At 39.6% G+C, this 576,716-nt stretch overlaps 5 protein-coding genes, 1 long non-coding RNA gene and 1 pseudogene across 7 annotated transcripts; 4 read left to right on the forward strand and 3 right to left on the reverse strand.

Annotated features, from left to right (window-relative positions):
- Window positions 1–16,658: 16,658 nt before the first annotated feature.
- Window positions 16,659–19,481, reverse strand: LOC309809625 (intraflagellar transport protein 70A). Its single transcript, XM_082630881.1, has one exon. The coding sequence runs from the start codon at window positions 19,283–19,285 to the stop codon at window positions 17,285–17,287; it is 2,001 nt and encodes a 666-aa protein (XP_082487007.1). The 5' UTR covers window positions 19,286–19,481; the 3' UTR covers window positions 16,659–17,284.
- Window positions 19,482–28,380: 8,899 nt separating this feature from the next.
- On the reverse strand, window positions 28,381–477,763 carry PDE11A (phosphodiesterase 11A). Its single transcript, XM_082630579.1, has 20 exons — window positions 476,849–477,763; window positions 418,439–418,597; window positions 304,291–304,380; window positions 298,240–298,380; window positions 262,951–263,015; window positions 228,773–228,905; window positions 212,919–212,994; window positions 210,472–210,539; window positions 209,445–209,537; window positions 173,586–173,636; window positions 116,430–116,576; window positions 116,060–116,167; window positions 102,945–103,054; window positions 92,835–92,925; window positions 89,161–89,261; window positions 75,719–75,796; window positions 69,862–69,925; window positions 63,688–63,762; window positions 58,479–58,562; window positions 28,381–28,760 (listed from the first exon to the last, which is right to left on the reverse strand). The coding sequence occupies exons 1-20, from the start codon at window positions 477,758–477,760 to the stop codon at window positions 28,602–28,604; spliced, it is 2,805 nt and encodes a 934-aa protein (XP_082486705.1). The 5' UTR covers window positions 477,761–477,763; the 3' UTR covers window positions 28,381–28,601.
- On the forward strand, window positions 346,154–381,059 carry LOC309809845 (G patch domain-containing protein 4-like; the record flags this gene model as incomplete). The annotated part of the gene is made up of 4 exons (XM_082631304.1): window positions 346,154–346,264; window positions 350,556–350,666; window positions 353,119–353,261; window positions 379,398–381,059. The coding sequence occupies 4 exons, from the start codon at window positions 346,154–346,156 to the stop codon at window positions 380,578–380,580; spliced, it is 1,548 nt and encodes a 515-aa protein (XP_082487430.1). The 3' UTR covers window positions 380,581–381,059.
- Window positions 449,272–450,243, forward strand: LOC309809846 (cytosolic 5'-nucleotidase 3A-like; annotated as a pseudogene). The gene is made up of 2 exons: window positions 449,272–449,393; window positions 449,437–450,243. The product of its transcript is annotated as a cytosolic 5'-nucleotidase 3A-like (transcript).
- A 21,032-nt stretch (window positions 477,764–498,795) lies between the features above and the next one.
- Window positions 498,796–521,497, reverse strand: LOC309809473 (cytochrome c 2-like; the record flags this gene model as incomplete). The annotated part of the gene is given in 3 exon segments (XM_082630580.1): window positions 498,796–498,941; window positions 521,337–521,368; window positions 521,370–521,497. Coding segments are annotated over 3 exon segments (306 nt in total).
- Window positions 521,498–529,693: 8,196 nt separating this feature from the next.
- On the forward strand, window positions 529,694–545,766 carry RBM45 (RNA binding motif protein 45). Its single transcript, XM_082631550.1, has 9 exons — window positions 529,694–530,112; window positions 534,291–534,413; window positions 536,492–536,618; window positions 538,769–538,891; window positions 539,696–539,875; window positions 543,265–543,394; window positions 543,570–543,654; window positions 543,852–544,015; window positions 545,566–545,766. Exons 1-9 carry the CDS (start codon window positions 529,813–529,815, stop codon window positions 545,756–545,758), a joined length of 1,425 nt encoding a protein of 474 aa, XP_082487676.1. The 5' UTR covers window positions 529,694–529,812; the 3' UTR covers window positions 545,759–545,766.
- A 22,318-nt stretch (window positions 545,767–568,084) lies between these two features.
- Window positions 568,085–572,415, forward strand: LOC309809460. Its single transcript, XR_014294858.1, has 3 exons — window positions 568,085–568,100; window positions 572,166–572,241; window positions 572,314–572,415. It is a non-coding gene; the product is annotated as an uncharacterized lncRNA (long non-coding RNA).
- The last annotated feature ends 4,301 nt before the right edge of the window (window positions 572,416–576,716 follow it).

A 576,716-nucleotide genomic window follows, 5' to 3' on the forward strand; every position in this document is an offset into this window, starting at 1 on the left:
CCTCTCCGTGCGCTGCCGAGATGCAGAAAAAGGAACCTGTTGGTAGCTTAATCCTTTCCAGCTGGTGCAGACTTATTCCCAGGACAAATATTACTATCATGTTCATTTTCACCACGGCAAAGCTTTATAAAAGCTGCCTCCGAGTTTTTTTTAAAAAAAATATGCTCCAGGGAAGGCTGTTTTTATGGTGAGTGGCTGTAAATTTCTGGTTGCTAAGGAGGAAAAAAAAAATCTCATCTGAGAAAACCAAATGCTGCCGTGGTGAAGTGCGACTTGAAAGTCTCTATTGCCTAGGTGTTAGACTTGGCAAGTTAGAAATAGCTGGGGAGGCGCAAGACGCTTTTACTTACGTGCTCCAACAAAGTAGTACATATTGTCGGCTCCGCGGGAGGCGTGCGGCGGCCATATGTGCGTCGCCCAGCGAAACGGAATAAACAGCTGCTGCCAGGAATCCAGTTCCTGGCAAAGAGGCAAACTCAAGTCCGCCTGTTTCCAAAATAAAAATCACCAGAGGGATTCCCCTTCCTGCAGTTCCAGCGAGTAGTTTTATAAAAGCACAAGGCTTCGCTGTATTGTGGTTTATAATAATCCCTTACATTTGTAAAGCATTTTACAGTTTACAAAGCTCTTCACATACATTACCTCATTTGAGCCTCATAACAGCCCTGGAGAGGACAAAGCACAGATACTGTGATTCGCTTTTCACAGTTGAAAAAAGGAAGGTTCAGAGAACGATGGTGAGCCTGTGCCTTGCCCAGCGCTGGCTATGCAGGGACCTCCTAGGGCTATGGCAGGGGGTCCCAGTGAAGGGACCGGTTTTTGGGTAGTCCAAGTCCGAGCTGCACTTTTTCCCTTTGTGCAAACATCAGCTCCCTCTGCCAAAGGTCTTCGCCTGCACTTTTTGAAGCAGGAAGGGAGGCGAGTATGTTGGAAGGGAGCAAGGGGCAAGGAGAAAAGGTCCTCTGCAGTTCTGCTGGACGTGGGATCTGGTTTGCCCTTGATGGCAGTCAGAGCCGCCATTTCATTTTCAGTATATACTGCAGAGATAGCTAAGGTCACTGTGAGCTTCCAAACTGCAGGGAAGAAAGAGCTTGGATATTGTTCAATTCATCTCAGACACCGCTGCCTCTGCACAACCCTTTGCAGAAAAACAGGCCTTTCTCCGGAAACTGCCCTGCTCGTGCTCGTCGCAGAAGCAGATTTACAGAAGGGATCTACCGGAGACTTTCATCCAGAAATCCCCTCTGACCTTAGGAGGTGTTGAAACACTGGTACAGCAGAGCCCCGCCCCGTGGGATAGAGGACATCATGGGCAGATGCAGTGGTGGCCCATCATAGGCTGCTTTAGTTTTGAAATCGGGACTCACTTTCTGGCAGACACTTGGACACTTCACTAACACGTGCCTGGTTTCCTGGGCATGTCTCGCTGGGCCTGCTACAGTGCCTTGGGATTTCGTGGTCTTTGGTTCTAGCTGCAGAATCTGGCGATAGAATTTAGTGGTTAAAACACAGGTGCTAGGACCAAATGCCAGGGCTCTGTGCTTCCCAGCGGTGTGAGCTTGAGCAAGTTTACTTCAGCTTTTTGTGGTGCCGGAGGTGTGCCTTACCCGAACAGATGAGGCTATTAATAAAATCTGCTTCATGGATTATTGTAAGAATTAAATGATTATTATTTGTAAAGTGCTTAGGGCAGTGCCTGGTGCAAAGTGAGTGCTCCATCAGGCTTTGTCAAATCCAGAAAGGCTGTACATCAGGCAGCAGCAGCCCAGCTCCAGCCAGCCCTTTCCTGTTACCTGATGGTGTCCCAGTTTTGGAGAGTGGTGACATCAACTCCTTCCTGTGTCAGCTTTGACCCAGATGTGCCTTCTCAGGATCCCCCAGGGAGATGCACAAACCAAGAGGCAACTTTGCTTCTCACAATTTGGTCCCTGATCTTTTCACCCTGCAAAGCGATCAGGGTTTACAGGAACACAATACATTTTATTTGACTGTATTTACATTGTTGGAGTCAAAGCAAAAATTGCACCAGACAAAGGTAAACATACGAGGAAGACTATTCAAGGATGTTGCAATAGGGGAGCGAGGCCAGAACTCAGTCTGAAATCAACTCTGTTGAAACAAAGCATTGGGGGTGAGAGGAAGATCATGGGCCAAGGGAAAGTCACTTCTCATATCTTTACAATGAGAGGTAGTCTTGTATCTTGGAGTGAGGTGCCCGCAGACATTAGGCTCTTACTCTCCCACTGACCTGAAAGATGGTGGTGCTATCTGCTTTAATGATTACTTTTTAAAGAGATGGCTCCCAGGTCCTTGAGAAATATATTCCTGGGTTGTCAAACTGTCAAGAGACTTTTAAAAAGATCTGCATACATATATCTCAAAGGGGCAGAAAAAGAACTTATAATCACAAGTTTTCTAAAGAAAATGCACCTGAAAAAGGGAAGTCAGGGCCTAGAGTCAGGAAGAAACCTATCCAAAGTTTAGTCAAGCTGAGGGAAATGTTAAGGCCATCTTGGTCATCTGTGTTTTAGAAATTGGATGGCAGTTTGATGCAAAATGCTGCTTCCACACACGTCCTTTGGAAGGGGAACAGAAACAGTGCAGTTTCCCTCTGAGGCCATGATAAAGGCCCAGTTTCTTTTGGTTACCAGTGTCCAGTCTTAGCCCTTTCCTCTTTCAGAGGATAGCTAACTCTCACTGACTAATAAGGAGAAAGCCTCATTTTACTTTCTGTCTTGAGCCTTCTGAGACCTGGTCCACTCAGTAAGGAAATATCTCTCCCCTGGACCAGAGATGGACATTCTGTCCTTGAGTTCATCAAGGCTCCATGGTTTTGGAAAGAACTACATAGCAGAGGAAAAGTCAAGACTCTAGCCAATTTGGAATTTGCCCTGAATCTCAAAGGGGATGCACTTTAAAGATATAGGCCTCCTCAGAGGAAGAAGAGCCCTTGTGGATTCCCACTCCCAACCTGAGTCCCAACTAGCTCATCAGCCCTCAAGTGCACACCCATTTCCTTTGGGAAAACTCCACTCCCGTCCATTCCTAGTCATCTGGTCTACAGAAACCATCTGGGACTTCAGCAAAATGGTTAGTGATGCCTCTTGCTGTTTAAACCTCACGAAGCAGCCAGGGATGAGGGCTCCTTGTTGCATGGAGATGGGTAGTAGACCTGGAGTCTGCTGGTCAGATTCATTTTTCATTATTTCTACCAGGGTAAGCTACAAGCATGCCCATTCCTTCACCCCTTATGTTGTGTCTGTCAGTCTTTCCCAATGGACTGTATCAGGGATGATACAGTCTAAGTTGATATTGAGAAGTATTTCTCAAATTTGCAAGTCCCCTTTCTCTTCTCTCCCACTTTTCCCTCTCCTTCGTCTTCCCCTGAGACAGTGAGCCCTATTTTTGTGCAGAACAGTGTTTAGTTTCTTTTCTTCTCTGCCCTGGGGTGAGCTCGGGGTGGGAAGGAGAAGACGACTGGAATATTGAAGGAGCTGCATTACCCAAGGGCCATTCCCATCCTCCTCAGGGCCTTTTGTGAGCGACAGTGGGGTGGGAAGGTTGCCAGTTCTTGCTGTATCCCATGGGCTTTTGGCTGTAGGAATAATCCAGAGTTATAGTTAAATTGCTATATTTTAGCCTCTCAAAGGAACCACTTTCAGCCTTAAAGCAGACCCTGACCAGCAGAAGACAAGGGTTAAGGGTCAAGAGAGTTTTGAGCGAGACACAGTAGAACACTGGGTCCCCTTTGTTGTTTGCCACATGCAGGTCTGATTCGGGTCAGATGGAGCCCCCAACAGCAGGAGTGCACACTAACTTTTACCCCAGGCAATGCTTTAAGAAGGACTCACTTGCTTTTCATGTCGGTTCTAAGAGGTTAGAACATTCTTAGAGCAGCCACAGTATAAAGAGCATGGGACTCTGGACATTTGGGGCAGAGACAAAAAGCATGCTGGACGGTATATGACCAGACACGGGCTCTGACCTGGAGTTTAGAAGGCAAGAAAGGACTCAGCTTCACGGAAGAGGCCCACAGGCTGCCATCTGAGCTCTAGGAAGACACAGGCTCTTGACTCGCAGTAGGCCACAGCTGAGTATGTTCAAAAGGCCAACTAACCAGTGAGTGGCCAGGTAAGAAATGCATGCAGTAATATGAATGGCCTCAAAAATGCCCAGCCCAGGGACTCCCTTGATGGCTCAGTGGTTAAGAATCTGCCTGCCAGTGCAGGGGACACGGGTTTGAGCCCTGGTCCGGGAAGATCCCACATGCTTTGGAACAACTAAACCCATGCGCCACAACTACTGAGCCTGCACTCTAGAGCCCGTGAGCCACAACTACTGAGCCTGTGAGCCACAACTACTGAAGCCCACGTGCCTAGAGCCCATGCTCTGCAACAAGAGAAGCCACCGCAATGAGAAGACCGCGCGCCGCAACGATGAGTAGCCCCTGCTTGCTGCAACTAGAGAAAGCCTGTGTGCAGCAACAAAGACCCAGTGCAGCCAAAAAACAAAAACAAAAACAAAAGTGCCCAGCCCAAAGCAGCTACATCATTTTCGATGCCCAGTGCAACATGGAAATGTGAAGTCCCTTGTTCATAAATTATTAAGAATTTCAAAACAGTGCAGCAGAGGATTAAGCCAAGCACAGGGGCCCTTCTGTGTGGAGCCCTCTGTGATTGTACAGCCGTCCATGAACTTGGCCCTGTGTCTCCAGCAGAATTAGTCCAGATGTGTAGGATGCACCATCAAAACTCTTTTCTGCATTAATCTTACACAGCAGTCAGAGAAAGCACTTTGTCCTCTCCACAGAGCAGTGATATCGGAGTAGTGGTGGGGTGGGCCTCCCCAGGGTCCAGTCTGAACAAAGGTGTCTTTTCTCTGCAGTGGAGACTGACTCCCTGCCCCTCTTCCTTTCTTTTGCCGGGGGGGGGGTCCCTATTTTAATTTATCTGCTGGTATCCATGCCTGATCTGGAGTTGCCTTTGTTCTGTGAAAAGGCTTCCCTTACACATGACTTCTTTCCCACCTCCCTCCTTCTTAGCAAACACACAGCTCTTTAAAAGACTTTTTTTGGGGGGGCAAGTTTTGTGATCTTTTATTAGATATACACTGTAATTCAAAACGGTGATTACATGATGTCTGGCTTTCCCTGAACTCAAATTTAATATTCTGAAAAATGGGAAGCTTTATTGCAAGGCTGAAGTACACCAGAAGTGGGGGACTTGGGGGTGAACACTTGTGGGCCTGCTGATTGCTTTCATTCCGCCTTCTAAAATCTCTACCTGGCCATGGTTTGATACTTATTAACCTCCACTTTGCCTTTTAGATTGACTTTTTCATCCTCTTGAATTATGTTCATTACACAACGGTTAAAAACATTTTTTAGAAGACGAATCATTCATAATTCTACAACCTTAATACTCCAACTTTTCACCTTTCCACATTCTCTTACTGTCCTGGATTATATATTTTTTTTGATTGTTGCATTCGTAACGGAGTTATAGCTTTTTGTTCTGGTGTAGTTGAATTTTAATCCCTTCTATACTCATAAAGTTAAAACACATGTATAAACTTAAAGGAGATGAATGAACAATAAAGCAAACAAGAAGCCTTAGAATTGCCTGCAAATAGAAGCAAAAGCAGTAATCATTTAGAGGCAGAGAGCCTAATAAAATAGAACTGAAGTGATCTTAGCAGTTACTGGTCCTGTGCCTTTATTTTACAGAAAAGGAAACTGAGGCCCAGACATTAAATAACCTGCCACACAGCTCCTAGGGGGCAGTCAGGACTAAACAGCTGCAAATGACTTTTTAAAAATAAAAGCTGAACAGTACTATTTCCACACTAGTGTCTTTCAGTGGAGCATAAGTTCTTTGAATGTCAATCCCTCATTTGTGATTCGAGGGGGTTGGAACAGATGCTCTTAAAAATCCTTCTAGCTCTAAAACTTTGAATCCTGCTTGAAGTGAACACAACTGGACCCCTGCCTAGTCAGTGCAGAACACACATAATGAAAAGTGTGGTAACAATTAGAACATTCACTATTTTAGCTTTTAGGCAAGATGTGTTGAACCCTGGCTCACCAGATCCTTAGGAAATCTGAAGACTGGATCTCAAACTGGATTGTGACAGTATGTCCACTAGACCAGTGGTCTCATTTTAAAATTAGTGACTCAGAGAAAAGTGACAGGGTGTTAAGCAGACAAACGGATGAGCTATCCTCTTTTGGAGTAAACCATCCCTTCAGCCTTTCAGAATACTTTTCAAGCCGAGTGAGGCCCCCTCTACTGGTAGGATCCATCATCCACCAAAAAATCAGAACTTGTTAGGTTCGTGAGAAATGGAAAAAAAGAAAAAAAAGTCATAGGATCAGAACAGATCAGAATGGCAAGAAAACGTGAAGAAATAGCTAGTCTAAAAATATCAGCTTTTCAGACAAGGAAATGTGGATCTAGAAAATTTAAAACTGTTTTCTCATAAATTTGTTAGTAAGATTTTTCTGAGGAAATGTTCACAGTAGGTGGCAAAAATCTCTGTATTAAAATGTGAAGTTAGCTTTCTGAAAATAGAAGACACTTGACAAATACTGAGTCAAAAATGGGTAAAAATCCCACTTCTGCTCAGAGAAGAGTGGGGTTCTCTCACCCTCACACGAAATTCTGTTCTCCATTTGCTAAACCAAAGTTTCCTAAATTGTAGTCATTCAAGTCACATGCTTCTTGCCACAGCCAAGTACTAAGTGTCTTAGTATTTAATACTTTTCAATCAAGTAATTTTTTATTTTAGCCTCATCCTATGCAATAGAATGCATGAAATTTCAGGTTTAATGTGTCTTGTGTGTGTGTGTGAACATGCATGCAGTAAAATGAGTGCATGGCTGTTAAACAATGTTCTTTTGTGTGCAAACTAAATTCGTCTCATTTAATTACCTTGTGCATTTATCGTGCTTCAGAAAATACTGAGGTAAATATATCTCATGTTTAAGTCATGTAAATATAGTAGCCGTAATTTCATCTTTCCATTAAAGGCAAGTTGTTTATTGCCTTTCTTCACCTGGTCTCTCCCTCGTGCCTTACCCTCTGTCTTGAAGTCTTCCTTCATCCCTTTTCCATTCTTTCACAGTCTTTTAGTTCAATATTCACATTTCCTTTTCCCGAGGGAGGTGAGGAAAACTTTCCCTCTCTACGGCCCACTGGGGACTGTGCCTCATTTGATATTGAACTCCAGGAAACCATATTGAAACAAACTGGTATTTGACAGAATGAATAAAAAGACCTTTGTATTCTTGTCTTTTTCTAGGAATTGGGGCTTGAGGGATACTGAAAAGTGATGTTATTTCTATTTCATCCTTATAGTTAGCCTTCTGTGAGGAAATGGCACATAAACACAGAAAGTCCAATTTATAAAAACACATTTAGGGCCTCCCTGGTGGCGCAGTGGTTGGGAGTCCGCCTGCCGATGCAGGGGATACGGGTTCGTGCCCTGGTCTGGGAGGATCCCATATGCCGCGGAGCGGCTGGGCCCGTGAGCCATGGCCACTGAGCCTGCGCGTCCGGAGCCTGTGCTCCGCAACGGGAGAGGCCACAACAGTGAGAGGCCCGCATACCGCAAAAGGAAAAAAAAAAAAAAAAAAAAAAAAACACATTTAATAAATGATTCCTTGAGGAATATACTGGAGAGTCTGTTTTTGTTCAGGCACTGTGAAAACTCTAATACCTGTAGGGGAGAATGGAGATGAGATAAAGGTTGATCTTCATGAAATCTTTTCCTTTATTAAACATTCCTGTGGAATTAATTGAAGCTTTGTTTTTTTCAGGAATAAAAGGGACCATTATGCATTTATTGCTGGATGAATACACTCAATTCGCAGTTAGTTATACCTTGGTACCAGTATGAACTCTCATTATTTACAGTGGATTATCTGTATTGAAGCTGATCTGAAAAAGATCAGTTTTGAAATCTCTTGTCATTATAATCTGTTTTCTCTGCTTTAACCTATTGTATCATCTCTGTTGACCCTTAATGAGAAGTGAATAAATAGCCTTTTGACACAAAATATTTATATTTTTAAGCTCAGAAGGAGTTGCTCCAAATTCAAGCTGTTTTATAATAAGAAGTGCAGAAAGTTATGTAGAAAACTCTTCTCCCAAAGGAAAGAATGTCAGTGATCGGATTTTCATTTTGGTAATATTTGCATAGTAGTTTCAGGATCATATGGAAAATTTTTACTGAACAGTCCATGATAAGCCAAACATAAATTAAAACTAAAGTTACAGCAATGCTTTCTTATTCTGGGAAAGTTTAAGCATCTTCAACCCTAACAACAGTTGATTTTAAAAACACTAATGCAAGACTCTGGGACCCCTGGGGAGGAGTGGGTGCTCTCCATTTACTGTGGCTCCCCAAAGAGGTTCTTTCTGATGGCAAACAGATGGAAACCCTATAGAGAGGCAGATTTCCGCTGCAGCTATCACAGGGATATACCATGCCTTTGAAATGACATCAGCCAGGAAATCAGTGACTGGAGTTTCAGATTTCATAGAAGGATTTTGCTTTGCTTTTTGTAGGCCCAAGGATGGCAGGCGGAGGCAATAAATTCTGTCTTAGAACCTCTCCTGGTAGATGTTTAAAGAGATTGTATGAATAAATCAACTGTCCCAATCCCCTGATGTGATAGGGACTATCCGGTTTGAATTTGAATTTTTTTCGTCTTTCTTGTACAGAACTGGTATCAGCCAACAGCTCAGAATAAGTTGGGCCTGATAGGTGGAATGCAGAGCTGGTGGGGATTATCAAGAACTAAAGTATTTATTTTTCATGAAGTTATTCCTATATAACCAGGTTTATGACTGGAAAGGGCCAAAGCTGAAATAGTGCAGTACATAGATTAGCATTTCTCACCGGAGAAAAGATGAGGTTGCCTCACTTTAACACTTAGGTTTACTGTTCATGAATAAATACTGCTGTAGTTTCCATTTTCATCTTTATTCTTCTATTATTATTGTGATTTTACTGAAACAGTCTTACATGAATGTGGAGGAAATTCTGAAATTGAGGAATATGTTTTCTGGATGAGTCACTATACACATTATGATTTTGCTAGAAAGCAGTGAGCAAGCCTTAGACTTAAGGCAGTTCATTTGGGTGGGCCAAAACAATTCTTATTTACTTGTACATAAGTGAACGTTCACCCAAGAATACGAAGACACACCCACTTTCACGAGTAGCCACTGCAATTTCAAAAGGCTGGAATGAGCAGTTAATACTAATGAAGTCAAGGTTTCAGGCAATGTCTTTACAAAGGTCAACTAACTTTGTCCTGTCCACTGGTACCTAAGAAGTGGCACTGGATCTCCAGGAAGACTGGGTGACTAACAGGGATTTGCATAAAAATTCATCGCTTCCTGGACAACACTCAAAATGTATGACCTAAATATGATGAGTGTGGTCTGGGTGCTTTTAGACACAAGTAACAGAGAAATCTGGCTCAAATAAGTTTAAACAATGAGATATTTTATTTTTCCATTTTGAAGGAGACCCAGAAGTAGGTCAGGCTCTAGGATAGCTATTACAATGGCTCAAAGATGTCATCAAAGACTCAAGTTCTTTCTTTTTCTTTGACATCTTCAAAGTCACTTTCACCCTTAGACTGGTTTCTGTCATGGTCCTAAGATGGTAGCAGCAGATTCAGATCAACAATACACAGAGAAGGAGTCCTTCGTACATCCTTCTTTTTTTTTTTTAGGAGATGAAGACAACTTTCTCAGCAACCCTTCAAGAAACTTCCCATTCCCATAATACCCAACTTGTAACTTAAAGAATCTATTTAAGTCATATTTACAAATACTGCAGAAGAATGCATTTATGGTTTTCCATTTTATATTCCACACTATTATTTCCAGAATAATTTTACAGTTTTGCCAGTCATTTCATTATAAATCTCATATACATTGTCAGAAAGTCTCCCTAATTTCTGAAAGGGGCTAATAACTACTCTCCACATCTTGGTCAGATCATGTATAGCTCATGACCATTCTTTGGCATTCTGTTGAAACAGTTTATATGTAATGAATCGGTACAAAAACAAAAGACCTGGAAACGAAAATGCTCTACTAACTACTTCTTCTTGTAAACGCACAAAATAATGGCATTCCTTTGCATATGTGGGTATCGGGTATTTCCTTGTAACAGAATTCTTTTTAGCAATGTGTTTCTTTTTTTTAAAATTGGAGTATAGTTGATTTACAATGTTGTGTTAGTGTCAGGTGTACAGCAAAGTGATTCAGTTATACATAAACATATATTCATTCTTTTTTAGATTACTTTCCCGTATAGATTGTCACAGAATATTGAATAGAGTTCCCTGTGCTATACAGCAGGTCCTTGTTGCTTATCTATCTTATATATAGTAGTGTGTGTATGTTCATCCCAAGCTCCTGATTTATAAACCGCCCCCCACACACACCGCCACGTTTCCCCTTTGGTAACCATAAGTTTGTTTTCGATATCTGTAGGTCTGTTTCTGTTTTGTGAATAGGTTCATTGGTATCATTTTAAAATTAGATTCCACATATGAGTGATATCATATGATATTTGTCTTTCTCTGTCTGACTTACTTCACTTAGTATGATAATTTCTAGGTCCATCCATGTTGCTGCAAATGGCATTATTTCATTCTTTTTTATGGCTGAGTAATATTCCATTGTATATATGTACCACATCGTCTTTATCCATTCCTCTGTTGATGGACATTTAGGTTGCTTCCATGTCTTGGCTATTGTAAATAATGCTGCAGTGAACACTGGGGTGTATGTATCTTTTTAGATTATGGTTTTCTCCGGATAAATGCCCAGGAGTGGGAGTGCTGGATCATACGGTAGTTCTATTTTTAGTTTTTTAAGGAACCTCCATACTGTTCTCCATAGTGGTTGTACAAATTTACATTCTCACCAACAGTGTAGGAGGGTTCCCTTTTCTCCACACCCTCTCCAGCATTTATTGTTTGTAGACTTTTTGATGATGGCCATTCTGATCGGTGTGAGGTGATACCTCATGGTAGTTTTGATTTGCATTGCTCTGATAATTAGTGAGGTTGAGCATCTTTTCGTGTGCTTCTTGGCCATCTGTATGTCTCTTTTGGAGAAATGTCTATTTAGATTTTCTGCCCATTTTTGGATTGGGTTGTTTCTTTTTTGACATAGAACTGCGTGAGCTGTTCAGAGATTAATCCGTTGCTGGTCACTTTGTTTGCAAATATTTTCTCCCATTCTGTAGGTAGTCTTTTCATTTTGTTGATGGTTTCCTTTGCTGTGCAGAAGCTTTTAAGTTTAATTAGGTCCCATTTGTTTATTTTTGTTTTTATTTTCATTACTGTAAGAGGTGGATCAAAAAAGATATTGCTGCGATTTATGCAAAAGAGTGTTCTGTGTATGTTTCACTCTAAGAGTTTTATAGTGTCCAGCCTTACATTTAGGTGTATGATCCATTTTGAGTTTATTTTTATGTATGGTGTTAGAGAATGTTCTAGTTTCATTCTTTTATATGTAGTTGTCCATTTTTCCCAGCACCACTTATTGAAGAGACCGTCTTTTCTCCATTGTATAGTCTTGCCTCCTTTGTCATAGATTAATTGGCCATAGGTGTATGGGTTTATTTCTGGGCTTTTTATCCTGTTCCATTGATCTATATTTCTGTTTTTGTGCCAGTACCATACTGTCTTGATTACTGTAGCTTTGTAGTATAGCCTGAAGTCAGGGAGTCTGATTCCTCCAGTTCTGTTTTTCTTTCTCAGGATTGCTTTGGCTATTTGGGGTCTTTTGTGTTTCCATATAAATTAAAAATTTTTTGTTTTAGTTCTGTGAAAAACAATGTGTTTCTGTTATGATTTGATTCCTGAAGCTTTTGCTTTACAGTGTTAGGGTATGACCATCTCTTGAGATATATATACACTGTATTTCCTGACTTAAAGATGAACTAAATGTCTTCTAGTCTCCAAAGTATATATTCTCCTTTCTGTATATGAAGTGCATAAATTATAGGAGATGGCTTTGGCAAATTTGGAATAACTGGGACCAAGAGGTTGAGTCTTCTCAGAATAGCCTCTCACCTATATGCAGCAGAGACAGAAGTACTAACCAGCCAGTAATCTCCTGGTGAGTCTTGACAAGCTTTTCAAGAGTCTGTGGACGCTCTGTGGACATACTTTTTAGAGCAGTTGCCATGAGTGCTGGTGAAACCTTTAGTCATGTGTCTTTTATCTTATGCATTTGCCTCTTGTAATAAAATAACTGTAAACAAAATAATAATAGCAATAAATGCTTGCTCACATAGCTTACTTGGGTCCTGTTAGCACAGTGCAATTTTAGCCATTTGCTCTTTTTAACTGAGGTATCCAGTCATTGACAATGATGTGCTTAATTTCACAAATATGTGCAAATTTCACTTTTGGACAAGGACTTGGACTCAGTGTACATGTTCACCTAATAATATTCACAATCAAGTCATTGGCTGGTCCTACTTTAACAAATGCTTATTTTTCATGATAGAAATATGTATAGAACTCTATTTTCTAATATTTTTTCCCTATGAAGGCAATTCCTTTTCTATTATGTACATATTTTGTTGTAGACAAGATTTCAGTATGTGATTATGTGATGGATCAATCTTGGCCCAAATCCAAGGGAGGTGATTTAATTAAACAGCCAAAAGAACCTCAATTAATAGGGGGATTCAGATATAAAATAATCTCCTCAAACTGCCCACACACAGCCTCCTACCAAGATAATATTAAAACAAGACCACATTATACATGATATAAAAAATGTTCAATATAAATATGATTATGGATGCAGAAAAGCAAGTATACACTAGAATTCAGAGTATAATTAATTCCCCATGTCATGGAACATTTTAAATAATAAAAATATTGTACATCTTTTTCAGTCACTGTTTTTCTGTTGAGGTCAAAGAGAGTTTAAAAGAAAGTATAGGAATTACTACAAGGATACAAATAAAGCTCACTGTGTTCTACAAAATATACAGATCCTCAGTGCTTTTAGTGATTCCTTTCAAAATTTTCTTCTGGCTTTACTAATTTGAGAGTCACTTTTTATTGATAAATGTGATTTCAGTTTGCAAAGATGCATGGTTAAATGGTTTATAAAGTCACCTTGATAATCATAGTGCTAGCTTACCTGACACTTATCGTTAAAACGTTGGTATGCATATTTTATACCTGCTTGTGGTTTCACCTGCCAGCTATCAGAAAAGTGGCCCTGTAATTGACAAAAGGGAGAAAATAAAAGATAGAAAGAAAAAGGAAAGGCAGGGTGTGGTAAGGGAGAGAGATTTTTCATTTCTTATCTTGTGATACATTCTGTAGCAGTAAACACTACTACTTCCTAAATAGACCTTTTGAAGGCAAAAAACAAAAAACAAAAAGCTCCAAAAAGAGCTTTATAAACTGGAAATTGTCTTCCTGCTCATTGTGGCTTTGTCCTTTTGGAAAGTCTGCATGACCTCCTTGTATTAAATACAGCAAGGGTGTGAGGACTGATGACTTGATTGAATAAGTTGTTACAGAAGTAGCTCTGGCATCTGTTATCCATTACTGCTGTTCTGTTAATGGCAGTAGACCTTCGATTAACGACTGAGATTTGGACATGAAGGGGATCCAAGGTGGGCTGTGAAGTAAATCACACAGCTAAAGCTCCGTTTCCTCTTCACCTCAGTGTTCCTCTCTGCAGCTGGAGGCCTTCAGGGGTAGGAGAGACTCTGATTATTTCAAGAATAATTGATTTTAAAAATGCATATTATAATAGCCTGTTAATAAAACTCCTGGAGTATATATCATTTATGTATCATTTTTTGTATATCATCTTGGGGAAGAATTAAAATCACATCTCCCCATCCCCAACAAATAGACATTAGTTGATAAACTAAAAGAGGGAAGTTAAGAGAATTAATTTCTAAATATTTACAAAATTCTTGATTTATGCACAACCATAGCAGAGAACGAGGACTGCCTTATAGTACATTCATAGCTAGAGCTGTAAGCAAATCTCCAAGTGAAAAAAAGACAGAAATGCAAATTTCTTAGTAGTAGTCAAAATGTTATAGCATCCAACAATAACAACAAACATCTACCTGAGGTGTTAACGTTTACTGTCGTAAGTCAAAATACCAGAAAACATTCATTTATAATACAAATATATATTGTGTTCCTGAGTGACTTGTTCATATATTCAGGTCGTAAAAGAAGGCAACTTTCTTCTATATGACTTATACAGGATCAGATGTTATAGCCAGAAGTAACTGTGAAGAGCATCTAGTAGTTCGAATGATTGGGATCTCAAGGGTAAATGAATTTCTTAAGTCCTAAAACTTAATTTTGGAAAGTCTGGAACTCATACCTTAGTCTTTTCATTATCAGTTCGGTGCTCATTTTCACCTATACTGAACACATCACAAAGTGTCCACACTTGATATTTGTTAGTATTCACAAGGAGGCACAACAATTCTGCAAAATAAAAAGTGGAATATGAAGGGAAATTTTGATTATAAAACTTAAGACTAACCAAACAACCCAATTATGGAAGAAAAATGAAGTCATGGACCAAACTTCATACCTGAAAAAAAACCCAATTCTCATTCATTTAATACTTCTACTTCTAAAAGAGCTTAGGCCAGGGTCCAAACTCAACTTTGCTGAGACCCAGAAACTTGAAGGACTAAAAAATGGAGTGGAGGCAAAAATTAAAGTGAGAATTGGTCTTATTGGACAGCACAGTCTATCCTGAGATGGCACAATGAACCTATATTTATTTGCTGATTGAGAAATGGTCCAGCCATGGACCATTACATATTGGTCACCAGATGAATGCAAACATACCCACTTTAGCAGTTCTTTGGCTCATGCCACACCCTTTTCTACAGCCTAAAGTAGAATAGAAACTGCTATTTACGGTTACTTGCTTATACAAAGATGTCACTCTAGCAATTGTTGCTTGGGGGCAAGACCTGGTGACTGTTACTGGCAGAGAGAATGCAAAAGTGATTTAGCTCATACTGCATGCTCCCTACTCTTCTTAAAAAAATGGAAAAGTTCATCAAATAATATTTGTTATTATAATTTTAAGTGTACAAAGTTCAAATGTAACAACTCTAAAGTTGTCAAGGATATAGATTTTTTAAATGTGTGAAATGGGAGTAACGAAGCTATTTAGATAAAAGCCATTATCAGACATTACTACATTACTACATATTCCAACCTATAATCTCATGAATCAAAGCTTTTAACTGTCTGGATTCAACTGTGACTGTATTCTTTCCAATATGCATTCTTTCTTCTTCCAGGGGTTGTTCAGTAACATCAGGTGTGTTGAGTGTGCATCCCAGTTAACATGCCAACAGGAAAACCAAAACTGTAAAATATATTTTTCTTTACATGCTCCAGAAGTTAATTTGTAATAGAAGGAACCACTAGGTTTGGAAAGGAGTCCTTTACTTGAGTGAGGACACTGTATGTTTTCTATACTTCTTAAGCAAATGGAAAATTTCCTCCAATGTACAGCATATTAATTCATTTAATAATCCCTTCAGAGTTTCCTTCCAAATATGAGACCATCACCATCAACTAGATAAATGGTACCAGCTCGGATAACAGACTAAAAGATGACATAAATTCCAGCCAATGAAGTAGAAGTCACTATGAGCCAAATTCTCACAGATTACGATAGAATTTCAGTACCCAAAGATGTCATGCTACAGAAGAATTATTCTCAGCATGCTTTATCTGGGTACCTATCTAGCTGTTTCCTCTGTGAAAGAAAAAGAAAATTATTATAGCAGGAATTCCTACTGTTCATCGAGAGCTATTAGGTTGATCCATGGGAATTGCTATTTTTATAGGCTGAAAACTTTCAAAATCAGCAATTTAGTATGATTCAACCTAATGCTTTTGACTTTTCCTAAACCAGATCAAGTGAGCATGGCAGTTACTTTTTTTTTTTTTTTTTTTGCGATATGTGAGCCTATCACTGTTGTGGCCTCTCCCATTGTGGAGCACAGGCTCCGGACGTGCAGGCCCAACGGCCATGGCTCACGGGCCCAGCCGCTCCGCGGCATGTGGGATCTTCCTGGACCGGGGCACGAACCCGTGTCCCCTGCATTGGCAGGTGGACTCTCAACCACTGTACCACCAGGGAAGCCCAGCAGTTACTTTTATGATGAGCAAAGATGTAAGGGGCTGGGGAAACAAACAGTAAAGCTCCTGTAGCTTATAGAAAATTAAATGTCTATGCAGAATGAGTGGGGTTCACAGTGAGAACCCCCAAACACTATTGAGTTTTGACTATGAAACTGGCATTATGAATCTAACAGATAAGTTTTCAGAATCCATTGATACCATTCTATGGTATGAGTAGGAGAGTTTGATAGGGCCATTGGAATAGCGTAGAATATTTTTCCTTTTCCAAAAGGCTACAACATAAAAGCAAAGTCCAGTATTAATGTGTCTTAAGTAGAAACAAGAATTAAGAACCGAGTTCTAAGGGTACTTGTTATTAATCACTGTTAAAGATCAATTATGAAAAGAGTAAGATTATATATTCAAATTATTCACAAATGGACAAAAGAAAACCATGGAAATTTGTCAATTGTTTATTGTCTCCACACCATAGCACCATAGTTTTACTATGGCACAAGATTTCCTACTGAATCTTACAGATTAAAAATAAAATTTAGAACATAAGGGATTTTTGTTAGATAAAGCATTTCAATTGTATTGGAAAATTCTGCCAAGACATACTAAAATCTATGCAAAATGTATGCATTACCAGTTAGTGTTACTTAAGGGTAAATTGTTGAAGTATAATGTGAAACCCTATTACTAATGTCCAGATGTTCTGTACATTAACTAAGTTCTGGACTTGATAGTGCCTGGTCTCTGGATGATATAATCTTCTCATGCAGGATTTTTTCAGGATATATCAAAACACAAAAGATACAAAGGAGAGAGAACATAGGCATTACAAATACTATTAGACACACTTCCCCATTCATTTTTGAATTTTTCATAAATCCTTCTAGGGTTCAAGTTCTTTTTATTATAATTCTTTTGTGAGGTTTCTCAAAAGATACATCAAAATAATTTTAATTATAATTTTAAAGTACAAATTTCAACGTATAACAAATGTGAAGATGCCAAAGGACAAACACAGATAAAAGAGTTGCAAATATGTATAGTTAACAGAGCCATTTTGATAAAAGCCATTATTAGACATTACTATATATTCCAACCTATAATCTCATAAATCAAAGCTTTCAATTGTCTGGATTCATAAGTGACTGTATTCTTTCCAATATGCATTCTTTCTTCTTCCAGGGGTTGTTCAATAACAGCAGGTATGTTCCTGCCATAAAGTTCACAATGTTCTAGAAACTGGACACATTCTTGAATAACACTGTCACGAAGCACAATCATGTGTTTTGACATGTTTTCTAGTAATGACAGGAAGCATCTTTTGGCATAATACCAGGTATCAGTTCCCAGTTTTTTATTATAAGGTTCCAAGCTTTTGATAACCCGAGAAATACCAAAGTCATAATTTCCTTTGGCACAATAGAGCGTCCCTATCACCAGATTCACAATGCAGAGATGGTAGATTTTCTTATCTGGGTCCTCATAGGAGAGCTGCTCTTCCTCCTTTTCAATCTTCCTCATCAACTCCTCGGCTTCTTCGTTTTGACTTGTCATAATATATGAAACACACAGGTTAGCCAGCACAATAGCACTGACATTCAGGATGTTGTCATAATGCTTCTTGACTATGGGCTCATAAAAACCTATGGCTTCTTTGTATTTGTTTTCCTGCATGAACAGAACATGAGCCACATTCAGCTTCCACACATCATGGTCATTACAGAATTCCACAGATTTGCGGAAGATCTTTTCCACCATTGGATAATTTTCAAGGTTCCAGTAGATTTTGGCCTGGGCCATCAGCACGGGAATATACTTCTCAAGGGTGTCATCATATTCATTCACTGCTTTTTTGACAGCTTCATCATCTCTATTGTGTCTTGCTTCCTGCACTTGTTTGGTGAGTCTCCGGAGCTGTTCAGTCAGCATCCCTGCTAGCCCATCAAGCTTAATGAAAGCCTCTTCAGGAGCTGTCTGGCAAGTGATCATGGCATCCAAGAAGTCATAGAGATAGGGTGTGAGGAACTTGTAAGTCAAATGGGCATTCTCTGCCAGGACATCTGCTGCCAGGTCAAAATACTCATATTTACAGTAGAGCAGCAACAGGTTGCCAAAGGTCTCTGGGGGAAAGGGATTCTGTTGGAGCAAAAACTGTAGCTTCTCAAACCCTTCTGTAGGCCTGGCATCCATGTTCATTAGCGCCTGGTTGTGCAGGGTCACAGGGTCTAACTCTTCCTCTGCCCTCGGAGGCATATCTGTGAGGGTTTCCTGGGCCACCTCATAGTTTCTCAGTTGGTATTCTATGGCGGCCTTGAGGTTGAAGGCTTCCACCAGAGCAGTCTGGTGAAGGACTAAGGTGTTGCCAACACTTCGAACATCAATGCCCTCAGTGGTCATGCCCACACCCAGCTCTGGGTGCTGGCGGATGCCATGCTCAATAATGTCGGCGATATGCTTCAGCGCGGATGCATACTGCCGGCTGCTGTAATAGGCCAAAGCCAGGTTGTAGGAAAGGTCAGGCCGGTAACCCGAAGCCTGTAAGGCAGCAGAGAACTTGGAACACGCGGCTTCATAATGTCCCTCCTTGTAGAGCAAACAGCCCAGGTTGACCTGGCCATCGAGCTCGTTCTCTCCCCCGCTGTCTTCTCCTCCTCCTTCCCCACTCAGTAGCTGCTCCACCAGGCTCCTGGCCCCGGGCAGATCGCCCTCGCTGTACTTGATCGCGGCTTGGAGACGGAGGACCCGATTGTGGTAGGCGGGGTTGTCCAGGAGGAGGAAGGCGACGCGGGTGGCCTCTGGGTACAGGCAGGCCTTGTACAGGGCCTGGGCCTGGTACAGGCGGTACTGCTCCAGCTCCGGGTGCAGCTGGCCCAGCTGCTCATAGCACTCGGCGGCCAGCGCGAACTCCTGCAGGCGGTAGTAGCAGTAGCCCAGCAGCGACAGGCCGGCGCGGCTCCTCGGGCTCCGCTGGAGCTCTCCGCCCAGCAGCTGCACGGCCTCGGCGTAGCGGGCATCCCGAATGAGCCGGTACACGACCGCGGTGAACTCCCCGTCGGGGATGGGCGCACCGCCCAGCCCCGCCATAACCTTCTCCGCCGCTGTGCGTCCCAGTTACCACGGCAACATGCCAACCGGAAACGGAAGGCTGCTTGTCCGGATATTGCTTTGCAACGGAAAAACTCCGTAAGGAATATAAAGGAGTCACTGAGGTGAATCATTAAACTACTGTATTGGCCCTCGAAGACTCTGGGCTGCGAAGGTCGTGAGTCCAGCAAGAGAGATGAAAAGCCTCGTGGCAGTTCAGAAACGGAAACTCTACTTCCCGGCATGCACAGGTCCGATGGCGCCGACGTCAGGACGTGGCCGCGCTGCATTCTGGGAGGCGTAGTCTCTGCGGGACAGACCCTCGGTTGCGGGGAGATAAGGTTTCACTTGCCTTTCTTTAGTGTTGAGGTTGATTGAGAGTTGCTGGCTGCCTGCTGTGTCACCTGTCTCTGGCGCGGGGAAGAAAGATTTGCGGTCTGAAATCCCTTTCTTTTTTAGCCTTATACACTTTGCAATACATACTAATGGCGTCGTTTCGCGGTTTTTGTATTTTTATGGGAAGGAAAAGGTGGAATATCTATTTGGCATTCCCCTGGAATTAGAGTAGCTTCTCTTTTTAAGCTGCCTTGAGGGCACACTTTCTAAGACATAAATGCAGAGGGTAATAATAGTTCTTATCTTTGTCGTTTCCACAAATTAACGATGGGAAATGGTTTTGTAAATATTATCTGGTATTGGGAGACGTTTAATTTTAGATCCAGGTGTTCCCCCCTCACCCCAAACAGTTATTACTGAACAGATGTTGGCGTTTAACCTTGGCCATATCTATTGGCCTGGCCCTCCAACTTTCACTACAAATAAGAAATCAGTCTTCCTTGATCTCCCTGTATCTCCATTGGTCGTCCATGATCTGCCTTGGACTATCTAGTATCTAAGATAAACGGCGTACGAATAAAATCATGTCTTTGCTATATACTTAAAGGCTTCAATGCAAGTCCTTTTGCTGCCCATAACATCTTTTCTATGTATAAATTCCAGAGCCAATAGCAACCATATTGTATGGCCCTAAGACAATTTACACATTAAGATTATTTCTAATCTTAATGACCACCGTGTGATCTGTATATTACAGATATGGAATCTGTGCACTAGGAAGTTTTAAATAATTTGCTCAAGACCACACAGCTAGGTAGCAGCAGAGCCATGATATCCAGCAGATAGTTTCAGTAGGAAATAGTGACTGCTTGTAACCTATTCCATTTTTTCCCTATAGATGAGTTTGTAAAAGCCCAGTGTTTGCTGCCACATTGTATTCTGGAACATTAGTGTCTTTTTTTCCTCCATTAAAACAACGAACCAACTTGGTGTGGGCAGTAGAAATTTGAACTTCCAGATCTGATTTGCAGCTGTGAGCAGGTGTTAGGAAATAACTAGTGGGGGTGGTATAGTTCCTAGTTACCCAGTATAGCTGGCAGGGGACTTCTGCAGGCATGTGATTGCTTGTATCATAAAGCAACTGACTTTATATACTCATTCAGTCTTCCCTGCTGAGAAATTGACAGAGGTCTGTCCTTCTGGGTGGGACCAGACAAGGAACCTTCCACTTCATGAATACTGAGAAAGGGACAAACTGTACCCATTTCAGATGGGTTGAGTGGCATTCTGGCCCACCTAAGATCTCCAGAGAAAGCAGCTGATGGGGTACACCAGAACTCTATTCTGAGGCTTCTTTCAACCTGATCTCTGGGTGCACTCTTTTAGGGCCTTCAACTCAGGGAGGTATGTGGGTTGAGGGATGCTTGCTAGTGCTGCTCAGTAATTGGGGAGTGGGTAGGTGGCTGGGGGAGGATCTTCACCTTTATGGCTGCCTGACTGCACTTGTCTCTTGGAAACTCAGGCTCAGTATTTTAAAATCCTTATGTATGACCTGATACTTTGGGTGAGGTGCTATTGTAGATCAAGGTAACATGACAGAACATGGAAATGGGAAATTGCCTTTTATATCTTTAGTCTATCAGTCTGATTTTCAGAGTTGTATTCGCACCATGAAAGCATTCACCTTCAAATGGCTTCTTGGGAATGTAAGCAGAATAGAAGGAATCTCTGCTGTCCCCCATATTTCTCCAGTCCCTACAGGCATCAGTTGAGGTTCCCCTCTTTGTGTCTGTGAGTGTGGCTGCTGAAGCGGGCAGGAGGGAGACGTTCTGTGCCTTCCTCCTTATTTCATGTGCTGCTGCTCCTGAGGCCTGGCTTGGAAAAAGCAGGACATTCGGCTTAGACAGATGGAGGGCAGGGTCATTTTCAAAATGAAATGAGTGCACAAATCACGCTGTGAAATTGGCATGACCATCCCTGCTGCTGTGATAGACTGACTTTTATTTAGTCTATGGCAGGCAGTTGGGGAATAGATTAGGTTTTTTTTGGGAGGGGGATGGTGAAAGAAGGCCCTTTAATTAATGATAGAAATTCTGGAAAGCAGTAAATGGGGTGGAATATTATAAAATGTCATAAAGGATCATTTTGTTTCCAACAGAATCTTGGAAAGCTGGAGCATGTATCAAAAAAGTTAGTGTACCATTTCTAGCAATAAGAAAGAATTTTGTGGTTGCAATAAAAAGATTTAGTGCCTTATTGAAAGGAATTAGACTTTAGGAAAGCAGTGTTGGGCTCAGGGTGGATTTTGCTGCATAAAGGGAGGCATTTTTACCATGTAGAAGAATTCCATTCGGGCAAAATGTATAGGAGCTAAAAGTTCTTAACATGCTTATGTTTCTGCCTGTCAAAATGTGAGATGACCAAATTCCATAATCTATTTGTATGTATAATCTATTTGACATTCTTTTAAAACTAGTTGGAAGTTATGTTTTCTTATTTATCCTCTAAATGTAATCACTTCCTGTTGGTAAACATTGGTAATTTATGAACATCTCAACAACCACAGCTGCGGTCAGACAATTTCCTTGCTAAAGAAAGACCTTCTGCAAAACCATTTTCCAGCTGTTATTTCTCTTCCCTTTCATTCTAGGCTATTTTCTTCAGGATGGCCAGTTTGGTAATTCAGTCCCCTTGCTTCTTCCTTCCCACCCCCCCAATCTTCCACCATAAAGAAGGCAGAAAGAATAAATTAGTGTCAAATTGGTAATGTAACTGATTGACTTTTAGGAGCATCTGTTTAACCTTTTAAGAGTTTTGGAAAAATTGTATACCAAATCAACATTTGGGAACATTTATGCTCAGGTGGTAAGACATTTAACCTCATTATGAATTCTCCTTTCACTGGCAGTTCCAGCTTTATTAATATTTTAATTAAATTTCCTTCTTGGATATCTTTAAAAAAAAATCAAGTAGCTTGTATTTGGGGGCTTGTGGTGTTATTACCTAAATTAACTTGTTAGGAAGAGCACAATAACATGGTTTATAAATGGAATTACCAGAGAAGGCACGACTGTGGATATTGACATTTAAAGAAATCAATCAACCATCCAAACAAAGAGCTACTCTAAGCCCCTGTGTTTATGCAGGACTTTCTGTACCAGGACCAGGTCCTGCTTTGCCTAACTTCCCTCATTAATCCTCACAGCCCTTCTGTGAATTAGGTAATTTTAACTGTTGGCCTCACTTGAAAAGCATGGACTGAAAAGCACAAAGAAGCCTGTGGTCTCCTCAGCACGGGGGGTTGGTGATTGCTTAAGCTGGCCAGTAGGGGCCACACTGCACCTCTTCCCTCTCGCCCTGAGCACCTCCTCTCCAGTCATTTGAATTGGCTTTGGATCATTTGCTGCAGTTCTAATAGAACAGGCACAATGGTGTAAGAATTTTAAAGTTTAAGCACCGAAGCCGTTGTGTAATTGTATGGCGTCAGTGGCTGGAGGCCCTGCATCGATGGGATCCCCCTGTGTAATTGCCCACACAAATTTGAGCAATCTGTAACAGACACAGGAACCCGTCTGCATTGGGCTGCAGACTCTTATCCCTCCAGAAAAACCTCAATAATTCAAAGAACCTTTTGTCATCTTTAAAATGCTCCGTGGACAGGGCTGTCCCACTATCCCTCTCACACAGGCAAACATCACAGATCAGGACAAGGTTAATGGGCTAAATTGACAGTCAAAATTTAAATCGTAGGTATTTGGATGCATGCTTGCCTCGTTCAGTCCTTAAATCGTCCTTCCTAAGAGAAATAAAGATTATTCCAGAGCTTTAGTTAAACTTTAAGCATTTTATTAAAAACAAAGATATTTAGGTCTCTTAAAGCAGTTTCAAAATCATGGATTAGATGCTTGTGAAATGGGCAGTCTATAATGTAGTATTCTTATAATGACACCTCAGCTTGGGAAATCTACACAAATGGAGTGACGTCAGACAACTCAGTTGAAGACCTATTTCCCTTCTTTTGTGTAAGACAATAATAATTAGGAAGCAAATCAGTAGGGGATCCTTTTTAGGTGATTGTACATCAAAATAAAATGGCAAAAGCATTTTTCACCAAGGGAATGAGATTAGCCAAAACTCCTGTTTCCATACAATGCTGTTTGTGTTTTTTAAAATTCATCTAAATATGATTTAATCTAAATCTAAAGAAAAAAATAATCGAGATTCTAAACACAGACATACACACACAGCAAATGAACACAAAGGTAAATGGTGGCCTGAAATAACACATTTTTTTATAGCAAATACTTCATTTACTTAATAAAACAAACATATTTCTGTGCCAGTGTATACATTCAATGACATTGGTAGAGATATGCTACACAGACAAATAACTTATCTTTAGCACTGTTGAGAGATGGACTAAATATGCAAGAACATTCAAAATTAAATTAGAAAAGATGTACAACACCAAGTTACCAGCTGAGGAAAAGGTACACAAGCGATGTAAGCAGGACCTCAGGCATTGTTAATCCAAGTACTCAACATGAAATTCCCCAGACACACCACTTTATTTCTGCCATCTATGTGTTTTATTCTATTATTGCTCACTTACGAAATTTTGGCCTTCTTGTAGTCAGACCCAACCTTTAAATTTCCTATGACATTTGAGTTTTGGGAGTTCTTTAAAGCCTGCAGCAGAACAACAGTTTCAGAGACTGTTATTCTGAAGCAGACAATGAAACTTCACTGGCATTGCCAGAGTTTTTAGGGTCTCAAATTAGGTTTTGCTCTTTTGCTTTAATGAATCCTTTATGAGTGTTTATTTCCAGCCAAAACATTTTTCTTTAGATGTAAATCTTCCCTTAATATATTTAGATTTCTGTCCTGCTTGAGAGGAGTTTTTCACACTATTAATGGGGATGAAACTGTATTTTATCTTTGTGCAATTCATTAAGAGTCAGCAGGAGAAATGGATTTTAAAATAATTCTACCACAAAGTAAATTGAGCAGACTCTGTTTAATGACTTCAGGTAACTGGATCAAATATGATAAATTTTGATACATGAAAAAGCAACTGAATTCTTGTAGCATTAATATTAGATAATGTTATTTCACTAACAAAATTTTAAAGATTAATTCCATCACAACCCAATGTGTATGCAAATATAAAATACCTGGAAATGTGTAGACAGCTTAGATTTTAGAAACAGAAAGCACACATGCAATTTTAACTTCTTTTGACTCACTTTATAAATTGTAAATTAAACTGACTACCATTTATGGGATATCTATGATATGAGGTAATCTAAAGTTGTCCTTTATGAAATAAAAGGGTATATCTTTGTACCTATAACCATGTCTTTCGTGATCACTAGAGGCAGGCTCAGACATATCTGTGATAAGGTTGTTTTTATATCTACTCCATATATGTAACTTTTTGTCTTTAGTGAGGAGATGACCTCTTTGCTCCTATCTTTTTTGAGAAGAGTGAATAAGACAGTTATGTGGAACAATTTTTTAAAGTTAAATACGGCTTGGTCCTTTGGTGCTGAAATGAACTGAATAAAAGTCAGTGCTTTTATTTTATAAGTGGAAAACCTGAGACCTGAGAGTCCCAAGATAACAGGTCTGGCCAATGGCCAGGCTTCGGGGAGCCCCATCCACTGTGCACTGGGGTAGTGCCCTTTACAGTTTGCCAAGCCATCCCTCCTGGCTGGGATTGCCAGCTACATTGGAGGTTGTGCATGTATTATCCACATACTGACTAATAAAATTATAAATAGCCTGCCTGAAAAAAATACACTTCGTGGAGAAAGTAGGATGAAGTCATTTCAACCATTAATGCCAAGAGACCTGAGGAAGCGCGCATAACCTGGTCAGTTGTAGGTTTTATAAGAAGCCTCACATTTCAAATGCCTTCCTCAAATAGGAAGTAAACAATAATAAGGATTGGGAAAATTTCTCTTTTTTGGAAAAGCAGATTATATGGGTAACCACACATACCCCAAATTCGTGGAAAGTTATACATTAGAAAAGGGATTAAAAATACCTCAAATGCCCAAGAATTCAACCTCTAACACTCTGGGTTGTTGGCACCAGGGAGGCTGCTACCCTCTTTTCTACTGTTTCATGGTTGTGGAGGAACAGACCGGGGCATTAGTCAGCAGTTTCTGAATTTTGACCCCCAATAGGAAAGATACCTCGAGACAGGAGAAATAGATGGAGGCAATTACAAAGAGCTGCTTGATTGATGGTTGACATTGCCAGGGCTCCACTGTATGGCAGATTGCAATGGTGTTGAGCTGCTCTTGCTACCAGTGGGTGTTGCTATTGGCAACCATGCAGTGAAGCCAATAAAAAGGCAAGAAAATGAGAGGAAAACTCAACCTTAGTGGAAGCCGTAGGGTTTGTGCTATAAATTACATTCCCCTTAGCAATATGCAGCATCAACGTTCAGGGTAGCCACAGTGCGTGTAGCTACCTGCAGTCTCCACTGGACCCTGGGTCTAGTTTTATCATAAAGCACATGCTTTCAAATTTTACTCTAGATACACTGGTATCCGTCTGTCTGGGCTATTTATTTATTTATCGTTGGGGAGGATGACAGATGTGGGTTCATCTCTGCCTCACATGGACTGATTTTCAATTCCCACTTGTGATATAAACATGATGTGACACAATAGCTGCAGTGCTTCTGAGCTGCAGACACACGACCAGGGTCTGTCCCCACCTCCACCCCCACTTTGTTCCTCACCTGAAGGAGGGAGACAGCCCGGCAGAAGCTGTTTTCCTTTATAGCAGAGTGATTCAGAAAACTGGCTTAATTAAAATCCATAAACCTGAACAACCTCCTCTTACCTGCTCTGTGGAGGCAATTTTTCCTGCATTCGTTTTCTCCTCTAGTTTCTCCAGTCTTCCCTGCGGAGACAGCTGTAAAAGGTAGCTGGGAACATTATCTTTTAGGGTTCCTACTCCTTCCTTCTCTCTTTTGTCAACCCCCTCCCTGCTCAAGTATCTCTCTTTTCTACGCAATTGATGATAGGATTCTGTACCCTCATTTTTTTGGTAAGACATGCCATTTTTCTTTGTTTGGATTGATGTTCACCTTCCCTTTATCAGTTCTCTTACCACCTGCCTCGGTCCCCATCTCTTCCTTGTTAGTTGTTTTCTTTTGCTTCCCCTCCTCCTCCTCTTTTTCCCTCTCCTCCTTCTCTTCCCCCCATTTGCCTGATTTATAATTTTCTTTTATTCTATTTCTGGCCATATAGAATCTTCCTTCTTCCCCATGGGTACCTGCTCTTCCCTTACTTCTGTTTTGGTACTTTAATTTACCCATTCTTTAAACATTTCCCAGATGTCTACTATGCACCAGGAAAAAAATGTCCTTGGTGGAACTTGGCCCCTGTTTCTTTGAGTAGTAAAGTTAATAACTGTCACTGACGAGCAACAACAAGAACAAAAATGGTTTGTAAATTTTAGATTTTTTAGAGCTGGAATGGACTTCAAGGTTCATCTGGTCCAGAGATTTTCAAACTCCTCAGAGCCCAATTGTGGGCTAGTAGGTATGTAATCAAAGAAATGAGGATTTGTAGGGGCTCTGGCTCTCCCAACCCAGCTTCAAACTGAGGACTTGGGCTTTTAGATATTTTATGTCTTGGGGATTCTTTGTAAGATTTATTTGAACAAAGAGTTCTAAGGTTAAATCATGTTTGAAAGTAATTTCCTAGTGTAATCTCATTTGACAAATGAGGAGAAAGGCTGGGAGAAGTGACTTGTCTAAAGCCATCCAGTGAATAGTGACAAACCTAGGGCACAAGTGTAGCTTCTGGCCCAGCGTTCTTTGGGTAAGGCATACCGTGTCCTCAGTCTCTCAGCTTTCTAGTCATGGCATCTATTTAATATAGCTTATTCTTATCTACTATAAACCTAGCTTTCTATAGAGTATCTGTTCTCTGCCTAGACTGTTGTTTCTTAACCTTTCAAGCATTATATCTTACACTTAAGGAAAAAATCCAAAATTGGGGACCTTTCCATTTGGCTTTAGGTTGGCACTGGTGGTAACCTTACATTTTATACTGAAAGTCATCACTAGGAGAGCTACAGGTAGTCCGTGATCATTCTCCGTGGCTCTGCTGTGTCCTGTGAAATGTCTCACTGTTGGAAATAGTTCTGAATGTTCATGTGTCATTTGCGTCAAATCCACCTATAGATTTCCTTTCACCCTTTAATTTAAGTCTATTAATCCATTCCTTCTGGGAGAAGACTTGGTCTACAATGAAGGCTGAATTAAAAAACTGAAAAAGGGGACCACAATCCCAATACAATGTTATGAATCTTGTCTAAATGTCAATCAGACAAACACATTTGCTGTCTTCCTACTATAGACCTTTTTAGGGGAAAACTGGGAATGGCTGGTTTTTGTAAGGAAAATATAGTTTCTCTTTTAGGTAGGCAATTCTAAAGGCTCTCATCCATCATTAAGAAGCTTTAGGATTAAAAATAAGGTATCTCCACAGAATACCAATGGGGATTCTTGGGACAGTCTGGCACAGAATGGGGAGCTCAGGAGAGGAAGCAAAAGCAGACGTTGTTTGGCTTGTAACAAACAGAACAGCCATACACAACATGAAGCAGCGCTAATGACGCCTTCACTGTTCAACGTCCCCTCGGCTCAGAGTGAGCAGGGCCAACCGTCCTCAGGTCCTGGACCCAAGTGGCCCGCTGCCCAGAATCTTCGTCTCAGCCCATGTGTGTGCCTCAGGGAGAGGTGAGCGTCCTGGGGCATGTGCTCCCTGCCCCACCTCCTCCTCTGTCCTTTCTGCTGGCACCACACTGCAAGGTGAAAGCCCAGGCATGCTTCCCAGCACAACCCTGAGACTTTATGTCTGTTTGAGCTTAAAGGAACAAAAGAATGCTGTGGTGGGACCGAAGCTGGCTCTTGAGGACGCAGTCATTTCACAGCCGTGGCTGACCTGGGGCGTTAGTCTCTGTCATCTCCTGTCACCATGAGATTGACAGAGCGGGCAGAGGCAGCCGAAGAGATGAGCAGCCTTTTCTGGTGCAGCTCTTCCCACTTACTTCTGTTGGCAGCTACCGAATCCAGCATCGGCTTCAGTTTCACATTGACCTTCACCAATGCCTAAAATACAACAAAAGCAGGTGGGGGAGAGAGGAACCGGAGTCACTGCCATGATTTTCTAGCTTTCAGCTGTGAGGAGAATGGCAACTGGCTGTAAGAAATGAAAGTGATGATTATTTTGGTAAACATGAGCTATTTATAAGAAGTAAATATGCACTTAGCACCACTGTGTTGTATTAACAGAGCTTATATAGAAAATGAAAAAATAAGACAGATGTCTGTGCACTCCTCCAGGGGGTCCCAGCCAAGTTGATTATGATCCTGTTTTAAATTCACATCAAACAGGAAACAAAATATGCAGCTCACACGGTCTACTAGTATGTGTATCTTTGCCTGCTAGGGAGGGCTCCAGCTCTCAACAGATCAGGAACTGAAATTGTTACAAAAATAAACCTACCATTTGCTCCACCAAAGATGACTCTGGGTGGACTCACGTGAATGAGAAAGGCCAGGTAAAATCCTGAGATGAGAGGAGCTCATTTTTAAAGCACAGGATCTGGGGACTGTGCTAAATGTACAGATCACCATGAGAATATGCATGGAAATAGACACGAGAGAAAGAAAAAGGGTGTGGAAGAGAGGGACAGATGGAGGGGTGCAGGAGAGAGGAGGGAGAGAAAATGTAGGGTGGGGCTGGAGGCCGACTGACCACAAGGCTAAGGAAGCTCAGGATTCAGGGTCCTCACTTTTAGGAGACCCTTCTAAATATTCCTTTTTTGCACTTAATTTTGTGTTATTTTTTAAAAAGGGTCCCCAACTCCCAAATGGTACAAACTTTCAGCCTCACAAAATGTGGATCACTCCTCTGAGGGAACAAAGCAATGAATGAAACAGGGATCACAGGGCTGCGGGGCTTTAGCCCCTGGAAAGGTAATGGTCCCGCTTAATGCCTTGGGTCAGCATTCTGTGGCCACAGATTATACTCCCAGTCCCATGGAGACACCCTGCAGGTGTGTCTCGTTCATCACAAGGGGAACAAAAGGTGACCGATGACTAAACCACCGTGGTTGCAGGACACCTCCTGAAAAGCCTTCTCCAAGCCGGACCCGTAGTTAGCGGGTACTCCAGAGCGAAGTCCTCCAACAGGAAGAATAATAGCTCTTTCTGTTGAGGATGGAATCCCCTAAGCATGACTGCAAACCACCTGTTAGGAGGACCTGAAGTATCCCCTCAAATAACCCTCTGCTCTGGGGAGTTTCAGGGATACAAGTGAAGTGTAACTAGATATAAGGTAAGTGGGGGGTTGAAAGCCCAGAAATACGCAGGGATCCTGTTGAGCGGCGAGCGCTCCACCGTGGTGGTGTCCCCTCACACTCGTGTCCCTTAAACACAGCATGTTCCCGCTTTTATAAGCGATGTTTATCACACCAAGCAACAACGTCTAATTTGAAATCAGATGTATTTGTTATTCCATATGGTAATAAATCACAGCAACATAATAATTGAGGCAGTGATCAAAATCCCCTTTACATCCATGAGAAAAATGCAGGTGCCTGTGTTCTGCTCAATGCAGTGTTTTTATTTAGACAATAGTGTAAGAGGTGGCGACGAATGCCATGGTTTTTAGTATCGTTTGGCACTGGCTCCTCTTCGCTCTGATCAAGCCTTTTAATTAAACTGACTACTATAATTCCTATGGAAATTAGTGTTTACGTTATTTTCCTGCCACAAAAGCATTTCTCTAGAACTTATTTTTTTTTTAATCCCAGGAGCACAAATTGGAACTTTTTTCTGCATGAAATGTAATTAAAAACTCATTTGATTACTATAGTTCTGGCTCTGTTTTACTTATTAAATTCCTGTGATCAGTTTTCTTTTATGAAGCTGCTGGGAAATAATCTCAAAAGCAACACATTTTTCTCTTCCTTGGCAGGTTCCCGAGCGTTTACTAAATTACGTTCATAGCACCTGCCCATGATTCGAATTACTCCACCGATTTATTCCTTAAACTATTTAAGTTTATTTGGCTTAGCCCCAAACAGATTGCTTTCCTTTATCTAGCTCTTTGTTCGCTGTCTTGCTTTCTTTGTGTTGAATAAAAAAATTCTTTTGGGAGGGGTACATTATTTCTCAGAATTCCTTCTTCTCTTTATTTCATATTCTCCTTAAACACAGAATTGCCACACTGGAATATCGTTTTCCTCTAGTCAGGTGCTGGTTCTAGGCAAAGGTAGCAAGAATCTCGAAGAATTATTCTTACACTATAAATTTGTTATATAAATGCAGTTAGCTGGAAGAATATGGAGCTATTAGAATATTAGGAAGGCAAGGGATTATCCACAAACCTAAATTCCAAGGTTTACGGTGATTACGTGCAATGTACCATCAGCAAGAGAATTGCTCCCAGTATTTAGAAAGATATGCGTATTCCTACAAACTTCTCATCAGCGAGTGACACCCGATGAGTTCTGTGCAAATGCTACTAGTCTCTGTCTCGTTGGACTAACTCTTCTCTTAGCAAAAGAGAAAGGGGACACATCACCCATCTGCCCACTCTCCCTGTACACACAGAGCGACTCTAAAGGTTATGAGTGTGGCACCATCCACCACAGGATGAGTCCCTTCTGTGACATCCCCGTGGTGTGACCATTCAGTGTTTAAACACGTCCGGAGGCAGGGAACTCACTACCTCCCTGGCTGGGGGTGTCGATTTACTCTTTGTTCTGATTTTAGAATGTTGTTCTTTCTACTGAGCTGAAAACTATATCCCTGTAATCGCCCTGATGGTTCTAATCCTTGGGGTGCTCTCCCTTTAAACTCTAATCTACTGAGCAGTAGGCTAATGACTCATGTGCTGCTCCAAGTGTAGGTTAGGATTGATTTATTGACCTCAAAACCCAACTTGGGCTGTGTATGGATGTCACTGAGACTCCCAAGCTCACTGCAGCTCCCCAACCCTGGCCCATCACAGACAGGACCCTGGATACTTGCCTAACTTGGGGACACAGCCCTGGGCACCTAGTCATCCATGTAGCAGAGGGGCCACTTGCTTCCTCATTCCTTTCACACTCCACTGTTGAGTCCACTTGTGACCAGCATGTACAGTTTATTCCATATTTTATTTATGTTTTTAATAAGTAACACATTCACTAGTCCAATGAATACAAAGGGTACAAAACATAGTGTTAAAATCTCCTTTCATCCCTGCCCCAGAGATTTAGTTTCCTTCCCTAAGAGGCAACTGATGTTATCAGTTTTTTGGGTGGATTCAATAAACATTTTATGCCTATGTAAGCATAAATACATAGAATATATATATATATATATAATGTATATATGTATAATTAGGTTGATTCCCTCATCATTTGCAGTGTTTCTTTCAGAGAGGGAGTGAAAGCAGAAACTTGTGGAACAACATTATTATGATAATGCTTGAGTGAGACTAATCACACTGTGTAGAAATTAGCCTCTGGAGTATACAGAGAGGAGAGGGATCAAATTCCAATTTTCTATTGCTATGCCACTGAATTTTTCTTCTGCAGAGCTTCATCTGCTGTGAATCCTATCTAGTGTAGTTTTCCTCTTAAAAATTGTAGTTTTCATTTCTAGAAGTTTGATTTGGGTCTTTTTTTATATCTTCCATGACTCTGTTTTTCATGCCCAATCTTTCCTCTACTCTCTTGAACATATAAAATGTAATAAATGTCTTAATGTCCTTCCTTATCAATTCTATGATCTGTGTCATTTCTTAGTGTGTACTGATTGATTTTTCTCATTATTATGGGTCAGATTTCTTGCTTCTTTGCATGCCTGGCAATTCTTGATTGGATATCAGACATTGTGAATTTTATGTTGTTGGGTTCCTGATTTTCTTTTCTTTATTTAAATTTCTTTAAACATTTCTCAGTTTTATTGGAGAATGCAGTTTTGACGGTTACTTGGAAATAATAATTCGATCCTTTTGAGGCATGCCTTTGAGCTTTGCTAGGTGGGTCCAGAGCAGCTTTAGTCTAGGGCTAGTCTGGCTCCACTACCGAGACAGTGATCTTCTGAGAACTGTCCCCAGAACTTCATGTATTTCGGGTTTTTCTCCACACTTCGGGGTAGTGGGACCACGGACTCCTCCCCCGCCTGGGTGAGCTCTGAGCATTGCTCCGCCTTCTCCTGTTTGCCGGTGGTCTGCAGCAGCAGTGGTTTCCTCACGTGCCTGGGTGGACAGCACCGCAGGCTCAAGGCCCTCGGCATATCTCTGGAGCCCTCTCTTCCCTGGGGACTCTCCCTTCCTTGGCCTCCCCAGACTCCTGCCTCTGCCTCATCTCAGTGGGGCCATCAAGCTCTGCCTGGCTTCCCCTCCCTGTGCTGTGGCCTGGACACCCTCCCCAGGGAGTAAGGTGGGGCACCTGGAGGGCCCATTTCATTTGTTCCCCTTTCTCAGGAATCACTGTATTGTGTTGCCTGTTGCCCAGTGTCTGAAAACTGTTGTTTTATGTATTTTTCTGTTTGTTTTTTGGCGGTTTTCTTTTCCCCCTGTTACTCTGGTCCAGCAGTGGAAGTCCCTATAATTGGTTTTAAACAGCTCTGTCTTGGGTACTATCGCATGAGCTCCGAGGGAGACTGGAAACAAGGCCTGTATCTTTGGGTCTCAGTCATCTCTGGGAACAGCACTCGTCCCCTACTCCACCCACAGAGCAGTGGCAGGAGGATGGGGTGAGGCCAGGACGGGTGGGGTCAGTACGTTCTGACCTGCTACAAGATCCTGCGGTAAAAGCAACCTGGAAATGAATATAGTATTCTGTCTTGTTACCATTATTGCTGAGAGCTTGTTTTTATCAGTTCGCTAGGCTGCTAGGAGTGTGACTCTCGCTTTCCCGCTGCCATCAGGATCCACATCTGCTATCATCTGGCCCCATGTGTGCTTATTAGTTGACCACAATCACTTCTTGGAGCTCAACTGCTGGACAGATGGGGGCAGGTGTGGGACAGGGGAATAAGCAGAGAAAGCCAGGCTCTTAGAAAAAGTCCCTGCACCTACAGTCTTGCAGAGGGGAGAGAGGAACACCACCAAATTAAAACCAGATTTTCTTGGACCCTGAAAATCTCCAACTACGTCATTAATACCTTTAAAAAACTTTGAGGAAATTATCTGAGCTGGCTGTTTATTTATTTTTTTAAAAGACAAAGAGGGAAGATGGTTTTTACTTCCTATTGTTGACTCATGTATTTCCAGAGTGTTGGCAATAAGAATTATATTTTCTGCTGTCCTCTATCCCCACCTTACCCAAAAGAAATAATCACAAACTAAGAGATACAATGCATGGCAGAGAAGAAATTAAAATATTTTTTAAATATCAATTTTTTGATAAAATATGAAAATAAACTTGGAGCCCCTCTCAAATATCTTGTTTGAGGCAATATCCCTGTAATGAAGATGTGATCACTTTTCTACCATGATTATTTAACTTCCTGGGTGAAAATGTCCAAAAACTGACTTGGGTGTTGGTGTTTTGAAAAGGAAAGTAATTGAAGACATGAATTCTGCAGTAGACAGCTGGTGTCATGTCTGCTCAGACCATCAACAGAAGGGGCAAGAACGCATGCAAGTGGTGGCAGCTCCTGAAATTCTCTTGAATTCTCGAGACTGGCCAGCCACATGTGTAAAGAGTACCTATCTCCAAGAAACAAAGGAGGCTTCTACTTAAGCTATGTGACTTCAGAGAGAAGTGGCTAATTGTGCAGCGAACCCAAACTTTTAGTGAATTGTTGAACTGCTCATCCTTCTTGGTTCCCAAAGGTAAAGACTATTCATCGTTGAGTCTGACATATTCCTGAATTTTACATGTCATGTTGCAATGCTGTGGTTGCTAAGAATCCCAATTGGCTTGTCAACCTTCTGTTCTTCCATTGTGTTGTAAAGGCCAGAGCCAGTGAACTGATTGTCCTGAACTGAACTCATGGCCTTCCTCCGAACCCTCCTCTGCTCTCAGGTTTACTCCCTCAGGGAGCTAAGCATTACCTCTCCACCCAGCTGCCCAACCCAGCAATCTACGGATCATCCATGACCTCTGCCTCTTCCGCCGCATCCAAACTATCACCAAGTCCTCTCAATCCTACTTCCAAGTTCTCTCCGTGTGTCAGTCCATTGCCATTCCTACCACCCTACTTCAGGCTGCCCTCACTTCTCCACTGCCTTAACCTCCTGCAGCTCCTACCTGGGCTCCCTGCTTCCTCCCCTGGGTCCTGTCCAATCAACTCTCATTGTAGCCATCCTGGTCAATCAAAATCACACAGCCGAGTTGGCTGCTCTCTACCCTGAACCTTTGGGTGGCTCCCATATGATATGAATGTGTTGTAAGACCCTACCAGAAAAGGAGAATTGTGGGATTAAAAGGGAATGAAATCCAGAAATAACACAGAAAAGAAAAGAACCATAAAGCCCAGTGGAAAATCTGAGTTATGGTACAAAAGCAGAATTTTGAAATGCTAAAATAATCCCTTTGAGTCTTCTAGAAAACCTGAAATACACATCTTTCTATGCATCTTAACATTTTTCTGAGGAAGGAAATAAGCTAAACTCCACATGGTGTGTTTGGCAGGGAAGTAGATGAAGTGTTAGGTACTACATGTGAGAGCAGACGGAGCTGTGGGTCCAGATGGGGGGCAGCAAGCAGATTCCCCCAGACCTCACGCCTCCCCTCCCCAGTTCAGTGGCCTTCGAAACCCAAGGTTGTGTAAAAATTAATTTGCATTAAATTACTTAAGATAATGTATTAACTACCACAGGAGGCTTCCAGCAGTTTTTAAAACTTGCTTTGGAAAACAAATAATCAAACAATAATGGTGAACACAGAAGTGAGCCAAGACTTCTTTGGATAAATGTTTTTAGACATTTACATTAAAAATACCACCTTTAAAATAAAGCTTTAGTATGTAACTTGATCAAGTTGGAAAATTAGTAATAATTGTTTATATATGTCACACATGTACCTGTGCCAGGCACTGTGTTCTATTGGGTTCTTCCCTGGCTAGAACACAATGGAGTTTAAAAGGCTCTAGCCTTATGACTTCTGCCCCACTGGGGATGGAGTCATTTACTCCACAAGGACTGTGGTATCTCTAATAGAGACTGGTAGTTGCCTTCCCACCTCCCTTAAGCTTAGGAATGGCCAGGGAGGTGCAAGCAGAATTCAGAAAGAGGAGCTTCTGAGAAGACTCTTAAATGGGAGTTTATTCAGTGGGGAAGTGCATCCTTTTGCCCCTGCCCCTATCTCCTTCTTGCTGCTGGAATATTAACACGATGGCTGGAGCTACAGTGACCATCTTGTGACTATGAGGCAACCTTGAGTATGGCAGCCATGTCCTAAGGAAAGATAAACAGGGACTGGGTCTCTGATGGCTATGGAACTGCCACATCATAGCAACCTAGAACTGACTTCTCTGGATTATTTTTATCAGAGAGATAAGTAAATTTCTATTTTGTTTAAGCTATTGTGATTTCAGATCTCTGTTACTAGTAGCCGTATGCAATTCCTAATTGAGAGAATTGATGTCAGGTTGTAGGTCTCTATTTTATGGCTACCTGTGTAGGTGTCAAAGGATTTAGGCATCTTGATACTTGAACAGATTGATCCCCTGCATCGGGTAGTTGTGAGTTAACTTTTTTTGGCAGTGGATTATAAGTGAACTGCAGTAGACAGCAGAGGCTATATACGGTCCCTTTACCCTTCCTCAGGTAAAAATCCACTCCATGTGCTCTGAGTAGGAGCATAATTCAGTCCTGACCAACACCAGTGACTGGTGTAGCAATGTGGATGTGGGTGTGGCTCAAGCTAAGGCAATCAGAGGTCTCGCAAGGTTTTCCCCAGAACTATTGGAAGTGAGGCTTTCTTTTTCTTCTTTCTTTTGGTGTGATAATACCTAGAATGAACATGTGACCTTAGAGCTGCCAGGATGTGTGAGGAAAGCTTGGTTGAGAATGAAACCAAAACATAACTAGGAGGCAGAAGAAAGGGGGTGTCTGTCTTATGATATCCTTTGAATCCCCTGGATGTGGCCACTTGCTGCCCAGTCACCTGCACCTCTAAGCTCCCCAGTTGCTTGAGCCAACAAACTCCCATTTCTGCTCAAGCTCAGTTGAGGGAGTTTCTGAGCTCCAAATCATGGGCCTTTTGCTATGGTCCCGTATTGTTCTGTCACCCCAGGAATTACTTGAGACTGAAACCCGCCACCAGACTTTGAACTGGTGGCTGGCATAAGGGAGTCTCAACTTGCCCAGCATAAAAGGTTGCTGCCAATACTCACCGGGCAGCCCTCTCTACCCAAGTTCATGAGAGTCAGGGACCAGCTAGCACTTTTCTCTCTTCTCCTTGAACCCCCAGAGTCTGCCAAACAGACTCTTTAAAAGGTTTTAAAGGTTGCTGAGTCTGAACCGCCCATGCTGTGGGGACTCAGAAGACCCTAACAGAGGATGCCAACTCCCCCTGGTGGCAAAGTCAGCTGACCTACGGGATTTCGGCTTCCAAGAAGGAGGACTCAAAGGACCCGGGTGACGGCATCAATTTAGCCTGCGTTTTTCCTAAGGACCAGGCGAACTCAGACAGAGCTCCTTGGTGGGAGCTCAGTGTCACTCCACATTTATCACATCGGGTGCGAGTCTCTTTCCAGTTGGGAAAACCGTTTTTCTATACGTGATAGTAACTCTGCAGGTCCGTTACAGCAGTAACAGCTGTAGTATCTATTCAGCAGCAACAGGTTGGCTGTGTCTGGTGTTTGCAAACGCCAAAACGTATCGTCAGACCTTTCTGTTTTGTTGTGACATTTGAGAGCGTAACATCTAAATAATGTCAGAGAGTTACCCAAATTAGCAGTAAAGATGATAAAGCCACAGAGGTAACACTTAGTATGAGGAGGGCAAGCAAGCCCGTCAGAATCCAACGGAAGAATGATTCAGATCTGTAATCGGAATCCGAAGGGCATGGTCTAGCCAAGCGATAACACTGAGGTTTGTAGCGTCACTTCTGGCCTCCTGAAAGCTAAGTACAGCGCTAGTAATAACGTAGAAAGAAAGACAGCAGTTTCTTCCCTGGGTTGGAAGCAGATCAACAGTGACCGTACAAGTGCAAATGCTTTATTGACATTTTCTCTCCCTCCTTTCTTACCCTTTCCATTTCCTTCCTAATCTCTCAAGTTTCTTGTTTCGCTTATTTTATTTACATGCTCAAGGGATTCCTTTGTGGAAAGTGATATTTACAAATGAGATTAACATTAGGAATTAATGAGGCAGGAATTTTAGTCTCCTTGGATTAACAGCATTGTTATTTCCATAATACAAGGCAAGAGTTTTAAATACAATGTCCACTGGGTCAGGCCGGTAAAGTTGATGAATGAAACAGGCTGCATGATACAGTTGGGAGTGGTGGGGCCTTTGGCAAACTGGATATGTTACACGTTATAAACAGTGTTCAACTGAATGAGACATGTCGGTGGGCCGAGTCTACTCTGAAGGCCACCCACTCGCTCTCGGTGAGAGAGAGTAAAACACACCTTGCCAAAATGAACTAATAGCTACTGAGTACTGAATGTGTCCAGTGTTCATTAAACCTCACAACAGTGTGGAGAGATCAGTATTGTTGACCCTTTTGTGACAGATAAGGAACCCGAGATTGCGGAAATCAACTTAAAAGGGCCAAAGTTTACATGGGTAAGTGCACAGCAGAGCTGGAACGTCAGTTCAGGCCTGCCTGAGGACAAAGCCCCTGGTGTCTTCCCATGAGGGATCTCAGTGGGATGTTGGTGATGACACGTGCCTCACACTTGACTACAGCGTCCGGACACTGGAGCAACTTTTCGGTTCTAGTGTCCTCGGCACTGCTTCAGGACAAATTCACAGGAGGGAGGTAGCTTCACGCCACCTCCCAAACATTAGGTGTAGACAGTGAATCTTTTATCTGTGACTCCTCTTTTCAAGCCCACCCTGGGAAAATAAAGGTTTTAAGCGGTAAATCACGGCAGGCCTAAAGATGGCTCCTGTACACGGGAGCAAGGAGACCACTTCTTCTGTTATAATGAGCCCCTCTAGGATTCTGTCCTAGGTTATCCTGTTGGTTGGGTTTTCAGAGCACACTGGTAGCTAATCAATCATGTTCACTGTGTAGGCAACATCTGACTTGGAAGGAATAGCTGCTGACCCAGAAGCCACAGCCTTTGATGAATGGGGCTTCATGTAAGAGGTGGTTGGAACATGTAAGTAAAACACAGCCACATGGTAATAACAATCCACCTCTCCATACACTGGAATGTTTTCTGGTGAAACTATGCCACTTGAGCTTTTATAGGCACATATATATACACATATATATGTATATATATATATATAATCTATTGTTTCTGCAAAGTTCAATGTGTAAAAAGAACCATTTAAAAATTTTATTTTTTGAGGTGCAAGCATTTGTTTACTATATATATTTTTGTATACTTCTCACATGCCTTGAGCCCTAGGGTTCTCCAAGCATAATGGCTAGGGTGCCTGTGTGGGAGAGGGTTTCACAAACGTGGAATCCCTTGCCCTTAGTGTGAATGGTGTTCTCAGTAAGCTACCATGGTACCTCCTAGAATGGATTCTAGAATACCCTATTATCATTTGCCCTTCTATTTTTTAGCTGATATTTGTACTAATGAACTGCTTAGGGAGTGCCATGCAAATCTGATAATGCCTGAGCATTTCTTGTGAGAGTTTAAAGGTGGTCCTCTTGCCAGCACCAAACAGGGCTCAGATTTGAGATAGAGAGGGAGCCATCAAAGTCTGTGCATCCCAGTGCCCCAGACTGACAGCGAACCAGACCCAAAGAAGCCATGAGAGATGTTTTGTCTTTAGGTAAACATCCTTGGGGACAAAAATCCTCTATTATTTTACTGATCTCTCTCCATATGGTAAGAGAACCTACTTTTTCTTAATTTTACAACATAATAAAGAAAGATTTTGGGGAGAAAGAATAGGAAGACAAAGAAAGGGGTATTTTACATATACCACTGGGTGTATCATTAGCTGGCCTTTTGTCCGTAGAAAGGGTGACCTTTAAGATCTGATGGAAGGGGCTTCCCTGGTGGCGCAGTGGTTGAGAGTCCGCCTGCCAATGCAGGGGACACGGGTTCGTGCCCCGATCCCGGAAGATCCCACATGCCGCGGAGCGGCTGGGCCCGCGAGCCATGGCCGCGGAGCCTGTGTGTCCGGAGCCTGTGCTCCGCAACGGGAGAGGCCACAGCAGTGAGAGGCCCGCGTACAGGAAAAAAAAAAAAAAAAAAAAAAAGATCTGATGGAAGGTATGTTATTGTGGCTTTATTGCATTGCCAGCTCTCCCAAAGACTAAGATGTGGGAAAAGTTTGTATGTGTGGGGACAGCAGGGCCAATACTCTGAATGTTTTTTTATTAAATTTTTGAAGTATAGTTTAAGGAAGGGAACATTAGAATTTTATGAACAAAAACTTCCTAATAGGCAACGTTTTTCTTCTTTTCAATGTTGGGAAGTTTTACGTTAATTTAACTTTCAGATATTGATCATTTAAGATTAAATAAGCATCCCAATAAGAAGACACACTAGATTTATATTTGAATTAAATTCTAAAGCTTATATGGAAAAATAAACAAGAATACCTAGAAAATACTGAAAGAGTAATGGGGAAGGTGAAACTAGGCTTATCATTAAAATATATTATAAAGCAATATTAATTAAAAGAGCGTGATTAGGCAGACAGAGTAATACAACAGGATAGAAAGAGTAAAAATAGAATTAAATTTAAGGGAATTTGGTATATGATGAAGGTGACCTCTTAAATCATAAGGAAAATGATTAGTCAAAAACTTATGGGGGCTTCCCTGCTGGCGCAGTGGTTGAGAATCTGCCTGCTAGTGCAGGGAACATGGGTTCGAGCCCTGGTCTGGGAAGATCCCACATACCACAGAGCAACTAGGCCCGTGAGCCACAACTACTGAGCCTGCGCATCTGGAGCCTGTGCTCCGCAACAAGAGAGGCCGCGATAGTGAGAGGCCCGTGCACTGCAATGAGGAGTGGCCCCTGCTTGCCACAACTAGAGAAAGCCCTCGCACAGAAACGAAGACCCAACACAGCCAAAAATAAATAAATAAATAAATAAAACAAAAAAAACACTTATGGGACTTCATGACATTTGTTTTTTTCTTAAATTCCATATATATGTGTTAGCATACGGTATTTGTCTTTCTCTTTCTGACTTACTTCACTGTGTATGACAGACTCTAGGTCTATCCACCTCATTACAAATAGCTCAATTTCGTTTCTTTTTATGTCTGTGTAATATTCCATTGTATATATGTGCCACATCTTCTTTATCCATTCATCGGATGATGGACACTTTGGTTGTTTCCATCTCTGGGCTATTGTAAATAGAGCTGCAATGAACATTTTGGTACATGACTCTTTTTGAATTATGGTTTTCTCAGGGTATATGCCCAGTGGTGGGATTGCTGGGTCATATGGTAGTTCTATTTGTAGTTTTTTAAGGAACCTCCATACCGTTCTCCATAGCGGCTGTACCAATTCACATTCCCACCAGCAGTGCAAGAGTGTTCCCTTTTCTCCACACCCTCTCCAGCATTTATTGTTTCTAGATTTTTTGATGATGGCCATTCTGACTGGTGTGAGATGATATCTCATGGTAGTTTTGATTTGCATTTCTCTAATGATTAATGATGTTGAGCATTCTTTCATGTGTTTGTTGGCAGTCTGTATATCTTCTTTGGAGAAATGTCTATTTAGGTCTTCTGCCCATTTTTGGATTGGGTTATTTTTTTTGCTATTGAGCTGCATGAGCTGCTTATAAATTCTGGAGATTAATCCTTTGTCAGTTGCTTCATTTGCAAATATTTTCTCCCATTCTGAGGGTTGTCTTTTGGTCTTGTTTATGGTTTCCTTTGCTGTGCAAAAGCTTTGAAGTTTCATTAGGAATAAAGACACAGACCTACTTGAGAATGGATTTGAGGATATGGGGAGGGGGAAGAGTAAGCTGTGACAAAGCGAGAGAGAGGCATGGACATATATACACTACCAAACGTAAGGTAGATAGCTAGTGGGAAGCAGCCGCATAGCACAGGGAGATCAGCTTGGTGCTTTGTGACCGCCTGGAGGGGTGGGATAGGGAGGGTGGGAGGGAGGGAGATGCAAGAGGGCAGGGATATGGGAACAGATGTATATGTATAACTGATTCACTTTGTTATAAAGCAGAAACTAATACACCACTGTGAAGCAATTATACTCCAATAAAGTTGTAAAAAAAAAAAACACTTATGGGACAACTGGGTAGCCAACAAAACACTAAAGTTGGATTCTGACCTCACACTTCACATTCAATCAAATAAAGCAAAACCAGATGAGTCACAGATATAAATATAAAAAAAATGAAACCATAAAATACTAAAAGAAGTTCTGAGAATTTAAATTTTTTTATAATTTTGTAATGGGAAAGTCATGATCTGTATGACATAAAATCCAGAAGCCATAAAAAAAAGATGAATTTGACTACATAGAATCAGTGTATTTCTGTATAACATAAACAAAGTGAAAAGATATATGACAACCTGGGAAAAACATTTGCCACTTTTGCTACAGATACAGGTCTATTTCTTTAATATATAGTGAGCTCCTACAAATCAATAAGAAAAGACCACCAGCCCAATAGAAAAATGGGCAAAAATATGGAGAGTTTACAGAAAAAAATACAAATGGCTTCTAATAAATAAATCTGTACTAAAAATATGATCAGACTCATTTATGATATGGAAAATACAAACTAAAACTACCATGAGATAGATTTTGCACCATCATATTGGCAAAATTCAAGAAGTTTGGTAACACATTGTCTTGGTAAGAGTGTAGAAGGAGAGGCACCTCAGCCATTGCTGGTAGAAATATAAATTGGTTCAGACTCCACAGAGAGAAAGTTGGCAATACCTATCAAAATGTCAAATGCCCATATGCCAAATGCCCACTAATTCCACTTCCAGGTGTTTGTCCTACAAATAAAGTATGAAGATGATGCATTTACAAAGATATTTATTGCACTTTGTTTACAATAGCAAATTATTAGAAACAACATCAGTGTTCATAAATAATTAATAATTAATTATTGATTAAATAATTTATTCTACATCTTTAAGATCTAATACTCTGCAGCCATCAAAACGAATGTGATAGCTGCTATATGGACACTGCAAAGGAGTGACCTCAAAAATATATTAAGTGTAAGAAAACAAGGTATGGAGCAGGAGAGACACTCTGTTCATATATGTGTATACGTGCATATATACGCACACATACATGTATATGTATACATCCATATATGTATTATACACTAACTATATCTCAATAAAAGAAAAAACCAAAAACATTATTTCTGCTTTTGTATAGACTGTTTTTGGATGAAATTGGTTAATAGTGGTTGCCCTGAGGGAGAGGACCTGGGTGACCTGGGGACAGGAGTGTGAGGGAGGACCACTTTTCTCTAATACTTTTGTGCCTTTTGGACCTTTTGAGTTCTGTTCACTGGGCATGTATAAACTATTTAACAATAAAATATTCTACTTAGAAGTGTAACATGAACTGATAAAGGAACTAGCAACTTTTGATCATGTGTTAGAATACTCAATAGCAAGTCATTTCATTGTTAATAAAGAAAGCTTACAAGTACAAGGATAAAAAAGAAAAAATTATTTCATAAAGATCAAAATAATATAGTGCTTTGCCACCATGATTCAAAAATTATCTCAGTACCTTAATGCACGCTGTGCTAATGTTGTGTGTAAATCCCCTCCCTCCATCCACGTTCCAATAAGGGCCGACTACCTCATTGATCCTAAACATTTCCTCTGAAAATCGATCAATGTCCCCTGCCTGGACATTAAACAGATTTTGAAAAACTCTTCAATCCGTATCAGTCTCATATCCTTATTTAGTTCCTCAAATTTGCCCTCAGCTGGGAATCGTGCAGGCGACTGTGATTCTGTTGTGTTCACCACTCATTTGAAGGGCCCCATTCATCATCATTTCTAGGCCTTTTCTGATGCAATGTAGCTTGTTCTTTGTCTTTCTTAAAAACTGAATGGCTGTTAAATTATCCATTTATCTTCTTCAGATTTTCTGTTCAGTTTCTCAGGCCCTCTCAGTACTGTCTTTTCTACCTTGTTTGCTGACTTTTCATTTCATTTCCCCTGTTCTTAGAGGCATCTTGGTTCACCATGCTGTCCTTCAAAACAAACACCCTGCTTCCATCTGCTTTCTGTGTGTTTGAAATCTGCATCACTACTCAGATAGATTTCCTTTTTAAACTATATCCCTTCGGGATAGCTTTGAACACTTGGAGACAATATGCTTCAATATGTAGGTGGCAGAGTATCTTGGGACAGACCCTACACTGGAGGTCAAAAGTCTTGGTTTCTAAACCTAGCTTTGCCACCGTCAAGCCGGGTCACGGGTGACCTTTCAAGGTTTCACTTCCCTCATTTACAGATGATCTGCAAGCTCACTGTTAGATGAACATTCTAGTATTACAATAGCGTGTTGCTTCTGTTTCAGGGGACCTGATAAGGACCTGAGGTTTGTATAACATTAATGCCTGCTCGCACATCATCTCAGGTGGCAGTAAGGTCCTATCAGTCAGAAGCCCAGATTTGAAGGCAGAAAAAAAAAAATCTAAGCTCTGTCACTTAATACCTTTGTATTCTTGGGCAAATTACAGAAACTCTGTAGCTTCAGTTTTCACATCTGAAAAGGGGGATGATAGTAGTATCTAACTTGATATTGCTAAATGAATTAAATCAGATAATGCTTGGAAAGTCAGTCTGGTGCCTGGCACATAAGAAGTGCTCAGGAAATGTTGTTACAGACGCACTACACCTTAGTGAGACCGGCAGTTCAGCTATTTACTGTCCAAACTTCCAACAGAGGCTACTGAAGCTTAGAGATGATATTAATGGTAATAACAAGAATAATGACCCACATGTGTGGAGGGCTTTAGCATGTAATGTTTACTTTTCCCGAAGCATTTCCACATACTCTATCTCTCTTGTTTCAGACTCTTGGAAAGGCTGGTATTAACTATCATCAGTTCTACTTGCTCCAAGAAGAAAGTCACTTTATAAGGCCAAAGGTGTTTTAAAAAGCAGCAGAGTGGAGTTATTTTCATTCAAGCCTTCAAGCCGGTGGAGATCCCCGTGAAAAGAAAGCTGAGGATAAGGAGCTGTAGGTTTTACTGGTGAGGAGGGGGGCCTGGAAGGGGACCCGTATGAAAACGCTCGGCCCTTACTGCCTCACTTGAGGTCTCTGTTCCCTTTCCCTCTGCCTTCTTCTTCTCTGTATGTCTCTATTGCTCCCTTTCTCCTGTCACATTTAGATTTTCAGCTGTTCACACCACCTGTAGCACTAAGATCATAGGTGACATGTTAAGTCAGGGGCTTGGAGAATCATTCTTGTCCTGTTATTTTATGGTTCTCTAGCTTAACCCTCCCTTTGCTGGTGGGAGACATTCACACGCTGAAACTCCCCCTAATTCACTGAGGCGATTCTGAGCGGCAAGTATAACCTCCCTAGTTTCTCAGCCGTGAAATAAAGACAGAAATGCTAAAGCCCACCACGGGGCAGCTCAGGAATGGTAGGTTATTTCAGGGCATGCTGAAGGCACGCGATGCCGAGGGAACGCAAGACCTTCCTAGCAGCTTTGTGATAGCGCATTCCTTCCCTATCCTCTTGCTACACTGGCTATGCTGCTGATAGAGGCAGCTCCGGGGGTCTCACGGCAGCTGGGTAACAAGCTAGAGAACCCTGCTCTAGCCTGGTGAGGGCAGAGGTTCGGGGCACCCAGTGTGTGCGGGGCATTGCGGCTGACAGAGACAGGGAGTGCAAACAAGAATAATGCGCAATAAAGGAAAATGCAGTGGGTCCCGGAGGCTGGGATATCTACCTCCTGGGCGCAAACACAGGTTTTACAAGGAGCTTGTCCTCCGAGCGGATCCCTCCAGTCAGAACAGGATTCGCTGGAGGGAAGAGGGAAGGATAGGCCGGGCAGAGGCAGCTGTGTGAGCAAAGGCTCGGGGTGTGGAATATGAGAGGGGAAGCCACCTGGGAAAAGGCAAGTGGCTGGGAACGTCAAGAGCAGAGGGTACAAGGGGAGGAGGGAGAGGGGTGAGCATGGGCAGGTCCAATGCGCCAGCTTAGGATTTTTCTTCTCTGATGGGGAGGGAGAGTCTGAAGGACCCGCAGCCAGATGTGCTTTAGGAAGGTAACGCTGGTGTTTCGGTGGAGAATGGAATTGAGGGGGTGAAGTGGGGGTGCTGCCGAGCACGACGAGGGTCCGAGGGGAGGCCGCTGGCGGCGGGAGCAGAGTCAGGAGAGCCCAGTACAGGAGGACCCGCAGGAGGGGGACAATCACGACAGGGCAACCAGAAAATCCTAGAGACTTTGGTCCTATGTTATAGCATATTTGTCTTTTTGATGACATTAGAGGCTTTTTGAAGTTGTCTTTTGTTTTTTGCATTTCCTGTATGCTCTGAATTCTTTTTTCCTTCAGTGTTTTGATTTGCTTCCTTTCCTTCACATTGGAGGCTTTCCTCAAACCTACTGTGGCCCTTATCTGGTAGCATATATTTACGTGCAAAGCACTGAAAGACTTATTCTGGGCAGTGTATAAAGTGGGGCAGGGGAGCGGGAGAGGCTCTGATTGTCGCTGGGGGTGGGCGTCCTGCAGGGAGCTGCCACTTTCACTGAGGGAGTCCCTAGTGCAAGTACATGCAGATCTTTCTTCTGAAGCTGTTCTCTTTCCCTCAAGAGGAATACCACTTTTCTGCTCCTGGGACTACCTGGCTGCTGGCACCCTGAGTGCAAAGCAGAGGGGTGTCCTGGGGTCCAGCCCGTCATTCCACAGACTTTTAATTTACACCATGAGTTCTCCCAATTAGTGCTCCGAGAGAAGAGCTCTCTGGTCTCCTGACTTGGCAGCCGTTGCAAAGGCCATTTACCTGGCTGTGTGGATAGCGGGAGATTCCTGAGACCCTTTTTACCAACTTTCAACCTTTCCTCTTGTTTCCAGGCTCAAGCCTCAACCTCATTATTATGGATCGAATTATGACACACACCCTCCACTCAAAAAAAAAAAAAAAAAAAGAGAGATATGCTGAATTCCTAACCCTTGTACCTGGGTACGTGACCTTATTTGGCAATAGGGTCTTTGCAAATGTTATCAAGTTAAGATGAAGTCATATTGCATTAGGGCGGGCCCTAAATCCAAAGGCTGGTCTCCTTATAAAAGAAGGCCATGTGAAGACACAGGAACACAGAGACACAGAGCAGAATGTCATGTAAAGACAGAGGTGGAGATTGGAAGGATTCAGCTACATGCCAAGGAACACCAAGGGCTCCTGGCAACCACCAGAAACCAGGAGACAGGCGTGGAATGGATTCTCTTGCAGAGCCTCCAGAAAGAACCAGCTCTTCTGACACCTTGATTTCTGACTTCTAGTCTCCAGAGCTGTGAGAGAATAGATTTCTGTTGTTTTAAGCCACCCAGTTTCTTGTATTTGGCTAGGCAGCTGTAGGAAATTAATAGACCCCCTCTTGGCTGAACTTGGACCCTTAAAGTCCTGAACCTGTTCCTTCTGAAAGACAGATCAGCTCTCTTCCTGTTGATGTCCCCTTCTGCAGACATCCTGGGACATAACTTCCTTTCCAGCCTCCAATATTTGAGGATATCTTATGCCCTCTCACATTCTGTTGTCCTTGAGAGTTTATATCTTTTTTTAAAGAAATGCAACGTTATTATTTGTAATCACACTTAATAGCATTAAATAATCAATAAAATATTGAACAAAGGCACTCATTTTAGAATTATGTCACTTAGCAAAAACAACAACAACAAAACAACCAAAAAAAGTAGGCAAGGGCTTCCCTGGTGGCGCAGTGGTTAAGAATCCGCCTGCCAACGCAGGGGACACGGGTTCGAGCCCTGGTCTGGGAAGATCCCACATGCCACGGAGCAACTAAGCCCGTGCGCCACAGCTACTGAGCCTGCGCTCTAGAGCCCACGTGCCACAACTACTGAGCCTGAGTGCCACAACTACTGAAGCCTGCGTGCCTACAGCCCGTGCTCTGCAACAAGAGAAGCCACGACAATGAAAAGCCCGCGCACTGCAACGAAGAGTAGCCCCCGCTCGCTGCAACTAGAGAAAGCCCGCGTGCAGCAACAAAGACCCAATGCAACCTAGAAAAATAAATTTATTAAAAAAAAAAAAAGGCAATGACTGAATAAATTATGACAAGTCACTGTTTGGAATACTAGGCTGCCGTTTCAAAGGACAATATGAAAATTATGTTAAGGATGTGGAAGCATGTTTTGAACTTTATCTTAAGTGGCCAAAGCAGAATACACTGGTGTACCTGGTGAAAATGTGTTTGCATGTGGACAACAGTATGAAGGGGCATCACAGGAGAAAGAGAATGTGAGTCCTTCCTCCTACCCACAGTCTGCTCGTGACGATTTAGGTGTGCTCTGAGGCCAGGTATGTTTTCTCTCCTGTACTCCTCATTTCCTTCCCGGTCCTCAATCGCACATTGTTAATACCCTTACTTACAAGCTGTTCAAGGCATTGTAGGCTTTTTCTTTCATGCTCCTTAAGATTCTTCCAGCCTCTTCCCATTTCCTAAGAAAGTTTATATCTTTAAAAAATTCCTATCTTACTTTATGAATGGAATTCTCAGAAGGATGTGGAATAAATTATGGAGGTCAATCCACCATCTTTTACTGGCAACATCAACTCAGTTACAGGTGAAAGTGTTTGGTCAAGGACAGTTTGACATAAAGTCTTTCTGAGAAAGTATTTCTCTGGTAACCAGTTGAACAGAACCTACATTAGCCCATTCGGTGCTCTAGGAATGACTCTCCCTGGAGTCTCTACTCAGATCCCTGTATCCTCCCCTCTGAAGAGTTCAGAGTTTTCCTTTGTAAATGGGGGGTTTATAGAGGTAGAGCAGTGCCGGACTAGTGGAACGGCCTTGCACTTCCTCAGGGCAGTGCAGTGGGAAGAAGCAGCAAAGTAAGGCCGAGAAGACTTGGCTTCGAAATTCTGGCTCTGCTGTGTATTAACTGCTTCACTCTGGTTAAGTCCATTCGCTTCTGTAGGTTTCAGTTTCCTCATTTATAAAACTTAGACTATTAGACGTTACAGGATTCAGAATGAAGTATCTTCTTCCTTCACAGAGTTAGGGTAAAATTACATTGTGTATGTAAAAGCGCTTTGTAAACTTCAAAATTTAAGCCCTATCCAGTGGCCATTATAGTCAGTATTCAATAAATGTCTGCTTATTGGAAAAGTATGCATAAGGATACCTTTGTATTCTTATGGGCTTTAATACTGAACTTCTTTTCCAAAAACTCAGTCGGATAGAAGTCTTTAACTTCGTTTTAGACTCTGGCTACCAGACTCAACAGCTGGGCTGCCATGTTCATTGTACATGAGGTTGAGAGCCTGGCTCCCTCTGAGCACATCTGCTTGCTAAGATGGGGCAATGTGCCTTGAGTGATTTATTTAATATTTTTACGGCTGAGGCTCTGATAACGAAATATAAGAATAGTGAGAGCTGAGGATCCAGATATTGCCTCCTTGAATTCTCTTAGGAGACATTTTGAATAATACAGAGGATTCTGTTTGGCAATAGCATAATAAGAATGCTTTATGTTTATCTCATGCCTCACTTCCCAGCAGCAAAAACAATGGTGACCCTTCAAATGAACTTTAAATTGCAGAGATTTTGGAGAGGCACTTAGAATGCAAAAAACAGTCTTTAAAAGAGGACTTGATTCATTTCCTAGTGAAAAATGCAAGTTTTCTTCTCTTTCTCCCTCTTTCCCTCCCTCCCTCCCTCCCTCCCTCTCTCTCTCCCGCCTTCCCTCCCTTCCTTTCTTCCTTCTTTCCTTTTTCTTCTTTAGAGAGTCACAGAAGAGAGGGCCATGAAGAAGACGTAAATCCACGTTTAAAATACACTTTCTTGAGGAACTGGAAAGTAACTTAAGACGACATTCCAAGCCTTGTATGGACTTGCGGTTAAGTGATTTTTAGCTTCGTGATTTCAAAGCATAAACACTTTTAAAAAGAGTTATTTATGTTGGTCAGCTGGATAGGGAGAAGTAGATCTTATCTTAAATTCGACCCTCAAAAGCCTTATTATGGGACTTCCCTGGTGGCGCAGTGGTTAAGAATCTGCCTGCCAATGCAGGGGACATGGGTTTGAGCCCTGGTCCGGGAAGATCCCACATGCCGCGGAGCAACTAAGCCCGTGCGCCACAACTACTGAGTCTGTGCACTAAAGCCCGTGAGCCACAACTACTGAAGCCCATGTGCTGCAACTACTGAGCCCGCGTGATGCATCTACTGAAGCCTGCGTGCCTAGAGCCTGTGCTCCGCAACAAGAGAAGCCACCGCAAAGAGAAGCCAGCACAGCACAACGAAAGAGTAGACCCCGCTTGCCACAACTAGAGAAAGCCCGCGCGCAGCAACGAAGACCCAATGCGCCCCCCCACACCAAAAAAAGCCTTATTAGGGAGTATACTGTAACTTTTTTTTTACCTAATTCCAGCGTTTTAATATAGATTCATGATGGCAGTTTTGAGCTCATAAAATGCATATGAATAGAAATTAAGTCCTGCTGTATAAAGAACAGGTTTTTTAAAGCTGCATGAAATAAATCAAAGTCCATTTTATTTACAAGAAAATGTATACAGAGCTGGTTGCTTTATCAAGTCAGTCATTTTTTGGAGGTGGAAAACTTTCTCCAAATCAAACAGCCTGGCATGTCAGGTATTCAGGAAGAACTCTGAGATGTAGCCAAGGGTGTGAAATGCCTTCACCAGCCACATACCATGCTTGATGCAGGAAGCGACATGAACTTTAATGTTCTTCTCTTAATGAGCCCTCTGGGCTATTCAGCACTTCACCCTACAGAGCACATTGTTATTTCGTGTTTGTATTGATAACTGTTAGGCACTGAAGGATCTGAAAAGTCTTCTAAGTCAAAGGACAATTATATTTTAATCATGATAATTTAGTGTTTTATATAATATATAATGTTTCTTGAAATCTGTGTATATGTGCTAGCTCTATCAACTTGAATATTAAAATAATTAGAAGACTATATTTTCTGCCAATGCTGGAAAAAAGAAAATTTCATGTATTTCCTAGTTGAAAAAGTCAAAGCCCTGAAAAATTCATGGCTATAAACCGGTCTTTTTATGCTAGAATTAAGGACCAACTCAACCATGATAAGAACTAAACCACTTTCTAAGAAGATATCATAGGCCATATACTTCAGATTATGGGCAGGAATATAACAGTGCACACTCTGATGAAAGGTTTTATATATTTACAGATGATAATTTAAAATGACATTATAACCCTACTTCATACATTCCACTGCTTATTAATTCTGCGTCCTGTGTCTCATCATTCACTCTTCTGTTTCTTCACTCGTTTATTCAACAAACAGCAGTTTGAATATACTTAGGCACCATTCTGGGTACCAAGAGTATGATGGTCCCAAGAAACTAGTCTAACAGGGAGGAAAGACAGAAAAGACAGAAAGAAAGATGACCACAATACAGAGTGTTGCGTGTGGTTTTGAAGAGATAGGTACAGTAGAAATGCTGAGGAGGAGTAATGGTTTTACAGAGGAGGTGACAGTTTGAGCTGCCCTCTTCCAGGCAGAAAGAAGAGGGAGGGAGGTATAAGCAAAGGCAAAATGGACAAAAGGGTTCATGAGTCCTGTGCTTTGGGGCAAATGGTGCATGGGTAACAGGAGATGAGGCCAAGAGGCAGGGGCCTCAGAATGAGAGGGCTAACCCCAGGAATCTGGAAGGCATCTTATAGATTCTGGTAGTAACCTGAGGTTTTTAAGCAGGAGGATACCATGATCTGATATTTTTTTAAAAAGGAAGATCATTTTGGCAAAAGTTTGGAAGACAGGGTATAAACTACATAAAACTGACACTTTTGAATGTTTATATTTCTCTTCCATTTGTATTTGACTAATAGTACATAGAAAATTTTGAACAGGTTTTACTATCAGCACTCAGATTTGGGTATAGCATATGTAACAAGGACAATAATTTGAAAATATTAAACCAATGTATTTCCGTTCTGCTTGAATCGTGATGCCCGTGGTTTCCCACCCATTAGCTCAGTAGGCTTTCCTCCCCCAGGCAAGCGGTGGTTCCCAGCTAGAAACAGCGAACTATCATCACCTAGCTTTCAGAGAGAATAACTCTCAATGCCAGCTTTGCGTGGTGAGAAAAGGGATTTCTAAATTCCAGAACTCTATCTCTAAGGAACCGAGCCTGGCTAGGTCAAATCATCAAGTCTGAGTACAAAGTTCTGGAGTGGGGAGCACAGAGGAGACTATATAAGGAGAGTTCCCATTAAACTAGGAAAAGGAAATTCAAAAACTTTCCACTCTGGGTGTTAGAGAAAGGGGAGGAGGAGGGAGAGAGAAGAGGAGAGAAAGAGGGAGGAGAGAGACAGAAAGGGAAGGAGGGGGGAGAATGGGATCAGAAGTGAGTGTCCTGGCTCTGTGTTCCCTGGGGGTCGAACCCTCGGGGTGAGGGGAAGCCTTGTCTCTTGAATCTCAGAGCCTAATTCAGGAAAATGACAGAACTTTCCTAGAACGAGTTGGCACTACCCAGGCGGCATATTAGAAAGAACCAAGGAAGCTCTTGTGTGGACGGCAGGGTGAAGAGAAAGTAGCTGGGGGTTCATGCATGCCCTGCAGGCTGAGTGATGGCAGAGAACCAGCTGAGCAGGAAGCTGGTGGCAGCTTGCCATGGTCTGCAGCCAGAGCCAGTGGTCAGGCCCTCCACGAAGTGCTCACTGCGCCCACCCCACAGTCCCAGAGGCCAGCTCGGCATCACGCCCAGAGCCTTGACCCCAGAGGCTGCAGGTGCACTCGGTCCCTCTCCCCCCAGTCACGGAACCCTTACAAAGACAGGTGAGCTCTCCTGGCACCTGGATGTCAGCTGGGGAGAAGAAATGGTTCTGACTGGGAACAATTCACATTTTAGTCTTCCCAAGGACTTGTTTTAACCGGAAGGAATTGAGATACTTTAATTGTCAAGTTTAAGTACCAGTCCCTGAACACCCCCCCACCCCCGCCCATCACCAGGAAAAGGTGGAGCCAGATAAATATAAATTATAGAGAATATAGGAAGTTATTTTCTTCCCTCTCTCCCCCTTCCTTCCCTCCCTCCCTTCCTTTCTTTCTTTCTTCTTGAGTTTTTCGAGTTATATATGATGTCAGTCCATATATGTCCCCCCTTTGTAGGGCAAATAAGAAATCAGCCTCAACTATTTCTTTCTCTCATTCATAGGAATACTAAAAGTCGTACAGAAAACATTTACAGGAAACTGATTTGGGTGGTGTCCTACTTCTTTTTTTAAGTATGGGATGAAACTGTTTCCCTCTCTAACCACATTCCATTCCTTGTAGGTTTTTAAGAGGAGATGATGTTATATTCTAACTAGTCACTCTGTAGCTCACTACTTTTTCTTTTTTGAAAAAAAACTGAACACAAGGCATGAGCCATCTGGGGAACATTGAGTTGTTTTTGAAGTACTTTTATTGGTATCCAGAAAAATTGTCTTGGAGTAGCACCTTACTTCCTCTTTTCCAGTTTATCAATTCTAACTCCCAGTTTCTACAACTTCAACTATATTTTCAAGATTTTTTTCCTCCCTTCTTTTCAGAGAGCATATTAAAAAAAAATTTTTTTAAGTCTTAATTGAATTTGTTCTTCTGTTTTATGTTTTGGTTTTTTGGCCGCAAGGCATGTGGGATCTTAACTCCCCGACCAGGGATCAAACCCACACCCCCTGCATTGGAAGGTGAAGTCTTAACCACTGGACCGCTGGGGAAGTCCCCAGAGAGCATGCTAGTAACTGCATCTGGTGGAATGCATTTTCCAAAACAACCATTACAGCTGAAGGCAGAAAAAAAGTCAAAAATCACTGTTATCATAACTTCAGAAGCCCTGCCTGTTGCAGAGACCCCATGACATTTTTATAAAGAGACAACACTCTTGCCAAACTTTTTTTTTTTTTTTTGCAGTACGCGGGCCTCTCACTGTTGTGGCCTCTCCCGTTGCAGAGCACAGGCTCCGGACGCACAGGCTCAGCGGCCATGGCTCATGGGCCCAGCCGCTCCGCGGCACGTGGGATCTTCCCGGACCGGGGCACGAACCGTTGTCCCCTGCATTGGCAGGCGGACTCTCAACCACTGCGCCACCAGGGAAGCCCCTGAACTCTTCTCTTAATGGAAAGAGAGAATTATTCCAGCTAGATCCTGTCCAAGTCAAGCCGTTTTCATTATCTGTCAAACACTCCAAAATCAAGAGCCAGTTTGGGATGAGCTGAAAATCTGATTAAGTTCATAATAAAAATTAAATCCCTCAATCCTTAACAAACAGAAGATTTATAATGATTTATAGCGTATCACTGAAATTCTAGGTGCACTGAGGTTTGAGTTGGGAATGAAAGTAAAGGGCAAAAACTTCGCCTGCTATTGCAAAGAGAGGCTCAGTGTGACACTGTCACATCAGGTTTTCTGTTTGTCCCTAAGGCTGGTGCAGCAGTGACTTCAAAGTTTGATGGTGCCTGGGTTTTTTTTGTTTTTTGTTTTCTTCATTCTTTCTTTTTGTTTTTTTTTCCTCCAAAGATGTTGAGCAGCAGGCTAATGGATCCCCAGCGGGGTGCAAAGACAGCAGAAAGCACAGGAATCAGATGTCAATGTATTCCTCGGAGATACCCTGCTAGGACAGAGCTAACTAACTAGGGTTTTAGTCTTCTCTTGGGGGAACACGCTTTGATGGTTCCCTGCCCACTTTGGCTTCCTATATGTTTCCTGATTAAAATGCTGTCACAGATAAATCATGACTTCTGCCTGTTAGGACAATTTTCTATATTTTTAAAGGAAAAGCTTGGAATCATAAGCTTAAAAAGATGAGCAAGTTCTGAAGAATTTTATACTCACATTTAAACATATGTATATAAGCATGCCACATCTCCCTACTATAGAATCATGCATGGGTCTGGGACTGTTCTCTGCATGTTCTTTCCCTACCTATTACTTTATTAGATATATCTATATATTTTCTGCCAGTCACTTTCAGTCAATTCCTAGATTGCTTAGGAAACTTCTTATTGAAGAGATTTCGGGGGTTTGGGGGGTTCTCCTTGTTTTTCCTCCACACAGGCACAGCTTGGAAATTGAAGTTGTCCCAGAGGTAAGAGTTTTGATTTTAAGTGTAATGGGCATCCAAAATGTACCGGTGTACTTTCTGTGGGTTCCCACCTATAAATAGCCCTTCAGGCACCAGAGAGACAATCTACCCTTTGCTTGGAGGAGAGACAAAACTCAGCAAACTGGAGCGAAAGTGGAGAGAGCTTGATCTACTTTGACCAAGCACAACCCTCTCAAAACCATGAAGTGAAACCGATTTACCCAGTGAAAGTCAAAGAAGTCAAAAACAGAAAGTCAAAGAAGTCAAAAACCGATTTACCCAGTGAAAGTCAAAGAAGTCAAAAAGCTGCACTGAAACCATATCTGCATCTACTGCCCCACTGGCCCTCCACCCTCGCCTCCACAAGCCCCGTCCTGTCCCAAGCTGCGCCCAGAAGCCTCAGGCACACAGTGCCTTTGTTTGGCCTCTGCCTTTGCTGGACCACATCTCTCCACACTGCTCCTCCTGCAAGGGGGGTCCTCATCGTGATGTACGTATCGTTTTGCTTCAGGCTCTACATGAGGCTTCTTGCCACCCAAACCTGCCCCACCTTGGGGTCAGCAGGGCCCTGGCCATTACAAGGACATCTCTTGGTCTCATAGCTACTGTTCTGTATCCTTTTGCCCTCTGCCCAGACTGACTCAGCAAAGCCACGTTGGATTCTTCTGTTCCGTAACGCAGACTATGTCATCTCTCACAGTCTGGGATTCATGCCATCTGCATACTTTCCCGTTTGCCTCTATCCTCTCAGACTCCTTATCACTGCACTTTCACATTAAAAACCCCAAACTGACCTCTCAGCAACAACCTGAGTTCCTGCAGACATTTTGACATTTGACCAGTGTCATAGCAGGGACCTTCCTTCCTTCGTGAGTCATTTCTTCAAGATTTTGTGTCTTTGCACTCATGGTGATTCCTGCCCACTAAGGGATTCCATTACCTTTCTGAAGCATCAAACAGTTAATGTGAGATTAAATAATCTCACATTAACTCTCACGGTTAAATAATAAAAAAGACCCAACTGCTTGAGATGGGACAAAAGGAGGACTTTCAAGGGGCATACTTAGAGTCACTGCAAGGTTTCAGTCTGAGGGCTTTTTGAAATGTTGGTTGCAAAATTATATATATTATATATATATATATATATATATATAAATTATAAAGCATTATAAAGAATTTATAAATGAAATCCATGAGATTAAAAGAATAAGTGATGATAAGGAATTGTAAAGAAGAGCATGATTTTCATGCTTTGTTCACTGAGAAGATCCAGCAGCAGGTATGAATATGAACTTTTATAAACAGCTCCTTCTGCATTCCTCTTTAAATGTCATGACTTTCCCCAGTTAAATAAGACAAGATTGTGGGACAATATCCAGCAGAGGTGAAGTGAGGCGGTAGAAAGGCCACTACATCCACACCAAGGCCACAGATGAGTAGGACAAAGCGCATTTGGTGGGAGTGTCACGTGAGCTTTCTATATGTCAACTTCCTGTGGATAAAAATAGCAGGTGTATCTAACATCACAGATAGGGAGTAAAGTAAAACAGATGTGAAAAATCAGGAATGACAATATGGTGGGTTAATATTACTCCTTAAATTCTGAAAGCTGCTATTTTCATTTGAAATTCAAGTAACTTCCTTTTTAACCTGAAGATTTCAAAGTATTTAATGGGAAGTATAAAAGTAAGCCCAAATGATTGTGAACCAGTAATGAAACACTTAAATTAACATGGAAAAGCACACGAGAGTCCTTTCCAGCATTTACTGTAACTAATCCCATAGGAAGGGTGTGTGGAGTTGGGTTCATGCCAAAGTAGCTTTTCAGACTAATACCAAAAATTTATCAGCCCCACCAAATACATGTCTTCATCCTCCTAAGCTTTACCCACAGTAAAAGGAATTTATTAATTTCAAGAATTCATCTCATTTATGGCCTAAGTATGCACAGGAAAATGAATAATGTTAAAAAAATAATTCAACATGGGTGGTCAAGGTCAATTTAGCAAAGCAAGGTATACCTGACACAACAGTGATGGGCCTTACACATGGGGACCCAGCTTATTCAGAGACACCAGAAGAGCGAGGGTGGGAGACGCAGATGGGAGAAAAGAGAGTTGAGGATCCTCTTATAATATCGTAGACATCATTCTTGATTTTTCATCCTAACTTTCATTATTAAATAAAAGAGCATTATGTCCCATATATAACTAAAATAATCTATTCTAGATTCTTTTAAAGCTTTACTTGTCTGATTTTATGCTGTCATATATTTAATGGATAATATAATACAAATAAGAACTTACCTTTGTTGCTTATAGTCATTAAAAATTACATTTCCATCTTCAAGACAGTATTCTAGGTTTTTGTATTTTTTACTTTTATTTTTTTTAGAGTAATGTGACAGGGCTCAGCAGTCCCTAAAAGTGCTGAAAGCGAAGTGGTAGATAAGCCTGAAACTTAATGGTTGTGAGGTCCTTAAAAAACAATACTGTGTTTTTAATGGAGTTAGAGTGAGAAATGAAGCCGTTTTGCTTTCCCTGCATGTGTTTCTCACTTTGAAGTTAAAAAAGCAGCTCAGTCTGATTGAGGTAGGTAGGGGATAAAGAACTGGCCAAGTTTTACACATGAAAGCAAATACTTAGAAGCAGAATTAAAAGCCAATGCACACTAAACTGTGAGTGTTAACCCATGTCAGCCCTAATTCTACTCAAAAAGTGGAGTGTGAACATTCAAAGCTGATGACACTAGTCTCCTTGCCAGGAGCACCGTCCCAAACTCACGCCGCAGAGCTGGAAACAGGGAGTGCACCTTGCTCAGGGTTCAGTGGTTGCCGTTTGTCATGCATCTCAGACAGAGGTGGATGTTTAAGATGGAAGGGGCTTTTCAAAACCCTGTGGCCCAGACCATGGGGTCAGAGCAGAAAACCATGTTTCATGGAACTCTCATGTCTAACATGATATTAATAAAAGTAAAAGAAAAACGTAAAAAAACTGAGATTTCTATGGTCAAATGTTTGAGAAATTCAGAATTAATCAAGGTTAAACATGTTTCTTTTCCAAAGGACTTCTCCGAGCCTTCAGTATTTTAATGTGCAGGAGAGGTTCCCTAATTATTGGGCCTGATAGCTTTTTCTGAAAAGTTATGGGTGGATACTTATGTCCCATGGGGCACAGTTTGGGAAATACTGAGATAAAATATTACTATCCTTGGTTTATAGATGAGGGAGTTGAGGCCCAAGGAGAACTAGGGTCTCCGGCCTCTGAGTACCAAATTTCCCAGGGGACCGATCAGAAATCTGAGAAAAGATAAGCTGCAACCTTTTTTGGCAACACACATACCCTGGAAGGGTGTCCTAAAACTAATAATTCTGAAAGTGCGGTATACACACTCTTCTTTCCTGGCTCGGTCAGGACACACAGACCCTCCCAAGTCATGATTACCTGATACAAAGGCATACAGATGCTATCGATCCACTCCAATTGCAACCGAGGCAGCTCATCCTTCCGGTTCCGATCAAAAATAGCCTAGAATGGGGGAGGAGAACCTTGCTTTATTACACTGGAGTCTTTTACAGGCGCTTTGTCAAACACTTTGTCACAATGATCCGAATTTTACCAACTGAACACTTCACAAACCACAATCAATCTTTACACGTACTTTCTTTTCCTTTATCTATGATGAGAAATAAAGTATTTTCACCTCTTTTTATGAGATTTGTAAATGAATTTATTTGAACTTTATAGCACACAACTCCTTGGGGCCAAAATCTGTCTTCAGTTATAGGTAACTGCCACTAAATCAAGTCATCAGGTCACTGGGAATTGGGTACAAGTCAAAGCAAGGGGAAATGTGTTTTTTGCTACAAAAATAGTGCAGGCTTTTATTTTTATAGCAAGAGAGGGTGGGATAGATTGGAAAAGATCCTTAAAAGCAATTTCATTTTAAATAGAAATTATTTGTATTAATCTTTCAGGGTGGGGACAATTTTGTGTTTCTCAATAAGATCCTGTCATGAATAAATTCCTAAATTTTTATCTATCACTGGATGGATGATGGGGGCAGGTACCCATTCTCTCCTCATTCTCAGCCTTTAAACGTTATGATATTATAATGTTCAGAAAACTTAAAGAAGTGACATATTCCGTTGGGCAGACATAAAAAGAAAGACAATCAGTTGGAATTGGATGGCTGAGATAGAGTCCTCGGACAAACACTGCCTGTTCTACGCCAGTGAGACTGTCCCTCCCTTTATTCCTAAGGAGTAAGGCCAGGGTCTAAGAAGCAACCCTGCCCTGCCTATGGTCTTACAGTAGGTTTCATCTTTCCTCTAAATAAAATGTGGCATCCACATCATTTTGGCGTTCACATAGGTTGTGAGGGCAGATTCACAACATCTCCTTGGTTCAGATACGTTGAGAAATTCTGCATCCTTCAGACTTAGGAACAAAGGTGGGAGTGGGTGGGGCCCAAATCACTAGCGGCTGAGGTCACAGAAGACAGAAGGACTATCTTTCCGCTGAGGAAAATACCTCCAAATTAGGGAGGAGGTCACTGTCTCCTACGGCTCTGCTCATCCTTGATTGTAATGTGAAATGTAAATATCAGGAAGGAGGACTAGGCATTTGGAGAAGACTCTGAAATATGCTGGAGGAAGGGCTGGTTCTTGTGAACTGCATAAATCTTGGTCCAAAATGTTCCTTTAAAAAATATTACTCTGGGGCTTCCGTGGTGGCGCAGTGGTTGAGAGTCTGCCTGCCGATGCAGGGGACACGGGTTCGTGCCCCAGTCCGGGAAGATCCCACATGCTGTGGAGCGGCTGGGCCCGTGAGCCATGGCCGCTGAGCCTGTGCGTCCGGAGCCTGTGCTCCGCAACGGGAGGCCACAACAGTGAGAGGCCCGCGTACCGCAAATATATAAATAAATAAATAAATAAATAAATAAATAAATAAAATTACTCTGTTTTATCCTCTCTAGCTCTCATTGTTATCTGAGATTTATTTAATGACTGTTTCTGGTGCATAGTATATAGTTATGTATTTTTTTTTTAATTTACTGGTTTTTAGTATATTCACAATTAGCTGTGCAACCATTACCACAGTCAATTTTTTAAATTAATTAATTAATTAATTTTTATTTTTGGCTGTGTTGAGTCTTCATTGCTGCCAGCTGGCTTTCTCTAGTTGCGGTGAGTGGAGGCTGCTCTTCGTTGCAGTGCATGGGCTTCTCATTGCGATGGCTTCTCTTGTTGTGGAGCACGGGCTCTAGGCGCGTGGGCTTCAGTAGTTTGGCACACGGCCTCCGTAGTTGTGGCTCGTGGGCTCTAGAGCAAAGGCTCGGTAGTTGTGGTGCATGGGCTTAGCTGCTCTGCAGCATGTGAGATCTTCCAGGACCAGGACTCGAACCTGTGTCCCCTGCATTGGCAGGCAGATTCTTAACCACTGTGCCACCAGGTAAGTCCAACCATAGTCAATTTTAGAACATTTTTATCACCCAAAGGAAAAAAAAATCACATATCAATTAGCAGTCGCTCTTCATTCTTCCTCAACCCCCCCAAGACATAGGCAGCCACTAATTCACTCTCTATCTCTATGGATTTGCCTGTTCTGCACATTTCATGTAAATGGAATCATATGATATGTGGTATTTTGTGACCAGCTTCTTTCACCTAGCATAATGTTTTCAAGGTTCACCCCTGTAAGCATGCATCAGCACTTCAATCATTTTTATTGCCAAATGATATTCCCTTGTATCATTATTGTATACCATATTTTATTTATCCACTCATCAGTAGATGGACACTTGGGTTGTTTTGACTTTTTGGATATTATATATAATGTTACAACAAACATTCAAGTTTTTGTGTGGATGTATGTTTTCATTTCTCTTGGGGCTATACCTAGAGGTAGAATTGCTGGCCACATGGTAACTCTAATGTTTAATGTTTTGAGGAACTGCCAAACTGTTTTCCAAAGCAGTTGCATCATTTAAATTCCCACCAGCAATGTACAAAAAGTTCCAATTTCTCCACATCCTTGCCAACTCTTGTTATTGTCTTTTTTATTATAGTCATCTTAGTGGGTGTGAAGTGGTATCTCAGTGTGGTTTTGATTTGTATTTCCCTGATGACTAATGATTTTGAACATTTTTTTTCATGTGCTTATTGGCCATTTATATATGTTCTTTAGGGGAATGTTCATTCAGATCCTTTACCCATTTAAAAAATTGGGTTGTCTTTCTATTGTTGAGTTGCAATAGTTGTTACATATTCTAGATACTAGGCCCATATCAGATATATGCTTTGTGAATAATTTTTCCAATTCTGTGAGCTGTCTTTTCACTTTCTTGATAGTGTCCTTCAACACACAAAGTTTTAAGTTTTGATGACATCCAATTTCTCTATTTTTTGTTTGTTGTGCTTTTGGTATCACATCTAAGACACCATTGCCAAATCCAATCCAGAAGATTTATATCTTGCTTTTTTCTAAGAGTTTTATAGTTTTAGCTCTAACATTTAGGTCTATGATACATTTTGAGTTTATTTTAGGCTATGGTGAGAGATAGGGTCCATCTTCATTTGCATGTGATATCCTGTTGTCCCTGTGCCATTCGGTGAAAAGATTATTTTTCCCCCATTGCATTACCTTGGCACCCTTGCCAAAAATCAGTTGACCATAACTGTAAGGGGTCATTTCTGGACTAGACACTTATTAACAAATGTTTGATGAGTGTGTAAGATACCACTTTGTCTTGTGTTTTCCCTTTACAGAATTTTGCATCTTGTAATTGATTATTGGTGATTACTTATTTAATGTCTATATTTCCCACCAGTTGACAAGTTCTTGAGGGCAGGGAAGATGGTGCCTTGCTCATGGCTGGATGCACTGTGTCCAGTTTTATGCTTGATACTTGAAGGTGTTCAAACATGTGCTATTAACTGACTCACTGCTTCCAGTATTAATCTGGATGCTGCCCAGATTAGCCTTTGTCTTCATGAAGTTACTCTGGTGACCTTTAGGACTATGACACCTGAAAGGGCTCTTGGACAATTTTATTCCTAAATATCATGCAGTAGTGGGCACAGCAGGTGTCCAATCTGGGTGTGTGCATTTCCAGACATTTCTGGAAAAGCACTAATGTGGGATAGCCCTGCCACAGCAGTTAGGCCTGAGGAGATAGTCATCAGCCGTGTTAGGTAGGCTTTTGTGGGGAGTGAGCAGCACTTACAGCTATGTATCCACCACAGAATTAATTTCATTTATGTCTCCAGAAAAACCCTTAATCTGAGCCTACAAAAATTCCTTAGTGCTGCACCACTGCACCTGCCAGCTTGCCAATGCTGTCAATTGACTTATATTTTTTTCATTTAATTAAATAACCTGTGGTTTTGCTGCATTGTAAACCCTTCAGAGGTGGCCTCTGAAACAGTTTTTTAAAGAGGAGAAAAGCTTTTATTTGAAAATAGATATACATATAGCTGACAGAAATTTGAGTTGTGCTACGTTTTACACATTAACTATGTATCCCAATCTAGTATCTGTATTTTGTAACCAAATTTGGTGACATCACCAAAGAAGAACAAAGAGATGTGTTGAAAACAGTATAAATAGATATTGCTTTGGAAACTAAAATAATTGATGGGTGTTTTAACTTATGTAGTCTTTCTGACCTTTGTAGGTAAACAACAAATAAAGAATAGTCAAAATTAGTAAGTCTGTGAGTTCTTTAAGCTAGGAGCTAGTTCTGCTGCTTTTCCTTGTCTTTAAATGTCAGCAAAGAAAGGTGTTTTAAAACTTGAAGATCTTATAAATAACTCCAAATATTCAAAACTGAGTTGATTTGAATCCTCATAAACAGATATTCTTGACAATTAACACATTCCTTGAGCTGCAATGAATCTTCTGTGCTGTGGCAGGCTTTAGAATACTCTGGACCATTCTTTGAGTCGTTGGGTGATATGTTTGAAGCTACCCATTCATTAAGAATAAAGAGGCCGCCCTCTCCTTGAGGGTGGTGACTGAGGCATTTATGTCTTTGTCTCCTGATTAGTAAAAACAGAATCATGCTTAGCCTACAGTAAGCATTCTCAAATAATAACTGAATGGATGAATCCAATCTAAGTAGCATTTCAATAAGCAGAACTTAGTTCCCCAGATGCAACTTTTCATTTCGCAAAAAAGGAAAAGAAACAGAGACTTGATTTGCTTTTGGGATTTTGGAAAGTTCAAAATTGGAAAGTAAAATCCAGAATATCCATTATTTACTGCACCTGCCTGTTCTAGCCCATCAAGGCTGGACAGCTTGCTTGCGTTTAATTTTTTTCTGTATTTCTGTTTCAAAGTAGCCACTTACTACATATGAAATGCCAGCCCTAGGCTTTGAGTTATTCAAATACTGCTCTGCGATCCTCCCTTGTGCCTACTTCTCCCACTGTGGGAGTACAGGAAATGCTTGTTAAGTAGATCAGCCCTGTTAATCAGAAACCTGGGAATAAGAGTGTTTGGCATCTAAGTTCAATTAAAGCTTTAAACTTTCAAGAGTGCTTCCTTAAATCCATTCTCTGTCTTTCCCATTTTCAAGGTGTGATTTGAAGTTATTTTTGAAAATGTCATTCGAAAGGGTAAATACGTCATAAGAAAAGGAAGAACTTACTGAAGGGATGAGTTTGAGTTCTGCTCTCTCCCGATCTCCTTGTTCAAAGAACTCGCTGGTTACAAGTTCAGCCACCTGAAACACAGAAATATTTAAATTGACAGATATGTGTAATTCATCACGAGACACAGAAGTTATTTCTGGCTTATGTGTATGGTAGTTATCTTCAAGACAGACAATCATTTAAAAAGCTTATGAGTGAGTACATTAACCTTTTGTGTTTGAAGGTATTATAGAATTTAATCAATGAAACTGATTTCCTTTTAATCAGAAGAACTTGTGCAATGTTTTTTTATTTATTTTTGTTGAAATAGAGTTGAAGTACATTTGCAATGTATCCTTAAACACATGCCGATAGACCATCTCTGACAGTAGAGCTTATATATACACATGAGGCACAAGGTTGCCACCTTCAAAGCAGGAAATGTTCTTATCCAGAAAAATGAAGCAAATAATAACCTAACAATAACTGATGTTATTATAATATATTATTATACTATATTTATAATAATAATTCAGCCAACTTCCGGTTGTTTCTGTGCAGATTCTTTACTTTGTCGCATACTTGTATTTTAGTTTGGTTTCATCTTGCCATCACAAAAACTCCTTAACCACGTCACCCTGCCAGTATTTATGTGCACTCTGGAACGGATACACCCAGGGCCCACCCCTTACTTCCTACAGTAGCCGTCAGTCAAGGGGCAGAACGAACGCTAGATTCACTGTTCATACCAGACTTTTACAGTATGTTATGATATAGCCTGAAGAATGTGATTTGGTCTTCAGGCTGTCTCAACCCATGTACTAAATAACAGTGTTTATTTATGGTGGGTTCTAGTTGGTACTGCACAATGGAATGGCTGTTCTACCCCAAACCACAGAGGTTTTTTCCAAAGTAAGGACACATATTTTTCTACTTTTCATCCATTAGTGTGGATAGTCAGAAACTACTGATCATGGTCAAGCTTACAGAGATTTTCTTCTTCCCCAAGCCCTGTGCTTCTACTGATAGTTTTATGGGAAGCAAACTGAGGTAACAGATAAGTGCTGAACAGGTGTTTTCAACAACACTATGATGTACAACTAGGATATCTCTGAGGTGAACTAGCTGGATTACAAAATATTGGAAGAGCAGAAAAGAAATACCAGACAACTTGATGGCAAGAAGGTCTGGATCCCCAGACTAATTTTTCTCTATTCCAGGCTCTTGTAAAGATGAGGTTTTTAGGTCTGGCAAAGGTTAGAGTGGCTTAATTTTGGTCAAGTGCAGAGAATCAAGATAATTTACCTAAAGTAAATCTCTCAGGAGATTTGTCAACCATAAATGGTAACCATTGCCAAAACTTAACAACAACATCTAACACCCCCACACACATCTGAGAGTAGCAAGTATGCAGTCATTTATTAAAAAATAGAATGGCCAGTTCAGATTTTAAACATTTTAAAAATTCAACAGCATAAAACCAGTTGGAACTGACTCAATCTTTCTAGGACCTGGTTCACTTGTCCCTCTCCAGTCTCTGCCACTGCCTTTCATTTTAGCACTCCAGGCCTCTCTCATTGGTCTCTGGCCTTCCTTTTGAGAAGAAATGGTCCCCTAAGGACCTGGCCTCATTATTCAGTTCCCATAACTCTCCCTCAGAATCCTCTGAGGTGGATCTTTTGCACTAAAGAATGCACGTATGCATATGAGGTCACCCCGAAGTGGGAGTCCTGCAGAGGTCAGTAGCCCCTGGAAAGCAAAGAAATTAAAACAAAATCCTTTTCCTTGAGCTTTCTAAAGTGGTCTTGGGTATTTCCCCTGTGCTTCTTTCACAGCTCAACTTGTACCACTGTTTCATTTGTACTTAAAATCCCAATCAGGACTATTAAGTGTCTCCTGATTGAATTTTTTATTAAAAAAGGAAATTGACATGCTACTCAGGCCTTGGGGGCTGACTGGGGAAACCCACATGCTTAGAGTCATGTGTGTGAGGAAGGCAAAGTGAAATAGACACCAATGAAAACACATTTTGAAAGGGAATTTAAAAAAAATCAACATCCAGGAAATTGGAAATATATTTCTATTCTTAAAATAAGTTTCTATTGTTTTTGTCTAACTGTTTCCTAAAATCCTATTGGAAGTGAGTAACGTTTTGAAAATACCTAACCTATTCAATTCAGATACAAACACAAATGAGATCTACAGTTTAGAGTTGTGACAAGATTTCTGATGGAAACATTTGGAAAAAGATGGTTTTGTGTTTTATTTCCCTGACCTCATGAGTTTCTGCACTGGTCAGCAGAAGTTCAAATCCTAAAAATAAAATAATATTTATATCAGTGACCAAGAAGACCACCTACAGTGGCCATTGGGTCTCTTCGTTCTATAATCTCAGTGCGGAAACTTTTTTCCTTTCAAGTACTTTGGTCACTTTCTGGCTCCCACGTGGGCTGCTGCTCCTTTAGTTGTGACATGCATTTCACTGGGGTCCTGAAGGCCCTGGCAGATCATCCCTCATCTACCCCCTTTCTAATCTTCTTTATTTTCCCCCGGTTCCCCTAAATTTCTCCTGCTCTCTACTACCTTCTACCCCTATCACAGGGGCCACTGTCAATACTACACTTTTTCCCACTACCTGGAAGAGCCACTTACATATTCCCTGCAGTTTATTCCCAAACTGTACTGTAAGGGAGGCCTTTCCACACTGGGGATGGGAAGGGTGGGCAGAGATGTAGAAATAAGCAATGCAACCACACAAGTCCTTCACCATAACCTGCTTTATGTAACTTCAAGCATGTCGCACTAAAACGAACACCAAGGCATTGGAAGAGAGCTATTCATTGGAGGAGAGGCTATAGGAAAACTGCATCACCTGCACTGAACTGTGATGTGAACAAGACATAAACTTTCATTTGTGCTAAGCAACTAAAAGTTGAGATTATGTTTGTTACTGCAGCAAAGCCTAGCTTAGCCTTGACCAACAAAGATTGGTATGGAAGTGAGGTAGTGCTATTAAACAGAAAGGAAGGGAAGGAAGGGAGAGAGAAAGGGAAAGGAAGAAGAAAAGAAAGAAAGGAAAGACCCTACAATATGTGCCATTGGCTTGGGGGCCAGGTATTTATAAAACAGTGAGGTGGTTAGAAGCTATGAGGATGATGATCCATGTTACACAGTGGCAAAATATTTTGTACAGTTCTCATGGAAATAAAGCAAACAATGCACCCAATGAATTTATAGCCTTAGGGGAAGAGACTGGAAAACAAAGTTAATAGCGTGTGATGGTTGCTGTTGACTGTTTTGCTAGGTATTGTAAGAAGTGAGCTCAGAAAAGTGTTGGCAGGTCTATAACTAGGAATGAAAGGGAATAGAGAAAGTCACAAATTCAGGATCTTGTAGGGATAGAATATGAAGCTGCTTCTTAATCCCAAACTGTGAAAATAAAAATTGAGATACACTTTGAATGACAAAGGCTGATCAAGACTCAGCCTTGCAACAAGAATCAAATTGAAGGTGTGGCCAGTAACACATAGTTCACAACTATGAATGAATTAGGTGGCACACACAACATCCTTTTAGTTAGACAAAATGGCCCAGAAAAATGATTTAACTACATGGTTTCCTCACTGGTGCCAATACTAGGCCCCAAATACTAGGAATTAACTGTTGAGAGAGGAAGAAAGATGTATGTATGCTGTATTTCCTTGTTCCTGAATATAAGGAAGCAAAGAAATACAGTAGATCTAAGAAGGTTGTATAGAATCTAACTGTGGATGTGGTTATTAGCAAATGGAAATGACTGGAATCAAAGACCTAAGAAGGTGACTAAATGTGCCAGAAAACTCCACAAGCCTTTGACTATTTAAAACTTAAGACAAGCCTTGGGTCTTTAAACTTCTTTAGGGAGGAAGGAGGCTGAGAAAGCTGCTTGGCCTTTAAATCTAGCCAAGGAGGATAATGGAAAAGGAATAATTTCCTAGGGTGGATCTAAAGGCCATGGAAAATATTGAATTGGGCAGCATCTCCCTGAGAATCAAGGCCCACCACAGAGTAGAAGGCCCTCCCAGAGAATGCCCAGTGGGACTTTGGAATTGCTGTGGACCCCTAACTGCCAAATATTGCCATCTCTTCCCTTTCTAAATGGGATTGTCATAATGAGTATTTTGTGGAGTGGGTGTTATATGCTGCATTTTGGGTGTGTGTGGGTCTTTAGTTCATCTTTAGTTTAATCTTTACAGACCTGCTGTAGAGATTAGCACACTATCACCCAGAGATCCTGGACTTCCAGCTTAATATCATGACTGATGGGATATTTGGGTCAACTCCCTTGGAGGGAGGGGGGGGGTGAGTATATTTTGCCTGGAGGAAGGAGAGTGAATCACACTTGTGGTGATTAGAAGGGCAAACAGTGGTAGTCATGTTTTCACCAACTATTTCTGGCTTTCTACTTTCTGGGCACATGGAAAGATGGGCACTTCCTGGCTGGGTGGGGTCATGTGACCAAGTTCTGGCCAATGAATTGCAGGGGCAGGACAGCATTTAACTTCCAGTGTAAGACCCACCCGGACCTCTGCTGGAATGATCCAGACAGTAGCTGCTCCCTCAGCCCCAGTCCAGGATGATGACAGAGGCGCCAGCCAAGCCCAGAGGCACATGCCTCCAGGTGATGTGTTAGCTTAAAACACTGAGATTTTGAGCTTAGTGATAACATAGCCCATTCTGCCAACACACTTGCATCATTTAAAAATGCTGATTAGTGCCTCCTGTGTAAGAAAGCATAAAACACTAAGAATGAAGGCTTTGGAACCTCATCTGCTAGGATTTGAATTCCTCCTCCACCACTTACCAGCTATATGCCTCAGGCTACGTATCCTTTCTAAGCCTCATTTTTCCCATTGGTGAAATAGGAATAATCACTGTAGTAGTTTCCTAGTGCTGTCATAAATTACCACAAATTTGGTGGCTTAAAGCAACAGAAATGTATTCTCTCAAAGTTCTGGAAGCCAGGAGTTCAATATCCGTTCACTGGACAGAAATCAAGGTGTTGGTAGGGCCATGCTCCCTCTGGAGGCTCTAGGGGAGAATCTGTACTTTGCCTCTTCCAGTTTCTGGCGGCTGCCAGCATCCTTCTGCCTGTGGCCACATCACTCCAATCTCTGCCTTGTCTTCACACACCTTCTCCTCTTCTGAATGTGCCACCCCCCTGTGCCTCTCTCTTATGATTGAACTTGTGATTGAATTTAAGGCCTACCTGGGTAATCCAGATAATGATGATGATAATGATAAAGATGGTCCATAACATAATCACATCTGCAAAGACCCTTTTTCCTTCTAAGGAAAAACCATTTACAGGTTCCAGGGATTAGGACCTGATATCTTTGGGTTGCCATTATTCAGCCCACTACAGTCACAATACCCACCTCAGAGGATTTTTGAGGATTAAATGATATAATACTTATAAAGCAGTCACTTAACATTGGTTATTTAGTCAATAAATATTTGTTTTTTATTGTTATATGAATGTATCTTATGTTCCCTTAAATGTCAAGTCTCAGGATACCAAGTTATCATTTTAGACCCCGAAGCCCATCCAGTAGGTGCCTCATAAAACCAAAAGAGCTATTAACCAAATACCATCAAGGTAATAAAGGATCTTTAGTTGGGTAGTTATGGGATTAAAAACTATTCTAGCTCTAGAACTAACACTTTTGGGCAGTAAAACCAGATAGGTGGTAAAGGCATTAAATTTGGGATACAAATTAAATTAGATACTGCACATTTTGGCCAAAGAGCCCTCTGATCTCTAAATAGACTTTAAAGAAAAAGAAAAATAGAAATTCCTTTTTATCCTTTTTTTTTTCTTCAGATGTGAAAAACTGGACCTTGTACTAAAACATGGTTACCTATTCAAGAACACTGTGTATGAAACTCCTGCCTTAAGAAATGGTCAAGGTGTTATTTGGATTTAGTGCATTAAAAAATATCTTACAGTGTCAGAAATATTATTTCTCAGTGGAAGCACGATAAAGAAAGGCTGGGCAATAAACTGTCGCTCTAAACCTCCTGCTATTTTTTACACCACGTTAATACTGATGCAAATTGACTCAGGTTTCAGTGCCTGGTAGACAGGGCTCTGGGAATACTGTCCCCCCCAGTCCCTCCTCGGCTGAGCCCTGCCATTAATCACCACTCGCCTGTCTGGAGATCTCCCACGGTTTGGTCACGGCTCCAAGGTCACAGGCTGTCATTAACATTGATCTGAAAAACAGAACCAAACAAAACAGCCTGAATAATCTTTTGTTGCATTCCTAAACAAACCCGTCCTAGATACATACATAAATAAAATGGGACCACGGCCAGCTTACATCTTCTTTTCCTCAACAAGGGCAGCACTGTTTATAGACCCATGTTTAGCACCTCCATCATGCGGCCGCACTACTTCGGAAGACAAAGCTCGCACACACTCTCGGTGGCCCTTTTGTTTTGCCTGCGGCAGATCAAGGAAAGCCAAGCACTGCTTTCTCTATACCTGAACCAAGCAAGCTCTACTTAAAATAATTTGTAATGGATGATGCTTTTTATTTTTAACTCTCAGCAAGGGAATCAGTATATTATACTCTATACATAGCTCATAAACCTGTTTACCAATGTATCACTGATTGATAGGGACGCAAGAAAACCCACACCAAAAAGGCAAACCACATGCCCCGTTAGGGGCTCCTGAATTTTCTTTCTTTCTTTTTTTTTTTTTTTAATTTTTATTGGAGTACAGTTGCTTTACAATGCTGTGTTAGCTTCTACTGCACAGCAAAATGAATCAGCCATACATATACGTATATCCCCTCCCACTTAGGACACCACAGTGCATTAAGTAGAGTTCCCTGGGCTATACAGTATGGTCCCATCAGTTGTCTATTTTATACACAGTATCAATAGTGTATGTGTGTCTCCTGCATTTAAGATGTATGGGGGAGAACCACGCAGTTTGACTCCAGTTTACTACCTGGCTACAACCATGTTTTATAAGCATTACGAAGAAGAAACATATTCAGCTACAGCTTTCATTAATTTGAGCCCATAAGAAAGCACAGGAAATATCTGAATCAGATTTTTGAGGGGCAGATTTCTATTGGTTTAGAAATCTAGAATCCACATTGAAACCTGGATATAAAAAAAAGGGGGAACAATTCAAATTGTAGATAGCTCTTGTGCTTCTAATTGGATGTGGTGAGAAGGGAAAAATCAGGCACACTCTTTGTCCAAAATCTGCTTTCTTTTACTAAAACCAGCAGCGCGTGATGAAAACTAACGAAGGATCTGAGCTGGTAAACCACATCTTGGCTAACTCCTTTTGGAAGAAAGCGGTGTGTTGTCGAAGGTCAGAGGGCTGCCCTGATGTCAGGTGTTAACATTTCATACCCTGCCAGATTCTACTGCCTTGGAAACATGTCTGCTTCCCAGATGGTAGAGCATGCCTGGAGGGTGGTAGGGTTTGTGTAACTTCTCCAGGAAACCCTCCAGGGAACAAGGCAGACTGGCAGATAACAATAGGTCATTCAAAGCACAACCAGGCAGCGCCAGCATGAGCAGCCCTCTAGGAATCAGGCACCGTCTAATTCCAAACACTCCTGTGCTAAGCCCTGTGCAAAGAGACACACCAGTCTATTCTTCGTGCTTCATCTTTTGTGACAAGCACTTCTACAGTGCTTACAGGTACCTGCCTCTGTACTAAGTGCGTTACCAACTACCTAACTAACTACTAACTAAATGACTCCTCATCACAAGATGCTGTTATTTCTATTTTATAGAGAGGTCAATGGCAGCATGGAGAGATTAAGTAACTTTCCCAAAGTGCGTAAAGGATTCAGGATTCCGTGCTTATCGCAAAGCTGCCAGAGCCCCTCTTGCTAAACTCCAGTGATTCTCATTTTAGGTTCTGCTGGTACCAGAGAGGGACATGACTGTAGGTAGTGCATTAGACTTTGTAGTCTCTCTCCCGGACAGGAAATAATCTCTGTGAGGTTGCCTACTTGTACCATAGTTGGATAATTACTTAAGTTCCATCTGCTTGATAATTTGAAACTTACTTCTCAAATTCATATCAACATTAATCAGTCAATCAACAAGTTTATTGAGTATCTGCTAGGTGCTCTGATGATGAGAATTCTAATAGCTACCATTTGTTGCGGAGGCCTTAGAGGGTGATTTACATAGTCTCTATATGAGGCAGGGATACTATTATTATCTCCATTTTACAAAGCAAATAGTGCTTTGCATTCCTGGATCAGAGAGGTCGGGTACCTTGCCTGAGGTTACACTGCTAGGAGCTATCAAAGCTAGGATTGGGATCCATACAGTCTGACAGAAGAGCCTCTACTTTCAATGAATACTCTGCAGTGGAGCAGAAAGTCTGTACAGAGAAGGAAGACTGAAAAAGGCTGGGAGGGAGGATGGTGGAGTGTCTGAAACCTTTATCCAATTGGCGTGGGGAGTCGATGAAGGTTGGGGAACCAGGGGGAACCTGGCCAGAGCTTCAAGGAGAGAACTTTAGGTAGTAGATGTGGAAATAGTTTAAAGAAGTAGAGAATGGAAGCAGAGAGACAGTAGGAAAGCATACATTGATAAGGGCAGAAAACCAAGGGGGGGAGAAGGGAAAGAAAGCCAAGGATAGGGCTGGGGGCTTGCCCAGGAAGAATGAGCAGAAGGCGAATGGGCAGTTTTACCTTATTGTTTAGATCAAGCCTCTGTACTTGAAAGGCCTTCTCTAAAATATGAGAGCAGGGAGGGAGTTTGTAGCAACTGTTTGAGTCCTGAGATCGGCACAACTCTAGTGCATTTTAGAGTCAGGTGGTGCAATCTGCTTAGTGCGACGGCAGGAATGAACGGTCAGGAATGTCCTCTGTGGGGCGGGAAGGGGACGGTGTGTTCCTAGGGTATCTGAGACTTGCAGCAGCTTTGTTATCATGCCTCTCCAGGAGCCAAAATTATTTGAATAACTATCTTGCGATAATCATTATTTTCTTGTTTTTCTCTAGTTTTAAAAGCATTAACAGCTCAAAAGGAATACACTGTAATTTAAAAGATATATCCAAATTCAGTAAAATATTACACGTATGAACTGAATTTCATGCTTACCATACAAAAAGATTACACCTCGCAGTCTGCACTCTGTTTCACTGTTTTAAATTTTGAACACAAATACAGACCCCAAATGGTCAACATAAAATGACAGAACGGAAGTAACTCAAGTTCTGTTTCTTTATCTTTAACATCACCGAGCTATCATTGTTTATTCTGAATATACGGTTTAAAAGCAGAAAGGTGACGGTCTCAGAGGTTGGAGACACAAACTGCATCTGGAGTGAGTGCAGAAAGTTCCAAACCGTTAGCAACTTACTCTTGAAAATGTGTCCGGAGTCCACCTGTGCCAGGGGCTGACGGAATAACTGGGCGTTCTTGGAATTAACTTACATGTACGATAGATGCACAATGAAAGGATAAGTAATAATGTGCTAATTTGAAGCTTTCATAGCAATTATTTTGATACTCAACAGTAATCTCAGCCGTTGTTTAGAATTTATTTCAACAAAAGATTTTTCTCTGGGAGGAGTGTCTCATTGTTGACATTGTTTAGATTGCAGACACATGGTGATGATAAAAAGCAGACCAACTTTTAGTTGGTTTTATTACTATTTCAAAATTCTCTAAGCCAGTGCTCCCCCCAAGCCCTGCCAGCTGCCCTCAACATGCACATGGTCAGAGTCCAGCTGTGAAACTGCGGGGGTGGGGGGGAGGGCAGAGCTGGGGGAAGAGGAGAGTTCCTGAAGCATCTCACCTCTGCTTTATGTACCGTGCTTCTAAATACGATTTTCTTACATATGGGGTTCCCTGCCGAAGAATTTGAAAACATCTGTGGGAAAACACTCAGGTGGAGACATGGAACGAGTGCTGGTATTTTACAAGTTGTGCTCAGGAGGGAGGCCAGACCCAAGAAACCCGGTGGGACCATTTGTGAGGATGCTGAGGAACAAAAGAAGAATTCCTTGAGGGACGATTACATTTAGGGGGCAGTGGGGAGGAGGAAGGACTAGAGAAACACAAATAGGAGAAGAAAAAGTCAGAAGAAAGTAGAAAATACAGAAGAGCATGGGCTTTGTGGAAGCCAAGGCAGGGAAGAGTTTTAAGAAAGGAAAGGCCAACACAGTTAGGGCTGCAAAGAGATGAAGGAAGCTGAAGAGAACAAAGCCTGTAGGATCTGATCCTTAGGAGGTGACTGGTGACTTTCAAAACGCACAGAAATTACATTTCAGCAACTAAATTCCTCAGTGGAGGAATTCACTCTAAATACTAAATACTCTGTGGTAACTTCATACTTTGGAATACTATGCAACAATCAAAGATGATACTGGTATGGACATGGAAAGAATTCCAAGGCATACAGCTGAGTGAACAAGTGAGTTCAGATTGACATGTAAATATATAATTTATGTTAAAAAGAACAAACAAACAAATCTACACTAAATAGTATGTTTCCCATGGGTACACATGTATGGAAATGCTCTGACAATAGTCTGAAAAGAAACAAGGAATTGCTAACAGAGCAAAGCTATGCACAGTATGGGAATTGGGAATGATGCTCAAAGAACTGGGGGGTTATCTGTAATGTTTTACTTTGTTTCAGAAAAATATGTTCCTATCGTTACTTGTGGAATTAAAAATGATTTAAAAAGAAAGAAATTGCCTTGTAAGACGTTAGAAGGAGTGTGAGTGAAGTGTGGAATTGAAGGAGAGAAGAAAACTACAATTGGACTTTAAGAAGGAGGCAGATTTTAGGGATTTTTTTTTTTTTTTTTTTTTTACCAAGGAGATGGAAGCATATTTTTTAGGCTTAGAAAGGTCATGCTGGGGGTGGGGGTGGGGGGAAGTCACCTTTTGAAAATGCAAGCCAAAGGAGTATAATTGACACAGCAAGGTCAGGGGTCGGGGTGGGGTGGGGAGGTGGAGGGACTGGAATAGGATACGAGCGGAGATGCTAGCGTTGAAGACAGGAAGGGTCCTTCCCACCCTCACCCATCACCAGCCCCCCGCCCCTGCCACCCCACCGGAAAGGATGCAGAAAAGGTCTGTAAAGATAACAGATCTTGATTTGTAAGACAAGCACAGTTGTCTTTAATTCCTCAAAAAAAAAAAAAAAGCTAACACAGAGAAATAGTAATGCAGAGAGGGGAGAAGTAGAGCGCCCTCTGGTGAGAGAGTGAGAAGAGGGAAGCGGCAGGCAGGGCTCTGTGTTCTCAGATGGAGACGGAGGTCTTGCACACGCATGCGGGCCAGGGCTGGGGTAGGGATCCCACTGGGGGCGATGCCAGTGGTCGCCTGGCTGTGGAGCAGACACACTGCGCCCAGAAGCCCAGAAAGCTCACAAGCTTTCCCAGAAATGCTTAATAAATCTGGAACAGGACTAAGACACCAGAAAGTCTGGGGATGGGTGAAATGGGGACAGTGGAAGGACAGGGTATGAGAGAAAGAGGAATAGTGCCTAACCAGCTGGAGTGGCTGCGATCACGTGGCTAAAATGTGCCACATAAAAATGATGGTTTGCTGCTGTCTTTTCTAAACAACTGGAAAGAAGTCCTGTGAAAAGTCTAGAACAGATTTATTATTTCCAGCACCAAAATCTTTTGACTGGTTTTCTATCTACCATGTCTATTGTCTCTAAAAAAACCCCAAACTTAACTCTCACTTTCCTTTGTTCTGTGTAACTGTTTCTGGAGGTTCAAAGATCCCCCGTCTCCTGCAATTTGCATGCCTGCTGAAACGGGACCAATTCAAACATCATTTTCTAATTTTGAAGGCAAATTTATGGAGAGGAGGCAAAATAAAATAAATTAGAAAACGAAAAGACACATTCTCTAATTATTCAACTAATTTCTGAACGTTTTGAATGTAAGCTTTGTTACTTTAAAAACTACTTGTGTGCTTTTAGCACTGTCGGAAATTCATGGCTAAATCATCAAATAATGAAGAAACACATAAACAAGAGCTGTTTCTTACCGAAATATATCACGATGGTTTTTGATGTTCCAATCATATTCTCCTTTACTGACAAGTTCGAAGAATTCAGTTCTCCTCCTGCATGAAATCAAATGAAAAAAGAAAAAAAAACAAACCCTGGAATGAAATTTCTCAGTCTGTGCGGTGACATAAACACATTTATGGGAAAATATAAGACCACCTCAACCAAGTAACTTAATATTTGAAATCATGAGGCTAAAGTGCTATCAAAATAAATCACTTTAAAAAAATGTTGAGGCTTCAAGAAAAAGCCACAATCATTTCTGAATGTATTTACAACGGAGGAGATTATCGAGCCATAAAACAGAAAACAGTGTGGTCCCGCATTTGGGATTACTTGATGTGAAGCCCTGTGACTCTTACTGAAAGTCAGAGCAGGGAGGCAAGGACACATAAAAAGCGGGAACAGTTTCAGAATGTTCTTTTATCATTCAACTTAGAACTGACCTGTATGATCCAAGATATGATAAACTCCCTGGTAGTAAATTCAGGACACATACTTTTGTAGAGGTTAGAAGATAACTATTTCTCCATTTCAGTGCTTAAACACATAGGCTATGGAGTCAGAAATAACTCTGTTTAAATAATGGTTCAGTCACTTCCTTGCTCTGCAACTTTGGAAAGTCACTTAAACCCTCTGAGCCTCAATTTCCTAAGCTCTAACTTGGGGATCCTATTTGCTGACTCAGAGCTATTGTGAGGATTAAATGAGACGACATGCAATGCATTTAGCATGTGTCTACACATTTTAAGTGCTGGATACACATGCATGTGGAAACACATTTGGAGATGTATAGATATGGAAAAGAAGGGAATCTTCTCAAGTTGTGAATATAGGGTGACATTTCTATTTTCAAAATCTTTCTTTAGTCTAGTTATATGATTTTCATATTTATAGTGAGAAAGGAAAAAAAAAGACATCACCATTTTGATTCTTTAAGAATCATTTCCCAAGGTTTCACTCTCTTGGCACTTCCTAATGAGAGACCATTTAAAGGATTCTGACATGCTGTTTCCCGAAGTGCATCCCACATAATGCTAGCCTTAGGAGGTGAGGTGCTGCATGAAAAGGAGTGCTCTGGCCGAGTGGGTATGAGAAATGCTGCCTGTGATATACCTCTCTAGAGACTCACCACCACAATAGCCTTTTGAAGGCTCTGCGAAATACTGAGAAAAGCCTACTCACCCTGACTTAACCACAGAATCCCATAGCACTGATGTTTTAAGGAATACACTTCAGAAAATAGTACCATGTCATTTATGGTGGAAATCAGAGTAGGATCTTAAACACTTATGCTGACCCATTGTAATCTGGGGGGACAAAGGACAAGATGCTGAGTGCTATTGGCTTCCCTGTTTCTTGTCTGGAGTCCCCATCACCAGCTGGCCAACAGTATGGACTTCTTGCCACCTGGTCAGATGGACAACTCAATTCACCTGAAAGGGGGCAGGTCAGGAAGACAAACAGGTGACTCATTTCCTTATTTGGGACACAAAGGCAGGGCCTGGATTTGCTTCTTCAAGTGGGTACAGGTCAAGGCTACACCACAGATGGGATAATCCCCCCAACAACATCGCTGCACTCAGCAGGGATGGCCCTGCACAGTCACATGGAAGGGCCCGGCAGCACCCCTCCCCTTCGGGTGTGCATATCTTTTCTTTGTATTCCTTTACCACCTTTTTCACTTGCCCACTCCCTTCTTTTTGACCATGGTCATGCCTTTTTCACATCACCACCACTGACAGTGAACTGCAGTAGAAAGAGATGGCGGAATGGAAAGAGGCCAGGTCTGGACTCACACAGACCTGGGCTTGATGCTGACTGTCACTCACTAGCTGTATGGTTCTGGGCAAGTGGTTCTACATTGCTGAGCCTCAGTTTCCAGCTCTGCAGGGAGAATTTGCAATGAGGTGCATCAAGTGTTTGGTACTGGTAGATACTCAATACCTGATAGCCATGGTTGATGTGTAAATAATATTAACGGTATTACTGCCAACAGTGATACACACTGGACTAATTAGACTTTATGGAGATTGAAGAGGTCATCTACTTCTTTCTTCTCCCTGAATGGAAATTCTTCTTCTTTTGAATAATTGCGGAGCAGAAAGTTTGGTGCAACAGATATTTATTGAACCTACTCTGTGCCAACTCTTTACTAGGCTTTATGGACACAAGACAATTTGTAAACATCTCTGAGTTTACCAGGGGCGATCAACAAATACAGGTAATCCCCCTTCAAAGGTGATGCTAATGGTAATACTAATGATACTGGGACTAGAGTGAGGTTAGAGAGAGACTCGCCTTGGGTACAAAATTCAAGTGGGTGCCCCAAACTCAGTAATCAAGACAAATAATATCTTAATGCAATGTTTTTAAAAATCAGCATAAATACAAAAAACCCTATGATGAATAAAACATCAACATTTTAAATAAAGACAGGATCTGACGCTGCACTCTTCGTGACCCACCTCACTGGCCTGCCCCTACTCCTCGCCCTGAGGAGGCTAATATTTATTGGGCCCTTACTATGTTCCAGGCAGACTTCCTGGGCTCTGTCACTTATTAACCACATGACTGACCTTGACTATTGAACTTTGCTGGGCTTCAGTTTTCTTGTCAGAGAAAAGTAATAGCAATAGGATCTATCTTGTTAGGGTTGGTGGGAGGACTCAATGAGATGATTTATGTAACACACTTAGCAGAGTGCCTGGCACATAGTAGGTGCTCAGTAAGGATTAGCTACTGTTATTAAGCTCAGAAGGGTTGAGTGAACTTGCCCCAGGTGGTGAGTGGCAGAGCTGGGATACGAACACAAGCTGTTGGAACAATGGCTGCCCCAAGCAGCTAAGATGTGCTCAGGGCGTCCTGGGAGCACAGAGGAAGGCACTTGGCTTAGATAGGAGAGTCATGGAAGATCATGGAAGGCCTTCTGAAAGAGCTTGTCAGTCATCATCTCTGTCATCATAAGCACCTGGGTGTCTTTTCAATCCTATGAGTTATTCTAAGAAATCACTAGAAGGCAAGCTCTATGAGGACCATGGCCTGGCCCATTTTTGTTCACCCCTGAATCCCCAGTGCCTACAACAGTGCCTGACATGTACCAGGAGCTCAATAAATATTTGTTGAGTCGATGAATGAATGGAGAAGATGATCTCAGAAAACTCATTAAAAAAAAAAAACTCTTTAGACACTGGTTCCACCTAGATTCCAGTTGTTCTACACTCTTCACAGCTGTCATTTGGAGAGATTGAGATAAGAAAACAACCTAAAACCTATCCAAGAAAAGCCCTGTCTTGAAGACTAGATTCTAACTTGATCCGGGTGGACAACATAACAAGTTGTGGGAAATGTAAGAACACTGTTCCTTCCTAACCAATGTCTGACCCTTCCTCCATAACTATTGGAATACCTGCTGAGAGTATGTTCAATATATAAGACATAACATTTTTGATGTAAAGTGGAAGCATATTACCTAGGCATCTAACTCAATATAGAAGTTTGTCTGTTTGTTTTAATTGCAAATCTATGACATGCCAACCAAATAGCACCAGAAGAATAAATCTCCATGATTATGAAAATTTTAATACCTAGAGCTGCTGGTGTGAAAGTCTTAAATCAACTGGACCCAAAATCAGTCACAGGCGTCACATCACATTATAACAAAGCCAGGGTCTACTGCATCAGGACAAAAGGGAATATCCACTATCCCTAGGGGGTGGTAGCTAGAGGAGGGGCAGAAGGAATCTTTTCATAGGGCACAGAAAAATGTGGCATACTCATTTTACTTTTCTCCACTGACAAAAGTGTGGCTGTTTCTTGATAGGTTCTATTTATTCTGGCGTCCCAAGGTTTGGATCCCTCTTTGCCTCTCTGTCTCTGTCTGTCTGTCTCTATGTGTGTTTGTGTACATAAATCACACACACACACACTTATATATATGTAAAATTACTGGGTCATAGAATGATTTCTATGTTTAATTTGAGTTTTCATTATAAATACAGATTGTTAGGGGTATACGGAACCTTTGAAAAAAATCTGCTGTAATTCTCTCATTTATAGGTGAGGAAGCTCAAGGTGAAGGATGGTGAAGTGATTTGCCCAGGGTCCCAGGGTAGTTATGGGCAGATCTAGGTAGATTCCAGGTCCCGAGCTTCCCAGTTCTGGCCCTCTGAGATAATCTTTATAAATCGTGTGTTGCATGAACGGGGGCAAAATAGCCTTGCATGCTGTGAAAATCTGGACATAGCTATAACGGCATCACAGGCTACTGTACTAAGGAAGTACCCAGTACTGAGTACCACAGTGGGCACCAGACAGAGGTCTTTCCATCAACAGTGGGATGCTCCAAAGAGCTGCAGATGGCCCAGACCAGATTGGTGGTCTGCAGCTCTAGGTGGTGTATTTCTGACCTCCTCCTTAGAGATAATCATGAAATTCACTGTGCTTTTGAGAAATTGGCCCACACAGATGCTCCTTTTAACATCTGTATGTGTACGTGTATATAGATCATAGAGTCAAAGTCAGCATATGTGAAACTGTTAGAAATAGGAGTGCTTTTAAAAACATGGGGCTGCTAAAATGAACATTTGAAAATCCACAAAATTATATAACACTCCCTGTATCCAGACTCCTCTGTCATGAGGAAATATATCATTAACTTTTCAAGCAGATCATTGGGAACCTTGGTTTTCAAGGACAATGGCAAACACCTCAGCTAGTGGAAAGCAACTTACTGGAAAATCTCATTTATAATCATATATGTTTTTATTAGGCTTTTATCCTGATCTCCTGACATACGTTTCACTCCGAAAAATAGCCATCTTTAAAAAAGCATCATTTGAACAGCACTGCTAAAATTACCTTCAAAAATAATTTTAGAGATTGGTTACCAGTCACCCATCGCTATATTGAAAATTTTTCTGGTTTGTAATTCATCTGCAAGGCACCTTTTATTTGTAAATTGAGAAATCACCAATCCTGTGTATATTTTAATCAGGAATATTTTTTTGTAAATTTATATAACTATACATGTATATATGGACACGTAATCTTTATCTATTTATCTAACTGTTCTGAATCTACTAAAATTCTATGAATGTTAGGAAGGTTTTACTGCTGAGGTGGAAAATCATCACTGTGACTCTCCTGCAGTTTCAACTCCAGAATTGTCAGGCGTGTGGAAGGAGAGTATAGGGCACAGGGTGGAATGGGTATAGGGGAGGAGAATTTTGTTCTTTCAGTGTTCTTGCAGCTCATTCAACAGGCAGACCATACATCTGCAACTGATTGCTAAATGCAGATTATGGAGACACTTCTGGACTTTGGGCATAAAAGCATCAGAGAGGAATAAACTAGTAGGCAGATGTTAAAGGAAAAACACAAAAAAAAAACGAAAGGAAAAAAAGTCATATTTAATTTTGAAAGTGAATTGGCTCCCTGTGTTAGACTAGCACTGATAACACATGACCAGCTAAGAACCTGAATGAAATTACCTGTTCGGTGCTGTGCTGTTGGTGACGGCACGAAGAAGATTGGCAAATGCAGGAAATGGAAAGACCAGGACGACTCTCAATATTGAAAATGACAGAAAATTAGACAATACAAGGCCCGAACTGTTAGTTCAGTTGATCCATAATCTCCAGGACAAGAAGTGGTCCAAGGGGTGGCTGGATGGAGCATGCCCTAGTTGCCCCTGCATTTACTTGGACCGTAGCACTCCTCACAATGTGGTATTACTATTTTTCTCACTTTTACACTGGTTTCTCAGTCCCTGAAGGTAAGAAGTATGTCTTCTCTGCCTGTGATCCCCAGCAACTAGCACAGTGCCTGGCATAAAGAGGGCATCAATAAGTGCTAGTGGATAAATTTCTTATGTTTTATTCAGTTGCAATATCACGTGGATGGGGATATGAGGATGAATAGATATAAAATGCTTTGATGTGCATCAAAAAGTACCAAAATATTTCTTCCATTAACTTGTCACTGTGTCTGTTGTTCTACCATTAGAGTAATTTCTGTGGGTTAATTCATCAGCTCTGTTAAAATATAAGAATGTTTGGGAAGGAACAATGGGTTAAGCCCTGTAAGTCATTATACCTTACTATGCATTAATTTATCCTCTTCCTTTCCAACATGAGGCTAGCTGAGTGTAGGCTACTGTAGAGGTTGAAAACTCTGAACATAGTGGACTCTTAATAAACATTTGTTTAATGATGAATGAATGAATATTCCTGTCTGCATAGCAGTAGAAACATTTGTTGAGTTCCTATTGTATTTTATAAAATAAATTATTTTAGATATTAGTCTAATTTTTAGAAGGATGGTCAAACCATAACTCCTAACAATCTAAGACAATTTAGTACATTTTGTTGTCATCATCAGAGGCTTTTGAGAAATGCTACTTATTGCATCCCTTTGGAAAGACAAAGACAAAGAAACCGTTAGACTGGGCATTTTCCGTAATGGCTGATGAATGTTTGCAGAGCACAAAGGGAAGTGAAAATTTTTCAATTTGAAGATTAGTCTGATTAATTTAGAAAGCCAACCAGAAAAGCATTAAGCACCCAAATGGGTTTATAAAATCTGAATTCTTGGATAATTCTCGGTTTAAATAGTGATCTGAGGCAATGTGGCATGGAGACGTGGCACAGACAACTTGATGACTTTGGGTAAAGTATGTGCCCTCTCTAAGCCCAGGTATCCTTATCTAGAAGATGGGGATAACAATGTCTACCTTGCAGGCTGATATGAGAATTCAATATCAAAGAGTTAATATTTTGAGAATTTATTATGTCAGGCAGTGTGTCGGGTTTGGGCGCTCCAAGAGTGAGCTAAAGAGGAAGATGTCTGCGTTCATGGAGCTCCCATTCTAGTGGTGATACAGGGAGATACTGTAATGCCTAGAACAGTGCTGGGCACGGAGCAGGCACCTGGTAAATGAGGGATATAGTATTCTGTGGTCACAACCTGTTGGGGATGAATGCTAAACAGTTACTGCTACCTGACAGCAACAGCTTCCACGACTGTATTAAAGCTAAAGAACTGCCAACTTCTGATGTCCCAGTATAGCTCAACAACAAACAAGGAACCTCTACTTGCGGTCCCAGCCCCACAGGTGAGGCTCCTGAGCAACTCTCACCTGGAGCCTCCACCCCACCCACAGCCTGCTGGTGGCATCAGCAGTTTGTTCAGCTGCCACCGGCTTGATATCTAGTGGGTCTGGAACTGGCATTACTGCTGCCCTTGGTGCCCAAGTGTTTCCAGGAGTGGCCTCAGTTTCCCCTTTGGTCCTCTTAAACTAACTGCAGAGAGAATGGCAGAGTAGTTACAAGCATTTTGGAGTCTAAATACTTGGTTCCAATCTCAGCTTTACCATTTAACATGGGGAGCAATTTACTGAATCTCTCCAAACCTTAGTTTCCTCATGTGTATGATGGGGTCAATAATAGTACCTGCTCTGACAGAACTGCTTTAAGTATTAAATGGAATAATGTATATATAAAGCTCCCAAGTGAGCACTCAGGAAATTTTAGGTGTTGTTTTTCTTACTAATTGTGGAAGATGCAAGGTCATCTTTGTTGACTTCATGCAGACAGTCTAAGGCAACTGCGACATCTCTTTGCAGTTTTAACACTTGTAATTTTGGATCTCTCTCCCTGTCTGCCCCAACAAGTGCCATATTTCATGATCCAAATTTTATTTATTTTTCTGGCTGAATGATTCTTTTCTTTATAAGGTACTTTAAATTATCAGTGTTATCAAATTTAAATTATTTAGATTATCTAAATTTTAATTATCTTTCATATAGGTAATCTCCTTTGGTCACCACAAGGACTCTAGGAGATTGGTATGGGTGATGTACCTGTCCCCACTGTCCCCATGTTGCTGACAAGAAAACCAGGGCAAAGAGAGATTAAGTGAGTGACTCTCTCAAAGTTACATGGCTGGTTACCAGTAGGGTATATCTAATTCCTGCTTGAGATGCCGAAATTACTATTTAACTATCAAAGCCGTATTCACTGCGGGGACTCAGAAATAGGCACAGAAATCAATTTCAGAAAATCACTCAGCAGTAACTGGAAAATGCTTTCAATGAGTTGGAAAATCAGACTGAAGAATTAACCCCCAGACTTAGGTGGTGAAGCCTAGAAATTCACACTGAGGTTTTGTTTGATTTTCTGTTTTTTAAACTTGTGAATTCTGCTTTCACCCATCATTTGTAGTATAGAATCCTGAGCATACCCAAAGCCATTAGAAATTAAATTTACAAGGTTTTGTGGTTGTTTTTAAAGGAATTCCATATTTCCAGGAATTTTACATTTTCCCCTTTTGGCTCATGGCAGGAAATCCTGCCCCCAGGAATGAGTCATAACCTCCCTGCAAAAGGACTGGATCTTCTCCCTGCCTGCTTTGACCCCTTCTAGAGTGACTTTCCCCTTCTTAGGGGAGGAAAGCAGTGAGCTTCCTTTTTGGTTGACCTCAACTGTGTCAAGGCTTTTGATTTAAGTAGTCAGGGCAGAAGAACCAAGGATGATCCAAACTTCTAGAAAGGGTACAAGGCTGCCTCATAGTCCACCTTTCTTCAGCCATTGCTGTCCAACCAACCAGCACCATGGCTCCTGCCTCGGCTGCCCTGTGCCTTGCTTACTTTCTGCCCTGGCGCTGCTCTGAGCCCACGCATGGGATGGGGAATGGCTGTAGGAATCCCCAGCCCTTGGGCAGGCACGTCCTGGAAGTGCATGGAAGTTTTAAGTCCCATGGAACAGCCTCGGCTGATGGAGGCTGGAGGCTGGTGGGTAATTCTGAGGTGCAGCTTATACAAGATTTTTCAGACAGTCCCTGTGGGATCAAGCCCGACTGACCACAGTGGTGACCAACAAGAGAATGTGTCTTTACAAGAGCTTCCCTCCTTCCCCATTTCACTGTCCCAGTCCCCCACTCCTAGTCCTGATGTTACCTCCAAAACTAGACTATGTGCATGCAAGCCCTTGTCTCTGGCTCTGCTTTGGGAGAGAGGATGGGAACTCATCCTGGTTTTCATAATAAACTAATTCATGTACACCTGGGAAGGTCAATATTTCCATGTAATGCATCCCCAACTTAAATGACAACTACTTCTTAATTCTTCCATTAGAGAAGGAATACAGAGTTTGTGGAAAAGCCTCGAAACAGGAGGTGTGGGTTCCAGCTTAGCCACTAATTAGTTATGTGACCCAAACTACACTATTTAACCTTTTCAAGCTTAGTACCTGATCTACAAAATAAAGGAGATGAATTGGATTACATCATTTCTAACATCCCTTCCAATTCCACAACTGTATCTCTGTGAAATAAAAGCAACTGGGAGACAGTTTGTAGTAGCTGCTTTCCCCCTCATTAACCCTAGGAATTGTTTTCCCTAAAAATATGGCAATACTTTAATGCAACTTTAGACAGGCAAGTGAATCAGCCTCCTGAAGGTCTAGATTAGAGAATGAGCAGCTACTCAGAAACTCAGAAAAACAGTAAGGCTGACAAAAAGACAACAAGCCAGCTTCTCTGGAGTCAGCAAACATTAGCCGGGGCTGCAGCATTAAGATAAGAGCAGAGTAATGAGAAAACGAGTTGCAACCAACTTCCTTAACTGCATCCCAGCGGTCACTCAGTGATTCGTCACATCCCTAACAGGGCTTAATGAATGGACTCCTACTGTTGACATTTTTTTCTCCCTTAGAACTTACTTGGAAACTTGGCTTGGGAAAATGCTTCTACTTTGAGAAAAATAACACAAAACCCTGCAAGTGTCAGACGCAGGAAATAAGAATATTAAAGGGATACAGTCTTTCATAAATAACCAATTCAGGAGCATCAGTTCAGAAAAAGATGGAACAGCATGATAGTTAAGTCAAAATGAGGGCCACAAAACATGCAAAATAAATAGCCTATAAAGCAAATGAGGTTGTAGATGCCACCATTTATAAGACATACAAGACATTTATAAGATATAAGACATTCATAAGACAGATAACATAGGTACTATTATCTCCATTTTACACATGAAGAAGAGAGGCTCAGAGAGGTAAATAATTTGTCTGATGACACACAGCTATGTAATGGCAGAGCTAGGATTTTTTACTTTTAAAATATATTTTAAAAATTAATTAAGTTTATATTTATAAAAGTAATACATACAACAGTTAACAAATCAAACTACTAAAAAGCATATAATGAAATAAAGCAGTGTTTTTCATATTGCTGCCTTGTTGTCCTTTGACTGTATTTCTCAATGCTTTCATTTGATTTTTATTTTGGCCATCATGTTTTTAATTTGCAAGAGCCCTTTCTTCTTCTACAGTTTACTCCTATTATTTTTTAAAGCATTCTGTTCTTATTTCATGGGGGCAATATTTTAGCTAAAGATATTAACAACAGTTTTTGGTTTTTGTTTTCTTCCTCTCCCTGTTTTCTCTGAATTCCATTTATTTTCTGTTTGTTTTGGTCTTTGCGTTTCACATGCGAGACTTTCATAAAATGTTCTGTGATCCTTGCTATCTGCATGTTAAGAGTACGGCATTAAAAGGCTAAGCAGGAGTTGTATGTGTGTGTCCCACACACACACTGCATAGGACACATTTATACTAAAAATTATTCATTGTTTATCTGAAATTCAAATTTAACTGCACTTCCTGTACTTCCATTTGCTGAATCTGAGAAACCTGGATGTGTGGCTTACAGATTCTGGCCTCTGGGTGACTGGGCTATGGGCTCGGGGTTTCAATCCAGAGACCTGTTCCATTTGACTTCATCCCTTCTTCTGAGCTCTGCATCTCATTCCCACCTTGAACTTTTCTCAGTCCAGAGCACTTTCTTTCATTTCTCCAGAGAATAAACCTCTGCCCTTCTCCAAGGATAGAGGAAAGGGAGTTATCTGGCTAGGTTGGTGGAGGACTTGGTGGGCTCTGAGTGTTCTGAAAACTGACTTTTTAGTAATTTCCTTGTCTTAAGCTGTGAGTGTCACATTCACTTTTCATGGTACTTTTTGTCTCTAAGCCCCAAGCAAGGCTCTGCAAGACAAACTGGCTTGCTTCTCAGAGTTGTCCTCCTACCTTCCACTCCACTCTGCCAGATCAGTTACATTCATCAGCTGGCCTTCCATTTTCCACAAATGGATTATCTCTTATCAGTTGTTTTGGGCCCTCTCTGGTTCTCTGATTTACACCTTTTTGTTTTTGCTTTTAAATTTATTTGGTGCCATTTTAGTGGAGTTTCAGAAGGGAGAGGACATAGACACTTGGGCTCAATACACCAGGTTTAACTAGAATGCCAGAACGAGACTTAAATCCAGAACAATATAATTCCAAAGCCTTTTACTCCTTGCACTGTACTGTGTCATAACCCATTCACTAGAGACCAGCAATAAACACCTGTGGCATAGATTATCAGTTGTCTACTCAAATATCTCTCTTCCCTTTCTTTCTTAGTAATAGAACTCCTAGACTTTAGCAGGGCATATAATTACCCAAAATGAAGCCTTCCTTTCCTAACCTCCCTTCAACCTAGGGATGGCCAAGTGACTAAATTCTGACCAATGAAATGGAAGTGGAATTGTTATGTGAAGCTTCCAGAAAACTCTCTTAAAAGATAACTTGCATCACCTTTGGCCCCTTTCTTTTTTGTCCCTTCCTTCCTTCTGATAACTGGGATGTGGACATTTTGCCTGGAAAATGAGCAGCTATCTTGGACTCAGGTGGAAACCATGTGTTTGAAGGTGGCAGCACAGAAAGATAAAGTAGCCTGGGTCCCTGATGACTTAATGTAGCTACCCTGCCAACTGCAGATTGCTTATCTCCAGATTTCTTTTATGTGACAAAGAAGTAAGCTACTGTTATTTTGGGTTTCCTGTCCCTTACAGTTGAATCTAATTCTAGCTGATGCGATGCCAAGTACAATAAAATTCAAAGGGAGTGACATAAGCTTCCTGGTGAAGGTGGTAGAAGATAGTTCAGCCAGATGGGGAAGTGGAGGAAGAGGATTCCATGTAGGAACGGTGAGATGATTGGGGAACTAGGGGCACTGAATAAGGTGTTTTCACAGGGTAGCATGCAGTTAACTAACAAAAAGGGTTATTTTTTCTGAAAAATGAAAAACAAAGGGTAACATTAGACCTGTCTGGCTGGAGTAAAAATCATGTTGGAGAGAAGTGGAAGATAAGGATGAAAAATAGTTGGGGGCAGATTATGGAGGGAGAACCCTGAAATGCAAACCAAGTTTAGAGGTTGCTTTGAAAGCAGTGAAGCCACTGAAGGCTTTTAAGATGGGCGTTGGAGATGCAGGTCTAGAATGTGAGGTAGTGTTAGAGTGAAGAATTTCAGAGTCTTCTCCATGCCTCTATAGAGGTAATACAGCACTGAGGCCAGGGGAGTGAATGTGAGTAGAGCAGAGAAAGAAGAACATGGGTTCAGGAACTCATACGTAGAAGCAAGGAGAAAAGAAACCTATAAGGGATCCAGAAAAGGAGAGAGGAAGGCAGATGGATGTTGTGGAAGAAAAGAGAGTAGAAATTGACAATGAGAAATCAGTAAACCTGTAGATGTCTCAAAGAAGCTAGAAAATATCAGAAATGAGTAAAGGACATCGAATTTGGGGACAAGGAAGTCTCTGGTGACCTCTGAAAGTACAACGCTGATAGAATGTGAAGGTGGACGCTGGTCTCCAAAGTGTAAGTGGGTGTTAGGAAAATAAAGGTACTCATGTGCTCCATTTATTTTAAAAGGTGGGCAGTAAAAGAAAGGTAAATTGAAAAGCAATTAAAGACCAAGGGGTGAGGTCAAAGAATTTTTTAAGGAAGGGAAGTTGTTTGGTCTTTAAGATCAGAGAAAACTGTGCATATCAGTGAAGGAAGAGATAACCAGGCTGCCAAAAGAGGTAGTACCTGAGGGAGCGGGTCTCACAGGAAACGAGCGGGATGGAATCGCCAGCTCAGATGGAGGCCTGAGCTTTGGGAAAAGGAGGACGGCTCTTCTGAGAAAGAGAGCTAGAGGAGAGGCAAGGAATGAAGCCTTGGCTTTCTGGTCATCCTTTCAGCAACAAATCTTTTTCATTAGCATCATCATTGCCATTAGAGATCTAACCAGAAATCATAGTCTAAAATAGCAATCTTAGCCAGTCACTTAGTTTCAGCCAAGAGTCCCAAACAAGGCTCATAAAACAGAAGAAAGATATAAATCTCATGATTGTAGCCCTGATTGTCTTGTTTTATAGACACCACACTAATGAAGTTCTCTTAGATGAGGAGAAAACAACAACAACAAAAAGTTTAGGTCATTTACACATTGATATCAGTGCTAGAATAACAGGCAATCCCCAACATGGACCTGAAAATTAATTACAGCATGAAACTTTAGATATCCATTTGTCAAATAGATCAAATGCCAATACCTACTCAAAGTACAGCGTGAGATCTGTTGCCAGTATTGACTGCTTCAAAAGCTGCATAAGGTCACTGTATTCCTTGGAGGACAAATTAGCAAAGATGTTGTGACCCTGGAATGAGAAAGTACAAAGTCACAAAAGACAACATTAAATCTGAGCTTGGTGACTACATGTTTTTCCTACTTTTTTTTTAAAAAAAGGCCTAGAAACATGATAAAATCATTTTCTAAAAAGCTTAATGACATTTTGTGCAACTACAGACAGATTCCCTGGCAAACACAGCAAAGCTAGGAGTACAATCATTGTTGAGGAGGACCACCAAGGGGCACGTTATTATGCTTAGTCTTGAAGACAAAAGTGAAGAGTGTTTGAACTCATCTTCCTCGGGCTACGTTTGTGCCAACAACTCCATTTAACTGCCCACGTCCTGTGGAATTACAGAGCGGAAAAACTGACAAAACGTTCGGGAATCTTTCTGACCCCGATATATCAATACCTACTTGTCTCGCTAGTAAAGACTTAAGTTGGCCTTTTGGAAGTATTTGCTCTGGCAAAAAATGACTTCAAGGAAGAGAAGAAACATTAGACCTGTGGTACAAATGGGGGTGATCTTGGCAATGGGCACTTCTAGCAATGTCTAGAGACATTTTTCTTGTCACACTGAGGGACGGTGCTACTGGGATCTAGTGGAGAGGCCAGGGATGCTGCTAAACATCCTATAGTGCACCCTACAGACCCTACAACAAAGACTTACTTGGACCAACATGACAATCCTGTTGAAGTTGAGAAACCCTGTGTTAAGCTGGGAAGATAAGTTTGGATGGAGGGTGTGAAATTCAGGACAGTGAGTAATTACTGAGTAGCTAGAATGTATAAGATACTGCTCTTGGCATAGGAGGGCTCTAAAGATGCCTTTGGCCTTGAACAACCTGCAAGTACACCTGTGTCTCCATACCTTTGAAAAGCACACCTTTTTTCCATCCAAATTTGTTTTAGCCACACTAGACAGTTCCACAGTGTTTTTAGTAAAGTGTGAAAAAATCCTTCTTTTTTTTTTTTACATCTTTATTGGAGTATAATTGCTTTACAATGGTGTGTTAGTTTCTGCTTTATAACAAAGTGAATCAGTTATACATATACATATATCCCCATATCTCCTCCCTCTTGCGTCTTCCTCCCTCCCACCCTCCCTATCCCACCCCTCTAGGTGGTCACAAAGCACCGAGCTGATCTCCCTGTGCTATGCGGCTGCTTCCCCAAAAAATCCTTCTTTAAATGACTGACAATTCACTTAATTTGCTTTGAAAGTTAAGACTTTTCATTTGTCAGGTTTTCTTAGCATGAGATATGAACTCATAAACAGGTGGTCTGGGAACTGGACCAGTTTTAAACCTAGTGCTGAGAGCCAAAAGATGGTGCAGAAGGAAGGCAGTGAAATGACTGCCTGAGAATATTTTCCAATGAGAGGTAAATTAATTCTTTCAGGGAACCAGAATATCAATTGGTAAATTACTACCTACCAGGCACCAGATGATAGATAATCTGCTTCCTTGAGTTAATTTATCTCATTGGGGGAACCCACCACTCCTTAGAGACTAAAGTATATTGGTTCCACCTGGGGCCAGGTCCGGTATTAATAATAATTTTCAAATGAACTCTTCCAGACCCTTAATTCAGCCATTAGGAAGAAGACTAATAACTAAAGGAATGCCACACCATAATTCTGCCCAGCTTTCTTTGCCTCAGCCTTGCCCCATGGATCAATCACAGGCTGGTGTACTGGGGCCTGGGGAAAAGTGGTTGGGAGCTCTGGAAAAGTGGTCATCTGGATCCAGCCACACATCTAGCATCTCTCAGGGAAAGAAATATAGCTATTAGGAGCCAGTTACAGTAAAACCTAATGTGAAGTCCAGGAGAAAGTTGGTCTGAATTTGAGGATCTTGATTATTTTGAGAGTGCATTTTACTACTTTTAAAGGACATAAAGTAACTTAACACAATTTATAGCTAAGAGAGTGACAAAGCCAGCCAGGTCAGCTTTAATAATAATAATAATAAAAGTTAATTTGCAATCAGTGTATTGCTTATATGTAAATTGGCCTTCTACGGTGCCTCAAGGGTTTGGTCTCTAAAATAGTCTCCCTAAAATACTACTTGTACTCCTTGTTTAGGGAGGAATGGTATTGATGGGAAAAAAAAAATGTAGAGGAAGAAAGGACTGGAGCAACTTTCTTCAGGCTATCTAACCTCTCTGTGCCTCTGCATTATTTGGAAAGTGGGGTGGTGATGACATCTGCATCTTTGCCTTTCTGATGGGCAGGATGGGGTGGGGCGGGGGGAGCGTCAGGGCAGAGCCTGAACACACCACTGCTTGGTTCCATTACTGTTATTCTGCGTTCTTCAAAGAGAACCCCCAGAGTGAAGTGCAGCCGATGTATTTTGTTTGTATGAAGACAAAATCTGAATTAGTGGGGTTTGTTTTCCCAGAGAAACAAGCAAATGACCTTCTGAGAAAACCCTGACCTCCTGTATATAATCTGTTATTACAAAGGTGAGAATGTCTGGCCTCAGGAGTGTAAACCCATCATATTACCAGTACAGAAAAGATAGTCTGACCCCAGTTTCCTCCTGTTCCTACTTCCCTCTGCCACAGCACGCAGCTAAAACATGGCCTTCATAGGAAAATTCCAGAGCCACAGATGCTGGGATACTGGTTTCTGAGAGCCTAACCCTTGATGTTTCATTCCCAACTGCAAATACATCTCCCCCAGCGGGTTTGCCTTCTGCAGCTGCACTCAGGTTCCAGAGTGCTGACTCTCCTTTATGGGGTTGAAGAAGGCTTTTGTGATATTGCAAAAGACACTCTTTCTCAAGATAGGCTGGAGGAAAAAACCTCCATATTTAATGATGCTATTCCAGCAAAGCAGGGCCTTAATGATGATAATAATAATAATTAATGGCACAGCTAGAGAACTGACAAATAATGGGGAACAGATGATCCCTTCCTGGCCTCAAAAAAAAGTCTGTACGCTTGCAGAAAATTAAGCAGATCCTTTCTTGGCAATTTCAAACTCAGACGCCTCAGCCAGAGTCAGTTAGCGGTTTTACTTTTTTTCCATGGAGAGCTAAAAGTATAAAAGACCAACTACTTCTAACTCCTGCAATGCCACATGAAGCAAAATAAGGCATATGGCTGCAGCCCTGGGTCTCAAGTTTAGTTGCAGTTCTCACTTTCAAATCGGTCCCACCAGCAATTTTAAGTTCTTATCTTTTATAGGTTTCTCAATTATGCAAATAAAGTGTAACTTTCTCACCCTGTTTCTACCATCTTTTTAAATGGGTTCCACAAAATGGAGATGTTGGGCCACTCACTACTTGGATCTGTTAGTGGGCTTCTGTATTGTTAAGAAAGGTAAGGCCATGCTCTGGTGACAAGCTGTGGCAGTCTGCTAAGTGAATCTGAAAAGCCTCCTAACCAATAATAAAACCCAAATGAATCAGCTCAGGACGAATCTGAACAAGGTCCTTGGTTAGGCATCTGAAAGAATTTTTAAAAAGCCACAAAGAAAAGGTCCAATAGTGCCGATTCTCTGTATCTTCCTGTGGCATTGCAAAGAAAGAGAAGTAGCAAACATCATTTCATTGGTTTTCTTTCAAGGGGAGAAGCAGAATGTTAGGTCTGTACCTCGCTTTGAAGGATCATCACTGCGTGGTTGAAATGGTGATGCTCTAAGGTAGCAGAAGTTCCATAGAGTTGGGCCAGGGCAGAGCCGCTCCTGAAAGGGGACAGATGTGTGAGTGACCAAGGCCCTTCACCCGTCAACGATCCCCCGACACTGGCTCTTTGGATCAACGTGTTTCTCCTGCTTCCGCAAAGGACCATGAGCAGATACATTCTCAGGTAACCACCTGTGTAGTTCACGAATGTATCAAGTAAACGTTTTGGGAATCTTCTCTGTGTTAGGCTAGATGCTGTGGATGATACGACCATGAAAAAGACACAGCCTATGCTGCTAAGAAATTTACAGACTACTAAGGGAGATGAGATGTGGTCCTAAGGGAAAATAATACACAGAGCACATAATATAAATACCACAGAAAATGTTCCAGGTCCAGTCAAAGTGCTTTGGATGATCTGAGGACAAGAGACATAATTCCTGGCTTTGGGGATCAGGATAGGCTTCATGAGCTAAACCTTATAAAGCTTCTGAGTGTCCAGAACGAATGTCATATACCAAATGTATTTGTGGCTCCGTGGGAAAAGACCTTGTGAATATTATGTAGAACCCATGTGATCTGCTTTACATGTAAGGTTGACAAGCTTCTACTATGGTTTTCCAACCTACAGTCACACTATGATATCTCAATGTCAAACTCCAGAAAGTTCCCTGGATTTGGAGTCAGAACTCAGCTCTCGGTAATAGTTTCGGGTCATTACTTGGTTGCTTTAAGCATCAGTTTCTTTGTCTCTAAAATTATGATAATACTCTCTACCTCACTTGTTATTTAGGAGCATACAATAAAATACTTGTAAGTGCCTATCATAGTGCCTGCCATGTAGTAGACTGTAGTCTATAGTAATTATTAATCAACAATTAAAACACATAGATATTTCCATTTTAAATAAAATGTTAATTGATACTTGAAAGGATAATTTTGAATTATCTGTATATTTTGCTTATGTAGAACAACCCATTCCTCGACAATGTCAGTTTGGCAAGTGCTCATTTAAAATGTTCCAGTGTGTTCATTTCCAATTCTCCTGAAGTAGCATTTAGAGCATCTTAAGAGTTGAGAGACATTCCGAGAATCCTATGGTTTAAAGGACAGTCATGGGATGGCAGCCGAGGACCCATGAAGGTCCTTATGTTCCTTCTTGCTAATTGCAGAGAGTGTGGACATTGAAAGGGCAATTTGGCCTTAACCTGGAAATGCCAGAGATTGCCCGATCACAGTCTGCCCTTTTAGTGAGAGGAGCAAAGACTGCATGTAATGCCATGTGAGGGATTTCAGTCATATGGTGCCCTCTAGCTCCAGCATGAGGCGGCCGAAGATCATGGCCGGTTTGGGGGTGCAGGAGACCTGTGATCTCTGGAAAGACTCAGAGCTGACCACATGTTGGAATAAAACAGCAGGGTTATGGGTTATTAGGAATAGGGTTAGTAAGCAGGGTACTAGACTTTAATCAGGTGGTGTTATTTCTTTAAATCTTGCCTTAATCGATATCATTTAATACGTGAAAATTTGTTAGGCTAATCTTAGCATTAAGTGATTAATATTTAGTGTTAGTCACTATTTTTCTAACATAGAGTTCATTTTTATGAAAATACATTTTTCAAAATGCACACTGTATTGTGTCTTAGCTGTATTTGTCTTGGCTTTTGAAATTCTAGGATGTTTTATATGCATGTCAAATCCAAATGCCTGGCATGGAGTAGGTACTTAAAAAATATTAGTTGCTTGGCTATAAGGTTGTGGTGGTATGTCTAGAGATTATAGTTCAAACTGAAGGTTGACCATAATAAGTGTGTTAACATTTTAAAATAATGTTATTAATAATAATAGCTCTCATGAGAAGTACCTGTCATGAACTAGGCAACATATTAACACCTTAATATATTACTTCATCTAGTCCTGACAACAACCATGAAATAGGTATTATTTTCTCATTCTACAGATAAGGAAACCAAGGCTCAGAGAAGTTATGCTACTATTCCAAGGTCACAAAACTAGTAAGTACCAGTTCTAGACTGGAAGCCAAATTGTGAAGCTTTTTCTCATTACATAATGAGAAAGATAATTATAACTTATACATTTCTGATATTCAGTTCTCCATTTTTGCCAAGCTGGTTGTCATCAATGAAAGAAGGTTTCAAAATTTAATTCAGAATTCTTCTAGTATAACTGCTAACCACAGGCTCAGATTCCTGTGATTTGTTTCTATTAACTAGCCATGCCAGATGTGCCCCAGTTACTGGCGTGAATCCTGATAAGAGAGTCATTGATGTAAAGTAGGGTCAAGATGCAAAATATCATCTCTTCCTTTATCAGGTTGGTTTAGCAGACCTCACAAAGTTAAATCAGCTACATGATAACAAGTCACTAAATATTTTCTTTTTTCAGGATGAGTAGGATGTTTCCTCCTTTAACCAGGGGACATCTTGTAACAAAAACACTGGTGCCTCCTATGCTGCCCTCTCCTCTCCCCAAGATCCACATGGATTCTGAACTGCTGCATTTCATCAGAGGGCTCTCAGGGTGTTTGTGCAGATGCATCTGATGGCCCACAGTTTGAGCATCTTCATTCTCACATTCTCTTTGTTCCTTTTAGTAATTCCATCTTACATTGTCCCCACCCTCACACAATACTGATTTAATCACAAATATGTAGATTTTGCAACAGAACCAGACTAATGCTATGAAGAGACTGTGATTGATTGATTGATTGATTCATTCATTCACCTAATTAGGATTGATGACTACTGCAATGGGGGGCTGTGGGCATGTGGGATACAAAGATAAAGAAGACATGGCTCTTACCCTCAGGAAGCTCACAGTCCCCTGTAACTGCACAGGAGACTTTCTCTGTCCAGACTTGCACTTACAATGTCACCTTCCTGCAAGCAAGGTGCCATCTTAGCATTCACAGGATGGAGCATGATACTAACTCTACTTTTTTTGTCTAGAATGAAATCATCTAAGCAAGAATGCTTCCAATTCCATATGGTTCCTTTATTTACATTACTAGGTTTGGTCTCTGTCAGATTTTCTAAGACTGCAAGACATCCTGGTGCTTTCTCTCGCAGTCCAAGGCTCACTGAGAATGCGCCTACACCTGCCATTACTCATGCACATGCTATGAACCTCCTAGGACCGCAAGAGTGAAGTCCGTGGTCAGAAAACTTGATAAAAGTGGCAAAAATTAAAATCTGTCTGTTAGGATAAACTTTATCAAAATGTATTCTACAGAATACTAGTTCTTTGGAATGTTAAATGGCATTACAGGCAGAAATAAAAAGGGTCCCATGGTTAAATATGTTCGGGAAATGCTGGGTTTAAAAAGTTAAACTGTTTCTTTATTATAGGATTTCTCCGTGGCATCAATATGTGAAAATATGCACTGTGGTTCTGCAGGAAGGGGACGTAATATGCAGTATTGACCAATCTTACTTGATCATAAAACCATTTTTAAAAAAGAGGACATGTCTTTCATGTAATGTACTTTATGTAAAGTCATACTGTCATTTTTCATGTAAAATGTGGGGAAAAAACCCTCAAATCAATTACATGTGGAAAAAAATTGACTTTAGCACCACACCTCATTTTAATTGTCTGTGGTAAGTAAATCCATCATATCAGTAGCTCCGGGGCACACGCACTGTAATTGTGAAAATATTACAGATACATTTAGGGTATGTGGAGACGGGGAGAGAAGGAGAGCAGAAGAGAATCCAGATCCTTTAAGCACAGGAAGATTTATACCTGTGATCTTTCATGATGCTCATTATTGATTAGGTCATCCCAACATACTGAAGTTTTAAATTTTTGGACAGGCAGCACACTGAGGAGAAACTTATTAAAAAGAAAAGTCAGGGCTTCCCTGGTGGTGCAGTGGTTGAGAGTCTGCCTGCCGATGCAGGGGACGCGGGTTCGTGCCCCGGTCCGGGAAGATCCCACATGCCGCAGAGCGGCTGAGCCCGTGAGCCGTGGCCGCTGGGCCTGCGCGTCCGGAGCCTGTGCTCCGCAACGGGAGAGACCACAACAGTGAGAGGCCCAAGTACCGCAAAAAAAAAAAAAAAAATAGAAAAGTCAACGTGAAAATTCTGTCCCCATAGGCATCCAGCACTTTGCACAGGCACCAAAAATAAGCGTGTAAAAGGAACCTGCATAGCTATGAACTATGTACCTTCATAACTTCCCTAGATATGCATATTCATTGAAAAAGAGACAATGAAAGTGTGCTGCCATGGCTTTCAGAAAAGACAGGAAACTTTCAGAAAGAAAACTATGAAAGGTAATTAGGAAATTGAGAATTGTTGGGAGGTGGCGAGGAATGGGATTAGGCTGTCATGGCAGATTAATGTGCCCCCGTATTTCACTTCTGGGACCTGGCTGAAAGCGACAAGATGGGTTCTCATTCCCAAGAAATGAGTATAAGAGATTATGCTAGAAATGAATAGAAGAAGTCTCCTAGGAGAATATACTACAAAGCTGCTCGGTACTGATATTTAATCATCAGGGGCAGCTGTAATGGGAGGGCGCTGAGTGGGAAACGCTGTCCCCGGAGAAAACAGGAGAGTGGTGTTAACAGAGTAATTTCAAAGCACTGTGGGATCGCTGCCCTGTCTACCTATCGATCATTCACTGCACGCACTCCAATACTTAAAAATTAAGAATAAAGCATGAAAATGCAAAGGTTCACTTATCAGAAAGGCTAAGAGAATAAATCATACTGTGCTATAACTAAAATCACAACTTTTTATTGTAGAGGCATTTTGCATTTTATATAGTAATTTGTCCCTTGCTAAATGTCTCTTGTTTCTTTATAGCCTTATATAGGAAAAAAGGTAGCATATGCTTTGCCACATAATAATTGGTGCATTTAAATCCCGTTTCCAAATCACTTGAAAGGTTGGAGTTAGACTGAATACTTTAAGGAAAGGGACTATTATACTTCCCCCACAATGCCTAGCACAGTGCTTCGCACTTAGAGAGCACTCAATTAATGGGGAGTAAATGAGGATATAGATTTCTTTCTAGGGATTTTCCTAAACAACGGCACACTGGCTGAATAAATCTTATTCTAATCAATAAAAAGGTAGTTCCTTCATCATGATGTAAAAAGGTCTCTTTCAGCATTTATTGAAAAAAATTTTAACTGAGGTTGCATGGTGGTGGCCTTTGGTGTTCTAAGTTCAAAAGTGACTCTGTCAGTTAAGAGGCAGGGCTGATGGACATCCCATGAGCTGGTAACTTGTGTACAAGGTCGATCTTTGTGAGGAAACACATCAGACCATCTTGGAACAGGTAGATTTATTTGGTCATGTGGTATGAGGATGCAAAAAAATTTTTGAATTCTGGTATCAGAGACTTAATATCTATCTCATATGTGTGAAAGCTGTTCATTACAATACAAGTCACTTGAAATTTGGTGACCTCAGTTTCCAATTTCTAAAAATTAAGGCACTGAAAAATATGACTACCAAGGTCTAGTTGTGTTCTATGATTTTTTTGGCTCCACATCTTGATTTTTTGGATGTCAAAATATATCTTAGTTTTCCAGAGTTCACATATATGGCAAGTCAGCCAATAAACTGGAAGCTCAAAGGGCTAAAATAAATATCACAAAGTCATGAAAGAGAGTAGAATAAAGTGGTTAAAGAATGGTTTTTGGAGTCAGATAGCTCAGGTCCAAACACCACTCTGCCACATGCTGGATGTATGAATTTGGGCAAGTTACTTACTTTCCTGAGGCCCAGTTCCCTCTGTAAAATGGAGACAAAAATATCTACATACAAGGATGCTGATGAGCACCTGAGATAGTAAACGACAAATAAACTGTAGTTCTTCTTATTGTCTCAGGGACCATTCATTGCAAAGAACAGAAATGAATTAGAAACAGCTTCACTAAAAAACAAAAATAAAACAAAAACCCATTAACTAAATGATGCCAGGAGCTCTGAGTAAGGCCCATCGTCACAAGTATGGCTGGGTCTCTTGGAAATAGGAGTAGAGATATGGAAAACCAGGGATCAAGTCTGCTTTTTCTCTGTCTTTCTCTAAGATAGTATAATCTCTGCTTCTCTCTGAATGTTGGCTTTCTTCTTCTCTCCTCCCTGCAGATTTGCTTTCTTGTTTATCCACTTGGGATGTGGTCATCACAGCTTTCCCCAAATGGCAGCCTCAGCTTCCAAGTCTATGTGCAGCTTAGACCTCAACAGCTAACTGAGTCAATATCATGGTAATCCAAGTCCAAATTCCTGGGAGATAAAATATGATTAGCTGGGTTTGGATTAGATGTGTACTCTTGGTCCAAAGAGCTAAGAGGTCAACTAGCAAGGAGGGCTGGCTCTCTCAGTGTGACACAGAGGCTGTCTCCAGGCCGGGGGCTGTTGTTATCTGGGTACATATATTGTGCACTTGACTCTTAAAAGAACCCACAAGGTGCTCACTCTTGTTTTATAGATACAATTCTTTGTGCATAAGTGGCAGAATGGTAGGCAGCTGGAGGGGGTCTGCTCGAGGAAGACACAGTGACAGTGATGCCATTGGCCTCAGAGAGAGGTATCCTAAAATAATAATAGCAATGAAATGCAGGCACAGGGACTCAAACCTAAAAAATCATCAGACCCTATAATGAAAGTGTGCACAGTTTACCATTCAGTAGGCCCCAGGGACACTATTGTTTTTAGTACAACATCAAACTGATGTGTGTAAAAACTGTGTTTTATAATAATCTTATGAAAGGTTGCACTTGTTGAAAAAATTAGGAAACTTTGTTGAAAAGCAATATTAAAATAGTTAAAACGTCATCCATTCATGCATTTGTCATTCATTCATTCACTCAGCAAACATTCCTTGTGGGTTTATCATGCTGCTGGTACTTGTACACATCACGGGGACTCAAGAAGAGGGGAGACACACTGGTAAATCAGCAACTAACATGGTGTGAGATGCACACTTTTGAAAAAGCATAGCCAGGGCATGATGTGGGCACAGAAAATTGACAAGGGGAAGGTACATCAGAGATAGAACCCTGGGGGTGGTGCTTTTAGAGGAGTTTGGGGGAAAGAAGAAGAGGAAGGGCATTCTGGGCAGGGGAATTGCCGACTGGGAGCAGAGAGAAGCGAACTAGCCGGACCCCACAAAGCACTTTAAGTAGCCCCTTGTGTCTGGAACCTGGATGCCTGGGTGGGGGTTGGATGACAAGGAGTGACTGCTGGGCCAGAGGAATGGGCAGGAGCCTGATGGAAAAGGGCCTTAAGGGCTAAACTAAGGAATCTGAACATTATCCTGAAAGTTACAAGAGGCCAGTGAATGTCTTTTAAGCAGGGGAGTGATCTGATCAGCTCTGTGAATTATAAAGAGCATTCTAGAGCACCAAGGGGGAAAGACTGGAGGAGAAGAGTTAGGCTGTTGGTTGTAGCAATCCAGGAGGGATGCAAAAGAAGCAGTGGTTACTTTAAGAATGCAGAGATGTCGACTTTGGGGGGCGCTAAGGAGGGAATCTGGGTGACTTGCGGATTTCTGGTGGTGCCATTCACTGGGATAGAGAATAAGAGAAAAAGGGAGAGACTGGGATTGGGGTGACTGTGGGACTTCAAATAGGAGGTGCTCCTCAAGCAGCTGGAATAAGTGTGTGGAGATAAGCAGAGAATTATGGTCCAAAGGTACGGGCTTGGGGCTGAGCAGCAGGTGGGTGGAGGTCCGGCGAGAAGGATAAAACGTGGAGCAGAAGAACAGGAGAGAACACGTCCAGAGAAGCCTGGGGCAGGAGGAGAGAGGCCTTGAAGCAAACTGAGAAGAAAGACTAGAAGGTGGATGGAAGGTGTTTCTCTCCCAGACAAAGGAAGAGACAGAGCTCTAGGAAGGAGGAGGAGCTCTAGTGGCAAAATGCGTCTCATGGCAAGAAGTGTCAAGAAAGATGGACCGTAGGAGTGTCCAACAGCTTTGGGACAAGGGGTTGTTCATTGGTGGCACTACTGAGGGCCGCTCCCCTGGTGGGCAGAACTGGAAGACATGTGGGAGGGAAGTGAAGACAAGGAGCAGACAACTTTCCAAGAAGACTGGCTGGAAAGGAAAGAAGAGAAATAGAGCAGAAGCTCGAGGGAGAAGCGAGATGGAGGTGGGGTTTTTCAAGATGGGGGACCACTGTTCATATTGTTAGGATGCTGAGAGCCAGTAGACAGGGGAAGGAAGATACAGGGTAGAGAAAGGAAGATTGATGGAGCAAGGTCCCGGAGGAGGGAGGGAGAAGGGATCCAAGGCCGAGGTGGAAGGATTAGCCTCACATATGAGGAAGGACAGCCCTTTCACTGAGATAGGAGGGAAGGAGGAAAGGATGGGGCCAGACAGATAAGTTTGTTCGTGGCAGGGGAGGAAATTGAGGGAGTTCTCGATTGATGGCCTCAATTTTCTCAGTGAAGGAGGAAGCAAGGTGATCTGCTGAGTGGCGTGGGGGAGGGGGGTAGAACGGGAGGTGGTTTAGGGAGAGAGAACATTTGGTACCTATAACTGCTGACAACAGTGGGGGACGGAACTGGCTAGGGACCCAGAAAGATTGGTGGGGAGTACTGAGCACCTAGCCGAGTTGGGAGAAGATATATTGGGTATGCCCTAAACTCACAACTGTGACACCTTCTCCCAAAGCCTTTAAAAGTCTAGACAGAAGAGCAAGAAATTAAATTGCCAGGTTGAGCCAGGGCTGAGTTTTTGCAGAGTGACTGTCACAGAAAGGTAAGAGGGTCAAGAAATCATAGGACATGGAGAAGACAAGTTTGAAGTGATGGGCTACTGCATTCAAGGCAGATAGAGGGACAAAATCAATATTCATCTGCGAGATCAGGAGCAAACAGAAGGGCCCAGGACCCCAAGGCCTCAGTAGGTAGGTGTTCTGGGGAACAAAACAAGTGATGAGCTGAAAAGTACCTGTTGACACACAGTGGGCTGCTGGGGTTTCAGATTATAGAGGCAGACCTGCTCCGCAGGCTTGGGAATTGGTCATCTGACAGCTGATCTACCTCTTTGTTGAAGCCTTCCTTAGTCCCTCCATCCCCAAATGTTTTTCTCTAGCCTCTGAAGTCTCATATCACTTTGTTTGCAGACAGGTAGTAAAAAAGCACATTAAACTGTAACCTCAATATGAGAGCCAGGAGACCTGGGTTTTGGTCTTATCTCCAGCACCCATAAGTTCTGTGGCCACATTGTGAGCCACCAAGCAATGGCTATCTGGACCAGTCCTACTTGCTTAAGGACAGATTATTTTGTCCATGAGCATTACGTGCCTCACATCACCTGTATTGGTGGAATTCCTTTGTTTGTTTCCCACCGTTCTGTAGGATAAGGCCTGGCAGGACCAGGGACCCTCTGCCTTCTGTGTCACTCTATTTCACTGCAGTTTCTACATACCTAACATCAAAAGAACCTGGAAGAAATTCTATTGAGGAAGGAAGAGATCTTTTGCTTCATAAAATTTCCACTTTTGGGGCCTCCCTGGTGGCGCAGTGGTTGAGAGTCCGCCTGCCGATGCAGGGGATACGGGTTCGTGCCCCGGTCTGGGAGGATCCCATATGCCGCGGAGCGGCTGGGCCCGTGAGCCATGGCCGCTGGGCCTGCGCATCCGGAGCCTGTGCTCCGCAACGGGAGAGGCCACAACAGTGAGAGGCCCGCATACCGCAAAAAAAAAAAAAAAAAAAAAAAAAAAAAATTTCCACTTTTATTTTAATAGTCTTAAAACCAGCTTGCAAGAGTAGCAAATCCAAGAAACTTATAATGCCATGAAGGCAGACATTCTGGGAGAAAAAGAAACCAGACCCTTTAAAATCTGAGCTTTGTTATCTGACTGAGGTCAGCAGAGACAGACCAAATCAACAAGCATGACATGAAGGGCAAATTTGCAATTAAAAGAAGAATAAGGAATTATAAAGATGGATGAGCCCTGTTGACACACGCACCCAAGCCTGCGTGGCCTTGGCCTCGGATGCCAGAAATTAATGCTTTACTCTTTAGCATTCGTCACCTTTGGCTCAGAACAGAAAGGCAAATGCATTAAAATAACAACAATTAGAACACTTACTTAGCTTGGAAGGCATTGTTGGTTCCCCTGTGGTCGAGGTCATGACACAGGCATCCCACAATCACTGCTAAAATTTCCACCTCGGTCAGAATCTCTTGAAACCCGGCGGTCTGGGAAGATGGGAAAACGGCAACAGTCACTGCTCGGGGCAGGCAGGATGGATAAGGCTCATCTGCTGAGCAGCCATCAGCTCTGTTTTCATACCCACGTCATTCAAGGGAATGATTAACTGCCACCCCTTGTGGGTGAGTTGGGTGGTCAGTTGCACAGCCCAGGGTCCCCAAGGTGATGAATTAACTTCACTGGCTGGCACACCAGGACAGAGTTCAGACTATTTTGTTCCCTCTTTGGAGAAGAGGCTGTGCTGTCCAGATACAGTGACAGTTTGGCAAAGGCCCAGAGCAAAATGTGTTTTGTGATTCGACATTTCAAAATGATGAGCGTCTAGGGGTAGGGGGAAGAAGGGGCTGTGAATTTAGAACTGAATGTATATCCACCAGATGCCATTCAAATGAAAGCAGGCAAAAGAAAACCCCCCTTTAAAACATATATGTATATTAAAAGAAGCAACTTAGAAGTACTCAAACTATTATATGATGATATTTTAGCAGTTATCTTGTAAAAATCTCAATTCATATTAGCTTGGAGGACAGCTTAAATTTATACGGATAGCAAGGCAGTGAGTGTCTTGAAAACTAGAATTTGGCAGGGGATTAGGCAACCCAGAATGAGGATCAGGTGCAGTATCCATTACATGGAATTCTTTTTCTATTACCCTCTGGTAGCTTGCTCGTGAAATGCATAGGTGTGGTGTAATATCTTTGGGGAGCAGTGTGATGTAATTATATAATCAGGAGCCAAAATGGTTCTCTGGTTCCTGCTGTCCTTTCATTAGTTTAGAAGAGAAAGTGAACTTATGGAAAAGCAGGTCTATGTATTTTCTTGATCTAAGGCCTCTATGTCTCCCCTTTTTACTTTGTAAGTCTCCCATTTCATTACTTATTAAAATCTTTATCAGAGGGCAGGAGGAGGGGAAAGGTAGAGTTCAAATTGCTTCCCTTTGCACGCGTGTTTTTTCTCCACATCTAACATCACTAGCTAGTATCCTAAGACCTCTTAGAGCGATGAACACTTTGTTTTTTAGTTAATTATTTTTTATTGCAGAAATAACTGAATAATAAAGTTTCTGTGTTGACAATTTTATTTTAAAAGATTGAGTTGGGTCCACTGATACACTTAGAAATATGTATAATTTCATTTGCATAGCAAATGGGAATGTTAATAAATTATCTGGGGAGGATAAAGTAGCCCATGTTAAAGCTGTGTGTGCCCTTCATTTTAAAATTTGGAGCTGGCTGTTGGCTTTAAGTTAATTTTATTCTATTTAAGACATTACCTGTAATAGTTTTTAAAAATTCAAGTTGTAGTAAGAGACTTAGAACCAAAAACAATGGTCCCTCATCCTTCCCCTATCCTGATTCCCAAAGGCAACCACCTTCAGTTTTCTTTTTTATCTAATTTGGTAGGTATTTTCCTCCTTATTTCTGTATAGTAGACACATATTATTAGCACTTAGTTATTCATCCTTCCTGTGTGCCCAACACTGTCCTAAGAGAATTACAACCGTTTAACTTACTTAGTTCTCATAACAGACCTGTGATGTAGGAATTTTATTATCCACCAGTTCAGATGAGGTAACTGAGGCACAAAGAAACTTATATGCCCTGGGTCTCAGACAGTGCCTACCTGATTGTCACTCTAAATATTACTTGCTGCGGAGCCAGTTAGGTATCCAATTATTGTTTCCTTTGTTATGTAAATGTTTTCATTTCCTGGAGTTAAGATTCCTTTGAACATCTAAGTCGACTCACATCCTGTACAACTCTCCAGTCACATCTTTTATTAGATCTCTTCCCGTCTCAGGGACTCCCTGCTTTGGCCTGCTGCTGTTTTTTGGTCTGGATTCTCTGTCTGCTGTCAGTTTCCCCCTCCTGGGGTTGGTCTCGTATCTCCTGCATCCCACATCTCTCTCTTTCCTTGTTTTTCTCTCTCAGTTTGCAGGAACACATCTGCCAGTGGCTTCATGAGAAAGGGTGTTAATATTTCTTTTACACTGAGGAAGTTGATTTTTTTTGAGGCTCTGCATGACTGAAATGTCTTTATTCTTCTACTCAACTGTTGGCTTGCCTAACAATTCTGGGTTGCAACATTTTCAGTCAGAATTTTGAAGGACTGCTCTATTGTTTCCTAACTTCCAAAGTTGCTTTTGAGAAGTATAAATCATAAATTCTTATTCCTAATCCTTTGAATGGTACTTGATTTTCTCTCTTTTAGAATCCTCTCTCTATGTCTGGGGTTTGCCAGTTTCACAAAAATCTGCTTTGGTTTGGGACTTTTCCCCCATCATTATTGATAAACCCTTTCAATCTGAAGGCTCATTGTCTTCAGTATAATGTTCTTGTAATCTTTTTTTTTCCTTAATAATTTCTACTTCACTATTTTTTCTGTCCTATTTGAATGGTGCTCCAATTGGTTGGACATTGGACTTCTCGTATTGATTTCCTTATTTTCTTTTTCTTTTTTTTTTTAAACATCTTTATTGCAGTATAATTGCTTTACAATGGTGTGTTAGTTTCTGCTTTATAACAAAGTGAATCAGTTATACATATACATATATCCCCATATCTCCTCCCTCTTGGGTCTCCCACCCCTCTAGGTGGTCACAAAGCACCGAGCTGATCTCCACATAACTGTGCTATGTGGCTGCTTCCCACTAGCTATCTGCTTTACATTTGGTAGTGTAAATATGTCCATGCCAGTCTCTCACTTCATCCCAGCTTACCCTTCCCCCTCCCCGTGTCCTCAAGTCCATTCTCTATGTCTCTGTCTTTATTCCTGTCCTGCCCCTAGGTTCTTCAGAACCTTTTTTTTTTTTTTTAGATTCCATATATATGTGTTAGCATACGGTATTTGTTTTTCTCTTTCTGACTTACTTCACTCTGTATGACAGACTCTAGGTCCATACACCTCACTACAAGTAACTCAATTTCGTTTCTTTTTATGGCTGAGTATTATTCCATTGTATATATGTGCCACATCTTCTTTATCCATTCATCTGTCAATGGACACTTAGGTTGCTTCCATGTCTTAGCTATTGTAAATAGAGCTGCAATGAACATTGTGGTACAATTTCCTTATTTTCTTGTCTCTTCTTTCCCATTGCCCATATTGACTTTTCTCCCCTTACTTTCCAGGAGTAATATTTTAAATTTATAAGCATTTTCCTGTCTGCTGCTCCTTTTCTAATAGCATGCTATTCTTCTCTCATGGATGCACTATGGTCTCTTCTTTTGAAGATATTAATTATAATTCCTTTGAAATTCTCTTCTGTTCCCTGAATTGTCTGTTTCCTCCGAACTCCTTGTCTCTGTATTTGGTGGTTTCCTCAAATGCCTGATATCCTTGGTAGTCTACTTACTCATGGAAGAGTAAAGCACTGATACGCTCGCCACACACGCACACTTGGGGGTGGTGTCTGTAGATGGCTAACCTCATCCCAGGGTGAGCACACAGCCAGCTGGTCCTGCTGCAGGTCCCCATGTGTCAGTATCTAAACTCACTTCCTCTGGACTTTCCAATCTCGTGCTTGGTAATGGCGTGAACACAGGTGTTGGCATTCTGAGAAAAAAGTATGTAGCTTCTCACCTTTGAGGATATAGAGTTTCACTTCATTCTCTTACTTTCAAAGTGCACCTCATGCTAACTTTTCTTTAACTGGTGTCCCCAAGTCTGGGGTCCAGTTTCTCCGGCAAATACGCTGGCTTCCTGGATAGATGGGGGAAGAGTAGTTCTCTGACTACATGGAGAGGGGATGGACACTTGGGGACTCAGTGTTTTCATTACCCCCTCCCTCCTGCTCGCCCCATGTTTGTGGTATCTGATGCCTCTGGTTCTTGTGCTTTGACAGCTCCTGGGGGGACGTTGTTTCTCAGGTGTACCCCTTCCTCCACCCTCTCACCCTGAAGGCACTTGGGTTGGACCTTCCTTTGCTTTGTTAATCTACGAACCATCCTCCCTCCATGAAAAGTGGAATTTGTGTCCATTTCTTGTTCTCCTTGTTGTTTGGGGATAATTTTTGAAAGGATGAGGGGATATAAATGTCTTTCTCTGTCATTTCTGTCACCTTGAAAAGGTAAGTCAGTTTCGTTGGGTTTGGATCTTGCTACTACTAAGTAAATCCTAAAAGTCCTTCAAGTATGAAATAATTATCCATGATACTCTGGAAATCAGTGTTGTAAACACAATGAAAATGCACTGAAACTTAGAGAGATTGTTGCCTGTGAAAATGCTACTGTTTAGAACTAGCCGATGAATTAGAACAGTAAGGATAGAGGTGGGATAATGTCAAAATAAGGTAATTCAGCTAGAAATTTAATTGGAAGATAAAATCGAATGCCATCTAATAGACTCACGTTCAGAATCCCGAATCACTGTTACGCCATCGGTTACCACGCATTGTATGATATGATGGACTATGTTTTGCTATAAGGTTCTATGCAGCCACTCCTGCTGCCCCCACTACCCCGTCCCTTCTTGGAAACCTAGCATCTAACTCTTGAACTATTTGTATCACGGATAGTTTTGAGAGTTTAATAAAAGCCACGGACCTTCTCCCCTGAAATTACTCCATGATTTTATGGTGTTCAAAGAACATGGAGCCCACCCCTGGATTCTCGGAATAAAGAATCCCTGAAGTACAGCACACACACCATCACATGAAACATATTTACCTCTCTTGACTGTGGTGCCTGAGTTACTGAAGCAGCACCTATCTCTTGACTGTGACTTAAAGCTGCCTGGTAAGTGGTTTCTGAGAATCGTCAGGCCTGAAAAGTATCCGCCTGCCACTAAGTGTCCATTTGCCCCTCCCCACCTTCATCCACCTTCTTTCCAGACCTATCCATTCTGACCTACACTTTACACACACTGAGGAGAAAAAGTCAACTGCCTGCTGAAGACAATATACTTTCAACAGAGAACAGAGTGGCAGCAGGAAGTATATTTTAATGTGTTTCTCCTATGCTTAATTCTATTTTATTTTTATTTTCAAATAAAATGATCTATTTGCTGCTCCTGATCCAATAATTATGGGTTTTATTGACCACTACTTTATTCTATCCTCTCACCTGTATTCCCCCACGGTCCATATCAGAAATACATAGGTATATGGTAAAGCAGTGAATACCATATACCTAAGTAAAGAGATAGCCACGGCATATAGAGCTAGTTCCCATGTCACCCTCTCCAGAGCCTGTTGACTATCCTCTGAGCAGGCCTCCTGTGACAGTCCTTCACTGGGTTAAATGTATACTGGGATAACCTTATTCCCAGCCATTAGAGCATATAATCACTGGAATGCCAAAGGACCCAAACAATAAGATTGATTCGAAGGGTTTCTTAAACTACCCAGTAGTTTCCTACCATTTAGTCAACATAAAATTTAAACCAGTGAGGATGTGCATCAAAATATTACCAGTAGTGGGATCACAGATGACTTAACATTTTTTCCTTTGTGCCCAAAATTTCCATAAAGAATGTTTATTCATTAAAATACATATACATTATGTGTGTGTATGTAAATATTTTTGTTTTAGAAATAAGCCCGTGTTTCATCAACATGTCCTAGCTTGGAATAAAACAGTGACATCCTGAAAAGTGCCCATTCAGCAATGGACAAATGCTGAGCAAATGCTGATTCAGCATTTACTCCATTGCAGGTTGGAATGGAGAGCTAAGGAAGACAAGTGCATCTGGCCCTTGTTGCGCGTATAGTCTGGTCATGTCTTGTGCCAACCAGAACAGTGCCATGGAGCACCCTTTTCTAGTGAGAAACTCTCCTAACATCAGTTGCAATTTGTCGCAGAAAGTGATGGTGAGAATGGCGAGCTCCTGCTTTGTTTCTGGAGATGGTGCATCATGGTCTGCACGCCCCTTGTCATGTATGCAGCTACGGTGCAGGAATCTGAGAAAGTGATGCCAGAAATTCTGCCTTCACGTTTCTTTTTGAACTTGGCTGTCAGAGGTACTGAATGACAAGGAATTTCCTGGATAATCCTGTTGATTCTGAGATCTGGCAGATGGCGGACTAAGAGGGAGGGAATCCACTGATGTACTGGAAATTCTTGGTCCCAGAAATTCCAAACCGAAGAAGGTCCTTGGCTCCAAATGCTCCTCCATGGATGCTGGCAGCGGGCACTGCAGTGGAGCCTTCCACGGATTGGCTGAGGTTAAGAGAGAGCATGATGGGCTTTTGTAGAGCCTTTCTTCTCCCCTTCATCTTTCTCTATCCTTGGATTAGAAGAGCAAAGAAGACTGCTCAGACCATTCCAAGAGGTTTGGAAGAACATAGTTTCTCAAGGAAGTGCCTTCTGTAGAAGAATCTGCACACCATATCCCTAATCGTGTCATTATGTCTCAACTGATCTAAACGTGACTTCGTACCTTAGAAGTGATGTGAGCTTGGGGCCGAAAGGGTAGCATTTAGAGAAGCAGCATTTAATTCCTGGTGTTTCTTAATTTCTGGTATGCAGTGTTGCAGGGGCCCTGTCTGGGGCCTTTGTTTGGTACATTATTAAAATCATATTTACTGTAGCCAAAGAATGCTCGTTGAGGGTTTCATTGTAAATGCCACATACAAAGTGTGTTGGTCTTCTAAATAAAGTCCCAAACTACTATGCTGATGGCTGGTCCAGCTGTGCTAGGTCATCCTTCACATACGGTGTCTATCAGTGAAACTTAGATCTCCTAACAAGGATGGAAGGTTCTGTGAGAAGGGTGCCTCAATCACCCTCCCAATTCAGCCCATATCCCAGTTGACTGGATCAGAGTGGATCAGAGTAGTAAGAGAATTAAGCCCGCAAGTTTGGGCTTCACAGGCATTTACAGCAAGTCCAGCATGCTTTATTTTGGGATCTATTTTTTTGCTTCAAGATGGAATGGCCACCTCTCAACATGTAAATCCTGGGGGCAGGATGATGGATACCAACCTATTCAATTTGCTCCAAAGCAGTGATTTTAGGCAGAGGACTTTCTCAAGCTTTAAGATAGTAGATTTCATTTGCTTACCAAGAGTGCTATGAACAAATTTATGCTTAATGCCATATTCTATCTTCCTTTTAAAAAAGATCCTGTCTTTGCCAACCAGAGATAGTGGGTGATGAAAACACAAGGGGGAGAAGAACAGATATTCACACAAGCGCAATCTTCCATTGCAGGAAAAAACCCTACTGGACAAACCATAGCATCTAGATTTAATGGTCATACTCCCTTGGTGTTTACAGATATGTTTGTCTGCCAATATTTGGGTCTGCTAGGCTGAAAATGAGGCACTTCAGTCCCATTTTCAGGTCCAGACACCAGAACCTTACCAGCTGTTAGGGGACCACCAACCACCAGCACCATGTTTACATGTCTCCTTCACAAAAGCATGCGATAACACACAAACCAGTTGTAGTCTGTCTGATTTCCACGGGAGTCAGATAGTTTTGATCAAACTTGCTTCTCTTTCTTCTCAAGATATTAGTCAATTATTGATTTGGCATTAATTAAATACTGATTTAACTCCACAATAATCCTTTCCTTATCAAGCTCAGAGTTGGGAAGACCTTACAGTCTCCACTTACGTACACCAGCACAATTATGTTCATACACTTTTACAATTTATGTGTCCTAAGAAAAATACTCAGCTCTGGCTGATGGTGCGGGAGAATTTATTTTCACTAGAAAGGGAATGACCCATAACTCACGAATGGCAGCGCTTAAAGTGAGTTATGGAGGGTACTCTCCTGTGTGAGGAAATGGATTGCATTATCCTTCTGCCCAATTGTTTGTTTGATTATTAGCACACCAGGTTCTTAAGTATGTGCGGCTTTGCCTTTTTCCTTTTGTAAAATAAGTGTGGATAAAGGGAATGTCAGCTAGAAGCATGGGGTGCCTCACTGGAGCTCTGAGAGGTGGCCAGAGAGAATAAAAATAGAATCCTTCTTAAATGATTAAAAGCCACAGTCTTAAATGTAATTTAAACACAGTATTCAAATTGATTAGCTCCATAGTGCCCAGTGCTGATATTCTGCAAAAGCATTAAAAATCACTCCTTTCCTAAATTAAAAATTTGCCTTCTTTGAAGTTACATTGAAATTCAAGATATACCTACATGATGATTAAAGAATTGGTATTTCTAACATACAGATTTTATTGTATTATTCTGATAATGCTGCTATTTATTTTAAAGTAAATATAACTAGTTACTACTTATAGTGATAATGAAATGTGATGTAAAGTGATGTTTGATGATAATGAATACGATTATTGTTTGTTACTTTGTTACTGTGAGTTACAGAACAAAACCGTAGATCTCTTTGTACCTTCCAACGTTAGGATCTACAAAGAAACTAGATTTCCGTCAAGATTAGGATTCTGGTTATTGAGCAAAAATATTTTATTTGAAAATTCAACTGGTTCTGTCCTTCTCTGGGTTGGAAGGGGAGGGAGAATTACAACTGTGCTTCTAAGATCTCCTTCCAGAAGGAATTTTCTACCTCAAAAATCAAGGACTTCCCTGCAAGCGGCAGACAGAGGACAGCACATCATCCTCAAGCTAGTGAACAGGATGGATTTTTCTTCCTAAACGTCCCTTCTGCTCTCTAGTTTGAATTATCAATAAAACGACTTGGCTTATCTCTGAAAATAACCTTGTTGACAACCCAAATATGGACTTAAACGTGCTTCCTCCACATTTAAGATTTAAGAAGCCCCCAGTAAATGTCAGGAGGTGTCAATGTGTTTGCTGCGATACTTGGTTATTATTAGTGTTTAACTGCAATTCCCAACCAGCACCGGGCCGCCAGCACCACCATAAATTTTAATGTGATCATGTGCTCGTCTCTTTTCATATCCAGTGAATTCTACAAGATCATAATATTCTATATGAACCCTAGCTGAACCTTAGTGTGATAGGAAGAAAGAACAAGATTTCTAGCAATGATAGTTGTTCATCATTTTATAGTTTTTTGAAAAACTGGACACTGAGCAGCATGGGTCCCTGAATAATATTACCCTAAACTGAATCCACTCATTCAGTGAATCTTTATTGAGCCCTACAGGATACTGGGCATGGCCCAAAGTGCTAATGAGTACATTTATGGGATAGTGAAGAATACTGACTCTTAAGGAAACCTGTTTTTCCCCCTGGAAAATCTGTCAGAGCTCATACATCATTTATAAAACTGAAAAACGCCTCTGCAACCTTGGCATCACCACATGCCTTTTTGTTTGACAGAATACAAACAAAAGCATGGTCGGTTCCTGTATCTGGTCTACATTGTGCATGTAAGAAATGTGCTTATCGTCTTTCATTATGTATGTGCTTGCTGGAATATTTATTCTACAAGCTTCTATAAATAAAGAGAATCTGTATAATTATTCTTGATCTATCTGCAGGTTTTTATTCCCCGTTTTAACCACAAATAGTAACTGGCACTGCAGACTGCATTTATCCAAGGAATTAAAAATATTTGGTTAATTTTAACTACCTAAATGTCTCTTTAGAAGCAAAGAATAAGATTGAACCTTTCATTTTAATATTTGGAATTTCAGGCCAGAGCCTTGTAATAATTTAGTAAGTCATTAACAGGATTCCCAGTGAACCAAATTTCCACCATTTATACATCAAATTGACTATTCTACAATGCAGTTTGTTCTTTTTCTTTTTAATTTCTAAAGGAACAAAGCCTCTTTGTTACCTAGACATGAGGTGGAATACTTTTGCAAAACATGATTCTGAATGAATTCATTCATTCATTCGTGAATAACTTTATATTCTGTGTCTGAAATTATTTTAGGGTTAAAGGTCGGGAAGCCGGTTCTTATACGTATAATTTGCTTGCTCTGTTGTACATCGTGTCATAGTTTGCTCATCAATGACACACAAATGTGCATCTTCCCATTCCCAGAGACAATGGGCTTGGAAAAATACACACCCACAGATGTTAGACACATGGAGAGTGCCATACTATTCACACTAATAGCTCTGCGGGCAAGGAGGCAGCCCTAATACAGGTCCGTCTTGATAGGAGGGGCTCTTTTCGGACACACTGGCTTTGTTTGTGTCTCTTTTAAGAAAAGAGTGTGGCGTGTGTGTCTCAGTATTTCTTGTCTTAGATGAAAAGAAGCATTTTCAGGGAATGTTGGTAAGGTTTCCGCCCCCCCCCCTTCTTTCCAGGCAACTGGATGAGAAACTTTGCCTTGGAGTGCCATCTAGAGGAAAATTTCGTACACATGCGCCATGCTTTCTTGGCTTTGTGACTCAGGCTGAATGAATGAATCCAGGGGTAATGTATGATGATTTTTTACTTTCATTTTTTGGTTCTAACTCAAAACATGCAAATGGAATATGAGATAACTAGAATGGAAATAAAATCACTGGTGAGAACAAAACAGTGAAAGACCCTAACAGTCTTCAGGAGTACCTGACGCATTAGTGCCCACTCATGGAGAAAAGTAGGTTATCATTTTGCCTACTTTGCCTACTGAGGTCGTATTCCAGAAGTCAGAATTGTTGAAGGAATTGAGTTCACTTTTTCTTCCCTGATCAAGAAATATTTGTTATTTCTATAATTATTTTCTTACTGAAAAAATTCTGATTAACCAGGCTGCCCATGGTCAAGTTGGAGAGGAGACTGCTTGTGTTAGGGACAAAAAAAAGTTGACATTTTCAACCTACTGTAACCCTTAGTCAAGTTCAGCAACATTTAATGAGCAGAAAATAATATCTTTTCCAGATATGGCTATTCTATTCAATGTGAGGGAGAAAAAAATAACATTCACCAATGTATTTTTCCCAAAGTCATGTTTTTATTTTGCAACCTCTGCCCACCCTACCCCGCAGCCCCACCCCCGACCAGGAGAACTTTAAGAGTGAATTCTTCTCTTTTTGAGCTAGTATTAATACGAAAACAAAACCCAGACTTGCTCAAACAGTGATACTCCTCAAGGTTGCTAAGCGGACTTGCAAAAACAATTTTACCCTTGAAATATTTTGGCAGTAAGAGTACCTCCATTGTGGTTGACATAGTTTGAGAGTTCTGCTGTCTTCAATTTCTCGAAAAGGATCAAGATTGTCCATATTGTGGAAACATTTACTGAAGAAAACTGGGTGTCGATTCCATTTTCTCCTAAGTGTCCACCTGACCCCGAAGCTCTTGCCAGCTTCCCCCATCCCAACTATTTTTAAGCCTTGTCGTAAAATCTATTTCTGCTTTTGACATCTCCAATCCTTTGTTGAACAAGGTTCCTGCTTACTTATTTTGGAAATTCACCACAAATCCGTATGTTTTCCAAAATAACAGGTTAATAATTTCTTTATTAAATGTCCTCTGTGAGCCATGTACATAAACTCTACACACAGAAAGTTATTCCTTGTCTACTGAGATCTGATATGAAAAAGCAAGACGAAAGGGTTTTTGTTTTTGGTTTTTTTGTGTAATTTTGGCACTTCCGCAATTAAGGCTCACAGCTCAAAGCATCTTCCTTCCTCACTTGTCTGCTTTCATGGTGTATGTTACAGTGAGATGGGGCCAGTCCAGTTTTTCCAGGTTATTCTCCTTGCTCCTTAAGCAGTTGACGACCCAAAAAACAAGTCCTTGAGTATAACAATGAAGATATTTTGGTCTCATCTTCTTATGCTACATGTGCATTTGAGTTCAAGTCAATCCAACACAAATTTGTTGAAAACCTACCAAGTACATGATTGAGTACAGGGTGCTGGTGATGCTCTCAACAGATAGATAAATTAAGATTATTGCAAGAACAACAAATTATCTCTTTAGCCTCAAGCTGCTTACTTTATAGGAAAATTAGAGATCTTTAACTTAAAATACACAGCAGAAAGAAAGATGTGTTGTACTAGACACAGTGCAGAGAAGTAAGTAATTACTGATGATTGCTGATGATTACTGAAATTATTGATGATTAATGGAAAGCAAAGACTTCACGGGAAAACTGGCATTAGGTCAATGCCTTTTAAAGAATGAGTAAAATTTGAGTAGGCAGAGAAGGGGGCAGAACATTTCATGAGGAAGGAACGGAAGTCTTCCTTCATGTGAACCAAAGGAAATGTCATTTGGAGTTCCTTCTTTTGGGTTTAAATTTTAATCTGGGTGCAAAGATGTAAGGTATTTGGATTTATGTTAGGAGAATCCAAAATAGGTCTTCTCTTTTTTGTGTGTGTGGTAAATGTTTACACACACACATATGGGCACATATATATGTATATATCACCAGGAGGCCAAAGAAACCAATATATTTAAGCCAGAAACCATTTTACTTGATGATAGCTTAACAGTATACGTGCAAATAAAACCAAAACAAGCCTTATTTTTTGCCAGCAAATGGAGGTGAATATAGGATTTTGTTTCAGTCTTTGCCACAAACATTTCCTTTTAGATTAAATTCCAAGGCTACGTCTGGCCAGCTGCCCTGGCTGTCTCCATTAAAACAGACTGGCCACCTTAACTGAGTTACGGCACCTCGAGCAAAGGTTTGAAGCCTAGTGTACCCCTAAACCCTGAGAGCATTCGCTCCTGCTCCTTCCTTCCCGGGGCCTCCCTGGACCTTCTCTCAGATAAGCATCTCTCAGGATTCCCGTGTCCCTGGGGGTAATGTTCACACACCCCTTCTTTGGCTTTCTACCAGCCTAGAAAGTCTTATCCAGTGGATCTCTTTGTTTAGTCATTCATCCCCATATCCTCTGCAAAAAGATTGCTTTGAAAATCCAAGCATTTCTTTTGTTAAAAAAAAACCCAGTTTCCCAAGATAAAACATTAAAAAGAGACTAAAGCAATCATTCCAAGACTACACCTGCTTCAAGGTGTCAGTGATCTTACAGCCTTAAAGCTCAGAGATCATTGTGAAATATATACTCTCATCACCAGGGTAGGTAACTTCCAAAATAAAATAAGTCACAGGGCAATTTGTCAGAGAAATGGGAACATGAAGGGGAAGCCTGTAGGTCCTCACAAATGACAGATGACCTTCCATCGTCAACCGAACACACTTACAGTTAACATTGCGAACATCAGCTGGCACACGTTGAAGGCATGTCTCCAGTTGTGGTATAGAACCATCCGATAATTTTTCCTTACTGTCAGAAGCCACCTACACAGTGTCTGAAATGGGAAGGGAAAGGTTATGTCAGGAAGTTGTATGTATCTCTGGTGGACCATTACCAAAATGATGTCTTCTGTCTGAGTAATCCTCAACCATCAAAGTCCTTCCACAAACATCTCACAGGATTCTCACGGTAATCCCACCAGGTATGCAAGGAAAGTATTAACTACCCCAATTTGTATTTGGGAAACCTGAGGCTCAAAGTGGCTACCATGTTGTTCCAGGTGCACTCCTGGGATCGCCCATGACAGAACATCATACCTCATAGTCGATTTTAAATTTCTGTACCATCCCCAGCTCCATGAACATCCGAAGAGCAGCCGTGATCATGGTGTCAACGTCGAGAGAAAAGTCATCAAAATGTATGTCGTTGATGGCAAGTTCTGACACCAAAGGGATGTTGGCTGCCTACAAAAGCAGAAGACATAAGTCAAGCCAAGTTCACCAGCTTTCCCAAACCCTTCATCTTGCTCTCCTCTCCTGCTTATCAGACGTGCCACATAAATCAGACCTGACCTGCACTTACACTCTGATACAGCTAAAGTCTGAGCTGGAAATGTCTTTTGTTTCTGAACTGCTAATGCCCCAAGCAAATGAAGGCGATAGGGGAGAGGGAAGCTAATCTGAAGAAAAAATATACACACTGGATCTAGTCTGCAGAATTTAGAATACAAAGCAGTCTAGTTTACTGACACCGCAGTCATACAGTGTATTCTGATGCATATTACAGAGCACTAAACACAAGAAACATCTGGGCAGCCAGCAGCTGTGAAGTTTAATTGCCACTGTTCAGGAGAAGGACATGGGAATACACCACTTTGCCTTGTTTCTTGCATCCTTATATCCTGTAGCTGTGTACTTGCTCTTTGTTACACACATGTTCTGTATATTCAGAAAGATGGAAAGGATCAGACAGCACATTTCTAGTGCAAAATGTGTTTCTTAATAGGATAGAGATGTTTGGAGCATATGTTTCATTGAAGGAATAAATTTGCAATATAGTTTAGTGTCATTCTATAAAAACATCACAACGTAATTATAATACTGGTCGTACATATTCAGTGTTTTCAAAACGCTCATGTTAAGCAGCTATCAGTCAGTTGCCCTATACAAACTTAAAGGGCATAAAAAGTCTTGGGGAATAATTATTTTTGCTGGTTTCATTGGGCCACTCTTGAAAAGGGAATCATTTCTATGTTTTCAGATTATCAGGGACCATTCTGTATTCATATTCCTAGTCTATTCACTGGGTGTAAACTACCCAAGGAGTAATTTATGCCCTGGGACCACTTTGGCTGAGCAATGAAATCCAACTCTGCTCACTCAAAGCATCGCAGAAACCACTGAATCAATCCTTCTTTCTCAGCCCCTTGCTCCTCCATAGGCGCACACACCTCTAGGCTAAAATCCAAACACTGGTTATTCACCACAACATGGAAGAACAATGAACAAATACATACATTATGGGACAATTTGCCTGCTATTCTGCTGATTGTTTATTTTTGTTAAAAATTAATCAGCTTATCTTTCAGTGAATCATTTTACTATATTAACATATTTGTAGAATCTAGCTCCTTGGAATGAAAAGGGTGAGGCTTGTGAAATTCAAACACGGTGGTGGTGGAAATAGTCTTTGTGTGTAGGTGTCCTTATTTGGAGTTCCTGGCCTCATGCTAAGCACTTTAACACCTTGCTTTTTGCTTTAAAAATAATTTAAAATCAGGGACCTCTCTGGTGGTCCAGTGGCTAAGACTCCACGCTCCCAATGCAGGGTGCCCGGGTTCAATCCCTGGTCAGGGAACTAGATCCTGCGTGCCGCAACTAAGACCTGGCGCAACCAAATAAAGAAATACTAAAAAAATAATTTAAGATCAAAGTTATACATGCACATAGTTTTAAGAGTAAGTTAGGGCTTCCCTGGTGGTGCAGTGGTTGAGAGTCCGCCTGCTGATGCAGGGGAAACGGGTTCGTGCCCTGGTCTGGGAAGATCCCACATGCCGCGGAGCGGCTGGGCCCGTGAGCCATGGCCGCTGGGCCTGTGCATCCGGAGCCTGTGCTCCGCAACGGGAGAGGCCACAACAGTGAGAGGCCCACATACCGCAAAAAAAAAAAAAGAGTAAGTTAGATCTGCAAGGTTAGTTATACGTGTGCACGCGCACGCATGTGCACACACGCACGCGCGCGCACACACACACACACACACACACACTAGCAGAACTCTACCAGTACCAACATTTTCCCTTACCTAGAGGCAACCACGTTCAAATCATCTAGATACACTTTTTTGCGTATTTGGCAAAGTAAGGTGCTTGTGATTTAATTTTTAAATTATTTTCTGATTTAAGCACTATCTACTAACTTCCCTCCATTGAAGATGAAGATGAAGCTGTCTTACACTGTATCTGTCAACCTCTGCTACCTCATACACTATCCCTTCTCACTCCCCAGTATAATAATATAATAACTTTGTTTAGAGAAATATTCAGGGTTTATACTGTGATGACTCTGTAAAAGATACTCATAGCTAAGTCACACAATTTAGTATGATTACTTTTCCTTTCCTCGACAGCATTTTGTATTCTCAGAGTTAATAACTGTCTTCCTTAATGTGCGCTTAGTTTTCTCCATCCTTATCACTAATTCAACCTTGAAATTCTCCACCAATTGCCTAAATCTCATCTGAAAATATTCAGATACTTTGGGTATTCTATCAGTTTTATGAAGAAATCTCTGTTGGAACTTTCTGAACTGCAATCTGGACTGGCAGTCTTCTCAGCCTGGTATATAGCTTTCATCCTAGATGTTTCTTCACCATAATTTTGGGGGTGTCTTCATCCCTCTTTTATTTCTGTATCCCACATCTTTCTCTTTTCTGGCTCTCTCCTTATTTTGGTGAGACATGTCTTCCAATAGCTTCCCAAGAAAAGGTGTGTGTGCTGGGTAAATTTATGAGAGCTTGCATGTCTGAAATGTCTTCATATTATTGTCACATTTGATTGGTAGTTTGTCTAGATATCAATTTCTAGGTTGGAAATCATGACATTAGAATTTTTAAGGCATTCTCTATTAGCTTTAGATGTTACTTTTGACAAGTCAGAAGCTATTGTGAATCCATTACCTTTGAAAATGACTCCTCCTCCCTCTCTGTTTTTGTAGGATCTTCTTTTTGCTTCCAGAGTTCTGAAATATCATGAAAATGTGCCTAGGTGTGAGTTTACTTTTAATCATAATCCTAGGTACCTGGTGTGCCCTTTAATCTGGAAAATCATGTCCTTTAATTCTAGGAAAAACTGAAAAATGCACTCTTTGATGATTTCTTCCCTTCTTTCCTTTTCTGGAATTCCCTTTAATTGACCTCTGGACTGTTTTTTTTTTTTTCCCTCTGTTTCCTCCTATATTTCATTTCTTTTCTTTTTTCTCTACTTTCTAGGAAATAGTCTCTCTCTTTATTCTTGATATTTTAATATCACAGTTTTCATTTCTAAGAGCTCTTCTTTTTTGTCTGGGTTTTTAAAAATGTTTTAATAGCACCTTAATTTTGTTTCATGGATTCAATGTCTTCTCTCACCATGGTGAGGATGTTAATAATTCTATTTAACATTTTCTTCTCCCTTCAGAGTTTACTTCACTCCCTTCATTTTTAGTCTCTCCCTTTTTCATTGTGGTTAGAAAACATATAGCATAAATGTATCCTCTTAATTTTTAAGTATTGTTAACTATATTTACATTGTTGTACAACAGATGTCTAGAACATTTTCACCTTGTGTGAGTGAAACCCTGTACCCAACGAACAACAACTTCCCATTTCCCCCTCCCTCCTGGCAACCACCATTTTCATTTCTGTCTCTATGAATTTGACTTCTTCAGATACCTCATATAAGTGGAATCATGCAGTACTTGTCCTTTTGTGATTGGCTTGTTTCACTTAGTATAATGTCTTCAGGGTTCATCCATGTTGTACCATCTGACAGTATTTCCTTCTTTTTTAAGGCTGAATATTGTTCCATTATATGTATTCACCACAATGGTAAATACATTCTTAATCCACTTGTTGATGGTTTAGCCTCTTTCTCAATCAGCTTATCCTTCCTTAATCATTTTAATATATTTGACTGCTTTAGAGGTATTAGAAGTTTTCCCTAGCTGTGTGGTGATCTTTGGTTTTCAGCCCCCGTTTAAAAATGGGGCTCTGAAAGCTTCTATTAGAGCTTCTGGGGTCTTCTCTGAAGAGGGATCTGACTGACCTGTTTCCTTGGGGAAGCTACTGAATGTCTGTATCTTCGGGCCTTTGCTCTTTAGCTACTCAGATTCCCCGGAGAAGAATCTTCTGGGTGTTACAGGGATGGGGATTGGAGGAGCTCAGCATTGGTATATCACTTCATTCAATCCCCTTGTTTCCAGCCTGTATTCCTATCCTCAAGCTCTGCACTGCTGTCCCCTTATCCCAAAGAGCTGCTATTATACCTGCTTCAGAGGATAAGCCTCCAGTCTTTATGGAGTGGACGTGTGGGACGAAGGATCTGGAGATCTAACTGCTTCTTAGATTCTCCATTTTCTTGTTTACAGCCCTACCTTCATCCCTATTTCCAAAGGTACTTAATTAGCCAATTCCTGAGCTATTTGGGGGAGAGGGGTCTGTGGCATAAATCTGTTTACCTCTCAGCTTTTCCCACTTAGCTAATTTTGGCTTTCTTGGGTTTGCTGAATTAATATTCATCCATCTGTTTTCTAGCTTTCAAAATTTTGTCATGGTTAAATCCCTTCCCAATTTCTTTATCTTTGAGAATTTATGCCTTTAAAAAAGTCCCTTTATTGTTGTTTTAGTGGGGCTTAAGGAAGGAATAAAAGAAAATGAGTGTGTTTACTCTACCATCTTTATCTAGAAATCATTGAAATTATCTTTATTAAATGGTGCCTTAAATGATCAGCTTGGAGAACTCAGAGGTAAGCCAGCCTTTGGATTTAGCCCCTTTGTTTCTGTGCATGGCCTGGCTGCAACCACGCAGACCTCTTTCTCTTGTTCTGTGTCCCCATGTGTTCACTTGGGTCATCCTGACCTCACTTATTAGGCTGTAAAAATCTCAGAGGCAGATGGCATGCTTCTCTCCCTTAGGGAAGCTCCAGAATGACTCTCTACTTCCATCACATGTTTCAGGGCTTTGCATACAGAGAATGCCAGGTACTTAGAATGTTCTGTGCTTGTTGTAATTTGTTCAAATTCAAACTCAAATACAACTGGAAAACCACTTCCCAAGAGGGTAGAAGCCTTGTCCCAGAAGACACAAGTCTTTCTGGTTTCAGGAGAGGAGTTTTGTTCTGCGCTGGCAACCCTCTTATAGCTTGTTGCCTAAGGGCAGAAATGGCGATGGAGACTGCATTGCTGCTCTGCAGGTGCCCCTGTCTCATGGATTATTAATAGCATATTCCCTGATGCCATTATAAATCCTCTACCCTTCAAAGGCACTAAATTTGCTTAATTATCTTAAAAATTAAAGAATATAGGCATTTTTTCATTATGAAATGTTAATGGAAAGGAAATAAGAACATTAGGTTGAAAAATGTAAGATGACCTCTGGTTCACCAAGACCCATCCTCATTGACCTTGTCTTTTTTCCCCTACTAGGTTGAGTGATCCACAGTTAAATAATACCAGTCTATAGATCATCCTGAGCCCTGTCGTAAACCCTTGCTGACATTTGTAGATGCAGAGAAAGTCCCAAGCCTTTCAGGAATGACCATTTTCAGCTATTTTGAGAAGTATGGATAGCTTTCATCTACATTCCTGGGTTCAAGAGCAGTTTCTAGAGAAATCTATGAAGAATAAAGAGTAGTGTGTGTCCTCTGGAGGTGCACATGGAGGTCTAGTCTGCAAAAGATTTGAGAAGAGCATCCCCAAATTTCCTTGTTATAGAGCCATATGCACCCCATCTCTTCTGATAGGTAGAGAATGGGGTCACATCTTCCAAAGCTATAACTACTCTAGCCATAGGATATTAACAAAACAAATCAAAGTCAATTTCTCCAAGTGTCAGTCTTCAACTTTTAAATATTTATAAGGTACCATATCCCTAAATCAAAGAGGAGTGCTACAATCCGAAATAACTACTGAATTAATAGCCAGGAAATAACATTTGGTTAAAAAAAACATTTACTTTATTGTAACAATAAATGAAAACACAGAATTATGAGTCCTGGAGCTAATTTGAATAATGTTCAAGAAGTGGGACTCTAGCTGTCTGGGGGTACCTGATACCCTTTGACCATTCCTCTTCTTTGTTTGGGTCTTAATAGTTAAATGGTTATCAAAGGGAGTCATAAAACTGTCTCCTCTAAAACTGAAAAGGTAGCTTTACAAAGAGGCTATAAAATGTTAAAATACTATCCTGGATCCCTTGACACAAGAGTATTACATTTTGTGATGCTCAGAAAATGGGAAGAGACAACAAAGTAGGCGGTGGTCCAGCCCTAGAAATTCAAAGGAGAACTGTGTTGCCAACCCAACCCACTCACTCACTAAGCCCTCTGGACCAAAGGATTCTGGGATTAATGAAACAATGAAGACAGGACACTGGGCTGAGGTAATGTGGAAGGGACTGCAAAGATGTCTGTTTTGCCAGCACTGTTATAGCACTTACTACATACATGCCAGGCACTCTTCTAGCAGTTTATGTATATTAACTCATTTGATTTCGTAAGAGGGGCCCTAAGAGTTAAGGAACATTCCTAATCCCATGTTATAGATGAGCCAACTGAAACAGATGATAGACAGTTTGTTCAAATTTGCATTGTTGTGATTGGCAGAGGTGGATTTGAACCTGAGGAGTCTGGTTCTAGACCCTGGCGCCTAACCACTATATTGTCTCTAAAAGCAGACCACTGCCAAGTCGAAGGGTTTCCCATGCCCGCATTATGCAGCTAACTTGGGTGCACCGTGAGCAGTGTTTGTGATCCCCAGATGACTAGCCTGTTGATCCATTTTTTATGATGGGCAGCCTGGATCCATTTGAAGGGACAATGTTTTGGTCTGTATGTATTTGAATCCATTTGGGGAAGTCTCAACTTGCAACTGATTTTGGCATAAGCTCCAGTTGTTAGCTTTGTTTTGATTACTGTGAACACAGAACCAACTACATACTCCCAAGACTACCCTGCAAAAAATAATTTGTCCTCTGAGGGAGCAGAGGCAGACTTCAGGCAAACGACCTTAGCTCAGACTCATCAGCAGAGCATTGATGGGACTCTAACATCACCCTTGGCTGGACAAGATAACTTAGTAAAATAAGGGAAGCAGCAAGCAGGTGATATACAGTGGGGTGGAGAGCAGAGAGATGAGGGAGCCTTCTGTCTGGATGGGATTCTGTGAAGGTTTCTCTTGTATATTTGGGACACAGCTGAGATATGCTTAAAACACACACACACTCAGGCTTTAGAGGGACGAGTAGTACTACAAGTAACTAGTCATTTAGATAGCACACAGGCCCCTGTCCAGTGGTGAAGGGTGAAATTTTAACTAATTTCTTTTCTTCCTCAAGAAAGGAGGACACAGGGGTTTCCCTGGTGGCACAGTGGTTGAGAGTCCGCCTGCCGATGCAGGGGACACAGGTTTGTGCCCCGGTCCGGGAAGATCCCACATGCCGCGGAGCAGCTAGGCCTGTGAGCCATGGCCGATGGGCCTGCGTGTCTGGAGCCTGTGTTCCGCAACGGGAGAGGCCACAACAGTGAGAGGCCCGCGTACCGCAAAAAAAAAAAAAAAAAAAAAAAAGAAAGGAGGACACAGGCCCTTTTGAATCTCAGTACAAGTTTGCTTACCTACACCAACTTCCGAACAGGGAAAGCTGGGATACTTAGGTGGCTCACAGATTTATCCACGACATGTGAAACATGGGAAAGATACAGAATTCCAAAAAGAGGGAGCAATAAAGTTTCAGTAGTGCACTGTCGGTTACCAAGAATATGCTGGCCTAGCACATTCCCAGGCTCCACCAGCTCACTCAATCTACACACAACACAGAAGCTGCAAAAGGCTGGGAAGCCACCTGGTGGTGTGTGTGGCAGTGATGTGAAGATCTGAGTCCTCCTCGTGTTCTTGGGGTCAGGCATACAACAATGCCATAGTCAACCTCTGCAGTTCATGGGCTAGATTTATATATAGAAGCAGTAAAACTTAGAACCTAAGAATAAATATAAATGTCTAAGAACTGTGAAGAAATATTTCTTTAAAAGAATTATTAGGCCTTATTCTATCTCATATTAAAATAAATAATAAACATAGTATATGTTTTTATGTTAAAACTTAAGACTTTATCCCTTTAATTCAGCCGATACCATTTTTACCATGTCACTCCCTCTTTAAATGCCTTTAAGGACTCATTGTGGCTTGCTGAATGAAGTCAAATTCCTTAGCTTGGTATCCAAGGCACTTCATAAACTGGTTCTACATTGCCCATCCAGTGTTACCATCTTCCAGTCTTCCATGGATGCATCAGGATGGGCAATTTATTATCCTTTTTCTCATCTCTCCCTCTATTGCAGATTATTCTACCCCTCCACCCACAGGGTTTGACTTCTTCCTTACTCTGCCAATTGAAATTCAAGCCCCATTTTCTGTACAAGCTCATTCCCCTTCATCCATTCCTTCTTATTTTTTTTAACATCTTTATTGGAGTATAACTGCTTTACAACAGTGTGTTAGTTTCTGCTGTATAACAAAGTGAACGAGCTATACGTATACATATATCCCGATATCCCCTCCCTCTTGCGTCTCCCTCCCACCCTCCCGATCCCACCCCTCTAGGTGGACACAAAGCATCGAGCTGATCTCCCTGTGCTATGCAGCTGCTTTCCACTAGCTATCTATTTTACATTTGGTAATGTATATATGTCCATGCCAATCTCTCACTTTGTCCCAGCTTACCCTTCCCCATCCCTGTGTTCTCAAGTCCATTCTCTATATCTGTGTCTTTATTCCTGTCTTGCTCCTAGGTTCTTCAGAACCATTTATTTTTTTAGATTCCATATATATATGTGTTAGTATATGGTATTTGTTTTTCTCTTTCTGACTTACTTCACTCTGTATGACAGTCTCTATGTCCATCCACCTCACTACAAATAATTCAATTTTGTTTCTTTTTATGGCTGAGTAATATTCCACTGTATACATGTGCCACATCTTCTTTATCCCTTCATCTGTCGATGGACACTTAGGTTGCTTCCATGTCCTGGCTATTGTAAATAGAGATGCAATGAACATTGTGGTACATGACTTTTTTTGAATTATGGTTTTCTCAGGGTATATGCCCAGTAGTGGGACTGTTGAGTCATATGGTAGTTCTATTTTTAGTTTTTAAAGGAAATTCAATACTGTTCTCCACAGTGACTGTATCAATTTACATTCCCACCAACACTGCAAGAGGGTTCCCTTTTGTCCACACCCTCTCCAGCATTTATTGTTTGTAGGTTTTTTGAGGATGGCCATTCTGACTGGTGTGAGGTGATATCTCATTGTAGTTTTGATTTGCATTTCTCTAATGATTGGTGATGTTGAGCATCCTTTCATGTGTTTGTTGGCAAACTGTGTATCTTCTTTGGAGAAATGTCTATTTAGATCTTCTGCCCATTTTTGGATTGGGTTGTTTGCTTCTTTGATATTCGGCTGCATGAGTTGCTTGTATATTTTGGAGATTAATCCTTTGTCAGTTGCTTCATTTGCAAATATGTTCTCCCATACTGAGGGTTGTCTTTTCGTTTTGTTTATGGTTTCCTTTGCTGTGAAAAAGCTTTGAAGTTTCATTAGGTCCCATTTGTTTATTTTTCTTTTTATTTCCATTTCTCTAGGAGGTGGGTCAAATAGGATCTTGCTGTGATTTATGGCATAGAGTGTTCTGCCTATGTTTTCCTCTAAGAGTTTTACAGTCTCTGGCCTTACATTTAGGTCTTTAATCCATTTTGAGTTTATTTGTGTGTATGGTGTTAGGGAGTGTTCAAATTTCATTCTTTTCCATGTCGCTGTCCAGTTTTCTCAGCACCGCTTATTGAAGAGGCCGTCTTTTCTCCATTGTATACTCTTGCCTCCTTTAACAAAGATAAGGTGACCATATGTGTGTGGGTTTATCTCTGGGCTTTCTCTCCTGTTCCATTGATCTCTATTTCTGTTTTTGTGCCAGCACCATACTGTCTTGGTTACTGTAGATTTGTAGTATAGTCTGAAGGCAGGGTGCCTGATTCTGTTTTTCTTTCTCAAGGTTGCTTTGGTTATTCAGGGTCTTTTGTGTTTCCATACAAATTGTGAAATTTTTTGTTCTAGTTCTTTGAAAAAGGCCACTGGTAGGTTGATAGGGATTGCAATGAATCTGTAGATTGCTTGGGGTAGTAGAGTCATTTTCACAATGTTGATTCTTCCAATCCAAGAACATGGTATATCTCTCCATCTGTTTGGATCATCTTTAATTTGGATCATCTTTAATTTATTTTATCAGTGTCTTATAGTTTTCTGCATACAGGTCTTTTGTCTCCTTAGGTAGGTTTATCCCTAGGTATTTTATTCTTTTTGTTGCAGTGGTAAATGGGAGTGTTTCCTTAATTTCTCTTTCAGATTTTTCATCATTAGTGTATAGGAATGCAAGAGATTTCTGTGCATTAAATTTGTATCCTGCTACTTTACCAAATTCATTGATTAGCTCTAGTAGTTTTCTGGTAGCATCTTTAGGATTCTCTATGTATAGTATCATGTCATCTGCAAACAGTGACAGCTTTACTTCTTCTCTTCTGATTTGGATTCCTTTAATTTCTATTTTCTTCTCTAATTGCTGTGGCTAAAATTTCCAAACCTATGTTGAATAATAGTGGTGAGAGTGGGCAACCTTGTCTTGTTCCTGATCTTAGTGGAAATGGTTTCAGTTTCTCACCATTGATAATGATGTTGGCTGTGGGTTTGTCATATATGGCCTGTATTATGTTGAGGTAAGTTCCCTCTATGCCTACTTTCTGGAGGGTTTTTATCATAAATGGGTGCTGAACTTTGTGGGAAGCTTTTTCTGCATCTATTGAGATGATCATATGGTTTTTATTCTTCAGTTTGTTAATATGGTGTATCACATTGATTGATTTGCATATATTAAAGAATCCTTGCATTCCTGAGATAATGGTATATGATCCCTTTAATGGGCTGTTGGATTCTGTTTGCTAATATTTTGTTGAGGATTTCTGCATCTATGTTCATCAGTGATATTGGCCTGTAGTTTTCTTTTTGTGTGATATCTTTGTCTGGTTTGGGGATCAGGGCAATGGTTGCCTCATAGAATGAGTTTGGTAGTGTTCCTCCCTTTGCTACATTTTGGAGGAGTTTGAGAAGGATAGGTGTTAGCTCTTCTGTAAATGTTTGATAGAATTCACCGGTGAAGCCATCTGGTCCCAGGCTTTTGTTTGTTGGAAGATTTTTAATCACAGTTTCACTTTCAGTGCGTGTGATTGGTCTGTTTATATTTCCTATTTCTTCCTGGTTCAGTATCGGAAGTTTGTGTTTTTCTAAGAATTTGTCCATTTCTTCCAGGTTGTCCATTTTATTGGCATAGAGTTGCTTGTAGTAATCTCTCATGATCTTTTGTATTTCTGCAGTGTCAGTTGCTACTTCTCCTTTTTCATTTCTAATTCTATTGATTTGTGTCTTCTCCCTTTTTTTCCTGATTGAGTCTGGCTAATGGTTTATCAATTTTTTTTATCTTCTCAAAGAACCAGCCTTTAGTTTTATTGATCTTGCTATTGTTTCCTTCATTTCTTTTTCATTTACTTCTGATCTGATCTTTATGATTTCTTTCCTTCTGCTAACTTTGGTTTCTTTTGTTCTTCTTTCTCTAATTGCTTTACGTGTAAGGTTAGGTTGTTTATTTGAGATGTTTCTTGTTTCTTGAGGTGGGATTGTATTGCTATAAACTTCCCTCTTAGAACTGCTTTTGCTGCATCCCATAGGTTTTGGGTCATCGTGTTTTCATTGTCATTTGTTTCTAGGTATTTTTTATTTACTCTTGGATTTCTTCAGAGATCTCTTGGTTATTTAGTAATGTATTGTTTAGCCTCCATGTGTTTGTATTTTTTTTTTTTTTTTTTTTGCAGTACACGTGCCTCTCACTGTTGTGGCCTCTTCTATTGTGGAGCACAGGCTCCAGATGTGCAGGCTTAGCGGCCATGGCTCATGGGCTTAGCTGCTCCACGGCATGTGAGATCTTCCCAGACTGGGGCACGAACCTGTGTCCCCTGCATCGGTAGGCGGACTCTCAACCACTGCGTCACCAGGGAAGCCCCTGTTTGTATTTTTTACAGACTTTTTCCTGTAAGTGATATCTAGTCTCATAAGGTTGTGGTTAGAAAAGATACTTGGTAAGATTGCAATATTTAAAAATTTACCAAGGCTTTATTTTTTCACCTTTTTTTTTTTTTTTTTTTTTTTGTGGTACGCGGGCCTCTCACTGTTGTGGCCTCTCCTGTTGCGGAGCACAGGCTCCGGACACACAGGCTCAGTGGCCATGGCTCACAGGCCCAGCCACTCTGAGGCATGTGGTATCTTCCTGGACTGGGGCATGAACCCGTGTCCCCTGCATCGGCAGGCAGACTCTCAACCACTGCACCACCAGGGAAGCCCCCAAGGCTTTATTTTTGACCCAAGATATGATCTATCCTGGAGACTGTTCCATGAGCACTTGAGAAGAAAGTGTATTCTGTTGTTTTTGGATGGAATGTCCTATAAATATCAATTAAGTCCATCTTGTTTAATGTATCGTTTAAAGCTTGTGTTTCCTTATTTACTTTCATTTTGGATGATCTGTCCATTGGTGAAAGTGGGGTGTTAACGTCTCCTACTATGATTGTGTTACTGTTCATTTCCCCTTTTATGGCTGTTAGCATTTGCCTTACGTATTGAGGTGTTCCTATGTTGGGTGCATAAATATTTACAGTTGTCATATCTTCTTCTTGGATTGATCCTTTAATCATTATGTAGTGTACTTCTTTGTCTCTTCTAATAGTCTTTATTTTAAAGTCTATTTTGTCTGATATGAGAATTGCTACCTCAGCTTTCTTTTTATTTCCATTTGCATGGAACATCTTTTTGCATCCCCCCACTTTCAGTCTGTATGTGTCCATAGGTCTGAAGTGGGTCTCTTGTAGACAGCATATGTATGGGTCTTTTTTTGATATCCATTCAGCCAGTCTATGTCTTTTGGTTGGAGCATTTAATCCATTTACATTTAAGGTAATTATCGATATGTATGTTTCTATTACCATTTTCTTAATTGTTTTGGGTTTGTTTTTTGTAGGCCTTTTCCCTCCCTTGCGTTTCCTGCTTAGAGAAGTTCCTTTAGCATTTGCTGTAAAACTGGTTTGGTGGTGCTGAATTCTCTTAGCTTTTGCTTGTCTGGAAAGGTTTTAATTTCTCTGTCAAATCTGAATGAGATCCTTGCTGGGGAGAGTAATCTTAGTTGTAGGTTTTTCCCTTTCATCACTTTAAATATGTCCTGCCACACCCTTCTGGCTTGCAGAGTTTCTGCTGAAAGATCAGCTGTTAACCTTATAGGGATTCCCTTGTATGTTATTTGTTGCTTTTCCCATGCTGCTTTTAATATTTTTTGTTTGTATTTAATTTTTGATAGTTTGATTAATATATGTCTTGGCATGTTTCTCCTTCAATTTATCCTATATGGGACTGTCTGTGCTTCCTGGACTTGACTATTTCCTTACCCATGTTAGGGAAGTTTTCAAATGTAATCTCTTCAAATATTTTCTCAGTCCCTTTGTTTTTCTCTTCTTCTTCTGGGATCCCCTATAATTCGAATGTTGGTGTGTTTAATGTTGTCTCAGAGGTCTCTGAGACTGTCCTCAATTCTTTTTATCCTTTTTTCTTCATTCTGCTCTGTGGTAGTTATTTCCACTATTTTATCTTCCAGGTCACTTATCCATTCTTCTGCTTCAGTTAATCTGCTATGGATTCCTTCTGGAGAATTTTTAAGTTCACTTATTATGTTGTTCATCACTGTTTGTTTGCTTCTTAGTTCTTCTAGGTCCTTGTTAAACGTTTCTTGTATTTTCTCCATTCCATTTCCAAGATTTTGGATCATCTTTACTATCATTACTCTGAATTCTTTTTCAGGTAGACTACCTATTTCCTCCTCATCTGTTTGGTCTGGTGGGTTTTTACCTTGCTCCTTCATCTGCTGTGTATTTCTGTGTCTTCTCATTTTGCTTAACTTACTGTATTTGGGGTCTCCTTTAGGCAGGCTGCAGGTTCATAGTTCCCATTGTTTTTAGTGTCTGCCCTCAGTGGGTAAGGTCGGTTCACTGGGTTGTGTAGGCTTCCTGGTGGAGGGGACTGATGCCTGTGTTCTGGTGGATGAGGCTGGATCTTGTCTTTCTGGTGGGCAGGACAGCGTCTGGTGGTGTGTTTTGTGGTGTCTGTGAACTTATTATGATTTTAGGCAGCCTCTCTGTTAATGGGTGGCATTGTGTTTCTGTCTTGCTAGTTGTTTGGCATGGGGTGTCCAGCACTGTAGCTTGCTGGTCATTGAGTGGAGCTGGTCTTAGCATTGAGACGGAGGTCTCTGCGAGAACTCTCGCCGATTGTCATTACCTGGGGCTGGGAGGTCTCTGGTGGTCCAGTGTCCTGAACTCGGCTCTCCCTCCTCTGACGTTCAGGCCTGATACCCGGCCGGAGCACCAAGACCCTGTCAGCCACACAGTGTCGGTCGCCGTGGTCTGGCCCCAAGGCTGCAGGGCCCATTCACTCTCTCTTATCCTACAGTGACCTTTTCCTTCTCTGCAGTTTTATAGATCACTGTAATATTTATAATCACTTTATAATGTAGGGTTTTCAAATATACCCCTAGAGTAGGAATTAGGTCCCTGAATCAACTAGGTGGATTGGCTCGAATGTGTTTATGTGTGATTTGGGGAGAGGGGTCCATAGCTTTCTTCTGACTCCTCTGTAGTTTAACATGGGTTCTTAGCTGGACACAATTCCCAGATTATCCTTATATACACTCATGTTTCAGAAGAACTTCACTAGAGGCTGTTTGCTCTTAGGGTCTTGGTACCTATTAATACCTAAGCTTCCCATGCAATGGCAAAGCTTCCCATTGTAGGGCTAACCAAGTCAAAGAGCATTTTATATATTTGTCTTTTTTAAGTGCATAAACACAAGGAAGATTAGTAATCAATAATCTCTATATTGAAAAAGAGAGGAAAGTGTAAAGAAATGCAAACTTCTAGGTACAACATTTCCCCTCTCTTACTAAACTTTAATTATTCTCAATTATTGCTTAATTCACTTTGGTTTTCTAGGCTTGAGTAGACCTATTACTTTGATCCCCTTAATAGGAGAAGGAAACTTCTATCATCTCTTCACATGTGAATTTCAGGAATTTCACCAGAAGTTAAAAATCGTATGGCCTTTCCTTTACTTCTGCTTGAGCTATTCTGGTGAAACAATCTTATCTGTAACTGTTTCCTATTAATCTCAGAAACTGCCTTTGTTATCTTTCATGCAGCAACATAACCTGCATGAGAAAACATGATTCTCACATATTTTTCTTGTCATGGTGAGAACCAAAAGAAAAAGAAACATTATAGTGACTACCCCCTTTTGAAACAGAGAAACTTTCTCTTACGTGAACTGTCTTTTCAACCTTGGCTCTTGGATAGTTCTAATATGCTCTCATTATTTATGTTTATCAAAGAAACAGTTCTCATTAGCAGCACTGAAAATTTAAATGCTGCATTTCAACAGAAACAGGTCATTTCAAAAGAGATTTTCCTTTTTCCCAGTATATAACGTTTAAAATAAAATTAAAAACCATTTGGTACAAGTTTTTAAAAGAAAGGTATCCAGTGTTTCTTCTTTAACACATGCAGTTGATGTAATATTTAATTATATACTTCCATGTTTTCTCTAGTTTCTTTATGAAAGAAGATTATTTAAAAGAAGGATTATAAGATTAATCCACCTTGCATTGTGTACATTACAATGATCTTAAAGGCAGTGTGTAAGGTAAGTAGAACCAGCCCTGAGAGATGATGGTGATGTGTTGCATCTTTAATTTAAAATGGCTGTTCATCAAGCCTATGGTTCCTAAGTGAGGTGGGCATTCTGAAGTAATTTTTCTTTGAAAAAATGTTTCTGTTATAAAAGTTTACTGCTTTCTTATTAAAGTTTACTCAACATGGTATATCAAAGTGTTGTTTTGTTGTTGCTAGTAGTAGTGATATATACATAACCTGTTTTGTCCCAAAAAATGTTTAATGTGGATTTCAAAGATCCACGCAATAACAGAGAATAAAAGAAAGTAAAAATAGGCCAGAAAGACAAATCAAAGGGAAACTAACGAGAGGAATGTAAAACATGATCAGAAGTGAAGTTACTAGACAAAATGCATGCTGCAGCATCAATGCATTTGTAAGGATAGCCAAGTTTGTCTGTAGGCTTCCTAGTAACTATTACAAAGAGAATCTGATGTATTAGATGATTTACAGTGTTCGTAAGATTAAAGAAAAGCAAGGGCAAAGGAAACCCACAGAGAAACAGCTATGCTATCTCTGAGTCTAGAGAGAAATGCCTTCTGTGTTTTTCAGGGAAAAATTTCCCAAACCAGTGATTCCCAAAGTTGGACACCAGACCAGCTACATCAACATCATCTGGGAACTTGTTAGGCAAATTCTGAATCAGAAATTCTATTTGTGTTTAACAAGCTGGTGCCCATTAACAACTGAGAACCACTGTTCTAAACATTATCCCCACCTCAAGCACTCAGAGCTGGGGTGGCTTTGGGTGGTGTGCAAATTTGGGGGATGGAAGGCAGAGTATAAGGGGCTCTCCAAGGAAGTGAAAAACCACAGACTGATGAGAGTTTGCTGTGCAATTCTTTTGACTTTTTCTATGTTTGAAATTTTTCATAATAAAATATTGGGAAAAAATAATTCACTGCTAACAAGGGATGAAACATCAAACTAACAGTGCTATCCTTCCAGAGAAAGGTTTGACCCTTTCAGGGATTTGTGCAGTGATGTTACTAAGATGTATGGTTTAAATTTTTCTAGTAATTGTTTTCTCTTGAAGCTGTTTATTAAACTTACCTTGTACTTGCCTAGAACACTCTTCACAACAGTTATGATCCCTAATCCTACCTCCGGCTCCTACTTGCTAGTGGCCATGGGCAAGAAACTGAAGTAAGCCTTGAATGAGCGTTCTCTGTGTAGACAATAATAATAGTACTTTGTATGGTTGTTGTGAGGCATAAATGAAATAACACACATAAAGAGTCTAGCATGGGGCTTCCCTGGTGGTGCAGTGGTTAAGAATCTGCCTGCCAATTCAGGGGACATGGGTTCAAGCCCTGGTCCGGGAAGATCCCACATGCTGCGGAGCAACTAAGCCTGTGCGCCACAACTACTGAGCCTGTGCTCTAGAGCCCGTGAGCCACAACTACTGAGCCTGCATGCCACAACTACTGAAGCCTACGCGGCTAGAGCCCGTGCTCTGCAACAAGAGAAGCTACTGCAATGAGAAGTCCGTGCATCGCAACGAAGAGCAGCTCCCGCTCACTGCAACTAGAGAAAGCCCGCACGCAGCAACAAAGATCCAACACAGCCAAAGATAAATAAATAAATACAAAAAAAAAAAAAAGAGTCTTGCATGGTGCTCAGAAACAGGAAACACTAAATCATACTGACTGTTATAATAATTATGGTTGTTGTTGGCATGCTGTTTTACACTTCTTATTATTTTTATCCTGGTATCAGCTTCAAAGAAGGAAAGAGTGGACATAAAAGATTTCAATGACTAGGCCATGAGGAATCAACTCTATCCACTCCCTTTGGAGACCTCTACATTTAATTCAACTTAAGTTAACACACATGTATTGCATGCCTAATTCTACAACAGGCCCTGCCCTGTGTTATAGATACATTTGTGAAATCACTGTGGTCCTTGTGTTCACAGTGGGTCAGGGGACCAAAGAAGTAAACAGGCAATTATAATACAGTGTGGTAAGTGCTGTTAAGCAGGGGAAATATAGGGCTCCATTGGAAAGCCTGGGAGAATTTGATGAAATACTTCTAGCTTAGTGTCTCTGCCTTAATTCTAAATCATTGTTATACTTCAGCTTTATAAAGTATATTTATAATGATTTAAAAGGGTTAAAAATAGTTATCATGATCGAAAGTTTCTCAAGGTCATAGAGCTTGTATTGCAACCTAAGAAAAGATGTGGACTCCAATCCTAAGGTGCTCATGGTCTACTCAAGGAGAGACAAGAGTAAACAGAATGGAACTAGTCCAGAAGATGGTGGAGGAGTAAGACGTGGAGATCAGCTTCCTCCCCACAAATACGTCAAAAATACATCTACATGTGGAACAACTCCTACAGAACACCTACTGAATGCTGGCAGAAGACCTCAGACTTCCCAAAAGGCAATAAACTCCCCTACATACCTAGGTAGGGCAAAAGAAAAAAGAAAAAACAGAGACAAAAGAATAGGGACAGGACTTGCACCTCTGCCAGGGAGCTGTGAAGGAGGAAAGGTTTCCACACACTAGGAAGCCCCTTCACTGGTGGAGACGGGGGGTGGGCGGGGGGGAAGCTTTGGAGCTATGGAGGAGAGCGCAGCAACAGGGGTGCAGAGGGCAAAGTGGAGAGATTCCCGCACAAAGGATCAGTGCCGACCAGCACTCACCAGCCTGAGAGGCTTGTCTGCTCACGCGCTGTGGCGGGTTGGGGCTGGGAGCTGAGGCTCGGGCTTCAGAGGTCAGATCCCAGGGAGAGGACTGGGGTTGGCTGCATGAACACAGCCTGAAGGGACTAGTGCACCACAGCTAGCCGGGAGGGAGTCCGAGAAAAGTCTGGATCTGCCTAAGAGGCAAGAGACCATTGTTTTGGGGTGTGCAAGGAGAGGGGATTCAGAGCACCGACTAAACGAGCTTGAGACAGGTGCGAGCCATGGCTATTAGCACGGACCCCAGAGATGGGAATGAAACGCTAAGGCTGCTGCTGCAGTCACCAAGAATCTTGTGTGCAAGCACAGGTCACTATCCACACCTCTCATTCCGGGAGACTGTGCAGCCCGCCACTGCCAGTGCCCCGTGATCCAGGCACAGCTTACCCGGGAGAACACATGGCGTGCCTCAGGCTCTTTCAACGTCACGTCGGTCTCTGGCGGCACAGGCTTGCCTTGCATTCCAGTTATAACTACCGTGCTCCTCCCTCCCCTCACATGAGTGAGCCAGAGCCCCCTAATCAGCTGCTGCTTTAACCCCATTTTGTCTGGGTGGGAACAGAAGTCTGAGGGCAGCCTACATGCAGAGATGGGGCCAAAACCAAAGCTGAACCCCAGGAGCTGTGCGAACAATGAAGAGAAAGGGAAATTTCTCTGTGCAGCCTCAGGAGCAGCGGATTAAATCCCCAGAATCAATTTGAGGTACTCTGCATCTGTGGAATACCTGAAGAGACAATGAATCAACCCAAAATTGAGGTGGTGGACTTTGGGAGCAACTGTAGACTTGGGGTTTGCTGTCTGCAACTGACTTGTTTCTGATTTTTATGTTTATCTTAGTATAGATTGTAGCGCTTGTTATCATTGTTGGATTTGTTTATTGGTTTGGTTGATCTTTCCTTTTTTTACATTACTTTTAAATTTTTTAATTTTAATATTTTTTTAATTTTTGAATTATAATTATTTTATTGTATTTTATCATTATTTTTTAAAATCTTTTTTTTCTTCCTTTTCCTTTGAACTGTGCAGCTGACAGGGTCCTGGTGCTCCAGCCTGGTAACAAGCCTGAGCTCCTGAGGTGGGAGAGCCAAGTTCAGGACACTGGACAACCAGACACCTCCCAGCCACACGTAATATCAATTGGCGAGAGCTCTCCCAGAGATCTCCGTCTCAATGCTAAGACCAGCTCCACCCAATAGCCAGCAAGCTCCAGCGCTGGATGCCCATGCCAAACAACTAGCAAGACAGGAACACAATGCCACCCATTAGCAGAGAGGCCGCCTAAAGTCATAATAAGTTCACAGACACCCCAAACCACACCACCGGAACCAGTCCTGCCCACCAGAAAGACAAGATCCAGCCTCATCCACCAGAACACAGGCATCAGTCCCCTCCACCAGGAAGCCTACACAACCCACTGAACCAACCATACCCACTGAGGGAAGACACCAAAAACAACTGGAACTGCGAACCTGCATCCTGTGAAAAGGAGACACCAAACACAGTAAGTTGACTAAAATGGGAAGACAGAGAAATATGCAGCAGATGAAGGAGCAAGGTAAAAACCCACCAGACCAACCAAATGAAGAGGAAATACGCAGTCTACCTGAAAAAGAATTCAGGATAATCATAGTAAAGATGATCCAAAATCTTGGAAACAGAATGAAGAAAATTAAAAAAACGATTAACAAGGACCTAGAAGAAGTAAAGGGCAAACAAACAGTGATGAACAACACAATAAATGAAATTAAAAATTCTCTAGAAGGAATCAATAGCAGAATAACTGAGGCAGAAGAATGGATAAGTGACCTGGAAGATAAAATAGTGGAAATAACTACCACAGAGCAGAATAAAGAAAAAAGAAGGAAAAGAATTGAGGACAGTTACAGAGACCACTGGGACAACATTATATGCACCAACATTCGAATTATAGGGGTCCCAGAAGAAGAACAGAAAAAGAAACGGACTGAGAAAATATTGGAAGAGATTATAGTTGAAAACTTCCCTAATATGGGAAAGGAAATGGTCAAGTCCAGGAAGCACAGAGTCCCATATAGGATAACTTGAAGGAGAAACATGCCAAGACATTTACTAATCAAACTATCAAAAATTAAATACAAGCAAAAAATATTAAAAGCAGCAAGGGAAAAGCAACAAATAACATACAAGGGAATCCCCATAAGGTTAACAGCTGATCTTTCAGCACAGACTCTGCAAGCCAGAAGGGGTGGCAGGACATATTTAAAGTGATGAAAGGGAAAAGCCTACAACTAAGATTACTCTCCCCAGCAAGGATCTCATTCAGATTCGACAGAGAAATTAAAACCTTTCCAGACAAGCAAAAGCTAAGAGAATTCAGCACCACCAAACCAGCTTTACAACAAATGCTAAAGGAACTTCTCTAGGCAGGAAACACAAGTGAAGGTAAAGACCTACAAAAAACAAACCCAAAACAATTAAGAAAATGGTAATAGGAACATACATATTGATAATTACCTTAAATGTAAATGGATTAAATGCTCCCACCAAAAGACATAGACTGGCTGAATGGATACAAAAACAAGACCCATATATATGCTGTCTACAAGAGACCCACTTCAGACCTAGGGACACATACAGACTGAAAGTGGGGGGATGGAAAAGATGTTCCATGCAAATGGAAATAAAAAGAAAGCTGGAGTAGCAATTCTCATATCAGACAAAATAGACTTTAAAATAAAGACTATTAGAAGAGACAAAGAAGGACACTACGTAATGATAAAGGGATTGATCCAAGAAGAAGATATAACAATTGTAAATATTTATGCACCCAACATAGGAGCACCTCAATACATAAGGCAAATACTAACAGCCATAAAAGGGGAAATTGACAGTAACACATGCATAGTAGGGTACTTTAACACCCCACTTTCACCAATGGACAGATCATCCAAAATGAAAGTAAATAAGGAAACACAAGCTTTAAATGATACATTAAACAAGATGGATTTAATTGATATTTATAGGACATTCCATCCAAAAACAACAGAATACACTTTCTTCTCAAGTGCTCATGGAACAGTTTCCAGGATACATCATATCTTGGGTCAAAAATAAAGCCTTGGTAAATACTAAAAAATTGCAGTCTTATGAAGTATCTTTTCTGACCACAACCCTATGAGACTAGATATCAATTACAGGAAAAAGTCTGTAAAAAATACAAATACATTGAGGCTAAACAATACACTACTAAATAACCAAGAGATCTCTTAAGAAATCCAAGAGGAAATCAAAAGATACCTAGAAACAAATGACAGTGAAAACAAGATGACCCAAAACCTATGTGATGGAGCAAAAGCAGTTCTAAGAGGGAAGTTTATAGCAATACAATCCTACCTCAAGAAACAACAAACATCTCAAATAAAAAACCTAACCTTACACCTAAAGCAATTAGAGAAAGAAGAACAAAAAAAAAACAAAGTTAGCAGAAGGAAAGAAATCATAAAGATCAGATCAGAAGTAAATGAAAAAGAAATGAAGGAAACAATAGCAAAGATCAATAAAACTAAAAGCTGCTTCTTTAATAAGATAAACAAAATTGATAAACCACTAGCCAGACTCATCAAGAAAAATAGGGGTAAGACTCAAATCAAAGAATTAGAATTGAAAAAGGAGAAGTAACAACTGACATGCCAGGAATATAAAGGATAATGAAGGATTACTACAAGCAGCTATATGCCAATAAAATGGACAACCTGGAAGAAATGGACAAATTCTTAGAAAAGCACAACCTTCTGAGACCGAACCAGGAAGAAATAGGAAATATAAGCAGACCAATCACAAGCACTGAAATTGAAACTGTGATTAAAAATCTTCCAACAAACAAAAGCCTGGGACCAGATGGCTTCACAGGTGAATTCTATCAAACATTTAGAGAAGAGCTAACACCTATCCTTCTCAACCTCCTCCAAAATATAGCAGAGGGAGGAACCCTCCCAAACTCATTCTACGAGGCCACCATCGCCCTGATACCAAAACCAGACAAACATGTCAGAAAGAAAGAAAACTACAGGCCAATATCACTGATGAACATAGATACAAAAATCCTCAACAAAATATTAGCAAACAGAATCCAACAACCCATTAAAAAGATCATATACCATTATCCCAGGAATGCAAGGATTCTTTAATATATGCAAATCAATCAATGTGATACACCATATTAACAAACTGAAGGATAAAAACCATATGATCATCTCAATAGATGCAGAAAAAGCTTCCCACAAAATTCAACCCCCATTTATGATAAAAACTCTCCAGAAAGTAGGCATAGAGGGAACTTACCTCAACATAATGCAGGCCATATATGACAAACCCACAGCCAACATCATTATCAATGGTGAAAAACTGGAACCATTTCCACTAAGATCAGGAACATGACAAGGTTGCCCACTCTCACCACTATTATTCAACACAGTTTTGGAAGTTTCAGCCACAGCAATTAGAGAAGAAAAAGAAATTAAAGGAATCCAAATCAGAAAAGAAGAAGTAAAGCTGTCACTGTTTGCAGATGACATGATACTATACATAGAGAATCCTAAAGATGCTACCAGAAAACTTCTAGAGCTGATCAATGAATTTGGTAAAGTAGCAGAAAACAAATTTAATGCACAGAAATCTCTTGCATTCCTATACATTAATGATGAAAATTCTGAAAGAGAAATTAAGGAAACACTCCCATTTGCCATTGCAACAAAAAGAATAAAATACCTAGGAATAAACCTACCTAAGGAGACAAAAGATCTGTATGCAGAAAACTATAAGACACTGATGAAATAAATTAAAGATGATCCAAACAGACGGAGAGATAGACCATGTTCTTGGATTGGAAGAATCACCATTTTCAAAATGACTCTACTACCCCAAGCAATCTACAGAATCATTCCAATCCCTATCAAACTACTAATGCATTTTTCACAGAACTAGAACAAAAAATTTCACAATTTGTATTGAAACACAAAAGACCCTGATTAACCAAAGCAACCTTGAGAAAGAAAAACGGAGGTGGAGGAATCAGGCTCCCTGACTTCAGATTTTACTACAAAGCTACAGTAATCCAGACAGTATGGTGCTGGCACAAAAACAGAAATATAGATCAATGGAACAGGAGAGAAAGCCCAGAGATAAATCCACACACATATGGTCACCTGAACTTCGGAAAAGAATGAAATTCGAACACTCCCTAACACCATACACAAAAATAAACTCAAAATGGATTAAAGACCTAAATGTAAGGCCAGAGACTATAAAACTCTTAGAGGAAAACATAGGAAGAACACTCTGACATAAATCACAGCAAGATCCTATTTGACCCACCTCCTAGAGAAATGGAAATAAAAAGAAAAATAAACAAATGGGACCTAATGAAACTTAAAAGCTTTTTCACAGCAAAGGAAAACCATAAACAAAATGAAAAGACAACACTGAGAATGGAGGAAAATATTTGCAAAGGAAGCAATTGACAAAGGATTAATCTCCTAAACATACAAGCAGCTCATGCAGCTCAATATCAAAAAAACAAACAACCCAAACCGAAAATGGGCAGAAGATCTAAATAGACATTTTTTCAAAGAAGATATACAGATTGCCAACAAATACATGAAAGGATGCTCAACATCAATGAAAACTACAATGAGGTATCATCTCACACTGGTCAGAATGGCCATCATCAAAAAACCTGCAAAGAATCATGCTGGAGAGGGTGAGGAGAAAATGGAACCCTCTTGTATTGTTGGTGGGAATATGAATTGTTACAGCCACTATGGAGAACAGTATGGAGGTTCCATAAAAAAACTAAAAATAGAACTACCATAGGACCCATCAATCCCACTACTAGGCATATACCCTGAGAAAACCATAATTCAAGAAGAGTCATGTATGACAATGTTCATTGCCTCACTATTTACAATAGCCAGGACATGGAAGCAATCTAAGTGTCCATCGACAGATGAATGGATTAAGATGTGGCACATATATACAATGGAATATTACTCAGCCATAAAAATAAATGAAATTGTTTTTTGTAGTGAGGTGGATGGACCCAGAGTCTGTCATACAGAGTGAAGTAAGTCAGAAAGAGAAAAACAAATACCGTATGCTAACCTGTTTATATGGAATATTTAAAAAAAGTTGTTGTGATGAACCTAGGGGAAGGACAGGAATAAAGACATAGACATAGAGAATGGATTTGAGGACACGGGGAGGGGGAATGGTAAACTGAGACAAAGTGAGAGAGTGGCATGGACATATATACACTACCAGATGTAAAATAGCTAGCTAGTGGGAAGCAGCTGCATAGCACAGGGAGAACAGCTCAGTGGTTTATGTCCACCTAGAGGGGTGGGATAGGGAGGGTGGGAGGGAGATGCAAGAGGGAGGGGATATGGGGATAGATGCCTACATATAGCTGATTTACTTTGTTATACAGCAGAAACTAACACACCACTGTAAAGCAATTATACTCCAATAAAGATGTTAAAATAAATAAATAAATAAATAAGATATTATGAGCAAAAAAGAGTAAACAGAATGAATAGTGAAAAAATAGAAGCATGAAGGTCAGAGGCCACAAGAGCAGGGAGCATATAGGAGGCCAAGAAACACAGTGGAGGAGTATCATCTGATGTGGGTGTTGAAGGATGAACAGAAGTTCACCAGGAGAATTAGGAAACATAGACTGTTCCAGTCAAAGAGAACAGCATGGGCAGAGTACAGTTCCAATCTCATCTGAATATAGCACAAAACCATGAGATGCAGACCTATAGGGCCCCAGAATTGATGCGGAAATGCTGCTTGATTCAGGACTTGCCCTAACTAGCCCTGAGAACCCATAAGGTGTCAGCTTTGCCAAGCTCCCATTGGTGGCCTTGGACCACAGCACTGGAGTTTGACTTTCCCTCCCAGAACCTCCCCTTCAAAGCTGTGGTCACAGTTTTTGTTGTGGCAGGTGATAGATATACAGACGCTTCCTATGGAAAGGCAATTGTCTTTGTTTCCTTTTCTCTTTCTTTGCTGCATTCAGCAGCAAACTCTTTCCCTCCTCTTCTGGGAGAAATTGAAGATCAAGAAGCCCTCTGTGTCCTCCAGGAAAAAGATCTTGTTTTTGGTTGAGCCAATGGCTCTGAGTCAATGGGCCATCAGGATCTACTTTGAAAGAATCAGAGGAGAAAGGAGTGTGCTCTTGGCGAGGTAAGAAAAGGGGAATGAACACTGTCGCCATCTCACAGAGGTCAGAGAGTGGGGTAAGAGAGGAAGGAGAGAGCCCCTGGGAGCATGGCAGCTGTACCCAGGAAGGAGATGCACCCAGCAAAGGACCACTGTGGAGGCATTGGTTGAGCTCCCATGAGCCAAATGGTAGTTGAATCAGGACCATGGATGGTCCCACCTTTGCTCAAGTAGATACCTCCCGTTGCTTGCAGTCAGGGACCCACCAGCCACTCCTCCCATGGGAGACTGGTGAAGACTTTAGCTCCTCAGGGTCCAGCACCTCACCCACTGACCAACCAATGGGAGGGGCACTTATCTGAGCAATGTACTTCTGCCCAGTGCCCAAACACACCCCTAAGAACCTCAAGAAAGCCAGGAAGGAAGGGCAGGATCCTGGGTACCTAGAGGAGTGCTGGTGGGGGAGCCCTGCACACATGGACTTGGGTGGGAAGCTGAAATAAACCAGCTCAAGACTCCCTGAGAGCTGGGAGCATGACATTCCTGCTCCATCAGTAATATGTTGTGTAATTATTTGTTAAAGGTCTGATAGAGGAGGGTAGGGATTGGGTGTGTCTACTGTTAACTCCTAAGTGCCCAGCACAGTCTTCATGGGCAAACCTGCACATGGAAGCAGCTCGTTAAATATTTACTGGATGAGTGAATGAAAGCCTGATAATCTCACTGAAAGTTATTTTTCTAGTTCTACACAAGTCATGCCACAATATCCTCTGGTGGATTTTCTGTCAACCACCCCTGTGAATACTTCATACTTAGACACACACACACACACAGAGGGGGGCGGGGAGAGGAATCCAAGATTAGGTAATATGAGCCAAGTAGCCTTCTAACTTTGAGTGAACCCAGTGCACTATTTGTTCACACATCACTGGGACTATTTGTAATAGCAGACACACAGAGAGGTCCTCACCCCTGTAGCCCTAGTCTTCAGGCTCCAATCTGAGCTCACCAGCTGTGTAACTCTGAGCAGTGAGACAGCCTGCTTCATCCCTCCAAGAAGATGGGTCCTTGCAGTGCGGATGTGTGAGTGTGATATGGTGGCCCTGTGAGGTTATCATGAACTTCTTGTGGCATTCTTCTTCCTATGTCTTAGTAACGGAAGGATGGTAGATATTTACAGGTAGCTGAAGGTGTGTTGACTGCGTTAGACTTTAAGGTTAGAGATGTGAGATAAGAATATCCTAAAGCAAGTCCTGCCTGTTCAGCGTGGTCTTTCTAGCCCAGAGGATCGCCACCTGTAGTCTTGGCCCTGACAGAACCACCATTCCCTTTGTCCACTGCTTCTCTGACTCACGTACTTGGTTGGATCTTAATGGCCTCCCGCACACCTCAACCTCAATTTGCTGTGCTGTGGGTTTTGCTTGAGTCCTTGCTGCCCCTCTCAGCTGCAGCCTCACCTGAGAGATGCCTCATCTATGCTCCATGGTTCCTGGTAGCTTACAGGGCACGTGGCAGTGACTCTATAATTGTGCGATGAGTGAGGGTAAACTCTACGTTCACTGGTAGTTTATCTAAGTCTCTAAGTCCACCTGAAGAGTATTAAAAGAGGGATAGGAAATTAAATAATATTACAAAAGAGATTTATAGAAGATAACCTAGGTCATCATTTAGGAAGTAATACAGATTCTGTAATGAATAATATAGATTTAACCAACATTGCTTCTATTTACAAAAGGACACTTCGAATGTTAGCATCCTACAGCTTGAATACTATCTACTCCAACTAATAGCCCCTCTATATTAGTTTTAGAACAATCTAGGCATCTTAGAAAACAAACAAAAACTTCACCCAGCACCCTTAACTTTTTCTGCTATTAGCCTCGGCATGCTGTAATTTTTCTAATGGTTTGAATTTAGTGAGCAGACTCATGTTAATTTCATAAACAGAAACTTATAAAGATGGTCAGAAATTCCCAACTCTTGGTGGGAATGGTGAAAAGAAAAAATGCAGTTTCATGCACAAATATGATTTCAACATGGGTTGAATGGGTAACTGTCTACATGCCAGGCTGGGGGGAAAGATCTACAATTCCAGCTGAGGGCTCTCTTCTGCCTGCCTGAAATATCACCATTAGAATTTCATCAATATAGATCAGATAATTATTCCCTATTAAAATGAAAATACCTTTGAGGCAATGGGGTGGAAGGAAAGGCTCATAAAGCAGACAGAAAATGAGAATAATTCCCAAGAAATGCGACAACACTTCGACAACTAGACAGAAAAGGATGAAAGGAGAAAGAAGAACTTCTGCACCAGCAAGAAGTGAGGCTGTCTAGGACATCAGCCCCTGGTGATGGATCTGGGTTTGGAAATAGGGACCGGGTGGGTTGACTAACAAACAGCTGAAGACTAAGGAACATCATGCTGCTTTGTTTCTGTAGTTTAAAAGTACAGGTTTATCAAAGGATTTCCACTAATAAGAAATCACAGGAACAAGCGAACTCTTAATACTGAACCATGATGCCTAAGGCACAGGGGTCAGCAAAGGGATGGAGCCTGGAGGCCTGTGAAGTGGTAGAGAAGGACAACATCGGGGATCAAAAGGAACCGGAAGCTCAACCTCTCCTCTTTATGGTTCTGATAAAAGTCCACCTGACCCTGCCCTTCATGTGCTGGGATGATGGGTCCCAATGCCCTGTCACAAAGTTCCATACCTCACCATGGGAGCAGAACCAGCGAGGGGCAAAACCTGAACGTTGAGATTAGAACCAGGGCAATGGGGGGCCACCCTGGGGGTGAGGAGGAGGGTGCGGAGCCACTGACCAGGGTAAGGCTTTGCTTGGGTTTTCCATTCATGCCACTGGCCTGATCCCACGCTCTCTCTCCCCTTGTTCCATACCCGGAGCCCCATTTTTTGGCCTGCTAGTTGGGGTTGGGAGTGCAATCTGTCGCTATGGACATATGTGGCTGGCCACCCAGGCATCACTTTCCAATGAATTGGTCAGAAGAAGTATTTCAACGTTCATGCATTCAATAGAAATGATGGAAATCCTCTGCATCAAAAGTATAACAGAGCCCCTTTGTCACCTCTGAAACTAAGCATGTCTTTGCTTTGCCTCAGCATGTAGTTGGATGTCTTCTTGGAGAAAAATAGACTCAACTTTCCACACGTTCTTCATGGTTTCTCTGTGCAGCAAGATAAATAAGACTTTATATACTTTTACTTACAGATCCAGTAAATATTTATATTGGTTTGTGCCATAAAAGCACAGGAAGCATTATAAAAAAGTTTCTGCTCTTCGGGACAAATAAAGCAATCACCTGCAGTGAGGAAACAATCTATCAAGTAAGGCAAGGAGGGTGCAGGGCTGGTTCCTCAGCCACGATTCCCTGTCCAGAATCTTACCTGGATTTATGCTCAGATGGGCGGAGGTGTGCCCCAAAACACGCTCACACGTACTTCCATGCACACAGTGTCACACACACACTATTTTTAATTTGCTCTTTGACGTCTATCAGATATTTTATTCGTCCTCTCTGTCTTGCCTCTCTGTCAGACTCTCCTTCCACACTGATGAACATTTTAATTTTGCCCTGACTCTGTTGTTGGTGGTGTATGTTGGTATTTGAGTTAAGCTGAATGTCCCAATAGGCACACATATTTTGGAAATGAAATTGTATTTAGAAACCCGCATATAAGTGTCAGTGAAAATATTCACAAATTGAACAACACTAAACATTTTCATTTAAACAGTTAGGAACTCAACATGCTTAGATGGGTTGGCTATTTTTGTTAGTACCCAGTAGGATACACATTAGAAGAACTGTTTTTTCCATCATGGTGCATTTATTAAGATGTACTATGTACCAAGCATCATGCAAAGTGCTTTAAAGTATCTTATTTAATCCTCCAACAACCCAAGGGGTAATGTTCCATCATTAGTCCCAATTTAGCCCCGCCCCCAGCACAGATGAGGAAACTGATGAGGTTAAGGATTTAAGTAAGGATAAAAGCCCAAGGTCACATAACTAGAAAACTGCTGAAATCTGCCCCCTGGCCCCTGTGTTTGTAGCAACTCCCCTATGTTGCCTTCACAATCATTTGAATGCTCTCTTAGCTTAGGTTCACCATGGCGTTGTCATGGCATTATTGATTCCAGATGGTCTGGTCCAGGCAGCACTTATTTATTTATTTACCTTTGTAAGTCTGTCTCTCATCATTTATAAGTTCCATAAGGAAAGGATTAAGGTTCTCAAATGTCAGCAATTACTATAGCCTCGTACTTCTTTCATGGTCAGTGCTTCATAAATGTGGGTTGGTGGTATGCTAAGCACAAATGTCTAAAGCCAAACAGATGTGCCTTTGAATCTGAGTTTTGCCACTTGCTAGAGCTGTGGCCTTGGGCATCTATTTCCTCTTCTGAAAAAGGAACATAACAATAACTGTCTTTCATAGTCATTAAAAACATTAAGTGAGATCAAATACTTAGCACAGTGCCAGGCTCCTAGTAGGCCTCAGTATATGACAGTGTTATTAGTTTGCTAGAGTTGCCACAACAGAATACCACAGACTGGGAGGCTTAAACAATGGAAATTTGTTTTCTCGAAGTTCTGGAGGCTGGCAGTCCAAGATCAAGCTGTTGGCAAGTTTGGTTACTCCTGTTCTTCTTCCCTTAGCTCGCAGATGGCTACCGACTTGCTGTGTCCTCACATGGCCTTTCCTCTGTGTGTGTGGACATCCCTGGTGCATCTTCCTCTTCTTACAAGGACACCAGTCATTTTGGATTAGGGCCCTACCCTTATGATCTCATTTCGCCTTACTTCTTTAAAGGCCCTGTCTTTAAATACAGTCACATTCTAAGGTACTGGGGGTTGGGTTTCAACATATGAATTTTGGGGGGGACACAATTCCATCTGTAACAGACAGTTATCATTACGGCAGATGAACTGAATACTAAATTTCCAGGAATTCAAAATAAATAGTTCATGTCAGGCCCACAGTGGTCCCCTTCAAAAGTATCCTGATTACAATTCTAGTCTTTTCTTTCTCTGGTTCTTTAGAGAAGGCAATCTAGAAAGGCTTCCTCTCCCCAGCAAACTGCACCATATTCACTCCTGGAAAGAAACATATTCTGTGCTGGGATATCTAAGATACACTGGAGGAAAACATGATTCATCAAGTTCAAGTTAAACATCTCGGAAGATAAGGATCAAGGGGGCTGTAACCTTGTCGAATCTGAAATCAGGCTGCCCGTTCTTCCAAGGAAGGTGATCCTCTTGTGGAGAGCTGGTAACCGAGTCCTTCTTCAGCCTAATGTCTTGTTGAGCGAGCCCTTTCCATCCCTGTGTTCCTGTCACTGTACTTCCATTATTTAGAAAATGACTGCATGGCTATGCTGTTGAGAATAGGCCCAGGAAAGATTTCTTATTCCCAGAGAGCGCTGGTGTGCCAGCCTCATTTGTCTCACCCCACCAGGCTCAACAGAACGCCTCTGGCTGCAAGGCTCTGCTCTTATCTGTCTCCCCTTATGAGGCCCTCCCCTGAGCCTCTAACAACCAGCAGTCTCTCAAGTCAATCCCCCCCAGTACATTTTGTCCTTTTTTCTTCTATAGCATTTGCTATAGTCTGTTAAAGTCACTGTGTAGTCATTCCTTCACTCATTCATTCAACAAATACTTAGTGAGGGCTTCCTGTGTGCCAGGTACTTTGCAGCGTGCTGTGTGCCCATTTATCCTAATAGACAGGGGCCCCCTGAAGGGCAGGACAGAACAGAAACTGTGTAGGCTTCATTTCTGTACCACCCAGACGGCTTTCCCGAAATGTTAGCTTAATTTGATGGACAGATGTAAAAGGATACTTTCTCTGAGAACAGTTTCCTGGGAAGGAAGAGGTGGTTAGGAAAAAAAGAGGAAGCAGTATCTTGACGTCTGAAGAAAAGCTCCATTTCCAATGGGCAATACAAGTAACAGAGGCTTCAATTCTCAACCTCTCTCCCCAAAGAGGGGCCCCGGGTAAGAGCGGATGTGGCACAGGCAGCGTGAGGGGAGTGCCAGGGACCAGCCTCCTCATCGATCACAGCAGCAACAACCAGGCAGCTCCATATCAGCTGCTCTTTCCTCCTCTGCTGCTTCTGGAATTTGTGGGGAATGTGTTTCTGAATTTGTGTCCTGCTACTACACAAACAGCAAAGTGACTTAATGATGTGAAGAGTCGTTTGACAAAGCCATTCATGCTGGTTTTTCTTTAGTTCTCTTTGGGACAAGGAGAGGGATAGACAAATCAAAGCTTGATACAGATGCTGATTACAGACACCAGAAGTAGAACTGAAGATTTAAACAACGGCACTTTACTGCCTTCCTTATTTTCTGTTAAACTCTCATAGTCTCTGACCATTAGCATCACGGGTTGTTAGCCCCACACATGAGTCAAATGCGCCAACGCTGCTCTCTTGGTTTCGGCTGCGAAGTAGAGGAGGTAAGACCAGGATGTGTGCAGAGGGTGTGGAACTGACAAGGTGAGGGGCAGGGCAGTGGGGGAGGAGGGAGGGAAACCGAGTCATCAAGTACTCACTGAGCACCTACTGAATGCTTTGAACTGTGCAAACACTGGATAAGAGGGCGCAATGTAGAAATGCCTCCAAAAGCAACCTCACCTGATGTAGGATGGCCAAGAAATAGTAGTTCCCTCAGATCCTTTGAAGAGAAATAAAAAGAAAGGGAGCTAGCATTTCCTGAGTGGCTACCTCCTGCAGCTAGTTTCTCGTTGAATATCACACCCCTATGAGGTTCAGAGAGGTTAACCAACTTGTTGGCAAGAAGCTTGAACAAGTTAAGAAGAAATGAGAAGTCTAAGGGGAAAGGGAGAAGGGCGGTAGAGCAAAGGCTTTGGACAGTTTTGTACTCTAACTGCCGGCACTCAGGAAGAGAGTACTAAACAGGCCCAAGCATGAAATTCGAGTTGGAAGTGAGAGACCGTGCGAGCAGGGGAGCCTAAAATCTATGTCAGCCTTGGCTGGGTGAGATAGCTCGTGCTTTTTAGGTGTCTGGATCATCCACCCGGCATCCAGACCACCTTGCGGCTTTCCTCCCCTCCCCTCCTCCCCTGCCCCTGCCCAGCAGTGATACCAAGCAAGAAGGGAAGAGCTGGGCAGGAGACTTAAACACCAAAGGAGGATGCCAGCTTAGAAAACAGAGGGAGAAGAGAATCTTGATGGGGTAGAAATTAAAAAAAAAAAAAGATATGGGGGGAGGGGAAGAAAAGAGTGTGTGGGAGAGCTCTGAGGGGGCGGCAGGAGGAGGAGAAATATGTCGTGGTGACCTAGTAGGATGTCCCTGAGGTCTGCCAGTGATGCTCTGTGCTGGGGGAGAGTGCTGATGAGTTGGGCCACTCTGAATGTTCCATGTTTTTTATGACTATGTAACAACATTAGATAGATCAGCATGAATCCCAAGTATGTTCAAACCTTCTTTGAATTCCTTTTTGAACATTCACACTGTGGAAGGCAGGAGGAGAGAGAACATCTCCCCTCTTCCTGAATCACGGAGTAACTAAGATCCACCAGCCAGGACATGCAGCTGGCCAGTGGTCCAGATCACTTTATTCAGTAACTGTCTATCAGGTGATTTTCCTTATTGGGCCTCCTTATGGGAATAACTTCTAAAGGGGATGCTTTCCTGCTCAGTAAGTATAATGAATGGCATAATTATTCCTGATTATTTGCTCCCCTCTGTGTGAGAAGATTCTATGTGCCCTTGTACCACCACATGACCCAGTTCCACCTGTGGAATGGAGATACTTCCCTGCCCATTGACTTCAGGCTTGGCCTGACTTGCTTTGGTCCAAGGAATGTGAGTGGAGATGACTGTCTACCACCCCACCCCACACATACATGGAGCAAACCTGTAACGCCCATGGTGTCATTTTGTCTTGTACTTGAATCCTGGAATGAAGAAGATGGGTTTGGGGAGCCACAGAGCCACAGCTGACCTACAACTGACACATAATGAGAGCTAGAACAAACCTTTGTTGTAGTTCTTTCCTCAGTATAACCTAATGAAAGTAGCTCTAATGACCCTTTCCTTTGTACCCCCTCCTCATTCTATATTGCCCTGGCTTTATAGGTCCAATGTCCATAGTAAAGGATAACTGTTTCCATTCAGGAATACTTTTCCTTCTTACCTCAAACAACAGCAGATTTTTTTTTTTTTTTTTTTTTTTTTTTTTGCGGTATGCGGGCCTCTCACTGCTGTGGCCTCCCCCGCTGCGGAGCACAGGCTCCGGACGCGCAGGCCCAGCGGCCACGGCCCACGGGCCCAGCCGCTCCGCGGCACATGGGATCCTCCCAGACCGGGGCACGAACCCGTATCCCCTGCATCGGCAGGCGGACCCTCAACCACTGCGCCACCAGGGAGGCCCCAACAGCAGATTTTGTATGTCACAGAAAAATCATGGTCTAAGGAGAGAGAAAAACTGGCTACTGAGAAAGAAAAAGAGATTAAGCGTATCTCAGGTCTTTGGGTAACTTAGCCCCCCTGGGTGTAAAAGCACAAGGGCCAGAACTCTCACCAGGGTATATTCAGCCCCAAGCACCTCTAGAATGGGCTCCTAGCACTCTTAGGTGGAAGCACCAGCTTCCACCTTAAATCAGTGGTTTCAATACTCAATTCTGTTCTAGATTAACCTGAGTAGATTACAAATCCAGATTCCCAGGCCCTGTCTTGAGATTCTGATTCAATTAAGTCTACGATGGGGGACCTGGAATCCTTTATTTTCTAAACATCCCCCAGGGGATGCTGGTGAGATGCGGGGTTGTGAAGTCACCACCAGCCCCCCTCCACTGGCAGGCTTGCAGGGCCTTTAGGGTGCCAGGAAAACCTAGGCTCTGCCAGGATTCTGGTTTGAAGACTAGATTGGATTCTGGCTTCTCTGGGCCAGGTGAGAGTCTGGGCCCAGTGCTGAAGAGCCCCCCATATTCAAGGAATACTTAGCCCCCTGTGGTCCTTTTGGGGGGGCAGAAATGGCATGAGTATAACTGTTCTCCCAGGCCCCTCTTCACCCTCTCCCCAAGCTTATCAGGTGGGCTCAGTCCTCTTCCACTGCTGAGAGGCAGGGATGGTATCAGCCTTTGCAGCCAGTTGATGGGCCCAGGAAGCCAAGAGGTCTTCTGCTGAAGTCCCCACAGAGGTGAGCAGCCTGCTTATTAGCTGTCGCTCACCCATGGCGTCTCTGCGCCTTCCCATGCTCTTTGGACTACTGCTACTGAAGTCTCCCAGGACTTGGACCTAAGCCCCGGTGAACAAAGCGAAAGAGCAATGCATAGGAAGGGAGCCAGGTCATAGAGAGACAAAGCTGCTGGAGGAGGACAGAAGACAATTTGCACATCACCATCATCACCGACATTTAAGGATTATCGCCATCACATTTAAGGATTACAACAGAGAAATGGGACTAAAAATGGAACTTTTAAAAACAAAATTCAGTAGACAAATTGAAAAAGATGGTTCCTGTGCCAAGTAGTCAGTTGGAAGATCAAGTAGGAGACATATATTGACACACAAGAAAAATGCAACCATTTGGAAATCCAGAGGGAAAAAACAAAATGCTTGGAGGGTAGATTCAGGGGGAAAATGAGCAAACACCAGGAATTCCATATTAGCCATAAAAAGGAACGAACTTGGGTCACTTGTAGAGACGTGGATGGACCCAGAGACTGTCATACAGAGTGAAATAAGTCAGAAAGAGAAAAGCAAATATCGTATATTAACGCATATATGTGAAATCTAGAAAAATGGTACAGATGAACCGGTTTGCAGGGCAGAAATAGAGACACAGATGTAGAGAACAAACATATGGACACCAAGGGGGGAAGAGGGGGTTGGGACGAATTGGAAGATTGGGATTGACATATATACACTAATATGTATAAAATAGATAACTGATGAGAACTTACTGTATAGCACAGGGAACTCTACTTCACTTTTCTATACAGTAGAAACTAACACAACATTGTAAAACAACTATACCCCAATTAAAAAAAAAAAAAAAACACCAGGAACTGCAGAAAGGGAATAAGGAACCTACTGAGGAAAGGAAATAATGAAACAGCCAAAACAGACCATCTTCCTAAATTGAAGAAAGACCAGAGTCTGTAGAAATGATGAAAAATGGCCTACATCCAGGAATGTTCTGATAAAATTCCTGAAAACTAAGGTGGCAGGAAAAACAAATCTACAAGCTGCCAAACAGAAACAATGAGTAACTTAAAAAGGAAGAAGAATCAGACTGGTAATTATTTCTCAATGCAATGTTGAATGCAAAAGGATAGCTAGCATCTGAGCACACGTGAGACAACAAAAAAAAAATGCAACCCTAGATTCCTACGCCCAGCAAAGATGAGCTTCACCTGCCAGTGAGAGAAATATATTTGTGGCTAGGTAAGGATTCAGAGGCCCTAACCAAAAAGTGGGCCTGAACAGAGACTCTGAGAGAGTGAAAGATGAAGAGGAGAGGAAAATTGTGCTGAGCAATGAAACTTGCAATATAGAGAGCTCAATCTACCTGGGAGATAATAAAAGATTGACTGGGATTATCTAATGTAAGTGTCTAATAAGGATTACTGAAATAAGATAGATATTGACTGCCTGGGGAAACCTAATAACCACCTTGATGAGAAAGTATTAAAAACTATGACAGCAAAACTTAGGGTTGGAGGGTGGATATGAGGTGGGTGGGCACAGGGGAGGAGAAGAGAAGGGAGGAAAACATTTCGTGATCTCAGCTGCTTGGAGTGGGGAGCAGAAATGTCCTGAAGGTTCACTGAGGTGGTGGTGGAAGATGCAGTGGGGAAAGGGTTGACTTGTGGCCTCCATGTAACACCAAGTACTCTGGAGTGCTCTCCACACAGGTGGAGGAGAAGGAGTAGCTTGAGAAGCACCAAAGATTTTCTCAGGGACCTGCTTCACTGCTCCTGAAATACTACCTAATGGTCCCCCACCTGGGCCCTGTTTTGACAGGTTGGCTCCCATCTCTGAGTTCGCCTCTGCTCTGGGAACTACCCTGATCTGCCCTGTCCTGTGCTCCACTTTGCACTCATTTGCTGTGGGCCCTGCGCTCTCAGCAGCTGGTTCCAGCCCTCCTTGCACCTAAGTCACCACACTTCCCAGCTAGATGGGCTGAGGGCAGTACAGGGAGTCTGCTAGGGAGGGTCTGGGCCAAGCCCCAAATGGCTCGGGATCTCTGAACTCAGGAAAGAATTGTCCAAGAAGAGCATTCAAAACAGCTCTCTTGGACCAGTTTAAATCCTTAGGGATGCTGGAATGATTCCTTACACACACACACACACACACACACACACACATACACACACCCACGGTCCTTCTAATTCTGAATTCCATTTTGAATCTTTGGGTTCTTGGGTGACTTGCAGCCTGCCTGTCATTGGATTGCCTGTAGCATTCTGGGATTTCAGGAGAGCATTTGAGACCTTTGTCTCATCCCCAGCTCAGCTCATTAGAAACAAAGGAGAATAGGCGTGGGCCTCTGAGTATCACTCAGAAAGTTGGAAAATGATAGAAGGCTGGTGTCTTCTAGTTTAATGCCAGAGAAGTTGAATGACTTGCCCAAGGTGAGAGCACCTGTCGGTGTCAGAGTCAGGATCAGGATCTCCTGATTCCTGGTCCAGGGCTTCCAGTTTGAGGCAGAATTTACAAACATTCAGGGTGCTCTGCTCCATCTCTGTCTTAGATCTGACCTACTTAGTAGCATTATGTAGCTTTGCCTTGACTATGAGGCATTTTAGACGATACATTTAACATCATGGTCCTATTTATACTTCTATACCAAGAAAATTCCACCACATGGAAACATTTAATTCATCAAATAAATTATAAATAATATAGTTTATCCAAGAGAGAATATTCTTAAAAATTGTAATTACCGCTAAGAAGAAATCGTTTTCCTTTATAATAATAATTTGATTACATGGAAACTTTAGACTGAGTCCATTTTATGGATCCATATAGAACTGTGCACTAACCCATCTAAGAAAGAGAGTAGAGAGACTGTAAATTTATATTCTAAAAGTGAATCAAGTCATATTTCTCATCATGCCAGTTACTCTTACAAAGACACACCAGGTGAATAAAGCCCTTTTTCTGTCTTATCTATTCACGTCTTATTAAATACTGAGCTCATTCAATGCCCTCGGCTTCCTAGCAACAGTATATGGGTAATTTTTCCAAGAGTCAAGAACCGCAGGGTGAGGGAAAAAAGCTTCTTGCTCTTATCTAGTGTGGCTGGATATCAACTACGGGCATGAGACAGCAGTTATTTTTTTATTCTTTTAAAGGTCACAAAGGATACATGATTACAATTACACTTTACCCACGGACTCTAGGTGTTTACTAGTAAATCCTGATATTGATTTTAAAAGCTGAAAATCTTTAACTCAAATATTTCTGATCGGACCATAAATCCTTAAAATTCAGATCTTTTTCTGAATGAAAGATCTATGAAAGTAGATGATGGATTTCATGGGCTGTCAAAGAAAAAATGTTACATTTCATAGTTTGTCACTGAATATGACATAAAACACCTGAAGGTAGATTATTTATACTGATAAAATTATTCTTGGGCATCGGAAGCTGTCTTCTGGGGAATAAAAATAAAATATCGAAATAACTAGAAATTTTCTGCTTTCAAATTAGGTGGTGAAAATAATGTGGAAAACTGCCAAAAGCTATTTTCTTTGAGTCAAATAGGGGATATGTTATTGCAAGTATAGGTCAGAGTAGACTAGTTTCCCGTGAGACACAATATATTTTAGCAACCATCTACCATTATTTTTGCTGGAGATATAGGAGTTCATCTTTTAACTGCTTTTTGTTGTCGTTATTGTTCTTTTTTACACTTCCTTCCCAGAGGTCACTAAACATTAGATTCATATTTCAGTCAGATTAAGGATGTCAAACATTATTCTCCTCTTTCTGGGTAGTGATTGTGGGATTAAGAAGCAAGTTAGCTTTGTTATTTTCTATGGCTACAGACATGTTCCTCACTCCAGCCAGCTTTCTCATCAATAAATGTGTCATGAAGGGGCTCATTAAAGAAATGTGGCCAGACAAAGCAAATCCAATACCACAGCTCCCCAAACAACTAGGAGTTAATGTGCCACAGAGATGGGTCTAGAAAGTCATCTTCCCCTAATAAAGACATCAAAGGATGCTTACTAGACGGAATAGAAGCTGGTACATGTATGTGTATCTTTGTCTTTATAAATATATATGTATCCACTAATCTGCTCTTTGCAGCCCCATAAACCATTTTGCAAATAAGGACCACAATTATATGATGCCAAATATTCTTTTAAAAATTAAAAAATGCTGTAAAATTATATTCAAAGATTGAAGTCTCAGTATACTGAAATAGTTCACATATGAAGTTATAAACATATATCATTAGCTCCTTTATATTAATTGTCATTTCCTTTAACTAATGGAACAAGGTATACCATACATTTAAGAGAAGGCCTTACTGCAAAGAGCATTTACAGACAGTAGTTCCAATCCCAGCTTTGACGCTGACTTGAGCAAATCCTTTTATCTCTCTAAGCTGTAGCTTAGGCCAAGAAGGGCCAAATCACTAATCTCAGAGAATTGTTTTTATGATTAAATTACGATATGACATATAAGGTGCCTGGCACATAGTAGGTGCTCAATAAATGATAGCTATAATAATAATGATAATGATAACTGTTAATACTATTATTTTCATCACACATAACTTGAGTAATTTCTGAGGTCCTTGGATGCTTGTGACAGAGTGTGGTCACTATTTTACTATGACTTAGAAATTGCTAACTGTTATATACTACTGACACTATGAACAGAAAAATGATGAGGTCACTGGAAAAGGGAATGGGTCAGATATTTAGAGAATGTCCTGGGCAGAAGGGAAGATGCAGACTCAGAGAGCTCCCCTTCTCAGACCCTGAAAATTGGAGTTGAGGTTTCATTTACAACAGTACCAGTGGCACACAAGAAAGCTTGCCACCTCTGCTCAGTAAAATACAAATCACTGACTACCCATTTTTATTTTAGGCAGTTAGATAGTTAGTATGTCGTTAATTCCTGTACATACTCAGGCTCAGTATCATTGTCAATTCCGTTTTATTTCCACCTCCTTTCCAAGATCCCCAGTTGGAGGTAAAGCCCTGCTCTCTGAGCATCTCTGGATATTCTAAGGCAAGATGAATCTTTAGGAGCTGCCCTCCTTTGAGGCAATTTACAACTCAAAACAGCAATACATTTTCTTTTCAGGGTAGAAATACTGACAATAAAAATGGAGCAGCTTTGAAACATACATTACTGTAATTAAAGTGACTTGCTCTTTGGAAATTCCTGAGACAAGTCTTTATTGCAACTATTATTTAATGATAAACACAATAATTAAAGGCTTATTCTAAGAACAGTATCAATGCTAGGATCTGGACGTTCCACGACTTTTCAGATTACAGAGCATGGCCACTGCCGGATGCCCCTACTCATTGTTCTCAGGACTCTCTGTGCCTTTCTTTCCTTTGATGATGTGTGGACCCAGGCCAGAGTGTGCTCAGGCTGGTGTTCCCTGACACCCTGATATAGACACCCTTAGCTGAGAGGCTTTGACAGAGATGTGGTCAAAAATGGCTGGGCAAAGCCGATATGTACTCTACCAGATGAGGCACAATGCCCACGAGGGTATAAAGTCTCAAAAATGGTGCAGTAACGTTACCTATTTAACTTTATTGAATTGAGTATTTACCAGAGCATTTACTGTGGATGTGTGACACATATTAATATTCCATGGAATGGTGCTCTGTGAGACACCAGCTTTAGAAACAAGCCAGACCCGTGTTTTTCATTCTTAACTCCATAACAGAATGAACGGAGAGTTTTAAAACATATAGCAATGCCAGCCCTCTGCCCTACTTCTTTTCAATCAGTCTGGGGGGTGATGCTCAGGTATTGGTATTGTTTTTAAAGGGTCCCATCCCTAGGTGAGTCTAATGTCCAGTCAGGACACTCACTCTGACCCAGGCCTGCCACTTAGGCCACCTCTGCATCCCAATTATCCCCTTTCGAGTATATAGAACCACAGCGAGTGAGAGAGAAAAAAAGCCCTCCAAAGCTCTGATGTGTCAGAGAAGGTTTTCTCTGGGGTGAGATCTGAATCATCAATTGATCTTGAAGTTTTAGCCCATGTGCTGATGTGCTGGTTTCACAGGCCCATGCTTCCTTCTCCTTGGTTGTTGACATTTTCAGTGGGAAGGGACAGGCTTGCCTGCTTCACACAGAATCTTTCCTGAAAACCCATACCTGCTAATATCATGGCTTTACGTGAGGAATTGCCCTTCCACAAAAAATGGTGAGACCCCCTGCTGTAGGTAAACCTTCCAAGATTTTCTCCATGACTTAGTAGCCTGTCTCCCACTTGAGCTAGCAGGTGACAGAGGCCTCTGAAACGCCCATCATTGGTGCAGTTTACCTGGGAAATGAAAGCCGGGGCAACAGCCTGGTAGCTGGAGCCTTGGAAAGCTTTGTTGAATGTAAATTTCTAGCTCAAATTTGCACCTTGTCTCTGAGTTTTTCTAGAGTTTTGATGGAATAGAGAATGCATTTCTTTTCCTCCTTAAATAGGAGCCAACATTTATCAATTAAATAAGATCAGAGAGAAAAATTGGATAATTCCATGGACTCCTTTCACAGTCTGCTAAGCAAATGAGATTCTTTATCCTTTTCATTTGAGGGTACAGGAGAAAGAGAGGTGTTCCCTATGTATCAAGCATGTGCAATGTGCCAGGATAAATACAGTTCTCTCCATACTGTCGACTCATTTAATCCTTATACAACCCCTCGGGGCGGTCCCTATCATCCCACTTTTCTGACTGTGGAAAGGGAGGTTCAGAGGCGTTAAGGCAGTGCCCACGGTAGAATTAGAAGTGTGAGGCAAAGCTGGGACTTGCACCAGGTCTAGTGGTGGCGGTGGCAGAACTGTATCCAGACAACCCGTCTCCCCGCCTTACAGAGCCCACCCCAAGCAACAGGTTGGGACTCCAGTCTGAGCCTGATGACCTGTTTAGAGCTCAGAAAGTTCTAGGTTTTCTATCCATCCTGCATCTTGACTCTCAGTTTATTTTGTATCATCTCCAAAATGGTATCTGAAACATAAGCATGTTCTCCTCAACGTTCTACTCTGTGCTTTGAAGCAGAAGGGTTAATGCTGTGGGGAAAGGCAGCATGTCCTGCTCCACGGGCTCACATACCAGTACTTAAAAAATACACAGGTGTGCAGGCAGACTCACACCATGCTAACAGCATGAGCTTTGGCTTAGACCTGCGTTCAGATCTTATGCTTGTGACCTGGAGTGAGTTACTGTATCTCTTAGCCCTCGGTTTCTTTACCCATAAAATGAGGTAATAATAATATTTACCTCATAGACTTGTGACTGAACAAGATTACAACTCAGGTCTCCTGTGTTTAGTTTCCGCTAGAAACATACACTCAAACAGTTAAAAGAAGATTGAAATGTTTCATAACTTTCCAAGGCTTGTCATTTGTGAAACTCACGCAGATTCATAAATTTTGTGTCACTGGCTGATACCTCAGTTCAGTCATCAATGTATTGCTTTCATCACTCAAGAAATATTTATTGAGCACCAACTATATGCCGGGCACTGGGTTAGGCACTGGAGATACAGCAATTTTCAAGTAGCTTAGAGTCCAGCTAAGGCAAATTTGTACTATATTTATACCCATTAGAGATACACAGAAATGGTATTCACATACTGATTTATTAATGTGAGTGTACAGAATTGACATGCATGTAATCGTATTGGATCTACTGTTACTATGTTGCCCGTTGTTAATTATAATTACTATTGACTGTGGTTAATTTCCAACCCGACGTACTCTCAGAAAGAGCAGACAGCATCTTCCCTCCATTTGGCTGTCCTAAGGTGGCCAAGGGCGGTTGCTCAGGGGAGTGGACAAGGAAGAGTTACACTGAGCGCTGAGTGAGCTCTCACAACCAACTGCCTGCTCTGCATTCCACTAACGTCCTTAACCAATGACAGGATATGCACACGTTCCTGGCATTGAAGTCTTTAGAGTTTAGCTGTTTTTAATTATTGAGAGCTTATGTCCTTCCATCATACAACCTGAAGTGAAGAGAGGCCAGGGCCTCAGCAAGGACTGGGTGCTGTCAGTTGAAGAACTTATTGTTTTACTTGTCTGGTTTACAGCGAGTTCTTTTCAGAGCTTTGTTTTGCTCTTTGGTTCCCTAATGGCTTTGATTTCACATATGCATGCAGTCAATATTAATTTTCTGTCCTATAGTAACAAGAAAAGAGTAAAAACAGAAAGAGAAAACCCTGTTTTCCTGTGTGGCTTGCACGGGACCGCCCGAAGGAGAAATTAGAGGAGCCTGGGGTGGCCCAATAGCCTGCTATTCAGAGCCCAGGTCACCTTGACTTGTACCTTGGCCCTCTCCTTGGTTCTTCTCTGGGCCGGGGGGTGGGGGGGGGAGGTTGGGGGGGGTTGGGGGGGTTGGGGGGTGGAGTCAGCCTGAAGAGGAGGTAGAAATTTTTAAGGGCAAGATAATTCACAAGATCAGATATTGATAAAGTAACTTAAGGGATTTACATCACATTTAGAATACCCACTATAGATGGCATCTCACCTGTAGCAGAGAGGCTAATTGTTTCCACATCAAAAAGCCCTGCCCTTATTTTTTTCTCACTGAGGCTCCATATTCAGCACTTCCTTTGATCGGGCAGATAAGACTGGGGGCCAAGTTTGATCTTTTATGCATCTTTATGACACTGCAGATGAAAACTGCCTGCCTGGCGACAGTGCTATTCTTTAACATTAGATTTTTACTGGCCAGGGGGCAGGACAAAAACATCATTCTTTATACTTATAAAATATCACATTTGCCACTGAGAGGCTCGGATGTTCAAACATCCAGCCTCCCCACCGTTCCACTGCCTCATCTTGATCTTCACAGATGAAGTCCATCCAACTGTCCTCCTTTCTAGCTGACAGGGAGAGAGCCAATGAAATGCCTTTTCCTGTTGCTGGGTGACTGCGAATATTTTGAAAACATGTCCCATAAATGCAGCAGCTTAAAAGCCTGCCATTGGCTGGTTGGGCGTTCTGTGCATGGTGACGCGTGAGGCTGGCACAAGTGACAGGTGGGAACAACTATGCAAATATATCACTGGCCTGATGTTCCACTGGAGAGGAAAACTATTTCAAGGCTGAGTGACAACTATAACATACCCTGTAGAAGAGAAATAAATCTCCCTGAGTCTACATTTAGGCATCTGAAGAACGGTTATGGGAAAAAAGAAAGAAAAAGACCCCTCAAGGTTGTCTTACCCTCAATACCCTGTTTTCATGGTCTGATTAGCAGTTCTACCTGTCCTAGAAATATATGTGTCTATCTCCATATCTTTTGTAGTTCTGTGTTGATACATTTTAAAGTCCAAACTTGTTTATTCAGGGAAATAATTTAAACACTGTCAAGGAGGCCTTTTAAATTTTTCTTTGTCTCCTTGTCTCCAGCGCCCCTTCCTTCACCTTCCTCCCCTGACCTTCAAGTCCAAATATCCGGGGGCCACAGGATGTGGTCAGTGTCAGGACCAGCACTGACTGCATTTTATCTCCCTCTGTCCACTTAAAATATTTGCATCCTGGTGGGAGGATAAGCAAAGTCTTGTCTAAACAGCTTTGGGATTCTCTTTGCAGCCAGAGAGCTGTTTGGATTCAAGTAACTGCTTTTGCTAACACTGGGTTAACTGTTCATACACAAATCTGCCAAAGAGCCTCTAGGAAAGAATGTCCTTCTACTAATTGAATTCTAATGAAGCCAGGAAGTAGATCAGGAATTGAGCTATTTTACTGTGAGTTTCAAACGTCAGATATAGGGATGTTTGGCTTTGATCTGCTTAATTCTTTAGTAGGTCCTAATTAGTTCAGGAAAAAATGACTATTCCAGAAGGTATCTGTGGTTTATTGGTGGATCCAGTTGAAGGGTGCTTTTCTGGTTATACATCAGAGCCTCCAATGTTCAAGCACAATAGAAAGACACTGTTATGACAGAACCAGATGAAGCAGCTGTTAATGAGGAGTTCCTGGGCCAATTTAATTGGCACATCCCCGGAAGTTATATTTATTTGCTTTATAAGGTTTGGGTGAGTTTGAGAGCCAAATCAGGGTGACCATCAGTGGGATTAGCTTTGGATACAGAAATGCTTTCAGGACATAATAGAACTTTTTTTTCAATAATGTGATCTAGACAAAGTCTCTCGAGAAACCACTTCAGCAGATAGATCACTGGCGGGTATCACCCAGTGTCTACAAATTATGAATTATGAAGGGGCTATTGTGAGCACCTCACCTGTGCCTCAGGGAATCTGAAAGATACATGCATATACACCTCACCTGTGAGGGACAGCTGTGATACTATCTGCCTCGTACCTCTCTCCTTTCTGGGGCTCTGGTCCTTCTTCCACTCCAACCACGTTTTGTCCTGGGAGCTGACATATTCTTCAATGACTGTCACAGTTGATTGGTTGATTGGTCCAGGGATGGGCACTTGACCCAAACTGGACCAGTTGGAAAACTTCCCTAAGATTCTCCAAACTGGAACTTGGGAATAGTTCTTTCTAGATGGGGTTGCTGAAAGATGAGAAACTTAGGCCCTGACAGAGGCCATGGTGACCCCTTTGTAAGGAAAGCCAGGCTGTAGTCAGCACAACTGGGGGCTCAAGCTGCAGTGACATAGTTCTGTCCATTTGGCTTGAGGGACCACCGGGGTGCTTGCTGCAGCCAGTTCCAGGAGTGGTCAGTTGGCTTCACAAGCACAGTCTGTGGGGCAGATCTTCCTTTTGGTATGCAGTGTACTCCCGTTTGTAACGCTTCCTGGGAGGAACTTTGGGCTTACGTATAGAAGATTTATCTGGGACCTTGCACCCTAAGCAATCCTGCCTTCTCATGAGTGAATTACTGTGCAGGGAGAAAAAGAGCTCCACTGGGGAGAGATGCTGAACACAGCCCACTGCACAGAGAGACATCCCTAACAATCTGATACTTGGACCTTTGGTTTTCAAGGGGGTTATCAAAATAACCAGCCTTTGTTCTCACACATAACTTCTCAGAGAACCAGAGGAAAGCTATATTCAAGGAGATCACTGATAGTTTGAAAGATATTTCAGGCAGAAGCATAAACTTCTCCACGGTTTTAAAGGGAGAGAGATTCCCGTGATTTTTCATATTGGAGCAACGAAGTCATAGAAAGCATCTCTCCCTGTTCTCTTTCTTTTCTGAATTCTAGGGCTTTCCTCTTGGTAGTGGGGGGAAGAGTACAAAGTGTCCTTCCTTAAAATCTAGCTTCAGTGCTTCAAGGACTTTTTTGACACATGTAAGCCCAGTGGTGAGGATGGCCACCTGTTCCTGCAGAAACCATCACAAAGCTTGGTTTTCACAGAACTCCCTTCCGCCTCCGGAAAGGCCTGAGATGAATTATAATATATGTTAGGAAAATAAACCTAGTAGAGAGAGGAATGGGGTCATTCAGCCTAAGAGTTGTTTGGGATTTACCCTGGGGGGAAAATTGCCTTTAGATCCCATAAACCTATCCCTTGAAGTTACTTTTCCAGAATGCTAAAGGCGGAGAAAGCATACTTGCTGAAACAGTTGGGCTGGATTACTTTACAAACTATGTAACCTTAAAAACAAAGAGGGGTGGGATAGGGAGGGTGGGAGGAAGGGAGACGCAAGAGGGAGGAGATATGGGGATATATGTACATGTATAGCTGATTCACTTTGTTATACAGCAGAAACTAACACACCATTGTAAAGCAATTATACTCCAGTAAAGATGTTAAAATAAACAACAACAACAACAATAAAAACCAAGCAACCCAAACACCCGCAGCTGAATCTCTTGAAATCTGAACTCATCTATTACGGAACTAAGCCATAATTACAGAAGGGCTCAAAATCAGACCATGAGGATAGCGCCAAGCCAAGAGCAGGAAAATCCAAGATAAAAAAAGGTCCCACGTCATTTTGAAAGGGAATATAACAAATTCAGCGTGCCTACCTATATCTCATTTTTTTTTCATTTGTACCCTGTAATTATTTGGGCATTTCTCTGTACCTCAGTTTCATCATCTATAAAATATGAAAAATAATAGTAGGGGTTTTGTGAGGATTAAATGAGTTAATACAGGTAAAGCACCAGAAACAGACCTGGCACATGATAAAACGTTCATGAAACGTTTGTTGTTTTCCAGGTGACCGTCATACTGAGTGGACTGAACAGGTACTGGGCAGGAGAGTCCAAGGAAAGGGCCTCAGCAGCAAAGAGTGAGTCCCCCAAACTGGCAGTGAGCTGTCTCCCTCAGCTGCCTGATTCATAAATAGGATGTAGCCACCGACGCCTCCCGAAAAGGCCTCTGTTAACATTCAATGAAATGAGAGCTACGAAAGCACTTTGAATCAGCAAGCATGCTACGGCTATAACAGCAGTACCCTGAGCGAACAGCAATATTTAGACGTATAGAATGATCGGTATCAGGTTATCCTACAGTAAGCCTAGAAAATGTACTTTAAAGTCCATCCACCTGGAGATGCTTAACAGCAGAATAGTATGTAAGCCTTTTATCCCAGGATAGGTTGAAAACAGCCTGCCCTTGCATAAGTTCTCACCAGCTCTTCTCACACTGTCCTTTCATGGGTGTATGGATTTGATTACAGTGAATCTAAGGAAGTACCTGTAGGCGCTGCTCTGGGCAACCTTCTAGGGCCAACTAGGAGGCCAGGTGCATGGCCCCCAGCCTGGGGGCATGAGGCAAAATCTATTTTGAGCTTGGATCCCTTCTACAACATGGTCTCACAGAAAGGATTCTAGAGTTTTCTCTGTTATAGTGTGACTGACAATTTTTCAATTTTTATTAAAATTCTTGCTTGTTCACACACTAATTCGTTTTAATCCCAACCAAATGTTTGAGGCCCTGGATGGAAACATCAGCCTGTATTACATGACAGTCTAAGAATAGTCTCTGTGGTTATTCTTGTTCATAATACTGAGTTTAATTTCTTGGTTTTGTGTATATGAGTGTCTAAGGCAAAGACAGCTAAATCTTGCACAGTTATTGTGTCACTGACTATGGGGCTTCTGATGCCTGGTTAAGGTGATGTCTGTAAAAACTCCATGAATTGCTCCTAGGGAAACAAAAGCACCAGAAACAGAGTTACTATACCACCAACCAGCAGCATTCCTAGCAAGGAGAGCATGGAATAGCTCCACCAGCTCTGGTAATGAAAGGGCTGTTTTTGACGGGACAGAGCAGAGCCCCTCAGATGGCTGGGTTCAGGCCCTGTTGCAGGCATGCTGCAGTGCATGCGCAACAATGAGAATAATGGAGCATCTGACCAGCTGACCTCTGGCTACTGACCACACTACCTCACCATCCACATCGCCTCGCCACCAACTCCCAGCCCCTCCAAGGGGCCTCCCCGGCCGCCCACTGGGATACAGCCAGTGGGATGGCTTTGACCAGGCTTTGTCGATAAGGCTGAACCACAGGGAGATTTTCCCAATCCTTCTGCCTGGCGCCTGGGCAAATGAATAAGCTGCCTGTGTCACTAACATATTCCAGGTCATGCACACACACAGACATTATGAGATCTTGGAATTACTTTTAAATGACTGTCTTTTGTGTTTTAACCATTTTCCTAGAAATGCAGCTCAGCAAATCCTTGCGTGGAGCAAGGATGGCACCCAGTGGCCAAAGTGTTTCATCTCAGATCTTGTTTTCTCACAGATTTTCTGTTGCTTTTCTCTTTGGAAACAATGAATGCCGCAAGATCTCTTTCTAAAGCCAGAGTTGAAACTCCAGATCACCGCTGAGCTAAAGTGCACACACACACACACACACACACACTCACACACACAAATTGGGGCAGTATACAGAGATTAATTCAGAATAACTTCTAAAAATCCTCAAAGATTTACCTTAAATGTCTTGTGTTAAAGTCATTATATTGCAGATATGCAGATTATTGCTCATGATGTCCCTAATATCATATATCACCCTAGGAAATATTATACCAACATAAACCCAGTCTCACATTCTTCACTTCCTGTCTTCCCCCAAATAGTCTCTAGTTCATGAGTTCTCATGCCTTAAGCATAAGACTTTATCTCCTGACAAGTGCTTTATCATTAAACTGATATTTGCAATCTCATATCCTTGTTATCTTTCCTACAAGGTACTTGGCAGGTCTGGAGAGCACAGGATAATAAAGTGAGACTGCTCTTTTTCCTTTGAGCTTTCCAGATGTCGAGAGATTTCTATACAGCTAGATAGCCAATCAGACTGTAAGGAAGACAAGCAAGATGTCAGGATAATGGATCATGTACCCTCTTGCTAAGAATGATGCAATATCTTCATAATGTTTGCTGTTTCCAATTTCCTTAGGTTTCTAAGCAGTCTGAAACCCCAGGGCAAGGAGTCACATGGACGGCACAACCACAACACAAAAAGAAGCTTCTAATAAAATAGCTAATAATAAAATATATTGATTGCCCAAAGAATACCATGAAAAGTCTCTTTTAAAATATCTATGTTAAGTTCAGCCCAAAATTCTGGTTTTCTCAGACATCATCACCATTCATGCTTATTTGGCCCCCGGGCTGTTGACATGCCATGAAGGTTCCAAGATAATAGTTAGATCAAAAGAAGTGGCTTCAGGATAAAAATCCATAATATTGCTTACACTTTCCTATTCAGCCACTTGGAAAGAAGCACTGTCTTCAGAGTCAAAATAAAACACTGGAGAGAAAAATCAAAGCCAAGCATGTGCATTGTTCTTGCTGGTGCTTTGGTTCTTTTTGTCTCATACGTAAAATGGAGCTGTGATAACCCTGCCCTCACCAAGAGGTTGTGAGGCTCAAGTGAGATAAAGGTATGAAAAGGTTTTTATATACTGCAAAGTCGTTATTTAAATATTATCATTCAAACATTTATAGGTAGCACTAGTGTAAGTTGTTATTCTGAAGAGATTGAGACTCTTGTCTTACCTAAAATAATCACTTATCTTCCTCACGAGTATTATTGTACTATTTTACCCTTCAAATGTAATAGAGCAATGGTGGGCTTTGGAAATCACTTATAATATATAATTAAATTAAGTTGAGCCAAATCTTCTACCAAACACCCAAGTTTGTAAACAAAGCTTAACTTAAAGCTTAGGGTATTTAGAAATTATAAGGACCCCAAGATGTTTTGTCAACTTTATGTTGCTTTCTGTTTTATTTTCCCCTTCCCTCCTATAGATAAATTTTACAGGCTTGTAAAATTACAGCATTTTATGGCTGGAGATGGCTTTGTTTTTCAGATGAGGAAAACTGAGGCCTAGAAATTTTAAATGAGTCAAGAGGTTTGGTGGCTGCTTTGTCTGCTTACATGTTTGCTCTTTCGTGCCTTACTGTGTCTGTGGCCTTACAAAGACTGCCTTAAAAGGGGCAGCTCTGGCTACTGAGACTGTAGAAAACCCTTCAATCAGACACTCACTCCTAATTTCATATTTCAGATGGTACCTTGGAACCAACAGAATCATGATTTGTACACACTTTTAAGATTTTGAATAGATCCATTTTCAACTGAGAGAAAACATACAGAATTACCAAAGCAGTACATAATTTCAAAAATAGGTAGAAGGGAAAGAATACAGGCTCATACAAATAAAAAGAATTAGATAGGAATCCCGAGATTCAAGAAAATAATAGTTTTAAAGAATTCACTCAGCAGGGTACTGGTAGCAGGACACGTGACTGAGGAATCTCACTTAACATTAAAGAAATTGCTGAATCAACTAAGAATTAATGGCAACGGGCATTTGCCCTGCTGTAGAGCAAGGAAGGACAGATATTGTCATTACTGAATACTCCAAAGAGAACATCTTAAACAAAGACAATGAATCCCTTTATTTTCATACAATTTATGCTTCATAGGGAAATCCAGAAAACTAATAATCAAGAGCTTAAAACAAGGGGTTGAGGCAGGATTTGCAGACACTCTCAATGTCATAGACACCTGCTTCAAAATTCTACTCACATGTTGTAACCTCCTCTGCCATCAAAACTGCAAATAGTTCAATGAATTTGGTCACTTGGTAGAAATTTCTCCAGCACCCAGGAGCAAGGCATAGCTTCAGGTGATTGAAGGGTTACAAAAAGGAATTAGACAAGGGCTCTCACCTAAAAATGCTCCTAGTTTCACCAGATGCTTTGACAGGTGCACGAAGATTTATATCACAGGGTAGACACTGATAAGTACAGTGAAAGAATGAACAGATCACCTTTGCCTGAAGGACAGTTAGAATGACTTCATGGGGGGGCAACTGAGCAGGATGAGATGGGCTGTTAGGACTTTAAATATGCAGAGAGAGGAACAGGATGGGAACAAAGATAGGGAAGGGCAAAGTATGGAGAGAAAACATCACATAGAACTTGTGTGAAGGGTGGGTAAATGGGAGCATGAGAAACAGGCTGGAAAAGTGAACTGGAGCTTAGAGCTCAGAGCACTTTTAATGCCCATTGAAAGAATTTGTAATGATGGACTCCAAAGGCTTATAGCAGATGCTAAGCATTGTGAGAAGGAAACTGGCACCAACGGAAGAGTACTGCTGATCTGGCAGCTGTGTACAGGATGAATTTGGGAGTGCAGCAGGGAGCCCAGACAGGAGAGCACTGCATAGCCACCGTCTGCGTGAGAGAGAAGGAGGATCTGAACTGTGATGGCTGTGAGGATGAAGAGAGACGTTCCGAGTCCGAATGGAGGGGACAGCACATGAGAGTGGGAGGCGTGAGGACTCAAAGATAACTGCACAGTTACATCTACAGTGCGCATCCGGAGAGGAGGGTGAGGGGAGCGTAACAGGAGTTTGTAGCTTCTACCTAAACTGAAGAAAGAGCAGAGAGAAAACCAACCACTGTGATGGCTAAGTCATGCCCACATCATTGAAGTGAGGGGCTATCGGTTCTTTATTTCTGGTTCCATCTCTGTAGTTGCAGATGGCTCTTACTAGAGAAAACCAGAGAGAAGGGAGAGTGATCCAGGCCCAGATGCCCTAGTGTTCTGGAAGGTTCTGAGCCCTTTGGCCTTTACAGATCCCTTCATCGTTCAGGGGTTAGGGCTCTAACTGGGCCACCCTGTCACCTTACACTGCTGTCTTCCCTGGACCTTCAGGACCGTCACTGCTCTGAAACCAAAACCCAACTGCCTTTGATTTCATTCCCTCAGGCTCAGACTCCCTGGGCCTTCAAGTGTGACAGTAAGGAACGCAGGGAACCCAGCTGTGTTAATGGGTAGAGGCAAGAAGGTGGGAGGATCTCCGCCCAGGAAACGTAGATGTTCATAGTGCCCTCTGGGAGACAGCTTTCAAATGGAAAGAAGTGACAAATAGTGGCTATTTAAGGTGATCTGAGAGGAGGTCAGGGTCACCACAGGATGTATTTGGCCAGGTGGGTCCTTGAAGAGCCCTCCACTCAGAGACGTTCAGTTCAGCAGCAGCAAAGGTCAGCCTGGACTCGCAGCCCTGGCTCCCCTCACATCACCCCCCACCCCCGCCGCCTAGTATTTTCGACACTCAGGAATGACAAAGTACAAGCATCTTTTTTCTGATGTGGCATTTGATTAAGACACAATTCATCAAGAGGACTGTGTATGAACACATGGACATCTGAACACAAGGATTCCACATATTTATGGGGTTGTCCTAAGCAGCTCAGGCCATCAGCTCAGTCTGCAGCCTTAGGAGCAGAAGATGCCCATTAGGATGCTGACTCAGCTGTTTCTCCTGCAGTCAATTTCTTGCTGCAGGTTCAATAACTTTCCCTGACGATAAAAAAATCTGATTATTAAACTCGGCATAAATACTATTTAAAGTCAAAACAACCCCCTCAATTCCAGAGGTGGGGGGGACCAGAGAGGAGACAGAATAGGTTAGGTGTAAGATGATGGCCAAATTCTGTTCATAATGCTGCGAAGTCATCTTTTAAACAACCTTAGAAATAAGCTGGAGTGAACTGGAAAGTCATTGTTGAGACTCCCAAAGGCAGCCTTTCATGAAGGCTGTGAGGGCTGAGACTAGAGGAACAAGGGAGAGTTCTTCTTCCCTCCCTGGCACCCTGAGGCCTGGGGTTACCCCTGGGCCGTGAAGCCACCTCTGTGGGAACACTCAGCCTGCGGGAGAGCAGCTGGAAGATGTTCCCTACTGACAGGGGTGGGGAACACGAGCTACCCAAACCTCTGCCACACAGTGCCCTGTGCCACTTCTCCCCTCTCTCTATAGTGCACTTGTCCTCTGCAAGAAGCTGCTGCAAGGATTGGGCTTTTCCACAGCTCCACAAATGGAGCTGGCAGGGCAGTGGTCAGTACACCTGCTGCCTTCCTGCAATTAGAAAAAGATGCACCCTCTGGAGGCTCCATTACTAAAAAGCATCCCATGCACTTGGCCGGCCAGGTGGGGATCAGTCCCAACTCCTGCCTCCCTGTGCAGGGACCCTTGTGCAGGGCCCTGTGACAGACACATCCACCGGCATAGCAGCAAGGGCGGTTCTGAGGGCAGGAACTTCTTATTAAAACATCTGAATATTTCATGGGTCAAACGTGTCTCCTGAAACTTAATTACTTAAAAAAATAGTACATCACATCCCATTGCTCAGCCTGTCCCCTGCCATCCATCTCACAGAGGAGGCCATAAGATCCTATTTTTGATGTAGCCGTTCGTATTTTGGTACGTAAAGGCCACAGGGAGCACCTATCTTCAGTACTTTATTTGCTTTACCAGGATGTTAATTTGTGGCCTAGGCAATAACACTGAAAACTTGAAATATGCAAGAGGCAGTCCAAACCCAAACACCCAACATGAGTTACTGGCGTTTAATTACTGAGGCAGTTAAATAGTGCTGTAAACGAGTTCATCTCTGATTGCAGCCATAACCCTTGCAGTTTGGAATTGAAAGAAGGGATGATAGAAGATGGCAATATAACATGAGGACGTCCATGAGTTGGTTTTAATTGGTAAACTGGCATATATAGTGATAACTGTTTGGTCTGTCCACCGCATTGGAATCCTAGGAAAGTGCATAAAATTACGGAAGCATATAATTGGTGTACTAAACTCATTTTCTTATGTTATCACAGCTGACATCTTCAGGTTATTAAAAGCCTTTAAACCAGTCATCTTCAAAGAGATCTAATTGACAATATGGTCTTTATAAATTATTCCTGTTCGCACAGAGCAGAAGAGATGTAAACAGGCACTAAAATCTGCACAAATTTTCTGGGCACATCTTTCTTATTTCAAGTTCAAGGAAGGTCAGTAAATGTTAATGAGGATAAAAACCATTCTTTAGATCCTGGTTTCCTCATTCAATGCACAGGGCATCAACCCATAAAGGATAAACTAGTATTATAACCTGAATCAGACTTTTAAAAAGTTAACTCATTAGTTCGAGGAATTTCTGTGATCTTTTCATGTATAGGGAACCCTACATAAAGGACCGTTTCCCAAGGTATAATGATATATTAGAATGACAAAGATGGGCTTAGGTTCTGACATTCTTGGATGAGCAATTATATGTTGTTTCACCTACTTATTCTGCTTAGACAATCTAGGGGCACTTCTGGGACGGTTTCCACTCTCTAACCACCATTCACCCACCCACCACCACACACCTCTCAAGGAGATTTTTCCCAACAGGAGAAATAGGATTAACTGAACAAAACAAAATGAACAGAAACACCCTCCCCCTGTCTTGTGGCATTCTAGAATAGGAAAAGAAATCCCCAAACATGGAAGAGTGTGAAAGAGGAAGAAAAGGTAAGAGGAAAGGTAATGTGGTATCATCCTAGCATGAATGATTATTGAAGATTCACTACAGGTTTATCATATAGGAAATCTGTGTTCCTTTAGGCCATACCACCTAGGAGTACAAATAGTAGTGAACTGAAAGTGATTAATGGTATGTATAACACTCTCCAGTATTTTGAGATCTCCATCTCTCCTACTTGTTTCTGGGAGTACTCAAGGTTCTTGTCCTTAAGATGTGACCACTCAGCTCACAGTGAGTCTTTCCACCTCTGCTGGTCATATTGGTAGGCAGGTGTCTTGCCTCTGGTCCATAGTGATGCTTCCTTCCATTGGGCTGCTGCTTCCTGTTGTGTACTACTGACACTCTGGAATCCCTGTGCTCTTGGGGTAATTTAATGCACTGAAACCATACTAAACTCCATGCCTTCTTAGCTGAGAACATGAATCCATGGGAAGCTGGAGTAAGAGACAGATCCAAGAGACAAACGCCACGCTGAACCTGGAATCATCCAGACACTGAGGCCCGTGGCCTCAACTCCCAAAAGGGAGAGTTTTTGACTCAGAAGGCCTCTTAGTCTCTCATGTAAACAGACCACATCTCACTGGTCTTCTAGACATGTCTGAATCCCAGATATGGTGAAGCTTAGGCTGCAACTGGAATTTGACCTGTGTATGTATGTATTTGACCTCCAGATCCTGTTAGCACTCGATGATGAAATAATTTTCTTCCCAAAATTCTGGCTTAATCTCTGAATCACTGATCACTAGCTTGGTCCCAGCTGGGCATAATCCAACACACTGAAACTCAGCCATTCTTTAACTCATGAAATCTCATGGATAACTCTGATTCTACATTTCCAATCTCTCTTTTCTCTCCCTCCCTCTCTCTCTAAATATATATATTATACATACATACATATAGATATATAGTACTAGCTCTGTTAAAAAAGTATTGCAGTAGCCAAGGTTACAATATTTTTGAATATATGCATAGTTTATTTGTATATATTGGTCAAAACAAAGCACTTATTTACTGTGATTTAGCTACAATGTTAGGAAACTGCCATTGCACACACTCTACTGTGAAACTTCAGTAAATACTTTTCTATGTGTGGGATTATTTTAAGCCCACTGCAATTATAAGACATTAGCTACCGATTATGATAATGTTTTATTTACTTTATATATCAAGAAAAAAAGCCATTAGGTTAAAATTACCTACTATATCTCAGTTATATTGTAACAAGATATTCACTAATATCTTACAGGATAAAATCTGGAATACATCACTTTAGTTAATAATCTTGATCATTTTAAGATGAAATAACCCTTTTTTTCTCAGATTTAAATACTTCATGTTTTTAGTATGTTTGTGAACTAAAAATTTAAAAAAAGCATGGCAAATTCCAAGACAATGGTGTTTGCCTTACTCTAAGGAAAGAATTAAGCCTGAACATAGGGCAATACTTTTAGAGAGTAGACAGCTATTGATTTTGGCTGCTCTAGCTCTAGACATGTCCCATCACATAGCTTCTGCAGTCATATTTAGTCCATTATGAGCTTTGCTGTATTTCTCCCTGCCTGCCTCTTTCATCTTTTAGTAATTAAGATGATTATAAAGCGGTAAAAATATAAAACACAAAACAGTAAAAACAGTAAAATGTTTATGGAAACTTATTTCCATAAGTAGAATTGCTAGGTAACTGAACTTGATTAAAGTAAAAAAGCTTTAAATATTTTTGATGGAAATATTTATCAAATGTATATAATATAAAATATAAAAAATTATATATAACCATGTTTTGAACATTTTCTTAATGACTAATTGTTCTGAGTTACAGAACACTAATGCTTTTTGGATTGATTCAATCATTCATTCATTCAACCATTCAACAAGTATTTATTGAGTGCTACTATGTTCCAAGAACTGTGAAAGGCAGTAGAGATAGAGCAGTGAACAAAACATACAAAGAGCACTGCCCTGCTCATATTCTAGGTGGTATGTAGGATGTTTATCTCTACAGCAAATGGATCCTGACTGCTGTGGTTTTAGCTGTTCTGTCTCCTTCCTCTGTTGTCAGCTGTCACCTCACTGGCACCATGCTTTGTATTGTACCTGATCCATAGTAAGCACTTGGTAAATGGTAGCTACTGTTATCCTAATCTCTTCACTTATTTTTACAGATGAAGATATAAGCTCTAAGATTTTTAGTGAACAGAAAGTTAGAGGTAAGACCAAGGCCAAAAGCAGGCATCCTGATTCCCACCATGTTACACAGATCTTTTTCTGATACCCTGCATACTTAAAAAAAGAAAGAAAGAAATACTGAATCATTTAAATGATCATGAAGGGGCCGTTCAGCTCTATATAAGTCCCTTTTACCCTCTAAAACTGAAATATGCAAACATGCCTTCCCCTAATTCTATTCCCCCAACATTCAGTGGGCAGACCTAGTTCTAGAGACAAGTAACAAAGGGTCCGAAAGCCCTGGGAAGTTTAACTTTATGAACCATTAGGGCACCATTTGCTCTCTTACCTTAAACTTGTCAACTTCAGCTTTTGAACATGTTGCATGATAAGATAGCACCTGGTTCAGAAAAAAAGGAAAAGAAACTTTAATAATAGACAAGATTCAATTTTCTGAAATTCTCCTGGCTTAAAAATAAATTTTGCTCATGGATATTACCTTGACATAACAGTGAATGCTAATGCATGACGAGATATTTCCAGTAACAGTCTGTGACAGATTGTCATCTGTGAAACTACAGTGGAATCTATTACAATGTGGAATGGAACAACAGCCCATGTTAAAGGCTAAGTATTTTACATCAGGATGTTTTTATAAGTAGTTATTTTATCAAAGGGACATAATGTGGCTCAAGACCACAGTTCCCAAAGATGTGAATACTTGTCCTGTGAAATGCTTTGGGACACAAATAAATTAAAAGGTGGGGTGTGTGTGTGCGTGCATGTACATATGTGCACAAGTGTATGTGTGTTTGTGTGTGCATGTGTGTGTGTACTGTGGCAGACACTGCAGCTTGCTGACTCAATTTCCATGTCTGGAAATTTTTGTTGTACAGGAAAGATTACATTGTTATCTTGTTTACATTGTTGTATTTATCTGGTATTACATTATCTTGTATTACATTGTTATATTACATTGTTATGCCCAATCATCTGCAATGCTTTTTTGTAAGAGGATTTTATTTCCCTGTCCTACTGACAGCTTGTTATAGGTCTAGAGTGGAAAGGGAAAGAGAAATGAGGCTGGCCAGGGACTGCCCTGCCCCGGACTTCTTGTTTTTTTTTTTTTAATTTTATATGTATTTTTTTATTAGTTTCTGCTTTATAACAAAGTGAATCAATCATACATACACATCTGCTCCCACATCCCTTCCCTCATGCATCTCCCTCCCTCCCACCCTCCCCATCCCACCCCTCCAGGCGGTCACAAAGCACCGAGCTGATCTCCCTGTGCTCTGCGGCTGCTTCCCACTATCCATCTACCCTACGCTTGGTAGTGTATACATGTCCATGCCTCTCTTTAGCTTTGTCACAGCTTACCCTTCCCCCTCCCCATATCCTCAAGTCCATTCTCAAGTAGGTCTGTGTCTTTATTCCCGTTTTACCCCTAGGTTCTTCATGACATTTTTTTTTTAAATTCCATATATATGTGTTAGCATACGGTATTTGTCTTTCTCTTTCTGACTTACTTCACTCTGTATGACAGACTCTAGGTCTATCCACCTCATTACAAATAGTTCAGTTTCGTTTCTTTTTATGGCTGAGTAATATTCCATTGTATATATGTGCCACATCTTCTTTATCCATTCATCCGATGATGGACACTTAGGTTGTTTCCATCTCCGGGCTATTGTGAATAGAGATGCAATGAACATTTTGGTACATGTCTCTTTTTGAATTATGGTTTTCTCAGGGTATATGCCTAGTAGTGAGATTGCTGGGTCATATGGTAGTTCTATTTGTAGTTTTTTAAGGAACCTCCATACTGTTCTCCATAGTGGCTGTACCAATTCACATTCCCACCAGCAGTGCAAGTGTTCCCTTTTCTCCACACCCTCTCCAGCATTTATTGTTTCTAGATTTCTTGATGATGGCCATTCTGACTGGTGTGAGATGATATCTCATTGTAGTTTTGATTTGCATTTCTCTAATGATTAATGATGTTGAGCATTCTTTCATGTGTTTGTTGGCAGTCTGTATATCTTCTTTGGAGAAATGCCTATTTAAGTCTTCTGCCCATTTTTGGATTGGCTTGTTTGTTTTTTTGCTATTGAGCTGCATGAGTTGTTTATAAATTTTGGAGATTAATCCTTTGTCAGTTGCTTCATTTGCAAATATTTTCTCCCATTCTGAGGGCTGCCTTTTGGTCTTATTTATGGTTTCCTTTGCTGTGCAAAAGCTTTTAAGTTTCATTAGGTCCCATTTGTTTATCTTTGTTTTTATTTCCATTTCTCTAGGAGGTGGGTCCAAAAGGATCTTGCTGTGATTTATGTCATAGAGTGTTCTACCTATGTTTTCCACTAAGAGTTTGATAGTTTCTGGCCTTACATTTAGGTCTTTAATCCATTTTGAGCTTATTTTTGTGTATGGTGTTAGGGAATGATCTAATCTCAAACTTTTACATGTCCCTGTCCAGTTTTCCCAGCACCACTTATTGAAGAGGCTGTCCTTTCTCCACTGTACATTCCTGCCTCCTTTATCAAATATAAGTTGGCCATATGTGCGTGGGTTTATCTCTGGGCTTTCTATCCTGATACACTGATCTATCTTTCTGTTTTTATGCCAGTACCACACTGTCTTAATTACTGTAGCTTTGTAGTATAGTCTGAAGTCAGGGAGCCTGATTCCTCCAGCTCCGTTTTTCGTTCTCAAGATTGCTTTGGCTATTCGGGGTCTTTTGTTTTTCCAAACAAATTTTGAAATTTTTTGTTCTAGTTCTGTGAAAAATGCCAGTGGTAGTTTGATAGGGATTGCATTGAATCTGTAGATTGCTTTGGGTAGTAGAGTCATTTTCACACTATTGATTCTTCCAATCCAGGAGCATGGTATATCTCTCCATCTATTTGTATCATCTTTAATTTCTTTCATCAGTGTCTTATAATTTTCTGCATACAGGTCTTTTGTCTCCTTAGGTAGGTTTATTCCTAGATATTTTATTCTTTTTGTTGCAATGGTAAATGGGAGTGTTTTCTTGATTTCATTTTCAGATTTTTCATCATTAGTGTACAGGAATGCCAGAGATTTCTGTGCATTAATTTTGTATCCTGCTACTTTACCAAATTCATAGATTAGCTCTAGTAGTTTTTCGGTAGCATCTTTAGGATTCTCTATGTATAGTATCATGTCATCTGCAAACAGTGACAGCTTTACTTCTTCTTTTCCAATTTGGATTCCTTTTATTTCCTTTTCTTCTCTGATTGCTGTGGCTAAAACTTCCAAAACTATGTTGAATAAGAGTGGTGAGAGTGGGCAGCCTTGTCTTGTTCCCTATCTTAGTGGAAATGGTTTCAGTTTTTCACCATTGAGGACAATGTTGGCTGTGGGTTTGTCATATATGTCCTTTATTATGTTGAGGAAAGTTCCCTCTATGCCTACTTTCTGCAGGGTTTTTATCATAAATGGGTGTTGAATTTTGTCGAAAGCTTTCTCTGCATCTATTGAGATGATCATATGGTTTTTCTCCTTCAACTTGTTAATATGGTGTATCACATTGATTGATTTGCGTATATTGAAGAATCCTTGCATTCCTGGAATATTGTTTTGTAGAAAAAATAAACTCACATTTGCTTGAGTCAGTATTGGATGTTATAACGTATATGTACACACGCACGCACAAACGTAACGTATATATTATATACACGCTATCAGTCCCAGCTTTAATCTATACATATCTCAAACAAATAAATCTGAGAAAAGCTAATTCCCTCTTCAACTACCAACCTTAGAGAATCTCAGTGCATATTTGGCTCTGAAAAGCGAAGTAACACATTTTATTTTGTTAAACTCGGCATTTCCCAAATCTAGCCATAGAACTTCCTTTTAGGTACATACATTAACCTAGGAACATTCCAACCTGATAACCTATTGACCAAGGACTTTGAGAAACACTGACCCAAGTTATGTACCATCCGTGCAATAGAAGCAGGGCCACAGTGGAGGCAGTGTCTCACCATGGTTAGAGCACAGCCTCTAGAGCCCGACTGCCAGGGCTCCACCACTTCCCAGCTGTGGGAGTGTGGGCCAGCATCTTCATAACTGAACAGATTTTGCTCTTTTGGTTCATAGTTTACCATGGTAAACTTTAGTTTGGCTGCCATTAAAACTTCTTACTGGGCTTCCCTGGTGGTGCAGTGGTTGAGAGTCCGCCTGACAATGCAGGGGACACAGGTTCGTGCCCCGGTCCGGGAGGATCCCACGTGCCACGGAGCGGCTGGGCCCGTGAGCCATGGCTGCTGAGCCTGCGCGTCCGGAGCCTGTGCTCCGCAACGGGAGAGGCCACAACAGTGAGAGGCCCGCATACCGCAAAAAAAAACCCAAAAATCTTCTTACTATTTAAAAGTCTCTTTCTGTAGATTCAATCTTCAAAATTTATCTTTATTTACTTTACAGAAAAATTCCCCTGAAACTCAAAATCTCTGCTCCCGGGTGTTGCACAGCCAGACTTTTAGTATTTAAGGCATATTACCCACTCCCTTTTTTTTTTGTTTTTTTGTTTTGTTTTGTTTTTTGCGGTACGCGGGCCTCTCACTGCCGTGGCTTCTCCTGTTGCGGAGCACAGGCTCTGGCCGCACAGGCTCAGCGGCCATGGCTCATGGGCCTAGCCGCTCCGCGGCATGTGGGATCTTCCCGGACCGGGGCACGAACCTGTGTCCCCTGCACCGGCAGGCGGACTCTCAACCACTGCGCCACCAGGGAAGCCCTACCCACTCCCTTTTTTAAATGAACTTTGCTTACTTCCTTTATTATTATTTTTTAAATAATAAAAGCTATTAACTTCACTACATTGAAACTATTTGAATGAGTGAAGCAATTATTACAGATTAAGAATTCTGTCCACTTAACATGTTCTTTTGTTTTGTCATTATTGAAGTGTAGTTCTTTGTATATTTTAGATACAAATCCTCTGTCAGATGTGTGTTTTGAAAATGTTACCTCCCAGTCTGTGGCTTGTCTATTATTTTCTTTCTTTCTTTTTTTTTTGTTTAATTGTGAAAGGATTCCCACCATCTAGTTAATTTACACATCTATCACCTCACATACTTTTTTTTTTGTGTGAGAGCATTTAAGTTCTACTCTCTTAGCAAATTCCAGTTATACAGTAGTGTCATCAACTATAGTCACCATGTTGTGTATCAGATCTTCAAACCTTACATGTCCTATAGCTGAAAGTTTGTACCCTTTTATCAAACAATTTTTCTTTCTTTTTGTTTAAGCAGTTTTATTTGTTTTTTATTTTTTTAAAATTTTTATTGAAGTATAGTTGATTTACAATGTTGTGTTAGTTTCAGGTGTACACAAAGTGAATCAGTTATACATATACATATATCCCAATTTTCTTTTAATGAACAAAAGTTTTCAATTTTGATCAAGTGTGAATTGTCAGTTTTTGTGTATTGTATTATGTGTCCTTTCTAAGAAATTTTGCCTATCCTAAAGTTGTGAATCCATACTTTTTGCTATCTTTTAAAATTTTATAGTTTTGTTTAGGTCTATGATACATCTGAAATTAAATGTGTATGATGTGAGATTAAGACTTTAATGAAATAAATGCCTTGGTTACTTTGTTATGATTCTTAAATCTTCCGGAGCCGAAACTTGGAGCCAACATCATTTTGGAGTTCATTCTGAGATCTTAAGCCTCTCTACCTGCCAATCTATTAAGTCTAATGACAAACTGATATCATAATGGAATAATCATAGTTCAGGCATACAAAATAGAGTTGGGCAGCCACTGAGGATCTGGTCTCAGATACTTTCCTGCACCACTGAGAACTTGAACTTTCTGTGAACTATGCCAAACCTACAGACAGCAGCCATTTTAAAAACAACATCTGCTAGCTGGTCTCAAGGTTGTTTCCCTTTGTAACTACGCAACCATTTTGGACCCCAACCAATCCTTGCTTAACAAGCACCCTTACTTCTTGCCAGTTCCAATTACAATTTTTGGTAAACAACTCATGTAACTAACTGTGGCTCCGCAGTTCTTGACTTTATAAGTTTTGTCCATTTTGTAGTCCAGTGGAACACAATTCGAGTGCTTCTTGAATCTGTGTCTCCTGGGCTGCAGTCCTAACAAACCCCCAATAAATGCCTCTTTATTTCAATCAGGTCTCCGTTTCTGGAAGTTTGGTTAACAAGTTCATAGGAATTTACATATTCCATGTAATTTGACCAAGTTAATAATAAGTTCTACCCTTTGAGTCTTTTTGTGCTGAGAGTTCTCATTTACTTTTGTAAAACTCTGAGAACCAGTAAAGGGAGTGGGAGAATGACCTCACACAAGAATCTCACAGCCACTTTCTTCTGAAAGAGTACAGCCTCTTGTGGATGAGCAGGGAGGAATCATCAGCTAATAAGCATACCTTGTTCCTGCAGGAGCAGGCCCTTTGGTAAACCGCAGTCTGGGAGGATGTAGCATTGCCCCCTCTAAGAATCCCTAGAAAGGCAACAAGCCAGCAAAGCTTGAGATTCCTTAAGACAAGGGGATTCTTGAGTCCTGCCACAGAATACTCCGATTTTTCTCCTTCCAAGCAGTTTCTGCTGTTTGGTCCTAAAGGGTTTCCTGGGATGCAGCAGAAAGATGGAGATGTTTCATTGCTCCAGTTACCCTCTGGATTTGCTCTACACACAGAGCACAGCAATGGGAACCCAGCAATGTCTGTACTCCTTTCATATAAACCATCAATGTAGCTATCACACAATCCTGACTAGATAAAAGTACACAAAAGTGATCTTGCTTAGCTCCTAGCTTCTTACGGTAGTAAAGTCTCTGATCAAATGTGATCACCTCACTGTTTTTAACAAGCATCTACAAAGGTTGTGAGGACTCACAGGACTTTTCCTCATCACCTGTGGTCAGTGATCACATCCCATTCACTCCTCAAACTGCAACAGTTTTGATTGTGCCCCCATAATTTCATTGAAACAGCTTGTATAAAGGTTTTCAGTTTCTTGCTACCAAACCCAAATCTTGCTGGACAAATCTGCAAATGTCGTTTGCAGCAATATTGAGCACAGGTGATCACTCTTGCCTTTTTGTGTGTGTGTGTGTGGTACGCGGGCCTCTCACTGTTGTGGCCTCTCCCGTCGCGGAGCACAGGTTCCAGACACGCAGGCTCAGCGGCCATGGCTCACGGGCCTAGCCGCTCCGCGTCATGTGGGATCTTCCCGGACCGGGGCACGAACCCGTGTCCCCTGCGCCGGCAGGCGGACTCTCAACCACTGCGCCACCAGGGAAGCCCTCCTCTACTTTAAATGTAGAAGTCTGTTGGGCTCAGTCTCTCCTTCAGTGATGTCATACACACTCACGGCTTTATACATCACCTATAGGTTGACAACTTCCATATCTAGCCCTAATCTCTCCTTGAGCTTCAAACTCACATATTGTGCTAACTTCCTACTTGGTTGACTCACTGGCATCTCAAATTTAACACATCTAAACATGCCTGTTGATTTTCCCATCTGTAGTAGGCAGAATGATGCTCCTTACCCCCTCATGATACCCACATCCCAATCCCTAGAACGTGTGCATATATTTATGTTACATGGCGAGGGGGAATTAAGGTTTCCAATGGAATTAAGGTTGCTAATCAGCTAACCCTTAGATGGGAACATTATCTTGGATTATCTAGAGGAGCGTAATGTAATCACAAGGGTCCTTGTAAGTCCAAGAGGAAAGCAGGAGAGTCAGACTCATAGTGATATGATGTGAGAAATACTGAAACTCCACTGCTAACTCTAAAGATGGAAGGGAGCCACGAGCCCACAAATGCAGGTAGCCTCTACAAACCGGAAGCACCATGAAGGCAAGGATCAGATATGGTTTTGGTCGCCAGTGGGTATTCTGTCCCTAGGAGAATACCTGATACTTAGTTGGCACTCAGTAAATATTTGATGAATCATGCAATAGAAAATAATCTTAAAAGAATCTTTCTATTTCTTGTATGCTTCTCTGCTTCTATTATTAGTGGCCTTAATTTATGCCTTTTCCTCAACAAAAATCATAATATGTCCTAGAGCACAGACTGAACAGTGTAGGTAGGGTTGCCAGATTTAGCAAATAAAAATACAGGACCCCCAGTTAAATCTGAATTTCAGGCAAACCGTTAATATTTGCACTATTTGGGACATACTTCTACTAAAAATATTATTTGTTGTTGATCCAAAGTTCAAATTTCACTGGGTGTCTTGTGTTTTTACCTGGCAGCCCTACTTCTCCCAATTAAGAAGGCTAGAAACAAGTATGCAACACTCTGCACCATGTTCCCAAATATTCATGTTCCTCACCCAACCCCAACCCCACAGCAGTTCCCAGTGACTTTTTCTTCACAGCATTTTATCTGGCAATCCTACCGAATATCTCCAGTCTAGAATATTTTCAGCAATGCCAAATAACCTCATTAATCTAAAATCTGTGACAAATCTATAGATGCCATTGAAGGAAGTATAACAAAAACAAATCCTGATTACTTATAGCATAACCAATATTCCAAAGAGAATCATTACCCTGTGTGTGTGTGTGTGTGTGTGTGTGTGTGAGTGACCATATGGCACAGCTAATGACTAAAGATCAAGCAAATTTCTATGGTTGAGAATAAAATGACAAATTAAATAATTTATTTTTTTAAACTACTATTGTTGTTAAGCCCTTTTGGATAAGTTAAAGCTTCCTCCATGATTCCAGACTACATTAATTTTATAAGAATTTCCTTATAGGTTGTTGGGTTATGAGAGTTTAGCCATAACACACACAGTCACAAATTTTGACAGCTAAATAAAATTTGTATAACATTTACATTCAAAAGTAAACAGCTGACCCACAGAGCACTTGACAAACATTAAACTTTCGCAAGAAAATGTCTATCCCAGATAGATTTATCTTTTGTGTCTGTATTAATTTAGAAAATATTTTAAAGTAAAATCTAGTGACTCAGTTTCACTAGATTTTACTTTAAAGATTCTATTAAGAAATCTTTATAGTTCCAAAAATAAACCACTATTTGCAAAACCCTACCAACTGCAATTACCTTTTGGATTGAACTTGCTCCTAGCAAAATAAAGAAACAGAGGCAAGAAAATGTAAAATAAAGCAATTATCAGACTCATGCACAACAGAGTGAAGAAGTCATGTTTTTGTGTCGAGACTCCACAGCAGGAAAAGACCATAAACTACATTTCAAAAGAAAAACCATGAGCAGAGCTATGAAATAGGACCACTGTAGTAAGCCTTGCCCTCCACCACATGCAGTTCAAGACCAGAGCCAAATGCTTGCCTTACAATCCCAGGAACTGCCCCTAAGTAGTTGAGGGCAAATCTCTCACATCAGTAGTATTGAATGTTAATTTATTGTGAATCTAGGAAGCCATTTGCTCCTGGAATGAGAAATGGACCATTACAAATGCTGGCTGCCAGGAGCACAAACATAAAGAACCACTTAACAAGGAGTAGGAATACAGACCTCGCTGAGGACCCAGACTGGCTGTCTCGGGTGGCATGAATATTTACTGATATGTTCATGGCTCAGGTGGCAAAGTGGCACTTGGTGGCACTTGGAAAGTAAACTGATAACAGAGTTAAGGTGGTCTGAAGTAAAATCTCAAATAATTTATATTGCTGAGCTCCAAAGAAGTAAAGAAACTTAGCGATCAGCAGCAGGCCTCCAGCCAAGGATGGTGACGAACCACAGCAATGAAAAGTCAATTTACCTGGGATGACATGATGGAAGTGCTAACTGAGTGAAGAAGCATTCTCCAGGATTTCTTAAGAGGATAGTAGGCTTCAAAGACACTGCAACTGAATGAATGCAGAGAAACTGAGAAATCATCAGTTTCTACTGTCAAATATTTAAGAAACTGCCTGCTGTTTAATGGAATGAAATGTTTCAAAAAGGTAACTTCAAATAAGTGCATCGCTGTGTGATCTGTTATTACACCCTTTGGATTATATCTGTCATAAAACATATTTTTAAAATTCTAAAAGCGACAAAACCTTTTTGAATTTAAAGTAGAATAAAAGATAACAGTGGAATCTGGGGTAATAAACAAAACAGTCAATTGTCAGGATGACTTTAAGGTCAGCTGCTTTTTAAATACTACGTGCAGGAAACAAGGGCCACACTTGTAGTTCATATCAACATATATTTATGGTGTACCTTCTATGTGTAAACCATTGTGATAGATATTTTGGTCTTCTTTTTCCCATACTGGCAAATACATTTTATCGGAGGCCTCAGTTTTATTTGATTGTTGGTAGTTGTATGAAGCACTGTGCTGAAAATGATTGTTGAGGCTTAAGGAGGAGCTCAGCAGGAAGGTACACTGTGATTGATTAGTGATGTCTTCCATAGGCATTGGGGAGGGAAGAGTGGTGGCACGTGTGCCATGTATTTGCAATCACTGAAAACATCAGAATATAAGAAATGACTCTCTGGATCAAACTAATTCAGACTCTATTGATGAAAAGTGATGCAAAATATATTTTGAGAAAATCATGGATGTCTAAATTTAAATGATTAGGGATACACCTAAAACACAGATGTACTTTTTTTTTTTTTTTTTTTTTGCGGTACACAGGCCTCTCACTGTTGTGGCCTCTCCCGTTGCGGAGCACAGGCTCCGGACCCGCAGGCTCAGCGGCCATGGCTCACGGGCCCAGGCGCTCCGCGGCATGTGGGATCTTCCCAGACCGGGGCACGAACCCGTGTCCCCTGCATCGGCAGGCGGACTCTCAACCACTGCGCCACCAGGGAAGCCCCAGATGTACTTTTGATTGTCAATTTTATTTTGTATTAGGTAAAATTTCTACTGGCAATAAACCTATTAGCTCTGTAGCCAGCCACTGGCCCTCTGTGATATAAGAAAGAGTGACCTTCTCAGGTAAGAGGCTAAAAGTTCTCCATTTGACCAGTAGGACAAGCTGGTAGAAGGTATAAGAAAGTACAATTACAAGAAAGTACCAAGTTCTTACTGGGTCCATCTTCTTAGGTATTTAAAATAATTGTCTTGGTTTTTGAACAAACAGGCTTCCTGTTATGTGGAAACAGGAAGAAAATAAAAGCATCTATTAAATTGTGTTTAGGGGGATATGAGTAAAAGGAGTTTTCCAAAGAGCTTCTTGTACTGAAATCTATCTTGACAAGAGTGTCCCCATATAAAAAGAGTTCTAGGGTAATATGAGACCTGCCCATCTTGCCTGGATTCTCTGCTAATTAATCTTCTTGACAGAATAGACATGCCATTTTTACATTTCACTCAAAGATACGGAGTCAACTTCTCCAGTGGTTTGAGAGAGGCCTCAACTTAGGATGAGAGACGGATTCATCATCTTTTCACCCAAAGCAAAGATTTAATTTAATCATTCTATGTCACTACCAGATTAAAATGTTAATATTTGTAATCATACTCCAAATTTCAATCTAATTTTGAAAAGTAAGCCCTAAAAATACTGTCATTATTATAAACGTTACCCATTAGCTAGAATATAATGGCAACACTAGAATATAATTCTTTTGGTAGCTACCCAAACTATCTTTCACTCTTTGCTCATAAGTTGTTAAACATTGGTACTTGTGCACTTTCCAGAGGATAATGTTATCTTGTATTATATAAATCCTGAAAATTAACAGGTACCCTGAAACTACATCCAAATTATTATCCATGGCAGATCAAGAAGGCCACACATTCTTTGACACTCTTCCCATGAGAAGTGGAGTCTACGTCCTTTCCCCTTGACTCTAGGTGGGGTTCATGACTGTTTCACTAGTAACATAATATGTAATAGTGATGCTGTGCCAGCTGCACTGGGCCCAGGCCTTAAGAGACTGGACGCTTCTATTTCCCAGCCCTTAAAACATTCTCTCTCGTAGCTCTGAGCCGCTGTATATAAGGCCTATTTACCCTGTGAGAAGTTCCAGCCACATGGAGAGGCCTGAAGGATGAAATGCCAAACACAAGGAGAGAGAGGCCAAGGAACACCATGAAGCCACATGTGTGAGTGATTGAAGAAGCCATCTCAAAATGCACTGTCCAGTCCCAACCACCCCAGCTGACCCATGTGGATCAGAGATGAACCACCTATCCCAGCCATTTTGGAATTCCTGACCCATAAGATCAGGAGCCTTTTGTGTATCTTAAGACACTAAATTGCAGGATAGTTGGTTAAGAAGCAATAAATAAACAACATCAACCTTCAACAGGGCTTGCCACCCTATGCCATCTACAGATTTCTGCAATTCAGGTGTCAACTGAAGCTTGTCTTTCAAAATCTAGGTAAATTGGTTTGAACCCTTAAAACTATAAAAGGCTGTGGAAATTCAAAGCCTTTTTCAAAATATCTGCAAATTTCTGGCAGGTTTATATTCTTACCTTGACCTTCAAGTTCTTATGTATTCTTGTACTGTATCTGTAATATAATCACCATATAAAAATGTGAAATTCAACTCTGCTTCCATTTCCACAAAAAGATCCACTCACATCAAGCGTTCATGAGTTCAGCAGATCTTGAAGATTTTTTCTTGTTCTTTCCTCCCTCTCTTCCTTCCTCCTTCCTCCTCTCCCTCCCTCCCTTCCTATCTTTCTCTCTTTCCTTTCTTCTCTTTTTGTCTCTCTTTCTCTTTCTTTCTTACTGGAAACAAATGATGACATTTCATGATTTCCAATAAAATGTCAGCCACGCCATTCTCCAAACATCTCTTGGTCCTTCCACCAATGCGGCATTTCACTGACCATTGACCTTATAACTTTTAGCCTCTCTTCATTTTTCTGGCTTCTCTCCAATATAACCTTCCTTTTTACTTTTTCTCCCCTATTCCTCCATTTCAAATGTAAAATAACACAATTATCTCCCTTTCTCATATAGAATGGTTTTCCACACCCTCTGGTTTCTGGAGGTGGTCAAAATCTATTCCTTCATATCTTTACTATCCCACGAGGGCTTGTCAAGGTGCTTCCCACAGAATTCCAGTGCCTAAGTTAGATAGTATGTCGCCCACCTTCTTACACTTTGGGAGTTCTCATATGTCTCTTAAGCCGTTCATTAGCTCAGTGGTTCTCAAACTTTAGCATGCATCAGAACACAGATGGCTGGGCCCTGCCTCCAGACTTCCTGGCTTCGTGTATCTGAGGTGGGACCTGAGAATTTGCATTTTTAACAAGCTCCCGGGTGAGGCTGATGCTGCTGGTCTGGGGACCACACTGTGAGAACCACTGTTCTAATTCCCATCCATGGATTCCAGGTTAAAGATGTCTGGGTTAGAGGGGAGGTTATCAGCTGGATGTTGGTATGAGCAGAGAGGAAAGAAACAAAGTTGTTTGGGTCTTCTCCCAAATCCCAGTATGATTTGAATAGCTCTTTTTAAGAAGTTTAGAAATGTTTCCTTAGTTTTATTTTGCTAGTTACAGTTTTCATAACTATCTTTCTTTTCATTTCTGAATCACATTGAAAACAGAGATGAAAAATGCTGTGAAATTAGTTTCAGTGCATGTTTAGAACACCTTGGTTTATGAAAGCAATTTGGTAAAGACCCTGCTTAAAATCATGTCATCATGTAAGTCAACTCTCTGACACTTCTGAGCACAGATATCAGAATTCACCCCCTGAACTGCACTGGTTTGCAGAATGACCTCATTCTCTCCTTGTCTGTAGGGGTCAGTCAGTAGTAGTCCTTGATTTTGCTTACGTAGATTAACTGCTTTATGGGTTATCTATAGCATTCTTAAGGCAGGCCATTTCCTTCCATTTAGTAGTTTTGTTTTGTTATTTTTTCACCACTTGGTACACCAACATTAGGAAGCTGTATAGCTTGTTGGTTTGAGTACAGGGGCTTTGGAGTTAGACCACTTGAGGTCATAATCCTGGTCTACTAGCCCTGTAACTGTGGCTTAATTATCTAACCTGAGTCTCAGATTCCCCATCAGTAAAAGGCAGGAAATATCTGCATTTTCCACTCACATTTCACTGGCTGGAGCAAGTCCCATGGCTCCATTTAACTTCAAGGGAGTGGAAGGTGTAACCCTACCATGGACTCAGCAGGGGCAGAATCAGAAATATTTTGTGATGAACTCTAAACATTACCACAATGGTTTAGGCAGTCAAACAGCAAGTTGTGTTAGAACTGTTTTTGAAATCAGAGCAAATGAGTCCAATATATGAACTCTAGTATATGGATTTTACGGTGTTTGTTCAACTTTTGCTTCTTTCCTGATTCTCTTCTGTATTTCAAAGAGTTGTATTTGGTAGGCAGGCTCTCCAAATAAGTGGGATTATAGTATATCCTTATTAAATTCTCTATATTTAACAGATACAGTACATGTAGTCTATGGCCATTAAATACTGTTGATTTGACTAAACACACTTTGATACCTACTGAAGAAAATTATAATAAGTGAAGGATTATTACTGGGTTATTTCTGTTCCATAACTTTTAGAGCTGCTTAGTTACTAATTTCAATCACTTCAATGTCCTTAGGGTGAAAGAAACAGCCTATTTCTTTTCAAAAAGTTGCACGTGGCAATAATTCTTCTAATTTTTAAAAAGTTTTTAGTTGTCTCTCATAAAAGATCTCAGCCATTAACACTTAAATTTAAAAGGTTTTTTGATTAATTCTTAGTGTTATCCATTATGACTCTATACCTATGCATATTGGACTATAATTTATAACTGTTTCAAAATAAATGTTCCTTTCTCACAGTTGCATTACTCTCCACACTATGTGTTAAAGTGAGGCTGTTTTTCTTAATTATGTAGGTTATTAAGTATATTAATGTTTCACAAATGCTTTTCTAATGAACTCCTTGCTTACTTGTTTTTTTTATTTGTTAATAGCAACAGAGGAAAATATAGCATTCTTTTGGACTAATTGAGCAACTTGGATTAGTTATTTCTGTTTCTAAAACAACTATAATATGTGTCAATGATTTTTTCAAATCTATAATTTAAGTATTTGGAACCATTAGTGATCTGATTTCACTTACTGTCATACTTCCAAGTAGCCCATTATTGAATATGTATATATATTTATTTTTTGTACCTCTCCCCTCGTGGTTTTTGTATAATCAACAAGGCTACCACGGTTGATGATTTGGGAGAGAGATACCTTGCTTATTTGCATTGATTATGCAGGAACACCATGGAGAACTTTATGTTTGAAGCAGCGTGATTTTGCTGGGAGCTCCCCCTGGACATATATACACTACCAAACGTAAGGTAGATAGTTAGTGGGAAGCAGCCGCATAGCACAGGGAGATCAGCTCGGTGCTTTGTGACCGACTGGAGGGGTGGGATAGGGAGGGTGGGAGGGAGGGAGACGCAAGAGGGAAGGGATATGGGAACAGATGTATATGTCTAACTGATTCACTTTGTTATAAAGCAGAAACGAATACACCATTGTGAAGCAATTATACTCCAATAAAGTTTTAAAAAATAAATAAATAAAAGGAATAAGAAGGGACCGGGCCTTGTTTGGGCCACTGTCAAACTGACTGGGGCCACAAGGGCAACTGGTTGCCATGGAGGAAAGGGAATTCCAAAAGTAAGACTGAAAAAGGGCAACTTTTAACCTGTCTGGGCAAGGTTGGTGGCTACAGAGATCAGATTAGATTTGAGGGAGTAAGTCAGGGCATAGCATCCATGTGGTTGAGGTGTCCAGATTATGAATCATCTATTCAATGAAGAAATATGAATTGAGGACTTGCAAAACATTCTCTGACATAAATGGTACCAATGTTTTCTTAGGTAGTCTCCCAAGGCAATATAAATGAAAACAAAAATAAACAAATAGGACCTAATCAAACTTATAAGCTTTTGTACAGCAAAGGAAACCATAAACAAAATGAAAAGACAATCTACAGACTGGGAGAAAATATTTGCAAATGGTGTGACTGACAAGGGGTTAATTTTCAAAATATACAAACAGCTCATATAACTCAATAACAGAAAAACAAATAACCCAATCAAAAAATGGGCAGAAGACCTAAATAGACATTTCTCCAAAGAAGACATACAGATGGCCAATAGGCAATGAAAAGATGCTCATCATGCTCATCATTGCTAATTATTAGAGAAATGTAAATCAAAACTACAATGAGGTATCACCTCACACCAGTCAGAATGGCCATCATTGAAAAGTCTACCAATAACAAATGCTGGAGAGGGTGTGGAGGAAAGGGAACCCTCCTACACTGTTGGTGGGGATGTAAATTGGTGCAGCCTCTGTGGAAAACAGTGTGAAGGTTCCTCAAAAAAACTAAAAATAGAGTTGCTATATGATACATCAATCTCACTCCTGGGCATATATCTAGAAAAAACTAAAATTCAAAGAGATATTGATACATGCATCCCTATGTTCATAACAGCACTATTCACAATAGTCAAGACATGGAAACAACCTAAATGTCCATCGACAGATGAGTGGATAAAGAAGATGTGGTGTATACATACACACAATGGAATATTACTCAACCATAAAAAATAATGAAATAATGCCATTTGTAGCAACATGGATGGACCCAGAGATTTTCATACTAAGTGAAGTAAGTCAGAAAGAGAAAGACAATACCATATGATATCACTTATATGTGGAATCTAAAATATGACAAAAATGAAACTATCTATGAAAACAGAAAAAGACTCACAGATATAGATATACAGACTTGTGGTTGCCAAGGGGGGATGAGGAGGTGGGAGAGGGATGGATTAGGAGTTTGGGATTAGCAGATGCAAACTACTTTATATAGAATGGATAAACAACAAGGTCCTACTGTATAGTACACGGAACTATATTCAAAATCCTGCAATAAAGCATAATAGAAAAGAATATGAAAAAGAATATATATATATATGTATAACTGAATCACTTTGCTGTACAGCAGAAATTAACACAACATTGTAAATCAACTATACCTCAATAAAATCAATTTTAAAAAATATCTATTGAGGACTTAATTGTGCCAAGCACCGTGCACATGTCTTAATGGAACTTCTGTTTTAGCAGTAGAGACATACACTAAACAGGCAAACATATGCATTGAAAAATGGATACAAAGTCAACTAGCAAAATGCTGAAAGAGACCGTGGGGGTCGGCGGAGTGTGGGGAGGTGGCAGGAAAGTGGGTTAGAGACTCCCTCTCTGAGATGGTACTTAAGCCAAACCCAGAAAATATAAAGGAGCTAGCCAGGACAAGGGGCAGAGGGGAGGTATTTTGGGTGGAAGGCGAAGTTGCTTGGAGGGCAAAGTGAGTGAGGTGGGGAGACCTGAGGAGGCAGGGCTGGGCAGAGGCCAGGCCATCCAGGGCCTTCTAGTCCAATAAAAGATTTTACTGTTGTCAACGGGATGACACTGAGGGATTTGGGGCAAGAGACTGGCTGTGACCTGGGCAGCCCCTTATGCACTCCTCCTCAGTCACACCCCACTCCAGACGTGACCACCACTCCCACTTTCGAGGTATTCTTCTCCTTGGTATATATTATGTAGTTTTGCCTGTTCCTCAACTTAGAAAAGCAGATCCCCATTACATGTAGAACGTGACCCTGTGGAGGATGGATTGGAGGTGGACAAGAGTGGACGGGGAGAGAGAACGGTGGCTGGGCCAGGACAGTGGAAGTGGAGACTGAGATCTGTGGAGACAATGCACCAGGATCTGGAAAAAAAAGCCCCATCCAGGGAGAAAGAACCAGAACCATGGAAGTGCTCAGCCTTTGTCTTTGTCTTTGTGATGCTTAGACAACTGTATTGCTCGAGACCCTGGCCACCCAAGTCCCAGCCTGGGCCCCACGCAGTGAAGGGTTCAGCTCTGGCCGTCTTGTGCTGTAGTCCACCTCCTTGGGGAGGAAAGTACCTGGGTCCCAGGGGGCCATGTCCACCAGACTATGTTCCAGGTACCTGGGATCACCCAGACAAAACTCCAGGTACCCCAGAATTTCCCCAGGCACCCCACAGGCCCCAGCTCACTGCCAGGACCTGCGTGGGCTTCTACCCCAGATTTGGCCTCCTCTGGGTACACGTTTGTGGGGCTGTGGACAGAGTCTGGAATGTGCAGACTGGGGGGTTCACACGTATGTACAAACCCAGCACAGTGCAGGGAGGGGATGGGTTGTAGAGAGAGGCAGGCAGCAGGTAGTTCCTGGGTGTGATTTACCATCTTTTGAAAGCAGCATCCCCTTTCTGCTCCCTGTGTTACAGCACTATCAAGCTACTCAGCATCCAGATACTGAGTGAGATACTAAGTGAAGGCCAATTTCTTACTTAGTCGAGTATAAACCTGGTTTCAAAGGCCAGTGTTTCACTACAGAAGCAGGCAGGCTCAGGCAGGGCTGCTCCTCTGAGGAACACTGTTCTCTCTCACTCTGTGGAGTAATCAACCTGCGCCAACTGACCCAGGCTCAGCATTTGCTTCTGTCAGGATGGAGTTAAGGACTGTGTTGCTGGAGCTCAACACAGACCCAGGCTATCACTCCTAGAATCTGTGCTGTAGAACCAAAGGCATTACAGCAGAAAGGAACAGTCTCCTTACTGATAAATAAGGTAGTAACTTTCAGTGAAGCAAAAGAGGAGGACAATACATTTCCAAGGTCCTTTATTCAACTTGATCTTTTAAATCAACTGGCTTTTCTTCATTATTTGTCCCTTAACTGCTGTCATCACTGTCTCATGAACCAGAAGAGACCCTTTACTTTGGCTCTCTTCTCACTCCCATCACAGCTGGTCAAGGGCTCCAGTGGTAAATGCAGTCCTGCAATTGATAGGACATTCCCTAAAAGACACCTGGCTGCACAATCTGCAAACGTGGCTCCTTCAAACGTACAGACCGAGCTTGAACCCTTTGGCTCTGCTTCTAGCTGTGCAGTGCAAGCCACAAAACCTTTCTCAGCAAGTTTCTAAGGCTTCCTGAGCCCTAGTTTGCTCATTTGAAAAATGGTAATGATACTGTCTACTCCATACTGTTTTGGTGAAGGTTAAATGAAATATACATATAACTTAATATAGTGCCTGACACTTGATATTTAATATTTGTAGCATTTTAAAAAGTACCAAAGAATAACATAACAAAAGGAGAAGAAATAATAAGAATGTAAATTAATGAAAGAAAAATGTTTAAACAAATAAGCCAGAACAAGTTACCATGGGGACTATTGTAACTTACTCCAAACATCCTGTGTCTGGGAACTCTTGTCCAGGATCCCAAAGCACATTCCTGAGACCACGGTAGTGGTGGCAAATCATTTGAACGTGGATTTGATTTTGGAAAACCACCAAATATCGCTTAACAGGAAATAAAATGAAAACATGGCCAACGTTTTGTTAAAAAACGAAGTATGACTATGAAGTACTGAGATGAATTTTCTCTCTATAGCTGCCAGAATGATCCCTCTAAAATGTCAAACTGATCATGTTCTTCTCCTGCTGAAACTCCTCCAATGATTCTCCACGGCCTTCACAATCAAGTCCAATTCCTTCCAGTAATGCAAGCACCTTGGTGATCGGGTCGCTGCTACCTCTCCAGCCTCAGGCCCTGCCTCTGCCCCTGGTGTGCCCTTCACCCAGGCTGCACTAAGGCAGCCTAAACAGCAACTACCTCAGCCCTCCATGCTTCTGCCACAACCCTCCTGCCTGGAGTGCGCCCACTAGTTGTCTTTCAAGATTGCAGAGCTCCCTGACACCCGTCACTCAGAAGTTACCTTCTCTACAAAGCAGCAATGACTGAACTTTCTGATTTAGATGCCCCTCCTCCATGCTTCTCAACCTGGTACCCACCTCTCTCCTGGAACTCATCACCCTGTATGGCAACCACACTGTCACTTGTCTCTATCCTCCACTACAAAATTACTTGAAGTATTGTACCATGGCTTATGACGTTTACATATTGTCTGTCATGTTGTTTTGGTGAGACATTAAAAAGTACGAGGTATGAATGTATATACCTCAGGGTTAAGTGAGTTCTTGGCACATAATAGGTAATACATTCATTACAATAACAATTATTTCTTGCAAACCTCACAGTTTCCATTAAAGGGTTTCAGAGTTAATATGATAAGAGTTAGTTAAATGATGATAGGATTATTAGAAGAAGTGCACAGACTCCTCAGATGACTATTTTTGCAGGGAAGCGCCACTTGCTCATATCCATGCGTTCTTTGTTAAAGCTTACTGGATTCTGGTATAAAATGATATAAGATAAATGGGGGTGATCTTCAAGATGGCAGAGGAGTAAGACGTGAAGATCACCTTCCTCCCCAAAAATACATCAAAAATACATCTACATGTAGAACAACTCCTACAGAACACGTACTGAATGCTGGCAGAAGACCTCAGACTTCTCAAAAGAACAGAGGCCAGAGGGCGGCCTACATTCAGAAGCAGGGCCAAATCCAAAGCTGAACCCCAGGAGTGGTGAGAACAAAGAAGAGAAAGGGAAATTTCTCCCAGCAGCCTCAGGAGCAGCGGATTAAAGCTCCACAATCAACTTGATGTACACTGCATCTCTGGAATACCTGAAGAGACAACGAATCATCCTCAAATTGAGGCGGTGGACTTTGGGAGCAACTGTAGATATGGGGTCTGCTTTCTGCATCTAATTTGTTTCTGGTTTTATGTCTATCTTAGTTTAGTATTTAAAGCTTGTTATCATTGTAGATTTGTTTATTGATTTGGTTTGCTCTCTTCCTTTTATATATATATATTTTTTCTTTCTTTCTTTTTCTCTTTTTGTGAGTGTGTACGTGTATGCTTCTTTGTGTGATTTTGTCTGTATAGCTTTGCTTTTACCATTTGTCCTAGGGTTCTGTCTGTTCATTTTTTTTTTTTCAGTATAGTTTTTAGCGCTTGTTACCATTACTGGATTTGTTTTCTGGTTTGGTTGCTCTCTTCTGTCTTTCTTTTTTTAAATTACTTTTTAAAATAATTTATTTTATTTTATTTTATTTATTTATTTGTTTGTTTTTGCGGTATGCAGGCCTCTCACTGTTGTGGCCTCTCCCATTGTGGAGCACAGGCTCCGGACGTGCAGGCTCAGCGGCCATGGATCACGGGCCCAGCCGCTCCGCGGCATGTGGGATCTTCCCAGACCGGGGCACAAACCCGTGTCCCCTGCACTGGCAAGCGGGCTCTCGACCACTGCACCACCAGGGAAGCCCTATTTTTTATTTTTAATAATTTTTTAAAAAGTTTTTATTTTAATAATTTTATTTATTTATTTATTTATTTATTTATTTTTCTTTCTTTAGCTCTTTATTTTTCTCCCTTTTCTTCTGAGCCATGTGGCTAACAGGGTCTTGGCTGGGTGTCAGGCCTGAGACTCTGAGGTGGGAGAGCCGAGTTCAGGACATTGGTCCACCAAAGACCTCCCAGCTCCATGTAATATCAAATGGCAAGAGCTCTCCCAGAGATCTCCATCTCAACGCTGAGACCCAGCTCCACTCAACGACCAGCAAGCAACAGTGCTAGACATCTTATGCCAGACAGCTGGCAACACAGGAACACAACCTCACCCATTAGCAGAGAGGCTGCCTAAAATCATACTAAGCTCACAGACATCCCAAAACACACCACTGGATGCAGTCCTACCCACTAGAAAGACAAAACCCAGCCTCATCCACCAGAACACAGGCACCAGTCCCCTCCACTAGGAAGCCTACACAACTCACTGAACCAACCTTACCCACTGGGCACAGATACCAAAAACAACAGGAAGTACGAACCTGCAGCTTGCAAAAAGGAGACCCCAAACACAGTAAGTTAAACAAAATGAGAAGACAGAGAAATATGCAGCACATGAAGGAGCAAAGTAAAAACCCACCAGACCAAACAAATGAAGGGGAAATAGGCAGTCTATCTGAAAAAGAATTTAGAGTAATGATAGTCAAGATGATCCAAAATCTTGGAAATAGAATGGAGAAAATACAAGAAACATTTCACAAGTACCTAGAAGAACTACAGAGCAAACAAACAGTGATGAACAACACAATAAATGAAATTAAAAATTACCTAGAAGGAATCAATAGCAGAATAATTGAAGAACAGATAAGTGACCTGGAAGATAAAATAGTGGAAATAACTACCACAGAGCAGAATAAAGAAAAAAGAATGAAAAGAACTGAGGACAGTCTCAGAGACCTTTGTGACAACATTAAATACACGAACATTTGAATTATAGAGGTCCCAGAAGAAGAAGAGAAAAAAAAGGGGACTGAGAAAATATTTGAAGGGATTATAAAAGAAAATTTCCTTATTATGGGAAACGAAATAGTCAGTCAACCCCAGGAAGCACAGAGAGTCCCATACAGGATAAATCCTAGGAGAAACATGCCAAGACACATATTAATCAAACTATCAAAAATTAAATACAAAGAAAAAATATTAAAGCAGCAAGGGAAAAACAACAAATAACGTATAAGGGAATCCCCATAAGGTTAACAGCTGATATTTCAGCAGAAACTCTGCAAGCCAGAAGGGTGTGGCAGGACATATTTAAGTGATGAAAGGGAAAAACCTACAACCAAGATTACTCTACTGAGCAAGGATACCATTCAGATTCAACGGAGATATTAAAACCTTTCCAGACAAGCAAAAGCTAAGAGAATTCAGCACCACCAAACCAGTTTTACACCAAATGCTAAAGGAATTTCTCTAGGCAGGAAACACAACAGAAGGAAAAGACCTACAATAACAAACCCAAAACAATTAACAAAATGATAGGGCTTCCCTGGTGGTGCAGTGGTTGAGAGTCCACCTGCCGATGCAAGGGACATGGGTTCGTGCCCCGGTCCGGGAAGAACCCACGTGCCACGGAGCGGCTGGGCCTGTGAGCCATGGCCGCTGAGCCTGCACGACCGGAACCAGTGCTCCACAATGGGAGAGGCCACAGCAGTGAGAGGCCCGCACACCGAAAAAGAAAAAAAAAAAAAGAAAATGATAATAGGAACATACATATCAATAATTACCTTAAATGTAAATAGATTAAATGCTACAACCAAAAGACACAGACTGGCTGAATGGGTACAAAAACAAGAACCATATATATGCTGTCTACAAGAGACCCACTTCAGACCTAGGGACACATACAGACTGAAAGTGAGGGGATGGAAAAAGATATTCCATGCAAATGGAAATCAAAAGAAAGCTGGAGTAGCAATTCTCATATCAGACAATACAGACTTTAAAATTAAGTACTATTACAAGAGACAAAGAAGGACACTACATAATGATCAAAGAATCAATCCAAGAAGAAGATATAACAATTATCAATATATATGCACCCAAAGTAGGAACACCTCAATACATAAGGCAAATGCTAACAGCCATAAAAGGGGAAATCGACAGTAACACAATCATAGTAGTGGACTTTAACACCCCACTTTCACCAAAGGACAGATCTTCAAAACTGAAAATAAATAAGGAAACACAAGCTTTAAATGATACATTAAACAAGATGGACTTAATTGATATTTATAGAACATTCCATCCAAAAACAACAGAATACACTTTCTTCTCAAGTGCTCATGGAACATTCTCCAGGATACATCATACCTTGGGTAACAAATTAAGCCTTCGTAAATTTAAGAAAATTGAAATCATATCAACTATCTTTTCCAACCTCAACCCTATGAGCCTAGATATCAATTACAGGGAAAAAATCTGTAAAAAATACAAACACATGGAGGCTAAACTACTACTAAATAACCAAGAGATCACTGAAGAAATCCAAGAGGAAATCAAAAAGTACCTAGAAACAAATGACAATGAAAACACAATGACCCAAAACCTATGGGATGAAGCAAAAGTAGTTCTAAGAGGGAAGTTTATAGCAATACAATCCTACTTCAAGAAACAAGAAACAGCTCAAATAAACAACCTAACCTTACACCTAAAGCAGTTAGAAAAAGAAGAACAAAAAACCCCAAAGCTAGCAGAAGGAAAGAAATCATAAAGACCAGATCAGAAATAAATGAAAAAAAATGAAGCAAATGATAGCAAAATCAATAAAACTGGGATTCCGTGGTGGCGCAGTGGTTGAGAGTCCGCCTGCTGATGCAGGGGACAGAGGTTCATGCCTTGGTCCAGGAAGATCCCACATGCCGTGGAGTGGCTGGCCCCATGAGCCATGGCTGCTGAGCCTGTGTGTCCACAGCCTGTGCTCCGCAAGGGGAGAGGCCACAACAGTGAGAGGCCCATGTACTGCAAAAAAAATAAATAAATAAAATAAAAACTAAAAAAATAAAACTAAAAAAGAAAGAAAGAAAGAAAAATAATAATAAATAAAATAAAACCTGGTTCTTTGAGAAGATAAACAAAATTGATAAACAAAATTGACCATAGCCAGACTCATCAAGAAAAAAGGGGGAGATTAAATCAATAGAATTAGAAATGAAAAAGGAGAAGTAACAACTGACACTGCAGAAATACGAAGGATCATGAGAGATTACTACAAGCAACTATATGCCAATAAAATGGACAACCTGGAAGAAATGGACAAATTCTTAGAAAAGCACAACCTTCCGAGACTGAACCAGGAAGAAATACAAAATATAAACAGACCAATCACAAGCACTGAAATTGAAACTGTGATTAAAAATCTTCCAACCAACAAAAGCCCAGGACCAGATGGCCTCACAGGCTAAATCTATCAAACATTGAGAGAAGAGCTAACACCTATCCTTCTCAAACTCTTCCAAACTATAGCAGAGGGAGGAACACTCCCAACTCATTCTACGAGGCCACCACCACCCTGATACCAAAACCAGACAAAGGTGTCACAAAGAAAGAAAACTACAGGCCAATATCACTGATGAACATAGATGCAAAAATCCTCAACAAAATACTAGCAAACAGAATCCAACAGCACATTAAAAGGATCATACACCATGATCAAGTGGGGTTTATCCCAGGAATGCAAGGATTCTTCAATATAAGCAAATCAATCAATGTGATAAATCATATTAACAAATTGAAGGATAAAAACCATTATGATAATCTCAATAGATGCAGAAGAAGCTTTCGACAAAATTCAACACCCATTTATGATTAAAAACCCTCCAGAAAGTAGGCATAGAGGGAACTTACCTTAACATAATAACAGCCATATATGACAAACCCACAGCCAACATCATTATCAATGGTAAAAAACTGAAACCATTTCCACTAAGATCAGGAACATGACAAGGTTGCCTACTCTCACCACTATTGTTCAACACAGTTTTGGAAGTTTTAGCCACAGCAGTCAGAGAATAAAAAGAAATTAAAGGAATCCAAATTGGAAAAGAAGAAGTAATAAAACTGTCACTGTTTGCAGATGACATGACACTATACAAAGAGAATCCTAAAGATGCTACCAGAAAACTACTAGAGCTAATGAAGGCATTTGGTAAAGTAGCAGGATACAAAATTAATGCACAGAAATCTCTTGCATTCCTATACACTAATGATGAAAAATCTGAAAGAAAAATTAAGGAAACACTCCCATTTACCACTGAAACAAAAAGAATAAAATACCTAGGAATAAACCTACCTAAGGAGACAAAAGACCTGTATGCAGAAAACTATAAGACACTGGTAAAGGAAATTAAAGATGATACAAACTGATGGAGAGATATACAATATTCTTGGATTTGAGGGATCAACATTGTGAAAATGACTATACTACCCAAAGCAATCTACAGATTCAATGCAATCCCTATCAAACCACAAATGGCATTTTTCACAAGACTAGAACAAAAAATTTCACAATTTGTATGGAAACACAAAAGACCCCGAATAGCCAAAGCAATCTTGAGAAAGAAAAATGGAGCTGGAGGAATCAGGCTCCCTGACTTCAGAGTTTACTACAAAGCTACAGTAACCAAGACAGTATGGTGCTGGCACAAAAACAGAAATATAGATCAATGGAACAGGAAAGAAAGCCCAGAGATAAACCCACGCACATATGGTCACCTTATCTTTGATAAAGGAGGCAAGAATATACAATGGAGAAAGACAGCCTCTTCAATAAGTGGTGCTGGGATAACTGGACAGCTACATGTAAAAGAATGAAATTAGAACACTCCCTACACAAAAATAAACTCAAAATGGACTAAAGATCTAAATGTAAAGCCAGACACTAAAAACTCTTAGAGGAAAACACAGAAGAACACTATGACATTAATCACAGCAAGATCCTTTTGACCCACCTCCTAGAGAAATGGAAATAAAAACAAAAATAAACAAATGGGACCTAATGAAACTTAAAAGCTTTTGCACAGGAAAGAAAACCATAAACAAGACAAAAAGACAACCCTCAGAATGGGAGAAAGTATTTGCAAACAAAGCAACTGACAAAGGATTTATCTCCAAAATATATAAACAGCTCATGCAGCTCAATATTAAAGAAACAAACAACCCAATCCAAACATGGGCAGAAGACCTAAATAGACATTTCTCCAAAGAAGACATACAGATGGCCAAGAAGCACATGAAAAGCTGCTCAACATCACTAATTATTAGAGAAATGCAAATCAAAACTACAATGAGGTATCACCTCACACCAGGCAGAATGGCCATCATCAAAAAATCTACAAACAATAAATGCTGGAGAGGGTGTGGACAAAAGGGAACCCTCTTACACTGTTGGTGGGAATGTAAATTGATACAGCCACTATGGAGAACAGTACGGAGGTTCCTTAAAAAACTACAAATAGAACTACCATATGATCCAGCAATCCCACTACTGGGCATATATCCTAAGAAAAGCATAATTCCACTATGTTCATTGCATCTCTATTTACAATAGCCAGGACATGGAAGCAACCTAAGTGTCTATCGACAGATGAATGGATAAAGAAGATGTGGCACATACAGACAATGGAATATTACTCAGCCATAAAAAGAAACGAAATTGAGTTATTTGTAGTGAGGTGGATGGACCTAGAGACTGTCATACAGAGTGAAGTAAGTCAGAAAGGGAAAAACAAATACCATATGCTAACACATATATATGGAATCTAAAAAAAAAAAGAAAGTTTCTGAAGAACTTAGGGGCAGGACAGGAATAAAGACAGATGTAGAGAATGGACTTGAGGACACAGGGATGGGGAAGGGTAAGCTGGGACGAAGTGAGAGAGCGGCATGGACATATATACACTACCAAATGTAAAATAGATAGCTAGTGGGAAGCAGCCGCATGGCACAGAGAGATCAGTTTGGTGCTTTGTGTCCACCTAGAGGGGTGGGATATGGAGGGTGGGAGGGAAATGCAAGAGGGAGGAAATATGGGGTTATATGTATAGCTGATTCACTTTGTTATACAGCAGAAACTAACACACCCTTTTATAGCAATTATACTCCAGTAAAGATGTTAAGGGGCTTCCCTGGTGGCGCAGTGGTTGAGAATCTGCCTGCTAATGCAGGGGACACGGGTTCGAGCCCTGGTCTGGGAGGATCCCACATGCCGCGGAGCAACTAGGCCCGTGAGCCACGACTACTGAGCCTGCGCGTCTGGAGCCTGTGCTCCGCAACAAGAGGCCGCGATAGTGAGAGGCCCGCGCACCGCGATGAAGAGTGGCCCCCGCTTGCCACAACTAGAGAAAGCCCTCGCACAGAAACGAAGATGCAACACAGCAAAAATAAATAAATAAATAAATAAAAACTCCTACCCCCAACATCTTCTTTAAAAAAAAAAAAAAAGATGTTAAAAAAAATGATATATGATAAAGTAGTAGTTTATTTATTATTATTATTATCCACAGTATGAAAAATACATCCTTGAGTCCATACTAAGATAAATAACTATTTGAATAAATATTCAACCAACCAGTAAGTTGGTAGAAGAGAAATACCCTGTATGAAGAATTCTAGATAATGTATGTGGCTATTTCTTTCCTCAAGGAGGTCAAGCATAACTCCCTACTCCTTAGGTGTGCATAGGGACTTCCTTCCAAGATTTCAGTATGGAAAGGTGGGGGAGAGGAGAGTAACTCCACAGTGGGGAGACCTGAGAAACACTACCCCAGTCAGGTGATCAAGGTCAACAGCAACAGTGATATGTCATGTTGAAAGTATATGCCCTTGACATGATGTAATGAAAATGTCACCTTACCTCTGTGGTTTTCCTCCCCCAGACCCATAACCTCAGTTTAGTCATGAGAAAAACATCAGAGAAATACCAATAGAAATTCTCACAAAATACCTGATCAGTATTCCTCAAAATTATCAAGGTCATCAAAAAAAAGAAAGCCTGAAACGCTGTTAGCCAAGAGGAGCCTGAGGAGACATGGTGACTAAATGTAACTGGGTTTTCTGGATGGGATCCTAGACCAGATAAAGGGTATTAGGTAAAGCCTAAGGAAATGTGAAGAAAATAGGGACTTTAGTTAATAATCATGTAGCAATATCAGTTCACTAATTATAAAATGTACCATACTAATGTAAGATGTTAATAATTGAGGAAACTCAGTACAACATATACGGAAACTCTCTGTATTACCTTTCCAGTTTTTTCTGTAAATCTAAAACTGTTCTAAAAACAGAGTTTATTTTTTAAAATGTTATCTGGCTGATTCTCCATGTAGGGTCTCCCACTTTGCACAAAATACCTAAATGAAAACCCAGAAATCATCACTAAAACTGATATGATAACCCACTGCTAGATTCTGGGAAGAATTTTCCCCATTTATAAGGCAGGTGCAGCTAAACTGAGGAAAATAACAGGCAGCGTAACCATGTTTCACCCCTGAAATAAAGCATTCCCCCGGCCTGAAAGAAGATGGATGGGAGAGCATTGCTCCTTTCTCTCCTGTCAGGGCTCTTACTCAGAGACCCAGGATCTGCACTAACCAGAAAATTAATCAGTTGACCAACTGAATGACAGCTGTTTTTGAAGGATTAGCCTTCATCTTGGGGGACAGAGTGACTGCAAATAAAACACTGTATGATGGGGGGATATTATAAGCAACAGTTATTATTGACATTTTATGAGCACTGTGTAAAGGTTTTACTTGCATTATTTCCTTTAATCATCTTAACAATCCCACAAGGTTGGAAAGTGAGAAAAATGAAGCACAGAGAAGTTAAGTGACTTGCCGAGAGATATACAGAAAGTGGCAGAGCTAGAATTAAAATCCTAACCGTCTAATTTTAAAGCCCACACTTTTTTTAAAAATTAATTAATTAATTAATTTTTGCTGTGTTGGGTCTTTGTTTCTGTGCGTGGGCTTTCTCTAGTTGTGGCAAGCGGGGGCCACTCTTCATCGCGGTGCACGGGCCTCTCACTATCGCGGCCTCTCTTGTTGCGGAGCACAGGCTCCAGATGCGCAGGCTCAGTAGTTGTGGCTCACGGGCCTAGTTGCTCCGTGGCATGTGGGAGCCTCCCAGACCAGGGCTCAAACCCATGTCCCCTGCATTAGGAGGCAGATTCTCAACCACAGCGCCAGCAGAGAAGCCCAAAAGCCCACACTTTTAACCCTTCTACTGTACTTCATAAAAAACCCTATCAGCAGTGTATAGTGAGGGTTGAGATTCTTATTGTACTTTAATTGTGATCTTTATTTGTACTTTACTGTACTGGATTCATTCAACAAATATTTTTTGCATGTCTACTATGTGCCAGGTCCTGTGCTGGCACTGGACACACAAAGGTGAACCAGACATACAGACACATCCTTATACACAAGAGATCCAGAGTTCACTGGATTAAAGGGAGAATACACCATTTCAGCCTGGCAGAACCACATTAGATCTGTGCCTACATACTGGGTACTGACTCAACATGAATCTAAGTACATCAGCTTGCCCCCTTTTTGTGTACCTAATAAACGGGATTCTACAGTATGGAAGTGGACAGTGAGAGAGGCTCAAGGCCAATCACAAAGCCTTACCAGTTGGTAAACACTGAAATCAAGAGAAAGCGCATCATCATGAAAACTCAGATAATCACTTCATGCAAGGGTTGTTACCTTTCAGCAATCTTATGCTTAGTGTCTTCAACAAGATACAAGAAGAAAGAGCCTCATTGAAACTAGAGCAGAAAAACATATAGGTAAAATATGTTGGGACAAAATTTAAAATACAAACAGAAGAATGAGACAACAAAGCTCAGCTGTTACTTTCTCAGGGAGGGCTCTCTGGGACATACAACAGTAGCCCCCTATTTCTAGTCACTATGAAAACATCCTGCTTTGTTTTCTTTATGACACAACATCATGGATTTATCTTGCTAATCTATTTGTTTACTTATCTACTGCCTGTCTTTTCACACTAGAATAGAAGGTCAATAAGAATATGAATATTATTTGTTTACTACTGAATCGTCAGTACCTAGAACAGCATCTACCACAAAGTAGAAGCTCAACAAATATTTATTCAGTGATTGAATACACAGGCAACAACATGCAAATGGAGATGGGTGTAACAAATGGAAAAATTTCAAGGGAACCCGAATTATGATAGCAGAATTTAAACCCACATTGGAGTTAATAAAGATTTTTTTTAAGTGTAAGAGCTCAGGATCAACAAATCAATGGAAAAGAATGGACAGGCTAGAAGTGAACTGACACTTATAGTCATTTGTTTTTCAACAAAGGTGCCAAAGTGATTCAGGGGAGGAAGAAGAACTTTCCAATAAATGGTACAGATTTTTAAAAATAAACCTCAACTGCTACTGTATACAAAAATTACTGAGATAAATCATGTATCTAAATGTAAAAGCTAAAACCATAAAGCTTTTAGAGGAAAACATCAAAGAATATAATCTTGATTTGCGGGCAGGCAAAGATTCTCAGATCACAGAAAGTAATAGCCTTAAAAGAAATTTTTAAATAAATTTTAAATAAAATTAAAAAAAAAAAAAAAAAAAAAAAAAAAAAGGTTCATCTATCTTTGCTCTGGATCCTGGTCTCTCTTATGGCTATGAAACAAACCAGTCATTTACAGGTTAATTACCATGGCGGACTGGTTATTTTCTTTTCTGTGATCGGAGAAAATAGTCAACAGCATGAACAGATAAGAGAAGTTAAGAACTGAGAGTGGGGACTGGGCATAGGTGTTCACTGATAACATTCCAGATGACTCCTCAAAGGAGAGGGGATGATGGAAGCCATTAGAAGGAGTCAAAGAGTAAACGGGTATTCAAAGCAAGGAGGAGATAGCACTCTTTAGCCTCACCTCATTTCATCTACTGTCTTCAACCTAATTCAACAAATATTTATAAAGGAAGTACTGATATCCAATACTGTGTTTGGTTTTTGTGAAAGAAAGACTTGGAGAAATTAACCCACAAATAGATCACTCTGTGCCAATGGTTCTCACCTTGCACTGTGCATCAGAACCACAGGGAGAACTTTTTGTAAATACATATGCTCAGTCTCTATTTCCAGAGATTTTGATTCAATCAGTTTAGAAAAGAGTGCAGGCATCAATATTTTTTAAAAGCACCCTGTTGATTCTAATGTGTGGGCTATGCTAGAATACCCCAAAAGCCCAATCAGCATGTCAACTGTGAGACTTTTCTTTGGGCAACAGAAAGCAGCAAGTGAAAAGTTGAAGCTCACACTATCTGTTTAGTTGGTCTTTACTGGCTATTCAAAGAAGTTCAAGAAATTTGGCATGATTATTTTCTTAGTGCCTTTTTAAAAGCCACAATTTGATCATAAATTTATAAACCAGCTCAATAAGAGCCTGGAATTTTCACAGAGAACAGCTTCCAGAGCTTTTTTTTCTTTCTTTCTTTTTTTAAGTAACTTACGAAGTAGTAGTGGCTACAATGGGGAAAGAATTACTACATAATCATTTCAAGAGAGTAATTAATTTGTATTTCCTTTTTTTCTTTTCTCCAAAAGAAGTGTTTACATAATCCAACATATTGTCAGTAAAGAAGAATTTACAAGTGGGAACAATTCCATTTCTGCTGATGTGTTACATTTGGCTTTGTAATTGAGAACCTGGATCCATTGTACCTACAAATAAAACATGGGTCTTCCCAGGCCTGACACTTACCATTTAGACAATCATTGGTTCATAGTCTTACAGTAACTTGGTCTGGAAAAAATCATTTTGATAGACAAAATAGGATGTTTAAATGAGACTCTGAGTTTATAGTTGAGACCAACAGGTATCACATTCTAAAGGGAGTGCTAAGGCCATCTAGGCCTTCTATGTAGGACTTGGAAAGAAGATGCCCCTGCCTCCAAGTTAAGGTGCTGGTTTTCCAACCCTGCACTGTGTAAAAAGGATAACAGTTCATGAGAGCCCCGTATTGATGAGTTCTTGGGGTTTCTTGAGAGTTCCTTCCAGAGAACCACTTGTAGGATGTACAATGTCTTTCCCTAGAGTACAGTGTGGGAACAGAGACTGGTACCTGATTCACGACTAAAAATTCCAAAAGTTAGTGGGCAGGAGAAGAGAGCTGCTTTGCGGAAGACTTGAATTTCAATCTAATGGTTGAAGACATGTGACTGAGAATGGGGATCAAATGGACCTATGAAAGATACCCAGGCTTAAAAGGACTCTGACATGGAAGCAACCCAAGTGTCTATCAGTAGATGAATGAATGAACGAACACAAGGTGGTATATACTTACAATAGAATATTAACCAGCCTTAAAAAGAAAATTCTGACACGTGCTACAGAATGGATGAGTCTTAAAGACACTATGCTAAGTGAAATAAGCCAGTCACAAAAGGACAAGTACTGTATGATTCTGCTCATATGAAGTATCTTGACTAGTGAAATTCATAGACAAAGTAGAATGGTGGTTGCCATGGGCTGCATGGAAGGAAGAATGAGGAGATGGGGGTCAATGGGCACAGAGTTTCAGTTTGGGAAGATGAAAAAGTTCTGGCGATGTTTGGTGGTGATGGCTGCACAACAATGTGAATGTACTTAATGCCACTGAACTGTTCGCTTAAAAATAGTAAATTTTATGTTGTGTCTGTTTTACCACAATTAAAAAAAAGGAACAAAAACAGGTCCTGACCAAGAGAATTTCCTGGAAGAGTGAGATGATCCCCATAGAGGAAGGGTCTGGATGGGCCCCTGGAAGCCAGGGGCTGAGAGGGGATTATAACCTGTTAGTCAGGAGAGGCAAACCCACATCAGGGATGGCTATCAGGAGATTGCTAGCCCCGAGAGTCCTCTAAGAATTTATAAAAGCAACTCATGATAAAAAGAGAATGCTGATGTCTGATATAGAGGGCCCTGAAACCAACTTAGGACAGCATCTGTCTTGTAAGGCTTTTCCCTCTCATCCAACCTCCCTGCACCTGTCTTAGGGGAGGAAGTGAAGTGAGGAAGAGTCACAAAGCTTACTATGACCCTCTCCTGACCATAGGCTTCTAATCCTGGGCAAGGGGAAAAGCTCAGAGACTATTTAACACCTGAGTAGGTCAGAAGAGCTGTGGAATCTACCAGACTTCACGCAAGAGTGGGGAAGACTGATTCAACAGAGTAGGTTTAAAGGAAGAGGGGTGACAAAGAATCAAACGGCATTCTGCTGGCATCCTAGAAGTCTAACTTCTTTAATCACCCAGTTAGAGAGAAATCTCTCCTTGGAGCTTAGAGGATTGCTCACGGAGAATCATCTGTTTCACTTCTCTCCTCCTTCCCCACCTTCAGGAAGCCAGACTGGACTCTTAATCATCATCTAAGGAAATACCCCAGGGAACACAGTATCTGGGAAGAGGTCCCAAACCCAAATAAGTAAATAACAATTTTCTACTCATGGCTTATAAAGGGGGAAGGGAATACAGAGGTGCTGCTATGTGGCCAGCAAGACTGCCACTAAAATGACTGCCAGTTCCTCCACCACAGCCCTAGCTTTCCCCTTCTGCAATGTTGATGTGGCAGACCAAAATAATTATTTGTGGCTGCATGCATTCATTTATTCAATACACTTTTATTGAGTACCATTATATATAAAACACCAAAAGGAATAAAAGATAGCTAAGACATGATCATATGCTTTGATTGACGTATGTTCTAGTGGAGGAAAACATAGACTCACCATTGACTGTAATATAGGGCAAAGAGAGGAACAAATAACCATGAGATTGGAAGCTTTATAGAGAGAAGATTACATTTAAATCAAGCTTTGAATGATGGGACAATTTTGAGGGGAGATGGCATAATTGGAACAGAATAACTAAAGTGGAGAGAATGTTAGAGTGAAGATCAGACGGCAGAGAAGCAGGTGGCTGATTTGTAGACTATGAAGTAGTTGAGTTTGTAATTTGCACAGAAAACTCTGAAAAGAGAAATGAGGGCCGGGGGCAGGAAGATAGTTTGGTATGAGATTTCCAAGGGCCTTAAAGGCCAGAAGTTTGTACTTTGATAGGTAATGGGGGAGTAATTTAAGGTCTATGAGTGGGTGAATGATGCAATCTAAAATATGGTTTAGGAAGAACAAATAGAAGGCTATTACAATTGCTCAGTCAAGAGGTAATGAAGCCCTTGAGTAGGATGGTTGCTGTGGCAATTGGAAAGAAGGAAAGGGATGGAAGAGGCTTTTGGGAGGTAGAATAAATGGGGCTTGGCTCCTAATTGCATATGCCCTTTCCACACCCTCTGTTTGACCTTCATTCCTTCCCTCTTTTGATCATAAAGGTGTATAATGTGTCCCTTAATACCCTGACTTATATTTCCTGGAAAATTTCTCATCAGTGTTAGGTAAGGCTTCATTTGCAGTATCTATGAAAGACTCCCCAAAGGACAATTCTTGATGTTCAAGATGAAGAAGTAATATTCTACATCTACATTCCTGCTTTATTTTCTCTGTGTTCTAGACTTACAGGTAAAGTTTTACCCCTTTTATCCTAGAATCCTTACTGTCAGAAAATGTAAGCACACATTAGTACATTTCTCATGAAGTTCCTGCTGCTCATGCAAAATGGAAATCAGGATCATAAAAGTAAAGTTATTAAAAATGATAGTAAATTACTTTCTTTGTTCCATTATTCAGCTTTAGGAGCATCTCTGTTCTCTAAGAGCCTCAGAGTATTAATTTTATATATTTAGGAACAAAAGAACTTAACAATATTCGGATTCATGTACAATATTTATAAATACATAATTCTAAAATACAGATCTATTGAGAAGTTAATGTATACTATAGTATAGGTAGATCTCATTCCAGAGTTTGAGTTCAGTAGCTCTCAACACATCATTTTTTGTCTTCATAAAATTCTGAGATAAGAAATCCTTCCAGAGGAAATTCCCTGGTGGTCCAGTGTTTAGGACTCTGCAATTTCACTGCCGAGGGCCTGGGTTTGATCCTTGGCTGATCCCTGGTTGGGGAACTAGAATCCCACAAGCCGTGCAGTGTGGCCAAAAAAAGAAATCCTTCCAGATATTCTTGCATATGGATTCCTGGGCTGGGGACTGAGGTGGATACCACCTGATTATTAGAGTCGAGAGTTTGGTATCTGGTGGGGTAGGGGTTGAGTGGAGGTGGGAGGGACAAAACCAAGATGGCAACACCAGAATTCTCACTGGGAACACTACTTTTGACACTGGCACAAATAAAGCACACAGAACATACGAGGCCACACAAATAAGTCAGCTTCTGAAAAGTGAGATTGTTACAAGGCTCACAGTTGGGCTGGAAATTTGGGAGTGTCAGTAATAATTTTTGTGTCTAAGGACAGAAGGTATCTGAGTTATACAAACAAGGGGGTGTACACTATGAACCCAAATGAACAATTCATGGGTGAGGAGACTGTGACTACATTAGCACAGGGAGGGGTGCATAATGACAGGATCAGTTTCCCCCATCTGAGTCACATATCTTCATAGAGAGGTTTTTTTCTTATGGTAATAAAAGTTGTGAATTTCCAGAATATCTATACATATTCAAAATACATTCATAATACATTTTACATCCTGACAAATTAATTTTGGATCATCTCTTTTAATAATCCTAATATTTAAAATTTGTATTTAACTGTACACCATACATGGCTGGGCTTCAAGGAATCTGTGAACTCCCTGAAATTATATATAAAACTATGTGTGTCTGTATATTTTTCTAGAGAGGGTCTCTAGCTTTCATCAAACTCAAACCTATAACTCTAAAATGATTAAGACCCAATGAATAGATAATTAAAAATTGAGAAATTAAGCCCCATAACAAGGACCTTTTTCCCCTCATAAAATCAGGGCTTTTTAGCATAAATTCTGACGTAAATATTGTACTTACATCAAGAGCCACAGATTGCTTGGCCCACGACTTCTTCACTTGATCATACATAATTGTATTGTTGATGCCAAGGCCACAAAAGATGACAAAAGCCTAGGAAAGAGAAAGCTCACTAACTAAAAATTGCAATAACTCATTGGCATAATCTAATATAAAAGCAGGCAGTCGTCAGGAATGGGCCTTAAAATATAATTTTATTGTATACAGAGGTAGGCCTTGGGGAAATATGTATATTAAAATTCTTAATTACTATTGTCATGTAACAACTTTATCGCTCACATTACACATGAGAAAAATGATGACTGTCATTGTGAAGAAATGACTTTAAATACCTTTAAAAATGTACAGTCCGTTTAAATGCATTCTTTATTTAGGTTGTGAACTGATTTTAGTAACTTCATCCCATTTAACCAACAGCCACCTCTTTCAGTAGCTAGGCTATAAAGTATTTTGGTCAGGAAACCAAGTGAGTGTAAATGAGGTAAATGTTAAGGGGACAGAGGATCCAGATTTAGAACCAATGAGTAAAGAAGCCCTGATGTAGCCTCAGCTGGAGAAAAAGAAGCATGGGGTTTTCACGTTGGCTACTGGTACAAAGTCTATTAGGAAGCCTGTTCAAGGCTAACCTCTCTAGCTAGAGGGCAGACCGGAGTAAACGGAAGCTTGTAAACATAAGAAAGGTGATGGCAGTACGCCTGGCAGAGCTGGCTAGAGGTCTCATGACTGAACACACACAAACAAGACAAAGATAAGACAATTCACACTTTGGAGAGAAGAGCGAGGCAATTCAATCTGTAAAAAACAATCAATTAGGGTAAAAACATCTAATTCATGAAAAAAGAGAATCAAATCTTACCTAAACATTGATATATTCTTTAAATCTTCCTTTAAATTTCATCACACTGTCAAAGTATAATGATTAATAAATGTCAAATAATTATTTATCCTTCCTAATGGGGGCAAGCTGTAACCAGGAGACTACTGGTGACTCATCTGTAACCCCTGGTTCACAAATTTATTTTCTTACCTCAAAAAGTCGTTGATCTGCGTCATCGAAAGGTTTCCCATCAAGTCTATTTAACACTTGAGCCACTCCTGTGAGAAGAGGTTGGAATATGTGGTCATTTTCGGTGCTGGACACCGTGTTCCTACAATACAGTAAGATGACTCTACGCTCCTTTAAGTGCACACACTCAGCTTAATCCCTGGTTACTCTCACACCTGCTGCCTTCGTGAGAGCAGATCTGAGGTGTATAGGGATGCAGTCTATTTTCCAGCTGTGATATCCAGACCAGGTCTCAGGGAAGCCTGGAGTTCTACCAGGCATCAATCAGATTCCCTAAAAATGGTTTTCAAGATGACTGTGCACAATAATTGATGTATCTGGCATACACATATATACACAATTACATACTTATACACATATACATATACATACTTGAATATCTATAACTGTATGTATATATAAACACATATATATACATGCAATATATAAAAAATTTTTAACTATATATAAATTTTAAAAATATAAAAAATAATGTACATAATTATATAAATATACAATTTTTAAAATATATATAACTAAATTTTTTTTTTCAATTCTCTGAAGCACAGCGCTTGAGTTGAGGCAGCATGGCATAGTGATTAAGAACATAGGCTCTGGAGTTAGACAGTCTTGGTTTGAATTTTCAACTCCACCATTAGTGGTGTTACCGTGAGCAAGTTACCTAACTTTTTTAACACTGAATTTCCTCATCAGTAAAATGAGGATTAAAATGTTAACTGTCTCAGTGGGTTATGAAGATTAAATGAGATAACATTTGATTAATGTTTGGAAAGCATATTGTTCCACAAGGAGAGAACATTCAAGAAATGTTAGGAATTATGATACAGTTAACTTTCAAAGCAAGGTTAGTTTTGTTGCCTGCTCCCAATGGGGTTAAACTAGTATTAACAAATTTAACTTGTGTGTGTTCTTTCCAAAGTTCATTTCCAGCATTATACCAGATGTTTGAGGCACGGCTATCAAAGCACACAAGTCTAACTGGAAAAATTCAACAATCTTGAAAACTATTCCCTTGTATCCCTATTTAGTATAAACAAAAATGACTGTAATTCTAAAGCATGCTTGTATTTTTTAAAACACCTAACTTCGCATCAGGCAGGTAAGTCATCATATGCTAGAAGACATGTATAATAAAATACAAAGCTTTTAGTGTGCAACAGGAAAATTACAGTCTTAGTTTTGAAAGAATAACAGATGTTTACTGTTAGAAATGAAATGTAGGACTGCATGTGAGATTGCCATTGGACATCTACAGATAACGTATGGTGTTTCTCATGAAATTTCTCTTCTCTTTAAACGTAAATATTATATATTTTGGGAATTCCCTGGCAGTCCAGTAGTTAGGACTCCATGCTTCCAGTGCAGGGGGTAGGGGTTCTCTGGTCGGGGAACTAAGATCCCACATGCTGCACAGCGTGGCCAAAAAAAAAAAACCACTTTAAATATATTTAAAATTCTACACATGATGTAATTTAATGCTTTGTACTAGGGGTTCAAATTCTCAAATCTTAGAATATACTTTATGTTCAATAATGTACTAGTATTTTCTGCAAATTAAGCAAACTGATGAAAAAATTCTCTTAGAATTCAAGTCTTAACAATATTCACAGAATACTGAATCCTTTGGTAAGTCCAATATCTTAGAGTTTAAGAGGCAACCTTAGGGTGAAGCAAAGAGAGGCAAATAGTTACATTAGTTACCTTATGTCTCTTAGAAAAATAACACATTTTCATTGTGTTTAAATAACTAATGTCTCCATCCTTCTTGACTTTAACAACTGACCCCTTCTCGCCTAGACTTCTTTCTTAGGTTTGAGATTTTCCTAACTGAATTTTCAAGGAAAGGAAAGGAGCAGGGAGGGAGAGAAAAATTGGAAACTGCTTTGGTCCACAATTCCCTTATTCAGGAGTTTGACCTATTTTGGAACCATCCAGGCAGAAAGACGCATGTACAGTATATGCCTAACAATGCACGTCCTTTCTTCCTTTGCATTTACTCCACGTGTAAAAGCATAGATGTAAATATGTAGATGTACTAGGAGTTAAGAAGCCTGAGTTTTACTTGGGACTCTGCTACTAACTCACTTTGTGACCTTATGCAAGTCTTTTCTCTCTCTTTGGGCCTCAGTTTCCACAGAGTAAGATAAAAGAGTTCAGTTAGCTGCTTTCTGAAATCCCCTCCAACTTCAAAACGATTGGTTCTTATTTAAAGGAATAAATATTTGTTCATTGTCCTGATTAACACTGATTCATCAGGAGTCTTCACTTACGAGACTACACAAGAGTATGAGATAAGTTGATGAGTCCTGGACATAAAAAGGGGAACATTTAAAAACGAGATGGATGTATTTTAAAGTAAATTGTATTTCTTTATAAAAGAAGTTTGAACTATTTAGGTAATGTCTTACCAATTATTTGGTGGTTGCTATTCCAAATAGGTACGCAGAGAACCGATCTTATGTGAAAACCAGATATCTGCTCAGCCTAGGATATAAGAAAGTAATTAACTAAAATTAAATATTATCTACCCATTTCTGACATATAGCTTACCACTCTTCATAACAGATATTTAAAAATAACTTTTAAAAAGACATATTATAATCTAATTGTAATGCATATACTCACCTGTCTCTTTTCATTTAAAACATCACAATGCACATCCCAAGGAAATCATGCCCTAACCAAATATGAATCAACCAATAAACCCCACACCAGCACTACCTCTCCCAATCCCTGCACGCACGTAAAGCTGAATGTTAAACTATCTTGATCACGATCATACCACCAGACAAGAATTCTGGCAACTGTTTCTGCTCTGAGTATTTAAAGCATTTTAATTAAACCAGTGGTCAATATTTCTCTTTGAGCACATCTTTTAGTAAAAAAAATTGAGTCTATAATGCTGTTATATGTGTATTTACTTTTTTAAAATTTATTGAAGTATAGTTGATTTACAGTGTTGTGTTAACTTCTGCTGTACAGCAAAGTGATTCAGTTATACATATGTATACATTCTTTTTTTTAAGATTCTTTTCCATTCTGGTTTATCACAGGATATTGAATATAGTTCCCTGTGCTATACAGTAGGACCTTGTTGTTTATCCATGTATTTACTTTTAATATTCTATATTTCTAACATTACAGATTTATTACATATGTTGCAAAATCATATAAAAATAAAAGTCACGAAAGATAAGATAAAAGTAAGGGTTCAGCAATCTTTCTGTACCCTAACAGATTGTCAGGAGATGATATATTTGAAATACAAAAGTATAATTATCAGCATCAGACAAATGTCATTTAGTAACAAGCTCCACTTAATATTAAAACCAATGATCCATATTTGAATTGTTAGATAAGGGCTACTAAAGACTGAAAGGGTGTTAGTGAATTGATACGACCTTGGTTTCTAGTGAGAAAGGTCAACCTGTCATCCCAATCCAATCAGAGAAAAACTAAAACATTGAGGTTCCAGATTATGGTTATTGAGATAAAATATTTTTTTATATTTTAAAACATTTATTGTAGAAGTTAAGAGCTACATTTTTTTAAAAGTTGAAGTTGGAAGTTAATTTATACACCTAAATTTTATATTTGGATTTTTTGGGGGTTTTCCTCTGAGGAATTAATTTTTCAGATGTCTTCTACTCTTGATACCAGTATATTAGTTTTTTAAAGTAAGTTTTTGATCTTTTCCTAGAAATCTTCCCCTATTCCTAGCTCATGAAGATATTCTCCTATTATTTCCCTAGAATCTTTATTGTTTTAACTGTTACTTTTAGATTTACAATCCAACTGAAAATAATTTTTGAGTATAGTGTGAGCTGAGAGTCAAGATTCTTTTTTTTTTTTCTTGGTGGATATCCAAATGGACCAGAACCAATTTTGTGGGGCAGGGGAAATGCCTCTCCCCACCACTATCTGGTACCACTTTTTTCATTAATCATGCGTCCATATATGTAAGGATCTGTTTCTGGACTCTGTTCTACTTCATTGACTTATGTGTCTACCCTTATACCAATACCATACTGCCGTGAATAATAAAGTCTTATAATACATCTTGGTATCTGGTGGTGTAATTTCTCCAACTTTTTTCTTCTTTAAGGTTGTCTTGACCATTGTTGGCCCTTGGCATTTCCATATTAATTTTAGAATCAACTTGAAGTACACACACACACACACACGCACACACACACACTGTTGAGATTTTTATTAGGATTCTATTGAATTTATCAATTTGGGAGAAACTTGACATATTTACATCATTGAGTCTCTCAATCTATAATATCCCTCTATTTAGAGTTCTTAAAAATTTCTCTAAGCAAACATTTATAGTTTTCTATGCAGAAGTCTTACATATAATTTGATATATTTGTACCTGGTGTTTTAAAAGTTCGTGTTATTATAAATGGTATTATTAATTTATTTTCTAATGCTTTTGACATACAGAAACATAATTGATTTTTGTATATTGAACTTGCATCCAGCAATCTTGCTAAATTCAATTATTAACTTTAATATCTGAAGTGCTTTGGATTTTCCAGGCATATTATCATGTCATCTTACTCTTCAATTCTATGCCTTTTAATATGTGATTTTAGATCATGTGATTTTTTTCTTTTTCCATTTGTTAAGAGCACAAATTACATCAATTGATTTTTGAGAATTCCAGAAAAAAACAAAAAAACAAAAAAAGCCAAAAGCCTGGGCATAAATCATTCATCAATGCACTCTTTCATCATATATTTATTTACCACCTCCTATGCACCAGACACATTGCTGGGTATTAAGGATATAAAAATGAATTCAAACAGTTATTACCCTTAACGAGCTCACAGTCTAGCCAAGACAGAAGTAGTTAAGATAAAATAAGTGTCCAAGTAAAGAACGTTCAGAATACCACAGAAAAGCCAGCAACTGACTGGTTTAGAGAAATCTGGAGCAGTTTTAGCTCCTTAAAAGTGGGTCTTCAAAGATGAGGGTGACGATGATGACAAGATAACATTTACTGGATGCTCACTTGATGTCAGGCACCTTGTTCTGCACTTTCACATGCATTATTGCATATACTTACTCAAACAACCCTATGAAGTAGGTACTGTTAGCATCTTCCCTTAACAGATAAGACCTAGAGAGGCTGACTGCTTTGAAAGTGGAAAGATTGGTTCAAAGGAAGCCAATCACAAACACATCCATCAAAGTTATCTTCCAAAAGAACAAAGTGGTTTTCTTCCTCTCCCTAAGGAGAGAGTCTGAATAACAGCAATGTCAGTGAGCACGAAGAGAAGGAAGTCAATTTTAGAGAGGCCTGGGAGGTGTAATCTATAGACTTGGGCTGGCCAGAGCAGTACTAGGATGCTTGGGCGTGTTTTGTTTTGCTGAGGGTCATACGCAATTGTCGGCGGTCCTGCCCCAGCACTGAGCAGTAGGCACAATTGGCTCTGCCAACTCTTGGGACAACTGTAGCCCCTGTCTAACCTCTCCCGGGAAATCTGAAGCAGGTGAGGGTAGAGGTCACAGTGCAAGAAGAAAGGGAACATGCACTGAGTGACAGAAACAAGGAGAGAGCCTGAGAGGCTTGGTGGTGACAAAAATAAAGCTCAGGCTCTTTGTCAGTGAAGTAAAAGATAATTTTGCTTACCAAAAAATTAGTGTAGTTCCCCAAAAGAATTTTTATTGTAGGGAGGTAGGAGTATGTGTTCTACCATCCCTACAAAAGATAATATTGAGGTTCCTGGTTTGAGGAAGGGCGGTGGAGCTCCTTGAGGTGGGGAACACAGGAAGTTTCAGGGAAATGATTCCAAATTCAAGCTGACACATATTACAATTGAGAGGGCAACGGGAAGGGAGAGAGAAGAAGGAGCCTCTCGTATTAACTGCGTGGGTAAAATCACCAAGAAAGAGCTCGTCCAATAAAAAGACAAAAAGGATGAAAAACTGAATCTGAGGGGACACAATATTTAGGACAGGAAGAAGAAGGTAAGATGGAAAAGAACTCCAAAGCTCATATTCTTCAGCTCAGGCTTTATAGCATTCCTAATGTGTGAACACATTGCTAACAGCCTTTCTGGAAACAGATTTATTGACATGTATCCAGAGTCTAAAAAGTATAAACACCCTTTGCCTTACCAATTTTATGTCTAGGAATTTATCCTATGGTAATTATCATAGCTATGCACAAAATTTTACGTATAAAGGTATGCACCATAGCATTATTTATGATAATGATATATCAGAAATAACCTGAACATTCCACTGGAGGGAGTTGGTTAAGTAAATCATAGCACAGTAGAATATTATCCATCTAATTAAAATCATGCTATAGAAGAATACTTGTAAACAGGGAAAATTATAATATATTAAGTGATAGTAGTGTGGGCATCGGTGGGTGTACAAACATATATTACATACAGTGGAAAATCCTGGAAAAATTATAACCATAATAGTTGCCTTTGAATTGTTTGTCCATGGGAGTTTTTGTTTGTTTCTTTGCTTTTAAAATAAACTTTATTTTTTAAAAACAGTTTTAGGTTCATAACAAATGAGGCAAGTACAGAGAGTTCCCATATACCCTCTGCCCCAACACATGCACATCGACACCCCTCACTATCAACATCCCTCACTAGAGTGGTACATTTGTTGCAATTGATGAACCCACACTGATTCATCATTATCATTCAAAGTCCATAGTTTATATTAGGGTTCACTCTTGATGCTGTAGGCTCTATGGGTTTTAACAACTTTATAATGACATATAGCCACCAATACAGTATCACACAGAGTAGTTTCACTGCCCTCAAAATCCTCTGTACACCACCTATTCATCCATCCATCCCTCTGGCAACCACTGATCCTTTTTTCACCCAGCTCTACTGAGGTATAATTGACAAAACTGTAACATATTTAAAGTGTACAACATTATGATTTGATACATGTATACACTGTGAAAGAACTCTGCCTATGGGAGTTTTTTAAACTACTATTTCTATTTTCTAAATTTTAGATAATGAATTACTTGTACGCAAGAGAAAGAGTTCTTTTCTAAATAGAATTATAGGGGAAGTACAGGGTCAAATCTTGCAGAATAGTCAAACAGGATAAGCGCTGAAAATGGGCTACTGGATTTAGTAACACAGAAGGATAATTGAAGGCAAAGATAGTCAAGGGAAGAAGGAATGGGATGAGGAACAGAAGTAAAGTGGTTAGTTCTGGAGAAGAGGAAGGCCACACTGAGAGAGCAGACCTAGAGTCTCGCATGGGCTGAGCCCAGGAGGAGGGGAGCGGCGACCGAGGATGTTGAGGGTATTTCTAAGTCATTCCCACTGTGGCTGAGGAAGGGAAGTGGGGCCAGCACTAACTGGCTATGAGCACAGGGAAGAGGGGGTGGTGACGATGACTAAGCTTGATGAACCCAACAAGGTGGGAGAGGGGAAGAAGGAAGGATGGCAGAGTATGATGAGAGTGAATTTTCCAATTTTAAGATCATTGAGGCAATCCCCTAGTTGTCTATTTGTGGCAATGGCTGTTGTTTCTGGAAAGATAAACTAACCCAGGTTAGTTTATATTACTATATGAAACAGCAAGGCCTGGAAGCATATATCACCCTCTGCAGGGATTGAAGGAGAAGGAGATGGGAGATGAAGCCTGTCATAGAAGCACAAGACCTCTGAAGAATGAATCCCAAACAGGGTAAGGAAGAAGAAGAAAGTATGGAAGAGAGAGTCATCGCTGTGCATCAGATAACCCAAGTCTCCAGATTGCAGCAGTTAGTGGAGCTCAAAAATATCCATCGGCCCCTCGACCCCAACCAAGTCACCAAAACTCTTCGTGCCTCAATTTTGTCATCAATATTTATCTCATGCACACCAAACTATTAACGCTGGTTATCTCCAGATTTTGGCATTAGAGCACCTTCTCATCATTTCTTCTTTCTGCTTTTTCTTATTTTTCCAAATTGTTTTACGAGAATATGTGTGTAAAAGGGTTTCAAAATTTGTAAGGTGCTTTACAAGTGTAAATATTACTAGTATTGAAAGAAATACCACCCCAGAAATATCTGCTCCATTGTTCCACAAGGTCCCTGCTCGATCATTCTTAGATTAAAATTCACATCATTAGAGTCCCAAATATTAGACCATATGAGACTAGGCAGCCTTTCCAGGAGGCTACCATTAAAATAAATACATTATCTAGGGGTGCCTAGTTCTTTCCAATTAAAGACGTATATACTAAAAATTCTCCAAGTCTCTGTCCTCATTGGGTCTTTCCAGTTAATGGATATAATTTAAGATGGTTTACCTCATGGAGCCATCAAAACATACTTGTCATATTTTCCAGACTCTCAAAGGCAGTCAAAGGGAATGTTAAAAGAATTGGTGATAACGTAATACTACTCATTAATGTGCAATGTGTTTTCTTCCCCTAGAATGATATGTGCAACTTTAATAGTAATCTAAAGTAGTACTTTATCCCCCAAACACCAATCTACCAGTGAGAAATGCTGGTACTAGGACAAGTGAGGGAGGAGATGTTCTGAGTCAGTCCCCTGATTTCCCTGAAACAACAAAGAGGCATTTCTTTATGCCAACCTCATCTGCACATAGGTTTCTAGAACATTGCCTACAAATGATCCCTTAAATTCCTGATGAAAGCACTCCTAAAAAACAACTGACCTTTGGACTTAGAGCCGACGCATTGTCTTCCACCACTGATGCAGCAAAGTCTGTGCAACTCTTAGAACCATGGCCCCCTATGTGTCTTCACTACCCACAGCTTCCCCATTGTATAACTTATTCAAGTCTTAGTAATCCTCCTAACTTTCCTCACCCTCCTGGTCATCTGGAAATTTTACATCCATTGTTCAACCTTCCCTATCAAATCCCTTTCTCGGGAAAGGCTCTCAGCCTGGTTTACACTAAGTATCAGCAACTGAGAGATTACCGGGAGCAAGTGCATTTCAGCCCTACCTCTCAATGGTTCCATTTTTGCGCGTTTCCCTTTGTACCAGAAGCATAACTGATAGACCAGAAGGCATTACAAAGAATGGAAAAGGAGTTGGCCTGCCAGGCTAGCACTCAGCATCCCAGATTGCAGAAGTGCTTTGCTGTGAAGATCTGACACGCGAAAGGGGATTTAAGGCTCTAAATCAAAGGATCTCAGAGCCTGAAGTCCCATTATCCTTAAGTGCTACAGGACAAGGGTAAGAACTTTTGAGTTGTCTGTAACAGGTTTTAATAAAAAAATTTTTTTTTAATTTTTAAATTTAAATCAGAGAAAGAACGTCACAGGGAAGAATTGCATGGGATTGAAGAGTGACAGAATTAATATCATGACATCTTAGATTTAACTGTGTAATTCTGGGCATCAGCCCCCCATGGCAGAGGAGACCTGGGTGCTGATGGGTTTTCCACCACTCCTGAATCTGTAACACACAGACCACCAAACCATCCATGCATAAGGCCTGCCCTACTTTTTACCTATTTTCTGCCATTCCCCTTGCTGAACCTTTCCTATTTAAATGTTGGGTCCAATTGTTCATTTCTGTTGCAGGCAGAAAAGAAACCCTGCATGTAATGGCTCTGAAAATTCTTTCCATAACTATATAAAGGGAAGGAAATACTAAATTAAGCAACAGAATAGTATACCTTATATTGAGTAAATAATAGCTTGTTGTGCATTAGTATACTTGTTTTAAGGTGTTCTTTGATCTAGTATGAAAAAAAGGGCAGAAAGCTTCACAGATGATGTGCTAGAGTGTAACTAATGATTGGGAGTTGAGTTCATAAGCACAATGCTGACTAAAAGCAAGGCCAGAAAAATTGTTTCATGGTGAAGGTATTTGTAAATAGAGTATGCACTCCAAGAAGCCACCTGACCCAATGTCAGGTCATTTGCAAATGCAGTTTATATACATGCTGTTGGGACAGTCTCAGACAAGGATATTAGTTAGAATAAAATCCAACCAACACTCCTTGCTGATGAAGGCAATAGAAAGTAATCCATCTGAATTCCCCAAAGATACAGCAAGACAAGTTAGTTTACTTAGATCTTGCATTATTTCAATTCTGGTTTTGAGTAATAGTTTATAGTTTTTAGAGGGCTCTTAATAGCCTGGTAAAATATAATTTCACATAAGATATAAAAGGTCTAACATTTTAAAACATCATTATAATTTTGCCTAATTACAAAAACAATATATGCACTTGTGAAATTTTCAAGTTAAACCAAAATCAAAAGCTGTAATCTTGCCATCTCTAGAGATAGCAATTATTAACAGTTTGGCATAAGTTCTTCCTGATCTTTTCCTACAAATATGTAATATGTTCATACATCAATTTATAATATTCAACAATATATAATTATTCATAAATAACACAGATAATATATTCAACAATACTGAACAATATTCAATAATAATGCTTATTAGTTTTGGGGGATACATCAGTGAGCAAAACCAATAAAATTCTCACCTTCTTTGAGCTTACATTCTAGTGAGAGAAGGTAGATGGTAAACAACACAAAAAAATACATAAATAAATTATATGTTAGAAGGTATTAAAAATTATGGGGAAAAAATAGAGCAGGATAAAAGGGATTAGAAATACCAAGGGCACCAGACCTTACTAACAGGTAACATTTGAACAATGACTATAAAGAGGTGAGGATGTGACCCACACAGACATTGGAGAAAGAGTATTTCAGTAGAGGAGTAGCCAGTGCAAAGGCCCTGAGGTAGGTGTGTGAGTGGCATGTTCTAGGAATAACAAGGAGACTGGTGTGGCTGGAGAAGTATGAATGAGGGGTGAGGATAGAAAATGAGGTGACCTCATGTAGCGCACTGTAAACCTCTGAAAGACTGGTGAGTTTGGATTTTACTCTAGTGAAATAAGGAGACTGTGAAAACTTTGTGAGCTGACTTGTGATACAATATAACTTAAAAATTTTAAACACCTGGCTATTGTATTGAGAAAAGAGTGTGGAGGGGAAGAGCGGAAGCAGAGAAGTAGATTAAGAAGCTACGGCCATGAAATAGTCCAGAGATGATGGTGGCTTGGACCTGAGTGGTAGCAGTTGAGTGGTGAGAAATGGTCAGATTTTGGATAAATTTTGCAGGCAGAGCCAATTATACTTCCTGATGAGTTAGATGTGCAACACGAGAGAATCGTGCCTATAACATTTTTGGCACAAGCATTAGGAAGAACTGAGTTGCCTTAACAGAGATAGGGAAAGAGAGGAGCAAGCTTGGCAGAAAAGAGGTTGTTGAGTTCTGTTTTGGACATGTTAAGTTTGTTGTCTATTAGAAAAATATGTGCATATATATGTATATAAACCCACATATATTATTCTATACATACTTTTAAACATTATTCTCAACATACTTCTCTATGACTTGCTTTTGTTCTTGTGGACATTTTTTCCATATCAGGACATACAGATCATCCCATGGGGTATTTTGTATGGACTCAATTTTAGTCTTTATTATAGTGTTGTAGGCAGAATTCTAAAGATATGGCCTCCAAGATTCACACCTGCCCACCCTCTACTTTGTACAAATCTGGTATAATCCCCTCCCCTCAGGTGTGGGTAGGACTCATGAATATGATAGGACTGTCACTTCTTTGATTAGGTTATGTTATAAGGCTGTGATGGGACAACCTCTCATGTGTCACTCCTGACATTATGTAAGCCTCTGTGAGAGCCAACTGGAGTTTCTCCCTTTGGCTCTGAAGAAGTAAGCTCCCAAGCTGTGAGAGGGCCATATGGCTAGTAGTACCTGAGGGCAGTCTCTAGGAGCTAAGAGAGACTTTTGGCCAGCAGTCAGTAAGAAAATGGGAATCTCAGTCTATGACTGCAAGGAACTCAGTTCTGCCGACAACCTGAATGGGCTTTGAAAAGAATGCCAGGACCAAATGAGAACGCCACCTGGCCACCTCCTTGCTTTAGGCCTTGTGAGACCCTAGGCATCATGCCAGACTTCTAACCTACAGAAGATAATAAACAGGTGTTTGCCTTAAGCTGCTGAATTTGTAGTGATTTGTTACACAGCAACAGAAAATTAATAGACGTGATATTCCTGTCCGTGTCTTTAGGAGCCAAGCATGAATACCCCTACCACGGAGCAAATAACCGATTAGACTACCAAACCCACTAGCATGCTAACTCATGAACGTGAGTGCTTCTTGAGCCGCTATGAGTACATATAATCAGTTATATGTAGTCAGTCTTGTCTGTCTTGCATCCTTTTTGAGGACTGCAGAATCTTGTAAGAGAATTAGCATACAGTGATCTTCATAAGGCTGCAGAATTTAAACCTCGGAAATTTGGTTCTGGCTTTGTGACTGTCTTATATAACCATTCTGTCATAATTTTCCACCCATAAACCAAGGAGTTTGGCCTTAAAACTACGCATGCTATCAAGGCCAGCAGGTACCTCTCTAGGAGTCAAACAGGCAGACAGAAGGCAAGTAATCACTGTGCCTCACTGCTAAGTCGTTCTGTTCACCACAAGGAGGGAACACCATTAAATATTTAAAACAATCACAAAGAGAACACACAGCAGGTAAACAACTATGATTACTTGCCCCGTAGCCCTCACAGCAAGTGCCTGGGATGAGGTTTACATCACATTAAAGACACCCCTTTGTAGCTGCTATCAAAAGGAAGACCAAGGGTTTCAAAATAAGGATCGTTCTCTTGCTGCATACCTTTGGGCAGAGTTTCTGAGGACTTACCAGAAGTTACCACAAGGTAGGAAAGACACAGAAATGAGAAATACAGTTTCCACTTTGTATAGCCAAAGCAAATGTTGATGGAATAAATTCTCTCTTATTAGGCACTGGCTTTTAGCCTTATGATTTAAGGACTGGTGGGCTGCTTGGGCCTGGGCAGTATAGCCAGCCCCTAAAATCCGATCATACCTAAATGTGCTTGGGTAACCTGGCCCCTGGATGGCTGGCCAGCCACTCTTGTGAAGAGCCAGGGCTGCATATTGCTGGTCTCCATAGGGGAGGATATGGTGAACATCTCCCCACAGCAGCCCAAGGCCATAGGACATGCATCCAGCCTTATTCACCTTTGTAGGTAACACCTGCTATTGTTTCTCCTCTGACCAGACAGGAAAAGACCTGGCTTTCTTGAAGATCTACAAGTTATCAGATTACTGCCACCATCCCTTTTTTGCTGTCAACAGTCACCCTTTATTCCTCTCTTTGGCTAGAGACTTTACTCTTCTTTCCTCACTGTGTCTCTGGAGGAAAAGGACATTGACATTGGCTTGTCCATGATCAAGGTCTGCTGGTCTGCAGTTCTGTGTAAAGACCTCCTCATTTAGAGAAAAGGACCTGCTTCTAGCAATCCCTCAAGAACCAAAAAACTAGTCCTCAACCAGACTAAAATCTTCACCTGACATTTATATATTTATAGGACTACACAATTTACAAAATATTTATATAGAATTTTACTTGTTACATTATGTATGCAAGTAGTATGCCCAAGACTACCCAGCTGGTGAGTGGGGCAGCTGGGACAAAAAGATAGGTCTGCCGGACATAAATTCCTACACTTGTGTAGACAGAGGAATGACAGAGTGGTGACTGTTTTCCAGGCAGCCCCTGAGCAGCTGGTCCCCGTGAGAGGCCACTCAGGGAGAGAGAACTGAATTAGGAATCAGAAAGCCCACAGTCTGTTCTGTGCCCTGTCTTGAGGAAGCTGTGTGGCCTCAGGCAAGTCACTTCAGCTCTCTGAGCCTCTGTTTCCTCACCTGTAAATGAAAGAAATCTCTAATATTTCTATTAACTGAAAGTTGATATATCTACAGTATGAAACCCCAGAATAAGGCCAATCCACTTTGGGGGCTCTATCCCAGGTCACTGCTGTCTAATGAATTGGGGTCCTTCTTCATGTTCAGTGAAGAGAATCCAAACTGCCAGAATTAGTCACTGAGCCATTGAGAAATTTAGGATAGATATCAGTGCTCAGGATATAGACTTATGTTGAGAAAATCTATATGAAAAAATAGGAAATGCTTTGAAAAGAATTCCCCATGAAACCTCCCTGCAAATTATCATTTTTGTTAACCAGCCTCAAATTATTCAGGGAACTTAGTGACTGTAGAGAACAAAAAAGCACACAGTTTTCCCAGTGGAGATACCTATTGGAGATAATCCATTAATTCTGGATTTAAAAAACAAATGATTTCCTTATATTCTACCACTGATAAACAACTACTTAGTCATGATTACTGGGAAAAATTATGGACCCATATATCAGACTCAAGAAGAGAGGACGCAAACCTTTGCAAGAAGACAGCACAATTCTAAAAGGTACCCTCTGTCTCTAGGATAATTCTAGAATTACCTTTAGTGAAAGGGTGAAGCAATTCCATTTTGTCATTGTATTTTTTTATCTTGAGGGAAATACTTAGTATGTTAATGAAAGATATTATCTGAATTGATTGTCTTTATCATATCATCTATACCATCTTATATCAGGCTTGTAAGGAGAAGGTTCAAGCCTCTTAGCTTCTTGAGGGAGAGCTCTGTGGCTCAGTCTGGAGTCTGTTTCATTCATTAATTAACATAAGCAGTTGACACCAGTCACTGAGGCAAAATATTCTTGAAAAGGGAGGAAGCCTAAGCAGATAATTTTGTTTTTTCCTGGTGTGATACATACACACACACACACACACACACACACACACACACACACACACACACACACACACACACACACACACACACACACACCATACACGCATTTGTAGGACAAATCTATTAACTACCTATATTTAGGTATAATTCTCTCTCTCTCACCTCCATCTGTATTGATTAATTCTTTTCCAATTTTTTCCCCCTCAGCATGAGAAGGGGAACATAAAGTAATTTTATATTTCAGTACCACACAAAGAGAACATGTAAAAATCACGGTATACTGCATCTTCAGATTTGCAATTAAAATCTGGTATTAGTTGTGTGGAAGATTGGAAGCATTTTAGGTGGAAGGTCAAGAAATAATGATGGTCTAGGTACTTGCTTTATTTTATCATAGGGAAGAAAGTGACTTCACAAAATGGTCACTGCTTAAACTACCACAGTTTACTGTCTTCAGACATCATTGCCTCTAACTATTGGATCAGGGCATGAAATTTTTATGCTCAGTCCCATAGAATTAACTGTTGCATTTTTGCTCGAGAGCCCACAACACCTTTTTATAGATGAGCGGGCAGGCTGTCTTACGGGAATGGACTGTAAGTGTGGAGGAAGATGTAAAACGGCTATATCGCTAATCAGGAAGAGATGTGGTAGGAGTCTGCCTGTAGACAGGCAGACTATTCAGGCTATTCAGGCTCACTGTGGGCTATTCAGGCTCACTATATTGTATCAGCAAGAAGTATTCTTGAGACATATACTGTTTTTCATAAGAAAAAAAGTAATGATTGATCAAGAACTTTTTATTCCCTGTTAAAGGTGAAGATACCTGTAGCCTATGACCCAGCATGTCACTCTCCTAGGTACAGACACTACAGAAACTCTTGCACATGTGCACTTGGAGACATGGACAAGAATGTCCTTGGCAGTTATGCATGTAACAGCAAAACACTGAATCCAAATGTCCATCAACTCTGCAGTGGATAAAGTGACACATTCATACAATGGAATACTTAGGAGCCCTAAAAATAAATGAATGAATTACAAATGCACATGACTCAGGAATTTATGTTGAATGAACAAGCAAGCCACAGAAGAAGATATACAGTATAATTCAATTTATATAAAGTTCAGAGACATGCAAAATGTAGAATATGTAATAATACGTAAAAAATGTAAAATATATTTGGCAGGGATTCAAACATATGTGATGAAACTATATATAAAAGCAAAGGAATGTTAAATTTAAATTAGGATAGTGTGCGGGAAATAAAGGAGATTGGATTAGGGAAGATCAGTACAAGGATTCAAAAGTAATGATTGTATTCTTTTTCTTAAACTGGGTGGTGGGTGTTTATCATGTTTTGTTACACTTTTGCATATGTCTTATGAACCGACTTTTAAAATGGTGTAAATTTGTTGACTCTTCTTGCTACCCCAGAATTTGACTTTATGGCCCAAAGCTCAGAGCAGAATAATAGCAAGCCATACCAAATTTAGCGCTATAATTTGGGGTAGGAATTGACCATCACCTCTTAACCGCTAATCTAATATGTTGACTTTGTAACAATGGATTGGCAATTAATGATTTTTTTCTGCATAGCTAGCCTTTCAGTTTGTTCAGCTGTTACTTATGTTAGTAATAGAATACTGAGAGCATTTCTTCATAAAACTGTGTGTTTAGAGGTCTTTTCTTCAGTATCCTCTCTCTAAAGTCGAGAAGGAAAGAAACATAGCAAAAGGCAAAACTTCATAACATCAGTCCTAACCCAATTATAATGTTAATGCATATAAATATTGACACCTATAAATCATTTCTGCTCTGCTAGTCACAGAACCAAGGGTGATGGTATTCTTCCTTACAGGAGGAGAACTAAAGAAGTTCTGGACTGTGTACTTTCCCAAGGAGGGTATCTCAAAGCTCAGAAATACTGCATCAGAACTGACAAGAGCTAGAAGCTGGCTAGCATTGGGGCAGCTAAGAGAGCACACTGGAGAGACACCCAACTCGGACAGGGAGTTCATGAAAGGATGTCCAAGATACAGGCATCTCCACTTGATGCTGAAGAATGAATAGAAAATACGTAGAGGATGTAGCCTGGGGAAAGAGAATTCCAGCAGCCGTAAATTTCAGGAATTTAAGCTTTCCATGCAGACATCTGCAAAGATCTGAATGAAGTTATAAATCTGACTTGGATTTCAGCCTCCCAGCCATTGCTGTGTCCCACCCCAGACACTGGAGACAGCACAGGGCAGGATTCAGAGGCAGAGCTTTGGAGTCTGAGAGACTAGGACTGAATCCTTGTCTGTCTCCAGAGTCGTAGACCAGCTCTCATTTCTGATTAAATGTTCAGTTATTATTACTGATCTAACCTTTGTTCTGAAGCCAGTGTGATCTTTCTAAAGTATAACTCCTGCTTCTCCCCCATTTGCAACTCAACTACTGGTTCCCCATTGCCCAAGATAAATACTCAAACTTCTCAACAGGGCTTTCAAAGCCTTTGGGCAATCTGGCCCCTACTTCCCTCTCCCACCTCATCAACCTGGCCCTCCAGCTACATTAACTCATCTCCATTCCCAGACTCCTCATGCTCTCTCAGCCTTGCCCGGAACACACCACCGTCCTCACTGCAGCACTCCTGTTACTCTTCAGACCTTAGCTTTGTAATGTAGTAATTTAATCTTGCAATTTATTGAATACATACCACACACACACATGGGTGCACACACACACGTAGAGACATTTTATAAATTCATGTAAATTTATCTGGATGCTACTCTATACCACCTTAAAAGTTAGACTTCTGCCAAGTCAGAATCTATATTAATATATTCTGTACATCAGCACAATGCACCTACATAATTAACATTAAACAGTAACAGAAGCCAACGCACTCTTTCTTGGGAGCAATCTTATAAAATATGGTAATTGTACTAGCATCTATCGGGAAATATCTTATATACACATTTTTATTATTAACCATTTCACAGTTTAATATAAACTATCTTTAATCTAAAATGTGCATGAGTATACTTAATGCATGGGTTTACTTATATGTTTAATACAAAATGCCCCCAATCATAAAAGAGCATCAGACTAGAGGACTAAAGAATGTCTTTAGCAGTTACGTGTGTAACAGTGAAACACTGAATCCAAATTTCCATCGATACTACAGTGGATAAAAAAAGTGACACTTATTCATACAATGGAATACTTTGCAGCAGTGAAAATAAATGAATGAATTACAAATTCATGTGACTTAGGAACATATATTGAATGGAAAAGCAAGTCACAGAAGAATATATACAGTATAATTCAGTTTTTATAAAGTTCAGAGACATGTAAAATCTAACAATATAATTGGCATGGATTCAAACATATGCAATCAAACTATATAGCCATTTCGCCACAAATCAGGGTAGAGAGAGGAAGCTTTCCTATCAGTCAGCAGTAGGCCATGCTAAAACTCAGATCACAGGGTAAAGATTTAGAAGAATTGCCAGTAAATTCAGGGGTTGCTCTCGAGTTGTATGAGGCCCCTTTTTTGCTTCAGCCAGCAAACCATCAACAGGGTAACAACCGAACCTTAAGACTGCAACCAGAGGCCTCCTCTTACCTCGGCGTCAAAGCGGGGATCCTGGTAGGCGTCACTGATGTTTACTGGAAGGCCTGTAGAAGCGACCAGCTCAGCAACGCTGTTATTTATTAGCCAGTCGGAGTATGATGATTTCTCCATGCTTTCTTTGAAACTATCAGAACACCCAGGCAGGCAGTAAGAAAAGAGAAAAACATCAGTTTACCTGCAAGCAAACACTGCAAAAGTACACTCATAGCAGGATTACCTACCCTCATTAAGAAGGGGTAAGTGACCTTAATTACAGAACAATAGTGAGGTAATTATAAGCAGCTACTTCAAAACTACTTACCTGCTATCATGTAAAATAATCAACTCCATGGGTAGAAATGATAGATCCTCTATGATCCAGAGGATAACTCTAGGTTGTATTTAGGCCCCAAAGCAGGCAGGCATAAAGCAGATAACCAGGTAGTGACCAAAATTGATGACAGGATGCCAACGCCACGGCGTAATCAATTCCACTGACCTTCCTAGCTTGCACCCCCTAACTAAGCAGACCAGATGTTTGATACCAGGGAGAATTGAACCTAAGGATGGAGAAAAATCCGGAAATTGAGAGTTTACAAAAGTTTAAGTGTAGCAAAAGAGCACATCTAGACTCAGTGTTAGTGTTTTGTAACTATTTTTGTAGTTTCAGAGTATGTTTCTTAACAAAAACACACTTCCTACTTACAAAATCTTACTGGAAAATCTGTTTTAACTCTACCCTTAACAATAATACTTCAAAATAATCCATCTTTGATTTTAACAAGGAATTTTATGTTAAATGATTTTGTGAACTTTCCCTTGTGTCACTTTCACTACTTCACTACAAATGTCAAATTTACAGAAATGCCATAAGAATTAGTAAGATTCCTCACTTCATCCCTCCCTTCCATCATTTCTTCCCCTGGTGCCTACTGAGCACTGCTACGAGCTGTGGAAATGCAAACTTGAGCACTGTTCAAATTAACAATATCAAGGAAGATTTTCAGGGAGGATGTTAGATTTGTGGCTTGACCAGTAATAACTGAAATTATGTAAATGAATGTAAGTATACAGGGCAATGTTTTCCAAACTACATTCTGTGGAACCCTGGGTTCCTGAAGATGTTAATGAGTGTACTACAGTCAGAATAATAACTCTGTTGACTTTTTAATCTAAGCTGCATTATATGTAATAAAAACACTAAATGCTGTACACAGTCATTGTTATTATGCAATAATGTGCCTGTGTGGAATTTGTGCCATCCTGAGAATGCCAGAAACTGACATGGAGAGGCCACCAGATGTGTGAATGAGAGGGAAGCACAGACATCATTTACCATCATGAATATATCTCATCTGTAATGACTGCTGGTCTGCGTCTGATAAATTCAACATATATTTGTGAGGTTATTCAGCCCTTATTGCATATTAAATGTTACTGGTACATAAACGTATTCCCTATGGATCTCTGGCTGAAGATGGAAGTGTTAATAAAAAGCAGACTCTTGAATTTCTCAGATGATGGCTAAGTCAAAGAAGGAAAAAGACTGAGGACTTCAAAGAGAAGATGAAGCCTTTATTTTCTCAAACAAACAAAGGAACAACAAAAAAGTCGTTTTATTTTCTCTTTGCTGTGTTCTACCTGTGAGAAGTGAAATTTTACACTGTGCTGCAATGAAAGCAAAATACAGGAAGAAACATAACAGTGCACCTGATATGAGGTTCCAACTTAATGAAGTCACTTGTCAGCTTATAAAAGGGTGTGATTCAACGCTGATGATTTCTTGCAGTGATTAATCAAGCTGTCGATTCATTCTGCACTGCCTGTGTACCACAGGTTTTGTCTACGTCTCTTCTGTGATGAAACAATGTGGAAAATGCTGACCTGGTGTGTGGCGGGAAGAAGAGCTGTGCAGGACCCTGGGGACGAGCCAGGGAGGGAACCTGCGAAAGACACGCTGGGGTAGGGGGAGGCTGAGGAGGGGTAACCGAGAACTAAGGAAGGAAGCAGCTTTATCAACAAGCGTCAAAAACCTTTAAGTGGGTCTCAGGATGGGCAAGAGTTCAGCAAGGAGAGATTGGAAGGGTGACGAAGAAGGCACCCATGGAGGAGGAAAGAGCAGGAACAAAGGACATGAAGCAGCAGAGTACCAGGGTGTGTTCTTGGAACACTGATTATCGCCTTGGAACACGGGATGCATACTGTGGTGAATAAGACTGAACAGGGGGTCAGGGCCCAAAGGTGGAGGCTTTGACCAAGGAGCTGAGACCTATGTTATAGGCAATGGGGAGCGACGTAAGAGTACTGAGCAGGGAAGTGACAGGACTTGAGCTGTGACGTTAGGAAACTTAATCCAGGGAGAATGAGCAAGAAGAACTGGCTAAGAGAGGCTGAAGGTGGGGAGAGGTCCTGGCAGACCAGTTAAGTTGTGCAGTGGGAGGTGACGATGCTGGCCACTCAGGAGGTACTGCAGACGATTCCACAGGGCTTGGTGGACGGGCAGCAGTGGCTTACATTTTGCTGCTGTATGCCTGTGGCACTACTGGCAGAAGGGAGCTGTTTAGAGGATTGGGGAGATGGGGGAAGATAACAGACATTCTGTGAGCCTGGAACACGTTATTCATTGTTGAAAATCCAGGACCAGAGCCCATATCAAGTCTTCAGGACTGAAAATACTGATACAGAGTTGGGGCTATCTTCAGGGAATATAAATGGACGAGATCACTCAGGGAGAGAATATATAGGTAAATCTGTAGGGGAAGGATGAAGAAGAAAGGCAGTAATAAAGAGGGAGAGGATAAAAAAGAGAAAGAAAAAAGGGAAAACAAATTAATCATCACCCATGGTGAGCCAAGGGAAGCTGGATGCTTACCTAACTAGTTTGTTTTGTTCTCACATAAATCCTATGAGTACAATTCTCTACATTTTACAGATCAGAAAACTGAGGCTCAGAGATGCTAAATGACTTGCCCAAGTGGAAATAGGATTTTCAGCTAAAGTGTGACTCCACTTCTGTTTACCCTGTTGCCTCTCTGGGAAGGAGTCGATGGGTAGGAATGGAGCAAGAAGAGTAGGTTTTCACTAAAAAGAAGGGAGGTCAGTCAACATGACAGAGGGTTTCAGGGAGAGGCTGCAGGTAACAAACACTTCAGCCTCAGGCTGCAGTCAAGGAAGAAGGAGGACAAAACACTGGATTTGACAATCCAGAGCTTTAGGTCCCTACTTACAGAATCCCCAAAGATGATGATGGAAACACTTACTGAGCAGGGGCTCCTGAAAGACTCCTTCTAGACCTAGAACTGCTCAGAATCTGGCTTAGTGCAGGCTGCACATGTACTGAAATCACTCCAAACTGTAGACAATGCAAAAGCATCAGCCTGGGCACAGGCACTGCTGAGGTGGTTTCTAGAAAGCATAAGCTATGGTCTCTGCCCTCGGGAGCTTGCCACCTAGTCAGGGAGGTGAGAAATGAACACACTGACATTAAACAATGCATGACTCAAATACCCAGTTCAAATTTCAAATGAAAAATTTGTCACATGGCTGTGTTGGCTAGTTGCCAAGCCAACTGTGCCAATCTTGAATGAGGAAGAAGTATAGGGAGGGAGAAACAACTTCAGGTGGGGCTAAGGCTTCAGGTGAGGCTAAGGCTTCAGAGAGGAGATGAGATTTGAACTGATCTAAAGCTGCAACAGTGCAAACAGATTTTCTGAAAACAACCCCTCCATTTTCTTCAGTTTAATCTTGCCTAGGTACATAAATTAAGGCCCAGGGGGACAGGGTGGTTAGAGAGACAGGAAGGTTGATTTGTCAGTCTAAGTATTTATATCACATTCTGGCCTTTGTACCATTCAACCTTCCATGATTCTGGAATGCAGAATCATGACACTGAGTTAGAGCTTCCAAAACCTTGATCCTTTTCTTTAAAAAAAAAAAGGTAATTTTGTTTTATGATTAAGACTATGGGTTTTAGAGTCAGACACACTGACTTACACGACTCTCTTGCCACTTCCAAGCAAAGTACTCTCAGACAAGTTACTTACATTTCATCTGCAAAATGGGTATAATACTACTATTTAGTTATTGGGCAGATTAAGGTAATAATTTATGAAAGTACTTATTATCTAGCCCATAGCAAACTTTTTTTTTGAAGTATCAACTTTTTAACAACTTCTAAAGTAAATTCTGCATGTGACAGTACCCCTTTGGACACTTCAGCAATGTGGTGTTGTGGGTTTAATCACAAAGGAAAAGGCCCAAATTATTTCTACTTCTTAAGGGACACATCTAGCTTAAAGGATCAGTTCTTTCATAAAGGTCCTATAGGTCAACTCCTCCTGATTTATGAGGGCCCTTTTACTCTGTGTGGTTTACTCCCTTATACTGACTGCTATTGGAATGGTAAGATCAGGACACAACCATGTATATTATGCAGGTTCAGCCCTGTACAGGGGTGCCCTGTCAAAGGAATGAATGGGGCTGAAACCTAGCCTAGTTGTGCACATTGGTTTAGAGCTGCATCCGTCTAGAGGGAGTACCTTTTTCCTAATTCTCACAGAGACACTGTAAGGGCTGAAAATGGCTCTGCTTCAATCTCTTCTTCAACACACATGACAAGTGGACATCAATATCAAACTGAATGCCTTTAGTGACAGGGAACTCATTACCTACAAAAATATTCCATGCCATTTTGTGGCAGCTCAATCTACTTTCCAATAATCACCAACTTTTGCTCCCAGTCCCATGGGTTGCAGCCACAGAGCATGGCTCTAATTAACTGACAGCTCTTGAAATATTCGACAATAATTAACATGTTCCCTATAATCCTCCACCTGAGATCATTCTTTTTAACTTATCTCCAATTCCTTCAGCTACTCCCTTTGTGGCATAGCTTCCTTATTCTCATCCTCCCAGTCCTAGATGTGTCTGAGATTGTTAATAGCCCTCTTGCGTATGAAAGCCAGTCCGGAACAGTCTTGGCCATGGGGTCTAAGCAGCATAGAGGTGGGATGACCACCTCCTTCATTCTGGATCCTGTTCCCACCAATGAGGCTCAGGATTAATAGTTCCTAACAGCTCTTTTTTAAAATAGGTTTTTGAAAGCTTAAATTAATATCCCAAATTGAATTAACCAACTTTCTAGAGCCCCCAAACTATGACCAGAGATATCAAAGGTCAATAAATTCAACACTAAGGTTTTCAATTTGAGCCATAATCAATCTAGGGAGAGTCACTGCAGTTTGGAAACACATCAATAATTTGATTACTCCACAGCCTGTGAGTGCAGGTGAGATCATGTCAGCTCAGTGGATCTTAGCTGCCATGTGCATAACTGCAAAACAACCAGTTAGGTTATTTTAACTGTTTAAAAAGTAGACCTCCTTAAGATCAAGATTAGTTTAAAATAACAAGCAAATTGTAAAGTAATCCTTCAGCTTGTATTTTACTAGAACCAGGTGCATATGAAGATGTGGGTTTTTAAGTGCGTTTCCTGTAAAGAGCTACAGTTTGATTCCTTTTCCTCAGTGGTATCTTGCTTCCAAGTGTGAGACTCATACTGACTTCAAAGAGAACTTCAGGAGCTTAAATATATTGACTGTGGAGGGATAAAAGAGAATTGCCCTATTACAGAAAGCACATAATTCCTGAAATGTGGCTGTCCCTGAAATGAGGGCCAGTGAGATAGATATAAACCTCGGGGTCAACAAGGTGCAGTGCAGCATAGGAGAGAAATCGATACAAGTAAAACAAAACCAGACAAAATAAAATACCCCGGGGACCAGGAACTTTGCCATCTTCAATTGTCTGAAAAACCTACCTTAGCTAAAGGTTCAAACACAGAAAATTGTATGAAAATAAACTTAAAACTATTTTTTAGAATTAATTCTCAAATCAAGTCGCTAAATTAGAAGACAAAATATCTGAAGAAAATAATATTAATCATTAGACTGTGTCTGTATTGATGGTTTTGGTCTGAACACTAGAGTTCACTCTAGTTTTCACCAGAGACTCTCAAGACTTCACTTTTTCAAGAATAAGCCATTGGTTGGGCCCCTACAAAATGCTGGAAAGTAGCAGGTGAATCTTGCATGAAGCAATCAAAAAGGGTCTTTTCCTTTTTGCTGAAAGGAGTTGGTCAGCTCAGCCCTGACCATCCTTATATATATGTTTATACGTACGGAAAGAGGTATAGGCAGGAGCAAAAGGGGCCCCACCTTCAGGGAGCTCACAAACAATGACAATGGATTGTGACGTCCTAAGGAAGGATGTACAAGACATTACGGGAACAGAGAGAAAGGCCAGTTCTGTTTGGGCTGGGAATGGTATTTGGGAACTACTTTGCAAAGGAAGTTGGTATAAGCTGATCTTTGTAGGATAAGTAAGAACTCATCTGGCAGAGAAAGAAGGTAAAAACAATTCAGACAAAACCACAGCAAGAGTAAAGCTTTAGAAGTGTGAGGTTTTCTGTGTTGATATGACGAATAGTAGAGCTAAAACTTAGGCTAAATTGTAGAAGTGATGAATAAGGCCACAATGGAAGAGGCCAACCTGTATATTGTGTGGCTCCATGCACAAACACAACCACATTTATACTACTGATGATTTCTGCACGGCTATCAGGAGCCCACTGAGTCCTGAGTTCCCTACATATGCATCCAAGCCCTTTCTGGACACTTCCTCCTTGTTACCCACAGGCACCTCAATTTTAACATTTTCAAGACTGAACTAACACACTCTCCTTGATGTGCTAACAATCATTAATAAAAACTGTGACCATTAACTAAAAATAGATCATTGGGTAAGGAACAGAAGTTTCAACATAGACAAAATCTATTCTCTCATTCTCAGGGAATGATTGATTGTCAATTGACCTAGAGAGTGTGAATATTATCCAGTGGGGGTAGGATTCAGAGAGGCGAAGAGTCAGGAACTCCAAGAATTCTTTAGGACAGATATTTCTTTTTCATGCTTTGCAAACAAAAACTGATTTTTTTTATCTACATGCTGTGCCTGGTACTATTTTCCATCTTGCTTCATTGACTAGAGGTCAGTCTGCACTTTGGTTCACAAAAAGATATTCCCCTCCTTACTTCTTCTTCTCAAGTAAGCCTGCCTATCCCTGGGTCCTTCCTGAAGCTTCAAGCTGTGCAACATTATTTGAAGTTGTCTTTCAATTAGGAGATTAAGGAACTAAGTCAATATCAGTGGGACTTAAAGCTAGGACCCCAGCAGGAGAATCTCAAACACCTAGGTCTAGGACATTAATAATTTCCTACTGGTTTCAGTATATCTTTGAAGGTTACCAAATAAGTCTTTCAGACATAAAAGGTAATGGGAGAGAATGTAGTTAGCAAGTAGAACCAGCCTGTCAGTTCTTATACTGCGGTGGGAGAGGAAGATGCTCTAAGTTGCAGACCTTCCTGAATTTTATCATGACCTGGACCTGTTAATGGACTTGCCTTTAAGGTCTTGCCTGAGGACACTTCATCACATGCGTATTTCTCTCATTTCAAGCATTATGTTATCAGAAATGAAGACATGGAAACCAAATAATACATTTTCTATACTTCATTTCCTCAAGCTGTACAATTAGAGTGATGAGATTTATCACCCCTAGGAGTTGGTGTCACTTTGGGAAGTGTCTTGTGCCTCTCAGATGGGTGTCAGATGGCATTACTGTGAGTGGTTGGTGTCTACAATTTAGCATCATGTGGTGACAACAGCTTGGTTTCATAGCTGAGCAAAGCTGCATTTTTGGGGTTTTGTTTTTGTTTTTGTTTTCTTTGTATCTTGGCCCAACATTTCCTTGCTGTGAAACTACAGATAAAATTTTAACTCTGACTGTTAGTTTCCATAATAGAAAATAGGGGAAATATAGCCCATTTTACAGGGCTGTTTTGAGGATACAATAATATAATGTTGAAGAATGCATGACACATAGAAAGTTCTCAATAAGTATCAGTTCCTTGTAGGCCAAAGATTTTTCTTTTATTAAAAACACTAGGTGAGACATGCTCTGTTTAACTGCTTATCTACTGGGGCAGGAGAGATGTTACTGTTTTTGGCTGTGGCATTGTTGTCAGATTTGAAGAAAAAATGTGCTATGATAATACAGGACAGAGGTAAAATTCTATCCTTCTAGATGTGTCAAGTAGCCCTACCCCATCTCTCTTTGGGGCTGCTGTGGGCACCTCCACCCATCTGCTCTGGATTGAGGGCATACCTTCCCACAGGTCCTGGGCATATGTCTACACAGTAAGAAAGTAGACTCAATGTGTTAAAATATTAACTAAAGGCATGTTAAATGAGAGACCTACAAAAATGAGAGAGCCAAGCATAAAAACCAATCGTTAAGAATTGAGTTGCCATGATTCTGTTTACTGTGTGCCATCAATCTAAGGGACAGCTGACCTACATAGCTACTTTCTTATGTGTGATCTCAGTACTTATTCATGTGTCTTGTTGTTCATGGGATATTTATATAGCTTTAATTCTCCTCTGTGACAGTTTTACTAGAGTGACAAGCCCACTGGCCTGAAATAAATAGGGGTAATGAGAGGTTTTGTCTTTCATTTGAGTCTTCATGTTCAAAGGTAGGAAAAAGAAATTAAATGTATTTAAGAGGTGAAAGTTAGACGCTTGGGAAATATGTCTACTTGAGTTTCCTCAGATTTTGGAAGATACAAAACTTTGTTACAAATATTTCCTCTCCTTCATTGATGTTTAGTTCTTATAATTAGCATCATGCAAATGGGGTGTAGACACATACATTACTAGTGCCATGGAGGGTATTTATAAAATAGGGTTATTTGGGGGATTGGGGGCCATATAAGCCTAAAGATATCAAAGTGATACTATCCCTGCTCAGGTCAGTGTGTAAACACTCCATTCTAATGACACTCTGTATATTTTTAGGGAAAGGAACTAGGAAATATCTAGGGGACTATGTAATAATGGAGCTTCCTGATAAAGAAGAGGCCTTGGTACCAGAGTTTAGTCTCTGGTACCAATCTGTCTTCCATTAAACTAATTCAGACCTGCTGAAATACCTCCTTGTGAAACAACCGAAAGGGAGTCGGGCCATCTGGATCTTTCATTCTTCAATTAGCAACATTAAATATTGTCATAATAAGCTTCAGCAGCCCTGAATTTGCCACAATAGACAGTCAAAAAGAATGTCCTAAGGTTCTTGTTTAAAGGAAGTTACACAACAAAAGAAATCTTACGTTCCAAGATGACTGGTCATGGTGGTGACAGTGCTGTTTTCATGTTTAATGTTTTAAAGGTTTTCTTCATTTCCTTGAAATCAGAATAAGTATCACGTTTTTATTTCTACAAAAACTCCTGTCATATGCTTCCTAGCAGAAGTATAGTCAAAGAAAGAAGATCCATGAAGAAGAAAGTAAAAGAAAGAAAATGTATTCATGACATACTGTGGGAGTATTCTGTCTTACATCAGTGTGTAAGTTTGTTTAACATTCCCTGTTACTCTAGGTAATAGAGAAATTTAAAAGAAGGTAAGAAGAGGACAGACCTTCCAAACTGGCAGAGTAAAGCCCACTAAAAATTTGTTCCTCCATAAAAGCATGAGAATACTAGCAAAAATGGTCAAAATCAACTTTTTGAAAACCCTGGAAATTAAAGAGAGGCTTACAAAAATCCAAGGAGTGTTTATTCAAGAAAAACCGTTCAATTTCTGTAAGGACAGTATGTTGTGTGGCATTTTAATTTACCTTATTCTCATCTCCCTCTCCCTAGCTCTGGGGTAGTGGTGAAAACCAACAGATTCAAAATCATGCTAGCTGTGAAAACCAGCAGGCAAGCAGCCACTGGCAGAAGAAGAATGGGTTTGGAGCTCTCCAAAATCCTATCCCCACAGAACTGTCATTATTTGACATGTTTGGCAGTTCCACGGAAACCTCCACTCATAGAGCTTTCCTTTATTTAACCTGACTTGGAGCTTGCTCACTAAGAACAGCCTTTATCCCCAGGTATTTGTGGAAAAAAAACCCAAAACAGCAGCAATTGTTTAACATCACAACTGCCTTAGGCAGGGAAACAGTTACAGCTAACAAGAAACTGACCAGAAAACTTAAGAGGAGAAGTGCAGGAATAAGATATTCCTGGGAAGGTTTGAAAAATTCTGACATATTCCTGGAAATCTAGAGTTGTATTTATGCCCAGGAAAGACCTGAGAAGGCGCTAATCTCCCACCTCTGGTTGACCTTGAAGTTCTATGAAAGCAGAAAGTGAAAGCTAAGTAAACTTCCTGTCAGAGAATTGAAAGTATCCCCCACATGAACACAGATCCTCTCAGCAAGGCTGGAAGACTTATTGGTTCAAGTTTTTTTGTTTGTTTGTTTGTTTGTTTTTAAGAAAATCTCTGTCCGGTCATTAGCTGGCAAACTAAGCTAACTATGCAGAGAATTCAGTTGCCACACACAACAAAGATAGTTCATGAAAGTCATGAAACAACAAACAGCAGAAACAACAACAGAAACAAATAGAAACAACAACAAACCCTGGTTGGAGTGGGTGAGGAGCAGATTTTATTTCCAGAGTTTCCACATTATATTATTCCACATTATATTATTTAAATTATTCAGGTTTCAGCCAAAACAGAGAGAGACAGAGAGACAGAGAGAGAGAGACAAAGAAATAGGAAACTATACAGGAAAAAGCAGATGGAAACTGTCTCCGAGTAAGCCCAGATGTTGGACTTCCTAGACAAAGACTTTAAATGAGCCAATATAAATATGTTCAAAATACTAAAGGGAACCATACCCCCTTCCCCCCAAAAAACTAAAGGAGAATATGAGAACAATGTCTCACCAAATATAGACTATCAATAAAGTGATGGAAATTATAAAAAGAACCAAATAGAAATTCTGGAATTGAAAAGAATAATAACTAAAATGAAAAAAATCACTAAGAGGGCTCAACAGCAGTTTTCAGAAGCCAGAAGCCAGAATCACTGACCTTGAAAATAGGTTAATTGAAGATAGAGACTATCTGGTCTGAGGAACAAAAAAATGAAGGAAAATAGAGTCTCAGAGATATGTGAGACATTATTAAGCATATAAACATATCCATAATGGGAGTCTCAGAAAGAGAGGAGACAAAGAAAAGGAGCAGAAAGAATATTTGAAGAAATATGGTAGAAAACTTCACATATTTGATTAAAATAAACATTAATCTATACATTCAAAAACTCAACAAAATCCAAGTACCATAAACTCAAAGTGATCCACACCTAGACACATCATTAGCAAACTGTTGAAAGCCAATGACAAGGAGAGAAGCTTGAAAACAGCAAGAGACATGACTCATCACAAACAAATGTTCCTCAGTAAGATCAATAGCTCCATGATCAGAAACCATGGAAGCCAGAAGGCAGTTGAATGACATATTCAAAGTGATCAAAGAAAAAGACTGTCAACCAAGAACTACAGATCCAGCAAAATTATACTTCAAAAATAAAGGAGAGGTTAAGACATTCTCAGAGAAACAAAAACTGAGAAAATTCATTGCCAGTAAACTTATCCTATGAGAAATACTAAAGATAGTCCTTCAGGCTGAAATAAAAGGACACTAGAGAGTAATCTGAATCCACATGAAGAAATACAGAGCACTGATAAAGCTTACCCTATAATAAATACAAAAGACAGTATAAATGTATTTTTTGTTTGTAATCCTTTTTTCTCTCCTATCTCATTTAATTGCATAATGAAACAACTTTAAAACTTCATTAAAGGGTTATAATGTAAAAAAATATAATTTTTAAGACAATAATAACACAAATGGAGGGAGAACTATATAGGAACAAAGTTTTGTGTACTACAGAAATTAAATTGTTATTAATCCAAATTAGACTGTTATAAGTTAAGACGTTAATTGCAATTCCCAGGGCAATCACTAAGAAAAGCATTTAAAAAAAATAGTAAAAGAAATTGCAAGATAATTTAAATGGCACATTAAAAAATATCTGATTACCAAAAAAGATGGCAGAAATGGAGAAATAGAGGGACAAAAAGACATGACATAGAGAAAACAAATAACAAAAAAGGTAGATGTAAATCTTACTTTATAAATGATTACTTTAAATATAAATGAATTAAACTCTGCAAACAAAAGGCAGAGATTAGCAGAACAGATAAAAATAACATGATCCAACTATATGCTGCCTACAAGAGACACACTTTAGGTTCAAAGACACAAACAGGTTAAAAGCAAAAAGATAGAGGGCAGACAGCAGAAGCAAGAAGAACTACAATCCTGCAGCCTGTGGAACAAAAACCACATTCACAGAAAGACAGACAAGATGAAAAGGCAGAGGGCTATGTACCAGATGAAGGAACAAGATAAAACCCCAGAAAAACAACTAAAAGAAGTGGGAATAGGCAATCTTCAGGAAAAAGAATTCAGAATAATGATAGTGAAGATGATCCAGGAACTCAGAAAAAGAATGGAGGCAAAGAAGGAGAAGATGCAAGAAATGTTTAACAAAGACCTAGAAGAATTAAAGAACAAACAGACAGAGATGAACAATACAATAACTGAAATGAACACTACACTAGAAGGAATCAATAGCAGAATAACTGAGGAAGAAGAACTGATAACTGACCAGGAAGGCAAAATGGCAGAATTCACTGCAGCAGGACAGCATAAAGAAAAAAGAATGAAAAGAAATGAAGACAGCCCAAGAGACCTCTGGGACAACATTAAACGCAACAACATTCACATTATAGGGGTCCCAGAAGGAGAAGAGAGAGAGAAAGGACCAGAGAAAATATATTAAGAGATTATAGTCGAAAACTTCCCTAACATGGGAAAGGAAATAGCCACCGAAGTCCAGGAAGCGCAGAGTCCCATACAGGATAAACCCAAGGAGAAACACGCTGAAACACATAGTAATCAAATTGACAAAAATTAAAGACAAAGAAAAATTATTAAAAGCAGCGAGGGAAAAACGATAAATAACATACAAGGGAACTCCCATAAGGTTAACAGCTGACTTCTCAGCAGAAATTCTATAAGCCAGAAGGGAGTGGCATGATATACTTAAAGGGATGAAAGGGAAGAAACTACAACCAAGATTACTCTACCCAGCAAGGGTCTCATTCAGATTCAGTGGAGAAATCAAAAGCTTTACAGACAAACAAAAGCTAAAAGAATTCAGCACCACCAAACCAGCTCTACAACAAATGCTAAAGGAACTTCTCTAAGTGGGAAACACAAGAAAAGAAAAGGACCTACAAAAACAAACCCCCCAAAATTAAGAAAATAGCCATAGGAACATACATATCGATAATTACCTTAAACATGAATGGATTAAATGCTCCAACCAAAAGACACAGGCTTGCTGAATAGATACAAACACAAGACCCATATATATAATGTCTACAAGAGACCCACTTCAGACGTAGGGACACATTCAGACTGAAGGTGAGGGGATGGAAAAAGATATTCTATGCAAATGGGAATCAAAAGAAAGCTAGAGTAGCAATACTCATACCAGATAAAATAGACTTTAAAATAAAGAATGTTACAAGAGACAAGGAAGGAAACCACATAATGATCAAGGGATCAATCCAAGAAGAAGATATAACAATTATAAATATATATGCACCCAACATAGGAGCACCTCAATACATAAGGCAACTGCTAAAAGCTTTAAAAGAGGAATTTGACAGTAACACAATAATAGTGGGGGACTTTAACACCTCACTTACAAAAACGGACAGATCATCCAAAATGAAAATAAATAAGGAAACAAAAGCTTTAAATGACACAATAGACCAGATTTAATTGATATTTATAGGACATTCCATCCAATAATAGCAGATTACACTTTCTTCTCAAGTGCACATGGAATATTCTCCAGGATAGATCACATCTTGGGTCACAAATCAAGACTCAGTAAATTTAAGAAAACTGAAATCATAGCAAGCATCTTTTCTGACCACAATGCTATGAGATTACAAATGAATTACAGGGAAAATAACATAAACACCACAACACACGCAGGCTAAACAATATGTCACTAAATAACCAAGAGATCACTGAAGAAATCCAAGAGGAACTCAGATAATACCGAGAGACAAATAACAATAAAAACACAATGATCCTAAACCTATGGGATTCAGCAAAAGCAGTTCTAAGAGGGAAGTTTATAGCTTTACAAGCCTAGCTCAAGAAACAAGAAAAATCTCAAATAAACAATCTAACCTTACACCTAAAGGAACTAGAGAAAGAAGAACAAACAAAACCCAAAGTTAGCAGAAGGAAGGAAATCATAAAGATCAGAGCAGAAATAAATGAAATAGAAACAAAGAAAACAATAGAAAAGATCAATAAAATTAAAAGCTGGTTCTTTGAGAAGATAAACAAAACTGATAAACCATTAGCCAGACTCATCAAGAAAAAGAGGGAGAGGACTCAAATCAATCAATTTAGAAATGAAAAAGGAGAAGTTACAACAGACACCACAGAATTACAAAGCATCCTAAGAGACTACTACAAGCAACTCTATGCCAACAAAATGGACTAACTGGAAGAAATGGACAAATTCTTAGAAAGGTATAACCTTCCAAGACTGAAACACGAAGAAATAGAAAATATGAACACAATCACAAGTAATGAAATTGAAACTGTGATGAAAAAAATCTTCCAACAAACAAAAGTCCAGGACCAGATGGCTTCACAGGTGAATTCTATGAAACATTTAGAGAAGAGCTAACACCCATCCTTCTCAAACTCTTCCAAAATATAGCAGAGGGAGGAACACTACCAAACTCGTTCTATGAGGCCACCATCACCCTGATACCAAAATAAGACAAAGATACGACAAAAAAAGAAAATTACAGACCAGTGGCACTGATGAATATAGATGCAAAAATCCTCAACAAAATACTAGCAAACACAATCCAACAACCCATTAAAAGGATCATACACCATGATCAAGTGGGGTTTATCCCAGGGATGCAAGGATTCTTCAATATATGCAAATCAATCAATGTGATACACCACATTAACAAATTGAAGAATAAAAACATATGAACATCTCAATAGATGCAGAGAAAGCTTTGGACAAAATTCAACACTCATTAATGATAAAAACTCACCAGAAAGTGGGCATAGAGGGAATCTACCTCAACATAATAAAGCCCATATATGACAAACCCACAGCAAACATCATTCTCAATGGTGAAAAACTGAAAGCATTTCCTCTAAGATCAGGAACAAGACAAGGATGTCCGCTCTCACCACTATTATTCAACATAGTTTTGGAAGTCCTAGTCATGGCATTCAGAGAAGAAAAAGAAATAAAAGGAATACAAATCAGAAAAGAAGAAGTAAAACTGTCACTCTTTGCAGATGATATGATACTATACACAGAGAATCCTAAAGATGCCACCAGAAAAACTACTAGAGCTAATCAATGAATTTGGTAAAGTAGCAGGATACAAAATTAATGCACAGAAATGTCTTGCATTCCTATACACTAATGATGAAAAATCTGAAAGAGAAATTAAGGAAACACTCCCAGTTACCACTGCAACAAAAAGAATAAAATACCTAGGAATAAGCCTACCTAGGGAGACAAAAGACCTGTATGCAGAAAACTATAAGACACTGATGAAAGAAATTAAAGAGGATACAAACAGATGGAGAGATATACCATGTTCTTGGATTGGAAGAATCAATGTTGTGAAAATGACTATACTACCCAAAGCAATGTATAGATTCAATACAATCCCTATCAAATTACCAATGGCATTTTTTACAGAACTAGAACAAAAAATCTTAAAATTTTTATGGAGACACAAAAGACCCCGAATAGCCAAAGCAGTCTTGAGGGAATAAAATGGAGCTGGAGGAATCAGACTCCCTGACTTTAGACTATACTATAAAGCTACAGGAATCAACACAATATGGTACTGTCACAAAAAGAGAAACATAGATCAATGGAACAAGATAGAAAGCCCAGAAATAAACCTACGCACCTATGGTCAACTAATATATGACAAAGGAGGCAAGGATATACAATGGAGGAAAGACAGACTCCTCAATAAGTGGTGCTGGGAAAACTGGACAGCTACATGTAAAAGAATGAAATTAGAACACTCCCTAACACCATACACAAAAATAAACTCAAAATGGATTAGGGACCTAAATGTAAGACTGGACACTATAAAACTCTTAGAGGAAAACATAGGAAGAACACTCTTTGACATAAACCACAGCAAGATCTTTTTTGATCCACCTCCAAGAGTAATGGAAAAAAAAACAAAAATAAACAAATGGGACCTAATGAAACTTCAAAGCTTTTGCACAGCAAAGGAAACCATAAACAAGATGAAAAGACAACCCTCAGAATGGGAGAAAATATTTACAAACAAATCAACGGACAAAGGATTAATCTCCAAAATATATAAACAGCTCATGCAGCTCAATATTAAAGAAACAAACAACCCAATCCAAAAATGGGCAGAAGACCTAAATAGACATTTCTCCAAAGAAGACATACAGATGGCCAAGAAGCACATGAAAAGCTGCTCAACATCACTAATTATTAGAGAAATGCAAATCAAAACTACAATGAGGTATCACCTCACACCAGTTAGAATGGGCATCATCAGAAAATCTACAAACAACAAATGCTGGAGAGGGTGTGGAGAAAAGAAACCCTCTTGCACCGTTGGTGGGAATGTAAATTGATTTAGCCACTATGGAGAGCAGTATGGAGGTTCCTTAAAAAACTACAAAGACAATTACCATATGATCCAGCAACCCCACTACTGGGCATATACCAGAGAAAACCATAATTCAAAAAGACACATGCACCCCAATGTTCATTGCAGCACTATTTACAATAGCCAGGTCACTGAAGCAACGTAAGTGTCCCTCAACAGACAAATGGATAAAGAAGATGTGGCACATATATACAATGGAATATTACTCAGCCATAAAAAGGAACGAAATTGGGTCATTTGTTGAGACATGGATGGATCTAGAGACTGTCATACAGAGTGAAGTAAGTCAGAAAGAGAAAAACAAATATCGTATATTAACGCATATATGTGGAACCTAGAAAAATGATACAGATGAACCGGTTTGCAGGGCAGAATTTTAGACACAGATGTAGAGAACAAATGTATGGACACCAAAGGGGGAAAGCTGTGGGGCGGTGGGGGTGGTGATGTGATGAACTGGGTGATTGGGATTGACATGTATACACCAATGTGTATAAAATTGATAGCTAATAAGAACTTGCTGTATAAAAATAAATAAATAAATAAATAAGCAAAAAGATGGAAAAATACATACCGTGCAAACAGCAACCAAAAGAGAGTTTCAGTGGCTATATTAATATTAGACAAAATAGACTTTAAGAAAAAAATAGTTGATAAAGAGAAAGAAGGATATTTTCAATGGTAAAAGGAATGAACCATCAAAAAAAAAATAACAGTTATAAACATATGGCACTTAACCACAGAGCCCCAAAATGTATGAAGCAAAAACTTAGACCTAAAGGGAGAATAGATAATTCAACAATAGTGGTTGGAATCTTCAACACTGTACTTTCAATAACAGATAGAACAACTAGGCAGAAGAATAACAAGGAAGTAAAAGACTTGAACAACACTATGAACCAATTAGACCTAAGAGACATCTATTGAGCACGCTAAGCAACAGTAGTAGAATAGACGTTCTTCTCAAGCACAGATGAAGCATTCTTAGGATAGACCTTAAAAGAAGCCTCTATAAATTTTAAAAGATTGATATCATAAAAAGTATTTTCCAATCACAACGAAGTGAAATTAGAAATGAATAACAAAAGAAATTTGGGAAATTCATAAATATTTAGAAATAGAACAACATACTACTAAAGAATCAATGATAAAATATCCTTATATATAAAAAAAAGAATCAATGAGTCAAAGAAGAAATCACAGGGAAATAAGAAAATATTTTGAGAGGAATGAAAACAAAACACAGCATACCAAAACACACTGGATGCTGCTAAAGCAGTGCATAGGAAATAACTTACAGCTATAAATGCCTACATTAAAAAAAGAAAAAAGATTTCAAATCAGTAACTTCACCTTCTATCTGAGACACTAGATAAAGAAGAACATACTAAACCTACATATGAAAGCAGATGGAAGGACATAATAAAGATTAGAGGAGGAATAAACAGACTGAGAAGAGAAAATCAACAAAAACAAAAGTTGGTCCTTTGAAAAGATGAATAAAATTGATAAACCTTTGGCTAAGCTTACCAAGAAAAAAAAGAGAGAAGACTGAAGTTACTAAGATCAGGAATGAAAGAGTGTTACTACCGACTGTACAGAAATAAGATGGTAAGGGAATACTATGAATAATTGTACAACAAATTCAATAACCTAGATGAAATGGACAAATTTCTAGAAAGACACAAACTACTGAAATGTACTCAAGAAGAATTAGAAGATCTAATAAAACTATAACAAGTAAAGAGGTTGAATTAAAAAAAATTAAAATATATAATTTCTACAAAGAAAAACTCAGGACTAGATGGCTTCACTAGTGAATTCCACCAGTGCTTCAAGAAGAATTTTTCTGTAAGCACCAATCCTTCATTTCAATAGCATAGCAGAGAACACTTCCCAACTCATTCTATGAGGACAGTATTACCCTGATACCAAAACCAGATATCACAAGAAAACAAAATTACAGACCAATCTCCCTTATGAATATATACATAGAAGTTCTCAACAAAATACTAATGAACCTAATCCAGCAACATATAAAAATGATTATACACCATGACCAAGTGGGGTTTATCCCAAGAATGCAAGATTGGTTTAACATTCAAAAAATCAACCAATGCAATACACCATATTAATACAACAAAGCACAAAAAATCATGTAGTCATCTCAATAGACACAGAAAAAGCATTTGACAAAATCCAACACTCTTTCATGACAAAAAAATCTCAACAAACTAGGAATAGAAGGAAACCTACTCCAAAATAATTAAAGCAATATTAAAAAAGAACAAAGCTGGAATAAAAGTAAGTTGTAGCTTATTTCAAAGCTACAATAATAAAGACAGTATGATACTGGCATAAGGATAGACATATGGATCAATGAAATAGAATTGAGAGTCCAGAAATAGACTCATACATCTATGGTCAGTTGATTTCCCACATGGGTGCCAAGACAATTCAATGGGGAAAGAATAGTCTTTTCAATAAATGATGCTGAGGCAACTGGATATACACATGCAAAAGAATGAAACTGAACACCTCTCTCACATCATATACAAAAAGTAAGCTGAACATGGATCAAAGACCTACATGTAAGAGCTAAAACCATCCCACTCTTAGAAGAAAGGCAAAAATCTTTATGACTTTGGATTAAGCACTGGTTTCTTAGATATGACATCAAAAGTACCAGTGACAAGAGAAAAAATATATAAATTTGACTTCATCAAAATTAAAATCTTGTATTTGAAAGGATACTATCAAGAAAGTGAGAAGACAACTTATAGAGTGAGAAAAATATATGTAAATCATAAATGTTATAAGGGACTTATATCCAGAAAGTACAAAGGACTTTTACAACTCAACAATAAAAAGACTATTAACATAACTAAAGGATGGCAAAGGATTTAAATTCATATTTCTCAAACTAGACATACAAATGGTCAATATGGACATGAAAACATGTTCAAAATTGTTAGCTATTAGGGAAATCACAACCACAATGAGATACTACTTCATACTCACTAGAATGGCTATAATTTTGTAAATAAATAAATAAAGTTGATGAGGATCTGGAGAAATTGGAACCCTCATACTTTGCTTATGGACATATAAAATTGTGTAGCCATTGTAGTAAACAGTCTGGTAGTTGCTCTAAAAGTTAAACGTACAGTTAACATATGACCCAGCAATTCCACTCCTAGGTCTATACCCAAAAGAACTGAAAATGTATGTCCACTCAAAAACTTGTACATGATTGTTCATAGTAGCAGTATTCTTGCTAGCCCAAAAGTGGAAAGTGTCATCAACTGATGGTGAATGGATAAACAAAATGTGGTCTATTCATACAAAGGACTATTATTCAGCCATAAGAAGGAATGAAGGAATAAAGTCCATGCTACAACATGGATAAATCATGAAAATATGCTAGGTGAAAGAAGCTAAATGCAAAAGGCCACATACTGTAAGATTCTATTTATATGAAATACCCAAAATAGGCAAAATGATAGAAATAGGAAGTAGATTAGTAATTGCCAAAACCTGGAAGGAGGAGGGAGTAGGGAGTGACTACTAATGGGTACAGAGTTTCTTTTTGGGGTGATAAAAATGTTCCAGAAACATACAGTGTATGGTTGTGCAATCTTGTGAATATATGAAATATACTAAAACCCACTTAATTGTACATTTTAAAAGGACGATTTTGTTGTACGTAAATTATATCTCAATCAAAAATTTAAAAAATAAGAATAATTAGGACAAAGATGATAATTAAGCTGCCAAGTGAGAATCTGAAAAAGATTTTTGGATAGTTAATTAAAGCAAGTAGTATGAGTGGGCCACTAGTGCAGTCGCTGTGGGAGATGCCCCATTTATATCCCCCTTTAAAAGAATCTGCAACAGAGAGCACAGCGGATTGAATGTCTCCATCTCCCGACCTTTGGATCCAGGCTTCCTCTGGGGCTGTTGTCTGACAATGACTGAGCATGGCAAGGGTAGGAACTGAGCCATTCCTGGCGATGAGATTCTTCCCATGGGCAACTTCTGCTTAGAACTCCCCACTGGCCTGGCAGAGATTTTCTCCAAACTATGCTGCAACCTATCACTCCTCCTGTTCACTCCTTTCCACTCTCCTTTCTCAGAGCAGGGTAGGAAAAGGCTCTCCCTGACTACTCCTTGTCCCACCCTTTAGTCTTCACAGCTGTTTCCCCTGAAAAATCTTTTGCTCATTTAATCTTGGCATATGCTTCTTGAAGGGCAGGAACTGACTCACTGAAGTATATATAAGAATGACTCTAGCACAAGACTTGAAGAATGTGGCTGAAAAGTCCTGGTAGGACTGAATGTGTCTGCTCTCTAGCAAAAAAAGAGTGTGGAGACATCATTACTTCTTGCACCCCCAGGATTCCAAAATCAGATATTGTAACACATTTCATTCACTTGTACTAAACAGTTGTATAAAGAACTTACACAAACAAATTCTCCCCAAGGTGTCTTATTTGAAGAACAATATGTATTTGAGTGAAGGAGTTCAGAAATGTTTGGGAAAAATCAGTTTCACACAACTTAACCAATATAGGCATTGATTGAGGCCACACACACTGCAAGTGTAAATCAGATGTGGCTTAAAAGTCTAAAGTTTTGTTGTGGATCACAACAAAATAGTGAATCATGAACTCAATTTTGTGGGTCAAGACAGCAAGTGGGTTTTTTTTTAAGAACAGAATAAATCAGAAGATACATACATAGTAAAGGTAAGTATAGTTTCATGAAACTTGTTTTAGATATGTGTGTGTGTGTGTGTGTGTATTTGTGTACATATTTATATACATTAACTCGGTTTGGATATAAAATGTATTTTTGTTATAGGTTGCAATCAAAAAAGGTTGAAAGTTACAATCTAAGGGATACACAGTTAAGCTGCCAAGGTTAGGATTCATGGTAAAGATATTTAGCGGGCTTCCCTGATGGCACAGTGGTTGAGAGTCCACTTGCCGATGCAGGGGACACGGGTTTGTGCCCTGGTCTGGGAAGATCCCACATGCTGCGGAGCGGCTAGGCCCGTGAGCCAAGGCCACTGAGTCTGCGCGTCCAGAGCCTGTGCTCCGCAACGGGAGAGGCCACACAGTGAGAGGCCTGCGTACAAAAAGATATTTAGCAACATTCTCCAAGGTAGGAACAGAATTTCTAAGTCCCCAGAGCCTCATCAAGGGGGTATGCTTTTGAGTGGCAATGTCCAAGCAAGGGTGAGTCACATCACACTTTCTGGAAGCATGAGCCCAAAATCATATTCATAACCTGGATAAGAGCTGGAGATTACCTTGCCTGGGCCAGGTACATCTCGGAGTTATAAAATGTACAATATGACTGCAAGGTACAATCACAGTAAATATGATAAACAAAATCTCACTCATCATACTTAGTCTCTCCAGGCTAACACAGTCTATCTCAAATCTATTCCTGAAAATATCATTGCTGCTGGCCCAAGACAAAGAACATCTCTAGAGAGAAGGCTTGTTTACAGACTCTTGACCCAACGCTAGAGCTCATCCTGTAGTTTTGTCTCATTATAGTCACATCTCATGGAAGTCAGTCCCCGCCTCCACAAACACCTAAAAAGGCCAGATGTGGGCCACGGAGGCTGGAAGCCTAAAGGAAAGAGTTACAGAGAAGTGAGGGATGTTGGAAAGAGTAATTTGTTTGCAAAACTAGATTCCACACAGAATTGAAAAGGAAAAGAAAAAAATCAGTAAGGCATTGAAACATGAGTTTCAGTATTCTGACCCCAAAAATGCAACAAAGAAACCTAATGCTGAGAAGAATCATGGGGCTGTCCAATCTTAAAGATGAAAGAAATGCTAAAGGTCTCCAAGATACTTCTCAAAGTTGAGATATATGTACCCTCAGGGATAGAGGTAGATGAGCTAAGGAATAGAAAATCCACAAGAAAAACAACGTGTGGAAGGGTCCTATTATTTCATTGAATCTACAGTACCATGGATCGTAAGATGCACTGTTATTTTTGAACCACTGAAAGAAGAGAAAAAACGCTGCAATGAGTCAATGTGTTCCTTTCACTTAAAATATTTTAATCTTATTTTAGAGATCTTTTGGATTAGATATAAATTTTATCATATACCATTCTTGAAGGAAAATTTTAACTATACAAGTTGATTATATATAAAAGGAAAAATTATGGGCAAAATAAATTGACTATGACATTCTAAAATTTCTTCAAATTCCATGTCACTCTTCTGGATCACTTTTTAATATAGAGTCTCTGATGTTCACAGATATGAGCCTTTGAGTCATCAGGATGCAGCCTTTTTTAGAAGGCTGCTCTGCTACCATCTCCAGGGCTCTCTTCCACGCTGCCAACCCCTTGTGCAAGCCTTGGTGCTGTCATTCTACTGAACTTAGTAAGAGGTGTCACTGGTGGGTTTTTAGACAACAACTAGACTCACATTCCTTCCTCAAGTATTCCTTAGTTCGTTTGTTGACAGAAATTTTAAGGGGCTACTGTTGTCTAGTCACACCACCAGCAATTCTTTTACTGTGCAGATACATGGCTGAAAACTCTATCAAGACCTAACATAACTTGGAAGGTTACGTAGGGTTCCCGGTCATCTGTTCCACATGGCTGTACATCGCTCATTCATCAGCTCAGCTGTCATCCATCTGTGGGAGTGTGTGCGTGTGTGTGTGTGTGTGTGAGCACAGAGTAAGATCACTGAGTTCAATCTCATTCTCATATGAGATTGGGTTTAAACTCATACACTAATACTGCATTCATTTCCTATTTCTGCATAACTACTACAAAATTATCATCTTAAAACGACACCCTTTTATTATCACACAGTTCCGGAGACCAGAAGTTTATTATGGCATTTGTCAGCTGGATTTACTGCTTAGGACCTCAAAAGACCAAAATCATGGTATTGATAGAACTGCATTCCCTTCTAGAGGTTCTGGGGAAGAATCATACTCATTCAGGTTGTTGGGAGAATTCAATTCATTATAGTTGTAGCACAGAAGTCCTGGTTTCCTTGACACATGGCCCTCTGAATATTTAAGCCAGCAATATGTGTTGAATCCTGTTCATGTTTCAATTCTCTCTGACTTCCCCCTTCTGTTGTATCTCTCTAACTTCCTATTTGGTCCTCAACTGGGAGAAAGCTCTGTATTCAAGGACTTGTGATTACACTGGGTCCACCAAGTTAATCCCAGAATAATCTCTCTATTTTAACATCAACTGATTAACAACCTTAATTACATCTGCAAAGTCTCTTTGGCCATGTAACATAATGCATTCACGAGTATGACAATAGAGGGTGAAGGTAATGGGGGCCCAAATTCTGTCTACCACCTTTAGTTTGACTTTGTCATTTAAAATTGAATATGGTGGCAAGTTTTAACCATCTGATGTTATGCATGGCCTCATGTTGAAATGCTATACTTTGTCATCTATGCTCTTGAGGATGATCAATTTAGCACACTTGGCATTGACAGGCATGTCAGAAGACACTGGAATTTTCTCAGCATTTCTTATTTGACTAAATTCAGTTTCCTTTTTTCCTCAATTGAATCCCTTGTCACTGGAATTTAAGCAGCTTCCAAAACATTGGAAGTTTTTGACAAATTAATATTCTATACTTTAATAACAGTTCTGCATCATGCATGAATTTGGTTACACTGGCCTCTTACTGTTTTGAAATTTCTTTCGTTTATTGTGAGTACTTTGTCAATTTTTCCTGCCTTCAGTGGCATCACTTGGCATGTAGTAAATGATCCTTTAGTATGTATTTTAGTAACAAAATATAGCACAGCTTCGTCTCTTTGTGAGTTTCTTCCTTGGCTGTAGCTTTGCAAGAACATATAGACATGTGGCCAGTTTTCTAACGATAAACATTTTCATCACTAGTAACAAATTTACATTTCGCTTCTTGTTTCCATGTTTTTCTGCAAAATGATACTTTTCATTTCAATGCTAAATCATAGTATAATCTTGTTGAAAACATTCAATAGCATTAACTCAACTAAGGCCATGGTCTTAACAGAACGAGCATTAGATGGCTAGAGAATTGCTTCCAGACATAAGCCTGCAGGAGCATAGGTAGTACTGCCAGAAGTGCTGCAGATGTGTGCAAGTTACTTACCTCTCTGAGCCTCAGGATCCTCATGGGTAAAATAAGGACAATAACATGCAACTCACTGGGCATTTGTGAGACTAAGACAACATAAGTGTGATGGATACTAGACTTTCAGTGACAGTTATTCTCTTTCCCTAATTAAAGTAGGTATCACTATAATGCACAATAGTGGATGCACAGAATCACAACTTCCTGGAGCTCTGTTGCTGGAAGAGACATTTAGTAGACATTATCTATTTTATCCTCCTCATATTTTTGTTTTGATTTGAATTTTATTTTATTTATTTATTTTTTATACTGCAGGCTCTTATTAGTTATCTATTTTATACATATTAGTGTATATATGTCAATCCCAATCTCCCAGTTCATCCCACCCTCCCCCACCCCCGGCTTGCCCCGCTTGGGGTCCAAACGCTTGTTCTCTATATCTCTGTCTCTATTTCTGCCTTGCAAACAGGTTCATCTGTACCATTTTTCTAGATTCCACATATATCTTCCTCATTTATTAACTGAGTGTATTAGTCTCCTAGGCCTGCCATAACAAAGTGCTACAAACTTGGTGGCTTACAACAGAAATGTATTCTCTCATAATTCTGGAGGCCAGAAGACCAAAATCAAAGTGTTGGCAGGGCCATGTCCCTCCGAAGGCTCTAGGGAGAATCTTTCATTGGCTTTTCCAGGTTCTGATGGCTCCTGGTGTTCTTGGGCTTGTACTTATCACTCCAAAATCTGCCTCTGTCTTCACATGGTCTTCTCCTTTGTGTCACTGTATGTCCTCTCCTCTTCTTATGAGGACACCAGTCATTGGATTTACTGCCCATGGGGAAAATCCAACATGTATATCCAGCATGATTTCATCTCAAGATCCTTAACTAACTGCATCTGCAAAGACCATATTTCCAAATAAGGTCCCAGTCTAAGGTTTCAGATAGTCACGAATTTTGAGGGGACACTATTCAACCCACTACACTGGGGAAACAAGTTTTACTGAAATAACATTTAAAATCGAACAAACTTGTAACTTTGAATATTTCTATTTGAGCGTTAAAGATCTTATATTTTCTATCTCTATATTCTCAGCAGTAGCCTGTAAAAACATGCATTTTTGGTTTTACAAGATGTGAGTGGCAAGTGAAGACAGTAAGCTGAATAGCAAGCAAAGGACAAGCAGATGTAATATTTTAAAATAGTGCATAACATACAGTTAACACAAATCCTTTAACCACCCCACCCCTGGGAATTTCTCACTGGCCATGTTTTCCCACAAGTTTCAGCCTCTACCCATATTGCTCAGTTCCATGGGTTCTTTGTTTGCCTCTCCTTATTCCTTCGTTTTTTCCTGAATTCACTTCTTCTTGGACTCCTTTTAAATTCAAAACCCTGTGTTAGTTTCCTGTCATTGTTATAACACATTACCACAAACTTAAGTAACTTTAAACAGCACAAAGGTATTATCTTACAATTCTCTAGGGGAGAACTCCTTTCCTTGCCTTTTCCAACTTTTAGAGGTTGCCAACCTTCCTTGGCTTATGTCTCCATTCCTCCACCTTCAAAGCCAGCAATGACAGGTTGAGTCTTTCTCAAACTGCATCACACTGACTTCTACTGCTTTCCTTTTTCTCTTTTATTTATTATTCTTATACAGCAGGTTCTTATTAGTTATCTATTGTATACATATCAGTGCATATATGTCAATCCCAATCTCCCAATTCATCCAACGCCCCCACCCCCGCTTTCCCCCCTTGGTGCCCATACATTTGTTCTCTACATCCGTGTCTCCACCCCTGCCCTGCAAATCGGTTCATCGGTACCATTTTTCTAGATTCCACATATATGCGTTAATATATGATATTTGCTTTTCTGTTTCTGACTTACTTCACTCTGTATGACAGTCTCTAGGTCCATCCATGTCTCAACAAATGACCCAGTTTTGTTCTTTCTTATGGCTGAGTAATATTCCATTGTATATATGTACCACATCTTCTTCATCCATTTGTCTGTCGATGGGCACTTAGGCTGCTTCCATGACCTGGAGATTGTAAATAGTGCTGCAGTAAACATTGGGGTGCATGAGTCTTTTTGAATTATGGTTTTCTCTGGGTAGATGCCCAGTAGTGGGATTGCTGGGTCATATGGTAGTTCTATTTGTAATTTTTTTAAGGAAGCTCCATACTGTTCTCCATAGTGGCTGTATCAACTTATGTTCCCACCAACAGTGAAAGAGGGTTCCCTTTTCTCCACACCCTCTCCAGCATTTTTTGTTTGTAGATTTTCTGATGATGACCATTCTAACTGGTGTGAGGTGATATCTCATTGTACTCCTGACTTGCATTTCTCTAATAATTAGTGATGTTGAGCAGTTATTCATGTGCCTCTTGGCCATCTGTATATCTTCTTTGGAGAAATGTCTATTTAGGTCTTCTGCCCATTTTTGGATTGGGTTGTTTTTTTAATATTGAGTTGCATGAGCTGTTTATATATTTTGGAGATTAATCCTTTGTCCATTGATTTGTTTGCAAATATTTTCTCCCATTCTGAGGGTTGTCTTTTCGTCTTGTTTATGGTTTCCTTTGCTGTGCAAAAGCTTTGAAGTTTCACTAGGTCCCATTTGTTTATTTTTGTTTTTATTTCCATTACTCTAGAAGGTGGGTCAAAAAAGATCTTGCTGTGGTTTATGTCAAAGGGTGTTCTTCCTATGTTTTCCTCTAAGAGTTTTATAGTGTCTGGTCTTACATTTAGGTCTTTAATCTATTTTGAGTTTATTTTTGTGTATGGTGTTAGGGAGTGTTCTAATTTCATTCTTTTACATGTAGCTGTCCAGTTTTTCCAGCACCACTTATTGAAGAGACTGTCTTTTCTCCATTGTATATCCTTGCCTCCTTTGTCGTAGATTAGTTGACCATAGGTGCATGGGTTTATCTCTGGGCTTTCTATCCTCTTCCATTGATCTATATTTCTGTTTTTGTGACAGTACCATACTGTCTTGATTACTGTAGCTTTATAGTATAGTCTGAAGTCAGGGAGTCTGATTCCTCCAGCTCTGTTTTTGTCCCTCAAGATTGCTTTGGCTATTCGGGGTCTTTTGTGTCTCCATACAAATTTTAAGATTTTTTGTTCTAGTTCTGTAAAAAATGCCATGGGTAATTTGATAGGGATTGCATTGAATCTGTAGATTGCTTTGGGTAGTATAGTCATTTTCACAATATTGATTCTTCCAATCCAAGAATATGGTATATCTGTCCATCTGTCTGTGTCACCTTTGATTTCTTTCATCAGTCTCTTAACAGGTCTTTTGTCTCCTTAGGTAGGTTTATTGCTTGGTATTTTATTCTTTTTGTTGCAGTGGTGAATGGGATTGTTTCCTTGGATTTCTCTTTCTGATCTTTCATTGTTAGTATATAGGAATGCAAGAGATTTCTGTGCACTAATTTTGTATCCTGCAACTTTACCAAATTCACTGATTAGCTCTAGTAGTTTTCTGGTGGCATCTTTAGGATTATCTATGTATAGTATCATGTCATCTGCAAACAGTGACAGTTTTACTTCTTCATTTCCAATTTGTATTCCTTTTATTTCTTTTTCTTCCCTGATTGCCATGGCTAGTGACCTCTGCTTCTGTCACCACATCTCCATTTATAAGGACCCTTCTGATTACATTGGACCCATCCAGATAATCCAGGATGATCTTCCCATCTCAAGATTCTTAATCAGATCTGCAAAGTCCCTTTTGCCATGGTTCCACAGATTAGGACCTGGATATCTTTGAGGGGGCATTACTCTGTCTACCATATACCCTCATCTTATCAAACAGAACATTTTAGCTCTCCACCCTCCAGGCTGACCTGCATGCTGAAAGACTCATTAAACAGAGATTCTTACCCTTTATTTACCTGCTCTGAGATTTATAGCTTTATTTTTCTCCTCCCCTTCTAGTCATACCAAATGAAAAATATAGTAAGAAGATGGCTTTTTAAAAAAGATTGTTTCCCTCTGAAATAAGTTTTCTCCCCTCAACTCCCTTACTCCCAAAATGCTGAAATGGTTACAGTGCTTGGGTTTTAAACAATATATATTTCCATTATATTCCATTAAATGATTATGTGAAAATTCCCTTTTAGTCAGTTGTTACCTTCTAGAAATTACAGACATTTGGCTTTTTTTTTCTTTCTTCTTTTTTTTTTTAAGCCTTAAGTAGCAGTGCTGAGACAGTGCAATTTCCAAAGCACCCATATTTATACCTAGGAGATACATCAATAGAATGTGGCCAAATATATTTTAAACTAAATAAAAATTTCTAACTCTTAAGATGTCCATAAATGTTCTTTTTCATTTCTAAGTACATATGATCATTCAGATTCCCTATTCCCATTGAGAACGGAAAGAGGTTTATTAAAGCTTGAATAAGAGATTCAAGAAAGCTTATTCTGGCCGCTTCACTAAATATTATTAAATTAGGCTTCACAGGAAAGGTCCTAGAGAAGAGGGAGAGTTGAATGGATCAGACAAGATCTTAATTTTTTTAAAGTCAGTATTGACAACGCAAGAGGACTGTAAATAATAAATGCATCAACAGTATTATATTCTGCAAAAGAGAGGCACATGTCTATTTCTAAACTGGTCTGATTCTGGAAAAAACTGGAATATCATGTTCCATTCTAAGCTGGGGCACGTCCAAGGGAGAATAAAAAGGGTGGTGAAGAGTCTGGGGACCGTGAAATATGAAAATAGTCTAAAAATAGCAGTTGCTGACTTGGAAAAGTTAAGGATAGTGGATCCGTGCAGTCTACCAGAACTGAACCACTGCCATGTGGGTAAGGCAGTAGATTTAATCCTTGGTGGCTTTAGCTTATCATCCTCTGGTCCTTCCTCCACACTACTGCCCAGAGGATTTTTCAAGACAAATCTTAATATTTCACTATCTGTTGCTACTCCCCCCATGAGCAAGCAAGCATGTAGCCAGTCTCCAGGCCAGTTAAGAGGGTCTGAGCATCTGAGGACCAGATAGGACCCAAACCCCCATGAGATGGCATTCAGAGGAGCTGGAGGCCCTCAGAAGGAGTTTAGGGCCATCACCATCAATTATGATGACCCTTGTGACAACAGATCATAGCCCTAATTAAAGATTCTGAAACATGCCATGTTTTCTCTCCCACCTCTATGCTTCTGTTTACGATGTTTCCTCACCCTGGAAGGTAGTCGTGTCACTAACTTCCCATCATTCTACAGGACCTAAATGAACTTTTACCATGTCTGAAAGCTTTCTCTGAGGATCATGTTCCAGTTTTCCCCAGATGAGTTGGGTGCCCCTTCCTCTATATTAAAATACCACCTTGCACAAACGTTTTACAGAAAGTATTGAATTGCTTTGCCATCACTGATGTACTTGACAGCAGGACATATGAGCCTAATCTGGGACACATCTGTATATGAGGGGGCCTTTATGTGTTGTATAAGCTGATGTGCATGGAGGGGAAGGGACTGGAAGGAGGAGGTCTTGAGCATCTGAGTCTGGTGGCTAAGATGGAAGAAAGGTGGGGAAATCAAAAGAACAACTTAGTGGCTAGCTCTCAATCTGGGGACTGGTTCCTAAGCCTGGCCCCATGGACTAAGTCCAAGTCCTATGGAGAAAGAAAAGCTTTAGGAACTAAAAGACTTGTAAAAAAAAATGAGGTACATGCAGGACTGATTAGGGGTCAGGCAACAAACTATAGCACACGGTAGGGAAAGTGAACCTTCTTACCTTCTGCACTGACTACTGAGCCCTGCTTGGATTTGGAAAGGCCACCAGTGCATCTGAGACAGTGCCCAGGGAACTGTGGCACAGCGGTGGTGAGGAGTGCAGGTATGCTCATGGGAATTCTGCAGTGGGCCAGGAAGCCCTTGTCCAGCAGATGCTGCTCTGCCATGTTTAGAGGAAGAGGACTTAGGAACACTTGGAAGAAATGATGAGTGAGCAATAAAAAATTTTTTTTAATCTTGGGGATTCCCAGAGCTACTTCAAGAGTGACTTTTGCAAAGGGCTTGGGTTCTTACACTACAAGGGAGAAATGACCAAGCAGCCAAGTATAGATTATCACTGTTACCGTGACTCTATTTATAGCCATGGTCTGGAGGCCTGGTGAAATCCAGGTATGGTTATATTATATTCTTTTTTTTTGTGGTATGTGGGCCTCTCACTGTTGCGCCTCTCCCGTTACGGAGCACAGGCTCTGGACGCGCAGGCTCAGCGGCCATGGCTCACGGGTCCAGCCGCTCCACGACATGTGGGATCTTCCCGGACCGGGGCACGAACCTGTGTCCCCTGCATCAGCAGGCGGACTCTCAACCACTGCGCCACCAGGGAAGCCCTATATTCTATTCTTAACCCACTCCTACCCCTGTTCATTGGCCTTGAGATCCTTGAGGGCAGAGACTGCTGATTAAAAAAAAAAAAATCTCTGTAGCCCCATTACCTATCAGAGGGTAGGTACTCATCATATGGCTGTGGAATGAAGTAATAAAATTAATGAAAGGATAACTATCTCCAAAAGACAAATTTAGGACAAAGAGGTGGAAGTTACAGAAATGTGATTCAACCTAAAATGGCTTTCTAACAATTAGAGCTCCCTATCAGTAGAAAAAGCCCACCGTGACATTGTGAGAATCTTATCACTAGAAGAGTCATCAAGGATGTCCCAGAGGAGGTAAACACCGCATGAAGAAAGACAGATCAAATCATTTCCAACTCTCAAATTGCTTGGTATTAATTACATGGAGACCAAGAGGAGACTGGCCATGACAAAAGAGTTAGCCGCATAAGACAGGAGGCAGAAATGATGAGTCAGCAACAAAACTGGTTTTTAAAAAAGTCTTCAAGGACTGTCTATAAAAATCAGAAAGCTTTAAATCAAAGTTCATCAGAATTAAACTAAACATTGTTTATGAATTAAACTGAATTTAATTAAACTGAAACATTGTTGCATGAAACTCTAGACATTATCTTCAAGAGCTATCCTATTAAAACTCTGAATGATGTCCAGAGGACTAAGGTGTCCAGTGGACATTATCTATAGAGAAGATGTTAAGTGATGAAGGTTAAAGGAAAGATTTACAACGTGTTGAGAGCAGGCTGTGATTTGTAGACTCATAGCCTGTTTCAATGTCTCTTCCATGGCCACTGGTGAAGTAAATGCTAGAACCACCTGTCTTTATTCCTTTAACTTCCAATAAATGACCAAAGGATCCCACATCTACATGAGGAAAATTACTAGACAATGCAGGAAAGGTCTTCTGAAATAAATGGACATTCTACATAAAGGCCACAAATAGAATGATGGAGAGTACTCTCTCATAATGTCAAAGTTCAAAAGCACTTTTCAAATGTCTCTTTAAAGAAAATCTGACCTTTCTTTCTTTCTTTTTCATTATCAGAAGTTTGCCAAGAGCAGTATGGGCCCTGGGTCATTTCGTTTTGACATGGAAGTTCTCTCAGCATTAAAAATAATGAAATATTTAACTCTGCAGTGACCATGAGGACACATTCAGTAGTTAAAAAAAAAAAAAAAGAACAATATTAAAACATTAGGATTTCAAAGGAAGGCTTTTCCCCCTCATATATGAGAGAGAGAACCTATATGAGGCCATAACTCGCTAAAGGACTAAGTACAGATAGATATTTTAAAATGTATTTCATGTTATTTTACATGAAATTTTTAGGAAAATAGCTGAATACACCACTAGTAACTCTATGTCTAAATCTTTTTTGGGTATAGATTAGCTGGCATTAAACATAGATGTGAACATACATTTTCACGAAAACAAAAACCTCTTACAAAAGACCTCTTGCTTCCCGTTTTAAGGTAAAATTTACAAACAGTAAAATTTATGCTTTTTAAGCGCATAGTTCTGCAAGTTTTGACAAATGCAGTTGTATAACTGCCACCACAAGCAAGAAGGAGAACGGTTCCTTCACCACTCAAAATTCCCCTGTACCCGCTCATAGTAAACCCTTCTCTCTATCTCCATACCCTGGTAACTACTGATCTACTTTTCGGTTCCTATAATTTGGCCTTTTCAAGAATGCTCTATAACTGGAATTAGAAATGGACTCTTTTAAATTTCATACACTTGATAAAAAGTGAAGCAACTAAAGTGCCCATTTTAATGTACTGATTTCTATTTTCTGAACTTAAAGGCAATAAGTACATGAAATCAAATTACCTTCAACTATTACATCTTGAAACAGGTATTACCCAAAGAGCCTTTTGAATATACAGATCTTTAGGACTTCACTTTCAACATATTGAATCAAAAGCACTCATGTGGGTCCTGAGAATTTAGTTTTTATTCAGTTCTCCAAGCTTGATTCTGATTGATCCCGCCAGATTGGGAAACAATCCAGCAGACATTCACTATATGAGATTAATTACCAGACTATAAATTATGTGTGGCAATGGGATCAAAATTCAGAGATTGGGAGGGTTTTATGCAGGTGATCTTGTCCTGAGATGTGGCTACCATTTACTGGCTGCAGGGCCTTGAACAAGTCACTTAAACTCACTGAACCTTGGCTTTCTCCTCTGTCACGCATGGGTAATGATGCCTACTTCATCAGGTTATCTGGGGGGATTCAATGCATATAAAGCATTTAGAATAGTACCTGGCACACTCAGCACAGGATAAATGGAAGCTGCTTATCTAGCTGGTATTACCATCATTGGTATTGTCATCATTATCATCATCATGCTTTACTTGTCCTTCTCCATATTTCTGCATTTTGGTCAATTTCACTATTTTTTTTTTAGCCCTTCTTCTAGAGGTGACCAAAGTAAAGAGAATCTATTTTTGTAGTAGCCAAACTATTATTCAGGGTAGTGCAAAGCTAACAGAAATTCACTGATTGTCCCCAACCCTTACTTTCACCCTGCTACAGCCTCAAAGATACCAATAGGGACAAAAAGTGAATTACTAGAAACTCTTAGTCTTTTCCTCAAGGGGTATTGGTCAAACACAAGCAAACAAAAGGGAAGAAGACAAACGAGGGACCAGAATAAAGCAAAAAAAAAGGTTATCTATGCAGTTATGGAATATCTAAAAATCGACTTTATTCATTAGCAGTTTTAGATGTATATACATGTATTTTTATGTATAGTTTTAATTTAAGCCCTGAAATACAGAAGAGTGATGATATTTGGCTGCACTTGCTGATCTAAAGAAAAAAAAACTCTTATCCTCAGAAATTATGCAATGCTGCCAACACCACGGATCGAAGATGAGGATTAGAGACAAAACTGAAACTCATAAGCCCTACCTGTTCTCAGCATCGGCACTGCACTTTGGGGACAGCAATTCAAAGGATTTGGTAAACTTCACCACCTGCCACACAGAAAGACAACAAACCCAAGTCAGTTAAAGCTTTCTCACAGTTTAAAATATTCCAGTAAACATTTTTCATCTTTATAATGACTATTACAATAATTGGAGATTAAAGAGAGATTTTAAGTGGAGAAATCCTGAGGCATACGAGAAAATTTTATCCTACATTTTGTACTTTATTTCTTACGTGGCACATATTGCCCAAGTTTTAATACATTTCTAAATATGTATATATTTTTACAATAAGGTGTAAAAATCCTGTGGTGGTCAGGCAAAGGGACATCTCATTTGAAAATAATTTTTTTACTGCCCTTTTAACAACCCAGTCACCATCCATGGAGAACCTGGTAGAGACAAAACCTCTCTCAAAAGGTCGCCCTCCATCAATCCCAGGTTCCTGAAATTACCTTCCCTGGCTTATCACTGTCCTCAGGTGAATGTTTTTCTGTCACCTGCAAAGGGTAACGAAGAGGAAGACACTTAAGATCATCCCTAGTGTGGACACTTCCTCCCTTAACTGTCCAGTGAAACTGGCACAATCAGTTCAAGATTCTGATCAAGACCTATTATGCTGAAAGGTAATCTATAGGCACAGAAAATGCAAAGACAGTTTTTCTTATCAATAGCTACTGTTGAGTTCTTACTATAAACCCGGCCCTACACCAGAAGCTTCTTTGACTATTTAATTTCCCTATTACACCTCTTTGAAGTGGGGATTTTCATCTTCAGTGTATAGATGAGGAAACCAACCCATAACTTTAAAGAAACTTACACTGTTTCACACAACTAAATAGGCCCACTGGGATTAAAGCAAGTCTGCATGACTCTAGAGTGTCAGTTTTTTCAACAACGCTAAAAATACTGAGTGGGAAAGGCACCGTTTCTGGTCCTCTTTTGACAAGATATACCACATCATAGAAAAAGGAGGCCCTATACTGAAAGGAGTCATCTGAATGTCACTGGATGCTTCCAAGGTTGACATTTAGATTTGCCTTAGCCAGATGCAGTCATGCTTCAAAGGCCGTTTAAATTAACCACTTATAAGGAACTGATGGGCACTTGAGAAAATGACTTGGGAACTGGGAATAGATTAAATATTAAAACAGCTTTATCAGTGAGGTAATGAACCCATACTAAACAAATGCAACATTAAGTAAAAGATAAAAGCCCATCACAAAGAAAACTGTGTGTGACTAGCAGGGCAGTGCCAATAGCTCAACTAAAAGGAAATACCCTTGACAACTATAGGACATATTTCATTTCATATTCTAACGTGAAATATGCCTCTACAAAATTACTCATTGTGGCAAATTTTATTTTCCAGAGATGGCCACAGCAATATCTCCTATCCCACATTCTTCTCTACAATATGACCCTGCCACCTTCCTACCAAGTTGTAGGGTCTATGTTTCCTCCCCTTGAATCTAGGTGGGCTCTAGACCACTATAACAAATAGAATATATAGAAGAGAGGCTATGCGCCTACTGAAGTTGTCATAAGAGGCAATGCAGCTTCTGCCTCATCTGACTGGAATACTTGTGCCTGGAGCCCTGAGCCACCACGTCATAAGTCCAACTACCCTGAGGACACTATGCTGAAAGGTAGCCAACCATACAGAGGAGTCACATGTAGATGCTCTGGTCAGCAGCTCCAGTCTTTAAGCCCTCCCAGCCCAGGTGCCAGACATAAAAGCAAACAGACCTTCAGATGATTCTAGTTCCCAGCCATTAAATCACCCCTGATCTCCAACAGTGGTTCCAGATAGCCTGGAAAGAGGTAAACCATCCTGGCTATTCCCTCTCCAAATTCCTGATCCACAGGATCAGGTTAAACCAACATGGTTGGTTTAAGCCTCTCAATGTTGGGCTTATTTGTTACACAGCAAAATTAACTAGAACACTTATCTTAATTGAGGGCTTAAACAGAAACCAATCACTTAGAACACAGAAATCTTGATCTAGCTGCAATATTCTTGGGGTCTCACAAGGCCAACAAGCCACAGACTATTTGCTATCACCAAATAATAAATTCCTCAAACCATACCCTAAATAATTCTTAAAGTTAAAACAATAACAGGATAATAAGTAGAAGCATTTCATTTATGCTTGCATAATGGGAAATTGTTAAAGATTTTAAAAGAGAAAGTCATATCTCTACTTTGATCTCTCATCATCTGTGATTTCTTTCCATTATTTTGTTAGATGACAGTAAATTCTTCTACTTTTTAATCATGTTTTAGGCTGTTGCTATGAACTGAATGTTTGTGTCCCCCCAAAATTCATATGTTGAAACCCTAATCCTCAATGTGATGGTATTTGGAGATGGGGCCTTTGAGAGGTTATTAGGTTGTGAGGGTGCAGCCTCATAAGGGGATTAGTACTTTTAAAAGAGACAGAGAGAGCTTGCTTCTTCTTCTCTTCTCTGCTATGTGAGAATACAACGAGAACATGGCCACCTACAAACCAGGAAGGGTGGCCACACCAAACACTGGATCTGCCAGTGTCTTGATCTTGGATTTCCCTTTCCCAGCCTCCAGAACTGGGAGAAATATATGTTTGTTATTTAAGCCACCCAGTCTATGATAATTTGCAATAGCAGCTCAAACTGACTAAGACAACCATATCCTACCATTTTACTGCAAATCTGTATGAGGCATTTTGCATACATTATGACCAATCCTTTATGTACGTATTGATGCTTACTACATCCTGGCAAGGTAGGTATTATTATCTCCATTTTCCTGAAAGAAAATGAAAGCTTAGAGGGGTTAAGTGGTTTCCTGGAAACCATATAACCAATATGTTAACAGAATTGGGATTTGAACCATGTCAGTCTGATTCCACAGCTTCTAATTTCCCCACTACTCACTGCTTTCATAAACATGAGCAAGTAGCATTGAAAGAGAAAATTATTTGGACATGACTCCTTCAGAGCCAGAATACTTAGATAAATTCTGCCTTTATTTATTAATTCTATGAATATTTATTGAGTACCTACTATATACCTGAATCTGAATAAACACAGACTAAAAGTAACTTGAAAACACTTGGCTTGATATAAAATAAATCAAATTACCAATCAACTAATAATTGTTTTTGCATTTGGAAATCAAGAAGGATATATCTTTTAATTTCCAGAATTGATAGATGAGATTAAACTCTCCAATATTACTAAGAATACTTTATTTGGCTTAATTTTCACTGCTGATTAGAAAACTTTACAACTCTGAAAGGACAGATGTTATTTTCTGAAAAACTGATATCCATTGGGTGGTAAAAGGGGGAATAAGCCCCCTTGGTGGGGTTTTTGAGGATCACTCTAACACAGACACAGAGATTACACTCAGAAACGCATGTGAAATTAAAAGGTTTATTATATTCACAGGCCCTAGAGAGGGGGGCACAGTATGCCCAAAGGACCACAGAAAGTCACCCAAAGCTCAAAGTTTGGTCACTGCAGGCAGGCAGACAGCAGAGCAAGGACCCACGGATTAAGTGCCTCTATAGAGGGTCATAGGTAGGGTAACTTGTGGCACTCAGGGAGCACTCCCCTTGGAGAATTTGTATGTGACTGGGTCTACATGGAAAGGAGACAAGGGGTAAAATGAGGAAGTCATCATGAGGCTTGTGGCTTGAGTACGTATGCTGACGATGGGTACCCAGAAGTGGGCAATAACTAAGTGGAAGTTCAAAACAAGCAGGGCAAGTGCTGTCACTCAGGAAGCACTGGGGCAACAAAGAACAGCTTGACATTACAAAAGTGATTTTTGTCCTATAGCAATGAAAATGAATTTTATCCAAGCAGAAGTGCGCATGGCAGGCGGGGCTGGGAGCTGAGGCTCGGGCTTTGGTCGGAGAGCAGGGAGAGGACTGGGGTTGGCGGCGTGAACACAGCCTGCAGGGGGTTAGTGTGCCACGGCTGGCCGGGAGGGAGTCCGGGGAAAAGTCTGGAACTGCCGAAAAGGCAAGAGACTTTCTTCCCTCTTTGTTTCCTGGTGCACGAGGAGAGGGGATTAAGAGCGCTGCTTAAAGGAGCTCCAGAGACAGGCGCGAGCCGCAGCTGAAAGCGCGGACCCCAGAGACGGGCGTGGGATGCTGGGGCTGCTGCTGCCGCCGCCAAGAGGCCTGTGTGCAAGCGCAGGTCACTGTCCACGCCCCCCTTCTGGGGAGGCTGTGCAGCCCGCCACTGCCAGGGTCCCGGAATCCAGGGACAGCTTCCCCGGGAGAACGCACAGCACGCCTCGGGCTGGTGCAACGTCACGCCGGCCTCTGCCGCCGCAGGCCCGCCCCGCCTCCTTACCCCTCCCTCCCCCTGGCCTGAGTGAGCCAGAGGCCCCTAAGCGGCTACTCCTTTAACTTCGTCCTGTCTGAGCGAAGAACAGATGCCCTATGGCGACCTACACGCAGAGGCGGGGCCAAATCCAAAGCTGAAACCCGGGAGCTGTGAGAACAAAGAAGAGAAAAGGAAATCTCTCCCAGCAGCCTCAGAAGCAGTGGATTAAAGCTCCACAATCAACTTGATGTACCCTGCATCTGTGGAATACATGAATAGACAACGAATCATACCAAATTGAGGAGGTGGACTTGGAGAGCAAGATTTATGATTTTTCCCCTTTTCCTCTTTTTGTGAGTGTGTATGTGTATGCTTCTGTGTGAGATTTTGTCTGTACAGCTTTGCTTCCACCATTTGTCCTAGAGTTCTATCCGTCCGTTTTTTTTTCCTTCATAATTATTTTTAATTTTAATTACTTTATTTTATTTTATCTTACTTTATTTTATTTTACTTTATCTTCCTTCTTTCTTTCTTTCCTTCCTTCCCTCCTTTAGACAACGAATCATCCCAAATTGAGGAGGTGCACTTTGAGAGCAAGATTTATGATTTTTTCCCCTTTTCCTCTTTTTGTGAGTGTGTATGTCTATGCTTCTGTGTGAGATTTTCTCTGTATAGCTTTGCTTCCACCATTTGTCCCAGGGTTCTATACATCCATTTTTAAAATTTGTTTGTTTCTTTGTTTTTTCTTAATAATTATTTTTTATTTTAATAACTTTATTATATTTTATCATACTTTATTTTATTTTACTTTATGTTCTTTCTTTTTGTCCTTCATTCCCTCCTTCCTTCCCTCCTCCCTCCCTCCCTCCCTCTTTTCTTTCTTTCTTTCTACTTCTACTAATTCTTTCTTTCTACTTTTTCTCCCTTTCATTCTGAGCCGTGTGGATGAAAGGCTCTTGGTGCTGCACCCAGGAGTCAGTGCTGTGCCTCTGAGGTGGGAGAGCCAACTTCAGGACACTGGTCCACAAGAGACCTCCCAGCTCCACATAATATCAAACGGCAAAAATCTCCCAGAGATCTCCATCTCAACACCAGCACCCAGCTCCACTCAACGACCAGCAAGCTACAGTGCTGGACACCCTATGCCAAACAACTAGCAAGACAGGAACAAAACCCCACCCCTTAGCAGAGAGGCTGCCTAAAATCATAATAAGTCCACAGACACCCCAAAACACACCACCAGACGTGGACCTGCCCACCAGAAAGACAAGATCCAGCCTCATCCACCAGAACACAGGCACTAGTCCCCTCCACCAGGAAGCCTACACAACCCACTGAACCAACCTTAGCCACTGGGGACAGACACCAAAAACAACGGGAACTACGAACCTGCAGCCTACGAAAAGGAGACCCCAAACACAGTAAGATAAGCAAAATGAGAAGACAGAAAAACACACAGCAGCTGAAGGAGCAAGATAAAAACCCACCAGACCTAACAAATGAAGAGGAAATAGGCAGTCTACCTGAAAAAGAATTCAGAATAATGATAGTAAAGATGATCCAAAATCTTGGAAATAGAATAGACAAAATGCAAGAAACAGTTAACAAGGACCTAGAAGAACTAAAGATGAAACAAGCAATGATGAACAACACAATAAATGAAATTAAAAATACTGTAGGTGGGATCAATAGCAGAATAACTTAGGCAGAATAATGGATAAGTGACATAGAAGATAAAATAGTGGAAATAACTACTGCAGAGCAGAATAAAGAAAAAAGAATGAAAAGAACTGAGGACAGTCTCAGAGACCTCTGGGACAACATTAAATGCACCAACATTTGAATTATAGGGGTTCCAGAAGAAGAAGAGAAAAAGAAAGGGACTGAGAAAATATTTGAAGAGATTATAGTTGAAAACTTCCCTAATATGGGAAAGGAAATAGTTAATCAAGTCCAGGAGGCACAGGGAGTCCCATATAGAATAAATACAAGAAGAAATACGCCAAGACACATATTAATCAAACTGTCAAAAATTAAATACAAAGAAAACATATTAAAAGCAGCAAGGGAAAAACAACAAATAACACATAAAGGAATCCCCATAAGGTTAACGGCTGATCTTTCAGCAGAAACTCTGCAAGCCAGAAGGGACTGGCAGGACATACTTAAAGTGATGAAGGAGAAAAACCTGCAACCAAGATTACTCTACCCAGCAAGGATCTCATTCAGATTTGATGGAGAAATTAAAATCTTTACAGACAAGCAAAATCTGAGAGAGTTCAGCACCACAAAACCAGCTTTATAACAAATGCTAAAGGAACTTCTCTAGGCAAGAAACACAACAGAAGAAAAAGACCTACAATAACGAACCCAAAACAATTAAGAAAATGGGAATAGGAACATACATATCGATAATTACCTTAAAGGTAAATGGACTAAATGCTCCCACCAAAAGACACAGATTGGCTGAATGGATACAAAAACAAGACCCATATATACACTGTCTACAAGAGACCCACTTCAGACCTAGAGACACATACAGACTGAAAGTAAGGGGATGGATAAAGATATTCCATGCAAATGGAAACCAAAAGAAAGCTGGAGTAGCAATTCTCATATCAGACAAAATAGACTTTAAAATAAAGACTATTAGAAGAGACAAAGAAGGACACTACGTAATGATAAAGGGATTGATCCAAGAAGAAGATATAACAATTGTAAATATTTATGCACCCAACATAGGAGCACCTCAATATATAAGGCAAATACTAACAGCCATAAAAGGGGAAATTGACAGTAACACATGCATAGTAGGGTACTTTAGCACCCCACTTTCACCAATGGACAGATCATCCAAAATGAAAATAAAGAAGGAAACACAAGCTTTAAATGATACATTAAACAAGATGGACTTAATTGATATTAATAGGACATTCCATCCAAAAACAACAGAATACACATTTTTCTCAAGTGCTCATGGAACATTCTCCAGGATAGATCATATCTTGGGTCACAAATCAAGCTTTGGTAAATTTAAGAAAATTGAAATTGTACCAAGTATCTTTTCTGACCACAGTACTATGAGACTAGATCTCAGTTACAGGAAAAGATCTGTAAAAATTACAAACACATGGAGGCTAAACAATACACTACTTAATAGCGAAGTGATCACTGAAGAAATCAAAGAGGAAATTAAAAAATACCAAGAAACAAATGACAATGGAGACACAACGACCCAAAACCTATCGGATGCAGCAAAAGCAGTTCTAAGAGGGAAGTTTATAGCAATACAATCCCACCTTAAGAAACAGGAAACACCTCGAATAAACAACCTGACCTTACACCTAAAGCAATTAGAGAAAGAAGAACAAAAAAACCCCCAAAGTTAGCAGAAGGAAAGAAATCATAAAAATCAGATCAGAAATAAATGAAAAAGAAATGAAGGAAACGATAGCAAAGATCAATAAAACTAAAAGCTGGTTCTTTGAGAAGATAAATAAAATTGATAAACCATTAGCCAGACTCATCAAGAAAAAAAGGGAGAAGACTCAAATCAATAGAATAAGAAATGAAAAAGGAGAAGTAACAACTGACACTGCAGAAATACAAAAGATCATGAGAGACTACTACAAGCAACTCTATGCCAATAAAATGGACAACCTGGAAGAAATGGACAAATTCTTAGAAATGCACAACCTGCCAAGACTGAATCAGGAAGAAATAGAAAATATGAACAGACCAATCACAAGCACTGAAATTGAAACTGTGATTAAAAATCTTCCAACAAACAAAAGCCCAGGACCAGATGGCTTCACAGGCGAATTCTATCAAACATTTAGAGAAGAGCTAACACCTATTCTTCTCAAATTCTTCCAAAATATAGCAGAGGGAGGAACACTACCAAACTCATTCTACAAGGCCACCATCACCTTGATACCAAAGCCAGACAAGGATGTCACAAAGAAAGAAAACTACAAGCCAATATCATTGATGAACATAGATGCAAAAATCCTCAACAAAATACTAGCAAACAGAATCCAACAGCACATTAAAAGGATCATAACCATGATCAAGTGGGGTTTATCCCAGGAATGCAAGGATTCTTCAATATATGCAAATCAATCAACGTGATACACCATATTAACAAATTGAAGGAGAAAAACCATATGATCATTTCAATAAATGCAGAGAAAGCTTTTGACAAAATTCAACACCCATTTATGATAAAAACCCTCCAGAAAGTAGGCACAGAGGGAACTTCCCTCAACATAATAAAGGCCATATACGACAAACCCACAGCCAACATCGTCCTCAATGGTGAAAAACTGAAACCATTTCCACTAAGATCAAGAACAAGACAAGGCTGCCCACTCTCACCACTGTTATTCAACATACTTTGGGAAGTTTTAGCCACAGCAATCAGAGAAGAAAAGGAAATAAAAGGGATCCAAATCAGAAAAGAAGAAGTAAAGCTGTCACTGTTTGCAGATGACATGATACTATACACAGAGAATCCTAAAGATGCTACCAAAAAACTACTAGAGGTAATCAATGAATTTGGTAAAGTAGCAGGATACAAAATCAGTGCACAGAAATCTGTGACACTCCTATACACTAATGATGAAAAATCTGAAAGTGATCAAGAAAACACTCCCATTTACCATTGCAACAAAAAGAATAAAATATCTAGGAATAAACCTACCTAAGGAGACAAAAGACCTGTATGTAGAAAATTATAAGACACTGATGAAAGAAATTAAAGATGATACAAATAGATGGAGAGATATACCATGTTCTTGGATTGGAAGAATCAACATTGTGAAAATTACTCTACTACCCAAAGCAATCTACAGATTCAAAGCAATCCCTATCAAACTATCACTGGCATTTTTCACAGAACTAGAACAAAAAATTTCACAATTTGTATGGAAACACAAAAGACCCCGAATAGCCAAAGCAATATTGAGAACGAAAAACGGAACTGGAGGAATCAGGCTCCTTGACTTCAGACTATACTACAAAGCTACAGTAATCAAGACAGTGTGGTACTGGCACAGAAACAGAAAGATAGATCAATGGAACAGGATAGAAAGCCCAGAGATAAACCCACGCACATATGGTCACCTTATCTTTGATAAAGGAGGCAGGAATGTACACTGGAGAAAGGACAGCCTCTTCAATAAGTGGTGCTGGGAAAACTGGACAGGTACATGTAAAAGTATGAGATTAGATCACTCCCTAACACCATACACAAAAATAAGCTCCAAATGGATTAAAGACCTAAATGTAAGGCCAGACACTATCAAACTCTTAGAGGAAAATATAGGCAGAACACTCTATGACATAAATCACAGCAAGATCCTTTTTGACCCACCTCCTAACGAAATGGAAATAAAAACAAAAATAAACAAATGGGACCTAATGAAACCTCAAAGCTTTTGCACAGCAAAGGAAACCATAAACAAGACCAAAAGACAACCCTCAGAATGGGAGAAAATATTTGCAAATGAAGCAACTGACAAAGGATTAATCTCCAAAATTTGTAAGCAGCACATGCAGCTCAATAGCAAAAAAACAAACAACCCAATCCAAAAATGGGCAGAAGACTTAAATAGGCATTTCTCCAAAGAAGATATACAGACTGCCAACAAACACATGAAAGAATGCTCAACATCATTAATCATTAGAGAAATGCAAATCAAAACTACAATGAGATATCATCTCACACCAGTCAGAATGGCCATCATCAAGAAATCTAGAAACAATAAATGCTGGAGAGGGTGTGGAGAAAAGGGAACACTCTTGCACTGCTGGTGGGAATGTGAATTGGTACAGCCACTATGGAGAACAGTATGGAGGTTCCTTAAAAAACTAAAAATAGAACTACCAAATGACCCAGAAATCCCACTACTAGGCATATACCCTGAGAAAACCATAATTCAAAAAGAGACATGTACCAAAATGTTCATAGCAGCTCTATTCACAATAGCCTGGAGCTGGAAACAACCTAAGTGTCCATCATCGGATGAATGGATAAAGAAGATGTGGCACATATATACAATGGAATATTACTCAGCCATAAAAAGAAACGAAACTGAGCTATTTGTAATGAGGTGGATAGACCTAGAGTCTGTCATACAGAGTGAAGTAAGTCAGAAAGAGAAAGACAAATACCGTATGCTAACACATATATATGGAATTTAAGAAAAAAAAATGTCATGAAGAACCTAGGGGTAAAACAGGAATAAAGACACAGACCTACTTGAAAATGGACTTGAGGATATGGGGAGGGGGAAGGGTAAGCTGTGACAAAGCGAAAGAGAGGCATGGACATATATACACTACCAAACGTAAGGTAGATAGGTAGTGGGAAGCAGCCGCGTAGCACAGGGAGATCAGCTTGGTGCTTTGTGACCACCTGGAGGGGTGGGATGGGGAGGGTGGGAGGGAGGGAGACGCAGGAGGGAAGGGATGTGGGAACAGATGTATATGTATAACTGATTCACTTTGTTATAAAGCAGAAACTAATACACCATTGTGAAGCAATTATACTCCAATAAAGTTTAAAAAAAAAAAGAATCCAAAATAAAAAATAATAAAATAAAAAAGTCTTCAAATTAAAAAAAAAAAAGAGAAGAAGAAAAATGAGGACAATACTAATGTTGCCTTGTCTTTGGCTACATACTGATCATCCAATGTGTATTAAGTACTGGATAGCATAGAGAGATAGAAAAGAAATAGTAAATAAGGTCTCCAACGTTTAAAGAATTAATATTTTAGAGAAGAAAAAATTTTTAACTTAATGGTCAGAAAAACTTTCTTAATCTGTTGATGTGTTCCTTTTACTAAACCAAAGGAATTATAAAGCCTATTCATTTTTTTCTTTTACCTTGGCTGTTGAGAAGCTCAGAGAAAAGCCTTAGGTTCAAAGCTGTATCATTTTTTGCAGCACAATTTGGTTTTGCGTTTGTTGATTTGATTTTGTTTTACTTACAACATCTACTTTCTCTTTCTTCCTTTTAATTTGAAAGTTTGCCTTTCATTCTGCTATGTGTCTGGAATACAATAAGCACTCAGAAAATATTCATTATGAATTTTTGTATTTTTGCTGAAGGGTGCCTTAAATGCTTTTGGCAATTAATTGAGTAAAAGTGTAAACAAAAAGGGGATGAAGTACTTACATACTTGAAAAATGTATGAAGTATATAAAAATACTTTTACACATGAAATCACATACACTTGCTTATGTACAACTAACTACAGTTGAACAAAGCTATTATGGGCCATTAATTTGTGTAAAAGAGTATTCTTCAGAGGCATGGGAAAGGTATCTGGAATGGTGGGTAAGAGAAATACAACATTTAAGGGTCTACAGCTGATAGCAAACAGTGTAAGAATAAAAGAGAAGCAAGCTTGAGTCCCATCAAGAGAGTGACAAAATATAAGCAGAGCAATGAAACTGTGAAGACAAACACACTGCCGACTGTAAGCCAGATAAGGTCAACGAAGTGGCAAAACACTAGCCTTGGCTCCATAAAGTGCATAAAGTTAGCCTGGTTCCAAGCCATCAGACTATGAAGGGCTTCAAAAACATTCTAGAATAAATCTAAGATTGTCACAGAAATCCTAGTCTAAATCATATCTTCAAGAACACAAGGTTGCTGGTGGGATCCCCCTACAGGTTCTCTGAATTTAGGGCAATCTGAGATTAGGCTCACAAGCAAACTAACCCTCAAAGTCACCAGAATATTGAGCCCTTAAGGCGACATACACATGGGCCTTGGTCCTTGAAGACAGCAAGGAACAGCAAAGAAGTATTACATTTCTGGAGACGTAAACTATCTGCTTGCCTCCCATTCCTCCAGAGTGGGGTTGGGCAAAAAAACTCTGTAGGCCAAATTTGTCCCACCATCTGTTTTTATAAATAAAGTTTTATTTTAACAGAGCCCACTCATTCATTTAAATATTACCTATGGCTGCTTTTAGCTATGACAGTAGAGTTGAGTAGTTGTAATAGAGACCCTATGGGCCACAAAACCTAAAATATTTACTAGCTGGCTCTTTGCAGAAAAAATTTGCTAGCTTTTGGTCCAGAGAGATCTCTGAACCAAGTCAACTAGCTATTTTCTGCTAAATCGTTAATGGCTAATGATAGATTAAAGTATTCGTGTACCCATGTAATTTATCTATAGTTCAGAAAGGAGATTCTTGGAGTCAAAATCTTCTCATCTAAAACAACACTGTAATGACAGAAATTTTAGGCACCAGGGCGAGTGATGGGGGGTATATCTGAGGACATGCATATGTCCCACTTGTCATGGGACCATCCCAGTCTAATAAAGCCTGTTGTCATGCAATAATTATTAAAAGTACCTCCTTGCACTCTCAAAAATATCTTTGTTTGAAAAGCAAAACTCTAGGCAGCCATGCCTCAAACAATTTATATTTTTAAAAGGAATTTATTAAAAATATAATGCATCCAGTGGAAAATTATTTATAGTCAGACACCTGAGTTAAAAAATGAAACAGCTAAATTTTTTTGATGCAATTTAATGGGATATATAGTGTCACTGCAGAGGCTATGACCAATAAAAATAGATGAAAGCATAAACAAATGAGAATAAAGTTCATGTTTTATTCTTGACTTGGACAAATTGAATGGTTCTTAGTTTCATTAATTCTTAAAAATTTATTGTCTAATTCTAATTCTGATTTTTATTATAGATGCACTAAATGAACATAGATTAAATAAATAAATACACATACACTAAGTAAAAAGAGAATCTTATACGAGAAATATCAGAGGTGGTTTATAGGTCAATGAAACTGAACAAATAATTCCAAGCTCCTCTGGCTGTTGATCAGCCCTGGGCATTACACCCTGGGGAAGGCGGTACACACACCACAGGGAAGTAAACAAAATATCCCCAAGCATCTCTGACTGTTCTTTGGAAAAGCTTCATGGGCAGAAATCTTTCTGATTTGGATATTTATCAAGCACTAGCTGGTCTGGTTGCTCTCTGTTTTTTTAATTTAAAAACAACTTAAAAAACAAAAACTATGCTCAAATAGATATTCCTGCTACCAAGAAGAAAATAGGAATGATCTAATAAGTAATCACCATTTTTTGGGTTTGAGTTTCCTTAATTCCTCTTTGTCCATAAGAGGACTAATATATAGGGCAAAAGAATGAATTAAGTGGCCATTCACTGCCATCCTTCTTGATTAATTCCTCTCTTACACTGATGAGTAATTTACTCTAGTCATTTATTCACTCAATCAACATTTTCCAAATACTTAGGGTACCAGGCACTGTGACAGGGTCTGGAAATAACAAGAGGCATAAATCACGTCCTCTCCTTGTACTCACAACACAGTATGGAGGGAGAAACTGTTCACAAAGGTATAATCTCACCACAACATATGGTCAAAATTCTACAAGCACACAGAGGAGAGTGCTGAAGAAGCTTTCATGTGAACTCTGTCCTAAAGGGGGAGCAGGCATGCTCTAGGCTGAAAAGTGGGGAAAGTTTTCCAGGTTGAGGGACTAAATCAGTCAAGGTTTTGCCAGAAAACAGAGAGAACACTCCAAAATGGCTTAACTGAAAGTAATTCAACAAAGGGACTAGGTACAGAAGCATGGGCAAGATTAAAAGAAACCAATAAGGAATGGTGAGGTACCCAGGGAGTAGACATTTGGAAAGTCATTAACACCCCTAGGTCTGAGGGGACACAGGAGAGAGTGAGGGAGAGAAGGAGAGATGGAGGAAGGGAGGGGATAATGTTACTGGTGCCCCGGAGGAGCTGGGGCCGTGGAGAGGGGCCTTGGAAGAATTCAGCCACCTCTACAACTGACAGAGAAAGAACGAGGGGAATAACTACTCCCAGTAGCTGTCTCCTTTAGCTCTTGAATCTTCTGCTTCCTCCCGTTTGTCAAACGCAACTGAAAGCCAGAGGACAAGAAAGCCCAAGTGGCGCAGTAAATAGAAATCAGCCTTCAAAGGCACTTAGCTGAAGAAAGAAAAACCAGCATGAGATGGGGGAATTGGGATTTGTAAAGAATAGTCAGTACAGAGGTGACAATGTTGAACTTCACCTGAGCATTGCTCCCCAAAAAATGGTATAATGATGAAGAAATACCCCTACTGCTTTGTCTTCCAGATTTGGCTAACCTCAGAGAAACACCCTGCCGTAGAACATTCCAAAATAAGACCTTGGTCCTCATGACTCCTCTGGGATGCACAAATGATGCAGTTAACTCCTTTGTCTACATGCTTCTGTAGGACCCCAGGCACCCTTTCTTTTCTTTGAGGCGTTCCTCATAAATGAATGTTCTTCCTATTGCAATAGCCCAGATGAAATAATCTCCTTAATTGTCTGGTGCCTTTTGTCTTTCACAGGAATTATATATGCAACGATACAGAGGCAACAGATGCATAGGCTGACCATGGGGAGGAGAGGTGGAAGAGGAAGAACGGGATAGAGTGAGCCCGAGGACCAGAGAGGAAAGCTAAAAGTTAAGCTGGGAGCAGAGGTGATGGACCTTGAATGTTGGGCAGTTTGAACTTTACTGTGTAGGCAACAGATAATACATGTTTTGAAGCACGAGACAGGCAGATGCATGTTTTAGAAAGATAACTAGAAGTAGTATTAAGAACTGATGAAAACGGAAGAGTGACCTGTCTGCAAGTAAAGAAATGAGTGAAGAGGAAAATTTCTAAGCGAGACACTAGTAAAGTCAGAGCAAAGAAAGTGGTCGAACGGGTGGGAGGGAGGGGCTAGAAACGATGTTTCAGCGTAGAGGCAACAGACCTTAGCAACAATTGAATGTAGGGAGGAAGATGGCGGAAGAGTAAGACGCGGAGATCACCTTCCTCCCCACAGATACATCAGAAATTCATCTACACGTGGAACAACTCCTACAGAACACCTATTGAACGCTGACAGAAGACCTCAGACCCCTCAAAAGGCAAGAAACTCCCCACATACCTGGGTAGGGCAAAAGAAAAAAAGAATAAACAGAGACAATAGGATAGGGACGGGACCTGCACCAGTGGGAGGGAGCCGTGAAGGAGGGAAGGTTTCTACACACTACAAGCCCCTTCGCGGGCGGAGACTGCAGGTGGCGGAGGGGGAAAGCTTCGGAGTAGCGGAGGAGAGCACAGCAACAGGGGTGTGGAGGGCAAAGCGGAGAGATTCCGGCACAGAGGATCGGTGCCCTCAGGCACTCACCAGCCCGAGAGGCTTGTCTGCTCGGCCGCCGTGGCGGGGGGGCTGGGAGCTGAGGCTCGGGTATCGGCTTTCAGTCAGAGCGCAGGGAGAGGACTGGGGCTGGAGGCAGGAAGAGAGCCTGAAGGGGTTAGTGCACCACGGCTAGCCCGGAGGGAGTCCGGGGAAAGGGTCTGGAGTTGCCGAAGAGGCAAGAGACTTTTTTCCCTTTTGTTTCCTGGTGCGCGAGGAGAGGGCATTAAGAGGGCTGCTTAGGGAAGCGCTGGAGACAGGCGCGAGCCGCGGGTAAGGCGCGGACCTCGGAGACGGGTGTGGGAGGCCGCCGCCGACGCCGCCGCCGACGCCGCCCGCGGCCCGCCGCCACCATCGCCGCGGCCCGCCGCCGACGCCGACGCCGACGCGGCCCGCCGCCGCCGCCGCCGCCGCGGCCCGCCGACGACGCCGCCGACGCCGCGGCCCGCCGCCGACGCCGCCGACGCCGCGGCCCGCCGATGCCGCGGCCCGCCGCCGACGCCGCTGCCGACGCGGCCCGCCGACGCCGCCGACGCCGCCGCCCGCCGCTGCGGGGCCTGTGTGCGGGTGCGGGTCGCTGTCCGCCCCGCCTTCCGGGGGGCCTGTGCACCCCGCCACTGCCGGGGTCCCGAGACCCGGGGGCGGCTTTCCCGGTAAAGCGCACGGAGCGCCACGGGCTGCTGCAACGTCACGCCGGCCTCTGCCGCCGCAGGCCCGCCCCACACTGCCCGCCCCTCCCTCCCCTCTGCCTGAGTGAGCCAGAGCCCCCGAATCAGCGGCTCCTTTAAACCCGTCCTGTCTGAGCGAAGAACGGACGCCCTCCGGCGACTTACGCACAGAGGCGGGGCCGGGTCCAAGGCTGAGACCCGGGAGCTGTGAGAGCAGAGACAGGGAAATCTCTCTGTGCAGTCTCGGAGGCAGCGGATTAAAGCTCCACGGTCCATTTGATGTGCCCTGCGTCTGTGGAGTGCATGAATGGACAGCGAATCATCCCAAATTGAGGAAGTGGACTTTGAGGACAAGATTTAAGACTTTCCCCCCTTTTCCTCTTTTTACAACGAATTATTCCAAATTGAGGAGGTGGACTTGGAGAGCAAGATTTTTGATTTTTCCCCCTGCTCTCTTTTTGTGAATGTGTATGTGTAATCTTCTGTGTAAGATTCTCTCTGTATAGCTTTGCTTCCACCATATGTCCCAGGGTTCTATCGGTCCGTTTTTTTTTTTTTCAATAATTACTTTCTAATTTTAATAACGCTACTATATTTCATACTTTATTCTAATTTACTTTACCTGCTCTTTCTTTTTTTCCTACCTTCCCTTCCTCCCTCCCTCCCTCCGCTCCTCCTTTCCTTCTTTCTTCTTTCCTCCCTCCCTCCCTCCCACCCTTCTTCTTTCCACTTTCTATTTCTTTCCTTCCTCCATCCCTCCCTCCTGTCTTTCTTTCTTTCTTTCCTTCCTCCCTCCCTCCCTCCCTTCTTCCATTCACTCTTCCTTTTGCTTTCATTCCTCCCTCCCTTCCTCCTTTCTTTCCTTCTTTCTTTCCATCCTTCCTCCCTCCCTCCTTTCTTTCTTCCTTCCTTCCTTCCTTTCTTCCCTTCTTCCTTTCTTTCCCTCTCTCTTTCTTTCTTCTACTAATTCTTTCTCTCTACCTTTTCTCCCTGTTATTCTGAGCCGGGTGGATGAAAGGCTCTTGGTGCTGCAGCCAGGAGCCAGTGCTGTGCCTCTGATGTGGGAGAGCCAACTTCAGGACACGGGTCCACAAGAGACCTCCCAGCTCCACATAATATCAAGCAGCGAAAATCTCCCAGAGATCTCCATCCCAACACCAGCACCCAGCTTCAGTCAACGACCAGCAAGATACAGTGCTGGTCACCCTATGCAAAGCAACTAGCAAGGCAGGAACACAACCCCACCCATTAGCAGAGAGGCTACCTAAAAACATAATAAGGCAGTAGGCACCCCAAAACACACCACCAGACGTGGACCTGTCCCCCAGAAAGACAAGATCGAGCCTCAACCACCAGAACACAGGCATTAGTCCCCCCCACCAGGAAGCCTACACAACCTACTGAAACAACCTTAGCCACTGGGGTCAGACACCAAAAACAACGGGAACTACGAATCTACAGCCTGCAAAAAGGAGACCCCAAACACAGTAACATAAGCAAAATGAGAAGACAGAAAAACACACAGCAGGTGAAGGAGCAAGATAAAAGCCTACCAGACCTAACAAATGAAGAGGTAATAGGCAGTCTACCTGAAAAAGAATTCAGAATAATGATAGTAAAGCTGATCCAAGATTCTATTTCCAAGATCCATAATCTTGGAAATAGAATAGACAAAATGCAAGAAACAGTTAACAAGGACCTAGAAGAAGTAAAGATGAATCAAGCATCGATTAAAAACACAATAAATGGGGGCTTCCCTGGTGGCGCAGTGGTTGAGAGTCCGCCTGCCGATGCAGGGGACACGGGTTCGTGCCCCGATCCCGGAGGATCCCGCATGCCGTGGAGCGGCTGGGCCCGCGAGCCATGGCCGCGGAGCCTGTGTGTCCGGAGCCTGTGCTCCGCAACGGGAGAGGCCACAGCAGTGAGAGGCCCGCGTACAGCAAAAAAAAAAAAAAAAAAAAAAAGAAAAAAAAAAAAAACACAATAAATGAAATGAAAAATACTCTAGATGGGATCAATAGCAGAATAACTGAGGCAGAAGAACGGATAAGTGAGGTGGAAGATAAAATAGTGGAAATAACTGATGCAGAGCAAAATAAAGAAAAAAGAATGAAAAGAACAGAGGACAGTCTCAGAGACCTCTGGGGCAATGTTAAACAAACCAACATTCGAATTATAGGGGTTCCAGAAGAAGAAGAGAAAAAGAAAGGGACTGAGAAAATATTTGAAGAGATTATCGTTGAAAACTTCCCCAATATGGGAAAGGAAATAGTTAATCAAGTCCAGGAGGCACAGAGAGTCCCATACAGAATAAATCCAAGGAGAAATACACCAAGACACATATTAATCAAACTGTCAAAAGTTAAACACAAAGAAATCATATTAAAAGCAGCACGACAAAAACAACAAATAACACACAAGGGAATCCCCATCAGGTTAACAGCTGATCTCTCAGCAGAAACTCTACAAGCCAGAAGGGAGTGGCAGGACATACTTAAAGTGATGAAGGAGAAAAACCTGCAACCAAGATTACTCTACCCAGCAAGGATCTCATTCAGATTTGATGGAGAAATTAAAACCTTTACAGACAAGCAAAAGCTGAGAGAGTTCAGCACCACCAAACCAGCTCTACAACAAATGCTAAAGGAACTTCTCTAGGCAAGAAGCACAACAGAAGGAATATACCTACAATAACAACCCAAAGCAATTAAGGAAATGGGAATAGGAACATACATATCAATAATTACCTTAAATGTAAATGGACTAAATGCTCCCACCAAAAGACACAGAGTGGCTGAATGGATACAAAAACAAGACCCATATATATGCTGTCTACAAGAGACCCACTTCAGACCTCGAGACACATACAGATTGAAAGTAAGGGGATGGAAAAAGATATTCCATGCAAATGGAAATCAAAAGAAAGCTGGAGTAGCAATTCTCATATCAGACAAAATAGACTTTAAAATAAAGACTATTAGAAGAGACAAAGAAGGACACTACATAACGATAAAGGGATCGATCCAAGAAGAAGATATAACAATTGTAAATATTTATGCACCCAACATAGGAGCACCTCAAAACATAAGGCAAATCCTAACAGCCATAAAAGGGGAAATCGACAGTAACACAATCATAGTAGGGGACTTTAACACCCCACTTTCACCAATGGACAGATCATCCAAAATGAAAATAAATAAGGAAACACAAGCTTTAAATGATACATTAAACAAGATGGACTTAGTTGATATTTATAGGACATTCCATCCAAAAACAACAGAATACACATTTTTCTCAAGTGCTCATGGAACATTCTCCAGGATAGATCATATCTTGGGTCACAAATCAAGCCTTGGTAAATTTAAGAAAATTGAAATTGTATCAAGTATCTTTTCCGACCACAATGCTATGAGACTAGACATCAATTACAGGAAAAGATCTGTAAAAAATACAAACACATGGAGGCTAAACAATACACTACTCAATAACGAAGTGATCACTGAAGAAATCAAAGAGGAAATTAAAAAATACCTAGAAACAAATGACAATGGAGACACGACGACCCAAAACCTATGGGACACAGCAAAAGCAGTTCTAAGGGGGAAGTTTATAGCAATACAATCCCACCTTAAGAAACAGGAAACATTTCGAGTAAACAACCTGACCCTGCACCTAAAGCAATTAGAGAAAGAAGAACAAAAAACCCCCAAAGCTAGCAGAAGGAAAGAAATCATAAAGATCAGATCAGAAATAAATGAAAAAGAAATGAAGGAAACGATAGCAAAGATCAACCAAACTAAAAGCTGGTTCTTTGAGAAGATAAACAAAATTGACAAACCATTAGCCAGACTCATCAAGAAAAGAAGGGAGAAGACTCAAATCAATAGAATTAGAAATGAAAAAGGAGAAGTAACAACTGACACTGCAGAAATACAAAAGATCATGAGAGATTACTATAAGCAACTCTATGCCAATAAAATGGACAACCTGGAAGAAATGGACAAATTCTTAGAAATGCACAACCTGCCAAGACTGACTCAGGAAGAAATAGAAAATATGAATAGACCAATCACAAGCACTGAAATTGAAACTGTGATTAAAAATCTTCCATCAAACAAAAGCCCAGGACCAGATGGCTTCACAGGCGAATTCTATCAAACATTTAGAGAAGAGCTAACACCTATCCTTCTCAAACTCTTCCAAACAATATCAGAGGAAGGAACACTCCCAAACTCATTCTACGAGGCCACCATCACCTTGATACCAAAACCAGGCAAGGATGTCACAAAGAAAGAAAACTACAGGCCAATATCACTGATGAACATAGATGCAAAAATCCTCAATAAAATACTAGCAAACAGAATCCAACAGCATATTAAAAGGATCATACACCATGATCAAGTGGGGTTTATTCCAGGAATGCAAGGATTCTTCAATATACGCAAATCAATCAATGTGATACACCATATTAACAAGTTGAAGGAGAAAAACCATATGATCATCTCAATAGATGCAGAGAAAGCTTTCGACAAAATTCAACACCCATTTATGATAAAAACCCTGCAGAAAGTAGGCATAGAGGGATCTTTCCTCAACATAATAAAGGCCATATATGACAAACCCACAGCCAACATTGTCCTCAATGGTGAAAAACTGAAACCATTTCCACTAAGATCAGGAAAAAGACAAGGTTGCCCACTCTCACCACTCTTATTCAACATAGTTTTGGAAGTTTTAGCCACAGCAATCAGAGAAGAAAAGGAAATAAAAGGAATCCAAATCGGAAAAGAAGAAGTAAAGCTGTCACTGTTTGCAGATGACATGATACTGTACATAGAGAATCCTAAGGATGCTACCGAAAAACTACTAGAGCTAATCAATGAATTTGGTAAAGTAGCAGGATACAAAATTAATGTACAGAAATCTCTGGCATTCCTGTACACTAATGATGAAAAATCTGAAAATGAAATCAAGAAAACACTCCCATTTACCATTGCAACAAAAAGAATAAAATATCTAGGAATAAACCTACCTAAGGAGACAAAAGACCTGTATGCAGAAAATTATAAGACACTGATGAAAGAAATTAAAGAAGATACAAATAGATGGAGAGATATACCATGCTCCTGGATTGGAAGAATCAATATTGTGAAAATGACTGTACTACCCAAAGCAATCTACAGATTCAATGCAATCCCTATCAAACTACCACTGGCATTTTTCACAGAACTAGAACAAAAAATTTCAAAATTTGTTTGGAAAAACAAAAGACCCCGAATAGCCAAAGCAATCTTGAGAACGAAAAACGGAGCTGGAGGAATCAGGCTCCCTGACTTCAGACTATACTACAAAGCTACAGTAATTAAGACAGTGTGGTACTGGCATAAAAACAGAAAGATAGATCAGTGGATCAGGATAGAAAGCCCAGAGATAAACCCATGCACATATGGCCAACTTATCTTTGATAAAGGAGGCAGGAATGTACAGTGGAGAAAGGACAGCCTCTTCAATAAGTGGTGCTGGGAAAACTGGACAAGGACATGTAAAAGTTTGAGATTAGATCATTCCCTAACACCATACACAAAAATAAGCTCAAAATGGATTAAAGACTTAAATGTAAGGCCAGAAACTATCAAACTCTTAGAGGAAAACATAGGTAGAACACTCTATGACATAAATCACAGCAAGATCCTTTTGGACCCACCTCCTAGAGAAATGGAAATAAAAACAAAGATAAACAAATGGGACCTAATGAAACTTAAAAGCTTTTGCACAGCAAAGGAAACCATAAACAAGACCAAAAGACAACCCTCAGAATGGGAGAAAATATTTGCAAATGAAGCAACTGACAAAGGATTAATCTCCAAAATTTATAAACAGCTCATGCAGCTCAATAGCAAAAAAACAAACAAGCCAATCCAAAAATGGGCAGAAGACTTAAATAGGCATTTCTCCAAAGAAGATATACAGACTGCCAACAAACACATGAAAGAATGCTCAACATCATTAATCATCAGAGAAATGCAAATCAAAACTACAATGAGATATCATCTCACACCAGTCAGAATGGCCATCATCAAGAAATCTAGAAACAATAAATGCTGGAGAGGGTGTGGAGAAAAGGGAACACTCTTGCACTGCTGGTGGGAATGTGAATTGGTACAGCCACTATGGAGAACAGTATGGAGGTTCCTTAAAAAACTAAAAATAGAACTACCATATGACCCAGCAATCCCACTACTAGGCATATACCCTGAGAAAACCATAATTCAAAAAGAGACATGTACCAAAATGTTCATTGCAGCTCTATTCACAATAGCCCGGAGCTGGAAACAACCTAAGTGTCCATCATCGGATGAATGGATAAAGAAGATGTGGCACATATATACAATGGAATATTACTCAGCCATAAAAAGAAACGAAACTGAGCTATTTGTAATGAGGTGGATAGACCTAGAGTCTGTCATACAGAGTGAAGTCAGTCAGAAAGAGAAAGACAAATACCGTATGCTAACACACATATACGGAATTTAAAAAAAAAAAATGGCATGAAGAACCTAGGGGTAAAACGGGAATAAAGACACAGACCTACTTGAGAATGGACTTGAGGATATGGGGAGGGGGAAGGGTAAGCTGTGACAAAGCGAAAGAGAGGCATGGACATATATACACTACCAAACGTGGGGTAGATAGATGGTGGGAAGCGGCCGCATGGCACAGGGAGATCAGCTCGGTGCTTTGTGACCGCCTGGAGGGGTGGGATGGGGAGGGTGGGAGGGAGGGAGATGCATGAGGGAAGGGATGTGGGAACAGATGTATGTGTATGACTGATTCACTTTGTTATAAAGCAGAAACTAATAAAAAAAAAATTGTGTAAAAAAAAAAAAAAAAAAAAACAATTGAATGTAAGTGGTAAGAAACACTCAGAGATTACTCTGGTTTGTAGCTTGAGTTACCCATTAACTGAAATAGGAAACCTCAGAAGTGACAGGATGCGGTGGAGATGGACAGTGGGGACTAAAGTTCAGAAGCTGGAGACATATACACATACACACACACACACACATATATTCACATACCTATATACATATATTTAACATATATAAATAATTAATGATGTGAGTTAATATACTGACATATAATTACTAATAAAGTGAGTCAATATATACAAATACATAATATGATATATTAATGATTAATGATATGAGTATATACATATGTATATACATACATATACATAACAATGTTTGGGTAATTCTTGGAGTTCTTTTAGATACCTTCTATTCTGCACTCTGGAAAAAGCACTTGGAATAAAAATCAAATAGAATTTAAGTTGGTTTCCTTACAGGGATAAGGAAAATTAAAGAAAGTAGGATGGGGAAAAGGAAGAGAAAGTGAAGTAGAAAGGAAAGCCTGAAGCAATTTTTACCATCCACTTAGGATAGTGGCTGTTTCAGAAAAACCAGATGACAATTACTATCTCCATCTCTTCCTCTCAAGTGTTGGGTTCAGGAAGATCATCTAGTTCAATGGCTAAATTGTATGTGTATTCACATAAGAACCAAGAAGTTAAGGAACACATTAGAAAACAAGTGGAGCTTGTGCTTCATGGTTTAGAAAATAAACTCCAGAAACCAGTCTCATATTGATAAGCTCGGCTATAAAGTACTTCATGGAGTTCTGAACAACAAAATAGCTGCCAGCCATCAGGATAATCCATGAAAGAAGAACACATGTAAACACCAGTGCTGAGACAGCGCCTCAGGACAGAAGATTAAAATGTCTTCATTCTCGCTTTCCTCGACTAAGTGCAAAAAGAAGTAGAGATAATAGTAAGTATATGAGCTAGAACAGAGCTAAGAGAACTGATAGGAATTGCTTAGACAGGTTTATGGAATGGAATAACATTAAGCAGGGAATATTCAGTTCAAAGGACTAAGTAGTTCCTAATGTTGACAGCAGCTAGCTATGGAACAATCTTTTTATTTTTTCAGTCTAGTGGAAAATACCATTGACAAAGTCACTTAAAATTGATTGACTGACAGAAAGAGAAAAACAAATACCATAGGCTAACACATATATATGGAATCTAAAAAAAAAGAAAAAGGTTCTGATGAACCTAGGGGCAGGACAGGAATAAAGACGCAGATATAGAGAATGGAGTTGAGGACATGGGGAGGGGGAAGCTGAGACAAAGTCAGAGAGTAGCACTGACATATATACACTACCAAATGTAAAATAGATAGCTAGTGGGAAGCGGCTGCATAGCACAGGGAGAACAGCTCGGTGCTTTGTGACCACCTAGAGGGGTGGGATAGGGAGGGTGGGAGGGGGATGCAAGAGGGAGGGGATATGGGGATATATGTATACATATAGTTGATTCACTTTGTTATACAGCAGAAACTAACACAACATTGTAAAGCAATTATACTCCAATAAAGGTGTTAAAAAAATTGATTGACTGAAACACTAAAGAAAAACAAAAGAGGGTAAAACGTTAATTTTAGCAGGAGAGAGGGTGAGGAAGGCATTCCTCATTTCTATTTTTGGCATCCACAGAGCAAACTGATCAGTTTACACCTGACTGCCCAGTTTAAAGACCATGAATGCAGTCTTAACACTGAGTTAAAATCTTGATGAATCAAAGCTTCTACAACTAGATTTAAATGTTTTTTTCTCCCTCTTTCCCTCAAATGTAGAGAGGCCATGAAATACCATACATCTGCAATAACCAGCTTTTAAAAATATACAAATAACACACACAAAAAAAACAGAAGTTTTTGTTACCAGGAATGATTCTAATAAAATAGAGAAAAGCAAAAGCTATTTTCAGAGGAAACTGAGCAGATTTTTTCCCCTGAAATGATACTTTTTTTCTGAGTGTAAAAAGTAGTGTACGGAATGCCAATAAAGATGGTGCTGTATGTTCATGCTTTGATTCTTCTGCTCTCTTCCAAAAACAGAACAAAGATCGATAAACGACAGAAAGAAAAAACCAGAAAGACATATAGAGGTTTAAAGGCAGAGAAAAGATAAGGGGAGGGGAGCATAAGGTCTCTAAAGGCATGAGCCTGGGACCTACTGTGCTCCAAGTCCAGAAACAGGCAAGGAGCAATGGTTGGGATTTCAGCTTCTACTGGGGTTTGGGGACTAAAAGCATTCCCTTGAGACAGGTGGCCTAGCTTCACCCCCAGAAACTGAACCAAGCTGCTTCTGGTATAGTGTAGTATTACCACACAGCAGGAGACCCAAGCCATCAATATAAGACCTGGTTCCTGACTAGGGACAAAGGAGTTGTGCAAACTATTAGACAGGGAGGGAAGAGTACAAGAGAGAATGAAAAAAACAATGGCATAAACAAATAAAACACCCTCCCACTAAAATGAGCTCCAATCCCAAATTCAAAAACACATAAACAATTAGGATTAATACAGACAACTAAGTCAACAACCTACAGAATTGGACAAGAAGATAGTGAGTGATAAATCAGTTACGTTGAAGATCTGAACACACGTCTATCAGAGAATGATAGATAAAGACCAAAAAAATATTGAGAATATAAATGATTTGAACATCTTGTTCTTGACCATGGGTCTGGAGGGAAAGTCAGCTAGGAAAAAACCCTTTTGAAAAAGGCTTTCCTCCCTGAGAAAGAGAAGGATATGTAAAAAGACATTTCCCTTCTTCTTTGGGGACACAGTTATAGGATGACATGCTGCCTGGAGCTGTGCCAGCCTCTTGGACCATGAGGGTGAAAGCCAGCTGGTGAACGCCAACCACTGAGACACGCACAGGAAAAGGACAGAGCCTGGATCATTGATTACATCATCTGCTGCTGCAACATCCCCAGAACCACCTTCTGCAGCCTTCCTGTCATGTTAAGATACAAATGTTCTTATTGTTTAAGCCATTTTCCCCTGTAGATTCTGTTACTTGCAGAAATCCCACAAATCAATCTATCAGTTAAAGCAATTTCAATCAAAATCTACACAGAGTTTTTCATGGAACTTGATAAGCTGCTCTTAAAATTTATATGGAAGGGCGACAGGTCAAGAATAGGCAAGCCAATTTTAAAGAAGAACAACACTGAGGACTTGTCCTATCAAATATCAAAGAGGATTATAAAATTATAGAAATTGAGAAAGTGTAATACTGGTGCATAAATAGATAAATAGAGCAATGGGACAAAATAGTGAGCTCAGAAACAGACCCAGGTATATATGGAGACTTGATATAATTCAGAAGGGGGGGGATAGTTCTGAGACAATTGATTATACATACACAGCTTTACACTATACACAAAATAAAGTCTAGATGGATATAAAAGCCCATAAAAACCAGATGGATTAAAGAAAAGATAAGAGAATGTCATTATAACATGGAGGTAGATAATTTTTAAAAACAAAAACTGTAAGTCACAAATGAAAAAGGAAGATTGATAAGTTTGACACATTAAAATTAAAATATTCCATGCAACCAAGATACCTGTTGAAAGAGGCATAGTGCTGAGTGGAAAGTCTTGGCTGTGTACGCCAAGACCGCAAGGCCCTGCTCTCTGTCTGGTTCATTTCTCAGGATTGTGTTCGCAGGGAACATTTGAGCAATGAGGTATCATCTCTCCCCAGACAAACAGCAGGCTAGACACCACTCAATGTAAAAGGGATCTAGTCTCTAGGCACAGTGTTCCTCTATAAGCATATGCCTACTGTTTTTTTGCCTTAGCTCTATATTCAATACTCAATACTACTCTTATTTATCATGTTTTCTCCATTGCTTGCTTGGCTTGATCTCAACCTCTCACATTTTCAGGAAGGGCTTCTTGGAACTATGTTTCCTGCACTCTCCTTTGCATATTTAAAATGCATAAATGTCCCATATGACATAGATATTTTTGTGTGATGAAATTCTGTGTCTATCTGTGGCTTACATAATTGAATATGAATTTTGCTGGATTTTAAATTGTAGAGTCATATTTTCTTTCCCTGAGGACTTGGTAGCTATCACTATGTTGTCTCCTTGAACTGGAGAGTGCTACCAGGAAGCCTAACACCAGAATGAATTTTCCTCCAATAGGTGACTCGATTTTGTCTAGATGCCCAAAGAATTTTTTAATTATCTTTGAAGTTCATTAGCACTGAATGTGTTTCAGTACTAAGCAGTGAGCATCAACTTTTCCTGAAATGATATGTTCTTTCAGTCTGTAAATTCAAGTTTGCCTTCATTTCAATAAAATGTCCTATTGTTATAATTTGACTTTGTTTCCTGTTTCATTTGTCATGTTCTCTTCAGAGATACCAATTATCCTTATTTTGGACTTCCTTTATTTTGACTCCATTTTAATCATTCTATCTTGTCTTTTTATTCTGTATTATTTTCCATTTCATTTCCAATTTTATCCTCCATGCCCCTGAAAGTATTTTAGAAGTTCTTCTCTTCTTTTCTTGATGTTTTTAATGTAATATTCAGTTCTGTATGGTTATATATTTTTCTTCTATTTCTTTCTAAGCTCTGCCAACTCAGTTTTCTTATCTATTAATATTTACTGCTTATCATTTATTCCTTGAGTCTAGTACCTCTTCTTTGAACACTTTTTTCCCCCCAGAGAGATCACACTATCTTTAATTTCATTTCATGGAAAACTGTTAGCAATTTTTCTGGGGTGTGTTCTTCATCTGGTTTTTGTTTTCACATTCCTTTCCTTCTTTTTTCTTGTGGTACCTTTGCATAAGCCCCATGCTGGTGACTTTTTGTTCTATGCTTATCTTTAAGTGAATAATGGAGGAGGGATGACTTCAGGGGAGTGGATTAGGGTGACTGCATTTGTATTTTGGTCTATTGTCTTTGAGTACTTTCTCACCAACACTCTCCTCTGGCAGCAATTTCAGCCCCTGCCTAGCAGAAGCCTCCTCTGCTTACTGTGAAGTTCCATATGACATAGATATTTTTGTGTGATGAAATTCTCTTCAGCTGACCAATATTAGCAGCTGCAGGGTGACTTGTCACTCACACTGTCAATTAGCCTGACACACTGACAGCCTTGTTTCCAAGATGGCTTGTCTGAAAGTTTTCTTGTTCCACCCCACCTCTCCTGCCACACTATGGCAGCAAGGAGGACTCAAGAAACATCCCTGAGCCTGGCCAGGCACTCGCCCTTACTGCTCCAAGCAGGTATGTGTGACTTGTTCTGATGAACACTGTACTCTGCCCAAGATAGCTGGATGCAGGCAACCACACTCAGCTTTCTATTTCACCCCACCCAACTTTCACTGCATTGGGCAGCTCTCCCCCCATTATGTGCAGCATGGGTGGGGTGATGATTGGAAGCATAGGGTTGTGAATGCTTCTTCTTTTGTGGATTATGGAGTTTTACTTCCTGTCCTTTTTGTTTGTTTGTTTGTTTGTTTGTTTTCAGGTTGGCCCTTAACTGGTAAAAGGCAATATAAATCCATTTAGCAGATCCTCTCTCCTGACACCTGACTTTCAAGTTCACTCTCTTACTGGAAGATCCAGTACCTGCCCTTTTTTCCTATGAGGTGATAAATTCCTGACTCTGCCTAAGAGAGAAGATACAAGGAAACATAACTCAAAGGGAGAAAATTTAAATTCCATCAATTTAATAGTTGTGAAAATATGGTCTCATTTATGTACCCATATATTGATAAAAATCACATCCTTTTATATTTGTTTTTTCTCCTTTATTATTTAATTAACAATATATCAAGGAGGGCTTCCCTGGTGGCACAGTGGTTGAGAGTCCACCTGCCGATGCAGGGGACACGGGTTCGTGCTCCGGTCCGGGGGGATCCCACATGCCGCGGAGCGGCTAGGCCCATGAGCCATAGCCGCTGAGCCTGCACATCCGGAGCCTGTGCTCCACAACGGGAGAGGCCACAACAGTGAGAGGCCCGCGTACCAGAAAGAAAAAAAAAAAAATATATATATATATATATATATATATATATATATATATATATCAAGGATGTTGTTCCTATAAATGTAGATATACATCACTATTTTAAAGGACATATAGAATTTCATTATATAAAACTTCTGTTGATATTTGAGTTATAGTTTCACTACTGTAAATACTGCAATAAATATTCTTATATACTCATTTTACTTTCTTCTCCATCTCTTTCGCTATGCTAAATTTTAAGAGGAAGAATTGCTGTGTGCAAAGGCTAGGCCCTTTTAAAATTGAAATATATTTCACGAAACTTATATCCATAAAGGTTATCCCAATTTAAATTCTCATCATCAGTAATGATAATGCCCATTTTCTCATAACCACACTCATACTCACTGTTATAATACTTTTAAATCTTTACCAGTCTGATGGCTGCAAAATCATAGAAGTATTTTAATGTGCTTATATTCTCTAAGAAATTGCATGAATGTTTTAGAAAGCCTTTACCCACAGAATGACTATAAAACAATATTCACCAGTATTTTTACATTCTTTTTTTAAACATTAAGTCTTTGATCCATCTGAAATTTATATTGACTTACAGAAATAAAGCAAAAAGGGGGGCAGCTCATCTTTCAATGTCATAAGAGAGTAAAGGCCACACAAGAATTATCTAGGGCAGAGAACTGAAAACTACTGCCTGCTGCCAAACATAGCTCACCACCTACTTTTTTTGAAAAAAATATTTATTTATTTGGCTGCGCCAGGTCTTAGTTGTCACACGTGGGATCTCTGTTGTCAAGTGCGATCTTTGTTGCAGCATGCAGGATCTTTTATTTTTTTATTTATTTATTTATTTTTTTTTTTTTTTGCGGTATGCGGGCCTCTCACTGTTGTGGCCTCTCCCATTGCGGAGCACAGGCTCCAGACTCGCAGGCTCAGCGGCCATGGCTCACGGGCCCAGCCGCTCCGCGGCACGTGGGATCCTCCCGGACCGGGGCACGAACCCGCATCCCCTGCATCGGCAGGCGGACTCTCAACCACTGCGCCACCAGGGAAGCCCTCAGGATCTTTTAGTTGCAGCATGCATGTGGGATCTAGTTCCCTGACCAGGGATCGAACCCAGGCCCCCTGCATTGGGAGCACGGAGCCTTAACCACTGGACCACCAGGGAAGTCTCCCACCACCTATTTTTATAAATAATGTTTTAATGGAACATAGCCATACTAAGACTGCTTTCATGCTACCATGACTAGCTACGACAGAGATCATGTGACTTGCAAAGCCTAAAAAATATACTATCTGAAAACTTACAAAAAATAATTTGCCAGCCCCGATCTAAGAAATGTACTAAGTCCCATCCTTGGTTACTACTTATTAAAGACTCCAGACTTAATAAAGTTACATGTTAATTTGTAGCTTTTTCTCTGATTAAAAATTTCTATCCTACGGAAAAGATAGCCTTAAAGATGACAGTTTATGGACTTGTTTTGTTTCTAAAAAGTTTTGTCTCTGATAAATTTTATCCTAACATTGCCTATAAATACCTAACTTCTCAAATGCTCTTTGGACTTGTTTTAACGTCTTATTTGTTCCCTCATAAATTAATGAATTAAAAATAATCTTTGATATGTATTTATTAAATATTTACATGAAAGTCACGATTTTGCCTTATAGAAAATTATATTTTGACAAGTATGAGGTAAGAATCCAGCTTTTTGAATTTGTTTTTTCCTAAGTTGCCAGCTATTTGTTTCCAAAACATTTGTAGGACAATCCATCAATCTTCCCACCAATCTAATTTCAAATGCTTGCTCTGTCATATTTGTGTACTGAATATAAGATGATTGACTAGAGAATACAATTTGTATACTGATTATAAATTTCAAAGGCCACAGACATAGCTGTACAAAAAGTCACTTATGTTATTTTCCTGTAGCAACTGAATCTCTTCTTGAGCCCTAGTTCTGCTTGCTGACAGAAGACAAAAGAGACAATCCAGTTAACTCAGCCACTTCAGATTTTCTCAATCGTTTCAGAATTCAATTCATTTAATACTGAAATTTTCACCAGGATGACATGCAACTTTTTGGCTTCTTTGGAGCAAAGTAGCTGATCTATAGTCACCCTCTCACCCAGGCTGGCCTCTAAGAGGCAAGGCAGCCTCACTGATCTTCAGCCTAGTCATCCCTAACAGTGGATGTGCTTAAATATCTACACCTATAGCTCTCCAGGCCCAGGTCACATCCTCTGTGCCTCCCTCATCCTGACAGTTAGGCTTCTTTCTTCAGGTCTCAGCCCTCCCTCTGTTACCTTCTATCAGGAAATGGGAAAACTGTATTTGCCCCTCATGCTTTTGTGGAGCTCTGGCTGTCCCGTGGCTCCTCCCATATTGAGGCCTCCAGCCTTCTTCCCTGTCGTGGGGTCTGGGGGGACTTTCAATCCCCACCACCCCCTTACCTCCACTATGAGTGGACTTGAGGCTGGGCAGGGCTAGGAGAGCTGGGAAACTGCATTTCCTCTTCTAACTCTCCCACTTTAGTCCGGGCAACTCATGAATGGGAGTCTAGGGCTTCATCTATTCTCTTTCCAATCCACTGTTTTGGGTACAACATTAGGCTCTGGTTCCTTCAAGTCTCTAAGAAAGCCTGGTTCTTGCTGATGAAAAAGTCTTGGTTTTTGAGATAATAACTCTGTCATAACTTTTTAAAGCCCATTTTGGCACTCACAAACCCAGAATGGAGTTCTTTGTCTCTGTATTCAGTGCAATCCCTTGCCTGAAACAACGTACCAGGATAACTGGAGGGCTGGAGAGAGGGATGGAGAGTGATAGGTTTGCTGACGATAATAAAGAAAGAAAGGCCATAAGTAACAAGGGCAAGGCATGCCTGAATTCTGGATTTGCTTAGTGACGTTGAGAACTTGTATGTATTCCTTTATAATTACAAAAGCATCTTTATTGTTGAAATGCTTGCAGTAAAAAAACAAACAAACCCAAAACACTGTCATTTCAAGTCTGAAACTCTCTAGTCCTCCAACACACTTTTGTTTCTCAAAAATAATTTTCTAAACTCTACAGGAAAGAGAACGGTCTTTACTAGCTTTTCACATGTATAGGGGTCTTTGGACTCTATTCTGTTCAGTTGTTTCTTATAAGGAACAAATCTCTAGTTAATATATTTTAACAGCTTCACAGGCAAAACCTCATCCATTTTACATCTTTGTTGCCTTTAAAAAATTTTTTCTGACTACTTTTATACGTTTATTTTTCCATATGAACTTTTAAAAATTAAAAATCATGTTGTCAACTTCCATCTTTGTTTTCTAATATTGGGATAGGAATCTAAGTGTGCTCTTAATCAGTAAAATAAAATCATGTAGCATTTACAGGTGTTGCTTGGGTCCCTCTATAATAATCATTCAAACCCCTGATTAAATCTAGATGACAAAGGTTTTTAATATCATCCCATCCATTCAGCATTCTGAGGTGAGGAGGAAGAAGTCCCAGCCAGAGAACTTTGACTCAGCATGATTTTCTGTTTGCTGTGCCAGCACCAGATTTTGGCATCTGGTGTCCTGAGCTGGCTTCTCCTCTTACACATGGAGTGACTGTATCTGATCTCCTTCCTATCATTTCTACCTGACAATCAGGGTAGTGCACAGAACAGCTATCCCTTTGAGTCTGAAGTTTCAACAAACGTTTGGTGAGAAGCATGTTAAAGGAAAGCAGGGCATTGACGGGTTTTCTGCATGGTGATGCCACATTTATACCCCATTCCCACCCCACCTCCCCAGGCAGTAACCTCGGCAAAAAATCTTCACAGCTTCTCAAATGGTACCAAACAGATTAGTCTCCTCTTTTTGCACATAGTTCACTTTTACCTGCAGACCTTGCCCCTCTGGAGTAAAGGAGTTCCTCCTTACTGTGAAGGGGAGGGGCTGGGCAAAGAAGAAATGATAGGCTAGGCCCAGGTTTTCTGCCCTGACCCCAACATTACAGTCATAGAATGTTCAGCTGTGATAGTGAAAAGGTCTTCTTAACCTTCAGTACTACACCAACACCTTTATGCATGTACCATCTAGTCATCTAGTCTAGGGAGTGATTTTTGACCCCCTCCCTACTTTATACCCTGAAGCTATTACTGTCGCTGTTATTCTCTCCAGCTCTGCCCGCACTTTCCATATCATTGTCTGTCTTCTGTATTTTTTCATCAGACTTGCCAGAGAGCAAGACCGCAGGGTAAAAACTAGTCCATGTTAGAAGATTTACAAAAGTGACCACCCTAAGCTGGTTTACATTAGTTCCATGTCTGTTTTAACTGAACTAGCAAACAGTGAGCTTGTCCTTGCTTAGATTCCACATGGTCCCCCAGCCACTTGCCCTCACAGGGACCTGGAAGTGGCTCAGGAACCTTGGAGGCTGAAAAGCCCCAACCGCTGCCCCTTCCTGCCTTTGCTCAGGGAGAGCCCACAGCCGGCCAAGAACCACTGAGCACCCCACCTCTTCCCACTCCTTTTGGGGGTTTCAGAGTCAGGTGGTGGGGAAGACTCTAGTAAGTCACTCGACTCTCGGAGCCTTAAGTCCTCACCTGTAAGTGAGGATGATGATAATACCTATCCCATAAGGATGCAGTGAGCATTGAATGAACCCAGATGCTTCACAAAGCATCTGGAAGCGCTTCACAAATATAGGCTATTGGGGTGTGTGTGTGTGTGTGTGTGTTCTCCCAAGGTTCTACTGAGTTTTACACAATTGCAGGATAACTGCAAGGCTATTGTTTGCTTAAACCACACCTGCTGAGTAGAAATAACGCCAAACTCTGCTAAGATATAGGGAAACACTCCTAAACATTTTAAAAATATATAGATTTTTTAAAAAATTTAATGTTGAATAGATAACCAAAAAGGACCTACTGTATAGCACAGGGAACTATACTCAATATCTTGTAATAACCTATAACGGAAAAAAATCTAAAAAGGAATTATATATGTTTTCAGTTACATATATATATATGTATATATATGAATCACTTTGCTGTACACCTGAAACTAACACAACATTGTAAATCAACTATATTTCAATTAAAAAAAATTTTAAGCTTAATGGTGTAAGTTTTATAATACTTATGATTAAATCTCCAAAATTTATCCTAAGGTTCTCATTCTTTGAGGAAAGCAAACCTAAAGGTAAAGACAATAACATTTTTTAAGTAAAGTATGGTAAAATATCCTCTGAGGTATTAAAACAGCACTTAATTACTAGACAATTCCTGGTCTTTGACGAGAGTTCACGGCAAAGATATTAAACTGCTGTTGAGGGTTAGACATTTAACTTTCAAGAAGTTAGACTGATGATCATTATTTTCAATATTGTTATGTATTTAACCAGCAGATTTCCCACAAAGAGCCAGAGGGTCTAACAGACCCTGAGAGCCAAGGTGTGGCAGGCCTGAGGCTGAGACCCAGCTGCTTGCCCTTGGAATAAGAGTAGCCCCTACGTGAGGAGGAAAGGAGCCTCCACCTCCTGACTGGAGTACACTGTGCAAGTGTCCACAGGTCTGAAGCAACAGTGGAAGAACCTGGAAACTGCACCTGGGAAGCAGAAGGACAGACCTTTGCTGGAGAGCACAGCCCAGCTCAGGCTGGTCACTCTACTCAGCTCAAGCACAAAGGGCACTGCTTCCCCAGGGTTCGTTTGCTTCTCCTCACCCCACCCCCAGAAGAGGGCTGTGGAGCACTGTATGGATTGCGATCCATGCCCACCAGTGCTGAGGGCGTTCCCTTGCTGGGTGGGTACAATGGGAGGCTGGCACCCAAGCTTCTCTTCTATTCAGCTGTGTGAGTTTGGGCAAACACTTCCAACCCTTAGCGGCCTCGTCTGTATACACAGGGCTAGGCTAGACGTCTAAGGTCCCCCATCAGTGGAAGAGTCTATGTTTCTCAGGTGACAGCAGATCAAGACTGAAAATACATGTAAAGGAACTAAAAAATTTTACTTTTATAAAAAGTCACCTCACCTCATGGTTAGAAGAGTCACAAAAGAGTGGTTCAAGTCACAATTTCACAAACTTAGTTACAGCTAAACTAAACTAAACTTTACTTCATTAACGCAGATGACAGATAAAAGATGACTTACTGGTGATTCGATGTCCTCTAGGAGTAAAACAGAACAGCGTTCACATTTCAACAGTGTTTGGGCCCGATGCATTATTTTCTTGACAATTTTCTCCAGGTCAGTCTGTTCTTCAAAGAGGTCATTAACCACCTCTAGCAAAGCCTAGGAAAGATAAAGTGGATGTATTTAGGTGGCTAAGGGACTGAATTAAAAGTTTTCTCTTAAAATTCCACTTAGTCTTTGTTATAAAAATATAAACATTTTTGTGTGGCTAATTTTTAAAGCGTTTATGGTTGTTTTGACACACTTCCATCATTTCATTTTATAACATAGTCTTTATTTATATATTTTTGGCTATGTTGGGTCTTCGTTGCTGCGCGCAGGCTTTCTCTAGTTGCAGCGAGTGGGGCGGAGCATGGGCTCTAGGCAAACAGGCTTCAGTAGTTGTGGCACGCGGGCTCAGTAGTTGTGGCTCGAGGGCTCTAGAGCACAGGCTCAGTAGTTGTGGCACACGGGATTAGTTGCTCCGCGGCATGTGGGATCTTCCCAGACCAGGGCTCGAACCCGTGTCCCCTGCATTGGCAGGCAGATTCTTAACCACTGCGCCACAAGGGAAGTCCCTATAACACAGTCTTGAATTGTAAAATGTAACTTGAGAATAGTGCCAGTCCATATAATCCCACATAAATTCCTCATATATCTGTATGACTATATTCCATATAGTTAATGACTACATGATCTCATATAATCATTACTGATAGGCTTTTCCCATCCTACAGCAGTTTTTCTGCAATGTGACTAGGTATAAAACCAACATTTTATGAATAACAGATACCTGATTCTTTCTAATGCACATTTATTTCAGAAAATTACAAAGCATCTCTTCCTCAGCCACCAGAAGAAATAGCTTCATGGTCAAACTCAAGACTTATTTTCACTAATACCCATCTCTCACAGAACTCTTTAAGAATCATAGTGGGGATGCTAGTTAAGTTTCAGAGCCTTCAAAAATATATATAAAAACTCCATTAATCCCTCTACACAAGAAGTATGGCTTCATCCCAATCTGTCCAGGAGAACATTTATATACCATTATACTTCTCAAAAAGAAATCACCATTAAAACTTCTATTAAAACAATAGAATGAAAAGCACAAAAATTAAAGAAAAAACTTAAATTCTAACTTGAAAACTGTATACTCATTTAAAAATGAAATTGTAATAACTTGTCATTCTATCCAGCTAAGTTAGCTTACAATTTATGCATTGAGATAATATTTATTTAGAATTTTTAATTACATGGATATTTCTGGAGATGGAGGAATAGTGGGCCATTTACAGGTGGCAGATATTATGCCTCTATTAGAGTGCAATCAGAAAATCACACAGCCAGTGAATTGACCAGAGGCTGCTTTATTCAACAGAATTTAATAAGATGTGCACTCTCCAGTCTGACCTGTCACAAAAGGATTTCATGGTTTTTCAAATTCACATCTATTCTGGTAGATGGTGTTGACTAATTTTCAACTTTGGTAATGAATTTGATTTGTCCTGAAACCATTTGAAATATGTGAATATTTCTTCTCTGAGTCTATTCAGGTAGAAAAGCACTTGAATGAGTTAAGAGATCCATGAAATGAGTCTAGTTCACTGAGCATCTGAAAGAAGACCCAATATCTTGGGTAGCTTTTTCTCTAAAGAGAGCTTGTGACTATGGCTAAGGGCCATGCATTGCTCTATGAACCCAAAGCAAAGAGAAACACCAGGGGGTGAAAAAAGTTTTAAGTGTATCCTGTCCGTTTGGCATTTGGACAGCAAATCGCTGTAAGACGTCAATGTACAATAATTTCATGTGCAAATATAACATTAAAAATGAGGCAACTGTCTGCATAATTATCAACAAAATCCCCTGTTATTGAGAAGACATTATTTCCTTAATCATCCAGACTATTTCTTCAGATGGATCATATTAACTAAACAATTATTTAACTTTTCAATTTGTTGTGACTGCATGGATGGGGCCTCTGGGACCCGTATACAAGAACATTTATCTCAGAGGAAAAACTAATTGTGCCTTGAGTTTTGCACTGACAAATCACATTACAGTAATTTTATTGTTTCTAATTAAAAATTTCTGCTTTACTAACAAGTGATATAAGTTTCACAAATAACAATGCAGACTAGCTCCAAAATAGGAGAAAAAAAGAAGAAAATCTAGGATGACATGCAATTCAACAGACATTGGAAGCCTTGCACACAGCTGAATACTCCCTGATTCTTGATGTCACTTGCATTTCCCCACCTCCTTCTTCTTATGACCTTTTTTTTTTTTTTTTTTTTTTGCAGTATGCGGGCCTCTCACTGTTGTGGCCTCTCCCGTTGCGGAGCACAGGCTCCGGACGCGCAGGCTCAGCGGCCATGGCTCGCGGGCCCAGCTGCTCCACGGCATGTGGGATCTTCCCGGACCGGGGCACGAACCCATGTCCCCTGCATCGGCAGGCGGACTCTCAACCACTGCGCCACCAGGGAAGCCCCTTATGACCTTTTTTGCTCCTGGGCTCATCCTTAGACCTCTTCCCTTTCTTACCCATATGTTTTCCCCACCTGTAGCCTAGTTTTAAATACCATCTATATGCTGATGGTTCCCAAATATTAATCTCGAGTCTTCACATCTCCCCAAAACTCCAGATTCCTGTATCCAACTGTTTACTTGCCACCTGTACAAGCCTAAAGTCGTTTTCACTCATTTCCAATATTAGTAAGCCTTATATATTTTACTGCTAATTTTTTTGTATAATCTCCCACTTCTCACTGACCAACCACATTATTTCTCCTCCCCCCCAGTTTTATTGAGATATAATTGACATAAAACTTTGTGTGAGTTTATGGTGTACAATGTGATGATTTGATACACCTATATATTGCAAAATGATTACTACACTAAGGTTAGCTAACACACCCATCACCTTACATAATTACATTTTTTGTGTGGTAAGAACATTAAGATTTATTCTCTCAGCAATGTTCAAGTACATAATACAGTATTCATTAACTATAGTCACTATGCTGAACACTAGATCTCCAGAATTTATTCATCTTACAACTGGAAGTTTGTATACTTTGACCAACATTTCTCCTTTTCCCTCACACCCCAATGTCTGGCAACTACCATACTACACTCTGCTTCTTTGAGTTCTGCTTTCCATAGATCCAACATATACGTGAGATAATATAGTATTTGTCTTTTTCTGTCTGACTTATTTCACTTAGCACAGTGCCCTCAAGTTTCATCCATGGTGTCACAAATGGCAGGATTTTCTTCTGTACTATGGCTAAATAACATTCCATTGTGTGTGTGTACCACAATTTTCTTTATCCACTCATCTATTAGTGGACACTTAGGTTGTTTCCATGTCTTGGCTATTGTAAATAATGTTGCAATGAACATGGGAGTGCAGATATTTTTGAGCTAGTGATTTCATTTCCTTTGGATATATACTCAGGAGTGGAGTTGCTGGATCATATGGTAATTTTATTTTTCATTTTTTGAGGAACCTCCATATTGTTTTCCGTAATGGGTATACCAATTTATATTCCCATCAACAGTGCACAGAGGGTTCCCTTTTCTCCACATCCTCACCAACACTTGTTATCTCTTATCTTTTTGATAATAGCCATTCTAACAAGTATGAGGTGATATCTCATTGTAGTTTTAATTTGCATTTCCCTAATGATGTTGAGCATCTTTTCATGTGTCTATTGGCCATTTATATGTCTTCTTTGGAAAAATGTCTATTCAAATCCTCTGCCTATTTTTTAATTGGATTACTTTTTTTAATATTTTGCTATTGAGTTGTATGAGTTCCTGATAAATTTTGGATATTAACCCCTTATTGATACATATGATTTGCAAATATTTTCTCCCATTCCATAGGTTGCTTCTTCATTGTGTTGATTGTTTCTTTTGCTGTGAAGAAGCTTTTTAGTTTGATGTAGTCCCACTTTATTTTTGCTTTTGTTGTTTTGAGCTTTCATATCAGATCCAAAAAAATCATTGGAGCTTTTCCTCTACATTTTCTTCTAGGAGTTTTACAGTTTCAGGTCTCACATTTAAGTGTTTAATCTTTTTCAAGTAAATTTTTGTGAGTGATGTAAGATAGAGGTCTAATTTCATTCTTTTGCATGTGAATATCCAAGTTTCTCAACACCATTTATTGAAAAAAACTACCTTTTCCCCATTGAGTATTCTTGGCTCCCTTGTCAAACAGATGTTGACTATATATGCATGAGTTTATTTCTGGGCTCTTGATTCTACTCCATTGGTCTATGTGTCTGTCTTTAGTGCCAGTACCATACTATTTTGATTACTATAGCATTGAAGTATAGTTTTAAATCAAGAAGTGTGATGCCTCCAGCTTTGTTCTTCTTTCTCAGGATCGTTTTGGCTATTTGAGGTCTCTCCTCTCTGCTCTCTAGACACATGGACCAAGGTTTCTCCTACCCCAGGGCCTTTGCACTTGATATTTCCACTGCCTGGAATGTTCCTCCCAGATCTTTGTGTGGCTTTACTCCTTCATTTAATTCAGGTCTCTGATCAAATATCATCTCTCTATAGACACCTTCTTGATCACCTTCTGAAATAAACATCCTCTGAAACTATCCTTCAGCTACCAGTCTGCATTCCATTGCCTCACTTCATTCTTCTTTATAGCACTTACCACTACCTGACACTATATTAATTTTTATTTGCTCGTTTGTCTCTTATCTACTGTTCCCACTAAAATAAGTAAGTTCTATGAAGGCAGGGGCTTTGGACGGACAGTGTCTGAAGAGTACTACAAAATAAATATTTGTTGAGCGCATAAATGAATACATGAGGATGCAAAGATTCATAATTCATGAAGTGTTCCTTAAGGAATTTAAAATGTAGTTGGAGAGGAGGGCCATCAGTACATATTATACAGTGTGGTAAGTGCCCACAATAAAACAGTGGTGGTATATACAAGGCAAAACAACAAGCAAAGGAAAGATTAAGTGGAAGACTGAGCTGGGTCCTGAAGGAAATGCAAGGCAAAAGCAGTGGGAGGAAGAAGGTGGACATGAGGCATTGAAGGCAGGGGAAGAAATATTACTAAGGGAATGAGAAAGTGAAACAGACCGTTTTCTGGAAATTGGGGACTGTATTGCTGGGATGTCCAATGAAAGGAGGAGAATGGTAAGACATGGGGCTAAAGATGACAACAGGATCCAAGTCAGAGAAAACAGGTGGTATGCTGTGCTAAAGAAGACAGCTGTAGCTATCAACTGTTTCCTGTGAAATATTCATAAATCATAATGCTTAGCAAATGAAACTTTTAATCAATTTGATTACCAATTAACTGAGGGTTTCCAACCTTTCTGAACATCTTCTTGATAAATATATTTCTAAATTGTGACCGTAACTTCCCTATATTTAAAACTACAGTGAGCCTAGTATAATTTAATCTGTATTTGATCATTTCACAATTATTTGAGCATCAGTCTTTGTTTTTGTTTTGTTTTGTTTTGTTTTTTACTATTTAACCCTATAATTGGTGAAGGTATATGAGATCAATCCCTCTGTGTGAGTTTCTTTATAATCCTATAAGATGGTGTTTGCAGCATTATTGTCCAGTTACCTTGTGATGCTCTTCCAGGAAAACTTTCAATTCAAAATTTGTGAGGTGGGGTGAAATCATTTGTAACGTACCTTGCTTCTTAAGGGAACTAAATTGCAAAAAAATCACTGCATTGTGTTATTGTTTCAAAGCTATAAGTAAGCAAGAATATATCTGCTGCCTTGAAGTATAGATGTGAAATTAATTTCCTTTGTAAAAGAAGCTATTTCCTGATAACATCAACAGAGAATTTATATCCACTTCCATTTGGGTTTATTGCTTAAAGGGGATCTTCAACCATAGACTTGAAGGATTATACAAATAAAAAGGATTCCTGGACTATTCAAAGATCATCCGCTGTTTTTAAAAGACATAATGACTCACAGACACGTGAAAGAGAGCTTTGAGGGTTGTCAGCAATGTTTCTTTCTACTCACCCTGCTTCTTTCATATTCTTTCCTTGAGGCAGCAAACAGCTGAGCATTAGATATGGCAATTCCGCAAAATGGAAGATACATCTGCATAACCTGGGGGCAAAGAGAGTGTTATGAACATTAAAACATAAAAATATGGAACTAAACTCCACATTTCCTTCATATGCCTGATTTCAATACTATCTTTTCAACCACAGAGATTGAGTATGGTGTTGTTGATACTAGTATCTTAACTTCAGAAGGAATATTTTTCAGAGTTAACTAGGGACAGTCAAGCTTTAACTAGGGACAGTCACATCTATGAAGATATAAAGTGAAGCAACAGACTGTGATGGCTGTGATACAGGAACTGTGTCTAAATCATCTTTGTATTCCTTCCTTGATCAATGAAAAATGAGTAAATGAAGTCTGATATATTTAGAATTTAAGGCAGTGCCCATACTCACACTTGGAGGTAGGCAGGATATAAGCCAATTTCTTTGTACATATGTATCCATAGCAGGGATCTCAGCTTGATGCTAGAACTCTGTCAGCTACAGACTTAAGCATGACTGTTAGGATGGGCCCGGTAGGAACTTAGGTGCCAGAGGGCCTAGAAGCCTCATGCAGAAGGGTTCAAACTGAACCCACTGCTCTGTTGCTATAACTACCCAGGAAAGGCTGGGTACCCTTAAAGAGAGCACTCCTCCTATGGAAAGAAACAGCCACGTGCGATGGGTCTGATCCTAACAAAGATGTTCTTATCACAGGGGGTCTAGGTCTAGGGATTCTCAGTAATTCCTGGCACTCTCACTCAAATTCATATCCAGAATCTCTGATTCCAGAGAGAGAGAGAGAATGTCTCAAGTAAAAACCGAAAGAATTCTTTCCGTAAACTCTTCACAACGTAGGACACTGTGAAAAGAGCCAATGCTGGGGCTTCCCTGGTGGCGCAGTGGTTGAGAGTCCGCCTGCCGATGCAGGGGACACGGGTTCGTGCCCCGGTCCGGGAAGATCCCACATGCTGCGGAGCGGCTAGACCCGTGAGCCATGGCCGCTGAGCCTGCGCGTCCGGAGCCTGTGCTCCGCAACGGGAGAGGCCACAACAGTGAGAGGCCCACGTACTGAAAAAAAAAAAAAAAGAGAGAGAGAGACAATGCTTTGGGATTTTCTAAAGTAGAGGGAAAAGGGCATGTGGGCATGTTTTATATGACAGTCAGTTTCTCTCTCTGTCTCTCTCTCACACACGCACCATGATGCCATGTCAAGAGGCAGCAGCAAAATAGAGCAGTTCCTGCCATGCCCAGAAGAGGGCAGTGCAGTGCTCACCGTGGGTGAGGGATGAAAACAGCAGAGGCAGATCCACCCAGGAGCAAGCGTGAGACACCCCTGGGATACCCAGAACAGAATTACCTGGAGTGGGAGGTGCTTTTGTAGAGGGGCTGGAGGTGAACAAAAGATGACTGGCACTTCACAATCCCTATCATTTCTTTCCTATTAAAATCTTGCTTTGGCTACCTGGGCATACTCAACTCTGACAGAGTGTTCCTAAAAGTAATTCAGAATTTTGTAGAAGTGAATGTTGAGACCCCACTTTTTACTGAGATATAGTTGATGTAGAATATTATATGTTTCAGTTGTACAACATAATGATTCACAATTTTTAAAGGTTATGTTCCACTCATAGTTATTATAAAATTTTGGCCATATTCCCTGTGTAGTACAATATATCCTTGTAGCTTATTTTATACATAATAGTTTGTTCCTCTTAATCCCCTACCCCTATCTTGTCTCTCTCCCCACTGGTAACCACTAACTTGTTCTCTATATCTGTGGGTCTGCTTCTTTTTTGGTACATTCACTAGTTTGCTTTATTTTTTAGATTCCACATGTAAATGATAACATACAGTATTTGTCTGTCTATGTCTGACTTATTTCACTTAGCATAATGCCCTCCAAGTCCATCCATGTTGCTGCAAATGGCAAAATTTCATTCCTTTTTCTTATGACTGGGTAGTATTCCATTGTGTGTGTGTGTGTGTATACACACACACACACACCCCACATCTTCTTTATACATTCCTCTGTTGATGGACACTTAGGTTGCTTCCATATCTTGGCTATTGTAAATAATGCTGCTATGAACATTGGGGTGCATGTATCTTTCTGAATTAGTGTTTTTGCTTTTTTCAGATATCAACCCAGGAGTGGGATTGCTGGGTCATATGGTAGTTCTATTTTTGGCTTTTTGAGAAACCGCCATACTGTTTTCCACAGTGGCTGCACCAATTTATGTTCCCACCAGCAGTGTACAAAGGTTCTCTTTTCTCTACATCTTTGTCAACATTTGTTATTTGTGTTCTTTTTGATGACAGCCATTCTGATAGGTGTGAGGTGATAGCTGAGACCCCACTTTTAAAGAAGGGAGAATTCAGGTATTGAACAGAAGTTTTAAAAAATCAATGAATTGATTTTTACAGATATTTTCAGGATAAATTCCTTCACTGACTCTGATTCAAAATAAACTGATATTTAATGAGGACCTGCTATGTGCCAGACACTCTCACTTCATTTCTTCATTTGAATCTCACATCACCTCCTCATGGAGGAACATTATGTACATTTTAGAGATCAGGAAACCCAGGAAACTTGCTCAAACCTACAAAGGAACTCAGGTCATCTAATTCTACAACTGGTGATCATTCCTTACAACATGTTGCCTTCTAGAACTAGATGTTACTTCTGTCACCCGCTCTTCCCGGCAGTCCCCCTCATGCCTTAGGAAGTATGTTGGTAAGTCGTATAAAGCTGTTGACCTAAAGCTGCCAGATATACTGCCAGAATTTCCCTGCCTTTAGCCAGAATGGGACCACTTTCAACATCACTTACACACACACAGAGCACCTTCGTTGCAGTTTTCTGGGGTTTTTTTCCTACCATGGAGACAGTGACTATGATGGAGGTGGAAGAGAGAAGATATGGTTAACCTTCCACTTCTTCCTTCCTTCCTTCCTCCCTCTCTCCCTCCCTCCCTCCTGCCCTCCCTCCTTTCTTTCCTTCCTCCCTCCCTTCCTTCCTCCCTTCCTTCTTTTCTTCCTTCCTTCCTGTATTTATTTGCCTTCTGGGGTCAAGTATTATATAAGGTGGTTTATAGGTCAAGCAAGTAGGAAGAAGAGAATGACTAAAGGAACATGTGAAATATATATATATACATGTATATATACACACATAAAACTGAAGATTACTATTGATGGAGATGATACATACCTTCATGGCAAACTGAGAGGGGGTCTTTACTTACCAAGGGAATGATCTATACTGTGTCATTAACTGACACAACAATTCAACACTCTGGGGCCACACTCAGCTCCATTATGGAAAACTATATGACAATCTATAGAATTTCTAAATAAATGTGCAGGAGAAGTGGTCAAATATATTTTGAAAGAAGGGAGTAAGAGGAAGCTGAAGCATTATGGAAATAGGAGATAATGAAAAATAAAAATATTTTTATATCTTTTTTCCATTCCAGGACGAAAGATGTCTTTTTTTTTTTTTTGCGGTATGCGGGCCTCTCACTGTTGTGGCCTCTCCCGTTGCGGAGCACAGGCTCCGGATGCGCAGGCCCAGCGGCCATGGCTCACGGGCCCAGCCGCTCCGCGGCATATGGGATCCTCCCAGACCGGGGCACGAACCCGTATCCCCTGCATCGGCAGGCGGACTCTCAACCACTGCGCCACCAGGGAGGCCCAAGATGTCTTTTTTAGAAAAAGATATACTGTTCTATTCTGCTCTTTCTGAAATCCCCCTCCTCCAAGAAAAAAATACTAATTTGGCCTTCACCATCTAGTTTCTGAATGCCAAAAGATCTAAAAAACCTTAATGACTAAGAAGCTAATGAGTCTGTACACCCTTGTGCAGCACTTTTCAGCTTGAAAGCACTTTAAGAACACTGGCTAATTAATCTTTACAACATCCCACTCAGAAAGGTAGTTAAACTGAAAATCACTAAACAGTGTGAAAAAGTCACTTTAGCCCTGGAAACTCATGAAAAGTATCACTAATAAGCATAAAATCTGAGCACTGGGACTGTCCATCAATATCCTAAAGAAAGACAGTAGGTACTGAGCACTTTCAAACTTGCAGACCACAGAGAAAGGCTATTCAGGCCCCATGGTCTGGTCTGGTCCAATTATATATCATTAAAGAACACTGGAGGTCTACACTGGAGGTTCACAGTGAGGGGCCTGGGGCCATCCCCTTTATAGACCCCACTCCTGAAAGCAACACAGCTGGAGGGGCCACATCACTGTCAGCCAAATTAATGGGTGAGGGAATTTCCCACCAACACCTCCTTTCTCTGTGCAGATCCTGAGATTTGTGCTCTCAAGTCACTTCTACCTTCGGGCATTAACTATAAGGCAAAGCTTCACTGATTCAAGCCACACTGATTTTGGAACTGGGGATGTTTTCATAATTGTAATTCAAAAGCTAAATAAACTCTTCAAGTAGAGTAATTTGGAAAATAAGTTATCAAAATAGGAAACAGTCACAGTATTTTCACATAATGAAACACCTTCTACCTCTTTCAGAAATAGAATATTTGAAATAGTAAAAAGTTAGTTTGAAGTTTTCTAGAAACTCCAGAGGAAATTCCTGCTTCCAGAGGTATAGTTTAGTTCACTGTAATTTTGTTCCTATGCAAATTCAGTCAAGACAATATGTCGGGTTTTTATTTCGAGAATCAGAATAAGAAATGCATCTTGTCAGATCACACCAAAGTATATACTCTTGGCTAAAGCATGCCTTTTTCTCTCAGAGCTGTGCCCTCTTCGAAGAAAAGTCTCCAAAAAATACACAGAGGCATAAAGTAGCAACTTTGTTTAAAAAAACATTGGCATGGAGTAGGTGATCCAATTACGTATTTTTTTGCAACTGGTCCACTTTAAGAATTAACACTCATAAAGAGAACGGGGTGGGAGGAGAATTGTATTCACAAAAGATGCAGGAGAGCAAGATGGCAAATGAGGAAGGAAAAGTTCACTGGTCCTCCACTTTCTCTTCGTAGGAGAGGGGGATGTAAGTGCTTCTGCTCCTGCCCCTGGGTATTAAAGCTGGGCCCCCAGAAGAATTGGAGTGAGCACCCTATCCTCACCTCTCTCCTTGAAGTTAGTATTGGCTAAAATATCCACAAGAGGACAAGCTTCTCCATGGTAGACTGGTCGAGTCCAATTCCTGGCAAGTAGCCGTACAACATCAAATACTCTCTTGGACTTTTTAGAGGCTGTGGTCTGCTGAGCACCTGAATCATGCAGGTACTAATCACATCAACCAATAATCTTATCTCTATGTGACCCCATTCCCCACCCCCGAGACTTTAGAAAAATAACCCTCTCATGTCCACAGGCAGTTCTAAATTCCCACCCCCTTATTCACAGATATCGAAGGGAAAACCCTGAAAGAACCCATTTCAGGAGCTGTGTCCTTTCTAAGATAATTTGGATTGTCATAAGATTTCAACAGAAAATAAAAGTACTCATATTTCCACCACTCAGAGGTAACCACCATTAACATTTTGGAGACCATCATTCAAGTTTTCTTCTCTTTCTCTCTTCACATAAACTCGAATAGGTGTATTATATAATAATAATAATCCTGTAGGTAATATTTTGCTATCTGCTTTTTTCACTTTTTATAACCAACTATCACTTATAATGGCCAATTATTATGGATGCAAAAATATCCCATTGTGTAGTCTGGAAAAAGAAAATGCATGGAGAAACAAAGTAGATTAGTGGTTGCCTTGCAATTAAATCTTTGCACATCCCATTATTATTTTCTTAAAATAAAGCCCTAATATTTGAACTTATGTATTTAACACACGTTTACATGGCACTTCCTCTGAATCAGGCAATATTCTGAATGATTTACTAATGTTAATTCATTGACGTGTGTACACTTTTAAATAACTCCTAACAATAAACACATTTTTAGTTTTCATTTAAAAATATCCAACAGTATAGAAGTACATACAGTAAAATAACTACAGATCCCCCTTCGTTTCCTGTCCTGCTACCCACTCCTCTCCCAAGGAACAACCGCTATTAGCATTTACAGTGTATTCTTCTGGGTACTTTTTTGTTTCTTTTTTTTTTTTTTTTTTTTGCGGTACGCAGGCCTCTCACTGTTGTGGCCTCTCCCATTGCGGAGCACAGGCTCCGGATGCGCAGGCTCAGCGGCCATGGCGCACGGGCCCAGCCGCTCAGCGGCATGTGGGATCTTCCCGGACCGGGGCACGAACCCGTGTCCCCTGCATCGGCAGGCGGACTCTCAGCCACTGCGCCACCAGGGAAGCCCTAGGTACTTTTTTATGAACTGCATACATATAATATCTAGTCTTAGGGTGGTGGTAAACACAATAGGGATCAGACTGTAAGCTATGTTCTATGCCTTCTTTTTCACCTGGCAATATATCTTGGAAATCATTGTCAGCTACTTAATTCTTTTAATCTCTGCCTAATATTCTAGGGGGTGGATGTACCTATTAGTAGACGTTCACATTGTTTCCAATTTTTCCTTATTACAAATAACACTGCCATAAACTTTCTTACAAATATATCTTTGTTCACCTGGACAATACTTCTGTTGGACAGAGTCCTAGAAGTGAAATTTTAAGGTTGCAGAATATGTGCATTAAAAAAAAAAAAAGAGCTACTGCCAAACCAACCTCCAAAAATGCTCTACCAATTTATATTCCCACTAAGAGTAATGCCCTTCTCATGTAACACTGGGTATTATTATCCTTTTAAAATTATGTCTATATGATCAATTAAATCAATACTCATTTTTGTATTAACTTACATTTATTAGATTACTAGTGATACTGAACACTTTTCACAATTTCTTGGTTATCTCTTTTTTTCTTAATGTGCCCTATTTATTTTTTCTTACTGGACATTCATCTATTTTTATTGCTTAGTAAGGACTCTTTATATTCTAAGAATATTAACCATCTTTCATTTTTGAAAATCATGACTCTTTCTTGATAATTAGCAATTGCCATCTATGTGATATGGTCCAATGGGTCTACAAGCTATGATTGCTTTGTCTAAGATGAATAGATATTATGGCTCAGTAAACTTGGCCTACTCCTTCTCACTGTGTGAAGGAATTTTACAGCAATATCTACCTATGTAACTCTGTCAAGGTTATTTTTGTAAGTAGGTTGACCTACATATCTCAGCCTGCCCAGTTGCTCCGCTCATTTCTGTAACTCAAAGTTCCTGTAAGAAATCAGTTTAAGCTACATTTTGATCCAGGCATTCTTGAGTCTTAACTATTAATATTGTTATGATCTCTCCACTTACCAAGCATAGGTATAAATGCAGGAAGACACACTATATAGTAATTTAGTCATGGTATCAACACCCTGATGCTAGAAAAATTCTATTATATCACAATCAATGTATGAACAGAAAAAATCCTCTTAGACTATTTTCTGATGAGAAATACATACATTTTTCTTTACATTTGAAACATAGTCACATGATTTCTTCCTATTAGCAGCACAGTACTTCCTTTAACCATCTCATTTATCTAGTGCCTTGTTTTTTATAACTCATAGTTCTTAAAGTAGTGGACATTTTATATAAATGGAATCACGTAATATTTGGCCTTTTGTGTCTGGTTGACTGCTTTCACGTAGTATACTGTTCACAAGGTTCATCCATGTTATAACATGTATCAGTAGTTCATTCCTTTAAAATTTTATTTTAATTAATAGACTTTATTTTTTAGAGCAGTTTTAGTTTTACCCAAAAGTTGAGTAGAAAGCACAGAGATTTCCCATATACCTTCTTCCCTCCCGCAACATACACAGTTTCCCCAATTATTAACATCTTACGTTAGTGTGGCACATTTGTTAAAATCAATGAGCCAATATTGATACATTACTATGAACTATAAAGTTCACAGTCTACATTAGGGTTCAATCTTTGAGTTGCATATTCTATGTGTTTTGACACATGTATAATGACATGTACCCACCATTACAATGTCATGCAGAATAGTTTCACTGACCTAAAAATTCCTTGTGCTCTGTCTATTCTTTCCTCCCTCCCTCTCCCCAAGCCCCTGGCAACCAGTGATCTTTTTACTGATCCCACAGTTCTGCTGTTTCCAGAATGTCACATGGTTGGAACCATATACTATGTAGCCTTTTCATATTGGCTTCTTTCACTTAGCAATATTCATTTACGGTGTCTTCATGTTTTTTCATGGTTGGACAGCTCATTTTTTTAAATAGCTGAATAATAGTCCATTATATGGATGTACTACAGTTTGTTTATCCATTCACCTATTAAAGGCATCTGGGTTGCTTCCAAGTTTTGGCAATTTTGAATAAAGCCTGCTGTAAACCATTCAGGTGTGTTGTGGTATCTCCTTATTGTTTTAGTTTGCAGTTCCCTCATGACATATGATGTTAAGCATCCTTTCATATGTTTATTTGCTATCTGTATATCTTCCCTGGTGAGGTATCTGTTCAGATCTTTTGCCCAGTTTTTTTTTTTTGTTTTTGTTTTTTTTGTGTGTGTGTGGTACATGGGCCTCTCACTGCTGTGGCCTCTCCCGTTGCGGAGCACAGGCTCTGGACGCACAGGCTCAGCGGCCACGGCTCACGGGCCCAGGCGCTCCATGGCATGTGGGATCTTCCCGGACCGGGGCATGAACCCGCATCCCCTGCATCGGCAGGCAGACTCTCAACCACTGCGCCACCAGGGAAGCCCGTTTTGCCCAGTTTTTAATTGAGTTGCTCGCTTATTGTTGTGTTTTAATTCTTTATATATTTTGGACACCAGTCCTTTATAAGCTATGTGTTTTGCAAAGATTTTCTCCCAGTCTGTAGCTTATCTGCTCATCACATGTTATTTCTGCATAAAGCTTAACCAGACTTTTTGTCTGTTTCTATTCTGATTCCAGAGAACTTTAGGCTTAATACAAAGTTGTAACATATTTCCTCATCTACTCTCGACCTCATCTCAATATCAGTCCACACAGGACGATATCTTTTTTCCTAGGCCCAAGGAAGAAGGCATGTTTTGTCTGTGGAGGCAAGTCATTTGCTGGAGTTTTTCATTCTGTCCTTTCTGAGAGACCTTAGGCCCTTCCTCTCTATCATCATCATTTCTGTCTCCTGTGTCCAACTCCTCTCCTCTCCCTTCAAAGGGGAATGTGTTCCCCTTCACCTGGTATTGCTGTTTCCATCTTCACTGTGTGACTTACATCTGCTTGTCTTCAGGTCCTCACATCCTACCTTCTAGCTTACAACCTTCAGTCTACAGGAAGATTGTCTATAACTTTCCAATCACAAGATCATAAGATCCATCAACTATTCTAAGTTCTCTCTGAAGCCTTTAACACTTGATCACCAGCTAGATATTAAAACCTTGGTTTCCATGTACTATACACTCCTATTTCTCTTTCTGTGTTTCTGATTCCCCCATTTAAGTTATAATTCCAGATTCAGTCTTTGGCCTTCTAATCCTCTTTTTTTTACAATTTCCCTCTAAGGATTGATTTATTCGTACAATATAAGAATCCTACAAAATAAGGTGGGTTGGCCATGCAAGGATTAACCTTTGACCAAGAGTTAGCTAGAAAAGACAACAAACTTGGTACAACCAGATATTTAAGGTAGCTGAGAAACGTCCTCCTGCTTACTTGCTTCTCTCCTACCTCACTCTTGCACTTTGGTCCATGGCTAATCCCTTTTGCCTCTGACTTCATTCTCCTATTTTCCTACCCCAATTCCTCTCAGCCCCCCTCTGCTATTTCTCAGATTTAGGTTTTGGAGTTTCTGAACCTGATCCACCAACTTGAGTTCTGAAAACATTTGCTTCCTCTATCTTACAGTCTAATTTTAGCATTTCTGGTCCTAAATTGAACTCAACTCTGAATTCAACCATAATAACTAAAGAGGTGCCAAAGTCTCTTTCTCTTACGTGTGTCTCAATGGTAACCTGTGGGATGATTCTCAAAGTTGGCGCTCTGGTGCTGACCTTTTCTCTGTGCTGTAGCTCCACATCACCAGTTGCCCACAGGACATTTCAACTTGGAAGTCTGTTACTGCCTTACACTCAGCATTCCAAAACCAAGCTTGTCATTTCAATCCCCCTCTCTTCCTGAAGAAAGAGCTTCCTTCTCCAAAATGCGTCACGTGCCAAAAGAACCATTAATGATTTAATCACCCAGTTCCAAACCCTTGAAGCCCTCTTGGATTGTTGTCCATAAATAGGCATAAGCACATCATAGCAATTCAGCAGTTTTTGAAGCCTCCATCTCCATACAATTGAGCTTCTCTGGCTCAGCACTATCATCCCTCACCATCTCTGAATTATTTTAACTGTAGCCAAGACGCTCTCATCCTTACAATGTGTCAAGAACTCATTAACCTCAGGTTTCCCATCCAGAAAAGTCATGAGTTTAAACACACTGACTGTTCATCCCAATGTTTCCTGTTGTCATAAGTAAAGAAGGTAAGAAACTATGTAAAGGCCTTACACATATTAAAAACTAGGTTTTTTTAAAACTACTTTTGTATGAGCATTTTTATACCACATACAGTATTTTTAAAAAATCTCATTAGAAGCTCTTCAGAAAGTATCTCCAATACTTCAGACTATGGCTAGGTATTTTATAGATGCTTACGGAAGATATGTAATAATCTCAGGAAAAATAGTGAGGAAATATAAAATTGCTATTCAGAGAAATGCATGAGACCCAGAGGGGATTCTTCTACTTATCTATTTTTTTTCATTTTCCAAAAATAATTTGCCATCAAAATGCAACAGCAATGACATGGATAATAAACCACACTATTTTTCAATTTCCGGCAATATTCTACAGTGGAGAAGAAACAGAGAAGGCTATGAAAAATATGCTTAAAGCATTAATATTTAATTAATGTAATAGGACCCTAAAATGAATATTATAAATGTAAAAGCCTTGTAAGTTGTGTCTATGCAACTAAAATACAGAATCGGTACCTAGTAAATTCAGGACATTCTTTTTTTTTTTTTTCTTTGCGGTACGCGGGCCTCTCATTGTTGTGGCCTCTCCTGTTGCGGAGCACAGACTCTGGACGCGCAGGCTCAGCAGCCATGGCTCACGGGCCCAGCCGCTCTGCGGCATATGGGATCTTCCTGGACTGGGGCACGAACCCGTGTCCCCTGCATCGGCAGGCGGACTCTCAACCACTGCGCCACCAGGGAAGCCCCAGGACATTCTTAATGGACAACCTTGAACAAAGAGAGAGCTTAAAGTTTGGCCTAACAACAAAGAGAAATTTGGAAGGGCTAATCGTTCATTACCAGAGTGGCATATCAATCCAAAGAGGTGAGGGAGAAGCATTCCATGTGGCTCATCAGTAGTTCAGCCAAGGTCTCTCATTCTGTATCTTAGAATAGTCTAGCTGACAAGCTAGGACGCAATCTTCAAAACCATAATGCGTTACTGCCCCCATACTTACTTCCCACTTTCACCCAGGTTCAGTCAGTCGGCAATAGTGTCTCATCACTTCCTTTAGGTGCTGTTTCTCTTCAAAATTCAACTATTTATTTTTAGGGGCAGATTCCATATGAGTAAGCCAAAGAACAAAAATTCAAACCCAAAGAAACAGATGGAAGGAGGGAATTAATAAAAATAAAATCTGAAAATAATAAAGGGAGAAACAACCAGCAAAACTGATAAATTATTCCAGGAAAGGTCCTTAGAGAGAAAATCAATAAAACATATATAAATCACTAGCTAGTTTAATCAGGGGAAAAAGGGACTTCCCTGCTGGGCCAGTGGTTAAGACTCTGCACTCCCAATGCACGGGCATGGGTTCGATCCCTGGTGGGGGAACAAAGATCCCTCATGCTGCATGGTGTGGCCAAAAAAAAAAAAAAACAGCAAAAGAATCAGGGGGAAAACCCCACAAATATACTAAAACAGAAATGAAAAAGAAAATATAATCACAGCCGAAGAAAAAAATAAAAGAACTATAACAGACTCTCCACACAACCCTAAGCTTATATATTCGAAAAGTTATATATTGGCAAGTTGTGAATTTTAAGGAAAATATAAATTAACAAAATTGAATAAAAAAGAATGAGAAAATTTGAGTAAAGCAGTCACCACAGAAATAAATAATAGAGAGAGTTGTAATGGAATCATTCTCAGAAAAGGTGTCAAGTGTAGATGGCTTCATAGGCAAATTCTTTCAAACCTTCAAGAACAAGGTACTTCATAAGCTATTCAAACTATTCCAGAATCCAGAGAAATACAGAAAACCCTCAAATATTTTTTGAAGACACAATAATTCTGACAGCATATCCTAATAAAAATAGCTCAGATCATTTTAGAGGATTGGTTTAAGACGGCAGAGTAGAAGGACATGCTCTCACTCCCTCTTTAGAGAACACCGGAATCACAACTAACTGCTGAACAATCATTGACAGGAAGACACTGGAACTCTCCAAAAAAGATAACCCACATGCAAAGACAAAGGAGAAGCTGCAATGATATGTTAGGAGGGGCAGTATCACAAAAAAATGAAATCCTATAACTGCTGGGTGGGTGACTCACAAACTGGAGAACACTTATACCACAGAAGTCCACCCACTGGAGTGAAGGTTCTGAGCCCCATGTCAGGCTTCCCAACCTGGGGGTTTGGCAACGTGAAGAGGAATTCCTAGAGAATCAGACTATGAAGGCTCGTGGGATTTGCTTGCAGGACTTCGACAGGACTGGGGGAAACAGAGATCCACTCTTGGAGGGCACACGCAAAGTAGTGTGTGCATCAGGACCCAGGGGAAGGAGCACTGACCCCATAGGAGACTGAACCAGACCTACCTGCTAGTGTTGGAGGGCCTCCTGCAGAGGCAGGAGGCAGCTGTGGCTCACCAAGGGACAAGGACACTGGCAGCAGAAGTTCTGGGAAGTACTCCTTGGTGAGAGCCCTCCCAGAGTCTGCCATTAGCCCCACCAAAGAGCTGGGTAGCCTTCAGTGTTGGGTTGCCTCAGGCCAAACAAACAACAGGGAGGGAAACCAGCCCCACCCACCAGCAGACAAGTGGTTTAAAGTATTACTGAGCTCTGCTCACCAGAGCAACAGCCAGCTCTACCCACCACCAGTCCCTCCCATCAGGAAGCATGCACAAGCCTCTTAGATAGGCTCATCCACCAGAGGGCAGACAGCAGAAGCAAGAAGAACTACAATCCTACAGCCTGTGGAACAAAAACCACATTCACAGAAAGAGAAACAAGATGAAAAGGGCTATGTACCAGATGAAGGAAAAAGATAACCCCCCCAAAAAACAACTAAATGAAGTGGAGATAGGCAACATTCCAGAAAAAGAATTCAGAATAATGATAGTGAAGATGATCCAGGGCCTCGGATAAAGAATGGAGGCAAAGATCGAGAAGATGCAAGAAATGTTTAACAAAGATCTAGAAGAATTAAAGAACAAACAGAGATGAACAATACAATAACTGAAATGAAAACTACACAAGAAGGAATCAACAGCAGAATAACTGAGGCAGAAGAACAGATAAGTGACCTGGAGGACAGAATGGTGGAATTCACAGCTGTGGAACAGAATAAAGAAAAAAGAATGAAAAGAAATGAAGACAGCCTAAGAGACCTCTGGGACAATATTAAATGCAACAACATTCGCATTATAGGGGTCCCAGAAGGAGAAGAGAGAGAGAAAGGACCTGAGAAAATATTTGAAGAGATTATAGTCAAAAACTTCCCTAACATGGAAGAGGAAATATCCACCCAAGTCCAGGAAGCGCAGAGAGTCCCATACAGGATAAACCCAAGGAGAAACATGCTGAGACACATACTAATCAAACTGGCAAAACTTGAAGACAAAAAAAATTATTGAAAGCAGCAAGGGAAAAATGAATAATAACATACAAGGAAACTCCCACAACGTTAACAGCTGATTTCTCAGCACAAACTCTACAAGTCAGAAGGGAGTGGCATGATATACTTAAAGGGATGAAAGGGAAGAAACTACAACCAAGATTACTCTATCTGGCAAGGATCTCATTCAGATTCGATGGAGAAATCAAAAGCTTTACAGACAAGCAAAAGCTAAGAGGAGTTCAGCACCACCAAACCAGCTCTACAACAAATGCTAAAGGAACTTCTCTAAGTGGGAAACACAAGAGAAGAAAAGGACCTACAAAAACAAACCCAAAACACTTAAGAAAATGGTAACAGGCACATACATATCGATAATTACCTTAAATATGAATGGATTAAATGCTCCAAACAAAAGACACAGGCTTGCTGAACAGATACAAAAACAAGACCCATATAGATGCTGTCTACAAGAAACCCACTTCAGACTTAGCAACACATACAGACTGAAAGTGACGGAATGGAAAAAGATATTCCATGCAAAGGCAAATCAAAAGAAAGCTGAGTAGCAATACTCATATCAGGTAAAATAGACTTTAAAATAAAGAATGTTACAAGAGACAAGGAAGTATATTATGTAATGATCAAAGGCTCAATCCAAGAAGAAGATATAACAATTATACATGTATATGCACCCAACATAGGAGCACCTCAATACATAAGGCAACTGCTAACAGCTCTAAAAGAGGAAATCGAGAGTAACACAACAAGAGTGGGGGCCGTTAACACCTCACATACACCAAAGGAAAGACCATCCATACAGAAAATTAATAAGGAAACACACGCTTTAAATGACACAATAGACCAGATAGATTTAATTGATATTTATGGGATATTCCAACCAAAACAGCACATTACAATTTCTTCTCAAGTGTGCACGGAATATTCTCCAGGATAGATCATGTCTTTGGTCACAAATCAAGCCTCAGTAAATTTAAGAAAATTGAAATCATATCAAGCATCTTTTCTGACCACAATGCTTTGAGATTAGAAATCAATTACACAGAAAAAAACATAAAAAACACAAACACATGGAGGCTAAACACTACGTTACTAAATAACCAAGGGATCACTGAAGAAATCAAAAAGGAAATAAAAAAATACCTAGAGACAAATGACAATGAAACACGATGATCCTAAACCTATGGGATGCAGCAAAAGCAGTTCTAAGAGGGAAGTTTATAGCTTTACAAGCCTAGCTCAAGAAACAAGAAAAATCTCAAATAAACAATCTAACCTTACACCTAAAGGAACTAGAGAAAGAAGAACAAACAAAACCCAAAGTTAGCAGAAGGAAAGAAATCATAAAGATCAGAGCAGAAATAAATGAAATAGAAACAAAGAAAACAATAGAAAAGATCAATAAAACTAAAAGCTGGTTCTTTGAGAAGATAAACAAAACTGATAAACCATTAGCCAGACTCATCAAGAAAAAGAGGGAGAGGACTCAAATCAATAAATTTAGAAGTGAAAAAGGAGAAGTTACAACAGACACCACAGAATTACAAAGCATCCTAGGAGACTACTACAAGCAACTCTATGCCAACAAAATGGACTAACTGGAAGAAATGGACAAATTCTTAGAAAGGTATAACCTTCCAAGACTGAAACACGAAGAAATAGAAAATATGAGCAGAACAATCATAAATAATGAAATTGAAACTGTGATTAAAAATCTTCCAACAAACAAAAGTCCAGGACCAGATGGCTTCACAGGTGAACTCTATCAAACATTTAGAGAAGAGCTAACACCCATCCTTCTCAAACTCTTCCAAAAAATTGCAGAGGAAGGAGCACTCCCAAACTCGTTCTATGAGGCCACCATCACCCGGATACCAAAACAAGACAAAGATACGACAAAAAAAGAAAATTACAGACCAATATCACTGATGAATATAGATGTAAAAATCCTCAACAAAATACTAGCAAACACAATCCAACAACACATTAAAAGGATCATACAGCATGATCAAGTGGGATTTATCTGAGGAACGCAAGGATTCTTCAACATACACAAATCTATCAATGCGATACACCATATTAACAAATTGAAGGATAAAAAACATATGATCACCTCAATGGATGCAGAAAAAGCTTCTGACAAAATTCAACACCCATTTGCGATAAAAACTCTCCAGAAAGTGGGCATAGAGGGAACCTACCTCAACATAATAAAGGCCATATATGACAAACCCACAGCCAACATCATTCTCAATGGTGAAAAGCTGAAAGCATTTCCTCTAAGATCAGCAACAAGACAAGGATGTCCACTCTCACCACTATTATTTAACATAGTTTTGGAAGTCCTAGCCACAGCAATCAGAGAAGAAAAAGAAATAAAAGGAATACAAATCAGAAAAGAAGAAGTAAAACTGTCACGGTTTGCAGATGACATGATGGTATACATAGAGAATCCTAAAGATGCCACCAGAAAACTACTAGAGCTAATCAATGAATCTGGTAAATTTGTATGATACAAAATTAATGCACAGAAATCTCTTTCATTTTTATACAGTAATGATGAACAATCTGAAAGAGAAATTAAGGAAACACTCCCATTTACCACTGAAACAAAAAAAATAAAATACCTAGGAATAAACCTACCTAGGGAGACAAAAGGCCTGTATGCAGAAAACTATAAGACACTGATGAAAGAAATTAAAGATGATACAAACAGATGGAGAGATATACCATGTTCTTGGATTGGAAGAATCACTATTGTGAAAATGACTATATTACCCAAAGCAATCTACAGAATCAATGCAATCCCCATCAAATTACCAATGGCATTTTTTACAGAAGTAGAACAAAAAATCTTAAAATTTGTATGGAGACACAAAGACCCCAAATAGCCAAAGCAGTCTTGAGGGAAAAAACGGAGCAGGAGGAAACAGACTCCCTGACTTCAGAGTATACTACAAAGCTACAGTAATCAAGACAATATGGTACTGGCACAAATACAGAAATATAGATCAATGCAACAAGATAGAAAGCCCAGAGATATACCCACGCACCTATGGTCAACTAATCTATGACAAAGGGGGCAAGGATATATAATGGAGATAAGACACTCTCTTCAATAAGTGGTGCTGGGAAAACTGGACAGCCACATGTAAAAGAATGAAATTAGAACACTCCCCAACACCATACACAAAAATAAACTGAAAATGGATTCGAGACCTAAATGTAAGACCAGGCACTATAAAACTCTTAGAGGAATACAGAGGAAGAACATCTTTGAAATAAATCACAGCAAGATCTTTTTTGATCCACCTCCTAAAGTAATGGAAATAAAAACAAAAATAAACAAATGGTACCTAATGAAACTTCAAAGCTTTTGCACAGCAAAGGAAACCATAAACAAGATGAAAAGACAACCCTCAGAATGGGAGAAAATATTTGCAAATGAATCAAAGGACAAAGGATTAATGTCCAAAATATATAAACAGCTCATGCAGCTCAATATTAAAAAAAACAAACAACCCAATCCAAAAATGGGCAGAAGACCTAAATAGAATTTCTCCAAAGAAGACATACAGATGGCCAAGAAGCACAGGAAGAGCTGCTCAACATCACTAATTATTAGAGAAATGCAAATCAAAACTACAATGAGGTATCACCTCATACCAGTTAGAATGGCCATCATCAGAAAATCTACAAACAACAAATGCTGGAGAGGGTGTGGAGAAAAGGGAACCGTTTTGCACTGTTGGTGGGAATGTAAATTGATACAGCCACTATGGAGAACAGTATGGAGGTTCCTTAAAGCACTAAAAATAGAATTACCATATGGTCCAGCAATCCCACTACTGGGCATATACCCAGAGAAAACCATAATTCAAAAAGACACATGCACCCCAATGTTCATTGTAGCACTATTTACAATAGCCAGGTCATGGAAGCAACCTAAATGCCCATCAACAGATGAATGGATAAAGAAGTTGTGGTACATATGTACAATGGAATATTACTCAGCCATAAAAAGAAATGAAATTGGGTCATTTGTAGAGATATGGATGCACCTAGAGACTGTTATACAGAGTGAAGTATGTCAGAAACAGAAAAACAAATATTGCATATTAACGCATATATGTGGAAACTAGAAAATGGTACAGATGAACCGGTTTGCAGGGCAGAAATAGAGACACAGATGTAGAGAACAAACGTATGGATACTAAGCGGGGAAAGCGGCGGGTGGTGGTAGTGGTGGTGCAATGAATTGGGCGATTGGGGTTGACATGTATACACTGATGTGTATAAAACGGATGACTGGTAAGAAAGAAAAAATTTTTTTAAAAAACACAAAAATTAAACTTAGAAAATAAGTCCCTTATGAAAACAAATAGGAAATATCCTAACATATTAGAAGATTAAATATATATATTCATATATTAAATACATGTGTTCACTGTACTACACCATTTTACATAAGGGACTCTAGCATCCATGGATTTTGGTATCCATAAGGGCTCCTGGAACCAATCCCCTACGGATACTGAAGGGTGACTGTATATATATATGTATATTAAGAAATTGAATTTACCCAAATATTAATAAATAATGGACATGACCAAGAATCTCTATTCACTGAACTTATGGTTCAATATAGTAAAATCGAATACTGTAAACTACATTAACTTCTAAAGAAACAAAGAGAATCACTTTAATATTCTAAAAAGTCATTTGGTAAAATCCACTACCCATTGGCTATGAAATTTTTAATATGCTAGAAAGGATATTAAAGAAGATTTTTTAAATGGAGAAACATGCCATATTTCTAAATGAAAAAGCTCTGTATTAAAAAGAGATCAATTATCCCTCCAAATTAACTATAAATTTTATTCTAGTGAAAATTGGAATGATACCTTTGGCATTTGAAAAAGAAAAGTAATTTTAAAATTCAAATGGAATGAAAAGTGTACAACGATAACCAACATTAAAAGAAATAAGAGAAATAAGATATAAGGCTATGATGATCAAAATAGAGAAGTATTAAGGACATAATAATCACACAACATAATGGAACAGAAGTCCAGAAACAGTACATACAACAAGTTCGTATGTGACAAAGGTGTCATTTCAAATCCTTTAGAAAGGGATGGATTTAGTCAACATATGGTGTTAGGACAAAGGGTTCACAATTTGGGGGAAAAAAACTGTAAAAATTAGAAAATCTTAAAAAAAAATCCCAGAGAGATTAAAGATAGGATAAAAGATAAAATTATAAAGATCATAGAAGAAATGTTGTAAATATTTATGTAGACTTTAATTGTGAAAGTCCTTTCCAGCCATAACACGAAATGCAGAAATTGTATGAGAGACTTTGGATACATCTGCAAATGAAAACATTTGTATCTCAAATATAAAATAATACTAAAAGGCAAAATAAACTGAGAAAAATGATTTGCAATGTTTATGATAATTGTGAATACCCTAAATAGGCAAAGAATTCTCTCAAATCAGTCAGAAAAAAATAATCTCATAAAAATGATCAAAAGATATAAACAGGCAATTCACACAAAAAAGAAATAATAGCTAAAAAATATATGAAAAAATGTTCAGGGCTTCCCTGGTGGCGCAGTGGTTGAGAATCTGCCTGCCAATGCAGGGAACACGGGTTCAAGCCCTGGTCTGGGAGGTTCCCACATGCCGCGGAGCAACTAGGCCTGTGAGCCACAACTACTGAGCCTGCGCGTCTGGAGCTTGTGCTCCGCAACAATAGAGGCTGCGACAGTGAGAGGCCCGCGCACCGCGATGAAGAGTGGCCCCCGCTTGCCGCAACTAGAGAGAGCCCCCGCACAGAAACAAAGACCCAACACAGGCAAAAATTAATTAATTAATTAATTAATTAAAAAATGTTCAGTATACTAATTATCAAAGAAATATAAATTAAATTAACAAGTTATCACATTTCTCCTATTATGTTGACAAACATTATAATTAAAACTAATTTCCAGAGCTAATAATAATGTGGGAAATAGGCATCTCCTGAGGGAGAGGATTTGGTGTAGCATTTCTGAAGACCAGTTTTGTGAAATGTATCAAATGCCTTTAAAAAGAACAGGCCCTTCATCCTTACAATTCCATTCTTAGAAATTTATCTCCAGAAAATAATCTGACAGGATCATTCAAATGTGCTCATGTCTTACCAGGGGCAAGTTCACATTTTGTAAGTCCTGAAACTTATACATTTGGAAAGAGAGCTCCTTCAGAAAAAAAAAATTACAAAATTGTGAAAACAAAATTAGTGATAAAATGAATATTTATTTAGAATGAGGTCAGAAATCACAATATATTACAAATTTTTAAAAGTTGAAAAATACCACAGGCATTACAACAGCTGAAAAAAGCATGGTATTTATAATAATTTTCCTAAATTTTTGACAGTGTGCTTTTTGACTGCCTCGCCGTGTGATAATTTTTTTAATATTGTTTTCTATAAACATACAGAAAAATAATTCAGTCCTCTCTAGCATGATCACTCAAATTTTGTTTTATATTATTGATTGGATGCATAATACATGTTAACTTCACCCAGAGACATATTTCCTATTTGCAGTACTAGTACAGGTTTGTGTCCTACAGTTGCAGGAATTCTGATAAATTATATTTTCAACAATTCCAACCTAACAGTAATAAAGAAAAGAAAGCATGGTTTGTTTATCACTGTATATGCTGCATTATTGAGTATGCTCCTTACAGGAGAGAACATGTGCTTTGACTAGGCATCTATGAAGATCAAACTACACATCTAATGAGTGCAAGAATTTTCCATAGACCAGCTTCTGGCTTCATACATTTTAAACCTTGTTTCCCCTACACTGAGTATACTTCCAGGGCCACATGCTGTAGAACATACTCATATCACAGTGTGACCTCTGGCCTTGAATATTCGTGTCAAGATGTTGAGTGAGCTTGGAAGAGTGGGTGAAAGAGTATTCAGGGAAGCTATTCTTACAACATAGCAACAATTTTACACAAAAGGGACTGAATACCATATAAATATATGTTACTAGACTCAAACTAAATATATTCCCAACTTGAATTCTTCCTTAACTGGTCCCAAAAATGTCTGTGGCCCCTCCAACAACACTTGACAAATGGGGAAGCAAGACAGACAGGAAGTCGGAATGGAAAAAGAAAGTCGTCTCAAGAGAATCCATTAAAATATCTTACAGTTGCTAACCTTTCAAAACTTACAAAACTTTGCTCCTTCTCATCATTACTTGCTGGAGTTCCTCAAGGCTTGATCCTGAAACTTCTTATCTCAGTCACTTCTTTTCCTAGGAAATCTGATCCACAACAGTGGGTTAAAATAGTCTACATGCCTTTGACCTCGAAATTTGTATTTCTAACCCAGAGTTTTTCTTTGAGACCTGGATCTATCTGCTTCCTCAATATTTTCATTTATATGTCTTATATGTCTCAAAAGGACCTCAAATACCTTATCCATGATAGAACTCACAATTAACCACCCTCAACAACTTATTTCTCTTCCAAGAGGAATGTGGTGTCTTAGTGAAGATACCACCTTTCAAACAAGGGTTGAATCCAAAAGCCTAGGAGTCATGCCCTATACCCAACATGTCACCAAGTCCTTTTGGTTTTACCTGTTACTTATCTCTCAACATTGTCTGCTTCTCTTCAATCATTTCTTCCCACTCCCTCACCTCCACTGCAATCCAAGGTATCCTCAGGGCTCTTCCATGGCTTCCTACTGCCTAGAGGACCTGGATTCAAAGCCCTTCACAATCGAGCCCCAGCATATTTTTTTAGACTCGTCTTCCAGCACTCTTCTCCCTCCATATTCCATCTACACTAGCTGCAGTAGGTTACTCACTCCTGTGCATAATAAAGTTTTATGTCTCTGTCCTTCTTCATTATTATTCCCTCATTCCAGAATATTCTTGCCCATTTTGTCCATCTGTTCAACTCTACTTATTTCACAAGGCCCAGCTCAAATATCATCTTGATGAATTTTTCCTGAACCTTTCCTTTTGCCCTACCATTTTCTCTCTGCCACTCTTTCCACTCTACCAAACAAGTAACTGGTACTCCATCATACTTTTATAGCTCTTTGTACATACCACTAATACAGCACTTTTATATTATGGTACATTTTTATCAATATCTATAACCCTGGATAGATTGTGAATTGCTTGAGGGCAGAGACAATGGCTTACTCATCTTTGTGTCCTTCAGCCGCTTGGCACAGGGCCTAGGCACAAGGTAGGACCTCAACAAATGTTTCCACAGCATAGCTTATAGGCTCTTTCTGTTACAAGTGAAAAAGATCCCAACGGGATGTGGTACAAGCAGAGAAAAGAAATTTATCTGTCCACATAATAAAAAGTACAGGAGTAAGTACTGGATCAGAGCTCAAATGAGTTCATAAAATGCTGTCCCTACTTATCCCTCTTAGCTCCCCTTCGTGTGGGTTTTATTTTCAAGCACCACAGTAGCTCTAGATATCATTCAAGGTAAAATTTCAGCAATGTTGGTAGAGCTTCTTTTCCCTGACTATTTGCACAAGAATGCTGGGCCTGGCCTTCACTGGCCCAAATTGGGTTACATGATCATTGCTGAACCAATCCATGAAGCCAAAGAAAAGCAATCTTCTGTTAGGCCAGAATGGAGCCATATGTCCATCACTGAGCTTGGGGTGGAAACAAGGACTTAGAATGGAGGATGGGTTAGCTCTCTAGAGGAAAATCAAGGCCCAACTACCAAGATGCTGAGTGCCCAAAATAATAAGTGTACACAGGTATTTTACAATTAATGGGGAAAATTATCAGTAACTTTCCTGTCAGACAGTATTCTTAGTGTTACCGCTCTGATTTGATATTTCATAAATGTGAAATCTATCCCTGAAAGTATTCTTGGGTTCTTAAGAGCATTAGGTTCATGTTTCTGAACCTCCAGCATGATACCTAGCACACAGTGTCTGCTCAAGGAATATATTTCTAATTAAATAAGAGAATGATTTAATAAATAACAGTCTGTAAAATAATATCTAAAATGTATAGAAAATTTCATACACAAATACATAAATTGACCACAACAAGAAACACAGAGATCTACTCTACCCTAAGGTGCAATTCATTATTTAACAAGTGACCAAGTAGGACACAACTTGTGTTGGCTTAAAGGAAAAACTATACATTTCCCCATCTCCTTTCTCTTCTTTTCCTTTAAAAGAAAAGTCCATACTATGAGTCATTGCTTTAAATTCTTGTCTTCACTTACTAAAATCAACTGTAATATGATCATGTATGAACCCAAATTGTATTTTAGACTTATGTCTATAAATTACAGCATCTGTGACCATGATCGAATCAGAGTTTGCCTCAAGCTGACACTGCAGAAATGCTGACTACCGAGTAGAGTTCTGCCTGAGCTAAAAGCAATAATGCTGTTTGCTTTGGTCTTAAGAAGAAGAAATTTTTCTTACTAATATCTCTGACAGACCTACTCTACCAAGTAAGATTGATTTCATGATTGCTCCAACGCTTATCCATTGACCATGAGTGTTAGACAAGGCTGTCAGCTCAAGGAATTTATAAGATCCAACGTCAAATCCATGGATAGAGAGTGAACTCCTCAATGCCAAGAGTCAATATTTTATTCAGTTCCCTGTACCTCTGAAATAGGGCACAATATTTGACACAAAATTTTCTCAAGAAATAATTCTTAATTGATACAAGCACACATACACACATATATGTCTTTATGGTGTAATATGTTTCTTCATGTTCTACTTACTGCTAAGCTTTCCTTTACCAAGAGAGCATGTAGTTAGTACCAGTCTTCTCACGCACACACGCCAACCAGGAGGCTTAGGGGGCAGAGGTGGGTTGGACTAGACAAAGGACCAACTTTCAGATTTTACTCACTTTTTTTGCTTTGAAAAAGAATAGGGGAGCAGCAAAAGTTCTCTCTGTATCTATATTAATTTACAAAGTTAATGAATATAATAGAAACCAAAACAAACAAGCAAACAACTATCACTGGAAGCATCATTTGTGCAAATTATATGTTAGACTCAGCACGAATTTTATCTTGCCTACATATCGTATGCAGCCATTCTTAATAAACGGCTTCAAGCTAACTTCAGAAAATGTCTTTTTCATTTTCTAGGGGGAAAAATAATGCTTGATTTATCACCTATACTTCTACTAAATATTTTTAAAAGTTAAAAAGGAACTCAAACTTTCCTTCTTGATTTCATGATAGTTAATGGAAAAATCTGTAGGAAATACTACCTTCACATTTTCTTGTTAGAAACCCTCTTACTGTCTAAGAAGTAAATTGTAGGTCTAAGAGAATCAATTTAAGGTTTCGCTAAGAGAAACATTTTGATTCAATGATTTATAGCCCAACAGATCCTCAATTTTACATTATATTCATAATTTAATGGACACAACCCCAATAAGCAAGTAGGAAATTAAGGCACTGAAAATGAACAACTCTAGGCAGTAAATAAGGAACCCACAAAATAGGAGATAGAGCAAGTTCCAGCCTTTGAGATTTGAGAGGTTTGAAGAACAGTATTGGCTCTCAGAAATGTTCCAAAGGGGAGTTGATAATTTCACAGAATTTCATAACTATTTATTGATTTTTATTTAAGTCCATAATGTGGTAGGGACAATAGCTTGTTCATTATTTACCTGTTTTTCTTTTCCAGAGTTTTTTTACCTCCACTCAGGCTACCTGTAATCACACATTTTTGGCCCCATGTACTTAGAAATCCCGCCCACTCTGAGGACAGGAAGATACTTTTTTCATTCTAAGTCTTCAAGTCCTGATCAGCTTTGACCCGCACCATCAGAAAAATCTCCTCACGGATCTCCGTGCCTCCAGTGTCTCTCCACTGAAGTCTCCTCTCCACTCTGCTGCCACTGACTCTGCAGACCTGATGACGTACTCTCCTGCTTAAACGTCCTCAGCAGCCCCCCACTGCCACCAGGTCAGGGCCCTCCCGGCCCTTCACAATCTGGCCCAAACATATATTCCTCATCCCTCACCTCCTGCTGGCCCTCATACAACTGACCCTGGCCCACACTTGTGAAATATGAAGCTGACAACATCTCCCTTCCTTTTAATTATTATCTTTACAAAGGCACTGCCGTGACAATTAACAGAACTTTTCAGGCCAGTCTTTGCACTTGAAATATCTTCTCTTTCTGTGTATTTATGATTATTTTAGAAAATTCCGCCCTAATGTATAACCTGCCACTTCTGGTACTTAAGTCAAATTAGCAAATATTACTTAAATACCTAGTCTCCAGCATTGATTTTGTTCTGTGGAAATGTGAAGAGGATGAAAATGCACCTCCTTAACTGTTGAGATTATAGACAGGAACAAACCCCTCATCCTCCAGGCTACCAGACTAATGCAGGGAAAGTTATGGGCAAACCAGGACAAGTTGGTCACCCTAGCCATGTCTTCAGCAAACAAACTGCAACGAAAAAAAGAAGAGATGGAGAGGGACTCTATACATTAAAAATACTTAAAGACATATCATTCAATCACAGTATGTGGAACGTATTCTGAACTAGTAAAAAATGTTATGAGGCGAATCAGTATTGTTAATTTTTCAGTGTGATAACAGTATTGTTATGTTTTATAAAAGAGTGAATCCATCTCTTTTAGAGATATATAATAAATATTTATAGATAAAATTGAATAATGTTTGAAATTTGTTTTAGAATAAGATGGGAGGAGGAGGAAGAGTGGGGGTGGGGATGAAGCAGAATGGGTCAAGAGTACATGGCTGTGAAACTGGGCGATGGGCTTATTATACTATTCTGTTTAATCTGTATAAGTTTGAAGTTTTCCATAGTAACAAGTTTTTTGGGGTTTTTTTGCGATATGCGTGGGCCTCTCACCACTGTGGCCTCTCCCGTTGCAGAGCACAGGCTCCGGACGCGCAGGCCCAACGGCCATGGCTCACGGGCCCAGGCGCTCCGCGGCATGTGGGATCTTCCAGGACCGGGGCACAAACCCGTGTCCCCTGCATCGGCAGGCGGACTCTCAACCACTGCACCACCAGGGAAGGCCGTAACAAGTTTTTTAAAGATTTTTTTCTATATATTACGAATATACTCTCCTATTTAGTGCCTTCTTCCGAGGCAGAATAATATCTGAAGTAACTGAAATCACCTATTTGTTGCTGGGCTGTTTCTTCAAAGGCATCTGGGCCAAAAGGTAGCCCTGATTATATTGGAACAGTATTTGAAAAAGTACATGAGATGATAATTAGGACAGAATGGGGTCCTGGGAATTTATGCTATTTTATTTATAATTAGGACAGATAATGGGGTTCTGGGAATTTATGCTATTTTATTTATCCCAGAAAAGCTTAATAAAGGAGGTGAGATTTCAGCAGCTGCTTGAATGAAGTATGCAAGTCCTATTTATAATCATTTGCCTTCCTATTAGCCCTCTGTGCTCCTAGCTAATACCATTATCAATTTCATTTAGAAAACATTTAGAAAACATTCCAATACACTAAAATTATTATTTAAATATGAGCAATTCTCTTTGCAAACAATAATCATTGAGAAATTACTCAAAAATTTGTTCTGCATGATATTAATTAGGGTTCTGTCAAATAAGTTCGTGAATCACTGAATTAAACAGAATGCTGGGCAGTACTTTTCATACCTTGCACAGGTGAGTATGCACTGTGAATCTCTAGGAAGAACACACAGCGTAGCCTCTATTCTGCAGATTCTAAAGGGAATGGTGTTTCATGATGCACATGGACTTATTTCCAAGTTAATGCACTGCTTAATTAATCAAAGTCAAAGCTAGCTTAAATTGACGATATTTTGGACCAGATCAATCTGAAAGATGTATTGGAAGGGTAATGTGTAGTAAAAATTAGCACCAGCCAAGAAGTTTAGGGCTCTTAATCTTCTCCACAACTCCCAGGCTCACCTCCAGGTAATGAGAGCTCCTTTCTCACCTTTCCTGCTAGCACTTGTCCAATGCCTGCTCTATGCTAGATCCTATGGTAAGCATTTTGGATAGATTATCTCATTTAATCCTCACATCGACCCTCTGATTTGAGTATCATTAGCTCATTTTAACAGACTAGGAAACTGTGCCTTGAAGACATCAAGCAGCTTGCCCTAACCTTTCCACCTAGTAAGTGGCAAAGCTGAGATTCTACCAGATCCATCCCACACTTTCTTCTAATTCTCTTATCTGAAAATTCTCCCACCAGTTAAATTCCTAAATCCCTAAAATCCCACATTTTCCTTATGCAAGTGTTTTATAGCAGCAGGGCACTTTTTCCTGGAATACTCCAGGAGTAGAAATTCAGATTTTTTCCAAAACACTGAGTGCTCTGAATAATATTATGATTGTATATCATGATTACCATTGACCATGGTAATTTAAAAAGCACCCTAAAGCACACGCATAACGTAAAACTTACCATCTTAACTGTTTTTAGGTGTATGGTTCAGTACTGTTAAGTATATTCACTTTGTTGTGAAACAGATCTCTAGAATTTTTACATCTTGCAAAACTGAAGTTCTTTTGTTTTTTAAACTGGAGTTCTTTACCCATCAAACAACTCCTCTTTTCCTCCTCCCCCAGCCACTGTAACCCCCATTCTACCTTCTGTTTCTATGAATCTGACTATTCTAGGTACCTCACGTAAGCAGAATCATATGGTGTTTGTGATTGGCTTATTTCACTTAGCATGATGTCTTCAAGGTTCATCCATATTGTAGCTTGTGATAGGATTTTCCTCCTTTTTCAGGCTGAATAATATTCCATTGTATGTATATACCACACTTTATTTTCTATTCATCTGTTGGTGGACATTTGAATTGCTTCTACTTCTTGGCTATTGTGAATAATGCTACTATAAACACGGGTGTGCAAATATCTCTTCAAAACTCTGCTTTCAATTCTTTTGGATATATACCCAGAAGTGGAAATGCTAGATCATATAGCTAGATCATATTTTTAATTTTTTGAAGAACTGCCATAAGGTTTTCCATAACCGCTGTACCATTTACAATTCTACCAACAGTACACAAGGCCTCCAGTTTCTGCATATCCTCCCTAATTCTTGTTACTGTCTGTTTTTTTTTTAAATAATAGCCAAAACTGTAGCCTCCACCAAGAAAAACAAAATTCTAATGCTAAAGCACATCAGAAACAAAAGCAATTTTATCACAAAGCCTCCTGTTGAGGTTCCTAAAGTTAAGCAATCTTATGTAAAGATTAAAAGCATAAATATAATCTACATGCATTCTCCATTCCAAATGGAAAATCACTTTGCTTATATATATTTACCAGGAGACAACTGAGAAATCCCTTAGCTAGAAGGAGGTTAAGAAAAATTAATATCATACAAGTTATGTTATATCCTTCTGAATGTTTATAGAGAACACCGAAGCATTAACATTAGGAAAATAATCAGCTCCAATTTTTTTCATTAATGTTGAGTACAAGCTGCTACTTCAAAAATATCTTCATCAGATTTGAATTATTCTGTAATTCCATATCCCCCATTTCCAATCCCCCCAAATGACGTTGAAGCTAATTTATCATTCTCAGGCATTCATTCTCATGATCTTGAAGGAAATAGTGATTAAATGAACCCTTGGTGAATCCATCCCAGAGGTAAAAATGAAGTGAACATAAATCCTACTAATTCTCATGAAAGTTCCCAAAAGAGTAAGAAGGCAAGTATTCAGATTGCCAGAAATCTCCTTTAGAAAAGGATAATACACAAATAAACTCTTAGGTTATTTTTCAGAGGACTGGCTGCAAAATCTAATAATGCTAGAAACGCTTGAGGTACAAAATGGGAAAATGTAAATATGTAAAATTCCACATCAGTTTGTGAATGTGTCTTAGGGGCAACCTTTATAAATGGGAACTTTATCATAGAATTTCACTTCCTTTATTTGATGAAAGGCATTACTAGTGACAGTAAATTACTACCAGTCTATATGCTCTTTCCTGTTCCCTTTGAAATCCTGAATCCTACAGATTCTTATGTGTTCTTAGGCTTATAAAATGTCCGAGACTGTTCATTTTATAACTGCAGTATTAGCCAAGTACTCCTACATGGAGAAAAAAAAAAACAGTTACTTACAATTACTTAGTTATAGCATAATTACTCATTTCCAACATTTCTTACAACATAGCAAGTATTCTCCACAAAGGAGCCCAAGAGAGAGGACCCTTTCAGACTTATTGTATTTGAAAAGTCACTCATAACATAAAAATCAGGGTGCTTTTCTAAGATGGACTGGTAATTAAAGCAGCAGATAAAAAACTGGAAAATACAATAGTTCTTAGAATCAGTTCCAGATTTGAACAACTTCTTTGTATATCAGCCTCCATGGACACGCAGGAAGATAGCACAGCAGGGCATGTATTTAACGATATTCCAATAGAAAAAGGAACTTCATTGTCCAGAGGAAACAGAATCAGTATTCCTTAGATATGAAAGACACACAATTACCCAAGAAAGCCATTCTGGAATTTATTGAACACATTGCTCTGTGCAAATAGTTCTTAACCTGGCTATACTTTAAAATCACCCAAGAAGAATTAAAACAAAACAAAACAAAACAAAACCCAGTAAGCCTGGTCTTCACCCCAGAGGTTCTAAGATTTTGATTCAATTGATCTGGCATGGGATGAATATGATATTCAGCCAAGGTTAAAGAGCACTGTCTTAGGAAATCAAAATAGTCAAAAAGATAAAGTTAAAGGCACAAAACTCATACTATGGAGAAGTTATTCTTTTTAAATTATCCTAAAGTATGCAGGACCTATGAGAACTGAGCGGGCAATTTTCTCCTAATCTAAACACATCAGGACCAGTGGGGCGAACTTCAGTTTTGGGGAACTAGAGAGCTGCTTCCAAAAATTCCTCCTCTCTGTGATCAGCTCTCTGGTCAGCTTGATATTTTTAAATTAAAACAGTAGAAAAGGCTCACTGATATTTTTTCCTAGATTCTTCCCAGACAAGGGAAATAATTCTGTAATTACAAGAGTTATTCTAATCCATCTTTCAAGGCAGAACATGCTTTTGCAGCCTGGAATAGGTAACCTTTTTTTTTTTTTTTTTTGGCTTCATGAGAATCTAATGAAGGCTGAGTAGGCATATGGACACATAATTTTATGTAGAATTTCAGTGGTTTCACACGTCACCACCTACAACTCCCTAAGAGTCCACAGACCCCAGCTTAGAACTCCTACTTTATGGACTTTGCCATTAGGGGCTGGAGAGAAGGAAAAGGAGGAAGGGCAGTAAAGGAAGCAATTAGGACCTGGAAATTCCCAAAGTATACCAGGACAATGCTTCTCAATTCATGTGCATAAGAATTGCCTAAGGATCCAATATAAATAAAATCAAAAATAAACAAACAGGGCCAAATCAAACTTAGAAGCTTTTATATGGCAAAGGAAATTATAAACAAAACAAAAAGACAACCTATAGACTGGGAGAAAATATTTGCAAATGATGTGACTGACAAGGGCTTAATTTCCAAAATATACAAACAGCTCATACAACTCAATAACAAGAAACCAAACAACCCAATCAAAAAATGGTCAGAAGACCTAAATAGACATTTTTTCAAAGAAGATATACAGATGGCCAACAGGCGCATGAAAAGATGCTCAACATCGTTAATTATTAGAGAAATGTAAATCAAAACTACAGTCAGAATGGGCATTATTAAAAAGTCTACAAATAACAAATGCTGGAAAGGCTGTGGAGAAAAGGGAACCCCCTACACTTTTGGTGGGAATGTAAATTGGTGCAGCCACTACTAAAAACAGTACGGTAGTTCCTCAAAAACTAAAAATAGAGTTACCATATGACCCAGCAATCCCACTTCTGGGCATACATCGGAAAAAACTATAATTCAAAAAAATACATGCACCCCTATGTTCACAGAAGCACTATTTACAATAGCCAAGACATGGAAACAACCAAAAAGTCCATTGACAGATGAATGGATAAAGAAGATGTGGTACATATATACAATGGAATATTACTCAGCCATAAAAAGAATGAAATAGTGCCATTTGCAGCAACATGGATGGACCTAGAGATTATCATTCTAAATGAAGTAAGTCAGAAAGATAAAGACAAATACCATATTATATCACTTATATGTGAAATCTAAAATATGACACAAATGAACTTATCTACGAAACAGAAATAGACTCACAAACATAGAAAACAGACTTGCGGTTGCCAAGTAAGAGGTGGGGGTGGAGGAGGGATGGATTGGGAGTGTGGGGTTAGTAGATGCAAACTATTATATACTGAATGGATAAACAACAAGGTCCTACTGTATAGCACAGAGAACTATATTCAATAACCTGTGATAAACCATAATGGAAAAGAATATGAAAAAGAATATATATACACGTGTATATATATGTGTGTGTGTGTGTGTGTGTATATATATATCTAAATCACTTTTCTGTACAGCAGAAATTAACGCAACATTGTAAATCAACTATACGTCAATAAAATAAATTTTTAAAAATCAAAAAGAAAAAGAATCGCCTAAAGATCTGTTAAACTTCAGATTCTGATCCAGTAGGTGTGTGGTGGGCCTAACAGTCTACATTTCTAATCAGCTGCTGCTCCATACATCAGATTTGGAGTAGCAAGGTATTGGAAATATGTCATCAACATTACGGGCTTTCCCTAGTACCTAAGAACATAAATGTACAAATATTTCCACCTTTCTTGAAAACCCAATATTGTATGTAACATATGCTATTTCTCTCAACAAAAAGGGATAAAGAAGATGGCAAACTTAATTCTTTATTTTCAATGGCCTCGGAACTCCAATTGTTAGAACTGTTAAATTCAATAGTGTTTCTTTTCATGAAACCAAATGTTATCAATTCAATGGAAGTAATTTTTTTTAATCCTAAAAACAACAACAACAAAACAAAACAAAAAAACTCCCCTGGATGACGCTGTTCAGGAAGAAACGAAATTCCATTATGTAGTACAATGTGATTTTTAAATCAGCTTTTGTCTGGAAAAGAACTATACTTCAAACCAGCTGTGAACCTGAAACCAGCTTTTCTGAACCAGAAAATAACACAAGAGCCCACTGAGCTACGTGATCTTCGAGGTTATTAGACCAGCCTTGGGAGTTCGGTGATAGTCAACACAGAAAGGTACCAGAGCCCTGGCAGCTCACAGCCTACCTGGGGGTTTAGTTCCAATAATTCTCTCTTTTAAAGAGTATTCTTTTTTCTGATTTTAAGAATAATAAAAATAATAAACAAAATAATACATGTTATTTTTTAAACTTACAATGTATTAGAAGATATTTTAAAAATCCATCATTCTAAAACTATTTACTGAGGATCTATAGACTGTTGTTTTCCCTTCCTCTGTTTTTTTCAATGCATTTTCAATATAATTAGAACCTAGAAGTACATAAAGTATCGCAGCATGCTTTTTTCCCCTCAGTACTTGAAAGGGCATAGCAGGGTGTGATTTAATGGCCTGCAGAGAGGAGTGGAGGTGGGCAGCAAGCACATCCCAAGATCAAGACCAAGCCATTTGCAAAACCACTATCATTCTATCTCTACTTTAAATTTTTGTGTGCAACTTACCTACTTGTTGAATAATTATATTTTATTTTGGATGTGGAGAGAGAATACCCAGACTAACAAATCTCTATCTACAAAAGAAAATAAGATAAGGTTGAGAGGGGTAAATTATTCCCTTGCAATTTTAAAGAGTTAATCATGGAATATCACTCTTGCACACACTGGGAATTATTAATCTCCCTCTTTTGGTTTCTGCCTCATGAAGGAAATGGAAAGAATGGCTATCAAAGGAGAAATGCTAAAACCGCTGGTGAATTTCAAAAGAATCAAGCCATAAGGAAAAGACAAAATTCCCTAAACCGAGCAATTCTCAGAGTGGGGTTCAGGAGAAGTAGGTGCTATATTTTTCCTGTCTCTCCATAAAATTTCATTCGAGAGTTAAATGGAGATTGATATAATAGTAAGGGCAGACAGAATCTGAGAGAAAGAACTAAAGGTTTCTCTCCTTAAATTCATTAAATAAAAGAAGGGAGGGCCTCCCTGGTGGCGCAGTGGTTGAGAGTCCGCCTGCCGATGCAGGGGATACGGGTTCGTGCCCCGGTCTGGGAGGATCCCATATGCCGCGGAGCGGCTGGGCCCGTGAGCCATGGCCGCTGGGCCTGCGCGTCCGGAGCCTGTGCTCCGCAACGGGAGAGTCCACAACAGTGAGAGGCCCGCATACCGCAAAAAGAAAAAAAAAAAAAAAAAAAAAAAAAAAGAAGGGAAAAAATACTGAATCCATAAACTGGATAATTGAGCAAAATTTATTGAGCCTATATTCTGTTCCAGGGACTGTGTTAATTAGTGGGAATAGTGGTTCTCTTGAAGATAAGGTTCCTATTCTCATGTGGCTTACATTCTAGAGCAGGGAAGGTAGAGACAGACAGTAAACAAACAAACAGGAAATGAATGAGATAATTTTCTTGCTTTGTAAAAAGAGTGACTTGAGGATGGAGGGACTAATTTAGGAAAGGTCTCCCCATGGAGACCTTGAATGGGCATTTGAGTGACAAGAAGAAGCTGATCTGGAGACCAAGAGTTGAGGGGTGAAGAGGTTAACAGCCCTAAGACTGGAATGAGCTTGGCATGTAACAGGAACAGAAAAATCCCTGTGGCTGGAGAGTACTGAACATGGAGGGAAGCAGTAGGAGAAGAGTCTCAAAGGAAGACTAGGCCCAGATTGTGTAGGACCTTGTAACCAGGGCTGAGAATTTGGATAGAGTGAGAAGGCAGGGATAGGTTTTAACCAGAAAGGTGCCACGATCTGATATACATTTTTAAAAGATCTTTCTGGCCACTCTATGGAGAATAGATTGTTATGGAGTGTTAGTAGAATCAGGAGGACCAAGTAGAAGACTATCTCAATATTCTAGGCAAGAAATGATGGTGGCTTGGATCTTGACCAGGATGGTAGCTGTAAAGATGGAGAGAAAGGAGAGATTGGGATATATTTTTAGCCAACAGGACTTGCCTATGGGTTGCTTCGATTTGAACAGTGAGAAAAAGTTTTGGGCATTGAGTAACTGAGTGGATGGTGGGCTCATTTATTGAAATAGGGAAGACTAGGAGGAAAATCGGTTACAAGGAGGATCCAAAATTTTGGTTTGGACCACTATTAGATTTGATATATCAATTAGATATCCAAAAGTCAAATCAACTAGATAGTTGGATTGGTAGGTAGGAGTAGATACACAAATTTATCAAGTAGTATTAGTGAGGAGGTTAGATATATGGTTTTTTTCTCTAAATTTCACTCTTGTGATGCCTTTAAATTTTTAGATACTAGGAATAGAGGTTGATGTTTATAATTAGAATAAATCATTATAGCATACTTTTAACAGAGTAACTGAGTAAAAACACTCTCTTCTTTTTCTAAGTAGCCAAGCCTTGATCCCAGCCAAATAGTGATGGCCTTGCTTACCTATATATCACAAAAGGTTTAGTAATATCCAAGCACCTCCTGGCAGGGGTGATGAGCAATCACTGTCATTACTGTTTTGATCTCTGGACCACTTGGGGGAGTACCCCATGGATTAGAGTTTTATCTTTTTTCATCTGTATTTTAGAGTTTCATAGTGTCTTTAGACGACATATAAAAAATAAATTAAAGCGGATTTGCTGTAGTTGAAGTAGAGATCAAGACCCAAAGTTTTCCTTCTCACTCACTATAGAGGATAGACAGCAATTTGAAAATAGTTCCACTTTGATATCCTTGGGTTTTCAAGAAGGATACCATTTTGGAATTCATTTGGAAAGAAGAAATTTCAACTGAATAGCAAAATTAGTAATGTTTTTCATTATTTACAAATATAAAATATTAGGGTCATCTAATGTTTATTTTTTTCAAGGCAAATTTTTATGTAACCATAAAATAAAAATAAACTTAGGGGAACACCCAGGTTGTTGAAAATGGACTCCCAGGTTGCCCCAAAGTAAAATCCCAAGAGAACTAAGGCAAATTATGTTTGTAAGGGAACTTGAGACCTGCCATAGTCATGTATAATTGTCTAAAACAGAAAAGCTGCTGAGTCTAGAAGAAAAAAGGAAACACATTATGACAAATCCAATAACACGTTATTGCAACTCTTTCATGTGTACCACATTGCTCTATAGAGAAGACAGGTCAGCCCCAAGCAAAACTATTGAGAGAAAGTAATCTTGGGCTGCCCAGCATCCCATATTTTGATGCCATTCTAGCCCTGCCCTATACATCCCCTGTTTAAACGGACCCACATCCTAATGCTGCCTTCTGACTAGTTGGCCTTTCAAGCTACTAACTGCTATAGAACCACAGTCGGTGGTAAAGGAGATATTATACCAGACAACAAATCCTTCAGTATTGACAATGGTCAGAATCTCATGTTGGGAAACGTATGTGATCCAAAAACCTTTTCAGATTTTCCCAATCATCAATCATCCCTCCTGGAGGCTGGAAGTAGAATAAAACACTTCCTCTTATAAATAGCCCAAAGAACCCAGATTTCTCAGCATAACATTCAATGCCCTGAACAATCTTCCTCCTTCAACCTACATTTTCAGTCTCCCTTCCCATACTCTCCTACACAGACCCCCCACTCTAAACTCTTCCTCTTCCCCTTAATATAATGTGAATTCTGGCCTCCAGGTTCTTCTATCACTGTGAGAACCATGCCCTTGACATCCTCCCTCCTCTCCATCCAGTCTTAAGTCCTTTCTTCTCCATAGAGCATCCCCGACACTCCAGCCTGCCAGGACCTTTCCTTCCTGTAGCACATAGCATTGATGGTAATGTGCCTTGTTACCAAATCATTTCTTTCATCAGTGTCCCAAATCTCAGTATTCACATATCCCTCACTATTTTCTTCCATATCCACATATTACCTATTATGTTTTCCTCTTTAACATTTTCTTAAAACCAACTCCCATATTTTAAATTAAGTACATTTAATTTTATAGGAAATTTTAGATTATAACCATAATGGAAAACCAATAACATTTTACATAAATTGAAGGTAATTGTAAATATATATAAAGCATTATATAATTATAAATATAACCATTAATGTAAAAAATGTTTCTTCATGTCTACTACCTAAAGTTATCTCACATACCACAGTTTGAGAGATGCGACTTTATGCCGTTGTCTCATATTGCAATTTTTCTTTTATCATGTAACTTTTTATGTGTTTATATCTGTTTCCCCTAATAAATCGTAAGCCTCTAAAGGAGATCACATATTATACTTTACATTTCCCAGTGTTTTTAGCCCAGTGCCTGGCATATGGTGGTCATTAAATAAATGTTTGGTTCAGTGAATAAATGACCACAAATATATCAATATTCCTAGTCATAATTTGTAGGTGTATAATCAGTAAAATGAAGATACTGAATCCTTCAGTTAAACTTAACAAGGCCATTTAATTATATACTGAATTTATATATATATAATATACTATCTTGGATATAAAATACATTGTAAATAAACAAAAACTCTACATTGCTGTTAGTAGTAACGGTGCTAACCATGGGAGATTCTGGATTTTAAATTTCAAAGTGATAGTTTTAGATTTTAGGAGAGTAATAAACAGGAATAGTTCCAGTGGTTAATTGATGTGCCTTGATTTAGACAAACCTAATAGATTAAAATCCAAGGATACATCAAAGACAAATTAAGGTCAAATAACTTACACTGCAAATAAATTTACAATAGAAGCCATTTAAACAGCAAATCCTCACTACATTTTAAATACGATCTGATTTTTATTTTGGGAACATATTTATTACATAAATTAAGGTGTGCTTTATCATAAAAATGAACACAGATGCGGGGGAGAGAAAAAGCTAAAAGAAAATCAGAAATTTTCAGATTTGAACTGGAGATTTAGTTAATATTATATCTAAATATTTTTTAAGTTTTGAATTGTTACTTCCCAAAGGTCAAAGTTTTCATTTTCAGCAGAAAAAAGTTGCCTACAAGAAATATTAAAACAAATTAAATAGGGAAAGTCTTTGAAGTGGTGGGACTTATTCCAGCTCCCTATGCTTTGTGTTGGAAAAATAAATAAAATTTAACAGTCAATGAGCTTTCTGTATCTATGTCCTGTAATTATCTCACAGAAAGAATAAGAAAGTAAACTCTGCTTCAAAATTATCAAATATCTTCTGCTCTATTTTTAAGCGTCCCTGCTCAATTCCATCAGTCATTCCATGGCCACACCAGTATTCCTGTATCTCAGGATGAGCTCTACATGGATGCTTAGGGGAATCATCAAACAAGAATCATACATGAGCATGTGCTGGTGTAACCTTGTGTTCCACATACCACAAAGACGTATTCCTCTACAGTGATCCAGCTTCCTACATGGGGAATCAGGAAATGTCGGTACAGGAACAGATCTCGACAACCCTCTAGTACAACTCCTTCAAATATGAAAAATGACCCCAAAGAAAGGAAGTTTTTTTCCCGATTCTGACAGATGAGATCCAGTGAAGTGAAGTTAACAGGCCCACTCAGGCCACAGTCTAGCTACCCAAGTGTCCTTCTCTCCTTGTGCACCTAAAAGGTAAGAGAGCAGGTCCACGGACATATCCAACTCACTCTTGCCCTGTTCCCTGCTCCTCTCTCAAAATCTGTTTTCAGAGATATGGTATCTAAAATAGCTCTTACCATAAAGCAAAAGCTTACTCCCAGTATCTGCTTCATATGATTGTTGTAAGTTTAAAGCACCTAGTACAGAGTCGGAAAAATAGTAAGTACTCAATAAACCTTAGCCTCTACAGCCCCAACTTACCCTGACCCCAATCTGCCCTCTCCCCAGACCACACCCCACCCCCAGCACCTCTTTTGTATGCCTGTCAAACTAGACTACTCACTTTCCTAAGCTATCTGAATGTACTAGGTGCTGGGCTTTATGCTAAGCAGTTTACCTGCATTATATCAGCTAATTCCCAAACAACCATTGTTGGTAGATACTATTAATACTGCCTTACTAGAAGTAAATCCATGAGAGCCAAGATTTTTGCCTGTTGTCACATGAAAAGATGGTTAACATTGTTAATCATCAGAGAAATGCAACTCAAAACCACAATGAGATAGCAACTCACACCTGTCAGAATGGCAATCATCAAAAAGAATACAAATAACAAACGTTGACGAGGGTGTAGAGAAAAGAGAATCCTTGTGCACTGTTGATGGGAACGTAAATAGGTGCCGCCACTGTGGAAAACAGTATGGCAATTTCTCAAAAAGCTAAAAATAGAACTACCATATGACCCAGCAATTCTACTCCTGGGTATATATCTGAAAAAAGCAAAAACACTAATTCAAAAAGATACATGCACCCCAGTGTTCATAACGGCATTATTTACAATAGCCAAGATATAGAAGCATCCTAAGTGTCCATTAACAGATGAATGGATAAAAAAGATGATGTATATATAATGGAAAACTACTCAGCCATAAAAAAAGAATGAAATTTTGCCATTGGCAGCAATATGGATGAACTTGGAGGGTACTCTGCTAAGTTAAATAAGTCAGACAGAGAAAGACAAATACCATATGTCAGCACTTATATGCAGAATCTAAAAAATACAACAAACTAGTGAATATAACAAAAAAGAAGCAGATCCACAGATATAGAGAACAAACTACTGGTTACCAGTGGGGAGAAGGAAGGGGGAGGGGCAATAGGGGTAGGGGAGTAAGAGGTACAAGCTACTATGTATAAATAAATAAGCTACAAGGGTATATTGTACAGCACAGGGAATATAGCCAATATTTTATAATACCTATAACTGGAGTATGACCTTTAAAAATCGTGAACCACTATATTGTACACCTGTAACTTATATAATATTGTACATCAACTATACTTCAATTTAAAAAATAAAAATACTTTTGCTTGTTGTGTTCACTGTTACTCCCCAGATCCCCATAATAGGACTTGGCACACGGTAGTTGCTCAATAAATATTTGCTGAATAACTGAACAAATGAACGAACAAATGAATACCTATTTTATAGATCAGGAAATTGAAGCTGAGGGAGACCAAGCCACCTGCCCAATGTCACACTGTTACTAAGTGCTGAAGCCAGAATTCCAGACACAGTCTGACTGATGCCAATGCCCACAGTCTTAAGCACTCTCACACACCCTCTCAAATGGGAGAGCGGTGATTTAGTCAGACAAAGTGCTCATTTTGACTCATCCCACATAGACTTGATACCACAGACTGAAAAGACAGAAGGGCCATATTTATTCTAACCCTTAATTTTTTAATATCTTTATTGGAGTATAATTGCTTTACAGTGGTGTGTTAGTTTCTGCTTTATAACAAAGTGAATCAGCTATACATATACGTATATTCCCATATCTCCTCCCTCTTGCGTCTCCCTCCCACCCTCCCTATCCCACTCCTCTAGGTGGACACAAAGTTCCAAGCTGATCTCCCTGTGCTATGTAGCTGCTTCCCACTAGCTATCTTTTTTACATTTGGTAGTGTACATATGTCCATGCCACTCTCTCACTTCGCCCCAGCTTACCCTTCCCCCTCCCTGTGTCCTCAAGTCCATTCTCTACGTCTGCATCATTATTCCTGTCCTGCCCCTAGGTTCTTCAGAACCATTTTGTTTTTTAAATTCCATATATATGTGTCTAACCCTTAACTGAAGAAAATTTTGTCTCCTAAAAAACCAAGGCTTATCAATGTACACATTTACTTTTTTTAAAATAAATTTATTTACTTATTTATTTTTGGCTACATTGGGTCTTTGTTGTTGGGTCTTCATTGCTGCGTGCAGGCTTTCTCTAGTTGCAGTGAGCAGGGGCTACTCTACGTTGTGGTGCATGGGCTTCTCATTGCAATGGCTTCTCTTGCTGCAGAGCACGGGCTCTAAGTGCGCGGGCCTCAGTAGTTGTGGCTCGCGGGCTCTAGAGTACAGGCTCAGTAGTTGTGGTGCACGGGCTTAGTTGCTCCTTGGCATGTGGGATCTTCCCAGACCAGAGCTTGAACCCATGTCCCCTGCATTGGCAGGCAGATTCTCAACCACTGCGCCACCAGTGAAGTCCTCACATTTACTTTTATGCCAACAGCAATGAATTCTCCTTGTGGTTCTCAAAATAATAAAATAATTCACTCAGGCAAACCTAGTTAAGAAGACAAATATTTCTCTGATTTGGAAGATTTTCTTTAATTTCTGATTTAATCTGTATCATAGAATTATCCTAAAGGAGAAATTGTTTTTACTACAGCAAACTAAAAAAGATTTAGAATACTGGTGCTCTCCCAATCAATACTGACTGGTTCAGAAGGTCAAAAGAATTACTATATACAAGCTAAATAAACTGAAGTTTAGGAATATAGCAGTTTCAAAAAACAAACTTCCAGATGAAAATACTTTATTCATACACACTCAAGTAAATTCCTATAGGATGAGCCAACTTTTCAGCTATTAAAACTCTCCAGTGTTTGCAACAAGGCCATAATTTCATTGTTAATCATGATACATATTTAAACACCCAGTGTTTCACACTGGGAAGCTTTGCTACCAGAAAGCAGGGAACAGATATTTCACCTGTAATACTCTATGATATCGAAACCTGAGGGTCCTATATGTGCAAGATTTCATGTAGAGAAAAGCTGTAAGCAAGCTCTTTACTACAAATATTCATTATTATCCACTATATCCATCTGATTATCCAATCAGATCTTAGGGACTAAAAAAGTGGTTTGCAACTATTTATGTCAGTACTAATCTTGTAAATAGCTATTCTCCCCAGTGAATTACAATTCATGCTGCTCGGTAGTAAAGAATGTTTATTTTATTTCTTTAACTGGTTATTTTACTATTTTGTCCCTCTTAGGGAAAAGATGGATATTAAAAATACATATAACCATGCAGATCAGTAATTCTTTAGCTTTTGTCTCCAAGTAAATATTTCTTGAGTACCTATTGTAATCTCTGCTAATTGCTAGAAATACAAAGATGAAAAAGATTTGATCTCTGCTTTCATACTTATGTTCAGGAGAGAAACTAATCATTATATTTCAATCCAACAAAAATTTATTGAGTAGTATTATAGGGAATTTTTAATAAAATTTAGTGATATTAACTGAATTCTGGGTACAAGGAATTGAATAAGCAAAAATTCAGGAGTTCGGATATGCATTTTGTGTCCTGTAAATGGCAAGAATCCCAGTGAGACTTAAGTGTGAACAACATATGGGCAATGTGTCAAGAAATGAGAGTCAAAAAGTATTTGAGACTCAATCCTGAAATGATTCAAATGCCATTCTGAAGAGTTTGGGTTTTATGCTGGAAGCCACAGAGATCTGTGAGACTTACAGTGAGTGGCATGGTCAGATCAGGACTACAAAAATAGAACTCTAGCAATAGGACTCCAGAGAGAGGGGAAGAATCAAGAATGGGGAGACACATGGGCTTCCCTGGTGGCGCAGTGGTTGAGAGTCCGCCTGCCTATGCAGGGGACGTGGGTTCGTGCCCCGGTCCGGGAAGATCCCACATGCCGTGGAGCGGCTGGGCCCGTGAGCCATGGCCGTTGAGCCTGCGCGTCCGGAGCCTGTGCTCCGCAATGGGAGAGGCCACAGCAGTGAGAGGCCCACGTACCGCAAAAAAAAAAAAAAAAAAACAAAATGGGGAGACACAAACCATCACTTCTAAAGGTTATAGACCAAGAGTATTTTGTAAGTAAAACGGATAGAATTTGACAACCAATTAGATATTGGACACGAGATTAAAGGAAGGAGTAGAATCGAGGATGATGGCTAGATCTCTAGCCAGGCGGCCAAAAGAAGGGTGATACTATGGAGCAACGCAGAAAACTCCAGAGGAAGACTACAGTCGGGGCACCAGTGCAGGAAGGCAGTGAGTTCGGTTTGGAATTTGCAGCATTTGAGATGGAGCAGAAGATCCAAGTAGGAATGACCTGTGGAATCCTGGAGCTTCAGAAGTGAAATAAGCTGACTGACCTACATTCAGCACCAGAGTGAGAGCTGAACTCACATGCACTGAGGCAACTCCCAGGGGACAGAGTGGAGAACAGAAGAGAAAGCAGAAGATAGCTACCACCACTTCAAGACCAGGTAAAGGAAAGGAGGCAGAGGAGGTACAACAGGGGAGGCTGAGGCAGGCGGTGAACCAGAGCAGTGCAGCAGGGAGTCAGGTGGCCAGGGGAGGAATTTCAGGGAGGAGGGATGGTAGGCACTGTCAGCTGCTTCAGGGAGATTAAAAGCATGACTAGTAATAGTCCATAGTTAGGGGATCAGTATTTATTGAAGCAAATGTTTTTGTTGTTGTTCAGTCAAATGGTCATCTAGGGAATACCTGGTCAGGCATGAGTAATAAAGCTGCCAGAGGAATAAAAGTCACTGGATTCGATAAGATTGTGAAGCTGAATAGCAAGAAAACGCGCCTGCAGCCGTGCATGTGTGCATGCACACATGCAGCCGTGCTGTTGGGCCGGCTATCTTATAACAATACAAAAATAGTCAGCAACCCTCTACAGTATATTTCCTTTAACTTTTTCTTCTCAAATTGTTTTGTTTTTCTTTTCTCTAACACATTGTTTATAAAGTAGAAAGGAGAAGTTAGCAGTTTTACATATTTGGAGATTAAAACTCATGAAGGTTAAATGACTTGCTCAGAGCCCCACAGCTGGTTAATGGCTATTCTGGGGAGGCTGGGAAGGCTCAAAAGTCACCAGCAATCATCCTGCCCCCTACCGATCCTTTCCATTTTAGCAGGCTTTTCACAAAGCCCTGGACTTCAATCCTGCCACGTTGCCTGGATAAACTAAACTAAATTAAAACTGCACTAAACTAAATGACTAAAACACAGATCTGTCCTGAGTTGAAGAATGTCAGGTAGGGACACCCTCTGTTCACCAGTTATCAGCAACCCAGCACGTGTACATATGTATATATTTACAAATATAAGTGAAATAGTAACAATACTTACCCTCACTATGTGCAATGCTCTCTGATGTTTTATTTCATTTACAAAATACACTGTTCTAGACAAGATTTCATATCGCAACTCGTGGGTCGTGACCCACACTTTGGGAGACGCTGCCTGAGAGCCATCCTTGCCTGATCTGAATCACAGCACACACGTCTGATGGGCTGGCAGAATCTGCCTGCGCTGCCTCACAGCTGTTCTCTTAATCTGTCCTCTGCTCTCTAGCGCTGTCCTGTCTCTAGCTTAGTGGCAGATTTTCCCATCTATCTTCCAAACTGCTAACAATAGGTGCACTTTCTCTCTTTGCTCAGTAGTGGATCCAAAGCTCTTCTTCTCTCCTTAAGGTCACCACCGAGCTCATCTTAGTCACACTCAGTTGGTAACTGGCTCCTCAGCCACACATAAAGTATTTGGCAGAAGCTCCAACCTCTAAAATTCCAACCTAGCCTCTATCCCCGAGGCATCCTCCTTCTGTCTAGGGCCAACCCCTTCTCATCTTCACCGGACCCTTTGCCCACCCACTCTTTCCCAAGCTTGTTTACTCAGCTCTCCCTTCTCCTTGGACTCAGTCCCCTTGGCTCACTTCTCCCTCTTTATAAAATATCCTTTCAATACAACTTCCCTTTAGGGATGAACATCTTAAAAGGTGGTTTTACCCTGATGTGACCAGGCCACTCATTTCCGTTTATTCTTTGCCCCAGTTTTGTTGGGCTTTCTCCCCACCATTCACCGAAAGCTTGCACTGAGATTATGACCTCCCTGCCAAATCCCAAGGTGTATTTTGAATTATCAGTCCTTCTTGATTTCGAAGCCATAATGGATACAGCTTTGAATCTTTCTGGCTTCCTTCTCTCACTATTGTCTTCCAGTCTGGTCTCTCAGACCATCCCTTCTCTGGCTCTCCTTTTTTTTTTTTTGGCATATTCTTCATTATCAGGATTCTTTACCTAATTCTCTTCTAGTCTTGGTCTACAAGCATTTTTTTAAAAAATGATCTTTTCCATTTCCATGGCATCGCCTACCACTTTTACCTTAAAATTCCTAAATCTCTCTTCATAGCTCTGTCCAGCTATTATAGAAATCTAGTTTTTTTTTATAATTGCTTCACAATGGTGTATTAGTTTCTGCTTTATAACAAAGTGAATCAGTTATACATATACATCTGTTTCCATATCCCTTCCCTCTTGCGTCTCCCTCCCTCCCACCCTCCCTATCCCACCCCTCCAGTCGGTCACAAAGCACCGAGCTGATCTCCCTGTGCTATGCGGCTGCTTCCCACTAGCTATCTATTTTACGTTTGGTAGTGTATATATGTCCATGCCTCTCTCTCGCTTTGTCACAGTTTACCCTTCCCCCTCCCCATATCCTCAAGTCCATTCTCAAGTAGGTCTGTGTCATTATTCCTGTAAAGGTATGAGATTAGATTACTCCCTAACACCATACCAAAAATAAGCTCAAAATGGATTAAAGACCTAAATGTAAGGCCAGACACTATCAAACTCTTAGAGGAAAACATAGGCAGAACACTCTATGACATAATCACAGCAAGATCCTTTTTGACCCACCTCCTAACGAAATGGAAATAAAAACAAAAATAAACAAATGGGACCTAATGAAACTTCAAAGCTTTTGCACAGCAAAGGAAACCATAAACAAGACCAAAAGACAACCCTCAGAATGGGAGAAAATATTTGCAAATGAAGCAACTGACAAAGGATTAATCTTCAAAATTTGTAAGCACATGCAGCTCAATAGCAAAAAAAACAAACAACCCAATCCAAAAATGGGCAGAAGACTTAAATAGGCATTTCTCCAAAGAAGATATACAGACTGCCAACAAACACATGAAAGAATGCTCAACATCATTAATCATTAGAGAAATGCAAATCAAAACTACAATGAGATATCATCTCACACCAGTCAGAATGGCCATCATCAAAAAATCTAGAAACAATAAATGCTGGAGAGGGTGTGGAGAAAAGGGAACACTCTTGCACTGCTGGTGGGAATGTAAACTGATACAGCCACTATGGAGAACAGTATGGAGGTTCCTTAAAAAACTACAAATAGAACTACCATATGACCCAGCAATCCCACCACTGGGCATATACCCTGAGAAAACCATAATTCAAAAAGAGTCATGTACCAAAATGTTCATTGCAGCTCTATTTACAATAGCCCAGAGATGTAAACAACCTAAGTGTCCATCATCCGATGAATGGATAAAGAAGATGTGGCACATGTATACAATGGAATATTACTCAGCCATAAAAAGAAACGAAATTGAGCTATTTGTAATGAGGTGGATAGACCTAGAGTCTGTCATACAGAGTCAAGTAAGTCAGAAAGGGAAAAGACAAATAGCGTATGCTAACACATATGTATGGAATTTAGAAATCTAGTTTTGATGGATTGAGCTTTTACATCCTATGGCTAATATTGTTTTTATCTGAGTTAGAAAGACACGCAAAAAGTGACAAATGTTACTTGCTTTCCTATGAGAATCTCGCTGACATCTAGATGTCTCGCTGACATCTCGCTGGACTAGTTCCAGCAGTCCACAGCAGAAAGCCACCACTCTATAGTCACCTCTTATATACATGTTTTTTTCCCCCTTTCTTAGAGGCTCCTATCTTTTAGAATTTTCTCTTTGAATTGTCTGAGTGTTACCCACCAGCTCTGAAATAAGCTGCATGACCGGTACTGTCGTCCTTCTTCTTCATTTTATTCATAGGTAGGAACAGAAATACCCTGGTGGCCTTAGGTAATGAGACTTTGTAAAATATCAGTGTCTCTCTACCCCTCTTCCTCTCTTTTCCCTCTTCATGACCAATCAATAAAGTGTGTCCCTACCTGACATTCTTCAACTCAGGACAGATCTGTGTTTTAGTCATTTAGTTTAGTGCAGTTTTAATTTAGTTTAGTTTATCCAGGCAACGTGGCAGGATTGAAGTCCAGGGCTTTGTGAAAAGCCTGCTAAAATGGAAAGGATCGGTAGGGGGCAGGATGATTGCTGGTGACTTTTGAGCCTTCCCAGCCTCCCCAGAATAGCCATTAACCAGCTGTGGGGCTCTGAGCAAGTCATTTAACCTTCATGAGTTTTAATCTCCAAATATGTAAAACTGCTAACTTCTCCTTTCTACTTTATAAACAATGTGTTAGAGAAAAGAAAAACAAAACAATTTGAGAAGAAAAAGTTAAAGGAAATATACTGTAGAGGGTTGCTGACTATTTTTGTATTGTTATAAGATAGCCGGCCCAACAGCACGGCTGCTGTTTTGTGAGTTGCCTGAGGCCTTGCTAATGGATGGTTTGTCTCTACAGCAGTGTTTGTTGGAGCATGGTACACCTACCAAGCAGGTGGGTTTTCTTGCTATTCAGCTTCACAGTCTTATCAAATCCAGTGACTTTTATTCCTCTGGCAGCTTTATTACTCATGCCTGACCGGATATTCCCTAGATGGCCATCTGACTGAACAACAGCAAAAACATTTGCGTCAATAAATACTGATCCCCTAAGTATGGAGTATTGTTAGTCATCCTTTTAATCTCCCTGAAGCAGCTGACAGTGCGCACCATCCCTCCTTCCTGAAACTCCTCCCCTGGCTGCCTTGACTATGGGTTGTAGGCAAAAAAGTTTGAAACCTACCACTTCAATGTGGAACACTGAGCAGAAGGTGACATCTTAAATCAAGATCAAGAATACAGACAGGGCTTCCCTGGTGGCGCAGTGGTTGAGAGTCCGCCTGCTGATGCAGGGGACACGGGTTCGTGCCCCGATCCCGGAAGATCCCACGTGCCGCGGAGCGGCTGGGCCCGCGAGCCATGGCCGCGGAGCCTGTGTGTCCGGAGCCTGTGCTCCGCGACGGGAGAGGCCGCAGCGGTGAGAGGCCCGCGTACAGCAAAAAAAAAAAAAAAAAAAAGAATACAGACAAGGAGAAGTTTCAGGGCTTAACAATCAAGTATACCCTGAGATTCCTAATTCTCTCTTTGTTTCTCTAATGAGCTAACAGAAATCTAATTTGATGGCTTGAGCTTTTACATTCTATGACTAATGTACAATCAACTGTTTGTCTAACTACCGGTCTAACTAGAGTTCCTTTTTTAATTGTTTCAACCCATGGCACTTTATAAACTAATTTCTTGGGTTTTTTGGATCAGTTAGTGGAGTTAAACTGAAACACAGAGATAATTATTAATAAAAAGAAGGCATTCATTCTGTGATTTAGAAAAATAATTCTGCTCTCATAATGATATTAGTTTCACTGATAAAATTGTGAGTTTTAAGTGTTAGCCCAGTTTTCAGTATCTCTGATATCTACACAGTTCAATCCCAGTTTATTTAGTCTTTTGACAAAGAGATTTTTTAAAGAAATTCTTTTGAAGCAGAAAATTGACTCTGTAGTTTTTTCACTCTGTTAACATATTAAACTTTGATTTGGGTGATGGAAAGAGACGGAAAGAAGTGGAGAGGTGTGAGGGAAAAGGCCAATAAGTTTATAAATTTCAAATTACAAAGAGACAAGAGAATATTACCAATCCTTTATTGTCAGAGAAATGAAGAATCTTATTCGTGCCCTTGAAAACGAAGAATGGAGTTGCCAATGTATGCCAAGAATGATTCTCCTCTGAAATGGAGGTGAGTGGTTCTAGATGAGATATGAGGGTGGTGTGACAGTGGCTGCAATACAAACACACACACACACACAAACACACACACACACACACAGCAGAGTCTAGAGTTAAACCAGCCTGGGTTCCAATCCCAGCTCACTCACTAACTGTGACCTTCAGCAAATCATTTAACCTCAGTAATTTAGTATCCTCATCTGATAGTACCTTGGGATGATAAAAATAGACTTCTCAAGGTTGTTATTAGGTGGGAATAAGACAATTCCTGTAAAGTGCTCACAGGGAAATGCAGTAAGTACTAGTTCAATATTATGATTGCGTTTTTTTCCCTAAGGATGCCATAACAAAGTACCATGAACCAGGTGGTTTAGAACAACAGAAATGTATTATCTCACAGTTCTGGAGTCAGCAGTCTTCATCAAGGTGTTTGAAGGGCCATAATCCCTCTGAAACCTGCTGGGGAAGGATCCTTCCTCTTCCAGCTTCTGGCAGCCCTGCCATCCCTTGGCTTGTGGCACCATAACTCTTATTTTCAAATGGTGCTCTCCCTGTGTCTCTCCACATAGGCTTTCCTCTGAGCATGTCGGTCTCTCTATCCAAATTTCCCCTTTTAATAATGACATCAGTCATATGGGATTAGGGCCCAACCCAAAGACCTCATTTTTAATCAATTACCTCTGTAAAGACTCTATATCCAAATAAGGTCACATCCTGAGGTCCTGGAGGTTAAGACTGAAACCTATCTTTTTTTTTTTTTTTTTTTTGCAGTACGCGGACCTCTCACTGTTGTGGCCTCTCTCGTTGAGGAGTACAGGCTCCGGACACGCAGGCTCAGCGGCCATGGCTCACGGGCCCACCCTCTCCGCGGCATGTGGGATCTTCCCAGACTGGGGCACGAACCCGTGTCCCCTGCATCGGCAGGCGGACTCTCAACCACTGCGCCACCAGGGAAGCCCTGCAACCTATCTTTTTGAGGGGAACACAATTCAACCCGAACAGTGATTCACTAAATTATCTTGCTAAAGATATTTTGCAAGAGATAAGTTACTAAAGGACTTCAAAATTGTTGAATATCCTTCTCTAGTGATTCATTTTCTGTTTCCTTTTCTTTTTAAAAGAAGGAAAAATTGATCTTTTTCATGTAATGACTTGTGTATATAAATTGAGTTTCCTGCTCTTAGCTGAGTCTGGAATGGCTGGGTGTGACTTCTCTGTCATCCTATGGTTTCCTGGTCTTGAGGAAAGGAAAACAGCCACAGGCCTACGCAGCCAGGCCTGCAGAAGAACTCACCACAGAAAAGAGTATATACACCCACTCTGAACGGTTTGTTAATCACATAACAACCTCAACTGCACTTGTCACAACTGGAAGAGAATGGCTCTTCCATGGAACTTAAATGAGTATAAATTACATACTTATTAATCAAAATGAATTCTTCTCAGCCAAGTACTTTTTTGTCTTCTTAAATGTTTTTGTTTGTTTGTTTGTTTGTTTTGCAGTATGCGGGCCTCTCACTGTTATGGCCTCTCCCGTTGCAGAGCACAGGCTCCAGACGTGCAGGCCCAGCGGCCATGGCTCACAGGCCCAGCCACTCCACGGCATGTGGGATCCTCCTGGACCGGGGCACAAACCCGTGTCCCCTGCGTCAACAGGCAGACTCTCAACCAGTGCGCTACCAGGGAAGCCCTAGTTAAATGCTTTTAATGAGTAATATGGACTTTTTGTTGTCCAGATTTCTCTGCCATGACCCTGATTCTTAACCCACTTTCATCATGCAAAATGATACCCAAACGTTAAACATTCATTTCTATTTCATATGCTTTACAAAATACCATATATTTTTGCCCCAAAACTGGACGATACTATGAAGGTTTGATCTCCTAACACTGCAGTCATGGGTATACCTATCAAAGGCTTTAAATTAATTAACATAAGAAATAAAAACAGGAATATCTGAGGACTGAATGCAGGCCAGTAGTGAATTCAGCACCTTTATTTTTTATTCAGTGCTGTATTGATCCACATTTACTCAAATGCATTAACGACCTCCTCTAACAGAACTCTCATTTTAATTATAGTTTGTCATTACCTCAGTTTTCTCAAGTAGTTAATAACCTGAAAACGCATAATTACACTCACTCAGGATCCATTTCTTAAAAACTGCTATTTTCAGATTTGGCCCCAGGTGAGGGACTGCAGTCATTGCTAACAGGCAGTAGTAATGATCAAAGCCACAAGGTGGCACTATAAGCAATAGGCTACTGGTGCTTATTTTATTTATTATTTTTTCTTAACGTCTTTATTGGAATATAATTGCTTTACAATGTTCTGTTAGTTTCTGCTGTATAACAAAGTGAATCAGCTATATGTGTATATATATCCCCATATCCTCTCACACTCCCTATCCCACCCCTCAAGGTGGTCACAAAGCACCGAGCTGATCTCCCTGTGCTATGTGGCTGCTTCCCACTAGCTAGCTATTTTACATTTGGTAGTGTATATATGCCCATGCCACTCTCTCACTTCGTCCCAGCTTAGCCTTCCCCCTCCCCATGTCCTCAAGTCCATTCTCTGTGTCTGTGTCTTTATTCCTGTCCTGCCACTATGTTCATCAGAACATTTTTTTTTTTTAGATTCCATATATATGTGATAGCATACAGTATTTGTTTTTCTCTTTCTCACTTACTTCACTCTGTATGACACACTCTAGCTCCATCCACCTCACTACAAATAACTCAATTTCGTTTCTCTTTATGGCTGAGTAATACTGCATTGTATATATGTGCCACATCTTCTTTATCCATTCATCTGTCGATGGACACTTAGGTTGCTTCCATGTCCTGGCTATTGTAAATAGCGCCGCAATGAACATTGTGGTACATGACTCTTTTTGAATTATGGTTTTCTCAGGGTATATGCCCAGTAGTGGGATTGCTGGGTCATATGGTAGTTTTACTTTTAGCTTTTAAGGAACCTCCATACTGTTCTCCATAGTGGCTGTACCAATTTACATTCCCACCAACAGTGCAAGAGGGTTCCCTTTCCTCCACACCTTCTGCAGCATTTATTGTTTGTAGATTTTTTGATGATGGCCATTCTGAGCAGTGTGAGGTGATACCTCATTGTAGTTTTGACTTGCATTTCTCTAATGATTAGGGATGTTGAGCATCTTTTCATGTGTCTGCTGGCAATCTGTATATCTTCTTTAGAAAAATATCTATTTAGGTCTTCTGCCCATTTTTGGATTGGGTTTTTTTGTTTTTTTGATACTGAGCTTCATGATCCACTTGCATATTTTGGAGGTTAATCCTTTGTCAGTTGCTTCGTTTGCAAATATTTTCTCCCATTCTGAGGGTTGTCTTTTCATCTTGTTTATGGTTTCCTTTACTGTGCAAAAGCTTTTAAGTACCATTAGGTCTCATGTGTTTATTTTGGTTCTTATTTCCATTTCTCTACGAGGTGGGTTAAAAAGGATCTTGTTGTGATTTATGACATAGAGTGTTCTGCCTATGATTTCCTCTAAGAGCTTTATAGTCTCTGGCCTTACATTTAGATCTTTAATCCATTTTGAGTTTATTCTTGTATATGGTGTTAGGGAGTGATCTAATTTCATTCTTTTCCATGTAGCTGTCCAGTTTTCCCAGCACCACTTACTGAAGAGGCTGTCTTTTCACCATTATATATTCTTGCCTCCTTTATCAAAGATAAGGTGACCATATGTGCGTGGGTTGATCTCTAGGCTGTCTATCCTGTTCCATTGATCTATATTTCTGTTTTTGTGCCAGTACCATACTGTCTTGATGACTGTAGCTTTGTAGTATAGTCTGAAGTCAGGGAGTCTGATTCCTCTAGCTCCGTTTTTCTTTCTCAGGACTGCTTTGGCTATTCGGGGTCTTTTGTGTTTCCATACAAGTTGTGAAATTTTTTGCTGTACTTCCATGAAAAATGCCATTGGTAGTTTGATAGGGGTTGCACTGAATCTGTAGACTGCTTTGGGTAGTAGAGTCATTTTCACAATGTTGATTCTTCCAATCCAAGAACATAGTATATCTCTCCACCTGTTTGGATTATCTTTAATTTCTTTCATCAGTGTCTTATAGTTTTCTGCATACAGGCCTTTTGTCTCCCTAGGTAGGTTTATTCCTAAGTATTTTATTCATTTTGTTGCAGTGGTAAATGGGAGTATTTCCTTAATTTCTCTTTCAGATTTTTCATCATTAGGGTATAGGAATGCAAGAGATTTCTGTGCATTGATTTTGTATCCTGCTACTTTACCAAATTCATTGATCAGCTCTAGTAGTTTTCTGGTAGCATCTTTAGCATTCTCTATGTATAGTATCATGTCATCTCCAAACAGTGACAGTTTTACTTCTTCTTTTTCAATTTGGATTCCTTTTATTTCTTTTTCTTCGCTGACTGCTGTGGCTAAAACTTCCAAAACTATGTTGAATAATAGTGGTGAGAGTGGACAACCTTGTCTTGTTCCTGATCTTAGAGGAAATTGTTTCAGTGTTTCACCATTGAGAATGATGTTGGCTGTGGGTTTGTCATATATGACCTTTATTATGTTGAGGTAGGTTCTCACTATGCCTATTTTCTGGAGAGTTTTTATCATAAATGGGTGTTGAATTTTGTTGAAACCTTTTTCTGCATCTATTGAGATTATCATATGGTTTTTATCCTTCAATTTGATAATATGGTGTATCCCATTGAATGATTTGTGTATATTGAAGAATCCTTGCATTCCTGGGATAAACTCCACTTGATCATGGTGCATGATCCTTTTATGTGCTGTTGGATTCTGTTTGCTAGTATTTTGTTGAGCATTTTTTTTTTGTGTGTGTGTGTGTGGTACACAGGCCTCTCCCGTTGTGGAGCACAGGCTCCGGACGCGCAGGCTCTGGAAGCGCAGGCTCAGCAGCCATGGCTCACGGGCCCACCCGCTCCGCGGCACGTGGGATCTTCCCAGACCAGGGCACGAATCCATTTCCCCTGCACCGGCAGGTGGACTCTCAACCACTGCGCCACCAGGGAAGCCCTGTTGAGCATTTTTGCATGTACGTTCATCAGTGATACTGGCCTGTAGTTTTATTTCTTTGTGACATCTTTGTCTGGTTTTGGGATCAGGGTGATGGTGGCCTCGTAGAATGAGTTTGGGAGTGTTCCTCCCTCTGCTATATTTTGGAAGAGTTTGAGAAGGATAGGTGTTAGCTCTTCTCTAAATGTTTGATAGAATTCGCCTGAGAAGCCCTCTGGACTTGGGCTTTTGTTTGTTGGAAGATTTTTAATCACAGTTTCAATTTCAGTGCTTGTGATTTGTCTGTTTATATTTTCCATTTCTTCCTGGTTCATCTTGGAAGGTTGTGCTTGTCTAAGAATTTGTGCATGTCTTCCAGGTTGTCCATTTTATTGGCATAGAGTTACTTGTAGTATTCCCTCATGATTCTTTGTATTTCTGCAGTGTCAGTTGTTACTTCTCCTTTTTCATTTCTAATTCTGTTGATTTGAATCTTCTCCCTTTTTTTTCTTGATACGTCTGGCTAGTGTCTTATCAATTCTGTTTATCTTCTCAAAGAACCAGCTTCCAGTTTTATTGATCTTTGCTATCATTTCCTTCATTTCTTTTTCATTTATTTCTAATCTAATCTTTATGATTTCTTTCCTTCTGCTAACTTTGGGGTTTTTTTGTTCTTCTTTCTCTAACTGCTTTAGGAGTAAGGTTAGGTTGTTTTTCTTCCTTCTTGAAGTAGGACTGTATTGCTATAAACTTCCCTCTTAGAACTGCTTTTGCTGCACTCCACAGGATTTCAGTCATCGTGGTATCATTGTCATTTGTTTCTAGGTATTTTTTGATTTACTCTTGGATTTCTTCAGTGAACTTTTGGTTATTTGGTAGTGTATTGTTTAGCCTCCATGTGTTTGTATTTTTTACAGACTTTTTCCTCTAATTGATATCTAGTCCCATAGGGTTGTGGTCAGAAAAGATACTTGATAAGATTTCAATATTCTTAAATTTACCAAGGCTTGATCTGTGACCCAAGGTATGATCTATCCTGCAGAATGTTCCATGAGCACCTGAGAAGAAAGTGTATTCTGTGGTTTTGGGATGGAACGTCCTATAAATATTAATTAAGTCCATCTTGTTTAATGTATCATTTAAAGCTTGTGTTTCCTTATTTATTTTCATTTTGGATGATCTGTCCATTGGTGAAAGTGGGGTATTAACGTCCCCTACCATGATTGTGTTACTGTCAATTTTCCCTTTTATGGCTGTTAGCATTTGCCTTATGTATTGAGGTGCTCCTATGTTGGGTGCATAAATATTTACAATTGTTTTATCTTCTTCTTGGATTGATCCTTTGATCATTATGTAGTGTCCTTCTTTGTCTCTTGTAATAGTCTTTATTTTAAAGTCTATTTTGTCTGATATGAGAATTGCTACTTCAGCTTTCTTTTGATTTCCATTTGCATGGAGTATCTTTTTGCATCCCCCCACTTTTAGTCTGTATGTGTCCCTAGGTCTGAAGTGGGTCTCTTGTAGACAGCATATATATGGGTCTTGTTTTTGTGTCCATTCAGCCAGTCTGTGTCTTTTAGTGGAGTACTTAATCCATTTACTTTTTTTTTTTTTTGCGGTAGGCGGGCCTCTCACTGTTATGGCCTCTCCTGTTGCAGAGCACAGGCTCCGGACACACAGGCCCAGCAGCCATGGCTCACGGGCCCAGCTGCTCCGCGGCATGTGGGATCCTCCCGGACCGGGGCACGAACCCGTATCCCCTGCATCGGCAGGTGGACTCTCAACCACCGCGCCACCAGGGAAGCCCTCCATTTACATTTAAGGTAGTTATCAATATGTATGTTCCTATTACCATTTTCTTAATTCTTTTGGGTTTGTTATTGTAGGTCTTTCCCTTCCCTTGTGTTTCCTGCCTAAAGAAGTTCCTTCAGCATTTATTGTAAAGCTGGTTTGGTGGTGCTGAATTCTCTTAGCTTTTGCTTGCCTGGAAAGGTTTTAATTTCTCTGTTGAATCTGAATGAGATCCTTGCTGTGTAGAGCAATCTTGGTTGTAAGTTTTTCTCTTTCATCACTTTAAATAAGTCCTGCCACTCCCTTCTTGCTTGCAGAGTTTCTGGTGAAAGATCAGCTGTCAACCTTATGGGGATTCCCTTGTATGTTATTTGTTGCTTTTCCCTTGCTGCTTTTAATATTTTTTCTTTGTATTTAATTTTTGATAGTTTGATTAATTTGTGTCTGGCATGTTTCTCCTTGGATTTATCCTTTATGGGACTCTCTGCACTTCCTGGACTACATTGACTATTTCCTTTCCCATATTAGGTAAGTTTTCAACTATAATCTCTTTGAATATTTTCTCAGAGCTTTTCTTTTTCTCTTCTTCTGCAACCCCTATAATTCAAATGTTGGTGTGTTTAATGTTGTCCCAGAGGTCTCTGAGACTGTCCTCAATTGTTTTCATTCTTTTTTCTTTATTCTGCTCTGCAGTAGTTATCTCCACTATTTTATCTTCCAGGTCACTTATCTGTCCTTCTGCCTCAGTTATTCTGCTATTGATTCCTTGTAGAGAATTTTTAATTTCATTTATTGTGTTGTTCATCACTGTTTGCTCTTTAGGTTTTCTAGGTCCCTGTTAAACGTTTCTTGTATTTTCTCCATTCTATTTCCAAGATTTTGGATCATCTTTACTATCATTACTCTGAATTCTTTTTCAGGTAGACTGCCTATTTCCCCTTCCTTTGTTTGTTCTGGTGGGTTTTTACCTTGCTCCTTCATCTGCTGCATATTCCTCTGTCTTCTCATTTTGTTTAACCTACTGTGTTTGGGGTCTCCTTTTTGCAGGCCGCAGGTTTGTAATTCCCACTGTTTTTGGTGCCTGCTCCCAGTGGCTGAGGTTGGTTCAGTGGCTAGTGCAGGCTTCCTGGTGGACGGGACTGGTGCCTGTGTTCTGGTGGATGAGGTTGGATCCTGTCTTTCTGGTGGGCAGGGCCATGTCCGGTTTTGTGTTTTGGGGTGTCTGTGAACTTAGTATGATTTTAGGCAGCCTCTCTGCTAATGGGTGTTGTTGTGTTCCTGTCTTGCTAGTTGTTTTTCATGGGGCATCCAGCACTGGAGCTTGCTGGCCATTGGGTGGAGCTGGGTCTTAGCTTTGAGACAGAGATCTCTGGGAGAGCTCACACCAATTGACATTATGTGGGGACAAGAGGTCTCTGGTGGTACAGTGTCCTGAACTCGGCTCTCTCACCTCATAGGCTCAGGCCTGACACCAGGCCAGAGCACCAAGATCCTGTCAGCCACACGGCTCAGAAGAAAAGAGAGGAGAAAAAGAAAGAAAAACAATTTTTTTAATAATAATAAAGAAAAGAAAAAAATTATTAAAATAGAAAAATAAAAAAATAATAATAAGAAGAGAAGAGGGCAACCAAACCGATAAACAAATCCACTAATGATAACAAGCGCTAAACACTAAACTAAGATAAACATAAAAATCAGAAACAAATCAGTCGCAGACAGCAAACCCCAAGTCTACAGTTGCTCCCAAAGTCCACCACCACAATTTTGGGATAACTTTTTGTCTATTCAGGTATTCCACAGATGCAGAGTACATTAAGTTGATTATGGGGATTTAATCTGCTGCTTCTGAGGCTGCAGGGAGTGATTTCCCTTTCTCTTCTTTGTTCGCACAGCTGCTGGGGTTCAGCTTTGGTTTTGGCCCTACCTCTGCGTGTAGGTCGCCCTCAGGCATCTGTTCCTACCCAGACAGGATGGGGATAAAGCAGCGGCTGATTAGGGGGCTCTTGCTCATTCAGGACGGGGGCAGGGAGGGGTAAGGTAGTTACAATTTGAATGCGGGGCGAGCCTGCAGTGGCAGAGCCCAGCATGACACTGCAACAGCCTGGGGTGCACCATGTGTTCTCCTGGGGAAGTTGTTCCTGGATCACAGGACCCTGGCAGTGGCAGGCTGCAAAGGCTTCTGGGGGGAGAGGGGGTGTGGACAGTGACCTCTGCTTGCATTCAGGATTCTCGGTGGCTGCAGCAGCATTAGTGTTTCATGCCCATCGCTGGGGTCTGAGCTGATAGCCACGGCTTGTGCCCGTCTCTGAAGCTCATTCAGGCGATGCTCTGGATCCCCTCTCCTCGTGCACCCTGAAAAATGGTCTTTTGCCTCTTAGGCAGGTCCAGACTTTTTCCCGGACTCCCTCCTGGCTAGCTGTGGTGCACTAGCCCCCTTCAGGCTGTGTTCACGCAGCCAACCCCAGTCCTCTACCTGGGATCTGACCTCCGAAGCCCAAGCCTCAGTTCCCAGCCCCCACCCACCCCGGTGGGTGAGCAGAGAAGCCTCTCAGGCTGGTGAGCGGTGATTGGCACCGATCCTCTATGCGGGAATCTCTCCACTTTGTCCTCTGTACCCCTGTTGCTGCACTCTCCTCCGTGGCTCTGAAGCTTCCCACCCCCTGGTCCCTGCCAGTGAAGGAGCTTCCTAGTGTGTGGAAACTTCCTCCTTCACAGCTCCCTCCCAGAGGTGCAGGTTCCATCCTTTTCTTTTGTCTCTGTTTTTCTTTTATTTCTTTTTCCCTACCCAGGTAGGTGGGGATTTTCTTTCCTTTTGGGAAGTCTGAGGTCTTCTGCCAGCATTCAGCAGGTGTTCTGTAGGAGTTGTTCCACATGTCGATGTATTTTTGATGTATTTGTGGGGAGGAAGGTAATCTCCACATCTTACTCCTCCACCATCTTGAAGGTTCCCCCTCTGGTGCTTATTTTAATTGGCACCTACTCTAAAAGCTGATCTAGTCCATGTGGTTCTAAAGAAAACTGGAAAACTCTGAGACTCAAATGAAGAATGGAGACAAGAAAAGATTACATAAATAGAAAAAAAAAGCAGCTATAATTATTGTATCAGAAACATAATCCAGGTCTTCTACTACACATAAGAAGCTACTTTAAAGACTGCTCTTATTTACTGTAAATAAAATAATTTTTCATTGAAAAATGAAACACAAATTCATGAGGGTTTTGTTACTTGATGGACTAAAGGAAACTTTTTCATATGTTATGCGTTTCTTAATTTTTTTTTATTTTGAAAGACATGGCACCATTGAGTTTCTAGTTGAACCAGAAGACAGACAGAAAACTAAGAATTAATAGTACACTAGTTATAGCCATAAGATAAATAAGTTTGGTCATCAAGTCTGTGTAATATGATTGTTTCGGTCAAGTAAGTAAGGCAACTGGCATTGACAGCTTAGAAAGAGTGACCTTCCAGATCAAGAATTCTGAAGCTAATGACAGCCCATTATTAGGAGTACATGACAAAGTCAACCCCCAAAGTAGAACCAATTAATAAAATAAATTAGCAACATATCTTCTCTTTAATGCACTGGTACTCATATTTCCTTCTGTGGAATTCTGGCTTCTACTTAGCCTATCAGTTACACCAAAATGACTATCTCTTGCTGTGCAATTGTTGCAGGGCTTAGGAAAAGTAATGATTTACATAAAAATTTGAAACTTGCCTATTGCTGAAAAAGATCTACTATAATTTGAGAGTATCTTAATACTCTGCTGATTTTAAATTGGTGCTGAATGGAAGAGCTAAAAATGATGCATAGCAAAAATGCATGAAATTGCTTGCTCATCTAAACAGTTTGTAAAGGCAGAGCACATGAAAAGTTAAACACTCCATATACAAAATCTAGAACTATAGTTTTTCTCATGAAATCAATAGCATATTGCTGAAGGTATGTATGACTGGCATAAGTACACTTTTTAGAAATTTAGATATAGTTGACATATAACATTATATTAGCTTCAGGTGTACTACAGAATGATTCAATATTTATATATATTGCATGTACACTTTTTAAAAATTTGAGATATATATCATGTACAATATTATATGAGTTAGAGGTGAACAACATAGTGATTCACAATTTTTAAAGGTTCTATTACATTTATAGTTATAAAAATTGGCTATATTCCATGTTGTACCATATATCCTTGTAGCTTATTTATTTTATACATGATAGTTTGTACTTCTTAATCCCTTACCCTTATCTTGCCCCTCCCCGCCTTTCCTCTCCCGGCTAGTAACCACTAGTTTGTTCTTTATATCTGTGAGTCTGTTTCCTCTTTTACTAGTTTGGTTTATTTTTTTAGATTTCACATATAAGTGATATCATACAGTATTTGTCTTTCTCTGTCTGATTTATTTCACTAAGCATAATACCCTCCAGGTCCATCTGTGTTACTGCAAATGGCAAAATTTGCATGGACACTTTTAATTGAGCCAAAGTAAACCCAGAAAGAAGACAAACATAGTTTATACCAGTGCTTCCTTTGAGCATTTTCAAATTATGAGGTTTTATTTCTTATGCTTTTATTCTTGATTCTGCATTAATTTGCACCTACTTATATGTTTCAGTCCCCAATTAAATCAAAAGCTTCTTGGACTCAGTAATATACCTCTTAATTTTTAAGTCCCCCACTGTCATAATAACAATAATATAATAAAGGCTACCATTTGTTAAGTTCTTATTAGATGCTAGGTATTGTGATAAGTAGGTATCATTGCACATTGACCTCACCAAAAAGTCTCATGAGATTAGTCCTAACGCCCTGTCTGCTAATAAAGAGGAAACAAAGGTACAAGTTAATTTGCCAAGTTTACACAACTACTGAGTAGCAGAACCCACTTTAGAATCCAAGAAACTTTATGCCAAATCCCCTGGCTTGCCTCGTAGAGTGGAGGTAGAGGCACGGTGGTTAACGGCACATCGCCTGAGGTCTCTCTGGCTCCCAAGCTGACTGGTTTTATGGTCTTGGTGTATTACTCAGGCACTCTGTGTCTCAATTTAGTTATTATACCACCCGGCAGTTCATAAAGTAGAAGTTCAAAACCTCTTACTAAGAACCTTCCAATTCCTCTCAGGTACCTCCAAACAAATAAACCCTTTTGTGAAACATTCTCCAGCTGCTTTAATAGGCGAGTAAATCAACTGGCATTTGATAGAACTGAAATAAGGTGGACATCTGATTTCCAGTAGTGGTCCTCAATGGCTTCTGACAGGTTACACTGTGCTGTGACTACTAGCATTTCAGGCTATTGTAGTTCAAACAGCGCTTGCTTTCTCCAACAAATCTACTACATGTCTACATGTCAAGCAGGGTTGGTAACTGAAATGAAGAGTGTAGATGAATAGTAAACCTTTTTGGGAAAATGATAATTTGGAGTACTACTGAATTTGAACATTACTAAACCTGATTGAAGGATTGCCATGGTTTACCTTCAGTTTTATTTAATTTAATCTGTGTGTGGCTTTCATTTACCAAGTATCCATACCCTTCTGGGAGTACTGGGAAATCTGTGATTTGAGCTAAAATTACATAAATCAGGGAACATAGAAGCATAAGAGAGGTTCCTATAATTTTCTAGTGACTCATTTAAGCCAAAACAATCAATAAGAAATAATGTTCTCTTCTTACTTTCAAAGGCATTTGGGGCATTCACCAACATGTACAGAGAAATTCATTAATCCCTTAATCAGTGGCAGGAGGCAACACATTGTAGTAGAACTCTGAACTCAATGTTAAGAAATGTTGAGTTTAAACCAAGCTCTGCTACTAATCAGCTGTGTCTCACTAGGCAAATCACTTCTATCTGACTCAGTTTCCTGCTCTGTAAAGTAAGAGGATTTCTGTTCTTGAACTTTAAAGTTTTAAGAATTGGTACAGTGTAAAAACAAAAATATTTATCTAGGTGGGAACCCAGGAGTTTTATAAAATGCTACATGAAGAGCCAGAGTAAGGCCCAGGTGCTTATATTTGCTTCTTTAAAGTTGACACATCAAGACACTGCTTTGGGAAAGATTCCCCAGTGTTCTCCTTACTTGCTGCAAGTAATAAATCCTTCCTTCTTCCACAAAAAAATAAAAAATAAAGTTGAGACATTATGTTGGAAAAAGGAGTAGTTACCCTAAAAAACATAAGCCAAAGTGATCTCAGACAAAAACCTTTTGCTCTAGTGCAAATTTTCTCAAACAAGAGGCTGCCAAACTCTTTCAACTATCAAGGAAAATATAAAAAGAGAAAAAGACACCTTGACTTTCAGTGTCCTTTTTTTTTTTGCTCCAAAACTAGAGTAAGATTAACCCCACCCTGTTGCATGCAACTACAGACATGGAAAGGAATAAAGATAATAGCACTGGACTACCATGTCCCTGGGAGTAAGAACACACCTGTTATCATCTTCCATGTTGAGACATTCAGGGACGTGGGGTCCCAGCCCCTACCATCAGGCTAATACACTCTTGACTCCCTTCCCCTCTTCTCAGCTATGTCTTTCCTTCTTGCTGCAGTGTCAGCCTGGGGGAGCCACGTACCTGGACAGAGCAGAGGACAAGCAGGAGCATCTCTGGCAGTGGGATCAGAGCCTTTTCACAGCCCCATGGGCTTGCTCTGCCCACTACAGACCCTGCTTCATGAGCGGGATGGACGCTCTGTGTTCTCTCTTAGAACCGTATGGAGAGTGTTAGGGGGCTGGTTCCAATCCCAACTTACTGCTTACCAGTTGTGTGTCTTACTCTCTGGGCTTGGTTTCCTCTTCTTAAAAATGGGGATTATAATACCTCACTAAATTACTCTACCATGCGTGCTACAGCTGCAGCAATTAATGAAGAAAAAAAAGGAGACCTGATATAATATGGACACTGAGAAATGTCTGAGCTGTGGACCCTTGTCTACACAATGTCTGGCAGCCTGGATTTGCCAGGAGTCCATTTACATTAGACACGGAGGAGTCTCTCTGGAAATAATTCCTCCTAAGGGAAGAGAAAGGCAGACCTATATGCTTAGCCCTGTTAACAATGCCTCGACTGTCAGAGGGAAGGGAGTGACTAGTAGGATATCCTGTTTGTTGACATTCATAACTGTGGCTGACCTGGCCTCCAGATGCTTATGTTTGATTTCTAAAAACAAAGAAAGATATGAGTAGAACCTGTAAAGAGCTGGTTACATTTAGGGGATGAAAGGTAATGGTGGTTTCCAGCCATGATGGAGTGAGTGTCCAGTAGGAGACAGCCCAGCTGTCATCATCTAAGGCATGCCGCCTTCATGAGGCTTAGACCAACAGATGCCCAGAAAATAAGGAAAATTATTTTACTTTAAGGAAAATAAAAAGAGTTGTTTATGAGTACATGGGTGTCACCCTGGGACTTCCCAGGGTTTATGAGTATAAACGTCACCCTGGGACTTCCCAGAAGTAGGTAGTAAGGTCTGAGGAACTGAAGACACCACAGTATCAAAGGTGGTTGAAAGGCAGAAAAATGTAATGTTACTACAACAGAAGCTCTCTTAATGACCTCCACTTAAGCAATCTGCAGTATAAATTGATGACCTCTGTAAAACATACTGACATATCTAAAGCATGCTGAAAGGTTTAGCTAGGAGACCAATACTCCTGCATACACCTGGCCCTACTAGCTGAGTGTTTTTGCTTACCAAGTGTCAACTGTATTTGTTTCCAAGCCTGTTTATGTCAGTTGTAGTTGTTCTTGTAAGTTCAGATATGTTTTTTTTTTTTATAAACCAAACAACATGAGAAAAAGAAAATCTTTTTTTTCCCTAGGAAAATTAAGTTGAAATCCAGAGAGTTTGATAAAATTGTGTCATCAAAAAGAAAAAACTCTCAAGTTAGATGTAGGTAAGACAAACATAAAAAGCTGAAGAAAAATCAAAGAAGCCTAGAATGAGTCTAGATTTCTTTACAAGTACCTTTTAACTCTAGCTCCATTTTAAATCAAACAAAATTATCAACCACAGATAATGCATTAGGGGTGTGGTTTATGTAAGGAAAACAAAGTGATTCTCTAGTTAATGGATCCTCAATCAAAGAAAACACTTGCCTGACAATAAAAAATTGTCTGATGGATGTACATTAATATTTTAATTAAAATAACATGTTTAAGGTGTATATGTATTGCTTTGAAATAATTTGCTATTTTAATGAACTTGGAGCCTACCTAACCAATTACCAGTCCTGATCATATCAGATAAGAAGGCTTCTTCTATATTATTGTGACCCTATTTCAATCTAACTTAGTATAGTCATATCTATCAGGTTTTACAGAGTACACAATAACCCTAAAATTATATCTATTTTACTCAAAGAACTGTATTTAGATAACTGACTCAAATCTTGGAAATTGAAATGTTAACTCTAAAGATTGCATACAGTACTTAGTGTCCAGTTTTTCTCAGCAAACATTCCTGACTACATCCTTCTGGGTATTTTTACAAACAGAGGCAGATTCACCCACTGACGTCTGCTTACATAGTAAAACTTCATAGTAAAATTTCAGGGATTCCATGAAGACCCTCTGTCCCTCAAATATACCCCCACTAGCTTGCAGATGTCTACAGGGCTAGAGTTGATACTGTTTTCCTTATTGCTTTCTGAGAGCAACTTTTCCTACAGTTAGAATTGAGGGCCAGAGGACCCTCTAACACTTATAGAGGGGAAGAGGGCAAAGGGCAAAGAGCAAAAGGACCCCACAATATCAATTATATAGTCCAAGTTTCCCAATCTTCTCTAATGCTTGATAAAATCAAGTATTTTCCCAAGCACTTGACTATCATGGAAAACTACTAATTGACACCTTACAGAATCATGGTTCTGAGGAACATCATTGAAATGTTTGTTTTTTGGACCACATCTTCCTCATCTCTAAGTGTAAGCAATGGAACATACCAAACTGCATAGTCATGTAAAATAAGGATGCTACAGACAAAGTTGTCTAATACCGTAAGCCACTCCACAAATGTTAGTTTCATGTCCCTGCATGAGTTATTTTTTTCTCTTCAGAAATAAATAGATGCCTTATTAAACTTCTAGATGAGTAGAAAATAGGCCATTGTCTCTAAGAATGATTTTGTTTAGAGACGAATATTCCATGTGTGACTATTGCATTAAAAATATGGTGGCTATAGGAAATAGATGAAGATGTGGTACATATATACAATGGAATATTACTCAGCCATAAAAAAGAACAAAATAATACCATTTGCAGCAATATGAATGGACCTAGAGATTGCCATACTGAGTGAAGTAAGTCAGACACAGAAAGACAAATATTATATGGTATCCCTTATATGCGGAATCTAAAAAAACAAGGGTACAAATAAGCTTATTTACAAAACAGAAGTAGAGTCACAGATGTAGAAAACCAACTTATGGTTACCAGGGAATAAGGAGAGGGAGAGATAAATTGGGAGATTGGGACTGACACATACACACTACTATATATAAAATAGATAACTAATAAGAACCTGCTGTATAGCACAGGGAGCTCTACTTAATACTCTGCAGTGGCCTATAAGGGAAAAGAATATAAAAACAAAAAAGAGGGGCTTCCCTGGTGGCGCAGTGGTTGAGAGTCCGCCTGCTGATGCAGGGGATACGGGTTCGTGCCCCGGTCTGGGAAGATCCCACATGCCGTGGAGCGGCCAGGCCCGTGAGCCATGGCTGCTGAGCCTGTGCGTCCGGAGCCTGTGCTCCACTACGGGAGAGGCCACAACAGTGAGAGGCCCGCGTACCACAAAAAAAAAAAAAAAAAAGAGTGGATATATGTATATGTATAACTGATTCTCTTTGCTGTACACCTGAAACTAACACAACATTGTAAATCAACTATACTCCAATAAAAATTTTTTTAAAATTAAAAAAATATGGTGTCTACTCTCTTAAGGAATTTTAAAAACAGAAGAAATTTCTCTGTTGTGTTTTTTGTCATCTACTATATTTTAATTTTTTATGTTTTGCTTAATATCTTGTGTTATAGCAAAAAGAACCAAGCAATATTCTCCTACTAGCTTTCCAATGGCTCTGAAACATTCCTCAGAATTAATGCTTTCTCCTCCATTGTCACAGTCCATCCAGTAAAAGCTGACCAGCTGTGTAAAATGAAAGTCAGTGCGAAGAGTGACTGCAAACATAACTTCCAGGGAGTTAAGTGTGAGAAGTCACTGGGTGCCACCACCACTGCCGCACACCAAATCTTGTGAAGCAATGTTTTCTTGTCTCTTCTAAGTTCTGTGAGAATCTTGACTCTAAAGCTGTAACTAATGAAAGCAACCCATATCTGTGTCCATAAACAAACATTCACCGTGAGCCTTCAGAAATTTGAGAATGTCACCTATACCCAGACTGAGCCTTCGGGGGTCACCTCTCGATGCTTCTATGGCTCTACCTGACCCTGTGACTGGCACAAATAAGAAACTCTCAGATCCGCCCTGTGCAGCTTCTCGAAGAAAGTGTTTGCTTCTACTGCAGAGAAGGAGTGCATGCTATCATTATCCACCTTGGAACTTCAGTGGTTTCCTTAAATTTAATATTGTGAGATGCCATAAACAAAATTCATCCATTCTGCTATTCCTTTCTAAACTGTGCAGATTTAAGCCACTCCCTCTCTACCTTTATATTTCCAGACTAAAGAGCTGGACCAGCTTCCTGGGTGGGCGACCTGTACAGTCACACAGTACCCTGTGCTTCAAAGTGTCCTGAGCTTGCTTTAATGCTCTCCTGTGACAGGCTTAAAATTCTTAATAATTTTTGAACAAGGAGCCCAGCATTTTCATTTTGCACTCGGCCCTACAAATTATGCAGCCAGCCCTGCCACAGAGTCTGAATTGTCTAGGTCTATTCTCATGTGAAAGCCCATTTTCTCTTCATTGTCTGTGCCTCTGCGATTAAGTCAAGAATTAATGTCCTTTTAAGTCAAAAGGACAATGGAACCAAGGTCCACAGACAGCAGCTATGGAAAGCCTGTTCCCACAACTAGTGTATGGGCAGCAAGAGATATACATTGAAATTACAGCCTCTGAAACTTTCCTGGCATCTTCTGTAGCCCCCTTATTTTTTCCTTGCTCAAAACAAACCAGAATCTTCCAGGTGCACCAAGGTTACTTGTGTTATACATAAAAATGTATCACTTCTGCTTGCAAAATTTCAGTACGATACCTCAACTGGGTTGGCAAAAGAGGTTTGTCTACTAACTGCGCTCAAAGCGCCCTGCATACACACTGAACTTTTTGGTGACTTCAGTCTGACTCAGTTATTTTGCACAGAGTTCTTTTAAGTGGTCATCAAAACCCATCATACAGTCTAAAACAATTGATAGCTTTAGTGTCTCTCTTATGTCAGAAAATACACAACAATAACAATATGAGCAATTCACTCTGCTTTAAGAAAGATAAGCAATTCACTAGAGATGTGGAATGCTGTTTTCCTAAAGCAGTATCAATTTTTGATGTAGTTATGAGGAAAAACTATTAGTCACAGCACAGAATGAATGAAGTTCAGAGGAATACTCTGCCCAGGCCTAAATCTTCCTATCACACCAGAGGCGAGTTACAAATAAGAAAGGAAATGAAGGCCCATTTCCTCTGTAAAACAGAGGATATTTTTCTGTGAATTTCTTTACGCACAAACTGGGGATTTATGCCATTTACACAGGGGGGAAATGGAACCACTAACTTATCCACTGGGGCCAAAATTCTAATAGTTATACTTATGCCTTGGCAAGGTTCTTCTTTATAGTTGATGAATTTCTCCACTTAGAGAGAGCAGTTTTCCTGGTTGGAAGGTCACAAACTGTTTATCTCCTTGAATAGTGTTATTTGTTTTGTGCATTCTCAGTGAGTCACCGCTCCTAAATTCCTTCCACCTGAGACTTGGGAGCATCCATCTAAATACCAGGAGACCAATGGAATCCTCCAGCCTCACCCTATGCCAGAGAGATGGGGTGGATCAATGACATATTCTGGTCAAGACTGAATGTAGTCAGATCACCATCACATCCTAGCAGCTAGAGATCCTTACATTTCCCAAAATCTACATTAAAAAACAAAAAAAGAATCCTCTCAACATCTCTGCAAGAACCAATATGGCAGGGTACAAGGACGTGCTCTCACTCCCTCTTGTAAGAACACCAGAATCACAACTAGCTGCTGGACAATCATTGACAGGAAGAAACTGGAATTCACCAAAAAAGATATGGGCATCCAAAGACAAAGGAGAAGCCACAATGAGATGGTAGGAGGGGCGCAATCATAGTAAAATCAAATCCCATAACTGCTAAGTGGTTGACTCACAGACTGGAGAACACTTATGCCACAGAAGTCCACCCACTGGAGTGAAGGTTCTGAGCCCCACGTCAGGCTTCCTAACCTGGGGCTCCGGCAATGGGAGAAGGAATTCCTAGAGAAACAGACTTTGAAGGCTAGTGGGATTTGATTGCAGGACTTCAACAGGACTGGGGAAAACAGAGACTCCACTCTTGGACGGCACACACAAAGCAGTGTGCACACTGGGACTCAGGGGAAGGAGCAGTGACCACAGGGAACACTGAACCAGACCTACCAGCTAGTGTTGGAGGGTCTCCTGCAGAGGCGGGGGGTGGTTGTGGCTCACCGTGGGGACAAGGATGCTGGCAGCAGAAATTCTGGGAAGTACTCCTTGGCGAGAGCCCTCCCAGAGTCTGTCATTAGCCCCAGCAAAGGGCCCAGGTAGGCTCCAGTATTGGGTTGCCTAAGGCCAAACAACCAACAGGGAAGGAACCCAGCCCCACTCATCAAGAGTCAAGCAGGTTAAAGGTTTACTGAGCTCTGCCCACCAGAGCAACAGTCAGCTCTACCCACCACCAGTCCCTCCCATCAGGAAGCATGCACAAGCCTCTTAGATAGCTTCATCCACCAGAGGGCAGACAGCAGAAGTAAGAAGAACTACAATCCTGCAGCCTGTGGAACAAAAACCACATTCACAGAAAGACAGACAAGATGAAAAGGCAGAGGGCTATGTACCAGATGAAGGAACAAGATAAAACCACAGAAAAACAACTAAATGAAGTGGAGATAGGCAACCTTCCAGAAAAAGAATTCAGAATAATGATAGTGAAGATGATCCAGGACCTCAGAAAAAGAATGGAGGCAAAGAAGGAGAAGATGCAAGAAATGTTTAACAAAGACCTAGAAGAATTAAAGATCAAACAAACAGAGATGAACAATACAATAACTAAAATGAAAACTACACTAGAAGGAATCAACAGCAGAATAACTGAGGAAGAAGAACTGATAACTGACCAGGAAGGCAGAATGGTAGAATTCACTGCAGCGGGACAGAATAAAGAAAAAAGAATGAAAAGAAATGAAGACAGCCTAAGAGACCTCTGGGACAACATTAAACACACCAACATTCGCATTATAGGGGTCCCAGAAGGAGAAGAGAGAGAGGAAGGACCAGAGAAAATATTTCAAGAGATTATAGTCGAAAACTTCCCTAACATGGGAAAGGAAATAGCCACCGAAGTCCAGGAAGCGCAAAGAGTCCCATACAGGATAAATCCAAGGAGAAACATGCCGAGACACATAGTAATCAAATTGGCAAAAAATAAAGATAAAGAAAAATTATTGGAAGTAGCAAGGGAAAAATGACAAATAATATACAAGGGAACTCCCATAAGGTTAACAGCTGATTTCTCAGCACAAACTCTACAAGCCAGAAGGAAGTGGCATGATATACTTAAAGTGATGAAAGGGAAGAAACTACAAACAACATTACTGTACCCGGCAAGGATCTCATTCAGATTCAATGGAGAAATCAAAAGCTTTACAGACAAGCAAAAGCTATCAGAATTCAGCACCACCAAACCAGCTCTACAACAAATGCTAAAAGAACTTCTCTAAGTGGGAAACACAAGAGAAAAAAGGAACTACAAAAACCCAAAACAATTAAGAAAATGGTCATAGGAACATATGGTCATACATATCAATAATTACCTTAAACATGAATGGATTAAATGCTCCAACAGAAAGACACAGGCTTGCTGAATGGATACAAAAATAAGACCCATATATATGCTATCTACAAGAGACCCAGTTCAGACCTAGGGACACATACAGACTGAAAGTGAGGAGATGGAAAAAGATATTCCATGCAAATGGAAATCAGAAGAAAGCTGGAGTAGCAATACTCATATCAGATAAAACAGACTTTAAAATAAAGAATGTTACAAGAGACAAGGAAGGACACTACATAATGATCAAGGGATCAATCCAAGAAGAGGATATAACAACTATAAATATATATGCACCCAACATAGGAGCACCTCAATACATAAGGCAACTGCTAACAGTTATAAAAGAGGAAATTGACAGTAACACAATAATAGTGCGGGACTTTAACACCACACTTACACCAATGGACAGATCATCCAAAATGAAAATAAATAAGGAAACAGAAGCTTTAAATGACACAATAGACCAGACAGATTTAATTGATGTTTATAGGACGTTCCATCCAAAAACAGCAGATTGCACTTTCTTCTCAAATGCACATGGAATATTCTCCAGGATAGATCACATCCTGGGTCACAAATCAAGCCTCAGTAAATTTAAGAAAACTGAAATCATATCAAGCATCTTTTCTGACCACAACGCTTTGAGATTAGAAATTAATTACACGGAAAAAAACGTAAAAAACACAAACACATGGAGGCTAAACACTACGTTACTAAATAACCAAGGGATCACTGAAGAAATCAAAGAGGAAATCAAAAAATACCTAGAGACAAATGACAATGAAACACGATGATCCTAAACCTATGGGATACAGCAAAAGCAGTTCTAAGAGGGAAGTTTATAGCTTTACAAGCCTAGCTCAAGAAACAAGAAAAAACTCAAATAAACAATCTAACCTTACACCTAAAGGAACTAGAGAAAGAAGAACAAACAAAACCCAAAGTTAGCAGAAGGAGAGAAATCATAAAGATCAGAGCAGAAATAAATGAAATAGAAACAAAGAAAACAATAGAAAAGATCAATAAAATTAAAAGCTGGTTCTTTGAGAAGATAAACAAAACTGATAAACCATTAGCCAGATTCATCAAGAAAAAGAGGGAGAGGACTCAGATCAATAAAATTAGCATTGAAAAAGAAGTTACAACAGACACCACAGAAATACAAAGCATCCTAAGAGACTACTACAAGCAACTCTGCCAATAAAATGGGCAACCTGGAAGAAATGGACAAATTCTTAGAAAGGTATAACCTTCCAAGACTGAAACAGGAAGAAATAGAAAATATGAACAGACCAATCACAAGTAATGAAATTGAAACTGTGATTAAAATCTTCCAACAACCAAAAGTCCAGGACCAGATGGCTTCACAGATGAATTCTGTCAAACATTTAGAGAAGAGCTAACACCCATCCTTCTCAAACTCTTCCAAAAAATTGCAGAGGAAGGAACACTCCCAAACTCATTCTAAGAGACCCCTATCACCCTGACACCAAAACCAGACAAAGATATTACAAAAAAAGAAAATTACAGACCAATATCACTGATGAATACAGATGCAAAAATCCTCAACAAAATACTAGCAAACACAATCCAACAACACATTAAAAGGATCATACACCATGATCAAGTGGGATTTATCCCAGGGATGCGAGAATTCTTCAATATACGCAAATCAATCAATGTGATACACCATATTAACAAACTGAAGAATAAAAACCATATGATCATCTCAATAGATGCAGAAAAAGCTTTTGACAAAATTCAACAGCAATTTATGATAAAAACTCACCAGAAAGTAGGCACAGAGGGAATCTATGTCAACATAATAAAGGCCATATACGACAAACCCACAGCAAACATCATTCTCAATGGTGAAAAGCTGAAAGCATTTCCTCTAAGATCAGCAACAAGACAAGGATGTCCACTCTCACCACTATTATTCAACATAGTTTTGAAAGTCCTAGCCATGGCAATCAGAGAAGAAAAAGAAATTAAAGGAATAAAAATTAGAAAAGAAGAAGTAAAACTGTCACTCTTTGCAGATGACATGACACTATACATAGAGAATCCTAAAAATGCCACCAGAATACTACTAGAGCTAATCAATGAATTTGGTAAAGTTGTAGGACACAAAATTCATGCACAGAAATCTCCTGCATTCTTATAGACTAATGATGAAAAATCTGAAAGAGAAATTAAGGAAACACTCCCATTTACCACTGCAACAAAAAGAATAAAATACCTAGGAATAAACCTACCTAGGGAGACAAAAGGCCTGTATGCAGAAAACTATAAGACACTGATGAAAGAAACTAAAGATGATACCAACAGATGGAGAGATATACCATGTTCTTGGATTGGAAGAATCAATATTGTGAAAATGACTATACTGCCCAAAGCAGTCTACAGATTCAATGCAACCCCTATCAAATTACCAATGGCATTTTTTACAGAACTAGATCAAAAAATCTTAAAATTGTATGGAGACACAAAAGACCCTAAATAGCCAAAGCAGTCTTCAGGGAAAAAAATGGAGCTGCAGGAATCAGACTCCCTGACTTCAAACTATACTAGAAAGCTACAGTAATCAAGACAATATGGTACTGGCACAACAACAGAAACATAGATCAATGCAACAAGGTAGAAGCCCAGAGATAAGCCTACACACCTATGGTCAACTAATATATGACAAAGGAGGCAAGGATATACAATGGAGAAAAGACAGACTCTTCAATAAGTGGTGCTGGGAAAACTGGACAGCTACATGTAAAAGAATGAAATTAGAACACTCCCTAACACCATACACAAAAATAAACTCAAAATGGATTAGAGACCTAAATATAAGACTGGACACTATAAAACTCTTAGAGGAAAACATAGGAAGAACACTCTTTGACATAAACCACAGCAAGATCTTTTTTGATCCACCTCCAAGAGTAATGGAAAAAAAACCAAAAATAAACAAATGGGACCTAATGAAACTTCAAAGCTTTTGCACAGCAAAGGAAACCATAAACAAGATGAAAAGACAACACTTAGAATGGGAGAAAATATTTGCAAACGAATCAAAGGACAAAGGATTAATGTCCAAAATATATAAACAGCTCATGCAGCTCAATATTAAAGAAACAAACAACCCAATCCAAAAATGGGCAGAAGACCTAAATAGGCATTTCTCCAAAGAAGACATACAGATGGCCATGAAGCACAGGAAAAGCTGCTCAACATCACTAATTATTAGAGAAACGCAAAGCAAAACTACAATGAGGTATCACCTCACACCAGTTAGAATGGGCATCATCAGAAAATCTACAAACAACAAATGCTGGAGAGGGTGTGGAGAAAAGGGAACCCTCTTGCACTGTTGGTGGGAATGTAAATTGGTACAGCCACTATGGAGAACAGTATGGAAGTTCCTTAAAAAACTAATAATAGAATTACCATATGGTCCAGCAATCCCACTACTGGGCATATACCCAGAGAAAACCATAATTCAAAAAGACACATGCACCCCAATGTTCACTGCAGCACTATTTACAATAGCTAGGTCATGGAAGCAACTTCAATGCCATCAACAGACGAATGGATAAAGAAGTTGTGCTACACATATACAATGGAATATTATTCAGTCATAAAAAGGAATGAAATTGAGTCATTTGTTGAGACATGGATGGATCTAGAGACTGTCATACAGAGTGAATTAAGTCAGAAAAACAAATATCGTATATTAACGCATGTATGTGGAAGCTAGAAAAATGGTACCGATGATCCGGTTTGCAGGGCAGAAGTTGAGACACAGGTGTAGAGAACAAACGTATAGACACCAAGGTGGGGAAAGCCATGGGGGTGTGGAGATGGTGATGTGCTGAACTGGGCGATTGGGATTGACATGTATACACTGATGTTGACTAATAACCTGCAGCACAAACAAACAAACAAAAACAACCAATTAATACTAAACTTTCTTTGGGTTATTTGTATGGAAATATGTTAATATAAATGTTTCAGACATTACATGAAATTTCTAAAAATCTTATATGTTCTGGTATAATGTTATAAGTCATAATTCTAGTTATTACTTTAAAATGTATATCTCAGAAATAACTAAATTTCCTTGTCAACTGCATTATTATGAACTTTCATCAAATCTTTAACCGTGGTCATTTTTAAGTCTTTTGTCATTTACAGACAGTTCTGGGTGTACTCTGATGCTTTTGCAAAACTGTTCCTATAAAAGGGTTTCATCTTCAAGGAATTCATAGACAAGACTCTGACAAGTACAGGTTTCTGGTAACTGACTATACTGCTGAACTGAATGAATAAGCATTTTCAGAACTCTAATGGAAAACTGATGAATTCATAAAAGTGCTAACAAAAGATCAAGACAAAAAAAATTAATGACATGGGACTGAGTGAACTAATGAGGATGATTATAATTTTTGTGACTTTCTGTTTGAAAAAAAAAAAATCCCACAAGGACTCAGAGGCAAAAAATATACAAATCAGTTTTCACTGCAAAGTAAAGGAGCTGTTACAGTGGAGGATTACTGGACTGAATGTCAATATTATGACATAGTATGAGTGTGTTTCATGTTTGGTAATTGCAATCATTGTTGCTTTTGTTGTGGTCATCCATTTACAATGCTTGGTGTCAGTTTATCTCTAGTAAAAATAAAATACAGTGTGTGTGTGTGCATAAAAAAAAAAGGAGTTGCCAATGGCCAAAGATGGAACAATTTGAACAATAAAATAAAGTAGTATTATTTTAACCCACAGTGTATAATAAAATATTGAGAGACAACACTAAAAAATAAAATAAAACAAAACAATAAAACACCTTTGCGAATTCCCAGCTCATCACATCATCTGACCGTTAGCCTTTTTTTTAAACTTTTTATTTTAAATTGGAGTATAGCTGATTAACAATGTTGTGTTAGTTTCAGGTGTACAGCAAAATGATTCAATTATACACATATATGTATCTATTCTTTTTAAAATTATTTTCCCATTTAGGTTATTACACAATATTGAGCAGAGTTCCCTGTGCTATACAGGAGGTCCTTGTTGGTTATCCTGGCCATGAGACGTTTATTCATATCCCAATATTTCCCATCAGTTATCTCAAATCCTTTAAGGAACCAAATGGAGAAAGAGGGAGGGAGGGGGGATGGAGAAAGAGAATTAACTGTGTGATATTTTGATACAAACTAAAACATACACTTCTACAGTTTCAGGTTAAAAAATCTATATCTATATCTATATATCTATATATACCAAATAGTAAGCAAAACTGACCTTCTTTCTCTGGTGAACCTCATCCCAGCACCGACAGAAGTAGGTGCAGATGGGGTTGGAGTTAATCTAGCACAAAGTACATATGGTTAAAAATCATGCACTCATCTCAGAAGGAAACATGAAGTATTCTAATCAAATACTGCTTCGTCAATGAGAATCCATTTGTATCTTGAATTTTCTGCATCTCAGATATTGCAATTCCACCCTTAATGTCACAACTGTGACACTCACTTACTTTTGTCTTTTAAATAACGTAGTTGATCAATAAAAGAACTTACTCTTTTTACTTAAAAAATTTACAGCAGTAATTTTCAGTTACAAATTCCTGAGGGGATAGTTTGAAAGAATATTTAAAATATAATATTGGTTTATATTTGTAAATGGAAATATATGTACTGTTACCATAAAACAAATTGCAGACTATTTGGTCAGACAACATCTTCTGGGCCAGTCAAGCTAGGACTCTTGGGCTTCCCTGGTGGTACAGTGGTTGAGAGTCCGCCTGCCGATGCAGGGGACACGGGTTCGTGCCCCAGTCTGGAAAGATCCCACATGCCGCGGAGCAGCTGGGCCCGTGAGCCATGGCCGCTGAGCCTGCGCGTCCGGAGCCTGTGCTCCGCAGCGGGAGAGGCCACAACAGTGAGAGGCCCGCGTACCGCAAAAAAAAAAAAAAAAAAAAAAAAAAAAGATAGGACTCTTGTAAATGCTTATGAAGGCACAAGTTTTTAAATGCTGCAAAACAATCTATCTAAAGGAAAAGCATTATCTTCTTCCTGTAAGTTTCCTGAGTTTCTTTTTTTTAACTTGGTATATATTAGGGGCCACAGGGAAGGGAGGACACCTGGACCATAATAAAAATCTCTTATTCTCAGCTTCAGATCACACAGGAGACCTTAATTAAATTTCTAACTCTTCTCTAAATAACATATTTACACTTACAATAAAACTCATTTATAGTAATGCCTTTGGGGATATATCTGATAACCCCTTGGAGGCTTTCCAATTATAATAGACTAAACAATATTTTACTGCTTTTTTCCTAATTCTAAAATAACATGCCTAACATAATCTTAATAAAAATAGCAGAGTTAGAAATAGTAAGAAAAAAGTTAGAGATCAATCTCATTTATAAAGTGCTAACTGAACCCAGCAATATAACAAAACAATAATACATTACCAAACGGGAGTCATCCCAGAAATAAAAGCAAGACAAACCCAAAGTTCAAAAGTTTCCAAACAATAAATAAATTAATAAATTGGAAAGTAAAATAATTCCCAAAATTTGGAAGGGGATTAAGGTAGAACTAGGTGTCTGCTGGCTTTAATTCTGTCAAAATGCCTGCATCAAAAACACTTGAATCCTCGAGGCAAAGGCCTGGGCCGGAAGGAGAATGGCATCACCCAGGCCCTCAGGGTAACGCTGAAGCAGGACACTCATGGGGTGGGACACGACCCTGCTAAAGAGTTCACAAACTACTGGTGGAATGATCTCTTCAACAAGACTGCAGCCAGCTTGGTAGTGAAAACTGGGCAGGATGGCGTACAGATAAGATGCCTGTTTAAGGAGACCACCCGTCATGATCATGCCAAGCCCAACTTGCTGTATCAGAAGTTTGTGAAGACGGCCACACTGACTTCAAGTGGGGAGAAGCCAGACAAGGACTTGGAAAGCTGCAGTGATGACGACAGCCAGGGGTCCAAGCCTCCAAAGATTCTGACTGATGAGATGATGCTCCAAGCCTGTGAGGGGCGAACAGCACACAAGGCTGCCCGTCTTGGGATCACGATGAAGGCTAAGCTTGCTCGGTTAGAGGCCCAGGAGCAGGCCTTCCTGGCTTGTCTCAAAGGCCAGGACCCTGGGGTCCCTCAACTGCAGTCTGAGAGCAAGCCCCCACAAAAAAAGAAAAAGAAAAGGAAGCAGAAAGAGGAGGAAGAGGCCACGGCAACTGAAAGGAATGCAGAAGAGTACCCAGAACACACTGACCAGAGTGTCACGAAAAGCAAGAAGAAGAAAAGGCGGCATCAAGAAGGAAGTGTCACAGATGAGAGAGAGGGAACAGCTGTAAGGCATGAAGAAGAAGAGACCACAGGAACAAGTGGTCTTGGGGAATTGAAAAACAGAGAACAAACTGATCAGTCCCTCAGGAAAAGGAAGAAGAAGAGGAGGCATCATGAGGAAGAAGACTTGAACATGGAGGAGGCTGTTGTAGATGGTGGGACCAGGGAAGCAGAAAGCAGATCATGCAGTGATCAGAAAAGTCGGAGAAGCAAGAAGAAAAGACAGCGGCGTCTGGAGGAGGAGGACGTCTTGCATGTAAGGGATGAAGGAGAGGAGGAAGATGGCAGGACTAGGACAGCAGAGAGCAAGGCATACACAGGCTCAAGTGGCAGAGGTAAGAAGAGGCAGAAGCAACCGGAGGAGGAAAGACCTGGAGTCCACACTGACCAGAGAGCAAAAAAGAAGAAACAGAAGAAGAGAAACTGAAGGCCAGGTCAAGATGCAGCCCGATCGATTCCTCTTCAGGAGTTGAAGCCTCAGGGACCTGAGTTGGTGCAGGTCTTGTGTACCCTCTCAGTGAGGAGTCCCTCCCAAGGAGGCAACAGCTCTGGAACAGTAGTCCGCTGAGAGGAGAGCGGTAGTGCCGTGTCTGACTTGAGGGAGCAGGCACATTCCCCCTTACAGCATCTAACCCAGAGATGGTGAACTCAAGCACCTGCAGGGCCCGGGCAGCTAAGGGACAAGGATGCTGGGGGCTGTGGGAACGGGAATGCAGACAGCCTCTGAAGGGGCATCTTGGCTAAAAGAAGCTGAAAATGTAGAGCTATGGGAAATGTACTGATTTTTTAATTTTGTGAAGGCTAAGAAAGACATGCAAATTCAGCCCATAGGTTGCCAGTTTCTAACTATACCAAATTGAATAAACATCAGCTTGGTCTCCTAGCCTAAAAAAAAACAAAAAACAAAAAAAAAAAACACTTGAATCAAAATGTTCTGTGTAGATAGGTGATAAAGAGAAATTACTAAAATATTCCTACCATTCATACTATTTGCCTCTTCAATAAACATCCGTCTCTTACTTATTCTTAACCCATTTCTACAAAAATTTTTGTTCTCTATGGTTCTTAAGAGTACATTCCATATAGAGTTTTATTCCAATGGTTCATTTTATTCTTAAATGCATTGTGTTAACTATCAAAAATCAATAATCACCAGTAGGTAGTTAAATAGTTGTAGCTCTCTTTCAAGGTTCTTAAGCCAAGCAGACTACTGATTCATGTAACAGTTTTTGAAGATTCCTCGGTCTGACAGGACACAAATGACAGATACCTTGACCTATCCAAATATCAGCTTAGGAGCATCAAAGCTACGTCAGCCTAGAATCACACCTGATTCCAGCATGACCGAGACTATAATAGAACATGACAATAGGTACTTTACTTCAATATTGACTGCAGAACAGATTCTTTTTTTTTTTTTTTTTTTTTTTTTTTTTTTTTTTGCGGTACGCGGGCCTCTCACTGTTGTGGCCTCTCCCATTGCGGAGCACAGGCTCCGGACGCGCAGGCTCAGCGGCCATGGCTCACAGGCCCAGCCGCTCTGCGGCATGTGGGATCTTCCCGGACCAGGGCACGAACGCATGTCCCCTGCATCGGCAGGCAGACTCTCAACCACTGCGCCACCAGGGAAGTTCCAGAGATTCTTTTTTAATCTCTTCTTTTCATTCTCAAACCTTGTGGCTGAAATATAGAGATGATTTTCCACAAACCCTTTTTATGGTGGAAGCAGAAACACTGTAGTCTCCAACATTTGTGAGAAGACAGGCAAGGAAGCACTTGGGAGAGATATTACACCACTGACTTGCTAAATTGCTGCTGGGGACACTCCTTAACCAGGATTTCTTACCCATAAAATGGGGCTACTCTATGTGGTATGATCCACAAAAGAACCACAGAGATGAATGGGACCACCACTGTTGTCTGACCCTCTGCCCATAGGCAGCCAAACATCTGCATGACATAGAGTAAGGTCCAGAAACACTGGAGTTTAAAGACAGATTCAACTCTCAGCTCTGTCATTTTCAATTGTGTAACATGGAGCAAATCACTTAAAATCTCTGAACCTCTTTTTTTTAAGCTGTAAAATAAGACTCTGAACAAAAACAACTTCAGAGGTATCTTTACTTTCTATGATTTTCATACATTCAGAGCAGATGTTTCTTAACAATTTTCCACTGAGGATGTATCAGGGAAGATTCTTATGTCACCTTTATCTCTTTAACAAGCTCATTGTACATTGTATGTGAAAAACTGATTTCATTGTTATGATCTTCCCTTTCCTACTGATCAGTAAACTGTACATTCTGGCATATGAAATGGCATCATTGCTACAATTAACTCAGTTGTGCTCTCTGCTTTCAGCGCTCCTCTTTCTAAGTAGTGGGAATAGTCAATGCACTGTTTACAAAAAAATGACAAGCCAGGCAGAAGGAGAGGAAAGAACACTGATCTCCCAATTCCACTATTAACTTCTTGCTAGACACGATGGACTACAGTTACCTCAGCTATAATAAAAAATTTCACAGTTATCTTACCTAAGAATACTGACAGAATCATATGAGTTAATATATGGGTGAAGATTAAAGTTTTTATATTATTTTGATGTTATTATAAAGATTGATGCTTCTAATAGCTTCTAAGATAGTAAATGTAACAAGCCGTATACCTGGCATGTATTCTACCATCTTTCAGTTGACTGTCTTTCTAAATATAGTGCTAGACCCACAGTTCTATCAGTTGGATAAGCTCTCTGACTTTAGTGCCCATAACAAGTGCAGTACAAACACTTTACATCATTGAACTATAAAGCGCAGAGAGCATTATTCTGAAGTATTTTTCTGGGAATAATTGTGAAGGATCATCTTCCAGTTGAATGGCTGTGACCTTGTACTTCCAGCACCAAGAACTGTGTTTTATATACTGGTCCTAGTGAAGACGTAATTTCAAGAAGGGGAACGGCTTATTACTTTGTGCATGGCAGGGGGAACAATAACACTTGCTTAGCCCAATGATCTGTGCATAATCTTCCCCCTGGCAACAAACTGAAGACAAGAAAAGAAGAAGCAGTTTGGTTTCCAGTTTTCTTTTACTTAAGAAATTCATGCTACAGACCAGAAGTTTGCCATGATTTGTAAAGTTTTGTTGTTCATAACTGGATGGGTCTTTAATGTGTAAAACAATGGAAACATCCATGGCAACAAGTCATAAGCATCGGGATCAAATCTTCAAACAACTGGCATTCCAGATCTAGAGCAAAATGAGTTTATTTTCAGTCTCAAAAAGGTAATTTCTGTCACCCTGTCTCAGAGGTTAAGAGAATATGAACTGCAAAACTCCCATCATGTCCCATCACTATCCTAACTATGAGGGTATCATGTCAAACTACTAAGTTGAGATTTTAAAATAAATTTAGAGTTAAAAATTGAAAAGGAGCAATGGACACTTAAAGGTTCATCAAGGACTATGATCCTCTGTCTTCGTGACAGGGGAGAATAATTCAAGGCTTATTTTGAAGACTCATCCTGTGTTTGGACAAAATACCTAGAACAAATTTCAGTTATATTAAACCAAAAATACCACTGAGAAATTATGACAAACAAAATTGATGTCAGTATTAAAGGATTCATAAAATTACTCAAAAACACTTGTTTTTTTAAGAGACGGAAAGAAAACGGATATGGATAGGTTTTTGGAAATGAGGTTTACCAAATCACCAAGCACTGAAGATGGAGTTAAGACTTCTCAGATGCTATGTGGGATATAATTACTTAGTGCTATTAAACACTGGGTGGCACCTTTAAAGAAAAGGTACTGATTTCCTAGTCATTTATTATATGCTATAGACAGTAAGTCTTCCAAAACACTAAACACACTTTTCAGACAGACAAAGCATGTTTTGGCCCTCTGATGGTATCAATTAATTCTAGTGAGTAATCATTTTAAATCCTCTCCAGTGAGAAAATTTCGTTATTGCATTTTAGTTCATTTAAACCCCTTTTCAAGAACTGTGTCTAATAGACCTTCAGAGCATCTCTGGCAGCTCTAACTCACATAACCTCATTTTTCAAAACTGTTCATTACTTCCTCCCCCTCTTGACATGCTCTCACTCTGGCTCAGGGCCTCCCCGGGGGTACTTTGCTGCCTGCTTTGGTAATATAGTAGTGCCTACCTTTGAGACTTTTTCTCATTTCTAAATGGAGTGTGCACAATATAAAGGGGGTGGGGGAAATGCTCCTTAACATTGTTGATTGGTAATGGAATCAGAATCTCCCAGTGAAAATAGCCTGTAATCCTATCTAGCCAGGATATTATCCAGGATGCATGTGGGAGAAATAAAAGGAAATAATGGAAAATGACAAAAAGAAATGGTTTCATTTCTACCTTCAATACAGAAAAGAAGAAAAGGAAAAAATAAATATCCAAGTATATTTTAAAAATCAAAATACACTGTTAAAAATTACGAAGTTTATATTTTATATTCTATTTGAAATTCTCCAACAAAGAATATAACACAGCTTCTTTTAAACAGCATACTCCATAATTTTGCTAAACACAGGAAAAAAAAAAACCCTCTAAGTAGGCTGCAGGGTAATTTACACTGGAACAACTCACTTCTCTTCTCATTGAAACTGAACACTACTGTATTTACAAATTCTGGCTTGAAGCACAACTTTTTAAAGCATGAGAAACTGATCCTCAGCTCCTTTTCATTCTCAGGAGAGAAAAATATACATTAAAAAACCATAAATTTAAAATGTTTTGCTATTTGTCAGTGAAAACACAAAAATGGAATAAAAGGAAAATATTAAATTATCTACCTCAGAGTTGAATGTGTTCAAAGCCATCATTTTTTTTTTTTTTTTTTGGCGGTATGTGGGCCTCTCACTGTTGTGGCCTCTCCCGTTGTGGAGCACATGCTCCGGACACGCAGGCTCAGCGGCCATGGCTCACGGGCCCAGCCGCTCTGCAGCATGTGGGATCTTCCCGGACCGGGGCACGAACCTGTGTCCCCTGCATTGGCAGGCGGACTCTCAACCACTGCGCCACCAGGGAAGCCCAAAGCCATCATTTTTAAAAAATAATTCCTAACTCTTAGCCTGTTGGTTTTCTATGTTTCTTACAGACATAAAGCTCAAACTTGGTTACAGATATTCATGAAAAGCTGAAATGCCACAAGACATTTCATGTAATTTAGAAATAATGTTTAACTCAATACATTCTCCTCCAAATTTATTAAGTATGCAGAATCTCAAATTTTATTTAACCACCTATACACATGCATCAGGCACAACATGATCTATGTGTCCATGAGTCCCTGAAGTGAAGATGACACAATAGGAAAATAATAAACATCCACCAAGAATCCCCACATGCCATGTGGATGTAGACACAAGCCAAGTGATCCTGGACACATTATTCAAATCTCTCATAATCAGTTTTCCCATCCATAAAATGACAGAAATAATAATTACCCACAGGGTTGTTGTGGATTAAATGAGATAATGAATGCAAAGCACATATCACAGAGTAGGCACTTAATAAGTGGATTCTGTCATTTTCTCGTTTTCTTATTTAAGAAGAAAACCAAACACTGAGAGATACTGAACACTCTTTTGAGGTCTGTAATTTGCTTTAAGTTCTTTAGCAAAGATAATGTGAAATTATGTGTGCATGTGGAGGGGGCTAGGCTTAATATGCTATGGAGAAGACAGTTGCCCTTTCATGAATTTACAGTCCAATAATCAGAAAACATTCTCAAATGTGGTTATTATAAGTGCTCCAGAGAGCCATCAATAGCATAGGGCTTTTGCCAATGTTAGAAATGGACTTTCACAGTGAAATTAGTAGCTTGTTAATCAGCACAATGGATATTAGATATGGACTCTACTAAAATAGTGGTATTCAAGATACTTATACTGGTAATAATACTCTAGAAACACCCCAACCCTTATATTAATAAGGTGTAAAAATCTAGCAAGTTCCAAACATGTATCCTTAGGGATAGACTCTGAGGCTGTCCAATCCTGCCATTGGCTCTAAGGATCTGGTTGCCTGATACCCACCACAAGAGCAACCAGATTCTGCTTCTGAAATATTGCCAGGGGTATTCAGATCACCTAAAACAAAGAGAGTTGGACTTCATGAAACTTACTGAATAGAGTGTCTGAACTATTTGACCCGACTTATCAATAAATTTTGGTTTAGATAAATGTATTTTATGTAGCAAATAATGAGACCTGTCTGAGACCTGCTTTCATTAAAAACAAGTAGCATAGTTGTAGGAAAGCAGTCAGCTCCTATCGACTTCAAACTTTCGGGCAGCTATTATGATGTACTTAAGAGCTGTTACGAATAAACTAGTAGTTGTGTGTGACCATACTGGCTTAGGTCAGTTTGCGTCATGATAGTCTATTTTCTAGGCAAAAAATTATGTTAAATTAGACCTATGGTTAATTAATTCCTTGTGAAATGCATGTACATACAGAATAAACCAAAGAAGTGGAAATAAAGTGAAATCAGAAATCAAAGGAATGAAATTTTTAAAAATTATAATATTGAAGTTAGTAAAGGCTCAGTGAGTTGATATACAGTTACTGGCATTATAAAGTAATACAATTTTATGGAAAGAAAATGGGTGAAATTTATCAAGAGCCTTAAAAAAAAGTTCCACCAATAAGCACATGAAAAGATGCTCAACATCATTAGCTATCAGGATAAGGCACATCAAAACCACAATGAAATACTATTTCATTCCCACTAAAATGACTATAATCAAAAAGACAGATAATAAGTATTGGCAAGGATGTGGAGAAATTGGAATACTCACACAAAGCTGATGGAAAGGGAAAATAGTGTGGCCATTTTGGAAAAGAGTATGGTAATTCCTCAAAAGGTTAAACACTGGAGTTATCATATGGCCCAGCAATTCTACTCCTAGGTTTGTCTCCGAGAAAAATGAAAACATATGTTCACACAAAAACTTATATGTGAATGTACACAGCAGCATTATTCATAAGAGTCAAGAAGTAGAAACAACCCAAACATTCATCAACTGATGAATAGATAAATAAAATGTGGTATGTTCATACAATGGAATATTATTTGGCCACAAAAAGAAATGAAGTAGTACAGATACCTGCTACAGCATGGATGAATCTTGAAATCATTATGCTAAGTGAACGAAGCCAGTCATAACAGACCACATATTGTGTGATTCAATATATATGAATTGTCCAAAATAGGCAAATCCATAGACACAGAAAGTAGATTGTCAGTTGTCTAAGACAGAGAACCGGGAGCAAATGGAGAGTGACTGCTAATGGGCATGGGATTTCTTTTGGGGTGATGAAAATGCTCTAAAATTGAGTGTGGTAAAAAAAAAAAAGAAAGAAAGAAAGAAAAGAAAAAAAAATTGAGTGTGGTGATGGTTACAGATCTCTGCAAATATACTAAAACCACTGGATTGTGCACTTTAAATGGGTGAATTGAATGGTATGTGAATTATATCTCAATAAGGTGGTTATTAAAAATTAACATTCAAAGGAAACAAAGGCAGAAAACAAATGGGACCTAATTAAAACTTAAAAGCTTTTGCACAGCAAAGACAACCATCAACAAAATGAAAAGACAACCTACTGAATGGGAGGAAATATTTGCAACTGATATGACTGATGAGGGGTTAATATCCAAAATATATAAACAGCTCACAGAACTCAATATCAAAAAAACAAACAACCCGATTTAAAAATGGGTAGAAGACCTGAATAGACATTTTTCGAAAGAAGACATACAGATGGCCAACAGGCACATGAAAAAATGCTCAACATCATTCATTAATCATCAGAGAAATGAAAACCAAAACCACAATGAGATATTACCTCACACCTGTCAGAATGGCAATCATCAAAAAGACCACAAATAACAAATGTTGGTGAGGATGTGGAGAAAAGGGAAGCCTAGTACACTCACTTCTGGTGAAACTATAAATTGGTACAGCCACTGTGGAAAACAGAATGGAGGTTCTTCAAAAAACTATAGAACTACCATATGATCCAGCAATTCCACTGCTGGGTATACATCCAAAGAAAATGAAAACACTAAATCAAAGAGATACATGCATACCAATGTTCATAGCAGCATTATTTACAATAGCCAAGATATGGAAGCAACCTAAGTGTCCATCAACAGTTAAATGGATAAAGAAGATGTGGTATATTAGCTGTAAAAAAGAATGAAATTCTGCCATTTGCAACTATGTGGAGGGAATTATTCTTAGTGAAATAAGTCACAAAGAGAAATACAAATACTCTATGTTATCACTTACATGTGAAATCTAAAAAATAAAACAAATGAATGTATATAACAAAAAGAAACAGACTCACAGATATTGAGAATAAACTAGTGGTTACCAGTGGGAAGAGGAAAGGAGAAGAGGCATGATAGTGATGTGGGATTAAGAGATACAAACTACCAGACTTCCGGGTAAGATGGCGGAAGAGTAAGACGCGGAGATCACCTTCCTCCCCACGGATACACTAGAAATACAACTACACGTGGAACAACTCCTACAGAACACCTACTGAACGCTGGCAGAAGACCCCAGACCTCCCAAAAGGCAAGAAACTCCCCACATACCTGGGTAGGGCAAAGCGGAGAGATCCGCACACAGAGGATCGGTGCCGAGCGGCACTCACCAGCCCGAGAGGCTTGTCTGCTCGCCCGCCGGGGCGCGCAGCGCTGGAAGCTGAGGCTCGGGCTTCGGTCAGAGCGCAGGGAGAGGACTGGGGCTGGCGGCGAGAACTCAGCCTGAAGGGGGCTAATGTGCCACAGCTAGCCGGGAGGGAGTCCGGGAAAACTCTGGAGCTTGCCGAAGAGGCAAGAGACTTTTTCTTCCCTCTTGGTTTCCTGGTGCGCGAGGAGAGGGGATTAAGAGCGCTGCTTAAAGGGGCTCCACGGACGGGCGCGAGTCGCGACTGAAAGCGCGGAGCCCAGTGACAGGCGTGGGACGCTGGGGCTGCTGCTGCCGCCGCCAAGAAGCCTGTGTGCGAGCGCAGGTCACTGCCCACACCGCCCTTCCGGGAGCCTGTGCAGCCCGCCACTGCCGGGGTCCCAGGATCCAGGGGCGGCTTCCCTGGGAGAACGCACGGCGCGCTTCGGGCTGGTGCAACGTCACGCCGACCTCTGCCACTGCAGGCTCGCCCCGCACTCCGTGCCCCTCCCTCCCTCCCGGCCTGAGTGAGCCAGAGTCCCCGAAGAGGCTGCTCCTTTAACCCTGTCCTATCTGAGCGAAGAACAGACGCCCTCCGGCGACCTACACGCAGAGGCGGGGCCAAATCCAAAGCTGAGACCTAGGAGCTGTGAGAACAAAGAAGAGAAAGGGAAACCTCTCCCAGCAGCCTCAGAAGCAGCGGATTAAAGCTCCACAATCAACTTGATGTACCCTGCATCTGTGGAATACATGAATAGACAACACATCATCCCAAATTGAGGAGCCCGGAGTCAGTGCTGTGCCTCTGAGGTGGGAGAGCCAACTTCAGGACACTGGTCCACAAGAGACCTCCCAGCTCCACATAATATCAAACGGCGAAAATCTTCCAGAGATCTCCATCTTAACACCAGCACCCAGCTTCACTCAACGACCAGCAGGCTACAGTGCTGGACACCCTAAGCCAAACAACTAGCAAGACAGGAACACAACGCCACCCATTAGCAGAGAGGTGGCCTAAAATCATAAAAAGTCCACAGACACCCCAAAACACACCACCAGACGTGGACCTGCCCACCCGAAAGACAAGATCCAGCCTCATCCACCAGAACACAGGCACTAGTCCCCTCCACTAGGAAGCCTACACAACCCACTAAACCAACCTTAGCCACTGGGGACAGACACCAAAAACAACAGGAACTACGAACCTGCAGCCTGCAAAAAGGAGACCCCAAACACAGTAACATAAGCAAAATGAGAAGACAGAAAAACACACAGCAGGAGAAGGAGCAAGATAAAAACCCACCAGACCTAACAAATGAAGAGGTAATAGGCACTCTACCTGAAAAAGAATTCAGAATAATGATGGTAAAGATGATCCAAGATTCTATTTCCCAGATCCAAAATCTTGGAAATAGAATACACAAAATGCAAGAAACAGTTAACAAGGACCTAGAAGAACTAAAGATGAATCAAGCATCGATTAAAAACACAATACATGAAATAAAAAATACTCTAGATGGGATCAATAGCAGAATAACTGAGGCAGAAGAACGGATAAGTGAGGTGGAAGATAAAATAGTGGAAATAACTGCTGCAGAGCAAAATAAAGAAAAAAGAATGAAAAGAACAGAGGACAGTCTCAGAGACCTCTGGGACAACATTAAACGCACCAACATTCGAATTATAGGGGTTCCAGAAGAAAAAGAGAAAAAGAAAGGGACTGAGAAAATATTTGAAGAGATTATAGTTGAAAACTTCCCTAATATGGGAAAGGAAATAGTTAATCAAGTCCAGGAGGCACAGAGAGTCCCATACAGAATAAATCCAAGGAGAAATACGCCAAGACACATATTAATCAAACTGTCAAAAATTAAACACAAAGAAATAATATTAAAAGCAGCAAGGCAAAAACAACAAATAACACACAAGGGAATCCCCATCAGGATAACAGCTGATCTCTCAGCAGAAACTCTACAAGCCAGAAGGGAGTGGCAGGACATACTTAAAGTGATGAAGGAGAAAAACCTGCAACCAAGATTACTCTACCCAGCAAGGATCTCATTCAGATTTGATGGAGAAATTAAAACCTTTACAGACAAGCAAAAGCTGAGAGAGTTCAGCACCACCAAACCAGCTTTACAACAAATGCTAAAGGAACTTCTCTAGGCAAGAAACACAACAGAAGGAAAAGACCTACAATAATGAACCCAAAACAATTAAGAAAATGGGAATAGGAACATACATATCGATAATTACCGTAAATGTAAATGGACTAAATGCTCCCACCAAAAGACACAGAGTGGCTGAATGGATACAAAAACAAGACCCATCTATATGCTGTCTACAAGAGACCCACTTCAGACCTAGAGACACATACAGACTGAAAGTAAGGGGATGGAAAAAGATATTCCATGCAAATGGAAATCAAAAGAAAGCTGGAGTAGCAATTCTCATATCAGACAAAATAGACTTTAAAATAAGGATTACTAGAAGAGACAAAGAAGGACACTACATAATGATCAAGGGATCGATCCAAGAAGAAGATATAACAATTGTAAATATTTATGCACCCAACATAGGAGCACCTCAATACATAAGGCAAATACTAACAGCCATAAAAGGAGAAATCGACAGTAACACACTCATAGTAGGGGACTTTAACACCCCACTTTCACCAATGGACAGATCATCCAAAATGAAAATAAATAAGGAAACACAAGCTTTAAATGATACATTAAACAAGATGGACTTAATTGTTATTTATAGGACATTCCATCCAAAAACAACAGAATACACATTTTTCTCAAGTGCTCATGGAACATTCTCCAGGATAGATCATATCTTGGGTCACAAATCAAGCCTTGGTAAATTTAAGAAAATTGAAATTGTATCAAGTATCTTTTCCGACCACAATGCTATGAGACTAGATATCAATTACAGGAAAAGATCTGTAAAAAATACAAACACATGGAGGCTAAACAATACACTACTTAATAACGAAGTGATCACTGAAGAAATCAAAGAGGAAATTAAAAAATACCTAGAAACAAATGACAATGGAGACACGACGACCCAAAACCTATGGGATGCAGCAAAAGCAGTTCTAAGAGGGAAGTTTATAGCAATACAATCCCACCTTAAGAAACAGGAAACATCTCGAATAAACAACCTAACCTTGCACCTAAAGCAATTAGAGAAAGAAGAACAAAAACATCCCAAAGTTAGCAGAAGGAAAGAAATCATAAAAATCAGATCAGAAATAAATGAAAAAGAAATGAAGGAAACGATAGCAAAGATCAATAAAACTAAAAGCTGGTTCTTTGAGAAGATAAACAAAATTGATAAACCATTAGCCAGACTCATCAAGAAAAAAAGGGAGAAGACTCAACTCAATAGAATTAGAAATGAAAAAGGAGAAGTAACAACTGACACTACAGAAATACAAAAGATCATGAGAGATTACTATAAGCAACTCTATGCCAATAAAATGGACAACCTGGAAGAAATGGACAAATTCTTAGAAATGCACAACCTGCCAAGACTGAATCAGGAAGAAATAGAAAATATGAACAGACCAATCACAAGCACTGAAATTGAGACTGTGATAAAAAATCTTCCAACAAACAAAAGCCCAGGACCAGATGGCTTCACAGGCGAATTCTATCAAGCATTTAGAGAAGAGCTAACACCTACCCTTCTGAAACTCTTCCAAAATATAGCAGAGGGAGGAACACTCCCAAACTCATTCTACGAGGCCACCATCACCTTGATACCAAAACCAGACAAGGATGTCACAAAGAAAGAAAACTACAGGCCAATATCACTGATGAACATAGATGCAAAAATCCTCAACAAAATACTAGCAAACAGAATCCAACAGCACATTAAAAGGATCATACACCATGATCAAGTGGGGTTTATTCCAGGAATGCAAGGATTCTTCAATATACGCAAATCAATCAACGTGATACACCATATTAACAAATTGAAGGAGAAAAACCATATGATCATCTCAATAGATGCAGAGAAAGCTTTCGACAAAATTCAACACCCATTTATGATAAAAACCCTGCATAAAGTAGGCATAGAGGGAACTTTCCTCAACACAATAAAGGCCATATATAACAAACCCACAGCCAGCATCGTCCTCAATGGTGAAAAACTGAAACCATTTCCACTAAGATCAGGAACTAGACAAGGTTGCCCACTTTCACCACTCTTATTCAACCTAGTTTTGGAAGTTTTAGCCACAGCAATCAGAGAAGAAAAGGAAATAAAAGGAATCCAAATTGGAAAAGAAGAAGTAAAGCTGTCACTGTTTGCAGATGACATGATACTATACATAGAGAATCCTAAAGATGCTACCAGAAAACTACTAGAGTTAATCAATGAATTTGGTAAAGTTGCAGGATACAAAATTAATGCACAGAAATCTCTGGCATTCCTATATACTGATGATGAAAAATCTGAAAGTGAAATCAAGGAAACACTCCCATTTACCATTGCAACAAAAAGAATAAAATATCTAGGAATAAACCTACCTAAGGAGACAAAAGACCTGTATGCAGAAAATTATAAGACACTGATGAAAGAAATTAAAGATGATACAAATAGATGGAGAGATGTACCACGTTCTTGGATTGGAAGAATCAACATTGTGAAAATGACTCTACTACCCAAAGCAATCTACAGATTCAATGCAATCCCTATCAAACTACCACTGGCATTTTTCACAGAACTAGAACAAAACATTTCACAATTTGTATGGAAACACAAAAGACCCCGAATAGCCAAAGCAATCTTGAGAACGAAAAATGGAGCTGGAGGAATCAGGCTCCCTGACTTCAGACTATACTACAAAGCTACAGTAATCAAGACAGTATGGTACTGGCACAAAAACAGAAAGATAGATCAATGGAACAGGATAGAAAGCCCAGAGTTAAACCCACGGACATATGGTCACCTTATCTTTGATAAAGGAGGCAGGAATGTACAGTGGAGAAAGGACAGTCTCTTTAATAAGTGGTGCTGGGAAAACTGGATAGGGACATGTAAAAGTATGAGATTAGATCACTCCCTAACACCATACACAAAAATAAGCTCAAAATGGATTAAAGACCTAAATGTAAGGCCAGACACTATCAAACTCTTAGAGGAAAACATAGGCAGAACACTCTATGACATAAATCACAGCAAGATCCTTTTTGACCCACCTCCTAGAGAAATGGAAATAAAGACAAAAATAAACAAATGGGATCTAATGAAACTTAAAAGCTTTTGCACAGCAAAGGAAACCATAAACAAGACCAAAAGACAACCCTCAGAATGGGAGAAAATATTTGCAAATGAAGCAACTGACAAAGGATTAATCTCCAAAATTTATAAGCAGCTCATGCAGCTCAATAACAAAAAAACAAACAACCCAATCCAAAAATGGGCAGAAGACCTAAATAGACATTTCTCCACAGAAGATATACAGACTGCCAACAAACACATGAAAGGATGCTCAACATCTTTACTCATTAGAGAAATGCAAAACAAAACTACAATGAGATATCATCTCACACCAGTCAGAATGGCCATCATCAAAAAATCTACAAACAATAAATGCTGGAGAGGGTGTGGAAAAAAGGGAACACTCTTGCACTGCTGGTGGGAATGTGAATTGGTACAGCCGCTATGGAGAACGGTATGGAGGTTCCTTAAAAAACTACAAATAGAACTACCATATGACCCAGCAATCCCACTACTGGGCATATACCCTGAGAAAACCATAATTCAAAAAGAGACATGTACCAAAATGTTCATAGCAGCCCTATTTACAATAGCCCGGAGCTGGAAACAACCTAAGTGTCCATCATCGGATGAATGGATAAAGAAGATGTGGCACATATATACAATGGAATATTACTCAGCCATAAAAAGAAATGAAATTGAGCTATTTGTAATGAGGTGGATAGACCTAGAGTCTGTCATACAGAGTGAAGTAAGTCAGAAAGAGAAAGACAAATACTGTATGCTAACACATATATATGGAATTTAAGAAAAAAAAATGTCATGAAGAACTTAGGGGTAAGACAGGAATAAAGACACAGACCTACTAGAGAATGGACTTGAGGATATGGGGAGGGGGAAGGGTAAGCTGTGACAAAGTGAAAGAGCGGCATGGACATATATACACTACCAAACGTGAGGTAGATAGCTAGTGGGAAGCAGCCGCATAGCACAGGGAGATCAGCTCGGTACTTTGTGACCGCCTGGAGGGGTGGGATAGGGAGGGTGGGAGGGAGACGCAAAAGGGAGGGGATATGGAAACATATGTATATGTATAACTGATTAAATTTGTTATAAAGCAAAAAAATAAAGTAAAATAAAATTTAAAAAAAAAAAAAAGGAGATACAAACTACCATTACAAAACAGATAAGCAACCATTATAAAACAAACAATAAGGATATATTATACAGCACAGGGAAATATAGCCATTATTTTTGTAATAGCTTTAACTAGAGTATAATCTATAAAAATATTGAATTACTACGATGTACACCTGAAACTAACATATTATAGATCAAATATGCTTCAAGATTAAAAAAGACATCGCAAACTCAAAAGAAGACAAAAAAACTCCTTGAACTAATAATCCTAAGCATCAGTTTGAAACATAGGGAATTGTAAATATTTTTGACTTACAAAAGAGAAACAATGTAGCTATTCTAAAATGAAGTCCTAGATTTATTTATAAAGAAGTGCATAATTATAATTTTATTATAACATGATTTGGGAAAAAAGCTAAATGCTGAGGGATAGAATGATTAAGCAAACTATTATATAATTACATGAGAGATATAATGCATATGTATGAATTATGCACTTGAGAATTATTTTTTTGTTTGTTTTTCTTTTTGGGGGGTTTTATTTTTTTTTTCAACATCTTTATTGGAGAATAATTGCTTTACAACATTGTGTTAGGTTCTGCCGTATAACAAAGTGAATCAGCTTTACATATATATATGTCCCATATCCCCTCCCACTTGCATCTCCCTCCCACCCTCCCTATCCCACCATTCTAGGTGGACACAAAGCACTGAGCTGATCTCCCTGTGCTAGGCAGCTGCTTCCCACCAGCCATCCATTCTACATATGGTAGTGTATATATGTCCATGCCACTCTCTCACCTGGTCCCAGCCCAACTGTGCCTCTCCCCATATCATCAAGTCCATACTCTATGTCTGTATCTTTATTTCTGTCCTGTGCCTAGGTTATTCAGAAACATTTTTTTTTAGATTCCATATACATGTGCTAGCATACAGTATTTGTTTTTCTCTTTCTGACTTACTTCACTCTGTATGACACACTCTAGGTCCATCCACCTCACTACAAAACATTCAATCTCGTTTCTCTTTATGGCTGAGCAATATTCCATTGTATATATGTGCCACACCTTCTTTATCCATTCATCTGTCGATGGACACTTAGGTTGCTTCCATGTCCTGGCTGTTGTAAATAGTGCTGCAATGAACATTGTGGTACATGACTCTTTTTTTTTTTTTTTTTTTTTTGTGGTATGCGGGCCTCTCACTGCTGTGGCCTCCCCCGCTGCGGAGCACAGGCTCCGGACGCGCAGGCCCAGCGGCCATGGCCCACGGGCCCAGCCGCTCCGCGGCACACGGGATCCTCCCAGACCGGGGCACGAACCCGCACCCCCCGCATCGGCAGGCGGACTCTCAACCACTGCGCCACCAGGGAGGCCCAACATGACTCTTTTTGAATTATGGTTTTCTCAGGGTATATGCCCAGTAGTGGGATTGCTGGACCATATGATAGTTCTATTTTTAGTTTTTTAAGGAACCTCCATACTGTTCTCCATAGTGGCTGTATCAATTTACATTCCCACCAACAGTGCAAGAGGGTTCCCTTTTCTCCACACCCTCTCCAGCATTTATTGTTTCTAGATTTTTTGATGATGGCCATTCTGACTGGTGTGAGATGATACCTCATTGTAGTTTTGATTTTCATTTCTCTAATGATTACTGATGTTGAGCATTCTTAAATGTGTTTGTTGGCAGTCTGTATATCTTCTGTGGAGAAATGTCTATTTAGGTCTTCTGCCCATTTTTGGATTGGGTTGTTTGTTGTTTGTTATTGAGCTGCATGAGCTGCTTATAAATTTTGGAGATTAATCCTTTGTCAGTTGCTTCATTTGCAAATATTTTCTCCCATTCTGAGGGTTGTCTTTTGGTCTTGTTTATGGTTTCCTTTGCTGTGCAAAAGCTTTGAAGTTTCATTAGGTCCCATGTGTTTATTTTTGTCTTTATTGCCATTTCTCTAGGAGGTGGGTCAAAAAGGATCTTGCTGTGATTTATGTCATAGAGTATTCTGCCTATGTTTTCCTCTAAGAGTTTGATAGTGTCTGGCCTTACATTTAGGTCTTTAATCCATTTTGAGTTTATTTTGGTGTATGGTGTTAGGGAATGATCTAATTTCATTCTTTTCCATGTAGCTGTCCGGTTTTCCCAGCACCACTTACTGAAGAGGCTGTCTTTTCGCCATTATATATTCTTGCCTCCTTTATCAAAGATAAGGTGACCATATGTGTCTGAGTTTATCTCTGGGCTTTCTCTCCTGTTCCATTGATCTATATTTCTGTTTTTTTGTCAGTACCATACTGTCTTGATTACTGTAGCTTTGTAGTAGTCTGGATTCAGGGCGTCTGATTCCTCCAGCTCCATGTTTCTTTCTTAAGATTGCTTTGGCGATTCAGGGTCTTTTCAGTTTCCATACAAATTGTGAAAATTTTTGTTCTCCTTTGTGAAAACTGCCATTGGTAGTTTGGTAGGGGTAGCACTGAATCTGGAAATTGCTTTGTGTAGTAGAGTCATTTTCAAAATGTTGCTTCTTCCAATCCAAGGACATGGTATATCTCTCCACCTGTTTGGATCACCTTTAATTTCTTTCATCAGTGTCTTATAGTTTTCTACATACAGGTCTTTCTTCTCCTTAGGTAGGTTTATGTCTAGGTATTTTATTCCTTTTGTTGCAATGGTAAATGGGAGTGTTTCCTTAATTTCTCTTTCAGATTTTACATCATTAGTGTATAGGAATGAAAAAGATTTCTGTGCATTGATTTTGTATCCTGCTACTTTGCCAAATTCATTGATTAGCTCTAGTAGTTTTTTGGTAGCATCTTTAGGATTCTCTATGTATAGTATCATGTCATCTACAAACAGTGACAGTTTTTCTTCTTCTTTTCCGATTTGGAATCCTTTTATTTCTCTTTCTTCTCTGATTGCTGTGGCTAAAACTTCCAAAACTATGTTGAATAATAGTGAGGAGAGTGGGCAACCTCGTCTTGTTCCTGATCTTAGAGGAAATGGTTCCAGTTTTACACCACTGAGAACGATGTTGGCTGTGGGTTTGTCATATATGGCTTGTATTATGTTGAGGTAAGTTCCTTCTATGCCTAGTTTCTGGAGGGTATTTATCATAAATGGGTGTTGAATTTTGTCAAAAGCTTTTCATGCACCTATTGAGATGAACATATGGTTTTTCTCCTTCAATTTGTTAATATGGTGTATCCCATTGATTGATTTGTGTATATTAAAGAATCCTTGCATTCCTGGGATGACCCCACTTGATCATGGTGCATGATCCTTTCAATGTGCTGTTGGATACTGTTTGCTAGTATTTTGTTGAGCATTTTTGCATCTATGTTCATCAGTGATATTGGCCTGTAGTTTGCTTTCTTTGTGACATCGACATCTTTGTCTGGTTTTGGTATCAGGGTGATGGTCGCCTCATAGAATGAGTTTGGGGTATCCCTCCCTCTGCTATATTTTGGAAGAGTTTGAGAAGGATAGGTGTTAGCTCTTCTCTAAATGTTTTATGAAATTCACCTGTGAAGCCATGTGGTCCTAGACTTTTGTTTGTTGGAAGATTTTTAATTTGAGTCTCAATTTCAGTGCTTGTGATTGGTCTGTTTATATTTTCTATTTCTTCCTGATTCAGTCTCGGAAGGTTGTGCTTTTCTAAGAATTTGTCCATTTCTTCCAGGTTCTCCATTTAACTGGCATATAGTTGCTTGTAGAAATCTCTCATGATCCTTTGTATTTCTGCCATGTCAGTTGTTACTTCTCCTTTTTCATTTCTAATTCTGTTGATTTGACTTTCCTCCTTTTTTTTCTTGATGAGTCTGGCTAATGGTTTATCAATTTTGTTTATCTTGTCAAAGAACCAGCTGTTAGTTTTATTGATCTTTGCTATCATTTCCTGCATTTCTTTTTCATTTATTTCTGACCTCATCTTTATGATTTCTTTCCTTCTGCTAACTTTGCGGGTTTTTTGTTCTTCTTTCTCTAATTGCTTTAGGTGTACAGTTTGGTTGTTTATTTGAGATTTTTCTTGTTTAAGGCAGGATTGTATTGCTATAAACCTCCCTCTTAGAACTGCTTTTGCTACATCCCATATGTTCTGGAGTGTTGTGTTTTCACTGTCATTTGTTTCTAGGTATTTTTTGACTTCCTCTTGGATTTCTTCAGTGAACTCTAGGTTATTTAGTAGTTGTTTAGACTCCATGTGTTTGTATTTTTTACAGATTTTTTCCTGTAATTGATATCTAGTCTCATAGCATTGTGGTTGGAAAAGGTACTTGATATGATTTCAAATTTTTTTAATTTACCAAGGCTTGATCTGTGACCCAAGATATGATCTATCCTGGAGAATGTTCCATGAGCACTTGAGAAAAATGTGTATTCAGTTGTTTTGGGATGGAATGTCTTATAAATATCAATTAAGTCCATCTTGTTTAATGTATCATTTAAAGCTTGTGTTTCCTTATTTATTTTCATTTTGGATGATCTGTCCATTGGTGAAAGTGGGGTGTTAACGTCCCCTCCTATGATTGCGTTACTGTCGATTTCCCCTTTTATGGCTGTTAGCATTTGCCTTATGGATTGAGGTGCTCCTATGTTGGCTGCATAAATATTTACAATTGTTATATCTTCTTCTTGGATTGATCCCTTTATCATTATGTAGTGTCCTTCTTTGTCTCTTGTTATAGTCTTTATTTTAAAGTCTATTTTGTCTGATATGAGAATTACTACTCCAGCTTTCTTTTCATTTCCATTTGCATGGAATATCTTTTTCCATCTCCTCACTTTCATTCTGAATGTGTCCCTAGTTCTGAAGTGGGTCTCTTGTAGACAGCATATATACAGGTCTTGTTTTTGTATCCATTAAGCCAGTCTGTGTCTTTTGGTGGGAGCATTTAATCCATTTACATTTAAGGTAATTATCAATATGTATGTTCCTATTACCATTTTCCTAATTGTTTGGGGTTTGTTATTGTAGGTCTTATCCTTCTCTTGTGTATCCTGTCTAGAGAAGTTCCTTTAGCATTTGTTGTAAACCTGGTTTGGTGGTGCTGAATTCTCTTAGCTTTTGCTTGTCTGGAAAGGTTTTAATTTCTCCATCAAATCTGAATGAGATCCTTGCTGGGTAGAGCAATCTTGGTTGTAGGTTTTTCCTTTTCATCACTTTCAGTATGTCCTGCCACTCCCTCTGGCTTCCAGTGTTTCTGCTGAAAGATCTGCTGTTAACCTTATGGGGATTCCCTTGTATGTTATTTTTTGCTTTTCCCTTGCTGCTTTTAATATTTTTTCTTTGTACTTAATTTTTGATAGTTTGATTAATATGTGTCTTGGCGTGTTTCTCCTTGGATTTATCCTATATGGGACTCTCTGCACTTCCTGGACTTGACTATTTCCTTTCCCATATTAGGGAATTTTTCAACTATAATCTCTTCAAATATTTTCTCAGTCCCCTTCTTTTTCTCTTGTTCTTCTGGGACCCCTATAATTCGAATGTTGGTTTGTTTAACATTGCCCCAGAGGTCTCTGAGACTGTCCTGAATTCTTTTCATTCATTTTTCTTTATTCTGCTCTGCAGTAGTTATTTCCACTATTTTATCTTCCAGGTCACTTATCCATTCTTCTGCCTCAGTTATTCTGCTACTGATTCCTTCTAGAGAATTTTTAATTTCATTTATTGCATTGTTCATCATTGTTTGCTTCCTCTTTAGTTCTTCTTGGTCCCTGTTAAATGTTTCTTGTATTTTCTCTATTCTATTTCCAAGATTTTGTATCATCTTTACTATCCTTGCTCTGAATTCTTTTTCAGATAGACTGCCTATTTCCTCTTCATTTGTTTGGTCTGGTGGGTTTTTACTTCATCTACTGCATATTTCTCTCTTCTCATTTTGCTCAACTTACTGTTTGGGGTCTCCTTTTCGCAGGCTGCAAGTTTATAGTTCCTGTTGTTTTTGGTGTCTGCCCCCAGTGGGTAAGGTTGGTTCAGTGGGTTGTGTAGGATTCCTGGTGGAGGGGACTGGTGCCTGTGTTCTGGTGGGTGGGGCTGGACCTTGTCTTTCTGGTGGGCAGGACTGCATCCGGTGGTGTGTTTTGGGGTGTCTGTGAGCTTATTAGGATTTTAGGCAGCCTCTCTGCTAATGGGTGCGGTTGTGTTCCTGTCTTGTTAGTTGTTTGGCATGGGGTGTCCAGCACTGGATCTTGCTGATCTTTGAGTGGAGCTGTGTCTTAGCGTTGAGACAGAGGTTTCTGGGAGAGCTCTCACCAATTGATATTACATGGGGCCAGGAGGTCTCTGGTGGCCCCATGTCCTGAACTCGGCTTCCCACCTCAAAGGCTCAGGCCTGACAACAGCAGGAGCACCAAGACCCTTCTGTGGGTTGTCAGCGAGCTGGCAGACAGTGGTCATCTGTGTGTATCCAAACCAGAAACCAGACTTTATTCGTCCTTTGTGCTTAGTCTAGTTTCACTTGCTCGTAGGGTACCACATGTAGAGATGGTACCTCCACAGGTACCTGCACCAGGCACTTCAGATGAGAGTTCCTAGTGTGAAATGGCTGTGCCAGCACCTCAGCTTAGCCCACGACATATGACTGTTGGATTGTTTTTAATTTGTAAAGTGTAAGGAGCTGGTTGGATCTTCTTCCCACTGATCCTCACTCACTTCCTTGGGGTTTGACGTGTGTGTGGCTACAGGAAGGTCTGACATGCTCGGGCTCTTTGGCTTTTCTGGATTCCTCTTGGCAGCCACACTTGGATTCCACAGGTCCTGACTACTGGTTTATTATCAAGGGTACAACCCAGGAACCCAGTCAGCCAAACCACAGAGATGCACAGGGCAAGGTGTTTGAAGTTTCCAAGCTCTTTCCAGGATGCAAACCTCCCAGTACCTCCACATATTCAACCCAGCTGCTCACCAAGACCCCCTCTTATAGGGCTTTCAAGGGTGGTCTCCTTACATAAGCCCATAAACAGGTAAGCACGCTTGATTGCATCATTGGCCACAGCTCTGAAGAATTGTTTAAAGCATGATAAAATACTATGTATACTACATGATGCAAATCTGGAAATGTACCTTTGTTTATAAGTAAAAATAAATATAAGGAAATACATCAAGAATATTAACAATATTCTCTTTGTAAATTAGGATTATAGGTATTTTATGTTTTCCTTTTTCTACTTTAAAAATACACTATAATAAGCTTGTATTACTTTTACAATTAGGAAATAATCTTATCACATAAGGAAAGGAAAATAAACCAAGAAAGACAGATATGCCGAGTTCAAAGATAGCCACTTGGAATTCTATTAAATTCCACTTTTAATCAAAGAAGAATCTGACTTAAGTTTTCAAAATTCCAATTCAAGTATTTCAGCATTCTAAGGTGAAAAGAAGCAAGCTTGCTCTTTTATTCAGATGACAACACTAAACTAGTTACTCAAAGAAGACAATTATCTATCTTAATTTGAAATCTCCAGTAAACAAGAATCCACAACACCCTGTTCTAGTTCTTTAATAATCATTCTTCCTGCCAACAAGTGCTTATTTATTTCTAATCTGCGATTGCAGATCACTCTACCTTGTCCAAGCCCTGTATAAATCAGAGGTAGAGTTTAGGAGACAGTTTTTTATCATTCTGCACTTTTAGAAGTGACTTGACTACAAGACTATTTCATGTTCTGCCAACTACTAAAAGCCATGGATTTACTGGTCTCTGAAAATCCAAATGCATGGAACTCCTCTCAGCCCCACCACCTTTTCCTCCCATATGCCCCAGCGTCCTGTCTGTCTAGCACTATATGTCTGCAGCCTGGCTGTGTCAAGTTAAGATCATCAAGTCTTCTTAACTTCTCCAGTTGAGGTGATGGTAAATTGAGATTGTGCTTACAGCTTGATACTCATGAGAAGATGCAGCACAAAGATACTTGAGGTGAACATAATAAAAAGACAGCACTTTCTTGTAGTTCAAGTTTAGTGCTTATGGCAGCCTAGAGGGACACACACAACTTATGTGAACACCTGAAGTTTAGAGGAAAAAGAGATTCAGTTGAAAAGTCCATCATAGTTTATCATGGTTATTTGAGAAAGAGATTTGGATCAAATCTTGCTCCCTACTGAAATATCCTACTTTATTGTGAGCCTTTTAATATTACCTAACTTAATTAAGCACACTCATATGAATAAAAGCTGCAAAAAATGGTTGAATTATCTAAATTATAAGAATTATATTTCTAATCACTACTTGAAGTTATGTTATATACTTATATATTTACTTTCTTTCTTACCTCCCTTTACCACAAGAATGTAAACTCTAAGAAGGCAGGAACTGTTATCTCTTATTGAGCAGTTTAACCCTGGTACTTGGAACAGTGCCTCAAAAATAGTAGTGTCTACTAAGTATAACTCAATAAGTAGTGAATGAGTGGATTGTTCTTCCACAGTGAAACATTATTTGGCCATTAAAAATGATATTCAGATCAATGATCACTCAAACTCCTCCTGATTCTGCACTGTAACAGTTACAGCCCTATAACTTTAGTTCATTTATTTGTGTCCTGCTGTTTCATGTCCCTGATAAATGCAAACTACCTTACAAGGTTCTGCAAAGGATATGGAAAGAGACAGAAAGAAGGACAAGCACTTATCATTTCCTTGGTAAATCTTAGAAACATAAAAAGAGAAGCTCAAAAAGCAGGAAATGACAAAACCCAGCATATCAGCCATCTGAAGACACTGGAATTTTTGCAAGGAGCCTGTAAATCTGCATGCATACCAAGCATTATTTGCATCTGAAATACAAAATATACTATGTACATATTGCCTTTCATTTTGCCAACTGTTGTATTATTGATATTTTTAGTTCCTGAATATTTGGTCATTATATATTTTCTCAATGAATGGTTAGTCAAAATCCAACTGCAATCCCTGGGGACATCTGAAAAAAAAAGCTAAACTATAAAACATTAGGAACCACTATTAAGGACAAGTAATAATCGATTTTGGAATAGTACCTACTTAAGATGACAGGATTTGACTTAAACCTTGAAAGAGGGTGAAGAAGAGGAGAATTTTGTGCAATCAGATAAGAGTATGAGTAAAGGTACAGGAGTAGGAAGGACATGACCAAATCAGGGGCAGAATGACCAGCTTTTGTTTGTTTCTTTGTTTTAAAAAATTATTCATTTAGTTATTTATTTTTGGCTGCTTTGGGTCTTCATTGCTGCATGAGGGCTTTTTCTCTGTGGTGAGCAGGGGCTACTCTTCGTTGCGGTGCACGGGCTTCTCATTGCAGTGGCTTCTCTTGTTGCAGAGCACGGGCTCTAAGCACACAGGCTTCAGTAGTTGTGGCACGTGGGCTCAGTAGTTGTGACTTGCAGGCTCTAGAGCACAGGTTCAGTAGTTGTGGCACACAGGCTTAGCTGCTCCATGACATATGGGATCTTCCCGGACCAGGGCTCGAACCCGTGTCCCCTGCACTGGCAGGCAGATTCCCAACCACTGCGCCACCAGAGAAGTCCCCAGTTTTTGTTGAGTGTTAACCCTTAAGCTGACCCTGGCAGGCAGACTCACACTCTTTCCCCAAATTTAGACCCTGCTTAAGGAAGAGGCAGAGAATAGAGCTAAAAGTCAGAGACAGTACTTCTCCAATAGAAAAAAATTCCCTGAAGTTGAACCTGAGTTCTGACAGATACTGTGTTGGTAATAGTTTTCTTGTAAATATTGTTTCTTTCTGAAATTCTCAGTCAGACGTAGTCCAGTGAACACACAACATGAAATAGGTCTTGAAGCTCTTGTAGCTTCAGTGATTACACACGACCTGGGTAATAGATGTTAAAAGGCAAATAGTGCACTGACTAGACAGTTTAAATGTAGACAAGATATTGCAATGAACAAGTTATGAAATTCAATCCAAATTTTTTCAGGACTGAAATCTTATTAATTGAATATAACTTGAAATCATGAGCCATCTGCCAGGACTTCTAAAACCTTTTGCCAAACACTGATTTTTTATTCTAATTTTATTGCAACAGTTTCGAAAATCTAACTTAATTGGAACATAGACAGGAAAGAGGGGAAAAGGCCACTTCTTACAATTAGTTAACTCACTGCTCGTTTAACATTTGGGTATCCAAAAGACAATGCAGTATTAATACAAACCACATAACAGAGTTATAGGACCACTAGCCACACATATAATAAGATTTTTGAAAAATAACAATTTGAAAAGCACTTTTGAAAAGTACCTTCATATAGAATCTAACTCTTCATAAGATGACAGAAAAAAACCTGCCCATCTTTGCTTAAGCTGATTTTATTAAATTGACTAGTAACTTGGGGATTGGCTATTATGGCAGAACTGGAGCTTGTAGGCACGTCTAAAGGCTTTCCAAAAAAAAAAACAAATTCAATCCTATGCCAGTCCAATACCATGCAAGTCATACATCTCTGAGCTGCATTCAATCTTCTGGGACCACCAATTTGTTACCCCTATCAGCGTGAAGTATTCAACATCCTCCTGCCCCACTAATGTGAAATTTAATAGCTTTTGCACCCGTGACATCTCACCAGGATCCTACACATTGGCCTTCACAAAATCAGAAACAGTTTAAAAATGTAAGACCAAGAGCTTATGAAATCCTTCCCTTATCTGGCTGTGAGTCTCAGGCCTGCTGCAAATAGCAAAACTCCAGCTTTTGCAAGACTCATTAGCATCATTCGTGCACCATCCTCAACACCAACTGGCAGGGCAGCATCAACCATAACAAGTTCTTGGAATGTGGCCAGTCCTGTGGCAGCCAAGCTCAGCTGGCTGCATCCCAGCTCTGCAGGGTGTCTGAACATGTTGGCACGAAGGAGAATAGCAGGGTAGCTGAACACTCCAAATTATGAGCTGGAGAGAGGTGATCACAGGCTAAAGAGACCCTATACAGATTAGCCAAAGAAGAACTTCAAGCCACAACTTCTTATATGTCAGCTGTTGGAAAGTAACCGCAATAGACATAGTCTTCATGCAACAATGCAATAAGAAATAGCTCCTTTGAGGCCCAGGTATAGACAATCTAGGAAGGTCAGATAAGAGCCCACGCTTATTTCCATATCCCAGGTTTCCTCTGCTGTGCACATACAACTTGACAGAACTCAAATGTTTGCTCCTATCGAGGTCTCATTACTTTATTCTGCAAAATAACACTTCCTTTTACTCACTCAGGAAAATGAAGCAATAAATTAACTGAATGCAAGGCATCTAGTCATACGACCGAAATCAGCTAGCTTATACATATCACAGAAAAATAGGAACATTTACTGGAAACACATGAGGTAAACCAGGAAATTCTGACCGTCTCTTCTGTATGATCTGCTTTTGGGTGCAGTTACAATGTGAACTACCAAACTAGTAACTTGTCAGTATGTAACTTAAATTATTAATACGTGCATATGGCAGACTATATTTCACACAAAACTCTAACCACTACCGATAAAATTCTTGCTAATTCTGCAAAAACTTTAAAGAGCATGATGATTTTTTTAAACATCTTTATTGGAGTATACCTGTTTCATATTGCTGTGTTAGTTTCTGCTTTATAACAAAGTGAATCAGCTATGCATATACATATATCGCCATATCACCTCCCTCTTGCGGCTCCCTCCCACATTCCCTATCCCATCCCTCTATGTGGGCACAAAGCACCGAGCACATCTCCCTGCGCTATGCAGCTGCTACACGTTAGCTATCTGTTTTACATTTGGTAGTGTATATAGGTACATGCCACTCTCTCACTTCGTCTCAGATTCCCCTCCGCCCTCTCAGTATCCTCAGGTCCATTCTCTACGTCTGCGTCTTTATTCCTGTCCTGCCCCTACATTCTACACAACCTTTTTTTTTTTTTTTAGATTCCAAATATATGTGTTAACATACGGTATTTGTTTTTTCTCTTTCGGACTTACTTCACTCTGTATGACAGAATCTGGGTCCATCAACCTCACTATAAATAACTCAACTTAGTTTCTTTTGAGGGCTGAGTAATATTCCATTGTATATATGTGCCACATCTTCTTTATCCATTCATCTGTTGATGGATATTTAGGTTGCTTCCATGTCCTGGCTATTGTAAATAGAGCTGCAATGAACATTGTGGTACAGGACCCTTTTTGAATTATGCTTCTCTTAGGATATATGCCCAGTACTGGGATTGCTGGGTCATATGGTAGTTCTATTTTTAGTTTTTTAAGGAACCTCCATACTGTTCTCCATAGTGGCTATATCAATTTACATTCCCACCAACAGTGCAAGAGGGTTCCCTTTTCTCCATACCCTCTCCAACATTTATTGTCTGTAGATTTTTTGATGATGGCCATTCTGACTGGTGTGAGGTGACACCTCATTGTAGTTTTGACTTGCATTTCTCCAATCATTAGTGATGTTGAGCATTCTTTCATGTATTTGTTGGCAATCTATATATCTTCTCTGGAGAAATGTCTATTTAGGTCTTCTGCCCATTTTTGGATTGGGTTGTTTGTTTTTTTAATATTCAGTTGCATGAGCTAGTAAATTTTGGAAATTAATCCTTTGTCAGTTGCTTCATTTGCAAATATTTTCTCCAATTCTGAGGGCTGTCTTTCATCTTGTTTATGGTTTCCTTTGCTGTGCAAAAGCTTTTAAGTTTCATTAGATCCCATTTGTTTATTTTTGTTGTTATTTCCATTTCTCTAGGAGGTGGGTCAAAAAGGATCTTGCTGTGATTTATGTCATAGAGTGTTCTGCTTACGTTTTCCTCTAACAGTTTTATACTGTCTGGCCTTACATTTAGGTCTTCAATCCATTTTGAGTTTATTTGTGTGTATGGTGTTAGGGAGTGTTCTAATTTCATTCTTTTACATGTACCTGTCCAGTTTTCCCAGCACCACTTATTGAATAGTCTGTCTTTCCTCCATTGTATATTCTTGCCTCCTTTATCAAAGATAAGGTGACCATAAGTGTGTGGGTTTATCTCTGGGCTTTCTCTCCTGTTCCACTGATCTATATTTCTGTTTTTGTGCCAGTACCATACTGTCTTGATTACTGTAGCTTTGTAGTAGAGTTGGAAGCCAGGGAGACTGATTGCTCCAGTAGTAGAGATGGAAGTCAGGGAGACTGATTGTTCCAGCTCTGTTTTTCTTTCTCAAGATTCCTTTGGCTATTCGGGGTCTTTTGTGTTCCATACAAATTGTGAAATTTTTTGCTCTAGTCCTGTGAAAAATGCCATTGGTGGCTTAATACGGATTGCATTGAATCTGCACATTGCTTTGGGTAGTAGAGTCATTTTCACTATGTTGATTCTTCCAATCCAAGAACATGGTATATCTCTCCACCTGTTTGGATCATCTTTAATTTCTTTCATCAGTGTCTTATAGTTTTCTGCATACAGGTCTTTTGTCTCCTTAGGGAGGCTTATTCCTAGATATTTTATTCTTTTTGTTGCAATGGTAAATGGGAGTGTTTCCTTAATTTCTCTTTCAGATTTTTCATCATTAGGGTATAGGAATGCAAGAGATTTCTGTGCATTAATTTTGTATTCTGCTACTTTACCAAATTCATTGATTAGCTCTAGTAGTTTTCTGGTAGCATCTATAGGATTCTCTATATACAGTATCATGTCATCTACAAACAGTGACAGCTTTACTTCTTTTCCAATTTAGATTCTTCTTTTCTGATTTGGATAACTTTTATTCCTCACTTTCAATTTTGATTCCTTTTATTTCTTTTTCTTCTCTGCTGTGGCTAAAACTTCCAAAACTATGTTGAATAATAGTGGGGACAGTGGACAACCTTGTCTTGTTCCTGATCTTAGTGAAAATATTTTCAGTTTTTTCACCATTGAGAATGATGTTGGCTGTGGGTTTGTCATATATGGCCTTTATTATGTTGAGGTTCCCTCTATGCCTACCCTAGAGGGTTTTGATCATAAATGGGTGTTGAATTTTGTCAAAAGTTTTTCTGCATCTATTGAGATGATCATATGGTTTTTCTCCTTCAATTTGTTAAAATAGTGTATCCCATTGATTGATTTGCATATATTGAAGAATATTTGCATTCGTGGGATGACCCCACCTGATCATGGTGTATGATCCTTTTAATGTGCTGCTGGATTCTGTTTGCTGGTATTTTGTTGAGCATTTTTGCATCTATGTTCATCAGTGATATTGGCCTGTAGTTTTCTTTCTTTGTGACATCTTTGGTTTTGGGATCAGGGTGATGGTGGCCTCGTAGAATGAGTTTGGGAGTGTTCCTCCCTCTGCTACATTTTGGAAGAGTTTGAGAAGGATAGGTGTTAGCTCTTCTCCAAATGTTTGATAGAATTTACCTGTGAAGCCATCTGGTCCTGGACTTCTGTTTGTTGGAAGATTTTTAATTCCAATCTCTATTTCAGTGCTTGTGATTGGTCTGTTTTGTTTATATTTTCTATTTCTTCCTGGTTCAGTCTTGGAAGGTTGTGCTTTTCAAGGAATGTGTCCATTTCTTCCAGGTTGTTCATTTTTTTGGCATATAGCTGCTTGTAGTAATCTCTCATGATCCTTTGTATTTCTGCAGTGTCACTTGTTACCTCCTTTTTCATTTCTATTTCTATTGATTTGAGTCTTCTCCCTTTTTCTCTTGATCAGTCTGGCTAAAGGTTTATCAATTTTGTTTATCTTCTGAAAGAACCAGCTTTTAGTTTTTGACCGCTGCTATCATTTCCTTCATTTCTTTTTCATTTATTTCTGATCTCATCTTTATGATTTCTTTCCTTTTGCTAACTTTGGGGGGGTTTTGTTCTTCTTTCTCTAATTGCTTTAGGTGAAAGGTTAGGCTGTTTACTTGAGATGTTTCTTCTTTCTTGAGGTAGGATTGTATTGTTATCAACTTCCCTCTTAGAACTGCTTCTGCTACATCCTATAGGTTCTGGGTCGTCATGTTTCCGTCGTTATTTATTTCTAGGTATTTTTTTTATTTCCTCTTGGATTTCTTCAGTGATCTTTTGGTTATTTAGTAGTGTATTCTTTAGCCTCCATGTGTTTGTATTTGTTGCAGTTTTTTTTCCTGTAATTGATATCTAGTCTCATAGCACTGTGGTCAGAAAAGATACTTGATACGATTTCAATTTTCTTAAATTTACCAAGGGTTGATTTGTGGCCCAAAATATGATCTATCCTGGAGAATGTTCCATGAACCCTTGAGAAGAAAGTGTATTCTGTTGTTTTTGGATGGAATGTCCTGTAAATATTAATTAAGTCCATGTTGTTTAATGTATCATTTAAAGCTTGTGTTTCCTTATTTATTTTCAGTTTTGAAGATCTGTCCTTTGCTGAAAGTGGGGTATTAATGTCCCCTACTATGATTGTGTTACTGTCGATTTCCCCTTTTATGGCTGTTAGGATTTGCCTTATGTTTTGAGTGATCTTATGTTGGGCGCATAAATATATACAATTGTTATATCTTCTTCTTGGATTGATCCTTTGATCGTTATGTAGTGTCCTTCTTTGTCTCTTGTAATAGTCTTTATTTTAAAGTCTATTTTGTCTGATATGAGAATTGCTACTCCAGCTTTCTTTCGATTTCCATTTGCATGGAATATCTTTTTCCATCCCGTTACTTTTGGTCTGTATGTGTCCCTAGGTCTGAAGTGGGTCTCTTGTAGACAGCATATATACGGGTCTTGTTTTTGTATCCATTCAGCCAGTCTCTGTCTTTTGGTTGGAGCATCTAATCCATTTACATTTAAGGTAATTATCAATATGTATGTTCCTGTTACCATTTTCTTAATTGTTTGGGGTTTGTTATTGCAGGTCTTTTCCTTCTCTTGTGTTTCCTGCCTACAGAAGTTCCTTTAGCATTTGCTGTAAAGCTGGTTTGGTGGTGCTGAATTCTCTTAGTTTTTGCTTGTCTGTAAAGGTTTTAATTTCTCCATCGAATCTGAATGAAATCCTTGCTGGGTAGAATAATCTTGGTTGTAGGTTTTTCCCTTTCATCACTTTCAATATGTTCTGCCACTCCCTTCTGGCTTGCAGAGTTTCTGCTGAAAGATCAGCTGTTAACCTTATGGGGATTCCCTTGTATGTTTTTTGTTCCTTTTCCCTTGCCACTTTTAATATTTTGTCTTTGTATTTAGCTTTTGATAGCTTGATTTATATGTGTCTTGGCATGTTTCTTGTTGGATTTATCCTGTATGGGACTCTCTGCGCTTCCTGGACTTGACCATTTCCTTTCCCATATTAGGGAAGTTTTCAACTATAATGTCTTCAAATATTTGTTCAGTCCCTTTCTTTTTCTCTTATTCTGGGACCCCTATAATTTGAATGTTGGTCCATTTAATGTTGTCCCAGAGTTCTCTGAGACTGTCCCAATTCTTTCCATTCGTTTTTCTTTATTCTGCTTCACAGTAGTTATTTCCACTCTTTCATCTTCCAGGTTACTTATCCGTTCTTCTGACTCAGTTATTCTGCTACTTATTCCTTCTAGAGAATTTTTAATTTCATTTATTGTGTTGTTCATCATTGTTTGTTTGTCTTTAGTTCTTCTAGGTCCTTGTTAAACATTTCTTGTATTTCTTCCATTCCATTTCCAAGATTTTGGATCATCTCTACTATCATTACTCTGAAATCTTTTTCAGGTAGACTGCTTATTTCCTCTTCATTTGTTTGGTCTGGTGGGTTTTTACCTTTCTCTTTCAACTGCTGTGTATTTCTCTGTCTTCTCATTTTGCTTAACTTACTGTGTTTGGGGTCTCCTTTTCTCAGGCTGCAGGTTCGTAGTTCTTTTTCTTTTTGGTGTCTGCCCCCAGTGGGTAAGGTTGTTTCAGTGGGTTGTGTAGGCTTCCTGGTGCAGGGGACTGGTGCCTGTGTTCTGGTGGATGAGGCTGGATCTTGTCTTTTTGGTGGGCAGGACCATGTCCAGTGGTGTGTTCTGGGGTGTCTGTGAACTTATTATGGTTTTAGGCAGCCTCTCTGCTAATGGGTGGGGTTGTGTTCCTGTCTTGCTACTTGTTTGGCATAGGGTGTCCAGCACTGCAGCTTGCTGGTCATTGAGTGGAGCTGGGTCTTAGCATTAGGATGGAGATCTCTGGGTGAAGTTTGGCCCTCTGATATTACACGGGGCAGGAGGTCTCTGGTGGACCAATGTCCTGAACTCGGCTCTCCCACCTCAGAGGCTCAGGCCTGACACCTGGCCAGAGCACCAAGACCTTGTCAGCCACACAGCTCAGAATAAAAGGGAGAAAAGAAAGAAAGTAAAAAATAAAAAATAAATAAATAAAAATAAAATAAAGTTATTAAAATAAAAAATATATATATTATTAAAAACTTTAAAAAGTAAAAACAAAGAAAGAAGACAGAAACCAAACCACAAAAGAAATTCACCAATCATAACAAGCGCTAAAAACTATACTAAAAAAAGAAATGGACAGACAGAACGGTAGGACAAATGGTAAAAGCAAACCTATACAGACAAAAATCACACAAAGAAGCATATAGATACACACTCACAGAATGAGAAAAAGGAAAAAAATATATATATATATTTATAAAAACAAAAAAGGGAAGAGAGCAACCAAATCAATAAACAAATCTACCAATGATAATAAGCTCTGAATACTAAATTAAGATAAACATAAAACTAGAAACAAATTAGATGCAGAAAGCAAACCCCAAGTCTATAGTTGCTCCCAAAGTCTACCACCTCAGTTTTGGGATGATTCGTTGTCTATTCAGGTATTCCACAGATGCAGGGTACATCAGGTTCACTGTGGAGATTTAATCCGCTGCTCCTGAGGGTGCTGGGAGAAATTTCCCTTTGCCATCTTTGTTCACAGAGCTCCTGGGGTTCAGCTTTGGATTTGGCCCCATCTCTTTGTGTAGGTTGCCCTCTGGCATCTGTTCTTCACCCAGACAGGACGGGTTTAAAGGAGCGGCTGATTAGTGTGCTGTGGCTCACTCAGGCCTGGCGGGGGAGGGGTACGGAATGCGGAGCCAGCCTGTGGCAGCAGAGGCTGGCGTGATGTTGCAACAGCCTGAGTTGCACCGTGTGTTCTCCCGGGGATGTTGTCCCTGGATCATGGGACCCTGGCAGTGGTGGGCTGCACAGGCTCCTGGGAGGGGAGGTGTGGATAGTGACCTGTGCTTGCACACAGGCTTCTTGGTGGCTGCAGCAGCAGGCTTAGCATTTCATGCCCGTCTCTGGTGTCCATGCTGGTAGCTGCGGCTTGCGCCCATCTCTGGAGCTCATTTAGGAGGTGCTCTGAATCCCCTCTCCTCGCACACCCTGAAACAATGGTCTCTTGCCTCCTAGGCAGGTCCAGACATTTTCCCGGACTCCCTCCCAGCTAGATGTAGAGCACTAGCCCCCTTCAGGCTGTGTTCACGCAGCCAACCCCAGTCCTCTCCCTGGGATCCAACCTCTGAAGCCCGAGCCTCAGCTCCCAGCCCCCACCCACCCCGGCAGGTGAGCAGACAACCCTCTCAGGCTGGTGAGTGCTGGTCGGCACCGATCCTCTGTGCGGGAATCTCTCCCCTTTGCCCTCTGCACCCCTGTTGCTGTGCTCTCCTCCGTGGCTCTGAAGCTTCCCCCACGGCCACCCCTCGTCTCCACCAGTGAAGGGACTTCCTAGTGTGTGGAAACTTTTTCTCCTTCACAGCTCCCTCCCAGAGGTGCAGGTCGTGTCCCTATTCTTTTGTCCTTGTTTTTTGTTTTTTTCTTTTGCCCTACCCAGGTACGTCAGGAGTTTATTGCCTTTTGGGAAGTCTGAGGTCTTCTGCCAGTGTTCAGTAGGTGTTCTGTAGGAGCTGTTCCACATGTAGATGTATTTCTGATGTATTTGTGGGAAGGAAGGTGATTTCCATGTCTTACTCCTCCACCATCTTGAAGCCCAGCCCCGAGCATGATGATTTTAAAGTCACTGAAAGGGAAGTTTCTAGGCAGAGCCTGGATGACCATCTGTCAGGTGGATTCCTGCATTGGATGAGGGCAGGGTAGGTGGGAAATGGACTTGGTGACCTTTCTCAGAGCTGCCATCAACTATTACATGATACAGCACAGTCACTGAAACTTAGGTATGTATCGAATTTTCAAGAAACACAACATGATCCTATGGACAATTATGTTAGGGATGTAAATGGACTAGAAATGAATGCACCGCATTTAATTTTTAATTTATCTCAGGCAAATAATTTACTGATTCTAATATTGCAAAATGGTTTGGAATTACACCAAACATAACACAGCTGATAATCTCCAGAAGTTGACATTTTAAGATATCAGGACATACAAATCACATTATGCTAAACGTGCAATAAATTTACCACTACCCATATGGACGATGACATAGCAGTTGTATGTATAAAGTAAAATAACAAATACGGTTCAAATTATTTTCTTTTGGGTTTGAAGTAGATGGTGAGATTTCATGGAGCTCATTTATTGATAATAAGTGCTACCCTAAGCACTTTACATCTGTGCTCTATTTTACTCCTCACAACGCTAGGAGGTCCTGAGGCTAACAGGGATGGGGCAACTTGCTCAAGGTCACTGAGCTAACATGTAGCAGGCAAAGACTTGAACCTGCCCCAAAGGCTCTCTGATCTGGTGCCCCTCACCTAACCCTAAGCACTGTGCTTCCATTTCCCTCCCGTGTTTCCTTACTTGCAGGCAACACTGAAACTTCTGTTGCTGGAGTTTATACTGGTAAATGCGGGAGGAGGTTCTCTGAAGCCTGCCTAGCAGACTAAGGCAAAGTAATTTGAGTTTTTAAATGTGAATTGAACAAATCTGGCAGGGCTCTGTGAAGAGTGGTATATGTACGTTGCTACCGTTGTAAATGGGTTCGGTATTTCCGAAAGCTATCTGATAACTTGGAATAAGAGCTATAAACTTTTCTTGCCCTTTGACGCAGTAATTTCCTTCTCTAGAATATAACCCAAGGAAATAACACAAAAGAAAAAGGTGACTTGTTCAAGATGTTCATTCAGGGGCTATTTGTGTTAGTGAAAAACTGGAAACAACCAGAATTTCCAGTAATAGGACAATGACTGTGCAAGCTCGACAACATAGAAAAAGAAGAAAACTTTATAATCTCTAAAAATGGCAAATGTAGACTACATTCACATGTGGACACATATGTAAGAAATTACTTTAAAAAGTAGAATACAAATTGGTATAAGCATAATCTTGTACAATCAAGTAAAACAGTATGTGCATAAACAATCACACAAGAGAATTGTGAATTTATAAAGAAGTATATCCCTCACTTCGCTGTTGAAACTCCAACAGTGAAACTGGCATATACATTGTGTTTAATAAAAACTTAGAGACTGGGTTTCCCTGGTGGTGCAGTGGTTGAGAGTCCACCTGCCGATGCAGGGGACACGGGTTCGTGCCCTGGTCCAGGAGGATCCCACATGCCGCGGAGTGGCTGGGCCCGTGAGCCATGGCCGCTGAGCCTGTGCATCCAGGGCCTGTGCTCCGCAACGGGAGAGGCCACAACAGTGAAAGGCCCACGTACCGCAAAAAAAATAAATATATAAAAAACTTAGAGACTTAAATTATACAAAGGTAATTTCTTAACTGAGACCTGCCTGTATCTTACACATATTAACGTTGTATCAGTAAAAGCTAATCTTTTATGAGCACTTACTAAGTGCTAGGTGCTTTTCCAAGTTCTTTCCTTGTATTTTCTCATTTAACCCCCTATAGCCTTAGGAGATACGTATTATTATTATTATTATCTCTCTCCTAAAAGGAGGAAATGGGAGCATAGAGAAGCTAAGTAACTTGCCCAGGGTTACACAGGCTGTGGCTGAGATGGAACTTCAACCCAGGTAGACTCACTATCTGGACTGTATGCACCCATTATGCCACAATGTTTTCTCTTATTTGAAAAAAAGTTTCTAGATCTTGTTCTTTCCCATTAATCATTTCTAGATTTTGTTTTCTGCTTTTCTTCTTCACCACTCTTGTTTGGTTTACAATATATAGAATTCTTGCACAAAAGAGCCAGATACAAAATTTGAGATAAAAATATTCTCCATCCAGTGTCACCTGCAAGAACACAACCTACCTGACCTAAGTGGTAAGGTTTTTTTTCCAAGAAGTGAGACTAAAGTAGGGTTTTTTAATCAGGTGAGGAAATCATAGAGCTTGGAAAATAAAATGTTACTGTGGGTACATGGGATAATTGCAGAGGAGAAAAAATATAACATTTGAGCAAGGAAATACTCAAATGAAGTTAAACCTAAGAAATAAATTGGCTGGGGATAAGTGACAAATATAGAATAACATTTTGAAACTCTTTGGGAAAATGATAGTTTAAAAAAAAGTTTATGTTTACATTTGCCTAGTTTCTTATATTTTACAAAGTTTTTGTTAATGATTACTGAATTCTCATACTGTAGAATGGTAGACAGTCTAGTCAACAGAAGAGAAAACAAAGTCAGAGGTTAAGTGGCTCACCCAGAGCAGGCTGCTTGTCTCTAGCCGAGCTGGAGCTCAGTCCCAGCTCTCGTACTCAGGAGAGCTAAGCATTGATGCTGTTCAAGACAGGGACAAAGCTCTGTGCATACCTTCCCTTTAAACCGTCCAGAGCTCATGAAGCCCTACATCGTAAGTATAAATCCAATGAGAAAAGTCCAGAAAACAAATCTAACATAAATGGAATCACAGATGAAAATTAAATATATAATGGGATCCTCTTAAATGAAAGAGACAGAGTGAAGGCAGGACTAATATCTGTGTATAAACTCAATGGTTTGGGAGATGTGGGCATGTGGCTGTTATGTTTAGAAAGACAAAGCTCAAATCCTTCTATCTAAGTCCTTATAAGAGGCACATAATTATAGGACTCTGTCATCTTCGGTACAAAATGCACAAAATAAAATTTTTGTTCTATCTGTACATCCCATGGGAACATTTGCATAGTGAATGAGGTAGACTATATTTTTTATGTTCCTAAACAGCCTCACCTTCTCACCTGGCTCTGTCTTAGGGAAGCCTACACTTTCTTCAGAGATCAGATCAAAGCCTCTTCAGATTCTTCAAGTAAGACTCATCCTCCCTTTCCTAGGCCATCACAGCATGTCCTAGAACATCTTACTGCTGACCTTGCCTTCCTCCTTGTGCAGTTCTTGCATGGCATAGCACATCTGGGATTTATCTTTGTCTCTTATGGCCCCAACACAAGTGTCTTGAACACTGTAGTTGATTATTGAATTGGTAAGACCTTGCCTGAGGTCCTATCATGCTCTAAGAGTTTATAAACATTTTCTGGGATCTGGGTTGCTCAAATTTGACTACAGAAATGACCTCAATAAAGGACTCACTTCACACTTAAAAAATCTTGTCTCCTTATAATCATATTTTATGTTGACCTTTTATACCAGAACATTTGCATTAATTTAATGCATTAGTAATCAGCACTGGCAAATAGCAACCTCATAGCCAGAAGGTTGAATTATAAAGTGTCTTTTATAATCAAGTAAGAGTATGGCAGTCATCAAACTTAAACAAACTAACTTGAGATTTGCTTTTACCACAAATCTTATAAATATTCCACCAGATTCTATTCAATAAGAAGGTAAGAGATTCAAAGCCACAACTTAAGCTCTTTGAAGGTCTCTCTTTAAAATGAGCTGGTGAATAAAATGCTGGTGAGAGAACTCAAAATTTCAGAGCAAAAAGTACATCACTCTACCAAGGCCAACTGCTCTTCATGGACACAAATAATGTTCTTTTTATTAGCAATTTGGAGTAACAATTAAAAACATTCATTTTATTGAGATTTTTATTTAAAAACTGAGAAAACAGTTCTTCACAGTAATTATGAAACTATAAGAGAAAATGCTGAGCTTCTGAAACACAGTAATCATCCTAACTCCCCTATCTTTCCCTGGGCCATGTGTGGTAGTGCTGTGATCCTCAATTAAAAAGCTTATTTATAAGGAAGATAAAGACTAGGGAATAACAAGAATACTACTAGTGCTTGCAATGAAAAGTAAGCTAAGAAGAAGATGAAGTAATTATTTTCAATTACACCACATTCTACAAAATAGCAAAGAACTCCCATTACATTTCGTGTAATATGAGAAAAAGCTCTTTGATCCATGAATGGGCTAATCCAACAGCTATTCACCTAATTCCTGTCCTTTTCAGGGAGAATAGCAATCAGTGATCAAGAAGGAAAGTACAAGTCAGAAAAAGCATGAAATCTTACTTTTTCATCATCTTCAGTAAATGGAGCTCCTTCAGGAATCTTATTTATCGCTTGGGCCACACCAATAATCTCACCATCACTGCTTCGGATAGGCATGCACAGTAATGATTTTGTCTTGTATCCAGTTAGCTTGTCAATTTCATCATTGAATCTTCGATCCTAAAAGTAAGACAGAGAGGGCATCATTAACTGCATTTGCATTGTTGTCAGGGAGAAAGAGAGAGAATGTTTCTGTGTGTGATACCTTATCACTGGGAACTTCACCCCACGGATTTTTAATAACAAGAACAGATTTGATTTCATGTTGAATTCACCAAAGGAATATAAATGAAAATAAATCACCACCATAGTTTTTAACCATGGTAAAGGAAGAGAGAAACTTTAAACCCCACTACAACAATATATCAAAATTGGGGAAGGGGCAAATGTTTTTAATAGAACTTCACACTGTGCTATTTATTAAAATATGTTATTTCACATAGACAACTAGCTATGAAGTATCATGTAAGAAATATATATTAAGCATTATGAAAAAGTATGCAGAAAAAGCAATATGTTTCCTTGGTCAAAATGATCCTATGAAAAAAACAGAACTTATGAGCCCATACTGATACTTTTTAAATATTTTTTAAATGTTTTTAATGTGGTGGGTAGAGAGGAGGTAAAAGGCTTCTTTACAGAATGTCAGCTAAAAAATGTAGAAGGACTGATAAAATTATATAATATCTATTTTGCAACTACAGACACAATAATGGATACAAGCAAGCATCATCAATAGATGCCAATACCATTGGATGAAAAACTGTTATTAAACAGGGTATTCACTTAGTCTCAAAGTGCCTCATTAAATTCAAAGAGAAAAAGATGTCTTTACCATTAGCTGGTGGACATATTAAACAAGTAATCAAACTCAGCATCACCATTAGTGAGACAAAACAGCACCATGTGTGCCTCCTGATGTGATGCAATAAGGACACAGCATCACCAAGAACGTGGAATGTTCTTGTCAAGGAGCTGAATCTGGTCATTCAGGAAAAGAAAAGTAAGAAAAACGCAGATTATTGCTCATCCTATCAGAAGCCTGGGGCTTCCCTGGTGGCGCAGTGGTTGAGAGTCCGCCTGCCGATGCAGGGGACGCGGGTTCGTGCCCCAGTCCGGAAAGATCCCACATGCCGCGGAGCAGCTGGGCCTGTGAGCCGTGTCCGCTGAGCCTGCGCGTCTGGAGCCTGTGCTCCGCAGCGGGAGAGGCCGCAACAGTGAGAGGCCCGCGTACCGCAAAAAAAAAAAAAAAGAAGCCTGACCTGCACTTTTCAAAAATGTCAATATCAGGAGAGATGAAATAAATTAAAAATAAAGATAAAGCCATGGGAGCTGTGCTGGCTTAAAGAAGACTGAAGAGACCTGAAACCTAAATGAAATGTGAGATCCTTCATTGAAAATTGTTATGCAATTTGGGAGGAAGACAATTAGAGAAAGTTGAACAAGGACTTTATATTAGATAATATCATTGTATCAATATAAATTTTCTTGGGTGTGATAGTGGTATTGTAATTATGTAGGAGAATGTTATTTTTAGGATATACATGCTAGAGTATGTTGAGGTGAAATGTCATACTACCTTCAACTTACTTTCAAATGGAAAGAAAGAGAAAGAAAGAAAAGGAAGGAAGGAAGGAAAGAAGGAAGGAAGGGAGGAAGAAAGAAAGAAAGAGAGCGACTTCCCTGGTGGTCCAGTAGTTAAGGCTCCGTGCTTCCGCTGCAGGGGGCACGGTTTTGATCCCTGGTTGGGGAACTAAGATACCACATGCCGAGTGGGCCAAAAAAAAAAAAAAGGAAGAAAGAAAGGAAGGGAAGGGAAGGGAGAAAAAAGAAGGAAGAAAGGAGAGTGAGAGAGAAAAGACTGGCTCCTAAAAGGGTAATAGGGACTAAAAACATTCCAAGGAAGAAGATAAACTGGATCCAGGCTCACTGCTTCAAGCCAGGGGCTGAAGTGAGGCTTCTCCCAATGCTCTTGATATTTCCTTGTTAAAAGAGGCTTAAAAATCAAAAACAAAGCACTGCTGTCGACCACCATTGAGAGCTATGAATTTTATCTGACTGAGGGCCTAGGAAGGCTGGCTGTAGACAAGGTGATAACTTCAAGACCAAACAGTGCTGGGCTTCTATGACCTCTGTGATATTGCCAATATCAAAAGACTTCTGTCATACCCCTGATATCAAAAGAACAGGAACCCTCTTTGTAATAAGGCCTGATTCTGGTCTGGGGCCTATGGAGGCCATTCTAAACCCTTAGTTAGGGAGAGGGGAGCCCTCAGGAGAGAGGGGAATCAAAACCCAGACAAAACCAAATCTCCTGCTCAAAATGAGCCTGCAACTAAACTTTCAGAAAAACACTAATTTGTATTACTTTTTTTTTCATTCACTGAGGAACCATTATGTGTCAGGCTGTGAGCTAGGAGATACAGCAGGAAACAAAAGAGGCATCATCCCTGCCTTCAATGAACTTGAAATTTAGTAGGTGAGGCAGATGACATATAAATGTATAATCATATATTGTGCTAAGTGATACTGAGGAAAAGACAAGGTGCCACGAGAGAGACTCAAAAGAAGGAACCTATTTTTATGGGGATCAAGGAAGTTTTCTCCGAAGACAGGACAAGTAAGCTGTGACTTGAGTCACGAGTAATAAGTTGACAGTCAAATAATGGTGGAAAAAACTTTCCAGGAACCTGGAACAATGCACACGTGAAGGTCCTGAAGCAGGAAAAAGCTTAGTAATTTCCAAAAACTCAAAAGTCAAAGGCAAGAGCACAGGAAGCCAAAGGGAAAATGGAAGAGGAAGGCAGGGGCCAGATGGTACCAAGTCTTACAGGACCAGACAGGAGTTATATTATTCCTAAATGCAATGGAAAATCACTGAAGATCTTGAAGCAGAAGGATGCTATGATTCATTATGCAGCACTTAGCATTCTCTGAAATCATCATCTTAGTTTATTTGTTCTCCCACCACTGGTATATAATATCTGAGAGAGCAAAGCTTTTATTTCTCATTTACTACTTCATACTGGCTTACCAGAGGTGTTCCACAACACATTTCCTGAGTAATAGGTGTTTTTTTTTAAAGACTGTGTTGTAATTATGCAAAATATTAGAAAGTTGAAAAGGCCCTAAGGCCCCACATTTTACTCCATGGCATATATTTAGAGATACTATTGTACATGTACAGAAGAGAGATGCACAAATGTTTACTGCAACATCAACTATGAAAAGAAAAAAACTGGAAATCATTTGAATATTGGTCAATAGAAAGATAAACAAATTATGATGTCTTGTTTTGATACTATACAACAATTTAAAGGAATAAGCTAAAGCTACTTGTATTAACATGAACAAACATCAAAAACATGTTAAATGAAACAAGCTGCAATCTGATACCATCTATATAATACCACCAAAATTTAAAAACAATACTAAATATTATGTATGGATTCATACATGTAGCAACAGTATAACGCATGCATGGGAATAATAAAGTCTAAATCGATCTAAGTGGTTACCGCCAGGGAGGAAATAGCATGAGGGAGAGGTAGAGGGAGGCTTCAACTCTAACACCACAATTTTCCTTCTTTAAAAAAAAACTGTGAAGCAAATGTAGTACAGTGCTAAAATTCTATAAACTTTGATGGTCTTTTCTTGTCTAAAGGTTTGAAATATTTTATAATAAAAAGTTTAAGACCAACTTTTAAAAGTTAAGAACTTTGTGGAAGATGATATAGGGTTGGAATAGGAGAAACCAGTAAGGAAATTTCAGTGGTCCAGATTAGGCAAGAAGATGGTCTGGGTTAAAAGAAAAGCAATGGAGCTAAGAAAAAACAGATGGATATGTTGAGTCTACAGTACTTCCTAATGAATTGGTTGGTGATGGGGGTCTAGAGAAAGAAGAATGAATCTCAGGTTTCAATTTGAGAAACTAGATGGAAGTACCATCTACTGGAATGGGGAAGTTTGAGATGAAGGTGAAAGTCTACATATAAAGAAAGTCAAGAAGGTTGATAAATCAGTGAGGTACATCCTGCAACCTAAAATCAGTGGTTCTCCACCCTGGCTGCATGTGAGAATTACCTGAGAAGGTTTTCAAAATACCAGTGCCTGGGCTTCACCCTATCCCAAATTGAATCAATCAATATGAAGCATTGGTTTTTAATTGGTTTTAAATGCTCATAGCTGATTCTCACATGAGAACAATTGTCCAAAATGATAAAGGGCTTAGTCACTAGTAAGATCAATAAAGTTCACTGATAAGAAAAGCCTTAAAATGAGAAGGAACAAAGAGAGTGGCATGTATTCTAGTGGTTACATATCGTTGGTGTGGACCATGTGAGATACCTTGAAAATCCACTCTGGAATAGGCAAGCCTTTCTGCTCTTACCTTTGTGATAGTCTGTATCTCTGGAGAAGGGCATCATCCACCAAAGTCCAACTCTGAGTAAATCAACCACCAAGACTGTGGGGTAGTCATTGCCAAAATATCCAAAGCCACATGACAACAATAGACACAGGGGTGCTTCATCATGACCAGGGGGAACAAAAATATAGTAAACCCTCCTCACCATCTCTCCAACTCTCTACACTCACCTGATAAACTTGTAACTTGAGGAGAAAAAGATAATTATGTTGATATATGTGGTAAGTGTTAATCTTCCAATTTAAAAGCTGGGAAGATACATTTATTTCATTAAGTCTTAATGATTTTTTAAAAATAATGCATCATAAAACATACTTTGTCCATGTCTTCATTACACTATTTATGGGATTATTCTCACAAATTAACTCAAAACTTGATATAATCCATCTAATGAGAGGTCAGAAGAGCTGATACAATTGCATACTTTCCAATTATATTAATCTCTAGATTAATTTTCCAATTTAAGAAAATGAAGAAAGCTGAGCCCCAAATCGAGGTATAAATAAATCACAGGAGATGAAGAAAACTAAGGAAATAATTAGAAAAAGGAACATATTACTCTGATGTTACAGAGAGCGGGAAAGTTTAAAAATGGAAGATAGCAAAAAATAGATTTTGCTAGCCAAGCAATGACCACAAATGAGTATATTAGTAAAGGAAACACAGGGCATTGTGGAACACAGTCTGAGGGAGGGGGGCGGCGGGGGGAAATCTCCCAAGGAAGGTGAAATTTTTAAGCTGACAGCGAAAGGATTGGTTTCCCAGGAAGAGGGAATAGTATTCAAAATTCAGAGGCAATAGGAAGCTGATGAATTTGAGGAACTGAAAAAAGTTGAAGATGGTTCTCAAGGGAAGAGTCAGAGATGGAACAAAAAAGACCAGCTGGAAGCTGAAAAAGGGGTGCTTAGCGATCAGGTTTTGAATTGTAAATTTACCATAGAGGAAGAGGGAGTCACTAGAGGGTTTTAAGAAGGTAGGTGGGAGTAATATGGATGATTCTTCATTTTAGAAAAGAGTTATTATGGCTTACACGTAAAGAATGAAAGGGAGGCAAGAAGTCTAGGTGAGAGAAAAACCATCTCTGGACTGGGATGGTGGCTATTGGTGGTAGGGGTGATGGGAAAGGACTGAGTTGAAAGATATTTAGGAGGGAGAATCAATAGGACTTGCTGATTAATTTGATGTAAGGTTGCTAATGCTAGAGAAGTAAAAAATAGCTGCATATAGCCAGTGCTGGTACCTGGGTGAGTGGTAGATTCCCTGAGTGAGGAACACAGGGAGGGGACAGCTTCTGATGGGGAAATAGGAGTTCCCTTGTGGATGTTTTGAGGTTTAGTTAACTATGGGCCATCCACACAGTGGTACTGCCCCCAAAGTAGTTTGAGATATAGGTAGGTAGGTAGGTAGGTAGATAGATAGATAGATAGATGTTTTAATTTCAGGAAAAGGAAGGCAAAGAAGAGACTAATTAGATAAGAATGAGGGATTCTGCTCAATAACTTCACTTGAGGTCTTCACCACACTCACCAGCAAAGCTTCACAGAAGGCCAGGTACAGAGGAGACAGGAGCAATGAGAAGGTAGAAACATTGGGCCTATTTACTGCTGGAGATGGAAACTTGAGTAGGAAACTAACAAAAGCCTCTAGGTCTATAATGAAATATCACATGGAGAATGGTGTCCAATTTTTATTCATCTCCCTTAGGACAAAAGAATAAGAAATGATCTACAACAGGAGAGATTTCTAATAAATTAAAGTAAGGGCTTCTTTAATAAGGTTATTAAAATCTGGAATGAGTTTCTTATGAATGTGGCAGACTCTTTTTTGCTTCGAGTATTTTTATGTCATAATATTTTTTGTATCACAGATACTTTAAGTATAACTGTTCTTGAGAAGTGCAGGGATCTTCTCAGTGCTTTTGTGTAGACCTACTTTTTGCATGTGACACTCAGCTATGATTTTTAATATATATATTTTTTTTTTTGCGGTACGCGGGCCTCTCACTGTTGTGGCCTCTCCCGTTGCGGAGCACAGGCTCCGGACGCACAGGCCCAGCGGCCATGGCTCACGGGCCCAGCCACTCTGCGGCATGTGGGATCTTCCCGGACCGGGGCACGAACCCGTGTCCCCTGCATCGGCAGGCGGACTCTCAACCACTGCGCCACCAGGGAAGCCCCCTGATTTTTAATATTTAAAAAGATAAAGTCATAAGGCCAAAAGCAGTTTTGACTTTTTAGCAATGGAACTGACCTGTGCCCGCTACAGAGAGAACAGTAAGTGCATGTACTTCTGACCCAGGACCTTGCAAGTGCAGCCTCCTCTGCACATTCCTGAGTTGAACATGATGTCACAGAACACACCCAGAAAGTGGGTCCCACCAGCAAAGTCCACTAAGGCTGTAGAAAGAACCAACTTCTGAAGTCTGAGCTTGCAGGTCCTTGAAAAAAGAGCTATGTTCACTACACTCGAGAATCCCAGCCAGCCCTAGGGAGACATATTTTTGAGGCACATAAGAAGCCTCAAAGCAAAAGGGACTCTATCCTTTCTTCTTTTCACTTTCTCAGAGAAGCCACTCAAGGCTCCCTAAGGCAGGAGCCAGAGCTAAGAATCTTATTCAGACTCATAGCAAGGATGGGTCACATAAGATCTCTTTTACCCTCTCTGTGTTTAAGGTTTCTCTCCCCAACACTTTATAGTAAAATTATCCAGTGCTCATGGATAATTGACCATGGCATAGGGTGTCCAGCATTGGACACCCTAGTCTTGACCACCATTTAACCTATAAGGGTGATTGTTTTAACCACAGTTTCAACTCTACCTTGGGTCCTTCAGGGCCAAGATGATCAAACTCTTCAAGTCTGAGAACATCCACGTGATGAGAATTATGTATTTAGAACATATGGATGAGAAAACATGTAAATGCAAAAAGGTCCTCTTAACTCCATGAAATGTTTAATGAATTTGTATCTGAGTTATTGTGTCCATAAATTATAGAGGAAAAGTAATACAAGATGTGTGCATATATGGTAATTCTTCAGTCTACAACCACTGTTAGGTATTCATAAGAATAGAGCAGTGGTTGGCAACTGTTCCTAACATTGGAATCACTTGAGGAGCTTTAGGTAACTACTGATGCCCTAGCCCCATTCTGACTGATTAAATCATAATCAGTGGGAGGAGGGATTGTGCAGGGGATCTGACTTCTAACTGTTGGTCTGGGTTAAGAACCACTGCATCAAAGTCCCTTAATAAATCCAAGGCCTCCAAAGGTCTGAGGGGTCTTGTAAACCACTGCTTTAGCGCTTTCAGAACAAGACTGTTGGTTAGCTTTTGTTTTGTTTCAGTTTGTTATGTTTTCCATCCACTTTCCTCATAGGCTTAATACACTGGGCCTGCATACCTTACCCAGAACCCTCCTATCCTCCCCTCAACAAAGAAAGGTTTGGAGACCAAGTTCAGTCCCACATTTCATCTACATCCTCTTTCAAATGCCTTATGGAGCTGCAATGTAGAGAAGCTAATGGAAATATAAGATATAAAATGAATATGCCATTGAAACTCAAACCAAAGGACTGCCCACTGTCTGAAGCTTAAAAGAAAATTGCTTTTATTGGTGCATCAATTAGTAACACTCATTTAACTCCAATTCATAAAAGCATCTCCTTACATTTATGACTGATCATAAACATCACTTATTTTCCAAAAACTGCTTGGAAAGCTAAGCTCTCAAAAATTCTGATTAGTCTTTAATCATTTGAAATGTATTATTCTGCTTTTCTCCATACAAGGAAGCATATAACTAATTGTTCTGAACTGATGGAAGACTTGAGAATATACTGCACAAAAACAAAGACAGAGCATGTGGTAAGTAGATAGCTAACGCTTTGGGCATCCTAATTTGATACTTGCTGAGAAAAAGTACAAAATTATCATGGTTGTTCCTAATATGTATTCACAGAATGTCATTGCTCAACAGCAAACAAGAATCTTGTCTCTGAATTCTTTCACAAAGAAACGTGTAGAGCTTTAAATAGTATAAAATATTACCAAAAAGTATGTATGTTTTGGAAGCGTCACTCTTACGGACCTGAAGTGGTGTGGTAGGTGGTGAAGCAGTTTATAAATATGTACAGGTCACCTCTATTTGGTAAATGCTTAATGGGCACACTTTCAATTAAGTCTTCCAAGCTGAATTAGTGGTTAATAGACACCATAAAAGAATTTAATATGAGGTTTAGAAGGAGCCATTGTTATTACCAAGTTACTTTGTTATTGGTCATTGTTATTACCAAGTCACTGTCCTTTAGGTGCGTTTCTAAAGTAAACTTGGTTTGCTGATCTTATTTCTTTGTTCTGCCTTTCTTAGTTGGCACTTTTCTTTGGTCCTGTCTTATTGTTGTCATCATGACTATTATTATTTATCTTTCTTATGAGAAATACAAACATATCTCAAGGCATAAGACACAGGAAAATGGAAGAACCACAGCACAGGTGAAACCAAAGTTGATGAGGTGGTATGAAAGAAAATGGTGAAATCTTAAACTTCTTTAATACATAGCACAGATATCTACTAAGGATATATTGTAAATGTGCAGATAAATTGTATGTAGAGTTAAAATTCAACTCCATTTCTATAAGATTTATTGTGTATAATTAAAGTGTCTGAGCCAAAGACCAGTATATGAAGAGATAGCCATAGGAAGAGTCAGCTGGCCAGAAGCACCTTTCTTCCTGTCACAGTGGAGCCATCTAAGAACTTTGGGGAATCAGGGAGGTGAGGCTACAGGTGGAACCAAGAAGGCCATGAAGTCTGTAAATATGGACAAGGGATTGTCAACATGGAGTTGTGATTCAAAGCCAAACAGTCAGGAACCAGGGAATATAGGGAAAGCCAAGGTCAGAAGAGTGATGCATGAAAAGCCAGATCTGAATCAGGGGTACAGATTAACAGAGACACACCAGAGATTTGGTCTCATTTATTTGTTAAAACCTAACAAGGATCATAGAAAAAGAAATCAGATTTGTGGTTACAAGAGGCAGGGCTTGGGGGAAGGGGGAATTGGATTAAGGTAGTCAAAAGGCACAAACTTCAAGTTATCAGACAAATAAGCACTAGGGATATAATGTACAACATCATATAATGAAAACTGTGTGTGTCATATTTGAAAGTTGTTAAGAGAGGAAATCTTAAGACTTCTCATCACAAGGGAAAATTTTTTTTCTACTTCTTTAGTTTTGTATCTATACAAGATGATGGATGTTCACTAAACTTATTGTGGTAATCATTTTATGATGTATTTCAGTCAAATCATTATGCTGTACATGTTAAACTTATACTGTGCTGTATGTCAATTAAATCTGGATAAAACTGAAAGGAAAATTAAATTAAAGCTCTGGGTTTTAAAAAAAACCCAACAAGGACCACCTCCAACAGAAAGCCTATTTTACTCTTCCCACTGTGACCAACTGAGACAACCTGAAAAGTTGGCCCCCAAATGTAACTAACTGGTAAACAGCTGTACCAATCAGATTCTGACTTTCCCACATTTATGGCAAATACAGTAATTTCTAGTATCAAAATGGATAAGTTATATTTTAATACATATGTTATTTAGGTTTTACTATTAATATGTGGAAGTTACTGTTTTTGTTTGACAGAAGTTTAATGTTAAAAAGTAATCTTAGACTTCTCCTCGGACAATTGGTGAAAAAAGTGGCCTACACCATTCAGAGTCACATTGTTGTTACTGAAATAGAAGCCCAGAGAGAGCCGTGTGGCTGAGAGGGTCTTGGTGCTCTGGTGGGGTGTCAGGTCTGTGCCTCTGAGGTGGGACAGCCAAGTTCAGGATATTGGTCCACGAAAGATCTCCTGGCCCCATGTAATATCAAATGGCGAAAGCTCTCCAAAAGATAACCAACTCAATGCTAAGACCCAGCTCCACTCAATGACCAGCAAACTACAATGCTGGACACCCTATGCCAAACAACTAGCAAGACAGGACCACAACCCCACCCATTAGCAGACAGGCTGCCGAAAATCATAATAAGTTCACAGATGCCCCAAAACATACTACTAGAAATAATCCTGCCCATCAGAAACACAAGATCCAGCCTCATCCACCAGAACACAAGCACCAGTCCCCTCCACCAGGAAGCCTACACAACCCACTGAACCAACCAGGGCCATTGCAGGCAGACACCAAAAACAACAGGAACTATGAACCTGCAGTCTGCGAAAAGGAGACTCCAAACACAGTAAGTTAAGCAAAATGAGAAGACAGAGAAACACACAGCAGATGAAGGAGCAAGGTAAAAACCCACCAGACCAAACAAATGAGGAGGAAATAGGAAGTCTACCTGAAAAAGAATTCAGAGTAATGACAGTAAAGATGATTCAAAACCTTGGAAATAGAATGGAGAAAATACAAGGACGTTTAACAGGGACCTAGAAGAACTAAAGAGCAAACAGTGATGAACAACACGATAAATGAAATTAAAAATTCTCTAGAAGGAATCAAGAGCAGAAAAACTGAGGCAGAAGAACAGATAAGTGACCTGGAAAATGAAAGAGTGGAAATAACTACCACAGACCTCTGGGACAACATTAAATGCACCAATATTCGAATTATAGGGGTCCCAGAAACAAAGAGAAAATGAAAGGGACTGAGAAAACATCTAAAGAGATTATAGTTGAAAACTTCCCTAATATGGGAAAGGAAATAGTCAATCAAGTCCTGGAAGCACAAAGAGTCTTATACAGGATAAACCCAAGGAGAAACATGCCAAGACACATATTAATCAAACTATCAAAAGTTAAATACAAAGACAAAATATTAAAAGCAACAAGGGAGGGTTTCCCTGGTGGTGCAGTGGTTGAGTGTCTGCCGACGCAGGGGACACGGGTTCGTGCCCTGGTCTGGGAAGATCCCACATGCCACGGAGTGGCTAGGCCCGTGAGCCATGGCCACTGAGGCTGCGCGTCCAGAGCCTGTGTTCCGCAACAGGAGAAGTCACAACAGTGAGAGGCCCGTGCACAGCAGAAAAAAAAAAAAAGCAACAAGGGAAAAACAACAAATAACATACAATGGAATCCCCATAAGGTTAACAGCTGATTTTTCAGAAGAAACTCTGCAAGCCAGTAGGGAGTGGCAGGACATATTGAAAGTGATAAAAGGGAAAAACCTATTACCAAGATTACTCTACCAAGCAAGAATCTCATTCAGATTTGACAGAGAAATTAAAGCCTTTACAGAGAAGCAAAAGTTAAGAGAATTCAGCACCGCCAACCAGCATTACAACAAATGCTAAAGGAACCTCTCTAGGCAGGAAACTCAAGAGAAGGAAAAGATGTACAATAACAAACCCAAAACAATTAGGAAAATGGTAATAGGAACATACATATTGATAATTACCTTAAATGTAAATGGATTAAATGTTCCAACCAAAAGACATAGACTGGCTGAATGGATACAAAAACAAGACCCGTATATATGCTGTCTACAAGAGACCCACTTCACACCTAGAGACACATACAGACTGAAAGTAAAGGGATGGAAAACAATATTCCATGCAAATGGAAATCAAAAGAAGCTGGAGTAGCAATTCTCATATCAGACAAAATAGACTTTAAAATAAAGACTATTAAAAGGACAAGGAAGGACACTACATAATGATCAAGGGATCAATCCAAGAAGAGGATATAACAATTGTAAATATTCATGCACCCAACATAGGAGCACCTCATACATAAGGCAAATGCTAACAGCCATAAAAGGGAAAATTGACAGTAACACAATCAGAGTAGAGGACTTTAACAGCCCACATTCACAAATGGACAGTCATGCAAAATGAAAATAAATAAGGAAACACAAGCTTTAAATGACACACTAAACAAGATGGCCTTAATTGATATGTATAGGACATTCCATCCAAAAAAACAGAAAACACTTTCTTCTCAGGTGCTCATGGAACATTCTCCAGGAGAGATCATATCTTGGGTCACAAATCAAGCCTTGGTAAATTTAAGAAAATTGAAATCGTATCAAGCACTTTTTCTGGCCACAACGCTATGAGACTAGATATCAATTACAGGAAAAACACTAAAAAATACAAATACATGGAGCCTAAACAATATGTTACTAAATAACCAAGAGAGCACTGAAGAAATCTAAGAGGAAATCAAAAAAATACCTAGAAACAAATGACAATGAAAACACGATGACCCAAAACTTATGGGATGCAGCAAAAGCAGTTCTAAGAGGGAAGTTTATAGTAATATAATCCTACATTAAGAAACAAGAAAAATCTCAAACAAACAAACCTTACACCTAAAGCAATTAGAGAAAGAAGAACAAAAATACCCAAAGTTAGCAGAAGGAAAGAAATCATAAACATCAGATCAGAAATAAATGAAAAAGAAATGAAGGAAACAATAGCAAAGATCAATAAAAGTAAAAGCTGTGAAGAGAAACAAAATAGAAAAACCATTAGCCAGACTCATCAAGAAAAAAAGGGAGAAGACTCAAAAAAATAGAATTAGAAATGAAAAAGGAGAAGTAACAACTGACACTGCAGAAATACAAAAGATCACGAGAGATTACTACAAGCAACTATATGCCAATAAAATAAACAACCTGGAAGAAATGGACAAATTCTTAGAAAAGCACAACCTTCTGAGACTGAACCAGGGAGAAACAGAAAATATAAACAGACCAATCAGAAAATACAAATAGACCAAACAAGACCAGATGGCTTCACAGGTGAATTCTACCAAACATTTAGAGAAGAGCTAACACCTATCCTGCTCAAACTCTTCCAAAATATAGCAGAAGGAGGAACAACCCAAACTCATTCTATGAGGGGACCATCACCCTGATACCAAAACCAGACAAAGATGTCACAAAGAAAGCAAACTACAGGCCAATATCACTGATGAACATAGACGCAAAAATGCTCAACAAAATACTATCAAACAGAATCCAACAGCACATTAAAAGGATCATACACCATGACCAAGTAGGGTTTATCCCAGGAATGCAAGAATTCTTCAGTATATGCAAATCTATCAATGTGATACACCATATTAACAAATTGAAGGAGAAAAACCATATGATCATCTCAATAGATGCAGAGAAAGCTTTAGACAAAATTCAACACCCATTTATGATAAAAACCCTCCAGAAAGTAGGCATAGAGGGAACTTACCCCAACATAATACAGGCCATATATGACAAACCCACAGCCAACATCGTTTTCAATGGTGAAAAACTGAAACCAATTCCTCTAAGATAATGAACAAGACAAGGTTGTCCACTCTCAACACTATTATGCAACATAGTTTTGTAAGTTTTAGCTACAGCAATCAAAGAAGAAAAAGAAATAAAAGGAATCCAAATTGGAAAAGAAGAAGTGATAAAACATTCATTGCTTACAGATGACATGACACTATACATAGAGAATCCTAAAGATGCTACCAGAAAACTACTAGAGCTAATCAATGAATTTGGTAAAGTAGCAGGATACAAAGTTAATGCACAGAAGTCTCTTGCATTCCTATACACTAATGATGAAAAATCTGAAAGAGAAATTAAGGAAGCACTCCCATTTACCACTGCGAGAAAAAGAATAAAATACCTAGGAATAAACCTACCTAGGGAGACAAAAGACCTGTATGCAGAAAACTGTAAGACACTGATGAAAGAAATTAAAGATGATCCAAAGAGATGGAGAGATATACTATGTTCTTGGATTGGAAGAAACAACATTGTGAAAATGGCTCTACTACCCAAAGCAATCTACAAATTCAATTCAATACCTATCAAACTACCAATGGCATTTTTCACAGAAGTAGAACAAAAAATTTCACAGTTTGTATGGAAACCCAAAAGACCCTGAAGAGCCAAAGCAATCTTGAGAAGAAATAACAGAGGTGGAGAAATCACGCTCCCTGACTTCAAACTATACTACAGAGCTACAGTAACCAAGACAGTATGGTACTGGCACAAAAAAAGAAATATAGGTCAATGGAACCGGAGAGAAAGGCCAGAGCTAAACCCACGCACATATGGTCACCTTATCTTTGATAAAGGAGGCAAGAATATACAATGGAGAAAAGACAGCCTCTTCAATAAGTGGTGCTGGCAAAACCGGACAGCTCCATGTAAAAGAATGATCCGTAACACCATACACAAACATAAACTCAAAATGGATTAAAGACCTAAATGTAAGGCCAGACACTGTAAAACTCTTCGAGGAAAAAACAGCCAGAACACTCTATAAGTTAAATCACAGCAAGATCCTTTTTGACCCACCTCCTAGAGAAATGGAAATAAAAACAAAAATAAACAAATGGGATCTAATGAAACTTAAAAGCTTTTGCATAGCAAAGGAAACCATAAACAAGACAAAAAGACAACTCTCAGAATGAGAGAAAATACATGCAAATGAAGCAACTGACAAAGGATTAATCTCCAAAATTTACAAGCAGCTCATGCAGCTCAAGATCAAAAACCAAACAACCCAATCCAAAAATGGGGAGAAGACGTAAACAGACATTTCTCCAAAGAAGATATACAGATTGCCAACAAACACATGAACGGATGCTCAACAACACTAATCATTAGAGAAATGCAAATCAAAACTACAATAAGGTATCACCTCACAGCAGTCAGAATGGCCATCATCAAAATATCTACAAACAATAAATGCTGGAGAGGGTGTGGAGAGAAGGGAACCCTCTTGCACTGCTGGTGGGAATGTAAATTGTTACAGCCGCTGTGGAGAACAGTATGGAGGTTCCTTAAAAAATTAAAAATAGAACTACCATACGACCCAGAAATACCACTACTGGGCATATACCCTGAGAAAACCATAATTCAAAAACAGTCCTGTACCACACTGTTCATTGCAGCTCTATTTACAATAGCCGGGACATGGAAGCAACCTAAGTGTCCATCGACAGATGAATAGATAAAGAAGATGGCACGCCGCCGCCGCCGGGCCTGTGTGCGAGCGCGGGTCACTGTCCGCCCCGCCTTCCGGGGGGCCTCTGCACCCCCCCACTGCCGGGGTCCCGGGACCCGGGGACGGCTTTCCTGGGAAAGCGCACGGAGCGCCTCAGGCTGCTGCAACATCACGCCGGCCTCTGCCGCCGCAGGCCCGCCCCACACTGCGTGCCCCTCCCTCCCCTCTGCCTGAGTGAGCCAGAGCCCCCGAATCAGTGGCTCCTTTAAACCCGTCCTGTCTGAGCGAAGAACGGACGCCCTCCGGCGACCTACGCGCAGAGGCGGGGCCAGGTCCAAGGCTGAGACCCGGGAGCTGTGAGAGCAGAGACAGGGAAATCTCTCTGTGCAGCCTCGGAGGCAGCGGATTAAAGCTCCACGGTCCATTTGATGTGCCCTGCGTCTGTGGAGTGCATGAATGGACAGCGAATCATCCCAAATTGAGGAAGTGGACTTTGAGGACAAGATTTAAGACTTTCCCCCCTTTTCCTCTTTTTACAACAAATTATTCCAAATTAAGGAGGTCGACTTAGAGAGCAAGATTTCAGACTTCTCGCCCTTTTCCTCTTTTTACAACGAATTATCCCAAATTGGGGAGGTGGACTTGGAGAGCAAGATTTTTGATTTTTCCCCCTGCTCTCTTTTTGTGAATATGTATGTGTAATCTTCTGTGTAAGATTCTCTCTGTATAGCTTTGCTTCCACCATATGTCCCAGGGTTCTATCGGTCCGTTTTTTTCAATAATTAATTTCTAATTTTAATAATGCTACTATATTTCATACTTTATTCTATTTTACTTTACCTGCTCTTTCTTTTTTTCCTACCTTCCTTTCCTCCCTCCCTCCCTCCGCTCCTCCCTTCCTTCTTTTTCTTTCCTCCCTCCCTCCCTCCCACCATGCTACTTTCCACTTTCTTTTTCTTTCCTCCCTCCCTCCCTCCTGTCTTTCTTTCTTTCTTTCCTTCCTCCCTCCCTCCCTCCCTTCTTCCATTCACTCTTCCTTTTGCTTTCATTCCTCCCTCCCTCCCTCCTTTCTTTCCTTCTTTCTTTCCATCCTTGCTCCCTCCCTCCCTCCTTTCTTTCTTCCGTCCTTCCTTCCTTTCTTCCCTTCTTCCTTTCTTTCCCTCTCTCTTTCTTTCTTCTACTAATTCTTTCTTTCTACTTTTTCTCCCTGTTATTCTGAGACGGGTGGATGAAAGGCTCTTGGTGCTGCAGCCAGGAGACAGTGCTGTGCCTCTGAAGTGGGAGAGCCAACTTCAGGACACGGGTCCACAAGAGACCTCCCAGCTCCACATAATATCAAGCAGCGAAAATCTCCCAGAGATCTCCATCCCAACACCAGCACCCAGCTTCAGTCAACGACCAGCAAGCTACAGTGCTGGTCACCCTATGCCAAGCAACGAGCAAGGCAGGAACACAACCCCACCCATTAGCAGAGAGGCTACCTAAAAACATAATAAGGCCATAGGCACCCAAAAACACACCACCAGACGTGGACCTGTTCACCAGAAAGACAAGATCGAGCCTCAACCACCAGAACACAGGCATTAGTCCCCCCCACCAGGAAGCCTACACAACCTACTGAAACAACCTTAGCCACTGGGGTCAGACACCAAAAACAACGGGAACTACGAACCTGCAGCCTGCAAAAAGGAGACCCCAAACACAGTAACATAAGCAAAATGAGAAGACAGAAAAACACACAGCAGGTGAAGGAGCAAGATAAAAACCTACCAGACCTAACAAATGAAGAGGTAATAGGCAGTCTACCTGAAAAAGAATTCAGAATAATGATAGTAAAGCTGATCCAACATTCTATTTCCAAGATCCATAATCTTGGAAATAGAATAGACAAAATGCAAGAAACAGTTAACAAGGACCTAGAAGAACTAAAGATGAATCAAGCATCGATTAAAAACACAATAAATGAAATGAAAAATACTCTAGATGGGATCAATAGCAGAATAACTGAGGCAGAAGAACAGATAAGTGAGGTGTTAGATAAAATAGTGGAAATAACTGATGCAGAGCAAAATAAAGAAAAAAGAATGAAAAGAACAGAGGACAGTCTCAGAGACCTCTGGGACAACATTAAACGCACCAACATTCGAATTATAGGGGTTCCAGAAGAAGAAGAGAAAAAGAAAGGGACTGAGAAAATATTTGAAGAGATTATAGTTGAAAACTTCCCCAATATGGGAAAGGAAATAGTTAATCAAGTCCAGGAGGCACAGAGAGTCCCATACAGAATAAATCCAAGGAGAAATACACCAAGACACATATTAATCAAACTGTCAAAAATTAAACACAAAGAAATCATATTAAAAGCAGCAAGGCAAAAACAACAAATAACACACAAGGGAATCCCCATCAGGTTAACAGCTGATCTCTCAGCAGAAACTCTACAAGCCAGAAGGGAGTGGCAGGACATAATTAAAGTGATGAAGGAGAGAAACCTGCAACCAAGATTACTCTACCCAGCAAGGATCTCATTCAGATTTGATGGAGAAATTAAAACCTTTACAGACAAGCAAAAGCTGAGAGAGTTCAGCACCACCAAACCAGCTTTACAACAAATGCTAAAGGAACTTCTCTAGGCAAGAAACACAACAGAAGGAAAAGACCTACAATAACGAACCCAAAGCAATTAAGGAAATGGGAATAGGAACATACATATCAATAATTACCTTAAAGGTAAATGGACTAAATGCTCCCACCAAAAGACACAGAGTGGCTGAATGGATACAAAAACAAGACCCATCTATATGCTGTCTACAAGAGACCCACTTCAGACCTAGAGACACATACAGATTGAAAGTAAGGGGATGGAAAAAGATATTCCATGCAAATGGAAATCAAAAGAAAGCTGGAGTAGCAATTCTCATATCAGACAAAATAGACTTTAAAATAAAGACTATTAGAAGAGACAAAGAAGGACACTACATAACCATAAAGGGATCGATCCAAGAAGAAGATATAACAATTGTAAATATTTATGCACCCAACATAGGAGCACCTCAATACATAAGGCAAATGCTAACAGCCATAAAAGGGGACATCGACAGTAACACAATCATAGTAGGGGACATTAATACCCCACTTCCACCAATGGACAGATCATCCAAAATGAAAATAAATAAGGAAACACAAGTTTTAAATGATACATTAAACAAGATGGACTTAGTTGATATTTATAGGACATTCCATCCAAAAACAACAGAATACACATTTTTCTCAAGTGCTCATGGAACATTCTCCAGGATAGATCATATCTTGGGTCACAAATCAAGCCTTGGTAAATTTAATAAAATTGAAATTGTATCAAGTATCTTTTCCGACCACAATGCTATGAGACTAGACATCAATTACAGGAAAAGATCTGTAAAAAATACAAACACATGGAGGCTAAACAATACACTACTCAATAACGAAGTGATCACTGAGGAAATTAAAAAATACCTAGAAACAAATGACAATGGAGACACGACAACCCAAAACCTATGGGACGCAGCAAAAGCAGTTCTAAGGGGGAAGTTTATAGCAATACAATCCCACCTTAAGAAACAGGAAACATTTCGAGTAAACAACCTGACCCTGCACCTAAAGCAATTAGAGAAAGAAGAACAAAAAACCCCCAAAGTTAGCAGAAGGAAAGAAATCATAAAGATCAGATCAGAAATAAATGAAAAAGAAATGAAGGAAACGATAGCAAAGATCAACAAAACTAAAAGCTGGTTCTTTGAGAAGATAAACAAAATTGACAAACCATTAGCCAGACTCATCAAGAAAAGAAGGGAGAAGACTCAAATCAATAGAATTAGAAATGAAAAAGGAGAAGTAACAACTGACACTGCAGAAATACAAAAGATCATGAGAGATTACTATAAGCAACTCTATGCCAATAAAATGGACAACCTGGAAGAAATGGACAAATTCTTAGAAATGCACAACCTGCCAAGACTGACTCAGGAAGAAATAGAAAATATGAATAGACCAATCACAAGCACTGAAATTGAAACTGTGATGAAAAATCTTCCATCAAACAAAAGCCCAGGACCAGATGGCTTCACAGGCGAATTCTATCAAACATTTAGAGAAGAGCTAACACCCATCCTTCTCAAACTCTTCCAAACAATATCAGAGGAAGGAACACTCCCAAACTCATTCTACGAGGCCACCATCACCTTGATACCAAAACCAGACAAGGATGTCACAAAGAAAGAAAACTACAGGCCAATATCACTGATGAACATAGATGCAAAAATCCTCAACAAAATACTAGCAAACAGAATCCAACAGCACATTAAAAGGATCATACACCATGATCAAGTGGGGTTTATTCCAGGAATGCAAGGATTCTTCAATATACGCAAATCAATCAATGTGATACACCATATTAACAAGTTGAAGGAGAAAAACCATATGATCACCTCAATAGATGCAGAGAAAGCTTTCGACAAAATTCAACACCCATTTATGATAAAAACCCTGCAGAAAGTAGGCATAGAGGGAACTTTCCTCAACATAATAAAGGCCATATATGACAAACCCACAGCCAACATTGTCCTCAATGGTGAAAAACTGAAACCATTTCCACTAAGATAGGGAACAAGACAAGGCTGCCCACTCTCACCACTCTTATTCAACATAGTTTTGGAAGTTTTAGCCACAGCAATCAGAGAAGAAAAGGAAATAAAAGGAATCCAAATTGGAAAAGAAGAAGTAAAGCTGTCACTGTTTGCAGATGACATGATACTATACATAGAGAATCCTAAAGATGCTACCGAAAAACTACTAGAGCTAATCTATGAATTTGGTAAAGTAGCAGGATACAAAATTAATGTACAGAAATCTCTGGCATTCCTGTACACTAATGATGAAAAATCTGAAAATGAAATCAAGAAAACACTCCCATTTACCATTGCAACGAAAAGAATAAAATATCTAGGAATAAACCTACCTAAGGAGACAAAAGACCTGTATGCAGAAAAATATAAGACACTGATGAAAGAAATTAAAGATGATACAAATAGATGGAGAGATATACCATGTTCTTGGATTGGAAGAATCAATATTGTGAAAATGACTCTACTTCCCAAAGCAATCTACAGATTCAATGCAATCCCTATCAAACTACCACTGGCATTTTTCACAGAACTACAACAAAAAATTTCAAAATTTGTTTGGAAAAACAAAATATGGCCCGAATAGCCAAAGCAATCTTGAAAACGAAAAATGGAGCTGGAGGAATCAGGCTCCCTGACTTCAGACTATACTACAAAGCTACAGTAATTAAGACAGTGTGGTACTGGCATAAAAACAGAAAGATAGATCAGTGGATCAGGATAGAAAGCCCAGAGATAAACCCACACACATATGGCCAACTTATCTTTGATAAAGGAGGCAGGAATGTACAGTGGAGAAAGGACAGCCTCTTCAATAAGTGGTGCTGGGAAAACTGGACAGGGGCATGTAAAAGTTTGAGATTAGATCATTCCCTAACACCATACACAGAAATAAGCTCAAAATGGATTAAAGACTTAAATGTAAGGCCAGAAACTATCAAACTCTTAGAGGAAAACATAGGTAGAACACTCAATGACATAAATCACAGCAAGATCCTTTTGGACCCACCTCCTAGAGAAATGGAAATAAAAACAAAGATAAACAAATGGGACGTAATGAAACTTCAAAGCTTTTGCACAGCAAAGGAAACCATAAACAAGACCAAAAGACAACTCTCAGAATGGGAGAAAATATTTGCAAATGAAGCAACTGACAAAGGATTAATCTCCAAAATTTATAAACAGCTCATGCAGCTCAATAGCAAAAAAACAAACAACCCAATCCAAAAATGGGCAGAAGACTTAAATAGGCATTTCTCCAAAGAAGATATACAGACTGCCAACAAACACATGAAAGAATGCTCAACATCATTAATCATTAGAGAAATGCAAATCAAAACTACAATGAGATATCATCTCACACCAGTCAGAATGGCCATCATCAAGAAATCTAGAAACAATAAATGCTGGAGAGGGTGTGGAGAAAAGGGAACACTCTTGCACTGCTGGTGGGAATGTGAATTGGTACAGCCACTATGGAGAACAGTATGGAGGTTCCTTAAAAAACTAAAAATAGAACTACCATATGACCCAGCAATCCCACTACTAGGCATATACCCTGAGAAAACCATAATTCAAAAAGAGACATGTACCAAAATGTTCATTGCATCTCTATTCACAATAGCCCGGAGATGGAAACAACCTAAGTGTCCATCATCGGATGAATGGATAAAGAAGATGTGGCACATATATACAATGGAATATTACTCAGCCATAAAAAGAAACGAAATTGAGCTATTTGTAATGAGGTGGATGGACCTAGAGTCTGTCATACAGAGTGAAGTAAGTCAGAAAGAGAAAGACAAATACTGTATGCTAACACATATATACGGAATTAAAAAAAAATGTCATGAAGAACCTAGGGGTAAAACGGGAATAAAGACACAGACCTACTTGAGAATGGACTTGAGGATATGGGGAGGGGGAAGGGTAAGCTGTGACAAAGCGAAAGAGAGGCATGGACATATATACACTACCAAACGTAAGGTAGATAGATAGTGGGAAGCAGCCGCAGAGCACAGGGAGATCAGCTCGGTGCTTTGTGACCGCATGGAGGGGTGGGATGGGGAGGGTGGGAGGGAGGGAGATGCATGAGGGAAGGGATGTGGGAACAGATGTATATGTATGACTGATTCACTTTGTTATAAAGCAGAAACTAATTAAAAAAAAAAAGACTGGGAAAAAAAAGATGGCACATATATACAATGGAATATTACTTAGCCATAAAAAGAAACGAAATTGAGTTATCTGTAGTGAGATGGATGGACCTAGCATCTGTCATACAGTGTGAAGTAAGTCAGAAAGAGAAAAAAAAATACCGCATGCTAACACATATATATGGAATCTAAAAAAAAAAATTTTTTTTCTGAAGAACGTAGGGGCAGGACAGGAATAAAGATGCAGACATAGAGAATGGACTTGAGGACATGGGGATGGGGAAGGGTAAGCTGGGACAAAGTGAGAGAGTGTCATGGACTTTACATATAGTTCCAAATGTTAAACAGATAGCTAGTGGGAAGCAGCCGCATAGCACAGGGAGATCAGCTCAGTGCTTTGTACCCACCTAGAGGGGTGGGATAGGGAGGGTGGGAGGGAGACGCAAGAGGGAGGAGATATGGAGATGTGTGTGTATGTATAGCTGATTCACTTTGTTATAAAGCAGAAACGGACACACAATTGTTAAGCAATTATACTCCAATAAAGAAGTTAAAAAAAAAAAAAGTAGGGTTTCCCTGATGGCGCAGTGGTTGAGAGTCCACCTGCCGATGCAGGGGACACGGGTTCATGCCCCGGTCCAGGAAGATCCCACATGCCGCGGAGTGGCTGGGCCCGTGAGCCATGGCTGCTGAGCCTGTGCGTCTGGAGCCTGTGCTCCACAATGGGAAAGGCCACAGCAGTGAGAGACCCGCGTACCGTAAAAAAACAAAAACAAAAACAAAAAAACCCATTTTGAATCATTCTTTCTTGCGAGAATATGATGATAAAAGTACATGATTACCTAATATTAAAATATATCTTAGGGACTCCGTGCTGGTGCGGTGGTTAGGAGTCCACCTGCCGATGCAGGGGACATGGGTTTGAGACCTGGTCCGGGAGGATCCCACATGCTGCGGGGCAACTGGGCCCATTCGCCACAACTACTGAGCCTGCACTCTGTTGCCCATGGGCCACAACTACTGAGCCCACATGCCACAACTACTGAAGCCCATGCACCTAGAGCCCATGCCCCAGAACAAGAGAAGCCACCGCAATGAGAAGCCCATGCAACACAACAAAGAGTAGCCCCCACTTGCCACAACTAGAGAAAGCTCGTGTGCAGCAACAGAGACCCAGCATAGCCAAAAACGAATAAATTTATTTAAAAAAAAAAATATATATATATATATATCTTAAAGCTACAATAACTAAAACAATGTGATACTGGTTCAAAAAACAGAAAAACTGATGAGAGTATAATGCCAAATATATATGTGTATATATACATATGTATATATGTGTGTGAATAAATGTATTTAATCATAAGAGTATCATTTCAAATCAGTCAGAAAATAATAAATTATTCAATTAGTTACATATTTGAGAAAAGTAAGATTCTTTCCTCACATTATACATCAAAATTAATTTCAAGCAGAATTTGAAGATAAATATACTCATCTCTTGATGAATTACAAAAGTGGAACAGATCACGCAAACCCTGCCAAGACACATGTCTTATTTTAACATGAAATACTAGGAGAAAAATGTCTGAATATTAATTATAACAGTCAATAATATGAGAATGCATATATTCCAGATATTATCAAGTAAATCCTAAATTTGCACTCAGAAAAGTCAATGGCCTTATGTTCAAATGTTGGCCTTCTTTTCCACCAAATCTTTAACCAAAGCAGCCAATAAAAATAAGATTAATTCCATTTCTTTCATGTGTTCATTTCAGCTAAGATTCTTATAAGAAGTACAAATGGTCAAAAGTTTTCAGTAGAAGAATGAATAATGACATGATGAACTATAAGCTAAATCATCATTTACTTTACTTGGAAATTATGTTAAAACATTTTTTATAATTTAAAAAGTTAAATGTCAAAAATAAAATAATAAAAGAATGGAAGGAATATAACTGGAAATTTGTCTGATCTCACTAGAGGGAAGTCTTTCAATCCATAATACCAAAAGGAGGAAACATAAACACTAATAGATTTGACTAATAAAAATTTTAAATTTCAGTACCTAAAATATAATACAAAGAATTAAAAGTAAAATAAAATTGGAAAAATATTTTTAAATACATCTGGCTGACAAAATGTTAAATCCTAAACATACAGAATTCTTACTAATTAATGAGGAAAAATGAGCAATGGGTAAGAATCAGAAATTAACAAAATAAAAAATTGATGGGAAAAAATTGTCTCATATTTCACATAAATATTTGAAAACTGTCAAATTACCACAACAGTTATAGTTTTTCTATAAAATTGGCAAAGATTTAAAATTTGAGGTGTCAAGATACCTAGATTTATTGAAAGTTTTTATGAAAAGTTTTTGTATAAAATTCTACTTTTATACATTGCTGGAGAGAATACAAGTTAGTGCAATATATATGGAGGACAATGTGGCAGTAAGTAACAAAAACCTTTAAAATATTCATACTTTTCAATACAATAATTTTATTTCTAGGAATTCATAAGAAAAAATTGAAAAATACCTAAATATTCAATAGGAAATTGATTATGTTATGGTATATTCACACTATCACTAAAAAAGTTTATAGGTTATTATTATACATGTTATAAATAATTTTATTCTGACATGAGAAAGTGACACAAGGAAAAGAAGTTTAAAAAACAGTATTAATTAGCATAGTTACATCAAAGTGATGGGATTACCATTCAGGACAGCACTACAGCTTCAGAAGTGCCCTCCAAAAAGATAGAAGTCTTTATACTATTGAACTGTCAGTAAAACAGATAGGCAAGATATACCAAATGACAACTGTCAAGATGGTGGTGAGTCAATCTTCATAAGTAATATAAATATGTGAAAAACAGACAGCATAGCACTCTATACTTTTAGCAGGATATAGCAGCCATCTAAATGGCCCTAGTTTTTAAAGCCATTATCATCCTGGCTACAAAGCTCTTTACCATAAAAATTAAGTCCAGGGCTTCCCTGGTGGCGCGGTGGTTGAGAGTCCGCCTGCCGATGCAGGGGACATGGGTTCGTGCCCCGGTCCGAGAAGATCCCACATGCCGTGGAGCGGCTGGGCCTGTAAGCCATGGCCGTTGGGCCTGCGCGTCCGGAGCCTGTGCTCCGCAACGGAAGAAGCCACAACAATGAGAGGCCCGCGTACCACCCCCCCAAAAAAAATTAAGTCCAACTGAATTGCTACATGGAATGCTAAAGGAATTTGATATTTTCTGAAAATCACAGAGATCTAAGAACAAAGACTGTCAAGATGCTATAGTTGGACAATGTTCTAATATGTGAAGTTGATGGATCTTTCAACTCTCTCAGCCTCTGACCCTTTCCACATTTAACTGGTAAATATCACAGCAACTTAATTTGGCACAGCGTATACAGTATCATGGTGGAAAACATCTGATTTTCCAAAAGGATGAATACTGGAAACCAAAAACTAGTAGCCTCATATTGGTTTCTAAAACAAAATTCTCAACAAACTATTAAACCAGTAGATGTAAGTTTGGAAGAAAATGATAAAAACAAATCTTCCAACCACAAGATTACATTCAGCCACTGAAAACCCAGGTTAGAAAAAGCCACATCATCCACTGCAAAGAGGACTTGGAAGCAGCATGTCACTACTTCCCACTGATCTTCCAGGTGGATCCCTGGGGCTAGCTGGTTCCATGCACATTCCTTTCCCCTCTGTCAGCCACTGTGTCCCTGAAGCCTTTCTTTCCTGTTCCTAGGCCAGGCTCTATTCCCCTGGTGCTCACCCTAGCTTGGCTGCAAATAAGCAGCTGTGCTGAGAGTACTCAGACTCCCTCCAGAAGGTATACGGCCATGTGCTCCACAAAACAATGGGGGCATGTATCTCCAGCCCTCAGATTTGAGAGTAAGAGTGATGAATCAAACTGAAGGTGTCAACACGTGGTTTGTTTCCACCAGAGGACTGTTTTCATCAACAGGAATTATTCATAAATAGTCCAGAGAGACACAGGAGTGGACTCAGCACCCAGGGTGCCTTTTCCTGGATAAAGCACCAAGATACTTTCTAAGAAATGCTTGTAAGTAGGAGCTTTCTAGACATACACACTGGAGAACTGAGTCAGCCTGATTTTTGGCAGCTTTGTCTAAGTTATTCCATCTTGGATAGAGTTGGTTAGTGCCTCCTAGAACTGGTCTCCTGCTTGCTGCCTTGTTCCAGATATTTCCTAGGCCAGCTGGCAGAACTCTGCACTGGCTGTTTTATGAACTAGATCAAGCCCTTAACAGAGCCAGTCAATTATACCGTTCATCATATTTTGCAGGTCTGGGTTCTGCTGGGTTAGAAAGATTGGACGTATCAGCTAGCATTCACTCTCATAGAAGCAACAGGGTCAGGAACCATTTTATAAATCTCAATTTACTTCTGAGATGCTTCAATTGAATGAGCAATCAATTTAACCAACTACAATTCTTCCCTGGTTTAGGATCTGCATAGGATGGAACAACAAAAGCAGAAACCACAGCAAATCCTGGGCTGCTCAAACCTAAAAGCCCTCCACATGCTCTCTTAGACAGAGTAATAATACACTTCCAATATCTATGGAAACTCCAACTTTAAAACTTATTAGTGAGTCCCTCTGTCTTTTAAGTAAGTCCCTCTGCCTTACATAAAAAGAAAGATTATCAATGGGCATCATTGCATATTATCTCCCGCACAATAACCCACCCACCAACATGCTCATATACAAGTACATCTGATACATCTGGCTACACACTACACCCAACAAGAAGATACTTCATATGACTGGTCAAGTTGACATTGAATATTTATGAAAACTGACTAAAAGCTAGGTCATAAAGCTAGTCAATTTGAAATCATTATGTGAAATAACTGGTATCACACAGAACATATCATTTCACCCTAATGTACTTTAGTTATTAAAAAATATGTAACTAAAGGAAAAAATACTTGAAAATTTAAAATACATTTCTAAACAAACTATCAACCAAAAAAATAAATGGAAATTATAAACTATTTAGAAAATATTTAGAAAAAATAAATATTTAGAAAAATACCAGGATTATATAAATATTATGTACCAAAATGGTAGGACACGGTTAAAGAGGTTCTTAAAGTTTAGTCTTAAATGCTTACGTTAAAAAGAAAAGCTCAACTTAATGAAGTGATCATACAACCATAAGGAATTAGAAAAAAGAACAGCAAAATAAACTAAGATGAGAGAAATAATAAAAATAATAGAAGTTAATGAAAAAGAAAATAAACATATAATGAAGAGGATCAACAGAGGTCAGAAAAGTAATCAAATATACAAATCTCTGGAGAAAATAATCAAGGGGAAAAAAGAGAAAGGCATTTAAAAAAATTTTAATCAGGAATGAAAAGGGGCAAAGCTATAACTGCTACAGAGATTAAACAGATAAGATGTTATGAATGAGTTTGTGTCTATAAACATGAAAACTTAGATGAAATAAACAGATATATACAGCTTAACAAAAGAGTCCTATAAGCTTTAAAGAAATTGAATCAGTAGTTCAAAATAGTCCCATTACACACACATACATACACACACACACACACACACACACACACACACACACACTGGATCCAGACAGATTTCTAGGAAATTCTACCAAATGTTTGAGCATTGGGAAATTCTAATCTTATGCAAACTATTTCACACAATGGGGAAAAAAATCATTTGTGATATAACTTTGCCTTCAAAACCTGATGAGGATATTGTAAGCCAAGAAAAATATAGGCCAGTCTTACTAATGAATGAATACAGATTCAAAACCTCTAAAAAATAAACATTTTTATAAAACAAATCAGACGGTGGATAAAAAGATAATTTGTTATGACCAAGTTGGTGTTTCCTAAGAAACCCAGATTGATTTATCATGAGAAGATCAATTAAAGTAACTCACCATGTTAACATGTTAAGGTGAAAAAATATTGTATCTTAACAGAAGTAGGAAAAACTGGATAAAATTTTACATCCATCTGTGATGTAAAAAAATAAAAGCAACAACCTCCTTGGCAAACTGGGAATAGAAGGCACTTAGCCCAATAAAGGGCATTTCAAAAAACCCACAGAAACCTCATATCTAACAATGAAACTCTGAGAGCATCTTCTATAAGATTAGGTTCAATATAAGGATGCCTGTCTTCATCAATCTTATTCTACATTGTTCTGGAGGACCTTGCATAGTAAATCAAGAAAAAGAAATAAAAGCTAAAGGACTAGAAAAAAAGAAACAAAAACCTTCATTATTTTACAGATATGATCACTTACAAAGAAAGTCTCAAAAAACAAAGCTTAACACATAGGGGTTATTTAATAAATGTTTGTTGAGAAAAATAAGCAATAAAATAGTTGTGAGGATTAAGTGAGATCACCTATGTTGACTATTTGGCACATAGTAGGAACTTAGTTACTACTAATTTCCTTTCCCTTAAAGTTTACTTTTAGGTATTTATGTCACGAGGGAAAAGGATTTTTAAAAAGTAAAAATTTCAACCCAATGTTCATAGCAGCATTATTTACAATTGCCAAGATATGGAAGCAACCTAAGTATCCATCAACAGATAAATGGATAAAGAAGTGTGTGTGTGTGTGTGTGTGTGTGCATGTGCGCATGCAATGGAATACTACTCGGCCATAAAATAGAAGAAAAATTTGCCATTTGCAACAACATGGATGAATTTGGAGGGTATTATGCTAAGTGAAATAAGTCAGGCAGAGAGAGACAAATAATGTATGATATCACTTATATGCAGAATCTAAAAAATACAACAAACTAGTGAATATAACAAAAAAGAAGCAGACACAGATATAGAGAATAAACTAGTGGTTACCAGTGGGGAGAGAGAAGGGTAGGAGATTAAGAGGTACAAACTATTATGTATAAACTATAAGGATATATTATACAGCACAGGGAATATAGCCAAAATTCTATAATAACTATAAATGGAGTATAACCTTTAAAAATTACGAATCACTACACTGTCCACCTATAACTTATAATATTGTACATCAACTATACTTCAATAAAAAATATTTAAATCTTCAATAAAGTATTAGCAAGCGAAAAATAAAAAGTAAAAATTTAAATTAGGACGAAGGATGTTAATTAACTATACTTCAATTTTTAAAATGGTTAAAATGTTTAAAAAAAAGAAGGATGTTAGATTCAAAATCAATACACAAAAGTAAATTGCATTTCTAGAGACCCACAACAATTGGCTAAAATTGTGAAGTTTTTTAAAGATACAATTTAAAATAGCATTAAACACTTAAAAATACCTAGTTTAAAATAAGGAAGGTGTAAGTCTTCTAAAGAGAAAACTAAAAACCTTTATTGGAAGATATTAAAGAACAAATAAATAACTAGGAAGATCTATCATATTATTGGATGGAAAGACTGAACATCATAAAGCATATCATAATTCTCTCCAAATTGATCTACAATGTCAGTGCAATTCAAATAAAATTTCTATCAGACTGTGTATTATGTGCATGTCAAACTCAAAAAGATGATTCCAAAATTTACATGAAATAAAGGGCCAAAAAAAGCCAAGACACTCCTGAAGAGCAAAATGTGGGGTGGGGCTGGGAGCTCCCCACTCCTAGATACAAAGATTTACTGTAAGCTATGGAAATTAAATCATTGTGATACTGGTACAGGCATAGACTAATAGATCAAAAGAAGAATAGAGAGTCCAGTAACAAACCCATGCTAATATGGAAAATGGAAAACTACTTATATATGGAAATGACACTATGTCAATTGTTTATCCAACAAGAAAAAAAAGTTGTATCCCTATTCTAACACAAAAATGAACTGCATTTGATTAAATACTTCATATGGAATACCAAATTATAAAATTTTCTAAAGATGATATAGAATGCTTTTTTTTTTTTTTGCTGATTTATTTGGTTGTGCCAGGTCTTAGTTGCAGCAGGCAGGCTCCTTAGTTGCAGCTCTCAGGCTCCTTAGTTGCAGAAGGGTCTTACTTGTGGCAGGTGGTCTCCTTAGTTGCAGAACGCATGTGGGATCTAGTTCCCTGACCAGGGATCAAACCCACATCCCCCGCATTGGAAGGCAGATTCTTAACCACTGTGCCACCAGGGAAGTCCCTAGAATGCTTTTCTTTATAACCTTTTATTTCTTAAAATAAAAAAAAGAAGCAAATAATGCAAAATTTAATGAGAAGATCGATAAATTAAACTGCATTAAAATTAAGAACTTGAGCTCATGATTAAACATGAAATGCAAGCAATAGAGAAGAAGATGTATGACATATATATAACCAGTAAGGGGTGTTAGAAAGATATATGCATATATTTTAAGAACTCCTACAAATCATTAAGAAAAAGGTATACTCAGCAGAAAAAAATGGGCAACGGACATGGACAAGTATTTCATAGAAAAGGAAATACTAAAACACAAACATATGAAAAGATGATTGAGGGGGTATTCACAGGGTTCACTGTGGAGCATGTGTATGGCTTGCTTCCCGCTGTAATTGGCGTCTTCTTTTCCTGGCTGGGAGGCAAATGAGGGCCCTGAACCAGGTGGCTATAAGAGGAGTGGACTCAGAAGGGAGTGCCAGAGTTTGTGCCCTGGTGGCAGTGGTGGTACTGATCCAACACATATTCACCTTGAAGAGGAAGATACAGTGGACGATCAGTTATCATTGAGATGAATATTGGATAGCTAAGAAATGACAATCAAGAGTCCACTGTCTTTGTAAAAATGATGCCAAAATTGCAGAAACATTTGATTCACATCAAGAACTCTACAAAGGTAGAAGAAATTATCTGCGATCTTGTCAAAGGAGGAGGTGTCATACTTCAGCTACTAACAGACTTTGATATGACACTAAGTAAATACAAAGGAAAAAGATGCCCAACATGTCATAATATCACTGACAACTGTAAACTGGTTACAGGTAAATGTCCAAAAAAAAAAAAAGATATTTAACTAAAGGAAAGATATTCTCTTGAAGTTGATCTAGTTCTTACCAGAGATGAAAAGTACATTTATATGGTAGAATAGTATACTAAGTCACATAATTTGCTTGTTGAACAAGCTTCATCAAATGCTAAATTTAAAGAATTTGTGGAAGAATTTGAAGACATGTTCAAGGAAGGATATGAGAATTTATTTGATAAGTTCCAACAGCATAATATCCCTGTGTTTATACTTTTGCACTGCATAGGTGATGTACTTATCTGTCAAGCTACTGTTATCATCCAAATGTCAAAGTGGTGTCCAACTAATGGATTTTTTATGAAAATGTGGCTTTTTTAAAGCACATAAAGGGGAATAAATATAATATTTAACAAAAACAGACTATTTCAATCCTCAGTAAGACAACAGCAACATAATTCTGTTTGGAGACTCTCAAAGAGACAATAATAGCAGATGGAGTAGCCAATGGTAAACACATTCAGAAAACTGAGTATCTAAATGAGAGAATGGGTGAACTTTTAGAAAAGTGCATGGGCTCTTATGATATTGTTTAGTACAATTTAGTACTCATTGGAGGTAGTCAACACTATCCTACAGAAGATTCTATAAACAAGTATCTTTTAGGAACACCTCTCTCCCATAGGAGAAATTGATACCAGAACTGCTCATCTGTTTATCTTGCTGAAAGACTGCTATTCATAATATATTCTTGCTCTTTAAGTTTTTCCTTTGTTACTTCTATGTTTTCAAATATGTTGACTGCATCAGCTGGAAACTCTTTTTTCTCTACCTCTCACAACACACTTCATTTTTTGAACAGGTTAAAAAAAAAAACTTAAAGCCAAAATTAGAAAATTACTCCCTACTTTTCCAAAGTCAATTTTGTAGTTTAATATTATCATGCACTTTGTGAGGAGTCCTTTTATACTGGGAAAGTTTATGTAATTTTGAAAAGAAGTTTCTTGAAATGGAAATAATGTTCATGATTTCAAGTGTTGCTGTTTTTATAATACAGATAAATCATGCTGATGGTATCACCATCTCCTGAAAAAAAAGGTGGGGGATGAATGATTGACATATTTAATGACCAGGAAAATGCAAATTAAAACCACAATGAGATACAATTCTCAACACAGCAGATTGGCAAAAACTAAAAAGTCTGACAATATAAAATGTTAGCAAGAATGTGGAGCAACAGAAACCAACACATCGCTAGAAGGAGTGTAACTGGTCAGCCCAGTAGAGAGGGTAGTTTTCTTATAGAGGCTCAGCTGGCTTCACATATCACATAAATATACAATAATTCTGAAGATACATAGAATTAAATAAAATCCATACTAGTTATATGTTTTATCTATTTTATATTATAAAAGATGTAACAGAAATTTCTACAAATGCAATTTTAAAAAATAAGTGGCTAATCAAAATTAACAACTTGTATGCATATTAGAAAATATTAAAGTAATTAGGTAATCAGTTTTAGATGATATATCTTCCACTCTCCACAGTGGGCCTCAGTATGTGATTTTGTTAAGTAATATTCAGAATAGAAAAATGATTTTAAAATCCTAAAATTATATAAGATATTCTGCTATGAAGTCTCTAAACTTATTATTATGTCACATAGAAGTTTTTAAAAAACAAGAGTTAGAGCAAGAAGACTGTAACCAAGCAAGACATAGCTTCTTCCTGCAAAACTACTCTATATCAACCTCGTACTAAATCACTGGAGCAGGCAACTAGGGGTAAAGATATCCAAACAATTCACCAACATTGGACTCCAGAGCTTCCAAGCAGTCATAACACCCATCTCTATTTTAATGTGCAGGGTACCAAGAAAATATACCCAAAACACCAATGACAAAAGACTCTAATGCCTTTAATGGCTTTGCTCTTGTCAACTGGGAAGAATACCATCAGAGTTGCATGGTAGAGATTTTACATATACAGAACCTGAGGCAATAAGCAGTTAAGCAATGCACCCAAGGCCACAGGCAATAAGTGACTGAGCCTGGATACTAACAGACGACTGCTTAATTTTCTGAATCCACACTGTGTACTCAGATTTTATATGGCACGTGGTCTGAATCTTAATTAGAAAAACTTGAACCAACTTTGGTCCAGATCCACAGTAGCTAGCAAAAACAGCTGGAATAAAATTTTCTCTGTTGTTTTTTGTCTTATGCTCCTAAATTTAGTCCCAATAGAAGTCTTAAGGCCCTTAATAATTCATTCTGATTGATTCCATTGTAGGACATAGAGTGACATACTGAGGAACAGAACCTGCTTATTAATCTCCTTGACCTGTCATCTCTAACAATCCATCCAAGGTCGCCCTTAGCATTTGATACCATCTTTTCAGATTGGCCTCTTGCATAAAATAGGATCATGACAGCTTGTAAATTTCCTAGCCACAAATTCCTTAAATTCAACTGAGATAAAAGCAGATGAGAAATAATTCTTATAATCCATATTTTTGCAAGTAACTGGCTTAGAGGTGTACTTGTTGCAGTAATAATCTGAGACAATACCATCTCCTTAAAGCCATCATGAGAAGGAATTACCACAATTAAAATAATCTTCCATGGGTTGATCATGCAAAAATCAATACATCTTTGCCAAGGTTTCTTAATAAATTCCCAAAGAAAGGTAAGTGCTTCTGATGGGTCATGACAGGAAGCCTGAGCTCTATTCCTGTCTCCTCTAACAGTCAACTAAGGGCTCAGGACACTGGCTCTGGATCAGTATGTGGTACAGCAGAAGCCTTGGTTAGGTGTAGGGATGGGTATCATGTGCTTTCGAGAAGTCAAAAGGTGGAAAAGGGTGGCGAACAGAGGTAGCATTTGAAAAAAAAGGCCAAATCAGAAAGGTGAGAGGCGCTTGTAAAAAGCAGTCAATCAGGAATTCCCTGGCAGTCCAGTGATTGGGACTCTGCGCTTTCACTGCCAAGGGCACGGGTTCGATCCCTGGTCAGGGAACTAGGATCCCACAAGCCCTGTGGAACAACCAAATAAATAAACAAACGGCAAACATTAAAAAAAAAAAAAGCAGTCAATCAGAGGGGCAATTAAGAGAGGAACAATCTAGGTACACTGTATCAAGAAGACTGGGACATCCACAGCATTTGGTGGGAGGCAGAGAATGGTGGAAAGCAACTCCTGAAACAAATTCCTGTGATGAGAAACTGGGATACTGCTCCCCTTGGGCGGGGGTGGTGAGGAGCATCTTAAAGATGCTGGAAAAAAAGATTTTATAGTTTTTTTTTCTTTTACAGTATAAGGACGAATTATAAGCCTTTAGACATAGATTCTAATGTACTGTCATAGAGACAATTTCTGGTTGTGGTGCGGCAATGTGGCCTTATACTATTACAATCATACCTGGCTGATATTAGGTACTCAGTGCATATTTGTGAAGTGGAATTTAAGGAATGGCATGCTTTTTGATAAGAACCAATGCTATTTTCCTCACAGACAGTATCTGTCATGGGCAGATGATTCAGATTGATGCCTTATAAATAGCATGAATTCCTTAGGAAATTTCTCCACAAGCCCCTCCCTTCACACTAAATTCAAGATATTAGCCAAATCCTGCAGTGCTAAGTACATATATAAATCAAGTCAGGATTCTACTGACACTAAACTTGAAGAGAGAACAGTAACACAATCTGGCTTTGCAGCAGCAGGCAGTCCATGACTTTGACTTTCAACCTTGGCGTTCTAAGTCGTCAGACAAGCATACAGTAGACGGTGTCATACCAATTACTCCAGCATTGCATGTGCTAGGTTAGCCTTTAACAGAGGTACTAAATGAGCCTTGCGATCTGTTTAAATTGTAAAGGAGTTGAGGTAATAATGGAACTAAGCGATTCTTCAGATAATAAGAATGATGGCTATCATTTACAAGAGCCTACCATGGACCCAGTATCTGGGTCAGGTGTTTTACATTCATATAATATTCACAACGGCCAGGCAAAGTGAATATGACTGGCCCCATTATACACACAAGGAACCTGAGGCGAAAAGGCAACTAACTTACATCGTGTAAGTAATTTACCAATAACTGTGCTAGAGTGTGAATAACTCAGAGATGCTTGAGTCTAAAACTTGGGCATTTTTTTACCATACTATGTTACTTTGAAGAGTTAGCCATTTGTGCTCCGGGCCACTGCCCATGTTGTTAAATGCAGCTCCAAAACCATAAAGCGATCTGTCAGTGGTAATAAACAATAGTTTACGTTCAACTTAATGTACTAGAACAGAGTCAGAAGTTAATACTGTTTGTCATTCTTCTTGTTGGCCAGCTCAACACCACAGTCACATTTTTTTCCAGTCTATAATTAAATATATTAGCAAAGGTTGACTTCCGTAGAAGGAAAACAGAACAATCAAGTAAGCCTCCCAAAAGCTTGAAGCTCTTGCTTCATGAAGAGTAGGCACACCACGAATTGCAAATATCTTTCCCCAGGTGCAGCCCATTTCACAGAAAAGATGAAATGACCAAAGAAAGTGAAGCTAGAATCCCAATTTGATTTTATTTTCCAAAAACAGAAGGATGATATGCAAGTACAATGTGTGATTTCCTCATATATTCCCCTGAGTTAAACCTCTCATGATCACGGTCATATAGGAAGTTCTTGGGAAATGTGAAAAACGCTGGATGTGATGACAGAAGTCCTGAATTCCCTATCCCCTGCTACTGTTTAGCTCCAAAATTCTGGCCCATTTAATTCTTCTAAGCCTCAGTTTCTTCATTTTGTTAAATGAGGATAATGATTCCTACCTTTCACAGCAGTAAGGATGAATTGAGATAGTGTAGGTTGAAGCATTTTAGAAATCATCAAGTTCCACACAAATATACCCCCACATTCAGAAGACAGAACAGGCATCAGACTAAAAGCATTAGGAGCTCTCCAACTCCCAAGTTCTGCCCACAAGGCTTGACTTACTTCCTGTCTTGAGTTCTGTGATATTTCCCTATATGTTATTTCTGGGATGTTATCCCTCACCCCACTTATTATTTCTGATTGCTTCAGTGGGTGTCTGTCCCCAGCAATCAAACAAACCCATGACTAAAGCAACAAATGCCCCCAAAGGACTTCCCCTCTAGCCAAACAGGAAAGAGCTGATGGACCAATAAATCACTGTTATGGTTATTAACTCCAATGCCTTACTTACAGTTCACCTATAGTTTCCAAAAAGTTTCACAGCAATTTATTCTAGGATAATTTGCTCGCTTATATACTCCAGAGCTCCAGATCTTTTCTTGGAAACAGGTGTACATCTCTTACTCTACAATGGATATATGCAATTATAAGATCTTCAGAGAATAATTCTATCTCTGCCTTAAAATTTTTCAATATCTCTCAAATATCACGGGAAATCTGTTAACAATTTCCTCCAGTTAAATCCTAATGATGTAAACAGATTTTCTTGGTAGGTTTAGGTACTAAGCAGTTGTGATGTTTTTCAAACCTTTCATCTTTAAAGAAACTATCCATGTTGTACACTCACAACCCAGCTTCCAGAAATATCAACTGTGTGGTCCATGTCAAAGTTGTCTCACAACTTTGGTAAAGGGCATTATGAAAAGATGTTGTTGAATAGCTCATTACTCATTGTTTACACACCACAAGAGAGGCTGCAGGTAGTGGTTCTCAAGAACACAAATTGTGGCTCCAAACATTCTGGGTTCAAACCCTGGCTCTCCAACTTATTAGCAGTGTGATCGTGGGGAGGTTGCTTAACCTCTCTGTACCTCAGTTACTTCAACTGTGCAATAGATTGACAATAGACCTACCTTACAAAATTGTTGCGTGAACTATGTAAAGTGCTTAAGACAATACCTGGCAAACAGTAAGTGTCTTATAAATGTTAGCTCTTACTACTTTTATTACTTTGCCTTCACAGGCATTAATGGGTTATGCTGCATGCAGTGAAGTTTCCTGAGTCATTGTGTCCCAAACTCTCCAAACATGATACAATTCCTGGGATCTGTGCTTGTAAATAATCAACAACTCCTCATGTCAATGGATGTAAATTGCTAACACACCTTCTGAAAGGCATTCTAACAGATTTTTGAACTTCCTATTCTGTCAAGGAGCCGTCTTCTTTCATGGGCAGGACTATTACAACCTTGAATACGTGAACAAGACATGAGTATGATCCTTAATATCTCCCATAGTAGTAAAAGTGTGCGGTCTTGACAGTTAGACAACCTGGGCTTGGATCCTGGCTCTGCCATTTACTAGCTGTGTAAACCTTGGCAACTTACTAAACCTCCCAAAATCCAGTTTCTTCACATGTAAAATGTGGAAAGTAATGATATCTATCTCACAGAGCTTTGTGAGGATTAAATGAAATAACTAAATCTTAGCATAGTGCCTAGAATATAGCATATTAATTTTTCTTTGGTTTGCTTAGTCCAGTTGAAAATGAGTTCTTTGCCTGTGTGTTAATTGAAAAATTCTATTAGCAGTTGATACTTTAAGGACTATAAAATGCAAGGATGAAGTTTTACTAGCAGAAGTCTTTTCTTGTGCCATTATCTTGTGTCAGATTTACTCCACATGAAGAGGCATTTTGGGAAGATTTTATTATAAACCTTACAATATAGAATAATCCTGGAGCATGTGTCTAACAAATATATAGAAATATGTTGAAAATGTGACTGACCTCTGAAAAGAATCATCAATGCTTTCTTTCTACTTAAATTTCTTGTCTGTTTTCATAATGTAAGAATTGGGGTGAGAACTTCAGAATGATAAAGTCGTAGAGTTAGAAGGTTAGAGGATGTCTAGAGGAAGGCTGTTAACTGCCCCCATTCAAGTCAGGCAGACATGACTTAAACATGGTTTGTCTTTGGCAAAGCTGAACTAGTCTGGTCACCGTTGGTTCCTTGGTAGCTTTTCTTTACTCTTCTCAGTCCTTGAACCTATCTTGGTCCCATTATTGTTCTTACCAAATGGTCAATTCATTTCTGTTCATGTTAACTGCTAATTAACTTGTTCACAGCTGATGGGCTCTCAGAGATGTTTGGAGATTCTTACAGTTGGAAAAACCAGAAATACTGAGGGAAATTAAGCTATAATAGTAGAATTATAGGTTGTGAAGTTGTTAGTTTGGGGGAAAGATCATTGCCTGATATTTTTTGCCCACTGTTCCTCTGTCTAGGGCCTATCTTGTTCCTGTGGACTCATTAATGTCCTTAGATTGGAATAATTATGCAGAAAAACTTTCTTTGATTTCTGATTTGGAGACAAAGAGACTCAGATCCTATTACATGATAGTTGGCTACCTCCTCTATTGCAGTTAATGGGAAGAACCAGAATGCAATCCTGAACCCAACTCATTTCTTTCCTAAAGATATCACCCAATGACAATACCAAGGAATGGCTTATCTCAGCCTTCCCAAAGATATGTAAAGATAATGTGTAGCTATACAAATAGAGCTCTATTACAAGTCCCCTAGACTATATTGCCAGCCAGGTGGCAGTCCTGAGCCCCTCCTGTAACATTCTGGAGCAGCCACTGGTAACACCATGAGTGGCTCAGACATGAGGCTTATTCAAAACTAAGCATGCCTTGTTACAAAACTATTAATTTTACAACTCATATGCAGTATTGTTTTGTTAGGTTTCTGCTCTTCGATTCCGTAATTAAGATGAAATTTTAGAGCTTGAAGACTCTCAGAAATCATTTTCCCAGCTCTCTCATGTTACATATGAAGGTTCTAAGGTGCACAGAGAGCAGGGCATCTGCCCAAGTTCCCAAGGGTGATGAGTGCAGGGCAGCCCAGATCTGTGTCCCTCTCCTGCTCATAGGTCTTCTATGGTTCTTTGCCTTCAAAGTGAAGGTAACTAGGAATAACAAGTCTCTCGAATAATCTGGCCCCACTTTCCTATCCATTGCTTGGACTCCTTGTTGCCTCATAAACATTCTCTGTGGGAAATGACTAAGAGTGGAATTAGATCCATTATGAGGCAGATTCAATCATCTAGGTGGAAGAAAATGGGGACTTGGAGTAGGGTTGTGGCAGTGGGGATGGAGAAAAATGGATGGACTTGAGAAGGACTTTCTGATAGACTGAGGATGGTGGGTGAATAAAGGAAGGAATCAAAGATGACAGCTAGGTTTCTCGCTTGGATAACTGAAGATAAGGAAGATAAGATAGGGACAGGAGAATGTTGCAGGTCAAGGTGGTGACAGGGTGCTCTTAGTGTTTCAGATATGACAATCTATTTGAGAGATGGCATGGCATATGGGAGAGGAGGAACAACTCTTTCCTCCTCCTTTGGATTTCATGAGGAGAGATCTCCCTTAAGCTCGCCAGCCTTTGTACCGTCTCCTTGCTCCTCCCCAAGGAGGTAGGGTGAGTTACCTTATTAGGGTACTAGGGAGACTAATTGGGCATACATCGCCAACCCCTTCTTCCTCTTAATCTTCTGCCCACAGGAAGCATGGCTCTGCTGTGCTCCTCAATGCTGTACATTTCAAAGGGATGGGCCTCTCTTGTGGGGAGGACTGTAGGCGTCCAGCTTTTTCTATATCTGGGAGTGTAGGGCTATTTAATTTTGGAGGTATTATAAGCTCATACTCCAGCATCTGCTTAGTAAGTTGTAAATGTGATATTTTGATGTCCCATCTCCTCTTTTGTCTTATTTCTCATCTCAGTCAGATCAGGGTAGGAAAGAGAGATGCTGTTTACTGGGTCTTCTCAAAGCCAAGAGTACAAGAAACAGTGACAGAGGAATAGAGAATCCTAAGTCTAACACTTATGGCCATGTGGTCTCGGGAAAAGGCCTCAGTGCTTGTTTCCTAATCTAAAAAAGGGAGAAGATGACATGCACTCCCCCCTTCTCATCAGATTATTATGAAGATCACATGAGATAATTCTGAAAAAATACCAGGCTCAAATTCGTATTCAAATATAGGAAACATTACTTTTAGTTCCAAATGCACTGACTAAGGAACTTAAAAATGGAATTTCTGCAAAGAGAACACCAAAAAATGAACAAATTAGTATTTCTCTTGTAATAATAATTATTATAGATATCTTATTATATATGTCTCCTTAGGCAAACAGTGGTTTATCAAAGGTGACAGGCATGGAGGAAAAGAAAGGAAAAAAAAGTAGTCTAATGCTCATTTAGTCAAATTTTCCTATTTCAAATATTGAAAAACTGCCCTATTCTTTAGCTTTGTACATTTATACAGAATTTGAGAATTGGAAACACATTCTAATGAATGGCTTCCTTTATCAAGGATGGGAAAAAAATTATCTTTCATAAAGCTGGAATGACAATTTAAAAAAAAACACTTCCACACACAAGCCAGGCATTACGTTCTGCTAGAAAGAAGGAAGCAAGATACAGATGTTAAGGTTCAATGTGGTTTTCAGTCAAGAGAAAACATCAACTCTAGGAAACAGTGTCACACAGCTTATAAAGTTTGGTGGACCTTCCCTGGGATGGATTGTCACAGAAGGGCAGCAGCAAGTCCTGTGGCTAGATTTTACAAATGATTAAGCAAGTTTCAGAGTGTTAGTACACTGGGGGAGAAGCAATATAATAACAGAGGTAATTAAATCCCACATGCTTCCTAGTGGATTCAGGAAGATGGAAAATATTTCTTTTCTGCCTACAAAAGGAAAAGGAAAAAAAGAAAAAAAAAAAAAAACCCTGAAGGGAACATTCACCAGCAGGAACTTTAGGTTAACAGAGGCAAAACCTCAAATAATCAATCAGCCTGAGAATTGCTGGCATGGTAACTTCTGTGTCACTGTTGCTAAGAATTCCTGGTGGATACTAGGCTAAGAGAAATACCAAAGAAATAATATTTATCATTGTTCTCACTTTAATAAAAGCCTGGGTATTGTATACCAAGTGTTTAAATATCAATTTCCCTGTCACTTGTTCTACTTAGAATGTACAATACTTCAGGAGCAAGGTCTTTTTCACATTGCAAGGCATTGACTACAGGAACTAAATTACAACCATGAGCCACATGGGTTAACAGTTTGACATGTAATTAAAATGTGTGTGTTTTAAAAGAAAGACAAATATTCCATGTACCCAATTTTAAAATTTAAAAGAGATATACTAATCACAGGCCACATGGACGTAAAAAAGAAACTTAATTGTTTTCTGAGGTAGGTCTATGAGATTTTAAACTTTGATTTGGAAATTATAACTAAAACTTATTTTCATGTTATATCTGCTTTATGTTCAAGTCAGTAATATCATAGAGGGCAAGAAGAAGACATGGAAAAGAGAAGAAAGAATAAGGAAAAAGAGATATAGCCAATTCAAAGGATGGCTCGGGGAGAATAGGATAGGGAGGGGGAAAAGAGAGGGAAATTTGGGAGGGACAAAGGGAAGCAGTTACACAAAGGAAGACAGGTGTGGAATGTCAGAAAAGAGGAAATGGAAAGCATAAGACAAAGAAATGAGAGATGAAAGGAAAAAAGAGGAAGACAGAGGAAAAGGAAGGAGGTTGGGGCAAGCCAGTGGTTCGGAGGATTCTGAACTATGTTAGGTAAATGCACTGTTGACAGTATCATCCCACTGAACTTTGAAGTGATGACAATTGTGCTAACTGTCTGTGGGAATGTCATTTAACAGTTTAACACAATTGGTCACAGATGACTTTAGAAGAATTACATACTTCTCAAAGGATTGAATCTTTTCTAAGGTAATGATAGATAATGCAAATTAAAATATCTAGAGTCCAAAAAAGAATCTGACAATCTTGGAGGATGCTTCCTGGAAACAAGTACAGACTAGAGAAACATAAATATTAATACTTCTGGTTCTTGGGGGAGAAATGGAAATGGTGGTAGTGGTAATGCATTGCTTTCATCAAAGGCTTGGTGCCGGGCTCTCTACATGCATGAATTTGGTTTAAATTACCACTCCGAAATCAGAGAGCTCCCAGTCTGACCCTTTATACTCTCCCTAGCGAATCACCTGCCTTGCCTAAAAGACATCACTATTGCCATTTAAATACATATGAAAAGCAGACCATATCCTCTTTGTTCCAACGCTGCCGTTATTAACTACATAATCACTATTTTCTCAAAGCCCTGGGACCGCTGTCATAGTTGGTATCCTTTTTCTCTTTCATTTATCCTCCCAACTCTGCTAATTGCTCTTTTTTACTGATAATAGATGAAATGCTTGGTTCCTTGTGCCTTCATCTCTCTAACTTTCAGAGCCTGGACTACTAGAGCCCTGTACGTTGACCACTTGACCTGGGAACCCAACCCTTCCCTCTGCTTAGGACAATGAAAGGACCCTTGGCCTATAAGTAGCCTAGTTCAGCATTATTAGCTAAACCCCTGGTCTTAATCTGACCTGTAACCTCGTACTAGTACCTAGGCCACTTGCCCTTGTGACCAAATTCTCAATTACATTCCTTTTTCTCACTTATTTACACAACAAGTATCTGTTGAGTACCCAACTACTACGAGCTAGGCATTGGGCCACACACAGGGTGCTACAAAGCTGAGAAAGTCATAGCATCTGCCCTCAAGGAGCTCACAGCTTAATGGAGAGAAAGACAGGTGAGCCAAAATTGAAATTACCAAAAATTGAATAAATAGCAAGCGTCATATGGGCAAAGTGCTATGGAAATAGGTGGGAAAAAATCTTTCATGGGGAGGTTGCCATCCTCATTGTTTATTCTTAAAGTCAAAGTATAGGTGCCACCCCAAAATGGCTTTATGGATGAGCATCCAGTGTAGTCACAGTGCCCCATGTTGAGAAGACCCCCTTCCTGTCCCGCAACTTGCAGTTTAAGTTGAATTTGTTTTGTAGGTTAAGTCAGATGGAGCATGCTCCAGGGGCTCACACACCATCCAGCTTCCTGATGGTTTCTCAGCCTCCCACTCCCTGCCCCAGCCCCATGACCTCTACTTCCTCTATCCAGGGTTGCAACAGGGTCTGGTTGACGGGTGATGTGATGGGGGCGGGTGCCCACATTCTGATGTTGCTCTCCATTCCCAGTGAGGTCACGAGCATGGATATTGGGAAGGTCAAGAGCCCTGAAGTGTCTCAGGGTGAAACAACGTGCTGGCTGTCCCCACCAGGTAGATAGCATCTCGGCATGCTCAGTAAGCAACTCTGCCGTGGCCTCTCACCCAACCGTGATCCAGGGACAGAGAGCATGTTCTGGCACAGAGACTGCAATCTGGTGGCTGGCCTGGGGAGACTGAATTCCCTGATCTCTGCCAAGACCCCAATTTTGATTTTTCTCTGGGTCCCACAAATTATGTAGCCAGGTTTGGCCCCACTCCTTGACCTTTTAACCCTCAGACCTTTGAGCTTAGAGGCAACAACCTCCTTAGCAAACTTCCTGCCTGCAGAGTCCTATTCTTGAATCCATTCTCAACAATCCTATTCTTTTTTTTTTTTTTTTTTTGCAGTACGTGGGCCTCTCACTGTTGTGGCCTCTCCCGTTGTGGAGCACAGGCTCCGGACGCGCAGGATCAGCGGCCATGGCTCACGGGCCCAGCCGCTCCGCAGCATGTGGCATCTTCCCGGACGGGGGCACGAACCCGTGTCCCCTGCATTGGCAGGCGGACTCTCAACCACTGCGCCACCAGGGAAGCCCAACAATCCTATTCTTGAATCCATTCTCAACAATGTCAAATAAAACAGCAAGAATCTTCTCCCCCTGTCTCTCAGATCCCTTTTCCAAAGCCCAGCTGATTTTCCCTCTCTAATCTTGCTGTGGGCAATGAATCATGTACATGAGTCCCAGCCTGTGAAAACCAGGAGGATCCGCTAGAGGAGACAGCTCCCCACTTGAAGGTCCTGCACTTTGAGCTGCATGAATGAGTTAGATGGGATCTGAGGCTGGGAGCCACTTTGGGACAAGGCTACACTATATTTTCCAGCCTTTCTGAAGTGAGGTATGGCTACCTGCCTGAGTTCTAGAGTCTAGAAAATCAATGAAATGGGAGCAGAAAATGATATGTGCCATTTCCAGACCTGACCCACCCACAAAGTCCTCCTGCTTCATTTGTCCATTTCTTTCTCCCATCATATGCTGACAAGATGTTGATGCTGAGGGCAACCTTGGAAGCCCCATGTTGAAGGTATGAAGACCTAGGAAGGAAAGAAACCCTTCTTGGAGGAGAGCTACCCATCAAATAGGAAGACTTTGCTGAGCTTAGGAAGAGTGAGATGTAAGCTTCTGTTGTGTTACCACTGTGCGCCACCGAGCTTAGGAGGTGTATCTATTAAAGCAACTACAGTTACTCTATTAATTAATACATATGTGGAAATTTCAGAAAAATAAATAGAAAACACAAAAGAGAAGAGAAAAATAAGCCCACCACTCTGAGATCACCTCTATTAATGTTTTGGCTTATCATCTTACAGCCTTTCCGCAGGCGCTATTGCAATTATTTTTCACTGAGTCCTCAAAAGGTTACAAACAGAATGTTAAACTTTTCATATATAATTTTATTTAATTCTGAGAACAACCTTTTAAGATAGGAATCAATATTCCCACTTTAGGACTGCAGAAACTAACAACGGGAGAAGTGAAATATGACATAACTTTTAGGTGGTAGAACTGGGAATTGAATCCAGTCTGTCTGATTGTAAACTCAACCCCTTACCTCACGCTTTTGTTGTTATTGTTAAGAAAACTGGGATGCTATTGTTTTCTAAATATGCTTTGTTCACTTAATAGTTTGTGAGCAATTTCCTCTGATTAAATATTCCATATTATATGTATCATAGTCTATTTATCCAACCTTCTAGTTGGATGTTTGGGCTGATATGTTTACACTATTATAAATAGGACTGTGGTGAGTATTCATATAGACAAATCTTTGCACATACCCATAAAAATTTCCTTAGGGCGATCTGGAATTGCTACATCAAAAGTTGTAAATATTCCTAAGGCAGTACATGATTATTGCCAAATCGTTCTACATCAGTGGTTTCTAAAAAGGGGAGGAATTGCCTGCAGAGGACAACTGACAGTGTCTGGAGACATTATTAATTGTCAGGACTGGGCAGGCATCTAGTGAGTAGAGGCCAAGGATGCTGTTAAACATCCGTCTATGCACAGATCAGCCCCTCTTTCCCCCAACAAAGAATTATCCAGTCTAAAATGTCAATAGTGCCACTGTTGAGACACCCGAACTGACATAATGGTCCCATCAGTGTATGTCACTCTTGAGATGAAATAAAGGCTGTAATAAGGGCTCTTCTCTTCATTCAAATATAATTTACAAAGAACCTACTACATGCCCTATATGCCAAATATTGTGGTAGGTGCTCAGGTAGCAATCAAGGAGGAGGCTCAGATCAACAGCCACAAGTAAAGAGAGGAGGTGACTTGGAAGTAAATTTTGGCTTCACTTGCTAGAGAGAAAGCACATCTATTTCATTTTATATTTTCATATCGTTCATATCATTTTGCATCAAATTATTTCCATATAATTCTGCATTAAATTATACAACATCACAAGGTTGCTACAAGAAGCAATTAATATTGTTATATTCTTATTGACACATACATGAATGCTTGATCCTGATTATTCTGAGGCAACCTCTAAACAATAATTTTGGCTGTTTCCATTTAGAGAAGAGCTAACACCTATCCTTCTCAAACTCTTCCAAAATATAGCAGAGAGAGGAACACTGCCAAATTCATTCCATGAGGCCACCATCACTCTGATACCAAAACCAGACAAAGATGTCACAAAAAAAGAAAACTACAGGCCAATATCACTGATGAATACAGATGTAAAAATCCTCAACAAAATACTAGCAAACAAAATCCAAAAGCACATTAAAAGATCATACACCATGATCAAGTGGGGCTTATCCCAGGAATGCAAGGATTCTTCAATATACACAAATCAATCAATGGGATACACCATATTAACAAACTGAAGGAGAAAAACTATATGATCATCTCAACAGATGCAGAAAAAGCTTCCGAGAAAATTCAACACCCATTTATGATAAAAACTCTCCAGAGTGTAGGCATAGAGGGAACCTACCTCAACATAATAAAGGCACTATATGACAAACCCACAGCCAACGTCGTTCTCAATGGTGAAAAACTGAAACCATTTCCTCTAAGACCAGGAACAAGACATGGTTGCCCACTCTCACTGCTATTATTCAACATAGTTTGGGAAGTTTTAGCCACAGCAATCAGAGAAGAAAAAGAAATAAAAGGCATCCAAATTGAAAAAGAAGAAGTAATAAAACTGTCATTGTTTGCAGATGACATGACACTATACATAGAGAATCCTAAAGATGCTACCAGAAAACTACTAGAGCTAATCAATGAATTTGGTAAAGTAGCAGGATATAAAATTAATGCACAGAAATCTCTTATATTCCTATACACTAATGATGAAAAATCTGAAAGAGAAATTAAGGAAACACTCCCATTTACCACTGCCAGAAAAAGAATAAAATACCTAGGAATAAACTTGCCTAAGGAGACAAAAGACCGATATGCAGAAAACTATAAGACACTGATGAAAGAAATTAAAAATGATCCAAACAGATGGAGAGATATACCATGTTCTTGGATTGGAAGAATCAACATTGTGAAAATGACTCTACTACCCAAAGCAATCTACAGATTCAATGCAATCCCTACCAAACTACCAATGGCATTTTTCACAGAACTAGAACAAAAAATTTCACAATTTGTATGGAAACACAAAAGACCCTGAATAGCCAAAGCAATCTTGAGAAAGAAACACAGAGTTGGAGGAATCAGGCTCCCTGACTTCCAACTATACTACAAAGCTACAGTAATCAAAACAGTATGGTACTGGCACAAAAATAGAAATATAGATCAATGCAACAGGAAAGAAAGCACAGAGATAAAAAACCAAGCACGTATGGTCACCTTATCTTTGATAAAGGAGGCAAGAATATACAATGGAGAAAAGACAGCCTCTTCAATAAGTGGTGTTGAGAAAACTGGACAGTTACATGTAAAAGAATGAAATTAGAACACTCCCTAACATCATATACAAGAATAAACTCAAAATGGATTAAAGACCTAAATGTAAGGTCGGACACTATAAAACTCTTAGAGGAAAACATAGGCAGAACAGTCGATGACTTAAATCACAGCAACATCCTTTTTGACCCACCTCCTAGAGAAATGGAAATAAAAACAAAAATAAACAAATGGGACCTAATGAAACTTAAAAGCTTTTGCACAGCAAAGCAAACCATAAACAAGACAAAAAGACAACCCTCAGAATGGGAGAAAATATTTGCAAATGAAGCAACTGACAAAGGATTAATCTCCAAAATTTACAAGCAGCTCATGCAGCTCAATATCAAAAAAAACCAAACAACCCAATCTAAAAATGGGCCGAAGACCTAAGTATACATTTCTCCGAAGATGATATACAGATTTCCAACAAACACATGAAAGGGTGCTCAACATCCCTAATCATTAGAGAAATGCATATCAAAACTACAATGAGGTATCACCTCACAGCAGTCAGAATGGCCATCAAAAAATCTACAAAAATAGGGCTTCCCTGGTGGCGCAGTGGTTGAGAGTCAACCTGCCGATGCAGGGGACACGGGTTCGTGCCCCAGTCCGGGAAGATCCCACATGCTGTGGAGCGGCTGGGCCCGTGAGCCATGGCTGCTGAGCCTGCGCGTCCGGAGCCTGTGCTCCACAGCAGGAGGGGCCGTAGCAGTGAGAGGCCTGCGTACCACAAAAAAAAAAAAATCTACAAAATATAAATGCTGGATAGGGTGTGGAGAAAAGGAACACTCTTGCACTGTTGGTGGGAACGTAAATTGATAAAGCCACTTTGGAGAACAGTATTAGTTCTAAAAATAGAACTATGATATGACCCAGCAATCCCACTACTGGGCATATACCCTGAGAAAAGCATAATTCAAAAAGAGTCGTGTACCACAGTGTTCATTGCAGCACTATTATAGTAGCCAGGACACGGAAGCAACCTAAGTGTCCATCGACAGATGAATGGATAAAGAAGATGTGGCACATATATACAATGGAATATTACTCAGCCATAAAAAGAAACGAAATTGAGTTATTTGTAGTGAGGTGGATGGACACAGAGTCTGTCATACCAAGTGAAGTCAGAAAGAGAAAAACAAATACTGTATGCTAACACATATATATGGAATCTAAAAAAAAAAAAAGGTTCTGATAAACCTGGGGCAGGACAGGAATAAAGATGCAGACGTAGAGAATGGACTTGAGGACACAGGGAGGGGGACGGGTAAGCTGGGACAAAGTGAGAGAGCCACCTTACATTTCTTACTTTACCCTTTTAAATATGCTTTCCAATTATCTCATTAGAATCAAATGATTAGATCCTTACAAAATACCATATGGGCTAGACGTGTCTGAACATATCATCCTTATGTTATAGCTGAAAAAACTAAGGCAGAATTGAGAATAGAGTCCAAGGTTCCTGTTTACAAGTCTAGAACATGTTCTCTTACACTCTGATGTTGTTTACAGTTTAACAAAGCGATTAGTGATCTAAGATTTTAATTCTCAAACAAATGGGCTTAATCAGGCATTGCAGGGAAGAGGTTCCATAAACTAGACCAATGTCATTTCTTCCCTGTATGTGTCTTTGGCCCAGGTTACCTCCTATAGGGTTTCTTCTGGGAAATAGGATGCCAGGAATAAACAGAACTACTTGGAGAGAATAAGACAGTCAAATACCACTACAGCATTTCTGAACTTGTTTTTGATAGATTTCAATCACTATGCTCTACAGACTGATGAAATTTAGTGTTCAGTGAAGGCTATTACTACCCGACTTGGGCTTCCTATACTTACATCCCTGGTGAGTAAACTAATATCCCTGGTGACTCTGGATAGTCCCCATTTGTCTCTCCAGGTGCACTTGCCACCTTTCACTGCCCTGTTTTGTGCCAGAAGGCTGACTCCTATGACCTACTGCACCAGGGCTCCCTTTGCCCTCTTGGCCTCAAGCAAGGCTGGGTTCAACCAATGAGTGGCACTGGCAGGAGATAGAGGGTGTGAGGAGGGTAATGTTTCCCTGGCTCTCTCTCATCCAGGTCATGGTTTGCCAGTGTCTGAGTTCCTCTCTCCCAGGGCCACAGCTCTGGCTCTCCCACAGCTGTAACTCTCTCTCAGAGCCTCTGAGAGAGAGGCTCTGGTAGTTGCACTCTCCTCTTCAGATCTAGGAGTGGCAGTTAATTTCTACATAGCAAGATAAGCTATACTGTTTACCCTTAAATACCTTATTATTTCTTCTGGGAGGTGGGCGGAGGAGGAGGTATAGCAAACAGCCAAATTTGTTGGCGATTACTATAAGGATCAGAGGGAAAAGAGATAGCTCTCACTTGGACATGCTCAATGCATATCTAATAACTACATCTTGGAAAGAGTAGGATATAAAGGCAACCATCTCAGAAGTTAAAATTTTTATGAGACCTTTTGAGAGTATATGAAACATAAGATATATAATCAAGAAACCTGAAAATTCAATGTTCCTGAAAGGTTGGTCAATATAATAATAGGGCTTCATAAGCCCATTATAAATAAGTATAAGTTTGGTCAATATAATCTCCCATATCTGAAAATATTTTCAAAGAAAAAATCCTAACATCTTCAAGGTCTAATGCTGGAAGGGGTGTCTTACCTTCAATAAGTTATACTGTATGAATGAAGTAGTCATGAGAAAACTAGAAATTTCAGTTAGCCGGAACAGTCATGCTTCATCCAATACTTTTGCCTAGAAGAAGCTGGCAGTGGGCTGTTGCTAGTTGTTACCATTTGGTCAGCGACAGCCTACTGTCTCTATAATATGGTCTCCACATGAAATGGAGTAAAAGAAAAAAACAAACAGAAAAACAATGGAAGGGCTGAGGAGATGAGAGTCCAGCAATTAACATAAAGATCAATTAATGCAGGGCTTCCCTGGTGGCACAGTGGTTGAGAATCCACCTGCCAATGCAGGGGATGCAGGTTTGAGCCCTGGTCCAGGAAGATCCCACATGCTGTGGAGCAACTAAGCCCATGCACCACAACTACTGAGCCTGTGCTCTAGAGTCCGCGAGCCACAACTACTGAAGCCTGTGCGTCTAGAGCCCATGCTCCGCAACAAGAGAAGCCACCACAATGAGAAGCCTGCGCACCGCAACAAAGAGTAGTCCCCACTCGCCATAACTAGAGAAAGCCAGTGTGCAGCAACAAAGACCCAACGCAGCCAAAAATAAATAAATAAAATAAATTTTTAAAAGAAAGATCAATTAATGCAGAAAAGCAGTTCAGATAATTCACCAGTTATCTGGGCTTTATAAGTTCTATTTTTAAAAATTTATAAAATAAGGTCCAAATAATTAAAAGATGTGTTCATGAAATGAATTTCCTTGTTTAACTGTCTATAGTAGCTGAATAATATTAGCTATATTGGCTGAATAGGCTGAAATTTCTGCTTAGAGGTGGTTGAACCGACCACATACAGAGGTATCAGTGGTGATTACTCAATTGAATAGAAAACCTTGCATTAAGCCCTATACTGCAGCGAAAAATGAGAAGTCATGACCTTGAGTTCACAGTCAAGTAGTCATTTATATACCCAAATACTTATAATATTAAGAAAATAGAAAGGAGCATATTTAAAGCATTACAGAAGTTCAAAAGAAGGAGAGATTATATCCAGTTTAGGTGGGATGTGGCAAGGATCACCAAGAGTTTCATGAAGATGGGCTTTAAGGGATGAGAGGATTTAAACTGGCAGAGAAAAGGAGAAAGCAAAGGGACAGACCTGAATGTACACCCAACAGTTAATGGTCAGCAGAGGTCACAACAAGAGTGGCCGGGCATGAAGGTTCTGCAATCTGAAGACCTCAGCTTGAATCGCAGCTCCCTCACTTACCAGCTGAGTGACTTTGAGCAAATTACTTAACCTGTCAAGCCTTAGTTTCTCCTCCCTTAAAATGGGGGTGGCAATAAGCTACCTATGGGGACTGTTGAGAGGATTAAAAGAGGCAATGCTTGCTGAAGAGCTAATGCCAGGCTCGTAGTTAGTGCTCCATAAATAGAGTTATTGTTAATCAACAGTGGAGCTTCCATTTCCCTTCTATCATGTTTACATTTTTTAAAACTTGATACCCTAAAGAGGTATCTCAAAGGTTCCTCATTTTTTTCACTCAGGTGAAAAAGATCTTTTGAACTAAATTTGCAACAGCCTAAAGCTATGTTTTAGGAAAGGAAACAGAATTTATCATGAATATGTGAAACCACTGTTCAGCCGCTGAAACAACCAATTAATAAGAAACTCTTGGAATTATAGAAAATACACATTTTTTATGCCAGGAAAACATCTTTACTATTTTAATCCTAAAAATAAATAAATTTAGCCTGAATGCCTGTGAATGATCAGAAACCAAAGTTTCTCCTAAAATATTAGAAATCCAACCCACCCTTTTATGACTAAACTGTTTCTGTGATTCAAATTCCACTTTCCAAAAGAATGTGGTTAAATGCAAACTACCCTTAAAATAAGTGACTAAAGTAGCAAGTAGTGGACCTCAAGGATCTTGTTGACTTTCCATAAAACAACTCAAAGCTATTTCAGAGGGAAGCTTCATATGACTCTTCAACACTATACAAAACATGAAACACTAACTTCCAAATTAAGCCAGCCTTGTAAATAAATGGGTAACCCAAACCTCAGGAACCAAAATAAATTGGTCAGATTAGTAAACATTTAGATTATGGGCTGGGAAAAAATTAAGTTAACCTTAAATTACCTCCCCATGATTCTGTAGGAACTGTACTTTTCTATAATCTATCCTCATGTTCAAAGCAGCAAATGCAATTTGTCACTGTGTTTCTTATGATCATGTGTCTGTCAGGAAGAGGGGCTGAAACAGCAAATGTTTCCTGCTTCAAACACAAAATCGATTCAGGTTCTGGGCTAGTGAACATGGTTGTGGGCTTGAGGGAATTTTTAAAACACTATGTGCAAAGCTGAAATGAGATTTCATGAAACTCCTTTGTAATTCTTGTGTTGGAGTGGAAGCAACATCTGCCTTTTAAGCAAATCTCAGCAATTCAATCACAGGACTATAGACCCATGTCGGTCATCGCTGGCTTATCAGGGAATAAGCATATTCACCACTGAACCTTCTACATACATGAACTTAATCCCTTCTGAGACCAAACACTTTTAAATATATTTATTTCAATGGAAATCATTCTAAAATAAAATAAAAATGAAGTTCAGTGAAAATAAGTTATTAAATATCATTATATTAATATTTTATATATAATAGCAATATAGTACAATGCATTCTTTTTTTTAATATAAATTTATTTATTTTGGCTGCACTGGGTCTTCGTGTGCGGGCTTCTCATTATGGAGCAGGGGCTCCAGGCGCACGGGCTCAGTAGTTGTGGCTCACGGCCTCCGGAGCACAGGCCCAGCAGTTGTGGCTCACGGGTCTAGTTGCTCCGCGGCATGTGGGATCCTCCCGTGTCCCCTGCATTGGCAGGTGGATTCTTAACCACTGCACCACCAGGGAAGTCCCAGTGCAATGCATTCTTAAATATAACTTCCAGTATAATTTTTTGTTTGGTTTTTCATCTCTTCTCTTCAAGGAGAAGCAATCAGCTCTCCTTTCTTATATCATGAGAAGGCAGAGCAAGATCTGAATGAACAAAGATGGAGAAAGAGGAGTCCTGGCAGAAAGGATGAAAAACACAGAAATAGAAAAGCATTATCCAGCCATTGAAAATGGCACGGAATTTAATTAGAATGGAGCTGAGGCCATGCGAAAGCAGTAGACACTAGGCTGGAATAAAATTGAACTTTTCCACCTAAGACTCACTATGACTCAGAATCAGGGCCGGCTTCTTCGGCATGTAACCAGTGCAGTTGCACAGGGGCTCCCTGCTTGAGGTTTAATGCTGTGCTGTGTGAAATTCTCAATAATTTTATCCTTGAACTTGTGCTTTGTAAATGAAGTCCAACAGAACAACAGTGTATGAGCCCAGAGCTTGGAGCCTTGGCTCACACTCAGTCTCCCCTCCCACTGCCTGCCCAGGACTGGTTCTTGGCCACGGATTCCTGCTGCCTGGTACCCTGGGCCCCGCCCAGCCTACCCCCTTGTCAGCCCTTCCCTGAGACCAAGAGCCACAAGCAGGTCAAAACTGTTGAGAGTGAGGCCCAACTGATCTGCCATTGCCCTCTGCTCCTGGCTGGGGCCTGGGTGGGAGTGGGGGGAGGGTCAGGCACATGCCCCATACCATCATGAAGAGGAGCAAGGCTGTGGTCATCCCCACCCAGAGCTGGCAGCACTATGGCACATTCAGCAGGCAACTCAGCAAAGGCCTCTCACTCACACCCAATCCAGGTACTGAGAATTTCTCAGCATGGAGGTTGAAATCACTTAGGGGGGTCACACATCTGCTGTGGGTCACTTTTCACTGAGCTCCACAAATTATGTAGCTGGCTCTACTTAGAATCTCTACTCATCCAGCTTTTCTTCCTATTTTTAACGATGGCTTTACCCTTCTCCATATTTCTCAGGTGTAGAATCTCTGAGTCATCACTGACTTCCCTCCCTCCTTGCCCAAATTCACACCTGCAGGACAACCCCATCTGTCCTCTGCTGTCTATTCCTACTGTTCGTGCTTTAGTTCAGTAGTTCATCTGGCTCCACCAGTCCATCATAATAGATTCCTAATTATTTTCACAACTTTGAGCCTTCCCTTGTTCAATCCATTTAGCCACTGCCACCAGGTTACCCAAAACCCCACTCTGACCATGGTAAAAGGTTCTCAAGGGCTCCCTGTGGCTTACTGCTAGTGAAGCTCGAATTCTTTAGTCAGGCACTCAAGGTTCTTTCTTCTTTTGCCCCCATCCTATTTTTGCATACCCATTCTATAGCATATGCAATACTTTGGCCAAATTAAACCACTCACTCTCCCCTATACATATTTTGGGTTGCTCATTATTGTGTTTCTGCTGAAGCCATTTTGCTGTACCTGGATGCCTTCCCCTACTCCACAGCTATCTCCAACAGTGAAACCTAACCCTCTTCCCAGCTTGACTGACACCTCCTCCATGAAGTCTTCTATAATGATCCAAGTCACAATGTGACTCCATTTTCCTCTGTGACTAATGCCATTTAGTTTGTGTCATTTATTTATCAATTTATCAATAGTACAGCTTGACATTAGTTGTTTGTGAACAGTATAAAACCTTGTACTTGGAAGAACTTGGAAGTACCTAGAAGGCAAGAAGCATGTCCTCTTACTTTTGTACACCCATAGGGCCCTTACCCGGGGCTTAGGTATAATGGGCACTCAGTGTATGTTTGTTGGAAACAATGAATAAATGAATCTGTTGTGCAAATAGATCAGGTTTTCTGAAAGCCTGGCACACCTGTAACCCTTCTGCGTCATCCCCTTTCCTCCTCTCAGCTCACCTAACAAAACATCCTGGCTGCTTTTCAAACCAAAAGCCCATCAAACACCTGTATCATCATTATCAACCCTAACAAAAATATCTCACACTTTTTATTAATGTTTAAAGTTCTGTATTCTGAATGCTTAGAATAACCTCAAAGAGAACACCTGTTACTTGAGTGCTCTTATTTTCAACCTCTTGAGGGCTATTTTTTCATTACTATATTAAAGTGGGTTGTTTAATAACTTATAACAGGGAAAAAAGGTAGATTGCAGTCACTATGATACTGGATACGTAGAATAAATTTTTTTTCACTTGCAATTCTTTATTTGTCCCCTAATTTCAAGTCTGATTTTTAGGACTAATTGAGGAAAGTGATGAAAAATAATGAAATAAACTGAGGAGGTTTTTTTGCTGTCAAAACTTTTATTCGACTTTAGGAGTTCATTAGTCTGCTCGACTTCAGGATGCCATGTTTATTATAATTTTGTAAGTGTTTTCAATGCCTTTCTCTCACCCATATTCTGAACTTCTAAGAGGATCATCAATCTTATTTATCAAATAATTAAATTTTTAAACCCCATGTGATAAGTTCTTCAAAGTTCATCTCCTGAAGAAAAAAAAAGCACACTAGTTGATCCTGAGCAAGAAACACCTTAAAAATATAGTAGTTAATAAAGAATCAGGGAGGATGGTTATATTTTTACATGGAAACTTCAAGATGCTTATGTATACTATCAGAATTACAACAATATTGTGATAAAAGAACATGCACTTGGAAGGTCATCAGTTTTCATTAAGAGAAATCTATAACAGCAGGAAATGGAAAGGAGAAGGGAAAACACTAGTACTTGGGAAGGATGCAACATTAATACAACTCTATAAAAAGTTTTATATTGCATGAGTTCTAAAAGGAACAAAATGTAGAACTTTTGATAGGATAGGATATGGTCAAGTATTATCAATCACATTTAGAGGAATCTTAAGCAGAAGGTGGAAGAGTAGCTATTTCTATATTCCTTGAATGTAAACTTGGTTCTAAAATATTTAATTTAAGGGTGAAGTATTGCTTAGGGAAAGATAAGGCTGGTCAGGATGTGCTGAGTTCCTATCTCAGCCCCAGATAAAGAGAAAAAAAGTGGAAAATGAGGTAAGGAGAAAGAAAAAGAATACTAGCAAACTAGATATCATCATGGTCATCATAAACTGTTACCATTTCCTGAATAATTGAAGTGTGCTAGGTACTGTTTTGGCGGCTTTAATGCAATACCTCATTTTATTTTCAAAACAATAATCTTTACCACAGAGGTGTTATTATTCCAATTTTGCATATGAGTAAATTGAGACTCAGAGATCAAGAAATTCTCCCAAGGTCACAGTAATGGTGACTGGTGGGTGTACCATAATAAAGAAAAAAAAGTAATTTTATTGAAGAAAAGTAGTGAAGTAAAAATGAAGAAAAACACACCAGGTTAAAAATACAGACATATATAGTAGAAGATAATGGAGAAAGAAAAGAGAAACTTTCTAAGCAGATCAAAATGAAGACGAAGAGTGAACCAAGATCTTCAACTCTATAACACACTTCCCCTCCCTGCCTTTTGCCAGTCCTCCCAACAATCTAGTCTTTACAGCCATCATTACTACCCTGGGGGGATAAAAGAAGAACTCTCCATCCCCAAAGTCAGCTCCCAAATATTAAAAGGCAACTTTCCTTTACCCTCTGTCTTTTTTTTTTTTTTTTTTTTCCTTTTTGCGGTATGCGGGCCTCTCACTGTTGTGGCCTCTCCCGTTGCGGAGCACAGGCTCCGGATGCGCAGGCCCAGCGGCCATGGCTCACGGGCCCAGCCGCTCCGCGGCATATGGGATCCTCCCAGACCGGGGCACGAACCCGTATCCCCTGCATCGGCAGGCGGACTCTCAACCACTGCGCCACCAGGGAGGCCCTACCCTCTGTCTTCAGAGTAGAGTAGGGCCCTGAAGAAACATCAGCAGCTGAAAACCTGATTTTCTATGCCTGTGGTAACACCTCTAGCCGCAATTCTAGGAAGCAGGAAGACAAGTTAACTGCTGAGGAAGCTGAGAATTATGCTCTTGAAGACAAGACAGCATATGAACAGTATTAAATAAAAGTTAGGAGCTGACAGAGGGGAATAAGAAACAAAAGCTATAGAAATGGAGAAAATCAGTTGGGGAAGAATAAGAAAAGTAAGGGCAATAAAGAGAAAAGACTGAAATTCTGGGCTATAACAAGCCATTCTACTAGGAAGGGATTTTTTTCAGCCCAAGCACACAATAAAGATGTGGAAATAATGAGAAAGAGAAGAATTTGTGACTGTTCAACTTTTTACAGAATCTTCAACATATCAATTATTAAATGCTTTTATTTCTTCCCATGGCTTTCTAGGTTTATACAGAAATAGACACTTATTAAAGATCACTCACTGCTTGCTTGTCCTAAACCTATCAAAGTCTTTAAGAAGGATATAATGAATAATGCATCTAATCAATAAAAAAGTAGTAAAAAATGGTATTTTGATAGGCATTCCTTAACATTAAAGTGTTATATTGATAGACATCTCACAAAAACATGAAACTTGGTTTCAGTACAAGCTCGTCAATTTTCTACACAATATTGCCAACTTTCAGATGAAATAGAGAAAATTTTACCTTTACTGTCCTTCCCACAACTTTTATTATTCTGAGCAACAGCAACAAACTCTAGAGAAACATGCAGCTTTATTAGACAACTGGAAGAAGAGCTCATCAAATGACTACAAAACTTTCATGACCAAGGATAAGAACTTTCCACTATTATGAACACCAAAGAAGTCCCATAGCAAGTGGCATCCAGTTTCATTATGCTCAGTGAATAGATACTGAAGAAATTAGAACAGACTGGCTTTCAGATCCGGGATCTAATAGCAAGTTCAAATCACTGTGAAAATAAAAGGCAGACGACAGCATGTTGGGTTTCCTTTTCCCCTGAAACTAGCATGTTCACCCTGCTCATTGCCTTTGGAATTGCTAGAAAATTATCCATTTTTTTGTTTGTTTCACAAACTAAAAACCTACTTGCTCAGTCCTATCAAAAGCTGACTGCAGATAATGCTGGATTCAAGCCTAAATAACCCCTCAATTTGTCCAGCCTCTCTCAGCTCAACAACAGAAACAGTTAAAATAGATGCTAAAAAGGCATAAATGCGTCAGAGGCCCATTCTTCCCCTGACCTTCCTCCTCTTTTCCTCGTCTTCCTTACCTTGGAACTCATGATCTCTCCCCAATCTTGAATGAGAATGAAATGTATTACGGTCCCAAAATGACATCAGAGACCCCAACATGCCCATTTTCTTCAGACTAACACTGGAATTCTGGAGTAGACATCTTTTTCTAGCACCTAACAAATGCATTCTAAAACCATACTGTGATATTCTTAAAGACAAGGTATCTTGACAGAGAAACACGAGGTATTATTGGGTACAAAACGTAGCCCCTGTGATATATGAATTTTCCACAAGCCACTGTGTGTTAGGAAAAGACCATTAGATCAAAGATAGTGTATTAACATTCTAACTAGTCTAAATTCAGAAGGAATTTAAATAGCAAAATTCATATTGTAAAGAGTCTACATTAATGTGTTCCTGGATGCCAAAGGGTAACAGAAGGCTTGGTTCCCAGACCAATGGGGCTCTGGAAGGGGACAATGCAAAGTCCTACCTGGTAGGCATCAGGAATGTTGACCGTCTCTCCATGCTCCCCGACATAGCCAATGATGCCTTTGCCCCAGGGGACCTGCACCTCATTTGAGTTTTCTGTGCAGCTGCAGGGCAGCAGTGGGGTTCCTGCATGCACGTCAAAGAATTTGGAGACCAAGCTCTTCTTGCCAGCAGCTGCCCCTTCCACCAGGAAGAGAGAGCAGCGGTCAGCGTCCACCATGAGGCAGACAAAGATGAGGATCTTGTAGCTCAGACTGGTAAGGTCAAGGTCATTGGAGATATCCTTGACCAGTTCCAGGAAGAACTGACGCTCATTATGCTTTTTGAGGTGGCACTTGTAGTCCATGGCGGTAGGGGGGTACTGAGGCACATTCACCCGCGATTCCAGCAGGGCACTGAGAATGTGGGCAGTGGTGGGGGGCAGGGAGCTGGCCTTCCGGAGAAGTGCCCTCCGCCGCACACTGCTCAGGGGCTCCTGGGCCCGGGAGGTCACTTGTTCATCATAGGTCCTGTTCACGTGGATGGCCTTGGAGCGGGCAAAACTCTTCCTTAGCTCTTTCTGAGAAGCTCTCCGCTGCAGGCTCCCATCGCTGCGGCTGCCACTGGCCCAGCTGGGACTCAGGGGAACCCCACTTGAGTCCCCACCACCCGGAGTGTGCTGGCTGCTAGCAGAGCCATTTGGTCCGGTGCCATCACCAACACTGCTGCTACCCCTGCCACCGCCGTGAGCCACACCGCTTGTGCCAGCCAGTGTGGGCCTTGAGCCTAGAGCCCCCTGACTCTGACTGTGTCTCTGCAGCCATTTCTCCACCATCTCCTGCTTCCCCTTCCGCATCAAGTAATCTTCAAACAACTCTGGGTGCCTGTCCAGGAAAGTTTCCACCTCCCCAAAGTCCAGGCGGGAGGCTGTCATGGTCCCAGACACAGCTTTCTCTGCCTCTCTACACTTGGACCAAATGTTTCCCTGCCCCAGCCGTCTAGCCGGCCCTGCACATGACACCCCACCAGTATTCCCAGCTCCGGGCCGAGAGATTCTGCGGAGCAGTGGAATCCTAAGGGGCTGGGAAGCGCCCCTCCGTTCGGGCTCAGCGGCTGGCACGAACCCCACCCCCGGTCCTTCCACTTCTGCGCCGCACAGGTGTCCCCACAGAGCTGCTGCCGCTGGTTCTGAAAACCCCGAGCTACCGCTGCTCTTGCTCTGGCTGCCGCCACCGCCGCCGCCGCCGCCGCCACCGCAGTCGCTGTAACAGGATGAGTGGACCACTGTGAAAGGGAGGTAGGGCAGGACACGCCCCTGAGTGAGGCACGGATCCCGGAGAGAGGAGAGAGGTGGGAGGAGGGAGACGCGAGCGCCAGACCAGCCGAAGTCCGCGGCCAGGATGCCAGGCGGTTCCTGGAAGAGTCTCTGGACTGCCGGCCGGAATCGGCGCCTGGGAACACGGCCGACTCCTGATCGGAACACGATTAGAGGGGGAGACGCACTTTGTTCCTTCCCCCCTCCTTCCTTCCTTACCTCCCCAGCCCTTCCTATTCCCCGCCCCTTAATCCTCCAGCGTTTCACAGAGGCCCCGTGGGAGCCCAGGTACTAGGAAGTGTTTGTGTTGTGCATGGATCAGACCCAGAAGCTGACTCCGAGGAAATAAGGATGCTGAGAGACAGGGGTATTATTTTTCTGGGATGTGACTGTGGATTCTTGGCCCCTAGGATTCCTGGGACTGCCCACTAATACTGCCCAGCTCCTTGTGGGCGTTCAGTAAATAGTAACAGAACTAGATTTATGGAAATTACTAAATGAAGTTCCCCATCTGAGCAATTCATGACTTGAACCAAATTCATGGTCCTGGAGTTGGGGACGGGAGGGTGGTACATGGAAGGAGGGTGTAAAACACACGTCCTTGGATTAGGGGCCCTGCCTAGCAGATGCACATAGTAAAGTGGACTTGAGGGCCTCAGGGCTTCCTTCCAAGCCAGTCCTGCATACGGGGTGATTACTCCTCTTTTCATGAATGACTTGCCATCTCTTTCTTTCTTCACTCAGTCTGGCTTCCTTTACTTTCAATATCTTAGGGTTGTGGGTAAAGATTCTCCTCTGTGGGAGCTTTTCTTTCCCCAGCCCTAGGGATGCTCCAGATCTGGCTAGTCTCAGCTAGTTAGGCTAAGAATAACCAGGTTTCCCTTAGGCCTTTTCCAACTTAGTGGCTAAGCTTAGGTGATTTGCCAGGAAAGAGAAGCAGGCTGATCACACTTTCTTGAAGCCCAAGGGTCTCCTCTTTTGTGAGAAACAAAAGCAGATGGAGAACCATCCAGTTCCCTGGGACAGCAGGACAATCTAGAAGTGCTCTTACAGAACGCCAGTGACGGGACTTCCCTGGTGGCGCAGTGGTTAAGAATCCACCTGCCAATGAAGGGGACACAGGTTCGGTCAGGGATCAAGATCCCACATGCCACGGAGCAACTAAGCCCATGCACCACAACTACTGAGGCTGCACTCTAGAGCCCGTGAGCCACAACTACTGAGCCTGCGTGCCACAACTACTGAAGCCCACGTGCCTAGAGCCCGTGCTCCGCAACAAGACACCGCAATGAGAAGCCCGCACACCGCAATGAAGAGTAGCCCCACTCACCGCAACTAGAGAAAGCCTGCGCGCAGCAACAAAGACCCAGTGCAGCCAAAAATAAACAAATTGATTAATTTAAATAAATAAATAAACTGCATTTACAAAAAAAAAAAAAAAAAAAAGAATGCCAGTGATGAGGGTAATAGAAAAGCTGCAGAGGCAGGTAGCGAGTTTTACGGGGCTTCCATGTGTCAGGACACACAGGTGACTTATGCAGTAAGTAAAGCTTACTCCAGACGATGTCCTCACCAAGGTGTATTGAACACTTGCTATGTGTTGATCACTTTAAACTAACATGTTAATTTAGATTAACACAACAGATTTATGAGGTAGGGACTCTTATTATCCTGTTTAAAGATAGGAAACTCTGAGAAGCTGAGTAACCTATCCAGCGCACACAGTGAGCTGGTGCCAGAGCTGGGATATGGGTCCACTGAGACTGGCCCCAGAGTGAGGTACATGCTCAGCCACATCACTGGATTGTCTCCCACCTGTGTCAGTTGAGTCCTAGCTCTACTGGGATTTGGGCCAGTAACAGAGATGCAGGGACTGGGGCATAATGTTCTCTAAACACTCCTTTGACAGCAGCAGGAGGAGCAGAGAGGGAGAAGAGAGGCACTTGTTTGAAAATTCCAAATTTCCCAGCTTAGTAGTGTGATTAAGGGCATGGTCTTGGCACTGGCAATGCAACTGTGAACAAAAGATTGTGCCTTCACGGAGCCTACAGTGTGGTGGGGAGACAGCCAGTAAACAAATAAAGTAAATAGAGTTGACTCTTGAACAACAGGGGTTTGAACTGCAGGTCCCCTAATACATGGATATTCTTCAGCAGCAAATACTACAGTACTACACGATCTGGGGTTGGTTGAATCCATGAATGCAAAACCACTGATACAGAGAGCCAACTATAAGTTATATGCAGATTTTCAACTTCGCAGGGGTCGGCACCCCTAACTCCTACTTTGTTCAAGGGTCAACTGTATACAGAATAAGAGAATGTCAGTGATAAGTGCTATGAAGAAAAACAAAACTTGGCAAAGTGTTAAATAAAGTGATGAGGTGGTAGAAAGGCCTTTCTGAGGAGGGAATGCCTGAGCAGAGATCTGGTAGAAATGAGGGAATGAGCTATGTTAATATCTGTGGAAAAGAGTGTAACAGTTAGAGGAAATGTGCTGAAGTTGTGAGATGTAATGTGTTTGGAGTACTTAAGAAACAGTAGGGAGACCAGCTAGGAGACAATGAACCAAGCATAGAATACTGGTAGTTTGGAGCTACAGGCTGCTAAGGAGATGAGTTGTGATCAAGAATTAAATGAGAAAAAACAGCTTAGCACAGTGCCTGGTACACATAAAGTGCTCAATAAATGTTCCCTGTTGTATTACTTATTATCATTATTATTATCCTAAATAGTGTGTGGCCACATCTCTGGTAACTTGGGTGACCCATCAGTAAAGATGGTCAGAGCGGTATGCTGGAGCTGGCTTATAGGGGCTCACAAGAGCCTGTTTTAGCATCTCTTTCCAACTCCATGTTCAGTGACATCACGTAGCTTGCAATCAACCATGATGGGGTATTTACACCGAGGAAATCAACAAATGCTATGAAGAAGGACTTTTTTTTTCCCAGATTGCTAGTTGTCAAACATCTACCAGAATTCAGAGGAAACAATTCTACTGCCCACCAGTTGATGAATGGATAAATAAAATGTGGTGTATCCATATAGTAGAATAAATTTAGATGTAACAAAAATGAATGAAGTACTAATACATGCTACAACTTGAATGAAGCTTGAAATCAGTGTGCAAAGTGAATGAAGCCACTCACAAAGGACCACATACTGTACAATTTCATTTATATGAAATGTCCAGCATAGGCAAATCCATAGATTAGTGGTTGCCAGAAGATGAGGGCAAGAGGAGATGTACGAAAGTTTGGTGGGGGAGGGGTAACCACTAATGGGTATAAGGCCTTGGCGGGGTGGGTAATTAAATGTTCTAAAATTGAATGTGGTGATGGTTGCACAATTCTGTGAATATACTAAAAACAGTTCATTGTACATACTAAATGGGTGAATTGTATGGCATGTGAATTATATCTCATTAAAGCTGTTATAGAAAAAAAACAAACGCCATTTACCAGCACACGACTGGTCAGAATAGAGCAGCACTGCTGTGCAAGGAGGCAAGAAAAGCAATGAGCATTCTCACGGAAGGGAGCGAAGCAGACCACCCCTGGGTTGCCTGGAAACAGGGCTTAATAAATAGACATTTCCTTAATTCCATCTTCCATGTATTCATTACATAAGCAGATGTTTCACATGAATTATGTTCCAGGCTCTAGGAACAAAGGAAGACCAAGACAAAACCTCTGCCTTTGATTGAGAATCTCACAGTCTACAGTGCCAAGAGGAGCTGGAGTAGAATACTGGGAAGGGTAGGAGAAGGAATTGAGCATTTGTGGCTTGGTTTTGAATTGGCTATAGCCTTATTCCCTGCTTGGCTCATGAGGCCACTGAAGAAGTCAACTGTTGAGGAAGAAAATGAAAAGGTGACAGAGGGCACAATTAAGATGCTCCAGAGGGCTGTGATGGACGGCTGCATGATAAGATGTGTGGCGATCTGGCACCAGCTGCCATTTCATCTTCATTCTCCATTTGTAGAATGGTATAGCTATTAGTCATGGTTCCAGCAGGAAGAGCACACTCAAAGCAATTCTAAGAGGGTTAATTTACAAAGGAACTAATTACACAGGTAAACCACAGGGACAGTGAAGGAACTTGGGACTCACAGCAGCAGAGAAGTCACCACCCCTAGACCTGATGAGAGCAGGAAGGGAACAGTTACCAGGACCCAGAAGAAGAGAGACTTGTGAGTGACTACTGCCTTCAGAGAAGCAGTGACAACCTGTCAAAGGACATGGACAGCTCAAGCTGACCTCAAAGGGTGGGATATCAGGATTAAATACCTTGATTTCATTTTTCTCCCTCCCTCATATCCTGACCAGACCTAGCTAGAAGCTAGAGGTTAGGAGCTTGTTGATGGAATCCATATGTCATCCCTCCTGGGCAGAGAGTAGGATAGGACAAGTGATTTGTGTAAGATCTGCAGGGGCAAATGGAAAATAATTGGCCCAAAATGGAAACTTGAAGAAGTCCCCTTAGGAAATAATGGATGCTATAACTCCAGAGAATTTTCTGTGTAATTCTGCCCACTTCTGCTCCCTGCTAATTCTACCAAAACTGTCTATAATACACCCTACAACTACATTTGCAGTCAACAAAACCCTCTATGGCATTCACCCTGAAAAGATACAATATTGTGTCAGCTCAAGTAAGAAACTCTGCAGACTCCCTCCCTATCTACACTTCCCCCTTTCCACCAAGTTGTAAATATCGACCAAGTAGCCTCTCATTGGAGAAGATAAAAGGGCCCTCCTATTTGTAGTTTTCAAGAATAACTAGTTTTCAAGAATAATGATCCAAGTATTCATTACTTCATCACTGCCATTGTCAATTAAAATTTATTGAGCAACCATGCAAAGCACTGGGTTACTTGCAAGGTAACTTCTGTTATTCCAAAGAAGACCTATTAAATTTTAGTACTGGATGAAACCTTAGAGATCATCTAATACTTCACTTTCATTTCACATATGTGTAAATTGAGATCCAGAACAGACACCTAACTCCTCCAAAGTCACCTGCCAAGCACAACCTCTGATCTGCTCCTGGTTCCATCCTACCCATACATCCCAGAACTCGATACCAACCTCTTGAAGCCAATGAAATTCTGTTGCCTAAGCTTGTCTCACAATCATTCCATCTCCTGAAACAGATTTCCATTATGTGGCCAGATACATCATCAGATATGCTGATCCAATTTTCAAAATGAAACATTCACTTCAAAATTAATTAAAATTGGCATAGTATTCTTTTAGGAAATAGGAGTCTACAGGATCAAACAGAAGATGGGTTATTCCCATTCCAAAAAGATGAAAACTTCCACAGAGATGTTTACCTTTATAGAAATTTCATTATCAGAATTGGTCACAGTCTATACCAAATCCAAAACCTGAGGTGCTGTGTTACTCAGGGTTCTCCAGAGGACACAGAACCGATAGGATTATATACAGAGAGAGAAAAGAGAGATGCAGATGGAGACGGAGATAGAGACAGAGATAGAGATAGATTTATTAGGAGGAACTGGCTCACGTGATTATGGAGGATGAGAAGTCCCATGACCTGCTGTCTGCAGCAGGAAATCCAGGAAAGCCAGTAGTGTAATTCAGTCTGAGTTTGAAGGCCTGAGAGCAAGAGGAGCAAATGATATACATCCCAGTCTGAGGGCAGGAGAAGATGAGATGTCCCAGCTCAAGCAGTCAGGCAGGGGAAAAAGGGTGAATTCCTTCTTCCTCCACCTTTTGTTCTATTTAGGCCTTCAATGGACTGGATGATGCCCACCCACATTGGGAAGAGCTGAGTCCACCAATTCAAATGTTAGTCTCATCCAGAAATATTCTCACAGACACACCCAGAAACAATGTTCAATCTGGGTACTCTATGGCCTGCTCAATTTATCACATAAAATTAACCACTACAGGTACCTTACCTGGTTTTAAATTTTGTAAGCACCTTTTTTTTCGCATTCTGTTTGTGTAGAATCTCTACATGTGCCTATTTAAATTGTCACTCCCTATCCCAGTAGTGATTTCACCTTAATCCAGTGACATTTTGTAACCCATAGTAACTCACAAGAGAACGGTAAATATATAAAGTAACTGTGTGGATTAATATACACCAGGAGGGATAAATTAGATTAGCACTGTCCAGCTGGGCATTTGGGATTGAAGTCTGTTTCTTTAACTGCAGAAGAAGAAACTGTGCATGTAAATTCTGAAGCACGCATTTACACGCTACCTGGACAAGCATAGCTGTGTTACAAAGTATAACTGACTTAATTCCTAATATCACTAATCAAATTAACAGGTTGCCCTCAGAAGCTCTTATACCCTTAGCAATAGTCATGTACAACAAATTACAATGGTATACTTTTTGTTTAAAATATTTTAATGTTAAATCTTCTTTTTTACTCCATTTCAATTGTCTTTTTTCCCTCCCCTCACTATTACCATTTTTAGCTATTTCTCACCAAATTATCTTTGAACAAAATATAGCTCTCATATTTAACTTACAAGGGCCTCAGCTTCCTTAGATTTAGTGCTCCCAATACTGTGCTATCCCATATGGTATCCACTAGCCACATGTGGCTAACTAAATTTAAATGTTAATTAATTAAAATTAAATAAAATTATAAATTCAGTTCTTTGCAAACTACTCACACTTCAAGTGCCCAATAGCCATGTGTGGCTAATGGCTACCATACTGGACTGTGTATATCTTAGAAAGTTCTATTTGGGAGTGCTGTTCTAAGATCACCTGCAGCCGTAAGATTCAGTGTTTATTCACCAGTGTCATTCAATGGCCTCCCAACTGTCAAATATAATGTCCATTTTAATCCTCATCCTAGTTTTATGATAGTGCTCTGTTCGTGAAACTTTTTCGCAACAGCACCATTTCCTGATTCTGTATTACTTGAATGGATTTTAATTACATTCTCTCAAAACAATGAGTAGCCATCATTTCTCAGTTTATCTCACTAGTTTTTCTACCTCCTGTGGCCTTCCTTAATTGTTGCAATTACTCATTTAAGGTCCATTCCCATGACTGCATCTCCTGTTTTCATACTCCCCAATCCATATATCGTGTTCCAAGGTGATTCCATTTTCTACCAACAGATGCTATCTTATTTAACTGGGCTGCCATAATGAAATACCATAGACTAGGTGTCTTAAACAACAGAAATGTACTTCTCACAGTTCTGGAGGCCGAAAGTCTGAGGTCAGGTCAGGTACTAGCATGGCTGTGTTCTAGTGAGAGCTCTCTTCTTGGCTTGCAGATGGCTGCCTTCTCACTGTGCCCTCACATGGCAGAGAGAAAGAGAAAGCTCTCTGATGTCCCTTCTTATTAAGGCACTAATCTCTTCAATCTAGGGCCTCACCCTCAAGACCTCACCTAACCTTAACTACCTCCCAAAGGTCCCATTTCCAAGTACCATCACATCAGGGGTGAGGGCTTAAACATATGAATTTTGCAGGGACACAAACATTTAGTCCATAACACATGCATAACAAACCACTTCAAAATTTAGTTGCTTAAAACTAAGGGGTGTTTTTTGGTTTTTTTGCTTATCACAGTTGTGTGGGTTGACCAGTGGTTCTTCTGTGCCACTTGGTATAAGCAGGAATCGCTCCTATGGCTGCATTTAGCTGGCCGCTGGAATGCACTGGAACCTCCAAGAAGGCCTCTTACACACATCCAGGACCTCAGTGCTGGGGTTACTCATTTCTCCTCCAGGAGGCCTCTTGCCACAGAGGCCTCCAGTTTTCTCACTGTCTCATCCTCTAGTTCTTCTTCATATGGCTTCTCTCTCCAGAATGACAACCTGTCCTTCCTTACAGTGTGGCATCTGGGTTCCAAAGGGGAGTGTTTCAAGAAGGTAAGCCCAATGTGCAAGAGCTTACCAAGCTTGCATCATACTTAATAACCCATTGGCCAAAGCCAATCATATAGCCAAACTAACTGCAGAGGAAGGACAAGGATGTGAATCCTTACAGCTGTGGTTCACTGGTAGCCACCAATTTGACAGTCAACCACACAAGCTCTCCCCTGAATCCCCAACCCACATTTACAATTGCTATGAGAAATTCGCTCCTAAATATCTCACAGACACCTCAAATTTATCACCTCCAACATCACTCTCGCTCCTCCACACCTTAGGTCATTCAATTCTATATATTTTACTTTAGAAATTTCTCTTTGAAACCAGATTCTCTCCTCCAAACCCACATGCCTTAATTCAAGCCTTCATTAACTGTCCAGTTCTCTACTGAACAGTATTGTCTTCCACATAACAAGTGTAATAATGGCACAGCCTTACTTATAAACTTTTTTAAAAACTAAACTCTTTATTTATAGACATAAGTCCTTGTCAAAGACATGTAGTGGGTTGAATGGCAGCCTTCCAAAAGACATGTCCTCCCAGAACCTGTGAACGTGACCTTATTTAGAAAGAGGGTCTTTGCAGATGTAATTAAGTTAAGGATCTCAAGGTAAGAGCATCCTGGACTTAGGCCTAAATCCAGTGGCAGTTTTCCTTATAAGATACAGAACAGAAAACAGAGATACATAGAAGAGAAGGCAATGTGAAGACAGAAGCAGAGATTGGAGTGATACATCTACAGGCCAAGGAACATCAAGGATTGCTGGCAGCCACCACAAGCTAGGAGAGAGGTGAGAGGTGGATTCTCCCTCAGAGCCTCCAAATAAATAAATAAATAAATAAACCTTTCCCAACACCTTGACTTTGGAGTTCCGGCTTTCAGCACTGTCAGAGAATAATTTCTACTGCTTTAAGCCACCAAGTTTGGGGTAATTTGTTATAACAACCCTGGGAAACAAATATAAGATCCTTCATTATTGTATCTCTATCTTCCATCTCTGTTCTCATCTTCTGCTACTCCCTACCACACAGTCTACAAGCATGCAGATGACTTCTCTCTTCTTGGCTTCCTCCTGAAAAGCCCTTCTCCCCTGTCCTGCCTCTCTAACTTCTCTGTTCCATTTAGACCCATTTGAAATGTCACATCCTACATGAAGTTTTACCTGTCTCCATAGTAAGAAGCAGTGTTCTACCCTCCTGTGTGATCTGTCCTCCTGCTTCCATATATTTTGGTCAGATATCTGCTATAAATTATTTAATACTTGGTATTTATTTAACCCAACATGATACATTTAATTCTCCATTTAAAAAAATTTTACATCAAAGAACATTTTATTATTCTTTTATTTATCTCTTCTTTTTTCAATTAAAAAATTGAAACCACTCTGAGCAACAAGCCCACTCGCATTCATAATTGTATTAAAGAAAAGTAAGTACCTAGAAGGTAAATTAAAAAAAATTTTAAGATATCTAGGTGAACAATAATGACCCATGAAGATACAGAAAAATATGTTTCCATATCATGCTATAAATGTTTTATATATTCTCTTTTCTTCTTCTTAAAATCAATAGAGTATTTTATCTCAGAAGAAAAATCAGCAATAATCAAAGTATCTTGCTGAAGAATGATATGCTGATAAAATTAATTGATTGGCTTTTAACAGTCTCAAAATATTTTCTCTACATTTGGAGACTCAAACTTAGTAGAATATGCACAAATTTAATATTTTAAAAATTCTTTGAATCTTTATAAAGGTAACTTTGCTAAAACTATCTTAAACAATCAAATGTTGAGTTAGACGCTGAGAATATAAAATAGTCAAAGGATCATCCCTTTCCTCAAAGAACATAATTTATAGTCTAGCTAGGGAGATATTTACATTAAACTACAGCTAACAATACAAGCTACCATTGATGGAGTAGGACAGACAAGGAAATCTATAAAAGAAATCAGACTTATTCTTAAATGCCGTATGATATTGTTTATATCTAATAATAATCCATAATTAGTATTAATATTGAAAGTGTAGGCCCACTAATACCAGAACAAAAGGAGGAAAAAACTGGAGGAAAATTCAACTATAGATGGTTCAGTTTTCATTTAGGGAATTAACACATAAGAAGAAGGATAGAAATAAATATTAAACACTGAGGCCTTTCTGCTTAATTGCCATGCCTTCATTCACTAAATCAAAAGTAATTAATCATTCCAGTTATTGCTTTATATGTATTATAGGAAAAACACTGTAAGAATAGAATAAGGATGCCTTATCACTTAAAAGACAGTCTCCATTTGTCTCATCTGTTATTTACAGTTTGATTCAAAGATGAAATATTACTCCCAAGAGTAACTTTAACAGCAACTAATATCAAAAAGCAAACATGTCAACTCTTAATTATTTTTTATCTTTCGAGTGATTATGATAAATGAGAACAAGGCCAATCTATAAGTTTCAAATAACATTTTTGACAACATACCACATGCTCTCCATAAAACATTTATAATGTTTTAATGTTAGAATTTACCTTCCCCCAAATAAATATATCAAAATTAAAACAATTTGAACTTTGAGACACTATGAACCTGTTGCCAAATTAATCTTCCTAATATGGGATATAATGTGAAATAGCAGCTAACATAATTAGTTACCGTTCCAGAAACTCTAATCACATCATTGTTATGTGCTGTGAGAACAGATAATGAGTGTAGCCTTGTGCATTATGCAAACAGTCAATCCAAGATAGAACCTGATGCTGGATACTTCCCCCGAAATTTAGCCTCTGAAAGATTTTCTCACTGTGTATATTTTTTTTTTCAGCACAAAACCTGCTTCTTAATGAGAGTCTTGTAAGTGTAAGAAATTTCTTTACCAGTTATTTTACCACCAAGAAATAGAACAATTTAAATGTCTTACCAGATATCAACATAATAAATATAGTAAAGAAAAAAACAAAAAATTGGCCAAATTATTAAATTCATGCCATAATACAATAATAAGATAAAGAATGCGGTTAATCTCAGTTTCACATCCAAATACTCTTTCGAGCAAAGTAAAATGTGTCATTTTCAGCCTGGCTGCCTTTTCTTGCACTCTTTCATCCATCTGTTCAATTGGGCTTCTCCAAACTTTCCCTATTAAATGAACTTTATCCTCCAAAGATATTCTGACAATGACCTTGGAGGGAGTTTAAAGCATTTTTTGTTTGTTTGTTTGTTTGTCTGTGGTAGTGACTTCACTGTATTGCTTCTAACCCAGTCTTTTTTTCTGAAATTGCAAACTTGTGTCTTAAATATGTACTTTGTAGGCTGGCTTTTCTCCTTTAGCAGATTCCCTAGTGAAGTGGGAGTGGTGCTATCTATCATCATCATGGTCACAGTGAAGGCCATTGTGGGGAGCACAAGGCAATCTCTGTCACTGCCCTTAATGATTTTAGGTTGGTCAGAATTTCCATTTAACATATTTTCATTAGTTTCAAGCTAGGTATGGTAGGGCAACTTACTTAACTTCTCTATGCTTCAGGTTCTACGTCTATAAAATGTGAATCATTTCCCTAACAGGACTGTCTGGAGGATGAAATGAGTTCATATGTGTATAGCACTTAGAACAGTATTTGGCAAATAGTAAGCTCTCAGTAAATGTTAGCTATTCTATTATTGTTATTGTTATCAATATTTTAACCACCAATCCATATTCCTTAAGGAAATACAATTTTTAAACACACTATTTTTAAGGAACATAAATGTTGATATGAATAATTATTTTTAAAACCATAATTTCCGCTAGTTGGGGGTAACTGAAAAAAAAATCACTGTAGAGAAAGATAGAATTTAACAGAACTAAATATGTGAAAGAACACAATCGTGGCAGGAAATTGAACCAATTCGAGGAGCCAAAAAACATAAACAACAAACAAATAAAAAACACTGCTTAGAAGGACGACACACTTGCTTTTCAAAAGAACTGGCTGTCCTGGTTTTGCACATGTTCAGGGGAGTCTTGCAGATCAATACAACCAGCCCTCTCAGAAAGTGTCAGCATTACTGCTCCCTGCTACAGTAGCTACCATGCCTTCCGGCAGGTGGTACAACTAACTCCACATTCCCAAAATACACGCAAAGTAAGCTTCCCAATAACTCACTATGCATGGAAATGTTCTTCTTTCTAAATTTTCATAAAATGAGATTTACTGACACACAAAAAGAATTCACAGATTTTTTTTTAATGAACTGCATTTAAATTTATTTATATTTATGTGATTCTCAGAGGCCCTTTGTTTGTTTGTTTCTTTGTTTGTTTATTTTGCGGTACACGGGCCTCTCACTGTTGTAGCCTCTCCCGTTGCGGAGCACAGGCTCCAGACGCGCAGGCCCAGTAGCCATGGCTCAGGGGCCCAGCCGCTCCGCGGCATGTGGGATCTTCCCAGACTGGGGCACGAACCCGTGTCCCCTGCATCGGCAGGCAGACTCTCAACCACTGCGCCACCAGGGAAGCCCAGAATTCACAGATTTTACTTTTACATTAGCAACAAAATTTTAGTGACTTTTGTGCTATCTTTTTTTCTTTTTATTGACAGGATAATATATACTTGTAAAAATTTAAATATAACAAGATTATAGAAAGGAAAAATAAGTCTTCCATCCCTGTTCCCTAGAAACACACTTATCAGTATAGTATGTATCAACAGACAAATAGCTATATAGATACCTTTATATATACATATTTTTGTATGTGCACAGAAAAAAACTATATATAAATTGAACCGTTCTGTAACATTGATCAGAAATTTACATTCTTTACTCAACAGTGTATTAAAGACATTCTTCCACATCAGAACAAATAAAACCTTTCAAAAGAATAAAAATTCAAAAAAGGTTTTTATCAAGTAAAATTAACACTCTAAGAAGACCATGTTTATCCTATCCAGAATTATAAGAGAAGTGACTGTCTCTTCTAAATCAGAATTTAACTTCCAATGATAAATTATATTGAGTAGTTTACCAAAGTTCTCAGATATAGCAGAATAGAATCTTCTAGTCCTACCTACCAAAGGTAGCTAATTTTTCATGCTTCAAGTAAAACTGCACAATAATTTGATCATTAGTGTATAGTTAATCTAAAGGTGGAATTTTCAAAGGCTTTGGGTTTTTTTCCTCACATATCAGAACTGGAGAAGTAGTAGGACAGCAGGGATAATAAGAGCAAAGCTGATGGTTTCACAAGCCAGAATGCAGATATGAGCAAGTCTGAAATGGGAGTAGGCAGCTGCAAGCAAGTAGAGAAACGAGAAACAAGAACGTAGCAGTTGACAGCAAAGGAAATCATCAACAAAATGGAAACAATCTACAGAATGAAAGAAAATATCTCCAAATCATCTACCTGATAAGGGGTTAATATCCAAAATATAAGAACTCATACAATTTAACAATTAAAAAATGGGCAGAGGAGTATTCAGGAACATTCAGACATTTTTCCAAAGAAGACATACAGCTGGCCAACAGATACATGAAAAGGTGCTCATCATCACTAGTCATGAAGGCAATGCAACTCAACACCATAATGAGATTATTAACTCATACCTGCTAGAATGGCTATTATCAAAAAGACAAGAAATAAGTGTTGGCGAGGATGCAGAGAAAAGGGAACCCTGTGTACTGTTGGTGGGAATGCAATTTGGTGCAGCCACTGTTGAAAACAGTATACAGGTTCCTCAAAAAATTAAAAATAGAATTACCACATGGCATAGCAATTCCACTTCTGCATATTTATCCAAAGGAAAAAAACACTAACTCGAAAAGATATCTGTACCCATATGTTTACTGCAGCATTATTTACCACAGCCAAGATACAGAAACAACTTAAGTGTCCATCAATGAATGAATGAATAAAGAAGACGTGGTATATATACACAATGGAATATTATTCAGTTGTAAAAAAGGATGAAATCTTGCCATTTGTGACAACATGGATGGACCTTGAGGGCATTATGCTAAGTGAAGTAAGTCCAACAGGGAGAGACAAATACCAAATGATCTCACTTATATGTGGGATCTAAAAGACAAAAACAGCAAGCTCATAGATACAGAGAAAAGATTGGTGGTTGCCAGAGGCGGGGGTGGGGGATGGGCAAAACAGATGAAGGTGGTCAAAAGGTACAAACTTCCAGTCATAAAATAAATAAATCATGAGAATATAATATGCAGCATGGTGACTGGCTATATTTAATGATACTGTATTGCATATGTGAAAGTTGTTAAGGAGTGTATGACTTAAAAGTTCTCATCAAGGAGAAATAAGTTTTGTAACTATGTATGGATGGATGTTAACTAGACTTACTGTGGTAATCATTTTGTAGTATATAAAAATTTGAATCATTATGTTGTACAGCTGAAATTAATATAACGCTATATGTCAATCCCCAATTTAAAAAAATAAAATTTAGGGCTTCCCTGGTGGTGCAGTGGTTGAGAGTCCGCCTGCCGATGCAGGGGACACGGGTTCGTGCCCCGGTCCGGGAAGATCCCACATGCCGCGGAGCGTCCGGAGCTTGTGCTCTGCAATGGGAGAGGCCACAACAGTGAGAGGCCCACGTACCGCAAAATAAATAAATAAATAAATAAATAAATAAAATTTAAAAATTAACTTAAAAAAAAGAGCAAAGTTAACACCCATATATAGCATGACTGATCAGAGTAACGGGTAAATCAAAGAGCAAAAAGGCTGGGTCCAACAGAGTGTCTGAAGTGAAAATATGAGCAAAAGAAATGCATATACATGTTTATGGTGGATGGTATTTTGCTTGCATTGTTCACTACCCTCTTCCTTCTGAAGGGATGACCTACTACTGTTACATGGCTTGCCATTCCTCCTGCAGAGGGAGCATACCCCCTCACCTCACTGGTACTGGGCTAGGCCACTTAGCCTGTTTTGGTCACTCGATGTATGCCACATCTAAACAGAAGCTTTATGAAGCATCAGGAGCTTCTTCCAGGGCTCTTGATCTTTTCCTCTGCCATAAGAATGGGAAATGGGACTGTCCCATAGAGGTACTTCTCCTTTAACATGATCCAGAATGAGAAGACACTTGGAGTAGGGCCACAGTTGACTACAGGATACAAGCCATGTGAATGAGAAATAAATGTTTTGTTGTTGCAAGCCCCTAAGATATTGTTACTGGAGCAAGTTGACTAATACAGAAATTGGTACCTAGAAGTGGGGTGCTGCTATGTGGCCCTATCTTCTGCACCAGATAGCAGGTGGCACGGAAACTATTATTTGGAGCTAGAAAAATGGTGACCCATGTTATGCAAGGATCAAATATTTGGTGAAATTTTCACCTGCAATAACTTAAACGGCAGGTAATAAACCTAATAAATTCATGGCTTTGGGTGAAGAGAATGCAAAACAAAATGTTACTAGTGTACTCTGGTCATTCCTAGCTGTATTTAACAAGATTCTACAAAAAAAGGTGAGCTCATGAAAAGAACAGGCCTATCTACAAGCATGATGCAAGGGAAAATAGAGAACCCAGAAATCCTAGGAGTTGCCACCCTGAAAGCTACAACTGTTTCTCATCTCAACTTCAGATAAAATTTGAAAATACTCTGTGCAACAAAGGCCAAATAAGACAGTCTTGGGGCAGAGAAATGGCTCAGAAAAAGAATATGACTCCATGAAACCCTGATAAGCACAAAGAACCATCAACAATAAGAACAAAATTCAAAGAGATGTTTGGAGACAGTTGTATTAAAAAAGGACTGTGTTTAAAAGGACAGTGTTTAAAAAGGACTGTGACTGTTAAACATAAAACAATAAACATAAAACAATCTTTGGGCTGCAGTCATCTGGGGGCTTGGCTGGACTAAATGGCCCAGGCTGTGTGGCCCCTTCACAGAGATGGCTGAAGTCCGGGCTCAGTGGGTCTCTGGAACAGCTGAATCAATTGATCTCTCTCTGTCACTCTCTCTCCCAGCTAAATCAATCTCTCTCCCTCTCCTTCTCTCTCTTTCTCTACAGTTTCAGGCCCTCTCACTCACCATACGGTTTCTCCATGTGGTCTTTCCAGCAGGATTGCCAGACTTCTTACATGGCGGCTTAGATCTTCCAAAAACGCAAAAGTGGAAGCTACTAGGCTTCTTAAGGCTTAAGACCAGAATTGGCATAGCATCACTTCTACCACGTTCTATTCATTAAAATGAATCAAGGTGAGCCCAGATTCAATGTTTGAAGGGACTACAAAAAGGCACGAATACCTGCAAGCCAGTTTACTGACCGCCATTTCTGGAGACCAGCTGCCATGATGCACAATAAATATTTATTATATAAGCTCACTTATTAATAACCTTCTACTGTAGCAGACCATATTCTTATTGTGGTAGAGACAGGCACACAATGGTTTAAAATCATCACCCTTATTTTCATTATCAAACAGCATTTATATAGTCATGATTTTCACATACTATTCCAAAAAAGGAAAATGAACCAAAAATAAACCTCTTGGCAGGATTAACACAGAAAGATTTTATTTCAAAGATTCTGATTCCATATCATTGTTTCAGTTTTATAAAGGAAAGTTAAATGTGAGGATGTAGATTTGACAACAGTAATTAAATGAGTATGGACTTAGCCAGAACCCCACATAAAAAGCTGAAAAATCAGATATTTGGAAATCAGGACACAGGCTCTGGTCTCAGTTTTGAAGGTTAACACTGACTAAGTGTTTGATTTTGGAAAAGTCTCTGAACTTCAGTTCTCTCATCTATAAAATGAGAATATGGGAACCAACAGTTTTCAAACGTTTTCTACCTTGTATACTTTATTCAAAAGTAGTTTTACTCATAGGAGGCAGAGAAATAAGATGTGGGGGAGTAGGGATGTGTCTGACCCTTCCCCAGTCAGAGTACTTTTGTTTTAAATACTGAGTTTTCTTTGGAGGACTGCATTTAAACAAATGGTTCTGTAAATAAAATGTATTTGAAAATGAGAGATCTGGCCCCAAACCCCCATTTTATAGATGAGGAATTTTATAGATTTCGCCCCTTTCTGCACCCTTCTCTCTGCCTTCTTAGTGCCTGTCATCAGCTCTCGTTCTTTCGTACAACACCCCACCCCTCCAGTGGTTCCCTACTCTCAGCTCCCCTACAACCATAGTGTTCTGTGCTTAAATGAGGCCCAACTCTGTGGGGAATGAGGAATTCAAGATGAAGAACTGCATGAGATTGTGATATCAAACTCACAAGCTGGTAACAATGATCACTGAGTGAAAAATACAGACAAGAAAATTTGATTCTAAATTCTAATGTGATGATGAGGGAGAATAAGCCAACAAAACATTCTCAAAATCATGCTATATTATACACAACCTCTCGTAAGACACAAGGGTTCAATTCAAAAAGTTACTCTTCTTAAGAAACAAATGGTATGTTGTTTCCCACAAGAACCCCTGACTAGAGGTTTACATCTGAGAAGTACTTCACTCACTAGTGTAAAAAATTTTAAGAACACAGGAACTAACAATGTTCCACTGCTTTCTGATGAGTTCTCTCTGTTCCTTCCGAGACACAAATAATTGCCAAGTTAAGTGATCTCATGTTTTCACTCTAATTAAATGAAATAACACTTTATTCTTCCAGATCCCTACCAAGATATATATTAAAATTGCCTATGCTAAAAGTAATAAATGTACATCTTATATAATCATCCAACTGTCTACAATACATTTCAAATATCTTTTTGTTAGTATGCAAACAGCATAACATTTCCTGGTCACTGAAGTCTCCTGGTTCCTATTAATGGTGCTATAAAACAAGAACACTTACTTTTTATTTTAGATTTCATAATAATGAGAATGTGTTCTTTTTCTACTGAATCTTTAATTCAAGATTAGGAGACACTGGCAGACTTCAATATCTTGACAACATTAGGTCACTGTGAAGTTAATTATCCTTTCCTTTGCTCTGTCAAGGTACACCAAATGTAGCTTGAAGAGCACTCAGAGAGTAAGTCCCCTAGAGGCTCCTGTTATTCACAAGAAGGTATGTTGCACAGATATGGTGCCTGTTACCAGTTAGGGTTTGACCAGGAAAGCAGGACCACTATGAGTGATGTGAATAAGGGAATTACTACAGAGATGAGACCTTACATAATTTGGGGAGACGCTAAGGAAATAAATAATGTCTCAGAAAGGGACAGCTAAAGGATCAAAGTTCCTAAGACCACAGAGGGGAGCTGGTGAAGATTACGGAAGGTTACTGTCTCTGCATCTGGTGATGAACCTGTAGGTCAGCAGGGCAGGGAGTCAGGAAGAAGAGCGAGAACAATCTACGGAGAGCAAGGACAAACCTGCGAGGACAAACTGGTACCAGTGTTGTCTGTTTCTCACCATTTCACACCTTGATTATATGGATGACCTGGCCTAAGCCTTCCCCCTCAAAGCAGCACACACCCTGAACCCCTGGTCTAGGACTCAGAAAAGCTGAAAAAGATCTGGTAGGAGTTGGAGGCGCTGAGTGCCCAGCTGCTGTCCCACCACCCAAAGGCTGCTGTAGTGACAAGTATGAGTTGCGCCCGGGACCCTACACGGAGCTTACAAATGTAAAGGCTTCCGCTTAACTGCTGCTTTCCAAATCTCAGGCGGATTTCTCATGTGATGAGCCCTAACCAGGAGCCATACAGAGACGAGAGCTCTGGAAAACACAGTTCCAACTTAGCTAAATTGCCACAATATCAAATTACCACGGTGCCCAGAAGTTCCTTCATGTACTGTAAATTGATCCTAAGATGGATTTAAGCCTCTCAAAGTTGACATATATTCATTCAGTGATAAAGCCTATGAAAATACAGAATTTTAATTACTGTATTTATTTGCAAATTTTCCTCCAAATTTTTTTCCTATCTAATATTAGAAACATTTCTACCAGCAAAGAAGTACTTATTTTGCTCTTACCTAGACAAACATAAAATGTAAAACAACACTCAACACCTTATCACTAGCTGAACAATTTTCTAAATGTAAAAAAATCTACTTAACGCTTCTCCATTTCCACCAACTACGTTTTATCATTTCAGCTCTTCTCACATTATCTTCTTTCTACTATTCCTAAGTCAAAAAGTATTTAAACTCCAAACAGGAGGCCTTGCTCCTGTGCAATGTGGCTTTTTCTCAGTATCACCAAGTTTATCTATCAGGACTGTATAAATCTGAACTATAATTATAAATCTGAATTGAGTTCAAGCTCTTTCTCACAGAGCTCTATGTCTCATGCAAATTAGAACACAGGGTATGTCACCCAGTTCTACATCCCTGCAAACCCAACTCAGCTCTGACACTGGCAACATCCCTTAATACATGCTTGGAGTCCCTACAGATGTCTCTGCCCTCATCAAAGAACTCCTCCAGGGAGAAAGTCACAAGGTCAGCTTTGCCTAAGGCCCTCTCTTGGCCCACAGGGACACACTCTCCTATTCAACACCGGCCCTGGGCCCCAGGAGGAGTTCATTCTCTCCCACTTGCCAGAGCATGAAGACTGATACCAGGCACTTAAATGATTTAGAGGAACCTTCTGGAAATCACAGCTTTTTCAACCACATTCCCCTCACTTTGGAAACTTTCTGACAGGAACGTCTTCTCAGTAGTGGCATTTGCTAATAAGTTAACTAGCTAACATATTCCTATGATATGCTGAAAAGTCACCAAGAATTGCAGTAGAAGATCTAGGTTTTGGTTCTGGCACCAGATCTTTCTAAGTCTCACTGTAGAAGGTAAACTTCACCGTACAGAGGTGTTGCTGAGAAGTGGAAATGAGATAATGAATATCTTATCCTCACCCATAATGACCCTGACTAGTCCATTATCCACCTCTCCGGTAAGGAAACAGCTTCTCCTTGTATGGGGCCGTGTCGTTTGGGTGACAAGAGTACTTGTAGGATTTCAAAGCCACTTCAGGGGCCATCTCAGAGCCACTGTTCCCTTCCACATGGGCCCTGTTGTGGACCTGCCCCACCATGCCTCATTCCCACTTACTGTGAAGTGGGAGGTCTTTCACATTTAGGGTGAGGGCTGTTTTTCTTTCTCCCTCTCTCTCAGGGTCCCTGCTATCCCTCCCTACAGTCCAGCCTTATATTACTCAGGATTAGAAGGGCATCTTAAAAAGATTAATTCAGAAAAAGAATGTTATGTGATATAAATGCATATTAACATGGAGCATGCTTTTCTCCTCTCTAGGTTTTATTTTATGTCACCCATGGTCAACAATTGCCTTTTTTTCCCCAATAATATTCCTAAGATAAGATCACATATTTGACTTCATCTTCCCTACATTTTTCCCTTAAAGGTACTTTAAGTATTGTTTATAATAAAAGGCAAACATATAACCAAACAGCTTAATGAAAATTAAACCTAATGTCTGCTATACTTACATTTAAATTGCAGAGAAATAAGTACATGGAAGCTATCTCCATCATCAACAGCAGTTGCTAGGCCTATAAGATATTTGTGCATGTAGAGACAACTGAAGAGCAATGTTTCAGTTTCCTTCCCTCTCTTCCTCCATCCTGACCTTGTCCACATCCTTAGCAACCAGATAAAATCAAGTTCAGACTCTGAAGGACATTTGATCAGTAGATTACACACAATAAAAAATATCAACTTTTATTTTAAAATGTTAAACTTACTACAAGCTGATCAGGAAAGGTCAAATATGACTTCTTCAAATATGCAATATTTGAAATTGGAAAAATCTGGCTTATAACTAATAATTTTTAAGTTGTAAGAGCATTTCATGAAGATGTTGCCTGTTTCAAATACTCAATAAGATCTTCTCTCCCACTCTTTTTAAGACCAGCAAAGACCATTTTAGTTCCAGGGATATATTTCTTTGGGTTCTCCAAATATTCCATCAGAGTCTCCTCTCCCCAGATAACACCTATAAAGGTGAAAATAAGTTTTAAGTTTGTGAAGTTATATTTGTAAGGTTTACTTTCTGATGTGACCCACACTTGTGAACAAAAGATTACTCTTGGACTCAGTAGGAAGGTTATTATAACTGAGAATACTTAGTTTCTGACCTACAAGAAAATTCCAAAATTAGTCTTCAGTGATCTACTCTTGGGCTTCTTTGTAGAAATCCAATGCTGTTTAAGATTATCTAAGGTACACCAATGAGCTACCAACCCAGACATGTTGGGCCTAAGTAGTATGCCATCCTCCTAGAATCACAGAGAATTCCTTCTATCTTAGAGATCAATTAACCCAAATCCTCATTTTGCAGATGAGTAAATGATGACCCAAAGACAGGATAATAACTTACCCTTAAGATGACAAGGCTACACAGAGTAAAGAACTGGTGACTAGTAACTTATATTTCCGTGTTTTTTTGTTTCTCTTTTTCCCAATCACACCAAGCTGCCTCTGTCAGGGTCTCTATCAAAAACCTATGATTTCAGGAATCCAGTTTTACGATAGAGAGAGAGGTTGCACCCAATGTTTTTCCTTTCTAAAGCCAGTTGAAAAGAACATGAACAAAGAGAACAGAAATGCTAGTTCCACTTTCAATAAAATTTTTCAGTGAGTGCCTCTACCACCAAACTTGATACACTTAGAAGACTACCAAGGACAGAAAACCTGGACCAGAGTGAGAGGACACTTTTCACTAATTTCGAAAGAAGAGAAAAGTTCTCCAAAATAGGTGACAAATCCTGAGGGGCAGAGTCATAACTCTCTGTTGGGCCCAAAAAGAGTAGAGGACATATTGGCTGGCTGTGAAAGTCTCCCTCAATTCAATCTGATACCATGGAGGGCCAGGGGAGCCAGGAGTAAAGAAGAAAACACATCTCCAAAAGAATGATTCTACCTTGTTATAGGATAAAAGAGAAACTTGAGGTGTTGGATAACCCTGGAGCTGCCAGTCTTCGTCAGCTGAGGAGCCAAATAACCCTGCAGCAAACATACACACATACACAGAGCTCTAACACAGAACTGTGGGTGAGGAAGATCTTATAACCAACTGGAACACTCAAACCCTCACTCTTACTGTCCTTCTGCAAATAACCAATCAAGGACAAATTGTCCTAATCAAAAGATGAATAGCAATCAGAAAGGAATCACCATGAAAGAGTACTGAAAACACACACACAACATACACACACACAGCAGAAAGGAATAGAAAAAAAAGTTAAATGAAAAATACACAACAAAAATTATATACACTAAGCAGAAAAAATCAGGAGCACATTCCCATGGATTCAGAAAAGGTCTTTATTATTTGTAATGAGGTGGATGGACCTAGAGTCTGTCATACAGAGTGAAGTAAGTCAGAAAGAGAAAAACAAATACCATATGCTAAAGCACATATATGGACTCTAAAAACATGGTACTGGGACTTACCCAGTGGTACAGTGGTTAAGAATCCACCAGCCAAAACAGGGGACACGGGCCCTGGCCCGGGAAGATCCCACCTGCCACGGAGCAACTAAGCCCATGCACCACAACTACTGAGCCTGTGCTCTAGAGCTCGTGAGACACAACTACTTAGCCCACGTGCCACAGCTACTGAAGCCTCTGTGCCTACAGCCCACGCTTCACAACAAGAGAACCCACAGCAACAAGAAGCCAGTGCACTGCAACAAAGAGTAGCTCCCACTCAGTGCAAGTAGAGAAAGCCTGCACACAGCAACAAGGACCCAATGCAGCCAAAAATGAACAAATTTATTTTTTAAAAATAAATAAATTTATTTTTTAAAAAAATAAATAGGGCTTCCCTGGTGGCACAGTGGGTGAGAGTCCACCTGTCAATGCAGGGGACGCGGGTTCGTGCCCCGGTCTGGGAGGATCCCGCCTGCCGCGGAGCGGTTGGGCCCGTGAGCCATGGCCGCTGGGCCTGCGCGTCCGGAGCCTGTGCTCCACAATGGGAGAGGCCACCGCGGTGAGAGGCCCACATACCGAAAAAAATAAATAAATAAATAAATAAATATTTTAAAATAAATAAATAAAATTTTAAATAAATAAATAAATAAATATGGGGACCTTCAAGATGATGGAGGAGTAAGATGTGGCGATCACCTTCCTCCCCACAAATACATCAGAAATACACCTACATGTGGAACAGCACCTACAGAACACCTATGGAACGCTGGTAGAAGACCTCAGACTTCCCAAAAGACAAGAAACTCACCCACACACCTGGGTAGGTCAAAAGAAAAAAGAAAAAACAGAGACAAAAGAACAGGGACAGGACCTGCACCTCAGGGAGAGAGCTGTGAAGGAGGAAAAGTTTCCACAAACTAGGAAGCCCCTTCACTGGTGGAGACGATGGGGTGGGGGGGAAGCTTCAGAGCCATGAAGAAGAGCGCAGCAACAGGGGTGCAGAAGGCAAAGCAGAGAGATTCCCACACAGAGGATGGGTGCCGACCAGCACTCACCAGCCCGAGAGGCTTGTCTCCTCACCCGCCAGGGCAGGTGGGGGCTGGGAGCTGAGGCTCGGGCTTCGAAGGTCAGATCCCAGAGAGAGGACTGGGGTTGGCTGCAAGAACACAGCCTGAAGGAGGATAGTGCGCCACAGCTAGCTGGGACGGAGTCCAGGAAAACCTCTGGACCTGCCTAAGAGGCAAGAGACCACTGTTTAGGGGTGCACAAGGAGAGGGGATTCAGAGCTCCGCCTAAACAAGCTCCAGTGACGGGGCGAGCCACGGCTATCAGCACAGACACCAGAGACGGGCATGAAATGCTAAGGCTGCTGCTGCAGCCACCAAGAAGCCTGTGTGCAAGCACAGGTCAGTATCCACATCTCCCCACCCATGAGCCTGTGCAGCCCGCCACTGCCAGGGTCCCGTGACCCAGGGACCACTTCTCGAGGCGAGGCGAACACACAGCGCGCCTCAGGCTGTAGCAACGTCACGCCGGCCTCTGCTGCCTCAAGCTCACCCCGCATTCCGTACCCCTCCCTCCCCCACGCCTGAGGGAGCCAGAGCCCCCGAATCAGCTGCTACTTTAACCCCATAATATCTGAGCGGGAACAGACACCTTCAGGCGACTTACATGCATAGGCGGGGCCAAATGCAAAGCTGAACCCCAGAAGCTGTGAGAACAAGAAGACAAAGGGAAATTTCTCCCAGCAGCCTCAGGAGCAGCAGATTAAATCTCCACAATCACCTTGATGTACTTGGCATCTGTGGAATAGACAAGGAATCATCCCAAAACGGAGGCGGTGGACTTTGGGAGCAACTATAGACTTGAGGTTTGCTTTCTGCATCTAATTTGTTTCTAGTTTTATGTTTATCTTAGTTTAGTATTTAGAGCTTATTATCATTGGTAGATTTGTTTATTGATTTGGTTGCTCTCTTCCTTTTTTGTTTTTATAAACATATATATATATTTTCCTTTTTCTCTTTTTGTGAGTGTGTAACTGTATTCTTCTTTGTGTGATTTTCTCTGTGTAGGTTTGCTTTTACCATTTCTCCTAGGGTCCTGCCTGTCTGGTTGTTTTTCTTAGTATAGTTTTTAGTGCTTGTTATGATTGGTGGATTTGTTTTATGGTTTGGTCTCTCTCTTCTTTCTTTCTTTTATTACATTTTCAATTTTTTAACAATATTTTTTATTTTAATAACTTTATTTTATTTTATTTCTTTTCTTTTTTTCTTTCTTTCTTTTTCTCCCGTTTCTTCTGAGCCGTGTGACTTACAAGGTCTTGGTGCTACAGCCAGGTGTCAGGCCTGAGCCTCTGAGGTGGGAGAGCTGAGTTCAGGACATTGATCCACCAAAGACCTCCTGGCCACGTGGAATAGCAAACAGCCAAAGCTCACCCAGAGATCTCCATCCAACGCTAAGACCCAGCTCCACTCAACAACCAGCAAGCTACAGTGCTGGACACACTATGGAAACCAACTAGCAAGACAGGAACACAACCCCACCCATTAGCAGAGAGGCTGCCTAAAATCATAATAAGGTCACAGACACCCCAAAACACACCACCGGACATGGTCCTGCCCACCAAAAACACAAGATCCAGCCCCATCCACCAGAACACAGGCACCAGTCCCCTGCACCAGGAAGCCTACACAACCCACAGAACCAACCTTACCCACTGGGGGCAAACACCAAAAACAACAGGAACTATGAACCTGCAGCCTGCAAAAAGGAGACCCCAAAGACAGTAAGTTAAGCAATATGAGAACACAGAGAAAAACACAGCAGATGAAGGAGCAAGGTAAAAACCCACCAGACCAAACAAATGAAGAGGAAATAGGAAGTTTACGTGAAAAAGAATTCAGAATAATGATAGTAAAGATGATCCAAAATCTTGGAACCAGAATGGAAAAAATACAAGAAACATTTAACAAGGACCTAGAAGAACAATAGAGCAAACAAACAATGATGAACAACACAATAAATGGAATTAGAAATTCTCTAGAAGGAATCAATAGCAGAATAACTGAGGCAGAAGAACAGATAAGTGACCTGGAAGATAAAATAGTGGAAATAACTACTGCAGAGCAGAATAAAGAAAAAAGAATGAAAAGAATTGAGACAGTCTCAGAGACCCCTAGGACAACATTAAATGTAACAACATTCAAATTATAGGGGTCCCAGAAGAAGAAGAAGAGAGAAAGAAAGGGACTGAGAAAATATTTGAAGAGATTATACTTGAAAACTTCCCAAATACGGGAAGGAAAATAATCAATCAAGTCCAGAAGCGCAGAGAGTCCCATACAGGATAAATCCAAGGAGAAACACACCAAGACACATGTTAATCAAACTATCAAAAATTAAATACAAAGAAAAAATATTAAAATTAGCAAGGGAAAAACAACAAATAACATACAAGGGAATCCCCATAAGGTTAACAGTTGATCTCTCAGCAGAAACTCTGCAAGCCAGAAGGGAGTGGCAGGACATACTGAAAGTGATGAAAGAGAAAAACCTACAACCAAGATTACTCTACCCAGCAAGGATCTCATTCAGATTCGACAGAGAAATTAAAATCTTTACAGACAAGCAAAAGCTAAGAGAATTCAGCACCACCAAACCAGCTTTACAACAAATGCTAAAGGAACTACTCTAGGCAGGAAACACAGAGAAGGAAAAGACCTACAATTATAAACACAAAACAATTAACAAAATGGTAACAGGAACACATATCAATAACTACCAAAAATGTAAATGGATTAAATGCTCCAACCAAAAGACACAGACTGGCTGAATGGATACAAAAACAACACCTGTATAATGCTGTCTACAAGAGACCCACTTCAGACCTAGGGACACATACAGAATGAAAGTGAGGGGATGGAAAAAGATATTCCATACAAATGGAAATCAAAAGAAAGCTGGAAGAGCGATTCTCTTATCAGACAAAATAGACTTTAAAAAAAGACTATTACAAGAGACAAAGAAGGACACTACATAATGATCAAGGGATTAATCCAATAAGATATAACAACTGTAAATATTTATTCACCCAACATAGGAACACCTCAATACAGAAGGCAAACAATAACAGCCATAAAAGGGGAAACTGACATTAACACAATCATAGTAGGGGACTTTAACGCCCCACTTTCACCAAAGCACAGGTTATCCAAAAAGAAAATAAATAAGGAAACACAGGCTTTAAATGATACATTAAACAAGATGGACTTAATTGATATTTATACGACATTCCATCCAAACACAACAGAATACACTTTCTTCTCAAGGGCTCATGGAACATTCCACATGATAGATCATACCTTGGGCCACAAATCAACCCTTGGTAAATTTTAGAAAATTGAAATCATATCAAGTATCTTTTCTGACCATAATGCTGTGAGACTAGATATCAATCACAGGAAAAAAAACTGAAAAATACAAACACATGGAGGCTAAACAATACACTACTAAATAAGCAAGAGATCACTGAAGAAATCCAAAAGGAAATCAAAAAATACCTAGAAACAAATGACAATGAAAACACGACAACCCAAAACATATGGGATGCAGAAAAAGCATTTCTAAGAGGGAGGTTTATAGCAATACCATCCTACTTTAAGAAACAAGAAACATCTCAAATAAACAACCTAAACTTACACCTAAAGCAATTAGAAAAGAAGAACAAAAAACCCCCCAATATCAGCAGAAGGAAAGAAATCATAAAGATGAGATCAGAAATAAATGAAAAAGAAATGAAGGAAACGATAGCAAAGATCAATAAAACTAAAAGCTGGTTCTTTGAGAAGATAAACAAAATTGATAAACCACTAGCGAGACTCATCAAGAAAGAAAGGGAGAAGAGTCAAATCAACAGAATTAGAAAATGAAAAAGGAGAAGTAAAAACAGACACTGGAGAAATACAAATGATTATGAGAGATTACTACAAGTAACTATATGCCAAAAAATTGGACACCCTGGAAGAAATGGACAAATTCTTAGAAAAGCACAACCTTCAGAGACTGAACCAGGAAGAAACAGAAAATATAAACAGACCAATCACAAGCACTGAAATTGAAACTGTGATTAAAAATCTTCCAACAAACAAAAGCCCAGGACCAGATGGCTTCACAGGCGAATTCTATCAAACATTCAGAGAAGACCTAACACCTATCCTTCTCAAACTCTTCCAAAATATAGCAGAGGGAGGAACACTCCCAAACTCATTCTACAAGGCCACCATCACCCTGATACCAAAACCAGACAAGGATGTCACAAAGAAAGAAAACCACAGGCCAATATCACTGACGAACATAGATGCAAAAGTCCTCAACAAAATACTAGCAAACAGAATCCAACAGCACATTAAAAGGATCATACACCATGATCAAGTGGGGTTTATTCCAGGAATTCAAGGATTCTTCAATATACGCAAATCAATCAATGTGATACACCATATTAACAAATTGAAGGAGAAAAACCATATGATCATCTCAACAGATGCAGAAAAAGCTTTCGACAAAATTCAACACCCATTTATGATAAAAACCCTGCAGAGAGTAGGCATAGAGGGAACTACCCTCAACATAATAAAGGCCATATATGACAAACCCACAGCCAACATCATTCTCAATGGTGAAAAATTGAAACCATTTCCAATAAAATCAGGAACAAGACATGGCTGCCCACTCTCACCACTATTATTCAACATAGTTTTGGAAGTTTTAGCCACAGCAATCAGAGAAGAAAAAGAAATTAAAGGAATCCAAATCATAAAAGAAAAGTAAAACTGTCACTGTTTGCAGATAACATGATACAATACAAGGAGAATCCTAACAATGCTACCAGAAAACTACTAGAGCTAATCAATGAATTTGGTAAAGTAGCAGGATACAAAATTAATGCACAGAAATCTCTTGAATTCCTACACCCTAATGATGAAAAATCTGAAAGAGAAATTAAGGAAACACTCCCATTTACCACTGCAACACAAAGAATAAAATACCTAGGAACAAGCCTACCTAAGGAGACAAAAGACCTATATGCAGAAAACTATAAGACACTGATGAAAGAAATTAAAGATGATCCAAACAGGTGGAGAGATATACCACGTTCTTGGATTGGAAGAATCAACATTGTGAAAATGACTATACTACCCAAAGCAATCTACAGATTCAATGCAATACCTATCAAACTATCAAATGGCATTTTTCACAGAAGTAGAACAAAAAATTTCACAATTTCTATGGAAACAACAGACCCCGAAAAGCCAAAGCTATCTTGAGAAAGAAACATGGAGCTGGAGCAATCAGGCTCCCTGACTTCCAACTATACTACAAAGCTACAGTAATCAAGACAGTATGGTACTGGCACAAAAACAGAAGTATAGACCAACAGAACAGGAAAGAAAGCCCAGAGATAAACCCACACACATATGGTCACCTTATCTTTGATAAAGGAGGCAATGGAGAAAAGACAGCCTCTTCAGTAAGTGGTTCTGGCAAAACTGGACAGCTACATGTAAAAGAATGAAATTAGAACACTCCTTAACATTATATACAAGAATAAACTCAAAATGGATTAAAGACCTAAATGTAAGGCCAGACACTATAAAACACTTAGAGGAAAACATACGCAGAACACTCTATGACATAAATCACAGCAGGATCCCTTTTGACCCACCTCCTAGAGAAGGGGAAATAAAAATAAAAATAAACAAATAGGACCTAATGAAACTTCAAAGCTTTTGCACAGCAAAGGAAACCATAAACAAGACGAAAAAACAATCCTCAGAATGGGAGAAAATATTTGCAAATGAAGCAACTGACAAAGCATTAATCTCCAAAACATACAAGCAGCTCATGCAGCTCAATATCAAAAAAAGAAACAACCCAATCCTAAAATGGGCAGGAGACCTAAATAGACATTTCTCCAAAGAAGATATATAGACTCCCAACAAAAACATGAAAGGATGCTCAACATCACTAATCATTACAGAAATGCAAATCAAAACTACAATGAGGTATCACCTCACACCAGTCAGAATGGCTATCATCAAAAAATCTACAAACAATTAATGCTGGAGACAGTGTGGAGAAAAGGGAACCCTCTTGCATTGTTGGTGGGAATGAAGGACAGTATGGAGGTTCCTTAAAAACTTAAGATAGAACTACCATATGACCCAGCAATTCCACTACTGGGCATATACCCTGAGAAAACCATAATTTAGAAAGTGTCATGTACCACAATGTTCATTGCAGCTCTATTTACAATAGCCAGGACACGGAAGCAACCTAAGTGTCCATCGACAGATGAATGGATAAAGAAGATGTGGCATATATGTACAATAGAATATTACTCAGCCATAAAACAAAAGGAAACTGAGTTATTTGTAGTGAGTAGGATGGACCTAGCGTCTGTCATACAGTGTGAAGTAAGTCAGAAAGAGAAAAACAAATACCGTATGCTAACACATATATATGGAATCTAAAAAAAGAGAAAATGGTTCTGAAGAACCTAGAGGCCAGACAGGAATAAAGACACAGAGATAGAGAATGGACTTGAGGGCACAGGGAGGGGGAAGGGTAAGCTGGGACGAAGTGAGAGAGTGGTATGGACATATATACACTACCAAATGTAAAATAGATAGCTAGTGGGAAGCAGCCGCATCGCACAGGGAGATCAGCTTGGTTCTTTGTGACCACCTAGAGGAGTGGCACAGGGAGGGTGGGAGGGAGACGCAAGAGAGAGGGGATATGGGGATATATGTATACATATAGCTGACTCATTTTGTTATACAGCAGAAACTAACACACCATTGTAAAGCAATTATACTCCAATAAAGATGTTAAAAAATAAAATAAAATAAATAAAAGTAAATAAATAAAAATTAAAAGACAGTACTGATGAACCTAGTGGCAAGGCAGGAATAAAGACACAGATGTCGAGAACGGACTTGAGGACACAGGTGAGGAAGGGGAAGCTGGGATGAAATGAAAGAGTAGCATTGCCATATATACACTACCAAATGTAAAATGGATGGCTAGTGGGAAGCTGCTGCATAGCACAGTGAGATCAGCTCAATGTTTTGTGACAACCTAGAAGGTTGGGATAGGGAATGTGGGAGGCTCGAGAGGGAGGGGATATGGGGATAGATGTATACATATAGCTGATTCACTTTGTTGTACAGCAGAAACTAACACAACATTGTAAATCAATTAGACTCCAATAAAGACAAAAAAAAGACTTATCAGCTAAGAAAAAAGGTCTTTATAAATCAAGGGCTTATAGCAGAGCTACAAAGGTTCAAGGAGATGATAAAACAGAAAGATATAAATGACAGCAAAAAGAATAGATACTACTGATAGCACAATCAGTCTTGAAAATATTGATAAAAACAAAATGAGAATAAAAAGTTTAAAACAATCATAGGAAAAATAACAGATACAGAAGACATTTAGACAAAAGATATCGCAGATATGCACAACTGATGGCCCAAGTAAGATTTCTTTAATAAAAACAAATGAAATAGTATAAAATTATTAAAACATATAATTCAAGAAAACTTTCAAAAATAAAAGTCCTAAAAAACAAACAACCCAATCCAAAAATGGGCAGAAGACCTAAATAGACATTTCTCCAAAGAAGATATACAGATTGCCAACAAACACATGAAAGAATGCTCAACATCATTAATCATTAGAGAAATGTAACTCAAAACTACAATGCAATATCATCTCACACCGGTCAGAATGGCCATCATCAAAAAATCTACAAACAATAAATGCTGGAGAGGGTGTGGAGAAAAGGGAACCCTCATACACTGTTGGTGGGAATGTAAATTGATACAGCCACTATGGAGAACAGTATGGAAGTTCCTTAAAAACTAAAAATAGAACTACCATATGACCCAGCAATCCCACTACTGGGCATATACTCTGAGAAAACCATAATTCAAAAAGAGTCATGTACCACAATGTTCATTGCAGCTCTATTTACAATAGCCAGCACATGGAAGCAACCTAAGTATCCATCAACAGATGAATGGATAAAGAAGATGTGGCACATATATACAATGGAATATTACTCAGCCATATAAAGAAACGAAATTGAGTTACTTGTAGTGAGGTGGATGGACCTAGAGTCTGTCATACAGTGTGAAGTAAGTCAGAAAGAGAAAAACAAATACCGTGTGCTAACACATATATACGGAATCTAAAAAAAAAAAAAAAAAGGTCATGAAGAACCTAGGGGCAAGACAGGAATAAAGACACAGACCTACTAGAGAATGGACTTGAGGACACAGGGAGTGGGAAGGGTAAGCTGGGACAAAGTGAGAGAGTGGTAGTGTATATATGGACATATATACACTACCAAATGTAAAATAGATAGCCAGTGGGAAGCATAGCACAGGGAGATCAGTTCGGTGCTTTGTGACCAGCTAGAAGGGTGTGATAGGGAGGGGGGGAGGGAGGGAGACGCAAGAGGGAAGGGATATGGGGATATATGTATATTTATAACTGATTCACTTTGTTATAAAGCAGAAACTAACACACCATTGTAATGCAATTATACTCCAATAAAAATGTTAAGAAGAAGAAGAAAAAAAAAGTCCTGAATCTGCCAACTGGAAGAACACATGTCCAGGAAAATCTGAAACAGATCAATCAAGGCTTATACACCACCTAGTAAATTACTAAATTTCAATACAAATTTTACTGAAACTTAGGGGGAAAAGAGTAAAATAAAAATAAAACCAAGTAACTTATAATGGAAAATAATCAGGCTGGCTTCAGATTTCTCCAAAGAAAAATTCAGCATGAAGCATACAAAATCCTGAGAAAGTAAAAGTATCATCCAATCATTTTACGTCTAGCCAAACAATTCAAGTGTAATGGGAATCCATCGATCTTTTCAAACATCAATAACTGGGGTAATATGGTTCCAGTAATTCTTTCTTGGCATAACTACTGATAGATAATCTTCTACCAACTAAAAAATAAATATAGACACTATGGTAAAAGCTGGGAATAAGCACTAACACAATCTAAATGTAGGACAAATGTTAAAGCAACTGTGGTAATTATAATTACATAGGATATAAATTATATGTATCATGTCAAAGCAGAAATAACAACATAAGTAGCTCAGTTAAGTGTATGAAAAAATTGGAGGTGGTATAACCACTTTGATTCTCTCATCCTTCAGAGTGAAGAATAGACAGATATTGCTTAAAGTAGTTAAATAAAATAATAGAGGCATACAATATAACTTAAAGTATGAATACAGCCACTAAAATTATAAAGAATAATATTACCATATAAAATTAGTTGGTAGGGCCTCCCTGGTGGCGCAAGTGGTTGAGAGTCCGCCTGCCGATGCAGGGGATACGGGTTCGTGCCCCGGTCTGGGAGGATCCCATATGCCGCGGAGCGGCTGGGCCCGTGAGCCATGGCCGCTGGGCCTGCGCATCCGGAGCCTGTGCTCCGCAACGGGGGAGGCCACAACAGTGAGAGGCCCGCATACCGCAAAAAGGAAAAAAAAATAAAATAAAAAATAAAATAAAATTAGTTGGTAAAGGGAAAGGAATAGGGGAGGATAGGGAGACATGAATATACATAATTTCCTATCACTCATACTGGGAAGTATCCTTTTGAACTATCTGAATTTTCATATAATATAAATGGATTTCAAAATATTTTTTAAATTATTAGTACATTTATGATTTTATGTGTCCTACTGCTTATTTTAACAGATCTGACAGGACAAAAGGAAAAAGATAAAAATTAATGATAATAATAAGTTAGTTCAGCTAATATGTTAACCCCATGATATGATTTCATTAAAGGCTGAAGAAGACCTGAGTCTGAATCTTAGTTATATCACTTGTTAGCACACAACCCTGGGCAAATCATGAGTTAATTCAATTTGTTTCAATTATCATTGCCCCCAAAATGCAAACAGCATATAGTTATTCAATAATATGTATAAAGTACTATTCTCAAAAGAAAAATTGTATCCATTTACTGATGTTTAAAAAAAAAACAATACAGATGCTCAACATCACTAATCTTTAGGGAAATGCAAACCAAAACCACAAGGAGAAATCACTTCACACCCATTAGGAAAGCTATTATCAACAAACAAACAAACAAAAAACAAAATAACAGGTGTTGTCTGAGATGTGGAGAACTTGGAATCCTTATGTATTGCTGGTGGGAACATAAAATGATAGAGCCCTTATGGAAAATGGTACAGCTATCTCTCAAAAAATTAAACTCAGAATTTTCATATGATTCAGCAATTCCACTTCTGGGTATTACACCCAAAGGAAGTGAAAGCAGGAACATGAACAAATATTTATATCCCATGTTCATAGCGTCATTATTCATAATAGCCAAAATTGGAAGCAACCAGTGTGTCCATTGATTGATAAACAAAATGTGGTATATTCATACAATGGAATATCATTTAGCCTTTAAATGGATGGAAATTATGACACATGGTACAACATGAATAAACCCTAAAGACATTATGCTACATGAAATAAGCTAGTCACAAGAAGACAAATACTATGTGACTACATTTATATGAGGTACCTAGAGTAGTCAAATTCAGAGACAAAATAGAATGGGGGCCTCCAGGACCAGTTTAATGGGTACAGAGTTTCAGTTTGGGAAGATAAAAAACTTCTGGAGATGGATGGTGGCGATGGCTGCAGAACAATGTGAATGTGCTTAATGTTACAGAACTGTACACTTTAAAATGGTTAAAATGGTAAATGTTATGTTATACATATTTAGCTACAATTTTTTAAAACCACACAATATAAACTTATTGCCACAATCATGAATTTTGTAAAACTATACTCTAAGCAGGTCATATGGAACAATCTTCTTTAAAATATGAGAATTTCCTTATTCTTTTGAAAACTAAAATGGTGTAATTATTTCCAACAGAAAGACCATACATGGAAAATAAACTATGGTTGACAGTTTTCCACAATTTGTATCAAAACTGAACTACTGACTTCTTGGCTCTTCTTATCAAGTCTGTCTTTGATCAAGCTGTCCTAAAGTATTTTTTAAATCTTTACTTATTCTAAATAATATTATTTTAAAACCCTGTTCAATTAACTTAGTAAGCTACTTACATTATTTTTTCCAGCTTTACTGAGATATAATTGATATATAACATTCTATAAATTTAAAGTGTACAATGTTAATTTGATACACTTATATATTGCAAAATCATTACCATAGCATTAGCAGAAACCTCCACCCCATCACATAACTACCATTTCTTCTTTGTAGTGAGAACATTTAAGATATACTCTCTTAGCAACTTTCAAGTATATAATACAGTATTATTAGCTATAATCACCATGTTATACATCAGGTACCCAGAACTTGTTAATCCTATAGCTGGAAGTTTGTACCCTTTGACCAATATCTTCCCATTACCCTAACTCCCCACCCCTGGTCACTTACCCCTCTCTACTTTCAATTTTTCTAAGCTTGGCTTTTTTAGATTCCACATGTAAGTGGTATTATACAGTATTTGTCTTTCTCTGTCTGACTTATTTCACTTAGCATAATGCCCTCAAGGTTCATCCAAGTTGTTGTAAATAGCAGGATTTCTTTCTTTCTCATGGTTGAATAATATTCTATTGTGTATATACGGTACATCTTCTTTATTCATTCATCCACTGATGGACTCTTAGGATATTTCAATATCTTGGCTATTGTAAATAATGCTGTAATGAACATGGTGGTGCAGATATCTCTTCAAGATTCTGCTTTCATTTCCTTTGAATATATACCCAAAGTGGGATTACTGGATCATATGGTAGGTCTATTTTTAACTTTTTGAGGAAACTACATATTGTTTTCCACAGTGGCTTACCAATTTGCATTCCCACCAACAGTGTAAAAGGGTTCCCTTTCCTCCACATCCTTCCCAATAATTGCTATTTCCTGTCTTTTGATAATAGCCATTCTAACAGGTGTAAGGTGATAATCTCACTTGAATTGCCATGATTATTAGTAATGATGTGTACCTTTTCATGTATCTGTTGGCCATCTATAAGTCTTCTTTGGAAAAATGTCTATTCAGTTCCTCTGTATATTTTTTAATCTGGTTGGTTTTTTCTCTATTGAGTTGTATGAGTTCTTTATATATTTTAGATATTTACCCCTTATCAGATATATGATTTGCAAATATGTTCTCCCATTCAGTAGGTTGCCTTTTAATTTTGTTGACTGTTTCTTTTGATGTGCCGAAGCTTTTTAGTTTAATTAGTCCCATTTATTTATTTTTGCTCTTGTTGTTTGTGCTTTTGGTGTCATATCCAGAAAACCACTGTCAAGACCAATGTCAAGGAACTTTTCCCTATGTTTTCTTCCCGAAGCTTTATGGTTTCTAGTCTTATGTTTAAATCTTTAATCCATTTCAAATTAATTTTTGTCAGTGGTGAACAATAAGAGTCCAATTTCATTCTGCTACTTATTATTCTTATGTCATTAGTAGAACTAACAAATAATTATATTATATCCCCAAATAAGTCATAAATATTAATTAAACAATCTGACTCAGGAAAATTTTATTTCTAATTATTAAATAATGTTAAAGCCAAGCTGTATACAGCCTTTTATCTTTGATAAAAACCTATAATAAAAGACATATTTGTAATAAGCTTTAATATGATTTTAAATCAATGTTAATAAGCAAAAGTCTTTAAAATATTGGCAGCTAGAGGGACAAATGTTAGGTTATAACTGTTCTAAAAATTAGGACTTCAAAAGTTGACTGCTCTTATAATAGGATAATAAAATAGTAAAATGACACTATAGAAAAATATTACTTTAAAAGTTAAAGAGCCATATAAATGCATACAATAAATGCAAGTTTAAGACTGATTTATTCAATAGTCTATCAATTGTAAATCCTACTGCAATAAATGCAATTCCATTCTCATACTAACTGCCTAGAGTTAGCACAGACTCCAAAGTCCCCAACAAGACTGCCTCACTTCAGACACCAGCTGCAAGTTCAGGGTCCCCAGTCCATCCAAACTTCTAACCAACTGACTATAAATTTAAGGGTTCCCAGGACTCCCTTAGGTTTTATAATTTGCAAGAACAACTCACAGAACTCAGGAAAGCACTACTTAAAAATTACAGTTTTACTATAAAGGATACAAATCAGTACCAGCTAAATGAAGAGACCCAGACGGTGAGGTCTGGGAAACTCACAAACACAGAGGTCCCTGGCCCCGGCCCTGTGGAATCATGACTCATCCCCCTCCAGTACACTGATGTGTTTACCAACCAGGAAGCTCAAGTAGAGCTTCCAGTTGAAAGTGGCCAGAGTTTTTATTGGGGTTTCATTACATAGGCATGATTGATTGAATCACTAGCCATGTGCTTGAACTCAATCTCCAGCCCCTCTCCTCTATCCTTGGAGGTCAGACCGATATCACCTAGCCCAAAGCCCCAGTTCTGTAATTACATGGTTGGTCTTTCCAGCTTGCCCAGCCCCCATCCTGAAACTATCAAGGAGCCTACTAAGTCATCTCATTAGCATAAACACAGGCTGTAGTCCCAGAACCCAACCCTGAGTAACAAAGATGCTCCTATCACTGGGAAATTCCAAGTTTTTAGAGATCCCTCCCAGGAACCTGAGACAAAGACCAGACAATTCTTTATTATAGAATATCTACTAACCAGCATTTCTGCATATACTAAATACAATGATATTGTATTACTAACAACTACACTGATGTTTAAGAAGGTGATAAACACGCTTGACTTGACAAAGATTAAATTTTATTCTATGTTGTTTTAATATAAGTATTTTTATCAATTATCTATGTATTTATTTGATATATATGTGGTCCTTTATTGTGGGTGCCCCCTGAATAAAGTTATGTTGAGACCCTAACCCCTGGTACCTCAGAATGTGGCTTTATTTGGAAATAAGGTCATTGCAGGTGTGCTTAGTTAAGGTGAAAAGAGGTCACACTGAGTAAGATCGGTCTCTCAATCCAATTTTACTAGTATCCTTGTAAGAAGGCCATGTGAAGACAGAGACACACTGGGACAATATGACAATGAAGGTAGAGACTAGAGTTATGCAGCTGTAGGCCCAAAATACCAAGTTTACTGGCAAACCACCAGAAGCTAGGAAGAAGCAAGGGAAGATTGCCCTCAGGTTTCAGAAAGAGCATGGCCCTGCCACAACTTGATTTTGCACTTGTAGCCTCCAGAACTGTGAAACCATACATCTTCACTCTTTCAAGCCACCTAATTTATAGTACTTGGTTGCGGGAGCCCTAGGAAACTCTTACCATCCTCAAATGCTGAGATGTAGTAGCAGTGCTCTAAACCAGACTTACCATATACTCCCCACGCCATCCTGGGTTGCCTGGACACCCAAGTCTAGGGACCAATGGCTTTGCCAGCTCTCCATCCTACTAAACTGTATTGCTCTCAAGGCTTTGAGAAAATGCAAAGTATCTTATTTTCACATACACAAAAAAACTGACAATCTAGACATGTGTGAACTTTGTTTTAATCAAACCATTTGACTATCTATAAGGTTTCTTTCCCCAAAATTCCAGGTAACAAAAATTTCTTTACATCTTATCTATCTGTAGTGTAAGTAAGTGACAATTAGCCTTTTTGACTGTAATGTAAGCGCTGGACATTAAGCTTTTAATTGCTGAGGCATCCCCTTCAAAGACATCCGTCTTGAATAAATGCACTGCCAGCTACACAAGTAGATAAAGAGCAAGGATGCCCACCCATGAAGTTCCCTTTTCTCGGAAAGGCAGACCCATATAACTGACCATTTGACTGACTGGCTTGCTTTTTCCCTTCCCATGCTTTAATTCCTGCTTTTATATTTTAAATTCACCAATAAAGAGTGAACCCACAAAACCCTAGGCACCCCACTCTCAGCCCCAATAAAAGCAAAACCCCAAGCCCATGCTCTCTTTCTACCTGATACCACACTGGGTAGCCCCACACATGCTGTGTACCCTCCAGGATCTGTGAGTAATAAACTTTGTTTTTTTGTTTTGTTGTTGCTAAAGTGCGTCTTGCAATCATAATAAGAACCATAGCAATTATACTCCAATAAAGATGTTAAAAAAAAAAAGACTGCTGATCACAGATCATCATAGCAAGTAAAATAATAATTTAAAAGTTTAAAATATTGTGAGAATTAACAAAATGTGACAGAGACACGAAGTGAGCAAATGCTGTTGGAAAAATGGTACTGAGAGACTTGCTTGGTGCAGGGTTGCCACAAACCTGCAATGTCTGAGAAGTGTAATAAAGGTATGCCTATACAAGTTTCACAAAAACAAACAAACAAACAAAAACCACAACAGGCTGAAACCAACTGCAAACACTATCTTACTAGAAACATTAACACAGGTTGAAATAAGTAGAATTCCTCTTTTGACAAAGTGTAAGCTACTATATGTGCACTCAAAAAATAATGCACAAGATGCCAACTCACCTTATTGAAGCCTTTCTCTTGCAACATGGTCTGCAAAGCTCAATCAAATGAGGTACTTTAGTCTATACGAGCACTAAAAAACCTATTTAAAAAATTTTGAATACTAAATTCAAATCACTTATAAAGAGGACTTATAGCTGCCAATAATTTATATTTAAAACTTCTCCAAACACCAAACCCAGATAAAGACATCACAAGAAAATTTAAAAACCAATATCTCTAAAGCAAAAATCCTCAACAAAATACTAGCAAGCTAAATCCAACTGCACTGTTAAAAGAATAACACACTAGGGCTTCCCTGGTGGCGCAGTGGTTGAAAGTCCGCCTGCCAATGCAGGGGACACGGGTTCGTGCCCCAGTCAGGGAAGATCCCACATGCCGCAGAGCGGCTGGGCCCGTGAGCCATGGCCACTGAGTCTGTGCATCTGGAGCCTGTGCTCCGCAACGGGAGAGGCCACAACAGTGAGAGGCCCGCGTACCGCACAAAAAAAAAAAAAAAAAAAAAAAAGAATAACACACTATGACCAAGTGAGATTTATCCCAGGAATGCAAGAATGGTTCAACATAAGAAAATCAACATAATATACCACATTAACAGAGCAAAAGGAAAAAAAAAAACACATGATTATCTCAAGAGATGCAGAAAAAGCATTTAACAAAATCCAACACCTATTCATGATAAAAACATCCAGCAATAGAAGGGACCTTGCTTAACATGAAAAACAGGATTTATGGAAAACCGACAGCTAGCACCAAATTCAAGGTAAAAAACTGAAAGCTTTCCCCCTAAGATCAAGAACAAGACAAAGGGCTTCCTTGGTGGCACAGTGGTTAAGAATCCGCCTGACAATGCAGGGGACACGGGTTCGATCCCTGGTCCGGGAAGATCCCACATGCCACAGAGCAACTAAGCCCATGCGCCACAATTACTGAGTCTGCGCTCTAGAGCCTGCAGGCCACAACTACTGAGCCCATGTGCCACAGCTAATGAAGCCCACATGCCTAGAGCCCGTGCTCCACAACACGAGAAGCCACCGCAACGAGAAGCCACCGCTACGAGAAGCCCGCACACCGCAACAAAGAGTAACCCCCGCTTGCTGCTACTAGAGAAAGCCTATGCGCAGCAACAAAGACTGAACGCAGCCAAAAATAAATAAATTAAATAAGTTAATTAAAAAAGAAACCAAAAAACAAACAAGACAAAACAAAGATGCTCACTCTCTCCAGAGCTTTCCAGAATTCTACTGGAAGTCCTAGCCAGAGCAATTAGGGAAGAATAAGAAATAAAAGCTACTCAGATTGGAAAGGAAGAACTAAAACTATCTCTATTCACAGGTGACATAATTCTCTATATACAAAATTGTAAAGAATATACAGAAAATCTACTAGAGCTAATAAATGAATTTAGCAAAGTTGCACAGTACAAGATCAACATACAAAGATCAGCTGTTTCTACACACAAGCAGTGAACAATCTGAAAAGGAAATTTTAAAAACAATTCTATTAATAATAGTACCTAAAAGAATAAAATAGGTAGGAATAAATTTAATCAAGGAGATGAAAGACTTGCACACTGCAAATTACGAAATACTGCTAAATTTAAGAAGACCTAAATAATAGGAAACGCAACCCATGTTCACAGAATGTAACATTAATAGTGTAAAAATGGCAATACTCCCCAAAGCAATCTTCAGATACAACGCAATCTCTATCAAAATTCCATAGGCCTTTTTTGCAGAAATGGAAAAGGTGATCTTCAAACTCATGGAATTGCAAAGGGCCCTGAATAGCCAAAACAACACTGAAAAATAAAAACACAGTTGGAGGGCTCATCCTTCCCAATTTCAAAATTTACTACAAAGCTACAGGAATCAAAACAGTGTAGGGCTTCCCTGGTGGCGCAGTGGTTGAGAGTCTGCCTGCAGATGCAGGGGACACGGGTTTGTGCCCCGGTCTGGGAGGATCCCACATGCCGTGGAGCGGCTGGGTCCGTGAGCCATGGCCGCTGAGCCTGCGCGTCCGGAGCCTGTGCTCCGCAACGGGAGAGGCCACAGCAGTGAGAGGCCCACGTACTGCAAAAAAAAAAAAAAACAGTGTAGCACTAGTATAAGAATAGATGTACAGACAAATGAAAGAGAATTGAAAGTCCAGAAGTAAACCCTAACATATATGGCCAACTGATTTTCAACAAGGCTGTACAATGATTTTTAACCATTCAACTGTAAAAGAATGTCTTCAACAAATGGTGCTAGGAACACTAGATAACCACATGCAAAAGAATGAAGTTGGACCACCACCTCACTCTCTATAAAAAATTAATGATAATTTTGGTTAATTAAAAGTAGGTCAGTGACCTAAATATCAATATGAGATAAAACTATAAAGCTATTAGAAGAAAACATAGGGTAAATCTTTATGACCTTAGATTTCATGATAGATTCTCAGATTTTACACCCAAACACAAGCAACATCAACAACAAAAATAGATAAATGAACTTCATACAAATTAAAAATCACTGTTCATCAGAAGACATTATTTTAAAAAATGAAGACAATCTACAGAATAAGAGAAAATATTTGCAAGTCACTTATTTGATAAGGGTTTAGTGTCCAGAATACATAAAAAATCTTATAACTTGACAAACAGAGGCAAACAACCCAAATAAAAAATGGGGAGAGAATATAAACAGACATTTTTCCAAGAAAATATACAAATGGCCAACAAGCACATGAAACAATGCTCAGTATTATGGATCATTAAGGAAATACAAAGCAAACTCACCAGGCACCACTTCATACCCACTAGGATGGCAATTAAAAAAGAAAAAGAAAGAAAAGAACAAGTGTTGGTGACTATACAGAGAAATAAGAATCCTCCTACATTGCTGATGGAAAAGTAAAATGGTGCAGCCACTGTGGAAAACAATCTGGCCTTTCCTCAAAAAGTTAAACGTAGTTAACTGACCCAGCAATTCCACTCCTAGGTATAGATCTAAAGTAACTGAAAACAGGGACTTAAACACTTTTTCACAAACATTCATAGTAGCACTATTCACAATAGGTAAAAGGTGGAAACAATCCAAATGTCTATCAACTGATGAATGGATAAACAAATTGTGATATATACACACAATGGAATAGTATTCAGCCATAAAAAAAGAATGAAGTATTGATACATGCCTCAACTTCAATGAATCTTGAAAATATGCTAAGCAAAAGAAGCTAGACATAAAAGATCATGTATTACATGATTCCTCTTATATGAAATATCTGGAGTAGACAAATCCATAGAGACAGCAAATGTTACTGAATTTTACACTTTAAAATGGCTAATTGTACGTTATGTGAATTTTATCTCAATTAGAAAAATAGAAAGTAAAATAAATAAAGTAAAATAAAACAAAACAAAATAAAATAAAAACCTTTCCAAACAGTGGTGTAGTAGTGATCTGAAATTTGGGCCTGTAAGAAATGCTGAGATACCAAGAACAATTTTTTTTTTAATTTTACATCTTTATTGGAGTATAACTGCTTTACAATGTTGTGTTACTTACTGCTGTACAACAAAGTGAATCAGCTATATGTATGCATATATTCCCATATCTCCTCCCTCTTGCATCTCCCTCCCACCCTCCCTATCCCACCCCTCTAGGTGGTCACAAAGCACCGAGCTGATCTCCCTGTGCTATGCGGCTGCTTCCCACTAGCTATCTATTTTACATTTGGTAGTGTAGATATGTCCATGCCACTCTCTCACTTCATCCCAGCTTACCCTTCCCCACCCACCTTGTCCTCAAGTCCATTCTGTACACCAAGAACAGCTTAAAAACTAGAGTTGTACCCTATTTTTAAGTGAATGCTAATTATATACGTAACTATATAGAGATATAGATATCTCCAAGAGTAATAAATTGCTTTGCAAAGACATTACAGTCTTTTGCAACCATTTTGAATTTCAATCTTAAAATTAACTGTCATCTACACACTTTCCACCAACAAAGAAATGACTGAATATACTTTTTCAAACTATATAACATTCCCCATATCCTGCTAAGAATCACTACTACAAATAAAAAATTGCCATTATGCCATTAAAACATGATTTGATTTTTTAAAATTTAGCTCATGCTTTTTCAAGATATATGTATTGCATAAAATGAAGCTCCTTGTATAGGCAAAAAACTTATGCCACAGAGGATTACTAATTTCTCTGATCAAAAAGATGACCAGTTATCCAAATACAGATCTTATGACATAAATCAATATTTCCATAATATAAACATGTGAATTTCATTTTTAATTCTGCAATTTAGGAAATTATTATATCAAATCCTGTGCCTTCTTCTTTGCTACAAAGTTTCTGGTTCTCTCCAACAATTGCCTAGTTTTTACCTTTGTTTTTGTTTGCATCGGTATAAGAAAATATGTCCTGTTTTTCTGCCAAAAAGGCCCCAGAGGTTTGGACCAGTCTTGTGTTTTCCACCTTTTTCCACTGTGTGGCACTGAGCACATTTTTGAACAAAGATCTTCTTGCCTGCCTCAGCATTTGCCATTTTGTTCTGCAATGAAACATTAAACCACAAACCAAAGAAAATATCTGATTTGCAAGGCTGGATAAAAAGGAATTTCATCACTTTGACTGAAGTGAATACTAATGATATTAAACCAAAATATAATTTAAAGCAGACATGCTTTAAGTTCTGAGTGCTCAAAAACACAAACAGGGGGCCTCCCTGGTGGCGCAGTGGTTGAGAGTCCGCCTGCCGATGCAGGGGATGCGGGTTCGTGCCCCGGTCTGGGGGGATCCCATATGCCGCGGAGCGGCTGGGCCCGTGGGCCGTGGCCACTGGGCCTGCGCATCCGGAGCCTGTGCTCCGCAACGGGAGAGGCCGCAGCGGTGAGGGGCCCGCGTACCGCAAAAAAAAAAAAAAAAAAAAAAAAAAAAAAACACAAACATATTATAGCATCCAATTTTATAAAGAATCATCTCACTTATCAGGTTTATTCTGAATTTCCAGCCATTTCTACTTCAGAAACTGCTGTTGGTATAAGCCTGGTTTTCCTTCAGCCTTCAAAAAATTACAGTAATTTACCTAAGTCAACAATATTCTATTTTTCTTTTCATTTCCAAAAAGTAGAGGTGCAAACAATGACGTGAAGCATATATGTCTAAATTGGTATTCCCTTACTTAAAAATAATCACATAACAAATTGGAAAGGTGATTAAATATGATATTTATTATGATTATTTACATGCCTGCAATAATAGACAAAACTATAAAATATCATATAGAAATGAGGCCACAGCAAGCTACATGTAATATCTAATTTCCTATTTACCTTACACTCTCAGCTGTAAACAAATCTACCAGACTAAATCAAGCATTACCTAAAAACAATCAAACATTACTGGGTTCAGTCAGCATTAGTACATGTAGTAGAAAATATACGGTTCTAAGTAAGGAAGGTTTTGTTACACAGTGATAGATATACACAATAAATTCTGCCTAAAGATATTTCGGTAAGACTGCCAAAAACTCGGGGTTTCCCTGGTGGCGCAGTGGTTAAGAATCCGCCTGCCAACGCAGGGGACACAGGTTTGATCCCTGGTCCAGAAGATTCCACATGCTGTGGAGCAACTAAGCCCGTGTGCCACAACTACTGAGACCGCACTCTAGAGCCCGCGAGTCACAACTACTGAGCCCGCACACCACAACAACTGAAGCCTGTGTGCCCTGGAGCCCGCGTGCCTCAACTACTGAGCCCACACGCCACAACTACTGAAGCCCGCGCACCTAGAGCCCAGGATCCGCAACAAGGGAAGCCACCACAAAGAGACGCCCTAGTACCGCAACGAGGAGTAGCCCCCACTGGCTGCAACTAGAGAAACCTCACGCACAGCAACGAAGACCCAATGCAGCCAAAAATAAATTTTTTAAAATAAATAAATAAATAAAATAAAGAATTCTTACAAATAATAAAAAACAATTTTAAAAAAAGACTGCCAGGGCTTCCCTGGTGGCGCAGTGGTTGAGAGTCCGCCTGCCGATGCAGGAGACACGGGTTCCTGCCTCGGTCCGGGAAGATCCCGCATGCCACGGAGCGGCTGGGCCCGTGAGCCATGGCCGCTGAGCCTGCGCGTCCGGAGCCTGTGCTCCGCAACGGGAGAGGCCACAACAGTGAGAGGCCCGCGTACCGAAAAAAAAAAAAAAAAAAAAAAAGACTGCCAAAAACTCTGTTGTGTACCTAAATAAATGCCTCTTCCATCTAAAATGATATAAAAGCTAAAATAATTTTAACTTACTGAAAAAAATTTAGTTTGAAATGCTAATGAACGCAGTACCTGGGTTTTGTTTTCCTGCAGTTTGTATTCTTTAAAGAATGGTTGTGGGGGAGGTGGGAATGGGGATGGATTCCACATAAGAGTTACTGTTACAGAAATAATGAAAATACCTAATTCTTGACAGTACAGCTCTAAGCACATTTTTACCTTCAAAACTCAACCAAGAACTAGAAAATGTTTGTGCTATTCTGACAATACTGAAAAACAGTATTGTTTAACTAAAGTAACTATTACTCAGAGAGAGGCTAGTACTTCATATACAGTAACTTGCAAAATTAGTATCTTCCTAACTTTTTAAAATCTGTGTGGAAACCCAAATCACTGTCAATAATCCACTTAAAAGGAGGACAGAAGTTTCCTTTGGGCAGTATCCAAAACAACTCAGCTGTTCATCAGTGTTTTAGGTCTGATAAAAAGGGAAGCAAGAAAACACACTTTATCCAAGAGACGCTTACTTTAAAATTTCAAACTTCAATAATTTCTACCTGTGTGAGTTTTACCAACTCTCTGTACAGGTACAGAATTCATTGAGCCTTTGAACAAGGGCCATAGAGAGGAAAACTTTAGTCACAAAAACAAATGTATGACCTTTTAGCAAAATGCATTCACTATAACAATAAAGTTGTATAATATAAAAACAAAATGTCATCTTAGTACTAACTAAAGAAACTTTCTTTCCAATTTTTATATAAAGCAGAAAGATCAGATTGATTCTTATACCAATTAAATTTTACTGGTAATTCAGGAAACTAGACTTTTTTTAAAAAAAGGAAAAAACAAATTTCTTTACTCAGATTTTACATGCAAGTCAGTTATAAGAAAATACATTGATACATTGTCACTGTTCAAACTACCAGTATTTAACACAATTAAAACACTCACTGCTGCCGTATTTAATCACTGCTGTGCAAGTATCTACGACCCCTCTTCAAAGTGCATTAAAACTAGTAGATGCAGCAATGGCAGCAAGGGAGGGGGCAGGAAGACTAGGAAGGATATCAAGGGAATTCACTTTGTCTTATAATCATTTGGCACTCTACCAGTATTTAGTAATTAAGAAGAAATATCTCACTAAAATAGGAAAAGATATGACATCTGGTATGAGAATGATCACTCATCCAAAAACGAAGTAATTCTAAAGCTAAATAGACCAGGCTAAGAGTAGCAAACAATTTCACATGCTTACTACTTGCCAGGCATAGTATAAGCCCTTTATATATTATTAATGTATTTAATCCTCACACCAGCCATGTGAGATAGATACTATTAATATCTCTATTTTTACAGATGAGGAAAATGAAGCCCACAGGGGTTAAGTTGATTGTTTAAAGTCACAAGTTGGTGAGAAGTAGAGAGAGATGGTGAAAGGTGAGAGGTTTAAATATATAATCCTAGACTTTCAATTTTAACAATTCCCTTCTAAAAGTGATCTAGGCAACCCTGTGTTGAACATAATGTCTGATACACTGCAGATGCTAAACTGAGTCACAGTACTTAAAGAGGAGTAAGTGAAAAACTTTTTAATACTGGTACATACCATTGTCATTTCTAACTTTGCCCATAAAAAGAGAAAAGTGGTAAGAACAATCAAGACACCCTTAAAGCTTTCGAAGTTTACAAAACCCAAATAATTGAAGTAATGAAAGAGGAAAGGGAAGCTCACTAAAATATTTTAAAGAATACTACTACACAGACTTTAAAAAATTAAGTAGGATTCTGCATGTTGCAATGGAAAACAGTACTGCAGTGGAGTGCATCACAAAGATGTGACCCTGGGTGAATCACTTGATGTCTATGAACACACATTCCCCCACGCCCCCGCCACACACACAGGTGTCTATAGCCTTTCCCCTTTCTAATCTTCTGTGCTTGAACCTCTGAACTGGAACAAGAATCCAGCTTTCCAAACTCCCAATCTGGACTCCTCCATGCCACCACCTCCATTTGGAGGCTGACTTCTGCCAACATGGGCTGAAGGCTCGACTCAAAATCAGTCCCACTCATAAATTAGAAAGGCTGCTAGGCTTCCCTAGTGGCGCAGTGGTTGAGAGTCTGCCTGCCAATGCAGGGGACACGGGTTCGTGCCCCGGTCTGGGAGGATCCCACATGCCGCGGAGCGGCTGGGCCCGTGAGCCATGGCCGCTGGGCCTGCGCGTCCGGAGCCTGTGCTCCGCGGAGGGAGAGGCCGCAACAGTAAGAGGCCCGCGTACCGCAAAAAAAAAAAGAAAAAAAAGAAAAAAGAAAGGCTGCTGCAGAGAGGTCCCTCTCTAGAAACTGTCTTCTGTAGCACTTTTAGGGATACCCAGGCCCCACCTGGCTGGGGCTAAGGCGAGCTTCTTACTAACCAAACGGTTGGATCCTCCTCTCTGAGTGAACCCAGGCCCAAATTGCATCGTGGTCGATAACCGATACTCAGATCAAATGAGGGCCCGGCCCACCCCCTCCTAGCTAGTCCTATACTTACCACAGGGCCAGCGGCTCCGTCCTCCGCTTCCCCAGAGAACCTTTAACATCAACTGTGCGGCGGCTCGGCCAAAGTGTGCACCCCAAGTTCAAGGCTGGCTGTCCGGCGGCTGCAGCGCCTCGAAGGCCGCACTGAAAGGCCGGGCCTGCAGGTGCTTCTCGTGAACGCCAGCCAGTGGCAGGCGGGGCTCCATCGGCACTGCTGATTGGCTCCCAAATCCCACGGAATCTCAATTCTCGCAGGGGCTTAAAGCCTCGCGCTGCCGAGCCGTCACTGACCGAGTCTGAATGTGATGGAGTGAGGGTTTGGCTTTGTTTGTTTCACTTTTACCTAACTGAAGAGTTAAATTATCTACGTATATTCACAATATGTACCAGCTCTTGCCTGAAGTAGGAATTCAACGTTTTATGAATGGTCCGTTAGTATTTGATTGTGGGAGTCAAATCACGTCAATAAATGAATAAGGCAACTACTTTTTCTATGGGCAAGACACGGTGCCAAGCAACTTGTAAGGACAAACACTGACCTGAAGCGCCAATTTTCTATGAGTTATAATCCAGCTGGGGCAAGATTTAAGTACATTAAAAGTTAAATCATTATAAATGAGCTACATAAAAAGTGCAATAATACAAGAACGGACAGCGAGGTTGCAAGCTGCTTGTTAATCGCCAGAAGAGCAGAATAGAGTATGAATAGAAACAGAGAGAGAAGGAGCGAGGGAGGGAGATATAAAGGAGAGGACTGGGAAAGCCATAAGAAGACGAGGGTATTGAAGGCAGACAGGTAAGAAAGTCAAAGTCGTGTTTAGGAAAACGTGAGAAGGAAAAGTAGTTTACCTGTGGTTACATAATTAATTCAGTGAGATGTGAGTGGTAAGGCTGTAGCAGAGAAATAGGAATATTAAAATAATTTATTAAATTTTGTAATAGGTAAGTGTGAGATTTACCCATATTCTTGTTCTCTGGAGCTCTGTCCAATACAACTTTCTGCCATGATGGAAATATTCAGCGTGGACACTGTCTACTAGCCGCAAGTAACTTTGAGCACTTGAGGTGTGACTAATGCGACTAACTGAATTTTTTTATTTTAATTAATTTAATTTTAATTTTAATAGCCACAATTACCAGATGGTTGAATGAAACTACTCCAAGTGGTACCTATGTGTTCTGTCCTGTGAGCTACATATTTAAAAGATGTATGTCATCAAATTGAATCAAAAGGGAAAAAAAATCTGGTGTTAAATATTATTCTCAAACTCAAACAAAGACATGCAAACTCAAGAAATAAAAGGAGACTATTATTTATTGAGTAGCTACCACAAGCCGGGCTAGGTGCTTGCATATATTATCAGTAGCCAGTAGTCTTATAGGATGGGAAAAGAATGGATACTCTGGACCATATTCCTACAGAACAATCTGAAAGTTACTAATTGATCACCAACAAATATCAGTAGTAAAATCTAGTAAAAATTTGCAAATAAGGCAAAACATTTTTACTTAATTAAATATAATGTATGACGACTAATCTCAATAACCAATAAGCCTCATTGTAATTAGATCATAGTTTGGAGAAATTTTGGAAAACAATGACAAGAATTTACTATTTTATCCTTGCATTTCAAAAATAAGTTACAATATAATCTCTTGTTTTTAAAAAAAATTAGTAAGAACTTCAGAAGAAAAAATTTCAAGGGAAATCTGAATTTCATGTGAAATTCAGTGTCTATCATTCTAATGTGTTGATCATTCTAATAATTGTGCATTATAGGCTATGTGTTTTATTTAATTTAATCTGCAAAGGCCCAGCATATCTTTTCTCTAATATAAGACAAATTAATAATCATTCTTTCAAATCTCAGAATTTTCAGCTGTTTTAGTTACATGTGATTCATGTTCAAATGTGATTTTATATGATTTGAAACATGACAAATCTGTCATTATTGAGTGATGAAAATGTTCTACAATTGTGGTGATGGTTGCACAACTCTGTGAATACTAAAAACCATTTAAATGAACACTTTAAATGGGTGAATTGTGTGGTATTTGAATTATATCTCAATAAATCTGTTTAAAGTAAATAGACAAGTCAAAGAAAGATATATTTACTATAATTTAGTAACTTATAAGTAAATTTCTTATTTTCACTGAATATGTGGTATTTCACATGATTAAATGGTAAAGAAATTTTGCTTTCTCAGCATTACCCAATATTTCTGATTCTGGTTTTGTTTTATCCAATCTTTTATCCCTTCTAAAATAAAATTAACTGCTCTAAAATTTTCAGGATTCCAATCAGTAATCTTGTTCTACTAAGAATAGAAATTTCCCAGTAAGTTCAGTTTAAGAAAATTATACATTTTCCACTAGATGGCACTGGTGGGAAATAGTATTGCTAGAATCTGCACTTTCATCACATCAATGAAATTATTACATTACCACATTGTTTTCATTCACTTTGATTGGTCTGGGTAAGATAAAGAGAAGTGAAAAGTTAAGATAAGATACTTCCTTAACTTGCTAAGCTCCAGGGTAAACAGAGCCCTCATTTTACAGATGTGGACCATAATACAAGGAGAAATTATCACAATTTTGTGCTAAAGCCTGAGTGAGAACCCAGAATCCCTAACTTTCAGTTGCCATCATACAACTTATACAATATCGAGAGTGGGGGAGTGGACAGCATAGTGAAATGGAATAAGAAAATTAATCTCCATCGTGCATTGTATGCATATTATCTCATTTGATCACTAAGCTATTAGCTCCATATATATTATCTCAAATAATCCTAACTAGACAAGCCCAATCTATTAACTTCATGAGGCAAGGAGAGTGATCATTTTGTTTAACACATATCACTTGGGTATAGCACAGTGCCCAACACATAGTAGACAGTCAAAAACGTTTCTGGCTTAATAGAATGGATGAATTAATTAAGCTTGACAACTATGCTATTTAGTAGGTAATATTATTTCTACTTTACAGTTGAGGAAACTGAAGCTGGAAGCATGAGGTAATTTGTCCAAGCTCACACAATTCAGTGGCAAAAGCATTTAACACAATCTGGTATTACTTTGCATTATGTATTTTCATGTAAGACTTCCACAATAGGAAAAAAGGTCTCTGAGGGCAGGCATCATGTCCTTCCATTTCTGCATTGTATGTCTAGCTCCTTGCACAGAGCCTGGCTTATGGTTGGCACCCAATGAACAGTATTTACCTATTTTCATTCATAGTAACCCTGGACTTGAACATTTAAGAAGCTCTGCTCCTGACCCATTTTCTTGTTTGTTCCTTTCACTTCATTCCAGTGCCACTGCCTTGTTTCTGGATTTCTTCCAGTTTTATGCTGACCTCTCCTCAAGGCCCATTAACAACAAGACTTAGAAGTCAGTACAGATTTCCCACTTCGCTTGCACCTTAGGATTTCTCCTAGTTCCACAGCTGTGCCCTGCATTCTTTCTGCCCTCAAACCTCCCACGGTTGCTTCTGGGAGTTGACTAGGTCAGAAGATGGAGTTGTTTCTGGTTTGGGCTCTGTTGTTTGTTTTTCTATTACCTTTTGCTACTCCATGGGCCCCAATTCCTCATCTCAGTTTTCTCAACAATGAGGCTGGAGTTGGATGATCAGCTCTAAGACTGAACGTTTTAACTCAGTCCTATAGAGCTGTTCTAGTGAGTTTACGACCAAGGTGGCAAGGTTGGGGGAAGACACCATGGGCTTTGGGAGTGGGGCAGAGCCAGCGATGGGAAAGCCCGCGCACCAGACACATCTAGCAACAGGGAACCAGGATCACACACCTGGTGCGTGGGCCTTGGCTCCGCGGGATTAGAGCCGTGGACTGCGTCAGGCTCCCCCGGGCCGCTAGGGGGCGCTGCAGCTCCCCGACCCCAAAGCCGGCATCCTGCGTGGCCGGCCTGCGCCGGGCCCCAAACCCTTCCGTCTTCCGGAAGCGGACGCGAGGCTGGCAGCGACTGGGTGGGCAGCTGCGGCAGTGGCGGGCACGGCGAGAGCGAGGAGGAGTAAAGGGGTGCGGGCCTGGCTCCCGCGCCGGGGTGGAGCACCATGGACGAAGCTGGGAGCTGTGCGAGCGGCGGAGGCTTCCGCCCGGGCGTGGACAGCCTGGACGAGCCGCCCAACAGCCGCATCTTCTTGGTGATCAGCAAGTACACGCCCGAGTCGGTGCTGAGGGAGCGCTTCTCGCCCTTCGGGGAGATCCAAGACATCTGGGTGGTGCGGGACAAGCACACCAAAGAGTCTAAGGGCATCGCATTCGTCAAGTTTGCCCGCAGCTCGCAGGCCTGCAGGGCCATGGAGGAGATGCACGGCCAGTGCCTCAGCCCCAGCGACACCAAGCCCATCAAGGTGCGGGGGCCGGGTCGGGGTGCCCCCGGGGGCGGTGTCAGGCTGCGGTAGGGGTAGTACATCCGCTCGCGGGGGCGGACTGGGCAGCACCTGGCGTTCCGGGGTGGGGGAGGGGAGGGGAGGACGCCCTGCCGGCAGGGCTGCACTGGGGTGCGAAGGAATGGGGGATGCAGAGAGAACGTCCGCTCCCGGGTCGGACCAGGCGTCTGCGGCTACTCCGGCTGCAGAGCTGCGGTGGCCGGACCGCCCCGCGCCCCCGCCGTCGCTAATCCACAGCCCAGCTCCGACCCTGACCTACTTTGAGGACTCCTCAGACCTCGCGGTTTACCGTGTATAAAAACAAGTAACTTTGCTTTTCCTCAGGTAGGTAAGGTGCTTAAAGACTTGATAAAAGTACATGTGACTGTGGCCCTCCCTTGTTAGCCATTTTCCCAGTACCAAAGTATGCATGTATATAATTTTATATATATATATATATATATTTATTTATTTATTTATTTTTGCTGTGTTGGGTCTTCGTTTCTGTGCGAGGGCTTTCTCTAGGTGCGGCGAGCGGGGCCGGCTCTTCATCGCGGTGCGCGGGCCTCTCACTGTCGCGGCCTCTCTTGTTGCGGAGCACAGGCTCCAGACGCGCAGGCTCAGTAGTTGTGGCGCACGGGCCTAGGTGCTCCGTGGCATGTGGGATCTTCCCAGACCAGGGCTCGAACCCGTGTGCCCTGCATTGGCAGGCGGATTCTCAACCACTGCACCACCAGGGAAGCCCTGCATGTATATAATTTTTAAATGCAGGCGATTAAAACTGCTACTATTGCATATTCATCGCACTTTTGTAATCTTTACAAATTATTTTAAATAAACCCTCCTTGTGAAGGTATTGATATCAAGGTTTTGTCACTGTCACTTTTCTCTGAAAGCAGACCAAGGTAAACTGCCTTAAAAAGAGCCAAATCATTGTGATGGCAGTGTAATTGTATTAATATGAAATGCCTCTTTGAATACTCTTAATTAACTCTGGTGGTATTTATATTAAGTTTCCACACTTAACTTGTCTGTAAAATTAATATACTGACACAGGGCAGGAAGGGTGATTTTGAGGGTTATTTGACTTAATCTATCCTTTTAACACAGAGCCGGTACAAGGTGAGCCCTCAGTGCATCTTCTTTGTCCAAAGTAGCAGTCTCTGTAGGCCTTCCTTGCAAAAAGGAGAGGAGCCTAGGAATACCCCAACAACACATTAGACAATAGACATTCCCTCTCCTCCCACCTCCCAGACCCTCTGAGTCAGGACAGATCATCAATGAAATTAAGTGTAAGGCCACAGTATATACTAGGTCAGGGGGTGGCAAACTTTGTCTATAAAGGGTCAGTAAATATTTTAAGCTATGTGAGTCATACACAGTCTGTCACACATTCTTTTTGTTTTTTAACAACCCTCTAAAAATGTAAAAGCAATTCTTAGATCATGGGCTGTAGGAAAACAGGAAGCTGAAGTTTGTTGCCTCCTGTACTAGGTTGATAATTTTCATCTCCTTCCAATTATGATCTTAGCAGGGAGGATTTTTTTACTTTGAATATAGTATAACCACAGAGATCTTCTTGGAAACTCCCCCAAAATGCCCCAAATTTGAAACCTATAGACCCGCCCTTGCCTTCATTAAATTCCTACAAGAGAAGTAAAAGTTCCAGCACTAAAATGTATCCCCCCCTTTTCACCACAGAGAAATTAAATGATTCCCAAAGATAATTAAAGCTTAAATTTTGTTTTTCACATTTTTGTCCACTCAGTTCCAGCCAGAGGGTTGTTGCACTAGTACCTTAGCTAGACAGTCTAAATTCATTCTTCAGCAGCTTCAACTTGGGCTGTCTTCTGCTGGCATGTAGAGGGGTTTTTGTTTTGTTTTGTTTTTCAGTATTTTCAGTTAAATTAATTCATCTTAAGTGTTTCTCATGTACTTTACTTTTGCAAAGTTCCAAGGGCCCTACAAGACAAATAAGAAAATTTTAATACCAGGCCTATAGCCAGAAAAGATTGTCCAAATGAGACTCATTCTGTGAGGGATCAGCTACATTATCTTGAGGAAAAGGGTAAACCTAGAAAACAAGAGAAAAATCTTAGTTCTTAGCTTTGCAAGAATTTAGAGCCCATAGTCTGTGAACATAAAGTCTCAGGAGAAATCATCCAGTAGGTAGTTGATTATTATACATGTTTTCTACTTAGATATTGTCATCTTTATCAGAAATTTGAAATGCTTCACTCTTCTAAAATTTAGAAATTTGTGATCTGATGGCACCTCCAATCACAAATCTTACTTGAAACTCTTTTTTCCTCCTAGTGTCTTCCCGTGCTTAAAGGTTCCCTATTTGTATTTCACTATTGACCATCCATTACTGATACATGCACTGGACTAACTTTCTAGTGGGCCATTTCTGTGTTACTTAATACTCTACTACTAATACCTTATACAGTGCTTGGCATGTGGTATAAGTTTATCAAAGGAATAACTGGAAGTAGATGCTATCTAGGGGTGTATCTCCAGCTGTATCTTGTAAGCAAGGTTCTACACCTCTGTGACAGCTGTTTTCCAAGCAAACATAATGACCCTCTTTTTCAATATTTCTAAAATCCCGTGGCTCTATAAATTCTTTGTCCTTTTAGTTGCTCCCTTCTCGTCTGGAATTCCATAGGTTCAGGTTTTCTCATAGTGAATGGTATAGAGCCCCCCTTTAAAGACAAAGAAGAAGAAGAAAGGAAAAAAATACTCAAGGGCCCTGTCTGGTGATTTACATTATTTTTATTACATTTCTACAAGTTATAAAAAATAAGAGTAGCCATTAAAATTCTTATGCTTGTAGCTCTAGAAACAAATCCACAATCATAGTTAAAGATTTTACATTCCTCTGGAATAATATAAAACCAAAGCAATTTTATGAATTAAATAAAAGCAATACCACAGGGCCTCCCTGGTGGCGCAGTGGTTGGGAGTCCGCCTGCCGATGCAGGGGATACGGGTTCGTGCCCCGGTCTGGGAGGATCCCATATGCCGCGGAGCGGCTGGGCCCGTGAGCCATGGCCGCTGGGCCTGCGCGTCCGGAGCCTGTGCTCCGCAATGGGGGAGGCCACAACAGTGAGAGGCCCGCATACCGCAAAAAGAAAAAAAAAAAAAAAAAAAAAAAAAAAAAAAAAAAAAAAGCAATACCACAAAGCAAATTAAATTCCAGGTAATAATCTAATGTCACAGATAATATTTCAATAAAACTAAATTACTAATAGAAAAATAGAGCCTCAGTCCATTCTGTGCATTTTCTTGCTCACGTAAGTCATTCAGGTGGTAACTGAGATGATCCAGAATATGGTCATGTTACCTTTTTTTAAGGATTAATATTAGAAAGCAAACAATTAAAAATATGACCATCTAGACTTAAACCCAACTGTATCAATATTAAATTAAACATAAATTGGCTAAACACTCCTATTAAAAAGCAGGGATTGTCAGGATTTTTTTTTAAAGGCCAAACTAAATGCTGTTTACAAGAGATGCACTTTTAATTATAAAGATACAAAGTGGTTGAAAGTATAAGGATAGAAGAAGCTGGTGTGATATCAGACAAAATGCTCTTCAACAGGAAGAGTATAAACAGAATAATTTCATAAAAATAAAAATATCAATCAAAAAGTACATAACAATTCCAGATGTTTATGTAACCAATAATAGGGCTTCAAAATACATGAAGCATTATTAATAGAACTAAAAGGAGAGAGAAATTCATAATCAGATTTTTACACTCCTCTTAGTCTCTGATAGAAAAAGTAGACAAAATCAGTAAGGATATGCCATTTTAATAACACTGTTAATCAACTATATAATTGACATTTATTGAACACTACCCAACAAGCGCAGAGTACACGTTCTCTTTCAGTGCACTGACTATTGCTCTTGGTAAAAAAAAATACAAAGGAAAAAAATTCGGGAAAAAAAAGTGCAAAGATCAGTGTTATCTCATAAAAAGTCATTGCAATAAAGATTGCTCTAACAAAATGTTTTTTGATAAGACGCTATTACATTGCATTTAACCTAACATGAATCCCATAGTAATAATGAAGTAAGTATTCTTAAGGAGTCGGGAAACAGTTGACTGATACTTCCGCATTATTCTTTGGGTTTTGTTTGTTTCTTAGGTTTTCATTGCTCAGTCCAGATCATCTGGAAGTCACCGAGATGTTGAAGATGAAGAACTTACAAGAATATTTGTTATGATACCAAAGTCCTACACAGAAGAAGATCTACGGGAAAAATTTAAGGTACTTAACATTTTCTAATCAGCTAGCGTTATTGATAACTTACAATCTTACATTGGTTGTACAATTACTAAATCTTGTTTTGTTTGAGTTAGATCATTAGATTGGTGGTGGAGAATTAAATAACTTTTGAAGTCATGTATTTCAACCTAGTTATTAAATATTAAAACTAAAATACGTTAACTTTTTAAAAATATATAAAACCTGGAAAATACTGATGATGGTGTTTTTCCCCCCATTTAATGAAAATACAGATTCAGGAAAATGAAGTATAAAGCTCAGAGTTTTAAGTAAGCTCTCATACCTAGAAGGTGGTGGAGCCAAGATTTGTGCCCAGGGTGTCTGAATCCAGAGCCTGCTCTTGGTCTTGAAATTTTCAAAGCACCCTCTTAGCACTCCTCTCTATTGCCTCTCATGGAGAGGTGGGGCAGGCAAGCCTGAGTGTGTGAACTGTATTACCTCGCATTTGTTACAAGTCTGTGGCATGTTGATGAACTTATTCACAGAAAGACTTATCCTCTATAGTTTTTGTTTTAAAACTAGACCTCTGAAGGAATTATATTTAAAGAAAAAAAAAAAAAACTACCTACAACTCTGAACTATAGCTAGGTTGTAGTCAATGAAATTTGGAGACAATTTAAAATTTCTTTTTAGCCATTGACTTTTATGAGCAGTGATACACTTTCACAAACACTATTAAAAAGCAATTTTTAAATTGTCTTGAGTTGTAATTTTTTATTCTTTTTCTACTAATCTTCCCAGTACTGAATCATGTGGACAACAAGCAAGAAAGAAAACAAGTAGTAAAAAGTAATTTTCAGGGCTTCCCTGGTGGCGCAGTGGTTGAGAGTCCGCCTGCTGATGCAGGGGACACGGGTTCGTGCCCCGGTCCGGGAGGATCCCACATGCCGCGGAGCGGCTGGGCCCGTGAGCCATGGCCACTGAGCTTGTGTGTCCAGAGCCTGTGCTCCGCAACGGGAGAGGCCACAGCAATGAGAGGCCCGCGTACCGCAAAAAAAAAAAAAAAGTAATTTTCAAACTTCCTCTATCCTACCCCAACTGAGGATTGAATAAAATACTTCAAAAATAACAAATACCAAATATATATATATATTCCACACTTCCTCCAATAGTAAGAATAAAGTTTTTACCTTATATACTTAATAAACTTTTATCTTTCTCTGAGTGAACAAATGTGGCATTTTTAAATACATATATAGTAGTTAAGTTACTACCGGTTACATGAAAATTTTATAAAATTAATAATAAACAGTAAGAATTTATATCCCGTATTTCTTCCAACATTAAAAGTAAACATTTACCACATATTTCTCATATGGAGTATTAACTTCCTGCGTGAACCAATGTATTTTAAAAATGTACTTCAAGAGGAACTCCTTCAAAAGTATACACAATCATTTATGTTCCTGTTAGAAGGCAGATAAATAATTATAGCTAATATTTACTGAGTGCTGACTATGTCCCAGACCCTCTATACGCACTTTAGGTGTACTTGCTCTTTTAACCCTTAAAACAACCCTATGAGGTAGGTACAGCTATTAGCCCCATTTAACAGCTAAGGAGATAGGCAACTGCCCAGTTAATAAGTGGCTGAACCAAGATTAGAATAAAGAAGGTTCAATTCCAGAGCCTCTGCTCTTAACCAACACTGAGCAAGACTTTGGAGCTTTCCAGACCATGTACAAATATTTGCTCTCCCTCCATGACTTTGGCAAGTTATTTGATTTCTGTAAGGCCCAGCTTCCTTGTCTGTGAAATAAGCAGTATAATATATATATCCTTGAAGGGCTGTTATAACAATAAAGTGATATACGTAAAGCAAATGCTCAGTAAATAAAAAGTATCATTATTTTGGTTATGTTATTTGGTTTTATCATCATTATGGTTATTTTTCTAGTGCCTCATTAGTTTGTGACATTTTATTCCATTATTAAAAGTAGCTATAAATTCTGATTTCTTTTTTTGCAAGCAAGAAGAACAAGTAAATTTTAAGTTAGTTCTGAAATCTGTTCAGTTATTAATTTTGACTCCTCTAAGATCATTTCTTTTAACTCTCATAGGTGTATGGAGATATCGAGTATTGCAGCATTATTAAGAATAAAGTAACTGGAGAAAGTAAAGGCTTGGGCTATGTTCGATACTTAAAACCATCACAGGCTGCCCAAGCAATAGAAAACTGTGATCGAAGTAAGGATGTGTTCATTTATCATTGTAATAGACATTTGAAAAAAATCGAATTATTCTAATTATAATCTAATACTGGTTTGTGCTAATAGCCATACCTGCTAATTTAATCTCAGCAATGGGAGTTTAAATATATATAGTCCTAGGATGAAAATAATTTGGGGGCTGTGATTAGACTTTCATTGAGGCACTATCTTGAAAATTATGAGCAACTGCATTAACTCAGTGAAAATGCTGTTGTCCTACTTTGGTTATTATTTCTACAGGTTTGGGGTTTATTAAATTATTTAGAATTTTAAGTATTAAAAAAATTGACCAACCCTTTCAGGTTGGATTTTTTTTAATATTCATTCTTTATATTTTAAAGAAATTCAAGTATTCTGTAATATTTGTTTATATTTGACCTAAACCCTAAATAGAATTAGGTATACTAATAAACATATAAATAATAAGGCTAGGATTTTTAAGGTTTGCTAGCATTGTGAAGTAAATACACATCGGGTAAATTTCAAGGTAGAGTGACATTATTCGGATCTTCTGCTGTTGCTGGTGTACATTCTGAAGAATAAGAATTCTAAAGAGGCCAAGGAAAATATTCTTTGTTGTCATACTTCTGGTTATATTGACCCTTAGAAATGAGATGTAGAATAATTCAATTAGTGGGTTTCAGGATATTATAAAAATAGATACATACTGAAAATAATTATTGTTAATCAGTAGAACTCTTAGATAACCCTAAGGTATACACCAAAATTTTCTCTCAGATCCTTCTAAATTTCTCAATCAACCAACATTAACTGAGTACCTATGGTATACTCATCAATATAAGTAGAGGGATACAAATGGAATATATAGCAACACTGGCGTTTAAGGAATTGACAGCTATATTGGGTAGCCGAGATCTAATGGGCCAAAAATAGTTAAGGAATAATAGATTTTTTTAAAGCTCTGTGTCTTATTTATCTGTTGCTGTCACCCCAAGTACCTAGTACTTAGTAGTACTCAATGTAGTAGTGTATTCAGTTGAGTAGTACTCAGTTAAGATTTATTGAGATCTCTAGCAAAGATACTGCCATTTATAGTAGACTCAATAAAAATTTGCCAAATGAGAAAATGTTCAGAAGTATGTGATATAGCCTATCAATGGTGAAAAACAAGTGCACCAGATGAGCATGGGAATACATCTGGAGGTAGGATTTGCAACTGGTGTAGAGTAGGCAGGACAGAAGATGAGAGCAATGTTAGTACAGACACAGAGCTAGAAATAAATGTCTTTGCTAATAGCATGAAGGCAACAATCTGAGTAAAGCTTGGTATTCCTGTTGAGAAACAGGGACAAAGTAATCTAGGTACATTGGAACCGTACACGGGAGGTGCTGAAGAGTTCAACCTTAGTCCACATTAGAAAATCCCTTGTAGATTGTTTTAAAAGGAGAAAAATAACAAAAACTGTTTCAGCACAGTTGATCTAACCACAGTATCAAGAGTGGATTTCCAGAGGAAGAATTCAAAGAGGCTCATTTTATCCTTTTTGGAACCACTGAATAGTATGATGAAAGCTGTGAACCTTCTCCCTTGAAATATGCCCATATGCACATACGAATAAGCATTATGTTTAAAGTTTCAGAGGGTTCATGAACCTTCCCACCTTTTGAAGCTCATCGTTGGACTCCTAGTTAAAACTCTTGATCCAGAGGCAAAGCGATCAGTTGAAGGGTTGTAATTAATTGACGAGAATCTAATTTTAAAACAGAGGCAGGGAAGTTGAAGTGAAAGACAACGTCTTCTAAGTATATTTCAAAGGAAGAATCTTGATGACAGTTGGGTGTGAAGAAGCACTATTGGATTTTGATGTTGGAAAGCCTGAGAGAATGAATGATGATGTCATCTGTCGTAGAGGGAGACTAGAAAGGATAGAATAGAATTGCTGATCTTTCATGTCTACATTGACCCATAATTTGGGATTCTTGCTGTTTCTCATTTACTCCTTGCCATCTTTCAAAGAGCAAAGAAGTAGGTCTGGTGGAGATGGTTATTTGTGTAGATTTTGTTTTATACAATTATAAAACTAAGTCAAGCACTAGCAATCAAGTATATTTGTAGGTGTGTTAAATTTGCTATAAAGTTTGAAATTTATGGATTCTCTTTTTCAGGTTTTAGGGCAATCTTGGCTGAACCTAAAAATAAAGCATCTGAATCCTCAGAACAAGATTATTATAGTAATATGAGGCAGGAGACTTTGGGACATGAACCTAGAGTGAATATGTTTCCATTTGGTAAGTGGGCTATCTTTACTTTAATGGCATAAGTAGTGTATGCAATCTGATTTGGAGGGGTTTTTTTAAATATTCTTTTATCAGCAGTCTGAAGTTCACATAGTGAATAAAAGAATTTATAGGGTTTTTTTTTCTTTCAAGAAGTTGGTCATGACACCTATGTCATTATTTAATGCTTATTTTGTTTAACTTATTTCCAATTATAGTTTTTTGTGGTTAGTTATGCATTATCTAAGTATTACACTATGTCACTGTCAGTGGCAGTGTTACACTGCCATTTTGGGGTGGGTGAGCTGCTGCTTGTATGCAGCTGACCAAGAAATATGAAAGACATATACAGTTATCCCCTCAGTATGAATCCTAAAATTTTATCCCTAAATTACTGCTGCTTTAAAATTAGGGCTAGAGAAAGGAGAGGAATGACAAAAGTAGAAGTTAGAAAAGGGGGAAAATGAGTGATGTAAGTAAGACCTGTAAATGTTATTCGGCATAAACTTCCCTTTAGGTGAAACAGTTGCCATATTTTGCAGTTTTGCATCATAAACGTGTTCCTGTGAAACTGGACTACACGTTTCTGCTTATAGTTCTGTATCAAGGCAGGGAAATGGGGAGAGTTGTCTGTTTTCTTGTCCTTGTCTCTCCTGATAGTGCTGATGACCAAGAGCATATTACAGAAGACAGTGTCTTTGTTCAATGCAGAGGACTTAATGACACTTCATTTTATTTTCTAGTATCTAAAATGTTAAATGAATCTCTGAATGTATAGAAATTTAAAGATTTGCTTTTTGTTTTATATCGTTGGAGAACAACAATCTGAATTTTCAAGTTTTGACAAGAATGACAACAGAGGCCAGGAAGCCATCTCCAAACGCCTGTCAGTTGTATCAAGAGTTCCTTTCACTGAAGAGCAGCTTTTCAGCATTTTTGATATAGTACCAGGGTTGGAATACTGTGAAGTTCAACGAGATCCGTATTCTAATTATGGTAAAAATAATGTCTATTATTTTTAAATATACTGTGTTTTGTTAAACTGGCTTTTCTCCAGTGGCACTTTTTCTTTTTAATTTTTATTGGAGTATAGTTGATTTACAATGTTGTGTTACTCTCTGCTGTACAGTAAAATGAATCAGTTATATATATACATATATCCACTCTTTTCTAGATTCTTTTCCCATATACGGCGTTACAGAGTATTGAGTACAGTTCCCTGTGCTATATAGTAGGTCCTTATCAGTTATCTTTTTTATAGATAGTAGTGTATATATGTCAATCCCAATCTCCCAATTTAGCCCTCCCCCCACCTTTTCCCCCTGGTAACCATAAGTTTGTTTTCTACATCTGTGACTCTACTTCTGTTTTGTAAATAAGTTCATTTGTTCCAATGGCACTTTTTATGTCAGATACTGTTTGTATGACAGTTTTTTGTTTCTTTTTTCTCTACCTTAAACTTTCAAATATAGTGATAACTCAATAAACAAATCCCTGGGAATATATCTACTTTACAGAGTCATTTATTTTTTTAAAACTGTTTTAACGCCCATAAAATAAAGCATTCTCTGTTTCCAGTTGTACAACAAAAATACCTTAGAATAGGATCTCTTTCTGTACTTCTCATTAATGCTAGGCAAAGTGATAAAACCCTTAAAGTTTTCTCCTCTTCCCTAAGTCTCTTTTTCTTAAACTTTATACCTCAAAATGGAACTCCTTCCCTTCATTTTAATTGCCCTACTTCTCTCTCTGCTTCCCCCCACTCTTAATAGAAGCAAAACTCTAATGTCAGCCATTTGAACTTGGTAACTGGTTCATTGATTAAACCTATTATCTAGTGTTAGGTTAATCCATCTTTGTATTCTTGTAAGCCTTTTGATTTTTTTAAGGCTTTTTTAAAATGCCCTAGTGGCGTAATGGGAAAAGGTTGGCGTTCCATTTTGCAGCCAACTCTGGTGCAAATCCCAACAATTACACATAGTTGTAAGGCCTTAGCAAATTGCTTATTCTATCTAGTCTCTCTTTCCTCATCTGTAAAATGGGATTATTAGTACCTTCTATGCCAGGGATAGATAAGAATTAGAAATAATATATATATAAAATATCTACTGCAAGTCCTGGCCCATAATAGGCACTCAGTTTGTTGGTTTTTAAAGAATTGGAGGTGAGGGGTGGTATAGAGAAATCATACTTGGCATCTCTTCCAGTACTATAGATATACTTGATTTAGTCATTTTAGGGTGTCTTTTTATGGATGTTGAGGGGAAATAGATGAGTCAGATTATATAGGCTGACTGGCCTAGAGTGTCCACACCCTTCATACAGACACTCCCACATAATCAATATTACTCTACCCAGCACTGGTCTTTTAGCAGGACCTACTAAAAAGTCATTGACCTACTTTGTACAATCTCCAACTTTAACCCAGTCTTATGCTATCATTCTTTTTTTTTTTTTTTTTTACTATTTATTTATTTTTATTTTGGCTGCTCTGGGTCTTAGTTGTGGCATGCAGGATCTTTGTTGCAGCATGTGGGATCTTTTTTAATTGCGACATGCGGGGTCTTTTTTAGTTGCAGCTTGTGGACTTCTTAGTTGTGGCATGCAGACTCTTAGCTGCACCATGCATGCAGGATCTGGTTCCCAGACCAGGGATCGAACCTGGGCCCCCTGCATTGGGAGCTCAGAGCCTTACCCACTGGGCCACTAGGGAAGTCCCTGCTGTCATTCTTTGTTGTGACTCTGAGGCGCACATTTTGTGGGTTTTGGCATATCTGTTATTATATTCATATGTAATTCTATTTGTTTTGTATTTTCTTTCCTTTTTATCTGGTACTTTGTAATGTATTTGTTCCTTTACCTTCTCTATTGTTCCTCTGGTTGGATGTGTCTGATAAATATGTGTATCATTGGAACACCTTTTTATTAATAGAGATATTATATAGTTAGAATCCTATTTGAATTAGTTTTATTTATTTATTTATTTATTTATTTATTTATTTATTTATTTTAATGAGCTGGGTAGAAACTTTTTTCTTTTTAATTAATTAATTTATTTATTTATTTTTGGCTGAGTTTGGTCTTTTGTTGCTGTGCGCAGGCTTTCTCTAGTTGTGGCGAGTGGGGGCTTCTCATTGCGGTGGCTTCTCTTGTTGCGGAGCACAGGCTCTAGGTGCGTGGGCTTCAGTAGTTGTGGCACGTGAGCTCACTAGTTGTGGCGCACGGGCTTAGTTGCTCCGCGGCATGTGGGATCTTCCCAGAGCAGGGCTCGAACCCTTGTCCCCTGCGTTGGCAGGCGGATTCTTAACCACTGCGCCACCAGGGAAGCCCTTGAATTAGTTTTATATGTTCATTTGCTTCTGAGTTTCAATTTCATTAAAATGTTGAGATGCTTAGATTTAGAGAGGAACATTAAATTAAAACATTGTTTTTCCCAAAGTGAGTTATAGTATAAATGTATTGTGAAAACCTTTTGGTTGTGTTATAAGCTCCTGGGCTTGCCCTGTAAGGGCTCCTGTATAAAATTTCCCCCCCCTGTAGCATCACCTTCCTGAATTGAAATCTATCCCCTTAGCTAAAAGCTCTTCAAAGGAATGTGAAATATGTGACTTTTGATCCAAAACCCTCTGTTCCCCTGCTTTTTGGTTTTACTACATATATCACTTTTTCCCTGTCTACCACTTCAGCTAGCCAAGATGACTATATATTCTTTTCATATATCACTTCTCATTTCACTTCTTACTCACTATGATAGGGAAAATTTTAGAATTTCAAAGTATATTTCAAAGAATGAAAATTTTAAGAAAAACTGGTTGGCTTTTAGGTGTATCTCTGTCATATAAGAAAAGCCAAGATCTTAAAATTAAATTCATTGGACAGAACTTAAGCTAATGATACCATTTTTTTTTTAAATATCATGTTCATATTTTTTTCTTTTTTCTTGTTTTTTTTTTTTTTTTTTTTTTTTGCGGTATGCAGGCCTCTCACTATTGTGGCCTCTCCCGTTGCGGAGCACAGGCTCCGGACACGCAGGCCCAGCGGCCATGGCTCATGGGCCCAGCCACTCCGTGGCATGTGGGATCTTCCTGGACCGGGGCACGAACCCGTGTCCCCTGCATCGGCAGGCAGACTCTCAACCACTGCGCCACCCGGGAAGCCCTCATGTTCATATTTTTACCAACATCTGGTTTATACTTTGCTTTATAGGAACACAGCTGTTGAACACATGTATAACAGAACTTTGTTTTCTGACACATTTGTTTATATATTTACTAGTTGTGTGATATTAGTGTTTTTCTCTATTGTTTCATTCTTATGGCAACACAAACTTTAGATACTGAATCTGCTTTTTTTCTAATTCCCGTATATTCTCTGCTTTGTTTTAGGTCACGGAGTGGTTCAGTATTTTAATGTAGCATCTGCTATTTATGCAAAATACAAGTTACATGGATTTCAGTATCCTCCTGGGAATCGGATAGGTGTTTCCTTTATTGATGATGGGAGTAATGCAACAGAGTAAGTACCATTCCAGGAGCTAGCCTAAAGCCAAGCTTTGGGTATACATGATCTGACTTGGAGAATAAAAATAGAAAACAATTGACCTCTCAGGTGAGGAAGTCACACAAAAGAAGTTACTGTTTAGAGACTAAATATTTCTAGTTTTCTGTAAATTACCAGTTCTTATCTCCAGTCTCCTTAGAAAAATGGCAACGCAGATGGTAGCTGCACAGCTTGCATCAGTGGTGTGGAATAACCCAAGTCAGCAGCAATTTCTGGTAAGTAGGTAAGAATTTAACCTTCACAGTAGTATAAAATAAATGTGGCCTTTGTTTATTACCTGTGTAAGAAAAATTTCAGAGATATAGTAAAAGACCACATAGGTGCCATGATACACATCTCTTTAGCTCTTGACTTAAAAATCCCTAAAGTGCAGTTTTTCTTTTTTTTTGTTTTGAACCTAATTCTTCAACAGCAATTTGGAGGAAGTTCTGGATCACAGCTGCCTCAAATCCAGACAGATGTTGTACTTCCGTCATGCAAAAAAAAAGCCCCTCCTGAAACTCCTGTGAAAGAAAGACTTTTTATCGTGTTTAATCCACATCCTTTACCCTTAGATGTACTAGAGGATATATTCTGGTAAGATTTCAATTCCACAGAGTTACATTTTTAAATAATATAATTTATTTAAACCAGTCATTTAAGCAGTCTTGCACTCTTGAAGCTTCCTGTGTCCGGTACCTTTCAGGTACAGATGATTCGTTCTGTGGTTTAAAAAAGTTCTTATTTATATCACCTTTTAAAATATATAATTATTTGCTTCTCTTCTTTGTTATTTACATGTCATAAGTCTCCACACAGAATTTCCTTTTATTTTGTTTTGAAGACATAAAACATGGAGTATTGTTTTGAAAAGTTGCATACATAGAATGAACAAATCATTTGTTTCTTAATAGAAGGTACATCTGTATAGACCTGTCCTCTAGAACTCAACTGAACAGTGTTTATTAAGCATCTGCTATTTTGTCAGCACTCTATTGGACCCTTAAGGATTATATAACTACATTGAGTAAACAATTACTTGATTGTAGGGAAGAGTGTGTGTGTGTGTGTGTGTGTGTGTGTGTGTGTACGTACGTATATAAGATAAGTGTAGAAAGGGGGAAGACTCTTGTTCGTTTTTAATGTAACTTCTTTAACCTTAACTTTTTCTTTTTGGTCTTTTTCCTATTTACCTTACAATGTTAGCGAATTTATTTAAAAGATAGATAGAAAGCTTGTTAAAGAACTTCACAAAATATCAGTGATGTGGTTCAAGTATTTTGATTTTTATTTAACCAATTTATTTTGTTTATTTTTTGAACCTCTCCTCTGTACCAGGCAGTCACTGTGCTAATAAGTGCCAGAGACATTGTGTAAACAAACATTATATTACGTAAACAAGATGTAATAGTTCTTGTCCTCTTAGAACGAATCACATGTAGGAGACAGATAAGTGAGTAGGAAATTACAACCTAGAGATGTTGTGTGGTGAAAAGGAGTATTCAGGCTGTGAAATACATAGGAGGGGCACCCACCTTAGAAGCTCAGAGAAGACTTCTTGAAATAAGCAAGGTATGGTGGAGGCCTGGAGGATAAAAATAATTTAACCAGGGAAGAAAGCTAGGCGTGTGGGTGGTTATACCTGCTGGAGAGAACGTGGAAGGAGGTTGTTGGAATATGGGATTTGAGAGACTGAGGGAAGATGAAGCTGCAGAGGACAAGGACCCAAGTCAGGAAAGGCCCAGAAGCTATGTTAGGGAGCTTGTCCTTACCCTGGAGGCACGAAGAGCAGCTGAAGGGACTTCTAGGGAGGAAATGATCATATTTGTGTTTTAGAAAGATCACTCAGAAGACAGGATAGAGAATAGATTGGAGAAGGATAAACCCAGGGGGCAGGTAAACTAGTTAAGCAGGTATTAAAGTAAACTAAGAAAAAGATAATGATGGTCAGAATGAGGAAAGAGATCTGAGTGATAATGAGGAGAAATTGACTGATAGAGGAAATGTTTAAGAAGGAAGGTTGACATTATTAGAGATTGGATGCGGGGAAAGGAGTGAAAAAAAGGAGTCCAGAATGGACCCCAACTTTTAGACCTGAGCATCTGTACTAATCAATTTCAGTTGATCTTTTTTTTACTTTGTTTCAGTCGTTTTGGTAACCTGATCGAAGTTTACCTTGTGTCCGGAAAAAATGTGGGGTATGCCAAGTATGCAGATAGAGTAAGTGCTAATGATGCCATTACTACTTTACATGGAAAGATCCTGAATGGAGTCAGACTTAAAGTTATGCTGGCAGACTCCCCAAGAGAAGAATCTAACAAACGACAAAGAACTTACTGATTCTTGAGGTATGCTCTTTTTACTCTAAATTCTAAAACACATTAGCTAAATAGTGTAATGAAAGGAATATGTATAGAGTTTCTTTTTAAGGATTTACAAGTTGTTAAAAGCACTGTGGCTTAAAAGTTTGCTGATAATTTTACAGTATATTTTTTAAACTTGAACTTTTTAAACTTAAAAAATGTTTTTGATGTTTACTGGGAGAATGTCTGTCCCTATAAAATAAAATCAGATTTCAGTTTAGAAAATTAAATAGTATTTGTGTGTGTGTCTGTGTGTGTGTGAATGTCTTTGCTATTAAGAATTGGACTTTACTATATGGTTACATAAACTTTAAAATTAGGATACTTCTAAAGATTTTTAACTTGAACAGCTAATGTCTTGAGTTATGAATTGAGGTAATTTATGACAGTCTTTATAAAGAATGTCTTGACATTCACTAGTGAAATGCCTAAAAAGCAATACCAAATACAGTTGACCCTTGAACAGCGCAAGTTTGAGCTGCATGGGTCCACTGTGGACATGTGGATGTTTTTCAGTAGTAAATACTACAGTACCACATGATCTGAGGTTGGTTGGGTCCGAGGTTGATTGAATCTGTGGATGCAGAACCATGGGTAAGGAGCATCTGTGTGTATGGAGGGCCCATGATAAGTGATCCTCAGGTTTTCAGCTGTGTGGAGGGTAGCCACCCCCAACCCCCACATTGTTCAAGGGTCAATTGTAATGCATCTTTTTGAACCTTTTGAACCTAAACGGTGGTGTTTTTCTGGACTCATATTTGTGAGTTTGTACATTAAAACTGCACGTTCAGAAAATACTCTCATGTGCATATGTGTATTTTCAAAAATAACCTTGACAATTTACCAGAAACTCTTGTCAGTTATAAATAATGCTACATACAGCCTTATGAATTCCTTTTTCTTTTAGTTTTAAGAAATCAAACGTAAATTTCTATTTCTAGGACAGCTCCCATCTCCACGGTTTGGGGAAACATTATTGAAAGTTAGAAATGTTCGATTCTTTCACTTTTTCATTCTGGAAATGAATCCTGAGTTTCAGGGGAAGCTGAGAGCTTCCCCATTCCCACACACACACCAGCTTCCCAAGTCCACTGCTGGTCAAATAGTAGCAGTTGGCAAGTACTTTAGAGTCAGTTTGAAGTTACTTGCTTGAAAGCAATTTTCTTTTCACCAGTTTTTCTTTCTGACCAATTATGAGAACTAGGAAGTATCAGAATGAATTGTCTGAATTCTAACTGCTGATGACCTTTCCTCTGATAGAGCAAGTTAAGTGATTAGTTCCTCCTTACAGAAGGCAGTTGTCAATAGGAAGTGCCTTTTGGGCCCATTATGAATAATCTCAATTTAGAAATGTTTTCAAATGTTTTATTTAATTACAAAATCCACTCCCGTTACTTCATACAATTCAGAAATATTAACTTTGCCAGTGAAAAAGAATTAGCAAGTCTTTCTTATAACAAAGCAGTTTTTTGTGTTTGCAAATAAAACGTTAAGGACTGAATTCTCTTTGCACAAGCTATCTTCTAAAATAGCATACAAAACTGATTATTCATGTCTGTGAGTCTTTCAAAATATAGATAACAATTCTTACTCTTATTCAAAGAATCTTTGTCCTTAAAAAAGGACAATAATACTAACTTCTTAGTATGGGGAAAATATATAAATTGCTCCTGTGATTGAGCCTTTTTAAAAATAATTATTTATATAGTATAGAGAACATTAGACTTAAAATCAGAAGATCTGAGTTGGAGTTCCAACTCTGACACTTAACTATGATTTGGCAGATCTTTTCACCTTTCTGAGCCCGAGTTTTTCCATAGGGTTATTGAGAGAAAATGAGTCAGCAAAATTCCTTATAAAATAAAATTTTAATACGCTTTGAAACTGTGAGCTAAACTCGTGCATTGGTGACTTCAGTGAAACCTTTATGTCATCTCATCAAAGCAATCAGAAACTAAGATTAATGATACAAAACTACCTTCTGGCCAGCAAGTGTATGAGAATGAAGCTTTATAATATCACATTTAAGTGATATGCATTCATCCAATTCCCTACATTAGAGGAAGTGCATATTCTTCAGCATGACTAGTCATGAAATATAAATCTATCCTTTTTCCCTTTATTGAGCTGTTATACATATTCAGGGCAAAGGTAAAGTAGGGTCAGATTAGTTGAAAATGGTAGGACATAATGAGCTATACTGGTTTTGAATGTCTTCTAGTTACAGCACGGCTTTTTTTATTTATTTTTGCTTCGAATCCCCATTTACCATGGACTTCATAATGAGATTCACCTCTTTTGTTGGTACGTTAAATAATATATTATTTTAAGATTCAATAAAATATATGAAAGACTTTTCTAAGTTTTACATGATTGTGACCATTGAAGATTTTAGGGGAGATGGGGGCCACTTTTTCATTTGTTTCTTTAATTTTAAGAGAACACGAACACTACTCATGAAGGCTAGTTCCTTTTGTCTCTGAGCAATAAGCCTAGGATTAAACTGAGCCATGACTAGGAAATAGAAGAAACTGGTCTAAGAATATCACTTTGAAAATAGCTGAGTTCTATTTTGAGGTGGATCTGATGTGCAAAATATGTTCTTCTATCTGAGGAAAACAGAAATTTTAGTATTTTAGAGCATCCTGATTTTTGTATGTGTGTTTTTTTTATAGGTCCATTTCCTTCTTTTTTAATCACATAAAACAGTTTGTACAACTATCACTTTTTTCACTTCCTATGTTTTGTATCTTGACATATTGTTTTGAGGAAAATCCCTCTGAATTTTATCCTTGTTCCTCAATTATGATTGAACAATTATGGTTAGTTGAGTTTAGCTACCCAAAAGAACAAGATATTTCAGCATACATGCTCTAGTTGGACTCATGGTTAAGAAGACAGTTACGAACACCCACTCATCAGCCTGGTGTGTAGGGATAAAACCCAAAGCTGTCATCCTCACATGCATGATTTTTGTATTAATTCACAACATTTTCCCTCCAGAAATTCAGTACCCGCTTGCATCATCCTTCTGAGTAAGTTTGGTTTTGCTTATTTGGGGACATCTATGATTAAGTAAGCAGGTAACATTGGGTATACGAAATAAAGGAATAACTCCTAACATTTTTAGGTATACTATATACAACAGCTATTTCCTTCCAGGTGATGATTTTCATACTTGTGTTGTGTTCTTTCTACAGAACAAAGACTAATGACATAATCCTCAGCTGACTGACTGAAAATGTGACTGGACGCACTCCTTGTGGACAGTTGACGGCTTTTTTTTTTCATATACCTGATAGTCTCTGCACAGCATTGTTTTGCCTTGGGGAGCAGGGATTGTTGACATGTATTTTTAAACCACACGTTAATGCTAAAACTAATATAGTAGTTGTTTCTTAGAGCAATATGTTGTTATGTGTGGCAGAAATAAAGTTTTCTTTGCTTAACTAAATCATGCCTTATTTATGTAAAAGATCAGAAATGAAAAAACTTGAAAGTCAGTGTCTAGAATTTGACTAAATGACATATTTCATTGATTTTGAGATGCACATTTTTACACTTCTGACATTGGAAATATTTTGATATCCATTACTGTAATTGACAACCTCTTTTTTTCTTTCTTAGTGGAACATAAAGATGCTGTTTTCAATCAGTTGCATCTTAGAGTCAATAAAATATGATAATTGCTACTCAACCTACACATATAGATTGGCTCCTTACACTTATTCTAAAGCAAGAGCCAAAAGGCATATCATTAGAAATGATTTTTTTATACCAAGATACAACAGTTTGTTGGTAATCTTGTACAGATCTTTCAAGATTTTTTTTTTTTTTTTTTTTTTTTTTTTTTTGGCTGCTGTGGATCTTCGCTCCTGCAAGCGGGCTTTCTCTAGTTGCGGCGAGCAGAGGCTACTCTTCATTGCAGTGCGCAGGCTTCTCATTGTGGTGGCTTCTCTTGTTGTGGAGCACGGGCGCTAGGTGTGGGCTTCAGTATTTGTGGCACGTGGGCTCAGTAGTTGTGGCTTGTGGGCTCTAGAGCGCAGGCTCAGTAGTTGTGGTGCACGGGCTTAGTTGCTCCACGGCATGTGGGATCTTCCCAGACCAGGGCTCGTACCCATGTCCCCTGCATTGGCAGGTGGATTCTTAACCACTGTGCCTCCAGGGAAGTCCCTTTCAAGATTTTAGAGCAGTGGTGATAAGGAAAACAAAATTTAAGTTATCATTCATAATATGTTTAAATAAATATCAATGGCTTTGGTAGGTGGACATTTTCCCTTTATAAGTACAAAACATAATGGCCACTCCAAAAATATGATATATAAGCAATTTTCAGAACAGACTATGATAGGAAAAGTCATTTCATAAAAGATTAAAAATGAGGAGCCTACTCTGCTTGTATTTTGAAAATCCAAGAAAAAAATTTTATCTGCTTTTGAAGTGAATGATATGTATCAGAAAAGGTATATCTAAGTCAAGAGTTTGGCACCTTAAAAAAAATAGACATTAAATGGCATGCAGTTGTTAAAACATCACTTAATTACCTCCACATTATGCCTTTCACATCCTGAGTTAAATTAAAAATAGTGAAAAGAGGGCCTCCCTGGTGGCGCAGTGGTTGAGAGTCCGCCTGCCGATGCAGGGGATACGGGTTCGTGCCCCGGTCTGGGAGGATCCCATATGCCGCGGAGCGGCTGGGCCCGTGAGCCATGGCCGCTGGGCCTGCGCATCCGGAGCCTGTGCTCCGCAACGGGAGAGGCCACAACAGTGAGAGGCCCGCATACCGCAAAAAGAAAAAAAAAAAAAAAAAAAAAAAAAAAAAATAGTGAAAAGATTAAATTCACTGAGCATAATAGCATATTTCATACTTGGACATCTCTCCGCTGAAAAATTAAAATCCTTTTTTTTTTGAATCAGTAATTTTAATAAATTTAGATAAGAAAATATCCTGTCTTATCTTCCCAGGCAAGACTTACTGAACAAGAATTGAACCAAGTATCTTTCTGTGAGCCAAAGGCCATACTTTAAAAAGGAAGCAAATGGGTCTTTAGAAATGAAAAACTTAACTGAGGAGAGTTGAGGATTAATTACCAATAGATAGATTTATTCATCCCAAACTCATTTATTGCACACATACTTCCATTTTCACAGATTGGAATTACATTGTGCCTTGTAGGTTATCTGGCTCTAACACTCAAGTAATGCTTGAATTCCCCCGAAAATATTCCTGCCAGGTGGTTAATCTATGTAAAAATAGGAAGCTCCCTACTGCCTACCTAAGTCCATTACAGCTTTGGTTAATCCCCATAATTGACATAAAACCCGATTCCCTGCTATTTTACTTGTTAGTCTTCAAGTTTTTCACTGGACCCTGTTGAAGTTATCTATTTCACATGGTAGCTGTCATATACCCTCCTGCCATCCACTGATTTTCTAGTGCAGATTAAATGACCCCAAATTTTCTATTCTGCATTTAAGTTCAGGTAGCCAGTTGCAGCAAACCGTCGTGGTTTCAGTGAAGTGCCTCGTCTATGTTTATTTCCTTGAGTTCTTCATATAAATTCTAAAAAAAAAATGTATACATGTATACTCTGTCTACAAAACAGTTCTTTGCTTTTACAGTGTGAGTTTCTCTTGTGTTTTCTCTCCCAATTGCATGCCTCAGTAAATAATGGTTACTTTGGCTTCAGTGTTGCATTTAATCTTAATCGTTTAGCCTTATTCCTGCTTTCCTGTCTCTTGCTTGCAGTTGATCCCTAAAACTTTAAAGCCGGAATCTCACATTTTTCTTAAAATGAGGAAATTCTAGAACCTAAGAAATAGCATTTAATAATCTAGTGCTTATGTCTTCACCTAAATGTGTACTTCTCAAGTGCACTTTTGGTATATGAATATAATGTATAGATATTTCGATACCATGCATACGTCAGTTACTAAAATTGCCAACATAGTGGGGTTTTTATTAGGTATGGGTTTTTTTTACTTAAAAGAAAATGCTAAGCAATACAGATCAATAAACTTTTCTTTCAAATAAGTGGTTCGCATAATAAATAACATTTCAAATAAAGCCCGATCAAACTTGCTTGTAAATTTATTGTCAGGTCTTTTATGGTAGATCACAGATGCTGAAAGCGGCTATCAGATTTGCTGCTTCTAGAGCACCATGTCCCAAACTATGTTCCTTGAAATAGTATTGTCTTGAGAGAAGTCAATATGTATTCTTTAGGAAAGAAAATTTCATGGTCCAATATATCTAGGAAATGTTCAGTTATTTATTAGTTCACAGGTTTTTTGACCGTGAAGCTTCCGGGGCCTTTAATATGCTAATGTACCCCATCCCTGTATCTCTAAAAGAGGACCACTGTGAAATAGGTGTGTTTTTAGAGGCACTAATATTACAAGGAGTAGATTTTAGGAAAGATCCTTCTGAAATATAGACTGTCTTTTATTCATATGGTATGGTGTGGTTTTATTTACAAGTTTATTTTTTTAACTTTTTTATCCCACCCTTGATAAAAAGTTAATGCAAAATACTAAGGAAATTATTACTCTAAAATTCTAGCTTTCTCAGAAATTTGTTCTCAACCTACTCAATATTAATGGACAGAAAATAGAAATAAGAGACTTTACCACTAGGTGGTGATAAACATTGCCACTCAAAAACAAAGTGCAGCATTCCAATGTTATCTAAGGCACTGAGCCTGAAATGATAGAATTTGTATTGTCTAGAGCAGTGGTTCTTAAACTTCAGTGTCTATAAGAGTCATCTCAGGTGTTTGTTTGAAATGCACTGATTCTATTGGTTTGGGGTGAGTTTTCCAACAAGCTCCCTAAGTGATTCTGATACGGTAGTCATTGGCATTGACTTTGTGGTTCACTGACCTAAAGAGATTCTATGTGTTGGACCTTAGGTTGGACTGTTGTAAAAGTAAGACACTGAGAAGTTTCCAAGTCGTTTACCTTGAGCATTATTTAATAGAATTAAGCATCTGCTTTCCCTCAATTTAATATCAGTAAGTATTAATTACAATAAGAAATTGAAAAACACAAGCAGTCTTACAAATAGCAAAATGTCAGGCCAACTTTTTCGTGTTGGCAAATGTTTTTTGATGTTTATAAAGGATGGTAATTATTTGCTTTATGCCATTCAAACCTCCTACCTAATTTTATTTTTTAGTTACATTTATTTTGAAGTGAATTATGTTAATAAGTTAGATTTTGTCTCTAAAGAAGTGCATAGGTACATGTCATTCTTTTTAAATGACAAAAGAGCATGAAGGTGATATAATTATCATCAGTGTGTAAAAAACTGAAATAGAATATTCACAAGGGTACAGAAATCGTGTATGTGTATGTGAGTATTCTTGCAGTCCTAAAGTGAATCTTCTTATAAAATGAATGCTTTTTTGGTGCACCCAAAAAATCTGTTGATTTGTAAGTGCAGTGTACCTGTCAGTAACTTGTTATGAATGCGTAAAACTAAAAATCAGTAAAGGCAAAAACAAATGAAAAGTTTATATAGCCTTTTCACCCAGCAGTACAGCCACACGCCAGTTATATTTCTTCCGTATGTGGATGGTAAGCTCTATTAAAAATCGTGGCAGTTAATTTTTACATACGATTTCAGTAAAGAGAGAAAACAAAGGTCATCCTTATTAGATAAGAAGTTCCATTTTAATATCTGAATTCTAATAAACGGATTGCATTATTTCCTTTTCTAGAAACAGTAACTCAAGAACAATGGATCCTGGGAACCAAAGGTATGGTATTGCTAGGGGGTCAAACAGAAATATTTAGTTAAAATATGAAATTGCAGTTCATTCATTACAATGACCATGCTTTATTTAATTAGAAGAGACTTGTCCTCAGGAGAATATGCAGTTCCCACTACAGTTTGAGAAAGTTACCAGGCCCTGTGAAAATCCATTTGAGTGGTTATCACAGGAAAGGGAGTCCAATGACTGTCGTGTATGAATTGCAGCCAGTATCTAGACGTCCAGGTCCATGTGAGCTAGCTGACCAAGACTACAACTACTGTGGCACCCTAGAGACTGCCTTTCTGACCACACTGCTGCAGAAGTGGTAGAAGGAAGGCCTCAGGAGACTGTTGAAGCAAAGTTATTTGTATTGGAGATACAAAAATCAGGAACGTGTGAAAAGGCAAGTACTGTTTTCCACAAAAATTGGGAAAATACTGAGCCCAGTAGGATAATCAAAGTGCTTACTCACAAATACTCCTATGAATCTACATTCTGAGTTTTCCTACCTTTCTTTCCGTTTCTGATTTTGTAGGTAAATGGTGTTACTACTAATTTTCTTGCTCATATATTATCGTTTTCCAATGTCAGTAATACACAGGTCACAGCATTCATTAGCACAGAGTTCTTAGGGATTTTGTTTCTTTTGTTATTTTTGTGGGGTTTTTTAACTCTAAAAGAAGAGATTTAAAGTCATCTAATTAAAGTTATCTACTGATTTACTGGAAGATCTGATATATAAAAGTACATAATTTTCCTTTTCATCATCGACAAATCTGTCTCTTGTATTGGTTTGGGGCCCTGGAGGTTAGTTTTTGCATTCTTGTATTATTGATCCATTAGCACCAAAAACTTTCCTCCTCTTCCCCATTAGTACATTAGTAACTTAAGAAAGGTAAGTGTCCATGTGACATTGGGGGAAAGGTACAGAAGGGTTAGCAGTTTGTTACTTGTATGACTGACTTTAGGAAGAATCTGTAGTAGTTGATGAGAGCGCTGGGACGGACTGACCTGCTTCGGCAGTGTCAAAATTGGACCAACAATGGCAAAGAAAAAGTACACTTGGAGAGAGCACCCATCTTTTCTTTACCATCACAAACTCCTGTGTGGGTTCATCTCCCATTACTACCATCTTGGCTTAATCCCTTGATCAGAAACTCCTAGCAGGGCTCATTTTCTACCACTTTTACCCTAAATCTGGGAACTGTAAGCACTATAATGTAGTCCCGTCTTTCACCCAGCCCAGTCTTATTTCACTGCAGTAACTCAAAGAAAGTATTTCATAAAAAAGAATGGAAGTAGATCTCCTTACATCATCCTGCAAGATTAGCAGTGTGCCTGGAATACCCAGCTTCTGTTTAATAGCTTTCAGTTACTTGTAATGTAGGAATGTATCACGTCTTCTAGGTCTTGTTAATATTGTTATTCTTCAGTTCTCCTAAGAGCATATTTCACATACGGTATCAACATTACCTTTTTGGACCTGTTTTCTCATCTAGAAAATAGAAGATAATAAAGGCTGTGTAAACAAACACTTGCAACCCCGTTCTCCCAGTTTTCTGTAAAAATACCCATGAAAACATTTAAGTTCAAAAAAAAAAATTGGTATCATTCATAGAAACTTAGATAAGAATAGTAGATACTAGAAAAAATTTTTACTAAATAAAGCAGTAAGGTGTGGATTTGTTTTTTAAATGGCTGACTCAAACTCCACATCGAAACAACTTGTCATGTAAAACAAGATGATACCTTAGCTTCCCACCTTTAACACTATTAACGTATGTGTAAGAACACTGGACTAATAATTTGAGACAGCTATTGAGAGTCCCATCAGAAGAGGCTTTCACTCTGCATTTCTTAACTAGTGGCACTGAAGCTGCACTATCTTGGAGTAGTGGTTTCAAGAGAACCACAACTGGCATTCACCTTGGGGTGGGGAGGGTCATAAAAGAGATCCCACCTATGACCACAAGAGAAATGCTGAATGACAAAGGCAGCATTAGCAACCCAAAAAGATCTTTTAGCTTCTGCCCATCGGCAGATTTAGAATACTTACAGCAGGATTTTTTTTAAGTATTCTTTCCAGCCTCTGTCCTAAGAACTTTGGTCTTACTGCCAGGAAATCCCTTACCCTCTTCCACCCTAAGGCTAGATCTGATGGCCGTCCTCGGATTTCCTGGAGGCATGAAATGTGTCTGACATTTCTGACCACGTGCTTGATATATATCGGCACTTGAGTGGACTGTAAAAGAGCTGAAAGCAATCCTCAGAGTCTGCCAATTCTGAAATCAGCCTAGCTAAGTCTCTCCTCGTTGAGAAATGGGCAAGAGATTTGACCTACTGGCACTTCACAAAAGAAGGCCAAGGAGAGATCGCAATTTCTTTTTTTTTTCCTTTTTTCTTCTTTTCATTCTTTTTTCTTTTCTTCTTTTTTTTTCTTTTTTTTTTTTCTTTTGGCAGAGGAAGGGAGGATTTGGTAAATTCCTTAGCTTTTATAAAGAAACATTAAAACATCTTTTTTACTTTGACTGTTAATGTAAGTTGAAGAATCTTTTTAAAATCTGTTAAATGCTCAATAATATTAGTCATCAAGGACATGCACATTAAAACTACAGTAAGATACCCTTACACTGGTAAAAACAGCAAAAATTAAGATATCAACAATACCAGGTGTTGGTGAGAGTGTGGAGCAACAGGATCTCTCATAAACTGCTTTGGAAATATTTGACAAATACCTGTTAATGTTAAAACGTGCATCTACGCTCAGCTCAGCAGTTCCACTTCTAAGCATGTATCCAAAACAGATAAGAAAATACATGTACCAAAAAAACATACAAGCATTACTGGTAATAGCCTCAAAGTGGAAACAACCCCAGTATCCATCAACAGAATGAATACAGTGAAGTACAGGAAATGAGCTAACTCTTGCTACGTGTCACAATTTGGATGAATATCATAACTGTGTGGACAGACCAGCCAACAAAAGAAAATGCTATATGATTCCCATTTATGAAAGGGTTCCGAAGCAAAACCTAGGCAGAATTGAATGGGGAAGAGTCACAAAGGGACAAGGGGGCTTATGCTGTACTGGTAATCTTGTCTTTCCTGACCAGTGTGGTGATAACTTTGTGATAACTTTTTGAATTGTGCTTTTTATAGTTTATGCATTTTTTGTATTTGTCTTATAATTCATTTAAAGTTTTGGTTTCTTAATGCATTAAGCAGTATCAACATGAGGCTAATGGGACAGACACTCCTTCAGTGTGAGAGAAGAGCAATATCCTAAGGCATTTAGAAGGAGGGGCTTTCTGTATGCATCCAGTTCATTTAAAGCAAGGAAGTATTAGAAAATATCTGCTTCAGCTTCTGCTCTGGTACAACAGGGCATGAGAAGGACAAGGACATGAGAAGAGTAAGAGAGAGGAAAGGAAAGAGAGGACCTAAATTAAAAGTTGTGTCAGAAACAGCAAATAGTCACAGATTAAAGAAAATCTAACCCATAATGAAGAACGATGAATATCAAACTGCTTTCAGAACCCTATGGGCTCTCATGAACCAACAAAGGGAAGACAGAGGGGTTCCCCCAACTTGTTCATCAACCAGAATTAAAGCTGCCTTCATCAGTGTTATCTACTGTGCTTAATAAGCTCTCCTTTAAGGGATTCTGCAACTTAAATAAGTTACAATGAATCAAAAGCACCCTCAGATGAATATAGTGAGAGAAAAGGTGGAGATTTAAAAGGCTGATTATGAAGGTTTATCCTTTGAATAATAGATGTTCCCAAAGAAAACGACAAGACAAATTAAACAATAAATAGTTTTAATAGAAGAAACCTTGATTTTAAAAAGTGCTCAAGTCTGAAGATCCTCTTCTGTACATTAGATGCCAGCTGGAATGGAGCAATGTCTACAGAGTTGTGTAATTCAGGATTTCTCTACTCATCCAGATGTGAAGGTAACAGAAAAGAATTCTGTGATGTGCAGCGTACTACTCATTTTCCCTTTATAGAAAAAAACTACATGAATATAATTGGTGCACTACCAGAATGAATCAAAATTCAGAGTAAAAGAATGAGGAAAGAAAGACCAGTCGGTGAGTATTGAAATCAGTACAACTGTTAATACAGATAATTATTGTAAATGTAATGCTTAAAGCAAGAGATTTATTAAATTATCTCAAAATCTTTAAGTGAGGTTTATTACCTCAGATTAAGTTTATGAAGGCTAAGAAGGGATGGCAATTTCTTTTTGGGGGGATGAAGTGAAAAGTAAAATTCTTTTGTAAAGAAAAATTAAAACTCTGTTTTTTACTTGGAAAGTTAAGTGTAAGTTTAACAATCTTGTGAAATCTGTCAAGGTGGATAACAATAAAATTAATAACAGAATGTCTCCTGTCCAAATCCTTGAAAAAGACATGAGTGAAACTATATATGAAAGTCAAAAGAAAAAGGGAAAGCACTTAAGATTAAAACTGTTTAGCTTGTTTAAATTCTAAAAACAAAATGAAATAATTAGCCTCTTCCAAGAGACTTACCTTTAAATCAAATTCTGTCACACACACTTAACACAAAAAGTATCTCAGTGCAATTTACAGGAGAAAGTATAAGACTGTATAACAGTAGCACATTCACTAATAAAATTAGGATCAGTAGTGAAGACAACAAACCTTAATGTTTATATGCAGGATAATATAGGATTAAAATTTAGAAGTACAAAGGCCTTTAAAATCGTGTAGAGATTGTGCTGAAGGCTTTAGCACAATGGTCTGTGAATTGTAACATGAATCAAATAGAAGGGAGAAATTACCCTTAAAAAGTGAGGCAGAGAAAAAAGCAAAATTAATATGTATGGAAAAGAGAATCTAACTTTTTCTCAAATAGAATAGTTTACAAATCGATCAGATAGTGATATTGAATGACAAAGGCAGCAGGATTAAAAACAAAACAGGAAGAAATCCTCAAACTTGTTCTTTTCAGCCTCTTTGTCCTAAAGACAAATTGCAAGGAAATCACCCTTTTCTACCCTAAGCCTAGATCCTTTAAACTAACTTGAGTTTCCTGGAGGAATGAAATGGGTCAGCATTTGGTGCCCACATGCTGGACTTTACATCAGCATGAGTGGAGTGTAAAAGCTGAAAGCAATCCTTGGAGCCTGAAAATTCCCCTGAAGTGCATTTTAAAGAGCAGACGTTATACAGGTCCTGTTCTTTGACCACAAGATAATAAACCCAGAAAATAATAAAAGCACAATTACCTGGCAAATAATTTTAAAAAGCTATTCTAAGTACCTTTTTTTGCCAGGAAAAAGGCAGTAAAACACAGTGAAAAAATGGCAAAAAATAGAGATGATGTGTTTAAAGCAATGCTGAAAAACGATAGCCATTGCATAGAGAGAATGAATGAATGAAACATGCGGCACTAGAAACAAAAGTAACAAAGATAGGATTAACCTTACCCTGACACCAAAACTTAAAGGCAATTTAATATCAAAGCTATAGATTGTGAGTTCGCTCAGGAATATGGATGCAAACCTAAAAATTTTAGAAAGTACAAATAATATGTCCAAAGAACAATTCACCATTGCCAAGTAGGGTTTATCCTTTGATGAAAAAGCAGTTCACATTACGAAAAAACTGTTACTATAATACATATTTTAACAGGGCCATAATGAGATCTGGCCAATTGACTGCTTGTCCATTCTTGTGATCATACAAATGCCATAGACTATTTAGAGTATGCATAGTTTACTTGAAACAGTCACTGGCTGGAGGTGTGGGATTACCGTGAATTATTTAAATAAATCTATGCCTAACCCTAATCCCTAACTACATGATTCCTGTATAATGGGGTGGCACAGAATGGATATTGGTGAAGCAATGAAAATGTCTAAGACTTTCTTAGAAAAACAGCTAAATTTATTGAGCTCTTACTGTTTTCCAGGTTGTTTTATACACATCTCAAAACCTGTGAAATAGGTACTATTATTCCTGTTCTACAGAAAGGAAGCTAAAGTACATTCAAAGAGATGAAGTAACTTGCCCAAGAACACACAGCCAGCAAGTGGGGAAGCTGGGCTTCGTATACAAACAGTCATAATTGAAACCCATGCTCTTAACCTCTACACTTAAGTATCAATGGCTGTAACAAAGAATTCAGAAACTACCACACACACAAATTGAATATTATGCAGCAACAGCAAATCCTTCCAAAACTATGGGAGAGCATGGGAATAATGCTTACTATTTAGTGAAAGCAGCAGGAAACAAAATTGTATATATAGTGTGGTTTTAAATTTTTTTTAGCTAGAATGAGTTTCAAAAGAACCCAACATGTGTATGTTTGCTTTTCACTATTGCCCCCCTTTTTTTAATCTAAAACGTATACTGTACTGTATCCCCTATAAGATCATAAGCTTTTGTAAGCAAATCTCTATCTTTGTAACATCAAACCCAGCTATCCTCTTTAGACATAACGGGCACAAAATTTTTATCCAGCTGGAATACAACATAAAGGATTCCTGTGTATGTCTCCTACTACAGAGATTCTGTAAGCAAGTCCCTATTCTCTACAAATATTCTAATAAATTGTTCAGATGCCTCTTTACAAACTGGAGCCCTACTTATTAGGCTCATTTTAAAAGGTTCTACTAATTTTAATTTCAATTTTATGTTTTTGTTGTTTTTTACAGTCCTATTAAAGACTAAATCATACTCTACGTACAAATCTCAGTGGTATTGAAAAATAATAGCATATATTGAACTCTACATCACTACTGTTCTAAGCACTGTAAACATTTTCACATTTAAATATCATAACAATTCTATAAAATTAATACTGTGAGGCATAGGGAGGTTAAATGACTTCTGCCAGCACACAGCAAGTAAATGGAGCTGGGATTCACACTCAGGAAGTACAACTCCATGGTCTCATTTAAGTTTACATACTACTTAATTCAACCACTGTTTGTTTAAGAACGAAGTATAAAATTTTTATCATATAAATAGAGCATGTAATAGAGAATTTTATTCCATTGTATGACCCCTTGAGAGAGTGGGGTGGAAAAAAAAGAAAAGCCTAACTGACATGAAGAAAGCAAGAGAGTAAAGGATTACAGATAGTAGGATAAAGAGAATGACTCAGTGGTTTGGGGGTCAAAGACTTTTTGTTCCTTTTTCACCTTGGTTGTATAAGTTTATCTGAAAATATATTGAGTAATGTATACTGATGAGTGTCAAGGGACACAATGGTGAGGAGAAGAAAAAAGATTCCTTGCACTTATGTAACTCAGTCTAATTATGATGTATTTTGAAAAAGTGATGTAACGTGGGGTCAGCTGCCATTTGGGTAAGGCAGGCTGGTTCCTTCCAAACCTACCACTTTCAAAGGATTTGCCAGAACAACAAAATTCGCCTTTTCTCTCCCCCTTAATTTGTCCACACTTAATTCTCTTTTTTTGTTTGTTTTACTGGATCAGTTTGTTTAGTTTTGGAGGTTAAAATTACAGTGTAGTGCACAAATCATAAATGTAAGATTCAATAAATTTTAACAAATGCATACATTCTTATAACCCACTGTTAGAGACTGTTTCCATGGGTCCCTTACAAGTCTCCATTTCTTGCAAGCAGAGATACAGTCTCTCTTTTCAGGAATGTTTATATAGTGAACAGGCTTGGAAGACAGTGTCTCCTTCTAGAGCAGAAGGCAGGTTTGTTTACTGTCTGGTATAGTAAAGATAATGTCTCCTTCCAGGGCAAGGGACAGGCAGACTTATTGCCCTTTATAAAAGATTTAGGTTCCCTAAGCTTGAGGTTCCTCTGTTCTGTCAGAAACTTAACTATGTGTACAGCATCCATCTGGGCCCCTCATCGTCACCCCCTGTAAGGCTTGGGAGGCAAGAGGAACCAGTGCAAACATGGAGCTCAGACTGCTTATTGTGCTGGGGATAATTAAGTCCTTTGCCTGTAACCCAGGATCTTTGTGTTTTTGCCAATATCTGTGAGTCTGTGGCAGGTTAACTTGTTATCTTGCAAACAGGGTAAAATCTCAGACGCTTCAGAGTTCTTAACAACCACACTCCTCCAAAATACAGATCGTTTCCATTGGAGCAGCATGTTCCCACATGCCACTTTCCAATCAGTCTCACAAGAGATGATCCTCTTTCTGATTGTTACCACAATAGATAGTTTTGCCTTTTCTGGAGCATCACATACATGGAATCATAATATATCTGCTTTTGTGTTTTTCTGCTTCACTCAGCATAACATCTGTGAGATTCATCCATGCTTTTGTATATATCAGTGATTCATTCCTTTTCATGGCCGAGTAGCTTTCCATTATAAGACTAGCCCTCAATTTATCCATTCTCCTGTCGATGGGTATTTGGGTTGTTTTCAGTTTGGAGAATAAATTTGTTGTAAACATTCACATATTTAGGAATATTTTCTTGTATACAGGACATTAAGAATAAGTCATTGTAGAGACAATTCTATTATCTTCTTCTGAAGAGTGTTTGTTTTTGTTATAACAGGCACTGAATTTGTCTAGACTCAAATTTCCAGCTCTTTTGCAGTGGACAGCAGCTGATGTTTCTGTCACAGCTTTCAGCCTTCCAGCTGTTGTTTCCCACCAGGCCCGTTACGGTCTCCCCTGCACAAGCATAGCCAAAGGAGTCAGCCAAAAATTTGAGTGAGGTTTATCACGGATTTTGAGACTCTGTTTTGTAGCTGTTTCCTTTCTTGGGTGTCTTCCCTCACTTCAGAGTTGCTTGGTCATCCTTAAATTCTGCCCATTGATGCTTCAAGCCAGTAGGACTGCCCTTTTCTGAGTACTAGCATCCCTGCACTCAGGAGGACATGAGAGTACCCTCAGGCAAAAAGCTTTATAAACAAATCTATGGTTTCCTCCCTTCAAAATGTTCACTCCCCTCAGTTTCTGCCTGCTTTTGGTCATTCTCCAGTGCCTTCAAATAGTTTTTTTTTTTTTAATATGTTGCCCAGAGTTTATAATTATTACAGGACACTTAGTCTGATAAAAGCTTCCCTACCATTTCTAGAAGGAGAACTCTGCCTAGTCTGTCTTTATCCCTCTATTTCAAAACTTCTGTGTCATTTTACTTTGGGTGTGTCTCTTATAAGCAACATGTAGCTGGATTTTTTTTTTTTTTAGGGAATCTGATTCTGTTTGCTATGCAGTATGTCAGTTTAATCCAATTACATTTATTGTGATTAATGACATTTGGATTTAATTTTTACCATTTTGCGTTCTGTTTACCACTATTTCCGTAAGCTTCTTTAGTTCTGGTCTTCTGCTAGATTGAGAAGATTTTCTCTATTTCCCTACCCCTTTATGTTTTCTTTATTTGGAAGTTATATTTCTCTACCTTAGTGGCCACCCTTAAGTTTTCTACATATACATCTATAAAATTTTTACCAAAGTTTAAAGTTATTCAGTATTTCTATCTTTTTTCCAAACAGGAAACAACATTAGTTCATTTTATTTACCCATTAGCAGATTTTTGTCTTCACTTTTATTGTTGTCTAAGAACTTAGCATCAACTTTCTTATCCTAAATTTTAAAAAAAAATCAATATTAAAATATGCCAAAGTATTTTGTGCTCACCATTTTTTTTGTAACAATTTTATTGAGCTATAATTCACATACTATAAAGTCACCATTGTTTCGTGCCTCTAACTTCTTTCCCTTGGATTCACTTTTCTTCTTGCAACCTTTAGTGGTTATTCCATGAGATGTGTTAAGGGGTTTTGTTTTGTTTTTGTCTGCAAATGTCTTTATTTTTGCTTTTACTCTTTGGATAATAGCTTTTGGTTGAGTGTAGAATTAAGTATTTTTTTTCCTCTTTACTAACTACTTTTAAGATTTTTCTCTATATTTTCCCAGTTTTATTGAGAAATAATTGGCATACATCACTGTGTAAGTTTAATATGTCCTGCATGATGGTTTGATTTACTTTATTTTTGATATCCTGAAATTTACCATGATGTGTCTAGGTATGAATTTATATTTATCCTGCTTGGTACAGAGTGTACCTTTAATCTAAGGGGTTATTCTTCAATTTTGGAAATTGAATCTCTTCAAATATTGCTTCTTTGTAATTTCTCTATTTCCTTCTTTTGGAAGTTCCACTAGATAGTTAGAGTCTCTCAATCTGTGTCACTAATTTTCTCATTCTTATTTTTCAAAATCTCTTTCTGTTGCATTTTGGAGTAATTTTTCTGTAATACCTTCTATTATAGTAATTCTCTCTGATAGTATACAGTCTAGAATGACCATTAAGTTTTTTATTTCAATAGGTATGTTTTTCTAATTTTTTTATTCTTTCTACCTATTACTGAACATGTCTGATTTTGTTTCATAATGTCTTATTCTTTTTTTTAAAATATATTTATTGGGACTTCCCTGGTGATCCAGTGGGTAAGACTCTGTGCTCCCAATGCAGGGGGCCTGGGTTCGACACCAGGTCGGGGAACTAGATCCCACATGCATGCCGCAACTAAGCGTTCGCATGCCACAACGGAGATCCTGCATGCCGCAACTAAGATCCGGCACAGCCAAAATAAATAATTTTTTTAATGTATGTATTGCTTCATCTCTTTGAGGATATGAAACGTTTTTTCTTGTCCTTTTATTTCAGTTTAATCTGGAGCAAATCATTGTTCTAATTATTGATTATGTGACAGTGCCTCTTAATGGTAGATTTCTTCATATGGTTTGGAACTTTGATTTTCGTGTTCGTTTTGAGTGGGAAAGGGTGGTTTTGTTACCCACATCTCCCTATCTAAGGATTTTGCACTTGGCCAACAAGCTCCGAGGTTCTCCAATCTCAAACCAGATCTTACACGGACAATTTGAGATTTCTCCCCTGTTTTCATTAGCTACTACCAACATAACCTCAAAATCTCAGTTGTACACAGCAATAAGCATTTCTTTTGCTCACAAGTCTGTGGGGTAGCTCTGATTCAAACTGCAGGTCTGTGGTCAGCTGGGGCAGTTCCAGGTGTGTTCATTGTTGAGCCCAGGCTGAGGGAGAAGCAGCTCTCTAGGGGAAGCTCATCTCATGATAAAGGCAAGAGCACAACAGGGCAAGACCCATTGTGCAAGCATTTCAAGCCCCTGCTTATATAACATCTACAAATATCTCATTGGCCAAAGCAAGTTCCATAGTTGAGCCCAAAATCAAGGAGCTGGTAAGCATACTCTGCCTTTCGTGGGAGGAGATTCAAAGTTACAAGGCAGTTTATATCTGCTGCACAGCAAAACAGACTCGCCCTTATCCCAAGATCCCCAACAGCTTCATCCAATCATGGCCTCACGATCAAAATCTAAAATCTTATGATATACATCAGATTTGAATGTGATTCTCCTTGATCTGGAAAACTATGAACTAAAGTGTGTGTGAGTGTGTGTAATCTTCCTCCCACCCCCCGCCCTTACCCAACATGGAATGATGGAACAAGGGTATGTTAGCTGTATTTAACACTCCTAATAAAAAACGGGAAGATCAGAAGGCATTAGCATTCACTTCTCCTGAAATACCCTGGGGACAATGTTGCCAGGTCCCCCTACTCTGAGGGTAAGGAATTTTCCTTGGTTAGACTGTAATTCTGCTCCCTGGTAGTGGGTCTCCAGTCTGTTGTTCTCCACTGCTCTTGGTTTCACCCTCCCGGAAAGACTACATTTCTGCCATCCTCCTTGGTCACTTCCAGAGAGCACATTGGAGAATATGCCCCTTTTCATGCTAAGAAGCTTTCTCAGCCACTTCCTGCCTGTAAAGTGTTGTTGGCCCAAAGGTCTTTTTATATCTCAGTCTCATCCCCTTTTAGTCCTAGCTGGTAGTTTGTTTGCCAATACAGCTCTCTCAAAAACATGGATTTTCCATGTATTTGATTTTAGTAAACTCTATTTGACAAAACCATACCCACAATTCTTTTGGGGACATGCCTCTCATACTATATTATGAGGAACTTCCATCCATTAGGCTTCTGAGGGACCCTACCCTTAAGCTTTCTAGAAACTCCTTTGTCCAGCTGAGAGAAACTTCCAGGCATCACCTTCTTTCAGATGTCTTAGTAAAGGAAGTTATAGCTATGCCCTTAATTACATTTTCCCCCAAGCTGAATCAGACTCTTAGTGGCTGGAAATAAAGAGTTTTATTTCCCAAATAAGCAAGTTCTGTGCTGTTTAAATCCCTCTAAATTCTTCTTGCAAGCTGGCAGGGTTTTTTTTCCTGAATTTATCTCTCATAGCACCTTATAAAATGGAAATAAAAGTAACTTGCTTATGCTTTCAACATAAGCCTAGAAACCATTCTACTATTTTCATGTTACTACAGGCAGCAGTTTTACCAAATACAGGTTGACATTTTTCCAGCTTCTGTAATGGTTTCCTTGCCATCTGCCACCTGTTCCCTAGCTAATACCATATTTTTTAGGTTCTTGTTACAGTAGCATCCCAGGATTAGATTTTCACTGTGAGCTAGCTATTGCTGCATAACAAACAACCACAAAATCTCAGTAACACATAACAATAAGCTTTTAATTCTCTCATGGGCCTGCAGGTCAGCTAGAGCAGCTTCAGGTAGCAAAATGACTGAAACAGCTCGGTACCACATCACAGGTCTGTGGGCAAGTAGAGCAGTTCTGCTCCTCAAATGTCCACACTGGGGCCCAGGTTGAAGGGTAGTGGCTCCTCTGGGGAAAACTCTTTTCACTGAGGTGACAGAAGTACAAGTGGGTAAGCCCCATTAGACAGACATATCTCAAGCCCCTGCTTTCTTCACATCTACTAAGGTCCCCCTGGCCAAAGCAAGCCCCATAGTTGAGCCCAAAGTCAAAGGGTGAAAAATTATGCTGCTTTTTTTTTTTTTGTAAAGAACTTCAAAGCTAGAATAGTACAAGATGTGGGTACAGGGAGGGGAGAAGCATTGAGGCCGATAACTTACCACATCCTGCATGGTAATATGTGAGATACTGGTTGCCAGGCTGCACTTCTGTCCGGCTTCAAGAAACAGGCAGTTTCTCCTAAAGCTGTAGTGCCAAGCGGTACTCAGCAGCAGCTTTTTAAAGACTCCTCATGAGGGGGTCGGGGTAAGTGAGGGTCACCAGCCCAGCACCTAGTTTTAGGCAGTGAACCTGTCTCTAATCTCCATTCTCATCTAGGGCACTTTTATTCTCTATTCCCCAATAGGATATGGACTCTCAACTGCTTCTACCTACTTCACCACCCAGGGGCCAGCAAGCCCATGACTCTACCTCCTACTTTCTTAATTGCATTTCTTTTCTCTTCTTGGTTCACAGAAATGTTTGTCTTACTGAACAAAGTTGTGTCTTTTTCTTTTCTAAGCTTGTGTATTTTTTTTTCTTTCATATGTATCATAGCCATGGATTTAGAGCAGGGGGATATCTTGAACCTTGAACTTTAAACAGCATTGCTACCCAAAGCCCTAGAATCATATATGAAGGTTCTCTTTTATTTTTTGTGCTGGTCTTTAAACATAAAATCTGTTTTAACACCTCTTGGCACTTAAGTATGCCTAAATTTAGTACATTACAAAAAAAATAACCACTTTCTTGAAAGATAGACATAAATATTCAAATTCAGTACACTTAAAAAAATGATCAGGCAAATTATACAAAACAAAGATAGAAAATAGTCCTCTATTCTTGCCAATAAATCTGATTATTAAACTCCTTTCAAATGTATATATTAAGTATTAATATATTTTATCACAACCTGGTAATCCCATTCTCCTCTTATCCAAACTTTCATCTCTTGTTTTTTTACTTTTTATTATGTAGAACATTATGGAAAATTTCAAATATATAATATACACAGAATAGTATAATAATCTCTATGTACCCATAACTGAGCTTCATAATTATTAATCATGGTAAATCTTGTTTCATTTATAGCAGGGGTTGGGAAATTATGACCAACATATTAAATCCAGCTTACCAGCTATTTTTATGAATAAAGTTTTATTAGAACACAGCCATGCTCTTTTGTGTACATGTTGTCTATGCCTGCTTTCATGCTACAATAGCAGAGATGAGTAGTTACAGCAGAGATTTTATGGCCTGCAAAGCCTAAAATATTTATTATCTAGCAATTTACAAAAAAATAAAAAGTTTGCTGACCCCTGAACTGTACTCTCATCCATTTCCCTCAGCAAAAATATCTTTCACATTTCATTTTAAAATATGTCAGTATGTGTTATAAAAGATAAGGACTCTAACAAACAATACCACTCTTATACTAAAAAATTAGTAATTCATTCGTTTTATCTCTTCCACAAAACTCTCACTGAATAACAAGTGGTAATTGTTTAATATTTCTTTTTCTTCCTATCTCATTATTCAGGTCCACCCACAGTTTAACAAGCCATTTTCTTACCTTTGAAAGAGCTACAGACTTTAAAAGTCCTATGAAAAAATATGGCATATAAAGACAATCTCAGATTTTTTAAAGGCTAAGAGTGTTAGTTTTTTTGCCACACTGGTTTTTCTTTTCTTGAGACCAAGGAGTTCACTTTTAAAAGGTTTAACAGGTAAGTGATTATTAGCATTTACATAGAAATCTATGTAATATTTTATATTAGAATAGCTTTTTACAATTTACATGGCAATTTTACAGGAGCTATCTCATTTAATATTTACAGCAACCTAGTGAGGTAGAGATTATTTTCATACTAAATGATTCCACTGAGACGCAAACCCATGTTGTCTGCTTAAAGTCTACCAGCCATGCTGCTGAAGTGGCAGTCACAAATCTTACCATAGAGCAGTTTTAAATAGGTTTTATCACCTTTCACAGACCTGGGTTATATAAATGCACTATGCTATGCAAAGTATTATTAACTATATTACTTCCTAGATATGCTAAAGATACATATCTGTACAGTGAAGATATTACAATAAAATCTTATAAAACCTGTACCTTTGGAGCTTAGGATTTCAAGCACAGAGCATGTATATTTCAAATTCAAAGAGCAAGAAGTAATCCATTACATAGTTTTCATAAATTCCTCTTTAGCATTTCTTGCACATGCTTGTGATAGGTCCAGAGCACTAATGGAGAGGTGGTCTTAAGCAGAGGCTCAGAAAAATGGCTGATTACAGGGTTAGGACACAGGAAGTACAAAGTAAACCCGGAACATCTTTTTGTGCTTGAAAATAGGAAATGCCCTTCAAAATGATGAAGGGGACCATGTCAAAAGGACACAGAAATCAGCTTGAAGTGAATGCTGCTAGATAAATCTGGAACAATTTGAGCATCAAAATAACCAATAATAAGTTGTAACTCATTGAGTGAAATATGAATCCACGAGTCCATACTGATATAAATAAATAAATGAAGAAGTTATAAGTTTGATGAGAAGGAGATATTTACATAGCCTCAAAGCACCCACCTACAAAATACTTATGGATTAAAAGGGAAAATTGGGTTACTTTATAATAAAGGAGCCTGGAAGACATCATTTTAATCAAATGATCAAAGTCAGTATGCCAGTAATTGGACAAATTGAAAATGTGGAACATCCCTTCCCCCAGTAGAAGGTAATAAGAACACTTTATCATTTCTTTGAGATTCCTGACAAAGGGGCATAACCTTCTAAGGTGACATTAGAGCTAAAATGGGAACACTCTAAAAATTAAATTACCTATAATCTTCAAAAGTGTCAAAGTCATGAAAATCAGGGGAAGACTGAGGAACTGTTCCAGACTGGAGACTTCTAAAGGGACATGGAAGTTACCACAACACTTAATTCTCGACTAGATCCTTTCGGTATAAATGGCATTGGAACATTTGGCAAAACTTGAACAGGGTCTAAGGATTAGACGGTAGTAATGTATCAGTGCTAGTTTCCTGATCTTGACTGGTTGTATTATGGTGAGATAGGAGAATGTCCTTATACATAAGAAATACACACAGAAGTATTGAGGGGTAATGGGAAGTTAGGTCACAAACTTACTCCCAAATTGTTCAAATAACAAAAGTTCTTAGTACTCTCTTTGCAAGCATTCTGTATGTTTGACATTGATTCAAAATGAAAAGTTTTTTACAGAACTGCACATTAAGTTACAGCAGATACTCACAGGTATCTGTCACATTCTTTATTACAAAGATTTCTTGCCAAGCTTTCTACATCAGGGGTCCCCAACCCCCGGGCCGTGGACCTGTATCAGCCCGCAGCCTATTAGGAACTGGGCCGCACAGCAGGAGGTGAGCAGCGGGCAAGTGAGGGAAGCTCCATCTGCCGCTCCCCATCACTCGCATTACCGCCTGAACCGTCATATCCCTACCCCACTATCCGTGGAAAAATTGTCTTCCACGAAACCAGTCCCTGGTGCCAAAAAGGTTGGGGACCGCTGTTCTGCATGACAAAAACTAGTATCTGAAGGCAATTGTTTGTCTGTAAAAGCTTTGATAACGTCACATTTGTTTTTCCTGTTGGGAAGGGGTGAGCAACTGAAAGACAAAACAAGAATATTCATCTATTCAACAAATGTTTGTTGAGTGACTACACATATCAAGCTCCGTGGTAGGTACTAATTTCCTCTCTGGTGGACACTGTGATACACTACCGAAATCCCCCTTCAGGACTGAAGGCCTTATTCCCCCAACTGCTAGGAGTGGTGTGGACAAGACGGTCCTCAGCTGTTAGCCCCCGTGCAGGGATTGCTTTAACTGAAGAGAGTTTCCTTACCTAAGGTCACATGCCCTTCCCAGGGTGCTCTGCATCCAATCATTGGCCAATGGAGTGGTGTAAAGGCCTGGCCCTCTCACCCCAATTCAAGCATCTCCAAAGGGTCATCTCATCTAAAGAGGGTCCCAAAGGGCTAAGGTTTTCATTGAGAACCCATCACAGCCCAGCTTCCCCCTCTGCCAGTCCTTTTCCCTTCCCTTGCCTTCCTTTACATAGGTGATGATCCCTGGAATGCTCTTCATGAACCTCCTGCCTGCTAATCTCCTGCTCAGAGTCTGCTTCTCAGGGAAGCCAACCTAGGACATCCTCTCTCAATGATTTCTCTCTGGAGCTAAGAAGGATCCTTACTTTTCAATTTTTTAACTATTAAACAAGGCTATATTTTTTAACATTAAAATTTTATGACTTGCCCTCTTGCCTTATCCACTCTCTGTTTCTTGATCAGCTGGCATAAAATGAGGAGATACAGGGACTAAGAATGGGAACAGAAAGAACATACACAGAAGCCACAATGTCTTGGGAAGGCAAGACTGAGATGTAGGACAAGTTTGTTTTTGCCTCTACCTCCCTTTTCTTTGCTGTTTTCTTTCCCTTTCAACCCTGGCCTCCCAGGGATCTGTGTCCAGTATATTCCTATCACATGGCTCCTCCTTTCTCAAAAGACTAACTAGCTCATTCTCGCTGACGTGTTAGGACTTAATGTGTCATGCTCCTTAAAGAGTTTGAAAGAACCTATTGTTTTTTGAGGCTTACTATGGCTCAGAGCACTTCCCGCAGAATGGCGGAAGGAAGGTAACTGATCTGTTGGCATTAGTAAGCTGGATGTTTTTGGTACCCTAGTGAATCATTCACACAGGCAATCCTCTTCTCCATGTACACATCAATTGAAGTCCTCATATAATAAGTCCTTGGGAAAAATAGTATTTGGAGTCACTCCTATTTGAAAAATTGCTCTAAATTCTTTACCGCAAGCATTAGCAGATTAAACCATTTTCTGCAGAAACAGAATGAGGTTTAATTCTTAGAGACATAAATTAGCTCTATTTCATTTGTTAACATCTATTTTTGGTAGACCATGAGAAATACAAGTCAATGTTTAGGTTAAGAAAACAATCGATGTTTAGAGCTGTGAGGTTTAACATTCTGCCAAATTAGGTAGTTTGGGATATCTCTAAATATTTTTTAAACCATTCAAGTTAAATAAATGTGACATGCTATCTGTTTTACCAAATACCCTTATTTCCAGTTTTTCTTTACTAAGATAAAATATTATTTGATTGTCGCAACTTAATTCTTCAAGGTACTGTCTAAACAGAGACATTAAGCTTGTTGATTTGTGTTTGTCCAATTATCTCTTTTCTAATTTTTAAATTGGCCCTTTATTGGTCATTTTTCAGTTTTTCCATTAGTGCCCTTATTTTTTAACAAGATGTAAAAGTGGTAGCTAATAGTTCCACCATGAAAATTAGTGTCCTATGTGGGTTTGGTGGGTGCATGATTGTTTGTTTTTTGTAGTTTAAGATCATTTTATTGAGCAGGGAGAGGTAGGGGGGCAACTACAGCTCCCCCAGCCCCACCAGGGGGAATAAAACCCCTCCCTGCCTCTAATCCCCCCATCCTATGTGTTTTTGATTACCAGGACATGAGTTTTGTCAAATCATAGACCTCAGAAATCTGTGGTGTAAAACTTTGTTTTAGTTTAAAATATGAATTAGCGTCAGCTCTTTCATTTTAAAAGTTATACCTAAGGTTCTATTTAAGAATTGGGGTTATTTAAATTTCTATCATTCTGTGAGGTTTTAGATTTCTCCTGTAATCTCTGGTATCAGATTGATTTTTATTTTCTAGAACAGTTCTAAAGGAGCCAACTAAAGACTGACATAATTTTTTCTCCTCTGTTAACAGTTTACACATATAGTGTTCTCATTAGTTTAAAGAAAAGTGTCAAAGACCTTTCCCCAAAGAGCTTCCAACTACTCATGTAAGTAGAATCAGATGTACAGCACAAAATTAATCTGTAGTGTCCAATATCCAAGTGAGTCACTTTCTCCAGACGCGCAGGCTCAGCGGCCATGGCTCACGGGCCCAACCGCTCCGCGGCATGGGGGATCCTCCCGGACCGGGGCACGAACCCGTGTCCCCTGCATCGGCAGACGGACTCTCAACCACTGCGCCACCAGGGAAGCCCCCAAGTGAGTCACTTTTTAAAAGTGGATTTTCAGGAGATTACAGGGTAGTAAAACGTGTGTCTGGACTGGAATTCAGGTGAGGATTAAGAAGGGGGTTTGAACAAAAAAGTGATGATTATGGAGATGAGGCAGAGATTATGGAAACATGGTGATTATTGAAATAGAGTGGAAAATAAAACAGTTTGCCTTCAGATAACTTTATAATCTTTTTATGTTTCTATTCACTAGTAGAGAGCATGAAAGTCACATTTAAATCTTAGAAATGTCAGTAAAGTCACTGCGTTTTACTATGTAATAAAATGGCTTAATTTTCCTTTATTTCTTTCATAGGTGTTGTGTCTCAGGAGAAAATCAGAGGAAAAGAATTTTTTGGTGTTTTAACTTTTGAGCATATTGTAAAAATTTGCAATATAAGTTTTATGATTTTTAGATCATTTTTCTTCAGTCCTACACCATTCATCTGGGCATGGCTGACTTCGGAGGACCATAAACATTTCACCTACTACCCTATGCCAAAAATAATCTAAACTCCATTAGAAGAAAGCATAGTTAACATTTTAATGCATGCTTTTCTTTCCTGGGCTTATATATTTATATTTTTACACAAGTGATATCATACCACTCATACAACTTTAAAAGTTACTTTTTATTATTTTTATTATTTTTAAAATAAGTTTATTTATTTATTTTTGGCTGCGTTGGGTCTTCATTGCTGCGTGCAGGCTTTCTCTAGTTGCGGTGGGCAGGGGCTACTCTTTGTTGCGGTGCGTGGGCTTCTCTTGCTGCAGAGCACGGGCACTAAGTGCGCAGGCTTCAGTAGTTGTAGCACGCGGGCTCAGTTGTTGTGGCTCCCGGGCTCTAGAGCGCAGCCTCAGTAGTTGTAGCACAGGGGCTTAGTTGCTCCGAGGCCTGTGGGATCTTCCCAGACCAGGGATCAAACCCATGTCCCCTGCACTGGCAGGTGGATTCTTTTTTTTTTTTTTTTTTTTTTGGCGATATGCGGGCCTCTCACTGTTGTGGCCTCTCCCGTTGCGGAGCACAGGCTCCGGACGCGCAGGCTCAGCGGCCATGGCCCACGGGCCCAGCCGCTCCGTGGCATGTGGGATCCTCCCGGACCGGGACACGAACCCGTGTCCCCTGCATCGGCAGGCAGACTCCCAACCACTGCGCCACCAGGGAAGCCCCCAAAGTAACATTTTTTAAAAAGTCTTCTCCAAAGTATACTTCTAAAGGCAATGGTGATATTTTTATATTTAAAAGTCATGAATATATATCCAATTCAATATAATTATTGTTATTGTGCAAGCCATCTGGGATGAAAAGACAAGAGGTAGCTTAGGCATTAAAAAATTCTTTTAAACTATTCAAGGAAAATGAGAGTAATTGAAATATATGAGTATCCCGTTAATGAATAAGGCATTTGGGACCCAATAATCTACAATAAACCAAGTGATATATATTTAAAAACTTGTTGAGCTCATACATAGATTACAGTATACAGATATCCAGCATTCTTTATATAACAGCATGTACCAGAAGCCCTTAATACACATATGCCCAGATGAATTAATGTCCCCTTCTTAGACAACTCATCTGGAAAATTTTATGTGCCAAAAAAGAAAATAAAGAACAGGACAGGGAAAGCAAGAAGATGTAAGTGGTAACACAGCATTTTATGATGTATCAAGGTTTGAGACACCACTACTTCATTTTAAATATTGCTGGAGAAAATAAAATAGCCAGTACTATTACCATTTTTGCTAGATTCTCATTAAACATCTTTGTTTAGTAACCATGATATTATTTGTTATTGTCCCATCTTATGAGAGGAGATTATCAGCAGCTACTAATGTTAAGAACTAAAATATCTAATCCTTCTTTGGTTGGGTAGACATTTGTTTATTGGTTACCCAACATCCATTCCTCCTTCTCTGTTCAAACAGCATTTAGATTTTCTTTGGGGGAAAACTACTCCTTGCTGTTTGAATGGGATTTACCTCACCCCTAACCCCAGGTCTTTGGGCCTGATTGGCCCATGACAATCAGTGTAACTCCATCCCTTTGCCACTCTGATTGGTGTAGGGAGAGCGATTTATATATTCATTGACATATACTAATTTTGTAACTAACAACTTTATTGTATTCTCTTACTGTTTTTGTAAGATTTCCTTGGAGCTCCCAAATATACAATCACATCATCTTTTCCAAATTCCTTGGATTTTTCAAATATACAATCATCTGCAAATTATAATAATTGTACCCCATTTTATCTCCTTTTTTTCAATATATTAGTTAGGACCTCAAAAATAGTGTTAAATATTATGTTTAGTTTTAACTTCTAGAACATCCTTGACTTGTTCCTGACTTTAACAAGGATGTTTCTAGTATTTATCTATTCAGCATAACGCTAGATTTTAGGGTTCAGGTAAGAACATCTTATCACGTCAAGGAAGTTTCCTCCTATTCCTGTTTTGTTGGGAGGTTTATTTTCTTAAACCAATAATAGATATTGAATATTATCAAATAACTTAATGGCATATATACAAATTATTTTATTATTTTCTCATTAGATCTACTGATACAATCAATTATTCTATATTAGAATTCCTAATATTGAATTATTCTTGTATTTTTAAAATAAACTTTACTTGGTCTGGTATATTGTAATCTTAGTGTGATACTGAATTCTACTTACAATTTTTTTTAAGGAATTTTTACACCCATAGTCATAAGTGAGTTTGGTTTGCACATTTTTTTTAATGCTGTCATTGGGTTTCATTAAAATAATTTAAGGGGTTTTCTTCTTTTAATATGCTCTGAAGCACTTTAAATAGCATTAGAATTATCTATTCCCCTATGGATTTTCTGTGAAACCTCTGGGCCTGATGTTTTTTACCAAGAGAAGGGAAAAGGGGTTAGGTTTTTCATGGCATTATTTCTTCTGTGGCAGTAGATCTATTCAGATTTTCTGTCTCTTCTGCAGTCAATTTTGGGCAAATTATATTTACCTCCTTATAGTACACCTAAATAATATCATAAATAAGGTATTGTTAAAACAAGGACTATAGCTATTTTCAAGTGTCCATTCATTTCTGCATCCCTGTTTCCAACTTTATTTTCATAGATATAATTATCTATGACAGAGTTAAGCAGAGTCTCATGATTCCTTTGATTTCTTTGTCATAAGTGATTATTTCTCCCTTTTTGTTTCTTATTCTGTGTATTTGTGCTTTCTCTATTTCTTTGCTGTTGTGATTACTTACGTTTATATTATATTGTTACTGTGTTTTTCTTAAAAAGTAGTTTTTACATATATTTATTAGATTCACTATTTTTTAATTTTCTAAATTATTCATTTCTGATTTATCTCTATTCACTCTTTTCTTCTCTTTCCTTAAGAGTAATTTGTGATTTATTTTATAACATTAATTCACATATTTTTATTCTTTTTTAGTAGAAATGCTACAAGTTACCTCTGTGCAGTACTTTACCTGTATCTCATTAGTTCTGATATAGTTTTTCATTGTTCTTACTTCCTATTATAGTCTCCAAGTTTAGTTGAATCTCATGCATCACCCAAGAGTTAAGAGAGTGCCTACTTTGCAAATTTCTAGGTAATAACGGTAGAAGCTTGGTGTAATCTGGTTTTGCTACTAATTTCTACTCTTACTGCATTGTGATCAGAGAATATTGCCCACCTTTTTCCTTTCTTCAATTTGTCGATATTTTCTTCATGGCTTAATCCATGATCAATTTTTATAAATTTCCTTTGGACACTGGAAGATACATTCTCTGTTTTAACAATAAGGACTATCTTATTCACTATATTATTTATTATAATTTTACTTATTTTTTGTCATCATGATCTATTGTGAACTGAAGTGAGTAATCTCCCACCATTGATGTATTTCTATTTCTTATTGCACCATCTTGTATTTTTGCGTTATGAATGTTAATGCTATTTTATTTAATAATAGATATAAATTATTCATATTTTCTAGTGAATTGTACTCTTGAATGCTATAAAGGGCCCTACTCTTTTCATTTAATAGTTTTTGGCTTGAAAATAGAATCCAACCTTGTCTGGTATAAGGTTACAATCTCTGCTTTCTTTTTCTTTGCATTTGCCCAATTTACTTTGGCTCATCTTTTAATTTTTACCCTTACTGAATTACTTTGTTTTAGGTATATCTCTCGAATTCAGCACTGAATTCACTTTGTGATACAAGCAAAATATACTTTTTAAAAAATAGTTGAGTTTAGCCCA

This window comes from Mesoplodon mirus (assembly GCF_964341445.2).
Source record: "Mesoplodon mirus genome assembly, chromosome: 8".
NCBI lineage: Eukaryota > Metazoa > Chordata > Mammalia > Artiodactyla > Ziphiidae > Mesoplodon > Mesoplodon mirus.

What these genes read in the sequence shown, in the direction of transcription:
- LOC309809625 (XM_082630881.1), bottom strand. Translation starts at nt 19,285, where the DNA reads ATGGCGGGGCTGGGCGGTGCGCCCATCCCCGACGGGGAGTTCACCGCG.
- PDE11A (XM_082630579.1), bottom strand. Translation starts at nt 477,760, where the DNA reads ATGACAGCCTCCCGCCTGGACTTTGGGGAGGTGGAAACTTTCCTGGAC. An exon ending in AGTGCCGATGCTGAGAACAG is followed by an intron (nt 228,906 to 262,950) that starts GTAGGGCTTATG and finishes GTGTTCTGATAG; the next exon opens with TTTCAAAGAAAGCATGGAGA. An exon ending in TGATGTTCGCAATGTTAACT is followed by an intron (nt 103,055 to 116,059) that starts GTAAGTGTGTTC and finishes CCATCTTCCCAG; the next exon opens with ACCGCCGGGTTTCAAGAGAT.
- RBM45 (XM_082631550.1), top strand. Translation starts at nt 529,813, where the DNA reads ATGGACGAAGCTGGGAGCTGTGCGAGCGGCGGAGGCTTCCGCCCGGGC. An exon ending in AGTGAATATGTTTCCATTTG is followed by an intron (nt 538,892 to 539,695) that starts GTAAGTGGGCTA and finishes ATATCGTTGGAG; the next exon opens with AACAACAATCTGAATTTTCA. An exon ending in GATGGGAGTAATGCAACAGA is followed by an intron (nt 543,395 to 543,569) that starts GTAAGTACCATT and finishes TCTTATCTCCAG; the next exon opens with TCTCCTTAGAAAAATGGCAA.